The following is a 576,716-nucleotide window of genomic DNA, read 5'->3' on the forward strand; positions in this document are numbered from 1 at the left end:
TTTCTCCCCACTATAAAGTTTTCTTCCTTGGTTCCAACTCCTAAATCCAAAAATGGATACTAAGCAGGAGTTTCCTGGCCTCTGTCAGTCCTAGAGTTTGCCCACAGCCCCACAGTCAGCTAGGCTCCACTGTCTTCCACAGCAGTGCTTCCTGACAGCTTTTGACCAGGGCCCAGGCTGAAGCCTGGGCTCTCATCCACCCCTAGGGTCTGTGCTGCCACAACGGAGCCTCCACTCCTAGCGCACAGCCTCCTCCCTACACAGCTGTGTGTGCAAGAGAGACTGTGGTTTGGTTTCCCCATATCTGTCCCTCTATCACGGGCAGCTCTCATGCCAGGCACAGCCCTGTGCCCATCCCTGCTTACCCCATGAGGTCATGAGCAGATCAACACACATCATAGCGGGTTTAGGCCTAGGATGGTTGGAAGACTAAGTGAGACAATCTCAGTAAAACTCCTATACAAGAAAATGCCAGGGCCGGGCATGGTGGCTCACGCCTGTAATCCCAGCACTTTGGGAGGCTGAGGCAGGCAGATCACTTGAGGTCAGGAGTTCGAGACCAGCCTGGCCAACATGGTGAAACCCCGTGTCTACTAAAAATACAAAAATTAACTGGGCGTGATGGTGTGTGCCTGTAATCCCAGCTACTCTGGAGGCTAAGGCAGGAGAATCACTTGAACCCGGGTGGCAGAGATTGCAGTGAGCTGAGATTGCACCACTGCACTCCAGCCTGGGTGACAGAGCAAGACTCTGTCTCAAAAAACAGAAAAAAGAAAAAAAAATGCCGACCATTTGTACCCATGGTTTCTGGTCTATCACATCTTCACTCTCTTTTACCCTTTTTACCCTGATCACATGAAATAAAAATATATATATATATTAATGGTAAGGAAGCATCTTGAGCTTAGAGGGAGCAAGACATGCTCTGGTGTGTGTCTAGCCAGAATGTCTTAGCCCGTGGGGACAAATGCTCACTGACATTCAACGTACAAAGAGCAATGACTCTGAGCCCCAGCCTGCTTAATCACAGGACATCTTATCTTTTCAAGTCTCCAGATATTCCTAAGGTCCTCAGGAATTACACCCACGTGTCCAGCACTTCCCAGTTCCAGTGGGCACCCCTCGCATGGTGCTCTAGGGGTTGGCATCCCAGAGCAGCAACTCTGCAGCATCTGGGTTATATCAAAGTTCACCATCCAAGGATGGACTGAGAACACCCATCACGGTGCTGAGCTTATAACCCAGGCCAGTGGGCCCAGAATAGCTTCTCTGTCTGAGATTCAGTGCTGATCCATCCTCCATATCCTGGGTGCCCAGATCCAGGGCTTCTCATTTAAAAGGGACAGTGATAACTCTTCCAGTCCTTAGGCCTTTGTGCTAATTTTTCTATAGCAGGGTAGTCTGTGCCTCAGTTTCCACTTCCAGCCCAAAGGGAAGATCAAACCTCATGCTCTTGCGTCCTCTGTTTCTATTTTCCTGAAAGCAGCTCCCAACCTCCCCAAACTCTCACCATCATGACCATGTATACACTGACATCATTGTGTGTATAAGAAAAAGCAAGAATTCAGGCAAAGTAAAATATAATATTTGCCACTCAGCTTGTCCCTCATTCACTGAAGCCCTGCCAAGAACCATGCGCCCCCACAATCACCAGTAGTAAAATGTTCCTAAAAAGAACATTTATCTTTCCAGGCTTTACCTCTGCGTTGAGTCAACACTGCCGCCTCCCACCCCTACCTGGTTCCCCAGCGTGGGTGGAACTGAAGGGGCCATTCAGGGGGTCTTGCAGAACAAAGGATTAATCTTCTCCAAAATAATGTTAAAGTTTTCATCTATAGCTAGGAAACAAATGCAAGCAATTTTCCAATGATAAATTTCCTGGCTTCTACACTCAAATTGTAAAAGTCTTAAAGCCATGGCACCCACTTCCATGTGACACTTGTAAATTTCCAGACCATGATGAGAGTCATGGGTAGAAAGGGCACCACAGAGGAGACTCAAGCTCCAGCCCCAGCCCTTTCTCTAACTGGCTTCGGGTAAGAACACTGTCCAGGTTCCTCATCTGTGAGTCGAGGGGATTCAGCTAGATTTCTAAGGATTGCAGAGCTCCAATATTCTAGCGTTGCGCTATCATTCATGATAAGTAATTATAACTAAGACAGGATTTGGCCTTGACACCAGCATCTGAAGCATACATGAGATATCTCTGTTATTCTTTCCCAAAGCAGAAATGGTGCTCTGTTCTTGCAGAGGATCAGGAAGAGATGGCAGTGAGCCAACAGATGTTCCTGGAGTATCTACTGCATGCCAGACCACGTGCTGGGTGCTGGGGTACACAGTGACCAGAGAAGACATGATCAGCATAGAACTGACAACCAAAGAAGTTATGGCTTTCAGGGATCTTTCAATTGGTAGGAGAAACTTACACTAAATAAATGCATATAGCCATAGGTTACGGAATGCATCGCATCCCCCTCAAATTAATTTGTTGAGGCCCTAAGCCCAATGTGACTGTATTTGGAGATAGGGCCTTTGGGGAGGTAATTAAGGTTAAATGAGGTCATATGACTGGTGTCCTTATAAGAATAGGAAGAAAGACCAGAGCTTGCTATCTCTGCATGTACAAAGAAAAGGGGTTATGAGAGCACACAGAGAAAAGGCAGCCATCTGCAAGCAAGAAAGAGAGCTGTCACCAGAAACCACATATGCTGGCACCTTGATCGTGAACTTATGGTTTCCAAAAGTATGAGAAAAATCAATGTTTTTCAGTTACCCAATCTGCAGTATTTTGTTATGGCAGCCCAAGCTGACCAATACACCATGTTTCATCAAATCCAGGACACTATTGACCTTGTGACACACCATTGTCTTATGTCTACTGAAAAAAAAAAAAGGGGGGGGCCCTGCCAATTAAACACAATTACTTCTTATCACTTAGAACTCTTACACTTATTGAAAAACTCTTTTAGAATCATTTAGTTTTGTGTTGCTCTTATACAGGCAAAAAGGGGAATAAAAGCAAAATAAATTAATTACACTGTCCCTAAAACTTCTTATTCAGTGTCAAAGGCTTCTGAATCACTTTCCAACTCAGACTTGAAAATGGCACCACGGATGGATGATGGATGAGGCTGTATTTTCTAAAAGTTTGCTCCACTATTGCTTCCAAGACTTTCTTCCAAGTTCTTGACATTCATCATACAAACGGATGTTGATGCTTCCATGCTTGCCTGTGATACACAATTCTTGCACACTAATGTAACTGTAACATAGCTTGATCTCCTTGTGGACTCTTTCTTTCTTTGTCCTTATATTAATCTGCTCAGGCTGCCATAACAAAATGCCACAGCCTGGGTGGCTTAAACAACAGAGCTTTATTTTGTCACAATTCTGGGGAATGAAGTTCAAGATCAAGGTACAGGCAGCTTTGGTTTCTCCTGAGGCCTCTCTCCTTGGCTTGCAAATGACCACCTTCCTGCTGCATCCTTACATGGCCTTTCCTCTGTGCTCACACATCCCTTGTGTCTCTTGTTGCAAGGACACCAGTCATGTTGGATGAGGGCTCTATCCATATGACCTTATTTAACCTTAATTACCTCCCTCAAAGGCCCTCTTTTCAAATACAGTCACATTGGGGGTTAGAGCTCCAACATGTGACTTTAAGGGGGACACAATTCAGGCTACAACAGTCTTGTAAAGCATTTTGTTGTCACTTTGCAAGAGAATAGTGATCTTATCTTTCGAATAATAAAAAATTTGCTTTGCTTGCTAGCATCAAATTGATACCCTGCTATTCCGTTTTCTTTCTATATAAACTTTTTGTTTCGGTACCAAATTAGAGTGATATTGTTTTTTAAGAGGTATTCTAAATATAAACTAAACCCCAGATATGCAATGTCAATCATGCACCTAACTCCACTGGAGGGACGACAACATAAGTACCCATGACCAAGTCTGTGCATGCTCAGACAATGATCACAGCAGTCAATGTGGCTGTCCAGCCCACAGCATCATAAGATAGCATTTAAAAGTGAGACACATCCCCCTTTCAGAAATGTTAAATGTGGGGAAATGTGTGTGTGTTTTAGATGAAATATGGTAAAATAAATAAATAAATAAATTAGGATATCCATGTAATTCTTGTGCAGTTTGAGTTTTTAATAAATTTGCTTCTATATAATATATAAGCAAATTGCAAAGTGTGACAGAAAATGAATTTACTGAAGATTTCAATGACATTTTTAATGATTTATTTGTTCTAATTTCTTTCTTTAATTTTCTAGGTAATAAACCCTTCTGTATACAGAATGGTTCTATCCAAATATATCTAAAATGATGCTGGATATGTCGAAAGCCAACATTTCTGTAATTAAATATAGTAAATTATGATTAAATTTCCTCTATTTTCCATCTAGCAGTTTGTATTACAGAAATAAATGTATTAAAATTCCTAACAGCATACAAACCTTAGGGTAACCCTGTATAGTATTAAGTGATTGATTACAAGTCTACAGAATGCTGGGATGAACAGGGTTGCCCTTAAGAAAGAATTTCTCAAGCTGAGACCCAGAAGGTGAGTTAGGAGTCAGCCAGGGAGAAGGGATATTCCAAGGAGAAGGAACAGCATGCACAGGGGCCTGGAGAGAGAAACTAGGGAGGAGGCAGACAGACTTGAAGTTGAGGGCGAGGGAGGGGGGAACGACAGGGCACAGAGCAGAGATACAGGCAGAGGCCTTCCTGGGCCCACCTCACCACTTCTAGGCACATCCCAGAGTGCAAGAAGGTTGCTCACTGCTTCAGTTTTTATAACAGCAAAAGATTACAAACAATCTCAACGTTTCATCCATAAGGGGCTGGTTAAAGAAACTACGGTTCACCCAAACAGAAATTTTTAGAAAGTTCCAAAAAAAACCAACATGGAACTCTTTATTGCTATGCAGTGATCTCCAAGACAAATTAAGTGCTAGATGCAAAAGGTGCTAGATAGAAAGTGCTGGATGCAAAACAGTGAGTATGATACGATATAATTTGTGTTAAAAAATTAATTTACACATGCTTATATGTGCTAGACTATTTCTTGAAGGATACACAAGAAATTAAAAGGGCTGGTTACCTCCAGAGAAGGGTATTAGGTGGCTGGGGATGGGGTGGGAGGGAGAATTTCAATGGTCTGCCATTGAATCTTTTCAGACCTGCAGGAGGAGGAGGGGGAAGAAGAAAGATGTTTTAAGTGGAAGGGCAGCTCATGTAAGACTGTGGCTCTGTTTGTGGGAAGGCTTGCATGTGGACAGGTAATGATGAAGCTCCTCCATGTTCCTTCAGCTTCCTGCAGGATCCTGTCTGTCTGGTATTGTTTTTCTGCTGTTTCACACAGAGATGCTCTTTGAGAAAGATCATAAACTCCTCAAGGGCAGGAATCTTCAAGTGCAAGTTCAGAGCCCCCACAGTGCCTAACACACACGTGAAACACAGCAAAGTTGTCTTAATTCCAGCCGCCAGGTGTGCTGACTCACTTGACCCCCCAGCCCCCACCCCACACGAAGCAGCCTCTAGAGTCTGCCCCAAACCCAAATGCTGCATAATCAAGCTGGAGGAATTCCCTCCTCCTAGAAATTCCAGCCCAGTCTCAGAGGCCGCATTAGAACTGCTCTTTGTGGTTAAAATGACTTTCACAGGCACCAAGGGGAAGGGTTTCCAAACTGAGGGTTCACAATCCACCAGTAAGTTGTGAAATCAATTTGGTGATCCAACAAGCCTTTTTTAAAAAGAATGAGGGCCTGGCGAGGTGGATCACACCTGTAATTCCAGGACTTTGAGAGGCCAAGGTGAAGATTGTTTGAGGACAGGAGTTCAAGACCAGTCTCAGCAACACAGCAAGACCCCATCTCTATAAAAAAATTTTAAAAAATTACCCAGGTGTAATGGCCCATGCTTATAGTTCCTGATACTGGGGAGGCTGAGGCAGAAGGATCGCTTGAGCCCAGGAGTTTGAGGCTGCAGTGATCTAAGATCGCACCACTACACTCCAGCCTGGGTGAAAGGAGACCCTGTCTCTTAAAAAAAAAGAATGGAAATTTTCAAAAGTCAGAATATATCACACACTAGTAAAAATAAGTATTATTTTGTGAAAATGTTTAATTTCAAATATGTGTGTGGATAGTGGGTCATCGGTAAAATATATTTATTACCGTGGGTTGCAGCCAAAAGTGTTTGAAAGGCAGTGGCCTAGAGGAGTGAGTGAGCAAATGGCTCCAGAGTTGAGCAAAGCTTAGTTCAAACCCCACATCTATGATTTTGTCTCCCTGGCAGGTGACTTAACCTCCTCTCATGGTACAATGGAGACAGTAGCAACGCCCACCTCATGGGACGGTTGCAAGGTGCTTAGGCTTAGCTTGAAATCTTGGCTTAACACTTGATAAATGGTTAGCACTCAAGAAACATTCATTATCACTATCACAACCAAGAAATATGCCCTTCGTCTTGCTCAAGAATCTCTGGCACCAAAGCAAACAATAGACTTGGTCGTGGCCTGTGTTCCTGGCTGCCCCATGGCTCTTCTGCCTGGCAGCTTCTGCCCAGTGTCCTCCTTCTCACTCCACAGGGAGCAATTGGCTCCACAGCTTCCTGCCTCTTCACCATCAAAGGGGCTGGGTGACCAGAAAGGCGCATTTCAATTCAGGGGAGAACATTACTTTACTCTAATAGGACATTTGCTATCCCAGCCCCCTTTCAGCATTGGTTCCAGGGAAATAGATGGTCCCAGCCACTGTAATTCCTTCGTGATATATTTAAAGAGGAAGATGATGAAGGAAATAATGGCAGTCGATCTGTGGTTGGAAAGAATATATGATGTGCATGCCCCGTCCAAAATTAATGATGAATCAATATCTGAGAGGCAGAGAAAGTGCTTTATTAGGACCTTTGACAAAAAGGACAATTAGGACCTTGAGACAAAAATCTCAAGGCCCACCTCCCTCTCTCTCTCATACTTCCCAAACCAACTGCCAACCCTGTGTGCCCAGCTCAGGTACAGGTCAAGAGAGATGGGCACAGCTGAAAGCCTGAGGGTATTGGAGAGACCAACAGATGTTTCCCCTCGGGTTAGGACCACACCCAGTGGCTCTGGGTCAGGAAGCACTGGGATGCCTTCTCAGGTGTGTCAGCTTAGTTTGCAGAGCTGAGTGTGGGCCACAGGGGCGAGCCACCTGTTACTAACGATGCCCATTAAGAACCTACAATGTAACCAGATGTCAAGTTTCATGCAGCCGCTTCCTTTGCCCTCATTTCATGGTCCCAGTCTGATATGGTTTGGCTCTGTGTCCCCACCCAAATATCATCTTGAATTGTAATCCTCATAATCCTCACATATCGAGGGAGGAGCCTGGTGGGAGGTGATTGGATCGTGGGAGCAGTTTTCCGCATGCTGTTCTCATGACAGTGAGTTCTTATGAGACTTGATGGTTTTACAAGTGTTTGACAGCTCCTCCTTCACGTGCGCTGTCTCTCCTGCTGCCTTGTGAAGAAGGTGCCAGCTTCCCTTTCTGCCATGATTGTAAGTTTCCTGAGGCCTCCCCAGCCATATGGAACTGTGAGTCAATTAAACCTCTTTTCATTATAAATTACCCAGTCTTGGTTGTTTCTTTATAGCAGTGTGAAAATGGACTAATATACAGTTTCTGTAAGAATACTGGGAGAGGATCTTAGGCAGCTGTGGCTGCTATGGCCCACTGGTAGGGGCTCATCTTATGAGTAAAGAAATTCAGATGTAGAGTTGTTGAATGCATAAAACTAGACTGGAACTAGGACCCAATTCCCAAGCTGCTGCCGGTTCCACAGTCTCACAGACACAAGTTGGGAAGAGCACAAAGTGATGGGCACACGTAAGGTGGCATTACCATCAAGGGAAGCGAAAGCAGTAAGAGCTAGAATGATTGGTCAGAGCAGTGAGGAAGAGAACAGGACTGTAAAGAGAGAGGAGCCAGAGACAGGCTTGATTAGAAACTCAGGACTGAATTTGGTGCTTGAGCCAGTACCTTAAATTCCAAGGTCAGAAGGCTTTGTGTGGATCTGAGGGGTCATGGACATTTGCATTCCTGCTGCTTGCCGCCCCAGCAGCTGGCCTGATTTCCATTTCTAACAGTGGCACTTGCTGTGGAGGTACAGTATATTATGGACTAATTAAGGCTGTTAATGATAGTGGCAATCCATTAAGTGATCTACGGTATTATTCTGATCTTTCTCTGTCACCTCCTTTCATCAGGCCATTAAGGTGACAAGCTTCATAGAACACACTAATCTCCCCTCTGTCAGTCCCTTGGTGTTTTTTTCCCTGGAAGAGCTACGGACTCTCTCGGGATGAGTCATCCGAGGATACAGCTGAAGGGCTGGACTCACCAAGCTCCTCCTCCACCCTCAGTCTCTTCCACTCAGAACACCTGGGCTCATGGGAAGTCTCTTTTGTATTCCCTCCCTGTTATGGACTGAATGTTTCTGGCTCCCTAAATTTCCTATGTTGAATCCCTAATCTCCGATGTGGTGGTATTTGGAGATGGGGCCTTTGGTAGCTGTTTAGGTTTAGATACGGTCATGACAGCAGGGTCCCAGTGATGGAATTAGTGTCCTTATGAGAAGAGGAAGAGAGACCAGAGTGCTCTCTCTGCCCTGTGAGGACACAGTGAGGATGGTGGCCATGTGCAAGCCAGCAAGAGGGCCCTCACCAGGAACCAATCCTACTGATACCTTGCTCTTGGCCTTCCTAGCCCCCAGAACTTTGGGAAATCAATGCCTGTTGTTTAGGCCACTCAGTCTGAGCCCTACTGGTGGGCTCATCTTATGAAAGAGGATATTTGAGATGTAGAGTTGTTGAATGCATGAAACTAGGCTGGAACTAGGACCCAATTCCCAAGCCACTGCCAGTTCCACAGTCTCACAGACACACGGCCACACATACGAACACACACTGTCATACACTCACAAACACATGCTATCATATACACACACATGCATTCACACGTACACCAACATACACACACATGCAGTCACACACATATACAAACACACGCTGTCATACACTCACAAATACCCACATGCTATCATATACACACATACACTCACACATACACCAACATACACACATACACGCAGTCACACACATATACATTCACAAACACATGCTGTCATACATTCACAAACACCCACATGCTATCATATACACGCATATACACTCACACATACACTGACTTACACACATGCAGTCACACATATATATACATTCACAAACCCACAGTCATACATTCACAAACACCCACATGCTATCATATACACACATATACACTCACACATACACTGACATACACACAGACATGCAGTCACACATATATATACATTCACAAACCCACACTGTCATACATTCACAAACACCCACATGCTATCATATACACACATATACACTCACACATACACTGACATACACACACACATGCAGTCATGCACATATACACTCTCAAGCACACACTGTCATACAATCACACTATCATACACATATGCACTCACACACTTACATACACAGTCACACATATACTCACATGTATATTCATGAACACACACTTCCATACACTCAAAAACACATGCTATCATATACACACGTACACTCACATACTCACACATATGCAGTCACACACATGCATATACATTCACAAACACATGCTGTTATCCACTCACAAACACCCACATGCTATCATACACACATACACACTCATACACTCACATACACACAGTCACACATATACTCACATACACACTCACAAACACACACAGTCACAATATACTCACATACATTCACACAAGCAATTACACACATACATATACACTCACAAACACTATCATATACACACATATACACACACAGTCACACACATACACATACACTCAAAATATACACTCATAAACACACACTATCATATACACACATACACTCACACACATCCACATTCTTCCATATATACTCACGAACACACACTGTCATACACTCACACTCATACACTTACATACACATTCACACACAGTCACATATATACTCACATAAACACTCATGAACACACAGTCATATACCCACAAACACACATATACTCACACACACACAGTCATATATATACTCACATATACACTCATGCACACACACAAACTCACAAACTCAGTGTCATATACACATATACACACATATGCACTCACACATACACTCACGTACACACACACTTATGCATACATTCAGTCACACATATACTCATGTACACTGTGTCACACACACATATGCATACACTTACACACTCACACATCGTGTATGTCCTTCTAAGCACAGAAACGCTTTCCATTTCCAACAGTATCAATAATTCCTGATTACTGAGACTAGTGACTTACAGAACCTTCCCTTTTTCCAACTCTTACCAATTTTTCAGTGACATAAAATATAGAATTTGGCCATTTCCCATGGGGCTTCAGCCAAGGGACATCACTAAGAGCTGTATCTCAGCTTTCCTCTGCCTTCACACTCTCAACAGTAATGCTGCTCAGTATCCCCAGTGATCCCTAATGAGGGGGCTCCTCCGCCCAATGCTTTTTACCTTTTCGGGGTAATTAAAGCAGAAGCATTCAAGGTTTCAGTCCCCATGTTCCCTCCTCAATCCAGCTCCAGAGGGGAAATACTGGTCTGATTGGGCTGTGTCCCAAAACGCTGGGCCACGCTACTAGTGGGCAAGATCTCCATGCATTAAGGTCTCCATGTGGTCTGCATCTCATGATTAGACTGGGGTTCTGGAATGCATTGAAACTCATCTCACAATTAGACTGGGGTTCTGGAATGCATAACCCCAGTCTAATCATGAGAATCCACCAGACAGACCCAAATTGAGGGGGATTCTACAAAATACACGACCCGCACTCTTCTAAGGTGTCAAGGTCATGAAAAACAAGACTGGAAAACCAACACAGACTGGAGGAGACTAAGAAGACCTGACAACTAAATGCCATGTGGGACCCTGGAGGGGACCCGGGAACAGTAGTAGAAGAGCTGGTGACATCTGAATGAAGTCTGTAATTTGGGTAACAGTACTGTACCAATGTTAATTTCCCTGCTCTGCCAATGCGATGAGGGGTATGTAAAAGGTTAACATTAGGGGAGGCTGGTGAAGAATACATAGGAACTGTCTACTGTCTTGACAACTTTTCTGTATATCTAAAGTTCCTTCCAACTAAAACATTTAACTACAAAAAAAAAAAAAAAAAAAAAAAAAAAAAAAAAAAGCCAGGCCTAGCCTATATTACAATGTTCACTGAGAACATGCTGCTAGCACAGACCTGGTGGTGAGTTGCTCAGGGAACGTATGCACTGTAGTCATGCACTTGCTGGTACTGTTTATTAGGTGCAGACATCCCAGATAAGAGCTGAGTTACAAGCATCCAAATCAATGACATTTTAATAAATAGTTTACATATATATATATGCACACATGCACACACACAGATGGCAATAAGAGATTTAGTCTAAGATCTGTGCAAAAACGAGTTTGCCTAGCAAAACAAATTAACATGTTGGGTTTTAAACTGTTGATATTTGGCATATAAACCATTGGAGTTTTGTTTTTTCTATTACAACCATAAAAATAGTTTTTGGATAAAATTCGAATCACTTCTGCAGAGAGAAAAGACCTGGGTCCCACAGAACAGTTAGAGAATCACTAATGCAGTCCTTTTATTTTATAGATGGGAGTCCAGACAGGCTTAACCAAGGTCACATAGCAAGTTAGGATGAGAACCTAGGTCTCCTGGTTTCTGGTTCTGAGCTCTCTGAACCTGATGAGTGAAGGACAGCTCCAGCAATGGAGCCTGAATCCCCAGACAGCCTGGTACATCACTGCAAAACAGGCAAGGCCAGGTTGGCTGGGGCAGCCGAGAGCACACGGTCCCATAGCTCATGCAGATAGGGCTGGTCAGGAAGAACACAATGGCAACTCTGAAGAGCGAGTGTCAGGCAGCAGCTCTCTAAGGAGGCCACCACAGTCCGCAGGAGGGATTGGATGGGGGATAGGGTGTGAGGCAGCTGGTGAGTGAAAGACCACCTCCAAGAGCATGGAAGAAAACTCCAGGTCTCTGCAAGAGAAGGGAACAGAAGTGCCAACACCTGGGTCCAGCTGCTCTATTGAGCTGCCTTTGTTGAAGGACTGAGTTGAACAGCAGATCTTGCCGAGGCTGCCGCTTCCTGCCATTCACACTGTCCCAGAGAAACCTTCCCTGAGCATCATGCAGTTTTCCTTTCTAGATAACTGTTATTCATAGGTAAGATTATCTGGCTCATTTGTTTAGCTGTTTAGTGTCTGCTTTCCCCCATTCAAACGTCAGCAACTTGTCTGTTTTGTTCAAGGCTGAATCCCAGCCCATAGAATAGTGCTTGGCACATAGTAGGCACTCAATAAATAGCTATTGTATAGATGAGTAAATGGACTCTTCCCATACCCGATGTGTCTCTGACCTTGTATTTTTCTACATCAGAGCTATTCCTAGATGCATCTCAGAGTCTGTTTGTCAAGAAGCAGAGGCTTTGATGGAAAAGCACTTTGCTGAGAACATCTCAGGCAGCGTTTTTCTTCTGCTTCATTTTCTCTTCCTAATGTGTGACAGGACGGCACCACTGGCTGCAAGCCATCCTGAGACCATGCTGCTTCCCTCCCAGGACTGTCACATCCACCGCATCTGGTTTACAAGCCAAACACTGATATCCTGTCCTTGGGTAAACCCCAACATTCCTGTCAGATGGTTTCACTGTCTTAGGAATTCAGTACTTAGAAGGATATTGAAAGTATAGCCCAAGGCTAAATGAGACTTGGAATTTCCTTAATTGAATTGGGGACTTCAGCACCACAGACAGATGTTTTTGGCATAGTCTACTTGATGCAGCCCTCATAAACAAGCATCACACACAAACTGTCAGAGTTCTAAGTCCCTGCTACTTATGACCTTGGACACGAGTACTGCCATCTTTCCTCCAGATTAAGAATGAAAGAAAGACACTCAAGAATAACGAACTAAGGGACTTGCCTTACCAGATTTCAAGATTTATTAGGTAGACCCATATTCTTGATACAGAAGTGGCTTTTGGGTCACTGGGGATAGGATTAATTTAAATAAATGGTGCCAAGACAATTGTCTATCCACACAAAGATATTCCACTGGATATCCCAATGGGATATCCAGGGAAATGTGTGAATCACTATTCTTATCTCACATAAAAATAAATTCCAGGTGCACTGAAGACTTAAATACAAAAAGCAAAAAACTTTAAAACATTTAGAAGATAAGAAAGGAGAGTATTTTTACAAACTCAAAATCAAAAAGGGACACAAAAAGAAAAGATTGATACATGTCGACTACTCTAAAATCAAGAACTTCCATTCAAAAAGAAAGAAGAATTTTGAGGTATCAAAAGATACCATTAAATAAGTGAATAGCAACTGGAGAAAACATTGAAAGGATATTTAATCACCCAAGGATTATTATCTAGAACACAGAAATAATTCTTAAAAGTCAAAGAAAAGACAAAACCCAAAAGAAAAAGAGCAAAAGGCATGAGAAAGGATGCCACTAAAGAGAGGAAATATGAAAAACAAAATTAAAGAGAGGAAATATGAAGAGAAGTTCAATTTCATTAATAGTCAAGAGAATATAAATTAGAAGCACAATATCATACTCACCATATTGGCAAAAATTAAGAAACTCGAGAATAACAAGTGGTGGTGAGGATGTGGAGACATGGGAATTCTTATGTCAGAAGTATAATTATTTTGTCAGGAGTATATTCAGGCATTTTCGAAAATAATATGGAAACACCTTGAAAGTTAAAATTGCACCTACCGTAGGGTGAGTGATTCCACTCCAGGTACACATCCTACAGAAATTCTTACACATGTGTACCCAGAGACATATGCAAGATATCCACAACCATAATGTTCCCATTAAAAGCCTGAAACAACCTACATGCCCATCAGTGAAAGAGTGCCTACTAAGTCTGGTATCTTCACATAATGGAAAATTAGGTAGCAGTGAAAAGTAAATGTAAATATAGACACAAGGATAATCTTAGAAACATAATGTTGAATAGAAAGCAAGTTTCAAAGGACTACCATCAATATGTCTTTTTTAAACTCAAAATCAAGCAGAATGAAACAACATATTGCTTAATAATTCACACAGATGAGGAGGTGAAACTATACTTTAAAAGTTCAGGGAATGATAAGCATAAAATTCAAAATAGTGGTTATTTTTATGGAAGAGCAGGGCCGTGGAGTCTGTTGGAGGAGGAGAATGCAGAGAGCATCTATCTTATTGGTAAAACTCTGATTTTTAATTTGGGTGGTGGCTTCAGCAGTGTGTGTTTCATTAGTATGCTTTATTTGTTACCTTGTTATATAGACTCTACATATATTTATTAATACACTTATTAAATATATATACTAAAATTTAAAATACTAAGAAAGAATGTGAGGGAAAGCCATCTCTGGTCCCAAATCTTATTATCTTCCCTGAAATACACTTGCCCTTTGGGGGCATGTTGAGATTGATTAAGGCCAGATAAATTCAAATTGTAAAATCATTGTTATTCATTCATTTAACAAAAATTATGGAGCATCTACCATGTGCCTGCCCTGAGGACTGGTCACTGAGCAGGACAAACTTGGCTCTTGCTCTCACTTCGACAGAGCTAAGACTCTAGGAGCTAACCTGAGTCCTGGAGAATGTCTCCTTTCTTCACTTCCTCTTGGGCAAGCAATCTCCATTTCCTTCCCCACAGTGCTGCTGTCTTCTGAAAAGAAGCAGTGGACAAGGGATAAGAACCTGTCTTGGGAGGAGCCAATCTCTTCTGGGGTCTAGAATCTGCCTCTCAAACAAATCTCACTTTGTAATTAGACTTTCTTTGGCCACTAGACTGTCCCCCAATATGGTTTGGCTGTGTCCCAACCCAAATCTCATTCTGAATTGTAGCTCCCACAATTCCCACATGTCATGGGAGGGACCCAGTGGGAGGTAACTCAATCTTGGGGGCGGATCTTTCCCATGATGTTTTTGGGATAGTGAATAAGTTTCACAAGATCTGATGGTTTTATACAGTGGAGTTCCCCTGCACATGCTCTCTCTTGCTTGCCACCATGTAAGATATGACTTTGTTCCTCCTTCATTTTCCACCATGATTGTGAGGCCTCCCCTCACAATGGTGAGGTGGAATGGTGAGTTTATTAAACCTCTTCCCTTTATAAATTACCCATTCTTAGCTATGTCTTTATTAGCAGCATGAGAACAGACTAATACGCCCCCCAAGTAATTAAAGCCTGTAGGCCTTTCTATACACCTGGCTGATGCCATCTGCTTAGACCACAACAGTCTGAATTTGGATCCTCGCACCATGGTTGAAATGTGAATGTAAATGGCTTGGAGCTATGTTTTTCACAAGTGCTGGTGTGTCACTTGTGTCCCGCCCTATGCTTCTCAACATCCTGGTGTGTTTAAGTGACTTGCTCACTCCTGAACACCTGGTCTCCCTCGACGTGCCAGGGCCCTCAGTCCCTGCTTGCTTGCTACGTGCTATCAGAGTCTGATGACACCTGGCCAGTCCTATATAAAGGGGAAGTGGTGACTGATGGCCTTGCTCTGCCCAAGCTGCTGCTGTGAAACCTGCCTGGAAGACACTGACAGCAGCTCTAGCCCTCCCTTGTGCTAAGGAGAAAGGCTCCAGCTCTCTAAGAGCAGTGACTATAGGAACAACAGCTCACCCCTTCTGTCAGCTGAGCTATCCCCAGCCTGGAGAGGTGAGATGCCACCTCTGCTAACTTCCTTTTTTGGCTAGGAATATCCATTTTCTTCCTCATTGAGTCTGAGGAGGTAGCACTAGAAAAGCTTACTTATGCTTTTATCATTCAGATCTCTGGGTAAATTCTTACTCACCCAGAGACAAAAAGAACCTGCTCTAAGCTCCATCTTAGGTGCAAAAATTAGGTACAAGCAGAAAAAGAGAAGTCTGAAACATGGGTCTGCCTGAGAAGATGGTGGAAGGGGATTGCAAGTAGAGACTGACAGCCCCAAAAACTTGGAGAGACCCCCCCAGACAAGTCAATCAGAAGTGCCCAGAGTAACCTTCCCATAGAATTTTCTGCCACAATGGAAATGCTCTGTGACTTTATGTCCAATATGGTAGCCATGAGCCATGTGTGTGTCTCTGGAGCACCTGAAATGTAGTTAGTGTGACCAAGAAACTGAGTTTCTAATTTTGTTTGATTTGAGTTAGTTTGAATCTGAAGAGCCACATATGTATTACTGTATTAGACAGAAAGCTCTAGAAAAACGCTAAACTGAAAAAAAAAATTGAGGGTTGTCAGTGAGGGACAACCACCACTAGAGGCTTTCAGCAGGTTCTGAGCCAAGTTTAGAAATTTGCATGGGCCAAGCTTCAGCAGGCCAGGGGAAGTGGAGTTTCTACCTGAAGCTGAGGGGAAATCCAGCTCCATCTCCACGAAAATAGTATTTTCTAGGTACCGAGAGAAGAGGTTAAAGATAGATGTAAAGAAGCCATCACTGTGTTGTTTATTATAACCCAAACACTGGAAGTAATAGGATCAATACAATAAAAACTGCTGAGCACATATGATGGAACATTACACGAACATTAAAAATCATGTTTTTAAAAATTATTTGGTCACATAAGTGAAAAAATAGAATATGAAAAATATATATACATCATGATCAAAATTTCATGGAGGTAAATACATTATGTATACATGTATAGAAAACAGCTTAGAATGAAATATACTAAATTATCAACAGGAGTCATTTCTAGGTGGTAAAATTTTGAATACTTTTACTTATGTTTTATATTTTTTGCATATTTCCAAATTCTCTGTAATGGTCATTTGTTATTTTATACCAAAAAAAGTCCTATTTAAAGGATGTTCTAAAGAGCTTTTAATAGTGTAGCAAATGCAACTTATTGATAAGCAAACAAAGCAAGATATGATATTGTACATGTAAGTTCTATCATAAGTACATAAACCATATGTGGAGAAAACATTGGAATGTTTGCAATGCTCTCGTGAAATTACATACCTTTCTACTACAGTACTCTTTTCTATAGCCATCTTTTCTGCAATTAGATGTGTATTATTTTCTAACACAGAGGTGGAGAACTCCAACTCATCTGGATGAATCTCCAACCCCAAATATTTAAACAAGCATGTTCAGGCCCTTCCCCCAACCCTGGGTAGACTTGAGCCTTGCTCCTCCCACAGCGTCTTGGGGACACAGTGGCAGTTTCTTGCCCAGCACCCTCGGTGGGCTCCTGACACTCCTAGTGCCGAAATGGATGGCTACTCACCCTTTGGGGCTGACCCTTTCTCCTCCATCCCCTCCCACTCCATTACCACAGCGATTCATTGAAAGAGATCAATAATTATGAAAAACAATTGATTTTCTACTCCCCTCCACCCCCTTCTTTCTCTGAGTAAGTCTGTCTGACATGCATAACGGGAATCAAACCAGAGAGGAAGTGCTGCGGCTTCCCTGGTGGGACATTGTGCTCTCTCTCCCTCTCGGAGGGCCCCTCCCTCTGCACTTTCAGCGATTTCAAGATCCGCACATTACTCTTTATCAACTTGGCAGATGCTATTGCCTCTTCCGGCTCACAAGCTTCCGTGCTGGGCTCCTCTTGTCTGCTTCCTCTCCTGCTAAGATCCCAACACCAGCAACTCACCCAGGGCCGGCCGAGGCTCAGGCTGCAAACTGCACTACCCAGTTCTGAGAGGATAGAAAACTATAGCAGCTGGTTCATCAGGCTTGATGGTGCACCCCAGAACCTTCCCTTAAGGAAGGAGAATTCTCCAATAGATTCCCCTCTCAGTAAAAAACCTCATTCCCTTCATCTCAAAACAGAGGAGCTCGGAGTTGTAAGTGAACCCGAGTTGAGTGGGAACACCACCAAACCACTTCCCTCTGGAGCCCAGCTTTATACAGTAGACAGAATACTGGCATTTACAGGCTTATCATTTGCTATTTTGACCCAGGAGGTCCATTACCCAAAGTAACTTGCAATTTTACTAAGGCATGAATTTAAATTGTTTTTGCTGAATGGTTGATAAGGCAAAAGAAAACTGAAGGCGTGTCAATAACGAAATGGTCATTTGGAAGGGAAACTGAGGCATCAAGAGACGACAAGTATTGGTATAATGGGTCCTTAAAAGCTCTAATTTCAGACCCACAGCAGAGCATTAGCATTCAGAATGGTTGAAACAGAAGTTGATCTGGATTTATTAAAATGTCAGTTTCTTGATATAGTGGTCTCTTCAACAAAGTCTTAATTGCTAGCCTCCCACCAATTTGGAAAACACACATACACATACACACACACACACACACACAGTTTATTCATACCTTTAAACTACTCTGCTTGCCCTTAAAGTTCTCCATTCATTCAACCTCCTAACTGTGAAATTCAAATGACTCCCATCGGGCCCTAATGGCCCTGGTCCCAGATCACCAAAACAGTAAATGTGATGGTTAGTATTCAGTGTCGACTTGATTAGATTGAATAATGCAAAGTATTGTTCCTGGGTGTGTCTGTGAGGGTGTTGCCAAAGGAGATTAACATTTGAGTCAGTGGACTGGAGAGGCACAACCCACCCTCAATCTTGGTGGCCACCGTCTCATCAGCTGCCAGCCTGGCTAGAAGAAAGCAGGCAGAAGAAGGTGGAATTAGCAGACTTGCTAAGTCTGCTGGCCTTCATCTTTCTCCTGTGCTGGATGCTTCCTGCTCTTGAACATCCGACTCCAAGTTCTCCAGCCTTTGGACACTTGGAGTTACGCCAGGGATTTGTCAGGGGCTCTCAGGTTTTTGGCCACAGACTGAAGGCTGCACTGTTGGCTTCCCTACTTTTGAGGTTTGGGAACTCAGATACGCTTCCTGGCTCCTCAGCTTGCAGACGGTTTATTGTGGGGGACTTCACCTTGTGGTCGTGTGAGTCAATTCTCCTCTTCATATATCCATATATCCTATTAGTTATGTCCCTTTACAGAACCCTAATACAGGAACCCTCTAGGAAACACTGCTCCTGGTGGACATCTGTGAGTATGGCATCGAACTACTGTGGCCAAATGGACTCCTCCTCATCCATTAATCTTTCTTCTTATTTTCATCTGCCTCAAACCATCTCCAGATTTCCCTCCTTACCCCTGTTTACCTAAACTTTCTTGGCATGGCATGGGCCAGCCTGTGACACTGGGGAGCACAAATTACATCTCAAGGAGTGGGGACATGCCACCCTGGGCCCAAAGCACAAGCCACATATTCTGCAGGAAGAGCACACACCCCCTTTTGGATGCAGTGCATAATTTCTTCCTGTGTGTGCACTTGGGACTAGAACTCCTTAATGCTTGGCTTACCAGTCAAGTGGTAGGAAACCGAGCAGATGGAAGACGAGTAGGGCCCAGGTGCATGGAGGAGGGCTGAGTCAGGAAGTAGGAAGAGGAAGAGCATTTGGGGAAGAAGCAGGACTTGAGCAGTAAGAGTCATTCAGTGGGATTCATTTCGGGGCACCAAGTGAAACTTTGTCAGTCCCCCAGCTGATGACACAAACTGCGTCATTACAAATTCATTTCTGTAGCTCAAGGTTTAAATCTGCTAAAATGCAAATGTCTTGGTAACACTTTAAAAAGAGGTCAGTGTTTTATTCAGCTGTGAATGTGCCTCCACTTCCTGGAGGCTGGCTTTGATCAAAAACAGGAGAGGAGTAGGCACCTTGAGCGAGGAGGGGGCCAATAACCAGGGGGAGCTGAGAGAGCCTAGCATCTGGGAAGGACAGGGAGCTCACCATGCACCGCACAGCCGCTCCCCAAAAGTCAACCTCAACCTCTTCATCTTTTGCTTTCTTTTGATTCTCTTTCCTCTATTCTGCATCTTTTCCCTTTTTCCACATATGAATCCCCATTCCAGCCAGGATGGCTAGAGGTTTCCTAACTTCTCTGCCTCATAGCTTAACCAGGACATGTGTCCTCAGGACTTCCTGGGGCAATTTTTAAATAAGCTCTCCTTTAACACTCTCCAGTTCAGTAGCTGTATTAGTCTGTTCTCACATTGCTATAAAGAACTACCTGAGACTGGGTAATTTATGAAGAAAGGAGGTTTAATTGGCTCAGGGTTCTGCAGGCTGTCCAGGAAGCAGGGCTGGGGAGCCTTCAGGAAACTTTCAATCATGGCAGAAGGCAAAGGGGAAGCAGGCACGTCTTACATGGCCAGAGAAGGAGGAAGAGAGAGCAGGGAGAGGTGCTACACACTTTTAAACAACCATATCTTGTGAGAACTCACTCAGTATCACGAGAACAGCAAGGGGGAAATCCACCCCCATGATCCAAACACCTCCCACCAGGCTCCTCCTCCAACACTGGGGATCACAATTCAACATGAGATTTGGGCAGGGACACAAATCCAAACCATATCAGTAGCTTTGTCTTTCTTCCCTCCCTATTTCCTACTTTTCTTTCATCCTCCTTTTTAGTTCCTCTCCCTGCCTCTATTCATCTTTCCATCAATATTGATTAGGTGCCTGTTTACATGGTAGGCATGGGAAGTATAAAGATGTGTAATAGACAAACGAAGCCATCATTCTCCTTTCATTCAAAATTCACTTCAGAAGCTAAGCCCAAGCTTAGACAGCAGTAAGCACGTGGGCTTTAATTCTAGTTCTTCCTTTGACCCCTCCACTGCCTCCTCTCAGTGGACCTCAAGCAATTAAATCAGCCTCAATGCCTTGGTTTCTCTATTCATAAACAGGGACAGGAGTAAAATAGAAGATCCTTATTTTTTCCTTCACAACCTTGAAGAGAAGCATATTCATTTGTCTATAGGAGCATACTCATTTGCATCCCTCTAGGAACTCACAGAAAACCAGGTGGCATTATTAAACATACCAGTGAAAGATACTTCAAAATTCAGAGAATGTCTTTCTATTTTGTATATTAATGCTTTGGTAAATCTACCCTAGAGATTGTATAATAATATCTCATTTTAAAGTAAACTGAATGCATTATTCTAGTTTAATGCAATCAAATATTTAGGTATATATGTGACTTGTTTTTCCCATCTCATACTTTGAAAAAGAGCTTTCAATAAAGATTCCAAAACAGGTTGCGTTTTTCCCCCTAGAATTTTCATTGTCTAATAATTATTATATCGCTCAAAGCATGAGTTATATCAAGACTTTATGGATTTTTCTGAGTGGCAGTGTGCTGTGCCAGATAGAGCATTAGACTGAAAATCATGAGACCTGGATTCTAGGTATAATATTGCTATTTACTAATTCTTTATCTTTTTAGTTAAAATTCTCTTGGTAACCAGTAATGGAAACCAGCTCTAAATGATCTTTGTTTTTTATGAAAAATTTATTGGAAGGCCCCTGCTGTATGAAATTGAAGAAAGAGTTGGACAACCAAGACACGTGAAGAGAGAGCATGAGACTGGCTCCAGCACTCAGCATTAGGAGAGCATGGACTTCCTTCCAATTGTGCCACCTTTCACAGACCTACCCTCAAGAAACCTTCAGCCTGAGTCCCTGTGTCAAATGTCAAACTCTTGAGAAAGAGACTGATAAGCTCAGCTCGAGGCCAGGAGAGAGAACCTGCTATCTCTGGGGTCCAGGTCAGGAGGAATGACAGCCCAGATGTGACCCTGAGGCCTCCCCCTATACTGCAGTCATTCTCAGGAATGAGGGACATCACTAGAGCTGGGAAGGCCTGATATGGTTTGGTTGTGTACCCACCCAAATCCCATCTTGAATTGTAGCTCCCACATGTCATGGGAGGGGCCCAGTGAAAGGTAATTGAATCATGGGGGTTAGTCTTTCCTGTGCTGTGCTCATGATAGTGAATAAGTCTCACGAGAGCTGATGGTTTTATAAAGGGGAGTTCCCCTGCACAAGCTCTCTCTTGCCTACCACCATGTAAGGTGTCCCTTGCTCTTCTGCCGTGATTGTGAGGCCTCCCCAGCCATATGAACTGTGAGTCAAATAAATCTCTTTCCTTTATAAATTACCCAGTCTTGGGTATATCTTTACTAGCAGCATGAGAATGAACTAATACAAAGCCACTCCAAGAGGCCTCTGCCAGTATCTTTGGGCCATTATCCAGTCCCTGGGCCTCTGTTCCTTCTGTAAATGCCAGGAGTTTGACTAGATTATTTGAGATCCCTCCTAGCTTCTTCACCCTATGGTTCATGGTGGCAGTCCCTAGCGCTTCTTGAAAGTGATAATGGGACTCTTTGGACATCTTTCAGTATTTCCAAAAATGAAACAGAAATTTTTATGGGAGACAGGTTTGCCCGGGCACACTAAAAAAAAAAAAAAAAAATGATGTTTCAATTTATGGCCTAGAATTAGGTCAACCCAGTAGGATAGCAATGACAGTTTACTGATCAGAAGCTCTGATTGGCAGCTAAATTTTGATTAACATAAGATGGAATAATAATCATTGTTTAATCAATGTATCTTGATTGAAAAAAATGTCTTGTGAGATCACTTAGAAGTTAAAAGCATTGGAATCCTTCACGTATGTTGCAAGAGGAAGCTTAATTTATTTTTGTGAAGTTAGAGTACATTTCCTCACCCATACCCACAGACACCTACAAGAGAACTTGGAAAATAAGGAGCTGGCGTCTGCCTCTACTCAGCCACCTGAATAAAAAGCCCACATGTAACCAGTCATGGTGTCAACACCCGAAGTTGTTGTAAAAGCCCATATGCATTTAGCCATGGTGTTAGCACTCAGAGTAAGAAGGTGAGCTTCAGCAGTAGGCCTTTGTAAGGAGAAGGCTACATTTCATCTCAGAAAAGCTACCACCAATGCGCTTACCCTCTCTAAAGAAACTCAGAAGAACTTGAAGCCTAATAAATATGTGCCACTTTTTCTCACTGTCTGGACATTAACCATCAAAACACCTTTAAAATGACAGGGAGCCGTAATATATTATTTTGTCTTAAAGAAAGAATGAATTTAGGACTAGTCATATTCTTCCTGTAGCTAGTGTTGTGTCCATGGATCCATCACCTCTGCCTCTGAGCTTCAGTTTCCTCCTCTGAAGACTGAGAAGCTGAATATGAGGCTAAGATTCTTTCTAGCTCAAATTTTCTGTGTTCCAAAAACATGATGCATTACTTGAGCTCTTCCTATGTGCCTGGCACTATTCTAGGTGATTATAAATGTACAGTATGTCCTTTAATCTCCAACAACAATGCATCCTTTTCATCCCTGTTTTATGAAAAAGGAAACAGATCCACAAAGAGGCCAAGCTAGGGAGGAACCGAGTCAGATGTCTGTATCCTGAAAGTAACTCTGAGCCTGATCCGCTCAGGCACTGGAAGCTTCCCTACATCCCCTTTCTCCAATTTCTTCAACACAACCTGAGCAGACGCTTGCATGTGCAGTTCTTTTCATCTTTCCCCTGACATCACCCCAATCACCTAAGTTACTTGTCTCTGAATTGCCTTCAATTTGTCTTCATCTTTCTAGAACAGAAGAGATGATGGCAATGCACCTTGCAGGTGCAGTTTCCTTGGGGACCCCTGAACAAGGAGGTAAACTTCATCTGTTGAAGTCTCCTATAGAAGAGTAGAGAGTCTGTCTGGATGGTGCTGCCTAAGAGGCAAGAAACCACAGGACCCAAAAATAGCCATGGAGCACCACTTGGGATAAGTGCCCAATAAATGAAGGGGTAGGGAAATAGAGCCCAGGGAAAAAGGTTAAAGAAATTGGAATTTGCTCACATAAACATAGTAAAACTGATCAATATTGGGAGACACTTCTCCATGGGACTCAGCTTTTTGCATGTCTTGAAAGCAAGGTGTTATTTTATGTTCTAGATTACCTTTTCAAGAGTATTTGTATAGCAAACATCCCTGGAAGATAAGATGGGGTCTCACTCCAGAGTGAAGAACAGGAATGTTTACTGCCCATTAGAAAAGATTTGGATTCTCTAAGCTCGGGGTTTCTCTCTTACAATAAAACTTGCTCTGTGTACAGGTTGTTATCTGGCCATCTTCATTCCCACCTTGTGGGAACTGGGTCCAGGGAACCAACACAAATAAGCTGACAACTTGGCTACTGCTTTTGCTGTGAGTAATAAAGTCTTTTTTTTTTTTGCGGGGGGGCAGGACTTAATAAATTTACTTATTTTTTTTTATTATTATTATACTTTAAGTTTTAGGGTACATGTGCACAATGTGCAGGTTAGTTACATATGTATACATGTGCCATGCTGGTGTGCTGCACCCATTAACTCGTCATTTAGCATTAGGTATATCTCCTCATGCTATCCCTCCCCCCTCCCCCGACCCCACCACAGTCCCCAGAGTGTGATGTTCCCCTTCCTGTGTCCATGTGTTCTCATTGTTCAATTCCCATCTATGAGTGAGAACATGCAGTGTTTGGTTTTTTGTCCTTGCGATAGTTTGCTGAGAATGATGATTTCCAATTTCATCCATGTCCCTACAAAGGACATGAACTCATCATTTTTTATGGCTGCATAGTGTTCCATGGTGTATAGTGCCACATTTTCTTAATCCAGTCTATCATTGTTGGTCATTTGGGTTGGTTCCAAGTCTTTGCTATTGTGAATAGTGCCGCATTAAACATACGTGTGCATGTGTCTTTATAGCAGCATGATTTATAATCCTTTGGGTATATACTCAGTAATGGGATGGCTGGGTCAAATGGTATTTCTAGTACTAGATCCCTGAGGAATCGCCACACTGACTTCCACAATGGTTGAACTAGTTTACAGCCCCACCAACAGTGTAAAAATGTTCCGATTTCTCCACATCCTCTCCAGCACCCGTTGTTTCCTGACGTTTTAATGATTGCCATTCTAACTGGTGTGAGATGGTATCTCATTGTGGTTTTTATTTGCATTTCTCTGATGGCCAGTGATGATGAGCATTTTTTCATGTGTTTTTTGGCTGCATAAATGTCTTCTTTTGAGAAGTGTCTGTTCATATCCTTTGCCCACTTTTTGATGGGGTTGTTTGGTTTTTTCTTGTAAATTTGTTTGAGTTCATTGTAGATTCTGGATATTAGCCCTTTGTCAGATGAGTAGGTGGTGAAAATTTTCTCCCATTCTGTAGGTTGCCTGTTCACTCTGATGGTAGTTTCTTTTGCTGTGCAGAAGCTCTTTAGTTTAATTAGATCCCATTTGTCAATTTTGGCTTTTGTTGCCATTGCTTTTGGTGTTTTAGACATGAAGTTCTTGCCCATGCCTATGTCCTGAATGGTAATGCCTAGGTTTTCTTCTAGGGTTTTTATGGTTTTAGGTCTAACGTTTAAGTCTTTAATCCATCTTGAATTAATTTTTGTATAAGGTGTAAGGAAGGGATCCAGTTTCAGCTTTCTACATATGGCTAGCCAGTTTTCCCAGCACTATTTATTAAATAGGGAATCCTTTCCCCATAGCTTGTTTTTCTCAGGTTTGTCAAAGATCAGATAGTTGTAGATATGCGGCGTTATTTCTGAGGGCTCTGTTCTGTTCCATTGATCTATATCTCTGTTTTGGTACCAGTACCATGCTGTTTTGGTTACTGTAGCCTTGTAGTATAGTTTGAAGTCAGGTAGCGTGATGCCTCCAGCTTTGTTCTTTTGGCTTAGGATTGACTTGGCGATGCGGGCTCTTTTTTGGTTCCATATAAACTTTAAAGTAGATTTTACCAATTCTGTGAAGAAAGTCATTGGTAGCTTGATGGGGATGGCATTGAATCTATAAATTACCTTGGGCAGTATGGCCATTTTCACAATATTGATTCTTCCTACCCATGAGCATGGAATGTTCTTCCATTTCTTTGTATCCTCTTTTATTTCATTGAGCAGTGGTTTGTAGTTCCCCTTGAAGAGGTCCTTCACATCCCTTGTAAGTTGGATTCCTAGGTATTTTATTCTCTTTGAAGCAATTGTGAATGGGAGTTCACTCATGATTTGGCTCTCTGTTTGTCTGTTATTGGTGTATAAGAATGCTTGTGATTTTTGTACATTGATTTTGTATCCTGAGACTTTGCTGAAGTTGCTTATCCACTTAAGGAGATTTTGGGCTGAGACAGTGGGGTTTTCTAGATATACAATCATGTCATCTGCAAACAGGGACAATTTGACTTCCTCTTTTCCTAATTGAATACCCTTTATTTCCTTCTCCTGCCTAATTGCCCTGGCCAGAACTTCCAACACTATGTTGAATAGGAGTGGTGAGAGAGGGCATCCCTGCCAGTTTTCAAAGGGAACGCTTCCCGTTTTTGCCCATTCAGTATGATACTGGCTGTGGGTCTGTCATAGATAGCTCTTATTATTTTGAGATACGTCCCATCAATATCTAATTTATTGAGAGTTTTTAGCATGAAGTGTTGTTGAATTTTGTCAAAAGTCTTTTCTGCATCTATTGAGATAATCATGTGGTTTTTGTCTTTGGTTCTGTTTATATGCTGGATTACATTTATTGATTTGCATATATTGAACCAGACTTGCATCCCAGGGATGAAACCAACGAGAACAAAGACACAACATACCAGAATCTCTGGGACACCTTCAAAGCAGTGTGTAGAGGGAAATTTATAGCACTAAATGCCCACACGAGAAAGCAGGAAAGATCCAAAATTGACACCTTAACATCACAATTAAAAGAACTAGAAAAGCAAGAGCAAACACATTCAAAAGCTAGCAGAAGGCAAGAAATAACTAAAATCAGAGCAGAACTGAAGGAAATAGAGACAAAAAAAAACCCTTCAAAAAATTAATGAATCCAGGAGCTGGTTTTTTGAAAACATCAACAAAATTGATAGACCGCTAGCAAGACTAATAAAGAAAAAAAGAGAGAAGAATCAAATAGACACAACAAAAAATGATAAGGGGGATATCACCACCGATCCCACAGAAATACAAACTACCATCAGAGAATACTACAAACACCTCTATGCAAATAAACTAGAAAATCTAGAAGAAATGGATAAATTCCTCGACACATACACTCTCCCAAGACTAAACCAGGAAGAAGTTGAATCTCTGAATAGACCAATAACAGGACCTGAAATTGTGGCAATAATCAATAGCTTACCAACCAAAAAGAGTCCAGGACCAGATGGATTCACAGCCGAATTCTACCAGAGGTACAAGGAGGAACTGGTACCATTCCTTCTGAAACTATTCCAATCAATAGAAAAAGAGGGAATCCTCCCTAACTCATTTTATGAGGCCAGCATCATCCTGATACCAAAGCCTGGCAGAGACACAACCAAAAAAGAGAATTCTAGACCAATATCCTTGATGAACATTGATGCAAAAATCCTCAATAAAATACTGGCAAACCGAATCCAGCAGCACATCAAAAAGTTTATCCACCATGATCGAGTAATAAAGTCTTTCATCTCTGATCCAGGAATCTCATGTCTTCCACCAACTTGAACAATAACAGGCTAACTATTACATTTTATGTAAAGTAAAATCTCAGACCCTTCACAACTCTTGACATTAATAGACTTGAGAACAAATTTCAATAAAAATAATAGTATATCTTCAAAGAGAGGTCAATAAACTTTTTTTCTTGCTTCCTGGAAACTCAAGAATATCCTCTTCTACAGTCTAAAATGAGATGTGGATCCAGGCCTCTGGATTGCTAAATTTGCTAATACTTATGTAGCTTGCCAAGGGCTATTTTGGAATCTCCTATCCCAGAATATTTTAAAATATAATCTAGATACCTATCCATGTGATATAGATCAGGCCTAGACACACTTGAATGATAAGGCAAAGGCAAGCACTAGCAATGCTATAATGTCTTAAAAAGCAATTCTGTTCATGCACAGGCCCTTAGCTTGGTTCTTTTTTCACATGAAATATCCACAACCCATGAGGCTTTCTCCAATGAATTAGCTCAAAGTTGGTCAACCCTAGTCAAAGTCTTGATGGTTCCCATGACCCAGTTAGTCCCCTTTTTAAGAAGTGAATAAGCCTTTTTAGGAAGTGAATCCTACCTTTAGCTTAAGGCCTGCCTGGAGAAGCTGCTGATGGATTCGGAAGATCACCAGGATAGGGACTAGATGGTGCCAATCTCCAGGACCTAGAAGCTTGGGCTCCTGCCCCCCTCACTTCATGGTCCTTCCCTATTCTCTTCTCTTCTGTCTTCCCCAAAATGTCCTCATAGGCATGGCTTGAGGAATGACAAGTAAGGGATTGGGCAGCCCCAATGATTCATCATTTCTCAGATGGTTAAGTGAATGATGGCATGGAGCTCTGAGCACTATGGTCTGACATGCTCATCTCCTTGCTCAACACAGCACTTCCAATGGCCGCTCCCCTATACACATCCTTTCTGATGATGACGTCAAAGGATTTCACATGAAACTTGCTACACATGTCTATATCATTAGCACTACTTTACCCTTGTACAGATCTTCACCTCTGGCAAAGCACTGTTAACTCATTTGATTCCAAAACCCTATAGTCATGGCAAATATTAAACCCATCTCACAGATAAAGAAATTGAAGCTTATAGAAGTTAAAAGTGTTGCTTGATGTCACAAGCTTGCTGTTATGTGGCATTGTTAAAACGGAAACTGAAACTGAAACCAAGATGCCTCATTCCAGGTCCATGACCCTTTCTGTACAGTGCAGAGGGGGGATGCAGGCAGCAGCCAGGTATGTGATGGCCTCACTTTACAAAAAACAAGAATGATTTGTTCAAGGTCACATATCATGTGAGCTACATTGATCCAGACACCAGGAAATTATAGAAGGATTCATCTGTGCTCAGTCTTTTGCAATTTTAGTAGTTGGCAGAATGTTCTCGGGGAAAAGGAGAGAGAAGGCAAATGATCTGGGGACACTGACAAAGCAGCTTGCCCTAACAGTCCTGAGCCACAATGCCCAGAGCATGGCGCTGAGACCAGGGACCAGAAATGCCACCCTCAGCCCTCTGGCCAGGCCTTGTTCCTGACTGTCCAGCCAAAGCTGGCTCAGCTGCCTGGAAATCTTATGGCTCTGAGAAATGGCCATGAGTCAACCTGGTCTCTCCCCTGCCTTTGCCTCTGGAGCTTGTTTCAGATGGTGGCACTGCCCAGCACTATCTGGCAAGCTGCAGGGCTCCATGCCTGCTCCAGCCTCCATCACTACAAGAAAGCTACATTTTCTCTGTTAGCTGGGGCAATTGGCTGAGCCTGGGGAGAAGGAGACAGGGAAATGAGCCTGCTACAGTGGACACTCCACTTGCCAGGGCCCAAGGCATTAAAACATCCAACCATGTCAAATAATTCAAGGAGAAAATGTTTACAGACACAGAAAAACAGATTTTTTTATCCTTCTTCGAACCACTCCATCTCCTGTATCTAATGCACCATTTCCATAGCATTAACAGAGAAAAGGCAGTGGGAAATATTGGTTATTGGATTCTTTTGTTAGAAAAGGCTCGCTTGAAGCTGGCAGGTTTTATTATCTATCTGTGAGATGATCCTAGCCTTTAGATGGGTTTCTTTGCCTGCCGACTGACCAGATGGAGAGAAACTCTGGAAAACACAGTAGTTCTTGGATGATATGAAAAATCTGAAGCAACCTACTTCAAAGATGAGCTATGGGTACAGGAGAAAGACGGAAGTCAATTTCATGAAGAGCACCATGGATGGGTGCAGCAGCTTCTACAAGAACAAAAAGGAGATTGACACTCCCCAGCACATGTGGGCCTGACCACCCATGCCACACACCTTGCACCAGCCCTCCGAGTCAATACCACCACCCTGTTTCCTGTCCATCACATTCTCTTGCTTATTTCATTGAAGCCTCATTTGGCCCAGGTGTCTTCAGCAGCACTGTCCTGGATCGCCAGTGTCCCTCACCCTCTAGTCATTCCTCTAGAAGGCTCTTCACTCAGAAATGTCAGAACTAGAGAGGACTTTAGAATTCCTTTGCTCCAGTTTCCTCACTTTATAGACAGGGAAGCTGAGAACCAGAGAAGTAAATCAACTTGTTCAAGGTTACCCAGCTAGAGTTGGGAGAATTATACCTAGAATTCATGCATCCTGGACACAAACCAATTATTCTTCCTACCACACCCCACCTCCTCTGGGCAGGCCTCCTTCCTGAAGCTGAAAGATGGGAACCAGATGCTGAAAACCCACAGTCCCACTAAACCTCATCCCCTTTGCCCTGTCCTTAAGGAAAGAGAAAAATGAGTCAGGTTAATGTTTTTCCATTCCAGTACTCCAGAAAAAAAGCTGGGAAGACCAAGAACCCCTCTTTAAAGTTTTCATTTCAGCCCCCAGAACCACATGGGCTGTTAGAAATAGAAGTGGACCACCCACATTTTAAAAAAATCTTGCAGATAAATAGGGCAGTATCTGAAGGAAGTCACTTATGTGTAGAAGGGGTAATAAAGTCAAGTGGGAGAGTTGGTTAACAGGCATCCTTCTGATCCTTAAGTTACATGATGCTGGGACTCTTGGAATTGGGAAGATTTGGCCTGGAGAACATGAGGCTGAGGGAAATGAGACAAGACTTTCATAACTGACTTCCAGTTTCAAAACAGTTATAGGCATAGACACCCCAAGGGAAGACAAACAAAAAAGACATAGGCTTTCGTTATATAAGGAAGATTCAGATCAGACTGCCTGAGAACTTCCAAACTGTAAATGCAGCAGGCAGGAAATCAAGAAAGAACACAAGGCAGGGAAACCAAATGTCTTGACCTCAGAATCCTTCTTTCAGCCCCAGGGTGCTGGGAGGAGGTGGTCCCATGGGGACAGTGTTGATAATAAGAGGGGAAAATCATCAATGTGTGTATCAGGCCATTCTTGCCTTGCTATAAAGAGCTACCTGAGACTGGGTAATTTATAAAGAAAAGAGGTTTAATTGACTCACGGTTCTGCAGGCTGTACAGGGAGCATTACATAGGCATCTGCTTCTGGGGAGGCCTCAGGAAGCTTACAATCATGGCAGAAGGTGAAGGGGGAAGAGGTGTCTCCCATGGAAGGAGCAGGAGCAAGAGAGAGATGGAGGAGGCACTACACACTTTTAAAAATCATATCTTGCAAGATCACTCACTATCCCAAAAACAGTACCAAGAGGATGGCACTAAACAATTCATGAGAAACCACTCCCACGATCCAGTCACCTCCCACCAGCCCCACCTCCAACATTGGAGATTACAGTTGAACATGAGATTTGGTTGGGACACAGATCCAAACTATATCAATGTGTTAAGATCATTGTAAAGCTGATCCTGCATCCCTGCTCAACTGGTCACACTGGGACCCTGTCTCCCCCTGACCAAGCTTCTCCAGCTCCCTGGGAAAGATAAAAGATGGTCAGATAGTGCCATCTTCTCCAGCAAGTACAGCTTTGCCAGAGGGGAAGACAGGTTTAGCTCTCCCTCCTATCATGGACTCATTAAGTTATACATTTAATGGGGGTGAGTCTGTGTCAATAAGATCCGGGTTCTCAGCAGAAGGCTCAGGCACAGGCACGCTGGAGTGGCCTGTTTCCTGCACAGAGGGGCAATGTGAGCCCAGAAGAGCTGAGGGGTAAGGTAGGGGTGGGGAGTAGAGAAAATCCCAGCTGCAGTGTCCTCTCCTTTCCTCTTTTCTCTTGCTCTCTGCCTGCTCAGTGTCCACGCTAATGAAAATAGGCCTGCACAGCTTCTTCTGCAGCCCAAGAATTTGTTCAGAGCAATTTGGAGCCAATTGAATGAACAGGAATAAACAAGCAGATATTGCAGTTTATGGCTGGCTGCTTCAAGGCCCCAGGTAGTGATAAGAGGCCGAGGTCCTTTTTATGCCCACAGCAAGAAGAGGGGTGGAATTTGGTCTTTTTAAGGGCAGTAAATAGGAGGCACAGTCACAAGGAATAGGGGGGGTAATTATGCTCTGTGCTAATACAGGGCTGTGGCCATGCCACCCAGACCTGAGAAATCATTAGGTGATTGAGTAAAAGGTTGAAACAGTGGGAGACAGTGATTGCTTTGTTAGGCCCATGGATAGACAGGGATGAAGTGTCCTCATGGGAGGGAAATCCAATTGCTACTTCTGGTCAACGTTGGCTGTTGCCTCTCTGTCCCAACACTTATTCAGTCTCCCTAGGCAGCAGAGAAAACAAGTATCTCTCTCTCTCTCTCTCTCTCTCTCTCACACACACACACACACACAGAGAGAGACATGTTTCCCTGAAATGGTACTTGCCCTCTGACCCCCGCTTCCTCTACCGCCACTGCTGGGAAGCAAACAGTGATGCTGAAGGTTTCCTTGGAGTTTTTTCTCCTCCCCTGTACAAGGAGGAAGAATGGGTTTGCCTTGGTGTCTGCATGACCTGTCACCAGCTCTTCCTTGTGAGCCAATGACAGTAATTTCCAAGATGACTGCCGAGGATCACAGGAATATCTGTGGCTTTGGAATAGAAGGTTCCTCTAAGCCAAGTAAATAGCTCTTTTTAGGGCTGGAGTCACAGTCTTGGACTCAGAACTAGAGACAGTGTTGAACAGATATTGTTGACCTTGACCAAGCATCTATACCTTAGTGAAGTATCTTAGGTAGAGACGCCCAGAATCAGCACAAAGAAGAAGAAACAACATCTTTACTAGGACATCCTACATCCTTAGGCATTTTCTCCCCCTCCACTACTCTGAGAATAAAATCTAAGATGTTGTTTTCCTTCAAACCCTACCACACACATACTTTGTTCTGCTTTGTAGCTGTAGCACTGAAGCTATAAAAATGAATAAGATTTTGTTCCTGCTCTCAAGAAACAAAAGTCTTACTGTGGAGATAAATAGGTAAACAGATTATTTCTACCTATAACACAGAAGATTCCATGTTGGAAATGGGTACAAGGTATTAGACGAGCCAGAGTGGCTAATCCAGCCACATGGCATCACGTGAGCTGAGTTCTGAAAGATTAGGACCAGGAATTAGCCAAGAATAGGCAAACAGGACTGCACTCATTGTTTGAGGCAGAGAAAACAGCACAAGCCAAAGCGTGAAGGTAGAAAATTGTATGGCTTATTTGGAGAATTACTGTTGGCCCAGTATTAGGAAAACATAAGGTGTGGTGCAGATAGATGGGCCAGATGAGATCAGCCGTTCCCAGACACCATGCTAGAAAATACAGGCTATTCAATAAATCATGAGTGCCAATGAAGGGCTTCAAACTAGTGTGGGAGGGGCGGGGAAGAGGGTGGATGTGGCCAGATTTGCATTTTTGGAGAAGGGGTTTGAGGGAGCCTGGGAACAAGGAGACCACTTAGGAAGTTGTGATTAAAAAAAAAAAAAAGCCCAGTCCAGATGAGATGAGACATAATGAAGGTCTGACCTAGGGCAGTTGACTTTAGAGTGTAGAAAAGCGAAAGGTTTTAGGGAATTCTTAGGAGAATGAGTTGGTGCTTGATTGGATGTGGATTATGACAAAGTCCCAAAAGTGAGGCTGATGGCCAGATTTCAGGCCTAGATGAGCCTGGGTGGGACTGACCAGGAGGATGACAAAGGCTTGGGAGAGGAAGAGATGCTTCCACTTATCAGGTGAAGCCCAAGAACTTGGGGGGGTATCCTGGTGGAGAAATTTCCAGGAAACGTTGAGTCCATGTCACAGCCCCCTGCCACTGTGCAGCTTGGTGGCTTAGAGGAAGGCATTTCGTCTCTCTGGGCTTCAGTGCCTGATCTGTAAACTGCAATACTCACTCTCCCCAACTCACCTTCTGTAAATAGATTGCAAAGACCAAATATGAAAATGTATTTCAAGCACTTCGGAAATAAAGCTGCTGTATAAACACAATGGATTTAAACAGTTTCTGTATTGGGCATTCTCAGGTTTCCTATTGCAATGAAATGATTTAAAAGGATGAACTCACTTTGTGATAGGTCTGCTCTTTTGACTTTTAAGAGGTGTTTGAAAGATATATGAGTCGACAAGTGTGATTTGCTTGACTTTAACTCTTTTCCTCTTCGGTGCGGCGGAGAGGCAGGGATGCATTTCACAGAGCACATGAGCAACTCGGAGGGACCTGGGAAGCCATGTGGCTGATGCCTTGCTTTACAGAAGAGGACACCAGGCCCAGAGAGAGGAAGAGACTCCCTGGGACAGCATGCGCAGCCAGTGGCAAAGCCAGGACCCACATGCCGATCCCCCCTTCCCCGCAGCCCTCCCTGTGTGGCAGGGTTGGTACCGATGCGATACCACAGCCACAGCCCTCCCAACATCAACCCACTGGGCCGCCTGTGGGCCTCTGCTCTTCAAAGGAAGAAAGAGCTATTTGGGATAATGGTCGCAGAGCCCTCTGAAGTTCCAAAGAGTTGGAAAAAATACATCTATAAGACCCATATTAATGAGTCTCTCCCTGTTCATTTCAAGCCCAGAACATTTTTTGGATTTAAATAATGCACGACTGAATATGGATGGGATCAGTGACTCAGAGCAGCGGGGCGGAGATGTGGGATTGTTAATAAATTATAGCCCTTGGGCCAGAGTGGGGTGTAAAAGGAAACAGAAGAAGGACAGAAGACAAGATAAATGAGCCTTCAGATGGGAAGGGATAGGGCTGGGAGCAGGAAGAGGCTGCCCTGGACATGGGCAGAGCCTACAGCTCCTATCCCGGTGTGAGCCGGGACAGGATGACCAGATGGCACCAAGAAGGGTAAGGGGAGGAACTGGGCATGCCCAAGATGTTCAGACCTCCAGGACCTGATCCAATGTGAGGATGTATGGACCCTTCAGTCATCTATAGGGAGCCCACACGCAGGAAGTTCCCTGAGGCTGATCCATGAAGCTCAGCTCCTGGGAGATGGTTTTCCCTAAAGGGACTGTGGGGTGATATGCATGTGCAAAGCAGCACACACCACGTGGGCCTCTTGGCACACTCATATTTAAAGGATCAGAGAATTCCTGCTGTATCAACCTGGCTTGCGCCACTTCCCAAAGCTACCTGACCACAGAACCACTTCCTCACAGACCTGGCCTTGGAAGATACAGCTGGGGACCATACCCTGGCCCTCCTTCCTGTCCTCAGGTGGCAGCTGCTCCTGAAATGACATCATGTTTTCCTCTTCTATGGTAGCTCTAGGTACTGGGGTTCCAGGAGCCTTACTAAGTACTTAAGCAGTTCAACTTGTTTGGTATAAACTTGGGCCACCCCAAGCACCCAAAGTGAAAAGTCTAGATTTCTGGTGAGGATGCAGATGTGAATTCCATTTAACCCAATGCAGCAAGTATGTCCTGAATACTAAGTACTCAGCCCTGTTGTGAATACAAGACAAATACAGTCTCTGCTGCGACCACAATCTAGAAGAAGGGGCAAGACTTCTCCTTTGGGGGATTCAAGAGGCAGGTTCTATAGATGTTTTAAAAAAGGGTGAGAGAAGTCAGGAAGACTTTTTTTTATTGTGCCAAAATAAGCATACCATAAAATGTATGATCTTAACCAATTTTTTTTAATTATTATTATACTTTAAGTTTTAGGGTACATGTGCACAACGTGCAGGTTTGTTACATATGTATACATGTGCCATGTTGGTGTGCTGCACCCATTAACTAGCCATTTAGCATTAGGTATATCTCCTAATGCTACCCCTACCCCCTACCCCCACCCCACAACAGGCCCCAGTGTGTGATGTTCCCCTTCCTGTGTCCATGTGTTCTCATTGTTCAATTCCCACCTATGAGTGAGAACACGTGGTGTTTGGTTTTTTGTCCTTGCGATAGTTTGCTGAGAATGATGGTTTCCAGTTTCATCCATGTCCCTACAAAGGACATGAACTCATCATTTTTTATGGCTGCATAGTATTCCATGGTGTATATGTGCCATATTTTCTTAATCCAGTCTATCACTGTTGGACATTTGGGTTGGTTCCATGTCTTTGCTATTGTGAATAGTGCCGCATTAAACATACGTGTGCATGTGTCTTTATAGCAGCATGATTTATATTCCTTTGGGTATATACCCAGTAATGGGATGGCTGGGTCAAATGGTATTTCTAGTACTAGATCCCTGAGGAATAGCCACACTGACTTCCACAATGGTTGAACTAGTTTACAGTCCCACCAACAGTGTAAAAGTGTTCCTATTTCTCCACATCCTCTCCAGCACCTGTTGTTTCCTGACTTTTTAATGATCACCATTCTAACTGGTGTGAGATGGTATCTCATTGTGGTTTTTATTTGCATTTCTCTGATGGCCAGTGATGATGAGCATTTTTTCATGTGTTTTTTGGCTGCATAAATGTCTTCTTTTGAGAAGTGTCTGTTCATATCCTTTGCCCACTTTTTGATGGGGTTGTTTGGTTTTTTCTTGTAAATTTGTTTGAGTTCATTGTAGATTCTGGATATTAGCCCTTTGTCAGATGAGTAGGTGGTGAAAATTTTCTCCCATTCTGTAGGTTGCCTGTTCACTCTGATGGTAGTTTCTTTTGATGTGCAGAAGCTCTTTAGTTTAATTAGATCCCATTTGTCAATTTTGGCTTTTGTTGCCATTGCTTTTGGTGTTTTAGACATGAAGTTCTTGCCCATGCCTATGTCCTGAATGGTACTGCCTAGGTTTTCTTCTAGGGTTTTTATGGTTTTAGGTCTAACGTTTAAGTCTTTAATCCATCTTGAATTAATTTTTGTATAAGGTGTAAGGAAGGGATCCAGTTTCAGCTTTCTACATATGGCTAGCCAGTTTTCCCAGCACCATTTATTAAATAGGGAATCCTTTCCCCATTGCTTGTTTTTCTCAGGTTTGTCAAAGATCAGATAGTTGTAGATATGCGGCGTTATTTCTGAGGGCTCTGTTCTGTTCCATTGGTCTATATCTCTGTTTTGGTACCAATACCATGCTGTTTTGGTTAGCCTTGTAGTATAGTTTGAAGTCAGGTAGCGTGATGCCTCCAGCTTTGTTCTTTTGGCTTAGGATTGACTTGGCGATGCGGGCTCTTTTTTGGTTCCATATGAACTTTAAAGTAGTTTTTTCCAATTCTGTGAAGAAAGTCATTGGTAGCTTGATGGGGATGGCATTGAATCTATAAATTACCTTGGGCAGTATGGCCATTTTCACGATATTGATTCTTCCTACCCATGAGCATGGAATGTTCTTCCATTTCTTTGTATCCTCTTTTATTTCATTGAGCAGTTGTTTGTACTTCTCCTTGAAGAGGTCCTTCACATCCCTTGTAAGTTGGATTCCTAGGTATTTTATTCTCTTTGAAGCAATTGTGAATGGGAGTTCACTCATGATTTGGCTCTCTGTTTGTCTGTTATTGGTGTATAAGAATGCTTGTGATTTTTGTACATTGATTTTGTATCCTGAGACTTTGCTGAAGTTGCTTATCAGCTTAAGGAGATTTTGGGCTGAGACAGTGGGGTTTTCTAGATATACAATCATGTCATCTGCAAACAGGGATAATCTGACTTCCTCTTTTCCTAATTGAATACCCTTTATTTCCTTCTCCTGCCTGATTGCCCTGGCCAGAACTTCCAACGCTATGTTGAATAGGAGTGGTGAGAGAGGGCATCCCTGTCTTGTGCCAGTTTTCAAAGGGAATGCTTCCAGTTTTTGCCCATTCAGTATGATATTGGCTGTGGGTCTGTCATAGATAGCTCTTATTGTTTTGAGATATGTCCCATCAATACCTAATTTATTGAGAGTTTTTAGCATGAAGGGTTGTTGAATTTTGTCAAAGGCCTTTTCTGCATCTACTGAGATAATCATGTGGTTTTTGTCTTTGGTTCTGTTTACATGCTGGATTACATTTATTGATTTGCATATGTTGAACCAGCCTTGCATCCCAGGGATGAAGCCCACTTGATCGGTGGATAAGCTTTTTGATGTGCTGCTGGATTCAGTTTGCCAGTATTTTATTGAGGATTTTTGCATCAGTGTTCATCAAGGATATTGGTCTAAAATTCTCTTTTTTGGCTGTGTCTCTGCCAGGCTTTTGTATCAGGATGATGCTGGCCTCATAAAATGAGTTAGGGAGGATTCCCTCTTTTTCTATTGATTGGAATAGTTTCAGAAGGAAAGGTACCAGCTCCTCTTTGTATGTCTGGTAGAATTCAGCTGTGAATCTGTCTGGTCCTGGGCTTTTTTTGGTTGGTAAGCTATTGATTATTGCCTCAATTTCAGAGCCTGTTATTGGTCTATTCAGAGATTCAACTTCTTCCTAGTTTAGTCTTGGGAGGATGTATGTGTCAAGGAATTTATCCATTTCTTCTCGATTTTCTAGTTTATTTGCATAGAGGTGTTTATAGTATTCTCTGATGGTAGTTTGTATTTCTGTGGGATCAGTGGTGATATCCCCATTATCATTTTTTATTGCATCTATTTGATTCTTCTCTCTTTTCTTCTTTATTAGTCTTGGTAGCGGTCTATCAATTTTGTTGATGTTTTCAAAAAACCAGCTCCTGGATTCATTGATTTTTTGAAGGGTTTTTTTTGTCTCTATTTCCTTCAGTTCTGCTCTGATTTTAGTTATTTCTTGCCTTCTGCTAGCTTTTGAATGTGTTTGCTCTTGCTTTTCTAGTTCTTTTAATTGTGATGTTAGGGTGTCAATTTTGGATCTTTCCTGCTTTCTCGTGTGGGCATTTAGTGCTATAAATTTCCCTCTACACACTGCTTTGAAGGTGTCCCAGAGATTCTGGTATGTTGTGTCTTTGTTCTCGTTGGTTTTAAAAAACATCTTTATTTCTGCCTTCATTTCATTATGTACCCAGTACTCATTCAGGAGCAGGAACCATTTTTAAGTATACAGTTCAGTGGCATTAAATACATTCATGATGTTAGGCAGCCATTGCCAGAACTCTATTCATCTTCCCAGACTGAAACTCTGTGCCCATTACTCCACTAACTCTCCACTCTCCGCCCCCAGCCCCTGGCAGCCCCCATTCTACTTTCTGTCTCTGTGGATCTGACTACTCAAGGGACCTCATGTGAGTCACATCTTTCAGTATTTGCTTTTTTGAGACTGGCTTATTTTACTTCGCAGAATGTCCCCAAGTTTCATTCATGTTGTAGCATGTATCAAAATTTCCTTCCTTTTTTTTCCTGAGATAGGGTCTCACTCTCCTGCCCAGGCTGGAGTGTGATCATGCAGTGGCACAATCACAAATCACTGCCACCTTGACCTCCTGAGCTCAAGTGATCCTCCCATCTCAGCCTCCCGAGTAGCGGGAACTACAGATGCATGCCATCACACCCAGCTAGGATTTCCTTCCTTTTAGAGGTTGAGTAATATTCCATTGCACAGACAGACCACATGTTATTGATCTGGGTATCTTTCCTGCAGAAGGCAGGAGGCAAGTTTTCCAAGAGGAGGAGAGAGAAGATGATAATTCAGGTGTGGATAATCAAGGGTGGGGACCCAAGCTCGACAGCTTTGTACAGGATCCTCTCAGGCACATGGAAATGAACTGGCTGAGGGGATGCCCATGCATAGCTGTGTGACAGTGTCCACTGAATCCTCGGCCTGCAGGGGACTGAGGAGGTGGCAGAGCCTCCGGCCTGGCGAGGACATGGAGTAATCCCTCTGCATTGCTCAAAAAAAAAAAAAAAAAAAAACTAGTTATAGGTAGATGGACAGCCCTCCCTCCTGCTCCTGGGAGTCTCTGATTCTGAGGTAGGTTCTGGAAGAATTGCTCAATTGAGAGTAATCAGGACACGTTTATACAGAAGATGGAATGACCCCATATTCAGGGTGATTCCCAGCAATCATAATGCCTTCTCAAAATCTGCCCCCTGATGGAAGTCATCCCACTTGTTAACCAAATAACACAGCCATCAGGGCCCAGGCTCTTTCCCTCAGATCATTCTCCCAGTGAGGTCCTGGAAATCTGTGTGTCACAGAGAGGACTAGCTGCTCTTTCCTGAAGGCATTTAAAATGCAACTTTACCACAACCTTCATGACCCTGCTCATGGCCCAGGCCAGGTGACCCAGGGACTTTCTCCATCTTCCCTTTGGGGAGCAGGGCTCTGGCCCCATAGGCCTGTCTCCTGCTTCCCTCTTCACTGAACAATGGCCCTCTCATTAGTGGGCCGCCTTCCCTGTCCATGGGCCTTTATTACAGTAACTATGGAGTCAGCCACTGCACTTCTGACAAGACGGAAAAGAGCAATTAGGGGCTTTAGTCTCTGCCTTGCGGCCTGGCTGACATCATCCTCCCTTCCTCCACCTCCCCACTCATCATTAACCCCCTTCTCTCCCTGCTGCCTCCTGGTCAGGAAGTCAAGCTAGGGATGCACAGAGGAAGGAATAATGAGTAGCAGCCCCCACATTCAAAGAGGCCAGGGCCCTGGGGATACTGGAAGAGGGAGGAAATGCCAGGCAGCCCAGCATCCACAGAGGCCCGGGTAATCGCTGAGGTCACTGGGGCAGCTCACTACCCCTCCTCTGCCAGACCTGGCTCCATAGCCATCACTCACCTGGATTCCAGCACATTAGAAGCCTGCAGGGTTGGGGCCAGTGGCCACTGCTGCTCTCTGACCCATCCCCACCACACATCCCACTGTGACCCATCCAGCCTTGTCCCAGGCATGGCCAAGCACTGAGAAGGCAGGAGGCAAGGTGAAAACCCAATGGATGATGGCCATTCCCAGGGCACCAAAATAATCACCGGATCTTAGAGGATGTCAGGAATTCTTCAAGCCTTTCTTGAGTGCCTACTGTGTGCTAGGAACTGAGGACAGGATAGAATAAAGGCAGACCCTTAGGGAATTTCCCTGTCCTCAGGGAAATTCAGACAGACATTGAGCCAGGCAGCAGGAGGAGCATGCTGCATGCTCCACGGACAGCATAGGCAGTATGCCAGGACAGCCTTTAAGAGGGGCATCTAACCTAGTGTTGAGCATCAGGAAAAGCTTCCTGAAGAAAGTAAAGTTTTGGTTAAAGCCAGAAAGATAAGCAGAAGTTAACTATGGGAAGTGGGTGGTGGGGTTGGTGTGTGAAAAGGCCTTACCACGGGAAAGAAGATGGCCTGTTTGAAGAGATCCCAGGGCCCAGTGTGGCTGGAATGTAGCCAGTGAGGCCAGAGATGAAGGCATAGAGGCTATGCCACCCAAGCCTGACCTCCCCCACCCCATCCATCTCCCAGGCACTGATGGAGAAGCCCCTTGTGGGAAATCCCAGGAGACTGTTATCCAGTCTCTGCCAAAACACTTCTAGTGGAGGAAGCACAAGGTGGTCCATTTATGTTTAGCTGCAGTTGTTAGAAATGTCTTCCTCAAGCTAAGGTGAAATCTGCATCGGGGTGGTGAACGGGAAAGAACCTGGGGCTTTTAATTTAGACAGACAGGATTTGGAGCCTTTCTCAGCCACTTGCCAGCTCTATGAGCATGTCCACATGACATGAGCTTCTCTGAGCCTTTGTTTTCTCATCTGCAAAATAAGGAAGTCATATTTACCTTCTAGAGCTGTTGTGAGGACTCACGGAAAGAGCAAGAATACAGTGCCTAGCCTAAATGTCGGCAGTGCCTAGACCAAAGCTCAGCCCTCTTTTCTCAGCCATCAGTCCTCTCTGTCCCTCTGAAGTATATAGCATTTGTTAGAAGAGATGACCCTTTATATTTCCAAAGCTTCCGTAAATCTCATTATTACTAGTTCCTTGGACCACTCCTCATATCACATGGTTTTCAAGCCCTTTACCATCTAGGTGTAGGTCCCAGGATAATTCTGTCCCTAACTGTCAGCTGCATGAGACATGAGGGCAGTGTTGGTCTGTCTCACTCATTGCTCCATCCCTAGCACTCAGCACAATGCCCAGCACACAGGAAGCAATCAGAATATATTTGTTGAGTGGATGACTATGGTCTGGGCATGATGCTTGTATTAATGCAGCCTATGTGTCCTTCATCTTTAAAGAGTCTGTGTCAGTATCTTGACTCATAACAGGCTAATAGACAATGAAAGCCCTAGGACTTTCATCCATGAGCTGCTATGGCATTAAGCTTCCCTCATCCTGTCCTTATTCATCCTCATTTGGTTAGTTTTTGAACTAAAGGCAAGACTTTGATTTATCCCTCCTACATTTTATCTTGTTAGTTTCAGTCCATTGTTCTGGCCTGCCCAGACCTTTTTTGAATCTTCACTCTGTCATCCAACAAATTAGCTCTCCCATCTGGCTTTGCTTCATCTATCAATTTGTTAAGCATGCCTCTTATGTCTCCACATATCTGAGGATAAAATGTCAAAGAAGACAGACACATTGTATGGTTCTTTGGTGAAATGGACAAACCTCCTGTGACCTGACCCAGCACTAAGGACTTCCTGGTTGACACTGGCTTGTTAACCAACACATCTTGGGGACAGTTGTTCAACTAGTGAAGAAGCCATCATTCAGCCTACTCTACTCCATTTTGTCCACAACAATAGTGCAAGAGGCACCACAAATCCACGCCTCAAATAAAACCCTTGCTGCCTTAATAATTATCATGTACGAGGGGCCTACCAAGTGCCACACCTACCACACACCACCTCATTTAACCCTCCCAACAACACCACAGGCAGCTGCAGTGCAGGGAAGGGAGCAGGTAGGCAAGCCAGGCCGCTTGAGTTTTAGTACTGATGCTACACCTTCCTGCCTGGACAACGGTGGACAATGAATTGCCAGAGTGGGCCATTTGCTACAACAAATGATTTCAAAACCTAAGTGGCCAAATACCATAAAGGCTTACTTCTTGTTCATGTCACAGTCCAATCCCACAGGTGACCTCCTATAGATGGTTTGGGGACTGAGGCTTCTCATCTAGTGGCTCCTTCTCAGAGGCCTCCACTGGGTCTTCTCCATTTAGCCTAAGTGCAAAGAGGTGGGGGAATTCCAAGGCAGGGGCAGTGACTTATGCCACTCTGCCCACATTCCATTGGCCAGGCTAGTCACATGACCCATCTCAGCACATGGGAGGCTGAGAAATGTGGAGAGTGTGGGTTGGGGAACACTCCTCACCTATGTCATTGACATAATAACATTCCTTGCCTCATAATGTCTGTATCAGTTAGGGATTTCCACACAAGCAGAGCCAATAGGTGAGAAAGAGAGAGATTTACTTAAAGAATTGGCTCATATGATTGTGGTGCTGGCACGTCTGAAATTTGCAGGGCAGACTAGCAGGCTGGAAGTTCTGGCAGGAGCTGATGTTGCACATGTGTGTGCGAGGGCAGTCTGGAGGCAGAAAACCTTCCTCTAGAGGGACCTCAGTCTTTTCTCTTACATTAAAGAAGCCCCTAGTGCTGCGTCACAAGAGGCTTGTCCATTTCTCCAAAGAACCATACAATGTGTCTGTCTTCTTTGACATTTTATCCTCAGATACGTGAAGACATAAGAGGCATGCTTAACAAATTGATAGACGAACCAAAGCTAGATGGGAGAGCCAGTATGCTGGAGGACAGAGTGAAGATTCAAAAAAAGGTCTGGGCCAGAACAATGGACTGAAACTAACAAGATAAGATGTTGGAGGGATAAATCAATTGAATGGATGAGGCCCACCCACATTATGGAGGATAATCTGCTTTACTCAAAGTCTTCTGATTTAAAGGTTAATCACATCTTTAAAAAAAATACCTTCACACTAACATCCAGACTGGTGTTTGACAAAATACCTGGGCACCATGGCCTAGCCAAGTTGACATGTAATGTTAATTCTCATAACGTTATTGTGAGAATTAAATGAGCTATGCCTGAAAACTATGTGTAATTCTAATTAGCCCAGTTCCCAATACATAAAACCAAATAAATACCTGCAATTATTATTGCCCCACTTTTACAGATGAAGAAATTAGGGCTTGAACAAGTAAAATAACTTGCCCAAGACCACCGCTGCCAGACTCTGGAGCCAATTTCTCTCAACTCCTCTCCACACTCCTTGGGACCAGTTAGTTAAGAGTAGCTGCAGCCTCTGGGTAGAGGTGAAGATGGGGTACAAGCTAGTTAGTGGGCAGGCTACATGCTGGCAAAGGGTCCAACATGGGACAGTGTGGTTTGTACTCATAAAAGCTTGCCAACCAAAATATAAAAGCATCAGTGAAAAAAATAATGCAGATGTGATACTAGAGATAGAACTGGTTCCTCTCTAGATGAGATATCTAGGACAATGCTTTTACTTCCTGTGATCTCATAGGCCTCTACATTCACCAGCATCAGTCTAGGTCAGTGTGATTGGGCCCAGAAGGTTCTAAGTGGCAAGGCCGAGTCTGCTGACTCATGAAAGTCCATTCTGCCACATGCAACAAGCTCACCTTTGAACACTGGGCAAGAGTCGGCTGACTAGAAGGTGGCAAAGGTGAACCTGAGGCCCCAGATTCTGTTCTCAGGCTGGTCACAACTGATGCTTGCAGAAACTAGGCTAGCGAGTGCCCTGCAAACATATATGGGTGATTGCAGAATGCAGGACCCAGCAAGACTGTGTGACTGGTGGTACACAAACATTCCCTATGAGGGAGCAACTGAAACCCTGTCTTGCAGCAGTAAGCCAGAAGTGCAGAAAGCAGAGAACTACAAGGGAGTCTGAGGTCGATGCTGTTCTCTGCTGTCTGATGTTCCTTGCAGCCCTCAAGCTGATCTGCTGAGCCCTTATCTCAGCCAATCTATTGACACCATCTCTAGATGCTTTTACCTGCTGAACAGAGCCTTGGACTAGAAATTAAAGTCTAGACCCTCATCATAAAGCCATCAATGACACTGGGGGATAGCACTGATCCAGTTTGAGTCCCAGTTTTCCTCTCACATGGATCTACTTTCCTCCAGTCCAACCAGCTACATGCTAACCCGTTTCAACATGGCTTTGAAAACCATAAAGCATTATCCAATGTCCAGCACTATCACTGGCACTACTGTTTTCAGGAAAGAGATTCAAGGCAGCTCCCATCCAGCAAGCTTCTCTCTCCTTCCATCCCAGCTGGTACAGACCTCAGCAGTGACACCCACAGATGCCAGTCCCTCAGCATCGTCTACCCATGGTCAGCATCCCAGGCGGCAAATATTGATCACAACTGGCTCCATCCTGGTCACCAGACATTTCAGCCAAACGAAGGGGCTCTGAGGAACAAGGCTTCAATTTCTGCACACTGTGGTAGGCAATGATGGCCCTCCCGAGAGATGTCCATGTGCTAATCCCCAGAATCTGTGACTATGTCACTTTACATGGCAAAAGGGACTCTGCAGATGTGATTACGGTTAAGGCCATTAAGAAAAGTATCCTCGATTATCCAGGTAGACCCCATCTAATGACCCAAGTCCTTAAAAGTGGAGAACTTTTCCCAGCTGTAGTCAGAGGGAGATGCAGCTATAGAAGAAGGGTCCAAGAGATGCAGCAATGCTGGCTTTGAAGATGAAGGAAGAGAGTCAAGAGTCAAGCAATGAGGGAGGCCTTTGGAATATGGAAGAGGCAAAGAAACCACCTTCCCCTAAAGCCTCCAGGAAGGACCTCAGCCCCGCCACACCCTCATCTTAGCCTGGTGACAGCCAAGTCAGACTTCTGACTTAAAAACCCCAAGAGAATAAATTTGTCATTTTAAGCCTACATGTGTGGGAATTTGTTACAGCAGAAATCAGAAACTAATACACATGCCAGGTGGAGAAAGCACCCTCTTGCAACCTGGAGCACAGGGAAGGAGTCAGCAGAAAAGGAGAGACCCCGGACAAATTCCTGGACTCACTCTTCTGCCTCTCCTCCCTCCATTAAGTAATAACCATCCAGGCTTGAGGAGTTCATGAACTGGGGGGTTGGGGGGTGTTAGTGCAGAGAAAGTGATTTCTGGATGAGAAGTTAGAATCTATATCCACATCTGGGCTGGACCCACCTTCATGACTTCAATGTGTTTCTGGGTTTTGAGTGTGTGTAAGAAAGAATGGAGAACATGACTATCTCTCCTATATCCATCCCCCTTCCAAAAATGGAGAACATCCCTTATCTGACTCCTCCTTCCTCCCCTCTCCAGCCAGCATCCACAAGGGATAGTCCATCACCACAGCCTCTCCCCGGTGCCTCCTTCCCATCCCAGCAAGAGCCAGCAGCCATCCATTCTTAGCTCTTAGTCATCTCTTTATAGCGATGAACGCCATCGTTAGGAGCCTTTCATTATCAGCGACTTGCACGCAGCTGATGTTGATTTGATAGAATCCAATTTAGCATCCCACTCTGGGCTCTGCTCCATAAGCGTTTGGGTTTAGCATGCACAGGCAGTTTGATGCTGTCTTGATGGCCTTTTAAGCGGCTGAGAAAATTGCTGGCATGGCAATTTAGTGGCAGGCGGGCTCCTGGTGGGTGGGGCTGGAGGAATAAGGGAAGGAGCAAGAGACCAAGGGGACATTTCAGCCCATCGCTGTAAAAGGCAGCTAAGCAGTTGGGAATCACACATTGAAAGTGAAGCAGCAACAGACAAAACCTCCAGGGTGTCTGAGGGGGCCTGGCCTGATGAGACCATGGTGGCTTCTTCTGGCAGGCCCAGTTCTGCCTCCAAAATCAAAGTGCCTGTGAAGGGCACTTCACCATCCACACACTGCTTTCTTCCATGATCTTCCATTTCCCTGCAGAATGGATAAAGTTCCTAGAGGGCAGTGCTGTGCTGGTAAACATTTAACCTCTGGATCTCCAAATTTAAAAGTCCTGATTTGTAGCATTTGTCCATTAACCTGGTGCAAATACTCCCACTATGCCAATTTCAAGCTACCAACGAGATGCCACTGAATGCAGACTTGGGAAGAGATGTCCTCGATGAGTTCTGTGGGTTTGAGGGTCATGATGTTATTCTGAATTTGAGCCCATTTTACAACTGAACAAGCTCAGGCCCTGAATGGTTCCGATTTGGTCATGAGCTAATGGATAAAGCCTTTGCCCCAACAAGAGGCCACAGATGCAAGGCTACTCCACCGCTTTGCTATGGACAGATGTGCAGATCTGAAAAAGCGCTGCCTGGGCCAGAACCAGGAACGTGGTAGACAGGCAGCCACACCCTCTTCCCCACTCATCCACCACACACTGTATTTGAGTGTGTGCCTTCTCCTGGGGAAGGGAGAGGTGTGGGATGTTGGGGTGAGGGCAGGGCCACCTCTTCCTGGGAGGCCGAGGACAAGAGAGCTCCTCTTTCCCCTGCAATCTGATTTTAGTTCAAGAGGCTGAATGGCCTGAGAAGTCTCTTTTTCCTTCCCACCTGGCTCCTTGCCTTCTCTTTCTAACCAGAGACCTCAGAAAATCTATGGCTTGAAATCTTCCCTCTCCTGAGAGGTAGAGTGTAGTGTGTGTGTGTGTGTGTGTGTGTGTGTGTGTGTGTGTGTGTGTCCAGCCTCTGGCCTCTGGCTCTCTTCTTCTGTCCTCTAATTGGATGCTAGGCTTTTCACCCCAGAGGCCAGAGGCATCTTTAGGGTGATACAGTAGAAACCCAGTGCCCCGCATCCCTCCTTGGCCCACCTCTGATTTCAGCCACAGCTGCAGTGCAGAGTTCCAGGCTGGCTCAGATTCACCCCTCTGACAGTGTCCTACTTTAGCAACATGCAGCCAGGCTCACCTCCTTCTGACCCCAGGGCTTTCTCTGTCACCATGTGTTAGACCTGCAAGCAGCAGCAGCAGCCTGAAGTACAGGGAGTTTATGCCCCCAGGGCAACACCCAACCAAACAGGACAGGAGCCAGTGGGAAAAAGCCTCAGCCTCTCAGTCTTCAGGCAGGCAATTCAGGGCATCCTTACTAAGTTGCTCAGAAGCCCCGGCAACACCAAGACTCCATGGTCTTGCTTTTCTCTGCTGCCCCCTCCTGCTTCTTGAGTCCCCTCCCAAATAAACTACTGATAGCAGCAGAAGGCAGCCAAATGCGTAGGCAGGTAGGGGCAGGTCCCCAGTGAAACCCCACCACCAAGCTGAAGATAGCTTAAAGCCTGAAAGCCAAGCTACAAGTCAAATCCACAGGTCAGATTGAGAACCTGTCTTCCCATTTGGTGCACTTTCCTCTGATTGATCCCCACTCTTCACCTATTTTATATATACCTACTCTTTCCTAATTGGTTTTCTACACTGTCATGCCCACCTTTGAGTGGTGTCTTCACTTTAACCTTTTTTGCATACTCACAAACCAATGAGCATATACTTCCCATCCTGAGTCCATAAAAAACCCCGGACCCAGCCACACTGAGAGAAAAATCACCCAACTGCGGGGGTGAAGGATCGCCTCTCCCCCAGCTCCGCATCCCCTCTCCACTGAGAGCTGTTCCATAGCTCAATAAAATTATTCTCTGCCCATTGTCACCCTTCAACTGTCAATGTATCCTCATTCTTCTTGGACACAGGACAAGAGCTTGGGAACCACTGAATGTGGATACAAGCTATAATACTGACAGCGGGGTGGAGAGGTGATTGCCGGCTAGAGGTCCCAGCTTACAACATGATCAAGAAAATTCCTGGGTCACTACCTGCACCAACTCCTTGTCTCGGGCTCTGCTTTCAGATATAAATGCAAACCTTCTGAGGTGATACCAATATTCTCCCCATTTTACAGATGAGGAAACCAAGACAATCACAAGGGTGATTGTCTACCCACCCAGTGTGCCCATAGGACAGGGGTTCTTGGAGCTGCAACCACAGCCCACATTCACTGAGATGGCTGGGACAGGGCTGCCCATGCCGGGAGTCACCTTGGCCATAAAGAACACCCCATAATCAGTGAGTGGCTGTCTCTGTTTGTGCTTGAATTGTTCTCTCTGAAAAGAAACCTTCTCAAAGTTTGAACTCATTTTTGTTTTGCTTTTGTTAATATATACATATATGCATATACACAACATACATATATATGTATAAATCTATATGTAAATATATATGTGCATAAATACATATTAACAAATGTGTCTGTGTGTGTGTATGTGTGTGTATAGTTGAAAGATTGGAAAGAAATTTTCCAAAATGACAACAGTAGTTATTCCTGGATGGTAGCAGATGATATTCCTATTTTGTGTGTGTTTTTCTGTCTTTTCTAATTTTTTCCACAATGAGATATTACCCTGGTAAGAGGCCAAAGCATTATTGTTTTTAAAAACATATCAAACCTCTTTGATGGAATTCATCATTAAAGTAAAACACTGACTGCTAGACAGCAGGGGCCCTTAGCAGGTGTGTAAAACTCCATCCCAGCAGCAAGCCCATCATTTCCTAGGAAACCCAAACAGTAGAGAGGACAGAGGGCAGAGAGAAGACAGAAAAGGTGAATGTGGAGGAAGGGAAGATTTAAAAGTCAGATAAAGTCCCCTTCTCCAGACATGCAGGTGCACTGGGGTGGGAAAGGGGGCTGGGAGAAGAAGGATGGGGACCCAGTTACCGTACAGGGCATGGGCAGTGTGCACCAGTTGTGGGACAGTGGTGATGATTTGACAGGAAGGACTCAAGTTTGAATAAGATGCTTTTAGAGAGCTCTAGAAGGAATGGGCAAGATCTTGGCCTTCACAAAGCTACAGTAAATACATTAGGCAACATTTGCCATCCCATTTTTGGAGATTTCCATTCACCTCGGAGTGCTGAGAAAAGGAGTATTTTCCCAGGTCGGCCAATTCCCCTTTGTCCATTCATCCCACAAATTTGGATGGAGCACCCCTGCTCCAGCCACTGCACTGTCAGCTCCAGGAGTTCAGGATCACAATGGCCTTCCTTACTGTGGTTTCCCCAACAGCTGTTGGCACAGTGACTGGTGGACATCTAATAACTGGGACTGAATAACAGAAAATCCAACCAGTACCCCACCTCATGGAAAAGAGGCTGTCAGTCTGGGTGGAAAGAAAAATTAGTCCAAAGACCAGAGTTTTTATCTCTGTCCTTCTAGCAAACCACCTCACAATCTTTGGGAGGTCAGCTATTTCCTTTATGATCCTTCTTGGACACAGGACAAGAGCTCCAATAGGAAGAGCTTACCTTAAAAGAAAATCCAGAGAAGGAATACATACCATCTGTTATATACTTGTTGTTCCTTAGGATCAAGAACTGGCATAAACTGAGGGCATAAATCAGTCCTGTCCTCAAATGCTAGAGCCACAGGAGAGTCTGAAGAAGCACCCCAGGCAGTCCATGGGGCTCGACGAATACTGAGACTAAGGCGGTGGTATTGGGGGCTGGGACAGCGCTGGGGCTGAGTGTGGATCTTTCTGTTTCTCTTCAATGGCCTCTCCCCTGGGATCTCGTGGTCTTAATGGAGGCTGCATTAGCTAATCTAGTGATTCAATTAGTTCTAAATGCTCCTGGCCTGAGAAGGAGGGACAGGCAAGGTGGGGATTTGCTGACTCCTATTTGCCGGAAAGGGTTTCCCAAGACAATGGAGATGCAATTTGAATTCCCAAGCCCCCCACTTCCTTCTCCATTCAGGAGCCCCAGGGTCATCAACCCAAATGAGATCATGCCTGTGAAAGCACTCTGTAAACTCTTTTTATTACTCATTCCCTCCTGGGGGGAGAGCCCCCCACTGCCTTCTGCAGCCACTTGATGGCCCAGAGGGTAAGGGAGGTAAGGGAGGCTCCTCAGGCAGAAGGACCAGCAAGTTTTTGAGCGGAGACCCCAGAACTACCCTAAGAAATACCAGACTACTGATTTTTCTGACTTTGTAGAATGTAAATGATTTGTTGATCTTCTGCAGCAAACATCAACTTTTTCTCTTGTGACAGCTCTGTTCAGTTCTGGGCCCCTCTATTCAGATGGAAAATCCTGCACCGCTCACATGGGGACACAGGCACAAACTGTCTCTACCATTATTTCCTCTGGTAACCTTCTCCCCACAGAGAGACCTAACTTTGAGAGCAAGGAACTCATCTTTTTTTTTTTTTTGAGAAGGAGCACATCTTAGGTGGCAGTTCCTAGAGAGCTCTGCTCGGGACCTGGCAGGAAGAGACAGAAAAAAGAAAATGTAGAAGAAGAGAGGTCAGCAAAAGGAAAAAAAAAAAAGGACAAAATGGCACAGAGGTGAGTCTCTGCCGTCTGGAGGTCCTTGGAGGAAGATCTGCTTATTGTTGCTAGCTCCCTGGGAGCTGCTGGAATTGGGAGGAGTCACTTTACCACTTTGATCTCAATTCCTCCCATGTAAAATGCGAAGATTTGGTTGGAATAGTGATTCCAACTTGGATTGTGCGTTGGAATCACCTGGGAAGAGTTTAAAACCACGCATGCCTTGGCCCTACACACAAAGATTCTAAACTAATTGGCTTGGGTGTGAAGTCTGGACATGAGATGATTTTTCTTTCTCCAGGTAGTGACGTGCTGGTAAACCTAAACACACTCTCAAAATAAAAAGAGATCTGATTTGTAACATTTGACCATTTCCATAGTGTAAATATTCCCACTCTGGCCTATTTCAAGCAGCCAACAAGTGTAACAACTGGCATACCGCTGTCTCTCGGGAATTCTAAAGAGAACTGCTACATCAGCTACTTCAGGAAAACGCATTTACCTGGGACCATGGAGCGTCAAGTCCTCGGAGTAGAGGTGAGAAGAAAGGGTCTGGTCATAACTCCCATGAGAATGCCCCCCAACAACCCCCTTTCCTCTCATCCCATTCTCCCCACCAAAGGCACTCACAGTGGTTTGCGGAGATAAAGGGCAAAGAAGGAATGAAAGTCCCAGTGGCCTCCAAATGCTGTCAAGGCCACTTCCAGGAAACAACCTCTTAGCTGTTCATCTCCCTTTCTTTCCCATCTGGAAAATCTCTTTAACACTGAAAGCAGTTAGCCAGTCATCTGAAAGGTCAATTTTTCACACATTATCCACTTTCATCAGCAGTAAGATCAAGAACTGTTTTCCCAGAAGACATTCAGAACTTCTGTTAGAGCCAGGGTGGGAAGAGAAGGGGCAGAGGGAGGGACCAATGGGAAGAAGGAAGACATCCGCTCCTCCTAAGCAATGGCGAGGTTTCCGACGTTTCACCTGGGGCCAGGTCTCGGCCTCTCTTCGTCCTCTCCTCCGAGGCTGATCCTCTTGTATTCAACTAAATTTAGTAGTATTTGTTAAGTACATTCACAAATTCAGCTCTGTGCTATTTTGAGAATTTGGTTTTTTGTTTTTATTTTTATTTATTTATTTATTTTTGAGACGGAGTCTTACTCTGTTGCCCAGGCTGGAGTGCACTGGCGCGATCTCGGTTCACTGCAACCTCTGCCTCCCAGGTTCAAGCGATTCTCCTGCCTTAGCCCTCTGAGTAGCTGGGACTACAGGTGCTTGCCACCATGCCTGGCTAATTTTTTGTATTTTTAGTAGAGACAGGGTATCACCGTGTTAGCCAGGATGGTCTCGATCTCCCGACCTCGTGATCCGCCCGCCTCATCTGGGATTACAGGCGGTGAGCCACTGCGCCCAGCCTAGAGAATCTGGTTTTTTAATTGGAAACAACTGTCCTTTGGGACATTAACAACTAGTAGGAGAGTCTTTAAGTCAAGACTCAAGGGAGAAACCAACAAGCTGAGGAACTCTAAGTCGTGTGTAAATCAGTATTGGATTGGTGCAAAAGTAATTGCGGTTTTTGCCATGAAGGTAGTGGCAAAAACCTCAACTGCTTTTGCACCAGCCTAATATGACAGTTGGGTACGGGCTGCATATATGAGTGTTGGTGAAATCCAGGATATGTTTATAAATGTATTTTTTTATATCCCACCAATTTCCAAAAAGGAGTGTAAGTGATGAGACCCAGAAAAGGACCAAAGCCAGTACAGATTCACACTGCAAGTCCTCATGGATGGGAGACTTGTCCTGATACATCAGGCCATTGAGTGATCCCCCGGGTAAGGCAAGTCCAGGTCTACTGGGCCTCTAGGAAGTAACTTTCTCAGGCAGATGGCCCTCAGTTTGGGCAGACGGCTCTGGCAGGGCCATAAACTTGTCAAGTTTTTAACAATGGGTGGGTATGCCTCCACTTAGAGGGGACACCTTTGGCTAATGTGCTCAAACACATTCAACTGGCAAGCAAGAGACCCAGAATGAGTCCATCCTGCCAACGTCACAGAGCCAAGCTGGGCCTCCCCAGCATTCATTCAGACCTGAGGCCCAGGTTCTAGTCCCCACTCTGCAATAAACAAGATTTACTGCTAAGATTCATGGATGCCCTAAAGGAGAACGGGAGCATGAACTTGGATAATAAACAAAATAATCAATAAACACTTAGCATTTGGGTCTTTGGCCATTGCTGTCTTGGATTTACGTTAGGTTTGGGCTAATATGTTACCTCTCCCGAGCCCACATTGATCTGGTGGTGGTTGGATGCCTGGGCGAGTCATCATGAAATATAAAATTAGATGCAGAGATTTTTTTGCATAGGTAGAGTGAATATTTGCCATCAACAAAGCACCCTGAACCACAGAATTGACTAATATTGAAGATAAAGGGGGCTTTGAGATGATCAGCTCAGATCATCCAATTTTACAGATGAAAAAAAAAAACACTAAAGAAGTAAAGTGTGTGGGTCAAAGTCACAGAGCTTCTTAGAGGTGGACCTTTGTCTCGGTGTGTCTGAGACAGAAGGCGTGGCTCCAGCACTCACCACCATTCACAAGCCCACACGCTGTGCCTGAAAGGATATGACAGGGGAAGAAAAGGCTGAATTGCAAAAGAAATATAGAAATAGACAGTAATATGGATGCAATTCAGTGGCAGATCAGGGGGCAGAGGAAGGAAAAAATAGATTCTAGAATTAGGCAAGGACCAGATCAGTCAAGGGTGAAAAAGGAGAATTGTGAATGAAAGATGAATGGGGTACAGACCGTGGAGAAAGATGAAATAAGCGAAGTATGAAATCAACCCTCCTTTGGCCGTACCTTCCAGGGCAGCCTTGAAATATGTCACTTACTGCCTGTCACTTGCAGGTATAGAGGAGGTGAAGTTGGTGGTGAGTGAGGTGGCAGTGGGGATGGCTTTCTGTGTGTGGCCAGGTCACAGCAGAGGGTCTTCAGGGGAGACTTTCAGGAAGGAGCAGTACTCCTGGAAACTTAGGGGTTAACTCATCTGGGTAGATAGCGGAATCTCTTCCTCACCAGCCAGGATGGAACAGTGTCTGCCTTTCTTCATTCCCTGCTGAACCTCTTGCAGCTGCACTTGTTTTCTTCTCTGACCTGGTTCTTGTCTCCATGAGTCCTGGGTGGAGTGCCAGATCAAGCCCCTGCTGTAGGCTAGGTGCGGTGGCTCACACCTGTAATTCCAACACTTTGGGAGGCCAAGGCAGGAGGATTTCTTGAGCCCAGGCGTTCAAAACTAGCCTGGTAGGCCAGGTGCGGTGGCTCACACCTATAATTCCAGCACTTTGGGAGACTAAGGCAGGTGGATCACCTGGGGTCAGGAGTTCAAGACCAGCCTGGCCAACATGGCAAAACCCTGTCTCTACTAAAAATAAAAAAATTAGCCAGGCATGGTGGCGGGGGCCTGTAATCCCAGCTACTAGAGAGGCTGAGGTAGGAGAATTGCTTGAACCCAGGAGGCAGCAGCCTCAGTGAGCCGAGATTGTGCCATTGCACCCCAGCCCAGGCGACAGAGTAAGACTCCATCTCAAAAAGAAAAAAAAAACAAACAAAAAAAAACTAGCCTGGGAAACATAGCAAGACTGTGTCTCTACAAAAAAGAAAAAAAAAATTAATTAGTTGGGTGTGGTGGCATGTGCCTGTATTCCCAGCTACTGGGGAGGCCAAGGCAAGAGGATTACTTGAGCCTGGGAGGTCAAAGCTGCAGTGAGCTATGATGGCACCACCGCACTCCAGCCTAGGCGACAGAGCAAGACCCTGTCTAAAAAGAAAAAAAGAACCTGATGCAAACTCTGCCTCTTCCTCGACTATTCTAATCCCACACACAGAGGTGTGCACAATAAGCCCAGGCCTGAGAGTCCAAATTGCTTAGAATGAGGTCCTGGTGATCATTTAGTAACACAAACCTCTGCCCCTCGCCCTCCCCATCCTCCCTGATCCTCTGCCTGCCTGAGTCTGAGAACAAGAGTTTGTACTGAATTCGACTCCAAGCAGGTAGGATACACCAAACTGGAAGTCACAGTGTGCACTTTAGACAGACACTGTTCAGGAAGTGAAAAATGGCACCTACACCTGCATTCTGGGTGGGGGCCCTTCTGACCCGTGAAAGGACCCGTCAAGCCACACAACTACACAAGGCTTCACCTTTAGGAGAAAGATGAATACTTGGTGAAAACTAGTGTTGACAGACCAGGAAGCCCAACACACAAAACCAAGGGGCACTGTGTCCTCCAGCCAAGCATCACTGGACAGATCCAGGCACCTCTCCTGACTGTGAGTGAGGCCCTGAAACACAAAGATTCAAGGGGCTCGGCCATGTCACACAGCAAGCCTGAGACACCGCAGGGCCCAAATCAGTGTTTCCCAAGTCAGCACCCCATCTCCCGGAAACAGGCTGAGCACACTTTTGAAAGGAGAGAGCTAAGGGGCTGGCATGGGTTTGCTTGATCAAGCTAAACACGGGTTTGATTTGTCAAGCTGAAAGTAAATACATGGGGTTAAGGGACTGTTGTCTTCACAAAGGGAGAGCCAAGCCTAGCCAAAAGTTTTCACAGTCTGCTGGCCACCTACAAAAACTAGACAAAGGAACACAAATACCCACTTGCTCCCTTTAACCCTTCTTTCCCAAATCTCAGAGAAGAGAAACTGGGGGATCTGTAAGTGAGTTGAAAGGTGAACTGCAAATGCCTGGACAGGAGAATCATCCTGGGAGCAAATTAAAATGCAGACTCCAGGGCTCCCGACTCCCCCAGGCTCTGGTCTGGAGTAGGGCCTGGCGATCTGTATTTGTCACAGCACCCTCTGTTGTGTCTGATGCGGTTGGTCCCTGGACCACTCTTTGGAAACCCCTGGTGAGATGGTTATTTAAGGAAATATCGGCAGACACACTTGTCAGGAAGGAAGGGGCAGCTGTGAAATAAAATATAATCATTGGTCTTAGCCCTGGCATTATTTCATCATAATAAAATGATGCTTCAGGTTCCAAGTCACTTTCCTACTCATCTGAGTTGATCTTCCAAGCTACCCAAGGACGCAGTCCACGCAAATGTTATTCATGTCAGATTCACAAAGGAAACTGAGGCTCTGAAAGAAGTCAGGGGCTGATCTGGGGGCACACATTTAGCTATGCAGCAGTGGGAATTTAAAACCAGGACTAATCCATCACTCCAACTTCACCTGGAGTCAAGTCAGCACTCAGACACGGATGGAGATGAATTTGTAAAAGGGAGTAACTTGATTGTCCTCAGAGGCCACAGCCAGCATCAATGTGACAACCCACAGGCATCACCCCAGGGTGCTAGTGGGGTGCTGATGCCCCTTCAGGGACCCTAAGTTGCCTCTGCCCTGTAGCTTCCGCTGTGACACCATGCTATCCCCACCCCTCCTCACCCGCTAAGGGCCAAGTCCATGTCAGAGTCACCAAGGAGAGTGGAGGTGAGGGGAACAGTGGCAAAAGAAAACAGCATCTGAGTTTAAATCCTCCCTTCTGCAACTTAATCCCTGTGTGATCTTGAGTAGGGATTTAACCCTTTCCAGCCTCCCTTTCTCCACCCATATGATGAGGATTTTAATACAGATCTCTTAGGTTCATTACAAAAAGTAAATGGAAGAGTGAACGAAAACTCCAGGACACAGCAATTTGTGTTCTGTCCTTTCTCTCCTCCTAACTCTTCCAAAGGGACACCATATGTAGAGGTCTTGGTGTTTCCCTGAAATAGGAGCTGGTACTGCCTGAAAGTAGAGAGCCAGGGGATAGAGAAACTGGACGTGGCTGATTATCAGAGAGCCTCCAGCCTAGGCGAGCTCTCTCCCAATTTTGCCCGTGACTCCTGCCCCCACCAAATAGGATAATTGGGAATCTATGCAGCAAGATGCTGGCTCAGCAGAGACCCCATATATAAAAATTATTCTTGATGGCTTCAATAGATTTTGCACTGTCCAGGCCAAAATGAAATATGAAGATGGGGTAGTGGAGGATGACTTGGATGACACCCGGAAGTGGTGATTGAATACAACCCATGAGTTACATTCAATACTTATTGAAGAATAAAGGTGAGGTTATTTCTCTTTGGATCTTCCTGATATTGTCTCCGGCATCACATTATACGATTCCCTTCTTCTCTGCGCACTCCAAGAATCTCTGTATCGCTCTCGGTCCTGGTCTGGTGGATCCCCCTGAGGGAGGGCATGTTGCAGGGAAGGAAGGGAAGCTAGGAACTCAGGTGGGGAAGCAAGAGACCTGAGTCACCCTGTCTGTCCCCTGCCTGGCTCTGGGACCCCAGACAAGCCACTCACCATGCCTGGGCCTCAGTTTCCTCACTTACAAAATAATACCACTACTTGCTCCATTTCAGTCCCAGAGATGAGCAGGTAAAGGTTCAGCAGATGGAGCAAAATCGTTAAGACACCTGGACAAAACTAATTGCTCCCACAATGGTTAATTTGGTGGCTCCATAAAGAGGCAGCCACACAATCATTAAAAAGTCAGGAAACAACAGGTGCTGGAGAGGATGTGGAGAAATAGGAACACTTTTACACTGTTGGTGGGACTGTAAACTAGTGCAACCATTGTGAAAGACAGTGTGGCGATTCTTCAGGGATCTAGAACTAGAAATACCATTTGACCCAGCCATCCCATTACTGAATATATACCCAAAGGATTATAAATCATGCTGCTATAAAGACACATGCACACGTATGTTTATTGCGGCACTACTCACAACAGCAAAGACTTGGAACCAACCCAAATGTCCAACAATGATAGACTGGATTAAGAAAATGTGGCACATATACACCATGAAATACTATGCAGCCATAAAAAATGATGAGTTCATGTCCTTTGTAGGGACATGGATGAAACTGGAAACCATCATTCTCAGCAAACTATTGCAAGGACAAAAAACCAAACACCGAGTGTTCTCACTCATAGGTGGGAATGGAACAATAAGAACACTTGGACACAGGAAGGGGAACATCACACACAGGGGCCTATTGTGGGGTGTGGGGAGGGAGGAGGGATAGCATTAGGAGATATACCTAATGTAAATGACGAGTTAATGGGTGCAGCACGCCAACATGCCACATGTATACATATGTAACAAACCTGCACGTTGTGCACATGTACCCTAGAACTTAAAGTATAATAATATATATATATTTTTTTTTTAAAAAAGGCAGCCACAGAGGCAGGGACAGGGCCTGGAAAAATTTTCCAAGAGGGAGCCTCTTTTTGACCCAGGGCATTGTAGAAAAGTTAAAGATAAATGGGACTCTTTGCTCTCTCTGCCCAGTGACAAATCACAGGTGAATATCATTAATTTTGGAGGCTTTGTTTGTTCAAAAGTGAGAAGGCTTTTTGCCTAATGAAGAACTTTAATAGGTGTTGTTTTTCCTAAATTATCATATTAACCACAGATAATTAACAAGCGTATCCTTAATGCCGCAGGATACTGACAAACCCACTGAACGCATCTCGTTGCCTATAAATCATCCAGCCATCCTTCAAGGCAGCTGTTTAATTACTCCTGCATTTGGGAGGCGCAATAGTGAGGCTCTCTCTAAATTTGGTTGCCAATGAAAATAAAGTCAGCAACAATTCAGGTCTTCATCATTATTGTTCCATCTTAAGATGTCGCTGCCAGTTCTATTTATAATGGTGAAAACTGGAGACAACCCAAATGTCCAGCAGTAGGGGAATAGCTTGGATAAACAAATTAAAGGGTCTGAATGTAATGGGTTCTCATACAGCTACCTAATGGCAAGACTCAGTCTATGTCAATACGTGGAAAATGCACATTCTAAATCATGTTAAGTGGAAAAGCAACATAAAATACTATGTACATGGTGATTAGAACTACATAAAGAGTACATTTGTCGACAAATAATGGATGAAAATTTAGGTTATTAAGTGTTGTATTGAATGCTTATTTTCTACTCAAAAGTGGATTCAGTTTATTTTTTAAGACAAAAGGAAATACTGCCAGCAGTGGCTGGTTCAGGCTGTTCTTACTCGAGGCAGAGTGCTGAGGTTCCTGTAATCTGGGAAAAAAAAAAAAAGTGGCTCAGTCCTTTCGGCGCCCCCTCTCCCACCTTGGGCCCCCCTCTCGGAAATGTGCTACATGTTTACAGTTACCCAAGATGAGAATGGTGCTCTTAGGATGGAAATCAGCTGAATGTGTTTTTTCATGCCTCATTGTTCATGGAATCATAGAACTCCAAGCTAGGAGGGATCTTATTCTCAGCAGTAGCATCTATTCTGCTCTCTTTTGCCAGAATTCTCTCCCATGAGCTAGCTCAGCTGCAGTTAGAACCGCCCTGCCAGGCTCTCAAGCCCAGCAGAGGACTTAGCCTGAGGTCTGGCTATGGGGCGGGAGGGATAAGTGGGGGAAGGAGTGAGGGGAAAGGAGCGGCATCCCTGTGCTACCCACCCACAAATCCCCAGCAAGGCACGGGCCAGGAGCTCCACCAGGGAGTGGAGGGGCAGGGGGCCTTTTCTGAATCTGGGAGAGCACTTCCTATTCGAAGTTTACAGGAAATGTATTCATCTTAATCTATCCTTTACAGCCATTCCACTGGGACTTTTTTTTTTTTAAGAGAAGCTTTTCTCTTTTTCCCCAGAGGCAGGTAGGAAAGCAGCGGGGTGGAAGAAGGCAGTTAGGGGCATGAGGAACAGCCTGGGATGGCAGGAAGCCACAGCTGGGTGAAAATTCGGGTGCTGGGTGGCAGGCAACAAGCCAGTCAGCTAGCTTAGATGCTCTGCCTGTTCTGTCTCCATGTCTCTGTCCTGTTCCGTCTCTTTGGCTTTCTCAGGCCACCAAAATGTGCAAGGAGAAGGGAAAGGGATGCAGAGGGGCCAGGCGTGGTGGCTCACGCCTGTAATCCCGGCACTTTGGGAGGCCAAGGCGGGTGGATTACCTGAGGTCAGGAGTTTGAGACCAGCCTGACCAACATGGTGAAACCCCGTCTCTACTAAAATATAAAAATTAGCCAGGGGTGGTGGAATGCACCTGTAGTTGCACCTACTTGGGAGGCTGAGACAGGAGAATCACTTGAACCCAGGAGGCGGAGGTTGCATTGAGCCAAAACTGAGCCACTGCACTACAGCCTGGGTGACAAGAGCAAGACTTGAAAGAAGGAAGGAAGGAAGGGAAAAAGAAAAGAGAGAGAGAAAAAGAGATGAGAGAAAGAAAGGGAGAAAGAAAGAAAAAAAGAAAGAAAGAGAAAGAAAGAAAGAAAGAGGAGAGAAAGAGGAAGAAAGATGCAGAGAGACTAGAAAGAAAGAGAAAGAAGAGAAAGAAAGAGAGATGCAGACTCTGTTGAAAGAAAGAATGAAGGAAGGGAGAGAGAGAGAGAAAGAAAGAAAGAGAAAAGAAAACAAAAGAAAAAGAGAGGGAGAAAGAAAGGAGGAAAGAGAGAGAGAGAAAGAGAGGAGGGAAAGGAGAGAAAGAAAGATGCAGAGAGACTCTGTAGAAAGAAAGAGAAAGAGAAAGAAAGAGCTGCAGACTCTGTTGAAAGAAACAAAAGAGGAAGGAAGGAAGGGAGAGAGAGAGAGAAAGAGAGAAAGAAAGAAAGAAAGAAAGAAAAAGTAGGAAGGAAAAAGAAAGAAAGAGAAGGAAAGAAAGAAAAGAAAAGAAAAAGAGAGAGAGAAAGGAGAGAAAGAAAGGGAGAAAGAAAGGAAAGAAAGAGAAAGAAAGAGACAGAGGAGAGAAAGGAAGATGCAGAGAGACTGTAGAAAGAGAAAGAGAAAGCAAAGAAAGAAAGAGATGCAGACTCGAAAGAAAGAAGGAAGGAAGGGAGAGAGAAAGGAAGGAAGAAAGAAAAAGAGAAAGAAAGAAAAAAGAAAGAAAGAAGGAAGGAAAGAAGGAAAGAAAAGAAAGAAGGAAAGAAAGGAAAAAGAAAGGAGAAAGAAAAGAAAGAAAGAAAGAAAGAAAGAAAGAAAGAAAGAAAGAAAGAAAGAAAGAAAGAAAGAAAGAAAGAAAGAAAGAAAGAAAGAAAGAAGAGAAAGAAAGAGAGAAAGATAGATGCAGAGCCGAAGGTCTCGGCCGGTCCAGTGATCCCAGGGCCCAACCTGTGGCTCTCTGGTCTCTTCCCCGCAGCATTTTACTTCCAAAGCAGGAGGATCACTCACTGACCCAGCAGCGCTGGGAGCTCACTTTGCCATCAGCCCGGACTGATGCGTGGCATGCCGCGGGGACACATGCCTCTGTAGAGGCAGACGGAGGACAGCACCTTCTCCCTCCCACCACCCCTGCTGTTTGGGAGAGGTCTCCATCTCCTCTCCCACTCACATCTGCTTGTGGTGCACTACCTCATCGGCTCTCATTCTCGCTCCCTGCTTCCTACTTCTAGTTAAGATTTTATTTCTGGTCCTCATTAACATATTCAAGCAAAGCTGAGGCTGAAGTCCTGAGGTGACCTGAACCAAGACGTTGTATTCGCTTCTGTCCGTCACGGTGTGTGTAGGAAGCATTTAAGCCAAAGCTATTTTTGAGGAGCTCTCTAAGCCAGAAGTACCAATAATAAGCACAGTTAGAAAGAGGAAGGCCGGCCGGGCGCTGTGGCTCACGCCTGTAATCCCAGCACTTTGGGAGGCTGAGGTGGGCGGATCACGAGGTCAGGAGATCTAAACCATCCTGGCCAACATGGTGAAACCCTGTCTCCACTAAAAATACAAAAAATTATCCAGGCGTGGTGGCAGGCGCCTGTAGTCCCAGCTGCTGGGGAGGCTGAGGCAGGAGAATGGCGTGAACCCAGGAGGCGGAGCTTGCAGTGAGCCGAGATCGCGCCACTGTACTCCAGCCTGGGCGACAGAGCGAGACTCCGTCTCAAAAAAAAAAAAGAGGAAGGACAAGCCATCATCATCTGCAAATTGCCCGAGGCTGATGGGAGAGGGTGGTGGGAAACCAGGCAGATGGACATTTCCTTTCAGTATGCACTTAAGTAAGGTCATGGAAATACAGGCATGGCCAAAGCACAGGTGTGATGCGGGCACTGTCAATATCCTCATTTTACATGAGAAGAACTGACGGTCAGAAGAGTCCAATAACTTCTCCACACTCACACAGCAGGTAGGTAATGACACCACGATGGAAAGCCAGGTGGACACCAGACCCCAGCTCCTACAGAGTGTTCTATTCTGCCACATTGATGACCCTTACAGGAAGGAGTAAAGGGTGAACGAAAGACAAATAAGAAAACAACAACAACAACAACAAAAACACCATTAAAAGAAATTCAATGACCAGCCAGAAGGAATATTGAAGTGTCAAAATCGTAACCTCCCATCACAGCACAGAATCTAGGAAATTATTTTCTAATATGTTTTGCTCTGGCTCTGCATCCCTAAAATGAGCTTCTAAGCTACCCCATGGTTTTCTGAAGGGCCTGTTTACTGGGGAGGCTGTGCCTGGACCAAATAACCTGGCAGGTTCTCAGGCCAGGATCATTTATCCACTTCATTTCCTGGTTGGCAATGCAGCCTCCTGGGGCTCTAGGGTGAGTGGAGTGCTGTGGCTCACTTCTGTCCACCTCAGGCAGGCCAGATAACCAGTGGGGCATCTGCCCAACACAGCAGGGGCCAGGGACTGTGCCCAGGTGCAGGAGGGCATCCAGCCAGCCAGCGGATCCCCTAGAGAGCTCTAGACGGTCAGAAGGAGGAGGAAGCTATGCAGCTCTTCCCATGATCACCTACTGGTGCCATTTTCTTACCTGCCCTCTTGTCTCCAACTTAGCCTACATCTTTACTAGAAAATCCATCAGGAACTTTTACTATATCATCCCGTGCTTCAACTCCAGCCAGATGACCCCTTCCTACCATTCCAGTGGTTCCCCCAATTCCCTCCCCAAGGGAGCCATGCAAAGAATGTGGCATGGATCATATAAACAGTGATTCCTAGCTATTGTCACCAATACAAAAAAAATTCTACAAATAAAAAATAGGGTGCAAGAGAGCGAGAGGAGAAAATATAAAGAAAGTGTATTCAGCATGATAGGATTTCATTTGTGTAAAACTTCTAATTACACATGCTTATTTGCCCAGAGGGTGATCTATAGTTGCCTGGGGTATGGGATGGGGGATTTCAGAGTGGTTTTTCTTTCTTTTTTATACTTCTCTGTATTAAACAAAATCCTATACTAAACTTGCATTATCTCTCCAAAGAGAAAATATATTAAAAGCTCTGATTTGTTTTTTTGTTTGTTTTTTAATGGAGAGTATCTCTCTCTCGCACCCAGGCTGGAGTGCAGTGGCACGATCATAGCTCACTGCAGGCTCGAACTCCTGGGCTCAAGCCATCCTCCTGCCTCAACTTCCCGAGTAGCTGGGACTACAGGCATGAGCCACTGCATTTACATGCACCTGCTAAATATATATATATATATTTACATATATATAAATATATATATATGTATTTACATGCAGCATGCCATTTTATGCTCTTTGAAATCTAAGTGGGCTAAGGCCAGCTCAAAGGAGAATCACCTCTCCCTGGACCAAGTGGATGCTCCTTCTCCAAGTGCTGCTGGGGCTGCCTTATTTAGGGCTGCTTAGATCCAATGTGTAGACTTGACTGCTAAGTTACTCTAAGGAGGCACATAACGACTACGTTTTCTAGACATTCGTACATTTTAATTAAGAGAATATATTTTCATTACCTCCCTATCCCTCTAAGGCAGCCTTGGGAATGCTGATAGGCCCTGTTCTTCACTAACAGCTCCCCTGGGGAAAGGCAATAAACCTCTTCTTCACCTGTCCCCGCTGTGCCATGACAATGACATTTCTCTTCGCCAAAGCCGAGCTTGATCAGAACTCTGAGCTCCTATCTCTTATCTCTGTGCCTGTGTCTGTGACTCAGCTTCTCAAAAGGTACATCTTTACATCCCTGTATCTATCAGTCACTTCTGATTCCCTCAAGCAGAAGCCCTCCCTCGTGACCCATGGCTCCTCTGAATCCCACTCAACTTCCAACATGATGTATCCATCAGAAACGTGTTCCATTAGAAAGCCTGACTTAACAATAGCTTAAACAAATTGAGTTTTATTTTTCTAAATAGCAAAAGGTCTGAAAGTAGGTGGCTGATAACATTGACTCAGATTTCAGAGTCAGTGGTCTCCATAATTCTATTGACCGTTGCTTTCATGGGCCCAAAATGGCTGCCCCAGCTCCAAACATCACACCTATAGCCCAGGCAGGAAGAAGAATTGGTGGAGCTCAGCCATGACATGGCTTTTTCATCAAGAAAGCAAAAGCTTTCCCAGAATACTCAGAGCAGACTTCCATGTGTATCTCATTGGCCAGATTGTTATCATATGATTATCCCTGGATGCAAGAGAGACTGAGTGAGCAAATATTTAGCTTTTCCAGGCCTCTAAAGTAGCCTGTTGTGAAAAGCCATAGGATTAGCAAACCTGCAGTCTCTGCCATACGGGTCAAATTCTTTCCTTAAGAAGCCTGACAAACAGAATCACAGAAGCAAACTTTTACCAAGTGCTTGCTCTGCCCCAGGTCTCTGCTTAGTGCTTTCTTTTCATCTGCTGTCTCAGGTAATCCTTCCACCAACCACATGGCAAAAGCATGACTATTCCTCCATTTTATAGATGAGAAACCTGAAACTCACAAAGGTTAGAGAACTGACCCAAAGTCACCCAGCCTGTAAGTGTCAGAGCTTGGATTTAAATCCCTCTTAGCCAGGGATCAACAAACTCTTTTGGGAAGGGCCAGATAGTACATCTTTCAGGTTTTCTGGGTCATATAGGCTCTGTCACCCCAACTCTGCTATTGAAGAGCAAAAGCAGCCACAGCCCATGTAGATAAACGAGCTGTGTGTCAATAAAACTTTATTATGGACACTAAAATTTGAATTTCATATCACTTTCACCTGTGACAAAATATTGTTCTTTTTTTTTTTTTTCCCAACTACTGTATTTAAAAATGTAGAAACCATGCTTCATCAAGGGCGGCACAAATACAGGCCTTCATTCAGATTTGGCTCACAGAGCCAGAGTTTGCCAGCCACTGCTGTTGGCTGGTGCTGTCCACATTTGTGATTCTAAGCTTATGCAGGGTTGTTTTTTTGTTGTTTTTTTTTCTTTCTTTCTTTTGTTTGTTTGTTTGAGACAGCGTCTTGCTCTGTTGCCCAACCTGGAGTATAGTGGTGCAATCATAGCTCACTGCAGCCTTGACCTCCCAGGCCCAAACAATCCTTCCACCTCAGCCTATATATATATTTTTTATTTATTTATTTGTTATTTTTTTATTTTATGTTTTTGAAATGGAGTCTCACTCCGTCACCAGGCTGGAGCGCAGTGGCACGATCTCGGTTCACTGCAAGCCCTGCCTCCTGGGTTCAAGCAATTCTTCTGTCTCAGCTTCCCAAGTAGCTGGGATTACAGGCACCCACCACCACGCTGAGCTAATTTTTGTATTTTTAGTAGAGACATGGTTTCACCATGTTGGCCAGGATGGTCTCGGTCTCTTGACGTCGTGATCCACCCACCTCAGCCTACCAAAGTGCTGGGATTACAGGCGTAAGCCACCATGCCCAGCCCACCTCAGCCCCTTGAGTAGCTGGGACCACAAGAATGTGCCACCTCAGCCAGCCAATTTTTTAAAATTTTTTTGTAGAGATAAGGTCTCCTTATGTTGCCCAGGCTGGTCTCAAACTCCTGGCCTCAAGTGATTCTCCCACCTCAGCTTTCTGATTAGCTAGGGCTATAGGTATGCACCACCATGCCCAGATAATTTTTTAAATTTTATTTTGTACAGAAGGGGTCTCATTATGTTACCCAGGCTGGTCTCAAACTCCTGGGCTCAAGCAATCCTCCTGTCTCAGCTTCCCAAAGTGCTGGGATCCCAGGCATGAGCCATGGCCCCTGGCTTTATGCCGGGTTTAATGTCCACATTCACCCCTGCCCTCTGCTTGCCCAAGCTCCTGCTTTGGCCTGGACCTGTCCATTCTGCTGTCTGTGGCTCCCGCACCCATGCGCCTGGATCCTGAGGACAAGACAGGCCCCCACCCCACCTCATCTCAGGGAGCCTCCGTGAATTCCTTCAGCCATTGCTGGTGCCCCTGCTGGTGATTTTTGTCACAAGAGAGTTGGCACTCCCAAAAAGCCCGGCCTGTCAACATTGGAGCTCACCTGCCAAGGACCAGAGCAGTCACGGGGTGGTAATTTTTGTCATGTTTTAGAGCATGGGGTGACATTTTTCTGCCCTTAACAGCAGGCACTCCACAAGCTGTCGGGAAAGAAGAAAAATAGGAATGGAAGCCTGGGTTGCTTTTCTTTTTCTAAGTAATATTAGATCTCTTTTTTTAGGTGGATGCTTAAGGATGTGTAGAGGGAGTGGGGAGAAGACTTGGGCACTTATTTCTGCTATTTTCTCTTCCTCTCAGGTAGAGATGCCCTCTCTGCACTGCACAGGCCTCCATCACCCTCACAAAAAGCACCCAGGAATTTCCTCCAGGCTCTATAATCACCCCTCTGTAAATGGCACACTTGTTCACAAAAGCCGCTGCTGCCTTGAACTATTTTGCTTGCCTCTTTGCAGCTCCTCTGCCAGGGGCAGAGAAGTGCTCATCGCTGAAGATTTCCAGAAGGTCCCATTGGTCAAGATTATAAATGCCAGGAATGGTGTCCCTGGATTTTAGGCGCTTCCTCCTCTCCTAGTGCTTAATTGTCTCAGAGTAATTCCCAAAATAGTGGCTGCATTTTTTCACTTTGACTCTGACGTTGCATAGTCCATGAATATTTGAAAGCTCCCCTAGGTGACCTTGGTTAGCCTCTCTGGCCACTGTTGACTCCTCTGTAAGAATGATGGCCACTCGATCTACTTGGAAGGCTTATTGTAAGAAACAAATGAGATTATTCTGTGTCACCCTTCCCGCGACCCTAGCACATAGCAGGTGCTCCAACAGTGGTACGTTCTTTCTTGCTTTAAGTTGGATCACTGAAGTTACCCTCCGAGACTCCATGTTTGATAACCCATGAGCACTTTAGATTGGTTCCTGTCCACAACTCCCGGGCCTCCAGCCATAAGGAGGATGGGGTTAAGTGTAGATGAATCAAAGCCACCAGCCTCTTCACAAGATAAATACTCCCTGAGAGTAGACAGCCCATGGACAGCAACGTTGGCTTTGTACAGGAAATATAGCAGCTTTAGCTGATGGCTTTGGGCAGTGTTGGTTGACTGACCCTGAGTTCATGCTTGGCTCCTTCTTGGCTCATACCCTTACTAGAGGGGGCACTTTTCTTCTAAAAGAATGAGAAAATCCTTCCGTTGGCCCTGATTCCCTTTGAAGAAGGTGCTGGTCTCAGGCTCAGAGTCTGCTCTGGTTTATACTTTATTGGTCCAATGTTATGAATGGAGAAGAGTGAGAACAGAAACAAAGACGTTGAAGAAGGCAAACGTGAAATCTATCTTGGCAGGCAGAGTCTTGAGGTTGAGGAAGAGTGCCAACCACAAAGTGCACTTCCTAGATTTCAGCTCTCCATTCTCTCTCACCCACACTCTCAGCTGCAGACAACACCCGTGATCCTTGGAGTAGGACCTGGCCAGGCTCTGTGGCTCTGAAAAGCAGCTCTAGAAGGGAACCCCTGAAAAGGGGCTTATGTCCTCTAGGTGTCAGAAACAAAAGAGAACAGGGGCGGACTTATCTTGAAACCTAGACAGCTTTGACTTCATTGCTCACTCATTCCAGCCAGGGAATGGACAGGGCTGTCAGCACAGCCAAGGTACCCTGGTTCCCATTTCCCTGTGGTCCATGGAGACTTGGCCAGACCTGGGGTGATCACATTCCTTCTCTCCAAGGACACAGCCTTATATGCAGAAGGAAACAGGGCAAAACACTTGTCTCCAGTCTCCCCAAAGGCCTTAGGCTATGAATGCTATCCTTTCAGGACGGTTCCAGCCGACCACATTTAACTCCTCAGCACCCAGGTTTGGGCTCCCACATATTCTCCAGCAGTTTTCACTAGTACCAGTACTGGAGGCCCCCTGAGCCCAAGGCCCTCTGGACACACTGGGCAAGGCTCTTCTTCTGAGGTTAGTTCCCTGGCAGGTCCCAGGTCTCACCCTGGGAGGCACTGGGGGACACACAATTCCCATTTGGAAACGAGAAAACTGACGCTGGAAGAGGAAAATGACCTGCGTGAAATCCCAGGGCCAGGCACAAGCAGATGGATGGTTGTTTGTTTGTTTGTTTGTTTGTTTTTGAGATGGAGTCTCCCTCTGTCACCCAGGCTGGAGTGCAGTGGCACGATCTCAGCTCACTGCAAACTCCACCTCCTGGGTTCAAGCAATTCCCATGCCTCAGCCTCTTGAGTAGCTGGGATTATAGGTGGGCACCACCACACCTGGTTAATTTTTGTATTTTTTTTAGTAGAGATGGGGTTTCACCATGTTGGCCAGGCTGATCTCAAACTCCTGGCCTCAAGTGATCTACCCGCCTCAACCTCCCAAAGTGCTAGGATTACAGGCGTGAGCCACCGCGCCCAGCTGCAGAGGAATCTTAAAAAGGACCTCCGAAGCTTCTTTTTAGAAAACTGTGGTAAAACACACATAATATAAATGTACCACTTCGATCATGTTTCAGTGTGCAGCTCTGCGGCACTCACATTGCTGTGTCACCATTGCCGCCATCCATCTCCAAAGCTCTTTTCATTTTTCAAAACTGAAACTCCATACCCCATTAAAAAACAGGTCCCCATCCCCACTCCCTCTCCCCCCAGCCACCCCTGGTACCTACCACTCTCCTTTCTGTCTCTGTGAATTTGCCTATTCTATGTACTTCATTTAAGTGGAATCACATGATATCTGTCCTTTTGTGACTGGCTTATTTTACCTAGGATAGTGCCCTAAGGTCCATCCATGTTGGATCATGTGTCAGAATTCTCTTCCTTTTGAAAGCTGAAGAATATCCCATTGTAGGTAAATACAGGTTGAGCATCCCTAATCCAAAAACCTCAAATCTGAACTTTTTGAGCATCCACAAAACACCACAAGGTACCTGACACCTTTGCCTTCGGATGGGTCAATGCATACAAACCTTGTTTCATGCACAATTTTTTTTTTCCTTTGAGAGAGGGTCTCACTCTGTCACCCAGGCTGAAGTACAGTGGTACGATCTCAGCTCACTGCAACCTCTACTTTCTGGGTTCAAGCAATTCTCCTGGCTCAGCCTCCCGAGTTAGCTGGGACTACAGGCGCGTACCACCACGCCTGGCTAATTTTTGTATTTTTAGTAAAGACAGGGTTTCATCATGTTGGTCAAGCTGGTCTTGTACTCCTGACCTCAAGGGATCTGCCCACCTCAGCCTCCCAAAGTACTGGGATTACAGGCGTGAGCTACTGTGCCGGGCCTCATGCACAAAATTATTAAATTGTATAAAATTACCTTCAAGCTGTGTGTATAAGGTATATATGAAACATAAATGAATTTTAAGTTTAGACTTGGGTCCCATCTCCAAGATATCCCATTATATATATGCAAATATTCCAAAATCCAAAAAAAATGTTCAAAAACCCCTCAGATCCCATGCATTTCCAACACTCAACCTGCATCACATTTTGTTCATCCATTCATCTGTTGCTGGACACCCAGGTTACCTCCACTTTTTGCCTGTTGTGAATAATACCACTATGATCACGGGTGGACAAGCACCTGTTTGAGACCCTGCTTTCAGTTCTTTTGGGTCTGTACCCAGAAGTGGTATTGCAGCATCACATGGTAATTCTATTTTTAATATTTTTAGGAAGCATCATACTGTTTTCGATAGTGGCTACACAATTTTGCTTTCCCATCAACAGTGCAATTTCTCCACATCTTTGCCAATATTTACTTTCTGTTGTTATTGTTTTTGTTGTTGTTTGATAATAGCCATCCTAATGGGTGTGAGGTGCCAGAGCTTCTTTAAAAGCATCCAGGTGTGTGAGTGTGTATGGTACAGTGAGATGGGTAAAGAATGAGGTAGACTAGGTGTTTATCACTCTTTTGAAGCCTGTAAGTGGCCCCTCACCACTTAGCCGAAGCCTCGAGGAAGTGTATGCAATTGTTACAGGTTGAATAGCGTCCTCTCAAAATTCATATGCTAAAGTCCTCATGCTCGGTACCTCAGAATGCGACCTTATTTGGAAATAGGGTCATTGCAGATGTAATTCATTAAGACAATGTCATACTGGAGTAGGTGGGCTCTTAATCCAACATGACTGGTGTCCTTATGAAAAAGTATGCCAGGTGAGGAGACAGAGACACACACCGAGGGAAGATGGTGTGAAGAGATAGGGAGAAAGCAGCCATCTTCAAGCCAAGGAAGGCCTGAGGCTTCCAGAAACTAGAGGAGAAATCTGGAACAGCTCCTTCCCTGGTGCTGTTAGGGGAGCCTGGTCCTGCCGACACTGATTTTGGACTTCCAGCCTCCAGAACTGTGAAACAACAAATTCCTGTCATCCTACCCAGTTTGTGGCACTTTATGATGGCAGCCGTAAGAAATGAAGACAGAGGCCACCAGATACATGTGACTGGGGACACCACAAAGTGGGAGATGTTCCCCTGGTGAAGAAAGGGCCTGCGATGATGTCTCTCAGCCTCTGGCTCAAGTGTTAAAGTCATTTCCATGATATCAGCCCAGAAGGCCATTGGCATTCAAGGGCTTCGCATTCATGGTTTTAACTATTCATGAATGACCCCATCATTTACTACGGGTGATGTGCAGTCATTTGTCACATTGCCAAGGCATGGTCATATACTCAGAGCCGGGTGTAAGGACAGGGCACTGGGCTGGTGGCTTTGTTCTTCTCCATTTGTCATGGAGCACATGAGAGGTGATAAAGCCTGTGCTTCTTTGTGGGAAACTGGGTGTGAAAAGAAAGACAGCTGCTGGCATGGCAGGGAAGAGAAGAGGTCTAACTAATCACGTGATGGTCTAGGCCAGAAAGCGGCTTTATGAATTACCCAAGTGCTGTATTTATAGAACCATTATGGATTTTAAAGAGGTACTAGGTTTTTCAATTATACTTTATTACCTTGCGGGGTAGAAATTACACGACTTGATGTCATTCTCAAATTTGGTAATTCACTAAGGTCCAAGGCCATAGCCTTTAAGAATGTCAAGGGTCTACTCTGTGACAATAAGATTCCACTGCATTTTCTAAACTTTTTCCTTTAGGTAGTAGGCTTTCCACAGACTATAATTATTGCTATATCCTTAAACCATGGGTATGTCACTTGTGTGGTATAATTTGGAGCAATTCTGAGAAGAACTTTGCACTAAATCACCTATTCTTCAATACATTTTCCCTGCCACAATGTATACCTGAGGCCTGAAAATCTGACATTATAGACTCATGCCTTTGAATGAAGACATGGCCTCAACTTACAAAGCACCCATATTGCAAGGATTTAATTATCGATAATCACTTACTCCTCAGTATGAATGAGTTTGCAGAGTCTAAAACTAGCCTGACCATAGTTGCTAAGAGAGAAAGTGAGGAGTGCACAGATGACCCTGGCATCTGGCAGGAAGAACACAAGAATCTTGTAGACTTCACCAGGATTCGCCCTGACAGGACCATCCTGTGTAAGGATGGGAGGGAGGCTCAGTGCCCACTGGAAGTGTGTGAGCCTCTATCAGTGAAGCTGATGTGGCACAAAGAGATCAGAAGAGGGAATTCCTCCAGTGACATTCAGTTATTGGAGCTATGAGTTGTCGTTGTTTCAAATAAACTCTTATAACCACACAAATTAGCGAAAGTGTAACTAATCATCTGTTGTGGAGAAAGAAAACTCATCCTGGGGTATCTCTTAAGTCTTGACTTCCAAGATAATGTTAATGGATAACAGATTTCTTGAGCTCTTACTCTGCCCTTCAACTCCCTCTTGGTTTTCTTCTTTCAGAGTTCCATCCTTCCCTACCATCTCTAGAATACTTTTAAGGTGATTCTAAAAAACAAAGCAATGTCAGTAAACGCCATGGAACCGCTAGGTTGTCAGATAACCGCATTGTTCTTTTCCAAGATGGCCACAAAGACCATTTTTGAAACTGTCTTGGGTTTGTGAAAATAAGGATTAAGTTCGACAGAAAATAGATAGCCAGGGCGTGAAGTGTTCACACCATTATGGAGCCTGTCAGTTAAGCACAACCGCTGAGGCGGCACACCCTCAACATTCAGGTGCTTTTGCCTGTCTCTATATTCAAAGAGGTTTTTTTTCTCATTTTGCATTTGTGTTCGCAGAGAACCTATACTCCTTCCAGAATCACCACCACCAGGGGGCTCCTCAACCAACTGACATTTATTATTATTATTACTTGTGTGTATTACAGCAGCAGACGTTGATCAAACACTTAAATGCAAGCCAGGTGCTAGCTAGGCTACGGAGGTAGGGACCATTATTATCTCCACTTTACAAAAGAGGAAACTGAGGCTGAAAGAGGATAAGGAACTGGTGGCAAGGGGTGGAGCTGGGGTAGAACGTGATTCTATCTGACTTTGGAGCTGAATTGAACATGAAAACCACTGTGGAGACTGTCCTCAAGGGGATGGAGCTGGAGTTTGAGGAGAGAAAGACAAGCATTATTGTGCAGTTAAGATGTGTTGAGATGGTGTTAACACCATGAAAGCTAAGTGTCTTGTGGACCAAAATAGGATGTTAACATAGATTTTCTGAAACAGAGTAATATGACAATTCCGCTGTTGTTGAAAGATATATTTGGTAGTGGTCTAGAGAAGCTCTCTCCCTACCTTCTAGGACTCTTTTTCTTTTTTTTCAACTGACAATCACATCTAGTTTGGAAAACTGATATTCCCTGGGACAGATCTACCATCCTCACATCTTGTATAGACTCCTTTTATCAGGGCCTGGTGGTCCCAGTTCTTCCTAGAGAAACCCATAGCAACATTCTTGATGGTCAGTGGTCCGTGGACTGGGGGGGTCCCCATGGCCATCTGTCCTTCCTCTTGGCTCCCTTCTGAGGGGCAGGCAGGGTCCTAAAAGGACAGAGCCCTGTGGACCTGGCAGCAGCTTAAGTATTACAAGGTTGAATTCACCTAACCTAGGCTGGGAGACTACAGCACTGCTGGTTTCTTTATCTAAACTTGTATAGGTATAGTTTTTCCCACTAAATTGCATTTCAAAAGTATAAACTTGAATATAAGAATAGTTCATGAGAATTCAGGAGATGAGGAGCCCCAAAGGTCGCTGTGAGGTTTATGTCTCACCAGGCTGCACCCAAACCCACTGAGCCCAAGCTTCTCCAAGAGGACAATGCACTTCTCAGAGCTCCCTCCACTTAGGGAACTCTGGGCACAAGGCATCCAAATTACCCAGGGCCCAAAACACTGAGCCCCCTTATGTGAAATTCCAAATAAAAATAGCACTAAACTATAAGGGTAGGAAAGTCCAGCCTGGTTCCGATTTTTTCCTAGAATGACTACTTCATACTGTCAAGTATCTAAACATCTTGTGAGAGAGAGAGAGAGAGAGAGAGAGAGAGAGAGAGAATGGGAATGCAACTACTTAGTCTGCGTTTTGGGATACCCAACACTGAAAGCTATTCAAGGCTTGGTTGTGTGGTTGTGTTCTATCCCAGAGCTCCTAGGTATGCCAAGGCTTCATGGCAGATTGCGACGATGCTTTGGGAAGCAGTCCATCTCGTCAAGTGGAAAAACTCCCCAGGTGCAGCTGTTCCCTCCGACTCACTGAAGTCAGAGAAATCCTCTATTAATATCTTCAGCTTTCTAAGACGCAGGGAGTAACTGAGGACTCAGACACAGCTACCTGCAGGGGTGAGGTGGTTAGAACTATCCAGCTTTGGGGTCTCACTCACCACTCCACCTTGCTACCACATCTCAGCCCTTTGTCAATATAAAGGGGCATAGTTCCACATACTCGATTTGACTCAAGGTCATTAGCCCATCAATAACTTATCTCCGGAGAAGACAGTCTCCTGTGATCTTTACATGATTGTAGGAGGCTCTCCTCCTAGATTGCTATACAAGATGGTTTGAGGCTTTGGGGGTCTGAGAACCCTGCACTAAACTACTCTATTTCTAGCCCTTCCCCACTGCCATGGCATATACCTAATATCAGATATCTTAAAGTCAACATTATAGATTCTGGCCAGGCATGGCGGTCCTCCCTATAATCCTAGCACTCTGGGAGGCTGAGGTGAGAGGATCACTTGATCCCAGGAGTTCAAAACAGCCTGGGCAACATGGAAAAACCCTGTCTCTAGCTAAAAAAAAATAAAAAAATAAAAAAAAAATTAGCCAGGCATGGTGGCACGTGCCTGTAATCCCAGCTACTTGGGAGGCTGAGGTGGGAGGATCACCTGAGCCTGGGGAGGTTGAGGCTGCAGTGAGCCATGATTGCACCACTATACTTCAGCCTGGGTGACAGAGTGAGACCTTGTCTCAAAAAAATAAAATTGTATATTCTTCCTTGTTCTCCTCCTACTTCAAGGAAGACATATTGAGTCTAACAAGAGCCCTTCAGTCTCACTCCTTAAGCCCTGGGGCCTTGGTCTACTATATCCTTTCCAAGTTGTTCCCTAATAGCATCTTATTTCAATAGTGACCCACTGGGGAAGGTCCCAGGAAAGATGCTTGGTTTTGCATGTGAGTGCTGGAGCTCAGTCAACTAATATTAATGCAACTTCCCATCTTTCTCTATCAGAAATCTTTTTTTTTTTTTTTTTTGAGACACAGTCTCGCTCTGTTGCCCAGGCTGGAGTGCAGTGGCCCGATCTTGGCTCACTGCAAGCTCCGCCTCCCAGGTTCATGCCATTCTCCTGCCTCAGCCTCCCGAGTAGCTGGGACCACAGGTGCCCGCCACCACGCCTGGCTAATTTTTTTGTATTTTTGGTAGAGATGGGGTTTCACCGTGTTAGTCAGGATGGTCTCGATCTCCTGTCTGTCAGAAATCTTTACACAAACATGCACACTCGCACACACCCACATACATCTCTATACCCCATTCCAGAGGGAGCATTCACTTTCCCTGTAATGCTCTCCCACTGTGAGTCGTGATGGCCAGTAGAGATGATGTAATAATAATTTTATTGGATCAATATATCATTTAGAAAATAAAATCTCTCCCCTTCACTGGGTGATGACCATGAGGGGAAATGCCTGTGTCTGGTCAGTAATTTATGTCTGTCAAGCACAATGAATGGGATCTCTAGCTCAATGCACTTGTCTTTGTGTTTTACTGTATACTCTATGTTTCCAGCAGTGTCTGTAAAACATCCCTCTGAAGGGCTCTCCTTTGAGCAGGAGGCAGCTCCGTCCCCCCAAGAGGTTTAGATCCCAGTCAAGCAGGGAGCTGGCCTGGCCATGGCTTTTCATTTCTTTGTGCAGCAGATGACAAGGTCAGTTTCGTTAGGCCAGTGCTTGCGAAGACACTTCTTTGCCTTCCTTAGCAAGCATTAGGAGACCCATTTTACAGATAGGGAAAACAGGGGACTAAAAGGGTAGAGCTTTCCTGCAGCCCATAAGGTTAAAAAAAAAAAAAAAAAAGGTCTTCATTTTCAACAGTAATAAAACACTCTGTCCATGCCTCTCTACAACTTTGTGGCTGGGATCAGAGCAGGAGAAGGTGGGTAGGAAACCATATCACTTTGTCATGACAGCTTCATCCAAGTCCGGAGCACAGAGCAGCTCGGCTCTCTATCTCTTTCCAAGTCCTTTCTAATCCTATCATCACATTCTGACCCATGGCCTCCCCGCCTCCATCCCCTCTTCTCTCCTGAGCTGGCAAATCCTTTGGAGCTGGCACTTCTGTGCCATATTGCTTGGTACTGTGTTCGTGTGCCGCTTTGTTTTGGTTCAAGCCAGCTCCCTGCACAATGAAATTAGAATGCCTGGGTGCTGGAGAGGGGGTTGGGGGAGAAGAGCACAGGATTAATGGCAATATGCAGGGAGACATTTAATCAATCAGGGGCTTTCTGAAAAAAACAAAAAGACAAAAATGAGAAAATGAAGGAAACCATTATTTAGCGTGTGCTGGGCACTACATTCGACTACCAAAATACAGAAACAAAAACCGCAAAGGAAATTAATTTCGTTGAAGTGGTATTGACAATAAAATAGATGCTGTCTTGTTTTGATAAATTTATATATGGTATTGCTATTCCTCTGTCTGCTGACAGTGCTTGAGTCATTTCTCCTATAGTGGAGAGTGGGCTGAGCTAAACTTCTGCACTCTCATGGCAAACTCACTTCTGAACAGGGCATCCATTCATCTACCCATTCACCCACTCAGCTTTTGAGGGGAGGAAAGGGGATGGGCCACATGATTTATGTATTCAGGACCAAATCTTATAACTAAGAGACACATTTACTAGTGAATTATTTATTGACATCTGTGATTTTAGTATTAGGTTGATACAAAAGTAAGATATACTACAGATTACTTTGTATTAAACAATAGTTTGTTTGAGCCATATGTGCCTGGAACTATTCTGAACACAAGTGGTTCGAGGATAAATAAGATAGGAAGTCCTCGTCCTCCAGATATACGACTAACATTCGCAACACAGATCTCAGGGGTTGAGTTGATCACTTTGGCCCTGTTGACCCCGGCTGAGTCAACTACTCTAGAATGAAAATAAATGGTGGGGTTTTTAAAATTTGTTTTATTTTCGTTTTTATAAAGGGCATTCAAGCTTAGAAAAACAGGAAGGCACTCAATTTTTAAAAAGCAGGCCAGGTATGGTGGCTCACACCTGTAACCCCAACACTTCGGAAGCCCAAGGCAAGAGGATTGCTTAAGGTCAGGAATTCAAGATCAGCCTGGACAACTTCGCAAGACCCCACATCTACCAAAAAATTTTTTTCGTAATTAGCTGGTTGTGGTAGATAGGAACTCCTATCTATTCCTACCTTATCTGCATTCCTAGCTACTTGGGAAGCTGAGGCAGGAGGATTGCTTGAGCACAGGAGTTTGAGGCTGCAATGAGCTATGATCGCGCCACTGCACTCCAGCCTGGGCAACAGAGAGAGACCCTGTCTCAAAAAAATAAAAAAGCAAACCTAAATCCTGTTTTTTCCATCAACTTGCCTATCCCTCCTTCAATGTGAAAGCTAAACTCAAGGGCATATCAATCATCAGCTTTACCATCCAGTCATTTTCAGGATATTCTCAAGGCTACGACCCCACCCCCAGCCCTTTCTCCTGCCACGGCATATACCAGATACCTGAAATTTCACGGCTGGTCAAAGATGTACACAAATGGAAAGTTTGGTTATCTCAGAAGCCCCTTGCCCTGGGACCCTTACTAGAGAGCTCCTTCCCCAGGAGGGCAGAGGGTACTGGGTGAGGAGAACAGGCAGATGTTTGAGTTGAACTCACAGACATCCCTCTGTGAGTGTTAGTGAAGCTCTATGAAACACAGCCCTTAGATCTCCTGTCATTCAAGAAGGATTTTTGCTTCTATTATTGTTTACCCTCCAATCACCAGTACCTAGTACTATGCTTGCCACACAGTAGAAATTCAATAAATGGGCTCTTACAGTTTTAATTTTTTCTCAAAAGGATATGCATACAGAAACAAAGCAAATCATACACAAGTGCTGTGTTGTGCAAAGGGAGTGTGGAGGCATAAGCAGCTATTGCCAGGTTGTGTAAATATACAATAGGGGTTACTAATGGAACATTTACAAGCCAGAGAAGCAGCAGAGTGTATCTGCTCCCCTGAGCACTCATCATTCTCAAAGAGGTGGGCTTAGGCTGGGCCTGGCTGGACCAGGTGCTCCAAAGGCAGGAAATGACCCCAGGGCTATCCAGATTAGTCGCTCCTCCAGCTTCCATGCACAGCAGCGGTCTCTGCACTCTTGCCCACTTCACTTCCCACAGACAATTCCTAAATCCAATCCATTTTTAATTCTTTTTGTGATTATTACTTTTTTTTTTTTTTTTTTTTTTTTTTTAAGAAACAGGGTCTCTCACCCAGGCTGGAGTGCAGAGGAGCAATCACAACTCAGTGCAACCTCCACCTCCTTGGCTCAAGGGATCCTCCCGCCTCAACCTCCAAAGTAGCTGGGACTATCAGTGCACGTGACCACGCCTGGCTTCTTCTCTTAATGCTATCAAATTTTAATGAAAGCAACTATGCCATCCATGGAATGGCAAGCATTAAACTATAAGAGAGACATCAAAACTTTTACTGCAAGAACACAGGCAAATGTCTTGCTGTGGTCGGCTTCTGGGAAGGCTGAATCATACTGAGCTGTACCCTAGATCCCTGCACTCTCACAGCTTTATCCTCCTGTTTCCTGGGCGACCTGAAGGCCCTGGTCCTCCCCTGATACTTCCAGGCCTCTGTGGGCTGCGTGTGGAGCAAAAGGGCCACCAGAGAGAGTCTGGGACTCAGACACAGCATTAGCCAATATTTGCTGTTATCATTTTATTTTCTGAGCTTGTTGAGACTTCTTTCTGTTGACAGACCTACCCATCCAACTTTCTGGAGTACTTTTCTCACAGAAGACTTTGAAAGAAAGCTTTGAAAGAAGGAACTGGGCCAGGCACGGTGGCTCACACCTGTAATCCCACTACTTTGGGAGGCCGAAGCAGGTGGATCACAAGGTCCGGAGTTCGAGACCAGCCTGGCCAACATGGTGAAAACCCGTCTCCACTAAAAATACAAAAATTAGCCGGGCATGATGGTGCGCACCTGTAGTCCCAGCTACTCGGGAGGCTGAGGCAGCAGAATCGCTTGAACCTGAAAGGCGGAGCTTGCAGTGAGCCAAGATCGTACCACTGCACTCCAGCCTGGGTGACAGAGCGAGACTGTCTCAAAAAAAAAAAAAAAAAAAAGGTAGGAAAGAAGGAACTGGTTCTGTCTAACCCATTGTCCATATCTTCAGCCATCATCTGTAGAGGTTGTACTTCCAATATGTATGGCTCATGTTTCTGCATACATTGTAGAACGTTTCTTCTGTTTCTAGGTAGTGTATTTCCTCCTCCATTGATTTTCTCTGAAGTTTCATTACATGTTCTTGATGTATTTCAAGTTCCAGAGGAAGCTTCTGAATCTCACTTTGAAGCTGTGAATTTTCAGTCGGCAAAGATGCTTGCTCAGTTTGGAGACTTTGTTTGTCCTGGAAGCTCTTCATTCATTGGATTTTCTTCACATAATTTCTTGGATTTTTTTTTTTTTTTTTTTTTGCTTTTTCCCTTCAAATCTTCTAAAGAAAACATTTAAGTTAACAGCATCCAGGAGTCTCTTCAAATCAACTTGTAACTGATAGACCTGGTGATCTCCAGTTCTTTCTGCTTTCTTCTTTTTCTCTAATTTCAAGCTGCCATCAGCCATGTGGTCTCTAAAGAGACAGATACACCTACGATCTTCAGCAAGGTTTTCATCAGAGATGTTCACTGGCCCACTTTATCACCCATGACTTATTTCATTCCCCCCTTTGCGTTTTCAAGCAGGTTTTCTGTCCCTTCAGTTCCTTCATTCTTTGCTCCCATCTCACGGTTTTTTTGGCAAGCAGTTCTAGTCTTTCCTGAAGATGAGTGTTTTCATTCAAACTGTCCATCATTCTCTTCTGTTCTCCACTGTTCTAAAATGCTTGTAAGATGTTTTATGAATCAGTCACTTAGGATTGGAAGGATTTTGATGCATCTTTGAGTGACAGTGTCTGTCCGTGAAGTGAAAGTTCAGGGAGCTGGCTTTTCTGTCCTTTTCCAGAAAAGTCTACCATGTCCTCAGGTGAAGGCCTATTCTGATATTTACTCAGTGCTGCCAAATACAGAATTTGTAACTGCAAAAGACTGGCCTCCACCACAGGTGGCTTGAGGGCTTCATAGGCTTGTGTCATCAGCACCATCTTCTCACTGACTTTTCCACACACTTTAACCAAGTGGAACACCTCGCTCTTTTTCCCTCCTTAAAGTGTGTAGGCTGTTTACCATAAAAACAACCCTAGCAGCAGCACACACAAGGATCTTCTGGGGAAACCCAAAGAGACTGGGACTTGCTCAGAGGCTCAGACATCACCAGCAGAGGACCACACAGCTGCTCCAGGCCCGGCTGGAGAGACATTTTGGTGGTAGATACTCAGGCCTTCCGTGGGTCCGAAGGGCTCCCCACTTCTATTCAGATTGCTGGTATCCTGTAGGCCACTGTGGACCACACAGAACCCTTGGGGGACACGGGTGTCTGTCTGTAATGCAAACAAGTGCCAGGCAACAAGCACAGACCATACATCAGCTGAGAAAAAGGAGGTGAAGGCCAGTCAGGTTCTATAACATAATGCTCCCTAACCTTGCTCTGCTCAATGCACAAATAGAAAGTGGTACTACTTAGTGCATTTGGGGAAGCAGAAGGTGCTGACTGCAGCCAGAGACCAGGCTGGAGCTCACGCCATTCCTGGCCCCACATGACCCTCCAGCAAACCTAGAGGATCAAGCAGCGCCATGTTGGTGGTGATTACCTTAACCTAAATGATATTTATAACTCTACTTCTTGGTTTTTCAACTTACAATGTCCTCATTTAAAACTTAGCTCAATGTGTGTGGTTTCATATTTTTTATTGATATATTTACTTTTATAACATTAAATCACAGTACCTCCATTTACTGTTCCATCAATTTTAGTCAGTATTTTGATTCTCCTTCAGATAAGATGGGAGTATTTATGCCCCTACCCATCCTTCTCCCTTCTGTCTCCAACCTGCTGTCGAATAAATTTCACATTAAAAAGCTGATATTAAGATTTGCATTCTGTAACTACAATGTTATCCTCTGAGCTTCCATAGATGCACTCTAAATGTTGTTGTTGTTAGCAACAATTATGATCACAATACACAAATTGCTCTGCCTGAACAAGTGGGGCCAGTGTGTCAATTTCCTTTCTACAAATCTGAAATTGCAATCCTTAGGCCACTCAAAGAATAATGGTCATCCCAGCATAAAGCTCAATGAATTCCCTTTCTTATATTCCAGCAATTGCTTAAAGTCATGATACATTTTGCTTATTGGGATACTGACTTTGTGGTACAGCTTCTTGTTTATCTAGGTGCTTCCAAGCACATTTTTTCCTTTGACTAATGGTCATTTTTCATGTTTTAAGATGTTCCATCCTTGAGAGGATATTCCTACCACAGGAGTGCTCTTTCTTCTCATTCCCCCTTGCAGAACTCTTTGCTCTTCTTTTCCAGTCTGGATTGCTCGTCCTCCAGGATCAGCCTGGCTGTTACTCTGGGGTCTCCTTAGCTGTTCTCCTGAATTGGACCTGATCTCCTGTCTCCTGGATCCCATGTCTTTCTCTTCCTCTGTTTACTTCCCCATGCTGCTGGGATATGACCTCAGATGCTGCCTAAGAAAAGGTATAAGGAAATTAAATTGGCCTTATTCTGCCCTAATATTTGATTGACAATTGGGCTGAGTAAATAATTTTTTTTAAGTTAGGTCCTATTCTCTCAGAACTTTGAAGGCATTCTTGTATTGTCTTCTAACACTGAGGGATACAGATGAAAAGTCAATTGCCAGTTTGAGTTTAGTTTCTTTGAGATAACTTGCATTGTCTCTCTGGGAAATTGTAGGATCTACCAGTTGTCTTTGGTGCTCTAGAATTTTGCAGAAAAATGTCTAAGTGTTGGGTCATTTGTTTTGCTTTGCTTTGTTTTGTTTTTCCATTTACTATGCTGGATATTTGGGGCCTTTTAAACTTAAGGTCCTTCTTCAGCCCTGATAAATTTTATTCTACTCTTTCTTTGCTAATTTCCATTTTTTCTATTCTTTCTTTCTGGGATTGATCTTCATTTTATGTTTGACTTCAAGGATGAGCTCTCATGTCTCTTACCTTTTCTCCACTATTATTTTTTCTCTTTATATTTCTTTTCTACATTCTGAGAGATTCCCTTGACTTTACATTCCAAGCTTGTTTTGAACATTTTTAATTTTGATAATCAAGATTTTTTAAATCTGTAAGAACTATCTCTTTTTCTCTTTCTGTCCCTTTTTCATTGCATTTTATGCTTGTTTTATGGATGTAATATATCACTGAATTTGAGTATATGAATTACAAGACTTTTTTGGAGATGGACTTGGTGTCCAGTGGGGTCAGTTTGCCTATCTTGGTCTATCTCTTTCATGCTTCTGGTTCTTCTCTAATTCTTGTGGTTCTTGGTTGTCCTTCCATAGTTAAACTGGACAAGGCAGCCGATGTGGGATTTTTTTTTCTGCATTATGTCGGAACCCAAGAGGTCTCTTTTTTTTTTTCCCAGCAGCTCTCTTCCTTAGAATCCTGATTAGGAGCTCTCCGTGGGGTGTGAATTATTGCCTGGTGGCATGCTGGTGGCTTTGGCTTTAGGACGAATGTATGAGGCTCTCACTTAAAAACCAAGCCAAGAACTCCCCAAATGCCAGAACATGGAGGGCTCTATTCTGGACCACCAAAACCTGCACTAGATGCCTTAGCTTTCCACAGAGGGCTGATTTAAATTTACAGATATACCCTTTACATTTTATCTTGAAGCAGATACCAGATTATCTGTACCAAAGTATGATAGGTGGGCTGTACCAACCATAGCAACTTTTAACCATTCCTCCTCTTGTGAGTCTCATTTCTCACTCCTGTGTTCCACTGTACCTGCCAACTCTGAGCCCAGAATCCTTTTTGCTTTCTAACAAGCATATGGATTCCCACATCCATTGCAGCCCCACTTTTATTCCAGGTTATGCCTTTTCCCGACAGTTGCTTGCATCAAAATCCCATTCATTCCATCTTCCAGAAATGTGTTGGGATTTCTTGCATTCAACAATCTTCCTCCCCAATCTCTTTGCCATGATAGACATCTCAGAAGTGACAAAGGTGAAAGCATGTACTCAGCCCACCATTTTGAACCAGAAGTTCTCATTAAAAGTTTGTTTGAAGTCTACTACAAATTCCAACTAGAAACACCATTCTTCTATATGCCAAGCATTGTATCTGACTTTCATAGGCCGCCAGTACAAAAACTATTAGGCTAAAGATTACATTGGGTCTGTTTTTATTAAAAAGTTACTAAAGAAAATTCAAAGTAGACTTGAGAGAATAGTTTCAAAGAGTTCAAGGGCACAAAGGCCAGGGTTGGCAGCTTCTGGCATTCCCCCTGACTGCAGCTGCTGGAGCACACAAGGTGTGGAGGCCACCTCAGCTCCTGCCGGGAGGAGGCAGTGGCTGTCAGTCAAGAGCAAGAGGCGTGCGCCAGGGCTGTGACCCCCGACTCCTCACCAACAACTTTTTCTCCATGTCAGCTTAGCTGCCAACTTTGCACACACCTGCTTCCTTCTGAATCACCAGCTCAGAAGAAAGGAAGGAGGTAAGGCCAGCCCTGGACTAGGCTTTGATGTGCTGAGCCACCGCTGATCTTTGAGTAACAGATGCACAGAGCTTCTCCAGCGTATTACTGGGGACTCTAATTGCCAAAACAGAAATGAATTTGAGCTAGCTTAAGGAAAAAAAGGTGATTTTATCATAAAGGTCTGGGAGTAACTAATGAAACCCAACAGACTTTAGAAAGGGTGTAGAGGCCAGGCATGGTAATTCATGCCTATAATCCCAACACTTTGGGAGGCTGAGGCAGGGGGATCACTTGAGCCCAGGAGTTAGAGACCAGTCTGGGCAACACGGCAAAGCCCAATCTCTACAAAAATACAAAAAAATTACCTGGGCATAGTGGCATGTGCCTGTGGTACTTGGGAGGCTGAGGTGGGAGGATCACCTGAGCCCAAGGAGGTCAAGGCTGCAGTGAGTTGTGATCGCACCACTGCACTCCAGCCTGGGTGACAGAGTGAGACCTAGTCTCAAAACAAAAAGAAAGGCTATTGGACTGAGGACTTGGGAGCTATTAGGATTTGCCTCCATGTCTCATCTCCCAACTCCAGCCCTCTCTGTGTCCTGTTTCTCTCTTCCTGTAGACTGGCTTTCTCTTCTCTTCTGTCTACGTGGCAGAATGTGGCTACCCCTCTGACTGGGGGTTCACATACACTGGTTTGGCCATGCACAGAGACTGACATTTCCTTAGACCAAGGGCTGGCAAATTTCCATAAAGGCCAGATAGAAAATATTTTCGGCTTTATGGACTTTACAGTCTCTGGTATGACTATTCAACCTGACCATTGTTTCATGAAAACAGCCATGGCCAAGTTGCAAATAAATGGTCATGTGGCTGTGTCCTAACAAAACTTTATTTACAAAAACAAGAAGGCGATGGGCAGAATTTGGCTGGATCACCAACCACTGCCTTAGACACAACCCAGATTTTCAGAAAAATATGAAGTATTCAGTGTGGGTCACTGAATAACTTAGTCAGTCCCTAAGTTGGTAAACAAGAGAGACAGGAAAACACAGCAGACACATGGCCACTGGAGGCCTGGGGTGAGGTGTGCAGTTCCCAAAAAGGAGAGTCTAAGACCACACCTTAATGAGGGGTCACTATATCTACACCTCCTTTAGAGAAGCCATAGCTAAGGATATTAGCTCTTGCATCTTCTGACTTCAGGGTAATCTCACAGAACAGGGTAGCAAAAAGCCGTTATAGCATCTTGACATCCCCAGAAACAAAGTCCTGTTTAGAATGAGACATTTGAAAATTCCTCCCAATAAGAAAAGGAAGTGTGCCGGGAGCAGAGGCTCATGCCTGTAATCCCAGCACTTTGGGAGGCCAAGGCGGGTGGATCACCTGACTGTGATCAGGAGTTCAAGACCAGCCTGGCCAACATGGTGAAACCCTTTCTCTACTAAAAAAAAAAAAAAAAAAAAAAAAAAAAAAATTAGCTAGGCATGGTGACAGACACCTGTAATCCCAGCTAGTCAAGAAGCTGAGGTGGGAGAATCACTTGAACCCAGGAGGTGGAGGTTACAGTGAGCTGAGATCGTGCCACTGCACTCCAGCCTGGGCGACAGAGTGAGACTGTGTCTCAAACAAACAAACAAAACAAATAAAAAAAAAAAAGGAAGTGAAGAAAGACCGTGAAGTGAAGCAATTGGCCCTATAAAGAGTATATAGCCCTGGATCTGAGAAAGCTTATTCAAAACTTTTATTGTTCCTTAAATGGACATTTAGGGGGAGTTTTTACATTTAAACCCAAGGCTCTGAAATTGAACAAAAGCAATTTTGAGCTACAGTTGGCTGGGAGATTCCACGGCTCTCTGCTCCCCTGGGGCTCAGGACTGTACAGTGGTATGGTTGAGGCTTGAATTATGTGCCCAATGTGGCTGTAACTCAGTCTGCATCCTAGCCTCCCATGGTGGCCCTGTAGCCTACAGGCATATCATAAAAACGCTGCAGTGGCTGTTAGTGGGAATGGAAAATGGTGCAGCTACTATGAGGCAGTATGGTGTTCCTCAAAAAATTAAAAATAGAACTACCATATGATCCTGCAATTCTACTTCTGGGTATATAGCCAAAAGAAAAAGAAAGGTCCCGAGGAGATGTTTGCAAATCCATGTTCATAGCAGCATTCGTTATAATAGCCAAAAGGCAGAGGCAGCCCAAATATGCGTTGATGGGTGAATGGATAAACAAAACATGGTCCATACACACAATGGAATATTATTCAGACTTAAAAAGGAAGGAGATTCTGACACAGGCTACCACATGGATAAATCCTGGGGACATTCTGCTAAGTGAAAGGTACCTATTCTAGGTGCCTCATATAAGTGGAATCATACACTTACGTGGGGCACCTAGAATAGGTACATAAAGACAGAAGCTAGAGGGTTGTTGCCAGGGGCTGGGGGGCTAGGAGCTATGGGGGGCTGTTTTTCAATGGAGTAGAGCTTCAGTTTTGCAAGATGAAATGAGTTTCAGAGATGGATGGTGGTGACGGTTGTGCAATAACTTGAATGTACTTAACATTATTGAACTGAACACTAAAAATGGTACATTTAGATGGTACATTTTATGTGATGTATATTTTACTGTAATTTTGTTTAAGTCTGTAGTGGGAAAGGCTTCAACCTCCATGAGCCCTACTCTATTACGGCAGTGCACAGCTGTGGCCTCTGGGGCCAAGTGAAACATGACTCCTCACACCAGAACCACGACCCCCAAAAGCTTTCCTGGAATGACCTTGAGTCTCTGCCTTCTATTTTCCTGCAAAAATAAAAGGTTTTGTTTGTTTGTTTTTCTAGCCACAGAAACAAGGAATAGGTGTTTAGAAACACCCCACTGTCTGCTCCTCTGTGGACCATTCTGGGGTTTTTCCCCTGAAGTGAGCCTAGAATCTTCCACCCTAAGGACCTGGCCTTCCCAGAAGCCCTGAGGCCCAGAAGCTTGAATAAGTCCCCAGACAGCACCACAAGGGGAGACACTCTCACAACAGCAGTCCTACTATTGGCCACACCTCATGTGATCTGCTGCAAGAGCAGCGTGCCCCCTCCCCTGATGGGGGTCAGCTAGCAAAGCCCCCTCCACCACCCACACCATCCCCTCCTCTGAGATCAGAGCCTCCAGGGGAGAGGAGGAGCCCGTGTAATCCCCAGAGCCTCTCTCCAGCAACAGAGAAGAGCCATGAGCTTCTGCTTCAGGTACAGGCAGACCTTGCTCCAGCCTCCTAAGACCCTTTTTGCTTCAGCCTTGTCCCCTCCAGCCCCTTCTCCATGTGGCCACCTGCTGACCTCTGCTCACACATCCAAGTAGGCCACTGCCATGCACCAACCTTCATTGGCTCCCTACTGCCCTCAGGAACAAATGCCCAAGACTGTGTGAGGCCTCCAGCCTCATTCCCAGAAGCTCCCTGTCTTCATGCTCCTAAGCCCCACACATCCCTGCCTTTTCCTAAGTGTATCCCCTTTGAACCCCAGTCAATCAGTCAAGTCCCTTTTCTATAGGATGCACATTGTTGGATTGTTCTCAATGTAGCATGGTGATTGATCCTCTCCATGTCCTGCTCACCCCTCCAGGTGCCTCCAGTTTGCTCATATCCTCAATACAGCAGGACATCCAGGACTGACCACGTATATCAGGGGTGACTCCAACAGCACAGAGAACAGCCAACGGGTTCAGGGAACGGCTTCACAGGTTTGAGACACCATAACTAGGACAAAGACCAACTAAAGACCATGGACCCAAATTGTGGATGGAGGGATTTAAGATGAACTTCCAACCATTTGGATGAGCTCCAGGAGGTCATCTCTATCTCCCTGGAAATGCCCATGGGTAAGTCAGCCACAGACCTGGCTGGGTCACTGTGGATACAGCCTGGAGGGAGATAGGAGGATGGGTAAGGTCTAGGAGTTCTTCTGCCCCTGTGAGTTACAGAATCCCTTTACTGGGATCTCCAGTCATTTCTTTATTCTGATGGCTGCAGATAAGATTATTCTTTCATTTTTTTAGTCACAGAGGGGAAATCCTTAAAAAATAACCGTCTTTTACTCTGGGCAAATTGTCAGCCCACTGAAGAACAGGAGCTGATGCTCATGCCAGCCACCATGTGCCACATGGGTAGTGCCACCAAGAGATCAGAAACTAACAATGGAAGGGAAGGATGGAGTTTCTAACGCTTCTTTGGAGTCCTTGGAAGACTGTGTATTAGGCTGTTCTTGCATTGCTATAAAGAAATACCTGAAACTAGGTAATTTTTTTTTTTTGAGACAGAGTCTTGCTCTGTTGCCCCAGCTGGAGTGCAGTGGCGCGATCTTGGCTCACAGCAACCTCCGCCTCCTGGATTCAAGTGATTCTCCTGCCTCAGCCTCCTGAGTAGCTGGGATTACAGGCGCACACCACCACACCTGGCTAATTTTTGTATTTTTAGTAAAGACGGGGGTTTCACCATGTTGGCCAGGCTGGTCTCGAACTCCTGACCTCAAGTGATCCGTCCTCCTTGGCCTCCCAAAATGCTGGGATTACAAGTGTGAGCCACTGCGCCCAGCCAGAGACTGGGTAATTTATAAGAAAAGAGGTTTAATTGGCTCATGGTTCTGCAGGCTGTACAGGAAGTACAGTGACATCTGCTTCTGAGGAGGCCTCAGGGAGCTTTTATTCACAGCAGAAGGTGAAGCAGGAGCAGGTATTCCACATGGCAAAAGCAGGAGCAAGAGAGAGAGAGAGTGGGATAGGGCAGTGAAGTGCCGCATACTTTTAAATGACCAGATCTCCTGACAACTCACTATCACAAAGACAGTGCCAAGGCATGAGGGATCTCCCCCATGATCCAAACACCTCCCGCCAGACCCCACCCTGGCACTGGGGATTACACTTCAACATGAGATTTGGGCAGGGACACACACATCTGAAATATATCAGATGGGAGGCACGGAGTCCATGCCAGAGGCCAGCTTCTGTGAACAGGGCTTGGAACTGCAACACTTTTCCTAAATTCCTACCAGGTTTTCCCTTCTGGCAGCCTGGTCATGGCATTTAACCTCTCTGAGCCTCAATCTCCACTCCTGTTAAATGGAGATGATGCTACCAACCATGTACATGAAACGATTTTGCAAACTGCAAGGCATGATATACATATAAGTTTTAAGAAGTTTCTAGAGTAAATAAGATTGGTATAAAGCTAACAACTTGATTTCAGTGGAAGAATGCCTAACTCAAGGCAGACAGCGTCATTATTTAGAGAATGAGGCTGGGCACTTTGGGAGGCCAAGGTGGGAGGATCACTTGAGGCCAGGAGGTCAAGAGCAGCCTGGGCAACATAGCGAGATCCTGTCTACAAAAAAAAATTTTAATACAATAAACAAATTAGCTAGGCATGGTGGTGTGCCCCTATAGTCCCACCTACTCGGGAGGCCAAGGCTGGAGGATTGCTTGAGGCCAGGAGTTTGAGACCAGTCTGGGCAACATAGCAAGGCTCCATCTCTATAAAAAATAAAGTTTTTAAAAAATTAGCCAGGCATGGTGACATGTGCCTGTATCCCAGCTACTCAGGAGGCTAAGGTGGGAGGATCACTTGAGGCAAGGAGATCAAGGCTGCAGTGAGCCTGTGATTGTACCACTACACTCCAGCCTGGAGCCTGGGTGACAGAGTGAAACCCTAACTCAAAAAAAAAAAAAAAAGTTGGGGAGAGAATGAAACGTGAAGTTCCCAGATGGGCAGAGAGGCAGGAGGAATAGGCCGGAGGGATGCTGAGGAGTGACCAACTTGCAAACAACTCTGGAGAACCCAAGAATGTTAGCCGATCCCCAGGCTGCCCGGCTCTTAGTCACCTTGAGTTACGACCGGCACTTGTGCATCATCGCTAGTTCAAGGCCTGGAGCTACTACCCCTCTCCCGCAGGACCTGAGCCAATGGCTACGCTCAAAGTTTCAGCCCATCCATGAGTGGCCAATGGTGAGCAGAGAGACAAAGGCACGGCAGCCCCTCTCATCTAGCCCTGCAGCATGGTGAGGCCGGGAATTCCCTCCCACTTCTAATTTCAAGTCACCCTGGGGTCCATGCTCAATAGGGACATGCTCAATCAGGCAGTCAGTTTCTGGTGACCAAGCATCCCTTCCCCTGGGCCTTGGGGACTCAGGCAATGGCCGAGCGCCACAGCCCCCACTTCCCCTTAAGTGTGATAGATGGACTGAGTTTTCCTGGCAGTTGAAACACTTTGCATTGATTTGTGTATTAGTTTGTATATTGTTTTGAGAGACCAATTTCAAGAGAAGCTGGGCCTGTTGTCCATCAAAGCCCCACGGTGCTTTATCTTCATTCTGAGCTGGCTGCTCGTCAGACGCAGGGCAGGCTGCTGCCAAGAGAGCCCGCTGCCGAGGACCTCCGTCTATCACTGCCTGGGGGACACGCTGCCTTGGGATTGTTCAAACTCCAGGGAAAGGACAGTTATCCACACCCACCCACTGTGCTCCTTGGAGAAGATCTGAGCTCTTCTGGTTGGAATTCTTGGGTCTTTGGGATTCTCAACATTTCCAGAGATGAGGAGGCTATAGGAATACTTACAACCATTTTACAGCTTAGGGAAACAGAGTCAAGTGCCGTAAAATGGACACACACAAAACACTCTCGGGAGCTGGGTCCCTAAGTTACACAGAGAACCTGGCTTCCCTGGTCTTAGCAGATCTCACAGCCCCTTCACCCCGGCCTGTGACACACACAGCCCTCCAGACCTTCCTCCACCTGCACCACTAGGTTTATGCTAGAAGGTTCCCAGTGTGCCCACTTCTAAGCAGTCTTTGCTGAGGGGGATGAAGAAAAGGGGACCTGCCAAGAGGCCACTGAGGTGGAGGAGTCCTCGGAGACTAAAGCAGCAGAAGTTTGGAGAACCTCTTCAAAAGAGACAGGAGAAGCAAGGCTGCGTGCGAGTCAGGAAGAACAGGCATGGTTTAAATCTTTTTTCTTGGAGAGTAAACATTGTCACATTTCTGCCTCTGCTGCTTCAGAGGATGCGCCTCTCTGGACAGCCCTTCAGGCATCAGCCTGTTGGCAGCCGCGCGTCCTGGAATACGGGGTCGCTGGACATAAATCCATCTGTACTGGCCGGGGCTGACAGCGACTGTCAGTCCCCAGGACAGGGTCACCACCTTTCTCTCCCTTCTTCTCTCTCCTCTTCCCACTGTTTCAAGGACAGCAGAGTCTTATGGATTTTTCTTCTCCTGTCTTGAATGTGCAAAGGTCCAGGGGACCACAGCAATGCCACCTTCTGGTGTCAAGAGGGAGGTGGAGGCAGGCACTGAATAAGGTCCCAGGCGCTCCTTGCCCTGGAATTTTGATTCTTCAAAGGGCATCAGAATGCGGTGACCAGCAGCACACAGCAACCAGTCTCTCAGCGGGGCTTTAGGCATGGTCACTTGGGCTTGCCCAGGGAACCTCATCCCGGAGGATCTTCCAGGAAGCCTGAGGTCTCCTACTAATGGAACTGTGACTGGCTCACCCAGAGGGGGTCAGGTTGGGACCTTGGAGTGGGCACTAGATGAAGCAAATGGGATTGACTCTAATAAAAACATGGAAGAAAAAAATCAGAGACCTTCAGTTCATATCTGACCCTTGCGTACTCCCATTTGTGGGACCCCACAGCCCTTCCTCTCACCTTCTGTAAGGAGTATAATGTTCTGGATCCTTCCATTCTCCTCCCCTCAACCTACCTGTTCAAAATGTAGACAGCTCACCAATATATGAAAAGATGCTCAACCTCATTCAGAACAAAAGAAATACAAATTAAAACTACTCTGAGATTCTATTATCACTATCAAGTTGGGAAAAGGGCCGGGCACGGTGGCTCACACCTATAATCCCAGCACTTTGGAGGGGCCAAGGCGGGAGGATGGCTTGAGGCCAGGAGTTCGAGACCAGCCTGCACAACATAGTGAGACCTCATTTCTGCAAAAATAAATAAATAAATAAATAAATAAATTATATTTTTTAAGTTGGCAAAAGGCTGCAAGTGTGATAACAAACAGTGCTGACAACACTGTGGGGAAACAGACCCTCAAATTCACTAATGGTAGGCTTGGGAGTGATTATTAGGATGTTTTAACTGCATCTTTCTGTGTTATAATAAAAAGTGCATGGCTGTGCATGGTGGCTCACGCCTGTAATCCCAGCACTTTGGGAGGCCAAGGCAGGCAGATCACCTGAGGTCGGGAGTTTGAGACCAGCCTGACCAACATGGAGAAACCCCATATCTACTAAAAATACAAAATTAGCCAGGCGTGGTGGCGCATGCCTGTAATCTCAGCTACTCAGGAGGCTGAGACAGGAGAATCGCTTGAACCCGGGAGGCAGAGGTTACAGTGAGCCGAGATCGTGCCATTGCACTCCAGCCTGGGCAACAAGAGTGAAACTCTGTCTCAAAAAAAAAAAAAAGAAAGAAAGAAAAGTGCATTTGGTCTTTGTCTCCAGTTCCTGGCACACAGCTTCTAAAACCCTTGGGGTTTTCAGAGTGTTAGGAGTATCTTTCGTTGTTTGTAGGAGTCCCATGTCAACCACATCAGAGTTGATGCAAGGTGGAGCCCCTAGATAGCTTCAGGATGGTTCTGGTCACCAAAAAGAACAAACACGTGATCAGAGGGGGTAACTTTCAGCCCCTGACCTCCAGGATGGGAGGCGGTCTGGAGACTAGGTTCTAAAAACTTTTGAATGCTGAGATCCTGGGAGCTTCCATGTTGGTGAACACGCTGATATGTTGAGGAAATGGCACTTGGAGGACTCAGGGGCTCTGCCCACCACTCCCACCATGGAAATCACTTCCATTTGGTTGTTCCTGACTTCTATCCTTTATAATAAACCAGTAAGTAAAGCACTTTCCCGAGTTCTGTGAGCCATTCAGGGGCAAGGGAAGGGGGTGTTGCAGGAACCCCAGAATTTACAGTTGGCCAGGCAGAAGTGTGGGTAGCCCAGCCATTCCCTTTGTAGGTATCATCTGAAGTGGGGGCATTTTGTGGGACCGAGGCCTTAAACCTGTGGAGTCCAGCGCAATCTTTCAGTAGTTACTGTCAAAATTGAATTGAATGGTTGTACACACAGTTGGTGCCGGAAAATCAGAGACTTGGTATTGGAAACCCCACATACATTTGATGTCAGAGGTGATGTCAGAAAAAAAGATGAAAAAAAAAATCACACTTTCAAAATTACCAGAATGTGTATCTTTGACCTAGAAACTCCGCTTCTAGGAATTATCTTACTGACACACTTAGCAGCAAGCAAAATGATATAAATACAACCTTATACATTTTGGCATTGCTTATAGCAGTAAAAGAATGGAAACAGCCAAATTGTCATCTGTATGGGAACTAGTTAAAGTATTGAACATATGTACAATGGAATTCTATATAGCTATAAAAAAATTGAAGAAGCTCTATATTGACATGGAAAGATTCAAGATACATTGTTAATTGGGGGAGAAAAAGCAAGATGTAGAACACTGTTTATAGTATGCCATATCTTATGTTAGATGAAAGAAGGGGCTGGGCATGGTGGCTTATGCCTGTAATCCCAGCAGTCTGGGAGGCCAGGGCAGGAGGATCACTGGAGCTCAGGAGTTCAAGACCAGCCTGGGCAACATAGGGAGACTCCATCTCTACAAAATAAATAAATAAATTAGGCAAGGATGATGGTGCATGCCTGTTGTCCCAGCTACCTGGGAGGCTAGGGTGGGAGGATCACTTGAGCCCAAGAGGTCAAGGCTGCAGGAAGCCAGGTTTGCACCACTGCACTCCAACCTGGGTGACAGAGTGAGGCCCCATATCAAAATATAAAAAGAAAGAGGGATAAAGAATTTAGACTTGCATTAGCTTTTACTTACATTTCTTAAATCTCTGAAGGTAAGAAACTAACACCAGTGGTGGCTGCTTGAGTAGGGAGAGGAGCAGGTGAGGCACAGGGAGGGAAGGACATTTTGTACTGATGTGTGAACCACACAGATGTTAATACCTATCCAAGAAAAATAAACACCTGTACACTCACAGCAGGCAAACTTAGAAGGGACTTTAGAGATCCTATTCCACCCTCTTCCCACTATAAAGATGTGGAAATGGTGGCCCCAAAGACTCCCTGGCTCAGCCAGCTCTCAGATCTGGTACAGGATTGGCATCAGAATTCAAGGTGCACAGCTCCCAGGTTCAGTGCTCTTTCAAACATACCCCTAGACTATGCCCCTACCTAGGGCAGAGCACAGCAAGATGTGGGCAATATCTTTGGATCACTAGTCCCTGACACAGCACGTGCCCCCTCTTTATGAAAAGTTTTCAGAATGAATAAACATCGTATTGCACTTTCTGTGAGCCTCAAACCTCTGGCTAAGCTAATTAATTAATTAATCAAAGTGACGGCAATTTACATTCCCCAACCATGATCGTCACATTTTCCTGGAAGCCATGAATGGTAGGATCACAGGCCCTTCAGCTAAGGAAACATGTCTAGGGAGGAGCCCTTTACCACCCCTTAAGTGAAATGCCATTGGACAATTTCCTGCATTTCACCTTCTTGCAGAATCAACCTATGTACAGAACAAGAAAGGGAAGAAACTGATTAGGTGGACACAGCCAATGTTTAACATACTTAACACAGCAACTCAGGAGAAGAGAACTTATTTATGTGCACAAACATTGGCCAACAAAACCAGTGCCCATAGGGCATGGCCTTTGAATGGTGTAGGCTGCAGTGGCGATTTGGTGGGTGGCATCTTGCATCATGCCCACCCTTTTCCTTGGTCAAACGTAGCAATTTAACTCCAAACATTCTTGCAAGATGGTTGGCAGATGTGCCTTTCAAAACCTGGGATGTGAAGCAAATGAGCATCATCCTCTAATGGCGGCCTGCTACCCATGCCCAGACAGACACGGCACTCACCCTGGCCAGGGGCAAAACCTCAGAACCCTCCAGAACATAACTGTTCATCATCCATAACGTGTGACAAACCAGGATGCGTCTAAACAGGCCAGGAGAGTTCCAAGGGGCACAAGCTAAGTAAGACAATAAACACGTTGTAAGGCAGATTGAGTGAGGCCATCAATGATGGATGAATGTTTGGTAAATCAAAGAGATCTAAGGCTTACAAGGACAGCCTCATTGGAGAGCTTTTGGTCACAAATTAGAGGCATGCTTGGGTCCTTAGACACGCTGAGTTGACTGCTGCAAAGAGAGCAAGAGCGATCAAAGCAGCCAGAGGGAGAACGGGTAAGTGAGATGAATGGAGATCAAATCCCATTATAACCAATTCTATTACAAAGAAAATTTCACCTTAACAAAAACATATCCAAGCCCCAGGCATTGGCCCATAATAATCATATATTGTTCAAATAACCTGGTGTGAAGCATGCTGTTCTTCAGTTCTTCTATAACAGTCCCTAGCTATCACAACACTCCAGCTCACACATCCCCATTTACCGCGTGATGAATTACTGGCAGCGTGTGACAATACCCGCATTCTTTTCCAACTCCCTTACTGTGGGAGGTGACATTTGAAATGCCCTCTTGGAGGGTGATGTTCTGAAAAACTTTAAGGAATTGGTCTTCACAAGAATCTTTACCTCATCTCATAGTTTCCATCAAATGAGCTGCCTAGCTCCAGGATCATTACGAAGATAATTTAAAATGTTAGATAAACACCTCCATAGACGCAGAAAAACATTGGGGGTCGGGGGGTTATAAAGATATAAACCTTGGTTATTTGCTTACATTTGAACCCAATCTTTTATTTACTTTTAAATTTCTATTAACTTTTTCACATGCAGAATTTTTTATTTTTAGGGGTTTAAATATAAGATTATTTCTTCTTTCTTTTTTCTGTTTTAATTTTATTATACATATTTAAAGTACATAACATGATGTTTTAATATACATATAGAGAATGAAATATTAATAGTTACTATATTGCATTAAAATATCAATTTTCCCACAAATTTGCCCAGTTTTTTTATATATAGTAAGAGCACCTAAAATCTACTCTTCTGGGAAAAATCTTGAATGCATGACAATGTGTATCATAGCTTTGCTTCTAACAGAAAAAGACTTGGAAACAACACACATGTTTATCAACAGAATACATAAATAATGATGTAATGGAAAAGTGCATAGTTGTCAAAATTAAGAAACCTAGGGCTTAACATGTATCAATTTGGATCCATTGTACAAAAAAAATTTTCAGGCAGATATATGCAGTATGATGCCTTTATATAAAGTAAAAAGTACACAAAGCAAGATATTAAGGACATATGTGGCCAGATGCTGTGGCTCCATGGGATTACAGTAGCCTGTAAACCCAGCAGTTTGGGAGGCCAAGGCCAGAGGATTACTTGAGGCCAGGAGTTCAAGAGTAGCCTGGGCAACATAGCAAGACCCTGTCTCTACAAAAAAATTTAAAAATTAGCCAGGTGTGGTGGTGCATGCCTGTAGTCCCAGCTACTCTGGAGACTGAGGATGGAGGATCGGTTGATCCCAGGAGTTTGAGGTTGCAGGGAGCTATGATCCTACCACTGTACTCCTGCCTGGGCAACCAAGCAAGACCCTCCCTGTCTCTTAAAAAAAAAAAAAAAAGTGTAGATATTAAACGTATAAATACGTGATGCATGGAAATGAAAACATCAAAGTTAGAACACTTGTTTCATCTTGGGACAAAATAACTATGGTGGGTTTCAACTATACTTACATATTTTGTTTCTTAAACTGAGAGGAAGATGCATAGTATTCATACAGGAGTGCTGGGAAGGGAAGGGCGTGGTCCCTTTAAGTGAAAGGAAGAAGGGAGGGGAAGGGCTGGGTAGAGGAGGGCGTGGTCCCTGGTTAGGGCTCTACCCTAGGGACCCAGGTGAGGACAGGCACTTCTGACTTCTCCCAAAACATTGCATTTCCCAAGACCACCCTGGCTTGCCACGCCCCCACCTGAGCCTATAAAAACCGGATACCCTAGCAAGGCAGAGACAGAAGCTGTTGGACGGTGAGAGGAACACGTTGGCGGAAGAAGACAAGCAGCTGGATATCGAGGGGACATCGAGGGGAGCATGCTGGCAGAAGAACACACCAACAGAGGGACACCCGCACTCTGGCTGGTCTCACAACCCGCAGGACAAGGCAGAGTTTGGCTGGGGCAATCGGAGGAACTCCAGGGAAAAACCATCTCCCTTCTGGCTCCCCCATCGGCGGAGAGCTACTTCCACTCGATAAAACTTTGCACTCATTCTCCAAGCCCACATGTGATTCGATCCTTCCGGTACACCAAGGTAAGAACCCAGGATACAGAAAGCCCTCTGTCCTTGCAACAGGTAGAGGGTCTAATTGAGCTGGTTAACACAAGCCTCCTATAGACGGCAAACGAAAAGAGCACACAGCAACACACGCCCACTGGGGCTTCAGGAGCTGTAAACATTCACCCGTGGACACTACCGTGGGGTCAGAGACCCAGAGCCTGCTCGTCTGTATGCTCATCTAGAGGTTGGAGCAGCCGGGCACTGAAGAAGCGAGCTACTCCCTCTGTGGCAAACCCTTCGAGGGGGACAAGGGAACCTTTCCCATTTCAGTATTCATTAAATAGTCTCTGGAGTTTTTTAAAATATCTAAAATATTTCCCAATTTAAAACAAAAAGGAGTCACTGACCAAGAAAATTTGGAATACAAAATTTCGCATTTGCATTCCTGGCCCCTCTAAACTAATGTGTCCAGCCCACATTACCCACCTCTGCCCCTCATCTCAGTAGCTGGTCTTATCCTGAGCTATACGTGTCTTGTCTCCCATTAACCAATAATGTAGCTGATAATCCTGTGACTCTGGCCTTGAGAGTAGGCCAGTGCTCTATTGAAAACAAATTCATGGAAGTCCTTTATTTAACTTGCATGAGATTGCTAGTTTATCAGCTAGGTACTAGCAATTTTTTATTATGATTATTATCAACGTATGTTCAGAAAATAAGTTTCTTAAATGTATTTTCATGATGACTAAAGTAATACGTAGTCATTATATAGAATTTGGAAAGTAAGTATCAAGAACAAAATGAAAATCACTTGTATTACCACCATCCAGAGGCACTGTAAACCAATATGTATATTTATAACATCAGAATCCCACTGAAACATAATTATATATCTTTATTGTTTTCACTTGGCATTTCCTTTGAGAACATAATTTTATTAGCAGAATAATATTTCATCTCAGGGATGAATCAGAATTCATCAACCATCTCCACACTGTTAAACATAAAAAGTTTATTTTTTTCCTCTAAAAAAATATATTCAAAGCAGTACTTGTAGTTAAAAAAAAAAAAAAACACTACTTTTCCACTCAGATTTCAAAGATTCACATAATTGTGATAAAATTACAAGATCACCAAGTACAACAGGTTTGGGAATAAACAGAGTAGATTCTTAGAAGGCAAGAAACTCTATGAAGCCTTTAGTGCATTCCTGGCATCTATCAGAGCGTGTTACCGCAGGAACTGGGAGCTGGGTAATTGAAAGTCAGTTAAGAGAGTAGAATCGCTGAATCCAAAAGGTGTGTTATATATGTTTATTTGACAGATATTACCCAATTTCCCTTCAGAAGTTCATAACTTACATATGAAACACCAACCATGAAAAGGATAGTTTCTCTGCATCCTGACCACACAGAACACTGCATTTTTATCAAACTTATAAAAGGTTTGCTAATCTATAAGACCAAAACAATGGTATCTCATTTTTGTTTTGATTTGCATTTAATTATTAGGAAAACTGAGCCTACTTCCATGCTTCTTTGGCCGTTCATGTTTCTTTTTATGTTACTTCCCCATGCATTCATTGACCTAATTATGTTTCAGAAATTCTTCGCTCTTCTGGCCGGGCATGGTGGCTCACACCTGTGATCCCAGCATTTTGGGAGGCCAAGATGGGTGAATCACCTGAGGTCAGGAGTTTGAGACCAGCCTGGCCAACATGAGGAAACCCCATCTCTACTAAAATTACAAAAATTAGCTGAGCATGATGGTGCACACCTGTAATCCCAGCTACCCTGAGGCTAAGGCACGAGAATCACTTGAACCTGGGAGGTGGAGGTTGCAGTGAGTCGAGATCATGCCACTGCACTCCAGCCTGGGTGACAGAGCAAGACTCCGTCTCAAAATATGTATATATATTCTTCACTCTTCTGATCTCTCTCAGTGGTACCCCTCCAAAGTCTTAAACCTTTATGACTTTTTCCTATTTCTTTTGTCATCTTCATGGATATGGGGAAGGAGGAGAGATAACCCTGTGTATCTAGTCTGCCATCAATTTTTCCCAGACTTTTAGAATCCATAGACTTATACAACTTAAAAATGGGAATTGTCAGTTCTTTGGTTTGCTAAGTGAGGACAATTAAGGAGGAAAACGTCCTACCATCCACTTTGACCATTATTTTATTCAAAAAGGAGAGGGGAGGTGCAGACGGGTGAGTGGTGTGAGGGGAGAGGATATTTGAATATATCTACAGGAAAAGCAAGAGCACAATTTCCAAGCTAAGGATGGCCCATCAGAGGGACAGCTGCTAACCTTACACCAGTGTTTTCACTGAGAAGGATGAAAGCTTTGCCACCTGTCTCATGGCATCTCTCTATGGACTGGCATTTGGGAACCTCTGCCCCAGGAACCCACACTGTCCACTTCTCTTCCTGGAATTGCCCCTCCCACCACGACAAGCACCCCCAGCCTTGGCTGCTAGGCATCCTTGAGCACTTTCACTACCAGGGAAAATTTGTGGTTGATACAGAAACCAGGTCAGACAGCGCCGAGGTTTAAAGTAGACCAGAGGAAGGCCAAAAGCCTTGTCCAGTGAGGGGATTCACACGGTACCACGCAGAGAGTTAGAATGAGGCCCCTCCATCTCCACTCCAACCATTCCTGCTGCCATCTGTGATCTTAACCCCGCTCTTAAGTCTAGGACGGCTACAATACTTCTACTGATCCCCACTGTCAGTCCATCCCACACTGCCCCTACAAGAATCTTGCTACCTTGACCCTTTTGCTCCATGCTGAAAGCCTTCACTGCCATCCCCTTTTCCCTCCCCCCACCACACACCCCTTCTTAACCTTGACCCAAACTATTCTTGCAGACTGATCTTCCATAAGATGCTTTCTGGGGGAGTATTGCTTTTACTGCCCAGCATAATTTATATACTTTACATTGTATAATTTAGCAATTCTTAGATGCCTGGCACCATTCCAAGCACTTTTCACATGCTTCATTATTACCTTCCCCTTCTTTTTGCAACAGACCCCAGAGGTGGTGTCATGACCCTCCCTCAGGCATCCGTGCTCTCTCTCCTGGGAACCTGCATGCTCAGAGACATACAGGGATAGAGGGGCCTGGGGCAGGGCCTGGAAGAGGAAGTTCATGAGCAGCTGCTGCTGGGAGTCCCCACAGCTTCCCTGCCCTGGCAGAGACCCCTGTGTTCTTCCAATAAATCCTCCTGGGACTGAAGCCACTGGTGCTATTGCTTATCATCCCCAAATCCCCAACTCACGGGTGTGCACTCCTGAGAACCTGCCCCCAGTCCTGCCTCCCATGGCCACTCCTTCTATCTTTAATGCCCTTACCTGACCACCACCCCCAATCTCATCCCAAGGCATGGTTCAGAGGCTGCCCGCTCTTTAAAGCTTCTCTGGGTACCTTAGCAGAAATTGGTCTCTCCCTTCTCTGATACTCCCAGCACTTTCTCACCTCCAGCCATAAGCACCCTCCTATTTCTTTGTGTACATGTCTTCCTTGCTTCCTGAGGTCAGGATACTGTTCTATACCTTTGATCACTCATTATTTCCTACTCATTGTAAGTGCTCAATAAATATCTGTTAAGAAATGAATGGGAAAAGAGTCTCTCCCAGGGAGCAAAATTCTTTTGAGGAGTTGTCTATGGCAAGACTTTCACTAAACAGAGCCATTCAAAGATGTAATGAATACAGGAAGCCTCCTATCACTGAGGCACTCACAAACAGGCTTGTTGGGAATGCCAGGCGGGTGACTGACATCTCAGATGGGGCCTGGGGAGGGCGAGGCAGGGGTGGTGGTGGGGGCTAGGAGTGGATGAAATCGCTTCTAACTATTTCATCTTGTGGAAAGCATCTGGGGCTTTGAAAGTCATATGGATGCAGGATCCCTAATATAACACTCACTTGACTCACATAGCCTTTGTTTGAACACGTGGTCCAATCTCCTTTCTTGGTTTTCAGGTTTTCATTAAAGAGGAATGGTGCCAGGAATGGCACTGTCAGCCCTGACTCATCCATCCTCCTGGACTTAATCAGGACTGACCTCCCAAAGGGATGAGGTTTAGGGTGGAACATTCTAGACAGTCATCAACTTAGAGCAGTATTTCCCAAAAAGCTGCTTCTCAGAGGTCTATTAGAAGTCTTGTAAGTAAATAAATAGAGGTTGAGTTTGAGTGGAGGGGTCTGCATGATCAAATAAGTTTAAGAAATGTTGCATATTATACTCCCCTCTTAGATGTTAGCAGTATACGCAGTATACATTTAGCAATAAAAGACTCTAAGAAACCTTGCAATGTAGAAATCTGTTTGATTTCATCCAACCCAGCATATTTTCCAGGCTGGTTTTGTCACAAGACACTTCTTTCGGAAGGCAGGTTTAAGAAACAATAACCCTGACAAGTAATAATCAAGAAAGCCACAATTTAGGACTAGGGCTCAACACCTGAGTGTCCCAGGTCAGTGGGTTTAGCCTCTCAGGGCAGACAGAATGCCCATAAACATTTGTCCCTGAAACACAATGATTTGGGGGATCATCCCAGCCCTGAATTGGGGCTGATGCAGGTTCACACCCTGTGCCTTGCATGATATCAGTAACTACCCTGGATAGCTTGGAAGCAGTCAGAAACCTACAATTAACCAGAGGGATGGCAGTGTGGAGGGAAACACAGAACGTCCTCTTTTCTACTTTTCTTTCATCTCTTTCCCCATTTCCACTCTCATTTCTGGTTTCCTTTCACAACCTGTTACATATGTATCTGCTAGACATCCAGAAAGTTACTCCCGAAGAGTCTCCCTCTCCCCACCACCTCTCCAGATCAGCAGAAACATTAGGAGACCAAGAAAACATTACAAAGTCCTTGTTGATTAGGTTCGCATTATCTTATAACTTTCAGTAGAATTTTGGGTCCTTATGGAAACTAACTTTAAGATGATCCAGTTTAACCTGCTTCCTCTCTGAGGTCCAGAGGGGTAACATGGCTTTCCCAAGGTCACACAACTAGTGAGTGCAAGAGCTAGACTCCAACTGAGGTCTCCTGTCTCCAAGAATGGTGTTATTTCTACTGCACTGCAGCAGTCTGTTCATTATGTAAATCCCCAGAGCATCAGCTTGAGTCCCCAAAAAAGATCAAATCATGATTTATGTCACTTCTAAGTTTACAGAGGATTACATTCAGAATTCTCTTCCCTGTGAGGTCAGAGCCATGCTTCCCATCACAGACTGGGATGGTACCCAAGCCAGCACAGTTGTGCATGCAGAATGACAGCCTCCACATTTAGACAATGACTCATCCCTTCGAATATCGCTGGGCTTGGAATGACTTGAAAGAGAAGGAAGGAAGGATAGCGATGTTGAAATCTCAGTGGTGTGCTGATGGAGACACACTCCTGCGAATGAAAACCAAAAATGAATGCTTCTGTTCCCTCCCTCACTGGCTGATACTCAATTAAAACTTTGATACCAATAAAACTTTGAGAGCCAGGCATTGCTTTAATAAGGAAAAGACTGAGTTATACATGCAGGAAAATGTCTACAAACATCCTAAACTTGATTGCTTTTTGGGTAATGCTAATTTGTGAAGATCAGTGAGAAATGCACGTGGGATGTAAAGACAAGTTAGTGGTCCACACTGATGAACAGGACTTTGCTGTTGATGCCTGCTGCAAATGTGGGAAATAATCTCCAGTCACTGCCCTCCAAAAGCTAACAATTTAATGAGAAGCCAGAATGAACACTTGGCAGAAACACACAAGTATATGGTATTTAATTTAAAGAGAACATCATATTCTGGCGTTGGAGAAAAACATCAAGGACGATCCAGGTGAGATGGAGTTAATCAAAGAGGACTTACTGAAGAGGTATGAGCTTTGTGCCACGAGATTTGGAAGGAAGGAAAGACCAGATGGCAAGAAGGCTAGGAAGCAGATGCCCAAAGCAGGTGAATGGCTTGTACATACGCCCAGAAGAGGAGAAATGGTGAATGCAGCAAATCCTCACATCAGGAAGATAAGGCTGTTTATATTTACATATTTCTGTACACTTCTCAAAGCAAGTTACCCCATTCTATGTGGACGATGACTTCAGGAAACAGGTAAGACAGGGATCAAGTTCATTTTACAGAGGAAGAAACAGGTTTAATAAGATAAAGCTTGCCTTAGGGCTTATAGCCAGCAGGTGATAGAGCTAAATCTTGAACCTAGGTCTTTAGACTCCAAATATAGAGCATTTGGGGGTTCCCTTAACAATCCTCTTAATCATAAACAAAAACATAGACAAATTAATATCTTTTAAAATATCCCAATCAGGTGTAGGTATGGGATGAGGGAATATGCTATATACTTTCCAAGTTGTAAATTACCTTGTTATTTATAAATAGTTATAAATTTGACCTGTTCAATTTGTTAGTCAAGAGTCATGGAAAATAAGTTAATGGAGTCAAGATCACAGTTTCAACATCTCAGGAAGAATGGTTGAGAACATAGCTGTAAGCTATTTATCTCTTAGCTCACTAAAGTACACCAATCTGCAAAAGTCTGAGGTAACAGGGTAGAAAATAGAGGCCTTGATATTAGAAAATGAATCTCTCAAATGCACAAACCCCCACAAATGGAAAAATATCTCCAAATATCTACTTAACAATGAAGTGCACAAAATCTTTACACATGTAAAAACTGGGATATTATTGTTAACTTGAAGTTAAACTGGGCTGGATACTTAACTCTTTTCCCTCTTATAGCCTGAATTCAGAAACTTCCAGCTGGAATCCGGCCACGTCTTTGCACAAAATCATCCACTCTTAAAGACTGTCAGATTCAAAATTGCTTAACTTTCATCCCTAATTAAAAAGGCCAGAAGAATGCTTGGTAAATACTTTGGGTCTAATTAAGTCTGATTGCCTTGCAAAATGGAATCAGTGTACTCGGCTTCTTACATTTTGAAATTCCAAGGTTATTTATGCTCTCAATTTGCCACAAATGATAACCTCTGTATGTGGAATTCAGTGGTTCAAGAGCACACGAACCGCAAGATCAACCAAATTCTCAGGTACTGTGAAAGAGGCTGTGCCTTCTGCCATCGCTTTATCTCTCTGCAACACTATGATCCTCTACCCTCACACACACGAAGAGGTCTCGGGATCCCTTCTCTTCTCATTGACATTTTCTCCCTTGTCAATGGTCCTCATACTTAGCTGTACATTAGAATCACTAGGGAGCTTTAAAAATACTCGTGGCTGGGTGCCACCCCCAGAGATATTGATTTCATTGATTTGGAGAATGGCCTGGTGTTGGAATGTTTTAAAGCTTTTAATAGGCAGCTAAGCTTGAGAATGACTGCAATTCAGCGATCTTGTCCAGTGCCTAGGTTTTAAATCCATCCACAGGCTATGATTCCCAAATTTAATCTTCTGTTTGAGCTCTCCCCTGAGTTCCAGAATTATTCATTCAAACTGCTTACTTGGCATGTTCACTGGGTATCTAAAATGCTTCACAAACTTCAGAAGTTGAAAATACAACTCTTGATTTCTCCTGGCTTCCAACATGTTTCTCTTCCAGTGGCTCCCGCGGTAGTAAGTAGCTCAAACCAAAAACCCAGAAGCCATCCTTGACGCTTCCCTTTTCCTCATATTCCACAACAAATTCATGAGTAAAGTCTTGTTTGTTCTACAACTAAAGTAGATTTCATACTCATTATGGTAGGCAGCCCCAAATGGCCCCCAAAGAGCCCCGCTTCCTGATATCCATACCCTGTGTAGTCCCCTCCCACATTGTACAAGGGTTTGAACTGCATGACCAATAACATGTGGCCAAGTTGACGGCATCTCACTTAGAGATTAGATTAAGAAAACATTGCTCACGTGGCAGGGAATGAAAGCCTCTGGCCAACAGCCAGCAAGGAACTGAGCCTTCCAACAATCACACAAGTGAGCTCTGAAGTGAATTCTTCAGTCCACTTTAACCTTGAGATGGCTGCAGCCCCAGACAATGATTCAATTTAACGTCATAAGAGACAGTGATTCAGAAACACCCAGTTAAGTTGCTCCTAGATTTTCAGTCCTCAGAAACTGTGAAATACAAGTGTTTATTGTTTTAAGCTGCTAAATTTGGGGGTAGTTACACAACAACAGATAATGTACCCATCTACATTTTTGCATCTCATGATTACCATGCTACCTCAACCTGCCTCTTTTCTTATCTGCACTCCTGCAGTAGCCTTCTAACCTGTGTCCCTTTCCCATTTCTGCTCTTCAAGAATTTGTCATCCACATTTGTATTTTTTAAATAAAATTAGTTCACATCCCTCTCCTGTTTAATACCCTTCAGTGGCTTCCCAGTTGACTCAAAATAAAAACCAGTGCCCCCCAAATAGTCTTTCACAATCTGATTCCAATCTATATCTCGAACTTATTCTCATTTCTCTTTTCCCATTTCTTACCATGATCCAGCTATATTGGCCCTTCATTTTATACCAAGACTCTTGATTTTCTTTATGGTTAGAGGGCTAGGAGAAAGAGGGAAATTCTAACAACAGGGAACAGGATCCTGGTAACACTGTTCACTACAAAAATGACTTTCAGCCACATCTCTGAATGTTTTCTTTGGGCTTGAAGGCAAAGTAGTGTGGTGTGGAATAAGAATAGGTGCTTTTGCTTCTGGCAAATGTTGAACTAAATGAGAAGAGAGCACCTTCCCAGTATAGAACATCAAAATACTGGCTAAACATAAAACATATTTTTAGATCATGGCTGAGTTAGCAGGAGAATAAGGAAAACAATCAGAGGAAATAAATATTAGGAAATAAAATTCAATGGGGATAAGTAAGCCACAGAAGCATTTTCCTTTAGGAAATCCTTGGATTTCCTAATGGCCTAGAGACATATAAGACACATAAGAGACACACATGAGACTGGAGAAAAATCCTAGGACCCGAGTAGAATGGGACTTTTATTAGCAGGAATGCCCATGAAATGACACCTCAGTGGCACCACAAAAAAGGATTTTTCTGACTCAGCCTTGGCCCTTAGAGTAAGAAGGTGGCAGGGAGAAAAACATCTTACCTAATATTTCCTACCACAGGCTAATATTTATAAGGCTTCAAGGCTGGAATTCATACCACCTGTGGGTCCAGAAGGTAAAAATTTAAAACTCCAAACAGTTTAAAGTGTTTCCAGATGAATAGTGCTCTAAGCATCTGGCAAAAACAACACAAATCCTCTCTGAAGGAATGAATCCTCAACTTAGACCTCTTGTAATTTTTACAAATAAAGAGCAAATCCCTACATGCATGGGAATACAAGCCAACGTGAATAAGAATCAGCAGAAACAATAAATTGCAGAATCAGACCCATAGAGCCTACAGGTATTGAATTGTCACATAAAGAATTTTAAATAAGTTTAATATAAAGAAATAAAAGGGAATTTATAATATTACAAAGGAGCAAGAGACTATCAAAGTCAAACCAAATAGTTTTAAAAACCAAATATAACTTACCTTAAAATGAAATCATAATAAATTAAATTCAAAACTCATTGGATGGGTCAAACAGCACATTAGACACAGCAAAATGTATCTGGCAAACTGTAAGATATAGCTGAAAAATTACCCAGAATGCACCAGGGAGAAAAAGGTGAAAAATATAAATAAGTGGTAAAAAGACAGGAAAGAATGAATGAGAAGATGCAACACAAGTATAATTGGGGTCCCAGAATATGCAAATAGGAAAAGGAAGAAGAAATATTTGAAAAAATAATGGCTTTAAATTTTTCAGAGTTGACATCTGTATTAGACCGTTCTCACGCTGCTAAATAAAAACATATGCAGGACTGAGTAATTTATAAAGAAAAGAGGTTTAATTGACTCACAGTTCTACATGGCTGGGGAGGCCTTACAATCATGGTGGAAAGCAAAGACACATCTTACATGGTAGAAGGCAAGAGTGAGTTTGTGCAGGAAAACTTCCACTTATAAAACCACCAGTTCTTGTGAGACTTATTCACTACCACGAGAACAGTATGGTGGAAACCACCCCCATGATTCAATTATCTCCACCTGGCCCCACCCTTGACATGTGGGGATTATTACAATTCAAGGTGAGATTTGGGTGGGGACACAGCCAAACCATATCAACACTGCTTCTCAGTTTCAGGGAATCCAACCAATTCCAAGCAAGACACATCATAATAAAATTGTAGAAAACCAAAGTCAAAAAGAAGATCTTAGAAACAACCAGGGAGTTTTTTAAAAGAAGAGGGAAAAGCACTACTCAAGGAATGGAGATTACAAAGATTAGATGGACAGCTGACCTCCACAGCAACAATGAAAGCTAAAAAGTAGTAGAATGGTATCTTCAAAATGCTAAGAGAAAATCACTGTTGGCTGGGGGCGGTGGCTCACGCCTGTAATCCCAGCACTTTGGGAGGCTGAGTTGGGCAGCTCATGAGGTCAGGAGATCCAGACCATCCTGGCTAACACAGTGAAATCCCGTCTCTACTAAAAATACAAAAAAAATTAGCCGGGCATGGTGACACGTATCTGTATTCCCAGCTACTGGGGAGGCTAAGGCAGGAGAATTGCTTGAACCCGGAAGGCGGAGATTGCAATAAGCTGAGATCGCGCCACTGCACTCCAGGCTGGGCGACAGAGTGAGAGTCCCTCTCAAAAAGAAAAAAGAAAAAGAAAAAAGAAAATCACTGTCAACTGAGAATTATTTTAAATATATGCATCGAAACTATAGTTCAAGAAAAAAGGAAAAATGCAGCTATTTTCAGACATACAAAAAGCTCATTACAACAGTCCTCCACTAAAGGAATGTCTGAACTAAAATATGTACCTTAGGAAGTGGAAAAATGATACTAGAAAAAGGTGAACTGTAAGAATGACTATTAAGCAATAAAAAATAGTAAATGTGCGAAACTAAAAATAAATATGACTATATAAAGTATAACATACATATCTGATTTGTGGAATTACAATCAAGCTGAGCATTGAAAAACAAAACAAAAATTGAAATCTTTTACTAATGAAGTTTACTTTCTAGCTGGGGAAACTGACAATCATCAATTAAGGAAATTAAAAAAAGAAAAGAAGAAACAGATCATCTAAACAGTAACAAGTGCTACACAAAGAATTTAAATAGGATGATGTGAGAGCCAAAGACTTGGGAGCCACATTGGGCTTGGTGATCAGGGAAGACTTTTCTGAGCAGGTGACATTCAAGCTGAGATCTGAATCACAGGAGGGAGCCAGCCACATAGTTGTGGAAAACAGCATTCCAGGCAGAGAGAAGAGTTATCACAAAAGCCCCCTCTCTGTCAGAATCAACATCTCTGAGTTTCAGTTTCTTCAGCTATGAAATGAGGATAACAGTTTCCTCATACTGTAAAAACCAACTTGGATGAGCTTTTGTATGTGAATTACTTTCAAATTTTTTAATTGTAATGTACATGGTAATGTTATGGAGGCAGCCTTGCTTTCATAGGAATATACTGTGGACCAGCCAGAGCAAGACTTAAGTTCTAGGTTTGACAATTCTTGTGTAAACATACTGAGATCCAGCATCCTCACTTGTTAAATGGGAATGACGCAGTTGTCATAAAGATTAAAGGGTGAACCATTCATACAGAGCCTGGAACTGTGCCTGGCACACAGTAGAGCTCATTAGGAATTAGTTTATTTCCCTTTCCTCTGCTAAAATATTATCTCTTCTGTAAAGATGTTAGCGACCGCCTCTATTTTCCATGCGCCGACTCCATCTAGAAGTTCTCTCTCTTCTCTGCTCTCCTACTGCACTTTACCTATAAGTCCCTCTCAATAATTCCTTCCCCCACCCCCGTTTCTACCAGTGGTCTGTAAAAGTCATAAGTTCACAGACTTTATTCTAGCCATCTTTTATTCTCCATAGTAGGTAACCCAGTGTCTCACACAACATAGGTATTTAATAAAATGTTTAAATGAATGGGAGAATGAACACATGAATTCAAGTTGGGATATCTCTACTACCAGGGAACCAACTATTCCACAAGGCAGCTAACTACATGGCTATAGTTGCTTAAAAGTTCTCTCTCATATTGAGTTGAAATCTGCCAATGGTAGATTTTACACTAATGGTCCCCAATGAATCACATCTGTGGAATCCATACCCTTCTGTTGTCTGCAACCTTGACCCAGGGCTTGCCCATAAAAGTCACTGTAGCTAATGGGACAAACGTAATGCAAGCGGAGGCTTGATAAGTCCTGTTTTGGGGGCTTACACTCTTGGCTCACAGCCATCACCATTCAAGGAAGCCCAAATTTTCCTCCTGGAGGATGAAAGGCCTCATGGTTCAAGGGACTCAGCTGAGCCCAGAGCCTTGCCAATCACAATGGGAATATAGTCATGTCAGCCCAGGAAAAACAAAACCAGCAGAAGAACCACCTAGCCAACCCACGAAATTGTGAGAAATAATAAATTGTTGTTTTAAACCACTCCATTTCCAAGGTGGTTCGTTACCGAGAAATAGATAACTGAAACACTTCTCCCTTATCTTCTATACTTGATTTGTAAAAGCAAGTATGAGCCCTCTTCCATGTGACAAGCTTCAAATGGCTGAAGACAGATCTCTCCCTCCTGGGTCTTCTCCAAGCTGAACACCTTTCATTCTTCAATAGATTTTTACTATTGAAAAATTTCTCCAAAGGTGCTCTGGTTTACCCTTCTCTTTTACAAGCACAGGGCTCAGCATAGTAACATACTCATCATGTTCCAGCACGGTGACCCTTAGGGACACTGTAATTCCACTGCTCCAGATGCTCTGCTTCTTCCAGGAGCCCAAGCCAGGGTCCACGTGGCCTTTCTGACATCCTCATTGTGCAGTGGTTCATATTGCATGAAGGGCCATAAATCCAAGGCCTTTTCTCATGAACTGCGTGAAGTCACATCTTTCAAATCCTGCACATAAAAACTTTACCATTTAAACCTACACGTGCTAAGTGCTAAGTGCGATGGTGCGCCTATAATCCCAACACTTTGGGAGGCCATGGCAGGAGAATTGCTTGAGCCTAGGAGTTCAAGACAAGCCCTGGCAACATAGCAAGACCTCATCTCTACAAAAAATTTAAAAATTAGCCACACATGGTGGCATGTGCCTGTGGTCCCTGCTACTCCGGAAGCTGAGGTGGGAAGATCACTTGAGCCTGGGAGATGCAGGCTGCAGTGAGCCATTGTCACACCACTGCATTCCAGCCTGAGCAATAGAATGAGACCCTGCCTCAAAACAAAAAAACAAGCGAACAAACAAACAAGTGAGTTCCCACTAAATTGATCATAATGGTTAGGAACTTTCTAAGCCAAAATTCTAAATATAGCAATGTTTTCTCCTAACTTTCCTGATCACACTCTTCTAGCAAAATCTGTTCCTTCCAGCTGTTGCCACTTTTCCTCCATTGTCTCCTAGCCCACCATATTAGTCTCCTCAGTCTGCCATAAAAAGTACCACAGACTGGGTGGCTTAAACAGCAAACATTTATTGTCTCACAGTTCTGAAGGCTGCAAGTTCCAGGTCGAGGTGCCAGCACATTCAATTTCTGGTGAGGACTCTCTTCCCGGCTTGCAGACAGCCACCTTCTCTCTGTGTCTTCACATGGCCTTTCCTTCACATGCATAGGTGGCAGTGGGAGCAGCACGCAAAGCCCTCATCTCCAAATATCATCACGTGGAAATCAGGGCTTCAACCCATAAATTCTGGGGGATACAATTTTCAATCCATAATACCTACTATAATCAGCCTTTCAATTGGACCACTCAACTGAAACTGCCATCAATGACCTCCCATGATGACATGAGAGAATGACAGAATGACAGAGTTGGTCATTCCCTCCTCCTGGGTCAAGGTTGCAGACAACAGAAGGGTATGGATTCCACAGATGTGATTCATTGGGGACCATTAGTGTAAAATCTACCATTGAGAGATTTCAACTCAATGTGAGAGAGAACTCTTGCTTTCTTTCATTGTCTTCAGAGGAAGCCCCCTCTCGGTTTCCTCCTGTTCCATTGGCCATTCCTTCCCACTCTTTGCTGGGTCCTTGGACTTCCTCCCTTCTTTACCTACCCCCACTCTCTAAAGTCATCTGAACAGCTTCCAACATGATTTCTCAAGTCCTAACTTCTCCCCAGAATTTCAGACTCATAGATCAAATTGCCTACTAAATATCCTCATAGCACAATGAATGGACTCATTTAAACCTATTTAAATAGAACTCTTGGTTTTCCACCACGCCCCCCCCAGACTACTCCCCATCTCAATAAATAACGGCTCTATTCCCAATGTTCCTGATTGCTTAGTCCAGAATTCTTAGAATCACTGACCCCCCTGTCCATTCCGTATCTGATTCTATAACAGATTCTTGCAACTCTACCTGCAAAGTATCACCAGAATCCTACTATTTTCACTATCTCTATCACTCAGCTAGTCTAAAACACCACAGTCCTAATCTAGATTATTAGAATAACTGCCTAACTGGTCTCTCAGCTTTTGCCCTTGACCCTCACTGTAGCCTCCTCTGCAGGTGGCAGCCAGAGTCATCACATGAGACACAGTCGATCACCCCTCTCAAAACCGGCCAGTGGCATCCTATGTCACTCAGAGTAAAATCCCAAATCATGACCATGGCCAGAACGCTCTGCACGATCTAGCTTTAGCTGCCTCCCTGCCCTCACCTCCCATCATTCTTGCCCTCACTCACTCCACCCCAGCCACACATGGCTTCCTTGCTGCTGCACAAATATTCCCAGCATACTCCTGTCTCAGAGACTTTGCATCTGCTGTTCTCACTGCCCGAAAACACCCATCTCCTGAATCTCAGTAGATGCTCCCCTTCATTTTATATAGGTGTCCTCTCACAGACCACCTTCTTGGAGAGGCCACCTTTCTGCAGTCAGGTTGGCTCTCCATAACACTTACCCCTCCGGACACATGGGTCTGTCTCCCCCACTAGCATACAAGCTTTCTATTTGTTTCCTTCCCTGCTGCATGCCCAGTGCTAGAACCAAGCCCAGCTCAGCCTAGGTGTTCAACATTAGTTGAATAAATAAGTTCATTATCCCTCTTAGCCTTGGCCCATCTGCAAATTGATCATGCATGTCAATGATATGTGTCCAAGAAACTGATGTTTTCATGTGGTCAAAAGATACAATCAAAAATAAACTCTGTGTTAGGAGCAGTGGTGAACACAGCCTTAGAGATAAATAATCCTAGGTGCAGACTGTGGAGCACCCTAAATGACCAGCCAGAATCTGAATTTTCTCCCCACAAAGACAACAGCCATTAAAGCTTTCTGTTTGTAAAATGATAGGAACTGTCTCATAAATAACTTTCATTGGGAACATTTTTAAAAAATATTACTTAGATCAATTTGGAAGCAACTTGACATTTTCTTTTTTCATTAATTGGCTTTGAGAACATGTTGACAAGTATGGTTCATTTTGAATGGTCCCAAGTAATTCTCTGGACCAGGGCCGGGACCACCAGGTCACTTGCAAACAAATGCACGTGGCTGTGAATAAATAGATTTATGCATCTGGGTCTTCTGACCACGTTTTATACCCATAGCACATGAATTTCTTATGTAACACCTGTGCACAACTATATATAGCATACACAGAATCTTGTTTTCATATCTTACGTATAGGCTCTTGCCAGAACTTTCTTCCAAGCAAGGGAGTCTGAGAAAAAAAAGCCGAAGGAACAGAGTAGAAGAGGATGAACCAATCTGGCATCAGCTTGGCCACGCAAACACCAAACTGTGATGAACTCACATGTGTACAAATACCCTGGCCCAACAGCTGCTTGCATTGACAGCTCCGTGGCAGCGGAGTGGCCGAGAGAATAGAAATCTTTTCAGCAGGAACAGGCTTGTGGTTGAAGAGTAAAGGGAGCAGTTGAGGCCATTCCGAGGATTTGTTCATGAATTTCAAGTGGATTACACTCCCCTCCAGCCATTGCAGACAGCAGCAGACAGGGTCTGCAAGGGGCTTCAGAGAAAAATGCAGAGAGCCCGCCCTGCACAGGAGACCTGCAGACCCCAGTGCTCAGGAACTGAAACCAAAATTGTTTCCTTACTGTAGCCAGGAAGTGTTGTTTACATGTAGTTTTTGCCTAATTAAATTGTACCTGTCTTTGCCTCTAATTTTCTTACCTCCTTTCCAAAGCATCAGCTAATCTTTTATCTCATGATTCAATCTCACTCTCCCTCCCTTCTCTCCCTCTCTCCACACACTCTCTTTCTTCCCCCTCTTCCCTTCTCTCCACTCCCTCCCACTTTCCCTCTCTCTTCTTCAGCTCCCTGGTTTCTCTGGGTAAGTCCCACGCTGACCTCCCCTCCCCTCATTTATCCATAGCTTATGCCGGAGCACAGATCTCTCTGCCCACTCCAGCAATTTCTTCCTATGCTACTGATGCATAAACACATGACTTACCACGTAAACAGTTTCTACGGAGGCTAACCACTCTGTTGATGTGCAGGCTGCAACAGCTGAGAAACCTTATGAATACTTACATACAAATAATGCACATCAGTGCTGACAAACACACAGGGGCCCAGAGGAAGGGAGCAGGTGGGCTTTAAGTTGGGCCTTGTAGACAGACTGCGAGGCACAGAGAAGCTGTTTCTTGGCCGCGGCATGCTTGCATGAGCTATATGGGGTCTTGGCGCTGGGTCTCTCCTCTGGAAGCCGTAGTGAGGCTGGAGGCTACGGGAGGATTTCTGGGAATGCGCTCAGATCTCCATGTAACTCCCAATATTTGTTCCTGTTCCCCTCCCATCAGAAAAGACCTCTAGGAGCAGCACGAGGCCAAAGGGGACAGGCAATGGGTCTGGAGCCTGCACATTTCAGGGGTTGCCATAGCAACCCCCTTCCCACACATCCCCCTGCCTCCTCACCAAATGTTTGTCTCAGAGGCACTTCCGAGGGATGGAGGTAAGCCCTCGGACCCTGCCTGGCCCCAGAATCCTGCCTACCATCCCTGCCCACACCAGTCCGGGCACAGCCAGGACCTGCCAAGAGGAAGGAGAGCACAAAGCTTCAGTTCCAGGCAGAGCTCATGAAATCAACTGGGATTTCCCCAGCTTCGCCGGCCTGAGCAATCTAAGCGGCACTGGGGAAAGGTCATGATATGAGGGATCTGTGATTTCGGGAATCTGGAAGGAACAGAAAGAGATAAAACCTACGCATTTTCCAACCTCTGCATTTTAAAGATAAAGAAACTGAGGCCCAGAAAAAAGAAGTAGGGGCAGAACACGAACAAAAACCTTATTTGTCCACAGTCTATTTTGGTTCTTAACTTTAAATAATTTATTTAAAAAGCTCAGTTACAGACTTTTTTTAAACTAAAGGGAATAGACTTAACTAGCTTTTTGGAGAGTACCAGGGGGTATGAACGCTAAATAGTTGCTAAAAAGACATCTGAACAGAGACTGTCCTTGATCTCTTCCTAGGCCAAAATTTAGGCTTCTAGGGGACCATTCGGGATTTTTTTTTTTTTAATTCCAGGTCACTGTTATATTACAGCCTATGTGAACTGGGAAAACTAATTTTCTCACCATCAGTGTATCTTTAAAATCACTGGTCAAGGAATAATAATCCTTTTATATTGGTAAAATTTGTTTTAATTATTCATACATTTCAGGGTGAAAACATTATTCTTCTAATTTCAACCCTTGGGCCCAAATATAGTTCCCCTGAGAATGAGTCATCTATGACATTATAGGTGATGAATGGATAACAGAAATTTGCCCCCTTCCCTCTCCAATCATGGGGCAGCTGAACTACAGAACTTATCTTCCTGGAAGAAGGCATTTTCCCAAGTGGAATACAAGTTATGGGGGAATGAGGGGAGTCTTCAGGTTCATGGATGTAACATTTTCCATGCTGTGTTCTTCCTCACTCGTAAAAGTTTGATTTTTAGCATTTGGCATTAAAAAAATCAATCCTGCCTAATGATACCCCTCATTCCTAATCTTTCTTTCCTTTCTTTGGTGAAAATCTTTGTGGAGTATCAGTTCACATTTTTCATTAGCATTTCTTCTGGGTTTCCTTAGATTTTACAAGTGGTTAAGCAATTAGCATACTTCTTAAACCTTTAAGCAAATAAATGCTTAGAATAACACAATGTGTAGTCACTACCACAGTGACAATGAAGCCAACTATATTATTTTCATCGGCTCATGGGAAGTGTGTACAATCAGTGTCTACAATGAGCATGTGAAAACTTAGAGCTTACATTTTACAATATGAAAAGCACCTTCCAAACATTTGCTCATTGTACCATAATCTTCTCAAGATTGGCTACACCGAGCAACTCAAACAGGTCTGTGTCTCAGTCATATTATGGCCTTAGTCCTTACCAATGCCTGGTACCTCACAAATGTCTTCTCGACTTTGTGAAGGGAATGGTGGCTTTCCGTGAACTATTCAGCAGAGATTCAAACTTAGAGGTTACAAAGTAGCTGGTAAGTGTCAGAGTGAGACACAATGCCAAGGCTGTGGCTACTGGCAGATCATGACCTTGCTTTGAAAAGGGGGTGCTGGAGTGATGAAAAAGTATCTTCAGGTGTGGCTGTGGCCACCTTGGCCACCTGTGTGTCACTTGCCAATGCAAGGACTTGTCATAGTTACACTGACTGTTAAAAAGAAACAAAGGAACAAAAAGGGAGGCGGGGTCAATTCTGGGAGCTCTTTTGGGGTAGGAACAGTAGGAAAAATAGAAAATGTGGTTGCTTTAAAAAAAAAATTCTGTGCCATTGTGGTTTCTCCATGGAGGCTCTTTAATTTGTATGTATTAATTGTGTAATATAATCCTCCTTGTGGAACCCCGTATCTTTTTTTAATTTTTTTGGAGACAGGGTCTTACCTGTCACCCAAGCTGGAATGCAGTGGGGTGATCCCGGCTCGCTGCCACCTTGACTTCCTGGGTTCAAGCTATCCTCCTACCTCAACCCCCCAAGTAGCTGGAACTACAGGCACATGTCACCACCCCTGGCTAATTTTTGTATTTTTTGTCCAGACAGGGTTTTGCCACATTGCCCAGGCTGGTCTCAAACTCCTGAGCCCAAGTAATCTGCCAACCTCAGCCTCCCAAAGAGGGAACCCCATATCTTCTTTTTAGCTATATATTTTATAAATGTCTAGAGTGTACAACTTTCCTGTGTATTTTTAAAGTTTGATGATATGAGGGTCATTACCTATGGTAAATGGCCTATTTTGGTACCTCCTGTGCAGTTTTATAATTCTGCTGATTATGATAGCATCTTATGTTGAGTCAACCACAATAAAGATAGTTGCAGGGGGAAAAAGAGAGTCACAAGGAGTTTAAGTGTTCCAGTTGGGGAATCTTTGGGATCATCTACAAGATAGAGCATAGTACCATGAGAAGATGAAGACAGAGCCACCTCAGAGCCAGCCTCAGCACTGTGGATTCCTAATGCTGCCACCTTTTTGTTGTTGCTGTGGGCATTAAGTAAAAGAGTGTGATGGTGGATTTCATGTGTCAACCTGCCTAGGCTATGGTGCCCAGCCGTTTGGTCAAACACCACTCTGAATGTTGCTGTGAATTTTTATGATTTTTAAATAATTTTCTAGATGTGATTAAATTTAATTCAGTAGACTTTGACCAAAAACAGATTTCCCTCCATTCAACTGATTTGGGGAGCCCCCTCCAATCAGTTGAAGGCCTTAGTAGCAAAGACTGAGGTTTCTTGAAGAAGGAGAAATTTTGCCTCAAGGATGCAACAAAGTTGGGCCAGGCACAGTGGCTCATGACTATAATCCCAGCACTTCAGAGGCGGAGACGGGAAGACTGCTGGAGGCCAGGACATCAGCAGGGGCAACATAGCAAGACCTCATGTCTACAAAAATTTTTTTAAAAAAATTAGTTGTATGTGAGCACCTGTGGTCCCAGCTATTAGAGAGGCTGAGGCAGAAGGATCTCTTGAACCTGGGAGGTCTAGGCTGCAGTGAGCCACAATTGCGCCACTACACTCCAACCTGGGTGACAGAGCAAGACCCTGTCTCAAGGAAAAAAAAAATGCGATAAAATTATGTTTGTTTATCTGGAAAACCCTGATTATTCCATTAAGTCAAGCCCCAGCATGCCTTTGGCAGAGAAGGTACCCAATTGTACATTCTCTTCCATGATCCTCCTTGAATCTATCTCCATAGCCCCATCAACTATATGGGCTCCCACATTCAAGGCACCAAATGAGGAGACCCACAATATCATTAACCTCCCCAAGGTCATGACCAGTTTGCAGCAATACTAGGATCAAAATCCCAGGCTTCTGACTCATCTTCTGTTCCTTCTCTGGCTCCCTGTTACCAACCCATCTTTCCACCCCTATTCCACCCAGATGCTGTGCCCATTTCACCATGGAAATCAGAGTCCTCCCTCAAACAAGAACCTACTACGGTCATCATAACTTGCATATTTCACTTAGGATTTCCCTTCATCCTGGCAGCAGTGAGTGCTTCCGCCAGAGCCCAGCTTTCTCAGGTAGTCACCACACTGGAGGCTCCCAAGGCCCATCACATGGGGAGCTTCTGTGACGCCTGCTGCTAAAAGCCTGTGTTCCAAGAACTGTTTCCTAGATTCTCATGTTCAATCTAGTTTCTCTGTCTATGGTCAGTTAGCTTCGGCACATAAGCCAGCATTTAAAAGGCGTTCAGGTGGTAAATGATTCTACCCACCTGTGTAATTGAAGAAACAGTCATCTCAGTCATCCGCAAGATCACCCTCAATTCTGACGCCAACTGTAAGGTTTGACGGGTTCTCAAGACTACCCATAGGTTTGATAATTTACTAGACAGACTCATGGAACTCACTAAAAGCTGTTATACTCACAATTATGGTTTATTACAGCTACAGGATACAGATTAAAATTAGCCAAGGGAAGATGCACAAGGCATGAGGACTCTTCCAGCCCCAGCTTATCATCTGCCCAGGTCCTCCAGCAAATTCCCTTTCTCCACAAGGAACAGGGCACATGGCCAGGGTCCTTCTCAGCTCTCTTCCCTCCATCTCCCATCTTGCTAAGACAGGACCTGTCCCAAGTCTCGCCCTCCCAGGGTCCTGGTAGGGAAGTAGCAAATTCACTTTGTAGAAGGAACTAAGGCATTACAACTAATAACATTGCCAGATGGCATTTGCCCTTTAACAAGGCTCCGAGACCTGACCTCAAAAGAGACCAGTGGCAGAAGAGATGCTTCTGCTTTCATAGGGAGTTACCTGGTGCCAACCCCACCCACAGAAGCAAAGAGAAGGAACTAAGGCGTTACAACAAATAATGTTGCCAGATGGCATTTGCCCTTTAACAAGGCTCCAAGACCTGACCTCGAAAGAGACCAGTGGCAGAAGAGATGCTTCTGCTTTCACAGGGAGTTACCAGGTGCCAACCCTGCCCACAGAAGAAAAGAGACCCCAAGAAATTGGCCAGCCCAACAGCTTTATGCCATCTGAACCCTGCAAAAGTCACAGAGATGTAAAACAAGCTGAAGAGATTCCATAAGTCACCTGGGGGGGTGCCATGCTCCAGACATTGCAGAGTCTGGTTCTAGAGGCCTGGAGAGGCCCATTGCCTCTGCTTCACCTCTGCCTTACCTTGCCTCAGCCATTTTCCCCAGTAGCAAAAGGGCCCTTCTGCCCTCTGCTCCCAAAGAACCTGCCTGAGCAGGCCCAGACCCTGTGTTCTCCAGCCCAGCATTACCCTGGGAAGTTCGATGGGGGAGGCAGGGACTTCATCTTTTTCATCTCCAAGTGCCACAGTGCCCTGTGGATAACAATGGCATCCACAGTGCTTAGTGGACAAGAATGGCATTGCCAGCTCCCCACAGCTGCACCAGCCCTGGCTCTGATCCCAGGCTGCAAAAAAAAAAAAAAAAAAAAAAAAAAAAAAAGGCAGGCAGGCCACTAGCACTCACTTATTTCCCAAGGATTAGGTCAGCCCCACACACAGTGTCTTCCAGACACTGGGAGAGGCCAGGTGCAGACCGCCAGAGATTCAGTGTAAAGCCTGCCAATCGGCCAATACCAGATGTTCAAGATGAAAATCTCATCTTCCCAAATGCTGAAGGGGTCCAGTGGATCAGGGACACTTGTCCCCAGGGTGTCCTGGCAGCTGAACTCAGCACCTTCTCTCCCACCTGTTAGCCATGAGGGCAGAGACACCTAGTATCCAAGGGCCAGGAGACACAGCACAGGAGTGGAATGCACTCGACACAGACGATTACCTTTCAAACGCTCCTCCTTCAACATCAGAACAAAGACTAGCCCAGTGGCCCAGACTTCCCTTACCACTTCCTTTATTTAGGAGGCCATGAACCCAGTCCTTCTTCTCAGCCCTGCCTCTGGGTTCAGGAACCAAGGCTAGACCTGCTTGTAGCTAATATGTGCCATGTGGCTTTTCATCTCAACTTTGTCACTTATTGTCTGTGACCTTGAGCCTTTTAAACTCTCCTCTGCCGATTACTCCTCTCTGAAATGGGAGTAAACTAACTTCCCAGAGAAGTCCTGTGGAGGAGTGAGGTGACACATGCCAAGAAGAGACAGGAACACCTGGAGATGCAGCAAACACTATTTTTATTTCATACCTGAAAGCAACAGTCTCTCTATGGAGTCGGCTGTGTTGGCTTTTACGCCCATAATGTTTGTGGTCGGATCATGTCTGTATTTAAACTAAACACAGTATTTAAGCCACCAGAAATAAGAAAACAAAGAGGAGAAAATTCCATCACATAGGTTTTTTTTTTTACTTCAGTCTATTCATCCAGATGGTGATAATTAGTGGGCTCGCCTGTCTGCACCTGTCATTGTTTATGTACGCGTTCTACCTATAGGAATGTGCGGGGAACTTTCTAGACGCATGAAGAGTGATGCTGTGGAATCTGATACAGCCTACAGTTCTAGGATTCACCCTTGGTTCTTTTGCAGAGTCAAGAATAGTCTTGGTGCTAGAGGGACCAAGCCAGCAAAGATTTGCACTGCCAGCCAAGGGACTTATTTCCCTGCCTCCAACAGTTTTGCCGTCACTAAAGCTGCTACACATGCTGAGCTTAAATGCCTGCTTATAGCAAAAGCAGCCATGTCAGTCACTTAATGTTTCTTAAGAATCCCTGTCTTTGTCCATTTTGTTTTGCTATTAAAAGAAAAAAAAAAACCTGCCACTGGATAATTTATAAAGAAAAGAGGTTTATTTAGTTCAGGGTTCTGCAGGCTGAGAAGTTCAAGGGCATGGCCCTGGCTTCTGGCGAGGGCTTTCCTGCTGCATTGACACAGGGAGAAAGGTCAAAGGGGAAGTGAATATGTGCGGAGAGGGGGAATCCTGAGGGGTCTCCAGCTATATAACAACCCACTCTCATGGGAACAAATCCACTCCTGTAAGAACAGCTCACTACTGCCTGAACAGCACCACATCATTCATGCGAGATCCCTCCCCATGACCCAAACACCTCCTGCCAGGCCCCACCTCCCAACATCACCACACCGGGGATCAAATTTCAACTTGAGTTTTGGTGGGGACAAACAAACCACATCCAAACCACTGCAAATCCCATACATACCAGGGCTCCACTCCAGACCCACTGAATTGAATCCTTTGGGGATGGTGCCTGAAAAAAATATATTTTAAACACCCAAGGGGTTCTGACACTTGGTTGAGTTTGGGATCTTCTGGACTGGAAGGAACTCTCAGGCTTTGAGTGGAGACCTTGGATCTGTTCCAGGTTTTGCCAATAACTTTCTGTTGTCCCTGCGTGACTTTGGGCACGTCACTTTCCTGTGTACTGTCTCTAAGAATGTTGGATTCTGATAAGTCAATTCCCACTTGTGTCCCTGGAGCCCTAGGGTTTCCTCGGAGGCTCCAGAAGTTTCTAAGGGGTCAGTAGAATGAAGACAGTAGGTTGGGCTCTGGATTCCCTGCCTCGAGAGTTAATCCTAGGAGCTGCTAAAGGTCTATTTACAAAGCTTCACATGAAGCCAGATCAACATCTGGGAACATCTGCCTGGGATGCAGGACATGGGCAGCCCCAGAACTAGTTTCAGGTGGCTTACATGGGCATGGTTATTGCAGAAATCACATTTTAAAAGTGTTAATCTCATCAAGAGACTTGGACTGTGGCATCTTTATTTCTGTGAGTTGTGACTTTCTCGTCCTTGGAAGTAAGGAGTGAACTAGACTCCACAAACGAGTTTAACATTTTGCCCTTCTAATTGTCTACACCAAATCCATGCCTCCCTCCCCTGTGAGCAGACTTTGGTAGAATGTTCCTCATGCCTTCAACCAGGGTGAGCCAGACGAGCCCCGGGGAACACGATGCATGACCTTGGCCTTGTTACCATGTGCAATGTATTGAATTGCAGACCTCCAAAATTTATATATTGAAGCCCTAGTCCCAGTATGACTGTACTTGGAGAGCCTTTATGGAGGTGACTAAGGTTAAGTGAGGTCATAAAGGCGGAGTTCTAATTTAATAGGATTGGCGCCCTTATAAGAAGAGGAAGAGAGAGATCGCTTTCCACTGAAATGTACCGAGGAAAGGCTATGTGAGGACATAGCCCAGAAGAGGCCCTCACCAGAGCCCAGCTATGCTGGCACCCTGACCTCCTGCTCCAGCCTCCAGACTGTGAGGAAATACGTTTCCATGGTTGAAGCCACCCAGTCTATGGTATTTTGTTGTGGCTGCCTGAGCTAAGACACCATCACACAATGACCAGGGAGGCTCTTTGGCCGTGGTCAGCAGAGGCAGCTGTGCCACTGCCTGTGGGTGCCACGCCTGCCTCACAGCAGCAACTTCCTCATAAGAAAGTCTCTGCTGTTATTTAGATGTGTGTCTTGTCTCCCAGACTCAGATACAAGCCCATCAAGGCAGTGAGGTTGACATCTTTTTTTCTGACTTGTCTGCAAACCCGTCATGAGGTGGGCATTTTCAGATACTTTCCTGGATGAAGACTTGGAGACCCCGAAGTTAGCAGTTTGTGTTTGGCCCTAGGGCCTGGAGAGGAGGCCCCTGTGGCAAGCAGTGCCTCCAGTTTCTGGATCTGGGAATTGTGCTGTTTTCCTGGGGGCCTAGGCTCTGGCAACACTCGGCTCTGTTGAGTGGGGAGGGGAGCAAGCGGCCCTGGCTTCCTCTTTACTACTTGGGCCGTGCAGGCAAGCAGCAGCTCTTGTGGCCCGGCAGGGAGTGTCCTGGTGCAGTCCGCCTCCCAGTGCGAATGGGAGTGGGTCCCAGAGAGGGCTGGGGAGGGGCTGGGCACTGCAGAGCTGGCGCTTCTCTGCTCCTCACCAGGAGGTCCTGCGGCCAGGCTGTGATGTACCCAGCTGGAGAGGTGTGGGAATTCTGGGGCACTAAGCATAAGCCAAGTTGATAAAACACAATATTAGCAAGGTTACAATTTTGGGGTCTGTTCCTATACTAATCAACTCCTTTAAATCACTTGTCGAGAGCATTTATATTTAAGCACTTTCATAAGTAATATTTATTCTTCACAACCCTGGGAGGCAGATCTTATCCCTGGTTTATAGGCAGGGAAACGGCCTCAGCTGTGAGTAACCAAACTCACCGAGTTAATGGGGACACCTGCATTCCAGGCCACACCCAGCGTTCTATTTCATCCTAGATCTGCTTCCTAGAGATCAGTAACAGCCACAAGCTGCTCTCCACGCAGCCCCACGCCACACATGGTACCACGCCTCTGCTATTGGCTTTGGGTTGTGAAATGAACCATTTGGTGGCTCAATGTAAAAATGGGTTTCCCAAATGGAATTCCAAGGAACCCTAACTCCTAGAAAGATGCTAAAACATACTTCTTTCTTTTTGTTTTCATATAGGATTGTTGCACAGTCATGTTTGGGTAATGCCACGTACAGTCTTTCCTTCTTAGGCAATTATATTAGCAGTTAAAGGCTCTGAGAAGTTTTGCAATGAAGATGCTGTCATAAGTTTGTCTAATTCAGCATTTGACAACAGAACTGATTTTCCTAGCAACATTTTGGTCCAGAGAGAAGGTGATGCAAGATGCAGAAATGACTGAGAGTATGGTGAGCACTTGTTCACTACGCCAGAAATAAAAGATCATTGAAGTGAGATTGATTAAAACTACAATCAATAAAAGATCATTGAAGTGAAATTGATTAAAACTACAATCATTGTCAAATAACCACATTTAACTCCTCTCTTAAAACTTGTCACTTAAGACACTCTGTTAACTAAATCTCTTTAAAGTATTAAATCATGTCATTGTTCGTATGTAAATGTATTTCCATTTGTAGGATTAGCAGATAAAACACCAATTCTTATTTCTACTTAATCTCATATTCTGTATTCCCCAAATTTACAAAGATATCATTTATAAACTAATACAAAACAAATAATTTAAAATAATCTGCCATCCCACAGTTTAGATTTAATAAAAGAGTAGGCAGAGGAGGATGGAGCGAATGGAGGAGGGAGGCAGACTGTGGGAAAACCTCACTGTGTGGTCTACGGTGTGTAGCTGTAACCTGCAATGCAAGGGTTTTTTTGTTTGTTTGTTTTTGAGACGGAGTCTTGCTCTGTCACCCAGGCTGGAATGCAATGGTGTGATCTCGCCTCACTGTAACCTCCACCTCCCTCGTTCAGGCAATTATCCTGCCTCAGCCTCCTAAGTAGCCGGGATTACAGGCACGTGCCATTATACCTGGGGAATTTTTTTATTTTTAGAAGAGACAGGGTTTCACCATGTTGGTCAGGCTGGTCTTGAGCTCCTGAGCTCAGGCAATCCACTCACCTCTGCCTCCCAAAGTGCTGGGATTACAGGCGTGAGCCAAAGTGCCTGGCCCCAATGCAAGGTTTTTAAAACCGTGGGCTAAAGAGTGGTTGTTTAGGCGTAGAAGTGCTGGTTTTAGATAAGCAGATTTCTGGGTCAGAGACATGCCAAGACTGAGGCCCCAGATCTGACCTCCGTATGTCCCTGTATGGACATACATACTGACCCAGGGAGGACAGACACCAGGGAGATCGGAGAGGAGACATGAGAAAAAGCAGGACCCATCTTTAGAAACTTAGGTCCACAATGGGGATATAGGGAGAAGACTGCAATGTGATTGGACACTCTCTGCCACACCTCCAGAGTACACAGGGATTGGCTGGAAACAGAGAGAACATGGTGGTAGTGGTAATGGGAACGCATGTGTACACCCTTACCATGTGCACCGTTCAATGAGCTTCAAGAGCAACTCATTTAATCCACACAACAACCCTAGGAGGGACCTTCAATCATCCCCATTTTATAGATGGGGAAACTGAGGCAGGGTGGGCTAAGTAGCTTACCCAACTTCACAGAGCTAGTAAGAGGCTGAACTGGATGTGAACCCAGCATCTGGCTCTCCTGACAGATCTAAAGGGCTACAGGGGAGCAGGCCCCAGAGGCCCTGCAAATGGAGGAAGAGAAAGGTGCAGCTGTCAGCACAGGAATAGCAACCGGCTGTGGACACCCAGTGCGGAACCAAGGGCAATCAGCTTTGCCTGGAAAATGATGTCATGGGAATCAGAAGACTTGGGGCTGGGGATGGGGAAGGGTCCAGTTTGAATCTCTCATGTTATCCAGGCAGATGAGGCCTGGTGGTGGCAAGTTAACTCCCAAGGGCACACAGGTGGCTTGTGACTCAGCAGGGCTGAAGCCCTAGTGTTCCGGGTCCTCATCCAACTTTAGGAAGGTTGAGGCAGATTCGTGATGAAGGCAGCAACTGGAGTCTGGGGGGATCACATCAGAAAGACCCACTGCCCGGGGGCTGGCAGCCTGGCTTAGCCGGTCTGGGTTCACAGCAAGGTGCTGGGACTGAAAGGCCTATGTGAGTTGGAGCAACAAGGAGAAAATATTCCTTCTCCCACCTTATGTTGCTCCCTCCCCAACCCAATGAGGCCCTTGCAGACCCTTACATTGGTTCCTTCCAAGTGAAAGCCTTGAAGCCTGATAAACCAAAATGCAAATACATCACTTGGCTTCGATAACCTGCAGCTGATTGAGAGGACTTGCTCAGATAATCAGTGAGGATCGGTGGGCCTCCCTGAAGAACTGGAGCATGGTGGATGCTCACAGCATGAGGGCCACCTGGGCAAGAGGGAGACACAGGGGCGCCAGGAGGAAGCAGGGGCCAGAAAGGAAGACACACACCCAGAGAGCCCCCACTTGCCCCCGACACACACTTGAGCACCCCTTGGGCAGTCCTGGTGGAGAAGAGCATGTCTGCGCACAGGTGCCGTGGTCTGGTCATCTTTCCTGATGCTCAAAGGAGGAAAAGGAGCATTACAGGTCCAGTGTCTGCCTGTACCTGTCTCTTCTACCTTTGCTTTGCTCCTTGAAAATCTTTGTCTACTCCACACTCTCTTCCACACCTGCCATCTTCTTCCTCTACTGGTTTCTCTCCCCTAACACCACTCCCCCACACTCTCCATCCTCTCCTTGCTGCCTCCACCCTCCTCCCTGGAAGCGGGAGGCCAGCAGAGTTGGGGCTGTTGAGAATGTGCAGCCAGGGGACTGTGGAGCAGCGCCAAGAGTAGTACCCTGAATGCTGCGGGCATGCAGGTGAGACGCCCAGAACAGCGCCCGGGACGTAGGCTGTTTTCCAGTCAGTGTTCTGCCAAGGACAAGAACACAGAGGCTCAACTTAACCTTTAATATATTGTTAAAAGGCCAGAGTGCCCCCCAGTGTAATGGTGCCCCCAGTTTACTACCCGGGAGAGGAGTGGGCAGCTGCAAAAGGGATGTTGCCAGTTCAGATCCAAAGCTTGTCCCTCTATGGCTTAGTTCTTAGTTTCACACACATCTCTCGCAAAATGACATCTCAGGTACCACCTCAATTGCCCTCAGGTGCTCTGGGAGGTGTGCATGGGCCAGGGCACGAGATGCAACCTGACAGCCCATTGGATTAATAGAAAGGGGGTCTGAGTTATTTTTGTGATTTCAAGAAGACTACACATGCAAAAGAATAAAGTTAGACTCCTCCCTCCCTTTATATACAAAAATCAACGTAAAATAAATTACAGGCTAAATGTAAAAGCTAAAACTATAAAATTCTTAGAAGAAAGTATAGGCATAAATCTTCATGACCTTGATTTGTTAGATGTGATACCAAAACCAGGAGCAAAACGGAAAGATACATTGGAATTCATAAAACTTAAAACTTTTGTACTGCAAATGATACCATCAAGAAAGCAAAAAGACAATGCACAAAATGGGAGAAAATGTTTGCAAATCATTAGCTCTGATAAGGGATTTGTTTCCAGAATATAGAAAGAATGCTTATGACAACAATAAAAAGATAAACAATCCAATTTTTTTTTTTTTTTTTTTTTCCCTGAGACTGAGTCTCGCTCGGTCGCCCAGGCTGGATTGCAGTGGCACGATCTCAGCTCACTGCAGCATCTGCCTCCCAGGTCCAAGCGATTCTCCTGCCTCAGCCTCCCGAGTAGCTGGGATTACAGGCACATACCACCATGCCTGGCTAATTTTTATATTTTTAGTGGAGATAGAGTTTCACCATGTTGGCCAGGCTGGTCTCAAACTCCTGACCTCAAGTGATCCACCTACCTCAGCCTCCCAAAGTGCTGGGATTACAGGCATGAGCCACCATGCCTGGCTAACAATCCAATTTTTCAAATGGGCAAGGGATCCGAATAGATATTTCTCCCAAGAAGATATACAAATGGCTAGTAAGCATATAAAAAGATGCTCAACAGCATTAGTCATCAAGGAAATGTAAACCAAAATTGCAATGTAATACCACTTCACACCAACTAGGATGGCTAAGTTCAGAAAGAAGGTCAGTAAATACTGAGGAGAATGTGGAGAAATTAGAACCTTCCACACTGCCAGTGGCAATGTGAAATGCTACAGCCGCTTCAAAAAAACAGTTTGGGACTGGGTGCAGTGGTGCACACCTGTAATCCCAACACTTTGGGAGGCCGAGGCAGGAGGATGGCTTGAGCATAGGAGTTCAAGACCAGCCTGGGCAACACAGTGAGACCCTGTCTCTTTTTTAATAAAAATAAATAAGAAAAACAGTTTGGCAGTTTCTCAAATTTTTAAGCACAGGTACCATGTGACCCAGGAATTCTACTCCTAAGTATGTACCCAAGAGAAATGAAAACTAAGGTTCACACAAAAACATGTACACAAATGTTCATAGCAGTATTATTCATAATAGCCAAAAAGTGGAAACTATCTAAATGTCCAACAGCAACATGTGATATCTTCACACAATGCAGTATTATTTGAAATAAAAAGGAATGAAGACTGATACATGCTACAACCTGGATCGACCTTGAAAACATTGTGCTAAGTGAAAGAAGCCAATCACAGAAAAACCACATATCCCATGATTCCATTTCTATGAAATGTCCAGAACAGGCGAATCTCTAGAGACAGAAAGGAGATCCGTGGTTGCCAGCGAATGAGGACTACAGGTGAAATGGAGGTGACTAATGGCCGTAGGGTTTCTTTTGGGATGATGAAAATGTTCTAAAATTAGATTGTGGTGAAGGTTGAACAACCCTGTGAATATCCTACAAGACATTGAAATGCACACTTGAGAGAGCTAGACTGCATGGTATGAGAATTATATTTTAAGAAAGCTGTTTTGTTTTTGAAAAAAAATTCATGAAATTGATATAACCTCATTTTAAAACTGGACAGTCCAACTTAAATGCAAATTGTGCTTTTGTCTGAAACCCCTCAGTTTTGAAATACTGTGGGTCTCATATTGACTGTAAGTTGATTCGTGGAACTATTAGTGGATGCTTTTCACTCAAACACTTGAGGATTTTTTTTTTTACCTTCTGTCAAGCCTTGTGTTAACATCACTGAAATAAAGTCAGAGAGAAATGCATTAAGGGGCCCCTGTGATCCCGCCTGGGTGGGAGAGCAAGACCCTGTCTCAAAAAAAAACGAGAGAGAACTGCATTAAGATACAGGTGGCTGCCGGGCATGGTAGCTCGTGCCTGTCATCCCAGCACTTTGGGAGGCTGAGGCAGGCGGATCACCTGAGGTCAGGAGTTTAAGACCAGCCTGGCAAACATGGTGAAATGCCGTTTCTACTAAAAATACAAAAATTAGCCAGGTGTGGTGGCGTGCGCCCCTGTAGTCCCAGCTATTCGGGAGGCTGAGGCAGTAGAATTGCTTGAACCTGGGAGGCAGAGGCTGCAGTGAGCCGAGAACTCCAGCCCAGGGGGACAGAGCACGACTCCATCTCCAAAACAAAACAAAACCAAAAAAAGAGACATAGTGGCAAGCTATATAATGACAAAAACCTAAGGCCTGATGAAGACATAAAGGGTAGAAAGGTTCTTAGCTGAGTGGGTGCCTCTGGGATGAGCAAGGAGCCGGGACACATGGCCTCTCACCTCCCCGACAGGAGCAGGGGGGTGTGACGGTGCCTCTGATCCCCCAGCTCAGGCCTGGAGAGCTGCTCCTCGCAAGAGGAAGGGCCAGGACACCTGGAGATCCAGGGAGATCCTCTCCTTACCTTCAGCTGATGCTGCGGCTTCCCAACCGGCTTCTAAAGAGCGCTGAGATTCTCTTCTTCTAGAGCAGGTGCCGCCTCCATCTCAGCAGAGGCCTATAGCTCTTGGCACTGGGTGCAGCTCTCTCAGGGCTCACAGCAGCTTGGATCTGTCTCTCTCCTGCCGCAGTGGAGAGCATCTTCCTCTTCCAGCGCTGCTAATGAGCAGGGAGAAGCGGGGTAAACAGGGAGCGATGAAATTCACAGATGATACTAATTTGGGAGGTGCCAGAAACACCAGCTCTAAGAGAGAATGCAAACAATCTGTGGAGGGAGAGGTTAGAAGCCCAGGCAAGAGCCAGCCACACGGGGTGGGTTGGAAATCCATGCATGTGCATGAATGCCACTGGCAGAGGAAAGAGTTGAGGCCAGTTTCTTCAGGCCTAGGAGGCACAAGGGTGGACTTCAGATTGTGGCGATAATTTCCAGCAAATGAGACGGGGCTGTGCCGTGGGAAAGGCCATGCAATTTGGAGCGTTTTGCCAGCCAGGAAAGCCTGGCATGCCTACTGTTCTAGCAAAGATCTTGGTCCTACCATCATGGCAGCAAAAGTCTTCTTTTTCAAAGCTATTTCTACATCTGCTGGCATTTTCCTGGATGGCATTTAAAGAACTGAGAACAAAGATGAATAAGGACTGATGTGAGGCTCTACTTAGAGTGCCTACTCCAGGTTGGTCTAGAACAATCCTGGGTCAGTGAGTAGGGCATGGCACAGATGGCCAGCATCAACAGGTCTCATAATACAGAGAAAGGCTGAACAGGCTGGACACTCTCAGGGGAGCAGGAGGAGTGGGCAGGAGCAGAAAGACTGGTCTTGACAGGTGGGGTGGGGAGGTTGGAAGCAGCACAGATACTGACTGGTGAGCTGCAGCAGGAGGAGGGGTGCCAGGTGCTATGGACGGAGCTGTGTCCCCTCCAAATGCACATGTTGAAGCCCTGACCCCACAATGGGATGGTATTTAGAGATGGGGCCTTTGAGAGGTAATGAGGGTTACATAAGGTCATTGTAGCCTCATGATGGCTTATTGGCATCATAAGAAGAGGAAGAGAAGGAGCTGTTTCTCTGTATGTGAGGACACTGGGGAAAACCAGGCATCTGCAAGCCCAGAAAGGCACCCTCACCAGGAGCCAAATCGGCTGCAGTTCCAGCCTCCAGAACTGTGAGAAATAAATGTCTGTTGTTTCAGCCACTCGGTGCATGGTACTTTGTTACGGCATCCCAAACAGACTAATACACCAGGGGTCCACAGTCAGAGGCATATGGCAGATGGAGTCACTCATACTGCAGAGGACTCGGAACATTCATTTGCAACTGCTGAAAAAACCCTATGCCTCTCATGCACACAACAAACATTTAAGAACCAACTAACCTCCAGACACTGATGACACTGCACAGAGCCCGATGCAGAGCCTTGCTCTCACGGGGCTTATATTCTAAGGACGTCATCATATGACTAGTAGTTCAATAAAGGCATCTGTGTGTGCCCTTGGGCTAACATACTTCAAATTCAATGTTTTCCTAAGACTTAAATTGATATCAGGACAAACTTTAGAATGTTGACTCCTTCATGCCACTCCGATAAAAGCTTACTAGGTGCCAGACGTGGTACAAAGTACTTCAAATTTTTAAGTCTTATTACATCAGCCCCTTGGGGTAACCTTCTTATCCCCATTTACAGATTATGAAACAGACTTGAAGAGGTTTGAGTAACTTTCCACAGTTTACACAGCTTTCAGGTTAACATAGCAAGAATTCAAAATAAGTTTTTTTTTTTTTGAGATGAGTTTTGCTCTTGTTGCCCAGGCTGGAGTGCAATGGCGTGACCTCAGCTCACTGCAACCTCCGCCTCCCGGGTTCAAGCGATCCTCCTGCCTCAGCCTCCCGAGTAGCTTGGATTACAGATGCTCACCACCACGTCCAGGTAATTTTTTTATTTTAGTAGAGATGGAGTTTCACCATGTTGGCCAGGCTATTCTCCAACTCATGACTTCAGGTGACCCTCTCCCCTCGGTCTCCAAAGTGCTGGGATTACAGGTGTGAGCCACCGCGCCCAGCCTCAAAATAAGTCCTGTTCAAACATCACAGGTACCCCATAAATATGTACAATTATGTATCAATTATGTGTACAGTTAGTATGTATCAATAATTATTATGTATAAGTACATAAATAAGTAAGTAAAAGGTCTGACTCTCAGACTCTGCTGTAACCATGGATTCTTGGACCATTGTGTTACAGTTTTAGGTAACACTCAGCATTCTTCCTGCAAATAAATACCTCAACTGGTCGAGAGCCACTATTCTGACGTGAAGAACTTCCCTCTGGTTTCTTTGAACTTGGTGAACTTGAGCCGTTCACTCCCAGGCCTCCCTCCAGGTCAGATCTGTAGGTCTCAGGTGATGCCAGGGAAACTCCCCAGGTGATATGTGAGGTTTTTGTTAAATGCATAGAAGTAACATTTATTATTATCCTATATAGCAATTGTTTTGGCCTATACTGTTAATTTTTAATAAGTTAATAGAGTTCCCAATTCTTGTAAATTCAGAAAACAAAAATGGTTTAATCACATTTCTTTTTAAAAACATCTTTATTGAAATATCATTCACATATCATAAAATTCACCCATTTAAAGTGCAGAAATCCCAACCTGGGCAAGATGGTAAGCCTCCATCTCTACAAAAAAATATTAAAATTAGCTGGGTGTGGTGGCACCCACCTGTAGTCCCAGCTACTCAGGAGGCTGAGGCAGGTGGATAGATTAAGCCCAGCAGGTTGAGGCTGTAGTGAGCCATGATCACGCCACTGTACTCCAGCCTGGGCAACAAAGCAAGACCTGTCTCAATTTTAAAAAAAAATGCACAAATTGATGGTTTTTAGTATGTTCAGAGTTGTGCAATTAATCACCACAATCTAATTTTAGAACATTTTCTTTACACAAAAAAAGAAAACCTTTAGCAGTCACTCCTCATTCCTCTTAACCCCTAGCAACCACTCATTCACTTTCTGTTTCTGTGGATTTGCCTGTTCTGATCATTTCATATAAATGGAACTATGCAATATGTGGTCTTTCTGTGAGTGGCTTCTTTTCACTTAGCGTAATGTTTTTGAGGCTCACCCATGTTGTAGCATGCATCAGACCTCCATTCCTTTTTGTTCAATAATATTTGATTGTATGGATATACCACATTTTATTCATTCATTAGTTGATGGAGATTTGGATGGTTTCCACTTGTCAGCTATCATGAATAATGCTACTGTCAACATTTGTGTACAAGTTTTTGTATAAACCTATGTTTTCATTTCTCCTGGGTATATTCCTAGGTATAGAATTGCTGGGTCATATGGTAACTCCATGTTCAACCTTTTAAGGAACTGCCAGGCTGTGGCATCATTTCACATTCCTACCAGCAATGTATGAGAGTTCTAACTTTCCCGTGTCTTCACCAGCACTTGTTATTGTTCTTTTTTTAAAAATCATAGCCATCTTAGTGGTTGTGAATTGGTGTTTCATTGAAGTTTTAATTCATATTTCCCTAATGATTAGTGATGTTGGGCATCTTTTCATGTCCTTATGGCCATTTGTATATTTTCTTTGGAGAAACGTCTATTCAGATCCTTTCCCATTTCCCATGTGATTCTGATATGCCTGGCTGAGGACTTCTTCATTTAACACTGTTCTATTCCATGACTAGAAATTAGAAGCTTAACCTTGACCAGGCATTTGATGAGACAGGGATTCCGGTAAGAGATTATGAAGACATCACTAAAAAACCATGTCCCTGCTAGCCTGAAGTTGGATCCCTAATGATGGAAAGAGAATAGGAGTGAGAGAGGGAGAGCACCTCTTTGTTGAATGCAGATGTATCAGTTAGGAGGTTTCAGCTAACAATAACAGCAAACCCAATCCAACATAAGAAAAAGAAAAAATGTATTGCCTCTTGTAATAAGAAGTCTAATAGTAGAACAGTTTTAACTGATTAATTCAGCAGCTCAACAATACAAAAAAAAAAAACCCATAGATTCTTCCCATCCCCCATGCCTCAGTTTCTGTACTCAGACCTGTCACTCCATGTTCACAAGGTGGTCACCAAAGCTCCAGGTCTTGTACACTCACACATCAAAGGCCATCAGGGGAAACACAACCTGGCATCACTAGTGCCCCCTTTTAACTTTCCCAGAAGCACTCAGCAGACTTTCTTCACAAGTCATTGGCTAGAATCATGTCACATGCCCACTCCTGAGCCAATCACTGGCAAGGGAAGTTGAATTACTATGATTGGCTTAAGTTAACCAGGATTCATCCCTGGGTCTGGGAAGGGGATCTCCTTTCCCCTGAAACACTTGTCCATCTGCTACTTGGACAAACTCAAGGTCTGTCACTAAGGAAGGCATTAACGCTTGGATAAGCCACAGCGAACATTATTTACTACTGTCTAGGGCAAGAGATTATGGAAAAAGAACTGGAAGAGACTTGACCCTTTTATACCACTCTCTACAGATTTATAGCGATCTTCCTGAAGGATATTACAGACTGCCTATAACCTTCAAAGTGCCTAGTAATCCTCACTTTAAGGACATTACTAATGTGGCTTTAAGATGTCTATAAAACCAAGAATTGACCCAAGTTCTCCTGGCTCTAAAAGGCTGTCTGGGCCAAATTGATGGTATCCAAGGGCTGGTAAGATCAGGTGGATGGGGGGGGGGGAGTCCATGAACCTTAGACTTTAAGCCCAGATGACACAAACATGTGATGAGTGAGTAGGGTGTCATAAAGTCAAGAGGAAGAGGAGTCAGTTGGGGAGAGTTGAGGGATAGGCGGGAGAATTATAAATAAATAGGTGTTTTGGGCAACTTGAAATTATGGTTGAAATTGTCCAGCAAGGGGCCCTGCATGGTGCCTCACACCTGTAATCCCAGTGCTTTGGGAGGCCGAGGCAGGAGAATTGCTTGAGGCCAGGAGTTTGAAGCTGCAGTGAGCTATGATCGCACCACTGCACTCCAGCCTGGGTGACAAAGCAAGACTGTCTCTTAAAAAAATGTTCATAGCTAGGCGTGGTGGCGGGCACTTGTAATCCCAGCTACTCAGGAGGCTGAAACAGGAGAATCGCTTGAATCTGGGAGGTAGAGGTTGCAGTGAGCCAAAATCATGCCACTGAACTCCAGCCTGGGTGAAAGAGCAAGACTGTGTTTCAAAAACACAAAACAAAATTAAAAATGTTCAAGAGAGTACGTGTAGAGTTCTCGAAGTTTGATTTTCTCTTTTCTGCAGTTGTTTATTTTTAATCTACTAGCAACAGGAAGAGGGTGCTCAGCAAAGGCAGGCTCAAAGGCTGAGCTGGTGACTTTGCATGGAGCCCCACCCATCTGCTTTGTATCTGCATTCATGAGCAGCTCCAGCTCCAAAGCCAATGTACCAGTAACAAATCTCCACTGAATGGGGCCTGAAAGTTCCAGACCGACAGTCACTTTCCTTCCAAACTCTTTTTGCCTCAGAAGACCTTGAAAACCCAGCAACCACATGGACTTGGAGTTTTATTTAGAATGGCTGGGCTCTGTGCCCTGCACCCTGGTGGCCCACCTGGGGCCTGCTGAGTGGTTGCACCTGGGACCTTCCGGAGGCAGAAGCAGTGCACGCGCACACAGCCTGGCTGTGTCTCCCCCTCTACCACTTCCTGGGTGGCAGGCCGAGCGGGGGAACACCATGGAGTTAGGCAGATGTCTTGGAGCTCAGGGAAAGCAAAAAAGGAAGTGGGGAATTTGCCTGACAGACCCCAGTGAGCAAAATTAGCATCAGCCACAGGCAGGAGGTTCTCCAGTTATTTTTCCTCTGCTCAAAATCTCAGTAACTTTGCACAGACAAGATATTTTGTGCTACTGCACCCAGTACACGAGAGAAAGCCGACGAAAATGATGGGGCTTTTATTCCTTCATTCAACTCAACATTTATTGAAGGCTTGTCCTGGACAAATGCACTGTACCGGACACCGTGGGGATGGGGGGAACTTGGAGGTTTATAACAAGGGTTGTCCTAAAGATCTAGTGTCAAGGTGGGGCTTGGATAGAGAGGAGCTCATGCAACAGTTAAGAGCCAGACTTCTAGGGAGGGCAGATTGCGTTGTTTACGCACTGTATGACCCTTAGCAGGTTATTTAATCCCTCCAAGCCTCAGTTTTCTTACCTGCAAAATAAGAATAATAAAAATACCTAATTTATAGGATTATTGCACTTTTTTTTTTTTTTTTTTTTTAGATGGAGTCTCACTCTGTCACCCAGGCTGGAGTGCAGTAGCGTAATTTTGGCTCACTGCAACCTCCATTTCCCGGGTTGAAGCAATTCTCCTGCCTCAGTCTCCCAAGTAGCTGGGATTACAGGTGCACACCACCATGCCTGGCTAATGTTTGTATTTTTAGTAGAGACAGGGTTTTGCCATGTTGGCCAGGCTGATCTCGAACTCTTGACCTCAAGTGATCCACCTGCCTCGGCCTCCCAAAGTTCTGGGATTACAGGCGTGAGCCACCATGCCTGGCTAATTTTTGTATTTTTAGTACAGACAGGGTTTTGCCATGTTGGTGAGGCTGATCTCGAACTCTTGACCTCAAGTGATCCACCTGCCTTGGCCTCCCAAAGTGCTGGGATTACAGGCGTGAGCCACCATGCCTGGCTAATTTTTGTATTTTTAGTAGAGACAGGGTTTTGCCATGTTGGTCAGGCTGATCTCGAACTCTTGACCTCAAGTGATCCACCTGCCTCGGCCTCCCAAAGTACTGGGATTACAGGCGTGAGCCACCGTGCCTGGCTAATGTTTGTATTTTTAGTAGAGACAGGGTTTTGCCATGTTGGCCAGGCTGATCTCGAACTCTTGACCTCAAGTGATCCACCTGCCTCGGCCTCCCAAAGTGCTGGGATTACAGGCGTGAGCCACCGTGCCTGGCTAATTTTTGTATTTTTAGTAGAGACAGGGTTTTGCCATGTTGGTCAGGCTGATCTCGAACTCTTGACCTCAAGTGATCCACCTGCCTCGGCCTCCCAAAGTGCTGGGATTACAGGCGTGAGCCACCGTGCCCAGATGGCAACAGGAGATATTGAGATGCTTAACACAGTGGCTGGCACAGAATAGCCCTCACCAAATGTCAGTTTCAGGTAGGTATTATCAAGGGAGTGGAAATGACTTTGTCATAGGAATAACCCTGAACCTGTTTGAATTTATTTTGAATCCTTTTTATTCCGAAGTATAAAATACAGTGAAGTACAGAAAACAAATGTACAGATAATGAATTCTCATAAATGAAATACACCCATTCACCACTCAGGCAAAGAGACAGAATAGTAGCAAGACCCTAGAAATCCCATTAGTGTCCCCTTCCAATCAGGACACCCTCCAACCCCAAGAAAGGTAACTGCCGTCCATATATGGTAACACTTCTTTACTTCTCATAAGTTTTACTGCATAAGCATCCATCTCTAAAAACTATCCTTTTTCTGCCTTAAAAAATTTATATGAATGCAATTACACAATATTCATTCTTTAGTATTTGACTTCTTTGGCTCAACACTGTAAGAATCATCTGTGTTTTTATGTGTAGCCATAAATCAGTCATCCGTATGATTGCATCATATTCCAGATGCCTAAATATATTTAATCAGTTTTACTATGATGCACATTTGGTTGTTTTTACTCTGTAGCTAGTATGAATAATGCTACTGAACACTAAGTATGTACCTAGAAATGGTATTGCTGAGTCATAAGTTATGTATAGATTCGGCTTTCATAGAAAATGTCAAATCATTTTCCAAATTGGCTGTACCAATTTATAATCTTACCAGCAATGTATTAGAAGCTAGTTGCTTCATATCCTTGTCAACGCTATTTTCCATCTTTTACATTTTTGCCACGTCACAGGACAAATGGTAGCATCTCGTTGTGAATTTAATTTGCATTTCCCTAATTAGCAGTTCCATGGAGTACATTTCATAAGCTTATTGGTCATTTACGTTTTTTTGTGTGAAGTGCTTATTTCAGTCTCTTGCCCATTCTTCTATTCAGCTGTCTTTTTCTTACTGGTTTATAGGCCTTTTTTATATATTCTGGATATGACCTTTTGTTGGCTGTTTCACAAATATCTTCGTCTTAAGGCTTGCCTTTTCATTCTCTTCATAATGTCCTGATGAACAAAAATTCTCCATTTTAAAGGAATACAATTTATCAGCATTTTCCCTTATGGGTAGTGTTTTTTCGTATGCTGTTTAAGAAACAGTTCCTTACACTGAGGTTATGGAGCTATTCTTCTATACTATATTCTAGAAGTTTTGGTGTTTACTCATTTAAATGATACTCCAATTGAAATTGACTTTCAAGTATGGAGTAAGAGAGGGTCCAGTTTTCCTCTTTTTCCATGGGGACATCTAACTGAGCTGGCACCATTTTTTTTAAAGACCATTCTCTCCCCTCTGACCTGAAGCACAAACTTCATCATAAATCAACCAACCACATATGCATGGGTCAGTTTCTGAACTCTCTATTCTGTCCCATCCATCAATTCCATATCATTTCACTCTTTTAATTGTGGTAACTTATTATAATGACTCTAGTAGAGCAAGCCTTCGCATCTAGCTCTTTAAGAATGTCATAGCATTCAATTCATTTTTTAAAGTAAACTTCTTTTACCTTTGCTGCTTTTTAAAACATGTAATTCTTTTTTTATCTTGAAATGCTTTTAAACTTACAGAAAAGTTTCAAGAATAGTACAAACTTTTCTTCCTGAACCATTTGACAGTGAATTGCCAAAATGATACCCCATCAGCCCCAAATACCCCAAACAAGAACAATCTCCTCTATAACAACCATACAATCCTCAAAATAAGCAAATAAATAACATTGCTATATTACTATCATCGAGTCTACAGACACTGTTCACGTTCTGGCAATTGTCCCAGTGATGTCTTTGATAGCAAAAAGGATCCAGTCCAGGATCACGTATTGTATTTCATTGTGTCTCTTTAGTTTTCTTCAATTTGGACCAGTTCTTTGAGACTTTTTCCCGTGACTTTCATGATTTTGACACTTCAGAAGTTACAGACCAGCTATTTTGTAGACTGGGCCTCCCTCAGGCATGTCTGATGTTTTCCTCATGATTAGATTCATGCTATCCTTTTGGTGGGACAGTCTCAGAAGCACCGCTGCTGTGTTCTCACTGCATCCTATCACATTTTGATGTGGCCCATTCCTGGTCATGTTAATGTTGATCACTTGATTTAGGTGGTGTCTGTCAGGTTTCTTCTTTGTAAGAATTTACTCTGTTTAGTTTTGTAGTTCATGAGTTGGAAGGGAATTTAACATGTAAACATCCATCCTGTTCCTCAGAAGAGTAGCCCCCTAGTTTTAACATGCAATTGATGTTTCTTGGCTGAATTATTACTATGGTGGTTGTCAAATAATAATTTCATAAATATATCACTCCTTTAACATTTATTAGTTTGCATTCTATACTAAGGGAAAGATTTCTCCTTTCTCCTTTTATTTATTAATTATTTATTATATTAGCATTGACCCATGATATCAGTTTGGACCATTCCTTTGTTACTCAGTGGGTTAAATCTGCCCAAGTTGGGGCCAGTGATAGCCCCTTCAAGATGGCACTGCCCTTTCGGTATGTTCCCATCTTGTATTTTTTCCTGCCTAGGGCTTAGCCATTTCTTCAAGAAGCTATGGTTCCTTTCTAGTGAAAGATGGTGTTTAGATCAAAGATCTGGGCATATGGTGAGCTCTTTGCTATTAGAATGCTGTTGCTCCCAGCTCCTCTCGATGACGGATCTAAGGAATATCTGAATGAATGTACATTCATACATACATATGTGCATAATATATGAGTATGAATAGATACATATAAATGTGCATGCATTTTTATATATATTTATATATCCTTTATATATACTGAAATAAATATATATATATTTGTTTCAGTATCTAGCTATCACCACAATTTCACTTCAATATCTCCAATTCCAAACCAATGCTACAGAGGTCATTTTAATTTCTCCCTTTCCGTATTTGTAACTTCCTTATCTGACAATCAGAAAACTGGCTCTCATTATCCTCAATATGTTTATTATTAGATCAGTGTCCTCTGCATGTCATTACTCTTCCACTTCTAGAGCCACCCTTCTTTCCCCAGCCAACACAACCACCCTCCTCCCATCACTCAGGTTCTCGCACCACGAATGGACACCCTTCTCTTCCTGCTCAGGCTCAGGCATCCCAGTCTTGGCCGCCACCCCCCTCATCCCCTGCGTGGGGGACTACCTTGCTTGGCTCTACCTAAGGGCTTTTGGACTGAGTTATTCAGGAAGGAAGAAAGGCAGTGAGAAAAGGAAGGCACTCAGCTACTTTTAATTATTGCTAGCAAACATTAACTTGGGACATGCCACATGGCTGATCAGAAAATGGAAGCCATCAGAAGAGAATGACCTCATCCTCTCAGGACCATCCACCAGCCTGCCTGCATTTATGCTCATAAACTCAACTTTTCTTCTATTTACAATGGATAAACTCTCCCTGCTCTGTTTAAGCCTAGATCCCAGCCAGTTAGCCTACTCAAGGACTTTCAACTGAACTTATCCTCTTTTTCTGCTTTTTTCCATATAAAATGGACTGTATCTTCAATCTTAAAAAGAAATCTCCTGAGGAGCCCACATTTCTTCTACCTACTTCCCTCTCTACTCGCCCTTTAAGCAAAACTTCTTTAAAATGCTGCACTTTGGGAGGCCGAGGCAGGTGGATCACTTGAGGTCAGGAGTTCAAGACCAGCCTGGTTAACATGGTGAAACCCTGTCTCTACTGAAAAATACAAAAATTAGTTGGGCCTGGTGGCGCATGCCTGTAGTCCCAGCTACTTGGGAGGCTGAGGCACCAGAATCACTGGAACGTAGGAGGCGGAGGTTGCAGTGAGCCAAGATTGTACTACTGCACTCCAGCCTGGGTGCCAGAGCAAGACACCGTCTCAGAAAAAAAAAAAAAAAAGTGTTGCTGCTGCTCACTGTCTTCATTTTCCAAACTCATTCTTTCTTCAACCCCATTCTGACCAGGCTTTCATTCTCCCCAGTCACCACCTGCCCATCAAGTGACTTTCATGTTGCCAAGTTCACTGGCTAATTCTGCGGTCATCTTTCTCAACCCATCAGTAGCACTTAGTACAGCTGGCCATTCCTCCTTTCTTGAAATGCTCCCTTCCCTTGGTCTCCATGTCTGAGTCGGTTGTCTCTCACCTCAGTGGCCATTCTCTCACATTCCTCTTGGCCAGCTCCCTTCCCTCTTCCCCAGCTTCCCAGTGTTAGAGAGCTGTAGCTGTCCCAGCCCTCTCCTCTTTACAAACTCATCCCATAGGCAAGCACATCCAAGGCCAGTGCCAAGGCTCCATGCCATCTTGACAACGAGGACCTGAAATCTTCTCTCTAGCCCCAGACATATATCCAAAGGCCTGCATAGCCATCTCTACTAGGGGTCATAAATTATATATTCAGCTTAACATGATCAAAACGGAACCTCTGCTTCCTGCCCACACCCCTCCCACTATCGCAGATGTTAAGTGTCTCCATCTCAATAAACGGCACCACCATTCAGTAGTTGCTCAGGCAAATCTTCGGGTCCTTACATTTTATTCCTCTCTCCCCCCACATCTAATACAGTAGGCTGTCTTGTTGGGTCTATCTAATGTCTACGGGTCTCCTAAATCTGACTTCTCACTTTTTCCATGCTATCACTCTAGTCTGGGTTGCCACTTCCTGCTTCGATCGTTAATGTAATAGCCTAATATTCGCCTTGCTTCCACTTTGCCCATACTTTGGATAGTTCTTTAGTTCTTTACACGGCAACAAGAGTGTTTTTTTGTTTGTTTGGTTGGATATTTTGAGACTGAGTTTTGCTGTCACCCAGGCTAGAATGCAGTGGTGCCATCATACCTCACTACAGTCTGGACCTTCTGGGCTCAAGCAATCCTCCAGCCTCAGCCTCCCGAGTAGCTGAACTACAGGTGTGTGCCACTACACCTGGTTAATTTTTTTATTTAAAATTTTTTTTTAGAGATTGGGTCTCACTATGTTGGCCAGGCTGGCCTCAAATGATCCTCCCGCCTTGGCCTCCCAAAGCACTACTACAGGCATGAGCCACTGCACCCAGCCTAGAGTGGTCTTTTATAAATGTAAATCAGATTGACGGCCTGGCAGAAAACCCTCCAATAGTTTTTCATTGCACTCATAATAAAACTCAAATCATTATCATGGACAAAAATGTCCTGCCTTGTTCTGGCTCTGGTTTACCTCCGTCAACCCACATCCCAGAGCAATGTGCCTTTTTCACTCTGCTGGGGCCATGAGGACCTCCTTGCTGCTTCCCTAACCCATCAAACTTCAAGCTTCTGCCCCAGGACCTTTGTGCTTACTGCTCTCCAATCTGGAATGCACTTCACTTGGTCCTTTTTTGTCTCCCATTTTAAAGATGGTATCTCCCTATGTTGCCCCATCTGGAGTGCAGTGGTTGTTCACAGGCACGATCGCAGTGCACTGCAGCCTCGAACTCCCCAGCTCAAGCAATCCTCCCATCTCAGCTCCCTGAGTAGCTGGGAGTACAGGCACATGACACCATACCTGGTTTCCAGTTCTCTCACCACATTCAAGAATCTACTCAGATGTGACCACCTTATAGCTGTTTTCACCACCTAATTTAAAATAGCACAGCACCTCCACAAACCTCTATTCCCCCTCCCTGAGCGCTCCATTCCTTTACCCATTCATACCTCACGCATCACTCATCACTACCTGACATCATATGGTTATGGTTTCCTCCCACCAGAATGTAAACCCCACGAGGCCTGGACCTTGTCTGTCCTGTTCACCACAATATCCCTGACACCTGGAACAGTACCTGGTGCACAGAGGCTATGCTGAATTCAGGCAATGATTCAGGCAATGCCAGTGTGACATGGTACTGTGGCTAACAGTACCTTCTCCGGGGAACCAGAGAAGGCAGGAGTGATGAACTAAGTGGTCCATGCTGAGCCACAGGTGATGAACAAGCTTCTCCTTTAATGAGGAAGTTGAAAGTGGTTATAAAAACTCAGGACAATAAACTTCTGATGTTCCTGAAACATCATCACCTTAGTGGTGATTCATAACCCCTCTTCTGCTTCTAAAATATAACATCTTTCTAACTTCACTGATAAACTCATTTCCAATAGAAGAAAAACACCTTCTGCCTTAGTCACTGATACTTCTAAGTTCTGTGTTAAGCACCTGAGGGTGAGGAGTGTGGGCTCTTTTATTTTGGGTTCACATTTAACATGCAGCTGCTGCAAAGGCATTTTAAGAACACGGAGGTGACTGAAAATAAACTCCTGCCAGCAGGTTACCCGACATCCTATTCACCCTCTGCTGAAGTGGAGTTCCCAGCCCCTGCTCTGCAGCCTGCCTTCCAAGCTTGAAATAAAACAACAATGCCACTTCAACTGGAGGTTGAATACTGTTTTCAATGACTTCATGGTCATGCTTCTGAGACCGGGATGCACATTACCTTAGGGAGATGCAAAGCCAAGCTAAAATGTGCAGGCTGGCATGGTGTTGCTGGTTTGATGCTGACTGAGAAACACGGCTTGTGGCTATGAAGTGAAGAAAATGGTTTTACCCTCATCCCTTGGACTGCACAGGCAGCAGATAATAGGCAGTTGGCCCAAGTCATCGGGCCCTCGACTTCGATTTTATATATTTGCAAGGAGGGGCAGAGAGAGAGAATGAACAGAGGCTTTCAATCTGTGCTGTGGGCAGTGAGGAGGGCAGACCTGACAGGGAAGGGGAGTCCGCAGGAGGCTCCCCAAGTATGAGCCACTTGGACTCCAGACCTGGCAGGCTGCTCTGTGCTGGGGCAAGTCTGGGAAGAAAGGCACACAGCTAAGCAGAGTGGTACCCTGCAACTGACCACTGACCTCCGGCTTCCATGTTTGCATTTCAAAGCCATGATATATAAATGTAATTTACTTTGAAGGCAAGCTTATGTTCGAAGCAGACTGGCCTCTCAACAAAGGGACAGTGACCACTGCCTGCCTGATAAGCCTCCTCCCAGGAGAGAGACTATCTGCCAGGGAGTGGGGGGCAGAGAGGTAGGTAAGTAAAGTCTTTCTGCATGGGAAAGCCTTTGAAGAGTATAGAGGCCTCACCTAATCCAAATCACTGCAAGAGTTTTGAAGTACTCTATTAAATTGAAGCAAAGCTGTTTGCCACAGAATTGACTTGGTTTGAGGAGTTGCAGGGAATGAAATGGTTTCAGTTTCCAACTTCCTTAACTGAAAAGCATCAATATGATGACCATATTTTCGGAATCCAAAGTGGATTTAACATAGGCTTGTCCCCTGAAATACAAGGGCATATTATCATGATCTAGAGACCATGAATCTATTTGGAAGGGTAGGAAAAGTGGAAGATACCTTTGATTTGGGTAATTTTTGCTTTCTCCCCATAAACTAAAGCAATTCAACTCTTCTTAGGGGCTCTGCCAGCAATATTGAGGCTGGAGGGACCAGAGGAGAGAGAGCACAACATGAAATATAAAATTCCATCATCTCCATTCAAACATCAGCCTGGAGGTAGGAGAATGAATTAGGCGGTTGGTCGTTTTTCTCCCAAAGCCAGGATCCAATGACTCTGGGCTTTGGAAGGTAATGGAATTGAAAGCTCCGGAAGCTGTCTGGTGCTTTGGCTAAAATTCCTAGCATAAGGAACCTTTTTGGGTGAGGAAGATGACTCTCATTCCGGGTACGGGGGAACAAATCTACTTTGTCTTTTGTTTACCAATCTGATCCTCCATCATGGATAAAGCAGTGCTATCCAGGAGTAGCAGAGCTCGCCCAGGGAGATGGGCAGGACCAGCCTCCCAATACCCAAGGGGGGCCTTGAAGTTTCCCATTACAGAGCTTGAAAAATCACCAACCACTCCAGTCTCCCTGGGTCATGCGCAGGCTAGGGATGATTGTAAAACAGATATAGCTCTGACTCACCTGCAGTGGAATAATTAAAAGTGACTTTTTTTTTTCATATATGGTACAGTCAGAATGAGCACCTACAGACCAGGTGCAGTGGCTCACGCCTGTAATCCCAGCACTTTGGGGGGCCAAGGCAGGCAGATCACTTGAGGTCAGGAGTTCCAGACCAGCCTGTCCAAAATGGTGAAACCCCATCTCTACTAAAAATATAAAAATTAGCCAGGCAGGGTGGCGCGTGTCTGTGGTCTCAGTTACTTGGGAAGCTGAGGCACGAGAATTGCTTGAACGCAGGAGGTGGAGGTTGCAGTGAGCCAAGACCTTGCCATTGTACTCCAGCCTGGGTGGCAGAGCAAGACCCTGTTTCAAAAAAAAAAAAGGAAAAAAAAGGGCCAAAAAAGGGAAAAAAAGCTCCTAGAGAGTGAAAGGAGCTTCTGGGAATCACATCCAGTCCTCTCCAGGCACAGCGTTGATCACCACGAGCCAGCATTCTACTTTATGGACAGTAAACAGGTCTTTATCCCCCTCCTTTATTTCCTTTATGTTGCTTCAGTTATTGTTGGTACCTCAAAATCAAGTGGGTCAAGGGAAGGAGAGTAAAAACTGAAATCTGCTCCATTCTACATGCTCTTAAAGGCTGGGAGGAAGAAGCTAAAACAGATGCCAGGAATAAAGGTTTAAACTAAACCGTGGACTCCTTAGCCAGAACATGTATTCTTCACTGGCCGGTGCAGGCCTCGGAACACCCGCACCACAGTCCCCTATTCTGGGGGTGGTTTGGACCGTGGGTGTCATCAGCACAAATGGCCTACGTGTCCTAAGGTGACTTCCTAGACTAGATGCAGCCTGCCCACGGAGTAAATCCCTCAGGGCACTGATGGAAAACAAAAACCTAATGGAGACCATAAGCTGTAGGAAAAGTACCATCAAGGGCACAGAGAAAGAAATACAAATATAGTTTTCATTTAGAAAATTTACCCAGTTTATAAGAACTGTAAGAATAAGAAATTACTAAATGAGAGGAAGTACTAAATATAGGACTAAAAGATTTAGGAGGCCGGGGAAGAAAAGAAGGGAAGTATCAAAAAACACAAATCATAATGGAAAGGACCCCGAACAGGCCACTGTACAGTGAGAGACCAGAGGGAGGTGACTTGTCCCCACTGACAAATGGAGCAGAGCTGGATCAAGAGCCCAGGACTCTGCACTCAGGAGGATGCACTGTGCACTCCGTTGTCACTGCTTCTCTGGAGGGAGGCTGGAGAGACTGAGAAAAGTGTAAACACACAGAGGAGGTTAGAGGAGGGAATGAAGATGGCAGAGAAGAGAGGAGGAAGCAGAGACTGGGAAAACTTGGGAGAGGAAGACGGGAGGAGAGCAGTGAGATAACAATGAGTATCAACGCATTCATTCACAACATTAGCCTTTCAAGAGGATTAATTCTAAACAGACTATTTTCCTAACTCACTTGGTTTGAATCACAGCAAGTTACTGCTGCCCTTTCAATTGTTCAACTGCTAATTCTTTAAAAAAATTATTTCACGAATACGTTGTAACATTATTAACCAGTCAGCATGTTGTACAACAGATCTCTTGAACTATTCCTCCTAATCTAACTGAGATTTTGTTGCTTTAATTCTTAAATCTCAAAAGGGTCATCTCCTACAGCTCACTGCAATGTGGGTTTCTGGCAAAAGCAATTATACCTGCAGGCTGGAAGACAGCAAGTGAAGAACCACACATTCTCCATTTCTCAGCCCGAGAAGTCGAGGACATGTGACTACCTGGTCAGTTCTAAGCTAAAAACTGTTGTAGGGAGTCTTGTGGGTTGACCAACTGGCCACAGGCATCTGGCTTTTAGCAGTCTACATTTGCTACTAATCATGATTAGTCAATACTTTTCTAAACTAGTGCATGTTGGCAAGTTTACTGTAATGTTATTGACTTCTCAAAGAGGACTTCGTGCTGATTCAACCCAGCTGTGTTCTATAAGTTCCTCAAACATTTGTTTAGTGTGATATCCTCTGATCAGCTTTCAAGACACTTTATTCTTCTTGGCTTCATGAGCTAAGCTACTGTGGCTGAAGGTGCATTCTACTTAAGTGAGAAACTGATTGGAATGTACCACTCCACAGCCTCATATAAATCACAACACTCTTCCCAAGCAGTGGTCTGGAAAGCTACTGTGACCTGGCAGAGCTGTGATGCCATCAGCAGGGAGCTCTCCAAGGACGGAGAGAAAGGCATCATTTCATCCTTTTACTTCCCCAAAGCGCTGGCTTTTGTCTTGCACCTACCATGCTTATCAGAATGATAAATTAATAAGCAATGCTGGGAGGAGCGGCCTGTCGAACCAACCCCCCTTCCCCTGGATTTCGCCCACTTTAGACGCCTGACTCTACAGCGCTGCATTTGCCTGCCAGAGGCAAGACTGGCAGCCTGGGATGTGCCAAGTGCTTGGCTCTCAATTGCAAAACAAAACAGTATAGGAGGGAATTTGTGAGTTAGCTGATTTGCAAACACTAGAGCAAGTCGCCATGTAAACATTTGTTTTTGTGTCTCTCAGGTTTTTCCATTTCTCTCAGGCAGCTACCTGGATGCCACCCTGACAGCATCAAAATGTGCTGCTCCTCAAGTTACCAGTGAATCCTTATTCACACTGAAATAAACTCAGCTTCTTTCAGACCATTAAAAAAGAAACCTGAAAGCCCCCCACAAAACAAAACAAAACAAAAAAACCCAAACAAAAAAAACTTCATGAAGCAGTCATCACAGAGGATATCAGTAATTATGGCAGGAGAGCCTCTAGTGTTGCTCAGAATCAACGTTAGGCCAGCAGGTGTGTCCCCAAGTGTCTATGAACATGTCACTCGGAGGGAGCCATCGCCTGGGGAACCTGAATGAATAAGCAGCTGCAGTTACACTCACATGCGTTGGCTGAGACTGTTCCATCACAAGTACATCCAACTTTAAATAAAAGGTACTTGGGCATGTGAATACGTTCTATGCCCCCAACGCCAAATGCCAGTTTACTGAATCATCACACAAGCCAGCATTTACTGGGTCTGACCAAACGTATGCGGTGAGTCAGCATTTGGACTCTTCACTGTAAGCCTAAAAATTAGTTCTTCCATTTGCCCCCTTTTTGCAGTTGAAGAAGTATTGGTTGACTTGGTTGAATTCCACAGCAGAGCCAGAATTTGTACACAGATTAAGAATACAGAACCTGTATTTTGCTAAATTCACTTGCTTCGTAATAAAATAAAAATCCTACATGACAAAAGACACTTAAAGGATATCACAGAGCACTGGTACTCCTATGTCTGAAAAGAACCTTCTCATTTAGCTTCAGTGTGACTACTTATTTCCAACTCACTCAACTCCAGGGTTGAAGCACCAATCATGGTTAAAAAAAAAAAAAAAAAAAAGGGAGAGTTATAATCAGGAAGTTTTGAAAAATTGGAAAGAGGAAAAAAAAACCTAATGGTTGAATTATTTTCTTTAAACGTTTTTTAGTATTGCAGGGTCAGAAGGTCCTAACCAAGGTTATCTAATCTAGTTCTTGCCCCAGGCAGGATGACTTAAGTCATCCCAAAGAAAGGAAAGTTCACACAATTTGTAAAGATCTTCCCGAATTCTACCTACCTGATAGGCAAGTTATAAGCATCACTTGCCTGTCGGAGGCTCCACGAAATGCTCTGGAGCCTTTGAGAGGAAAGGTACAGCACAAATGCAAATTATTAACAATATAAATCAGCTCAATTCCCGTAAGCATAGACATCTAACCCAGCCAAAGGAATGTGTGAGGAGCTACAATGCCAGTCTTTGTCAGAAAATATATTTATTATTGATAGTGAGTGAAGTAAAGATGTGAGTATTCACTATAGAGGTTTTATCAGCCAAGGTTGCCTTCATATTGATAAAAATACCTTATCTCACTTGTAATCATAAACATTATTCCAGTAGAAGAGGTACATTTTCTCTCCTTTTTGTCTTCTTGCCTGTATAATCACCATAATAAGTTATAATGAAATAGCTCTTACATAATCAAAGGAGAAAAGAAAGACAAAACCAACATGCCACAGCCTAGACAATTCCATCCAGCACTGCTGCCTCCAGATCTGTTTTCTGGCTCTCTCCACCCAGCACTGCTGCCCTCGGATCTATGTTTTCTGGCTCTCTCCTCGCCCCACTCCAATTAATTTAGCCCCCAACCCCATCCTACTTTGTTAGGGTGGAGGTTCACCAAATGATGGGGCTTGTTCAGAAGAGAAACATTTTATGGTCAGTGCAAGTTGAATAGAAAGTACCAAAAGGTGGAGAGGGCTGCCCTTCTCTTTTAATCATCATAAGAGGGTTTACTAATACTCAAGAGTGTCCTTTAATGACTGATCCCTGATCAAGGCTTTGGCCCTTCAAACTGCTGCTGTTCAAAACGTGAAATGATTCTGCTGAATCCATTCTTGATGTCTCTCTTTAGTGGTCTTCTCATTAGTGGTCTTCTCTTCAAATGGGTTGTTTTCTCACTAGGAAAAAAAATGTTCCATCTCTGGAATTAACGTTGATGGTGTTTTGCTCATTCTGAAAGTTTTTATCCTCCCTTCTCAAGCATGCTCTGCAAGAAAAACAGAAAGAGTAAGTTTTACCACCGGGAGAGGACAAAAAATAAATGGCACTAACTATTTAGTATGATTTGTGTTGCTTTTCAAATATCTAATTTTAAAAACACAGAAAACAAGGCATATGCTTCCTGTTCTCAAAATATTGCTCCTTTAATCAACACCATTGCTTTATCAATATGATCTTTAAATGACCCCTCTCACCACCACATGGGTTGAAAACCCCAACAAGGCCGGGCGCAGTAGCTCACGCCTGTAATCCTAGCACTTTGGGAGGCCAAAGTGGGCAGATCACTTGAGCCCAGAAGCTTGAAATCAGCCTGGGCAACACAATGAAACCCAATCTCTACCAAAAACAAAAACATTAGCTGGGCATGGTGGTGTGTGCCTGTAGTCTCAGTTACTCGAGACGCTGAGGTGGGAGGATCCCTTGAGCCTGGGAGGCAGAGGGTGCAGTGAGCCATGATCATGCCACTGTACTCCAGCTTGGGCAACAGTCTTTGCTGTCTCAAATAGAAAGCAAAAGTGCTCCTGGTAGGGGCATTTGGAAATGTTGGGAGCATGGCTGATGGATGCAGTGACCGGGGGAAAGCTATGGCCAAGGCAGTGCAGGGATCAAACCCCAACTCCAAAGGCTCTGAGAGGGAATCTCTTCATTAGAGAAACACAAGATTCCTTCCCAGAGGGGGAGAACGCAGATGTTCATGTGCTCATGAGGCTGGACAGAGCTACACAGATTGGTACCTATTCCCAGATTGCAGAAATGGTCCCTACATTCTATTTAGTTATTTATTTGGGAGATGAGGATGTAGATAGGAAGAATTCTTAACTATCAGATGAGAACTCTATAACCAGCTGAAATGGGGGTATACTGCCTTCATTTTTAGAGGTCTTTAAGAAGAAAAAAGTGATACTTTCCCCTCTAGTTTTGCAACCACTCAGAGAGGCAAGGTGAGGCCGAGGTTGCCTCTAGTTTATCCATTCCCACCTGCCTCCCGCCAACCCGCACCCTTCCAGCCATCTCTTCATTGAGCTCCTACCAGGTACCACTGCACTCAGTTTAGTGCATTGGGGAAACTAATACATACACCTGTGGAAAATTCAGGAATAATAAAAGGTAATAATTTGCTAATTTTTATTTATTTGCTAAATACATGCTAAAATTTATTGTGTAAACAGCATAACATTTAACAGGAACCAAATAGTATCTGGTAGAAAGTAATTTTTTCCTTCCGTTTCCCAGTTTCTGTGTCCCCTTCCAGAGATGGTCACAGTTCACAAGAGGAATGGTTCTGCCTGGTGCAGAGGGCAACCCTGTAGCTGGAGCGAGCAGGGAAGGCTTCTCCAAGGACCTTCCACCATGGAGAGAATCCAGGTGGAGGACTGGGGTGGGACTGGGAGGAGTGAGGGGAGAAAGCGGTGGCCAGGATTCAGCAGGGGAAGAAGCCTAGCACACACAGAATCCTGAGGGGAGAGGCCTAGCTGGAAGAAAGGGTACATGCTCAGGACTGACCAAGAGAAAGGGTGGAAAGAGGGCCCAGGACGGACGCCAGGCTGAGACATGTCCTGCTAGCCACAGAAAACATGGAGGAATGCTTTTACATAGGAGAATGGCATTTAGGAATGTTAACCTGACATCCTCAGCATGATGGATCCAACAGAGGGGAGTCTGCAGGCAGGAAGCCCAAGGAGGAGGCAGATTAGAAACCAGACAAAGGTGGAAACAAGAACTAGAGCTACATGGGAAGAAAAAGGGAGATGGTGACACCCAAGGTATGGGAGGATCCTTGGTGACAAAGACAGTGATGGGGCCACCAAGAGAAACAGGGAAGTCAGTGGGAGCCTGGGAAGGAGGAGGATGACTTAAATTTTGGGTTTGTGAGGCAATTTTGGGTGAGACATCCAAAATGGAAATGTCTAGAAGGACGCTGTAGGCCCTCTGAGGTCAAAGGTCTCTAGACACAACAATTTAGGGTCAAAAATTTAAAAATGATTGAAATTAAGGGGACAGAACAGAAAGAGTAGAAGTCAAACAAGATGGTGTATTGGGTCATAGGAGCAAAGGGTGGATAGATTATCCTAAAGTGTTCATCATTATAGGTTTCTAAGAAGTCTATGTCATAGGGCACAAAAGAACAGATATAAAGGCAGACAAACTTAGACATAACACACACAGTGGTGAGAAAAACAATGATTCTGTCATACAGGAGGTAAATTAGAAAAGCTAGATGCATTTAGGGAAAACAGGAAAAACAAAGTAGGTGCAGTGGAAGATTGCTCAGCAGAGAGTTGTCCTGTAAGAACTCATACTGGAATGTGAGGCACCAGCCCCATGTTCGCTGGGAAAATAACACGCTGAGCACCCACCATGTAAGAGACACCACCTGGCAGTGTCACAGCGTCACAGCATCTCAGCTATGCTCACCTGCTTATGAATTGATCTGTGTGAGCCTCTCCAATCACATAGATGATAAGTTCTATAAATTCCAGATATATAGACAACCTCACTACATCATGCTTTATTAAATACAAAATGGAAGCCAGTATCAAGCAGATCTATACTGAGCCTATCTAAGGGAATGCAGTTACTAGAGAAAGTGATCTCTTTATAAATGATGCCACTTAGCCATTTGCATTTGGGGGGGTTATAGATTCACTGCTTTCTTCAACACACTGATGGGAGCTTTGAGTTGTCATCTGCCTGGTCAAGATTACATAGCTGTACCCCTCTCTACAATTTTGGGCTTAGGGTTACAAGGATAACCACATGACAATGTACCTCCTTTCAAATATTGCAAAATAACCTGCAGCTGCCACAACTTAAGGAAAGCAACAGTTAAAGAGTGTTTTCACGAGTCTAGAGATTGTTTTTACTATTCTCTCTGCAACCTCAACCAAATATAGATGGGTAATTTTTCAGCCAAATCATATCATGCTAAGAATGTTAGGCTCTCTTTCAGAAAGAGACAAGATGGGGCCTGGCTGGTCTGAGGATGAGCAGGCCAGTCTCACATAAAGACACTAAAAGAAGTAACATTTTAATAACCCCTTTAGCCACATTCACAAAATACCGTTACATGTATTAAAATTCTAATCCTCCAAGATAGCACAGTGGTTCAGCTGATTTGTGGTGACTCCTTGAAGACATGTGGGACCACCACAGAAAAGCACCAGGGCTGATCTATAAACATTTTGTCAAACTGCACTCACTTGCTACCAAAGGGTGGCAGGGGTGGTACAAAACCATCTCAATTCTATCAGGGAAATTAACAAACACAATGGCAGGCTGGATTTTTAAAAAAGATGAATTCATCTGTCAAACATTTTGGGTTATTATTATATTCCAGCTATGCGACAAAACCTGCTCCAACTCAGAACTCAGGGCTTTTGGCTGGAGGGATCCGTAGTCTGGTGGGGTCTGTGTTATTCAGCTTTCACCTTATAGGTTCTACTGTCTCTGTATTGGTTCCGTAAGTACTGCTGTTGGGCTGAATTTCAACGCTGCATAAATTTAACACTGCATAAATTAACATAGGAAATTCCCTAAAGAATGAGGGAGAAGCTTTGCAAGTTATAAAAAATTGCTTCCTTCATTTAAGGAACTGCTAACACTTAATCTTAATGTGGAGAAAGAAATTCCTTGCTTTTGCTCATCATTCACGTATCTGGGCCTGCAGAAACTCCTTTTATAAACAGCTGGGTAAATCACCAAAAGAAGAGAGTGGTTCAGGCATGAACACTGCTCTTTTCCCAAGTCTTTTTCTCATTCCAGCCACTGAAGAACAACCGGCAGCTCACAAATAAGAACAGCGCCCCTGGAGACCTGAGATTGCGTGTCATTTCCGCTTATTAAAACCTTACTAACCATCCTAACCGCTTGCCTCAAATATTTCTGTTAAGCAGTAATCTCATCAACTGATTTTTGAATCACAGCTTTCTTGGAGGGGTTGACTATCATAGCAGCATGCCAGCTACTGGTTGTGTTGATAATTTAAGAGAAATGATGGCAACCCTGGGTTGCTAACCAATCATCATGAAGAGAAGAAAAGCGGTTTGTTTTTTAAGATACCACTCAGGGTGCTTGTCTCTGGATGAACTTACCCAGCGCCTCACCAAGACTTCAGGCCTCATAAAGCTGGGTAGAGAAGCAGGAAGGTCTACCTAACCAAGGAAAAATGAAACTGGAGATGTGTCCTGGCACAGACCTGGTCTTAAGACACGAGTTTTACTAAGGAGGGTCAGGAAAAGTGGGGAGTGGGAGACACTGGAGCTTCGATGAGGAAAAAGCCAGAATGAGAAGACTGTGCATAAGACAGGAAGGAAAAGTCATCTATAAATTGAATTTATGGGAAGCACAAAGCGAGTTTTGCCTGTGCACCAAGTACTGTTCTTCACTACCTGGAAATCTGATTAGATCACTTATTTTGTTTTCAATATGTGTCTATTCCCCTGCAGCAAGAGCTGTTTGTTCTTTGTTCCTCCTGCTTTGGAGGAAATAGAAGTTAACTTTTTTCTGCCTGGATCTTGTTTTATATCTTCTATGACAAATGCTCTGTATAATATTCAAATTAAGTTACAAGTAATTAACTGTTTATACAGCTGGCTGCAATAACAGACAAAACACTAACATACTGCAGTTCTAATTGAAGGATGACCATGGGAAAAGAAATACCTATTAAGAAAAATGAAAATCTATTACCATGGTAGTATTTCTTCTATTAAACTCAGATTTAAAAAAAGAGAAAATGTCACGAAGCAACGATTACTCTCAGAAAGTGGTTTAGAAAAGGATTCCTATGATGGAAGAGGTTGGGATAGGAAATTTAAAGTTTGGAATTTTGTTTGCTTTGATCTGACTCTAAATTCAAAGGGCTGCCCTACCAAAAAAATGGGAAATCTATTATGAAATACCCACGTGTCAGTCACCCTGTGACCAGCATCCCAGCTGGGCAATTAATAAATGTCATCAAGCGATAATGATAAAGCAGCTTTCGAACACAATAAAAACATGCTCCTGGGGGGCTTCCCAGAAAGTTAACCTTCTTGATTATCTTCGTGCTCTCTGAAAGTGGCCACCGTGTACATCGGGGGGACCCTGATGTGGGTCGGGGAGAGAAGCAGGGTGACTGGGAGCAGTAGAACCAAGGGAGGGTCTGGTCACAGCTGTGAGCTAGCCAGGGGACTGGGGTCACCTACTGTTTCAATGGGAGCAAGAGAAGAGGGGAAGGGGATCTCTTTTCAAGGCTTCCATCTGATTCCCACATCATCTTCCAATTTGTTCTTAAGGCTAAAGATTCATTCCTAGGGTTGGTCTGATGAGACCTCTGCCAGGTAGCTTTGACCTATAGGGAGTGATAGCTCCCCATCTCCCAAAAGATGGAAAACAAGGACTTGGCAGGACCTCTGAAAGGTCAAAGACCTTTAATGCAATTCAGGCCAATGGGCTCTAAGAGCAATGGTTTTCAAACTTTGGGTACAGAGTCTCCTGGGAAATTTGGTCAAAGTTCAGATGCCCAGGCCTCACCCCAGACCTTCTGAATCAGAATCTCCAGGGATGGGGATTGGGTGGGTACATTTTAAGCAAACCCCTCAGGGGATTCTGATGCTCACCCACATCTGAGATCTGACACGACAGGAAAAATACCCTGGTTTTGAATTTAAGAGTGGGCTGTTTGGTCTGGGTTCTGCCCTTCTACAGATCATTTAAATTCTCTGGAAGCTAATTTTGCACATGAAAAAAATGAGGTTGGGTTATATGATCTCTAGGGTCCTTTTAGCTCCAACAGCCTATAAGTCTATTAAATCATTTGCATCTAATGTAGAGTTCATCTGAAAACAATGATAACATACAGCTTGCTCTGGCAATAGGTTTTTCTTTCAAGAACCTTGATTTTTAAGCAAAAGCTACTACTATGTTTTCAGGACCCCTTCATACTCAAAATATGTCACAGACTTAGGAGCAGAATCCTGGTCTAATATAAATACAGTTCACCGGGGAGATGAAATTGTCCTTCAGAAGGCGGACAGAAATTGTGCCAGGGCAAATTCCTCCATATGCACTGATCTTGAGGCTTTGACTTAGGAAGCCAACCAAATACTGGAGATGTCAATGATATTTTAGAAACGAGACAACGGGGTGCACTAGCCTTAAGTTGGAGAGCTGTCACATTAGGATCTAGCCTCATTTACTGGGTCCTGACCCCAAGTTCCTCACTGTGGCCAGGTTCCTTTCTGATCTCTCCAAAGAGATCAGCAGGAAGCATGTAGGTCTGAGGTGGGGCTGTCTCATTTACAAGACGTCCTTATTGTGAGCTGAACTAACTGTTTGCGTGGCTACTGTCCCACTGCCTGCTTACTGACTGAAACTTCTGCTATGGTTTGGGGGACCCCTGACAGACTCATCATCTAACTGCAGGTCCCACACTGACCTCTGTCCCTTGGGCATCTCCTGGGGTTGGTCCTTGCCTCTGGTCCCAGTTTGCCCTTGGTTGTCAGGCTCCAGGTTCCTGGCTTCCTGCTCTGTTTTCAGAGTCACACTTCCCATGGTACTTCACAGGATGAAAGGCATCACGATCCAGGGGAGGCTTACGGCTGGCTGGAGGGAGCCTGCATTTTCTAATGGCCTTTATTAGCCGGCAGGGTACATTCTGCCAGCCAGTGCAGAGACAGCTGTTTTTCACTTCACTGACTTTGGAGAAACTGTGAAACTGTTTCTATTCCCTCCCAGTTCTTTCTGCCACCTTGGCTTCCCCAGGGCTGTCAGGAGTGTGAACCTCAAAGAAAGGGTACGTAGCAGTGGGAGGCCAGGCAGCAGCAGACCAATCAGAAATGCAAGTGTTCTTCTTGAGTGAACGTTTAAGGTGGACAGCAAAATTTAAGAGGCGAAGGCACAAATACTGGAGGTCTCAAAAGGAGAGGTGCTGCTTGTACCAAATAGGCCATGTCTCTTCATCTGAGTGCGCCTATGAACAGGCATGCTTATGCACACCATCTTTTGCTCTATATACTTCAAAGCAGAATCAGTCCTAGAATAACAGAGCTAGATGGCCCTCATGGATCACCTGGTTCAAACCTTCAGTTTATCAAAGCAACTGAAGCTCAAGTCACTATAATTAGATTAGGATTGCAGCAGCAGTATTTCCTATAAACCCCACCCTCCCAGTGAACACAAAATGTGCCAGAAGGGTCCAGCCAGCTTCTGCATTTTTCTGTCAATAGCAGCAGGGCTGGGAAAAAGCTGAAATGCTTAGACTAGCAACTCCCAATGCAGCCCAATTCTACAAGTAAATAGTAGAGAGGTGGTATGTCCCAGGGAATGGTCCCAGACGTAATGCAGATCTGACAGCAAACCCTTTCGACACCCTTCCCCTTTTTTAAAAAACAGAACTTGGGCACATTTTGGTCTACCCATGAGCAAATACTATTGGCTTCTCATTCCCGCTCCTTTCCATTTCTCCTGTAAGGTAGGTGGTGTGCATAAGCATGCCTGTTCATAGGCACGCTCAGAGGAAGAGACATGACCTATTTGGTACAAGCAGCACCTCTCCTACCTTAGGTAGGTGTAGCAAGATAGAATGGGAACCAGGTATCAAAGGTAAGAAGAGGTAATCCAATCTTGCTGAGCTTGAGAAAGTTATGAGGCTAAGCAGATATGAGAAACAAAAGACACAGGACTATGTATCAATCGATGTGCTCCTTCCTTTGTAAATGCTGTATCTCATACAGCCAGCCAGCTGGTAGCTTTTAAGTCTTAGAAATAATAATTAGAGCTATTTAATATCTCTTTACCCTCATGAAGAGCACATAAGTTAATACACAAGAAATAATAGCCTAAATGTCTCATGTCAACCCATGAGAAATTGTTGAAGAACAGCTGAAGAAACACTGATATGAATAAGTGGATAAATAAGCAGAGAGGAAGAGTAAGGCTAAGGAATATCCGGAAATTTTCCTAACAGTAAAACCTATTAGTCTCTAGAACAATGCCCCAGGGAACCCGTGAAAGGCCAATCTTATGAGTTATTTAAAAGTGGAGTGGACTTAGCCATTGGAATTATTCCATGGGGGAAACCCTTGCACTGTGTCGGATATGGACAACACTGCCTAATGGCTTGTTGTCATGTATAGTATTTTCCATGTTTAGCATGTCCAGCTTGTTCTCTGGATTTAACAGGAAACATAAGAAGAAAATGTAAGAAGTTGGCCCATGAGGAACTGCTAAAATAGGCAGTCGGGACTACGTATCTTGCCGGAGTCTCTTAACAGGGGCACAGCTGGGGTCATGAGGTTAGCCTAAATTCACAAGGAGCAAAAGGACAACCTGGTATTGGAAGGAAAGTAACTGCTCATGAAACACTGATAGAAGCTCCTTCTGGCCACTGTGGCGTGATCTTAAAATGGGCCAGTGCCAAGTTGCCCCTTTCATCACGGGCTTCATCAACCCACTCCCCATGTGTGACCTTCAGACTCTGTCCCCCGCTCATTAGATCTTCCACATTCTGTGTCCTCCCTTTATCGCTTTCGCTCTCACTTTCCCTTACTGCCTTATTTCTGCATTAGTGGATGATGGATGGATGCCCCTTCACAAACTTACCCACTCAAAAACCAAATGCCACTTATGTATTTTGAAATTTTTTGTTTTTATGGCAAGGTACATCTTGGTCTAGCTGTTAAATTCACTATTGTGACTTCCCTGAGTTTCAATGCTCTCAACTGGAAAATGGTGAAAATAAAACCATCTCTATTTACATCTCAGGTTGTCATAAAAAAACAAGTAAAAGAATGGATGTGAAATGACCTTGCAATCCTAACTACTGCCGAAATGTAAGGTGGTGCAGGTTCTTGGTTCTCGTCCATTTCAATGTTGCCCATCTCAGGAAAAAAGGTTTGAGGGCTTCTATCTTTTTATTATTAACTTGTATTATACACCTCCTAATAACTGAATATAAGAGCCACGAAAACAATAGATACTCCAAACATACTAGCTGAACATAAAAGATTGGAGAGTGAGGGGGAAAAAAGAGGGTCTCTTTTGAAATCATTAATAATAATTTGATGCTTTTGGCTGACCTGTTTAGTAAATTTCAGCACAATAATGCAACTGAGGAAAGAAGGGGAAAAATAAGATTTACTGAATACTTTATATAAAGGTAATCCTCACAACATTACCCCAATTTACAGATGAGAAAACTCAAGCCCCAAGGTCACAGAGCTGGTAAAAGGACAGGGTACAAACCCAGGTCTGCCAGATTCAAACTCACTATCGCGCCATGTGGCGTATTTGCTTTTGTCACAAGTTAACTTTGCTTTATCCTATAAATATATACCATTGATGTCACAAGACTATATGTAGATAATTCAACACAACCCAGACAGGCAGGATGGGGTCAGCACTCCCAATGCCCCTGCAGCTGCCACTGTGGTAATGTTACAAATCACATGGTACAAACAGGCACGTATGTTAGAGACCAGCATTGAAACATACACTTTGTCACAACCACTCTTTTCCACTGACCACCAGCTCAATAAGGCACTATTATCAAGTTAGAAAAATCCATGAATCAACCTACGAGTCTCAAGTCCTTCAGTTCATATTCATATTGAAGGCTGGGGTTTATTAACAGCATATCAGAAGCTGTTTTCGACAAATAAAACGTACTAACTTAACATTAGCAACATTACCTGTACCAAAGACCTTTAATGAAAAGGATCCCTGGCATACTACTAAGAGTTATACAAGTGCAGCTACAAGCAAGAAACAGAAAAAAGCTGCCAGCCACTAGGCTTTTGAGGACAACATAGGCTTTTAATAAATCTTGATTATATTCTTTCCACTAATGTTACTTTATTTTCCAGCTATCCAGATAATACTAACCCTCCCGTCGGATATTTGTAGAGTATAAAAATTTTACACCAAGTGATATTATTATAACTACATCAAATTAGACTGCAGAAAGGCATGCTGTGTAACTTAAACACTAGATTTAGTTGGGTTAGAAGGTCAAATCTATGGAGTTTGTCAGCAGAAGGAATCAACGTTTCCAACAATTTCTGCCTCTCAGAACAACCATATCCAACTGTTAAATTGGTTAAATGATAGGCAATTATGTGACCTGCCAGAATTGATAATTTGCTTCAGGGTTTATCATTAGCTTTCTAAAGTACATAAATTAGAGAAAATGCACGTCCTGTGAACATCATATTGTTCTGATATGAAGGGTCAAGAGAAGAATATGGCTATGGTCTATAAAAGCAGTGGAAATTCTTTTTAAAATGCTATCTCTGGTTTCCCTTTCCCTGTCCAACTAAGTGAACTCTATCAACTGGTGGAAGCGTTGGACAGTGACTGAACGGTGGTGTTTTGTTTTTTTTTTAACCTGGCCCTCTGCCTACCTACGGCTTATGGGCCCAAAGGTGCCAGCTCTTAATCTGTATCCTCTTCGCTAGCTCTAAATATTGGCCTAAAAGTATGAGGAATGACCTTGGGAACATTATTATTAGAAGACAAAAGTTCAGGGCAAGTGGAAAAAAGTATAATTGTAGTAGAATCCTTTTTTCTGCAAGTAAATGAGTTGTACATAAGGAAGATATGGGCTCTTTGACAATGATCGGACACAAGTTATGCCCTAATCAACTCATTACAGTAATTCTTGATGATGATGACTAGGGCTTAGAAAGCTTTTTCACACACAGTGGCCCATTTAGTCCTTACCACTGCCCCAGGTCATCCAGTTTTCAATTTGCCCAGTGCCCCCAGTGGCCTGGCTGGCACACCTACCTGTTTGGCATGATTGACACAGTGCATATACTGGGTGGCCAGAGCGGAGCATTTGAGGGTCTGGTGGGTGTTCTCACGGTAACACTGAAGAATTTTGGCCTGCAGATCAGCACAGACTGGATGAGACTCATATCGCCTGAAAACAAACACAGGGACCGCTGAGACCAATGGTCTTCATTCAGAATAAAAATCAAGGTTAAAGAACACATAAAACGCACAGTAAGACACAGATGTTGCAAATGTAGAAAAAGGTTTAAGAGAAAGAATTTTCCTTAAACTTCAAAGATAGCTAAATTTTTCCCATGATAAAAATGACAAAGGGTAAATAAATTCTAAGAAATTAGTTCCACTAATTGACACTACTGTGAGTTAGTCTGGACAATATAACCATCCCTTCCAAACCGAAACCATATCAACATGCCAGAAACTTGGAAGCCCTAAGTTCTCTCTTCCATTCCCATATCCACTTGGTCACAAAGTTGGAGATCCCTACGGCCTGGTCCTCCTGCTCCACACTCACTGTCGTTACATTGCTTCCAAGTGAGCCACATCCTGAATTCAAGAAACAACCTCCCAGCTGGTCTCTCAGCTTTGACACCCTCTACTCCTGCCTGCACACACCTTCCAGAGGGTTCTTTCCCATAGGAAATCGAAGATGGTCTCTTTTCCCAGCACTTTCTACACAAAATACAAGGCCAGCTGGCTGGTCCTTCTTGACCAGGTTCCTGCCTACTCTGTGGCCTTCACCCCCCAACCCTGCACACAGCTGAAGCCTGGACAAACCCAATTCAGGGTTTCGTTCTTACACTTCTCTTCAAGTCTAAGCTCATGCTGCTCTTGCTTCTGGAAATGCTCTACGCCCAAACTCCCACCTATGCCTCTATATCTGGAAAAAACCTACTCATCCTTTGATACTTCACTCAAGTGTCAGCTTTCATTAGCTCTCCACCCCCCAACCCTGGTACAGTCTATCATTCCCTTTATGGTGACCCCATTGGTCCCGTATTCACTTTTCTTGCCATGCATGTGACACTGACTACACCATAGTCTAATACAATTTAGCAACCTACATTTACTAGAATGTAAATTCCAAGGACTGTGACTTATTTTCTTTGTTACCTCAGCTATTAGACATCGGAACCCTACAGAAGTCATGTAATACATTTACTGAATGAATACAAATCGGTGCAAAGAAAACATTTTAAAGTCCCCTGGGTTAAAATTTTGCTACTTATACTTACAAATCTCAGATTTTAGTCAGATTGCTTCTGTGAATATGTGAGACCAAATGTAAATGTTTCCAAAAACCTTATAATATATGCTTGAAAAATGATAATGAACCAAATGAGTTATACGAATGAAGGTAAAATATTCTGATTAATACGGCAGGGAAGTTTGGACTGCAAGGATTAAATACATACAGAGAAAAAAAGCACAATATTACTACTTTTAATCTTGAAATTCGTGTTTTTTCAAATTAGTCTTAATACAAGAAGCTTCCAGTCTTATCACTTCTATTTTTGAAATTTAAATTTGTTATTTCCATAGTAATCTTGAAATCACATTATTTTAAATTTAATGGGTTCAAACAAAACCCCTAGAGAACACAGGGGGAATATTTCTCATCAATAAGGAAACGCCTGGGTGATGATTTGTCTCATTATTTTTATCCAGTACACTAAGCTAATATATATTTTACTAGAATAGAAATGCAAAGCATGTTGGTGGTTCCCTGACTTCCTACTATCCTCTAAAGAACACAGACATACAGAGAAAAAAAAATGTTTCAACAATTTTTCTATAACATCACTTTTACTTTTTCATTCATTACCTTACTGCTTTGTCAAATACCTAAGAACAGAATTAAATAGAATCCCAGGAGTTTCCATGCTTTAAGATTTCAAACTTCAGATGTCTGTGAATTTTTCTGGACACAGATTTCCCTAATCCTTTACCACGAACATCAGGATTTAAAAGGAATCAGCCGTGCTTCAAAGAGTATAGGCACAGATACCACTAAGTGACTAATTATAGCAAGACCTGCATCTAGATAAATATCGAATAAAATATGATTAAGCATCAGATCAGCTGAACCTAGCAAATACATGACTAATGACTAATAGCTCATAGGAAAGCAAGGTTACATTCTATCCTAGTGTTGACAACTGATCGTGTCTCCAATGTGTCTCAGATTTAAAAGCAGGGGGAAGGAGGTGAGGAGGGAAGGCTAGAACAACCCTGACCAGATATGCAGCCCTTCCTCATTAACATACGGGAAAAGACTGTAAAAATGAGCATCCACACACTGCATGTCATAAAGAAGACAGTTTATTTTTTCCTTTAAAAAGTCTACTCACGATGGGATAATTCACCTCATGTTATGGACTCCTTAGAAAGAGGTAGTTTAAGTTGTAGATAAGCATGTATCCTGGGTTGAGCTATTAGTCATGCAAGTTAAAGTCCATGCGTTATTTATGATTTGAAATGTGTCAAAATATACTTTTATCACCACAAATCAATACTACTCACTTCCAGGGCTCTTGATTTCCTGTTTGGTGATCTGTTCTGTGTGTGTGTGTGTGTGTGTGTGTGTGTGTGTGTGTGTGTGTGCAGTCATCCTCTGAAATTCTTTTTGTACACACTTCAATCTGTATTAATGATTTGATGGTAGAAAGAGGGGAAGAGGAATGGAAATCAGCATAATTGTCCTCCAGCTCCAGGAGTAGACTCTGGGACATTTTCTTGGATTAATCTGTAAGGGTAAAGGTTTGCCTCTGTATTGATCTGTAAAGCTTGTTATACTGCCCTAATGCACTGTTTTCACTTTGGGAAAATGCTAAATGAGATTGCTGTCTAACATTAGAAGGCCATAAAACACAAGCCATGGCACCTTCCATTCAGGATAAAGGTTTCAAAACATTTCCAATATGCATTATGGTAAACCCTCCATATATTCATAGAGTCAGCAATTGACTTTTATTGACTGCTTTCATTCCTGCTGATGGAAAAAGCCCCTATTAGGCAAAAATAATGAAAGGCAGACTTTCAAGATACCTAGGAAGGAAAATTAAGTCTTAGCAGCAAAGGACGATTAGACAAGTTAATTTCTTTGTATGTAAGGAAGAGGCAAAGAAATGGTGAATGACAATGGTAAGAGAAGGATGAAATATAGATTTGGAAAACTTAAAACACTAATAAAGAAGTGGGAAGATCTAATAGTTACTCAAAAACATGTTTAGCAAGAAGAAATCGGTGGAATAGAGTCAACCTTTGAAAATATACATGTAACAAAAACAAGAAAAAAAATCCAGTTTTGTGGTCACTTGAAATTACTGGGAACCTTTCATGGATCCTACCATATGTATGCACATCTCTTTTCTTTTCTTTCTTATACTCTTTTACTCTGCTCTTCCCTTTCTCTCCCCTCATCTCCACAAGCACTAGCAGCCCGCCCTCCCTTTGGCCCTCCCTACCCCACACAGTGGCACCAAAGGCCCAAGGGGTTGCTGACAGTACCAAAGGTAGAACTGGAGTCCCAAAGATTTGACCCCAGAACAAAATCAAAAGAAGCACTTCTGGTAGATATTCTGTAGCCTGTCACCAGTAAAACATTCTTTGGCTAATGTTTAATGTTAATATTCACTTAAAAGGCATCTAAAAAAATATATATCCAAGTATTTTTTCTCCTTATACTAACAGGTCTATTGTAGAAACTTTGGAAAAAGAAAAGAATAAAGATACACATTTAGGCTGTTTCTAATTTTTCACTGCTTAAAAAACATGGTGAAGGACATAAATTATTAACTACCATTTCTGATTATTACCTTAGGAGACTTTCCTGTAAGTTAAATTAACTGATCAAAGAGAAACGAAAACAGTTTTAGCAAAAACAAAGCCAAGGGAGTATTCAGAAGTCCCCTCTTAAGACTCTATAACACAGTTACACTCGGTTATCTGTTTTAAAACTATCTGTTGGTTCCACTGCTGCCTCTATTTTCAAGTCTTAGAACCTTCTTTGATGTGGGTCTGAGCTTTACATTTCAAGAAAACTACTTACCCATCTTTTTAGTTCTGCTAATATTAATGGTAAGGATAATAAGGTAACTTCAGAGAAGGAAAAAATGTGGAGATAACACTCCTCACACCACTCTCCACTCAGAAGGCTAAAAAAATCATGTAATGACAATCAGTTAGCAGCCACAACTCCCAAGGCTCTAGAGGACACTGAAGTCACTCATTACGAGTCTAGGCATGCAAAGAAAGGATCCTTTCCCTGTACCTGAACCAGAAGTATGCTGAGAGAGTTCTACAGATACTATGATGAAATACCAGAGAGAGGGAGAAGAGAGGGAACAAGAAGGAAAGAAGGAGGGAGAGAGAAAATGAAGATGAGAATGGCTGGTGTTAAAAGGAGAATTCTATTTTTTTTTTAACAGGTTCTGATAATGCATCCTTCATGGGATCAGGTGGTCTCATAAAACCATATTTTACACTAAAAGCCGACACACAACACAGTCAGGGAATCAAATCTTTAGGTCTAATTCCTATAGCACAATGCAAAAACTTTAATTTTTTCTCTACCAACTTTTCATTAGCTGTTAAACCCAGTGATCAGGATTTCTGCTTTTCTTTTAAAACACAAAACTAAAGCTACTAGGCACATTGCCAATATTTAAAAATATGTAATCATTCACTTTTGTTTTTCTCATCACTTATAATTAATCTATCGTAAAATGCAATATGAAGGAAGAAAATATTTATCTGAAATGTACTATATTAACTTTTTATTTTTAATTTTACCTTAAATCTAAATATCCTAATATTTGTTTTCAGAGTAAAATGTAGTCTCTAATTATGCAAGATCTGAAAAATTCAATTTTAAGCTTTCCTGACATTCTTAATAACTGCTAACCATTTTATTAATGACATTTCCATTTGAGCTGTAATCAAATTTCCACAATTACACTTCAGAAGTCCCTCTCTAAAGTGGTCCAAACAGCTCCAAAAGCTGCCTGCTTTGTTTCCATTTGTTTTCATATACAATTTGAGATGCTATTTCTTTTGATTACTAACATGATGAATGTTAACTAATATGTTTTCTACCATCACAACACAAAATGCCAAGCAGCCTCCACTGTTACCAGAGAAAGGAATGCCAACCTGGACATCACCTAGCTCAGTACTTAGCTCAACGAACCAGTCACACTGAGAGCAGACTATGACCTGTAATGAGGGCCATACTATTTAATCAAATAGCTACAGCTTGGGCTTTAAAAGAAAAGGTTAGCTTTGGCTAGCTAGAAAACAGAGCATATAAAATTCTATCCTATAAACCCAAGGTTTGAAAGAATAGTTTCTATCTGAAAATACTTTAAGACTTAACATTTTAATTTTAATCCACTGTTGACTTTGGAAAAAGATGTCAGGTTCACAATTCCACAGTCAGATCTACGTGGGGAACGTGACCTGGAGGGCAGGAGGGGAAAGCACTGCCAGCCTTCCACTCCAGTGTTAGGACCCTGAGTAAAAGCCCTAAACCCAGGAAAATCCAAAAGAGAGGACCTCTGGCCACCTATCCCTGCTAAAATGAGCAACAGTACTCTATATACACAGATACACAGTTCTTATGCCAATAGGCCTCATACACCCTAAACAGATGGGTACAAACATACCAAAGTGTAAGGTGAGCAAACAACTTTTCAATTTTGCAATATGTTTTTCTTTTTCAATAATATTGGGTCCTTGGAAATGATGGGGGGCAGGGTGGAAAAACCTAGGAGAGCAGGACTCTAATAACATGTGGCCACGTGACAGCTGGTAGGGGTTGGTGTCTTCTCTGTGGTGCTCAGGGGAGAGTAACACACCCTGACACGATGGGACTCCCCTGCTGCCTGGTTTCTTCTCAAGCCACAGCTCTCATTCTACCCTTCACAGAAAACCCTCTTGGGATCTTGCCAACTGCACCAAACCCTGAGCTGGATCCCACTGTATGGGCTCACCCAGCACAACTGAAGAGCTGGAGAGTTCCTATTCCTCATTAGAGGTCTGAACTTAGGAAACTGGGTCTCCAAAGAATGAGGGTCCCCAGTTTTGTTTAGTTGTTTAACAGGTGGAAGGATTTGGGAAGTCAGACATTTGGTATGAGGTGGAAGAAACAAGCCATTGGCTAATTTTTACTTTCCACCATATCTTGGTGTTCTTGACTTATATTTGGGCTACATATCGCTAAAAAGGGAGATAAAATTTTTACTTAATTCTTACTTAAAAGATACCAGGACTAAGAGGCAATAATTGTACAGAGTTTGGTGACTCAACATAACTGATGGCAACATGAACTCAATCTGGAAGGACCCCAAATAAACTTCCAGATCACATATAATTTAGAACAACCATGTACTCATGGGATGCTATTTTCTCAAGCCTACAAAGTCTTCTCAACAGGCAAAATTCTACAGCTAACAAATTGCGCTTTCGTCTGGGTGGGAAGCCTTTATTTAGAGAGCTATAAGCCATCCCTCCCTCCCTTTCTTTCTTAACAATGCTTGAAATATTGTTATTGCTTAACAAATGTCAAATAATAACGCTGTAATAAAAACAAGCACTAGTGGGTTAACAATGCAGTTTTCTAGCAGCAGTTATATAAAGTATTCTGGGTAGAACTACCTCCTAGCATGCACATAGTGGGAACAGAATAAAATCACAGCCCATAGAAGTAGCCCTTGGTTATAATAATTGCAAATTTGAAGATTATTCTCTTTGTCCTTTCAAAAGATCCACAGGTATTGGAATGAAACTGTTAAATCCGAATCTCCAAAGGATATATCAATGTGTGAATGAGACCAAGTAATCTTAACACAGACCAAACTTTTTATTTGAATATCTCAATTAGGTTTCAGGGTCAAGAAAAGCATCGTTATTATTACTATTATTAAATAAAGGCATGGCATTTACTCTCTCCTGACTTCGTAAAACAACTGTTTAATTACATAACAGAAATATGTTCATCATGAGCCATATACAATGCATCAATCATAGATTTTTCCTTAAATAACTATTTTCTTAAATATCTATATAATGTATTCTACTTATGGTGATACCCTCGAGGCTTTGTGAGTTATTTCCAATCCCTCATGATGCTACTTTGGAATGTTCATCAAAATTGGTCTTAGGATTAAAAACATGAGGGTTGGTTGGTTCATTTATTCCTTTATCTACTCAGTCACTCCCAAAACAGAAGGAAGACAGGAGGAACTGGGATAAGTTGAGGAAAGCAGAAAGATATTAGGAAGCAAAATAATCTATTGGAACTAGAGGAGAAAGGGAAGGAATACACTCTTCCCGGTGGTGGGTTGCTGTGCCCAGCCAGTCCCTCTGTTTTTTCTCCACCTGCACGAATCTGGCAGGTGGAGAAAAAACAGAGGGATTGGCTGGGCACAGCAACCCACCCACTGGGAATGACGAGGGAGAGAAATGGGGAGTTCAAGGCTGGGAACTAAAGCAAACTATGACATCTTGTCTTCGAAGGTAACTTTAATTTCAGGTTCTTGAAGGGGTGGTACTGCCTTTATCACCCATTTTTCCTGCAGAAAACCTCATGTTTAGAAGGTAGATAACTGGAAATAGCCAACACGGGAGTCCCCAATGTAGCCAAGGGACAGGGCACCAGGCCTGGCAATCTACAAGGTTTTTCCAACAAAGGATACTAACAATCAACCTAAGACTTAATGAGAAAACTGAAGGGAACATCAAACATACCCTCCCAGAAATAATCCTTCCCTATTTGGAGAAATACATACTTCATGGACCTTCTTATATCACTTTCCTCAATCTATTATAATAGCTTACAATCACAGACTCTTGCTGTTGGGTAGTATGCAAGCTGCGTTCTGTGCAGAAATATAAGTGGGCACACATTCATGCGGAGCTTCTATTTTTAGGTGATTATAATTTTTCACAAAGAATTGCCCTTTGGGATGAATTTTATATGCTCATTCTCAGCTGAGGGGTGACTCGGGTGGTGCGAAGTTTGGTGAAATTTCATTTGAGTAGTCCATGCATAAAAATACATTCCAGTACCCCTACCTCTTCCCTGCCGTGATCAAATTTAAGAGAGTGCTTTTAATACCAAGAGAAGTCAAGAACAGTTTAATTTTAAAAATTTCAAAACTGTCACATATCTCAATGAGGACTGTGACACATTCTAAAAAACTAGGTTAAGACCAAAATTTAAGTTTGTGGTGAGAGAGCGTGTTACATTACTTTACGTGATACACTTTTTTCTACTACATTTTAAAAGCAAGATCCAAATACCAGATACACACTGGAAGGACTGTGTCTGGCTCCCTTAACTGAAAGAATTGCAAATGTATTTATTTTAGGGACAAGTGAAGAAAAAAAATTATCCATATTGATTTGCCCTTTAAGTGTCAGAGTGCTAAAAATGAAGAGTGGCGGGAGCAGCAGTGGGAGGAGGGGTAGAGTCAAGCCTTTTGTCTGTTTTCCATCCCTATCGGTTACTTGAAGAGGAGAATGCTTAGGCACTGCTACTGGAAGAGGGAAATCCCAAAATGGGGCCAATAGGCCATGCTGCCAAACTTCCTTGGATGCAGTGCTGCGAGGCAGAAAGAATGTCATGTGGACATCAGAGCTGTGCCACTGTGTACAGACTAGGAAGGGGGAGTAAAGGATGTGCAGGAACAAAGGGGAGGGGAGAGAATACTAAATACTCCCCCAAGAAACTTATTTACTGGGGGAGAAACATACACACTCATAAAGGTCACAAGTAACACAAGGCAACCGAAGTGTCAAGGAAACAGTACAGGCAGTATACACTACAGCTGTTCTGAGGGCATAACCATTCTATTGTGCGTGGACAGTGTGGGGGAAGGGGTAGTCTGGGGGGGTTCCAAGGAAGAGAGGAGATGGGACTTTAAAAATCCCACAGAGTGAAGGGCAGGACTGTAAGACTCAGAGGGCGTTTGAGAGGATCTAGGTGAGCTGAGGTCCAGGCTCAATCGAGTCTGGCATATTCAAGGGACTCAGGTTGTAGTAGAGGGTTGGAAGGGTTGGGTAGTGCTAAGAAGGGAGGGGCCGGGATATGGACAGTCTGCCAAGAAGAGACAGCACACCTAGAGTCTATCCTGCAGGTGTTGACAAGCCACTGGCCTTTCTAAATGAGAGGGTGAAGTTATAAAGGTACCATCTTGAGAAGGCGGATCCAGTGTAAAAATAAATCAGATGGATAGAAGTGGAACTCCATGGCAGAGAGGTCAGTGGAGCAGCACCCAGCTATAAAGATGAAACAAGCTGATGAAGAGAATGATCCGGCAAGAATGGAGGCATGGAAAGCAAGGATGGAATGATGTGGTAACTGAGAGGACATGGAAGTAAAGAAGAGGAAGGACTGAGAGAATCACAGGATGGCTTAGGCCTTGGGGATTTAAAGAATAAACATGCTCGAGTAATGACAGGAAGCTCAAGTGGAAATGACACCTCCTCACCACGATCTAAAGCGTGGAGTTGGAGCTCAGCATGATGGCAGGGCTACAGCTGCAGTGTCAAAATGCCCTGCAAGATGTGGTGGGGAGCATAGAGGCAAAGGGCAGAAAGGACAGCAGAAGCTTGGGGAACAGTCCATACCTGGGGGTGACAGGGAAGGAAGATGGAGCAGTAGGGGAACTGACCGTGGAGAGAACTGGTGTAACACAGCATCACAAGGCTGGGGAGACCAGAGTTTCACGACAGAGAAGACAGTCAAAAAGAAGGAAGACTGATAAATGGCCAAGGAATGTGCTCCATAGCAAGCTGGAGAAAGAATCTGAGCAGAGAGCGTGAGGCAGAAGCCAGGTAGAAATTGGTAAAGAAGAAAGTGGGCAGTGAAGAAGAAATGGAGGTGGCAGGATGAGGTCAATTCCATATCCTTTAGAGTGCCTGTGAGATACTAGGCACTGTGGGACAAGACCAAGAGACTGAGTCAGGCAGACCTATCTAGCCCATTAAGAACTGCTTTAAAGGGACACATCTGGCAACAGTAAAATACCAAAGGGAAGGATTACATCTGGCTGGAGATGACTAGGAAAAGTTTTAGATGAGATAATGGAATTTCACTAGGGTCTTCAAGAATGGAAAGGGCTTAGGCAGTTAGACATGGGATACAAAGGCATTCTAGACAGACAAGTAAATGAAGGAAAGGCAGCAAAAGAAGAGAGAAGAAAAGGCTAGAGCTGGAGGCAGTGACATCTCTAACAGACTTTTTTTTTTTTTAAGATTCACATGGAAATTTACATACAGATTAAAGAGCCAAAACACTTTCATCAAGGACACATTCTGCAAGCAGACCATGACATTCCCATCAAGTAGAGGAACCAGTAAAAATGTGCTTAAAAGTTAGGATGTCAGGGAAGGTAGTGTGAAAAGAGTGAGTTTTCAATTCTTTGAAAGAAAGACAAAGAAGGGCAGGCAGAAAGGAGGGCATGGTCCTTGCAGACCTGGTGTGGTTAAGGAATAACACTTCGATTTCCTAAGAAGGGTGTCCACAGTGAAGGATATTACAAAATGAGGCTGGTGAGATGGGGAGGAGTGGAAGGAAATGGTTTGCTGGGTGGGAAACCTCACCAGCTGGGTCAGTGCTCTGATAGCAAGAGGGATTCTGGTGAGTAAGCCCACGCATGAGAAAAAAGCAGTACATGAGAAGAAGGTTCTCCTAAAGGAGCTGGACACAGAACAGCAGAGACGGAGTATGAACTTGGGGGAGGCCCCGCTGCCTGGCCCTGCAGTGGTACCTGAGCAGGTGTAGGGGACCCCATGATGGGAGATGCTCAACGCTGGCAAGGGATACTCCAGGTCCTCTCTGCCCCCCAGGCTGTACTTTCCACTACAGCATCTAATTTTACATATAAGGTAAGTATATCTAAGGCAGGAATATATTTACTCATTTACTGATGGGCTTCACCTCACACTTATACTGAGTGTCCAGTACTTCCAGCCCAAGTCCTTTCTTGCTCTCCAAAACAGACGTGCAGTAAAATGAATGGTTAATGAGTAATGGAAAATGGAATAAGAGTTTATGGATGCTAGACAGCAATGATTACTTATTCTGCATGAGCTCATGATTTCACAAGTTTAATTTAAAATCATATACCATGTATATGCTAACATACACATAAATATATATATATATATATATATATATATATATATATATACTTGACATAAATACCTACACTTGATCTTAGCCAAAAGGCTGAGAAATGATTATAAAATATATCTGAAAAAATACACAATTGCAAATAGCAGTTGCTTCCAAGCAGGGGAGTTGGATAGGTGGCCAAAGAGTTATGAAGGAGATTGACTTTTGCATATAATATTTACATTTTCTATCATGTGCATATATTGCTTATCAAGAAATAATGTTCAAAAATATACGGCATTTTATTTATATATATTGTATCCTCCGAGAAATTGCTGTAATGAAGTTTGCTTTTCCCTCTAGATGCCTGGGCACCACAATTCCTAATGGTGATGCCATTTCCACACGTTTTGTGGCACTAAATAGAAAACTGATTGAAAACTTAAAGACGACAGATATGAAATCCCACATGCAAACTCTACACAAAGACCAAAATGTAAGCTGGGAAACAATTCATAATGCTCCCTACATTATCAGCCTTCAGCACAAGTTTGGCACAAACCCTTCTGATTTAGTATCTCAGTAACCTTGTGAGAAAAGACACAGAGAAACCAACACATTATTGAAGTCATGGGGCAAGCCATTGGGTGTGAGGTGTAACACGAGCATTTGGAAAGCCTGGAAGCTTTCTCTATTCATGAAATTGTAAGTTGGCCCCTTCTCTGTCTTTTTAATTGCTCTCTCCCCACCTGCTTTCCACTTTTATTTATAAGTAATTCCCAAAGCTCAGATCTATGTCCCTACTCCTCTTCTACAGTTCCTTGTGAAAGTATTTTCTTTCTTTAGAGGTACTCCTACGACTCTGTTTGTGACTGAAATGGATTTCGAGTCTCTTCACCAGTCAGTAGCTGTGTGATCTTAGGTTTCTTTAGTCTTCAGTTCTTCTATAAAATATACAATCAGTAATCTTAGCCATCTGAAGCCAGGGACTACATCTGACGATCCTTTTAGATTCCTTCTAAGACTCTAAGTATCAACTGGTTATGGTCAATTTATTATTTGTTTTCTTATCCAAACAAGATTTTCCTCCTACTTTTCATCAACAGCAATATTGTTAGCTCATCATCATACATCAATTTTTGGTTCTTTTGTTGTTATTTATTTTCCTTTTTTTTTTTATTATACTTTAAGTTTTAGGGTACATGTGCACATTGTGCAGGTTAGTTACATATGTATACATGTGCCATGCTGGTACGCTGCACCCACTAACTCGTCATCTAGCATTAGGTATATCTCCCAATGCTATCCCTCCCCCCTCCCCCCACGAAACTGGAAATCATCATTCTCAGTAAACTATCGCAAGAACAAAAAACCTTTTTTTAAATTATTATTTTTCTTGAGACAGGATCTCGCTCTATCACCCAGGCTGGAGTGCAGTGCTGTGATCACAGTTCACTGTAGCTTTGACCTCCTGGGCTCAGGTGATCCTCCCACCTCAGCCTCCTGAGTAGCTGGGACTACAGGCGTGTACCACCACACTTGGCTAATTTTTGTGATTTTTTTTTTTTTTTTGCTGAGATGGGGTTTCACCATGTTGCCCAGGCTGGTCTCAAACTTCTGGGCTCAAGTGATCTGCCCTTCTTGGCCTCCCAAAGTACTAGGATATGGCATAAGCCACAGCACCGGCTAATTCTTTATTTTCAAGAAGTCACTGAGATTGTTAGTTCCTGTTTTAAAATACCTTTCACTTTTAACATTCCTCAGTTTCCCATATCCTTACCATAGGCTAAGTTATCACTTCAAGCATACACTACTATTACTTAACTTTCAAATAGTCTATCTGCCTCAGCTGCCTCCTTTTTGTGTTCATCTACACGAATTCTAGTGAATGAATAGCCTGCAAAATGCCAATCTTTCCCAGGAGTCAACAGCATTCTTCCTTCTCCCTCTCCTCCACCTACCAAAGCTAATTTTACTTCCAAAATATTTATCATATCCCCTGCCTCCTCACAAGGTATTACTTGTGATGTTGCAAGAAAGAGTACCCACTGAAATTTCTGTTAAACCACTATTACCTATTCTGGCCTCAAAGTGAAGGACAGATGGTGACATTTGCAAGGTTGTTTTCAAACACAATCTAATATGAACCAGTATAACAGCCGAAGAGCGCAACTGCACATATTCCTAATGTCCATTCCCAAGCTATGTTATACAATTATAAAATCATTCTCTGAATTGATTTTATTTTCTTCTCTTGGATAAGGGCACTATCTACAGCAGCGATAAGTTTCCATAGGAACTAAATTCATTTCAAAAGGTTTGAACATAGAGGCTTTAAAAAAAGTGCTCAAACAACATACGAATTTTGTACATAGTGCCTTGCAGTCTTGAAATCAGAGCATTGTAAATGTTAACCTTTTAATCTCCTGAAAGTCCCTGGAAATGAGAAAATGGTCTCTATTTGGGAAATGGATATGTTTAAGGTAACTGGTAAGGAAAAGAACTTAGAAGGTGAGTTGCTAATTCGTAATATCTCATCTCTAGCATTAAACACAACTAATCACACATGATAACATTATTTACTAATTCTTAGAAAATAAGTGCAGCATGCATCCAAGTAGTTGCTAATATTTTCCTACTTAATATTCCATAAATTAAATATAAAAACTAGAAGAAAATACACCTTCGAAGTATTTTATAGCTAATAAATGTGAGAAGTTCATACGGGTGTATAAGCACACTGAACTGCACGTACCTCTGTGAAGCATCCACACGGTAACTCTGTAATTTGAAAATTCTAACATGTTTCTCTTTTTGTTCTGATTAAATATTCAGTACTGATGCCATAAGAAGGCATTAAATTCCAACATATCCCTTTGTATTATATAAACGGATTTAAGCATTTTACAGAGGACAGGCAAGATTTAGCAAATTGGCTTAACATTCTAGTCTGCTGCTGAGACTAAAATGAACAAGACCAACTACGAAGTATAGAAAACAACAATCTACCACACAGATTCTCCAAATGATTATGATGAGTCTCATACACGAGTATTTCAGAGGTGGAATCTCAATGATTTCTACGTAAAGGGATAATGATATATTACTGTAGGACCAAATAATGCATTTCTCAATTCATGTCTGGATTGGATTCACCATGCTGAGCTCCATTAGTTTTACATCTCCCTAAGGGTTCCAATTCAGCAGTATTAATATATGCCATTACACACAACCCAACCTAAGAATGGCTGCCTTATGACAGCCCCTTAATACTACTCTCCAGTTGAGTATGTCTGGAGAAAAATCACAAAACTAGGGAAACTAGAATCACTATAAATTCACAGGCACTAAATCCTGCCACAATGTTATGGCACTTCTTTGGTAAACTCACTCTCCCCCTATTACTAGGATTATTCATGCCATCTGCAGCCTCCTCAAAAATCTCGCCTGGTTCTTTTCCCTTTCCACCCTTGGCTAATGTGCTGGCCTGTTGTTTCATTGAGAAAAAAAAAATAAACCAAAAGATAACTCCCTCATCTTCCCAACATAAGATCTGGATCTGCACCCATCTTCTTTTCTATTGATACTTTGGAGGAAGAGTGTCTCTCTCATCCAAAGAAAGGCAATCCCTATGCATGGATCCAATTCTTACCTTCCCCCACCCTTGCCTGCTAGTGGGATTTTCTCTCCTGAGATGGTTCTCACCACATTCTGGCATTCTCTAGAACAGTGCTATCCAACAGTGCTTTCTTCAGTGATGGAAATGTACTAAATCTACGCTGTCCCAACATGGTGGTCACACCACCGGTGGCAAGTAAGCACCTGAAATATGACTAGTGCAAACAAAGGAAATGCATGTTAAATTTTACTAAATTTTAATACATTTAAACAGTCATAAGTGGCTAGTGGCTACCATGTTGTTGGAAGCACAGCTCTAGCAAATACCCTTTCAATTTCTGCCTCCACTTCCTTACCTTCCATCCATTCTTTTCTATCCATGCCAAAGTGGCTTTCATTCAACTGTTGGATAGAACTGCTCTTGCTAAAATCAGAGGCCTCTAAGTGGTCAAATCCAATGATTTTTAGTAGACATCTTATAGGACCCGATCAGCACAGACTTGTTCCAGTAAATTGCCCCTTTCTTGAAAAGAGTTTCTTGGCTTCCATAATACTACACTCTCCTGTTTTTCCTCCCGGCTCTCTGGCTCATTGTCTTCTAACTGATCCCTCAATGTTGGAGTTCCTTGGAGTGATGGTCCTGGAGGTCTCTTTGCTCTTCTCTCTCCCCTCTCTCCACAGACACCTCAGCCATTCTCATGGCTTTAAATACCATCTGTGTGTTGGTCGCTATCTAATTTGTATCTCTAGCCCAGCCCTCTTATAGGTGACTGACTATTGCTATTTACGTGGAAGGCATTACAGGTACCACATGTTTAAAACTGAACTAATTCCCTCCTCTACCTCCAATTTATTTTTTTTCTTCCCCATCTCAGTAAATAGACCCTTCAAGATCAGGGAGTTGTCCTTGATACCTCCCCCTTTCCCCCTTTCATTCCCAATATCCATTCTGTCACGTAGTCTAGTCTAAATTCTAATAGATCTAGAATTGACCACTTCCTTTTTTTCTTTTCTTTTTTTTTTTTTTTTTTTTTTTTTTTTGAGATGGAGTCTTGCTGTAGCCCAGGCTGGAATGCAGTGGTGCAATCTCACCTCACTGCAACCTCTGCCTCCTGAGTTCAAGCTGATTCTCCTGCCTCAGCCTCTCCAGTAGCTGGGATTACAGGTGTCCACCACCAAGCCCAGCTATTTTTGTATTTTCAGTAGAGATGGGGTTTCACCATGTTGGCCAGGTTGGTCTCAAACTCTTGACCTCAAGTGATCTACCCATCTCGGCCTCCCAAAATGCTGGAATTACAGGCATGAGCCACCGCGCCTGGCCTGGAATGGACCACTTTGTATTTCCATTGCCATTATCCTAGTCTGAACCACCATAACCACTTGCCTGGACTATTTCAACAGCCTCCCATGTAGTCCCTCTGTTTCCATTTTTGGTCTCTTACCCTCATCTCTACCACAATTCATTATCAAAACAACAACAACCAGAGTGCCCCTTTTAAACCACAAATCTGGTCTCACAACTTCTAGGTTACAACCCTAACTCTTCAAGATTTCCTACCTCTCTTGGGATACATCCAAAATAGTGATTATGACCTACTAGGTCCTACAAGATGTAACCCCTGCCTCCATCTCTCTCTACGACACTTTCTCACAATAGATTTCCCTTCAGAACCCCAAAGGAGCTCAGCTCCTTCCTCAGCGTCTTAACATGCATTGGCCCTGCTGCCCTTCCCCTAATGCCTACTATTTTAGCCTTTATATCAGCTTTAAGAGGTTGTCTCCAATGCCTCACAGTCGATTCCCATGGGACATGCTCTCATAGCATTGACAGCACTTTTCACAATTGCCATTGTCAAGTTATTTGGATGATCAGTTATTTCTCCCATTAGACCAGAAGCTCCAAAAGGGCAGTATTCCCAGTGCTTGTCACATCTGCCAAACACCATCAGCTGCTCAAACCTTTCCCCCTGAGAAGCCACTGGGGTAGCTTCTCCACTTCTCATCAGCACCGTATTAGCCAGTGTATATGTGGGGGAACAAGGCAGACCTGTGAAGAAGAGTGGCCAAACTACACATGTTCTTAACATCCCAACTGGAATCGAGAACCAATTTCCCAATAAATACTTAAGTTCTAGAATACAGTCAATACTTATGTTTTAGCCATTTACTGTGATGGTTAAAAACACAGGATCTAGCATCTAAAATATGCATATCCAAAACGGGGGTCTACTTCTTACTTGCAGTGGAAGCTTGGGCAAGTTTCTTGATCTCTCTAAGATGCAAATTTTTCCTCATTTCCTACTGTTTAACATTGTTGTGAAGATTAGTAAGATAACGTTTAAGCTCTCCACACAGTGTCTGGCACTGAGTAAGCCTGTAATAAATGGTAGCTGTTGTTATTATTAATACACATTTATTGTTAATATATTTCTGCAGGTTATTCTGGGAACCTACCCATTTGTTATCATCTTCTTTCCAAAGAAAAATGAGCTGCTATTTTCAAACAGCCAACTTAAAAACCAAGTTTTAGAATACGATACATCTGAGAGTTGGTAACTGCTCATGAAGCTTGAAGGTACCCACAAAGTGTTCAGGTGGTGGAGAAAGAGGAGGGCTGCTGCATGTGTTTTTGATGAAGGGATTAAAAAGCTGTACTCATGTTAAAAATCACGCCTCCAGCATGGGGTACATAATGAACATAAACCTACATATCTTTTCTTTCCCCAAGTACGTGCTCACGGGGAGCAACAGTCCACCCTATGAATAAATGGAATTGTATTTGAAGTAATTACACTTGGCATAGATTTACCCACTGCTGGTGGCAGGGCTGCTACTTGTGACTAAGCAGTGAGGGGAACTCAACAGAATTGATGGCAAACGGCTTTAATTTGCCTTAATAGTAGCAAAATCTCGCCTAAGACAAGTTGGACGTTTCAAGAATAATAAACCCACACAGTTAAAGTTCTATTACTGTTAAACCAGTATTCAAACAGGCCAGAAACTGGTTTTCAGCCTCTTTTTGTGAGTTTTCTGTATCTTTAAGGTCATACATGTTATTTTGTGAAGCCACGCTAGCAGTCTTCTGGAGGAGGCCTAGACATGCCGGTGTTACTAAAATGTTGGGTAACATTTCAGTTTATTCATGTTGTGAGGTCTGTCCCTTCCCCTACCCCATACTCCCAAAAGCTTTAACCACCAAAGGACATTTAGAAATAATAGGGAGAAATGTGAAAGTGCTAATGATGATTTCATTTTCAAATGGTCTTAAATTGACAGGTAATGACAGCACTGCCTGTAATGGCCTTGTAGCCAACTCATAAGCAGGAATGGGGAAGAAGATGGACTAGGAGGATTCTCCTTTCTATAAATGCACCATGGCTGAATGCAAAGAAAACCCAGATAAAATTAAAGGTCTTCCCTGTGCCTGAGTGACTGGCCTTTGTGAAGGATGAGTGAGAAACTGAAGCCTTACACATCATAAAATCACAGTATGTGTGGATTGATTACCATTCAGAAGTTAATTACACATTACTAAATTATTATGTGAAAAGCCTGTAAAATCTGGAGTTTTGTCAAATCAGATCATATGTCATATCATATATCATATCATGGTACTAGAGGTATGTAATGGCTGTGGCTATACAGCAGACCATGAAACTGAAATTTTAGACTTGTTGGCCTAATTTAATCAATGTCAACTGTCAAATAGGAGGATTATGGCCAGCAACTCCAATATGAGCTAGGACTGAAGACCCTGAAAGAGAAAGACTTAAGTACTGCTCAGGATGATAACTTTCGTTTAAGGTCTGAATAACTGGTTTTGTTATCTAAATTGAATAGCATAATGAGATAATTTTTATCACAACCACATACTGTATAATGAAATAAAGCAATGAGAGCATTTTATCAAGGCATTTCAACGTGATGGCAAATCAATTATAATATTAATTTTTATCAGACACCATCAAATCCAGCCACTTTTAGATCTCCAATATTGGTTATAAGTGCCAACATTTAGACTGAAAGAACTGTTTAACAGATGGAGCATTTCCTTCTTCCAGTATTTAGGAGTGAGGCCATCTGACTGAAGTCTTATTTCCCTGCTTATAAACTAAGGCCTTTGCCCAGGAGACTATTTCAAAAATGTACCAAAGGTTAATATGTTTGCATATATTACAAATGCTAAGCAAAATGGAATGTTAATATATTCTCTTATTAATTACAAAGGAAATGGCAGGAATGACTGCACATAAAGGACATTTTACCAGTTGTTCTTACTCTGATTACCTTTTAGGTCCCTGCAAATGCCAGTCACAGTTTCACTGGTGCTCAGGTTGCCTGAAATGAGGGAGAAGTAACGAGTTCTCCTACTAGGAGCCATACTGGGACAAGAGGTAACAAAATAAAGAGTCCTGTTTTGTGATATTTCATTTCACCAAACCTGCTGGTAGGAAAAAAAGTGAAAAGAGAACAGAGAAAAGATATGAAAATTGCATTATACAGTCCTTTAGGCTTTCGTCCTTCTTTTTTCCTTCTCTCTCTTCCTCCTTTCTCTCCCCTTCCCCAACCAGATCCTTCCTATTTCTGGTTTACGCACCGTCAGTCAAGGGTTGAACAAATTTTTATATATGCTTCTAAAGCAGGAGTAGCAAATACAAAGGAAAAATGCCTACTCATTCAATGCTTAAGCCAGTGACAGACATCACTAATCAATCTTGACATTCTTTCAGGCTGAGTCTGTCATAGCCTCCGAATCCTTTTCAATGAAATACTGCAGGGAGCCACCACGATCAATTGGAGTTGGTGCCTGAAACAAAATTTATTTGCCTTTCCTTGCACTAGACTTTTCCCTAGTGTTCTATCTTTAGCATTGGGTTGGACTTTCTTGGTTCGGCACTTTCTTATGGTCATGTAGTTCAGACTGGGCATTTTGTCAAGTTGAAATTCATGAGAAGCCTGGCTCTCTTCCAATAAGCACCTTGCCATACAAAATCCACAGTTTCTGAAAATAATAGAGATCAGATAATGCCCCTTTCTGGCTCAATCCACATCCTCTAAAAGGGAAGCAAAGCCAGGAAAAAAAATCATCTGGGCTTAGCAGTCTCTTTCTTCACTTTCTGGAGTAAAAGAGTTGGCCTCTATTAATGTTTGAGCCTTGATCTTAGCTATGTCTGTTTTTAAAGCTGATTTGAGGTTCAGATTTAGCATTTACCCTTTCAAAAAGTATCTGTTTAAAAGAAAGTTTTATGACAGTCACTAGATTGCCTTTATGAGCATTTTAGGAGTACCTTCCCCATATATTAACCCACTGGCTCATTTGGCTTCATAGTTAATTGCACGATCTCTCCAGAAAGTCCTTAATGACACCATCTCACATCCAACCTTCATAATTTAGCTCCCCCCAAATCCGAGAGCAGGGCTTCCCAGGCACCATCTTACTGCCATTGTGGGCCAAATGTGATTCTCCCCAGCTGCTGCTGTGCCTCCTCCTTTATGGCAGCGGCTTGCCTGATCACTCCAAGCCATTCCAGGAACCAGAAGACTTCCAGGCAAGAAGAGGCTATTAGATGCAACCTGCTTGGGCCAGGGCCATATTCTGCTACCAGTGATAACTAATGCATGCTTCTGCTGGTATTTTTTCATTCTATTGCTTGAGAGGATTGCCTCCCACATTTGCACAAAGGATTTCCCTAGATAAAGAAGATCCGAGAACGGCCAAATCTTGCCAGAATTCAATAAATGGCATACAAAAGCCTGAAAAAAAACCCTGGAATATCAAAATGGAAGTAGGTTCAACTATGACAAATGTGGCTGCCTGAAAAACAGACAAGAGACACAAAGGGCATCCCTGTCTTCTCTGTCTTTACCTGGGAACTAAAAGAAAGATGGCGATTTCTCTGTACACGTGCTGGTCTGTAACCTCCACAGCTGCCAGCTCTAAAGAAAAGGGCAGCACTCATCTGCTTTATGAAGAGTTGAAAAGATTCATGTAATTTTCCTGGGGTCCCAAGCTTTCTTTCTTTTTTTTTTTTGGGCATTACCCATAATGTATTTGTCCATGGGATAAACTGAGATGCCTTCCCCCAACAATTACATTTGCTTAAAGGAAAACACAGCTGCCTTCCTTGAATATTAAGATGCAACTGGGACTAGTGAGACCAAAGATTTCAAAGGGAAGGAAAGTTTTTATAGCATAAAAGATACTCTATTATATCAAAGTGCATTGAGATTAAAAAAAAAATGAGGCAAAGTGATGACTATTCTCCTTAGGGACAAAAGGTCCAATTGAGAAAGAAGCTCTAGGTGCCACTTTCCAGAAGAGCCACCTGCCACTACTTGGAGCTATTGCAGATATTCAGGAGTCAGAATTTCAGACTCCTGCCACCTCTGGGGTTCATGGGGGAGACTGTGCACACATGTCTCCCCTGAGGCAAAGCCAACAGGTAATTACTCGATCACTGACACCTTGGGATAACTGAACATGAAATCAATTTCTTAATGGTTCTCTCTTAAAGAACCAGCATCACACTGCTAGCTACTGCACCTGTAGTCCCAGCTACTCAGGAGGCTGAGACAGGAGGATCACTTGACCCAGGAGGATCACTTGACCCAGGAGGTCCACTTGACCCAGGAGGTCAAGGCTGCAGTGAGCTATGATCATGCCACTGTATTCCAGCCTGAGTGACAGAGTGAGACCCTGTCTCAAAAAAAAAATAAAAATAAAAATAAAAGAAAGAAAGAAAGAAAAAAGGAAAGCTTTGGAGAAATATGTGCTAACCCAAGCAAAAGCAAGTGAGTCACCCATTCCTTTGGGAGTGTATTATATTGCTATGAGGGCCCACCCCAGCCAAACTATGGAAAGTAGCAAGAGATGATGCTGAACCTAATTACCATTAGTTATTATTTGCTATGGTTACAATTGCACCGAATAACGCTGCTGCCAGCAGTGCTGTTTTATGTGATATCTTCTTCATGTGGCAACCTTTTCATAAATCAAAGCAAAAGCCAATACCAGACAGTTTCTTGTACAGCCTGCCTGACAATAAAAGTTAACACTGAACCTTAGCTGTTATCAATCTTCATAAATGTGTCCACGACGTGGCAAGACTGCTCCACATTACGGTGGGGCTGCCACTAATGCAAGCAAGGTAGTGACCCACTAGGTTAATGGGACTTGACAATCAGTCCAGTTTTAATTGAGCCAGAAAAAGGAATGGTTCTCTTATCCTTAAAGTACACAGGAATTTTCTCCTCTATGTCTTAGTTTCATCAGTGCTTTGCTCAGAAAATGCCTATAATTAATATAGACTGGTATAACAGACAATAGAAACCTCATGGGGGAAAGTGGGTGGGTAGGCTTTTATAAGAAGAAAACTTGTTATGAAGTATTTAATTGGTGTTCTTGATAGACAGTTACCTGACTTGAAGATGCTGTGTTTTCAAGTTGAAATTTCAAACTAGAAAATATATAAATCTGTCTACATGAACAGAAGCAAAAAAAACAGTCCTTAAAAATAGCAAAAGTCAACAAATTTTTAATATCAATAACTTTCCCTTGACAAAAATTCACACTATATAGAAATCTGAACTGAAGGAATTCCCAATTAATGACAAGTCTTAATGTAATAAATACTCCATCATGTTTTGAATTTTGCTATAGTCTTAATTATCCTATTGATACCGTCAAGAGAAAAGCCCAGCTTCTATCTGGCATGTACTAGAGATGAACTCTGGCAATTAGCTAATGTCCAACAAAAATCAGCCCTGTATTAACAGCCTGTAATGAAGACCATTAACAGCCAGATAAATCAAACCATTAGGCCAGACACAGAGATGTCAACATAGCCACAGGCACCTAATTTGCTGAATGCATTTATTTAAATATGTATTATCCAAGCACAGTATATATGCCAGGTGCTTGGGCAGATCGATAAAGAGGATAAAATACAATTCCTGCCCTCAAGAAGGTTTCAGTTCAACTAAGAATGAGATTCACATGCTGTTAACTAGACTATAACCTTGGCAATGGGCCCTTCAAACTCCCAAGTCTATAATTCTTAGTTTTTAGACAACAGTTTCCTCTAGTGTAAATTCAGAGCTATATTAGATCCCTTTCAGAGTAAAAACACTCTTATTTGCACCTGTGAGTGAGTTAGCCCAGGCTTTTAAATCCAGAATGTAGTTTAAATGCACACACACGAGAAAACGCACTTTTTTTTTTCTTTTTGCTTTTTTTGTTGCCCCTAACCTCTAGTCTTCCATTCTGAACTGCAGGAGTCTAAGTTAAGAAGCATGGACATTTTATAAGAGTTCAATTTAGTAGATGGAAATATTGATACTAATTGAGCACCTGTTAGAGAGAGGCATGCTCCCATCAAGCTGGCTCAGATACAGCTTGTACCTTAAACGGTTCACACTTGAGAAGGGAGATGGGGCACAGGCAACACTGATGCCACTTACATTGTCATAAGGGCTGGAGTGACATAAACACACAGGGAACAATTAATTAATTATGGCTTTTTAGTAGGAAGGGAGGTGTCTAGAAAGACTTTACAGAGAAAGCAGAGGAATTAACACATGAGACAGGTCCTAACAAAAGGCTGAGTTTATCGGGAGGAAGGTGGTGAAGGTGAGGTGTGCTGTGGCTGTGCTGCGGGGGCAGCGTGAGCCGGGCCAAAGCGTGAGTGCGGAAGGCCTTCCCTCCCTTTAGTGAATGAACACTGAAGTGCATGAGAAAAGATGGCAAAAGATCAGCCCAGGAGGTATCCAAGGTTATTTTCATAATGTGGTTTAATATTTAAAGTTTTGGCTGTTTGTCCCAACTTCTATATTATGATTTATTAGATAATGTCGATTATTTAACTTTGAAGCAGAAACTTATTTCGCTTTTAATCATTTGGATCAGATTGATGGATGAGCATCTTGTGGTTGCAAGGCAAGCTGTTAAAAAAAAAAGTTATTATTTGCCACTACTTATCACCACAAATCAGGATCATCGTAACACTCAACCAAACACATAACTTTGGCTGTTGGGACTGATATAGGACTGCAGCCATCATCCTTGGCCCCTAATTTTTAAATGTTGTATTCATAAAAATAAGCTTCATTGTTCTCTTCATAATGAGCAAAGGTTGTAAGTAAGCTTATAAACTAGAGTAATAGTATTAAGATAGCATATTATCAGTTGTGGGTATTAGGATTCCGCTAACTGCTAACAAAAAATGTTTGAAAACAACAGGAGGGACTGGAAGGGAGGGAGGCTTCTCTTTGCTATGGCTTCCGCATCCCTTTCTCACTCTCTATAGGAATTTATCTCCTTTCATAGAAACAAGGCTGCACCTGTGATTGAGTTAGCCCAGGCTTTTAAATCCAGAATGTAGTTTAAACACACATGTATGCACAAACATGGGAAAATGTGCTAGTGTTTTTTTTTTTTTTTTTTTTTTTTTATTGCCCCTAACATCTAGTCTTCTTTTCTGAACTGCAGGGGTTAAACGGGCTTTTGGGGACTAATCTAGACACTTAGCCACACTGTCCTTTTTACTTCTGGAAAAAAAAATATATATATGGCCCAAATGCTGAGCAAGTGACTACAGAACACGTTAGGAAGAATCTTGTTTGTTCAGTATACACTACCAACCTATCGTTGTCTAGAATCTCAAGTGAAGAAAAATATTCTAAAACTATGACAAGGTTTTAGGTGAGAACTATATCATGAACTAACAATGGCTGCATTTTGTCTGAGCATACCATTGCGTATGTATGTCTAACCACATTATGTAGTTCTCATGTAGCATATTAAAACAGAATTATTATTTTGAGTAGTGCTGCTAACTGTTGGTTAATAATTTGACAGAAAGCATTTACCTTTAAACACATGCTTTTAAGAGGCCTGGTATACTCAATTGTAATTTTATTGCGTTCAAGAATTATCCTCTAGGGAAATATATATTAGATCATATGATGAGCATCAATTAAAAAAACACAAAATTCACCCAACAGAAAATTCAACTATTGTGACTACAGTAATTATTAATAGCTCACTATTCACTGCTTAGGATATGCTAAAAACATAAATGGACCTCATTTAATTCCAATATAACAGCTCTGTTATTACCATTTCACAGATATAAAATCTAAGACTGTGGGGTTTGGGTGGGGTGGAAAATGAGAAGTAACTTGCTAGAATAGGTCTACTGAATGATGTGAAGAATATCTATAAACATTATATTCAGTAAACATTTTAACATGTGGATACTTATTATTTCATTGTACCTATATTGACATTATGGCGTGGAAAAATGAAGAGAAGTCCTAATAAACTTAAAAAGAAATCAGGAAGACCAGGAACCACAGACGAGAGAAAATAAGCATATTTTCTGGTAGATGCTACAGCAAAACTTGTAGTATATTAAACATTTGCTCTTTCTTACGTCTACTTCCTAGATACTGTAGCATATAAAGGTAGAATTTTATGACATGAAGTACAAATAGATGTATCATTAATAAGAATGGATCAGCCCTTCTGAAGAACGTGGCCAAAAGCTTAGCACTCAAATCTTTTTTTTTTTTTTTTTTTTTTTTTTGAGACGGAGTCTCGCTCTGTCGTCCAGGCCGGACTGCGGACTGCAGTGGCGCAATCTCGGCTCACTGCAAGCTCCGCTTCCCGGGTTCACGCCATTCTCCTGCCTCAGCCTCCCCAGTAGCTGGGACTACAGGCGCCCGCCACCGCGCCCGGCTAATTTTTTGTATTTTTAGTAGAGACGGGGTTTCACCTTGTTAGCCAGGATGGTCTCGATCTCCTGACCTCATGATCCACCCGCCTCGGCCTCTTTTAAAGATCCCAGCCTAATGCACTTTCTGGAGCAACAATCCTATTTTCTTTGCATCATCAAGTTCTGAGGATGTATTTTTCATTTGTCTTGTCGTCTGTTAGAAAAGGTGAAGATGTGTATACATTTTGGTTTTCAATTCTCCTATTATATCAGCTTCTCAGCGCTTCACTTTCCAAATGTTCAAAAGAGGTATGGATTGACATTTCTGCCAAAGGACAATTTTTTGCTCTGTAGTTTTTCTCAGAGTTAATGGAAAAAGTTCTGCCACTAATGTTTTCAATTCACCTCTAGGGAATTACAAACTAGCAGCAAAAGCTGCAAAGGTTGTGCCAAAATGCAGTATTTTTAAATTATACAAGTCAAAAAAGCCTATAATTTTCACAAAACATGATTTCCTTTTTTTTAATTTAAAAAAAAAAGTCTTGGGAGGCCAATTTTTGATTCATATTGTGATACAACTTCTAAGGTTAAATAACCTGGGCCCTGACTCTTAACTACTAGATCCCTAAAAGAAACTGACCTGTATAGAGTTGAGTACCTACTATATGCCCAGAATTTTACCCACATTTCATTAACCCTTATTAACAACCCATGAGGTATTATATGTACATGTCCTATATCAGCAAAAAGAAGATCAAGAGTTAAGTAGCTTAATGCTACACAGTTGGAAGGAACAGTCACAATTCAAACCCCATCCATGTTACGGAAATAAAAGTACCAGTTCCTTAGGGTTTAGGTATGAGTTTGTTTCGCTGCAGCCTTCTTCTGCACTATCCGCCCCCACCGCGCCCCCCACCAAAAACAAAACAAAACAAAACAAAACAAAACAAAAAACCAAAACCAATCACTTGAAAGAAACTTTCAGTAGAGGACTACAGACCAATCCTATGAGGCATGATGCAGCTATTTAGAAGAATGAGTTGGATTTAAAAGAAGGCGTTGAATTTATGTGTTGACCCAGGGGGATGTATCCATAATAAATATAAGTTAAAATACGTATGGTATAGTCTTACACTCTGTGAAAACAAAACAAAATCTATGTTTATTAACATATCTACTCATAGAGATAAATGTGAAAGGCTAAATATCAAACTGCAACTTCACATGCTTTACTTTTAAAAGGTTGATCTGGAAAAGAAAAGAGGAGTAAAATTACATTTCCCTTGTTACAAGAAAAAAAATACTTCCTTGATAAATTAAAAGAGAAAAAAATCTAATACATTAGTTCCCCTTTATCCATGGGGGATACATTCTAAGATATCTAGTGGATGCCTGAAACCATGAATAGTACTTAACTTTAGATAAACTATGTTTTTTCCTACACATACCTCTATGATAAAGTTTAATTTATAACTTAGGCACAGTAACAGACTAACAACAAGAATAATAAAATATAACAATATACTAGAATAAAAGTTATGTGAATGTAGTCTTTCAGTATCTTATTGTACTCTGCAAAAAGCAAAATTGCAGATAAGGGGGGCCACCTGTATTATTTATCAATTTCATATCCTTTTCGCTACAGTAAGTCTCCAGGAAGGATATCAAAAGAGAAAAGTTGTTCATAAAATTCAATGGGAAGGAGAGAGAATACTTTAAAAGGCTCATTTAATAATCAAGTGGACTAGCAATAGAAAATTTGCCTAGTAAGTGAGCTAATTTTATCTATTTTGGGCACATTCAATCAGAATTATAGACATAAATTAAAAATTAGACATCCAGATAAAACACATCTGAATAAACCACATACGTTTGTCTCTCACACATTCATTGCAATGACACAAAGAACCTGGTACCTTGTGAATTCTTAGGACACCATTCAAAGATATCATAGCTAGGAGTAATGAAAACTAATCATATACCATTTCAATTGGTATGAAAAGATGAGGCTCTTTTTCTGCCTAATGCCCTAGGACTTCCCCAGGCAACATCCTATGAACCCAATCTTTCCTCAACTCTCTCCTCCCCACCTTTTTAATCAGAACTAATCTTTACTATGTTCCGTCCTTTCAAGTCCCTGAACTTTGCTCTCAATCAATATGGCAAGCTAATATGTGGTTATTTTTGAGTGGACATTAGTATATTAAGAGTGATAGTCATTAATTTGGTGCAGTAAACTCTAATTATCATATAATAAACGTATACAACATCTATGCACCCAATATTATATTGTATTATTTGATAGAAGACTTCCAGAAACAATGACCAACTCAAAAGGCATAATCCTAGTGGTGACAATTATGGGGACCAGGGATAGGTGAAAGAAAAAAATATTCCCAAGTAGTAGAACTCTTTTTTTTTTTTTTTTTTTTTTGAGACGGAGTCTCGCTCTGTCGCTCAGGCTGGAGTGCAGTGGCATGATCTCGGCTCACTGCAAGCTACGCCTCCTGGGTTCACGCCATTCTCCTGCCTCAGCCTCCCCAGTAGCTGGGACAACAGGTGCCCGCCACCACGCCAGGCTAATTTTCTGTTTAGTAAAGACAGGGTTTCACCATGTTAGCCAGGATGGTCTCGATTTCCTGACCTTGTGATCTGCCTGCCTCGGCCTCCCAAAGTGCTGGGATTACAGGCATGAGCCACCACGCTCGGCCACCAAGTAGGTAGAACACTTGGTTGAATCTTTATGCCCTATTAACTCTGCCTTTTAAAATACGGCATTTCAAGTTCTTCAAGTCTGACTCCAGTCTTGCTTTGTGGTCTCATATTCCACTAGACCTCTCCCACACTGTTTCAGCCATTTTCACTATTCAATGCCCTCTTCATAGCAAGGCCATTCTCCCTCTTCTTACCTTAAGAAAATCTCAAGATGAGAAGATCCAGCTTATGCCAGTCACCTCTTCATGCAATCCAGATTCCCCTGGGATTCCGAACCTCCTAGTCCTACTGCATTTTATGGTTTGTACCTTCATGTTAGCATTTAACATGTTTTGGTCACTTTTTATATTCCCAACTTATAACAACCATATGGAATGTATAAGATACTCAAAATTTTTCACGAACAAATCTTTTAGTAATAATTCCTGCATCAAGTTTTGATGCTTCTGCAGTCGAGCTAATGATCCCAATGAGTATAAGCCCTCTGAGGGCAGGGACTCAAACTGATATGTCTGTATTTTCAGGGCCCATAGAACATGGAACATCAAAGAGACCCTTGATGAATGTATGTGTTAATACTGAGGATGGTAAGTTCTTCAAAGCAAAATTGTTGCATTAATATCTTTAAAAAAATAGATATATGCCATTGAGCTCACTAGGGGAAGAAACCAAACAAATAAGGACAGGGTGTCGGAATTCACTAACAGAAAAGAACTCCCAAGACAGAAAGAGTCAAAATAGGTCTGCTGGCAATATCCAACAACTCAAGTTCAAAGACTTCAAAAACAGCCCCAAACCAACACCCAACTAACCAAACCAAAACCACAAATGACTTAAGTCATGACAAAGCATTTGGTTCCCACTTCTTGTCAATTAACCAGGATGTCTTAAAGATGAATTCTATACCAGCAATGCTAATTTTCTTCATTACACTAGCGTCTTTTGTATTGGAGAAACACTATCAGGAAAAGACAAGAACTGGTTGATTATGAGCAGTATCAAATGAGCTGTAATGGAGGTGTTACGAATGTAAATCAGCGAAGCCTGATGCAGAAAACAGCAGCATCTGGGCATGCAGCTTGCAAAGTAATGAGACTGTGATAATGCACTACCACCCAGCTTTGATCACTTCATCTTGTTCAAGAGCTCTGCTTGGGAAACAAAGGTGTGAGGCATTGACCTCCTGCCCACAGCTTGCACAAGCACAAAACATGGTAACAGATCAAGGATCGATACCCTTCTCTCTTCTCCTCCTTGCCAACACACCCCTTTTTCAGAACTGATGGCTTCATAGTTGGAGGCCCAGCATAAAGCAGGCCAAGCAAGCTTCTACCATATGAAGCGTCTGTCTGAACATGTCTACTATAATTGGCAATTCATTTTTCATCCTGAAAGCAGGAACAGGTGTATGCTACCTTCGACATTCCAATCATAAACCATGCTGAATGCATCTCTCACATAGTCAGCTTTGTTGAGATCTATGCCAGTGGCTAGCCGGTGGACTTCAGAGTCTGCATAGATGGCTCTGCCTCACAAATGAATAGGCACTTGTGTAATCTCAGATGCTCAAGAGAACAAGAGGAGGAGCAAATGGCAGTGCATAAAAAATTAAAAATCTCACCACACAGCAGCAGCCCTTGGTTTTTCTTGTGTAAATAATGTAATTGGCAAATAGCTTACTTCTTTGTAATTGCAATATCCCTACAATGCATGTTTAACATACTAAAAAAGGAGGTTTTAGTCCTTGAAAAGGAGTATAAAGCCAGATGTATCACTGCACAGTGTTTCTTGCCAGCTTCATCCAGAAACACTAGCTGAGGTGACTTGTGAAACAGAGCCAAGAGCAAGAACTCTCCTTAATGAGCACATTTATCAGTTTTCCAGGGACTCGGTTGATTACCAGCATTTAGACATACACACTCACAAAAGGAACACAGCAATTTAACTATTGGCCACTGAATGGGAAAGCACATGAAATAATTTAAGGCAGGCATGTGAGCAAGTTGGGGATGCTTGGCGACACTAACATATGAACATGTGTGCTTTCATTTCAACATGTAAGGAAGGGCCAAGACGCAAGCTTTTACAAGTTTTCAAGCATTCTGCCAGGACTCAATAAATAGTATGAACAAATTACTGCATATGATTATTATATTGAAAAGTACCAGTGCTACTGTACAAATGTTTCATTCACAAATACTGCCTTTGAAATCCCTTTATCAAAAGTAATTTTCAAACCTTATCCAAGCCTACCTACAAGGTCCTAGGTTGAAGAGGAGGAGAGTACAACAGGCAAATGTAACTTAATGGGGGGAAAAAAGACTGATTCTTTAAGAAAATAAATAAATGAAATACAAGCAAGATTTATCCCTCTCTATTTCTACAGTAATAAAATACTCTGAATGAACAGCCCTGACTCTGAGATAAGGGATTCAAATTCTAATGAAAAAAATATGATTATGGATAGGATTAGGAATCCTACATTTAAGACTGTGATTAAATTGAAGAAGCATTTTATCTAGGACAAATTACAGATAGAAACTGGGAATTCCCAATATTTGGGGTATATTTTTTCTTAATTTAGGGTGTTTTAGGTATAATTAACACACAGGTTGAGTATCCTTTATTTGAAATGCTTGGGAATGGAAGTGTTTTTGAATTTGGGTTCTGGAATTTGGAATATTTGCATATGCATAAAGACATATCTTGGGGATGGGACCCCAACCAAAATATGGAATCCATTTATGTTTCATATATACTATACATAGCCTGAAGGTCATTTTCTTCCTGAGGCACAGTCAACAGACTACATGTTGTGGACCTGCCTTTGACTGTGACCTGTCACATGAGGTCAGGTGTGGAATTTTCAACTTGTGGCATCATGTTGGCATGCAAAAAGTTTCCAATCTTGGAGGATTTGGGGTTTTCAGATTAGGGCTGCTCAGCCTGTATATCACAATGCACCAATCTTCAGTGTTCATATTGTATTAGAAGTTACATACCTGTATATACTTGTAAAACTATCACTCAGAATACAACAGAATATTCCCAAAATCTCAGAAATGCTGCTTGGGTCCCTTTCCAATCAAATCTCCTCTATTCCCACCACAGGCAAATGTTGCCTATTTTTGAACATCGTTTAAATGAACCACATAGGAAGTACTGTTTTGCATCTGGCTTCTTTGTGTGTACCATGATGTTTGAGATCCATCCGTGCTGTTACATGTATCGATAGTTTGCTCTTCTCTATTGCTGAATAGTGTTCTACTGTATGAATATAAAGTAGAAAACTGCGCTTTTTATCCCTATATTCCAATCAGCTTTGCCATCTCTCCTGCCCCTTTCTGCAGGATACCACTGAGTTGAGTGGAATACTGTCTGTTTTGTTTCTCCATTCCCTCAATGATGACCATTCGGATTGTTGCTAGTTTTTGATACTATGAATAAACCTGCTATGAACATAGGTGTACAAGTCTTTTTGTAGATGTATATTTTCATTTCTCTTGGGTAAATACCTAGGACTAGACTTGTTGCATCATACAGCAAGTGTATGCTTTACATTTATAAGGAACTGCCAACATTTTTTTTCAAAGGACTTTTGCCATTGTATACCCCCACCAGCAAAGTGAGTTCTGGTTTCTCCACAATCTTTCCAGACAATTAGTATTGTCAGTCTTCTTGATTTTTGCCATTCCTATGTTTTAAATGTACAGTTCCCTGGTATCTAATGATGTAGAAACTCCTTTCATGTGCTATTTGGCCATTCTTACATCTTCCTTTGAAGTGTCCAAGTCTTTTGCCCATGAAAAAAATTTTCCTAATGATGTCTTAAGATGGGCAGAATTTTAAAATTTTATAAGGTCCAATCTAACAATTTTTGTATTTTGTTTGCTTATCTCTTAAGAAAAATCAGAAGAGCCAGAAATAAGAATACTTGACAAGACTGAAACCATGAGGGGTGACTTGGTAATTATACATTCAAATGAGCAACAAGAATACAAGTTTAAATACAATGTATCCTGAAAGTTCTGGTTTCAATTTTAGTATGTGGTTTTACCCCAGGCAGAGTGAATGGGCAGCTAAATACATTCATAAGTTAATTATCTGACTGAAACCAGGGAAGGGCTGATAGCATCTGGGATAGGCTTACCAAACTCTGGAGTGATAAGACATAATTAATTTGATGTTATACTATGGCTGAACCTATATAATGTTCCAGAAACTACCCTGAGCTACCATTTTTATGTGTAGATAACTTCTTTGATAAAATCTTTAACTGTGCTCAAGTCCTAAGATTGTTAACTTTGCATATCTGACATAAGGACAGAATTTAAATTCTACCTTCTAGAAGTCTTTCTGGATATCTTATAACAGGGCAGGTCAGTCAGACAATTAACTCTTAACTTGGCTTCCTACAAGTTTCACTGTAGCTTAGTTGCACTCAAAACGCAAAATATGTTTTCTTATCTTTGAAAGCATGATTTTTAACTGAAGCCCTTAACAAGTAAATGAATTCTAGTTGGAATTGGCAAGAGGACAAACCTAGTAGTCTCAGTTAGAAATGTCTTTTCCAACTGTGAGCTGTGTAGTTAATTACTCAAGTAAGCAAGGATCAATAAACAAATTCCAAAATATCATGTACCCTAGAACTCAGAATGATCTCATTTAAAATATTATGATACAAGGAAGGAAATAAGCTATCATTTTGGCAGAATCTTCATTTATCTAACTAACAGTGTGCAATTAATATTTCATATAACCATGTAGGGTATACTAGATTCTTAATGGATCGTATTGATTAAGAAGAAAGTTCAATACTGATGTTCCTGCTGGGGAAGACAGAATGATTTGTTAGCTCACACAGAACGAATCATGAATCCAGGAGTGTATGGCCACAAACCTAAGAGCTGCCACAAGAATGGTTTGATCATTTACATGTTTACACATAAACCACTTATACGAAAGGAAAGAAGATGCTTGGTGCAACACCAATAAACCCCAACTGCCACAGCAAGAACAGAGAAGAATGCTCCAGGTCATGGACTTACGAAGGACGTGGCCAATCTGGCTGCACCATCAGCAGCTTATTTCACCAGCTGAGATTCCTTTACACCCTATGCTGAAGTGATGGAAAAAAGTTTCCAAAGTGACCCTTTTGGTCTTGTGACCATGTTCATGAGATGGCTGCATTTTGCATTGTCTTTTTAGAGAAATTAACAATACTCTCTTGTCCTTGGTGTACACTCCTGCTCCTGCCCTTTTTATCCCTATATTCCCAATCAGCTTTGCCATCTGCCCTGCCCTTTTCTGCAGGATACCACTGAGTTGAGTGGAATACTGTGGCGACCAGTCATGGAGTAGAGAGATAATGCAGATGGAAATCTCTCTTGTTAATGTTTCTTGACATTTACTTCTATTATCTTAGAAAATAGTATTTAGACCAAGTATAGAGATCTCACCCAAGGAACTAAAAAGAAAGTAAATAACTAACCAGGCAGATCTGATTTGAAGGGCTCCAATTTTAGAAGGGGGGAAAAAGCATTAATACCGAAGCTTTCTTTGTAAATATAACCAATTCTAAATGGGTATCGTAAGAAATACTGTTAAATATTGGCATGCTCCAAAGCCAGTCTCACTTTCCTTGGACTAATTTGTTGCTTGGTGGGAGGTGGACAGACAAACAAACCAGGCAGATTGACAGCTTGGGAGCTGGCACTACCTTACATATCCCCGATGAGATACGGAAGGAGCTGCATCATCTACAACTTTCCTAAAATGGGAGCCACTATCTTGCAGTTGAATAAAACAACTTACGACCATTTTTTAGATAAGGATCAAAGACAACTTTCTCAGTTAACTTTTAAACTTTCTCAGCTTATATGCCCTACAGAAGGTGACAGTTATAATTTACATTTTATAGATGGAAGACACAAGTCAAAGACATAATAAATAACCTGCCTGAGGAATTTTGTGTTCTAAATAACCGAGTCCATGTGACAGCCAAATGTGTATTTGCCATTAGCTTCATATACAAAGTATATTCATAAGTACATTAACATCTTTCTTCAATTTCAGAAATGAAATCCTCCTCCAGCAGCACATTTGCAAATTCCAGAGGGGACATGATATACTATGGAAGTTGACATAGGTGAGCTGATGTTTTAAAAACAAAAACCAACAAATAACTCGAAACTTCTAAAGACGTAATTGTAACCAAGAGGCTTGTGCACAAAGGGTACAGGTATATTTACTTTATCTAGAATTTTGCCTCTTCAATTACTAAGTCTCTTACTGAATAATCAAGATGTTACTTGGCTCCAAGGACCGTGGGGAATAAAATGTCACCACTGCAGCTGCTATATTTCTTGCTCACAGCCCTTCAAATTAAAAAAGGGGGAAAAAAGGCCCAATACAAATGCAGAATTTAATTAGTTAGTAAAAGCCCAAATCCTTGCCTGAAGCCCTGTTCTTCCTGTAATATCGCATTCTTTTCTTCTTGTGTAAACTTTTCATTATGAAGGAGACATCTTTATAATACAATAACTCTAGTTATAATGTAACTGCTGGTAACATAACTCCTGCATTAGAGAAGGCAGCATGTTCAAGTAATGTTGTTTTAATACAATTTGTGTTCAGCAGAAACCAAGTCAACTTGATCATTTAGAATTTGATCAATGTGAATTAGTGTCTTACTGAGATACACCATTTGATCATTTCAAAACTGATCAATGAGAATCAGAGATAAAACATTTATCATGTACATTTGGTATATTAGATCCATTCACACAGCACTAAAGTAGGTTATAAGTAGACATCAATACGTGTTAGAGAAGATGTTCAGGATACCTGTCAGCTGCAGATACAAATACACGTGAAACAGCATATAATTTTAATACTTTTGATAAGGCATGTTACTCAATAAGGGAGCTGGAGTCACTGACAAATTGCAAGAACTCAACTTCAGAGAAACTAGAAAGAGAAGCACAGAACTTAATAGCTCAAACTTTTGAAATAAGTTTTAATTAAAAGTTTAAGAAGAAAGATAAGTAACATAAATTTACCTGATTAAACTTCTAGAAGAATTTTAAGACTATTAATCAGAGTAAACTTTGTACTTTTAGTACAATTAGTTCTATTAATCTAATATTTCCAAAATGAGGTTGCATTGACATTCAGGCTCACTGGCTTATGCATCTAGCAGAATTATAAATTTGCCAGTCAAAACCGTATTTAATTATTTTACAGCCAATTAAGCAGGATCTTTAAACACCATTGCTTAAAACTGTCCATGATACACATGTGTAATTATACAGAACATGAGAAACACCTGCTGATACTATTGGCGTGTCTTCCTCGGCTTCACCAATTCATCCGTAATATAGCTATTAAAATATTACATCCAAAAAAGAAACTAAACAATATTGCCAGTGAAAGTGCAACCCCTAAAAAAGAAAAAAAAATCAAGGACATTTTAAAGTCAAAGGGTTTTACATTGAAGAAAACCTTTAAAGATGGTAATATTTACAAAATCCATTTTATCTGTATGAGTTCTGCATAGTATTCCTCAGATACTCTAAAATCACCTAAACTACTTTTACAGGGTAACTAATCTTTTAATACTTTATAAGGATAACCTAAGCTTCTTCTATGAGCCTAAATTTATAAGTCAGGTTTCAACAACTTCATTCAGGGATAAAAGCGAAAACCCCTCTAAAATCTGGCACACAAAGGAGTATTACTGGTATTCACTTCCAAGTTCATAGACTTGTACTTCTTTAGAAGTGCTTCTTCTTTCACAGAAACTGAAGCCATGTTAAAAAGTTGTACCTCTAATGAAATCATTCCAAAAATATTTTCAATAGATCTATGTCACTTTCCATGCATATTTTTTCTTTCTTTTATGGAAAATAGAAACTCGCCACTTCATTATGTAAAGGACAGAATGAGAATGAAGTATCAATTGTCCTGTAAAATGCTTTTCATTTGTTTACTATCACATTGTCTTTACCATGCCTATATTGCCTTTAAAATATTTAACATGTCTTTGATATTTGCTTTACATTTACTTGATATTTGCTTTTCTATTTTAAAAACAATTCACATGCATAAACACTCTGGTAACATCTTCTTTCTATAGGTGTGGCATATCAGCTCCAATGTAGCCACAGAGATCTGATTCTGACATTGACCAAGAAACAGGAGGCCGGCAGCACTCCAGCTACATTGCTGTGAGGCTTCTCTTACATGCTATTCTATCATGAGTGCTTTATGTGCCGGTCATCCTGGCTAGAGTATGAGCTCCATAAGGGTAAGAACTCCTTCTAATGTGCTAGAGGTTTAGCAGCATCTAGAATTTGTTTAAAAACAAATACAGAGATTTCTCCGATAGCACATAGTTTCATAACTTTTGATAATCAAATGCAGTATTTATTACTTTGTGCTAGGTCTGTGTTAAGAACTACACATGTAACATTATTAAAATAATACTTTGTTTAATTAATTACCTATGAGGTACAGCATAAGGATTAATATAAAATATAATTTGCATTAGGATGAGCTGTAACATTACTAGCGCCATATAATAGAAACTAGCACCCTAAGTTGTTATAAAATGCGACATGAAGTGTTGACAATTACTGTTTTAGTTGGATTGAGAAAAGAAAAGGTATTCCTTTTGAATTAAGGTTACATATAAGAAGAATGCTGGATTTGCTCAGTGATTTAGGTTTTAGAGCTAAAATTTTAAATCTATTGTGGGAAAATAAACAGTCCAAATTATCTTCGAATCCCTTAGTTCCCACTGAAATCATGGTAAGTAATATTTTTAATAACTTGATATGCATTGGAAATGTAATCACCCCAAAAGAGGAGAACTAACTTTGAATTTTTTAAAAAGATCATCATTTAAAAAGTTTGTCTTCCTTTTGTTTTTCTCTGATGAACTCTGAGTTCCACACTAGTAATAAGATCCTGGCCTGTTTTCTTAGTTGTATATTCAGGCTTGGCTTGTCACACAGGGGCTCTATGAATGAATGATGTGTGGATAAAGTAGGAGAAACAATCCATTAATTCTCAAAGTATTTTACTGCCAAAACTATACATTGAGGGGCTGAAGTATGAGTTAATATCTTAAGCATCCCTAAAATAATTCGATTAGCTATCCTGGTAGGTTACATTAATATGCTGGTGTTAGTCATGGGCAGCTTCAAATGCTCTTAGCTTTCTTTCTCTTTACAGTGATTTGTATGACCCCTGATCAGGTATATAATATTGCCCTTGACACTGCACTTTAAAAAGCTTCTATCTCCTGTAACCAAGATGCACATAAATGAATCCTACTTTCATCAGATACAATTAACTAAATTCTCCTCAAAGTCCTTCAGAACTTGTTGCCTAAGAGGAACTGTTGAGTTCCGGTTCAGGTTCAAGATAGAGCTCCTCAAGGTGATGCTTACAGGTGCTAAGCTGGTCATACAGATAGGAGCCAGTGAAAATAATCTGACCAGGCGAAAAACCCCTGTCATGCAATGCAAATATTATATATTGTCTTACAAAAGTCCTGATTATCTGAGATGGCCAAATTTCTAAAAAGAAATAGCAGTCTACTAAGTAATCTCTGTGCCTTCAAAGATGGTAAGCATCTCCTATACCCAATGTACTATCACTTCCTAGGTGTGAAGCTAATGAACTCACTGCAAATCAAAATACAACATTCTAGGAAGCTCAGCCTAGCAGGAAGTAGCTGGGAGAAAAAACGATATAATGAAAGCCACTCCCTAAAAAACTAGCTATTAGAATTTCTTCAAAGTGTGTTAAAACCTAGGTTTTGTGTGCAATGGAGTTAGTCAAAACGCAAAAATCCAAGGGCACAGTCCCCAAGATTGCTCTCACTTCTGACACATCAACAGCAAGTTTGCAGAGCGGGGGAGGGAGGGTCCAAACCAGCCAAAATTCAATGGTTCAATAATTCACTGAAAGAACTCAGAACTCACTGTAAGCTGTTAAACTCAGTTATGGTTTACTATAGGGCAATGATACAGAAAATCAGCCAAAGGAAGAGATGCATAGGACTGAGCCTGGGGGTTTCCAAATGCAAAGCTTCCAATGTCCTTAGGACCTGCTGCCCTCCTGGTATCAATGTGTGACAGTGCCCATGGAGTCCTGTCAACCAGGAAAGCTCACCTGAGCAGCACTGTTCAGAGTTTTATTGGAGCCTCATTAAACTGCTTGACTGATGGTCCACATGATAAACTCACCTCCCCAGAGGCTGAACTGATACCACATGGTCCAAGGGGCCCAGCAAGAATAGCAATTTCTTTTTTTTCCTCTCATTTATTTATTTATTTATTTATTTATTTATTTATTTATTTAGAGACAGGGTCTTGATCTGTTGCCCAGGCTGGAAGGCAGTGGTGCTATCTCAGCTCACTGCAACCTTTGCCTCCTAGGCTCAGGTGATCCTCCCACCTGAGCCTCCCTCCCCAGTGGCTGGGACTATAGGCATGCGCCACCACACCTGGTTAATTTTTGTATTTTTTTTTTTTTGTAAAGACAGGGATTCACCATGTTGGACAGGCTGGTCTCAAAATCCTGGGGTCAAGCAATCCACCCGCCTCGGCCTCCCTAAGTGCTGGGATTACAGGCATGAGCCACCTCGCCTGGCTGAGAATAACAATTTCTATCACTAGGAAATTCGAAGGATTTAGAATTTCTCAGGAGCTTGGTCCAAAATCCAGACCTCTCTTTGGCCAAGGCCAATTTCTTACTACACAGTTTGGCCATATTATTAATTATTCTTGAATAATATTTAATAGGTAAGACAGAATGATGCTGTTGAGGTTCTGTTTAAAACAAAGCCTAACTTACAGGGCCCTGCTGACTTGCAGGAGGTCAGCCATCATGATGTCAACGTTGTGCTTCCCGTGGCCTCTCGCACTCCAAACCTAGTTCAGGCTGAATGACATGGCAGCTGGGCAGAGATTCAGGACAGAGATTTTTGCATCTAAAATCCAGACCTATCTTTCTCTATGAAATCCACTCTCCACTGATTTTCCAATCTGCTAACCTCATAATTCTGGTTCTTTTGCCCCCTTTATCTAAATGTTAGGGGATGAATTGTGTGTCCTGAAAATTCCTAAGCCCACTGCTCAGTACCTCAGAATGTGACTGTATTTGGGGTGAGGGTCTTTGAGGAGATAATTAAATTGTAGTGAGGTCACAAGGGAGGGTTTTAGTCTAATATGACTGGTATTCTTGTAAGAAAAGCAGATTAGCATGTAGACACAAGAGGAAAGACTGTGTCAAGACACAGGGAGCAGATGGCCATCTATAAGCCAAGGAGAGAGGCCTAGAAGCAACCAGCCCTGGCGTCACCTTGACCTTAGACTTCTAGCCTCCAGAACTGTGAGAAAATACCTTTCTGTTATTTAAGCCACCCGGTCTGTGGTACTTTGCAGTACTGGCAAACTAATACACCAACCAATCACAAATTCATGTGTCTGATTTTTTTTTTTTTAGACAGAGTCTTGCTCTGTTGCCCAGGCTAAAGTGCAATGGCATGATCTCAGCTCACTGCAACCTTTGCCTCTCGGATTCAAGCGATTCTCCTGCCTTAGCCTTAGCTACCTCAGTAGCTGGGATTACAGGCATGCACCACCATGCCCAGCTAATTTTTGTATTTTTAGTAGAGATGGAGTTTTGCCACGTTGCCCAGGCTGATCTTGAACTCCTGGCCTCAAGTGATCTGCCTGCCTCAGTCTCCCAAAGTGCTGGGATTACAGGTGTGAGCCATCACGCCTGGCGCCATGTCTAAACTTTCAACAACTTTTTTTTTCTCTTGCACTTGTAGAGACTTCCCATCTGATTGTTTTTTCTTTTTCTTCTTTTAAGACATAATCTCACTCTGTGACTGGAGTGCAATGGCACAATCATAGCTCACTGCAGTCCTGGGTTCAAGCAGTCTGCCACTTCAGCCTCTCCAATAGCTGGGACCACCAGTATATGCCCCTACAACTGGCTAATTTTTAAGTTGTTCTTTTGTAGATACAGGGTCTCACTATGTTGACCAGGCTGGTTTTGAACTTCAGGCCTCAAGCGATCCTCCTGCCTCAGCCTCTCAAAATGCTGGGATTACAGGTGTGAACCACCACAGCTGACCTTATCTCATTCTTCAAGTTCTTATTTTTCATGTCTCCAACTAAACCTCACATCCACTGCCAGGTTACTTTTCCTTCAGGAGCCCAGAAATCAGAGTGCTCATCTGGTCAAACATCTTCCCATGACTCATTGCTCAATGAAGACCAAACTTCACAGCCCAGCAGCTAATGACCCACTGACCTTTCCAGTTTTATCTTGCACCAGTCTTTCTGACTCAAGACACTGCTTTGTCACCCACCAACTACAGAGCACAGTTTTCCTTCTGAATATCTTTCCCGTCCACCTACTCAATACTCTTCTTAAAGGCTCAACTAAAAAGTCATCTTCTTTATGAAAACTTCACAGATCACTCTAGTCAAAATTGATCTCTAATGTATCCGAAATTTAGCTGTTTTTATAGCTATTGTCTTAGAATAAAGAAATATTCGGGGAGCCAACTCGAAGGTTCTCATGGGATAGAGACAAAAAAAGGTTTACCACCTAAAAAAAAGTCATTATATCATTAGGGAGAAAAATAAACACCTAACTTAAAATAATATATGTAGAGTAACTTAAAAAATCTATAACCAGTTCTATTAATATGTCTAAATTCTTAAGATCTCACATTAATCTCTAATAGTGAGACTTGTGGCCCATCCTTGGAAGGTCTCTCTCTGCTGCCTCTAAAGAGATAGTTCACTACAGAAGGCTGAAGGGCTTTGGCTCTTTAAATAAACCTCAAACTACCTTTAATTTTTAAAAAATTTTATTTTAATCCACATTACAATAACACTAATATCCATTAACACACAAATTGTACTGTAGCAGAAAGTAGTAATTCCACCTTAGGGTTTAATCATTTTATCAAATGCTTGTAAACATGTGCAAGGAAGGAGGTCAGAGCCCGATGCAATCTTTCAACTAAAGCTGTCACAACAACTTTTTTTGCTTCACTAATTTGCGCATGTGCTACTAATAGAGGTTACACAATAGGACTATTTATATACTCAGAAAAATTCTGAATGATGTCTTCTAACCTAATGTGAGAACTGGCAGCAAAGGGAAAGTACAAAGCTATGGGACACGGACACTTTGATCCATCAATTACAGAACATTCATTTAAACACTCCAAGGATTAAGAGAGGTAGCAATTTAACATCACCTTCATAATCAAGGGCCAGGTAAAGTCTATGATTTAAAGCCTTTCAAGGTACATGTGAAGAAATGAAAACAGCCTAACCACGAGAAAGGCAGATACCCAAATTTGGACATGCCCATCATTTTATTATACAAAAGTGAATGGTTTCTATGTTTCCCTTAATACAGTAGCAATTTAACATGACCTTCATAATCAAGAGCATTCTATTTTATATATTATTACAAATGATAATACTATTACCATTGCTTTCAATTTCCCCCTAGTTCATAAAATACATGGATTTGTAACAAGCTTTCATCAAATGCCTTTGTCTTGGCATCTGAATTCCAGTATAGCAGATAACATGGCCCCCATCTCAACCACCCCAAAACTCTTCCAAGTATTCTAGAGTGCTATATAACAAACTATGATCTGTGCAAAAAGCACTAAAACTGTGCTTTCATCTTGTTAAGAATAGTAAATAATTATAATACTATTAAAAACTTACTTGAACTTTGCTTCCACCTCTTCAGCAGCTTTCTGATATTGTTCAGTGGTGACTCTGTAGAACTCTGAGCTCTGTGGACAAAGATTGATAGCAAAGGTTTCACTATCCAAGATGACAAAATGTGTGGAAGATTTACAACTTCAAAAAACACATAAAACCTTGTTTCAGCCACTCAAGCAGTAGAAGACTTTCTTGTATAGGTGGCATGGATACTTATAAAACACATGTAAAGCTACTCGTTTAAATAACAGTAGAGTTGTTGGTATGCGGATTATAATTACAGAGTAAACGTTCACAGTTACAATTCCTTATCATTTGATCCTTTGGAGAAAATTCCTAACATTTTGGAAAGATTCTTTAGATTGCCATTATTTGGAATCTACCCTTGTAAGATCAAAGGATGCCTGAGATCAAAAACTGAAATTCACACACATTCGTATTTATATATTATTCCATTGGTGTTCCTACTAGGATATTAAAGATCATTTCTTTCTACACAATATTTTTGTCATCAAGATGGTATGGCTCATGCCTATAATCCCAGCACTTTGGGAGGCCGAGGTGGGCGGATCACCTGAGGTCAGGAGTTCAAGACCAGCCTGACCAATATGGAGAAACCACGTCTCTACTTTAAAAAAAAAAAATTAGCTGGGCATGGTGGCACATGCCTGTAATCCCAGCTAATCAGGAGGCTGAGGCAGGAGAATCGCTTGAACCCGGGAGGTGGAGGTTGCGGTGAGCGGAGATGGAGCCATTGCACTCCAGTCTGGGCAACAAGAGCAAAATTCCATCTCAAAAAAAAAAAAAAGTTTTCTTTATGGAGCTTAAGTTGTTCTATCATTTCCACGTGACCACAAGAACAACAACATTTATAACTAATCAGTAGGAACAAGGGGGCAGATTTAGATAATTTTAATAACAAAAAATGTTTCCACTATGAACAGGAATGGACACATAAACAACATAAACCAAGATGCAGTGGCAAAGTAATGCCTTTCCTGGGGCAGCAAAATTTATCCATACTGACTAGCTACACTGAAACTGGTCTTATTGCAGGAGATGGCCTAAATGACCCCATGAGCCCTAAGACTCAATGAAATATCCTGCAAAATGCACTGCATTAAAAAACAACAACAACAAAACACCACCACAATACGGTAGTCTATTGTGTACCTTTCATTCTCTAATCACTCAGGTTTCAAATGCATGGCTTGCAATCATTTATTTTTTAATAAATCATTGTTGGTTGGTGAAAAAATGAAAGTGAAATCCTCTTCACACCAGTGACCCCTTTGCATTTAACAATCTTGGTTGTCCAATGACAGTCACATCCAGGATTCTTGGATGTAGATAAAATCAATAGGTATGTGATTAGATAGCAGACTCAGGGTGGCTAGAGCCATAGACAGGTCACCATTTGAGATGATGAATGGCTTTCTATCAACCTATAGTCCCCTACGATGCTAACATTTACTATAATCTTATTTGGGCTACGATTTATCTTTCTTGCACCTGATCAATAAAGATGAACAGAACAGTTGTAAGGATCGATTGTAATTTTTTATCATTTTCAAGCACAAAGGTGCATTTCTGACATGAAGACAATATTCTAAGTGTACTGCTGCTGCATTTTATAAAATTGCAATTTGAGTGATCAACTGTAATTGTCTATATGCCGAGAGGTTTTAACTCCTCTGTAGGTCTCAAGCTATCAAAAAACCATTTGTCATCTCAGATACTTAACTTAAGGTTATGTCACACCTTCCTATCTGTTTCACTTATAAGATTTTCTTCCCTTAAAATACACACCAGTCACAACAGGCTCTTTTGCAATGTTTGGTGTAATCCTTCCTTTGAACCCTTCTAACAAAGAATGTAGCAAAAAGGCAGTTACTAATCACTAACAATAGTTACTCTCACTAAAGATGAGAAACTCCCAAATTACTCTAATGAACTGTTGAGTGGGTATTATGTTACTGAACTATCTACTAAAATGCTGGCTAAGCAATAACATCTTAATTAATACTTTTGCTTAGTTTAAGCACTGGAACTGTAATATCTGGAGAGAGACAGGACTAAGCTGACAGATCTGGTTTCTGGTTCTGTTCTGTGACCTTGAGCAGGTCTTTAATCTCCCCCAGCTTCCCTTCCAGTGTTCCTAACCCATCGAGTATGGATGATAATATTAGCCCTGCTTATTTCTGCCAAAGCTGTTGAAGAAATCAAATAAGATAGGCAAGAGAGCTGTGAAATCTGTTAAATGTTTTCACAGAGTACATCAACATCTCAATAAAATAATTTTGGAGGAAAATAATTAGGGTAATTCCATTCTAGGTATAGATTCTAAATGGTAAAAAGTAAGTATTACTTGTTTTATTAACAATGTGCACAAAAGCAACAGTTTGCCATAATACAAATTAGTCAGTTCCTCTCTGCTTTGCCATGCCAAATGCAGTAAAATTATTACTAATTTTGTTAACTTTCCTATAGGATGTTAAAACACACACACACAATCACACACACACACACACGCAATCACACACAAAACCCAGTACCTGTGTTGCTTGAAAACTTAGCACATAGTTCTCAAATTAAAGCTTTAGGCTTTATGTATGCTCCATACTTCCACCTCAGCAACCAGTTTCCCATATTGCATAAATCTTTCCAACAAAGAAAAGTCCCCAGGAGGTAACATCATGTAACAACCAAGGGAATAAACACAAGTATTCTCAAGATCTATGTGTAGACAGTGTTTAATTCATTATTTAAGTATTCACTTATCTGTGAAAGAAAATTAAATTCTTACTGTCCTAATAACATCCATCTTTGGGAATCAGATGCTCAAGAAGCTTTCCATCTGACATGGGAGAAAAGAACAATTATTATCATGGAAAGTCACAAATGCCGAGTTAAAAGTCATAGATAAGTGTTACTGGAGTTCAGAAAGAGTAGAGATCTCCTTTGGCCTCAGAAGACACTTTTACAAATGGACAGAACTCATTCAAAAAAAAAAAAACAAACAACAACAACAAAAAAAAAAAAACAACCAACCCAACAAAAAACACTCATTCTGTTTTCCAATGAGAGAACGGATAACTACTGGGTATTCGTACAGTGAAAATCTACAAAGTAAAGGAATGAATTAGACAAACATGCAGAGCAAAAAAGTGGTAGATCTGATCAGTACGATGTACCTTATGCCAAGATTGGAAAAGTGAAAAGTAATGAACAAGAATAGTAAACACCAAGTTCCACTGATGATCTCCGAGTGGCAGCAGTCATGTGGTGTGGTGGAAGTGCACAAAAGGAGCAGGATGCCACAAAGTATGGGAACACGGGCTTTGCTGGGTTGCTATATTTTTAAAAATGAGGTGTGGGCGTGCAGCTAGTCATTACATTGGCTTAAAATATTTTATAGGCCGGGCACGGTGGCTCATGCCTGTAATCCCAGCACTTTGGGAGGCAGAGGCGGGCATATCACAAGGTCAGGAGTTCGAGACCAGCCTGGCCAACATGGTGAAACCCAGTCTCTACTAAAAATACAAAAAAATTAGCCAGGCGTGGTGGCTCATGCCTGTAATCCCAGCTACTCAGGAGGCTGAGGCAGGAGAATCACTTGAACCCAGGAGGTGGAGGTTGCAGTGAGCCAAGATCGCGCCATTGCATTCCAGCCTGGGCGACAGAGCAAGACTCCATCTCGAGAAAAAAAAAAATTTTTTTTAATATTTTATAATACAGACAAAAATTGTATTACTCCCACCTCCCTCCAAAGGGGTTAACAATACAAGATTTTGTTTGGCTAGAATATAAAAGTGTATTGGGCAGGGCGGGCACATCCTGAAAAGGTTGGCTAAGTGGGGATTTTATATATTCTTGAATACTAAACTGTTGCAGTGTATACACAATACTAAGCAAACATACTCTCTTCATTTTTATTGTGAAAAAATTTTAAAGTTACAGAAAATAGGCAAAAGATTCCCATCTATCCTTCACCTAGGTTCCCCTTATGTCCACATCTTAGATAATTATAATACAATTATCAAAGGTAATGATTTAACAATGTTACAATAGTAGTAACTGAACTACAGACTTAATTCAGCTATTTCCAGTTTTCCCACTAATGTTCGTTTTCTGTTTCAGGACTTAATCTTGGATCCTATGTTGTATTAATTGCCATGGCTCCTTAGTCCCCTCTCATCTGTAACAGTTCCTCAGTCTTCCTTCTCTGTTATGACCTTGACACTTCTGAAGAATACTGGTCAGATATTTTGTAGAGTGACTCGTGATTTGGGCTCACCTGGCGTTTTCTCATGGTTAAGAGTTTATGCACTACTGGGAAGAATTCTACAGAAGCAATATGCCTTTCTCCTGCCTGATTTCAGGGGCTACCTTATGGCAACAGATCTTTTTATTGAGGTTGACCTTGATTACCTGATTAAAGTGGTGTCTGCGGGGATTCTCCACAACAAAGCTACCATTTTTCCTTCCTGTAATTGATATCTTGCAGGAGATACTTTGAGACTATACAAATGGTCTGTTTCTTCTCAAAGTTTTGTCCATCACCTTTTGGTATCCACTGGCGAGTCCTGCCTGCAGCAATGATTACTGTAGTGTTCTGATGGTACATAGATTTCTTTCGTTTTTGTTTATTTGTTTTAAGATGGAATCTCACTCTTTCGCCCAGGCTGGAGTCCAGTGGCACAATCTCGGCTCACTGCAACCTCCGCCTCCCAGGTTCAAGTGATTCTCCTGCCTCAGCCTCCCGAGTAGCTAGGATCACAGGGGCACATCCACCACACCCAGCTAATTTTTGTTGTGAGCGCTTGGTTCAAGGTCTATGGACCACCTGCTTCAGAGTCACTTATGGAGCTTATTAAACAGTAGAGTCTTGGGCCACATCCTGAATCTCTGGGGATGGGGCCAGGAAGCTGCATTATTTACAAGCAGCTTGGGTGATTCTGAATACACACACTAAATTTGTAAACTACAGGGTTTCTAGAACAATGCGAGAATAATATAGTATTTAGCTTGCCATTCAAAGTGAAAAAAAATCAGTGTTTTTGAAGAATGATGGCAAATAACCACTTTTCATAATTAAATATAGCTATAATCTTTACAAAGGTACTCCAAATTAGTGATTCTGCCAATGTTGTTGGCAGATCACTGGTGGACCCCAAACTCCTCCAAGAACTCTGTCTTCACACATTGCCTAGCAACACCACAATGTTCCTACCCTGAATGGGTACTGAGAGGTAGGAGCACAACTATTTTCAGAAAGGTTGCTTTTGTTATCTCTGTTGTCTTGAGATGGTAATAGGTTGCACATGCTGCTATCTTGTTTATTAATTATAGATGACTGTTACTTTAATGTCATCTGTTTTCTTTGGTTAACCCTGCAGTTCGTAGTAGGATATATATCAATTTGTCTGATCATTTACTAATAGCTGAATTGTAAGACTTGTATGATCTGTGCTCAAATAAGGAACAACCACATTCCTATTTCCAAAGAAGATGTGTACATTCCCTCCCAAATTTGTTAAGAGTAATTACTTACAGTATATGGAATGGGGAAGAAATCCATTAAGATGACCTTAAAAAGATAAATAAAGAGAACAAACGGGCCGGGCGAAGTGGCTCACGCCTGTAATCCCAACACCTTGGGAAGCTAAGGCGGGCGGATCACTTGAGGCCAGGAATTCAAGACCAGCCAGGATAACGTGGTGAAACCTCATCTCTACTAAAAATACAAATTAGCCAGCTGTGGTTGCGGGTACCTGTAGTCCCTGCTACTCGGCTGGCTGAGGTATGAGAATTGCTTGAACCCAGGAGTCAGAGGTTGCAGTGAGCCAAGATTGTGCCACTGCACTCCAGCCTTGGCGACAGAGCAAGACCTGTCTCAAAAAAAACAAAAAAATGTGGAGAAAGAAAGATGTCCATGATCTTACAAGGTGGTCTAAGGTGATCTTCTAATGAATAATCATTTTTTTGTGTGTAACAACATATCACTTCTGTGCCTATAAGGTCCTTTACAGTCTAAAATAAAAACTATCTTCATTCATATTCACTCTGCATATTGTCCTGCCCCATAAACAGCAGAAAAAATACTTGACATGATTTGTCCAATGGTACGGTTAATGTAAATTTGTGGCAGGTACATGTGATTTAATTCAAATATCAAAGGTGTGATTTAATAATTTCTTTCTTTAAAACAGAAAGTCTTATTGTTTGATATAAGCATAAAACATGTTTTCCATCAAGACTCTTTGAGAAGGTAGATCTCATAAATTTAAAGTAGAATGACAGTACCTCTTAGATGTGTTAGCACTATCAACCATCTGATAAAGACTTGCACATCCTTGTCAAAGATAAGCCAAGTAAGCTCCTAGGAGGTAAACTATATCTAAAACAACAATATAATTCTCTATATTTGGAAGATATTTCTGTCACCTATTTTAATAGACAAGGCATCATTGGAAACAATAGGTATTTTGATTTTCTGTATTAAAACACATTCCAATCTAAGGCACCATGGATCAATTACTGAAAACATGGGCAACAAACTGTGTGGGGAGACTGAATGCTCCATTGTACATACTTTTTAATACGTTTCCTGTAAAACCTATGCATATGTCGTCCACAGAACTCCGCACTTAGGTGGGCGATTGTTAGCAGTACAGCATGGTGGTTAAGAACATGGACTTTGGAGCCAGATGGCCAAATCATGGCCCTACCCTTGTGAAACTGAGTAAGTTACTTAACCTCAACAGTTACTTTTCCTCTGTAAAACAGGACTAGTGTAACAATGATTACCTAATAGGATTCTCTGGGGATTAAATAAGGTAATATATGTAAAACTCTTTGTAGCACCAGGGACTTAGGAATGTGACCTATTATTAAAAATTATTTGAACAGGGGGAAAAAAACTGTATAGTGTGGGGTGGGGTGGTTTTTTAAAAAAGCCATTTTAATAAAAATTTAAATCTGTAAAACAAAAGCCTATTCTTCCATTAACCAGACATTGGTGAATGTTGCTCACACTGCTTACCTGTTCTGTTTTTCTGTTCCTTAAGACGGATGGGAAATATGAAGACAATAGTGGACCAGTGTCAGGAGCGTTAATAGCTACGGAATTAACTAACCAGCCCATATAAAAAAATCAAACCAATAACATTTGACCTTATCACTAATGAAATCCAATTAACTACATTGAACAGCCAAAGTACTTTAATGCCAAGACTTCCCAAGGCCTTGCTTTTTACTCTATATGTGAATCTCTAAGATGAGAACTACTGTTCATGATTCTCAAACTGATTTGCTCATGGAGCATCTTGAGGGAAGAGAATCTCCTAAAATGGTCCATGAGAAACGCCAGATTAAAGAAAAGTCCAACCACATGTCAATCCTGTACTTTCCGGCATGCAACTTTTCTTTTCTCAAAGCGGCATTTTCTTATGGGTTATTTTTTAAACTGATGTTCAAAAGGTAATTGGCAATATTGAAAAATGATTCCACAACTGATGAAGATTGATGGTATCACCTTTTATTCAGTATTAATAAAGAAGGGCATGCTATTATCTTGAATTTTAAAAATCTGAGATGAAATCCTCTAAGAAAATTATTGCTATACCCTCCCCTGTTCTCTCAGAACCCAGTGGTAGATGGCAAAAATGGCCACCATGCTTTACTCTTTTCTATATCCGTGACCCCAGCAACATGACTTCACAGCTTCTCTCATGATGAGAGTATGGAGTTTACTTCCCCATCCCTTCAGTCTGGGCTGTGTTTGTGTCTTGCTCTGGGCACCAGAATACGACAACAGTGATGGTGTACCAGTTTCAAACCTGGGCCTCTCTCTTGCAACCCTGCACAGGGCCATGTCAATCACCCCAGGCTAGCCTGCAAGCGGGAGAGAGACTACAGGCTATCTATGGTGAGGACAGCCTAGAGCAGCCAAACCTCAGCCAACTCAGCAGGAGTGAGCCCAGCTGATAACAGTCCAAATTGGTAACCTGCAGAATCAGGATGTGAGTAAAATGGTAGCTGTTTTAAGCCACTAAGTTTGTGGTAGTTCATTATATAGTAAAAGCTAACTGATTATGCTCCTTCTCTGTGTTCTTACAAAGAAGAGACTTTTATAACTTACCACACTGTACCAACATGTATTTCTGTGTGGTCCCCACCTAGTCCATAAGCTCCATAAGCATACCTAGGAGTAGGTATCTTGTCCTATTCATCATTATACCTAGAGCACTCAGCAAACTACATGACACACAAACTCACAGAAATAATGTTAGAGTGACACCTGCAATTCTAAACAGCACTTCAACTGTTGCTCATATTTAAAACAGGATGGGATAGAGACAAGTCTAAAGTAAATGAAATAATGTTATAATGAGGATGAAAAGAAATACTACCTTTATTATATCTACTACAAATTGACAAACACTTCAGCCTGCAATGCTACCACAAAAAGGAAATGTATATCACTTAAGATGTGTTCAACTACAATAATAGTACAGTAACAGTTGAAGCTCGAAACAGTAGCTTAAACAAGTAAGGGGTTTATTTTTCTCGTGTAATAAGAAATCTGGATGGGAAACTCAGGGCTGATATAACTATGCAAGTGTATCAACAAATAACTAGGCCCCCTCTTCTGTCTTCCCTTGTAGCCACCCCGAGCAGTTGACTTCTGTCTTCATGGTTCAAGGTAGCTACTGCACCTGCAGTTATTATGCCCATGTCCTCAGGGTGGAGGAAGGGGGAGGTCCAGAGATTCGTACTTCCACCCCTTCGGCTACAATTATATCATGCAAAGGAGGCTGGGAATCCCAGCTGCAAAGGAGGCTAGGAAATTGATTATTTTTGTTTTCTCACTTCTAGGGTAAAGAAGAAGGAAGAAAGAATTTGGAATGGGTGTTTACTGAGCAAATTTATTGTACCTGCCACAGAGAGCTGAGGTGACAGCACAAAATCAAGTACAAAACAAAGTGGTTGATTTTAGATGCAAGTATTCCAATATTTCTTTCCAATCTCTCCTTAAACTAATTTGGGGTATGGGGGGGATTTACCCATCTGGTATCTTCATCCCCAAGAACAAAGTTTCTAGACCGTACGGAAGGAAACGAGAATCAACAAGAGTGGGCATCATTCCCAAGTTTCTCTGGGCTGGCCGTGGCCCAGGATTTTGAATGTGCGATACACTGCCATTTTCCATTTTCAGAAAGTCTCACTTTTAAAAGTGTATATTAAAATGCACATGCACAGATACACATTATTGCTCGATTTGAAAACTATCTGTTTTCAAGTTCTAAATTTGATCAAAAGAAAACATGCACATACACACACAGTATTCGTGCAATATTTTCTCAGATTCTGAATCTTGTTTTATTATAACTAGTATGATCATACCCATCGCATGTACAAAAAGAACAAATCAAAGAGGTCATAAGAAAAATGTAACTGGCTCTTGTCAGTTCTTTTATAGAATGCTTCATATGGAGATTAGGGCATGACTATGTAACACATGAGGGCTGAAGTACAATTTAAATTCTGGTGGCCTGACACTATTTCCCAGAAAAGAACAAGACGATTGCCTGTCCGTTCAAGGATGGTGGCAACTCCACAGATCCTTAGCACCAAGAGAATGGTGGCAGAAACAAGTCTGGTCCTGTACCTTCAAGGTACAATACCACACTGGCTGAAGGTGAGACTGTCCTGTGTCTAAACTGGTCTATAGTTACTGCTAACAACTGCAGGCCTCTTCTTCCTCCTACAACACAAGCAAACACAAGTGTCACTCTAGGTGGCAGCCAATTCCAACAAAGAGGTCCAGGGTGCCACAAACACCAATGTCAAATAACGGCAGTTCCCATTGTTGAGTAGCCAGATTCAAAAGTCTTAATTATAGTTTTTGTTATAATCCTCACCCAGGAACTATGATACATAATCAGCTAGATGTAGGCAAGTATGTTTTCCCAAAGGTGAGAGTTAAGCGCTTGGGGACCCAATTTAATGCTGCATTAATTGCTGCGCAGATACAATTCCAGGCACAGAAGCTCTGAAACAGTTATTTACTCAGTGGCATCAGGTGTTCAGAAGGAGTTCATGACTTGTCAACCATTCTGTCTTTTTACAGAATTACACAGAATCAAGAGATTGACTTTGCAATGAACTACATTTTCTACCAGAACTTTAAAAGCTATGGTTTTTTTTAATCAGTAATAGTCCAAATTTAGTTTATCTAGAAGTTTTAAAATTTCTTCTATCAGAAAACCTAATGACTGGTTTGAATTCTGCCTTTCTTGTGTGTATACTCTGAAGTCTGTTATAGGTGGGCAGAAAAGCAGAAGGAATTTGAAATTCTTGGTAAGAAAAGCAGCCCTCCAATAGAGTAGCTGGCACCTTAAAGAATATTTTATTACTGAAACTTCTTAAACCTATGGCCTTGAGTCCACTTCACTGGACTCTCTCCTTTTATCCCCTACCCTCCGTCTTTACTCAATGCTCCCAGGAGAATGCTGTCCTCAGACAGAAAAATCAAAGCTAATTTAAATAGATTGCAAATTGCCAACATCGGTTCATATTCACAGTATATCAGATCCAGTATTCTGTTTCTGAAAGGTACACTAAGGAATGGTTTGGGTTATTTAAACTGAGTCTCGCTTTTTAACATCTAAAATGAGGACTTTATCTTTCAGGATGACTGTATCAGTGGGACTATGTAAGTTCAGTACTTGGCATAGGGCCTGGTTTCTCCTTGTGGAAGGCAGTGGTTCTCCATCACAATACCATTCTTGCCAGCAACCCTTGGCTCCCTAGGTAATCCAAAGAGCCTGGATTTCCATTCATTTACCTATGCAACTCTGCATGAACCTGAAGAACAATCATCAAGCGGATGGATTCAAACTGCATCTCCATGTATCTAACATTCAGCATTGCTATTTGTTTTATGTAAGCACTGAACTCAAAAACCTAGTTATTTATCCTAAGTATCCCTAAATTTCTGCTAATAATCATTTGTGTATATGGATGAGTGAATCATAATTTGTCTCAGCCCTATTTCTTTTTCAAATCCATATCACCAGTCATCAATAATAAATAACCAAGTTAGCAGTTTCTAATGAATCAAAAATCCTATTACATTCCATAGTTAAGCCAAATTAAGATTCCTTATGGAAACAAGACTCTCACTGGTTTATCTTAAAATCTCTCCTTCCTCCTTAGATAACCCTAGTTTTAAGCTAGATATATGGTAAACAAAACTAGAATTCCAAGCTTGCTGCCAGTGAGGCTGAGCTGTAAGCAGAAGTGTTATATGGAACTTCCCAGTAGGCTGCTTAAAGGGAGTTGATCTAAGCTGACAGGGGATCTCTTCAGCCCTTTATCTCAGCCTGCAATGTTGATGTGATGGCCAGAGCTCCAGCAGCCATCTTGGGACATAAGCTGACCTTAAAGAGCAAAAGCCTGTGTTAGGGTGCTGCAATGGAATAATAGGTGTCTGGGGCTCTGATGACACTGAAGCCACCATGCCAGCCTTTTATTAAACAAGAAAAAAATCTACTTCTTATGTCAGCCATTCTATTTTTATGATAGACAGGGTGAAAGTAATCAGGAATAGACCTCTGTAAGCCCTAAGATGTTTGCTTTTTTGTACACCTCATGAATAACTTCAATAAAGTCAAATGCAATGACACACTGGAAGCAACTTTCTCCTTTGCAGTAATGCTTCACTTCTACTTGTCAGGAATCTCCATTTCCTTCTGCCTCTCTCCTTTTCCAACAAAGAACAGGAAGAATTAAAAAATGTCAAAGCCATGTTGAACTCTAGCATCAAATCTTACCATCTCTGAGAAGTCACATTTCATGAAAACCCCATTATCTCCTGGGTGGCTTGGCAAAATTAATAAACTGCTTTTATAATTACCCTTTCGTTCCATCTTTACTCTTTCTTATATAAAGAAACAGAGCTATTTAGAGCTGCTTCTGGCATTTCTAGTTTTATTCCAGGAGCTTTAGAAACTTCATTAATTAGAGTCTCAGGTTTTTTTTTTTGTTTTTTTTTTTTTTCTTGATTTGGTTTTCTAATTAGAATAGGAATCCTAGATTCATTGACAGCCCTGCCACTACACAAGGAAAACCTTAGTTACATTACCTCATGCCTCAGTTTCTTCATCTGGGGAATTAAAATAAACAACTGCACCAAAAACTCATTTGGCATTCTAAGTTTCCTTTTATTTGTTCACTTTTTTACTTCTATTAATACTAAAGGTCTGTGCCAGACACTGGGCCAAGAACTTGGAATATGATGCTGAGCAAACAGATGAATGGCCCTGCTTTTATGAAACTTAACGTTATCATGAAGGAGACGGACATAAATTTAAAAATCACATAAATACATAGTTAGTAAAGAATTACAGTGCCACTGGATCACTATGTGGAAATTTTTTATTTCTAGGAAGTGGTTTTTGTAATGAGTCTCTAAAGCCCTATATTTCTCTGAAGTATCTACCTTCATATTCAGTTCTTAAGTTAGTTGTGATCTTATTTCCTTTAAATTTCTCTAGCTATTTGTGTCAGACAATTCAAGCTTCATTTCTCTACTTGTAAAAGTTTATTCTGACCCCTTTAGGAATAAGAGGAACCTACCAGTTTTGATATGGAAAGAGGTCTAAGAAGAAAACAGAAAGGTACAAAACACTTTGAATATTTTATAAAATGATAAGCAAAAATACATGCACCCACATACCCAGAAATGTTCTGCAAGGAGCAGTTGTTACAGATGTGAGAAGATACTTTTCTTTCTTTTATAGCCTTCTATAACAATTTAAGGTTTTAGCCTGGGCATGTATAATTTTTATTAGAAAAATATGCCTTCATTTCCAGTAGGTATTAAGTAAATTCTCATCATGCATGAAAGTTATCTAAATATTACTGGGAAAGTGACTCTAATCCTTTCTCTATTTTCCATGCTTAGATTGGGACTTCTCATTTATCGCAAATATAAGGTATTAATTTTTCTATTATTCTTTTTAATAATAATGCCAATAAAAGGTCTCAAATCCTTCTATTATTGTAGCTCTTCTCCCTGTGATAAAGCAGTATCAGTCATCCACACTCACCTTTTGGACTTCTATATTACACACCTGAGACCTTTCTGCTTTTGACATGGTTGTATGTCTCATTGTTTATTCTACAAGGGTGAGACAAAGCAATTTCACAGTTATCAGAAGGGTTATCACAAGAATTTACTGTGATGTCTTGCAAGACCTCTAGAGTAACTGTTAAATTATTTCATGGAACCAGCACAGGAACCTCCCATTCTCTCAAGGGCTGTGTGATGTGACACAGTCACTCTCCAGGTCATAAGTTTTCCTTGGGAAGTGCTCAATGAGGTGATGCCACGTGCACATTTAATAGCACATCCACTGGATGGCTTTATACAGAACGTGTCACATTCGTATTGCCAACACATCTCAGGCTTGCACTCCATTTTACCCCTGGTCTCATATCATCTCCTATGACTAGGAACTCTATAAAACTAACAAACTCTCTTGTGCTTGCTCAGCTACAGGAGGAGCACGTGCACACAGAGTCCTCTTGAAAACTGTGGGCCAAGACGAAAGCCATAAATGATCAGCCTTACCGTAGATGAAGCAGACAAACATTAGCTCCTTTAACAGCAACACTCTTTAGCCCTGCATTCATTCATAATTTTATATTAATAATCTGAAGGATTTATAACAGATGCTGATTTGGATGATATTGGCTTACCATTCCACCTTCTTCTCCAGCCCTCAGAGAAGCCAACCTAAAATTCATTCATTCAAGAAGCACTACTGCTGAAGAGCTAATATGGGCCAGGCCAGGGGTAAGTCCTAGGAATGGAAGGCTGAAGATCCCTTGAAAGGCTATTGGACAGAGAGCTCCAAACAGCTAACCAATTACAGTACACAGAGATAACCAGGTTCAGTTTGGCTGTCTTTCTTGTCTTCAAGAGCTCCATATTACAGTGTCAATGCCATGGGAGGGAGGTATTTTTGTCATCCAACCTAGTGTTTCTCAAATTTGTAAGGTCCATCCTATTGACCGAAAATATGATTATAGTAATCATAGAAATAACCACAGGACAGAGAAAACAAATTTTAAAGATTCTCATAAAGAATCAGAAGACCTTGAATTATTATTTCTTTGGAATCCAGGTTGACAGAAAAACTGAGTGAATCCAGTTATTACCCTTCAGCTAATTATCAATTAACTACAGAGACTCATAACCAACAGGTGGGAACAAGAATGCTTTCCAGAACAAAAGTTAAGTGTACAGACTACAGAAGGAGTCCTGTGAGGAAGGAGAAGTGTTGGTGGAGAAAGGAATCCTGAGGAGAGTAGCTGGAGAGGCCAAGACAAAGTTTGCCTTCCTCCCACTTTTGCCTAGAACCTGACTTTTTAAAATAAGATTGCATCAAATCTCTAGCAAGAAAAGATAGACACATTCTAATAGAGGCCAACATAAATAATTCATTCTGATTCAGAAAATCTACCTAAGAAAAACTTTCCTGAAGATTGAGCAAACCTCTGAACTCTTTCACAGGCATGATACTTGCTGTGCTCCTCAGCACCAGATGAGCTGTAATTCCAGCAGAATCAAATCTATTTGCTCAAAAGTAATACCTTTCCAGCACCACAGAAAATACGCACCTCTCATAAAGGATGAGTGCCACAAACAAGCTCAGTATCCCAGACTGTGCACATCTCTCTAAGTGAATAAGAAGATGAAACAACTCCGACTGACCGCTGCAGAGTGACAAGCAAAAGCCTTAATGAGGAGGTGCTCTGATGGTGTACGCAAGGCAAAGCATCCTTAAGCTCAAAGAATCACTATGCTCAGGAAGTTATCTGTGTCACCTTTTGACATATAAAAGGTGACACAAATGAGTAAGACAGATTTACTCATTAAGAACTACGGTGTAATCCCAGCACTCTGGGAGGGCCAAGGTGGGCAGATCACCTGAGGTCAGGAGTTCGAGACCATCCTGGCCAACATGGTGAAACCCCGTCTCTACTAAAAAATACAAAAATTACCCGGGCATGGTGGCACACACCTGTAATCCCAGCTACTTGGGAGGCTGAGGCTGGAGAATCACTTGGACCTGGGAGGCGGAGGTTGTAGGGAGCTGAGATCGCGCCACTGCACTCCAGCCTGGGCGACAGAGCGATATTCTGTCTCAAAAAAATAAAAATAAAAAGAACTACAATGCTCACTCTTTTAACACACACACTTAATATCTATATTCAATGAAGACAGTCTTGGGATTGGTGCAGGCAAGGGGTATAGAATTACTATCCAAGACAGTGTCTCATTGTAAATCTACTTTTATCACTGGCATCATGCACTCTCAGAAGTCTAGGATGAATTGTATTATATTCTAAGCTGAGATTTCACCTAACAGAAAATACCATTCTTTCAAGTCTCCTGACTGGGGAGTAGGACAGGGAAGGGCTAGACTGCAGGTGTCTAGCACATACATTTCCTTGATAGTAGCATTTGAAAAACTTGAAAGACAAAGATTGGTAAAATCATTTGATTTTACCCTATCAAACTGGCTGTCTTACTTGCTTTCTTTCATTTCACAGATGCATTAAGTGTCAATGAGTAAATGAGGAAATGGGTTCCCTCATCATTTGCTAGTAAGAGTATAAATTGGTACAATTTACGGCAACATGTTTCAAATGCCTTTCGAATGTACTCTGACTCAAAGGCTTCATGTCTGGAAATATGTGAAATAATCATGAATGTATACAAAAATTTAGCTAAAAATTTGTTCATTGTGGAGTTCATCATACTGAAAAATGAAAAACAAGTATTTAGCCACAGAAAATAGCTAAAGTAACTAATAGATTATTCATATAATGGAATGATAGGGCTGCTTAGACTTTGGTTTGTTTTTTCCCCCTTTCCCCAAGAGAAAAAAGGAGAGAAGAAATGTTTAAATTCCTTTAAGTTTTAGCCCTTGGTGAACAGATATAAGAATAAGGACAGTTACGCAACAGTTTCTTATGATTTTCCAAACTGTACCAACTCTCCTCTAGAACAAAAAAGTAAAAACAAAAATCTACCCTTTTGGCACAGTACAAACCTATGCAACCACAAGGTCAATACAGATGAGAGAGTGGGGATTAATTTTCAAAAGGGGGTTGGGGGACAAACCAATTTTAAATTATGAAGGTTAAAGCCCTATTTATTATTGGTATCTCTGAAATTCTTCTGCCATTTGTTAAGTGGGTCAATGTCCATTTTTTATTCACTCAAGTATTTACTGAATGCAACTTCTACAGAGTAAGGTCCTAGGACCTGAATTAGATTTTTTTTTTTAAATTTAGTTATGTGATTCCACTGCTTATGATCTACTGAGATGTACTCTAACATTCATATTCAAAAGTCTCTGGAAAGAAGGGAGGCTCTGGAGATTCTTCCTATACAAGGGAACACAATTCTAACAGGGCAAGAGTTGAAAGCATAGGAGAGCTGGTTGAGTCTTGGACTGTCCAAAAGCAAATATTGTTAGGAATCAAGTATTTCCTATGTTCATATCGTTTGATTTTATGATAAAAACCAGCCAAGAAGGAAGTAAAGTTAGGGGCCACTATCTTTATTTTACCTACCAGGAATGGTGTGTTTAAACAAGGTCACACATTTGCTGGTGTTCCATAAGATATTAAGTGCCAGAAATAAATCAGTCCCTAAGTCCAGAGCTAGAAGGCCTTAGGTCTTGAGGTTTAAAATATTATAGTTCTTTCAGTACAAAGCAGTAGATGGTACCCTACAGAGTACTTCACTAAGTCATGCCTTTTGTTGACCATGGAGGGTTTATATTTATTTCTTAACCAAACCACAATACCCAAGAAAAAGAAGATCCAATGCAGATGATACACATATCTGAAGTTTAATTTCTTTTCATCAATTTTAGCACAAACTGAGATGTTAATGATAACTGTGACATGGTTTTCTCTAGTGCTAGCAACACACGTAAAGTTACACAGGTGAACAGAAAAGTCAGTCTTAAGGGTTAATAATCTCAGATATGAATTGGAGAAAGCTCAAAAGTGGCAAAGGACCATCAATCTATTTCAAAGATGTGTTTATCTTTTTGTATTTCAAAGGAAAGGCCTTTTTGAAAGACTTGGCAGAGAAATATGCATGTGAATAGAGGCACATTGAAAAGTCTTAGCTTGCAGGTATAATGGCTCTCCCTCAGAAGGCAGTGTGCAGGATTCCGGAGTCTCTAAGGTGTATTTTATATGCTACCAAGTACACTAAGAGCCCTGCAGTATTGCCTGTGTCCAGCTTCTATTTGGTGGCTCCTTAGCATTTTCCTGCATTAAACTCTACCTAAAAGTTTTACCCCTCAACTGCAGCAAAGCAGTTCATTCATGTGGTACTGAAATACACCAGAATGTGTCATATTTGTTTAAAAAAAAAAAAGAAAGAAAAAAAAGAAGAGGGTGGGTGGGATGGGGAGAAAAAGATAGCTATAGAGGACCAGTAAACAAGTCTGATAGTCTTCTAGAAATATTCATGAAAATCTGTCCCTGAAAACTGCTGGTATTTAGTAGCCAATCTTTGCCACGTGGCTTTTCTGAGAATTGTTCTTAGAAAGATCCCACCAAGGGGTGATAATAAAATGCATTTCATCAAATGATCTTTCAGTCTGGCATGATGTCACTTTCTCACATCTTCCATGTGGGCTGCAAGTCTCCTTCCAAGGCCCATCTCATTTACTGTGTATTCTGCCTAGTGTAGGTCCAAGTCCTTCCAAACAAGACCTATAAGCAAGAATGCACCCATCCATGAGAGACAAAGCATATGCGTTCTGTTAGTTCCCACAAAGGCAGACACTGGGGATTTAGGGAGCTGAGGTCTACAAAAGTCTTTAAAGAACAGCATATTCACTCTACACAAAAGAGGTTCTTGTGTGACCCTTGTGATCTGAACACATTTCAAGAGAAAGAGACTAGATCTTTACTTTGAAAAAGATTTTTATTATAAAGACAAATGTGAAACATAAATGGAATCGGGGTGAATAATGTGAATTAGGCTCTGAAATGATTCCTTTTCCTAGTACACACTCATAGACATTACAGGGCAAAGAAAAGTCTGCAATAACCACGCTGTGTCTGAACGTCGCCTTATTGCTCAGTGTGACCCAAATGTAACCAGACCAAATCCATCAGCAGCTGAATGTAAATGGCCTTGTGCTAGGCTTAGTTTCAACAGGCATTCTCTTTGCCTGGTGAAGCCCTCTCTCCAACTAGAGGCCAAGTTATTAGGAAATTGTTTGTCATCTTAGACTGAATTGATCATTTGTTTCCCTGAATTCTTTCTCTCATCATTTACTCATTACACGCCTCCTCCTGATAGAAGTAGACATTTATTAGCTTCTGCATTCATTGCATTGGCAAACAGAAACATTCTGCTGCATTTCCTGGGGGTTCACTCATTTATCTATTGGATAAGAGACTGAAGTTTTCTACAGGGCAAAAAAATTAAAATATCAGTCAGGTTGACAGCTGGGAAAATGAGGGTCTCTCTGCGACAAGCTTGCTGCAGTTTTTGGTTTAGTGAGGAGCTGCAATGTTATTTCACCACACCACCACTTCATATGTAACTAGAATTGTGGGCTATCATCTGGTGAACTAATATTCCACAAGAATAATACACATGGTGCACTGTAAAGTACCTGCGATGCAAAGCTAATTGCTATTTTAAATAGAACATAAAACAAAAGGCTTTCAAAGATCCATTTCTAAAAGGAGCTAGGAAGAGAGGCTGTCTTATTAAATCCATGAAACTGGAGCTAGAATCATTGAACTTTAACGTGTAAAGACCTTCCAGGTCATCAAATCCTTTCCCAAGAATCTTCTTTACAGTATCCCCGACAAGTGATTGTTCTCATTGTGCCTGAAACACTACTGGTGACAGGGAGACTGGCAAATCTCAGAAGGCAGCCTATTTTATATATTTATTTTTTTGAGACGGAGTTCTGCTCTTGTTGCCCAGGCTGGAGTCCAATGGTGTGGTCTTGGCTCACTGCAACCTCAGCCTCCCAGGTTCAAGCGATTCTCCTGCCTCAGCCTTCTGAATAGTTGGGATGACAGACACCCGCCACCACCCCCAGCTAATTTTTGTATTTTTAATAGAGATGGGGTTTCACCATGTTGGCCAGGCTGGTCTCAAACTCCTGACCTCAGGTGATCAGCCTGCCTTGGCGTCCCAAAGTGCTGGGATTACAGGCATGAGCCGCTGCGCCTGGCCTAGGCAGCCTATTTTAGAGCTGAACATCTCTGGATGGGAGGGGGCACTTCCTAACAGGGGCCTGACTGCTTGTGACCTTGGGCAAGCCACTCAATCCCACTGGGTCTGGTTTTAGAAATTAGATACCCCTGTGTTGAAAGAATCGGAGCTGAAGGAGAGTAAAGTCATTTAGAGGCTCAACTACTTTAGTCCAGCCAAAAGCCTATTTGGCCTAGCAGGTCACAGGATAACTCCCGTCTTCTGGGACAGTGCTTCTCCACAAGAAGAACTGGCACACTTGTCTGTATTCCTCTATGCTGAGACGCATTTGAGCTCATTCAGAGTAGGGCTTTCTTCGATTCTTTTTCAATTCTTTCTTCACTTTGTTGTTGTTGAGACTGAATCTCACTCTGTTGCCCAGGCTAGAGTGCAGTGGTACGATCTCAGCTCACTGCAACCTCAGCCTCACAGGTTCAAGCAATTCGCCTGCCTCAGCCTCCCGAGTAGCTAGGACTACAGGCACACTCCACCACGCCTGGCTGATTTTTGAATTTTCAGTAGAGATGGGGTTTCACCACATTGACCAGGCTGGTCTTGAACTCCAGACCTCAGGTGATCCACCTGCTTCAGCCTCCCAAAGTGCTGGGATTACAGGCATGAGCACCTGGCATCTTCACTTTTTTCCTCTTTTCTCTTTAGTTTCACTTCTCTTGAGCCAACTTTTATTATATACCTTTCGTTCTTGACAAAAAACAAAAGTAATGATGCAATGGAAAGTTCTGCACAGCCACTAACACAACCCCTCAAGCAGATGGCGTGTGCCAGCCCTTGCCCCAATCATCCTAATTCTCTGATATCAACTTTCTGAGTTTTAGCCCTCAGTTCAACAAAGCATGAATAGCCTAGTATTGTGCCAGGTACTGGTTATACAAAGAAAAATAAATTTTTAGTCTTCAGCTCTCTGAGAGTTTGTATGTTAGAAAACTAAAGCCTTCCTGATTTAATATTGTTTAGAATATTGCCCATATCCCATCAAATCACTCTGAGGACAAGAAAGGTATAAATGCTAATAATAATATCTTTACAAATCAGTGGCGTATTTTAGCTAAGTGTTAATACAGACATTTTTTCTAAATAGTTCTTAAATCTGATCCCAGGACATGCGCTTTACATAGATTGTCTCATGCAAACCTGACAATAACTCCATCAGGTTGGTACAATTATCCCCATTTTCCAGATGAGAAAACTAAGGCCCTCCAAAATGAAATAATTTACCAGGTCATTTGAGCTTGTCTGTGGCACTGCCAGGGTCAAATCCAAGCAGCCGAGCTCCAGAGGTAATATGCTTAACAGCTACAGTACAGTGATTTGCAAATCACTGTATTAACGTACTGATTTCCAGATCACTGTATTGAATGCCTTATGAAAAGAGATCACCATCTATACAAAACAATTAGAAGGCTTTGTGTAGGAGGTGGCATTTAGCCTCTAATTGAATACTATTACCTTCCCTGAACCTACAATGAGATATTTAAAAGTTATTATATATTAAAAATTCTAATTATATATTTTACTTAGTGTAAGGGGGATGAGATTTAAGCCCATTTTAATTACAAACAAAAGCAGATCCACATGTCAGCTGTCTGTGATGCCTTTGTGGATATCCAGACACTTGTTCTTAAATCTGTATATTACAAACTGAAACAACAACAACAAAACCAGAAGAAAAGTAACACAGGAAAAATTGGCTAACAAGTCAATGAACCTGTGACTTTACTGATACAGCAATTATAAAGGTCAAAGCTTATTTTCACCCTATGTAAATTAAATTTAAATGAACTCCTAAACTATATATTACAAGATCCAGAATTAAATTTAGATTAGCCAGAGACTTTGTTTGTAGAAGACGCTCTTAATAATCTTTGGCTTTTGTCCAGCCCAGATTCCCACTTCCTCTAAAGATGATGGAGAACTGCTTCCCTGGATAAATTAGCACAACTCCTGCCTCCTTCCCCTTCAGTCCCTGTGGAGGAATTCCACTGGACTCTTGTCTTCCCTTAAGAAGTAACCCCCAGTTCAGACCTCAGGGCTGTTCAAGGTCCACTTTTCTCCTTGACCTACACTTGGTCTCTTAGCGAAGCTCTTCCAGTCTCATGGCTTTAAACTCCCCTCATGGGCTGACAACTCCCAGATCTATATACCCAGCCCAGACCTTGCCTCTGATTCCATACTCAATGGTCCAAATGTTTTATTGAAATCAATTGTATCAGAAACACCTAAAATTTAAATTGATTAAAACACAGGGCTCGGCTCGGTGGCTTACGCCTGTAATCCCAGCATTTTGGGAAGTCAGTGAGGCAGATTGCTTGGGCCCGGGAGTTCAAGACCAGCCTAGGTAACATGGCAAAACCATGTCTACACAAAAAAATACAAAAAATTAGCCAGGGGTGATGGCGCGCATCTGTAGTCCCAGCTACTCTGGAGGCTGAGGCAAGAAGATCAATTGAGCCCAGGAGGTTGTGGCGAGCCAAAATTGTGCCACTGCACTCCAGTCTGGGTGATGGAGTGAGACTCGATCTCAAAAATAAACAGATTTTTTTTTATAGATAGATAGATAGAGAGAGAGAGAAAGAGAGAGAGAGAGAGAGAACACAATCCCACATTGTTTTTTGTTTGTTTCAATGAACAAACTTATTCCTCTTGGTCTTCCTAGACTCAGTAACTGGTTCTATCTTTCACACATTTGCTGAAGCCAGAGATACAGGAATCATCTTTCTTTCTTACACCATCTTATATCCAGTCCAGCACATCAGACAATCCCCATGTTCAGGCCTTATTGGCTTCCTTTCTTCTTTAACAGGCATGTAATGGGTTTGGATTTTATTCTAACGGCTATGGAAAAGCATGGACGGTTTTCAGCAAAGAAACGATATAATCTGACTCAAGCTTTTTTTTTTTGAGACAGAGTCTCACTCTGTTGCCCAGGCTGGTGGGCAGTGACGCAATCTCAGCTCATTGCAACCTCCACCTCCTGGGTTCAAGAGATTCTCCTGCCTCGGCCTCCCAAATAGATGCGATTACAGGTGCATGCCACACCTGGCTAATTTTTGTATTTTTAGTAGAGACAAGGTTTCACCATGTTGCCTGGGCTGGTCTCAAACTCCTGACCTCAAGTGATCCACCCGCCTCAGCCTCCCAAAGTGCTGGGAATACAGGCGTGAGCCACCACTCCCGGCCCAGACTCAAGTTCTTAAAAAACCATAGCTCTTGGCTGGAAAATAGACAGTGGTGGAGGGAACAGAAGATGGACTAGACAGACAAGGGAGTGATTACAAGAGTTCAGCTAAGAGAGATGGAGGCTTGGTTTATGGTGGTAATAGACTTAAAAAACAGACAAAATTGAACTATGTTTTGGAAGTAGAATCAACAGAACTTCCTGATGAATTGGAGAGGAAGGAGGGAATGTGAGGAAAAGTGAGAACCAAAAATGTGTCGTAGATTGTGAGCTTCAGCCACTGAGTAGGTAATGGTGCCATTTCCCGAGGAAAACTGGAGGAAGACTGGTGGCTGGAGCACTCAGGACCGCTACCTCTGCTATTCTTTGGAGTGTGAGTGTGTGCTTCCTAAGTGTTTCGTCGTTAGATCACCTCATCTGAAAACCCCTCTCCTATTTTCTCTCACTGTATTCATGTTTCTTTCATCACACTTTTCATGATCTATTTTGGCTCATTTTGTTCTCTGTATTGTATTCCACTCGCTAGACTCTGAGCTCTGTGATGGTGGGAAACAGGTTCTCCTTGTTTGTTGCTTTTTCCTGTGTCCCCAGCCCATGTCTTGGAACATAGTTGGATATGTCCACAATCAATTATCCTCAGGAACTTCTAGGGGAAAAAAGATGTCTAAAGCAGGAGGTGACAAACTTTTGCCATAAAAGGCCAGAGAGTAAATATTTGAAGCTTTATGGGTCACATGGTCTCTGTCAAAGCTACTCAACTCTGTTGTAGTACGAAAGTAGCCACGGACAATACACACATAAATGAGCATGGCTGTCTTCCAATAAAACTATTTATGGACACTAAAATTTGAATTTCATAGAATTGTTGTGTCATAAAATTATTCTTTTGAATTTTTTCCCCAACCATTTAAAAATGTATAAATTATTATCAGTTTGCTGATGCCTGGTCTATCCAAATTTTAAGCCTCAGGTGTCAAGGAATAGAAAGGTAAGAAAATGTTAAACTGGATGATTAGTATAAATTGTATTAAAGAACTTATACTACCATAAAATAATCCCTATATTCCTTCCCACTAACCTACTGTACCTTAAGAAAAAGGAATCATGTCTATGAATCTTGAAATCCAGCACTTAATGTTTGCTGATGGATGGATGGATGGATGGATGGATGGATGGATGGATGGATGAAATGAAGGAAGGAAGGAGGGAAGAAAGAAAGGAGGGAAAGAAGAAACGAATGAAATAAGGCAAGGGAGGGGAGGGAAAGAAGGGAGAGGAACAGAGAGAGAGAGATGGAGAAATGAGGGGAGAGAAAGAGGGAGGAAATACTTTTATTTTACAACCACCATATCACTGGAATAGGAAAACTGAATACAGGCATACTTTGGAGATACTGCAGGTTTGGTTTCACACTATCACAATAAAGTGAGTCATGCAAACTTTTTGGTTTCCCAGTGCGTATAAAAGTCATGTTTATAATACACTGTAGTCTGTTAAGCGTGCAATAGCATTATGTCAAAAAAAGTACATAATCTTAATTTAAAAATACTTTATCACTAAAAAATGCTAACAATCATCTGAGCCTTCAGCAAGTCACACTGGTGGAGGGTCTTATCTCGATATTGATGGCTGCGGTGGTGGCCAAATGGCATGGCTATGACAATTTCTTAAATAAGACAACAATGAAGTTTGCCACATCAATTCATTCTCAGGGGAGAGTTTTCAGTAGCATGTGATGCTGTTTAATAGCATTTACATAGAGTAAAACTTCTTTCAAAATTCAAAATTATCTCAAACTCTGCTGCTGCTTTACCAATTAAGTTCATGTATTATAATATTCTTAGTTCTTTCCTGTCATTTCAGCAATATTCACATCATCTTTACCAACAGTAGACTCTATCTCAAGAAACCACTTTCTTTGCTCATCATCTGTTCAAGTTTGCTCCTCAAACATTAAAAGTTTCATCATGAGATTGCTGCAATTCAGTTCCATCTTTGGGCTCCACTTCTAATTCGAGTTCTGTTGCTATTTCCACCACATCTGCAACTCCTTCCTCCACTGAAGTGTTGAACCCTTTCAAGCCATCCATAATTGGAATTAACTTCTTCCAAACTCCTGTTAACTGATATTTTGACCTCTTCCCATGAATCACGAATGTTCTTAATGGCATCTAGAATGGTAACTCTTGCCCGGAAGGTTTTCAATGTACTTTTCCCAGATCATTCAAGAGAAATCACTATCTATGGCAGATATGGCCTTATAATACGTATTTCTTAAATAGTAAGACTTGAGGGTCAAAATTACTCCTTGATCCACAGGCTGTAGAATGGACATTAGCAGGCATGAAATTATTAATCTCCCTGTACATCTCCATCAGAGCTCTTGGGTGACTAGGTGCACTGTCAATGAGCAGTAATACTTTAAATGGAAAATGTTTTTTGTGAGAGGTAGATCTCAACAGTAGGCTTAAAATATTCAGTAAACCAGGCTGTAAACAGACGTGCTACCATCCAGGCTTTGGTGTTCCATTTATAGCACACGGGCAGAGTTGACTTAGCATAATTCTGCAGGACCCTAGGATTTTTGGAATGGTAAGTGGGCACTGGCTTCAACTTCAAGTCATCAGCTGCATTAGCACCTAACAAGAGTCAGCCTGTCCTTTGGGGCTTTGAAGCCAGGCCCTGACTTCTCCTCTCTAGCTAAGAAAAGTTCTAGACAGAATCTTCTTCCGATAGAAGGCTGTTTCACCTTCATTGAAAATCTGTTGTTCAGTGTAGTCACCTTCATCAATGACAGTAGGCAGATTTTCTGGATACCTTGCTCCAGCTTCCACATCAGCACCTAGTGCTTTATCTTGCATTTTTATGTTATGGAGATGGCTGCTTTCCATAAACCTCATGATCAACCTGTGATAGCTTCCAATGCTTCCTCTGAAGCTTCCTTGCCTCTTTCAGCCTTCGTAGAACTTAAGAAAATTAGGGTCTTACTCTAGATTAGGCTGTGGCTTAAGGGAATGTTGTGGCTGGTCTGATATTCCACCAAACCACGAATCTTTCTCCACAGCAGTAATAAAGCTGTTTCACTTTCTTATCATTGATGTGTTCACTGGAGTAGCACTTTTAATTTCCTTCAAGAACACTTCCTTTGCATTCACAACTTGGCCAATTGTTTGGTGCAAACGGCACAGCTTTTAGCTTACCTAGGCTTTGCACATATCCTTCTCATTAAGCTTAATCATTTCTAGCTTTTGATTTAAAGAAAGATGTGTGACTCTTCCTTTCAATTGAACACTCAGAGGTCATTGTAGGGTTATTAATTGGCCTAATTTTAGTATTGTTGCGTCTCAGGGAATAAGGAGGCCTCTCAGGGGAGGGAAAAGAGATGGGGAAATGGCTGATGGGTGGAGGAGTCAGAACACACACGTAACAGTTATCAATTAAGTTCAGCTTTTTATATGGGTGTGGTCTGTGGTGTCCCAAAACAATTACAATAGTAACATCAAAGATCACATCATAGATCACCATAGCATATATAACAACAAAGAAAAAGTTTGAAATATTATGGGAACTACCAAAATGTGGCACAGAGACACTAAGTGAGCACATGCTTTGGGAAAAATGGCACTAATCAACTTCCTTAATGCAGGGTTGCCACAAACTTTAAATTTGTATTTTTTTAAAAAGGCAAATGAAGTATGTCTGTACTGTGATTTGTCCATCTGGCACCTCTTGGACAAATAAGAGAAATGTACCCCAAGTCTAAAACAAAGATAAAAACTTACATTCTCTGGATACTTGTTGAGGAACCAGAATACCATCCTCTTTCCATGCCGAGATATGTACCAATTTTTTAAAAAAATAAATGGCAATATGATGAACCTGGATTTCCAACTAAAACAGTGATTCAACACATTGCAAAGACCCTAAATAAAATATAAAAACTTCTGAAAACTCTTGTATTATCCTGCATAACATCCTTCCCAGAATAAACACTATTTTCAAATACAATGTCAGCACGATCTCTACTCATTGCAAAGATGAGCTCCAACCATAGACCCCATTCATTAAAACTTCATAGGGTAAAAGAAACCATTAAAATGAATTTCAATTTGTCAGATAAGGAGGATTATGGTACAAAGATGCTTTAAATACCTAATAAAATTATGCCAAACATACTGGAAAGCAGTATTGTGTACCTGGGGGTCTAAACCTGAGAAATAATTATATGGCGTGAGAAAAACAAGTGATGACCCATGCTAAGGATGAGGAGTGAACATATGTCCCAAAGCTCCAGAAGAGTTACTTGAACTTTTTTAGCTGTACCTAACTGCTGCCATCTCGGCAGACTGTCCACAGTAGAGAAACCTTCAGATAACAAAGGCTTTTCCTGTTTTAATCATGGGGAAGAGGTTGGAGGACAGCAGGGGGACTGGAAACCTAAAACCAGGAAGGAGAATTCACCCCAAGGTGGTGGTTGGGGGGAACACCACAAAAACTGGGGACTCAGTGCAAAGATGACAGGTGCAAATAACAGCAATCAGGCCTTCTCTGTTTTAATAGGGGAACAGATTAACAAAAGCAGGAAAGGGACCATGGAGGTGGTGAATACAGATCCATCCGTGGCCGACTGCCATGGTTACTATTTTGAGATCGTCATTACAGCAGTTACTATTGTTACTGCTTGAGACCATCATTACAAGACTGAAGGAAGGGAGGAACCTAGAAATGAAAACTTAAGACAAAAGAAACTGTTTTAAAGGAAGGGGAACCAGGGAAGAAGAAGAGAGCTTCCTGCTTCTAACGAGCAAAGGCAGCCCCCGAGCTTCTACCACTGTTCCTATTTATTGGGTAGCAAGAGCAGGGAGGAGGAGGTAACGATTGGTTAGCTGCTTAATTGATCACAGGTTCAGATTATTGCTAACAGACTTCAGATGTGCCTAATCACAAGAAACACTTGTGCCTGGGTCGTGACTGCCCTCAGCATTCCTTCTGGGTAGCGCAGTTTGTCATTTTGCCAACATCCTGCTTTCATGAGAACAGTTTGCTGTTTACTCATATAGCCTCCAGTGGTATAGTGAGTTGATCACGACCCCTCATTCTTTCGGCCTGTAACAACCATCAACTGCACAACCTTGTGGACAGGAACCATTTCCAATCTATGGACAACGTTAAAGGAGGAACTTTCACCCAATTCATATTAAAACATTTATGTGGCCCATGCACATATTATTTAACTTTGGTAGAACACTGAACCAGAGGGCCCACTCAGCCCCTTTCTGGCTAATGCAATCCCATTCCAAGTACAACCTCTCAAAAAGTCTGTGTTGTGTGGCTTAGAGAGTATGTGAGCTTAGACTGCCAGGGTTCACTTCCTGGTTTTGCCACTTACTATTCCCGCGACCTTGGATAAAGTACATACCCTTACTGTGTCTCACTGTACTTGTCTAAAACATGAGGATAACACTCCTAGAAAGCTGGAAAGGTTTAATTAAGTAACTCAGCATTGCAGTGCTAGCAAACACATTGACATACATACAAGAAAACTTGCAATAAATGTTACTCTTCATTTTGAATAGCTTGGTAGGATTGTTAGTGTTGACTTGGGTTTGGGATAGGCTTGAGGAAAGGTGTGTAAAGTCACAGAGAGAATCATGGATGCATTTTCACTGGATAAGGAATTTTTAAAATACTTCAATACTCACTGACCAGATTCATAAGGCTTATTTACTATTCCTCTAGGAGAAAAAGAATTAGAGTCACTCTTGAAACCAGAGTGTCATTTGAACTCAACATAGAACTGATCTGCTAACAAAGTACAGACCAAAATAAGCACTGTCTGCCAGACTTGGCAAGACAGATACTATACTTGAAAAGCAAACCTGGCACTTTCTGAAAAGATAGTGAAGAATACACTAGAGCAATAAATGACATGGAGCCAATGCAAGAGATTTAGGTAACGAGTGTTCAACAGGATCTGCCAGCAGGCTTCTCCCCCAGGTAGATGAAACACATGGCTCTTTTGGGTCCCTGCTCACGTAGCATCTAATCGGAGGCCTCGCTATCCAAAACAGCATCACGCACACCTACCCACCATACACATACCATCATTTTCTCTCCTCTTATTGAGTCATTTTTCTTCATAGAACCCATCACCACTTGACATAAAATATATTTGTTATTGACTACCTCACATTAATGAATTGTCAGCTCTACAGAACCAGAGGAATTTCTGTCTGCTTTGCTCTCTGCTATATCCCCAGAACCTAAAATGGAGCTTGCCACATAGTAGGTTCTAAATAAATATTTATGAAATGAACAACTACTAGTGCAAAAAATAACACTAAAAAATAAAAAGACATTTGGCAAAAGTCTTAAACTGTTAGAAACAAGGGTATTAAATTACATTAAAATGTTGTTAAAGTCATACCTTTTAAAACCTTAAAGCCTTAAAAGGTATTACTTTTTAAAGCTTTATAAAAGTCCAAAAAATTATTTGAAAGTATTCTAAATTACAGATGAGACTAAGAAATTAGAGAATAGTTATTCTTGAATTCAGCAAAACTTACAGAACTTACAGAGGTAGGTTTTTGAGAAAATATGGTTTAGAATTTTTATTTCAGTTGCTGATTGTTGATTGAAATCAGCAAACCCTTCTCTCTCCTTAAAACGTCCACAGATAAAGAAAGTTACTAATACAATAATAGAAATACATTAAAGTCAATATTCCAGGTTACTTAAAATATGTATCATGCACATACAGAATTTTATTGCTTTTACTAATTTTAGAGTAAATGAATGATGAGAAAGTATAAGGCAGAAAGACTTATACCAATACCCTGTTATGCTATGTGGATAAACTTCAAAAGAAAAAATTTTCTCAAAAGAAAAATGATTTTCTCTGGATAATGAGGGGATCCAGAAAGTACATTATATAAAATAGGCTATGGGAAATGTTTTAACTGCAGAGTGGGTGTTCACAGTGGCAAGTTAGCAGGTATTTTTACCATATTTCGTACCACAGAGAAAATGAGAAAGAAAAACAATTTAAAACAGTTGTTATGCCTTTATCTTTACACTGTAGCATACTCCAATAAAAAAGACGTTCACCCACAATTGACAAGCTAGGTTTAATCCTTATAATGCCCATAATTTTATACTGTAACAACTGCATACTTCAGTCATGAACACAATACACTTTGACTTAAGGGATTAAAAATACAAATAAGATCCACAAATATAAAAAATAATTTAAAAGGCCTAACTAACCAATATTCGTTGCTTTTTGCTTTTTAGGTAGAAGCAGCAAAGCTGACGGGAAGTTGTGGGAGGAACATAAAAATAAATTTAAATTACAAGAGAAAAAAATTATTAGATGTTTATACAGATCTTTTTGAAAAGTTATTGCTTGATGACTTAAAGACTGGAGTTTTTTGTCATTTAATTTTAATGAAATTAAAATTTCAACAAGATTAGGCATTCTCTAAACTCAGAATGCCTTTTGAGTAATTTAGTCAAAAAAATTACATTCTTAAAAAAGGTTAACACAGCCGTCTGTGAAGGTTTTCTGAGCTGGCCAACATATGCTGAGACCTTTAGTTTTATAACGAAAAGGGCTTTGGTGATTTTGCTCTTTGGTGAGTCCTTTTAATAGACTCTTGCATAAGTTGCACAAAATGATGAGATGTGCCAGAATTAAGTCTGACCCAGTACATTTTTCTTTAGAAATGAAAATTTCATTTCTAAAGAAAATTGATATAAACATCCCAATGTCATTTTGCCAAAGCCAAGACCCCAGAATTGTTTTGTGCCTCTGGAATAGAATCCAAATGAAAAGCTTGGTTTTCAAGAAAAGACCTTTTAACCAGGACTATTCACAATTGTGAACACTGTCCCACAAAGCTCAGTGGCTGTCGGAGAGTAACTGCTGTGCGACTTTCCCCAGGGCTCCTTGCTCTTGCCCACCACAGCCTGGTGACCCACCCTCACCCAAGCTTTCATGTTTGCTTCCTCTTGTTGTCCATTTCATCTTAATGGAGAAGATGGAAAATATAACTCAGTCTGTACTTACTCGATGTTAACAACAACAAAAAAAAACTGACCCAAAATGCATCACGAAAAAGCAAATCCTTGTTCTGCACTGATATCCTAAGTCAGACACTTCTGATGGAACATTCAAACACAAAACTAAAAATTCCAGAAGACATGCTCACATTACATTATTAGAGGGCACCTGTATAGCATTTCCTCTGATGCTAAGGTCTCCTACAGTCCCACAGTCCCCACACCCTGGCTACTTCCTTAACACTGCCATCCCCAAATGTCACAACCACAACCTCTAGAACCTGGTTTCTTCTCTGTGTACCTACTTCCTTGGTCTGGAAGAGCTAGACTGCAATATTACAATACCATAGAATTTAATAAACATACCAAAGGATTGAATATGCAGAAGTGAAAGCTCAACCAGCTCTGTTCTTTTTTTAAATTTCCCACTCATTAGCTAGGGTGATTCAACAAAACAGATGCAGATTCAAACCAGCCTCTGCTCAAAAGATGACAGAAAGACCTAAGCTTATGTGCACTAAATTATCAGACTTCTAACTTTGATATACACAATTTGCCAAATTCGAAAGCAAATATATATATAAGATAAATCTGCTGCCCCCACCCTCCATGACTTGCTTTAGAGTCAGGATCTCGCTCTGTTGCCCAGGCTGGAGTGCAGCGACATAATGGCTCACTGCAGCCTTGACCTTCTGGGCTCAGCTGATCCTCCTCCTTCAGTTTCCCGAGTAGCTGGGACCACAGGCACACACCACCATGCTTGGCAATTTTTTTTATTTTTTGTAGAGGCAAGGTCTCACTTTGTTGCCCAAGCTTGTCTCAAACTTCTGGGCTCAGCGAGCCTCCTGCCTCAGCCTCCCAAAGTGCTGGGATTATAGGCATGAGCCACCATACCTGGCAGAGAAATCCCATTTCATCAAATAAAATGATATGCATGAAAGAGTTCTGAAAAACCTGAAAGATTATATAAGCTTAATTGTAGGTTTAATTATTGTATCTATATTATAAAAACAGTTTTATGGTTGAGCCAATAATTCCATTCCTTCTGGCAAAATTCAATATAACATTTCAATATAACAAAATAATGGCCGGGCACAGGGACTCATGCCTGTAATCCCAGCACTTTGGGAGGCCAAAGTGGGCAGATTGCTTGAGCTCACAAGTTTGAGACCAGCTTGGGCAACGTGGCAAAACCCCGTCTCTAAAAAAATACAAAAATTAGCCCGGTGTGATGGCACGTGCATGTAGTCTCAGGTATTCAGGAGGCTGAAGTGGGAGGATTGCTTGAGCCTGGGAGGCAGAGGTTGCGGTGAACAGAGATCACGCCACTGTACTCCAGCCTGGGTGACACTGCGAGACCTATCTCACCAAAAAAAAAAAAAAAAAAAGATAAATACTTCAAATAGAATTCAACCTGTGTTTCCAGATTCAATCCCTCTACTCTATTCTAGGGCTTTCTCCCCGCAACAAGCTACCTCAAACAGCTGTATAATTATCAACCTCCTAGAGACTGGTGCTGATAACTGATATTTATCCTAATTTAGTATGTATAAATTAACACATAATATTTTATTTAATCTCCACATCCCCAAGGAAGTACAATATGAAGGCCACTTTACAGATGAGGGATCTGAGGGTCAAACAGGTTACATGATTTATCTAAGAATAAATAGCCAATAACTAGGAGGTCTAATATATGAATCCATATCCACTTGTCTATATTTGGGAGGGCCACCCCAACACAAATCAATTGCAGGAACCTAAACAGACAAACACCCACTCACTTGCCTAGAACTTATCTGATGAGATAATCATAACTAGGTAAATAGTGCCACCATTCCCTTTCCCAACCACGTAAAAACAATTTTCAAGCCTCTAGGTTTCTGTTTCATTGCTTGAAAAAAGTGTAATTTTATACTAGATGAATGCTAACGTTTCAAGGAGCAGTATACTTTTGTGTATCTATAAAATATTCCATTTCACTGACATATTATCCAGGTTGTTGTATCAATATTAGTTTTAATGATATAGGCTTAAAATATCAGCAGTCTTGTTTTATTGTCTGGCAAGACTTGAAGCACAGAATTTCATCATAATTACAGTGTCCATTTGGCTATTTCTAGAGGAATATTCGTTCAAAACTATCTTTTGCATAATTACTCTTAAATAGCTAGAGTCTAACTGATATTTCCATAAATTTAGTTACTTTATATAACTTGAGCCTCTATTTAGACTAAAATATACTTTTGTCTTTCTGGCATTAATCTTTTGGGAAATAAGTTCAGGGTCAAATCCAAATGATACATAATATAATTTTTTAATGTACCCAACAGCAAAATGGCAGTCTCTGTCTTTAATTACATACTATTGAATTTTAACAAATAGTTCTAGGGACGTCTGCCAAATTTCCACAATTTAGAGTAACTACACCATGAGAGAATAGACAGTTCACAATTTATTATGGGTTATTTTTCTTGAGCTACAGAAGTGCTCGTTGTAGTTCTAGTTACATTTTCATTTTAATGATAATGAGGATAAACAGATAAGCAGACAAATCTTCTCAACACGTGGACTGCTTGCCCAAGGAGACAACCCCTCAGTCAGTGCTACTCCGTTCTCACTTCTATTTCCGCTGCCCACGTCACATCACAGATCGTCCATGAAGGCAAGGTGGAAACTACACTATGATTAAGTTCTAGAAATTCTAATATTAGGAAGTAGCAAGCAAGGAGGAGTGATGAGATGTTACAGGTAAACTGTGTCTGCTTCAGTGACTGTGTGTCACAGGTACCTACCATGCATAATATCTGCACACACAGTAGATGCTCAACATCCCCTCATCATCTACAACTCATCACAAGTATTATAAACAAAATGTGACTATAATCAAGAGAGGTATAAAGCATTATGGATGTATTTGTCAATTATACAAAACAAACAAAAATAAAGTTGGGGAAAAAAAAGTAAAAATAAGGGGATGCCCAACACAGGCAGAGCAATCTGCAGAGAGAACGCAAGCATGGAGATCTCCTAGGAAGGAATGCTGTGGCAGGAGATGGACAAGAATCTGCCATCGAGGAAGGTTAAAAGTACGGCTGGCTTGAGGGTAGTTAATTGAGTGGTACATGTACTGAAGGTCATTAATTACTAAAGTTAATTTTGAGGCAGAGCCTGGGGAAGTTGAAGTTCAAATAGTTCTAGGATAGGAGAAACATCTCTGACCTGAAACGAGAGAGTTGAAACAAGTGCACACTCAGTCTTAGAATGGAAAGTGACAGTAAACTTGTGTGACTAAACCTAAATTTGCAGGAAGTTATGCCCCAGGATTCCACAGGTACAATCCGCATAGCAAGCTAAGCGTGCTGGGCTGCTGTGGACACCATGGTTCAAGGCTACTTAAGAGCTACTAGTTGCCATCTCAGAAAGTGTCATCACCTTTACCTGGGCTGATTTGGCTTCGCTTGTGACTTCAATTTCTGGTTATATTTCCCCACAGTACAGGGCCAGCTTCTTTTCTCTGCATCCCCTCAGAGGAATAAGACCCAGTTCACAGATCCTTTACAATTTCCTTACTTTCAGCACCTTTCCTATCAATTTAGCCTATACGCTATAGCCGTACTAATTAACTGTATCTAATCATGCCCTGTAATAAAGCTGGTTCAACTTCTCTTTAAACAAGATTCACTATTAAATAAAACAATGGGCGCTTAGCTTATGGAAGAAAACCAAGTATGAATGTTGCTGAGGGAAACTCAGTTGAGAATCTGTTACTTGACTCTAGTGGTTCTAAACAAAAAATGTCAGGCCCACCTCCACCAAAAATCTTTTTAAAGAGGGGGAGGGCCGGACTCGGTGGCTTATGCCTGTAATCTCAGCACTTAGGGAGGCCGAGGCAGGTAGATCACTTGAGGTCAGCTCGACATCAGCCGGGCAGACATGGTGAAATCCCATCTCTACAAATTAGCCAGTCATGGTGGTGCACGCTTGTAATCCCAGCTACTCGGGAGGCTGAGGCAGCAGAATCCTGAACTGAGGAGATGGAGGTTGCAGTGAGCCGAGATCGCACCACTGCACTCCAGCCTGGGCGACAGAGAGAGATTCTGTCTCAAAAATTAAATAAATAAATAAAAATGAAGAGGGGGAGGATGAAAAGGGGAGTGGAATCATATGAGACTGAAAGTGAAAATTTAATAGTCCACCACTGGTGACACAGAGGGAGAGGCCATTGGTGAGGAGGAAGACAGAGGCCTGGGTGCACCAGCTAAGAATCCCAGGTCAAGTTACTCAATGTCTTTCAGACTCAACAAATCAACTGGTTGCCTGGCAAAGAAATACCTTCCCCTAATGGTTTGTTCTAGGGATAGAATACAGTATTATGTTAACTAATTTCAAGCACTGCCTAGCTTATAATAATCCCTCAATTCATGGTAAATTTTTTTTTTTTTTTTTTGAGACGGGTCTCGCTGTGTCACCCAGGCTGGAGTGCAGTGGCGCAATCTCGGCTCCCTGCAACCTCTGCCTCCCAGGTTCAAGTGATTCTCCTGCCTCAGCCTCTCGAATAGCTGGGACTACAGGCGGGTGCCAATGGTGGATGTTTTAATGATGACGTTGATGGTACTGACACTGATATTACTATTTCTTTCCCAACAATCTTGGAACAAGGATGTACACAATGCATAGTACCCAGGGGCACTCTGTCACTCAAAACCAGGTTTTGGGATAATATATGAAGTTGGGCATTCTATTTAGGTTAAAGATTGTGGATAAAATTGATATCATCATCATCATCATCATTATTCACCTTCTCCCCAGTCATGTAAAAGTAATGGATAAGAACATCACTTAGACAAATAATTTAATTTATTTCAAAAGCTTGCTTGAGGAGTAGTAATTACACTGATGTTTAATTTTACATAAATAAGGTATGTTGTTGCATTAATAGCAGAAGTTAGCATGACTGGAGCAAAAGGACCCTCACCTAAATTTCAGAAAACCTGCAGAATAAGGTCTAACTTGAGACGAGCTGCCCACTAAGCAATTTGGAAGATGCATCTCTAGGCTACGTGGACATTTTTGACCCGCTGAAAATGCCTTCATCATTCATTCGACAAATATTTAACAAGCACCTGCTAAGTGCCAAGTACTGGTCTAGGTAATAGGGATACAGCAGGGAACAGACAAGGTCCCTGCTTTTATAGAGTTTATACAAACACTACAAGTCACAAGGGGACAGTGTGGTGATCATGCCATTCTCTCTGAACTCCAGTTCTAAACGTTTTACGAAGACAAATTAAATTGCAGAGCATGTGATTACTGACCATCATCAAACTTATTCTCCAGATACAAAGGCGCACTTTCTACGCTATGTAAGTAAACCTTACTGCTTCCTCACAAAAGAATAGCAAGTCCTATAGATTCTTTCTAGAGGGTCACAGAAACCTTGAGGCTCTGATGGAACAGAAGATGTTGATATCTCTTTCACTTGCTCCTTCAGCACCATATCTTGGCAACACTTGCGGGAAGATTTGTAGAGATCCACAGGAGTAATTTATCCAATTTAATTACCTTCCTACTTCATTTCATAAAAGGGAAGAATATTCTGGTTCAGACTTTCCATTGGTGGCATGCTACTGAAACCTGCGCCTGGTTCTTCAGGCAAGTATGTACAACTCTTGGGTTAATGGGCATGGTGCTGAATCTTGACATGGGAAGATCAAGGAGAAACCCCACTACCCATTGCTCCCAATTCTGAGGAGGTTGGAATAATGCAAGCTTGAATCAATGGACACCTAAACACAAAAATTAGATACCTTGGGCTACAGTTTTCTCAAAGACTCTTGGAAAGGGTGAGGATTAGGAAGAGAATTCAGAGAGAAAGAAAACCCTATCCCAGAGCACCGCACCTTTAGGACCCTGAGGCAGCCTCTTCTCATTGACCTATGCTTTTGGAACATGGTGCAAAGGGCGGCAATCCCAGGGTGCTTTCAGGTCCTCAGAAGCCCTCAGATTAGGAATTCCAACAGTGAAATTCTACGGCTACTCTACTTTTACATCCTAGGATGCAAGCTAAGAAGGACTAAAAAAAATGTAGGTACTAGCATTATTCAGGGCACAGAAATCTCAGGTGATATACTGGGATAAATTCATCTCAGAACAATTCCATGTTTTGGGTATAATGGTGAAACACATCATGCAGCATCCTCATCCTGGAGGCTCTAAGTGTACGTAACTTCTGAGAAGGCCTGTAGAAAAGAAATCTGTTCAGCTTTGTGAAACCTAACATTCCTCAAAATTATTTGGCCATGGAACCCACCCCATTCCTGGACGAACACATTAATTTTAAAAAAATTTATCCAAGGTTTATTATGTGCCAGGCACTATCACAGTGATTAAAGGGGAATGAGTTCCGGTCCTCAAAGGAACTTACCTATTTAATGTTTATTTTCAGAAAGAACTACTTGAGGCAACCAATGTATTGGGGTCTTCATCTGATAATTTAACCTGATGGATCTCTCTAACCTACTAACTTTCCCCCCAAAATCCCATGATCTTTAGCTCTTGAAGGGACAAAGGTAGTAAAAAGGTAGTGTTCTTCACAAAACACACAGCCTCCATGGGCCCATTGCGCCACTGTGTCAACTGAAAGCTCCGTGCCAGATACCAATGGGCTTTTGTGCCATTTGTATTCATCATTATATCTTTGAATAGAGCCTGGCTCACTGTAGGAGATTAATAAATGTGTTTTTGAATGAGTGGTGAATGCCAAGGACTCCCTCTAGTCCCCAAAATTCTGATAAGAATGACCAAAGTTAAAATCCTATCTTAGTCTACACGGACAAATTGGATTTAGGTTCCCTTCATTAAATGCCAACCTTACTGTGCAAACTTGCTTTATATGCCAAATTCAGATGTGGGCACTTCTATTTGATGATGTTATGAGCTAATATTATTTGCAAATGTTTTAATGACCAAATATATCTTTTTAACTGAAGCTAATGTGTTGAAACGTAATCCTTACAGACGCACAGCTGTCTCATGGTCTGAACATAAAACTGGGATTGAAGAGCACTTTCTAACAGAAGCACTGCAATTTCCTTTAAAAAATTTAATATTCATGTACTTTAATTTTTCAGTCAGTAAAATAGGAAAATACGCATTGGCTGGTCTGCCTAAATGAAGTACATTTGAAATTTATAAATAAGCAAGATGTCAAGAAGCAAAACAATCACTAACTTTGAAATTGGATGTGAAGAAAATTCAAAGGATTTAGCCAATTTCAATCTCATACGCAGGAAACATAATGATTTCCTGGCTGTAATATTCTTATCAATAGCAAGAAAGGAGCTCAAAGAAAGTAAAGTGAGTAAATAATTGTTTTTCAAATAAAACAGCCTGCTGAGCCTTCCTAAAATGTAAAGAATCTTTAAAAGTGGAATTAATTTTCCCTTGATTTCACAATGCTTTATTTCTTACCTTGTCTTTACATATTCAAGTGGCATATCATTTTTTAAAACCATCAGGGTAAACAGAATCTAATTATTTTATTGTGTAGCCTTTCAAAAGGTAAAGGAAATGTGAAGAGTTGAGAAAGTATGCAACCCATATTGTTGGCATCTCAGCACTTATGATCATTACAAGCACTCACAAAAAAGCAATACTGGGCTTTAAAGCTGCACTGTATATTTTCTCTTTCTCAGAGCCCTGGGGCTATCACTGCAAAGCACAGTAGTCCATTCTAAGCTCTGAATAAAGAAAAGGAAGAGATCATTAAATTATAATTTCCATGCACAATTGGTACAAGTATTTCCTACCAACAGGATTAATATGAAAGCAAGATCCCAGAATAAAGCTGCTCAGCAGAGAGGATGGCAGTTTAGTGTCTTGTAAATTTGATTTTACTGAAAGCCCTGACACATCATAATAGTGAAATCCTATTTACTGTAGCAAGCAGGATGGATAATGCTATTTAATACCGCTGTACTGTATGCCATCAACTCACAGCTTTGTACTCCATGTTCTCATCTTACCTTAAGGTTAATACTTCTTGACAGCCTACATGGTAAATAGAGCCCCAAATTAAGTGCTGATCCCATGATTTGCAAATCTTTCCTCTAAAGTTAGACATAGAAAAACTGACTCCAGTTAAAGGGATCATTTTACCTGGATGCACTTTTAACAGCTCACCCTAGAAAAAAAGTAAGTCTCATATCCCTAAAGCCAGATTTGAAAAGCAGCTCAAGGTTACCTAAACCACATTTCCCATTCGAAATTTCAGAGAGGTTAACAGAAAAGCCAACGCATTTTGAGGATTTGTTGAATAATGAATTAAGGATAAGACCCCCATATCCTACTATACTGTATTGATATTTTTCCCCAGAGCACAAACTAGGGAAAAAAAATATCTTGCTTGCTACTTTTGGAATATCTGCAATAATAAACTTCCTTTAGGAAAGCAGGTAGATTGTAAAATGGTTCCATCTTTGCACCTAAGTTATAAATGTGTCAATTATGTTAACAAAAGATATGCTGATACTGGGCCTTATTCATTTTTCTACAGAACAATTAACATCTAAGTGCATTTACTTAAACTATCATTACTTGTTGATGATAAAAAAAATTGAGAGTAACTCAATGTACACAATCCAAGCCACTTTAATAAAACCTCTGTTGCTTGTGACATTACAATTAAAAGTGGTGTAGGCTTCTATTAACTTCAACATCCAAACCTGTGGACTACAGAACCTCATCTCTGTTTGTGTAGCTCTCGGTAACTATAGAAACCACAGGGAATCTGCCCTGATCTCCACATGAATGAAGAAGCCAGTACAAAATTTCCCAGTGTCAAAGGAATAGTCTATCTCTCTAGGTTGACAAGTGCAAACTAGTATAACCCACGTAGGCACATCTACCAGGAAGTTACATTTTTAACTCTCATGTTAAATTTACTCTGTCACATTGCAGGGCCAAAATGAGTTAACCACATCACCTAAAATCATTGGCAACTGTTTAGAAAGCACGTCGCAGGGGGGAATATCAAACGGTTTCTTAATCCCATAAACCAAGTTTAAGTTATCTCCCCATCTCCAAAAAACGACTGTTTATATTTTAGTATCTCAGATGTCAGTAGACTAATTGTGAATCCATCCTGCATTAATCCCTTGAAAAGGTTGATCCAGCTTCACTCACTGAAATATTTTACAATGACAGACTTCACCTGGTAGTAAAAATACATAATTTCTTCCCATAAGAAGCACTCTGGGCTGACAATAACCTGTTCTGTTGTCATTTCTCATTATTATCATTGTTGGCATTATTTTTTCCCCAAGCTTCACACAGAGGAGCACAGAAGCAAAGGTACTAATTGAGAAAGAAGAAGTCACACACAATCAAAAGCCAATTAATCATACAGATGAGCCCAACACTTTATGATGCAATAAAAGACATGTCATCTGCCATAAGTGAGAGACTTTTAAAAATTGCTCATTTGATGTAAGCATGACCTTAGAATTTAATTAGCAACTCTCTCCACAGGTGACAAACTAGTAATATACTTTTCTTCTTAATGGCAATTTATTTTTCACCATTCTCTTTGTATTATTCTCTTTTGCCCAGCTTATCTAATTCTCTCTCCCTTTTAATTCTGTGAGATTTCCTGCAGTCTGTATGCAAATTGCTGCTGAAATCCAGAGGTGTCTGAAAACTGAAAGCAATCCATGCCACACTGGCATTTATGATTCACCAGATAAGGGATTCAGGTGTGTCTAAGACAAAGTTTCTGCCTTCGTGGAACTTCTACTGGATGACTGGGAAGGCAGTCATGAACAAGTTAACAAATAATGAGTAAACTAATTATAGATCTGGAAGAGTGCTTTCAAACAAATAAATAGGTTGATATGACAGTTAGAGACAGGGTTCAGAAGTCTAGTTTCTGATAGTCATTAGGAAAGCCTAAAACTTGTAAGGGAGTCAGAGACAGCTATTCAGAGGTGGGAAACAGCATCCCAGGGAACAACAAAGGCAAAGATCCTGACATGGGAAAGAATTTTGAAGGATGGTATACACTTAGCAGATCTTCAATATAGTAAGCACATGATGAATAATAGGTAATATGTTTATAGACAAGGAGGCATCTATTTGATTATATGCCATGGAAAACTAACCTAATAAAATTAGTCTTCCATTTTTTACATACAGCACATAGAATAATATTTTAAGTGGCCCATCTTACAAACATATCTTCATATTTAAGAATGCAAATAAATTGTAAATGCAGTGGGGGGAGGTGTAGGGAGGAGTTCTCAAAGAACAAATGCATGCCACATCACTGGGTTACTCAACATTGTATTATACCTAACTAAATTTTCTGATTTCCCTCAGCTCCTCAAGCCAAGAGGGCTTCATGCTGAGCCAAAACCCCATCATTCTTAGGAAAGCCAAGAGCAAAGTGGATGCCATAGAGCAAATCAATTCAAATTCATAATGGAGAAGTTATACATGCAAAACACATTATCAAAGAGCTCAAGTCTTCAACATGTCCTGGGGAGACAAGGCCCTTCATCCTGGAAGACCCATGGGAGACTGTGGCTTCTGCCCTCTATGACACGATAACCACGGTCCTACCCCTCGCTTCCCTCCCACAGGACCAACAGACTCCTGAAAAATACACATTTTCCTGAAGAACACACAACGATCCAAACTCTGATGAAATAACTATCAGAACACTTTGTCAAAAGTAAAAAAAAAAAAAAAAAAAAAAAAAAAAAAGGTTTGCTTTCTTTCCAGAAGATGGAAAGAGATGAAAAGATGGAAGGCAGTATTAATCAAAGTATGAGCAAGTGAATGAAGACCTCAAGAAGAAATTTTTAAGCTGCTTTAATGACTATAAATTTCTTATTTCAACGTGAAAGAAGCACAACTCGATATTAAAATAACTCTTAGGGGTATCATGCTGTAATCGCTAGGTAATAAGACCTTACTTATTCTTTTTTGGTCAAATTTTCCCAGGAAATGTCAAATTCTGGGAGAAAATTATGCATTTTTGAATGCTTAACACTTTTAGGTTATGAGGTAGCATTAATCAAATCATAACGTCAGGACCCAAAAAGTTGTATTAGAAGCTGGTAAGAGCTAACTTACCACACAAAGAACTAATGCTACAATCAGCAGGATTTACATACAGAATGAACATCTTCAAGTTGGTACTAGACAGCAGCTAAATGCTTAAGCATGGAACCTGGCTCAAATCCAGATCTATCATATTTTGGCTGTATGTTCTTAGGTGAATTACTTTAAGCCTTCACCTAAACAATAGGGCGCACAGCCACACAGGGTTGTTGGTAAGTATAAAATGAGACAATCCATGCAAAGTGCCAATCACAATGTAAATGCTCAGTAAATGTTATCATCAGCATGTTAATAAGGATGCTATAAACAATAACAAAATATTCAAAGTTAAACTTGACTTTCTCCCAGGATAGAATTAAATTATGAATTTAAATGGCTAGTGAAGAAGATACTAAACATTTGTGTGTATTTTAAAACTATACACTAATTGCATAAACATAACTTCATAGTATAAGCTTAGAAAATCTAGGATTCATTCACTGTGCTATTTGTAGAAAATACAGAAATATGCAAGTTATGGAACCTCAAAAACAAAAGAAAAAAATAGAAAATACAGAAATATGAAAATTAGCTCTGTGTCCTCAGGAGTGTACAAGATAAACACACATAACTAATCACAAGTATTATAAACAAAATGTGGCTATCATAAAGAGGTATAAAGCATTATGGACATATTTGTCAATTATACAACAAACAAAAATAAAGTTGGGAAAACAAAAAAAACAGAATTCCCTGTGAGACTTGGAGACTACTTCGTAGAAACACTTAAGAACCTTCTCTTTGAAAGCTGTTCTCAACTTCCTCTCATGAAATCACCAACCAGGAATTAATACTATCTATGTCTCTTATACCAATAATCAGGAATTAATACTCTCTAAGTATCTTTCAATTAGGCAAGACACCTAAATGTGATATCTCTAATGTTCACAGAGATGCCATTGATAACTTAGCAACATTTGAGTATGAAATAAGGACTTAAAAAATCTTTTCAAATGGCTTTGACCTTCTCTCTCAGTAAAGTGTCGCTGCTTTTGAAAACTCATTCTAAAAAGGGTGAAATCAGTGTCCAGTTAAATTACACTTATTACTCCTAACAAGTTAGTGAAAGAAGAAAATTATATCAGACTCCTGGGTGAAGTGGCCAATATAAATACCTGGGTAGAGGGAGTTCCATTCACACATGGGAATTATCTAATTAACAAGCAGTTTATTGAAATAGATCCAAGAGGCAAATCAAGCTGTATTACAGAACTAAATGTACTTCACATGTTCAGTGCACTTTGATTCATACTCTCAAAAGAAATCTGCATCAAGCCAATATAAATGAATAGTTCAAGTCATCAAAAAGTGATAACGTGTACAATTGCTGTGTTAATCTAGTTGATGCGCAGATGGTAAGGTTATCTCAGGAATCTCCCTCAGAATGATTCTGTAAAAGACTCGTTGATGCAACATCCCTCTCCATTAATGATACACCATCTGGTATCTACTTTATAGTTTCATCACTTCATTTAGTTAAAAGAGGAAAAGATATGTGCTTATGTCCACTTTTAAACCACAGGCAACCTGGATTTCCTAGTAAGTTAGATGATTCTGCAAATTATATTAATATTAGAATCATTTCTTACAATACGAATTAATGGATTCAGCATTTTTACACTGTCTAATACAAAAGTGTGTGCAGAATTCCTAATAGAAATAGTTAGACATTGTAATTCTCACTGCCATCACAATACAGAAGAAAATCTCTTTACAATCTTTTGCATTACGCCTAGAAAATACTTCATCATTAGAGACCTAAATGTCTCTCACATATTCCTGGAAGAAATCCAAAGTGACAAAATTCAACTTGAGTACTTTGAGAATGACAGTAACAAACAAAAACAGGACTGTACAGAAATGTGCAAAAGACACAAGGAAGTTGAATAATATTAATTCTATGATTATCGTTATCTTATACACAATGGAAAGTAAGCAAATATTCTTTCATGGCAACAGCTGATATTTGTTAAGCTCTTTCCAGCTTTCAAGGGGCTTTTACACACTCATCTGATCTACCCCCAATCACCATGAAGATGAGCAAGGAACAGAGTATATCCCCATTTTGCAGATAAAGAACCAGACACCACAAGGGATTAGGTGAATTGCCGAACAGCCACATGACAAAAGCATACCTTCTGACTCCTTGTCTAACATTCTTTCTTTTACTTAATGTGGAGTTATCGAGTATTAAGTAACAGCAGTGTATATATTCCACCTTAGCTTTCTAAGCTCACTGGTGCTTCTCAGATTTCAGTTTCAACTGTAGGATGACCACTTCCCAGGCTGATCTTCAAAAAGGAAAACAATATATTCTATATATATATATATATATATATATATATATATATATATTCACAATAATTTGATCTTATCATATCGTGTCTATCTAATCTTCTACCACTTGTTCTACTTGGTGCCAAAAAGCCTAACAGTTTATTTGTTGAGCAGTTGTTGAGCAGATAAGTTCAATCTGCCAGAAACAAATCTTCTCAGACGTTTGTACCAATCAAATTGGTGAGTCTATGAGAAATGGGAGAATATTTTTCAGTGCCTTTTCTTGAACCTGACAATAATTAAAGGCAAGTTTATAAGGTACCTAACATAGTAAAACCTGATGACAAAGAAAACTGTCATTGGGTGAGGAAAAGCAGGTGCCAAGTATATCACCTCAAAAACTTTCACTTTCACTCATTTAACATTTACTAACTCTGATATGGTTTGGCTCTGTGTCTGCACCCAAATCTCATCTTGAATTGTGATACCCACATGTTGAGGGAGGGACCTGGTGGGAGGTAACTGGATCATGGGTGTGGTTTCCCCAGGCTGTTCTTGTGATAAGTGAGAGAGTTCTCAGATCTGATGGTTTAAAAGTAGTTTCCCCTGCACGCTCTCTCTCTCCTGCCACCATGTGAAAAAGGTGCCTGCTTCCCTTTCACCTTCTGCCGTAATTGTAAGTTTCCTGAGGCCTCCCTAGCCATGGAGAACTGTGGGTCAATTAAACTTCTTCCCTTCATAAATTACCCAGTCTCAAGCAGCTCATTATAGCAGTGAGAAAACAGACTAATACAAACTCTAAGCCATGTACAATGCTCTAGGTATAGAAGTAAAACAATTAGTGGGTGAATGGTTACTCTGTGCTACATACTATTACAGGTGCTTTATGAGTATTAGCTCATTTAACAAGTGAGGTAAGTACTATTAAATCATCACTTAATATATGAAACAACTGAGAGGAAAAATAAGATGCTCCACATTACACAGCAGGGAAATGCCAGGTCAGAAATTTGAATCCAAGGCATCTGACATCAGAGCCTTGTGCTCTAAATCAGAGTTCTGCCCACTACAACGAGGGAGCCAAATCAGGCCCAGTACCTGTTTTTGGTTTTACATTTTTAAGTGGTTGGAAAAAAATTTAAGCAAAATTTTGTGATGTGTGAAAACTATATGAGCTTCATACTTCAGGGTCTTTCAATTAGAACAGAGCCACACTCATTCATTTACAGTTGGCTTTCTCTGATTCCACATTACAAAGGCAGAGGTGGGGAGCTGCACAGAAACCAAATGTGGTGTGCAAAGCCTAAAATATTTACTATCCAGCCCTTTACAGGAAAAATTACTGACATTCTCTAAACCATTTCACTTTATGCCTATTCAACATCTCTACTTCAATGTCTTAAGTGTCCTGAGCTTAACATATCCACAATCAAACTCCTGATTTCCTCCACCACCAACATCCCAATCCATATCTTAAGAATCTTCACCTGTGGAAAAACCTTCTAGTTATAAAAGCCATAAACCTAGAGTTTATTCTTTCTTCACTCATGTTCAAAGCCATCAGCAAATCTGGTCAGCTCTACCTTTAAAATACCGAACCACATTTCATTACTTCCCCTGTCGGCACTCAGACCCACACCAGTCATCCCTTTTCCGAATTACTGCCGTAATTTCTTACTAATTCTCTGTTGCTTCAACTCTTGCCCAACACAGCAGCCAGAGGGTTCATCTGCTCCCAAACCCCCCAGCCTTCCCAAACATGCCAAGTTCACGCCTGCTTCACGGTTTTGGCAATGGCTTGCTTCCCTATTACCATAGGCCTCTTCCCAAATGTCATCTCAACAGAGAGTTCTTCCCTCTGTACCCAACTCCATGCCTAAACCCCAGCCCTGGGACTCTCTTTTCCCATTTTATTCCTCCCGAAATTATCATAACCTGCCATACAATATGTATTCTGGTTTTAATTGAATTTAAGCTCCATGAAGACAGATGTTTACCTCATTTTCTTCACTAGTACATAGCTGCTGGCACAAGACCAGGGTGCTTAAGTAAATATCTGCTACATGAATGAGAAAATGCTCCCTACATTCAAGAGGTACTCAGTTCGGTAACATATGGAGACAGCAAACACATTTAACATATACATAACTGTACTGAGTGAGGGTTAATAGTGTATTTCTTATTTTTTCCTATTTTCTTATCAAATAACATTTTCAACAAATAAAATTTGGAGGGTTTCATTCAAAAGAGAGAGAGCTTACTCTGCAACCTCATGGTCTATGTATGAAATTAATCTAGATAACCAATCTACTTTATTGAAAAGGGCACTGATAAGGTGCTCAAACTCTCATTCTTAAACTCACTGCCTTCTTTTGTCCATCTCTGTCCAATTCTAGACCCATGCTGACTTGACGCCGTATCTCTTTTCCTTCTCCTAACTCATGTTTAACTTCTGCTATTCAGCTCCTATCTACCTCTCCTGAAGGAGACATTCATTTCTAAACTACAAATGCAGTGAAACTGAGTTTTCAGAAAGAAGATATATCCTGCCAGGTGCAGTGGCTCATGCCTGTAATCCTAGCACTTTGGGAGGCTGAGGGAGGCAGATGACTTGAGGCCAGGAGCTCAAGACCAGCATGGCCAACATGGTGAAACCCTGTCTCTAATAAAAATACAAAAATCAGCCAGGCATGGTGGTGCATGCCTGTAATTCCAGCTACTCAGGAGGCTAAGGCATGGGAATCACTTGAACCTGGTAGGTGGAGGTTGCAGTGAACCAAGATCATGCCACTAGACTCCAGTCTGGGCGACAGAGTGAGATTCCATTTCAAAAAGAAAAAAGCAAAAAAAGAAAAGATAAAAGAAGATAAATATATCCTTTAAAACACTACCATTTTTAAGAGTGTACTAAAGTTTAGTCAATGTCTGGGAGAGATAAGAGTAGCAGTGTACTGTCTGACCTGGAGGCTATGTAGATTCTAAACATATAAGAAAAGTATTTGCGGTAGGTCCCAAGTGGTAAAATGCATCAGTGAACAAATAACGCAACCATTCCAAAGTGACCAAAGAAAAAATGACATTGTTACAGAGGACGAACTAACTACCTGCTTTGCTTCTTCACTTCCTGGCCACTTTACAACCAGGAAAAGCAGTTGAAGTTCTAATTTATTAATTTTTAAATAAATATACAAGAAAACAGCAGATGTGGTAATAGAATCAATGATAAAAAATAGTCATACCCTCTCCTCCAGTCTAGCCAGCTGTTCTTTGTAGAATGCATCCTGCTTCTTTAGCACTCGGTCTTTCTCTTCCAGCTGCCTAGCCTAAAAAAAGAAATGAGGAATATACTATATCAAGAAAAAGCAGCAACAGCAAAGCAAAAGTCAAGAATAAATTGCATTAGAAATAAGAATACAAATCTGAAGATTTTTGCAATCTATTAGGTCTCTGCCATAGAAAAACATTAAGATGATGATTGCTGTATTTAAATGTAAAGAAGAAGTCCGCATTGTATTTTTTTTCCCGCTGTAACAGCTGTGTCCTATTTTGTCCAAATATATTAGGAAACGTCAGAATACAGCACATAACAGACTCTTATTTAACTTCCCTATCAAAGAGTAATTTCAAGGATTAATATTTTGTACAATGAAACTTTAATTTTATCCTGGGCATAAGATACATGGCTCTTTTTTGAACAAAAAAGTAATGCCTAAATAACATTTTGTACATAAATCTTGTGTTTAAGAACAGTTAATTACCTGCAAATAAATACATACATTGTTCTATTTCCCTTTATGTAAAGAATTAATTGTTATGGAAGAGTGGAAACAAAAACTACCATAATTGTTTATTTCAATAATTCAAAATAATCATAATAAATAACCATATTTAAAAGTAATTTTAAAAGCTTTAGTTATTGTACTTTCAATTTACAAGATTTTTTAAAACAAAATCAAAACAAGTATAATATTTTTGGTTCTTTAAACAATGATGAAGATGGCTACTTACCGATATTTTTCAAGATTTGTAAAAAAAAATGCATTTCTTAAACTAATGTTGGTATCTTGAATATTATGTTTAATTGGCCTTTATCTCTGAGGGATGAGACTTTCCTATATCACTCTGAGTTAGATTTTGTTTTCAACATATTTTTTGCTCAGTGAATGCTGAATATATGCCTGACTACAACTTATAAGAAAGTGTGTGTGTGTATATATATGTGTATATATGTATATATGTGTGTATATATACATATATATACACACACACTATATATAGATATATATATTTTTGTGTGTATCTTTTAATAAACAAAGTATATATATTACTTTTAATATGTAAAGTGTATACATTTCTTTAATTGTATGCATCCAGCCATCCATTAACAAGTATATATTTAGGCATTCCCATCCTTGTGCTATTTCACCAAAATTCTTTTGCTAAATGATCAAGTATTGTCTGTTTCAGATGTCAAGGTGCCTGTCTACTCAACTATCTGCTTAGTTTAGGTGAACTACTTGCACATTTATAGGTTATTGTTTTGCTACTTACTTTGTCTTCAATATCCTGCAGCATGTTAAAAATAAAATAAACAGTTATTTAACAACATAAGTACTGTTTTTTCCTAATTTCACACACACACAAAATCTGATGGATAATATTTAAAATGCAAGCCAAAGAAGGTAATGGAGAAAAAATAAAAAGGAAATGCTTAACTTGAGACACATTTTAATGTCACTATGCTGTTACAGTTTGAATAGAAGATTTCAATGAAAAGTACATGCTGCTTGGAAGCATATGAATAAATAAAAACAAATACAATGTTAAGATTAGATTAAAGTACATTCATATACAAGTATATAATCTATGGCTCCCTGGTACAACATAGTAAAAATTTTATTAGACTGTTAAGAATATGAAACAAAAAGTAAATGAATTTCAAATCTAATATACATGACTACATAATCTAAAGAGAAAAGACCTCTTTAAATTCAACATAAAAACCCAAAATATAAATAAAGAAAATGAAAAAGAATAGACTCATAAGAAACTGCATAAAACAAAAGCATTATAAAATCCAAAGAAGAAGCAAGTAACAAAAACAGGAAAAGAAATCCCAACATGTAACTGGGAGAGTTAATGTTATTAACATATAGAGCACTGAAAAAAGAAGCCTCATCCCCCACTCCTCTCCCCACCGAAAAACAACAAAAGAAATATACACAAATAAACTAGAAATCAACACACGAAAAATACAAATAATAAACACATGAGAAAAACCCAACCCCACATCAAATCAGATAATACCAATTAAGGTAATATGGTGTCATTATTCATCTACCAATTAACAAAAATGTAAAATAAAAATACTCAATATTGGCAAGGATATAAGAAAATAGGCTCTCCTATACACTGCTGGTCAGAATATAAATTGGTATACCCATTTTATAAATCAACTGGATAAAATTAACAAGTCTTTAAAATATACCTATGTACCAGATCTAAAAACTCTACTTATGGTACTCAAGTACTATATGCAAAGATATTCATTATAGGGTTGTTTAAACTTCATTACAAGGTTGTTTAGAATTGCAGAGAAATAAAAACAAACCAATCCAATGGCTAAATGAAATATGTACTCAAAGTATACCACTTAAAAAAGAAAAAAGAAAAAAAGCTATATAAAGGCAGTATAACCTCTTTTTTTGTAAGGAAGACGAAGAGAAAAAACAAAAATAAAAAAACAAAAACAAACAAAAAAGCAGAAGGATATTTTACAAAATGTCAACAGAGGTTACAGCAGACTGGTAGACTTATGGGCGGTATCTATTTTCTTATTTTTGCTTCTTTATATGTTCAGAATTAAAAAGAAACATACTTTATAGTCAAGGGGCAAAAGGAAGAAATTTTTTAAGGTGAGCAAATGAATATGTTTCTTGATTGTGGTGGCGGTTATATAATTACATGCACTTGTCAAAACTCATAGAACTGTATATCAGAAAGAATGAATTTAACTACATAAATTTTAAAAATGAATATAAATTAAGTATACTAAAATTTATAATAATAACTATAAATGTGTGAATGTGTGTATAAATCATTATTATCATTAATCTTCTTATGTGGCCAATTTCACTTCCAGGCATTCAATCCTAGCAAATATTAAAATATAAGAGTATTTACATCTAAGAAAATGCAACCAGCATTATTTAAAGCAACAACTAAGAGTGAACAATAGATGTTTGGGTAAATAAGATATAATCTGACAATAGGATATTGATTATAAAGATTTTGATCCAGCCATATAATCAAACAGTAAGAGTCCTTGAAAGCTGATATCGTAACAGAAAATTAATTTTTTAAAACTCAAAATATTAAGTGAGAAAAAAAACACGTCATAAAATAGCATGTGCCCTAAGCTCCTAATTTTGCATGAGAAATGGGGGAGGGAGGAGCAGAAGGGAGGGACAGAGAAGGTTGAGTACTTGTTTATATGGACATGGAAAAAAGTGTAAAGTATGGTAAGATGTTATAGTAGTTATGATATATGTAGTGGGATATATTATTTGGACTGTTTCTTATTTCCTATAATGAACAGTTAGTACTTCTGTGATCAGAAAAAATCTTTTAAACATCAATATTCCATATGTTTACACTTGACTATGAGATGGAAATGTAGCACTGAGGGCATCTAAAAGAGTGAACCTATTAAATAATTATATTAACAATTCAAAAAATTTAACAACTTGAACAGTTATAGATAGCATGGAAATTGTATTACCTACTAAATCCTGAATGTATCAGCACCTGGTTTTCTCCCCCATTCAATGTATGGCATTATCTACCCTGGCTATTAAAACACTCATACTAGGTAATGTTCCCTTTGTTCACAAAGTGAGATTTTTTAAAATGCAAAAAAAATCATAATGGATATTCCATTATCATTATTTAGAAAACACTAAGAGAATTCAACACTTGAGCCTGCTGAGGACACCGCATCAATCAACAAATTTAATTTTGAAGAGCTGATTACAACCTAAATAAAGGGTGTACAGCTATATGCTCACTCACTTTTCTAAGATATGATCCTTGAAAAAGTTTAAAATAACATGTCCAAAGCTCAGATGTGTACACTAAAGACCAAAGAGGGCAATATTTCCTAAGACCCAACACCACCAAGTTATAGGCCAGCAGCACACATCTTTCCCTGGATTGCAAACAGAATCAATAGTTTGAGATCCACTGGGAAGAATAACAAAGTAAGAAACATGGCCACAACACTTTAATAGCACATTGCTTTGAAACAGTTAATATGATGCTAGGAGGAAAAGTCACACGATATGAATCCTGAAACTTAAATAAGCCTAGAATACATTGACTAAGCTAATAGCTGCTGAGGATGGAGAGTCACATTCAACTTTAAAAAAGTAGTAAACCTACTGCAAGGAAATGAAACTCCGTAGAGCTCTCTAACAGAGAATCACTGTAAATGAACAAATAAAAACAAAGAGGACTACAACATTATTTATTGATATAGAACCATATCTTGGGAAAAAATAATATAAAACATTTTTCCCCATCTACTATTTGCTATTCCTAGAAGAAATATGTATTGAATAGTTTTCAGATCTTGCCAGATTCGGGATAACGTAACTGGGCTGGAAAATGTGACACAATGTACTTAAGTGGATCATTATGGAAAACTAGAATATCCTATAATTCAAGAGAAACAAAGAAAATATGGAAATCAAGTTTAAGGAACCCAACACGAACATTTTGATGTCTTAACTTGGTGTTGATAGCTAGATTAAAAGTGAAGTACGTATGTTTACTTCCTTAAAGACTTGTCTCTTTTCAGAATAGACTTGAAGGGGCTTTACAACAAAGGCTATAATAAAGTTTATACAAGAGAAAACTGGGATTATGAATATAACATACTGGGCTGATAGAAACTTTACCTTCCCATGAATAGTCCAGGCTAAATCTTCATAGCACACACTTTTCGGCATTACTACGCCCTTTTAGCCCTGGTTGCTCCTGGGGACTCAAGTGTGGCACCAACTGCATGGCATTGGGAACTCGGTGACAACACAACCACTTAGCACAGATAATGTACTGTTACTTTGTATATCAAGCACAAGGCATTTTAAGGCAAGGTTCTGTGCTATGGGCAAAGCTTGTATATTTTAAATGACAAAGTTCCTTGAAATGTCAGTATTCCATTTTTAATAGCTCAGGGTAAAAAACAAAGCAGGTACCTACTCAACTTTCCATGAGATAAGACTATGAAGCCAGAGATTACTAGGATTTAGAAAAGGCAACAACTCTCTTAACAATATAAACAGGACATCCCTGTAACCATATATCCTTTCATTCTAAATCTTTTAACAATCTGAAGCATACATATAAAGAACTGAGAAAGACTAATCTTTCACTATAATATGGATAATCTATGGTAGGCAAAATCTGTTTTACAACTCACATAGGCAGATGAGCAAATAAGAGTAGGAAAAAGAGCTTTATTTCTTGTCAAAACTACATATGAGGTGCAATATATACGAACCTAAGAAAATTATATGCTGACATAAAACAGAAAAAGAACTGAAATATCAAAGGAGGCCGAACCATAAACTTGTAAGGTAATATTGCATTTAGAAGCTGTAAAACATGATCACTGTGAATATCAATTAGCTGTTAACAGAATAATTAAAGTAGCCATGTATTCAATTAATTGAATTCTAGGCTTTTGTTAGGAGAAATTACATAGGGTTCAATGAGTCTTTACCAAGTGGCATTAATACACAAAGTATTATACTTCCAGCACTGTTTTCCAAACCATATCAGAGGGTGACCTTCAGTAGGGTAACTCACCTAGGTGAACTTAAATGATGTCCAACCTATTATCATACTTTTCAATGACTATTTGGAGGCATAAACATCAGCTATAAGCAGATCCCAGCTGGAAATGTTAAACTGCACTGATGTCCACTAACACTATAACACCTAATATAAGGTGAACATAGACCAGAGAGATGAAATACAAAAGCCCATTCTTCCAATAGACTTCCTAATCTGAAGTCTGGAACTCAAACCCAAGCACCCAGGATTAGATCAAGGCAGCTGGTTTTGGTGCTTGTTTTGTCTTCCCCTTCTCAGAGTTTCAAGAGCCCTGATCGACATTTTAAGTTTCTTCATACTAATAACATACAGAAAACAGCCAACTGATCATGTCCTTTGCCACCTTGGGGTATGATATGGTTTGGCTCTGTGTCTGCACCCAAATCTTATCTTGAACTGTAATCCCCATAATCCCCACATGTTGAGGGATGGACCAGATGGGAGGTGAATGGATAATGGGGGAGGTTCCCCCTGCTATTCTTGTGATAGTGAGTGGGTGCTCACAAGATCTGATGGTTTTATAAGCATTTGACGGTTCCTCCTTCACATGCTCTTTCACTCTCTGGCTTGCCGTGTGAAGAAGGTTCCTGCTTTCCCTTTGCCTTCCACCATGATTGTAAGTTTCCTGAGGCCTTCCCAGGAAGCGTAACTGTGAGTTAATTAAATCTCTTTCTTTTATAAATTAACTACTCTTGGGTAGTATCTTTATAGCAGTGTGAAAATGAAATAATACAGTTAACTGGTACCAAGGTAGTGGGGCACTGCTATAAAGATACAGAAAATGTGGAAGCAAGTTTGGAACTGGGTAATGGACAGACGTTGGGACAATTTGGAGATCTCAGAAGATGAAAGGAAGATATGGGAAAGTCTGGAACTTCTGAGAGACTTGTTGAACGGTTTTGACCAAAATGCTGATAGTGATATGGACAATGAAGTCCAGGCTGAGGTGGTCTCAAGATAGATATGAGGAACTTACTGGGAACTGGAGCAAAGGTGACACTTGCTATGCTTTAGCAAAGACACTGGTGGCATTTTGCCCCTACCCTAGAGAACTGTGAAACTTTGAACTTGAGAGAGATGATGTGAAATTGGAACTTATGTTTAAAAGGGAAGCAGGGCATAAAAGTTTGGAAAATTGGCAGCCTGACCATGTGGTAGAAAAGAAAAACCTATTTTTCTGGGGAGAAATTCAAGCCAGCTGCAAAGATTTGTAAGATTAACAAGGAGCTGAATGTTAATCACCAAGACAATGGGGAAAATGTCTCCAGGGCATGTCAGAGGACTTCACAGAAGCCCCTCCCATCGTAGGTCCAGAGGCCTAGGAAGGAAAAACGGTTGCCTGGACCAGACCCAGGGCACTGCTGCTGTGTGCAGCCTCAGGACTTGGTGCCCTGAGTCCCAGCAGCTCCAGCTCTAGCCGTGGCTAAAAGAGGCCAAGGTATAGCTCAGGCCACTGCTTCAGAGGGTGCAAGCCCCAAGCCTTAGCAGCTTTCATGTGATGTTGGGCCTGCAGGCGCACAGAAGTCAAGAATTGAGGTTTGCGAACCTCCACCTAGATTTCAGAGGATGTATGGAAAAGCCTGGATATCCAGGCAGAAGTCTGCTGCAGGGGCAAAGCCCTCATGAAGAACCTCTGCTAGGGCAGTGCAGAAGGGAAATGGGGGGTTGGAGCCCCCACGCAGAGTCCCTACTGGGGCACTGCCTAGTGGACCTGTGAGAAGAGGGCCACTGTCCTCTAGACCCCAGAATGGTAGATCCACTGACAGCTTGCACAGTGCACCTGGAAACGTCACAGGCACTCAATGCCAGCCCATGAGAGCAGCATGGGGGCAGTACCCTGCAAAAACACAGGGGCGAAGCTATCTAAGGCCATGGGAGCCCACCTCTTGCATGAGGGTGAACTAGACATGAGACATGGAGTCAAAGGAGATTATTTTAGAGCTTTAAGACTTCATGACTGCCCTGCTGGATTTCAGACTTGCGTGGGGCCTGTAGCCTCCTTATTTTGGCCAATTTCTCTGATTTGGAATGAGAGCGCTTACCCAATGCCAGTACCCCCACTTTATCTTGGAAGTAACTTACTTACTTTTGATTTTACAGGCTCCTACATAGAAGGGACTTTCCTTGTCTCAAATGAGACTTTGGACTTGGACTTTTGGGTTAATGCTTGAATGAGTTAAGACTCTGGGGGACTGTGAGGAAGGCCTGATTAATTTTGAAATGTAAAAAGAATCTTATATTTGGCAGGGGCCAGGGTGGAATGACATGGTTTGGCTCTGTGTCCCTACCCAAATTTCATCTCAAACTGTAATCTCCATAATCTCCACGTGTCAAGGGACAGACCTGGTGGGAAGTGGTTGGATCATGGGGGCGGTTTCCCACGAGCAGTTCCAGTGATCAAGAGCAAGCTCTCATGAGATCTGATGGTTCTGTAAGTGTCTGAAGGTTTCTCTTTCACAGGCTCTTTCTCCTGCCACCTTGTAAAAAAGGTGCCTGCTTCCCCTTTGCCTTCTGCTATGATTGTAAGGTTCCTGAGGCCTCCTCAGCCATGTGAAATTGTGAGACAATTAAACCTCTTTCCTTTATAAACTACCCAGTCTCGGGTATTTCTTTATAGCAGTGTGAAAATGGACTAATGCAAAAGTATATCTGCTATTCTCTTAAATAAGAATGCAGAGCCAAAAATGAATGATTTTTGAAATTAAAAAGTAAAGCCAACATTGAATAAAGACAGGAGGTTGTTGGAGTACACAAATTTTGAATAGAAAGTGATCTGGTGGTGTTTTGCTTTAAATTATCCCAGAAGTTCTCTCATAACTTTTATGTATATCATAGCGCTTAACAAAAGAAGCAAAATGCAGTGCTGGATGAAATTAGAACCAATTTTATAAACTTTCTTCTATAGCTTGAGAGAGAGGGAACAATTGTAAACTATACATTTACTCCTCCAGTTTTCTAGTTTTATTTCATAATTTGGATGTTATTAGCACTATGACACAGTAAGAAACTCAGTGAGGAGACAGAAGACTTGGGTGCCCATGTTGACTCTTCGGAATCACCACATCACCATGCACTGACCCAGCCCTGCACCCATGTTCCAAACCACTCTTGGATATTACTTCCAGAGTCTTTGCCAAGTCATACCCTAGCTGCTTCTCCTACTTTTGCAGCTAATAAAACCTTTCAATATGTTTCCTATGGCACTTGTTTTTGCTTTTACCTTGTATGATACATGCTTACTTACCCACTACTCCTCTCCTTAACTGTAAACTCTCTGAGACAAGAGAAGGGCTTTCCTCCTCTCTGCCTGTATCTTTGGCTCAAGCTAGATCTGTACTTTCCACAAGGAAACACTCAGTACACAGTAGCTGAATCAAATGAACTGCACTGAGGGCAAGAGTTTGTACAAAGTAAGTAGGTACAGCTTCTGGGAAGGAAATCTGTCCTAATGTCTACGATTTAGTTCAAACTACCACATGATATACAGTGTGATTTTATGTGTACATTATTATGTATGTACATTATTATGTAAGCTCTGAATTAGGTGCTGCCAGCATGTTACTCAGGAATGCACAATCCAGGAGCAATCAGCAAGTATTCTTATTAGAAGCTCAAAAAGTAGGAGGCTACTAGAAGGGCTTCAGTCATCCATGTCTTAATCAACAGTGATGTTTTGCTAATTAGCAAAATGACTGCTGGAAATGGGATTTTATTGGTGAAAATGGTCCATTAACCAGCATGATAAATGTTAGATATGAGTTCTTATCAGTAAAATGAGAGCTCTCACAAAGATATCAGAATTAGCTGCCATATTATAAAGACACTCCTACATATGCTGCATGAACAGGTTAAAGAAATCCAATGAGGCCTCTAGCTTTTACTGTAGGAGTGGTACCTCAGAATTGATCCCTAAAAAGCTCTGTATCCAGCCATGTGTTTAAGACAAAGATTCTCATCCTTGGCACTATCAACAATTTGGACCAGATAATTCTTTGTTATGGAGACAGATCTTACATACTGTAGAATGTTTAGCAGTACTCGTGGCCTCTAATCCGTACAGCCCAGCAGCACTACCCCCTACTCTGAGTTGTGACAAGCAAAATGTCTCCAGACATTGCGAAATGTTGCCTAGGAGGCAAAATCGCCTTCTGTGGAAAACCACAGGTTTAAGAGGTGATATGGTTTGGCTGTGTCCCCACCTAAATCTCATCTTGAATTGTAGCTCCCCTAATTCCCACGTGTCATGCACGGGACCCACTGGGAAGTAACTGAATAATGGGGGAAGGTTTTTCCTGTGCTGTCCTCATGACAGTGAATAAGTCTCATGAGATATGATTGTTTTATAAAGGGGAATTCCTCTGCACAAGCTCTCTTTGCCTGCCACTATGTAAGAAGTGACATTGCTCTTCCTTTGCCTTCCGCCATGATTGTGAGGTCTCCCCAGCTATGTGGAACTGTGAGTCCATTAAACCTCTTTTTCTTCATAAATTACCCAGTCTCAGGTATGTCTTTATTAGCAGTGTAAGAACAGACTACTACAAGAGGATTGTTGGTTGTTTGAGATCAAATACAAAAAGCCTCATCTGTCTCAGGTGAAACTTTCTTGCAAAGAAAATACTTAAAAGAACAGAAAACTGCAACTTCATTGAGTTTTACAAAACGGGTCATATGAATCATTTTGTACTGGATTTCTAATAAAGTTTTGTTCAATAAATGTCTGTACATATTGTAGATTGGGGTTGGGTCTGCTTGTGTTATCTATCATCTGGTGGTTGGGTTGAATTGCAAAGGCGTAAGGTACAAAAGCAATGAGAGTGGCTCAAATCTTTGTAATGTAATGAAATCATTCCCCAGTGAGAAAATATATAAAATATGTACAAAAGCTCGTTCTTTTCTACAACTTCTGGTAAAACTAGAATCAAAGCTTCTATCACATATAAGACTTTGAATCCATTTAACTTATGTTCAGATCAGGCAAGGCTGAGATTCCATTGACACAAACTGGTTCTGGTTGTTTAACATTTGTTCTGCTTGGGCAGTGACTATGCCATACCTGTTGTTAAATATTTTATATATAATTCCTGAGAACAAGGCATATTGTGATTCCATTATAACTTACAAGTTTCATGTTACAAAGTAACATGACATTTCAACATGAAAGGTGCTGAAACATATCACTGCATCAGTTCAGTGGCATATGCTCTGTGCTCTCCGCCCAACATCCATTTAAAACAAGAACACTCGTCACAATCCCCAACCCATAAGAAACATTAAATAAATGCTGAATCAAAACTCAAATGAATGGCTAGGGTTTCAGAATTCTAACACAAGCAGTCTTATCTTCTCTAATGACAATGGCTTCAGCTACTACATGTTTATGAAAGACACAAGTGAATATAAACAGCTAACAAGCCTAAAAGACCATGGTGAATCAAATTCAGCAACTGAATATAAAACACAGCTCCAAAAAGCTACATTCTATAAAACAAATTAAGGACTGTATGTCACAGTATCACTAGCAAACTTAAAAACTTCAAAGCTAAGAATTAGCACTGAAAGAGGAAAAAGTGGTAAAAGAGGCCATATTCTATAAAACTGTGTGATTATATGGACTTAGAGCAGGAAGGGGTTTTTACTATTAAAGGCAGCTGCAGCACAGATTGGCGTTATCAACTACTGAATGCTACCATCACTGGTAAAAGCAGGGTGGTCTCAACTCTAAACCACAGCTGTTGTGAGTACAGAGTGGGAAGAAATACTAAGCATTTTGAGTTACATAACTTAAGGTGCAATTATACTCAAATATCTCTATCTTCTTATTCCATATTGTGGGGAATAAAACTTCCATTTCCAGGCACTTACATATAATCTTGTTTTACCATGGAGATTAAAAATCTCAGAAGCACTCTGACATAGAGACGCCAGTTAAACTGCACTATCTGCACCAAGGTATTTGGTGTCAGTGAACTGACAAGTAAATTGGACAACAACATGGAGACAATTACCGCACAACTTCTGAATTCCTTTTCTTTGTACTAACTTGTATTTGTTCAATTTAAATTTAGACTTAATGTTCACACTATTGGGACCAATTGGCCACTCAACCTCTTTTCTTGCAATCTGTTTCACATTCAGAGCTGAAGAAAACATCCAGAGATCACTCAGTTCATTTTCTAGGAAGTAAGCGAGGCTCCAAGCTCTTTGTCTGCTAAGGGAATTCTTGAAGGTCAGAAAGAGAATTGGTTCTGGGACTCCTGCCTCTTGACAGCAGTGTACTTCCCATTGCTCTGACTTTATTTCTTCTCATGCTGGCTTGAAGTTAAGAGAAGAAAATGTAAAAAATTACTAATCAAACATTTGTAGCAATTTTCAGCCCTATTCAACATAAAGATTTGTTTTTAAAGATTTTCTGCAACCATTATTGCACACTACACTAAAAATAACTTCAAATCCACCTGTATACTATGTCGGTTCAGGTCTTCTGGAATGCAGATGCTAATGTGTCCGGAATTGGTGGGTTCTTGGTCTCACTGACTTCAAGAATGAAGCCGCGGACCCTCGCAGTGAGTGTTACAGTTCTTAAAGGCAGCGTGTCCGGAGTTTGTTCCTTCTGATGTTCAGATGTGTTCGGAGTTTCTTCCTTCTGGCGGGTTCGTGGTCTCGCTGGCTCAGGAGTGAAGCTGCAGACCTTCGCGGTGAGTGTTACAGCTCTTAAGGCGGCGTGTCTGGAGTTGTTTGTTCCTCCCGGTGGGCTCGTGGTCTCCCTGGCTTCAGGAGTGAAGCTGCAGACCTTCGCGGTGAGTGTTACAGCTCATAAAGGCAGTGTGGACCCAAAGAGTGAGCAGTAGCAAGATTTATTGCAGAGAGCCAAAGAACAAAGCTTCCACAGTGTGGAAAGGGACCCGAGCGGGTTGCCACTGCTGGCTGGGGCAGCCTGCTTTTATATTCTCTTTTCTGGCCCCACCCACATCCTGCTGATTGGTAGAGCCGAGTGGTCTGTTTTGACAGGGCGCTGATTGGTGCGTTTACAATCCCTGAGCTAGACACAAAGATTCTCCACGTCCCCATCAGATTAGCTAGATACAGAGTGTGGACACAAAGGTTCTCCAAGGCCCCACCAGAGTAGCTAGATACAGAGTGTCGATTGGTGCATTCACAAACCCTGAGCTAGACACAAAGGTTCTCCACATCCCCACCAGACTCAGGAGCCCAGCTGGCTTCACCCAGTGGATCCCGCACCCAGGCTGCAGGTGGAGTTGCCTGCCAGTCCCGCGCCGTGCGCCCGCACTCCTCAGCCCTTGGGTGGTCGATGGGACTGGGCGCTGTGGAGCAGGGGGTGGCGCTCGTCGAGGAGGCTCGGGCCGCACAGGAGCCCACGGAGCGGGTGGGAGGCTCACGCATGGCGGGCTGCAGGTCCCGAGCCTTGCCCCACGGGAAGGCAGCTAAGGCCCGGCGAGAAATCGAGCGCAGCGCCGGTGGGCTGGCACTGCTGGGGGACCCAGTACACCCTCTGCAGCCACTGGCCCAGGTGCTAAGCCCCTCATTGCCCGGGGCCGGCAGGGCCGGCCGGCTGCTCCGAGTGCAGGGCCCGCCAAGCCCACACCCACCCGGAACTCCAGCTGGCCTGCAAGCGCCGCACACAGCCCCGGTTCCCGCTCGCGCCTCCCCCTCCACACCTCCCTACAAGCTGAGGGAGCGGGCTCTGGCCTTGGCCAGCCCAGAAAGGGGCTCCCACAGTGCAGCGGTGGGCTGAAGGGCTCCTCAAGTGCCACCAAACTGGGAGCCCAGGCAGAGGAGGCGCCGAGAGCGAGCGAGGGCTGTGAGGACTGCCAGCACGCTGTCACCTCTCACTAAGACATAAAGTACAAGAGACTGATTATGGGGGCATGTGTGGGAAGGGTGGAGGAGAGAAGGAGCAGAAGAAAGCAGGAGAGCCTCAGACTGTGCTGCAGGTCTGACACCAGCAACAGGAGGGAAGGAAGGAAGATCATACGCAGCTCTGGGAAAATCTTAGCCAGGCTGATGGGGAGCCCCAGAGCGCATGGTGGATCCCAAAGGTGCAGCAGCTCGATGCTGTCAGCTAACTGCACCACACCCTTTGAGGCAGGTTCTCTTAAACATAGAGCTAAAGGGCACGCTCCTATGGCCGCCACATAATCAGATTTGTTAATTAACACAAAACAAAATGATGACAGCAAACATCAACTTCCACTTCAAACAGAATGTAAACCAGCAGAGAATGAGGTTTACATGTGTTTGTATGTATCAGTTCCCTTTAGAATTGCTTCACTTATGCAGGCCAGGCAGAGTAAATCCGATTGAACTTATGGAATACTATTTGATCCATAAGTTCTATCAAGTAGAAAAAGCAACAAAATAGGCATCAGACAATTAAAGCTTCCATTCCATCTTGGCAGCTAACTCATGGTCTATAGCAGATCACCTCACCTTTCTGGATCTGTCTCTTATCTGTACAATTCAGAGGATAGGCTAAATAATATCTAAGACCCCTCTAACACCCACATTTCATGCGTTACATTTACCACAACATTTCTTCTATTATTCATTTGGAATCTACTAAGCAGCTAGGCCAGAGGAAATTCAATAAATGTGTATGTTCTTCTGCCAAACTGCTAGGATGCTAGGGGCACACATTAAACAACATTTGGAAATAACCGTGTGTATGTGACACCTGGATGCCAGGGGCAGACACTGTGTGGCAGCAGCGTTCCTTCTCTGCCTGACTTGGCACCAGCAGTGGGTTTGCAACTACTAGAACAGAGCCTAAGCCTTAGCAATATTCGCTGGGCTGCCTCCTGAACCTCATACCACCTGGCAAACTCAAATAGGTAAGATTGGGGCTGCAAGGGGCCACTTTTCTAAAATAACCTCAACTCATTGCTGCTAACCAATAATCAGGCATGTTCATCCTGTTTATGTTTCTTTACAGAAGCTGGTACAATTACATCATACGGACATTTAACTTATGCAAACTCAACTGCCCAAGGTGATGGAGGGAGAGAGATAATTTCAGTAGTACCCAGGGCTCCACTTACTCCACAAGAAAGCCTGAGACCGGAGGCATACATCAGCTCTCCTCTTGATCTGTCTCATCTCCCACATACCCTCACAGAGTGAGCATCTTTTCCCAGTGAATGGAACTCTAGTGGTTGAACTTATACAAGATTCATTCACAAACCTTTAAATGAAAGCCAGCACTTTCATCTAGTGCTCAACTAAAGAAAACTACTGACCCAGAATGGAAAAAAAAACTAGCAGTGCTGGACTCAAAAGAATAATTTTGAACAAAAGAAATGTTTACCTTACATGCTGATTTTAAAACTAAATCCTTAAGATGCAACTCTACTATATTCTAAGAAAAATAGAATTTGGAGGCTAGGCATGGTGGCCTGTAAACCCAGCACTTTGGAAGGCCAAGTCGGGTGGATCACCTGAGGTCAGGAGTTCAAGACCGGCCTGACCAATATGGTGAAACCCCGTCTCTACTAAAAAAACAAAAATTAGCTGGGTGTGGTGGTGGGCACCTGTGGTCCCAGCTACTCAGGAGGCTGAGGCAGGAGAATTGCTTGAACCGGGGAGGCGGACGTTGCAGTGAGCCGAGATAGCACCACTGAACTCCAGCCTGGGCGACAGAGCAAGCCTCCCTCTCAAAAAACAAAAAACAGAGAGAGAAAAAAAGAAAAATAGAATTTGGAAAATCACTTAAGGGATAAAAATTACTTTCTAAAGAAATCTTCCACAATGGGTCACTGGTAATGAAAGTACAACAGAACACTCAGCCCTTTACAACATCCCAGTTTTCCCCAAACCCGTAGTGAGGGAATTCTTGAAAACCTTCAGCCTCTGTACAAAGCCTCCGGCTTATCTAATCAAGGAAAATAAGTTAAGAGATAAGATCTTGGGAATAACAAATGATAACCTGAGGCCTAAACATGGTAAAAAGGGAAAGAAGTCTTAGAAGGGAGCAATGGAAAGAAGAGAATGCGCTCAAAGCACGAGTCATCTGAATAGAAAGCAACAGCGCACACAAGATAGGATGGAAATCAGCCACCTCAGTGCCGGGATGGAGGTGACTGAAGAGAGACATGCCATCATCTGCCCATTAAAGAAGCCACCCTGAGGCAAAGGCAAAGGCCACAGGAGGGAGGCAGGGGGTCCTCTTGTCTGACTCAGTCCTCAGGCCTGGCTGGTTTAGACTTAGCTTTGTTCTTCTCTGATGGCCAGTGATGATCAGATCTGTTCATGTGTCTGTTTGGCTACATAAATGTCTTCTTTTGAGAAGTGTCTGTTCATATCCTTCGCCTACTTGTTGATGGGGTTGATTGTTTTTTTCTTGTAAATTTGTTTGAGTTCATTGTAGATTCTGGATATTAGCCCTTTGTCAGATAAGTAGATTGCAAAAATTTTCTCCCATTCTGTAGGTTGCCTGTTCACTCTGATGACAGTTTCTTTTGCTGTGCAGAAGCTCTTTAGTTTAATTAGATCCGATTTGTCAATTTTGGTTTTTGTTGCCATTGCTTTTGGTGTTTTAGTCATGAAGTCCTTGCCCATGCCTATTCCTGAATGGTATTGCCTAGGTTTTCTTCTAGGGTTTTTTCTTCTAGGGTTTTTATGGTTTTAGGTCTAACATTTAAGTCTTTAATCCATCTTGAATTAATTTTTGTATAAGGTGTAAGGAAGGGATCCAGTTTCAGCTTTCTACATATGGCTAGCCAGTTTTCCCAGCACCATTTGTTAAATAGGGAATCCTTTCCCCATTTCTTGTCAAAAACCACAATGAGATACCATCTCATTTAGAATGGCAATCATTAAAAAGTCAGGAAACAACAGGTGCTGGAGAGGATAGGGAGAAATAGGAACACTTTTACACTGTTGGTGGGACTGTAAACTAGTTCAACCACTGTGGAAGACAGTGTGGCGATTCCTCAGGGATCTAGAACTAGAAATACCATTTGACCCAGCCATCCCATTACTGGGTATATACCCAAAGGATTATAAGTCATGCTGCTATAAAGACACACACATACGTATGTTTATTGCAGCACTACTCACAATAGCAAAGACTTGGAACCAACCCAAATGTCCATCAATGATAGACTGGATTAAGAAAATGTGGCATATATACACCATGGAATACTACGCAGCCATAAAAAATGATGAGTTCATGTCCTTTGCTGGGACATGGATGAAGCTGGAAACCATCATTCTCAGCAAACTATCACAAGGACAGAAAACCAAACACCACATGTTCTCACTCATAGGTGGGAACTGAACAATGAGAACACTTGGACACAGGAAGGGGAACATCACACACCCGGGCCTGTTGTGAGGTAGGGGGAGTGGGGAGGGATAGCATTAGGAGAAATACCTAATGTAAATAACCAGTTAATGGGTGCAGCACACCAACATGGCACATGTATACATATGTAACAAACCTACACGTTGTGCACATGTACCCTAGAACTTAAAGTATAATAAATAAAAATAAAAAATAATAAAAAAAGACTTAGCTTGTTCACATCACTATTTGTGAACAATACTCTGGTATGGGAAGACCAAAACGAGGCAGAGAGCTCCACAATCCCAAATTCTAGAAACTCCTGTCATACCAGAGTTTTGCTGTCAAGGTACTCAGGAATAGACATGATCACCATTGTCAACTTACAATTTTTAACATCCTTTGTCACCTTGAAAGACCTGTAACTATATAATCACACTAGAAAGCCTCACTGCACAGCAATGTGAAGCAAGTACAATTGTCTCTCAGTATCTGCAAGGGATTGGTTCCACAACTCCCCAAGACCCAAATCCACAAACGCTCAAGTCCCTGATATAAAATGGCATAGTATTTGCATATAAACTATGTACCTCCTCCCATACATGTTAAAGCATCTCTAGATTACTTATAATGCCTAATACAATGTAAATGCTATGTAAGTAATTATTATCCTGTATTTATTTTTTATTTGTATTCTTTTTAGTTGTTATATTGGGGTTTTTTTCTGAATATTTTCAATCCTTGGTTGGTTGAATCTGCAGATGCAGAAGCCGTGGACACAAAGGGCCAACTGTAGTACAGTTTCTACACAACCTTTTTATTTTTTTATCTTACAGTTAAGGAAACAAGTTGCAGAAAAGTGACCTGCCTGAAATCCACAAGCTGGAAGAGCTGTCTCATGAACACAGAATTTCTGACTCTTCCCAGGAGAGCTCACCAGGCAGATCCATCTCTAGGTTTGAACCCAACAACAACAACAACAACAAAAACAACCTCATAATTCTCGTTTGGTCTTGCCTTCTGGGGAAGTCAGAATATTCTTAACTACCTGGCATGGGTATCCGGCCTGCTTATGGCTATAGTTATTGTTTTAATTACATATTGCCTTTCTGACTTAAAACTCATCTTACTGTGGGTAGGATTTTCATTAAGGCATCATTTGATCAGATGCTAGAAAGCTCTTCGCAAGTATTCGAACTGAGGAACTAACTGATCAGATTCCAGACCAGAGGAAAGAGATTCCCACCCTTAAGCCTTTTAAACTGCATGTGAGTATATTACATGTAAAATCATCTTAATGACAAACATGAGTGACGTCTGATGCCATATTTCTCAGCTATCAAAAATACTTGAACAAAGGACAGGCATGGTGGCTCATGCCTGTAATGCCAGCATTTTGGGAGGCTGAGGTGGGGGGATCATTTGAGGTCAGGAGTTCAAGACCAGCCCGGGCAACATGAGACCTCATCTCTACAAAAGATTTAAAAAAAAATCAGCTGGGCATGGTGGCATGCGCCTGTAGTCCCAGTGACTCAGGAGGCTGAGGCAGGAGGATCATTTGAGCCCAGGAGGTCAAGGCTGCAGTGAGCTATGATCATGCCACTGTACTCCAAGCCTGGATGACACAGCAAGACTTTGTGTCTAGAAAAAAAAAAAACCCACAACTTTTTTTTACATATTTAAGGCAGAGGCAGGAATATACCTTAGAAACCAAGGCCCTTAGAAGTTAAAGACACTTTTAGGATCACAAAGCTAACTAGTCATGAGTTAAGAATAGAATACAGATTATTCTGACTCACATTTTAAAGTTAGCATACTAAGCAATATCTCAATATTCTTAAAAACCTACCTGCAAATGACACATGAAAAAATGCTCATCATCATTAGTCATCAGAGAAATGCAAATCAATGCCACAATGAGATACCATCTCACACCAGTTAGAATGGCAATCATTAAAAAGTCAGGAAACAACAGGTGCTGGAGAGGATGTGGAGAAATAGGAACACTTTTACACTGTTGGTGGGACTGCAAACTAGTTCAACCACTGTGGAAGGCAGTGTGGCGATTCCTCAGGGATCTAGAACTAGAAATACCATTTGACCCATCCATCCCATTCCTGGGTATATACCCAAAGGATTATAAATCATCCTACTATAAAGACACATGCACACGTATGTTTATTGCAGCACTATTCACAATAGCAAAAATTTGGAACCAACCCAAATGTCCATCAATGATAGACTGGATTAAGAAAATGTGGCACATATACACCATGGAATACTATGCAGCCATAAGAAAGGACGAGTTCATGTCCTATGCCAGGACATGGATGAAGCTGGAAACCATCATTCTCAGCAAACTATCTATCACAAGGACAGAAAACCAAACACTGCATGTTCTCATTCATAGGTGGGAATTGAACAATGAGAACACTTTGACGCAAGGCGGGGAACAAAATCACACACGGGGGCCTGTCGTGGGGTGGGGGGCAGGGGGAGGGATAGCATTAGGATAAATACCTAATGTAAACGACGAGTTAATGGGTGCAGCAAACCAACATGGCACATGTATACCTATGTAACAAACCTGCACGTTGTGTACATGTACCCTAGAACTTAAAGTATAATAATACTAATTTAAAAAAGCCATAAAAAGGAATGAGATCATGTCCTTTGCAGGGACATGGATAGAGCCGGATGTCGTTAACCTCAGCAAACTAACACAGAAACAGAAACTGAAATACCCCATGTTCTCACTTATAAGTGGGAGCTGAACAATGAGAACACATGGACACATGGGGGGAAACAACACACACTGGGGCCTGCTGGGGGGCTGTCGGGAGGGAGAGCATCAGGAATACTAGCTAATGGATGCTGGGCTTAACACCTAGGTGATGGGATGACCTGTGCACATGTTTACCTACGTAACAAACCTGCACATCCTGCACATGTACCCTGGAAATTAAAATAAAAGTTGAGGGGAAAAAAATGCCTAATTAAAGAAAAAAAAAACTTACCTGTAAATAAGAATCCAAAAATAGAAATCCTTAATATGTTATTCCAAACATAACATCACCAACCACCCCACTCCTGCCACCACATACACAGAGACGTATTTAAAAGCATGTATTAACCGTCCATTTGGATGGGCTGATCATCTGCAGAGCTTCTAAGATGCAATTCCTCTCCAGAGGCATTTACTAATCGAGATGAGTACTGTACTGCAGAGTGGACAAAAGGATATTGCCAGAAATCAAAATAGCTGCATGAAAATATATTCACGGAAAGTAACAGACAAATATATTAAGCATAAATAACCAAGACACGTAACTCAATTAGTATGGTAAGAGAAATATTTTGCTGAAGTGCTGGCTTGATCCTTTACACATTTACAATACTATGCAAAGAGAGTGGATGTTAACTGCACTGGCCACAAAAATTATAACTATGTGAGATAAAGCATTTGGTAATTAGCTGGATTTAAAAATTCCACAATGTATGATATATACTTCAAAACATCACATTGTACATGATAAATACATACAATGTTATCTATCAATTTAAGAAAATTTTTAATTAAAAAATTTACAATATTAGCCAGCTATCAATTTATTTTAAATGTTAAATGTTTTGTGATCCTTGCCATTTGTCACTTTGCACAAAATATTCTAGGCTACAGTAAACAATTAGTGCTTTTTCTAACCGAACAAAAAAGCCTGTTTGCTTTGAAAACTGCATACCACCTGCTATTAATCTGAAACTGAAAACAAGCAGTGTAATGACAGTTAGCAAGTTAACACCCCCTCCACCTCTTTCCTGAAAGATGAGCATTGAGTACCATTTCATAACCTTTTCAAAATTCTTTTCTAAAAAGTTCTAAGAAACAGATTTATATTTTACTACTAATAATGACATGAGATTATTAAAACCAAACACGGTGCCCCTGCAGTGTGACAAGACTGGTTTTAGCGCTGAAGGAATTCCCTCCCCAACCCCCGCCCCAATCTTTTTCCTTTTTTCTTTTTGTCTGGTGTCAGATGAATACGGCAGTAATGATGACATGATCAAGGAAGAGCTGACAACCAGCTGGAATATTTGTAAAAAAAAGACTGCCTAGCAGGTCTTTGCAGAAAGCTATCTTTTGTCCTCCTGTAGCTTTCTGTCACCTGAGGTAGCCTGCATCCTCCGGAGATGAAACGTAACATAAAACTATTAATTGATCTACTATCCAAATAGCTCCTGTAACACTTTGGAGAACTTTGCAATTTGGTGGGTAGAATGGCCAGGACACCAACTTACTCAGCTCTAAACACAAAGCCTGATCTAAGCAGAATACACAATTCATGATCACCCATAAATGACTCTCAGGCATTCTGAATGTGTCTCTTCCCACCAGAGGAAATAAACCATACCCTATATACATGCTAACATGTTAAGTTAAATGCTAAAATAATTTACACACCTGAAGAACAAAATAAACTTAATATATCTATTCATTTATTGAATAAGCACTCAATGAAAACCTGTGTTGTACAAGACCCTCAGTCACTGAACAAGACAGGACAGACTACAATAAATAACTTGTCTATTGCATCTCATTCAATGATCATAAACCACAATCCTAAAGCTCCCATTTACACACAGAGCTATAAAACTACCAAGAATCCATTCCTGTCTACAGATGCCACGTTTTTCAGGAACTTATAAATTGGGGTAGAGGGCAGTGCACAGCTTGTAAACACAAGCAACCATAATAGAATATAATATACAATAAGGACAGTAAATGCTGCCAGGAAAATAAAGGATTTCATCAACTGGACTAGAACTTGAAAGCCAGATGAGTAGGATTTGGATGGGCAGAGATAGGGTCAAAGGCCATCGCAAGAAAGGGGACAAGAAACAGAGACACAGAGAAGGGAAGAAAGGAGGCCTCAGCAAGCCTATCAGTTGAAGAGGGAATTACAGTAAGAGGGCCAGAAAATAAGTGAGAACTAGTCTGTAGGAAGACTTAACTGGCTAAGAGGTCTGGACTTCATCCTGTAGGCCATGGGGGGGCCGCTAAAGGTTTTTGAGCACAATGGAAACAGTATTTTAGGAAGATTAATCTTGGTATGTAGGATGGATTAGAAAGAGGGGAGAATGCCAGTAGGGAAACCATTAAAGGGCCTGTTGAAAGGATCCAAGTGTGATATAACAGGACCTGCATGTGCTGAATGACAGCTATGTTTCTACCAGCCCTTTCTAAATATCTTCTAAAGGAAAGGTATAAATTCTAGTGAGAGGGCAGTGAACTGCAGAACTGAAAAAAACAAACCACGGTCAAAAACCCAGGGAAATGTACAAGAATTAACACAATACATACCATGACTATGCCACAGAAAAATCTCCAAATAGAATCACCACCGAAACTAGGCAATTTGAAGATAGGCCACGGATATATTTAAGAGATCAGTCACGCTATTCTAACATAAAATTAATTAATTAAGGAAAATATAATTAATGAAAGAGAAGGAAATTTGGGACAAATCATTATGAGGTATTAGGAATTGTTTGCTTTAACCATCAGTCTTGGTCTGCGGTTCAGAATCTGGTGTTTAAGAGAATCATGCTGCCACGGTGCAGGAAAACGTAACTGGGAGTATTCCTGTGTCCAACTTGACAAAAGTACCAATGTCCTTCCATCAAAAATTCAAATTTGCAAATTTTAAGTCCTTTACCCTAAATAAGAGGCTACTATATAAAGTCCCAAACCTTAGAAAAATCATGCTGGCTCTAGATATAAATTTTTAAATGTCTTAATTTTAATATTTGTTCAGATATTTCACTGAGATGTTGTTTAGTATGCCATCTTCAAAATATGAGTCAAAGTAACCTGCACTTTCTTCTTATAAGTATCCTTTCATATCTGAGGCCCTTGGTTTTTAAGGCATGGTCTAAAGGTTAAAACTCTAGACTCTCCTCTGATAAAGACTCCATCCTCTCCAACAAGCTGCTAAGATACCCGAAGAAGAAAGTCACAAGCATAAGCCCTTGTAAGTACTGGGTCCAGGCCAGGCAGGCTCATTTAGGGTCCTGTGGACACTTGAACAAAATGGAAGACAGACACAAAGGAATAGATCCCTGAACTCACGAGTCTGGGGAAAGCTGCTTCTAAATAACAAAGAAGAATAATAACTAATAGTTGTGTAGTACTTTAGAATGTTATAAAGTTATCTCATATTTGTTATATCATTTAATTCTCAAAATAATGCTAGGTCTTAATTAAATTCTCAAAGCTATGTCTAGGGATATGGTTTGGCTGTGTCCCCCTGCAAATCTCATCTTCAATTGTAGTTCCCATAATCTCCACGTGTTGTGAGAGGGACCCGGTAAGAGGTAATTGAATCATGGGGGCAGTTATCCCCATGCTGTTCTCATGAGATCTGATGGTTTTATAAGAGGCTTTTCCCCCGTTTGTTTGGCACTTTTCCTTCCTGCCACACCGTGAAGAAGGACATGTTTGCTTCCCCTTCCACCATGATTTTAAGTTTCCTGAGGCCTCCCAACCCTGCAGAACTGTGAGTCAATTAAACCTCTTTCCTTTATAAATTGCCCAAGACCAGGTGTGGTGGTTCACGCTGTCCCCGCACTTTGGGAGGCTGAAGCAGATGGATCACTTGAGGTCAGGAGCTCGAGACCAGTCTGGCCAACATGGTGAAACCCCGTCTCTAATAAAAACACAAAAATTAGCCAGGTGTGGTGCGCATCTGTCGTCCCAGCTACTTGGGAGGCTGAGGCAGGAGAATCGCTTGAACCCAGGAAGTGGAGGTTGCAGTGGGCCAAGATCGTGCCACTGCACTCCCATCTAGGTGACAGAGCGAGCCTCCATCTCAAAAAACAAACAAAAAACAACAACAACAGAAAAACAAATCTCAAGCAGTTCTTTATAGCAGCATGAGAACAGACTAATACACCTACAATACTATATAGCAGAGGAATGCTAAAATAAACAAATCTTGCCAAAATTATCACTCCCAACTTCACAGTGGAGCACAATGAGGGTCACAGAAGTGAAAGGGATTGGCACAGTTACACAGCCAATAAGTGGTCAAGATGATGTTGTATTTATTTTTTAATCAACTACTCTCTCATTATTAACACAACTACCTTTATCTTCTTCTCTACAAAGCCATACCAGGCTCTATTGACCATTTTCTTTTAGAAACTTCATGGCACTTGCAACCTACAGCACACAATTCATTCAGCAATGGTTACAGAGAAACTCCTATGCATGAGGCAATGTACAAAGTGTTATTGCTTAGAGGCTGGAGTAAGAATGAGAAAATAATCAGGTATGAGCTTTCCCATGAAAAACTGGTACCAAGCATACACACTTGACCCTTGAAACATGGATTTGAACTGAGCAAGTGCACTTATAAGCAGACTTTTTCCAACTCAAAGCAGATCCAAAATACAGTAGTCACAGGATACAAAACCTAAGCATAAACTTTCTATCCACAAGTTCTGCAGGGCCAACTGTGGGACTTAAATATGCACAGATTTGGATATATTAAGGGCGGCCCTGGAACCCATCCACTGTGTATACCTAGGGACAACTGTATTTGTACCGGTAAAACTTGCCAAGGGCAGGGGGTATTTCTTTTTATTACTGTATGATCAGAGTCCAGCATAGTGCCTGCAACTCCATAACAAGTGCCCCCCACATGCTTGATGCATGTCTAGGAGAGCAGAAAGAGTTGCCCTGGCTCCTATACTTGCCTGTATTGTTCAGGCTCCTGACAGACACAAGTAGGTTTAACTAAATGCATACTCTTTATTCCTTAACTTTCTTATACTAATAAACTATTGGGAATTCAAGCAGATTTTTGACAGAGAATGGTGAATAGAACAAAGTATATTTCTGCAGTTTCCCTTTGTATATCTGTCTCTCAGTTTAATATTGAACACTTCTATGTGTCATTTTCTCCATCTCTCTTGTGCCAAGAGATAGCTCTAAGCAGGCAGCTTAACTATTTCCATTTCTCTTCATCCAAGCTGACCCCCTCTAACTTTCTCAAACTGAACACAGCAGCACGTTACAGATCAGAAAAGGGCTAGCAATTATATGCTTCTAAGACATGGAAGACAGAGGCAAGGATGTCACTGCTCCTGACTCCCATGCTCATAGCAGACGTTGCTCAGCCAGCACTGTCTTTCCTGACCCTACCGAGTCTGAGTAAGGCTACACAACCTTTCCCAACACAGCTCACTACGTAAGCATTACCAATCAACGGGAGCTGGCTGACAGTTTGCCACAGTACTATCCTGACTGTCAGATATGCTAAGGGTGAAAGAGTAACACAAGGAGAAGAAAAACTAACAGAAAACCAAGAGGAGTAATTAAGGGCATAAAAGGAGCATAATTAAGAGCAGCAGATGCAATAACAGATTAGGCTCAAAAAGAAGCATGGCCCATTCTCAGTCATGAAGAATAAGGGTTAAAAGGGCAAGAAGAGATGGGAGTTCCACAAACACAGTCCAGTAGACTCACAAGGCATGCCCAGTGTCTAAATGAACACATCAACACTAAAGCAAGGACAGAGAGCAGCCCACCCTCTTGGAATTAAAAACTAATAGGAACAATATGGGAAGGGGTCCCAGTCAAGGAAGTAGCCATGAGATGACTGGCCACCCCCATCTACAAAGAGCTAGAAGCAACCCGAGAACATCATTAACTACCTGTCAATGTTCTCTTCAGGCACAGAGCAGCAAAGACCTTTCAGATCACACTGGAAGGACAAGGACTATTCATAGGTTATCTTACTGTTCCCAGCAACCACCAGAATGCAAATGGGTCAAGGCAGACACAAGACGCTGACAATGGACCTATAAAAAGGCCTAAGGGATTCAAATTACTTTTCTTCCTTCCATAAAAGTCCTGTGAGAAAGCAGAAGTTTGTTGTAGAAGTGCAGAAGTAGTGATTTGGGAAAATACAAGTAGCATGTACCGTTATATTTAAAACTTACCTTGGGTCATCCCAACTTCAGCCTAACTTGTATTTTCCAGACAAACCTTTGCTCTGCTCCCCATCGGTTTAGTGTCTTTTGTGATGGCTTCATAGCAACTGCCTTTTGGCTCTCCATAACCCTTCTTTTATCATCTGTCCCCATGTTTATTGCCCAAAGCAAGTCAAATGTATAAAACTTTGCTATCCAGTAGAACCCCCTTGGTATGAGTGAGATCACTAAATATAAACCAAATCGGAGCTGAATAATTGAATACACATGCAATGTAGGTTAATAATGGAACATTAACATGTCTACCCATGTCCTTTCTATGCCCTCTTATCCCCTCAATTGCTACTAAGTTTTCCATCTTTAGGTTCCCTTACCTTTGCAAACACAACAAACGTGAATTACATCGGCCAAACCAGAAAGCTGCCCTATTCATAATTCTTCACCCTCTGTAAGCAACTACTCACAATATCCTATCCATTAATATGTAATGTATCACCTTCAGGACTTTTGTTATATAGGCCACCATTTAATACCTACTGCTATTCACTTGATATTTTTCTTTAAATTAGCTCTATTTCAAAAGTTGAATAATTATGAGAAGTCTTTATATAACTACCATAATTAGAAAATCAGATTCAACTGTCTAAGTGGAAGATAATAGGGAAAATATAATGGAAACAATTTCTGGTTAGTAACTGTTGCCTGGCCCAAGGTTCTGATCTGAGACATCCTCCCTTCTCTGAAATAAGAAGACAGATAAACTACTAGTGGTTAAAGGTAAAATGATGCTGGCAGTGAAGTATGGGAGTAAATTACATGTTAGCCCATAGCCAGAGCTCCTTCCTGGCTTGAAATGTTGGCTCTCCCACCTACTAGCTATGTGATATTGGGCAAGTTACTTTAACCTCTCTGTGTGTCAGTTTCCTCATCTATAAGACAGGATTTTTTTTTTCTTTGAGACAAAGTCTCACTCTGTTACCCAGGCTGGAGTGCAGTGGCATGATCTCGGCCCACTGCAATGTCTGCCTCCTGGGTTCAAGTGATTCTCCTGCCTCAGCCTCCCAGGTAGCTGGGACTACAGGCGTGCGCCACCACACCCGGCTAATTTTCATATTTTTAGTAGAGACAAGGTTTCACCATGTTAGCCAGGCTGGTCTCAAACTCCCAGCCTCAAGTGATCCACCCTCCTTGGCCTTCCAAAGTGCTGGGATTACAGGCATGAGCCACTGCGCCCGGCCAAAGATGGGACTACTAACAGTACCTCCCACATAAAGATGTTATGAGGTCAAATGGTTTAATATGTAAAGTGCTTAAATTTTCTATATGTTTGTTAAATAAAAACTGTAACTGCCACAATGACAATACTTGGTTCTGCTCAGCAGCCCACATGCACTGTGCCAACTAGAACATCACAACAAATGACACTGTCTACCATGTGATGAAAAACCCAGAACATCAATAAATCAAAACCCCAACTGTGTCAAGGACACATGCTGAAGGAGGCCAGAGAAAAAGAATGTTGAGATTCCAAAGTGAAGGGAATCCACCTTCCATTTCCTCTGCTTCAACGAAGCCAAAAATGTGGCTATCCCCCAAGTCCAACAACCTCTGGAAACTGTGATAGGTACTATCAATGATGAACCAAACCCTGATTCAAGGATCTCAAAGTCAAATGGGGAGACAAATAAATTTTTTAAGTCACAATATAATATGATGATTAAGGGAGGCATGGAACTTTAGAGAAGGGGAAATTATGCCTCTGGAGTCAGAAAAGGCTTCCCTAAGGGAGGTAAATTTAGAGATGAATCCAAGAGTCTGGGTAGGAATTCATCCATCAGGCAAAAAAACAGGTCCCCCAGGCAGAGGGAATAGAATGCACAAAGCCCTAAAGGTGGAAGCATAGGCAGCACTCAGGCTCTGGCCACACACAAGAGTACCTGAACAGTCTTCTTTACATTGGCTATGCCAAGAAAAATCTCACCAAATATCCACATCCTGCAACAGGGAGGTCTACCGATTCTGAAGCCATGATTTCTTACCACATCATGTCCAGGATGAACAAGTGTGGAGAATGAATGATAGCGGAATCTGCACAGAGAGGCACCACAGGGGGCTCAGGCCAGGTTACTAGCAGCAGAGGGAAGGAAAGAAAGGCTTTTAAGATAGACTGAAGAGACTGACAATAACGTGACACCAATGGGACCCACTGGGAAGCAACTACGCTGAGACAGCACACTGTTAGGCAGCAAATCCAGCCAATGGGTGCTTCGGAGCCAGGTATTTCAAGGTGTACTTATCAACAGAAAAAGGCTCTGTAAACGTTTTCTTTTTCTTTTTTTTTTTTTTTTTTTTTGAGATGGAGTCTTGCTCTATTGCCCAGGCTTCCAGGCTGGAGTGCAATGGCATGATCTTGGCTCACTGCAACCTCTGCCTCTTGGGTTGAAGTGACACTCCTGTCTCAGCCTCCCGAGTAGCTGGGATTACAGATGCCCACCACCATGCCTGGCGTGTGTGTGTGTGTGTGTGTGTGTGTGTGTGTGTGTGTGTGTGTTTAGTAGAGATGGGGTTTCACCATGTTGGCCAGGATGATCTTAAACTCCTGACCTCATGATCCGCCCACCTTGGCCTCCCAAAGTGCCGGGATTACAGGCATGAGCCGACACACCCGGCCTAAGGCTCTATAACTTGATTAGTTTAGCAGACAGCATCCATCTTTTCCAAAGAAAAGGAGTTATGTTTGTCAGTTTACTTCATCAGTGATCTCTACTAATGCCTCAAAGATCCAGAAATAACATTACAACCTTAATTATGTAAGCCTAAGCATAAAACTGTGTTCAGCCAAAGTGGCCCATAATTAGTACTATTATGTACATGATTAATAGAAAATATATTTTTTCCACAGAATGAGGATAATAAGTATTGAACTTAAAAAGTGTGATCTAGTTTATTTGTTGTGGTAGACAACTCCTAAAATTCAAAGAAATATAAAAACACTTATCTTTTCCAGACAACAGCCTTCAAATGTTCTCAAGCATTAAACCTGAAAGTTGGAACAAGGGGTGCCGCTCTGGCAGACCCAACGTGCCTTACATGACAGGGGTGCCTGACAGAGATGTGTGTGCGCATGTGGCTCAGTGGGAGGACAGGGACTCTGAAATGACAGATAATCAGATTACCGAAACACAACAACTTGGAAACGATGAGGAAGAAAGCTTCACTGAGAAAGCGAAAATAAAGAAGAATAATATTAAGTTCAACAAAGAGGCTAGGCGTGGTGGCCCATGCCTGTAATCCCAGCACTTCAGGAGGCTGAGGCGGGCAGATTACCTGAGGTCCGGAGTTTGAGACGAGCCTGGCCAGCATGGTGAAACCCTGTCTCTACCAAAAATACAAAAATTAGCCGGGTGTGGTGGCAGGCGCCTGTAGTCCCAGCTATTAGGGAGGCTCAGGCAGGAGAGGTTGCAGTCAGCCAAGATCATGCCACTGCACTCCAGCCTAGGTGACAGAGCAGTACTCCATCTCAAAAAAAAAAAAACCAAATCAACAAAAAAACACTCTGCAATCCTATTTACCTCAACAAGCTCTCAAGGTCATCCACTGGAAGAGAGCGGCAAGGATTTCGAGCTATGGTAAGGAGGAACGGACTTTGGGGAAACATGGGGTCAGGGACAGGACAACTGGGAAACACCTTAAAACAGACTGAGCCCAGTTAGGGGGCAGAAACACAGGCCGGGAACCATAAGAAAGTTCTGGAAGTGGCATGTGGAGGGCAGATGAGGATGATTTTTCTCACTCCTGCACGGTTCCCTCTGGTCTTTCCTTTTGAGCTGTTCCCCATATCCGTCCCCTCCCTTATCTATCCTTCCACTTACCAGAAACTTTTTTCCACTCTCTTGTATCTTTTTTTCTTTGCTCATTTCTTCTTCTACAATTTTATTGCCTCACTCTTTGTTCTTGCACTTAGTGAGCTAAAACATATGTGAATTGTTTTGTTTTGAAGTTCAAAATAGGTCAATTGAGCATTTCAAATTTCTGACTCCAAAAATCCCTAAGCATTAATCCCACCCCAACTATTTTACTTGTGCTCTGATTTCTTTTCTTCTCAAGATAATTCATAGTACTTAAGAGAGAAGATTTCCTATCCCTGACTTAGCAGATACATTCTTCATTCTTTTAATCTTTGCTCCTATTGCTACCTAGCCAATCCTTGAACTTCTTCGTTAATGTTTAACTTTGTGAACTCAGGGAACAATGGGTACTAAGGACATGACATAGTTGGTGTGTGTAATATTGTGCTTTGTGGTGAGTTTGGTTTTTTTTTAATTTTTTAATAAAAAAATTTTTTTTTTTTTTGGTAAAGCAAAATGAGCATTGTTCTGGGATCACACACTGCAGAATCAATACATATGGGTGATGGTTCAGCAAACGACTATGCCTCCCCACTGAAGGTAGATTTCCAAGTTTCTTGTGTCTACTGACTGTCTGTTTTTCTAATTATTTCCCAATGATCTGGTTAAACAACCCTTCTCATCTCTGAATTCCATTTTGATTTTAAAAATCCACACTACTAATTTTAAATCCATTATGTGTAGTTCCACTCTTCATCCTAATTCCTTTACTGTTGTCTGGGTCTACCATGAAAGTGCTCTTTCACAGAATTAGAAATATAACTAAATTGCTCAGTAGGCAATATTACAAACTGATATAAATGAAATCTTATTGAGAAGCCTCTTTTTACCTAAATACTTTGTTTCATATCACCATCCTTTATTTGCTCTAGAATGAAAAGAACATGGTAGAAAATTACAGTAGTTCCCCCTTTATCCAAGGTCAACCATAGTCCGAAAATAAGTGAGTACTGTACAATAAGATATTGAGTGAGAGAGATGATATTCACATAACTTTTATTATAGTATATTGTTATAATTGTTTTAATTTATTATTAGTTATTGCTATTAATCTCTTACTATGCCTTTTTTAAAAAGAAAAGGCCTCACTCTGTCACTCAGGTTGGAATGCAGTGGTGGAATCATGGCTTACTGTGGCCTCAACCTCCGGGGCTTCAAGTGATCCTCCCACCTCAGCCTCCTGAGTAGCTGGGACCACCAGTGTGCACCATCATGCCCAGCTAATTTTATTTTTGGTAGAGATGGGGTCTCTCTATATTTGCCCAGGCTGGTCTCAAATTTCTGGGACTCAAGCAGTCCTCCCACCTCAGCCTCCCAAAGTACTGGGATTATAGGTGTGAACCACCATGCCTGGCTACTATCCCTAATTTATAAATTAAAATTTATCACAGTATGTATGTATGGAGAAAAAAAGTTATACATATAGGGTTTGGTACCATCTGCATTTCAGGCATCCACAGGGGGGTCTTGGAAGGAATCCTCAGTGGGTAAGGGAAGATTACTGCATTTATAATAAAGTCTGAGTGCATGCAAATGTTACAGACTGAATCCAAGTTTATGACTGCATTGTTGTTTTTAAAAATTACAATCATTAGATATAATGGCAGAACTTTGGACCCTGCTGTCTAGTTTATTATTTTGAATCTGGACAGAATCTAAAACTGTTATATACAACCCTATGGAAAAAGATTAAACAACAGACTTTCCATCTAAGGGGGAACTAGTTTCCATCTTTAAACTAAATCCCCCCTGCTGAAATTGAATTCTTACAAAAAAAAAAATTAATCCCATACTCAGACATAACTAGAAAAGAGCCAGTCGTAATCCTCTATATCATACTTCTGCACATAGTAGGAAAAAGTGATCCCCTCAACCCTCTCCTCTTTTAACTAAGTATCTGTATTATACAGCCAAACATTTCTTTATTCAACTTTTCAACTGCAATGTGGATCTTTCCTATATATTTAAACTCTAAACTCTTGTGGTTCATTTTAATTTTTGAACCTTAGTTTCTTCACCTAAAAAAATGGACCTAAAAATACCTGCCCTAGGCTGGGTGCCAGGTGGCTCACGCCTGTAATCTCGGCACTTTGAGAGGCTGAGGCGGGCAGATCACGAGGTCAGGAGATCGAGACCATCCTGGTTAACACGGTGAAACCCCCGTCTCTACTAAAAATACAAAAAATTAGCCGGGTGTGTTGGCGGGCGCCTGTAGTCCCAGTTACTCGGGAGGCTGAGGCAGGAGAATGACGTGAACTCGGGAGGCGGAGCTTGCAGTGAGCAAAGATCGCGCCACTGCCCTCCAGCCTGGGTGACAGAGTGAGACTCCATCTCAAAAAAAAAAAAAAAAAAACCTTTCCTATTACTCATCTTTTGAGCATCAAATTATATACATAAAAGCATGTTTAAGAGGTAAAAACAATATATCCATTCCAAGCAGGTATGTGAGCAAACAAAAGAGAAAAGATCAGAACGCAGCAAAGAAAAGACATAGGGACAACACGGTGAAGATTTAAGTCATTTTGTCTATATTCTCTGCACTAAACTAAAGCTAATTCATTCTGTGACAACCCCCAGGTTTGATTCTAATAAAGACTGGCTTAGTGATTCATAATGAGTTAAGATCTCACCTACCACTGTATTCAAAAAAATCTATAGCATTGAAAAGCCTTGAGTTGGCTGCTGGCAGGGGGATGATATAATTAGGGAGAGAAGGAAACTGAATCTCAGATCTAGCATTTATTTGCTTTAGGACCATGGGAAGACTTCATGGGCTACCCAGGCTTTAGATTCCCCATCAGTAAAATGAAGCTAACCATCGGACCCTCCTCAATGGGCTGCTGGGAGAATTAAATAAGAGAGTTTGGGTAAAGCCCTGGCACAGTGCGTGACACATTTGTGAAACACTCAGATACAATCGAGACCAGTAAGTGAAAAACAATTAAAAAGATATGTATGTACTTCACAATAAAGTTGCAATAACATATCTAAGTAACAAATTATTTCCCAATTGTCTCACATGAGTATCAGCCCTTTTCCTCCAGTATGGTTCTGCTGAGTTCTCTGCAGATTATCTACATTTTCAACTGTTTTCTTTAAAGGTCAGTGAGAACTAAAAGACTTAAAAGACTCAATCTGAGTGCAGAACCCTTCTAGATTTCCCCCTAATCCTCCACAGTCCTCTTGCCTATACCTAATTCAAGAGCAAGTTTTTAAGTAGATCACCTTTACAAGTCTTCCCAAAGCATTCCTCTTATTTTTCATAGAAACAGCTACAGCTGACATGGCACTTAATAAAATTATGTAATAGAAACTACTGGCAAATAGGTGAATAAGCAAGCACAACTGACTTGGTAAGCAGCTGACTTAACAGATAAGAAACGCACAGGAGTGTCAGAAAGTCTACCAGTGATGAGCATCAATGTGCCATGGACACTGCAAAGCAAGTCTTATGAGGGAATGGGAAGCTGTTTTCTCCACGAGGTAGATTCTGTGAAGGTCAGATAAGAGCTTATACTGTATCTGAATCATCATCATCATTAATTTTACTCTAATCCTATATAGTTGGGTTTATTCTTTTTTTTTTTTTTTTTTTTTTTTTTGAGACGGAGTCTTGCTCTGTCGCCCAGGCTGGAGTGCAGTGGCGCGATCTCGGCTCACTGCAAGCTCCGCCTCCCGGGTTCACACCATTCTCCTGCCTCAGCTTCCCAAGTAGCTGGGACTACAGGCGCCCGCCAGCATGCCTGGCTAATTTTTTGTATTTTTGTTAGTAGAGACGGGGTTTCATCGTGTTAACCAGGATGGTCTCAATCTCCTGACCTCGTGATCCGCCCGCCTCGGCCTCCCAAAGTGCTGGGATTACAGGCGTGAGCCACTGTGCCCGGCCATAGTTGGGTTTATTCTTAGAAGACCCCACATAAATTGTCTGCCTTTCCTTGACCAAATAGTAATCTACGACAAGTTGATCTAACTCCCTCACCAAAATATTATAAAATATACTTTCAACTTGGCTAAATCCAGTCAAATGTTTTCAACATCTGTAGTAATTCTAACTTGCAAGAGATAGAGACAGGAAAAGATCTAAGAATATGAAACACAAGGCATACTGCTGTTGGGCTCAGTTTAGTCACACGCCTCTATAAACAACAAATGAGAGTCTTTCGTGCACACTAAGCTTTGAGTGGCCCATGATACACTACTGGATGAGCAAAGATGTCTTGTCTTGCTTCAGCTTTGGCGACTGTGCTCCTTGGGACCCAAACCGTTAACTCCAAATGACTAGCCCTCTAACACCACTTCTAAAAGACCATATAGCTACAAGTTGGTGTATGTTGGACAGCTGTGAGGAGTCTGACAAAAAATCTGATGCTAATAATAAAGTGCTGAAGATTCCCATGGATTTACATGTTACACAATTCAAGGTTTTCCCTGGGGGAAAATGCTCTCACTTCTCGGGTTTCTGGGAAGTTTTCTTAAGTGAGAGAAAAAGGGGTAGAGCCACAGCTAGCACACTGGGAACGCACATCGTCATCATGCCCTTCTCTATCCCTTTATTATAACATGAGTAGTCCATGGAGCAGGGCTGTATAAATGAATACACAAAGAACAAGAATTGTCACTCTAATGCTGGCATCAACAAACTATGGCCCAAATCTTGCCTTTTGGAAATAAAGTTTTATCGGAACAAAACCCATCCATTCATTACTCATTTTCTGTCGCTACTTTCACGCTACAATGACAGAGATAAGAATTGCAAGAGAACCTATGGCAGGCAAAGCCTAAAATATTTACTACCTGGCCCTTTACAGAAAAAGTTTGCTGGCCCCTGCTCTAATAGAGAATATGGTGCTTAAACAAACAAACAAAACTAGAAAACCTGGCCTTCCTAACACTTTGGGGAAGAAAATAAATAGCAATACAAAGGAGATGCTTATCTGACATGCAAGTCCCCCAAAAATCAGAGAAACAGATGATTTAAATACACTATTCATTCGCTGAATGACCGAACACACACAAGACAAATACTGTCTCAACTTGTTTTATTTATTGTTGTTTATTTGTTTACTCTGTCGTCATGAAAAAGCAAAAATGGTCATGAAGGTTCCAGATGCTGACAGAATGCTTTTGTGTGTTTTAGAAGCAAGTAAACAAATGGCCCATCCAATACAAGTTCAGGTGCTTGGTACTTCACTTAGAATCATAGGCTTGCTATGCCTCAAAATAAGCATGTAATCATTGTTCACTTAATTGTTGTATTGTTTATATGCATCTGTATTTTTTAAGTAGTCTCAGATCAAAGAAAAAAACTATCTACAGACTGCCTTAAAAAAAAAAAACCTGGCCTTATAATTTGTAATGAAAACAGCAAACCTTACATGCTGAGACAGCTCGGCTTCTTTGTTGATAATTCTAAACATCACTTATTTTCTGTCCACTTACCTCCAGTACTGGCTGGGGAAGGAGTACAGTAACGGGCATTGCTTTGGATAAAATGGCAATTGATAGAGGTTATTTTCCAGCTATCATGCCCCATTTCCTCAAGATAAATCACCACCAGGAAGAAGCAAAACCCATGGAATATCATTAAGTATAGAACAAGAGAAGGAAAACACTGATATATGTAAACTGAACAATATTTTCGCTCTTTTATTATATTTGAGTAAATTATGGCTCCAATTTAAAAAAGATTTGAGGGTCTATATATACATTAAGCAAAAAGTTAAACTACACTCATAATGATACTATAATTTTATAAATTTCTCTCTACCAAAGAATTCAAACCAATTATATATACTTGAAATATACTTACACCACTACTTTCCTCCAGGCTCTGAAATTTCATTTAGGAAATGTAATAAAAGCAAGAAAATTCCAAGTACTGGGACAAGTTTCAGTATTCACCCCTTGAAACAGTTCTTTTTCAAAGTAATAAGATTAATAATCTGCAAGTCTCTGCATATTAGGCTCATCCTAAAAGTAAACAGTAAATAAACCCAATATTTATTTGAAGGAGGTATCAACAATCCCAATTGATAGGTAAATATACTGAAATAAAGAAGAGCTTGAGACCTTTATTAAATACAAAACAGAAATATATGACACACACAACAACAACAACAACAACAACAACAACAAAACACAAAAAAGGATTAAGTCATTTTCTGAGGATTAAATTCTAAGGCAAGTGTTTGGAATTCTGAATGCATTTTTCCATTAGAAAATGGTCCTAAGGCAGCCTGCAAAGCCTGAAGGGCACTTCTTATCACCACGTCTCAGAGGATGATGACACTGGGTTGGTGAGAAGTCTAATTTCCCTACAGATCTTATGATTTCCACAGACAAAGAATTTATATTTTCAGAGGACTTGAGAAATCCTTCCCTTTACGCCACATCTCTATTCAGAGGAGGAAAGAAAGACTTAACAAGAGCAAATGACTACCCAAGGATTCACGGCTAGAAACAGTCCATAAGAAGTGCAGAGAAGAGCTGCCTCACTTCTACAGCTTTTCCTTGATGTGATGTATAGCTGAGCTAGACTTGACCAGCTTTCTTAAGCTCACAAAGAGAAATGGACAGAGTAAAGGAAAAAAACTGTTCCCAGCTTGGTAGGCAGGAGGTAGGACGTGGAAAAGGAGGCAATGGCTTCAGGTAAGCATGGGTGTGCCTGGGAAGCTGCCTGAGACCTGTGGGTAGACATGAAGACAAAGGGCGGGTACAGCACAAGCACTGGACCCTTAAGAAGGAAGAAGGGGGTTGACCAAACCTCTCCTGCCTCAAAAATCTGTTCATAGGCATTAAATGTGACCTGTGCCAAGCAAAATTACTAATATCACCACTAATCCCTGTGCTCATTAATCATCAGTACTCAGTTCACCATTTCCAAACATCAAATAGAACACCAGAGTTTTAAAAACTGCCAGTATCCCACTGCAATGCAACTCACTCATGTGAGTCCAGGCCAGGTCCATTCCCATATTCTGCCTACTCATTAAAAGAGGCCTCAATATTATATCCCTGCTTCTCTTCCTCTCTATACTTTTTTTTTTTTTAAGCAAACTTACTAGCAGATACTACTGATAAACTTTGATCAAAATGTCCATTGTGGCTTTGAAAGGCGTAAGTCATATTTCCCACTTGGGCAAGAAACTATTCTGATTATTTGACTTCATAATCCAAGTGTGTTAATCAATTTTTATATAGTTTTATTCACTCTCAGGGTTTAGCCACAGTTAAGACTCCCAACCTTGTCTTACGTTTACTTACAAATAGCTACCCTGTATTTCAAGTATGGGGCAACCTACCAGCAAAGCAACTACTTCTTACTTTTCTAAATCACAACCCTTGGCCAATAATGAGGAAACTTCATTCCAAATGATGTTGATTCATCAAACCTATCCATCCATGATTGTGCTGAGCATTAAAACTTACATGTACAATCATCATGTGAAAAACCTACTCATTCCCCAACATGCAGGATCTGAAAACGGCCAAGAAGGAACACCAGAATGAAACAGTCACTTAGAATAGGAATTCAAGACAATCAGAATATTGTCTTGCTCTTATAGGCACAAAGCATACACCTTTCAAATATATGTCACAACAGATATTGTCCCAACAATGTCACAATAAACTTGACTGAAAATTCAAACCAAAATTGATCAAAATTCAAATGCACCAATAGGCCCTTCTAATAATTTTTTAATTTAGATTCAAAAAGGACATGAATAGTCCTTTTCCGAAAGTTGGGTTGATATTTCATTTGGTTTTAAATGTCTATGTGTTTCAGCACAGTTGGATAAAGTATGGCTGTCTATTTATAGACAGACAGATTTGTGTGACTGGACACTTCAAACTCGCCTTTCCATATGGATAAGAGATAAGATTAGACATAGATAAAAGTAAATATGCCAAATATTCAGAGGGAAGAAAATAAAAATAATTCCATTTATACAATGACCAGACTTTTGGGACGTACAACCAGCTGGAATATAGTAGTTACGTTGAATAAGATTTTTTCAAAAAAATTCATAGCAACAGGGGTATCAGTTTATAAACCTGAGAGTTTACATGAGGGTTCTAATGTACGTTCAGATCCTCAGCCATAAAATTACATATAAAATAGTACAACAAATCAGAACCCAAGTTCTTAATCCAAATAAACATATTTTTTCAAATATGCCTTGTCAATGGGAAATAAACTTGAAGATAGACCCCACCACCAATCTGATTTCCCAGCAGCCAGAAATATTTTTGGTCTTTAGTCCCTAAAATCCTTATGTAAACACTTTGCTATCCTAACATTAAAAAGAAACAGATACATGGAAGTTCAACTTGATTTAGAGAAGGAATGAGAAAGATTAAGCACAAAAATTAACACATAGATGAATTGTTTAATTTATTAGCTCTATGCAATAAGTGAATGGAGTCTTAGATTTTTAGAGAATATTACATTCCTTTGTAGACAACAGTAATAAACTATGCAATTCATCAGAACAATAAGAATAACATTTGTCTTATAAATCTTGGAGTAGCCATTCAATTCAACTAGAAGAAAAATGGGACTTTGACCACAGCTGGAGAAATAAGGAATAGGAGGCAAAAGAAATTTTGGCATTTCCATGAGAGTAAGATCAGTCAGAAGGGTAAGATTAGGTGACAATGATGAGACTAGGAATGAGAAAGGACTGCATAGTGAAATATGAAATGCATCTTATGGAAATTTTGAAGACTAATAATAATCAAACAGTAGTGGTACAGTTTTGGCCTAACATCTCACACTAGTCTCACAATAATAGTATGACACACATACATAAATCACAGAATGAAGTACAAAGCAGGGTATTTAAAAAAAGCTCGATTATTTTTAATTTATTAATGTGTCAGTGTCTCACAGTTAAAGTCCAATTCATTATTCTTGGTTTTAAGTATAGGTAAAAATTAATCTCTCCTCATCTTGCCCTACCACGACTTGAAATTGAGACTATAAACCACCTAGAGTTCATTTAAAAGGGTCTCACTGGTTCTGGTCATAGTAAAGAAGTAAAATATTTTTTAAACCTCTTTTTTGTAAAGCCTAGCAACTATAGAATATTCATTCAAAATTTTCATGATGCCAGAGTTCAAACTGTGGAGCAGATATTCTTAGATAGAGATCTTTAAAGGACTCCCCACTTAGCTTAAATAGAAACAAGTAATATTTCAACACAAATATATTCCTTTAAGATGTGTATCTTTGGCACATGCATCAAAATGTATGAAACACCAAATTTCCAGCTCTTTCACCGTCTTAAAACACACGTACACATACAGCACTCGGCATGCAGCAACACCCAGCATCTGAGTGCCACATGCCTGGAGAGAGATCTAAGTCTGCAACAAATTCAACCAGATCCCATTTCTTTAAGGTCCAGAACTGAAAAGAACTGCTGAACACTGGGGGTGAACCTGTATCCCTTTGATCTCCATTGGAACAAAAAAGCAAAATGACATGCTCAAATGAAAAATCATTTATAATGGATGAAAGAAGGGCTATTCTTTCTTTGAATTCTGTCTGTTTGGAGGAAATAGGTGAGGGAGCTTTGAGGAAAAAATAAATTCTCAAAACACAAAACAATCCTTATGAGATAATACCAATAATGGAGTAGGAATGGGAGAAATGGTAGAAGAAAAGGATGCTGTCCCCATTAGAAAAGGGAGAGGCTCTTATTTTAAAAAAAAGAAAAAAAAAGGAGGGAGACAGTTTCTCATTTAAGTAAGACTAATTTTAAAAGAACCTGATTATAGTGCAAAGCTGCAAGTACAAGCCACTGAAACATCATGCATTAACCTGGTACTACTGTGACTCTGGTATTTATTTCAAAATGACAGAAATTTCACTACCACTTTCCAGCAAAGTTTACTACTTTTTAAGATGTAAATGTTGGGAGTAAAAATTTGTCCAGGTGCCAACTTTAAATGTTAAAATTGCACTTAATTAAATGCTTTATTTACACGGGACACGGGTCCCCATCCCCACTTCATCCCCAAGTTACACCTTCAGGACAGTAATGTAAGGTTTTTATTTAGTTTCTGTTACTTACATTTGGTTATTTAATTAATATTTGTGCAGACTCATATCTGTACGATCTTCAGCAAGCACTCACCGCACACGTATATACCCCAGCTATAACACAAGTATATATCCCAGCTAGAAAAAGAGAGGAATACCACATCGTACTTGTCCTCTAAGAGCTTACTGACCACTAGAGAAGTGGAGCACAAACACAGAGCAACAACAAACTTCATAACGAAAACGTTTCCAAAAGATGAGCCTCAAAAACGAGTTGGGGATGGGGGAAAATGCAAATGTATATTCACAAGGAAAGGTATTAAAGCATGGAGGGATGGCAGCCTGAAATACTATAGTAGGTTCAGCACCTACCAATGGTTCAGGGAGGTGAAGTCCAAGCTGCACTTAGAAAAATGGCCAGAGATGAAGTAGCAAAAGCAAGCAAGGCAGACTATGAGGATGAGCCATCTACCATTCTGAAGTGCCAGATTTAGCTGTAGACCATGGCAAGCCACTACGGAGTTTCTTGCATAGGAATCAGATACACCATTCCAGAGGCAATGTGGAACACAGAGGCAAGTAGACTAGTTGGGATATGCTTGAAGCAGTACAGGCCAAATGAAGGCCAGAACAATGTCCAAGACAGCAAGTTTGGAATCCCAACTTATAAGTTACTGGTATCAGTAGAGTTTGGAAAGGGGTAGAGGGGTAGCAAGGAGAATAGCTAGATTTCGGACAGAGATGGCAGTCTCAATCACTGAGAAAGAGAACACCAGTTTCTGAAGAAGCTGACAGTGGGAAGGGAAGACTAGTTCAGAGTTACATGTTGAAAAGTACAGCATTAGAATATAGATCCTGGAGCTGCTGGTTTATATCTGATGGCTGAGATCTGATGGCCTGTTGGGTGTGGACGAGACTGCACATGGAGAGTCTAGAGACTGAAAAGGAAGTATTCTATCCGTAAAAGGAATTTGTGAGGCGCAAATGAGATAATGTACATATTTGCATTCTGTAAGCTGCACTTTTGATATATAGTCATCCCCTGGTATCTGCAGAGGATTGGTTCCAGGACCCCCTTCAGATACCAAAGTCCACAGATGCTCAAGTCCCTCATGTAAAATGGCATCATATTTGTATATAACCTAGGCACATCTTCCCACATACTTTAAATCATTTCTAGATTACTTCTATCTAACACAATGTAAATGCTATGTAAATAACTACTACATTGTATTGTTTTTAATGTGTATTTTTTGTTGTTGTATTGTTGTTTTTTTTTCCAAATATTTTTAATCCATGGATGGGTGAATTTAAAAATGCAAAACCCATGGATACAGAGGGGTAACTGCATAGGTATTTTCGTTTTAACAAAACATCAGAATCCATCCTGTTTACCAAGAATCTCTACTGAGATGTCTTTTTATAAGCAGCTCTCTATTATGGAATACAGCTATGATTAGAATTCAAAGTCTGAGGGAACTTTAGGGAGCACAGGCTATTGCAATGTCTTCATAAAGATTACATATAAACCCATGCCCCCAGATTAGACCCACAAACAGTTAAGAGCCCACTGTAACAAGCCCATACAATACATATTAGCTCATTGCCCAAAATGCAGTATAGAAAGTGGTTTCACTGAAAACCATAAATGTTCTACAAACTACTAATGCTTCTGATTCCTTCCTTAGCTGTGTTTATTAGGCACAAAGAAGCTAAATGAGAAAGTCCCTGTTCTTTGAATATACACACCAAGTCTCGGGAACCTCTGCATGCATTCCTAACTTAACAGCCGTCAACCACATCTGCTCCTCATCCAGAAAAGTAGACATCAAACAATCTAGCATATCTGTAAATGCAGGGACAGCAGGTAACTTGATAAAATATGTAACAAATCTCAGACTCACCAAGTTTTCAACACTGTATCTCGCCCAGGCCTTTTATAATAGTGTGCAACAGCTGCTGTTAAGTTAGATGGAAGCGATTGGTTAAAAACAGCTTGAATTTCTAAAGCATGTGTTATTTTTCAAAAAATGAAAGACGCTGTTAAAATAGCTCCATTCCTTACATATCTATTAAACTGTTTAAAATTGACAATCTTTAATTTAAGCCTATTCTTGGAACTAGATGTCCATTTCCACTGTCAGAAAGTCAGAACAGATTTCATAAGCACTGGAGGAACACAATCTTAGGACTCATAAGTAGGTTTCAGCAAGAAAAAACTAACCTTACAGAAAACAAATCTGTCAGACGTCTTTAAGACTTCCTTTTAATTTTTTAAAAGGGACCATCTTACCTGTGAAGTATCTCAACCTACTCCTAAAGACATCTTTACCCTGAAGGATCTCCTAACATATTCATTTATTCATACAAAAAAAATTGATTTATATAGTTGTGAAATAGGCCCCATAAGGCAACCCAAGCCTCCTTCTCTCATCGAGGCACAGAACCGAGCCAGGTTCCAGAAGAGAGTCCACTAAACCCCAGCTAAAGAGTAGGCTGGGGACTCTAGTTGGAGGCTGGAGTCCAGGCCTGATTCAGAGGGAATCCCATCTTCCTAGTCAGAATGAGGAAGGGGACAGGCCAGCCAAGACTTGTAACATGAAGAGAGTGACATCATGGATAAAGGATAAAAAGTGAAAGAATTCTATGAGGCCTGGGTGAACGCTGAAGTTAGGAAAGATGTGCCAGGAAGGGGCCAATTAACTTAGGGAAGCAATATCAATATCTGATTAGCAATGAAGATGCACTTCTCAGGACACTGGAATAGAATTGCATCACAAGTGTCTTATCTGACTGTGTACCCCTTGGGCTGTCTTAGCCTCCTACTCTAAAGAATAAATGGGGCCAGGTGTGGTGGCTAACGCCTGTAATCCCAGCACTTCGGGAGGCCAAGGTGGGTGGATCACCTGAGGTCAGGAGTTCAAGACCAGCCTGGCCAACATAGTGAAACCCCATCTCTACTAAATATACAAAAATTAGCCAGGCATGGTGGTGCATGCCTGTAATCCCAGCTACTGGAGAGGCTGAAGCAGGAGAATCACTTGAACCTGGGAGGCGGAGGTTGCAGTGAGCCTAGTTCATGCCACTGCACTCCAGCCAGAGCAACAGAGCAAGACTCCATCAAAAAATAAAATAAAATAAAATAAATAGACTCAGCATTAACGTAGAAGGATACAAAATATCAATAAATCCCTTAATTGAGAAAATGGAGGCCATTCAGGAGGAATCCTCCCTCCCTTTTAAATTTGCTCAGGTCATCCTTGCTTTTCTCCGTCTCTTACCCTGAAGCAGGGTTCTCCTTCTCTTTCCAAGGACTATTTCTACCCTCGAACCTACTCCCTCCTCAAATCCTGAGATTTTGCTCCATCAACTTATTATCACCTCTTTCTTACATTTTTTATCCTTCTCTTGCCATTGGCTTCTTTCCCTCGACTCTCAAACATATTAATACCTTTAAGGAAAACCACCCAAAAAAACTACTTCTTCAAGGTACATAATCTTTATCACCTTTCTTTCAAAGCTTAAAATCTTCATAGAATAATAACTATCCTGGCTTTTCCCTTTTCCTCTTTTTTAACCACCTGAAACCTGGGTTCTGATTTCAACACTATTTTTTATTATGTATGTTACAAATGATAGCAACTGATGGTTCAACCAGTTTCTCACTGAGGCTCATTTCACTGGCTGTCTCTGGAAACTTCACCTCTGACGGATCCCTCACTTCTTGACTCTCTCTCTCTCTCTTTTGTTGGCTGCTTGAACACTCATGGTTCATCCTCCATCTGCCTTGCAGATGGCTCCTGCATAGTCTCCCATGCAACTCTTTCTCAGCCTGCTGCTTACAGGTAAGTATTCTCCAAAATTCTGCCCTTGTCTTCTTTCTTCTCTCCACATACTATTTCTTGGCAATCTCACCCATTCCCAGAGCTTCATCTCTTTGAGAAGGATTCCCATAACTCTCTCTATTCCTGGCTGCTCTCCCTAGTTCCAGACATATGTTTCCAACTTATTTAATGAACACAGCTACAAGAATATCCTGAAGGGACCTCAAACACAGCAATATGAAACATAACTTGTCCTTAACCCAATCTAAAGCTGTCAATATCTTGCTAGTCACTGAGCTCCACACTGCAGTCATCTTTTACTTCTTGCCATACTCCATGACCAGGGCTATGGTGGGCCCAGAGAGACAGGAAGAGAATTCATGAGTGGGCACAGGAAGCTTTCCTTTATGGTAAAGGGGTAGATGCTTGAGAGCTGAGAGGCGTCTTTCCTCAGCTTAACATATGAAAGTCACAGAACCTATGGTTCTGATTGCCACGAATATGGCATATTATTTCCTGCATGATGGCTGTAATGACAACAGAATTTTGGATTTACTCTGTGAGAAACTAAGGCAAGAGAAAGCCTTATCCAGTCACTTGGGTCCTTAACTCATTACATACCCTTGGAATTGCTTGTTTGCTGGTTCAAAATAAACCTAAGTGACAGAAATCTTAAACAGAAATGTGATTCTTATCAGTCTTCAAGCCGGAGTAAGCTTTATGGTGTTGCCTAACTCACTTCCTCCTTCTTAACCTCCCACTCCTAATTTTTTTTTTTTTTTTTTTTGAGACAGGAGTCTCGTTCTGTTACCCAGGCTGGAGTGCAGTGGTGCAATCTCCGCTCACTGCAACCTCCACCTCCCTGGTTCAAGCAATTCCCCTGCCTCAGCCTCCCGAGTAGCTGGGATTACAGGGGCATGCCACCATGCCCGGCTAATTTTTTTGTATTTTTGGTAGAGAGTGGGTCTCACCATGTTGGCCAGACTGGTCTCAAACTCCTGACCTCAGGCAATCTGCCCGCCTCAGCCTCCCAAAGTGCTGGGATTACAGGCGTGAGCCACTGCACCTGGCCCCCACTCTTAATTTCATTCCAACCTCAGCAATGTCTCCCACATATAATCTCATCATTTGAATTCCCATGAACAATCCTCGAATGCAGAGTGTTTCCACTTGTTTGGAAGGCTATACCACATTTCTAACATATTTCGCCCTTTCTTCCCCGCTATCCTTTTGCCCAGCAACAATTCCACCAGAGGCAGTTTGGCTGTTCTCTACCCTCCACACCTGTCCTGTTATCAGCCCTCCCTCACCCCAGCACCCTAAGTTCTTGCAACATTAAGTTACTCAACATCCTAAAGTAGAACCCATGTTCTCCCATCGCTATACCTTTTCGATCCAGCTTTTCTCTCAAGATGGATGCCAGACACATTTCAAATCCCTATGCCCCTTGCAGCTCTGACACTTACTCTTCTAAGAAATTGTACCAGGTTTTCTCCTCATTCACCCCTATGGCCCAGTCCCATCTCCAGGGCCTGAATTACTCAGCCCTTTTGCACTTTGTGCTTCTATCTATATGCAGGTATCAGTCTTCTAACTAGAATTTAAGACCCAAGAGAGTTCAAGTTTTGAGGTTGCTTTGTAACCCCGGAAGCACTAATACAGCACTCACCACATAGAGGGCAGCACACTCTTGTGGAAAAACTCCAGAAGTGGAGTAACAAGAGTGACAAGTAGGGATCAAGTCACGATCTACTCACGTATGTTGCAGCAGTGATTTCCATCCAGTTACTGAACTTTTTGATTCGCATTCCCCTCATCAATAAATGTTAAATAATAATTATTAACTTTGGATTTTTCTAAGGACCACATGAGATAACATACATAAAAGTTATTTGGAAAACCAGTACAATGCAAACAAATATAAGACAGTATTGTTATCAAGACATTTTGCACAATGTTTGTTGAAGATTGACCCAAACTTATCTTTCTACAAAAGAAAAATTGCTATAAATGATGAAGTACTTTTCTACAGGAACTAGAAGCAACAAAAACATGAAAGTGGTTTGCTCACTGGTAACAGCTGATCTCGTTAAGGTCACTGTATTGTTTTTCTTATACTAGAACATAAAGCGCTAATCAAAGTATTAAAACTAGATTTTAAAATGCAGTACTTTTTAGCCTTCCGTATAATTTTAGGCATTAATGTGGGTAAACTAATCATTATATTCGATGATGATTACTCAGATGCCTAAATGCTAAGTTACATCTTCAATATCAATGTCAATTAAATGAAATACCTCTTGAAAAAGAATTTATATCATTTTTCTGATTCAACATTAACTATCTACACTCTGACTGACCAGTGTAAATGAGCTTGTAAATTTTAAGTTCTGTAGGAAGAATGGGTTCGATGCTGCCTCCCCTCCCCCTACCCCGACACACACATTTAACACCCTGTCTGCATTACTTCTGAAAAGAAGAAACCCACTGTGCAGCAGGCAGTGGGAAATATAATGCAGCTTTACACTGCATCATGAAAGCAAGAAAACAGCCAGCTGTGAGTCAGAAATAGAACAAAATTTTGAGTTGCAAACCCAAGGGACCTTCAGGTAACATTGGAAGTGCTCCTGAATGATGAATAGTTTATTTTTTTTCAGACCCACTATGGACACTGCAGGATATATTTACCATATTAATTTTTAAGTTTCAAAAGCAATAAACCTGTTGGTCAGATGGAAGCCTGACACTCACAGCAGCTGATCTATCAATCAATCCAACATGGCCGGGCTCTGCCAGCAGCCCCTGACACCAATTAGGAAACTAAAATAGTGAACTGCTGCTACCAGGTTATAGTTTTGCCAATTAGAGCACATCCTGGGTGAGAGAGAGCAATGAACACTAGAACTCAGGGTCAGGAGAGAGAGGTGAAAAGAGCCTCATGTAATGTGACATGAAAAAGAAAGATTGCAGGAGGGACACAGAAAAGAATCAAGACAGTGTGGAATCAAACAGCACATTTTATTGTTCACTTGTCAAACACATGCAGACACTAAGACAAAGCAAAAACAAGGCGCTTCCCTAGGTCTTTACCCTGGAAGGCACTGCTTATTGGCCTACGCAACTTGCCAGCCAATCACTGCCATTCATGCACTCTGAGGCTGCCGTCTCCCACTGTTCCCCTTTAGTGAGGATTCACAAGTTAAGCTGCCGCACACAGGGCCTTCACGTCAAAGGCAGACCACTGATAGACACATATCAAAGTGCTGGAAGGCCAATATTTCAAATCAGGCTCATTATTAGCACATAAACCTTTTTTGCTAAATTTTCTCATTTTTACATCCTACAAAATTGAGGAGACCTCCTTTCAATTTTTCCACCTGAGCTCCTCTTCTAAACCATGACTCAGAGCCCTGACTTATCCAACTTCATAAAATCTAAGGACCTCAAAATCATTCCCCATGAGGCCCTTCATCTAACAACTATTTCCTGCCTCAGAATACCTTCTTTTAATTCCATTTAGAGCTGGCTTTGAAGGGCTCCCAGCTGATCTTGTCTGTTTTGTGTCATCTGAAAAAGAAAATGGCAAAAAGCAAGGCTGACACAAAAAGACCGCCCAGAGTATGAAGTTTTAAACAAGGGTCACCTTCAGATTCAGATGGAAAACCGAGGTCTTGACCAGTTTCATACATTTGTTAAGCAGACTCCGTTCTGAGTTAGATGAAAACAACAGGCAAAAACATCCTGAACGTTAAACAGAACAGTTATTTTGCATCAAGGGCAAAATGCAATTTGCACTTATCAACTGAGTCATATTTGTTGCAACACATTTTCCACAGAATCTAATGGTAATCTCATTATGGTGACTCAAATTTAACTCTGGTTACTCTGCTCTGCTGCTCTCAGTTCTGCCATAGTTTTATAAGAAGGGGCCACGTGATTTCTGATGGTGTGCTCAGCATGCCATACACATCACGAGAAGTATGTATTTCAATGACTATGTGCAAAACATCAGCCAGACTTTATCATAAGGCTCTTCTAAAATGTTCTATGGCCCTAACAACATAAAATAGATTTTCCCTCTAGAATCTCAGCTGCCCTTTGGAATCACTGGAGAGTTTTGAAAAATACTAGGTCCCAATTTGCAGAGATGCTGATTTCACTGGTTGGGAGTGATGTCTGAGAACCAAGATTTCTGTTAAAGATGATCCATAGTCTGACTTAGCCCAAACTTGGGTACCCCCAATCTCATAAATGTACTCGATTAACAAAAAACACCATTAAAAAACTAGATGTCATCTGATCCAATGATAGTACATAACAGAAAACTTTATTACTCACTCAGGCACAGGAAAGGTGAAAAGAATCCCTGGGCAAAGGGGCCCACTGGCAAAAGGGCTCTCATGTCTGAGCAGAAGAAGAGACAATGTGCCAGGTCCTGGGGACACACATACAGGACCAGAGTGTGCCAGTGGGATTTCTTAATAATAATGGGTGAAGGACTTGTTTCAGGTAGCCTATCTGGGTTGTGGGTGGATGTCAAAGGTACAGAAGAAGTTGCCTTGCCTTCAGCCTAAACTTAATGGGTATTGCAGAAGTGAATAAAGCTGGGGCACCTGATGATTTCCACCCTGGCAGATTAAAGGTTTAGCTGAATAGCATTTCACTGGGAGGGACTTACTGGACCTAACTCTCCTTCTCTACAGCAGCCAAGGCTGAGAACCACTACTCAAACTTCTCAAACTTCTGATTTGCCTAAGGATTCACCTGGGGATCTTGTTAAATTGCAGATTCTGCTTCAGTAGGTCCAAGATGGGCTGGAAAGTCCCACTTGTGATAAGTTTCCAGGTGATGCCAATGCTACTGCTCTACACACCGCATTTGGTTCTATTCCTTGAAACATCCTCTCACTGAGTTACAGGCCTTTCACAAATGAAAATCCTATCGTGGTCCTGGGCTCACACATTGAGGATCTCTGGAGGATTTCTATATCCTAGAGAAATTCACAATCCATGGGGTGGGACACAGATAAGCAGGGAAATGCTGCAGTCCACAGTTCTCTATCATCTGACCCCACATCGCTGTTCTTCATATGCTTACCTGATTCTGAAACCAAATATATAGTTATATACCTAGTTGCTTTCGTATTTAATGACCGTCTTTCCCACTAGAATACACACTCCAAGAGAGCAGCGGCCTGTGTATCACATTCCCCATTATAACTCTAGAGCCTGAAACAGGGCCATCATGGAGTAGATACTCAACAAATGTTTGCTTCCTCAAAAAGGACTGAATGAGATGACATGGACACCTTATTTCAAAAGAGCGCTAGGTGATGCCGCTCCTACACTGCTAGTTCATTCTAGGCAAAGACACATGGGGCAATAACCTTAGTCTAGCCTTTTAGCCAGTACTTTGGTAGGTCTGACAAGGGGTACAAGATGATAAAGATGAGACTATTCTGCATCTTCTCAATTTCTATTTATAACACATTTCTTATACTATCTCCCGCACAATATGGAAAAGATACAAGTGGAGAAATAATATTTTTGTACTTCAGTTTCCTTCAGTTGCCATAATGAACATGCCTGGAATAAAAGAGCTTTATAAAAAAAGGGAGGAAGCCTCTGGAAAGACAAGTTCTGAGTATACTCGTGTAATCCAAACTCCACTGGACCCCCAAAGGACCACGATGAAATGGCAAGAGACAGCCTCAGGAAAATTATTAATCCTGCCTCAGAATCCAATCACTCACAAATGCCTACTGGCAAAACTATTCAAGGCCTCACAAAATTAGAAAACTAACAAAATTAGAAGTACAAGTACCTGAGGCAGCACATGAGCAAAAGTAAAACTAGTGGAACACAGATTTCGCTCAGCCACATGAACCCTACAAGGCCAGCACTGACTCTCAGTGATTTTTCAGACTGGAGGTTGCTACCTACTATTGGACTATTATATCATTTTAGCATATCACACTAGCATTTTTAATATGAAAATACAATAAAATAGAAACTTTAAGAAGGCAGAAAACAATAAATCACAAGTAGTAGTACTTCCTATGTATGAATTAAAATCTGTGTGTACTCTGGGTCAGGATGTAAAATATATTCTTGCAGGTTGTAATTTTAAAATTTTTGTAAATATCCATCTATACCAAGAAGGGTCATATTTCATATAGTGCCTATATCTGAACTGGTAATGTTCACAATTATACTAAGAAAACACATTTATACTAAAGAGATGGTTTGGCATAGTAGCCCAGAGCATGAGTCTGGAGCCAAACTGACTGGTGACTCTAGACAAATCACTTCACTTTTCTAAGCTTCCTTTCTATCATAGGGTGTTTAGTCAATTTCTGCTGCTGTAACAGAATACCAAAGACTGGGTAATTTGTAAAGAAAAGAAGTTTGTTTAGCTCATGGTTCTGGAGGTTGCAAAGTCCAAGGGCATGGCGCCAGCATCTGCTTGGCATTTGGTGAGGAGTTTCTTGCTGCATTATCCTTTGGCAGAAGGCAGAAGAGCAAGTGAGCACACAAAACAGAGAGAGGATGGGGGCCAAACTTATCCTTTCATCAGGAGACCATTGCCTGGACAACTGCCTACACCTGAGATAACAGCAGTAATCCATTCACGAGTGCACTGAGAGGCCCACTCTCACAATGGCAATTAAATTTTGATGTGAGTTTTAGAAGGGACATTCTAACCATTGCATAGGCACAAGAATACAACCACCTCATGCTTTAACAATTTAAGAACGTACGTGGAGTTAGTATAGTGCCCGGCATGAGTAAGCACCCGATAAATGACAGGCATTATTGTCCCCTCTTAAATGCAGGTCTAACATGCTTATTTTCCATTATTTCAATGATAAAGTACTAAAGAACAGGGGATAAGATCATTTTCAAGTGAGCAAAAGACTGTAGCTGCTACCAAAGTAAAAACTGAGAAATTCATCTAATTCTGGAAGAGTCCATTTGAAATCAAAAGCTTGCGGTTGCAAAAGGGCAAGAAGGAAGAGCAGTGTACTCATGGAAATGCCACAAAGTTAAGACACAGCAAGGTCAGGGAGCAGAGGTCAATAAAGGCACAAATTAAATTTTCACACCAGCACACCTGAATGTCTTCCTACAACTTGCTCTTCTTTTAAACTGCCTTTTCTATCAGGCCCATAAAAGTATGCAGGACCTTAAGCTTGCCCTATTTCCCAATCTTATTCAAACTGTGAGAAACCACATGCTGTGTTCTTAAGAACCAATTATTAATTAGAAACTCTGGAAAGCTGGACAGCACTCATTATTATTAAACCTAATATCCAAAAAGGATGTGGATAATTACTATATTTGCTTCTCCAACTGGTCTTGATAAAACGTGCTAAAGTTATTCTTGACACAAGTGTCACCAGTGGCAAAGGGCTCAATTTGCTGGCATCTCATCAATAGCATGCTTGAAGCCCCCATTGCTTGCAGTTAAACTAACAGTTTATATTAGGCTAAACACAGTTTGGTAGCCATTGTCAAGAAAATTGGAGTTGCTCAGGCATAGCAGAGTTACTGATGTTATTTGTTTGGAAGCCTTGTGATTTAGTGAATCACTAGCAATTGTTAAGCAAGTAATTAAACTATAAAGCCAAGACCTGTGATTTTCAGTCTTTTCAAAGCAATAATCATCAAAATTCCAAGTACCATTTAACTGATTCCCTTCTTAAACATGCTGGCAACATTTATGTTGCTGTCATTCATTCAGTTGTACAGTTTATAAAAACTAGATTATGGCCTTTATAGAAATTATATACCACTCAACAGCTTTGATAAATATGAGAGGTTTAAAGAAAAAACTCACAAAAAGTAGTGAATGAGAACTGGACATAGAAAGATTTGGATTTGCTCATGTATACAGCTATCTTAGGTTTAATAGCAACTCAAAAAATCCTATTTTTGGGACTGAAATACTAAAATAACTGGACTATTGTTCTTATAACCTTTTCCAAACATAAGAATGCATTATATAAATTTCACAATTCCCCTAAGTGCCTTTAAAATTATAAGCAATTTAGTCTATGATTCATGTACCATACTGACTGCATACAATTTTTTAAACTTCACATCTCAATTATATCTTAATATTATGGGGGCTGGAATGCATTAAATAAATCATATTTCAAAGACTCCTGGTAAAGTAATAATACTTCCATGCATTTTAGAAGAAATTGGCCTGCATTATAATTGTATTCATAATGTCATTACCTGCCTTTCCTCACTGACTGAAATATTAGGCAGCAGTGCCTACTTCAAGCTACTAATGGAAGCTTTCAGAAAATCTTACACTTAGGCTGTGGCTGGCAATTAGCAGTGTTAGTTAATATAATCCAACGTTTACAAACAGCAATTTACCCAATATATAAACCAGCTCTTGTAATTAGTGAAACTTTGTTACTGATTAAGATTTAATATGATGGCTGGTATTTCAGCCTGTGCTACATAAAGAGACTGAACTGATCTTTCATTTGTTAAAAGACATTTCCTTTTCAAAGTACCTTATTACTGTAAGGTGTTTTACTTACAAACATACAGCCATTAAGAAAATTAATTCATTAAAAACCTGTATTACTTAAAAATAATACATGAAGTGTTTCTATAAAATGGCAGGAATTTTAAAACCCCAGCAAATGCCTTCAACAACTTATGAAAATTTATGATATTTTAGAGACCTGCCAAACACAGCTATTGTTCTAATTATTAAATATTACATAGTTGTATCTTTCATTTACATCCCTTCCTAACAACTTACAAGGCACTTTCATCTACATTATACCATATAATGCTCAAAATCATGTTGTGTGGTACATATTGTAGCTATGAATCATACCCTATTTAACAGATGGAAATACTAAGGCTCATTGAGGTTAAATGACTTGCTCAAAGTAAGGCAAATGAGAATAAGGATTCGTAGTCTAGTTTCTTGATTCCAAAGTCAATATTCTTTCCTCTGCACCCAAATGAACACGTAATACATCTATTCCCAAAAGCTGGGGTAAAAACCTTAAGTAACTCACCAAGAAAAGACTGAAACAGTACACAACTTGGAAATGGGTGGTTCCAGAGTCACTTGAAATTTAATTTTGGAAATCAACACAGGCAGCCTAGGCAAGTTCTTATTTAATTCAATACACAGCTAAAGTACATCACCCAGGTAAACTAACTACTCCTTATAATATTGTCTAAGGAAAAGTGCCTATCGAATGGAAATTGGAATGCAAGAAAGCTATCCCCATAAGCCACAGTCCAAACTGACAGCTCTCCTCCACTGGGCTCACACTTTAAACCTGCAGTGTGTCCCCGACACCGGCAACAAGCAAACAGGAAAGGAGAAGGTTCCCAGGACGTTTAGATCTCTGAGCCCTGGGGAGATGAGGAGAAGAGTGCTCCAAGAGGAGATGCGGCTGCGAGGTCTACACAACCCACTGACCCCACTGGGTGTGAAGTTGAGTGCATGTTTGGGAGCAGGGGACACTTGGTAGCAGCAGGTAGTCTATCCCTGGTGAGTGTCATTCTTGATCTCTTACAAGGAAACAGTACCTGCTAAGAAGGTGGAGGGAAAACAATAACCGAATGTACTGGCCCTTAATGAAATCAGTATTCTTTAAAAGAAGAAGATGGCTTTACACTTTTAAATATAGTTACTCCATATAAAACTGGTCTCGGTCAACGATGGAGCACATGTGTGACAGTGGTCCCAGATTACAATGGAGTTGAACATTTCCTATCACACAGTAACTCATAGCTGTTGCAGCACTGTAGCATAATATTTAAAATAAGCTTAATTTAGCATAACTTAAGTATACAATGTTTACAAATTCTATAGTAATAGTATACAACAATGTCCTAGGCCTTCATGTTTACTCATCACTCACTGACTTGCCCAGAGCAACCTCCAGTCCTGCAAGCTCCATTCATGGTAAGAGCCCTATACAAGTATACCATTTTTATCTTTTATGCTATATTTTTACTGTACCTTTATAAATATGTTTAGATACACAAAGAGTTACCATTGTGTTATAATTGTATTAAGTACAGGAATCTGCTACACAGGTTTGTAGCCTAGGAGCAACAGGCTATACTATTTAGCCTAGGTGTGTAGTAGCCGATGCCACCTAGGGTTGTGTAAGTACACTCTCTAGTATTCACACAATGATGCATTTTTCAGAATGTATCTTCTTTGTTATTTATGACTGTACCAAACACTGTTCAGTGACTCTCTAAACATTAAGGAGTCCTTTGAACAAACGAAAATTTGGAAAGGAAGAATGAAGAGGGTGTGTTCAAGTGTCAAAGTAAACAGCCTAGGAAAGAACCTTCCAAGTTCAAATAAACTAGGCGGAAAATGCTGGAAAGACATTTAGGAACAAATGAGTATGTGCTATTCCCATTTACACTAACTGCCATCACAATTTCTTCTGTGATTCAAACTGATTAATCCAAACTTGTTTTCCCCGGAGCCTATCAACTAATAAACAGTCCCTACGGACATATTCTTTTGAGTAAATCTGTTAAACACAGAGCTCCATAAATGTATCACAAGGAAAATTACCTCCTCTAAAAAGCTAGTTATCTAAAAGGCGTGAGTGATCGAAGGAAAAAACATAATACATTTGTCACTCCCATTAGCAATATTAGTGCTAATGAGAAAGTACATGGACAAGAACATACACCTCCTAATTTGAATGTGTTACAAATAAAGACTAGATTAGTCACAGCTACTCAGATGAAATTTTAGCACTTAAGGTTGAAATACTACATGAGGCAATGCTTATAGTGGTTCTGCAGCACAATTTCAGCTACTTAATTACAGTTTCCAAACCATTTAACACCTCTCAGCACACAGAAGCTAGATGTGTATGCATGTGTGCTAGTCAGACAGTTCAAGATTTTAGGTATAACTCAATTATCTGGCATCCCTGGGAAATAAGGTGTTCCATTTAAGTGCATTTTCTATATAACCAAGGCCTATCCCTTGATACACTGTGAATCCCTGATTAAATTTTGTGGCCATCTGTAAGGGAAATCTTTCCTCAGAGTATTTCATTCCCTGCATCCTTACAGGCAATTGGATTGAAAGTGGTGGAGCGGTTCAGGGGTTTGGTTTTGTTGTAGGAATAAACCATGGCCGTCCTTAGGAATATTCACCACTGAAGCACTTTAATATAGTTTCTACTTTTTATATTTTCTCTCTTCCTTCAACGTCTGGCTTTCAGCAGTCATTTTTTCCACTACTGCTGTGATGGCTTCTAACAATCACAAGCCTCCATTATTCACTTCAGTCTAAGAGTTTATTCCATTGACTTGGGTGGAAATAAGTGAGCTTGTTAAGAAAGACATCCTTGACAGGTGTCAATAAAGCTAGGCATGGGGCATCAGGTGGAAAGTACATGGCTTTACTGAACAAGTTTTATTACCATGCAGGAGTGGATGAGTTAAGGTATTGTTCCACCCGCCCTGTCAGTTTTCATTTTTAGTAGAAGAGTCCAGGGGAAATCTTAGATCTTGGACTCTGCATCCAAGATCCAAATTCCAATATAACCCAAGAAGCCACTTTCTCAGTGGCCAGTTTCCTCTCAAAATACTGTAAAACTGATGCTTTCCGATCTTATATGTGCCTGATTTTATTCATTCTTACACAATTCTACCCACTAAAGCATTATGATCTATGTGTTCAATTGTAACAAAAAGGTTATGGTGAGGCAACAGTTCTTTGCATTTCTCTCCTCAAATTTGAGACTATATCCAATGTTAAGAAATAGCTAAATATTGATGATAACAGTTCTTGGATTCATAGTTATCCTTGAAGATAATACTTAAAACAAGGCACTTGATATCTTACAGCTTCATGACAGGGTAGTTCCCTGCAAGGGTGCAGTTACTGCCTAGGCCCCACATGGATGCTATAATCCTCAGGCCATCCTCAGCTACATGACACTGAGGTGCTCCCTACTTCTCAACGGACCCACACTTCAGCTCACAACAATGGCTTTCCTTGTCCTCTTCAAAATACCCCCACTAAGACCATCAGCCACCCACCATAACAGCCATGCCATTCTGACACTTCAAACACCACCACCTTATTTCTGATATTTTTATCCTCCTTTGCAGTCAATGTTTAATTCTCAAACCCTCCACGTTTACCACTTCCTGGTTATACTGGGTTCCTTATATTACTGGCAACACCAAAAATGAGGAACACAATACCGTTGGGTTTTAATACCATCATCTCCCCTGCTTCTCCAACTGCTCCTCTGCTAAGAGCCTGGGATGGCTGAGTGATCTGATGGGGCAGGAGTGCAGTCAGGGAGGCACGGAGCCATTTCTGAAAAGCACAGGACGGGATGGGAGATCAACAACAACAGCTCTTGGGTTCCCAAGTCCACCTGTGGAATCTGTCTGTGGGTCTGCCAGTCCTGATTAACATTGTCAAAAATAACCATAGCAATAGGAATTTAACATAATCATCACAGTTTCAAAGCACTTTCACATATCTCTTCAAACTCTCAAAACAGTTCTCTGAAGTAAGTACCTATGCTCATTTGAAAGATGAGAAAACTGAGATACAAAGACTGGACTGTGCCCAAAGGAATATATTCAGAAAGCAGTAGAGCTAGAAAGCAAATCACTCTAAGTCACGTGACTTCCTGAACTATCCCTGCTGGGTCCCTATACAATTCTAGGCCTATATTCATTGGCTGGAAACATTCAGGAGACAACACACTTCTAATAAGAAAGAGCGGTGGAGAGAGGGAAGGGGCAGAAAGTCACACGGGCAGGAGGAAAGGGGAATACTGTTACAGTCACTAGAAAAACTCTCTACAGTGACTAGTTTATCACCCTTGATACAGACAAGAACACGGGTTGATGTAATTATTGATGATGTGTAACAGTTTAATGGAGTATAAAATATATTCTTTTTTTCATAGTTAGTAAAAGTTGTGGAGTTCTTAATGTTGTCATATCCACACTGAGCATGTATCCTACCCATCCAGACTTTTGACAGAAGCATCAATTTTCTAAATTGTTCTCTAACAACTACAAGTTAAGAAAGAAGAAAATTACTCAGTGTTAATAATTGCAATTCTCTGAAGATTCTAACAGAACCCACTGTAATTTTACATTATTGAATCCTGCGGCTTTATACATTGGAAGAATTTTCTGTTTCTCCTGTGTTTTTATATTAAAAGAAGATATCCATAAGAAATACATTGAAGAGCTAAAAATAATATGATGGGATCTAGACTGGTATTACAGACATGAAGATGCTCTGTGACAACATCTATAAAACATGAATGGAGAAAAACATATAACACAAATGTCCTCTGAAAAAGCACACAAGTAATTCTCTTTGTTCATAATGAAATGAAGAAGAGTTGGCTACAATAAGTTCAAAGGTGAATAAACTAACGTGGTTTGTTAATAAGAAAAGCTACATCCCATGTGCAGCCTACCACTAGGTATCTGGTTTGCTGCAGGAGGTCTCTATTGCTTACAGCATGTCCAACCATGCACAAGTAATAAAGGGTCTGGTTGCAAACAGAGAGAAAGGAACCCAAGCCAACAATGAGAAGAAAAAATAAAGGATAAAAAATAAGCATGAAAAGATCCTATTTTTTGTCTTAACTTAAGCATACTCTAAGAAATAGACCTTTTCATGAATAAACTACCTACTATATCTAAATATTAGAAGCACAAAAATTTCAATTTATACATACATTCCAGATACTGCATAAAGGTATCTAAATGCACAAAGAACAACAAAGAGACTTGAGTATTTAAAATGCTTAATGAAAAGAGACTAATGTTCGTTTTCAAGAACAGATAAATCATACTAGCAAAGAAATGTTGAAAATTAATAGTCATGACTGGGGAATTGCCTTGACAAATATTTTTTGAGTGTAAATATACAATAAATAATAATGTTGTGCTGGTTCAAGAATTGGTAAATATACCAATTGGACAGAATTCAAAGACCAGAAACAGCCTTAATTCTACATGAGAACTTAATATAAAATAGCCAAGACAACTCTAAAGAGAATAGATAAATTACTTATTCAAAAAGCTACTACTGGCAAAACTGTTTAGAAAAAGCTGGTGAGATACCACATGCCAAAATAAACACAAGACTGAATTAAAATTTCATTAGTAAAAAAATTGAAAACAAAAGTACAAATAAAGCAGTGATGACTTAAATAAATTTTAAAGGGAGACAAACCACTCTAAGCATATAGTTACTATAAAAGGAAAAGACTGACAGATTTGACTATCTAAAAGTAAAACTTATATATGCAAACAATGAGGGGGTCTTATAAAAAATATGTTAAGACATTACTGAAAAGGAAAGTTATGAATGAGCAATTCAGGTTAGCCACATATGTCTGGCGATGTCTCTCTATTTCACTATCTGTCTCTTCATCTAAGAACCACAGATAAAAGTGAAATCTTCCTCACTTTCAAACTGATAAATAACAACAGAACTTGTAACACCCAATGCTAATAAGTAGGCAAGTAATTCCCACCACATATTGCTGGTAGGAATATAAACTGATAGAAACTTTCAAGAGAGAAAGTTTTCTCTGTGTGGGCATGAGCTCCTACTAGCATGCATGTACAGAAAGAAAACATTAAAATATACTCTTTAAACAGCAAATTTGCTTTTAGAAATTTATCAAAAACAGAAAATAAGTCATCAATATCAAGTCATTAATTGCTCCTTAGCAATCAATGTACAATTCTCAAATCCTCCCCTTTAACCAATCAATTGCTGACTTCTTGGTGACACAGGGTGCCTTACAACTGCTGGCAACCCAAAAATTAGGAACACAGTACTGTTGGTTTTAATATCATCATCTCCCTTGATTCTCCAACTGCTCCTCTATCAAGACTCTAGCAGGGCTGAGTGATCTGAGAGAGCAGGAGTGCAGATTGGCTAAGATTTAGCCAAGAAGACATTCTTCTTAGCATTGTCGGGAATAGTAAAAAAGGATAAAGAAAAAAAAAAAAGAAAACACCACAAATATCCAAAAATGGAAAAATGGTCAAATATCCAAAATATACATTAAAAGAATAGCTGGAATATTAGTAATATGAAAAAAATAGTCACAATACATTGCTATAATAGAAATATTACATTTTTATTGCTGTAAAAAATATTGTTGTAATAAAATAATTACATTGTTGTAAAAAAAAATGTATAAATAGTAGTAAAATATGAGCCGAAATTTGTACCTCCTCCATCCTATCCATACACTCCCCAGAAGTATATATGCATGGTAAAAACAGGAATCAAACAGCAAGTATTAACACTAGTCATCAGGAGTGGTAGGATTATGGATGTTTTACGTTTTCAAATCTACTGGTGCAAATTTTTGTATAATAAACATTTTGTATAATAAACATTTGCATTTGTTTTAATATAACTGTCAATATGTTACAAAATTATTATTCCAAAATGAAAGCCTACTCTAAACTTTCTTTGTTCTCGTTACTTATGAGTACATAAAGAACTTCTTTATTGACTTTATAGGCAGTTACCTAACTGAATTCTCTCAGCTTATAAAAGTTTGTCAGCTGGCTTTCTTCATTTTGCAGGTATACAATCTAAAAATAATGGAAATTTTACTTCCTCCTTTCCATGTTTTCCCTTCTACTTTTTTCTCTTGTCTAACGGCATTGGTTAGTACTTCCTGAAAAATATAAAGAATGCATATTTTAATCTGTTCCTGACATTAATGAGAGTGCTTTTTTAAAATTGCCATTAAAAATCATGAAGACTTCTTGGGTTTTCATTGTTTTAAAAATTCAGCTTTCAAAAAGGTTCCCCTTAAGCCAGCACTACCTAACATTAAAACAATTAATTAAATAAATGTGAAAATACTCAGAAATAATGCTTTTCAAGTAAGGCATGGTATTCCAGAACTTTATTTTTGTGGTAAATAAATATAAAAGAATGGATGAGATTTCTTTAATATTGTACATATATGTATAAACATATTCACACAAGTACATATCAATGGGGTTGCCAAGCACCAAAATGAATTCCTATTGTCTATTAAAAGTTAAAATGGTTTAGATGTGATTAAATGACCTCAAACTTCTTTACAAGTGATAGGTAGGAAGCATGAGAATGGAAAAGACCAAAAGAGGGGTCTGAAGAAAACACATATGAGAGTAAGCTGATAAGGTAACATTACTACGAGTTAGTGGTCATTTGTGCAACCCATTTAATAACACTCATCTTGCTTTAATAAAAGTTTTAAAAGAACTTATAAAAAGAAAAACTAAGATACTTAGATAAATCTTGAAGCTCAACTAAAATGTAGGCATTGACACTAGGCACACAGGAGGTGCTCACAAGATTTTCTCAATTAAATTTGAAAAGAAAATGGTATAATGTGCTTTTTTCTTCCTAAAGATTGTTCAATGCAATCTACATAAACACCAGTTAGCAATTATGCTCATGAACATGAGAAATTCTATGAAGCATAATCTTCAGAGGGCAGAGTTACAAAAGTTCAGATAAACATTTTTATTGAAAATGATAACCAGAACTATCTGTATGCACACTGTCCAAAGATACATTCAATAATTATAAAATGCATAAAATTAGACACATTCTTATTACATCAAACATAAAAAATCATACTGATGATTACTATATTTAGACTTGATAAGATATTCTCACGTAACCATTAAGGAATAATTCAATTTAACTAAAAATTTACTTGGCCTTTATATATGTGTGTGTGTGTGTGTGTATACACACACATATACATATAATGTACACACATTTCTCACTGTTATATACAGACAGAGAGAAAGAGAAAGAGAACAGTGAAAAATTCAAAATTATTTTAATACCTTTGAAATGTACCTGATATATAAAAATAAGCACCAAGCAGTGCCTGGTCCATAGTAGGTACTCTATAAATACTATAGAATAAAAATCAGCCAGTTTTAAACTACTAGGGCAGGAACATAACTGAGAAGAGCTCCTCTATGGTGTTGCTCAGTTTGCTCAAGATCTGAGTTAAAACTGGAATTTCATGTCATTTGGAGCTCCACTCAGTAGGGAATGGCAAACATTAAACTTTTATTGTTACAGGTCATTAAGAATTAACTCCAAAAATTTATATCCAAAAATGATGAGTCTCCTAGTCTAATTTTATAAAAATATATTCCATTTTTAATTAGAGTATAAATATATTGGTTTATAATTTTATAAATATGGAGTAAAACCTGGTATATATCAGACTGAGCTCCACAGTGATGGATTCTATTTTTATGCAAACTTGCATCTTTATTACTGAGATTATACCCTGAAATATGTGATAGTTTACCAAATGAATGGATGAATAAATGAGCGAATTATATTACAATGTATTTAGATAATGTTTTTAATCAGAAGAAATATCTAAATTTTATATTTATTCTTATTGTTTCTTAATGTTCAAATCCACAGTAACTTTTATACCACCCTAAAACATTTGCCAAGCTGCTGAGCTTCGACAGTTGTCTCTTCTACCAGAAAATGTACACAAACCACCATACTTTTCTGCTAAACAGTTATAAACCTTTCCTCTTTCTCAAAAAGTGGACCAATGAGTACTTATTTACAAGACAGATACTAGAAAATCTAATGAAGATTACTGCTTTTTACGGAAAATAAATGGTTATTTTTAAAGCAAGTAGACAATTAGATATCTTAATAAAATAACTTTCTTATAATTAGCTAATCACTACTGTTAATGCTTTAAATTTATTATTATCATAGTTGAAGGCATAATTTTATTAAACAAAAATTGAATGAAATAAGCCATGTAGTAGAAATAACCAGAAACAGGAGGCACTTTATCTCAATATCTAAGCATACCTATTTAGCTTTTGTACTAATTTCTTTTCCTTCCTTCCTTTCAAAACAAATTCACTAACATCTTCACTTTATTTTAAAACTTTACACATGAAGTTGGAGTAAAGAAAAAAAACTCTTCTGATGGCCAGTAAGCATGTAAAATAAAAAGTTTCTAAATTATAGCCTGAAAAAATGAGATACCAAACAAATTCAAAGGAAATACAGAAATGAAAACCACTGTTTTTCTAAGTTTAAAATTCTCTTTTAATAAATATCAAGTTTTACATTTAACAGACATTGAAAGACTCAAATGTTTAGTATAACTGCTGAATATCTCTATTTTTAAAAGTTACACTTTGAAAACAATATAAATTGATGGCACTACATATAACATTTGATAATGTTATAATAAGTAATATCATTGCATTTGATAGTACAGATCTAGATGATGACTATGTTTAAAACAAGCATTAAAACCTTCCTGCCAATTTTCAAATGTTAAACTCCAAATTTAAAAAAAAATCTATCAGGTAGTCAATTTATGTAATTAAACATTAAATGAAATTTGATTTCCTCCTATGTTGTGCCACTTTAATTACTGTATTTCAATATGACATACAGATATCATTTAAAATGCCAAAAGGATTATCAACATAAAATAAAAGTGTGACAAGGATCCCACAGTCAGTTGAAAGACACAACCATTGGGGGGAAAAAGTCACAAATACAAAAATAAATAAATAATATACAAAACTTGCAATGTCATTATCAAACAAGACTAGTTTTTTGTTTTGTTTTCTTTTGTTTTTAACAAATATACACAATAAACTGAGATTTCCTGTTTTGGGATTTCCTTCTTTGCCTTCCAAAAACTCAAGAAAAATGGGCTCACTACTTTACAGTCACTCCCCATCTCTAACTCAAAATGTTACTATAGTTTTATTACCCACTGACCTTGACTCTGACTGCTGGCTGTTTCCAAAAATCAAATTTATTCTCAGCTGATGAAGATTTATCACCTTGGAGGCTGGTCAAAGAGATGTGCTTTTTCATGCAACTCTTGATAGACAGAAAGAAAAGAAAGAGGGGAAGAAAATGGTGGAAGAGTGAGGGACGGAGAAGGAGAAGGGAGGGTAGGATCGAAACTTCGATAAGGGCAGCTATAGTAGAAAACGTAACAGCTTCCCAAGGAGATTCCTTTGGGAGAGGGAATATATAATGTGTAATTTTGGTTTATTTTTAAACAATTCATGTGAAATCGCAGTCAGTTCTGCAGGGATGTTTATTACCAACAACGATACCCAAACTCAAGAGGAAAAAGTTTCTATGGAAAATCAACTACTAGTGTTCAAGTAACACATGTCTACTGAACATACTATATCAATGGCTTTTTAAGATATTTTTTCCACCATTACACACTGACAATTGACTTTTTCACAGCCAAAACTTTAAAATGGCAAAACAGATTTTGAAGACATTTTCTGTAATTAAAACGGCTGCTTAGATGCTGAGAGAGAAATTCTCAAGGATAATGTTGCTTTTCACTTTTCTCTTAAAAGATTCAAATGAAAGAGAAATGTGTTGAAATCAAGTAATTAGAATTCCATTTGGTCCGTCATCCCTTTTCAAAATTTATTTAAAGATTCTAGATTTTACTGACAACTCTTTAGCACCACAATAACTAGGAAAATAATAGTATTTAGTGCTTTCAAATGAATACATATAATCAAAACGTCAATGTGATTTACAATCGCAAAGGAGTTGTCAAGAAATGTTAAATATCTAAATAGTTTTGAAAATTGGCTTTGCATCAGAAAGCTCAAATATCATTTTTGAAGACCATATAACTGTGGCAGATACTAACTCTTCATATATCTATCTATAACAGGGCCTCTGAATTTTTGCATGGCTCATATCATCCTAGGGAAAAACAAGATATTTCCTAGCTTCCCTTGATGCTGGATATGTATGGGCAACTGAGTACTGACCAACAGAATGTGAAGGAAAGTGACAAGCACGCCTCCCAGGACTCATCTTAAAAGAGAGAGGACAAACGCCTATTTCCTGCTCCCCTACTCAATCCCACTGCCCGGAACAAGAAGATACTGAGCTTTCTTGGACCCTGTGGATGAGAAATGAACAAAAATACATACTAATGAAGTTTAAAATCACAAGTTCCATCTTCTAATGAGCCTATGTTTATTTGCCTAAGTAGCATAACAGTAATTGTTCCAGAATGCAAAAATGTACGAGATGTACTCTGGAAATGGAAAAATACTTTTCTTCAATTCAATGAACAGATTCTGAATTTTAAACAACCCAATAATTTTTAAAAGTAACACACCTAGCAAAGAATAAATGCCCTCATATAGTGTCAGTATTTCAAACAAATAAGAGAAACCAATATTCAGACCCTAAAGTTAATAAAATATGTCTTAAGACTTGTGAAAATCAAATTATTTGCTTCCTAATCACCAAGAAAAAAATATAGAAAAAAATACCACCTCTTCACAAAGGAGTTAGGAGTGCAGTATGAAAATTATAATATTGGTAAGGCTACAAAGATCATTGTAGAGTAGCACAGAATGGCTAGTCTAGACACAAAAAGTAGACACAAGTTAGAAGCTCTGGCCCTTCCAATGGTCAGCTGTATAAACCTGACCACATCAGCTTTCCTCCAGGAGGTTCTCAGTTGTGTTTAGGAATATGGGATACTTTGTGTTCTGCCCTCTTCATAATTCTGTTGTAAAACATTAAATATGAAAAAATATATCAGTAGATATTAAAAAAGAGCATCCTTAGTAAATATAACTATTATTCAAATAACTGTGAGAAAAGTATACATTGATTTGCATGTTTCAAAAGTAAAGAGGTCATTTGGCTTTTTTAAAGAAATAAGTCATAGTGAAAAACTAACTATTGGGTACTACATTCACTACCTGGGTGACGGGATCGACTACATGCTAAACCTCAGCATCATGCAATATACCCACATAACAAACATGTACAGTGTACCCCCCAGTCCAAAATAGAGTAAATGCATTATAAAAAATCTAATAGAGACCTTATCTCACTCAACTTTGACATTTTAGGAAAAAGATGTGGCTTAATTTGCTTCTCTGAAGATCTCCCCCTCACAACTAAATAAATAACGAGCCTAATATTTACCAGTACTAGTAAAAATGGCATATACCTTACAAAACATTTGTCATCTTATAAGATGCAAATCACATTGATTCCCTGATTGATCATAAGACAGAGTATGTAAGACAGCCAACGGGCCATCCACACACACCAGGAGGAAGACTGTTGTGGAGTTAAGGGTGCTGGCAAACAGCAACTTTAAACATTTTTTTACATTAAATTTGTTATTTTTTAAAGAAGGTTTTTTTTCATTAACTATTTTAGAAAGCCTGAAAAAGTAATTCCCAGATAGCACATTAAATGCTGTGAATTATGTTATACTCCATAGTAGGTTGCTATGTGGTTTCTTGATTTTATCAAAATTACATCCAAGGGAATGAAAACCATTTGTCTACATTTAAAATTCCTCATCTCTACAACTCAATATTTTTCCTTGATGCATTCTAAATGCCCTAGTAGAAATTATTTTGAAAAGAAACCATTAAAGGTATGCTAATGACTCTGAATTGTGACAGATGCTAGGGAAACAGGCCTGTTGGCTGAGGCACAGCACCCTTAACCATCTATCATAAAGTACTCCGGACCTGCTCATTCATTACTGCTGTGTTGCTCAAGGGGAGAGAAAAACAGCAAGAGTTTCTCTTTCTGAGGCAAAAATCATAAGCCACTCACTAATTCTAATGTCATGATCCCCCACTGTTTGTCTGCATGATAATTAGGAAAATCAGAAGTAGTGAAATATTGTTTTAAGAACGTGATCAGAATTAAACTGTTGAAAAGGCCAAGGAGGAAACTCCACACATCAACTAGTGGGTCTCCAAAACTAGATACTAACTGTAGGCAAAAGAAATCCTATTTCCTAGGAATGAATCAAGAAATAGAGTCCCTGGCTTTACAGGGAGGGGTGCAAGGAGAAGGGAAGTATTTAGAAAGAAGCAATAGAAACACATCATTACTCTGAGAATCTTCTTTCTATAACCTGTTGGGAATATTTGTTGATCAACCATTTGGATGAGGTGCACTGATCCAGCCACTGTGGGAAACACATATACGAAGCCATATAACTACACTTTGGTCAGTGACAGACTGCATACTGAACGGTGACTGTGCATGGTTATACCATATAGCCTAGGTATGTAGGGTATGTAGTAGGATATACCATCTAGGTTTGTGTAAGTACATTATATGATGTTGACACAACAACAAAATTGCCTAATGATGCATTTCCCAGAACATATCCCTGTCGCTAAGCTATAGGACTGGATATCAAAAATATATTTATTAAGAAATATAGAATTTGCAGTTTTACAAAGTGCTTGCTTATATTAATACATTGCCTCATTTGATCCTACCAAGAAAGCTATGATGAAAATGCCATCTTGATTTCAGAGGAGAGGAAACTGAAGCTCAGGTAAGTGAGGTGACTAGCTAAACATCACAAGCTCATTAGTTGAAGAGCCCATAAATCATGTCTTTTGTCTCTAAAGCCAGTGCTCTCTTCTCTAAGACCTAATAGGAAGGAGGTGGCATCAAGGGAGAGGCCCAAGAGGAAAGATGAGTAGAAATATTTTCCTTAAAAACATGAAGAGCATGACTGCTACATACATGCTTAATACAGATTTCACTGTCATACAATGTGGAGGAAGCTTGAAAGTGCATATGGGCACAGAGGCCTTGGCACTGACCAGCAGGTTTGCTAGGCAAGACCAAAGCCAACCCAACTACTGGGCTGCCAACCAGCAGCAAGAGGAGAATGACATCTTGCCTCTTTCATGTCCTTAATCCATTTTTCACATCGAGGGTTAAGCATTAGAATGGTGTATTTTAAAAATACACATGCCTAGGTCCCACCCTGTAAGTCTGAATCCACTGGGGCATTTATACTCTCTAATTGTTTGGCAGAGGGACTTTAATGACCGGCCAGACTTGAGCCTCTCGATGCTAGAACTGCACAGCTCTTTCTTTTCCACCTGCATCCACAATTGATGGAGAAAATGAGGTTGGCACAAAATTCGCAACTTTAAAAGTTGGCTACAGATTTCATAAGAGCCAGTGAAGGACAAGAAGTGTATGAAAGAATCAAATAGTAAACAATCTTGTCTAAGGAACTAATATCAAGCCTGAGTTATTTTAACTAAAGAAAGGAAAGTACTCAAGCCAGTCTTGAATAGAGAGATGAGCAGTTCACTTTCATACCAAATACTATAAACATAGGCCATATAGAGTTAGCTGATCATACGTGTCTGATAAAAAGTGTTATAGTATTGTAGGCTCAAAAGTTTGTACTAACAGCTTTCCACTGGAGTCCAAATTATTGGCTGCAGTAAAACCAAATGCTCATTACCTACAAAAGGATTTTAAGTGTCCACCTTTCCAATGGGAGTTGGCCTCAAGGCACTAAAGAATTATGACAACAGGGAAGGTGGCAGTAAAATACTGCACTTTTCAAAAGACCTTTGAAGTGTTCTAAAGAGGTCTCTCACAGCCATCTATAAAGTAGAAATAAATGTATCCATTATTTACTTATTTCAGAACCATGTGGTAATAAACTCAATATTATATTCAATACCTCACTTCATTATGCCAATAGCTGCCTACTCTGGCCAGTGAAAGGACTGTTTAAACGGCAAGTCCTTCATTTATATGTAAAAGTCCATGAACTAATGTCATCCATCAAGGAAAATTCCTCAGTGATAGCTAGTCTATAAAATGAGCCTTATAGAGTCCTTCACTCCACGTAACTTTCCGCGGCCTTACTAAGTGATTATAACCTTCTCCAATGCTGTGAATTTAATATATTGGCAGGAGGTATTGAGATGTAATGAAGACTCTGAAGGTGCCAGCCACAGCATGGAGAAACAGAGCCTGTCACCTGTCTACCTTCGGGGAGGCTCTATTTCTCCCCACAACGAGGCTCCTATGTCTACTCAGGAACCACAGCTCCACCACCTTCCAGACTGCCCTGAGGGACATCCTGACTTCATGCTCACATAACAGAACAGATCTGACCTTAGGTTGACCAAATGCAGCCCAGCATGGGACCAAATTGCCATTATACCAAGACTGGACTACTGGACAACTCAAAGGAGCCAGTCCACAGCTGAGCCTCCCTGACCCCAGCTCTGCCTATTCAGACTGATTCTCTTCTCCCTGCCAGCTATCCTGGAGGTCCCAGCAGGTCTGCTCAACTTAGGACATGTATGGTGAACTGCATAAATTCCATTCAGGAAGTGTTAGTGAGCTCCTGTTGCATGTAAATCCCAGTATGGAAATGCAAGTATAAATAACTTCTGCCTCTCCCACCCCAAGGACGGACTTCACATTTGAACATGGCCATACTTGAACAGACTGTATTTTACTCAAACAGGAGTAAAGGTCATAAGTAGGGTGACCATACGTCTTGGTTTGCCTGGAGCATCCCAGTTTATGTGTGTTGTCTCCGTATAATTAACAGTGCCTCCTTTCACTTTCCCAGTTTGGATGATAAATTATCGGGTTGCCCTAGCCATAAAAGAGTCATAAAAGAGTTTGGAAATATGGAGAAGATTGTGATCATTTCTGTGTTAGGAAATCAGGAAGGCTTCTTGAAGAATGAGATATTTATGCTATGGGATGAAATGAAAGGCAAAGTTTAAAAGAGGGCTGAGAGGTGTGGTAGAAAGCAGGGGAGGATGTCCCAGGCAGAGGGACAGGCAGGAGGGTTAGGGCAGCAGCAGGCCTGCCATGTGCTTCCAAGGCACATGGGGGTCCGCCTTGCTCTGGTGTATATGGCAGCCACTCTAAGCTTCTTGAGAGCAAGGATTCTGCTCCATCTTGTGTCCCTATCTCCTGACACAGCACCTGGTGCAGAGGAGCACAAAACCCATGGGCTGCTATTCTACTGAATGAATCGAGGCATGGCAACATTTTGTCACCTATGTCTGATTACATGGCTCTGTTACAAGAGGAAGCTCATGGCCACGACACTAGACATTTTGCTGGCCTGACAGTTTAGGAGAATGTGGAAGAAGCTGTCAGGGCTGGCAGAACCCACGTCCTTTGTGGACACAGGGTCAGGGATTATCCTCAGGCAACCATCCAGAGACAAATTTTGGAGCAGTGGTTGAGAGGTGAAGGCATGTGACAATGCCAACATGGGGCCACCACAGCCCTCAACCTGGGCTGTCTTCAGCATCTCAACAAAAGACGGACTCTACAATGTTCAGAGACAAGGGGAGCCCACAGCAGCAGGCCCAATTCCTCAGATGGTACAATTCCCAACATTCCACAAAATCCTGCCCAGAAAAGCCACCAGGACAGCAGCAGTCCCACTGAGGGGCCAAGTAGAGCAGATATCTCCATTCTGTATGCACTCGACGTCCCTCGCCATCTGCCTGTACCTCTAGACGTCCATACAGCTTGCCCTGACGGAGGCTCATTGTGGTCCTACTCAGATAAAGCATAAGCCTGATCACAGACTGCATGTGTCTCAAGCTCCATGACCTTGTCCTCCACAAAATTCCTCAAAAATGGAGGCCATACCATGTACCGCAGAGATGGGTTTCCTCTCTGAGCAAAAACATCAAGGAATTGCAAAGTGGGAAGCCATCAAAAACGGTAACTGCAACTGGGGAAGAGTCAGCGTAGGCCCTTCTCTAAATGGGCCTTAGCCCAGGGAAGTCATAGGGTCCCAAACTATCACACTGTGTGGCAGGGCACATCACCAACAACGTCAAGGTAGAAAGGAGGCTTTTTCCCTCAGAGGGTGTGTGTGTGTGTGTGTGTGTGTGTGTGTGTGTGTGTGTGTTGCGGGGTGGGCTGGAAGACATTCCTCAATCAACTATTGTTCTTCCCTACCTATGCAGAAAAGACCCACAACCATGGTCGTGAACAAAGCAAACACCTCTACACTCTACAGCCATTGGTGTGCATATTACGAACATGATTGCCTAGCTTTCTACATCATTTGCAATGCAGGGCAAAAAGTACTTGTTAGTTTTTTTCATCTAGAAAGTGGAGGCAATTGCTTTCACAGTTAATTTAATGTCCATCAACTAGACTACGATATCCAGATGTTTGGTCAAACACCAGTCTAGCTGGGGTTTTTTGTTTGTTTGTTTTTTGGGGTTTTTTGTTTTTTTTTTTTAATGTGATTAACATTTAAATCTTCAGACTTTGAATAAAACATTACCTTTTATAATGTGGATGGGCCTGTTAAAGAAAAAGTTGTTCATCATACTTGTTAAGACGGCAGAGCAGACTTTATTCAAGAGGGCCCATGGCAATAGGTGGAGGAACTAATGCAATGAGGTCTTGGAGTGAGGGGAAGAGATTGGCTCAATTCTGATTCTAACAAGGAAGAGCAGAGATTTATAACCAAGGAGCAAGGTGGGGGATCAGCGAATAGAAAAGTATCAAGAGGAAACATCAAGGATAAGGAGCTGACTGAATAGGATCATTGCTGAAGCCAATGCCAGGGTGATAATATCCAGGGTGGTCAGATAACAAGGGTGGGGGATTTTCCGAAAACTGACTTAGCGGGATTCTTGCTCAAAGTGGATTCTACAAGAGGGAAACCTAAGATCAGTCTATTCAGAAAGGATTTAACAGAGCCTGACTAAAGTTTTGCTCAAAAAAGAGAATCTTTGTCAGGCTTCATCCAGTCAGTTGAATCCATAAGAGAGAAAGGCTGAGGTTCTCTAAGGAAGAGGGAATTCTACCTCCAGATTGCATTCAGACACAAGACTGCAACATTAAGGCTTCCCTGAATCTGAAGCCTGTTGGCCTGCCCTGAAGATTACAGACTTGACAGTCCCAACAATCACATAAGCCAATTTCTTAAAATCTATCAAGCATGGTGTACACCAATTCCTCTTACTGAAACGTAAGCTCTATTAAGGCAAAGATTTTTTATACATATATTTTGATGTATACCCAGCATATAGACCACAATGCCTAGCATATAGTAGGCCCTATACAAATAATTCTTCAATCAATGGAAATGTAAGTCAAATACATACACAAACACACATCAGTACAGACATAAAGAAGAGCGAGAAGAAAAAGTCCACTCTTGCTAAAACAATGGGCATTGGTTATGACAGGCAAGTCAAGTTATAAATTGTAAAAGCTTTATTATAATTCCACATAAGTACAATATAATGTCATTATAATCACAGAATGAGGTCTATCAATGATCATCATTCTCTGTATTCAGTGACCATATTTCTGCCTCTTTGTTTCAAGTAAGAACACACAGAGGCTACAGATATTTACTCACTATCTCACTCATTGTAACAGTCGTCTTGAAGATAACTGATAGTCTAGGCCTTTTCCTCATCATTCAAGAGAGATTACAGCATAAGACACCAGTTTCACTATCTAGGAAGTTATGACATTAATCTTTGCCCAGCCACTTAGGCTGAGGAGTTAGGTAAATGGTGGGAAGGGCTGCTAAGAAAACTGCAACATATTAGGCAGAAAACAGGAGAGAATACAAAAACAAATATACATCTCCATGCCTCTTCTGAAGAGCGATCTACCCCAAATGCCCTCTGTGTGTCTGGCTTACCCAGCAGAGGGAGAGAGCTTCCCCACCCTCAGTGTAACTGCTAATCCCAAGCCAGCCCAAATGTGCAGAAAGATCCCTGCCTTCTTGTTCTCTGTTCAGCAATCCTGAGAGCCTCTCTGAAAACCACCACAAAGACTGAAATATACCCTAGACAGGGAACCTGGAGACCTGGAGGCTGGTTCTGACTCTTTCGGTTTATTCCCAAAACCCCTGGGCCTCTTTCTTCATGAAGAAAAGGTAGAGATTAGATAGGGTGATTACTAAGATTTCTTCAAGGTCTAAAAAGAAGTACAGTGATTGTGCAAGGTAAGTTGACCCCATCTACTCGAAAGGTGCCCAGAAAAGGGTCCAATAAAAGGGAAAGTAGGAGCTAGGGCCCTAAAATAGCAATACAATGGTGGGGCCAAACTGGGAAATGGCTGCGCCACTCCAATCTGATGAGGGTCTCACCTCACTGGGCATCCCGGGGCACACACCCTCTGGGGCACACCCTTCTTAAGTTTCTTTTTTTCTTTTTTTTTGAGACAGAGTCTCACTCTGTCACCCAGGCTGCAGTGCAGTGCCACGATCTCAGCTCACTGCAACCTCTGCTTCCTGAGTTCAAGCGATTCTCCTGCCTCAGCCTCCGAGTAGCTGGGATTACAGGCTGCGCCACCGCACCTGGCTAATTTTTGTATTTTTAGTAGAGATGGGGTTTCGCCATGTTGGTCAGGCTGTCTCAAGCTTCTGACCTCAGGTGATCCACCCACCTCAGCCTCCCAAAGTGCTGGGATTACAGACGTGAGCCACTGTGCCCAGCCCTCAATTTTCTTTCTTCAATAAACTTTTGAAAATGAAAAGCCCAGTTGGCACGTGGTACAGGAGCTATTACTAGAAACAACTTCAGGCCACCTATCAAAAGGTAAAGAATTACTCTGGATGAACTTAGTATTGCACATTTGGAAGACTAGTTTGTCAACAGGCTGAGAAATTTACACAGACTTACGAATCAACCAATGGGCCAAATTATTGCTTTAAAATAAAATAAAATCTGGCCAAAAGAACACATATGTGGGACCTCCTGCTAAGATATACTCTTTCTGCAGACCAAGTACCTGGAAAGCTAAATCATAACAGGATGGCTATTTGATAAGCTTTACGGCCTGAATGTATGACGGGCATGAGGCTAAGAGGGCTTATTATAAACATCTCCACAAAAGGCAGAGACCTACAAGGGCCAGAGTTGTTACACCAGGGCAGAGGAGAAGAACACAACCATTGCTGGTCTTTTACAATCTCTTCTTTCTTTCTATACATGTATTCTTTTCTAAATAATAATTAATGGCTGAAATGTATTTTGTAAATTAATACTTACTCATTTCAGAGACTTTAGCAATCACAGAAAAGCATTTTTCAAGTATAAGAAAAAAATTCTCACACCTTGCTGTGATAATAAAAAAAATAGAAGTATGAGAAAAAAAAGGAAAAGAAAAAACAATCTTACTATGAAGGTTTCCATCCATGGAGATGTACAGGTATTAAAGAGTATCATGATTTTTATTCTATTAAACAGCACACTGTAAACATGTCTCATGATATTAAATACTCTGGAGATACATTTGTTACTTGGTTTTTATTTAAAACCATGTTTTAAAGACTGAAAAATAAAGATTGGCACATCTTTTCCTTAGATGTATTAATATAGTCCATCGGCAACAGGCCATTCTTGTTCTGAAGCCACTCAGTACATTTCAAGCTTTATCCCAAGACCACTATTTCTCTCTTACTTCTAAGTTATTTAAGAATAAGTGTCTTACTATAATCTGTGAGCACAGGTAAGTCCTCCCAAAATAACAGTGCCCTGGCCAGTTGGAAGCTTAGGTCTTATGAAATTTCCACAGTGACAAGGTAGCAAAATAGTATCTGACAAACTGACAGGTATCACCACAACTGGGAGAGGAAGAAAACATGTACCCTTCTCATCCAAATATTAACCAGCATCTTTTTTGCCCGGGCAACATATGTGTCTATCAATGGTGGTCTTGCCAAATTAAACACTTCCAGCACACTTGCCCTTAATTCTATCTTGAGAGAGAGGGAAATTAAGAATTTCAGGCCAAATAGAGAAGAAAGGGGAGGCCATGCCAAATGAGTGAAAAGTCTATTTTTGAAAAGGCATAACCTGGCAGTAGCCTCAAATCACAATGTTATTCTACCTACACCTAACTCCCAAATGAGCTCTAACTCCCAAATGAGGCTATACTCACATTCCAGAAACTTTCACCTGCAAAGTATGTATTACAAATCTAGAGAAACAGCCCCACAGCCATATATCAAACTGTGAGCACTGTAAGAGCATACCCTTAATACACAGTTGTCTGACTGTCACTTGCTTCTGTCCTATCTTCAGTGATGTGGGGACAAAAATGTTTTATGTACAGTTTCTCAAGGATAGCAGACATTAATAGAAATGCATGGATGGGGCTGGGCATGGTGGCTCACGCCTATAATCCCAACACTTTGGGAGGCTGAGGTGGGTACATCATTTGAGGTCAGGAGTTCAAGACCAGCCCGGCCAACATGGTGAAACTCTGTCTCCGATGAAAATACAAAAATTAGCAAGGCATGGTGGCAGGCACCTGTAATCCCAGCTACTCAGGAGGTTGAGGTGGGAGAATCACTTGAACCCTGGAGACAGAGGTTGCAGTGAGCCGAGATCGTGCCACTGTACTCCAGCCTGGGCGACAGAGCAAAACTCCGTCTCAAAAAAAAAAAAAAAAAAGAAAAAGAAAAAGAAAAAATAAATGCATGCATGGGTTTACAGCTGGCATAGATCAATTTCTAGTTATTTTACAATTATTGATTAGGGAACTCAAACAGCCTTTGCTATTTGCCAGACAAAAAGCTAAATACCCCCTTTCATAAATCTTGAGAAAAGGCCAAAGAAAAATGAAAACTAGTGTATTCTGGAAAGAGAACAAGCCAAGACAAGATTATAACCAAGTCAAAGCTGAGAACCAAGTAACAAACGTATCTCCAGAATAGAGCTTGAAAAACTTGCAGTCTTGGCAAGTCCCTCTCACTCGCAGCAGCAACCTTTGTTGCAATCAGAATTGACGGAGGCTTTTTCACTTCAACTAAAAGATTTCTGTCAGGGTGAACATATTTTAATCCACCGCATGCACTTGTACCATGTCATTTACAAGGACAAAACCTGACTACACCAAGAGCCTGCTTTTGTTGTGTCACTCTACGGGACCAGTGTACATGTTCCTAAGGCTCACAAAAAAAAAAATATTCAAAGAGAGGAGAGAGGAGAAGAGAGGACGGGGAAAGCAGTATTATCATACACACAGAGAGCATATGTACAGTTAGAGATGGAGCTTGGAAGTGGTGATGTGCAAGATGGAGAGACACAGTTAAAATATGCTGCATTCTAAAGGAGGATGTTATTTAGAACTTGTTCTTTTTGATGCCTCCAGGGTTGAAACTGAGCCACTCTCTTAATAATATATTGAGTTCATCAAGGAGGTAAAAAGTAATAATCAGTTTGAAGCACCAATACATTCTTCTATCACCTGTGCATGACAGGGAATGATGGGAAACTTTCTAATGATGCCACTGTCCATATGCTTAAAATTCAACATGGAGCAAGGAGGTGTTTAGAAAGGAGAAAAACAACGTCAGAAATTAGCAAAACAGAAGATCTAATGGTCACATTAAAAATTAACAAATGGGGCCAGGCATGGTGGCTCATGCCTGTAATCCTAGCACTTTGGGAAGCCAAGGCATGCAGAACACTGAGGTCAGGAGTTCAAGACCAGCCTGGCCAACATGGTGAAACCCCATCTCTACTAAAAATACAAAAAATTCACCAGGTATGGTGGCATGCATCCATAGTCCCAGCTACTCAGGAGGCAGCACAAGAATTGCTTGAACACCAGAAGCGGAGGTAGCAGTGAGCAAATATGGTGCCACTGCACTCCAGCCTGTGTGACAGACTCTATCGCCAAAACAAAAAACAAACAAAAAAAGGGGCTCAGGATGCAGCATCTCACACCTGTCATCCCAGCACTTTGGGAGGCCTAGAAAGGAGGCTCGATTGAGCCCACGAGTTCAAAATCAGCCTAGACATCATAGTGAGACCTCATCTCTACAAAAGATAAAAAATAAATTAGCCAGGTGTGGTAGTACACACCTGTAATCCCAGCTGTTTGGGAGGCTGAAGCAGGAGGATCACTTGAGCCCAGGAGGTCGAGGCTACAGTGAGCTATGATTGCACCACTGTACTCCAGCCTGGGTAACAGAGAAAGACCCTGTCCCACAAATATATTAAGTTTTAATGAGTTGAAGAAAGAAATGGAAAATAAGCAACCATTCGAAAAGATGAATCTTTGTTTAAGCTTAGAGACAGCAAAGGGGTTTCATCCACTATGATACAAAAATTTGGGTCACTTAATTATTTTTTCCCACCGGTTCTTTATTTTTCCCCAGTTTTACTGGGGTGTAACTGACAAGTAAAAATTACATATGTTTTAGGTATGCAGCATGATGACTTTATATATACATATACAATATAAAATGACTACCACAATCAAGTTAATTAACACATCTATCATCTCACACCTGTGCGTGTGCTCGCACACAATGCATGCGTGCGGTTAAGAACATTTAAGATCCATTCCCTTGGCAAATTTCAAGTATACAATAGAGTATTATTAAAAATACTGTAGAACTATAGTTACAATGCTGTACCTTCGATCCACAGAACTTATTCATCTATCTTATAACTGAAACTTTGTACCCTTTAACCAAATCTCCCCACTTCTCCCAGTCCCCTGCCTCTGGCAACCACCTTTCTATTCTTTGCTTCTGTGAGTTCAACTTTTCTAGATTCCACATATAAGTGAGAACATACAGTGTTTGTTTTTCTGTATCTCATTTATTTCACTTAGCATAATGCCCTCCAGGTTCACACTCACCATGTTGCCAATTTAAGTTTATTTTCCTAACAAAGCTCTGAGTCTTCATTCTAAGCCAACAAACACGTATTAGCAGAAAGATCCCATGCTCCCATTTCCAAGAAAAGGATCCCTCTCTCATGTTGACACTTTCAATTCAGTGACTGTCTAAAAGCATTTATGCCCGGCCTGTGACTAAACCACTTTTACTAATCAGAATAAGTAATCAATAACAAAATTCCAATTTAGCCAAGAAAATAGAGGCTTTCAACTTTAACAGTTTTTCTTTTTCTAAAATGGACTTTTTTAATAACCAAAGAAAATTAAAATAAATGTGACTCTTGGAATTGGTAACCTATTCATAAAACAAAATTACTTTATAAAAACTCAATTTATACGTATATAGAACTTCGAATTCTGTAAGAACTCCTATATTTAGATATTTATTCATCAAGGTAAGAGACTTGAAAGAGAACTACATTAACGACCTTGTCCTCATTTTAAAAAGACGGAAACAAAGGGCATAAAGAAAAGGAAGCAATTTGCCTAAAATTACATGGAGTTGTACCTGGACGGGAAGGGCAGAGGGACAGAGAGAAGGCTATTTCAGATGAAATTATTGTTCAAAAATTGTCAAAAAATAGGAAGAGTTTATTCTCTAACAGTTTTTAATGATGCAAGTTGGATGCCTGCTGCATTTTGAAGATACGGGATCTATACAGATGCTGAAAGCATTTTTAGTTCATGAAAAGAAAATTTCCAAAACAATGGTTTTTCCTCAATTCACCCACAATATAGAATATTAATCTATAGGTCTGAATGAAATTCTTCACCTCTTTTTTGCCCATTCCACTTTCTTCTTACTAAAACTCTAGCAATGACAGCAGTAACTCATAAATTGAAGTTAAAAGTATTCATCTTAATACTACTGTTTGCAAATTATGTTTAATATGGAATTTTAAGACACATCAACTATAATAGTTGCCAATATATGATCCTAGAATACATCCTGTATCCAGAGGAACAGTTGCTATAAAGAATATTATTGAGAAAATTGACAAAATTGAAACCTGGGCTAAATATTACAATAGTCATCAATGTTAAATTTATTGATTTTGACAACTATACTTGATTATGTAAGAAACACTGATTTCTAAGAGGCAGAAGTATTAAGAGGTAAATGAGCATGTCTTCTACCCATGCTCAATTGATCCCCTCCCCCAAATAAAAAAAAAAATATATATATATATAATATATGTAGGCAGAAATAGAATGATAAAGTGTGGTAAATGCCTAAAAACAGATGAATCAGAGTCAAGCTCTTTGTACTATTCTTACAACTTTACCGTAAGCTAAAAATATTTCAAAGTAAAAAGTTTAAGAAAGGAATTTTAAAATTGTAATTTTTTTTTTTTTTTTTTTTTTTTTTTTGCCAGGCACTGTGGCTCACGCCTATAATCCCAGCACTTTGGGAGGCCAAGGCGGGCGGATCACGAGGTCGGGAGATCGAGACCATCCTGGCTAACACGGTGAAACTCCGTCTCTACTAAAAATACAAAAAAATTAGCCAGGCATGGTAATGGGCGCCTGTAGTCCCAGCTACTCGCGAGGCTGAGGCAGAATGGAGTGAACCCAGGAGGTGGAGCTTGCAGTGAGCGGAGACTGCACCACTGCATTCCAGCCTGGGCGATACAGTGAGACTCCATCTCAAAAAAAAAAAAAAATTGTAATTTCCTAGTGTCTCTACCTTTACCCTATGCAACACAAACGATTATACACACACACACACACACATAATCTAGCAATGTTAATACTCAGTTGTTAGTTTTTGCAATAGTAGACATACAGTAAAATCAGTTACCAGCTCTTTCCTATCATTCTATCAGAGCTATGAGAAAAGAGCTTATTTTTTGGAAATAAACTAATTTTTAATACATTAGTTAACCTGCTGTTGAGATAATTATTCTTGGAAGTGGAAAGTATAATTGAAAAATACATTAACAATTATACAACTACATCCCCAATTTTTTGTTTCCTTTTTTGTTTGTTTAAACTTAACAAATCTCCAAAATGGTCAATGGCATAGTTTTTCAAACTCTATTCAGAGCTTGGCTTTACAAACAAACTGTAGAATATCTTCCTTTAAATTTCTCATAAAATTCAATGAAAATACAAAAGTGACTGAATTCACTACGAGTAGACACTGCTAATGTATATCACGGTTATTCCTAAAAATACTCTATTGCAGCAAGCCCACCTCTACTCTCAACAAGCATTCTCCCAGATTAATGCTTCTTTATTATTCAAAGTGACAAAAATAATTGAATCATCTCTTACCTCCCGCACAAATGAAGACTTTATGTTAGACATAAAAAAGAGTAGGCCGGGCACAGTGGCTCATGCCTGTAATCCCAGCACTTTGGGAGGCCGAGGCGGGCAGATCACAAGGTCAGGAGTTCAAGACTAGCCTGACCAACATGGTGAAACCCCGTCTCTACTAAAAATACAAAAATTAGCCGGGCATGGAGGCGTGCACCTGTAATCCCAGTTAATCAGGAGGCTGAGGCAGGAGAATCACTTGAACCCGGGAGGCGGAAGGTTGCAGTGAGCCAAGATCACGCCACTGCACTCCAGCCTAGACAACAGGGTGAGACTCAGTCTCAAAAGAAAAAGAGAAAGTTTCTGCCTTTATATACTAGTATTCCTTTGAGGCCAAGGGAATGGATAATTGCTACAAACCAGGTCCTTTTGTGTCTATATCAACCACTTCTCCCAAAGTATGACAGGCCATGGCAAACTTTCTTTAAATAAGAAAATTCAAAAATGACTTGACGAAAGTGTACAAATAGCACTTCCTTTGACCAGTATCTTTTGCAATACAGGGATTCACATAAGAGAATGTTTTTAAATACTGAAATTTACAGTTTGACATGCCAGAACTTTTTAAATGCAAAATGGTTTCTATGGAAATGGTAGTGCTAATATTTCTCACCCACGCTGGTAAACAAATTATTCTCAATCCCTGATAGCATTATGATTGTGCATACATTATTTCACTAAGCAAGAACACACAAGGCCTATTCGAGTAGTTACGGCTGCCTGCCTCTATGCTAAGTAGGCTCATAATGCTATGGGTTTTATGTGTGTGTGTGTGTGTGTGTGTGTGTTTTACTTCCTGTGAGTGTGCATCACATGCATGGCGATTAGTTGCCCTTTCTACTCTTAGCTGCAGTAATTTCTGCTTTGACCACGTGCCTAAAAGTCCATTTCCCTTTCTAATGTAATAAATCAAATCCATTACACGTTAAAAACAAAGAACAACAACAAAACTAAATTTGCTAAATTGTGCCCAAAATAAGATCACCTCGGCACAGAAGATCAGAGTTGTAACCCTGGCTCTATCTCTGTGCAACATTTAGTTTCACAGTCTCTTTGAATGTTTGCTTTATCATCTCTAATAGGAATCAATGATAGATGTCCTGCCCATATCAAACACCCAAGAAGATAGTACAGTTGAAGGCTCTTAGTTAAATGAAAAAAAAAAAAAACTAAATCTAAAAACAAATATTGCTTTTACTGTGATGCTGCTTATCAGCAAAGCTCATAAGCTTCAAGACACTAACTAGAATCACTTTGTGATGCCTTTGGGGCTCAGAGCTATGGTTCCAGGCAATGAGTTACCTGTGTTCCTGAGAGTCAAATATGTAACCTATGGATAGGTAAGATAGGATTTAAAATATGTGCATACACTGGGCTAAAGAAACTGTAAATGGATGAAGTTTAATTTCTAAGCAGAAAATGTATATGAGTAGGTTTTATCATCTCCAATAAAATTGGCCCATGACAGTGACTAGTGTTATTTCTTATCAAGAAAATATTAAAAACAAATCTGGAATTAAATTTACAGTCAGTGTTTGAAACAGGCAGAGGGTAAGTATGGAACTTTGTAATCATTTGTCATAAAAGATGGAAGAAGGGGGAAAAGCTAGCTAGAAAACTCTAAATGCTTTATCTAATCAACAAATTTCTATGACAATGAAGACATTTGATAAGTTTACCACAAGTAATCATAAATTATTGGTGCTGATCATTCCACTGTATTTTTTTCAAAATAGCATGGTGCTATCTGTGTAAATCATATTCTGCCTGCAGCAATGTAGCTTACCTCGAATTATTTCAGAATCATCTAAAATGACTCATTTTTCTATTAAAATGATGAATGGGCTAAATGAGGTATGTAATAAATACTGCAGGTTTGTAAACAGATTCCTGCTCTTGAGAGAACGGAAGCCTTACTTCATTTGGTAATTCTGCCGTTTGGTATTTTCAAGAGAAGTCATCCTTAAACTACAGTTAGTAAAGAAAAGAGTGAGCAAGAAAATGTCCAATGTCTTTATGGGTAAGGGAATAGTTACAAGATACATGAAGATAGCTGCCACCTGCCCCCATCGCCAAATCAGGACACAGGTCAGAACATCAAGAAACACAGAAAAAGCATAACTCAGTGCCATTTAGGAATCATATCAAAGCAATAAAAGCACGGATACAGAAAAGGAATACAGAGCTGTGATATTCAACACTGTGAAAAATTTAACATCCAATACACGAAAATGAAGCAGGCGTCATTGCACATGGTATATCACATAGTTTATCACATGGTAAATAATATTGCTGTTCAATGTAATACTGAATTCACTAAACCTGAGGTCCATGCACAATAGGTTGAAAACAAGTCACAAGAACTGTATCAGAACTGACAGTTGTGTGACTTGCCATGAAGACAATCTGGAAAGATTGCTGTAAGAATATAAGGAGCTCATCTGCCTTACATTCTCATTCAAAACATAATGTGCAAAACATGTACTTGGGATTGTTAAGGACTGACAGACTTGATTATGCTTAACTTTTAATTTGTTGCAGGTTAAAGCAAATACCAAGGGCTGTATTTCTTAGCCTCTTTAGTAGGAAATGAGATTATGATGTCAGTTCGATAAAATTCCAACAGACCAGGCAATGAAGTAAATATGTTCACAATGAATGCCACGTCATCATAAAGTGATGGAATTATAACCAGCCCTTTGCACCTTAATTGCCTATGGACTTTTACGCAGTGCTCTCCATATCTCACCTGGACACCCATAATGACCCAAGTGATAGGATGTCAATAAGTTATTACGGCTAACACACAGGACACCACTCAACAAGAACTGCCCTGAACCAACTGGTTTGCAAGTAACTTGATGAATTTTCAAAATCACACTTAGAAAATATGAGAACACATTCTAAGCAGAGTTATTCCCCCTAGCTGTCCTTAAATATGACTAATTGTTGCCAAGAACATCAATAGCATTCTACTCAACTGTGCTGTCTTCTTTTCTAATCACTGTCCAAAAGGCCACACAGTCTGACACAGTTCCTTGGAGAATGGCAACACCGTGTTGACTGGATAGGCCCCCAGAGTCTTGGCAGTGAGTTCTCCAGGACCAGAACACTCCACTGCTCTCCACCTCCAGGTCCCTCAATATCTAGTCAGCATAATATTGAGCTTCTCAGAGGCTATTTGGTGATGTTAAGATCCTAGGTATTTCTGGCCGGGTGCTGTGGCTGACGCCTGTAATCCCAGCACTTTGGGAGGCAAAGGAGGGAGGATCTCCTGAGCACAGGAGTTTGAGACCAGCCTGGGCAACGTGGCAAAATGCTGTTTCTTAAATAAATAAATAAATAAATAAATAAATAAATAAATAAATAAAATAAAACAAAATTAGCCAGACATGGTGGAATGTGCCTCCAGTCCCAGCTACTCAGGAGGTTGAGGTGGGAGGATCACTTGAGCCTGGGAGGTCAAGGCTGCAATGAGCCGTGATCATGCACTGCACTCCAGCCTGGGCAACAAGTAAGACCCTGTCTCAAAAAAAAAAAAAAAAGAACCTAGGCATTTCTGCCGACCTAGATGAGGAAAGCGGGTCTGACAATGTACATTTCAGAAATATATTAATCTGGGCAAGTTTTCAGGATACAAGCAAACTTTAAATCTGTAATCGCAGTCCTATTCATTCTTTGGGATCTTAACATGCAGCCTAGGCAGGCAAACTGAAACAAAACACGTTTCTCCTTTTTCACTGCAGTAGCAAACATACCTAAAGCTGCCCTGCTACTCCACAGAAAACTTGGTTCACAGTCTCTTCATAAGGTTGTATATGCATTCCAGCTGATAATAATAATGCTGCCATAACACACAGGAGGTAGAGGCCACACGTGATAACAAAGAACACAAAGGAGAAAACAGAATCTGGATACTTTGTCCCAGAAGCCCTAATACCCTGCTAAATCCAAATGCACAGGGGGCTCCCACCTGTCGTGAGGGATGCTTCCCTTTGAATTTCCTGGTAAGCTATTAAGAGAGAAGAGTCAGAAAGAATGGGACTTGCAGATGGATTCCAGAGCCCATTCTCACCAATAACACTGAGAAAAATGTCTAACACCTAAATGGCCCAAATCCTTCCAATTCAACGTGGAAATACCATATTTCAATAGTTGTCAAAAGCAAAAGCTCGAATTCATTAACTTCATTTTTGGAATTCAAAGCAAACTAATACTCTACACATATCCAAATAATTGGAGGTTAGTGTCTAGGGCAAGAAAACCAGTACACAACATACATAACCAGAGAGAGTTTTAACAGAGGTTATAATCCAAGTCTAAATTGCACCCAAAAACAACAGATTTCTAAAATTATCTTTAAATGCCCAATAAAAGAACCCGGGAAACCACTGCTTACACTGCAATTTCGTTCACCTGGCTAATTTCAGTGATACTAAAAACCCCAAGTGATCACTCTTACTCTTCTCTTACACAGAACTTTTGAGTATAAACCATGTCGATCATTTCAAAATTACAACCCCAGTTGTTTCCCTTCCTCGTTGGATAGAACCTCACTTGGACAGCAGTAGTGTTCTTATCTGCTTCCTTTAATTTAGTCATTTTTCTCTATATCCCAAATTCAAAACCGTTTTCTTTTTTACCATGAAATTTCAACTGTCACAGTTTGAAGCACAAACAAAATACAGAACTGAAAGGCATACAGCACAAAATTAATCAATTCTTCTTCTTGATTGCTTCACTGGTGCATTTCAGACAAAAGGCAAACTGGGGATGAAAAGTGACATTTTGGAGAAACAGTCGCTTAAATTTTCAAAAACTAAATTTATGCATTCACCCATCCTTTTTTTTTTTACTGTGTTTTTTTTTTTTCTAAACAGTATAAGGTTTTACAAATTCAAAAATTATAGCTTAAGTTGGGACAAAATACACAAGGCAAGAATAACCTTCCCCACAAACCTGACACTTAACTTCAGACTCTGAAGAAAAGCAACCAGATCTAATTCATCTTTGCATCCCTGGGAAATACTGCCTAGGATACAGTAGGTGTTTAATAAATATATGACGAAGGACAATGCAGAAAGGGACAAAAATACCTAATGATCTGACTAATGTTCTTGCCCAGAGCTGAACAAACAACTGGTGCAGTATCTGAGGCCAGGACCCTCCTCAATGCTACACTGAAGTCAGACTTCACGCTATGCTTAGCCCAGGACGTTTTTTACATTGATTGCTAATTTTTGTATTTCAAATGATATGAAGTTACTGATACTAGAAACCTTGCTTGTAGTTAGGCTTGACATTTCTCTCAACCCTTCAAAGCTAAAATCCTAGTAATACTACCTCCCAAATAGTTCCTACTCCTCTTCTTTCCTCTGCATCCCTGCTACCATGCCCTAATTTGGGTACTACCTGTTCTCACCTGGATTAACACAGGGCTTTCTAACTGGTCTCTGGGCTTCCAGCCATTTCCTCCTCTGCTCTTCCCTTCATACTTCATTAGAGTGTAAGCTAAAAATCAAACCCTAAACCCCATGACTGACTAAATGGACCCCCTCTTGGCCAAGGGGACCTCAGAGAAACTTAAAAACTGAGGTCTCGACCATAAAGGGATAGGAGGTTGGACATGTCTCTTTATACACCCTCTCTTTTACAGTTTAGATACAACCATTGACCAGCATTAACGTTAAAACAGAGACCACAAGACTGACAAAGCAGGCTTTTTGTGGCAATCAGGTACCAATTATAAACAGGACCTAGGGCCAGGCCAGGCAAGGGTTAAGTCGTGAATCCCCTGCACACACACACCCACTTAAAGAACAGACTATGTTCTAACTGCCACAATGATTCCCACTCAGCAACTTCTAGTAGTGTCCCCCTATCCCCACGTTTCCAAGCTTTTGCCTGCAATACCTAAGGCTGTTTCATCCCACTCCTCAACCTTGGGAGCAAATCCTACTCATACTTCAAGAGTCAGCTCAGGGGTCCTTTCCCCAGAAAATCTTTTCTATTCTTCCCCATTTCCTCTCCTCCTATTTCCAGGGCTTCAGTAGATGCAATCAGTCATTTATTCAATCAACAAATATGTATTGACTGCTTACTGTTTGCTCAGCACTGGCATATATTAGGCACTCAATTACGTGTTGAATAAATAAATGCAAACATAGCAATTAGTTAAAAGAAAGACAAAGTCCTGGCTTTCCCAAAAGTGGGAATCCTCACAAGACTATAAGTAGCATGGCTCTATAACAGACTTAGCATTTTTAAACATTATTTTTAGTGTATCTTTTACCTTTTATTCCTCAAGGACAAGATTTTGTCTTTTATTCATAGATCATTAGTACCTAACATAGTAAATTTCATACAGTAAGCACTCAATAAAACATCTGTCCAAAGAGTAATGGAAGAATTTTGAAGTAAATATTGCCTTAAGTAAGTAAATTGAGACTTCTTTTTAACATTTAGATTTAAAAAAAAAAGAAAAGAAGAGAAAATACTACATAGTTCTGTGATGATAACAAGAAATATGTGGCTGGGCATGGTGGCTCACATCTATAATCCCAACACCCTGGGAGACCAAGGCAGAAGGATCACTTGAGCCAGGAGTTCAAGATCCATAGCAAGACTCTGTCTCTACTTAAATTTTTAAAAATAATTAAAATTTAAAAAATCTAACATTAAACCAGCATAATGTAGTAAGACATAAAAAAGAGTGAGTCAAAATTTTAACTGGAATTTTAAAAAGAAAATATAACTGCAAAGTCAAAAAAACTAACTCACTACTCTTCAATTTCAAAAAAGAATCTAATGACAGCAAATATTAGATCACGTATATAAGATCTTTACAATACACATATCAAGTTGCATTAACTTTACAAATTCCCTGGTCCTGTCCTTCTAGTCAGTCTTCATCTTCTACAGAGGTGCTTTCCTGATCCTAAGAAGCATATTTTGAACGTGAGTTGCTTTTAACATTTTCATGCAGGTAAAATCATTATCAGTAGACTGCCTCTTCCAAAGCCTCTGGATAAAGTCAACTGATTAAAATGCTGGCATCACTCAGTGCTGAGTAGAGGAAGGGGCTGGTATACTCTTCCAGAATCTAGAGTGGGATTAACAGCTTCCCCAGCTAAAGCAATTCTTCCAAAGGGGAAAGTTTTGATCTGATCCTATTTTAAAACTTCAACAACAGGGCCATCATGACTTTGCCCTTCAAAGAGCTTCAATAAAGCTAGCTGCTAAAACAACTGTGGGAAGAAAAAGCCTGGACTCACATCTAAGGAGACAGAAACCTAAATGTCAGCTGTTAGTGAGCCAGAAAGATGTGGGGGGTGTGGGGTAAGGGGTGGGAATCGTTTTATTTCACAGTCCCAACATCACATCAGCTCCCGTGCTTTCACCCTCGCTCTCCTGAAAGACAACTTTTTAATTACTTCACATGTGTGAAACACAATCTTTACTTTCCTGCAGACTGCAACATTTGAGTTCTAAATAAAGAGGAACGAAGCAATGCTTGGCCATTACTCAAAGAGTCCCACATATTAGAATTAAGAATGGCAGCAATAGGGGCCCTCCAAAATAGCAGGAGCAATGCTAACCTTTCTGGGGTGACTCCCACATCAATTATGGGTTCTGAAGATGCCCACCTCTCCAGCTGGGGATCAAGGAACTAACAAACAACAGCAGGCTTGCGATCACTGTCCACACCGCACAGTACTGGTTTGGAGGGTGGTGGGATACATAATCTGAGACCCTAAAGCATGTATAAAATATATACATATGGGGAAGGGAGAAAGAACTTTATACCTCTAAACATTAATGATAGATGACAGAATTATAACAATACTGATTTTCTTTGTAATTTTTTGTTTTCCAAGTGTTCTATAATATTCTTGTATTAATTTAGTAATTAGTGGAAAACTCAGTGAAACACAACCATTAAAATGTGACCACACAAAAACGTATTTATCAGTATAAAAACTTTTACCACATGGCCTAAATGTTTTAATGTGAAGGTTATTGTAACAGTTATACAAAAGAGTGTATACTATTATCTATGTTTGGAGAAATACCGTTATACACATAAAATCAAATGTTTTATACCAACTCAGTGGGAAGTAAAAAGGAATATAAACACAACAAACCAAAATGTTAACAGTAACTATCTCTGAATTGTAGTACATTGAGTGATTTTAGTATCCCTTTGTATTTATTTTCTAATCTTGATCCAATGAATATGTATGTCTTCCATAATAATAAATAACAACAATAAAGGGAGAAATCTGGTAAATAAATTGGGAACTGCCCAATAACTAAATGTCACTGGCAGCCATGTTGCTGTGGCCATGGCAGACCATGCAAATGTCTGACAACACTCTGGGAAGGAAGGGACTCTCTCAATCAGCTGTCATCCTATGGCATAAATTCCACTTTTATTCCCTAAGTGCTTTGAGGGCTCTATTTGGCAAATATTACAACAGATGCTGAAATACAGGAGTTGTGAGTACTACAATTTGTCATCTATACCACACAACCAGAATCTGTAAATAAGAGATCTACAAATCAGAATGTACGAGGCCAGTTTCTCATGCTTCACCAGCTACACAAAGCAGTAAAGACAGACAATAGACAAGATTTATTAGGTAAAACAGAACAGACTGCAGATATGCTATTCCAATCAAAACATGTTGCTTAATATTTTAGTTATGTTGAGTAACAAATCTTTTGATACTTTCACATTTTTTTGTGAAATCTCTTTTTATGTCTTGCTGAGTGTGTGTATATATTTAATGAGTTTTTTGAGTTTTTGAATCTTGCTGGTCTCCATAAACTAAGAGAGTAAGACAGTATGTCCAAATTCAGGCAAAAAGAGGTGGAGAAAGAGTGCTTCAAAGATAAGATTCAAAAGAGTAAAAGCTGGGAGGCAAAGAGAAATGCCAACCAAGGTATTCTTCTGCCCGCTGGAAACTAAGAGTTTTGCTCTCGTACCTTCCTCAAACATGAGCACTATTAACCTCCTCCACTACATCCTTAGCTTCCAAATTTGGAGACTTTAATATACATAGAAATGACTTTTCAACCCACTGACCTGATATTTTTTCAGCTTCCTCAAAAAATCCTTCAGCTTAGACGTACAACAAATTTAATTTTCAGTTGAGTTACTCAAAACTTACTGTCTTTAATTCTGAAATTATTCCCCTTTCACAATGACTGACTTTGCTTCCACCTCTCTTATTCCCTTTGTTCCACTCAACACATGTACTGTTCTTAGGGCAGCTGCCAGTCAGTCCACTGACATTTCTTTCTTGGTCTACCACCTCTATTCTGGCTTCACTATTTGCCCATGCAACCGGGACCCCAGATTTGTCACTGAAGAAACTGATTCATTACGCATGGACTTCCTTTCATGTTCTCTGTTTGCAGCTGGTCATGGGTTGGTCTTTCAGAGAAGTGACTAAGGTAAAGAATGGGAGAGACTAGAAATGAGCCTTCTTCTTAGAAAGTTTTAGTGTTTCCCAATTGCCTAGTGAACTAGGAAAATCCCCCTCACTCTTCAGTTCAAAGTTCTCCATTCCATGGTCCCATTTTCCCTGTCCAGTGAGTTCCCAACTGTGCTCCAATGAGGACTAAAGGTTCCGAGGAGTAACATCTGGGTTTCTAGGAAGGCCGAAGTGGAGGCTAAGCAGTCAACACTCCAGGTTTCACCCAGAGCAGCTCCACTTTTATCTATCAAATAACAATAAGAAATTGCTTAATAAATTATGTTGAATACAAAAGGCAGAACATTATTCAGCCATTAAAAACTACATTTCAGAAAAATGTTCAGTGACATAGGAAAATGTTCATGAGGCTTAACACCATCTATAGCATTATCTAAATGTTTCAATATGTTAAAAAGCCTAGAAAAAAATAATCTCGAGGAAAACACACACTGGTGTAAACCATGGTTATATCAGAAAGACAGATTGATGGGTGTCTTTTAAACCTTCTTCTGTCTGTTAGTAATACTTTTAAAGACAACAACAAAAACATGTCTATGTAATCTTTTAAAAGATTAAAAAATATTTTCTTTTTAAAAAAATTATCTTAGAAAAGACTGTTCCCCAAGGCCCTGGCTCTACATTTTCTCTTCCCTAAACCCCAGGCAGTGATTGATCAAACCTTACTCACCTTTGCCAGAGTCTTCCAGACTAACATCTGGTAGTTGCCAGCCACGAGAGAAAGAAGCCTACATTGCTGACCCCTGAGGTTTCAAAGACAATAAAACCAAAGGCAAAGGACAAAAAAAGAAGACAGGCCGGGCTCGGTGGCTCACACCTGTAATCCCAGCAGTTTGGGAAGCCGAGGCGGGTGGATCACATGGTCAGGAGTTCAAGACCAGCCTGGCCAAGATAGTGAAACCCCGTCTCTACTATAAATACAAAAATTAGCTGGGCACGATGGCAGGTGCCTATAATCTCAGCTACTCGGGAGGCTGAGGCTGGAGAATCACTTGAACCCCGGAGGCGGAGGTTGCAGTGAGCTGAGATCGCACCACTGCACTCTAGCCTAGGCGACAGAGCAAGACTCCGTCTCAAAAAAAAAAAGGAAAGAAAAAGAAAAAAAAGCAGACAACAATCCTTCAGGTGTGAAACATGTACACATGTCTGCATGTTGGTCTTCAATACTTCCAGAGTTACCTGCCTTTAAAGTCCTTGATGGTTAAACCTAAACTGTAAGCTACTTATAAAAGGCAAAAATCAAAATCTGAGCAAAGAGAACATGAATAATATTATCAACACTAAAAGCTGGCACAGAGTACTTAGCTCTTCCCAAACATCAGAGATTTCCTTGTAGGCAAGAAAATTTCTCCTACATTTTTAATACTCACCAGGTGCTTTGCCTTAGCGCGTTCCTCCTCGCTACATATCCTCTCCCGAAGGATGGCTCTGGTTAACTGCTCATTGGCAGCAGCCCTCTCTCGGTCCAGCTCTTTGGCTTGCTTTAGTCTAAAATGACAAGAATTGTCTAAGTTAGAAAAAATATTTTATTAGTTGACATTATTTTCTATCAAATGAAATAATTTAAAAATAGAAACACATAGCCAAAAAGGTCAACAGCTGAAATCATCTTGGCCCATAATCTATCAAAAAAGCAGGTATAGAGGTAAATCCCCATGCAGCCTCCACTCAAGCATTTCAAATAACCAAATTCAAATACATGAAGAAGCTTATTAATTTGGCTGCCAAATATAACTAAGTTTTACAAAGTTCTTCTTATGTAAAATTAAAATCTGCCCACCAAAAAAATTCCATCCCTGGTGCTTCCATTTGGCCTCTGAAAATTTAAGTAATTAACAAACCATCTAGGCCAGGCGTGGTGGCAGCTCACACCTGTAATCCCAGCACTTTGGGAGACCAAGGCAAGTGGACCACTTGAGGTCAGGAGTTCAAGACCAGCCTGGCCAACATGGTGAAACCCCGTCTCTACTAAAAATACAAAACTTCGCTGGGCGTGGTGATACATTCCTGTAATCCCAGCTACCTGGGAGGCTGAGGCAGGAGAACTGCTTGAGCCTGGGAGGTAGAGGACGCAGTGAGCTGAGATCATGCCACTGCATTCTAGCCTGGGCGAATGAGACTCCGTTTAAAAAAAAAAAAAAAAGCCATCTACATGACAAATATTTGAAGGTAACCATCGTCTCTTTCTCCAAACTTACTCAACTCGTCCATTTACTGAATGCACACCAGGCACTGTGCTAGGCATTGAGGACACAGCGATAAACAAGATGGACAGGTCACTGTCATTGTGGATGTTACAGCACAGCAGAGAAGCCAGACATTATGGAACTAATAAGGACATCTTTCCTCCCAGTATATTACCCCTATTTTCCAACAATCCTCATATGCAAATATGACCACGCCTTTCAACTGCAGGGCTCCTCACTTCTGGAATGACTCCAATCGATCTGTTAGCTCCAAACTAAACCTAACCCTCCAGACATGCTCTAGCAAACTAAGACAGGAGAATCTTACTTCCCTAGATCTGTACACAATACTAATTCTATTAATGAAGCATAAGATTGCATTAGATTTCTCAGTAGCCTCATCACACAATTAGATCATATTAAGTTACAACCCACTAAAACCCCTCATTGTACATGATAAAGATAAATTACTTTGGCACTGATTTTTGCCATAGTGCCTGGCACATAGAGGCATTCAGTAATCACTGAATCACTGAAGATTTCAGTCTAATCTCATGAACAAAGATTTTCTGACTGCCTTTTCTTCTTTGAGAGAATAACCCTACTATACCATCATATCCCTGAAGGTATAGCTATGCTTTAAAAAGGAAAAGTAAAATTGTTATGTTGGTGTAAGTGAAATTCTGAGTGAAATCTACTTTATACGTGTGAATGATGAGCACCAAATTCTACTCAGTACTAGCTTATCAAATTTTAGTTTTAAAAAGATTTTTGAAAAAAACTAGAGATAAAATTTTGTGTTACTATTTTTAAATTGCTACATCATCCTGATACTCTGGAATTCTCAGAAATCAACTACAACAGAAAAAAAAAAGTCACCTTGTGAGATATATTCCAAAGTTATCATCCTTTTCCCCTAAAAATCAAAGCTGTGTAGTTTTGTGTCTTAAATAAAAAAAAAGAGGACTAGAAACAAGTTAAAATCTGTATTTCGAAATTCTCTAATGCAAAAGTAACCTTTGGGAAACTTCCTAAGCAATAAGCACAATGACACTCATACAAACCAAATTTCTCTAAATTATTTCACAAGGACCATACAATAAATTCAGCAACATCAATGATATCAACACATTAACACCACTGGATATGTGTAATTGTAAGAGAACAGCAATAATTAGAAGTCACACCACTTCCTAGAACAGCAGTTCTAAAACTACAGTCCACAAACCAGCTGCAGTAGCATCAGCTGGGAGTCTGTTAGAAATGCAGCTTCTCTGATTCCATCCCACACTTGCTGAATCAGAAACTCTAGGGATAGTGCCTAGCAAACTGTCTTTTCATAAGCCCTCTAGAATTCTGATGCATGCTAAAGTTTAAGACTACAGCCCTTAATTACCAAAATACACTTGTACTCAAATAAATCCTGGAGGTAAATGAAAGTAACATCAAAAATGAAGTGCTCCCCATGAGAATATTGTGCAAATAACTGCTGAGGTTATCATATCAGATTACAATACTGTATTTAACGCATTTGTATGGACATCTTACCCCTAAGTAAAAAAGCATTACCTATTTTTACCAGTGAGGTGGAAACTAAAATAAAATAATAAAATTACTATCATTTATGGATCAACTACTAAGCACTGTGCTAGGCACTTTACAAACATATATAAAATGTTTATTCAAATTCTATTATTAGTTCATGAACATAAAATGAATTCTGTTCAACTGAATTATCACATCTACCACATTTGGTGTATCTAATTTTAAAGTACTGTTTAAAAATTACTACTTTTTTTTTCCATTTTAGTTTACTTATGTATGGCTTAGATTTTAATTACATATGGAGTTCTACATGGTTCAACTTTAAGAAATACAGGATCATAAGGATTTTGGCAAGTTAATGAAAAAGAAGCAAAACATGAGCACAAAAGCCTTCAATGTGATAATAAAAATAAACATATTTAGCTTGCCATGACTGGTACAGATATGCAAACTCTGGGTCCAAATCAAGGCTCTAAACTTCCTATCTGAATAAGTACTTTATTTAATCTCCGGTGAGTCCTGTTATTCTCATGGGTAAAATGAAATAGTGTAATACCTACCTTACAGCGTTCTATATAAACAAGGCACTCAGCACAATGCCCATAACATAATATACACTCAATAAATGTTAGGTAAGTAGCAGTAATAATAATAGTACCCACTATGCGGGTAGGAATACAGAGAAAGCAGTGATTTTACGAAATGAAGAAGACAATCTCCAAATTCACTAACTACAATGCCATCTCCATCATCTTTTCCAATTTTTCACCAATAAATTCTGCTTTATTTTTATGATCTCTAAGGACTTCTAAAATCACAAATTGACTCTACTAACTCCAGCAGCTAGACCCTTTCACAAGCTGCTTCCTTTCCCTCTTGTCCATAGCTCCATAAGGACAACGATTTGCCCTATTTTTGTTCACTGCTATATCCCCCATACTTATAAAAGTGCCTGCCACATATCAAACACGCAAGAAAAAGTTGTTGATGTATGCATGTGTGAATGAATGAATGAATAAATAAATAAATGGCATATTTCTAACCACAAACAAAACAAGGAAAACAAACTGCAAAAGAACACAAGGCGATGGTATATAAGAAACAACTAACGAGACAAACTGTATCCTCCAAGGGCTTAGCCACCATGTTAGATGTGGCACATCTGTGATATAATCCCAGGCTACATTAAATAGCCTACAACAGGAGGTGCCACAACAGTCCAGAGCCCCTCCAACATCAACACCTAACTATATTTGACACCTGGATTGAAAGAGGATTGGCAGTGGTGCAAACTGACTAAAAAGAATATTATTTTCCTTTCTTAATAAATTCTTATACTTTCATTCATCCTTACAAATAGAACTGCACAAATTCTCAAATGTTTTTAAAGGAATGTTTATAAATTTTAAAAAAACTTTTTTTAAGGTCTGTATGGTGACTGTTTAAGAAACCAAATTTTTTGTCATCAGGGAGTTTGGCAGTAGGACTCTGAACAAATTCTCATTTCCTATCAACAACTTAGCTGTACAATCTAATAAGCCTCAGTTTCCTCAGTTTTAAAATTTGAAGGTTGAACTACTATATAATCTTATGGTCCTTTGCATATAAACATTCTAAAAAGTCTATACCTTAAACATATTATTCCTCATTCCATAAAAAATCTTGAAAAAGGTGGTGGCAGGGGATAAATAAAACAGAGGGGCATTATATTATCTCCCAGCTTGATACTGTTATAATTTCTACTCGATGGGCACATATACTTCTACTGTAATCCTGAGATTTCTCACTACAGTACTCAACAAAAACTACACACTGGAATTCATAAATTTATTCAGTATATAATTACTAGGTGAAAGGGACTACTCTGGTTACTGAGAATGAAGTAGTGAGCAAGAGACACAGTCCCTACTTTCATGAGCCATGATTACAAATAACAGATGCATTATTTTTAAAAAGTTAGGTAGGTATCTATGACACTGCATGGGTGGGACTGATATTTAACTTGAGCTCTACAGGACATTAACTGAGCAACATGGGGAAGGAGAAAGTGTCTTAGGCAGAGGAAACATCAGTTGGGTCCAGAAGCACCAAGAAAGGATTTCCTTCAGTTAGATTCCTGTGACACTTAGAAGGGTCTCTGAGGCATGAAATCACCTCTGCAAAGAATTTTACTTGCTTTCAGATTCTCTTGGAGGACAGAGTTTCAATGGTATACTGACTGAGGTTCAGTTTTGACCAGTGCCCAAAGATGAGAAGCTTCTAAGTTGTACCATTTCCCATTTAAAAGCAATAGATTTGAAACTTCAAAATTGTACCATTCTCCATTTCCCCAACCCTCCCCTCCAAAATATTGCATGGCAATTATTTTCTTCTAAGTTTCCTCTTTCAATGGTTCCTGTAAATTCTTTACTGAGCCAAAACCACTTTGCAAAGAAAAACTGCTTATGTTTTCAGAAACCCCCAATTACTTTCAAAGCTTCCTCTCTGGCCCCTTGGTTTTATACCGCATGGAGCTATACTATTCAACAGCCATCTGCAAAAGGTAGATGAGCTGTCAACCAATTTTTCTCTTTTTGAACCAAATAAGACAGCCCTGCCATCTGGGCCTCTCTGAAAACTACTGCCCAGATAGTGGAGCTATAAAATCAGAAGCCATGTTGTTTTGGGAACACTTCACTAAGGAGAGAAGACCCAGGCTCTCACTGACCAAGGGAAGGCAGGACTTTATATGTAAAGGCAGGAGATAAAATAAGTCTCTCATTATTAACTTGGGTTTCCAAAGATTTAAGAATTATCTCAAAACAAAACTAAACATGCCAAGTATCTTAGAGAATACATTCCTTTTTTATTTATTGGCATTTCCCACTTAATATTTTAGATCTCCTGCTCTAATATATTCTACATTAAGTCCCTGATTTAAGTTTCATTTAAATTTCTTTCTTTTAAATACATATCTCTCCTCATTTAAATTCTCTAGAGTTTCAAGCAAAGAAGTAGGAGTTTAGTGTAAACTTTTCTTGTTTGCATTAAGTAATTGGATAGCTTGCCTAAGCTTAATGAAACAAATACCAGTCAGTGCTGCCCTTAGACCTCAAGCCCTAGCAACTTAGCTCTTTCCTCAGTATATTGTCAATCAGGCGAGGGACTTAAGGTACACCAGCAAAATGAATTCCTAAAAGCCAGCCAAATCTCCTATAATAAATATTATTACATGTCCTTTTAAATGGGAAAACAAATTAACTACTTATAAAACATTCAACTTTCATGGACAGCAGGTATAAAATCTAGTTCTCTATATTTTAGTCCCAGGGTAAAAACTAGCCAGTTTGACTTTACTCTAAAGAACCTCAAGTTTTTAAGAAAGTAGAAAGAGAATTTTAAAGATAACTTTAGCAAGGCATTAACATATTGAACTTCATTCACCTCCATAAGGGAGGCATTACTAGCTCTAGTTTTTTTGTTTTTTGTTTTTTTGAAACATGGTCTTGCTCTCTTGCCCAGGCTGGAGTGCAGTGGCATGATCTCGGCTCACTGCAACCTCTGCCTCCCAGGCTCAAGCAATCCTCTTGCCTTAGCCTCCCAAGCAGTTGGGACCACAGTTGCATGCCACCAAGCCTGGCTGATTTTTGGGTTGTTTTTTTTTTTGTGGAGACGAGGTTTCAGCATGTTGTCCACATGGTCTTGAACTGGGCTCAAGTGGTCTTGAACTGGGCTCAAGTGATCTGTCCACCTCAGCCTCCCAAAGTGCTGAGATTACAAGCACAAGTCACCACACCAGCTACTATCTCCATTTTTAACATGAGAAAAACTGAGAAGTACAACAGAGGTGTGAAAGATGGTGATCTGACTTCCAAAGTCATACTTCTTAAACATCTTAAAGAGTAAACTTTCCTATAGGAATTAGTTTCCATTATACTACTCACCTTTGTGGTCATGTAAGGACAGTTTTTAAATCTTACATTATTCACGGTTATTTTAAAATAGGCTCTTTTAAAATTTGTGTATACTACACTAAGTCAGAGTTTGCCAGAGTCTAAATTATTACCACCCCTTTCCCAAAGTGGTTTGGCTTTTAATGGCCCTAAATGTTTTTCTGAATTTGGATACTGCTCATTTGGCCATTCACAAATACTCAGATTTATCTTCATGTAGGTTGACACATAAGTAATTCTATACAATTCTAGCTTAGAAAATTACTTTATAAATGTAATACATAAGGCCATTACACTATGGAGAGAAAGTTGATAAGAACTTCAGATAATGGGTAAGAATAAATGGGAAACGGAGATTGCTAGAGATAAAGTGATTTGACTAAATGACTTATCTAAAGTTGAACCGTGACCGTTATACATAGGCAATATATACAAGATACTGCAATGCACTTGATGCAGAAAGGCTATTTCAAACACTGAAAGAGAAAAATGAGTGACGACAACCTCAAAGGTCATTTTAATGCTAACAATGAATTTTATTTTAACGCATCATATTTTGTCAGAACCTGCCGAACCAGCATTCAAGATACTGTTTACCATCCATTTTTAAACAGAAGAGCTAAGCTGGGTAATTCAATGAAGTAATTATTAGACTATTAAAAATAAGGACAAAACACGTATACAGTTTTTGATTAATAAGACTTGACAAAAATAAGGGAACAGAGAAGCTTAACACTTCTCAGCTCAAATCGTTTCAAATCCTGGAAGAAAATATATGTGGATTGAGATTCCAAAATAAATACATAAACATGAATATGGCATCTTAATTTTTCTTTTTTTTGAGACGGAGTCTCACTCTGTCTCCCAGGCTAGAGTGCAGTGGTGTGATCTTGGCTCACTGGAACCTCCACCTCCGGGATTCAAGCGATTCTCCTGCCTCAGTCTCCCAAGTAGCTGGGATTACAGGCATGTGCCACCATGCCTGGCTAATTTTTGTATTTTTAGTAAAGACAAGGTTTCACCATGTTGGCCAGGCTGGTCTTGAACTCCTGACCTCAGGTGATCCACCCACCTCAGCCTCCCAGAGTGCTAGGATTACAGGCGAAAGCCACCACACCCAGCCTAAATTCATATATAATATCTGCATGTGTGACAGAAAAAGAGTTAGCATTTATTATGCTTACTCGTACCAGGTACAACTGTAAGCATTTGATGGGTGTAACTCATTTAATCCTCACAACAACCCTATTAAATCAATTATATTTCGGATGAAAAGCTGAGGCACAGAGAAATTATGTAAAATTGAGGCCTACAGAACTTTTAAGTACAGCTGAACCTTCAATAACACACGTTTGGACTGTGTAGAACCACATATGTGCATTTTTTTTTCAATAAATATATTGAACATTTTTTTGAAGACTTGTAGCAATTTGATAAAACTCACAGATGAATCACATATCTATAAATATAAATAAATTTTTAAAGTATGTCATGAATGCATAAAATATGTTGATTCTGGTCAGTTTTATCATTCACTATCATAAAATATATACGAATCTATTATTAAAAAGTTAAAATTGGCCAGGCGCGGCAGCTCATGCCTGTAATCCCAGCACTTTGGGAGGCAAGACGGGTGGATTACCTGAGGTCAGGAGTTCGAGACCAGCCTAGCCAACATGGCGAAACCCCATCTCCATTAAAAATACAAAAAATTAGCCAGGCATGGTGGTAGCACCTGTAATCCCAGCTACTCGGGAGGCTGAGGCAAGGAGAATTGCTTAAACCCGGGAGGCAGAGGTTGCAGTGAGCTGAGATCACGCCATTGCACTCCAGCCTGGGTGACAGACCGAGACTCTATCTCAAACAAAAAGTTAAAATGTATCAAAATGTATGCACACAAACAGACTGTACATGGCACCATCTGCAGTGGACGGAAACGTAAACAGAGGTAAAGATGCAGTATTAAGTCATAACTGCATAAAATTAACTATAGTACATACTGTATTGCTATAATTCAGTAGGCACCTCCTGTTGCTATTGTAGCGAGCTCAGGAGTTACGAGTATCTGCTTAACACACTGTGATGCTAATCATCGAGTGAGCAGTTAGTCTCTCCAGTAAATTGCATACTGCAGTAAAAAGTGATCTTTTGAGGTTCTCGTGTATTTTTCATTGTTTATTACAATACCATAACTTTGCATCACATCATGGGACCCATACAAAGTGTCACTAGTGATGCTAGAAGTGCTCCCGAGAAGCAGAGAAAAGTCATGACATTAGAGGAAAAAAAAGTTGAATTGCTTGGTAAGTACCATAGATTGAGGTCTGCAGCTGCAGTTTCCTGCCACTTTGAGATAAGTGAATCCAGCATAAGGACTGTTGTAGAAAAAGAAAAGAAAATTCACGAAGCCTTCAATGCAGCTATGCCAGCAGGTCCAAAACCCCTGCATGTTTTGAGAAATACCTTTTAATCTTGTATTGAAAATACAACTTCTCGGAAAGGCTCCTCCTCTCCCTCTCCCTCCTCTCCCTCTCCCCACGGTCTCCCTCTCCCCACGGTCTCCCTCTCCCCACGGTCTCCCTCTCCCCATGGTCTCCCTCTCCCCACGGTCTCCCTCTCCCTCTCTTTCCACGGTCTCCCCCTGATGCCGAGCCAAAGCTGGACTGTACTGCTGCCATCTCGGCTCACTGCAACCTCCCTGCCTGATTCTCCTGCCTCAGCCTGCCGAGTGCCTGCGATTGCAGGCGCACGGCGCCACGCCTGACTGGTTTTCGTATTTTTTTGGTGGAGACGGGGTTTCGCTGTGTTGGCCGGGCTGGTCTCCAGCTCCTAACCGCGAGTGATCCGCCAGCCTCGGCCTCCCGAGGTGCCGGGATGGCAGACGGAGTCGCGTTCACTCAGTGCTCAATGGTGCCCAGGCTGGAGTGCAGTGGCGTGATCTCGGCTCGCTACAACCTCCACCTCCCAGCTGCCTGCCTTGGCCCCGCAAAGTGCCGAGATTGCAGCCTCTGCCCGGCCGCCACCCCATCTGGGAAGTGAGGAGCGTCTCTGCCTGGCCGCCCATCGTCTGGGATGTGAGGAGCCCCTCTGCCTGGCTGCCCAGTCTGGAAAGTGAGGAGCGTCTCTGCCCGGCCGCCATCCCATCTAGGAAGTGAGGAGCGTCTCTGCCAGGCCGCCCATCGTCTGAGATGTGGGGAGTGCCTCTGCCCTGCCGCCCCGTCTGGGATGTGAGGAGCGTCTCTGCCCGGCCGCTCCGTCTGAGAAGTGAGGAGACCCTCTGCCTGGCAACCGGCCCGTCTGAGAAGTGAGGAGCCCCTCCGCCCGGCAGCCACTCCGTCTGGGAAGTGAGGAGCGTCTCCGCCCGGCAGCCACCCGGTCTGGGAGGGAGGTGGGGGTCAGCCCCCCACCCGGCCAGCCGCCCCATCCGGGAGGGAGGTGGGGGGGTCAGCCCCCCGCCCGGCCAGCCGCCCCGTCCGGGAGGTGAGGGGCGCCTCTGCCCGGCCGCCCCTACTGGGAAGTGAGGAGTCCCTCTGCCCGGCCAGCCGCCCCGTCTGGGAGGGAGGTGGGGGTCAGCCCCCCGCCCGGCCAGCCGCCCCGTCCGGAAGGGAGGTGGGGGGGTTAGCCCCCCGTCCGGCCAGCCGCCCCATCCGGGAGGTGAGGGGCGCCTCTGCCCGGCCGCCCCTACTGGGAAGTGAGGAGTCCCTCTGCCCGGCCAGCCGCCCCGTCCGGAAGGGAGGTGGGGGGGTTAGCCCCCCGCCCGGCCAGCCGCCCCATCCGGGAGGGAGGTGGGGGGGTCAGCCCCCCGCCCGGCCAGCCGCCCCGTCCGGGAGGTGAGGGGCGCCTCTGCCCGGCCGCCCCTACTGGGAAGTGAGGAGTCCCTCTGCCCGGCCAGCCGCCCCGTCCGGGAAGGAGGTGGGGGGGTCAGCCCCCCGCCCGGCCAGCCGCCCTATCCGGGAGGTGAGGGGCGCCTCTGCCCGGCCGCCCCTACTGGGAAGAGAGGAGCCCCTCTGCCCGGCCAGCCGCCCCGTCCAGGAGGGAGGTGGGGGGGTCAGCCCCCGGCCCGGCCAGCCGCCCCGTCCAGGAGGGAGGTGGGGGGGTCAGCCCCCCTCCCGGCCAGCCGCCCCATCCGGGAGGTGAGGGGCGCCTCTGCCCGGCCGCCCCTACTGGGAAGAGAGGAGCCCCTCTGCCCGGCCAGCCGCCCCATCCGGGAGGGAGGTGGGGGGGGGGTCAGCCCCCCGCCCGGCCAGCCGCCCCATCCGGGAGGGAGGAGGGGAGGTCAGCCCCCCACCCGGCCAGCCACCCCGTCCGGGAGGGAGGCGGGGGGGTCAGCCCCCCGCCCGGCCAGCCGCCCCGTCCGGGAGGTGAGGGGCGCCTCTGCCCGGCCGCCCCTACTGGGAAGTGAGGAGCCCCTCTGCCCGGCCACCACCCCGTCTGGGAGGTGTACTCAACAGCTCATTGAGAACGGGCCATGATGACCATGGCGGTTTTGTGGAATAGAAAGGGGGAGAAGGTGGGGAAAAGATTGAGAAATCGGATGGTTGCCATGTCTGTGTAGAAAGAGGTAGACATGGGAGACTTTTCATTTTGTTCTGTACTAAGAAAAATTCTTCTGCCTTGGGATCCTGTTGATCTGTGACCTTACCCCCAACCCTGTGCTCTCTGAAACAGGTGCTGTGTCCACTCAGGGTTGAATGGATTAAGGGTGGTGCAAGATGTGCTTTGTTAAACAGATGCTTGAAGGCAGCATGCTCGTTAAGAGTCATCACCACTCCCTAATCTCAAGTACCCAGGGACATAAACACTGCGGAAGGCCGCAGGGTCCTCTGCCTAGGAAAACCAGAGACCTTTGTTCACTTATCTGCTGACCTTCCCTCCACTATTGTCCTGTGACCCTGCCAAATCCCCCTCTGCGAGAAACACCCAAGAATGATCAATAAAAAAAAGAAAAAGAAAAAGAAAAAAGAAAAAAAAAAAAAAAGAAAATACAACTTCTATATGAGTGCTGGATTGCTAAGAAAGGAAAGGCTTACCTATAGACTCTAATGCGATTTGAGGAAAAGTCAAGTCTCCATTATGTGATAGATTAAAGGCGAATTTAATACCAGCAAAGGATGGTTTGATAATTTGAGAAAGAGGTTTTACTTAAAAATGTCAAGATAATAGGAGAAGCAGCTTCTGCTGACCAAGAAACAGCAAACCAGTTCCCAGATGCCATTAAGAAAATCATTGAGAAGAAAGGATAACTGCCTGAACAGATTTTTAATGCAGACAAAAGTGCCCTACTCTAGAAAATAAATGGCATGAAAGACATACATTAGTAAAGAAGAGAAGCAAGTACAAAGATTTAAGATAGGAAGGGATAGGCTATCTCTACTAGTTTTGTGCAAATGCAGTTGAGTTTATGGCACAATTGTCCTTATCTATAGAGCTGCTAACCCCTGAGCCTCATAGGGAAAAGATAAACACGAGCTGCCAGTCTTTTGGTTGTACAAGAAGGTCTACACAATAAGAACCTATTTTCTAGATAGGTTCCATCAATGATTTGTCCCTGAAATCAGAAAATACCTTGCCAGTAAAGGACTACCCTTTAAAGTTCTTCTGATATTGGACAATGCCTCTAGCCACCCAGAACCCCATGACTTCAATATTGAACACATCAAAGTGGTGACTTACCCCCAAACAGAATGTTTTTATTTCAGCCTATAGATTAGGGGATCATAAGGACCTTTCTTCATCAGACATGATAATCTATGAAAAGGACTGTCAACACTATGGAAGAGAACCCGGACAGAGAGAACATCATGAAGTCTGAAAGGATTACCTCATGAAGATGCCACTGTTGTTAAAGAAAAAGCCATGAAAGTCATCAAGCCCAAAACAACAAACTCCTCCTGGAGGAAACTGTGTCCAGATATTGCACATGATTTACAACAGAGTCAACCAGGGAAATCATGAAAGAGATTGTGAATATAACCAAAAAAGGTGGGAGATGAAGGGCTTCAAGATGGACCTTGGAGAAATTCCAGAACTAACAGACACCACACCAGACGAATTAACAGAAGATGGACGACATTATGGTGATGAGTGCCTTCGAAACAGCGCCAGACGATGAGAAGATGTAGAAGAAGCAGTGCCAGAACACAACTGACATTAGACAATCTGGCACAAGGGTTCAGATTATCCAAGACTACAAATGACTTATTTTATGACAGGGACCCATCTAAGATATAGTCACTGAAACTAAAGCAAACAGTGGGAGGAGAACTGGTACCATGTAGAAACATTTTTAGAGAAACTAAAAAAAGCAAAAAAAGTCAGACAGAAATTATAAGGCATTTCCATAATATGTCTGCCTGTCCTTTCATCTTTTCTGCCTCTACCACCAGAGACAGCAAGACTAACCAACCCTCCAGCCTGAAGACAAGGAGGATGAAGACCTTTATGATTATCTACTTACACTTAATAAATAATAAATATATTTTTTCTTGCTTATGATTTTCTTACTAACATTTTCTATACTCTAGCTTACTTTATTGTAAGAATACAGTATGTAATACATATAACATACAAAATATGTGTTAATCTACTCTGCTATTGGTAAGGCTTCCGGTCAATAGATGACTATTACTAGTTCAGTTTTTAGGGAGCCAAAAGTTATATACAGATTTTCAACTGCACAAGGGATCAGTGTTCCTAACGCTCAGGTCATTCAAGGGTCATAAGAAACTTACCCATAGTCAAATTTACCCAAAATAAAACCAGTGAGAGGTATAGCCAGAATTAAACTCAGCCCAACTTCAGAGCCTGCATTCTTACAGAAAATACACACACACACACACCCACACACACACACACCCACACAAATATACAGATACCATTAAAATAAGTGGCATGGGGGTAGAACTTTGTCTTATATACCATTGTAATCCCCACATTAAATAATACCTGGCACTTGGTAAGCATTCAAAATATATTTTGAAAGAATGAATACAGAGTGTGAGCATATTTTTATAAATATTATGGAACATAGGTACTCTTTATATAATGATTATTTAGCAATATATATTTTACATAATGGTAATTTAGCAATAAATTAAATAAAATGGGTTCCTCATCCACAGGTTTAACCAAATGGGAATCAAAAATTTTTAGGGAAAAATAAATAATAAAAGCCAGGCTCAGTGGCTCATGCCTGCAATCCCAGCTGCTCAGGAGGATGAGGTGGGAGGATCACTTGAAGCCAGGAGTTCAGAACCAGCCTGGGCAACATAGTGAGCCCCCATCTCTAACAAAAAAAAATTTTTTTATCAGTCAGGTGTGGTGGCACCTGCTTGTAAGTCCAAGCTACTAGGGAGGCTACAGCAGGAGAATCACTTGACTGCAGGATTTGGAGGCTGCACTGAGCTATGATCACAGCACTGTACTCCAGCCTGGGCAACAGAATGAAACCCTGTCTCTTAAAAAAATAAAGAAAATAAAAAAATAGTAACACAATTTTTAAAAATACAAATTTTTAATATACAGTATAACAACTATTTACATAGTGCTTACATTGTATTGTAAGTACATCTAGAGATGATGTAAAGTATACGGGAGGAAGTACACCAGTTATATGCAAGTACTATACTATTTTATATAAGGAACTTGAGCATCTGAGGGTTTTGGAATCCTTAGGGATCCTGGAACCAATCCTCCATGCATATCAAGTGAGGACTGTATTTAACCAGCATTAAGTCCTGGTTCTGAATAAAACCAAGAGGACATTTATTTTGGTCATCTACATTTCTGTGTAAATAGCATTGAAAATGGCACTCAGAATTTAAGTCAAGGTTTCCTTCCTTTCCAAAGGAACATAGAAAAGGTGATTTTATTTTAATTCACAATAAAATTTTGTTGCAATCTGGAAATATGCCTGCATAGCTTCAAAATGATGCAAGAGAAAAAAAAAAAACTCAGCCCATAACTGAAAGCCTAGGACTATAATTATGGATTACCTACAGCCATAATCCTAACTAGCTTTCATCTCCCCCTTCCAGATGATTGCCTCCCATTTACACATTGTATATTACTTTATACCTAAAGTCCCTATTTCAGTTCTCATTTGGGAACAAGTACCACCTGTCCTGGATGCTCTTGGACCTTCTTCTTAAATATTTTCTCCTACTGCACTGAAAAATACATTTATATTTGAAAAGTATTCTGATTTTAGTTCATAAGTTAATGTTCCTATATCCATGGCTCCTGCACCCACTCTCTCTCAGAAATTCACAACCAAAACTACCTAGGAGGAAATTACACAACACCACAAAGTATCCTTGTCTTCCTCTACTGAAATGACCTATGGCCACTTCTTTGTCTAACTTGAACTGAATATTTAGAGGCATCTTAAACCGAGATCATCAGCTTTTTATCTTAAAGTACACATCAAATGTCATAATATTCAATATACGGGTGAATAATGGTGGGAATGGGGAGGTAAAGACACCACCATTAAACTGTGTCTTATCAGCAGGGCTTAATGGCCAATGTGGTGAAACCCCAACTCTACTAAAAATACAAAAATTAGCCGGGCGTGGTGGTGGGTGCCTGTAATCCCAGCTACTGGAGAGGCTGAGGCAGAAGAATCTCTTGAACCCAGGAGGCAGAGGTTGCAGTGAGCCGAGATCACGCCATTGCACTCCAACCTGGGAGACAAGAGCGAAACTCCATCTCAAAAAATAAATAAATAAATAACCTGTTTTACAGAAGTTATGGGAGGAAATGCTCATGCTTGACCTATTACTATTGTTTAGAAAATATCTATACTCCTCCCCATGCATCCTCCCCTGTAGCATCCTTCACTGGAATGGGCACTGCTGCTATGTATTTACTAAGATGCTGGAGCTAGACAATCATGAAGTCAGCTGGAAGAAAAAGGAACCTAAGGTCAAATGCAGACATCTCTGGGCAAATCCCTTTCATAAGCCAACTATCAACTCCTCCCGCAAACAGCGGCCCCATCCAAGATGGGCAGCTTGAGCCCTGGACAGATGACAATGTGAAATGGCTTCCTCCTGAAGACAGAAACTAGGGCAATAATCCTGGTTCCGTGACCTGAGAGACATGGGTGGGGTCTCATAAAGAGGACCGTAAGCTATGAAATAACATGAGAATCTCAGTACACTTCTGTAGACAAAACATACATCATTTACATTGTTTTGCACTTACGTTTCTTTTTCACAAGGGACACGTTTTTGCCAGGACTCGAATTTTGAAATTATGTTCATTGATAAGGCTAGGGAAACCTTAGGCCAGACAAAGAGATGACATTACCATTGTAAGCCCTATGGAGGAAAACAATCAATAATTCTCCTCTTCTTTTTGATTTCAAAAGACCTTCCAACTTGAACCAAAATGCAACCTCTCACCCTATACCTGCATTTAGCTTCTCAGATGTGGAGCTGAGAGGTGGATGTGAGTGGCCTTTCTGCTCCCCTACACAGACACACATACACACACACACACACACACACACACACACAACCTAACTCATTCTGTCTCTTTTTATACTAGATGTGCTAAATGTTAAAGCTTAGCATGCTCCTCCATGAAGCCAGAGTAAACATTTTTAAGGAAAAAATAATTATACAAAGTCCCTTATTATTTTTGTAAATCAACTAGACTTTGAATTTCTAATCATTTTTGATTCTTACATTGAGCTGCTAATTTGATTGATGCATAAAGGTTAATGGCTGCTGTCTTTATAAACTGTGCTTGTTATCATTACATAATTTGCTTCTTTATTCTGTTTAGTGTTTATAAGCTTTGATTGTACATTTTTTCATATTTCTTTCTGTTTGGCACAACTTTGCCAATCCATTAATTTTTAACCTTTATTAAGGTTAAAACAAATTACTTTGTTTTAACTGCATTTCATATAAATACATAGCTCTTATTGTGCATGTGGCAGCCTTGATCTTTAAATGGGTAATTGTGCCCAGTCACAATTATTAACAGTACAACTGATATACTTATTTCTTCCATTTTATATCATGTTTAATATTAATTTTACTTTTTCCCTTTTCCTCATTTTCCTGGTTGTATCAAGTTACCATACCCTCCCCCAACTCCCACCAAAAAATCTCATACTCTTTTCTCTACTGTTGTTTAAAAACACAGTTCCAACTATTTCCTCAAACACTACTCCAGCAAACCCAGTAAGATGAAATCGTTTGAATGCTTTGACTTTCCCCCAACCCAATTCTGAGCTAAGAGTTCAGTACTTTGAAACTCATAAAACTCTTAGTTTTTTTTTTCCTCAAGGATTTTTCTTCAATTTCGAGAATCTTTATTAGCACTTTATGAGACAATCCTGGTCTATCATTTATGTACACAAGGCAAAGACTGATCCTCAGGGGTGCTTCCCCTCCTCTCCATCTTCCCCTACATGGAAGTCTCTGTTGTAATTAATTTGGTTAGAATTATTTTTTAAGTATTATCCTAAGATGGACTACTGTGTTCAACATTTGGCTACGACTCTCAGCTTCTCACCCCTCTTCTGCTCTCTGCTTCATGATGTGGAGCTGGCGGGGAAGGCAAGGTCTCTAAACACATTTCTGCTTCATAGCTGGGTCCCTACTAGGACCCATCAAGGGAAGCCAGAGGGAAACTGCAAGGCTGGTGGAAGAACAAGGAGCTGTTTCCCATTTGCTTCCTATCGCGTCACTCGGGCCTCACTGCTTCCCAGCAGCAGCAGCACTTGCTCCTGCAGCAGCAGCAGTTGAGTCTGCACTTTGTTCAAGCTAAGTCTGCTTGCAAAATCAGCCTCAGTGCACCCCATTCTGGAGACACTGACCCTACCTACTGGCACACTCTTGAAAATCTCAGTCCCAGACCCACAGGTCTCTCCTCAGAGCTCCATGACAGCAGTCTACCAGCTAGGAAATGCCCCTTCCTCAGACGTCTGAGCTACATCCCACAGAGCCTCTCCTCCAAGCTTTAATGTTTTAACAACTACCTCTTCCCATTGCTCCCCCAGTGCTACATCTGAGATACTGTGGAGCTGCAATGTCCAATACAGTCCCCATTAGCCACATGCGGCTACTGAGCCCAGAAATGTGGCTAGTCCAATCCAAGACTTGCTTAATCATAAAATATACACTGGATTTTGAACACTTGGTATGAAAATAAATTTTATACTCCTTATGTTATTATTTTAGATATACTGAGAAAAAACCAGAATTATTTCTACCTTTTTTACTTGTGACAGAACTAGTAGAAAATTAACTACAATGATTGCTCACATAATATTTCTGTTAAACAGTACTGCTTTAGAGTTACTTTTTTTTGTTTGTTTTTGCCTTTTCAGCTCTTAAGTGCCTCATTAACAATTCTTACATTAAATTCTCTCTATAAAAATAACTGGTGTGTTTGATCTCCTTAATGGACTCTGCCTGCTAGAATTAAAATTAATAAATTTTCTAAATCCTTGCATATCAATGGTCCTCTTTTTCACCGTAACAGCTGAGTAAGAGCTCAACAGAGAATTGTGGGCTTGCAGTCCTTTTAGGTGTCATTCCATCTTCTAGCTTCCAGTCTGGCAGAAGAAAAGCCTAAACCCAGGCTGATCCCATTTCCTTTATAAATTAGTGTTCTTTCTATCTGGAAGTTCATAAGGCTTTCTCTTTATCCTTAGAGTTCTGAAATTTTAGCTGTCTATGACTAGGTGTGCATGTTTTCTCATCAGTGCCTCCTAGAATAAAGAGTCCTTTCAATTTGCAGACTCCAGTTTTCTTCAGCTCAGTGAAATGTTTTATATCACATAATTATCACCTCCTCTCAAACTCTTCCCTTTATCTCCTTCTGGAATTTAGTCTAATTCATCAAATATAACATGCATGAAGTTACTTTCTTCTACTCTTCACTATCTATGAAATCAAAATGCAACTTAAAATTGAGGGTGTATTAAAATCAAGTAGTAATCGTTGTCAATGCTACAAACATCAAAGCACCACTGAACTATTCCAAGAGTTCTTCCAAGACACACCTCTTCTAAGTTCTCATTTGTCTCTTTCTCTCCGCCTACTGTGCCCCATAGATGACCCCTTCTTTTTCATCTGCCTACGCACCAGAGCTCAGGTCCCACTGTTGGGCTGCCTTAAGTGGAAGGATCCACTAAGTGGTGGGAGATGAGGCAGCCTCTGCTGCTGAGGCCCAGTGGTATGCCAGCAGCTGATGAGTTTGCAGCCCCCTCTTAAGAAAACCTGGAGAAAGTCTCTCCCCATCCCTCACCCACCCAAACCAGTTGACAGGGACATGAAAACCAAAAGGTTATCTCAGGAACAGTCACAGAGACTGGGGCCAACACTGTTGATCCCTGCACTTTGCCAGAACTAGCCCAATGGCTCACATCTGTCGTCAGATGTGCTTCTGAGAAACAGCAACTAGTGGCGAGACTGAAATTGATAGCAGAAGGTGCAGAGATGCTTCAAGTCTCCAACTCCCAGAATCCTCTCCATTTTTAAAATGTCTATTTCATCTTAATGTTTTAACATTAAAGGGTTACTTAAAGAATTTTAGGGCAGAGTTAATAAGTAAAAAGTGCAAGATAGGGCAATCTGGGGCACTGTACATTAGTTCCTATGGAAATAATTTCCTTGTACCATCTTTTCACTATAGGCTACATTTTTCTAAAAAGACACCTTGAGGTTTAACATAGCCCCCTCCCCCACTCACTGTAAGTACTATATGAAGTCTTTCTATATATGTAGGATGAAAACTGTGAACACCAAAACAATCAAATAAGAGAAATTTGATATAGAGAGACAGAACAACATGGTCCAGTTTTGTAGCTCACTAATAATAATCAAACATAATGAAAAGACAGGTCTTAGACAATCAAGAAATAAATGGATTGCCTATATTTCAGAGCATGGCTTTGAGTAAACATTACACAGAAGTAAGTTCAAGATTAAACTTCATGGCCAGCACCTATTCTATGATGTTAGAGAAAGACACCGCCAATTGCTGTAAAGGTCAGCCAATCTGAGGGAAGAGTGATATCCGTTTTTGAAAGCTAGGAGTCTAATGAAGTTATATGAGAAAACAGAACAACCCCTCTCCAAAGGAATATATGCTGCAAAACTAATTTTATTCTGAAAAACTACTTGAAACCCACTCCAGCAAAAGGATAAATCGCCTCTTAAGAATCAAATTTTATATCATTGAACACAATCACAACAATTGTTATTATTAGCTAGTTAAACATAGGCCTTAGAAAACAATTTCCAACAGTCTTACTTCTGAATAAAGATGGCCCTATATTTTTTACCTCAACTCCTTACAACCTCAAAAGAAATACCAAGAGTTGAAGGGGCCTTATCCCCTAGACCAAGCTCATCTTTCTGTTGAAAGTCACCTTGGCATACACAGAGAGACCAACAGACAACATCAGCACCCACCATGCCTGCTCCACAGCGCATTCTCCTTAGATCACAGCAATCAATTTCATGCCTCTCTGACACTACTCATCTGCAAAAAATTCATTCCTTGACAGATGTTTTATTTCTAGTATTCCCTATGAAATCACACTAAAAAAGTTCAAAAACAAATACATTGATTTTAAAGCCACACTAAGCAGTATACTAGATTTTTTAATTTTCACCTCAAAATGGTAGAAACATGTATAGAAAGAGAAAAAATGTGAAATTCAGTAGGATTTTCTTTACTGTCATTTTAGGATAACTCCTGTTCATTCCCTTACTTGGTATTTTCTTTTTTTAAAACCATTTTATTGAGGTATGATTGACATACAGAAAGCTGCACATACTTAATGTACACATCTTGATGAGTCTAGGAATAAGTAAACACCCATGAAGCCATCACTACTATCAAGGCCATTAACAAGTCCATCACCTCCCAGAGTTTCCTTCCGCTCCCTTAAGACCACTTAATATATAGTCCACCCTTCTAAAATTTAAGCCTATAATACAATATTGTTAGCTGTAGGCACTATGCTGTATCCTCACTTGATATTTTCCATCTTTGACTCAAAAGTGAAATCATAGACATACTTCAAGAAGAATTACCATTCAGAATTCACATCCAAGACAAAAACAATAAACAAATGAAGTAACCTGAAATTGAAGTGCATTTAAAAGCACTTTTTGTGAATCTAATGTGCAGGCCATAGTGTGAAGCTGCGGAATTGGCCGGCAGGAGACAGAGCGTAAAACCTAGGACTTGCTCTTAAGGTGTCTACAATAACATACAATTCCAACTCATCCTAACAAAAGGCATCAGGCCTATGTGCTCCTTCATTTTCTCACTCCATTCATTTTTTTATTTTTAGTATTAACAATTTTAACATACAAATTATACCATTTAAACTAAAAACTATGCATAATATTCCACTACCAATAATATTATAATAGCTACCATTTGTGAAGTACCTCCTTGTGCCAGGCATTTTAACAGGTGTTTTATGTATGTTATTTCATTTACTCCACACAAAAATCCCACATAGTAGTTGTTAGTCCCCATTCAGAGCTAAAGAAACCACAGCTTAGAGAAGTTCAATAGATTACTCAAAATCACATAGGAAAACATGTGCTGGAATGTGTATTCTAGATTTATGGTAAAAAAACCAAATAGCTAGTCACTATGCTATATCTTGATTATGTGAACCGAAACGCTTAGCTCAAGACCCTCAAAGTAAAATGCTCCATGTTCTGATTCAAACATTGATGTACATGTCTCATCTTTCTTCTTTCCCCTAATGAAGCCCACCCTTCTGTGGACCTTTATGCAGGGCACTGTTACGTGCTCTGCAATCCAACTGGCCCTAAAGCAACTGCAAAAGCACACGCAGTTATTGACATCACAAGGCAACAACTGGCTACCAGGTGACCCAGAACGTGTTTCCACTCTTTGTTTTTCCCCATTCACAGAGTCCTGAGCTTCAAAAATAGTGCTAAAAAGTTATCCCAAAGTTACAAATATGCATGTAAAATTACATTCCGTGAAGAAGCATAAAACAAAATAGTCCAATTGACTGACTATGAAATACTGTGTGTAAGATTATATCATACAAAAATGAAAAGAGGTTTATGTTAGGTCTCTTTCCCTTCAGAGTTGCTAAAATTGAGAAGGTAATAAACTAATGTCGGCGTTGCTTTGTAAAGGTATCAGTGCCTATGCAGTCCCCCAAATTGAATCGTTACAGAATTGGCAATCCTTCCAAGCCCTGTCGCTAATCAGCAACCTAATGTGGAAGAGATAAGCAAAGGGAAGAGGCAGCGGTGCGATGCTGAGGGAGTGTGCTCACCAGGCTTTCGAAACGGACCATTTACTACAGAGCAGCCTTTCAAGAAGAAAAACACCGTGGGGTGGGACGCAAAGCAAGGGGAAGGGACTGCAAGATTAACTATCGTTAAAAACATCTTCGGCATACTGCCTACATGCTACACAAATGTTTCATAAAGTCAAAACTTCAAAACGGCTAGGTAAACAGCATCTACTTATACAAATAAAACTATATTTCCACGATGTTAACAACCATTTCTAAATTCCAGCTACATTCTAAGCCCGAGGAACTGAGGCTTTTTAATTATGCAATATTAGTCATTGACATAGTGCTCAAATCCCACGCAGCATGAACCATGTTAGCTAAACTAACAAAATGAATAATTTAACTCTCTGCCAGCAGGAATTCACTATGCCACCTTCATTATTTACTTCACAATATCCATTTCTATCATTTTTGAAAGAACGGCTGTAGGTGTTCAAGATGAGCCCACTGGCTGCCTATATAGTTTTTGATCCACATATCACAGGAAGATTAATCTGTCCTCCATTCCAAAAAAATCTATGTAATCAAGGATGTTTTAAAATCAAACTACCTCCCCCTCATTAAGTTCTAATCCATTGTGTCAATGATAGCTCAAGTAAAATATAATCAGTATTTCACCTACTTCAGATAAAGCTCATAAGCTATATTACTGTCACTGTACCAAAAAAAAGTATGCTATCACCTCATCAGTTGTGAATTTTTACACTTTCTACTATTTGAATTTGCTATTTCAATTTTTTGTTACCACACCAGAAAAAGATTCTTTTCTTTTCTTTTTAAGAAAGAACAATTTTAGACACAAAAAATGCTTCTACCATTTTCCTGCATAGGAAGAATTTTATGGCTTCTCACTGTAACTAACAGGGTTGTAAAAAAAAAAAAAAAAAAAAAAAAAAAAACAGCAAGAGACCAAATGTGTTCACAGCAATCCAGAACAAATTTTGTCAGAGACCAATGCTTGAACTCATCACTCTCTTACACTCTGCGAATATCAAAAGTTTCCCAGTTACTCTATGGTTCACAGGAGGTCTAAGTTCAATTCTGTGGAGATGATGGCTATCATGGAGATCTGAAAAATGGTCCCTGCATCCAATACTGTCATTTTATATGCAGCTAGAATGGTATCAACTCATATTCAACTCCCGGTTAAAATAATTTTAAAAATAAATAAATACTGTCAAGGAAGAAAAATTTCAGGGATAACTATAAATTTCATTAAGATGTATAGCAGATGTTACACAGAAGATGAATATTCATTATATCTGGCTTCCTCTGCAATCCATTTTATCTTTACGGTAATTTCCAAATATCCCAACACAAAATGCTTCCTATACAAAAATTCAACTATAACACGTATGTGATGCAGTCTGTCATTTTTTGCTTAGTTCAACATGACTTAAGTTTGTTAATGTACTTTGACAGAGTTGCATAACATCCTAAAATGTTTTGAACAATGCAGTTTAGGCTGCAATGAAATATTTATGAATGAATAATGTTCCTGAATATAAGTTTTAATATTTAATGATTCCGAGTGCTGCCTGGATTTGATGCAGAAGAAAAATGTGGTTTGGAATGACTGCACTTATCAAGGGACCTGAGAAAAAGACTGCGGACGCCAGGCAAACCTTTAACCTAAACTTGGAACTGGGGTCTCAGGTGTGAAATTGATGCTTCACCAACTGAATTTCGAGTGCTTATCAGTATTCACAGGATCACACCACTTATCAAATGTCATTCATCAGAAATTTTAGAATTACTAGAAGCTCACATGTTTTGCCAAAGGTGGAAAAAATAATAATAAGGTTAGTGCAAAAAATAACAATGGGTAGTCTAGCTTCAAGTGCATTTAGGAATCAACTCTGCCAGTTACATCAACATGTCATTTTGATTACTCCTGTTTTTAAAAATGCATGAAACTGTAATAAAGTAGCAAGTTCAGATCAAATAATGACTTGTCTCCACATCTTCTACTAAGGGAAGTACCTAATCTAAAATATCACACAGCAAAGTTGGTCAATGAGTCAATTTAATCAAATCAATGGGTAATCTGCACAGATTATTGGATTTGTCTCATTTGCAAACAATCCTGTCTTAAAAATTAGCATTAAAACAGCAAGGAGAAGAGGATTTACTGACAAATCAGTTAACTAATACCCAAAATCACAGTGCTCTGAAGAAAGGACTTTAAAGTGTTCCTAACTGGAATGTTAGGAATGTTAGCATTTTAAAAATAAAACACTATTCATGCTTGAGCCCAGGAGGTTGAGGCCGCAGTGCACCATGATCACCACTGCACTCCAGCCTGGGATACAGAGAGAGACCCTGTCTCAAAACAAACAACACTATTCAAAGAATAAGGCCCAATTTCCAATATTTATCTGCATTTCCAGTTCGCAATGGCCATTTCAACAATCACTAAAATATAATCTAGAGTTAGAATATCTGGGTTTTAGACTCTATTTTGCCACATACTGAATTTAGCATTGTAACATCTCCAAACCATTGGTTTTCTCACATGAAGATGGTTAATAGTACACTCTATGTCAAATGATTATTGTGGAATCCAATTAACGATACTGTTAAGCATTTTGGTTAAGCATTAACCAATAGGAACAAAGAAAAGTCTGTTTATTGAGCACCTACAATGTTTCAGGAAGGTACTGCTTTAGTTATACTTTCTTTACTGAAATTTCCATTATGGTTATTATAATAAAAGGAAATGGCACTTTGTATATTGCCTTATTCTGTTTCTATAAAGGAGGAAAATAAGCACAAATATGTGGGTTAAACATTTTCTAATGTCTAAACTTTCATTAATGTCATATTTTGATAGTTCATAAAGTATCTTAATTTAGAAAAGGAAATTGTCAGTGACAATGATCTATTATTCAATTTGATATTACATGTTTTAAGCATTGATTAAAGTATTTAAAAATAAGCACAAATACATGGGTTAAACATTTTCTAATGTCTAAACTTTCATTAATGTCATATTTTGATAGTTCACAAAGTATCTTAATTTAGAAAAGGAAATTGTCAGTGACACTCAATGATCTATTATTCAATTTGATATCACATATTTTAAGCATTGATTAAAGTATTTATTGAGCATTTATTATGTGCTTACAACATTATACAAAGCATTATGTTTAAAAAATCAGATGGATTTTACCATCAAATATAGTATCATTCCTTTTTTATATCATGACATTATATAATGCTACTAAATTCACCTATCTCACTTTTATCAGATCAGCAATTTTATCAACAATTATTTCAAAAAGTGACAAAGAGAAACAAAACTGCTTAAAAATTTACACTGCAGAAAACTTGATACATTTGCCAATGACAGGTAATACTCTTCGTTCAATATGAGACCTTAATTGCCACCAGAGTCATTGAGAGTCAATTTCTTCTGTTAAACCATTTAAAAGAATTGATGCTACAATTTCAATGAAAAATCATTCGTGCTGAGCACCAGTCCTAATCCTATCAGGTAACAGTGGTATCTCTGCAAAGGTACACAGATTCAGTAATTAGACTTTTCTCAAGTATGAGTAACTGAGACAAAAAGGCATATAGATGTTCATTTAGAACATTTTTACCGAGCACAATCCAGAAATCTCTATTAAATTAAGGTGACTTTTATGATTATTCTATAATCTACAACGTACTTAAGGGAAGAAGAGAATACCAGAAAAATGTCTACAAGGACACAAAAAAAAAATTAATGATGGTTACCATTGGGGAGTGAGATAGGGTACTGGGATTTAGCTTTTTTCACTTATGTGATGTTGTCACTTTCATGCAATTGTCTTATGTTTAAATATATTAGAGCAACACTGACTAATGCAAATATAATGCAGACTACATCTAGAAGCCACATTAGAAAACTAAAAAGAATCAGGCCGAATTAATTTTAACCATGTATTTTATTTAGCCCAATACATCCAAAATATTATCAACATGTAATCAATACAATAAACTAGTAAAGAGATGTTATATTTGTCACACTGAGTCTCTGGAATTTGGTATACACTTTAGAGCATATTTCTGTTTGGACCAACCACACTTCAAGTGTTTAATAGTCACCTGTGACCATAGGACAGCACAGAGCTACAGTAAGTCTCAAAATCATAGCTAGGCACAAGTTAGGTATTTCTATTCCAAAACTTCAAAGCAATACAGAGGTACATGTTACAACTTCTCATCAGTTCTCGCCTCATAACATACAGCTGTGTGACTGTTAATTTCTAAGATCTTTATTAAGGCATAGCTTTAGATGGCATCTCCCTCACCAAAAATGATTTAATTTCTCTCTGCAAGGCCTGTGTTTAACCTACTATTCAATGCCCTCAATCCTTGCATGTTACCTTCTGGCATATAAATGAGAATTCTTAAAATTACATATTTGTGTGCAAAGCCACTGACTACCTTCATTTCAGGGCATTAACTACATTAGCAGAGTCAGGTACTGCTAACCCTCCGGATCTCCTTTCAGAATGTCTTTTTTAAAAGCCAAACACAATGTTATCCCTTTCTCTCACATCTAACACTGCAACATTCCAGCTGCAGAGATCCTTGGATTTTTACAGAGGGCCTCCAAGCCCTTGAAAATGATTATCTGAACAAGCAAAAAAGCAATATACAACAATCAACCATTTAGCACCAATAGCAAAGTGAAAACTTATGTCAACTAAAAGGAATATTTTTCAAACTAAAAACTAAGTTGTTTTTTTTAATTACTTGTTAATCTGATAAGAAAAAAAGTCTTCTTATTTCTCTCACTTAGCACTTTTGGAATTACACATGGCATAGCTTTCCAGAAAGGAGCAATGGCTCCTACAAAAGAGAAAAAGCTCATCTAGCTTCACTTAGCTAGTTTTTCTTCCATTTTCATCAACAAAGAGATCTTTTACAATCTTCAGAAACTATAAAGCCAAGAAAAAATGAAAAAGGGCAAATGTAGAAGAGAGCAGACAGATTTTTAACACTATACAACTAGGAAACGATTCTCTGAAATGAATGAATACACAGATGGATGCGATAGATAATCATTTTTACAGAGCGTTTACTTTGATTCTGTGTGAGTCGCTGTGCTGTACTAAGAACTGTACCTGGAATGAACCATCTGATCCTCAAAACAACGCTGAAGGTAACCCTGAGGTAAGAGTTATTATTGTCCTCCATCTTACAGATGAGGCATCTAGAGTTATCATTGTCCTCCACCTGACAGAGGAGGTATCTGAGCCCTCAAGAAGTTATGTAATTTACTAAGTGGTCTCAGAACTAGTAACCCATGAAGCTGGAATTCAAACCCAAGTGGTCTGACTCCTAGGACCACACTCTTAACCATCACACTCTAGTGATCTTCACTTCAAAGAGAGAAAAGAGTTATCTGTAAGAATAAGCATTTTGTATCAAAAGTTTAATATGTGCCAGGTGCTTTATATATGTTATCTTATTTAATCTTCATTTGAAAAACATGCTTATCTGGTAGATATTCTTATTAACTTGGCTTCCTAACTGAAGAAAGTGAAGCCTGGAAGGGTAAATCACTGACTTGAGATCACAGATTACTAAGAGACAAAGCTGGCATTCAAATCAGATCTCTCCAACTCCAAAAGACATTAACTTTTGGCCCCTGGGTTTTTTCCTGAGATTTAGGTGGGTTTGATATTTGCTAATGGTAGAAATCCATGATAATTAGGCTTTCATAGTACAAAAATAATTTTATTTGTAGTTCGTAACAGTTTACAAACAGCATTCCTTATAGAGATAACTTAGGTGAAGGTAAGCACTGTTAAAAAAAAAAACACTCATATAAAAAGACAATTTGAGGCTACAACATAGCTTCAATTTGTAATTCATTTTTAGCTTCCCTTAATAGAATTAACTCAGAGTGGGAGTATATTTAAATAGTAACACATTTACAAATTCTTTTTCTTATCAAATATCTATAGAACCCTTACTAAAATTGCTCTTCCATTTAATGTCACACAATAATGACCACCTCCTGAAACCTTCATATACAATACACTCATATTACAGTAAATGTTGCAATGATACTAACTTTCCATTGGTTTAAATAGCAATTGAGCAAAAATAAAAATGAAAATGAATGACACTGTTATGTAGTTTGATTACATTTTCCAGGGTGAAATGAAATGCCCAAGTTATTGAAAAATAAAACATGTATTTGAATGTCTAGGAGTTGCAGTATGTATACATGCCTATGAGGAAGGAAATGGGGTGGAAAACAATGTAAGCAGCCAAGGAGGTCAATTCGGATAGTTTATGAAAAATAAATCCTGAAAGCATTAAGGATCTATATACATATATATAATTAATCAAGATGAACCTCAGAAGGCAGTGTCTCAGATAAATGTTTCAGAGACAATGTGAAACACGACTTGCAGAAGACTGCTAGCAGAATGTGAAACTCCCACTATTGCCAATTCTTAAAAATTCCCTTAAGACTCATGTTTACAGGGCTAAAGCAGCACAGAGTTGGCAAACATGCTCTTAAAATAAATTGAGGCCTGTGTGCTGTAAAAATGGGCTTCCAATAGTAAATTAACCTTTCTGGGTTTGGGGTCAATCCCAGGAGAAGACAAGAAGATAGACAACTAGTTTTAAAAGCAAACAAGAATAACAAATGCCACAATCAAGCCTTTATTTTTATCTGTATGAGACACAGAAAACTTAAAGATCTGGCATGACTCAAAAGTGTGATAGCTGAGATGATAATTTTGTCACTGTCCATCATATGTGACAGTGGAAAAGCACCATTTGGCTGTAAATACCAATTTTACTTCTTTTTTCTTACTATGACAATGCATTGCAATTTACAGTTGCCATGTTCAAATTTACACAGTCTTCTGTTTTACACTTGCCGAGGCCCAATGCTGACTCAAGCTCTTGCCCAAAGTGATCTGCCACCTTTCACTGGCTACTTCCTAACCCACCTGTTCTATTACTACAAACATAGCTGCTGAGATAAAAATACACGGAGGATAAAAATACCTTGAAAAGAAACATATGACATCATCTTTATAAATCAATTTAACCCTAACATTAACCCTTTTTAAAACTTCAAAGGGTCCTGATGAAAATAATTTCCATTAGAAAGTCAACACTTAGAATTTTGAACCTGAAAGATATCTTAAAGATTTTTTTTTTTTTGAGACGGAGTTTTGCTCTTGTCACCCAGGCTGCAGTACAATGGCGCAATCTCGGTTCACTGCAACCTCCGCCGTGGAGCGATTCTCCTGCCTCAGCCTCCCAAGTAGCTGGGATTACTGGTGCCCGCCACCATACCCAGCTAATTTTTGTTTTTGTTTTTGTTTTTCAGTAGAGACGGGGTTTCACCATATTGGCCAGGTTGGTCTTTAACTCCTGACCTCAGGTGATCTGCCTGCCTCAGCCTCCCAAAGTGCTGGGATTACAGGCATGAGCCACTACACCCAGCAGGCCTTAAAGATTTAATATGAGAATTAATGTGTACCTGGGTAAGAATTACCAAAACAAAACCAGATCCATCAGTTTTTCCATATATCTTATCAGTCATCTATCTAAGGAGGAGCATACCAGAGTGGCTTCAGAGTTCACAAAAGATAGGACTGACTGCAAAGGTGAGCTGTAAAAGCAAAAGGTAAGTGACAGCACAGCTAGCTTGTAAGTAAAGGTAAAATTCAAATACAAGAGGGATTTAAAACCATCTAGCCTAGAGGTCAGGTTAACTAATGCCATGGTAGAAACTCAGCTTTCTGAGAGGCCAGAGCAGGAGGACCACTTAAGCCCAGAAGTTGTATATCCAAAGAGAATGAGAACAGGACACTAACTAAAGACACTGAAACAATTAAGTAGCAGATGAAAGATAAGAGAGGAGAAAGGCAATGTGAAGGGGAAACTGCAGTAGGCAAGGAGAGTGGGCAAACTTTTTTAAATAACATAACACTTTGCAATGAAGACAATTTTCAAATGTTGGTACATTTTATTTGAGTTCAGTGACCTGATTACCATGGCACGGCAAACTGAAAAAAATGTGTGTTTGGGATGCTGCTGATTTAACATTTGTATCAAACCACTGCTGTCATATTTGTAATAATGAGGGAGTTTATTCCAAAGATTATAGTAGAAGTATTTATGGTAATAATAATCATTCTTATTTTTGTTATTAAAAATACATTATAAAAGTACATGGGTTCAATGCAATTTCAATATATTATTTCAATATATTGATCTTTACAAAAAAGTAGAATAGAAGCAGTATTTAGTGCTTTTAAAATTGTTTCCATTTTTAAATATGAAAAAACTGAGCTTAAAGAAACTGTGATTAATCTCTGCTCAGTTAATAAGCAGAGAGGCAGGACCAGACTCTGGTCTTCTGATTCCCAATTCTGGGTTATTTTTGTTATCAAACAAACAAAAAACAAACCTAAAATCTCTTCCATCTCTAAACCACTTAGGTGTATTCATTATATTAAGTCAGCATATGTGGTTTAAGGGTGAAGCGCATGTGTCTCTCTAGGCTCATCCTCACTCGAGGGTGAACCTGAACAAGGAACTAGACCTATGCATCTCTTATTAGTGTGGGATCAAGAAAAGATCCAACAACCATATTTACTTATTTTCTCAGAATTAAGATCAACATTCATTTTGTTTAATGTGCTCATTTTTAAAAAGGAATTTGAAAATCAGGTCAGCATACAGAATCAAGAAACAAAAATCACAAAAGTATACGCTATATAATTTTTTAAGCCCAAAGCTCAGTCACTGATTTTCGCTTCTCATGGAGTTTTCATTTCAATCTACAAATTTATTTGATTTTCCTTTTTTTGTATGTAACAAGCAAAAGGCAAACATCAAGTTATCCTTCAAAAAAATGAAGGAATGGTCAAATTCAATAATCAACAAGTATTTATTTAGTATCTACTATATAGAGGGTATTGTTTTACTTATAAAGCTAGAAATGTCACAAAGCTGTTTTATTTCTTCTGTGACATTTGATCTTATGGCACAATTATACATTTATAGATAAGGTGTAATACTCACCAGTTAACTAAATCACATTTACGCCAGATCTGCTGTGGCAATTTTAGAAATACTGAGTCCACTCCAGGGCAATTAGAGTATTCCCAGCTATATCATATCTCACCTATTGCATATCTGTTGTATCTCGCCAGCTACATATAGGTCTCAGTGACAGGATTTTGTATGTACAGACAACTAACAAAGAACATTATTAAGTTACAGATTTCTTAAACTATATTAACTTAACATTAACCTAAAATGATCTGGCAAGAATTAAAGTATCTAAACTCCCATAGTACTAACACAAAAAGACTATTCCATCCCACTAGTAACCACCCATCTAAAATAAATGAAAATAGGCCGGGCGCAGTGGCTCACGCCTGTAATCCCAGCAGTTTGCAAGGCCAAGGCAGGCAGATCACCTGAGGTCCAGAGTTAGAGACCAGCCTGACCAACATGATGAAACCCTGTCTCTACTAAAAATACAAAAATTAGCCAGGCATGGTGGCACACACCTGTAATCCCAGCTACTTGGGAGCCTGAGGCACAAGAATCCCTTGAACCTGGGAAGGTAGAGGTTGCAGTGAGCTGAGATCGCGCCGCTGCACTCCAGCCTGGGCAACAGAGCAAGACTCCGTCTCATAAATAAATAAATAAATAAATAAATAAAAAAATAAATAAAATTAATGAAAATACTAGCCAAATAAACAGATACGAGCAACCATGGTCATATGGGCATAACACAACACTGGTTTAACTACTATGTTCCCAAAGTTTGCAACAGTGAGAAAAAAACAAGGATTCATACTGGTGGTGAATTAAGTAACACAATTTCTTGAGGGCAATTTGACAATAATAATATTTAGTATAACCTTTGACCTAGTAATTCCATTTCTAGGGATTTACCCTAAGGAAATAACACTGGATATGTGTAAATTTAATAATAAGGATATCCAATGCAGAGTGTTCATAAAAGTGAAACATTCTGAACCATTTATTTGGAACCGTAAATGTCTAATAGTGAACTACAATTAAGTTATTTATATATGTACTGACAACATATTTTTATGATATATTATGAGCAAAAATAAAGCAGCTCATAAAAATAGTAAGGACACTATAATACCACTTGTTATTTTTTTTCTCCTGTGTGTATAAGCCTGTGTACCAAAATATTTACCGTGGTTTTGTGTGAATAGTGAGATTATAGATGATTTTCATTTTCTTAACTTTGTTTGGCTGCATTTCTCTAATTTTCTAAACAGTGTGAGTTATTTTTGTAACTAGAAAAAAATACTTATTACTATCATGTGCCTTGTGATTTTCACTTTGATCTATATTGATAGGTACTAGGAAGCTGTTACAGGTGGGGTAATGATAAAACACAGAAGAGCAGACCAGGCTAATAAAGAATTGACAATGGCACAAGGTAAGAGAGAGAAGCAAGCAGGGGCAGACCTAGGAGAGACCCACTTGATTGTGCCCATGTCTTTAGTTATTGTCTCGTTCTCAGTCTCTTTTTGGACATATACCATAACTCAATTCTACCATGGGATTAGTTAAACTGACTTCTAAGTTGGACAGTTTTAAATCTTAGTTTTATTTGAATTTTACCTTTACTTATAAGCTAGCTTTTCTGACACTCACCTTTTGAGACCCTAGCAAGCAGGTCAGTGTCCAGAAACCAATCCTAACGGAATGGCTGGCCCCGCACCAGCAGTGTGCAGAATGGCAGCAGTATCATCACTACGGCTGCTCACTCCAGGTCCCTCCAACATTTAAAGACACAAGGGTAGAGAGAAACTAGCCACTCTCTGGACCTCCTTAGGGATGCCCTGCTACATCTCTGCTGAGCCTCCCTGTCTCCTCCCATGCTACAATATACGTGTCCCAACTTTCTGATTTTTAGCTTCCTGATTAATTTACTTGCCCTTTGAAAATGTCCTCTAATTCATTACAGCCTTCCTGGAATTACTCTCTGGCTTCTCAACATCTGATATTATATGTCCCATAAACAACAGGACTATTATATTAAAACCATGAATTAGATCCGAGCATCCTATTTCTCCCCAAGCCTATTAACAAGATGTTCTACAGGTTGAATCTCATTTAATTTGCCATTTACAGGATAACCTTTCCAGGTATGTCTCTCAAGTCCTTCCTGTTATTCTGGATACCTCTTAATATCTGTTATGTTGGGGGAAATCATCTGAATGAAGTAAGAAAATTGATTCTGTTTCTTTCCTAATGGAAAAAAACCTGAGGAGATAAGAATAGTGCAACCAATTCATGACTGGACAACACCCTTAAGATGACTATCTTCCTAAGTGAAATGTGCATGGCCCCACACTGTGAAAAGCAATAAATATTTCTGTCTTTGAAATTACAAGATTGAGTGATCAAAGGGATCAAGTAAGAAGATTTCCTATTCTTCGACATTTTGCCATTAGTTATACAGTAAAAGACAGCTGTCTTTATGCATAGAACTGTCACCAAATGTTCCCAGACTCGGCAGATTAAGCTATCGATGGTTTTTAAGAGAAGAAAAAAAAAAACAATCAAAATGAGACTTTTCTGTATTCTACACACATGCAGAAAAGAAAAAAAAAAAAGAAAAAAAAAGCAATTTCATGGTGAAGGAAGGAGATATATTTATATGTCACAGCAAGGCCAAGAGTATTTCCAACAAAAATAAAAATCCCCTTTGCCACCTTCATAACATCTCAAAGTCTTACAATGCATAAGAATATGTTACATACATACATATATAACATTAGCCATATGAAATGTCTGAGACAAATTTAAATGACCACCGTAATAAAGAATTTGATCTTTTCTTTTTGTATTCTCTGTAGGCTTATGTCAGTAAACTAGAATAAACATGTTATTAAAAGAGAATCAATAGGAGGCTTTAAAATATACACTACCACAAAAGGTCAAGCCCTGGTATCGATTTTAATATAACATTTTTTGTGCAGCTTCCCAAAGGATTCTTTTCTAATATTGTTCTTCATTTTTCTCTCACTTTGTTCCCTGACTGGTGAATTTGTTGTTCTTGTCTGCAAAAAGCTGTCTAAAGCTGACTCTGCTGAGTATGTGTCATTCCTATGACAAGCTGCTGGCAAATGAAAAAACAAAAAAGACCAAAAAAAAAAAAAACAACAACAACAAAAACCAGAACACAAAGGTAGTCAGTGGGAGGACAGATACAAGAGGCCAAGAAGCAAGAGATAATCTTCAACTCAAAACGCACAAGGGCTGGCCACGGTGGCTCACACCTGTAATCCCAGCACTTTGGGAGGCCAAGGCAGGTGGATCACCTGAGGCCAGGAGCTTGAGACCAGCCTGGCCAACATGTGACACCCCATCTCTATTAAAAAACACAGAAATTGGCCAGGCACGGTGGTGTGCACCTGTAAGCCCAGCTAATCGGGAGGCTGAGGCAGGAGAATCGCTTGAACCCAGGAGGCAGAGGTTGCAGTGAGCCAAGATCGCGCCACTGCACTCCAGCCTGGGTGACAGTGCGAGACTCTGTCTCAAAAAAAAAAAAAAAAAAAAAGTACAGGAACACACTGAAACTCAGAACAATTTGCCATCCCAGGAAGCTCTGGGCTTTTGCCTTCTCTGGTGCCTGGAGAGAGCCCTGATTCCCAGAAGCCAGGGAGGCTGAGGGGGGCACGAGGAGAGAAGAGATGATCTCTCAGGTTACGACAAAAAAAAAAAAACTCTGTCACGAAACCAGGGAAAGAATGCAATGTTTCAAGATACAAATCCATGTTACGCCATGCACCTCTTGAATCTAAGGCACCAAATGTTCAAAGGACATCTGGAATCCCTTTGACAGGGTTCATGAGGGCAAAAGTATATGCTCAGAGACACAAGAGACTTCTTGACTTCTGTCCCAACAGACAAGGCTTAAAGACTTACACAACATACGCTCTGGTTCAGTCTCATGTAAAATGTAAGTGCAAACTATAGTACATGTTGTTCATGTCGTTTCAAATTTTGATTATGTTGTTAGCCAACAATAAAAATACTCTGAAAGCTTAGATGATATTCATATACTGTCAAGTTTCCACTTTTAGACAATGCTCATTAAAAATGAAGGAAACTGAGCAACTGTCTCAGGACAGGACCTGAAACCAAAAAAACACTGCTCCTGGAGTTATAATGCAGTCCTCATATCAGAAAATGAAAGCCAATTAAGCCTACTCAACAGGAAGACATGAATCACAGTCACTTCCTAAACACTATGAAAATCTGAAATGTTGGGAACGGGCTTGGAGTAAAAGAGAACTGGATTTGAACCTGATGCTGCCTGTTGTCAGGTCAAGGTACTTGCCCACTCCAAGCTACTTTTGTAAAATAAACCTGTAGAAAGCAGAGCTACCACATCCAATTGCTCCTCAGTTTGATGGCAGAGTGGGGGTCACCTAGCCTTGGATCCTGGAGGGGAATATGAGGAGCATCATCTTATAGGCCACAATACAGGCCAAAGCAGGCTTCATCAGAGGGCTCTCGGGGAGTTCAGAGCTAATATATACAAATATATGCACAGCGCACAGTACACAGTGGACAATCATTAAATGGCAGTTGCTATTGTCATATGATGATTCTCCTGTCTCTTTTGACTTTTGGACAAATTCTATCCCATTTTAATGTATTTAGCCACAACAGTAAAATATTATCGTAATTTAATATAAAATCCCTTTTTGGTACCTACTATATGACAGACAATGAATTTTGCCCTCATAGACTTTCTTTTATTTTGAGACAGGGTCTCACTCTTGTCACCCAGGCTAAAGTGCAGTGGCGTGATCTCGGCTTACTACAACCTCTGGCTCCCAGGTTCAAGCGATTCTCGTGCCTCAGCCTCCTGAGTAGCTGGGACTACGGATGCCTGCCACCATACCTGGCTAATTTTTGTATTTTTAGTAGACATAGGGTTTCGTCATGTTGGCCAGGCTGGTCTTGAACTCCTGACCTCAGGTGATCCGCCCGCCTCGGCCTCCCAAAGTGCTGGGATTACAGGCATGCCCAGCCCTCATAAACTTTTATATTCCAGTGCAGGAGACAGACAAGAAACAGAAAAAGAATACTATAAAGAAACATAAAGCAGGAAAAGGACAGCTAGGATGAGAGAACAGGAAAGAAAGAAGAGTTATTTTAGACAAAATGACCAGGGAAATCCTCTCTGTAGGGTTATTTGGGAAAAACTGTGATAGTAAGAGGGAGTCAGCCATGCAAAATATGAAGTGCAAATATTCTGGACAAGGAGCTATAGGCACAAACAGGTTTGGCAGCCGATGTGGCCGAAGTGTTCAATGAGAGGGTGGTAACATAGGAGATCCAAGTATCAGAGGGTGTAAATGTGTAACAATAGGTAGAGGACTTGAAGGTCAGAGAAAAGGACTTGGACTTTATGCTAAACCTAATGAAGCCATTAGAGGGTTTTAAGCAAAGAAAGTGACATGATTCAAAATGCATTTTTTTAAAGCCAACTAATGCTGCTTTGTGAAAAATAGAATGTGGCGGACAAGAATAGCCCAATGGAGGTGACTTTGTAATACTACAAATGAGAAATGGTAATGGCTTACACCAGGGTTTCTCGGCCTCGGAGCTATATCAACATTTTGAACTGAACAATTCTTTGTTGTAGAGGGGCTGTCCAGTGCACTGTAGGATGTTTAACAGCATTGCTGGCCTCTACCTATCAGATGCCAGTGGTACCCCCAATGTTAGGACAACCTAAAAGGTCTCCAGGTATGGCCAGAAGTCCCATGGGGAAGGGAGCAAAATCTCCAGCAGCTGAGAACCACTGGCTTAGCCTAAGGCAGGGGTGGCAAAGGTGAGAGGTAATTCATTTCTAATATATTTTAAAAGCAGAGACATTAGGGCCAATTCACTGGAAATGGGAAAACAGGGACATAAAGGCAGGAAGAATGAATTTGGAATCGTCAATAATAAAAAATCTTTAAAAAATTATTTTATCTTAGGACCAAGCTCTCTTGAGAATCTGTCTTTACAGTTAATATTCTTTCTGTTACGAAGAAACACTGACATTTACTTATTTATTTATTTATGCCTGACATTTATTGAATGGTTGATTGATTAATTGAGACAGAGTATTGCTCTGCCACCCAGGCTGGAGTGCAATGGCGCAATCTCGGCTCACTGCAACCTCAGAAAGTTGATAAGGGTTACAGAAAGTTGATGTTACCCTCAACTTTCTGTTACCCGCAATTTTCTGTTAGACTAGCATTATCCACATTTTCAGTAGTTTGAGGAGAGAGCTTTTCTAAGGCAAACTATGTAAGGCAAACCTATGTAGGGCTAAATAACATAAATTATAGAAACCCACTTGGGCTCCTTTTCTTTAATTCTATAAAAACTGAATTGTACAGCTGACAGATATATTCATAATGAAATGCACAATTTCCAACCTATTACAGCTAAATCTACAGTAATATTAATTTTTACCCACCATTTGACAGTATTTTGACAGTTTTATTTCAAAACATAGTCATGTGAGTTAAAAAACAAAACACAAAAAGTCCTTTCATTTGTGAAATTCTTTTCAATCTAAATTTCTTATTTATTGAGCTCCATAATTAAGGCATAGTTTACTGGTAAAACCTATAAAACATAAATCTTCAGGCCAGGCACAGTGGCTCACGCCTGTAATCCTAACACTTTGGGAAGCCAAGGCAGGCAGATGGCTTGAGCCTAAGAGTTCGAGACCAGCCTGGGCAACAAGGTGAATCCCTGCCTCTAACAAAAATACAAAAATTAGGCAGACATGGTGGCATGCACCTGTAGTCCCAGCTACTCGGGAGGTTAAGGTGAGAGGATGGCTTGAGTCTGGGAGACAGAGGGTGCAATGGGCTGAGATTGCACCACTGCACTCCACCATGGGCGACAGAGCCAAATCCTGTCTCAAAACTAAGAAAGAAAAGGAGGAGAGGGGAGGGGAGGGGAGGGGAAGAGAGGGGAGGGGAAGGGAGGGGAGGAGAAGAGAGGGGAGGGGAAGGGAGGGGAGGGGAGGCCAAACCTTCAATAACCGACATCAAAAGGTCAGGGCTGGGAGTGGTGTCTAACGCTTGTAATCCCACCACTTTGGGAGGTCAAGGTGGGTGGATCACCTGGGGTCAGGAGTTTGAGACCAGCCTGGCCAACATGATGAAACCCCGTCTCTACTAAAAATACAAAAATCATCTGGATGTGGTGTCGGGTGCCTGTAATCTCAGCTACTTGGGAGGCTGAGGCAGGAGAATCGCTTGAACCCAGGAAGCAGAGGTTGCAGTAAGCTGAGATCACACCCCTGCACTCCAGCCTGGGCAACAGAGCAAGACTCCGCCTCAAAAAAAAAAAAAAAAAAAAACATTCAGACAGACATATAATAGGTAACATTACTGCTGGATCAGAAAATAATTTAGCCTCTGAAACACAGTCTGATCGAGTGATGGTAAGTATGGGTGACTCCAGATGCCGACTGCCTGCGTTCAAATTCCAGCTCCTCTGCTTTCTGGCTATGTGGCTATAAGCAAGTGACCTCTGTGTTTCGGCTACTTCATCTACAAAGTGAGGAGACTAGCAGGTCAGAACCTGCCCCATAGGGCTGCTATGAAGGTTAAATAATCACATGTGCAAAGGGCTTGGACCAGTGCTTAGGACAAAAGAAGTATTCAAAACTGTTAGCTATTACTATTACAAATGATTACTTACTATTACATATTATTAGTAGTAGTAATATTACTTTTCTTAGGCAAAGTCTTCTTAAATGGCATTTATTATCAGATAGACGGTCTACTTGAATCTATATATGCTGACATGGGAAGAGAGATCACAATATATGACTGAGTAGAAAAAAGCACGTTATATAACATGCTCATTTTGTTTTAAAAAAACAAAATGATAAATAATCTAGGGTAAGAATGTATAAATGATTTTGTAGGGAGTAAGAATAAGGGAAAGGAGGGAGACAGAAAACTATTCATCTGTATTTACTGAATTCCTTTTATAGGTATGTATTTCCCTGGTAATTTTCTTTTTTTTTGTTAAAGAAACAAACACAATATCCATGTTTTCAGTTGTTTAAGGAATGAATTTCCTATGTCAAACCTACCTGGTTCGGTAGAAATAATGGAAGAATTGCAGAAACTCTGTTGCATAAGTGTTTCTTAACTAGTAGACACTTGTCACATTAGTGGTTTCAGTTGACTTTGTGGGGTACTTTTTTTGGTATCATTTGGTTTTAATCCAACAACCCCATCAGGAAGTCAAAATGCCCTGTAATTTACGGATTTTTATGAGATTTTTGTTTTAATCTAAATCAACCTTGACAAAATGGCACCAAGAAACAAGGAATTTAAAAGATCCATTCTGAGAAGTTGTGAAGAAACTTGAATTTAAATCAAGAATTGAAACATTTACATGGTTAATCTGTGTTTTAATGCTTTATACCTGACACCTAAATCACACTAAAATTGTTTGGGGGATAACTCAAAAAAAAAAAAAAAACCTTTCAAATGAAATGGTTGCAGCCTCAAGGATTCAGATTGTTTATATGTAAGGAAGCAATTGTAAATAGCATATAACTAACAATTGCTCCCATCGTGGCTGAATATTTTGACAGATAAATTCAATATTCTAGTTCCAACGGCAAATTGTCCCAGCAGCTAAGTTTTTAATTGATTTCAAAACATCTAAATTTGTAGACTAAATGTGATGACTGACTATCATACAAAAGGCAAATAAATACTAACAACAGACACTACAAGCCAAAAACCCAGCATATCAAGCAACACAAATATATAAAATAACAGAATAAGCCAGTCTTCCATTTTAAAAAAAAAAAAGTCTAAGAATGAATATAGAGAGAAACGTAAATATTTTTCCCCTCTGCAATCATTAATTAAAGTAATTCCTGCACTTCTTTATTGCTTCCTAACTCCAAGAAAGAAGTTAACAAATTCCCCCACCGTGAAAGGTGCCCAATTTGCTCTACTGAACTCAGGAAATCGCTAGTGAGCACACACGTGCCTCACTGACCAGCAGCAGATCCTCATCTCTAAAGTTCATGAGGCAGGGCACCAGCTGCTTCCACATACTCCCCGCTGTACTATTAAGAAAAATGTCCCAATCTTAAGCTAACGAGAACTGAACTCATGAGAAATTTAAACTGCCATTGTCACTGAAAATGTGCACAAACAAGCATTTAAAAGTCAGGTATAGAGCCAGGCACAGTGGCTCACGCCTGTAATCCCAACACTTTTGGAGGCTGAGGCAGGTGGATCACTCGAGGTCAGGAGTTTGAGACCAGCCTGTCCAACATGGCGAAACCCTGTCTCTATTAAAAATACAAAAAACTAGCTGGGTGTGGTGGCGCACACCTGTAATCCCAGCTACTTGGGAGGCTGAGGTAGGAAAATCACTTGAACCCAGGAGGCGGAGGTTGCAGTGAGCCTAGATTGTGCCACTGCACTCCAACCTGGGCGACAGAGCCAGACAACGTCTCAAAAATTAAATAAATAAATAAATAAATAAATAAATAAATAAATGTCAGGTATAGCCTACACAACAAAAAGAATATTAACTGTAAAGACAGGTTCTCAAGACAGCTTGGGCCTAAGATAAAAGAATTTTTTTAAATACTGTACAGAGTAGCTATCTAGATCTAATAACCAGTAGCACAAAACAGAGGTCATTTTTAAGAGACCTAAGAGACCTGTTATTTACTAAAGGTTTATAAGAGAAAATCCAAGTAACTGTTTGATACTTCTTCCCACAATTGTAAATGAAAGACTTTAAAGAAGGTATTCCCTGTCCACACAGAAAGTAATACTGTAGGGTGTTTAAATGCAGACTTGGATTCAAATCCGAGCCCCACCACTTACTTGATAGATATGACCTTGGTGTATTAGTCTGTTCTTGCATCACTATAAAGAAATATCTGAGACTGTGTAATTTATAAAGAAAAGGCGTTTAATTAGCTCACGGTTCTACAGGCTGTACAGGAAGCATGGCAGCATTTTGGGAGGCCTCAGGAAACTTTCAATTATGGCAGAAGGGCAAGATGAAGTAGGCACATCTTTTATGGCCAGAGAAGGAGGAAAAGAGAAAGAGGGAGAGGGACTGTCACACACTTTTAAACAACCAGATCTCATGAGAAATCTATCACAAGAACAGCCTTAGGAGGATGGTGCTAAACCATTAGAAACCACACCCATGATCCAATCACCTCCTACAGGCCCCACTTCCAGCACTGGGGATTATATTTCAACATGAGATGTGGGTGGGGACATAGAACCAAACCATATAACTTGGTAAGTTTCTTACCCTCTCTGTTTCCTCATTTATAAAATGAGGATAACAGTAATGCCTACCCAGTAGGGGTGTTATATAGTTGAAATGAATGAAAATACATAAAATGCTTAGAACAGTGCTTAGCACACAGTAAGTAAGAGATGACCCCTGTGTTTGTTAATGTGGGTACATTGTAGTTGGGCATATGGATCCTATGCTCTGAAATCGTTTTCACAGATTATATGTGACTCCAGTGTGCATGTTCTATGTATGTGTCTGTATAAAACTGTGAGGAAAGTTTTCAAAGACAAATGACAACTGCTTCTGAATAAGAATGGGATACAAAAGAATGTGGTTCTCTCACTAAAGTATCAAACAGAAATTTAAGATGGGCTACTCCTGTTTAACAGTTTGCTCCAACCAAGAAAAGAAGGGGGTAAGGTTATTATTTGAACAGGAAACGGTGCCAATGTTTGGAAGTATTATAATCTGGAGAGAAAATTTACATTTGATTTACAACTGTGTTGCCCACATTCCTTTTTAGCTCGAGGCTATATTGGCAAAGCTATGGAGGTCAGGAGGGGAAACAGGGACTCTCTCTGAATATTCTCCAGTATTTCCAGATCCTGCACAGAAGGACCTCACACTCTTCTCCAGTGTTCCTAACACAGCATTACCAACAGGATCAACAGATGGCTTCCAGAAGGCCCAGGACTAAGAAACAGCCAGGGCTAGGTCCAGCCTATGTGGACCACTGCCCATAAACACGGACTTCCGGATTAAGGAAATGGACAACAGGCCACTGTCCACCCACCTTTTAAAACAGAAACAGAATCGAGTCTATCCAACAAATGCTATTTGGGTAAGGAAAGTACACTCCTCAAACACAAAGTGTCCAAATTTGCGAGAAAATGACCTTGACCAAAGTTTTCTTGAAGAAAGCCCCAGTTAGCACAAGGGCCTGGGTCTTTAGGAAGGAAAAAGAAGAAAATAGGCTGACACAGCTCTAAGTCCCTAGTCCTAGCTTTAACCAGACAGCACTTAAATCAGCTTTACTTTGGGTTCCATGTTGCACTCCCTTTGAAAAATGTTTATGTAATGATGACAGCCTATATGATTCTATCACTTCAGCAACAGACTAGGTAGAGCAATGCGGCAGGCCAATTCTAATCTAGTTCTGCTAACTGAAAAACATTACCTGTGTCTAACTCAGTCATCTGTTTTTATAAATCAGTGATAATACTGACAATAAACATTAATCTTTTATGCAAGGAATAATAAATGACTGAGTACATTAAAACTCCACATCCCCAGACCAAAAAGTAATGGAGACACTTCGACAAGACTATTACAGCTATATAACACTGAGAAACCAATTCCTAGAAACTTCCAAATGCAGAAATTGACTTTGGCACAAATGACTTCAAACACTGCACTTCACGAGAGAAAACACTGTAATTACTGTCAAAAGAAACATGTGAACAAGAAGTGGTCAAACATCACTGCTGCTATTATAACCAGTAAAAAAGTTAGATGTCTATGGCACGCTTGATTGACTCTGGTTTTCCAGGTTTGATATTAACATGTAAAAATATCTTCTCAAACAGGATTTACAACAGTGTAGCATCAGTAGGAAAGAAAATTGGATTTGAAAAAAGAAATAAAACAATAAGAATAAAACAGAGCTAGAAAATCCAAACTTCTATCACTGTTGGTTATAAAAAAGCAGTTGGCTATTAAAAATAGAAAACTGCCACCTGAAGAAAAACAATGAAAGTAGCAGATGGCACAAGATTCCAATACCTAGTACAGACACAGCACTTCCAATCACCTTCCAGTGAAAAATACTGGGTGGCTAGGACGTGTTCCTACTACATTCAGAACTGGTTAGGTCTTTTTATCAATTGTTAAGCAGAATCAAATGGAAAAGTATGAGTATAAAACAACAGCAATGCAATAAAGCATTTAAAAAAACAGCAAAAATATGATTAATAAAAAAATAATCTAAAATAGTGGGACTTTTATACTACAGAAGGATCTCTTAAATGTTGGAGTATATAAAGGAATATTTTGGAAATAATGCCAACAAACCATCTACTACCTCCAGTGAAGCCTAATGAGCCTGGGAAATATGCTCACATCACAGCAGGATGGTATAGGTTACACCTGGACATCAGCTGTGTGTCGCTGAAGAGCTACAACTCAAATTTCTGCAATAACCTTCTTTGCAACTATTTATAAATTACAAGTGAAATTCATTTGCCTGTGTCAGTTGTGACTGCATTGAGAATATACTGACTGCTAACTGATCTCATAAGATCATTTCAAAACTATGCCTTTATAAGCCTTGATCAATATTAGTTATCAATAGTACTGATTCCCTGAAAAGTTTTTTTAATTACTTACACCTAGAAATTACATGCAGGTTGAAGGTATGTAATTTTCATAACTGTGTAATTTGTGTCTATGACAGGAAAACAAGTGTTCAACACTATACTAAATTAAAAGAAAGATTTTTAAGACAAGTATCTATAGTCTCTGGTCAGTAGCCAATTTCAAAGAGATAATTTAAGTTTTTATTTTAATATAATGTAGAATAGATATATGCCCACATACATAATATAGAACTGCACCTTCTAGAAAAAAGGTTATCATGATTTTCCAGACCCAGTGATTCATTCAACTGAACAAATACTTGTGAGACTTTACTATGTGAAAAGCACCATGCTAGTTGCATGATTTCTCTTTTTTTTTTTTTTTTTTTTTTTTTGAGACGGAGTTTCGCTCTTATTGCCCAGGCTGGAGTGCAGTGGCGCGATCTTGGCTCACCACAACCTCCACCTCCCGGGTTCAAGCGATTCTCGTGCCTCAGCCTCCCGAGTAGCTGGGATTACAGGCTTGTGCCACCACACCCAGCTAATTTTGTATTTTTAGTAGAGATGGGGTTTCACCATGTTGGTCAGGCTGGTCTCAAACTCCTGACCTCAGGTGATCTGCCCACCTCAGCCTCCCAAAGTGCTGGGATTGCAGGCATGAGCCACCAGGCCCAGCCACATGATTTCTTGTATCATGTATTTTAAACATGATGCTACCCACAAACTCCTGTTTGTTTCAGAACTCTTCCCTCCTCCTTTTTTCTGCTTTTTCTTTTGCCTTTTTCTTGCTGCCTTTTTCAAAGGCAGAACATATGTAATAATAAAAATCAAGATAAATTATCATATATAATGAACTTAAACAGATGGTACCATCCCTGTAAATTTCACCATTAGTATGAGAAACTAAAAGGTACAAATAAGTTTTAAGCCCTTATTTGATGATATCAACAATGCTATCAATGGAAAAATAAAAGGACTACACTATACTCTAACACAGATGGCTGATAAAATTTATGACTAATTTATTAAACCACTCATTATACCAGATAGATTATTTGAAGTCTTACAAATCTAATGTAACTTTCCAAATAACTAAAAGTGCGGGAAAAATCTCAACTAATGTCCATTGAAAAATAGCGAGCAAGTAATCTTGGTTGATGTACAGTTAGTTCCAACATCAAGCAGCCATTCCCTTTCTTCTTGGTTTCTTGAAAAAAAAATGTTATTATAAGTGAAACACTTTCACTTGCCTTTATAGGTAAAGAGGTGAAATTCAAATGCCAAAGGTCAGAGGTCAGAAGTAGTCACATTTTTCTAGCTGTCAAAGACTGACTTTTGGAGGTAGGGCACAGAGGAGAAGTAAATCATATTTTTAAAGTCTATACTCAAACTGTAGCATATTATGTCCTTGCTATATTGGCCTACACAGTTACAACACAATATGGTCAGCTATAATCCAAACACACCATTGAGTATCACAGCAAAAACAGACTGCCGACAGAGGCATTTACTCTGGATTCTCGGTACGCTGAGCAACTATTCTGTCTACTAGATGTTTTGATAAGCAAAACCATGATTTCAAATTAGACCCAAAAATTTTCGTGTGTGCACTAATCTATCAGCGATTTGTGCGGGACATGATTGTGGAAGCAAATCACTTAAGATCCCCATAAAACAGGATAAATCTAAGACAAAATGAATTGGGAGTCCATATGTAAATGTTTTGTAAAAATGAAAATATATATAGTCATCATGCTAATAATTAGCAACTGTATTGTCACTGTGGCCTTAGTAAGAAACCTCCTCTAAGGCAACTTTTAAGTATGGCAGGTCTGCATTAGATTTAGGAGTGGAGATTTAATGGGGTTGGGGTAAATTTTAGATGACCTAATGAAATATCATCAGTTTCGATGATTTTGAATGGAATCTAAAAGCATGTGGCCCTACCAGTCACAGATGCCTAAAAAGGGCTTCTGCATTAAGTAGAAGGTAAAGTAAGACATTCAAGAAGTCATTCCGAGCTGACAAATTTTATGGTCTGAAGTGTACATGGACTGCATTTTATCAATTCTAGGATGCATATTTTTCCACGTTTTCACAAACCTAAAAGCATCTGAAAATTGCTATCTGCCAGGCGGCAGTCCTGCTGCTGTTGTCATTGCTTGCACAGAAGCATCAAAATTTGCAGAACTGCTGTCAGCAGCTCGGAAAAATTCCAGGAATAAGAGTGGAGCAATCTTTTAAGGAATGTTGTGTCACCGAGGTTTTGACGGCATAGAATATGATATTGTGTGGAAAAACAAAGACATCAAACCCTGAGTCCAAAAGTGATCCAGAACAATTAAATCCAATGTGGGCTGGTTTGAAGAATACCTTAGCCCTGGGTTTCTCACTATTGGTACAACTGACATTTTGAGCCAAATAATTCTTTTTTGGTGGGGGGAGAACGGATAAGAGGGGGGCCGGCGGGCAGCAGGAGGTGAGGACTGTCACGTGCATTACAGAATGTTAAACAGCATCCCTGGCCTCCATCCACTAGATGCCAATAACATTTGACAAATTTTAACAACCAAAAATATCTCCAAACATTGTCAAATGCCCCCTGGGGATCAAATGCTCTCCCAGCTGAGAACCACTGCCTTAATCAATTTATTTTGCCTACTTTTTCCTTCTTATGAATATACATATGTTTTCAAAAATTCAAAATTAGTGTTAATGAATTGTTTCAATAAGAAAATTCTAAGAGATAAAGTATTGTGTTAAAACTTGCAGCAATATATTTCATAGGGTACACCAAATACACTAAAATCTTAAAATCAGGGGCATGCAAAGAAATTCAGCCACCCGGCATCCGTTCCCCCTCCTTATGGAATGCTCATCATGATTTCCTGCTGGGGAACTATTTCCTCACCACACACAGTTTTAGAAACATCCAGTTCTCCCCTTGCTAATGGTTTTCTAAGTCTTCCATTTGTTTCTTTTGAGCTATATATCCTTTATGCTCCTAAAAATTTCCTTGCTTTCTAAGCTAATCGGAGTTAAATTTCAGTCTTCCAACTAAATAAATCTAACTGAAACAAAGTACTTATTTCAACTATGCTGATAGAAGACATTTTGGAATATTTCCCTGCCATAAAATTCACCAACCTGTTTAAAATTGTACTACTTTTCCTCACCACTCACCACATATGTAGAGTGACTAGATATGTGGATGAAACAAGAATTGTTACAACTGTGTCATGGGATATGGGGATTCACTATACTATATTTTTCATGGAGCTTTAAAATTTCCATTTAAATGCCAGGCACGGTGGCTCATGCCTGTAATCCCAGCACTTTGGGAGGCTAAGGCAGGTGGATCACAAGGTCAGAAGTTCAAGACCAGCCTGGCCAATATGGTGAAACCCCGTCTCTACTAAAAATACAAAAAAATCAGCCGGGTGTGGTGGCGGGCGCCTGTAATCCCAGCTACTCGGGAGGCTGAGGCAGGAGAATTGCTTGAACCCCAGAGGTGGAGGTTGCAGTGAGCTGAGATCACACCACTGTACTCCAGCCTGGGTGACAGAGCGAGACTCCATCTCAAAAAAAAACAAAAAACAAACAAAAAATTTCCATTTAAAAAGGGTTACAATGATAATAGATATTCTATAAAGAAAAATATCACAATCGAAATTAATTACAAAGTCCTTCTCGAACAAGTTTCTTCAAAATGTACGTACGTAGATGCGTATGTCCAGCTATGAAGTGCTTGAGAACTGGTCAACAGGTTTGTGTGCATTTGGAGGGAAAAGAGAAAACTTGGCACGCAGGGTATATACCATATGAGTAACAGTACAAAGGCAAGAGGAGCTATTTTCTAAAACTGCCTATAAATCTCGATTCAATTCAGGCAATACATACAATAACGTATACATGTTCTGTGACTCCAAAAAGTTGCTGCTAAAAGACTGCACACAAAACTTTCTTAATGCTGTTTCTGAAGTTTCTTCTCTGGTAGAAAAAAAGAAAGAAAAATATAGCTATTGATTCTCCTAAGAACTATCATATAGATGAACACACATTTTTTGCCAAGATTTGACAGCTGAAGTTTTCATGAAGGAGGCTTCAAACAAAACTTTTTTTAAAAAAGAAAAAATAATACAAAGGCTGTACCACCCTCTGCTCTCCTTAAAGGTGACAGAAAATAAATTCTTTATCAATAGTCATTTGTCCAGGTTACAGCTAGGCTGCCCACCCCATTCCACCTGAGATATGAAATTGGCTTTCACTGGCACCTTTTATTCATCTCATCTGCCCTTTCCCTTTCATGAGCCAAGGCAGAGCAAATGGAAGCTGAATAATGAAGAAGAAGAAAAAAAAAAAACCCACAGTGAGTTATTTTAACAAAAAGCCTGCACCATATGGAGAGAAGGGAAGACCAAAAAAAAAAAAAAAAATCCTATGTGAAATATAATAAGCAAACTAAATATGAGAATCTAACCAAAAAACCCCTATTAAAATAAAACTCAATTAAAAATAACAAAATTTCAAAGACAAGAAATTCTACCATAACATATTGATTCTCTTTTTTTAAAAATTGATTCTGAATTTTTTTGGAATATTTAAACTTCACTATCTAATTATATAGTCTATCAACCTAACCCAATTAAATAATTATAAAGCACTGCATGGGAAACTGTGGAAATATACAGAGACCTTTCTGGCAGTACTAATTAAATCTTGATTTTTTAAATTGTAAGTCATAAGCCTTCTCTATTTCCTAAGAAAATAGCAGTCTTAATCTAAAATTCATATTCTGTTCTGTATATTTTGTGTAAATTGGGAGTTAGTTTGTCAAAAGAAATATTAAATAATAATTTTTCACAACCCTCATTTTAAAGATGAAATACTTAAGGCTCAAAGAGGTTAAATTATATGGTGAAGGTCCTATGGCCAGTGAGGACTACAATCCAATTCAAAGATTCCTTACCTCTAGATCTCTCAAGCAAAATAGTTGGGCAGTTCAAAACAAAACAAATACAAACTAAGCACCTGCTCAGTGGCAAGCATGTGTTTGGTGCTCACAGTAAAAAGACATTCACATGATCATGTAATCATAATTCTCTAAGCTATGTGCAAACTCCAGAAATAGTACAGATGGGAAGCACTTTATCTTAGATTAAAATGTTTTCCCATCTTTTTATGAATAAGTACCTACTCTAAAACTTCAAAAAGTAGTATTTAAAAAAAATGCTTTTTTAAAATCCTTTCATGGTGTTTTTTTCAGTGGATAGCTCGTCAACATCTTTTTGAATCAGCACACAGGGCTATAACTGATGGTCTAGTGTTCCATTGCAGGCATGTACCATAATTAATTCAGCCAGTCCTCGAGGATGGTCGGTTTGGATTGCTTCCAATTTTCTACTGTTACAAAAACACTTCAATGAACATTCTTTTAGCTGTTGTTAGTAGTATTAATAATGGCAACAATCAGATGGAAGTGTGTGCAGAGGAAAAAATCTCGAGCAATAAAATGTTAAAAAGTGGTTAACTTCAGAGGATGGAAACAGGATTTTTATTTCCAACCTTACTTATGTCTGTAACATCCTAATTTTTTTACGTGAACAGAATAATAATTAGTGCTATTTGTTAATCCGGGCACTATGTATCACACACGATATTCATCATGAGCCAAAATATTTACTTTAGTGCCTGTGGCAGGCAATATAATTTTCAATGATGCATACATTTGCTGATCGACTGGGAAATTCCTGGAGAATACTCAAAAACTCCTTCTCACATATTGAGAAAACACGGCTCAATATTCAAGCAACCAATACAAGAGATATAATGGTAATTCACAGTCAGCTTTGGGAAGCAGGTAACCCAAGGCTCTAAGAGGCACAATCTAAAACCGAAAATGGCCAAGTTCATGTGTTCAGCACATTCTGAAGTTCAGTCATACACAAATAATGAGACTTATCACAATCATTCTTCTCTAAAAATACTGGTAAATATGACAAAACCCACCAAAACCTCTCTCTGATACCACAAAACTCACCGTTTCTGATCTTCGGATTCTTTCTTGGCTTGCTCCAATGCCAGCTCCTCAGCTACTCTTCTTTTCAATTCTTCATCAGAAACTAGAATCGATAAAGAGCAGAAGGAGATAAAATAGGTGACTTCTTAAAAATAAAAGCAAGAAAATACTCAGGAAAGCCCGGCTGAGACTAGATTTGAACAGGCAAAGTTCTGCCAAGTGGCCAGCGTCTCCTTGGAACTTCTCAAGCACTGTGGAAAAGGCCAATTAGTGCACTTCAGGAGTAATTTAATCAAGAGTTCCCTAGTGACCTAGATTTCCACTCCTGCCAAAATTTATAACAAACTCAAGGAACTGCTTACTGTACAGTGGGGACTGAGTCAGTAAGGACCAATTCTTTAAGATGATGTCCTAACATTAAAGTCTGACAACGGTGTGTAAGGAGAGGAGACGCTGTAAGAAAGGGACTTTGGAGAAGAAAATGACAAAAAAAAATCTTCTCATTTCAATAATTAAACAACTAACAAAATCATGTACTACAAAGAGCAAATCATTTATAGTTACATTCATTTTTCCATTATTTATGAAAAAAGCCATTTGTCATTTATGAAAATTTTGAAACCCTATTTTTTGGAATACATGTCATTCAAATTCAAGTGCCAGCAACTGGAGAGAGACAGAGAAGAGTGCTGATAACACAGCTGGAGCTTTCTAAATACCTGGTGACTGGATTTGAAACATCTGGTCTTTCCAATTAGAAGACTGTGTGTGGTATGTTTTGTAAAGTTTCTTACAGCTATGATGGTAAATAAAATGGACAAATTTCACACACGTCTTTAAGAGGCTTCCACAAGAAATAAACAAAGACTAACTCCTCTTCACTACAGACCTACTACCCAAAATTACGAACAAGAAAGCACCAGAAGCACTTAGGAGGATCTAGGAATATCCACAGAACCTAAGGTCTTTTTTGGTTTTTTTCTCTTTGTTTGTTTGTTGAGACAGAGTCTCGCTCTGTTGCCCAGGCTGCAGTGCAGTGGCACGATCTTAGCTCACTGTGACCTCCGCCTCCTGGGTTCAAGCAATTCTCCTGCCTCAGCCTCTCGAGTAGCTGGGATTACAGACATGTGCCACCACACCTAGCTAATTTTTTGTATTTTTAGTAGAGATGGCGTTTCATCATGTTAGCCAGGATGGTCTCAATCTCCTGACCTCATGATCCGCCCACCTTGGCCTCCCAAAGTGCTGGGATTACAGGCGTAAGCCACCACGCCTGGCCAGGACCTAAGTTTTATTTCAAATAGTTGAGCCTATCAGATGGAAAACTAGACAGCAGTGTCTCTTTCGATAACCTCGACATTATAAATGCTTAGTCCCACAGCATATGCAAAAATATTATTTACAATAGGATATGCAAAAGCCCTTTCAAATATTTCATTGGCATGAGGCAATCACAAAGAAGATACATGAAAGATCAGAAGGATGACTTCCCTTAGTTGAGGACTATCAGACTGCAACAGCAGCATCCAGTGATACCATCAAAAAGCTAAAAAGCCCTCAGAATGGGAGAAAATATCTGCAAGTCATTAGCTGACAAGGGACTCGTATCCAGAGTATGCACGTATATAGGATATACAATATATAAAGAACTCTTACAGACAAATAATAAAAAGACAACTCAATTAAAATGGGCAAAGGCTATAAATAGGTATTTCTCCAAAGAAGATATACAAATAGCCAATAAGTACATAAAAAGTTGTTCAACAGCATTAGTCATTAGGAAAATGCAAATCAAAATCATAATGATATGCCATTTCAAACCCACCATAATAAAAAAGACAAACAATAACAAGTGTTGGTGAAGATGTAAAGAAATTGGAACCCTCACACATTGCTTGTGGGAATGCAAAATGGCTCAGCCACTGTGGAAAACAGTTTGGCAATTTCTCAAAATGCTAAAGAGTTACCATATAACCCAGCAATTCTAATTTTAGGTACTATATATACTCAAGAAAATTTGAAAACATGTCTATACAAAAACTCATACATGAGTATTTACAGTGACATTATTCACAACATCCCAAAGCTAAACACAACCTAAGTGCCTAGCAACTGATGAATGGACAAACAAAATGTGGTATATCCATTCGATATAATATTATTCAGCCATAAAAATTAATGAACTACTGATACATGCTACAACATGATGAATCTTGAAAACACTACGCTAAGGGAAAGAAGTCAGACATGAAAGGTCACCTGCTACATCCATTCATGTGAAATGTCCAGAATAGAAAAGTCCATAGACACAGAAAGTAGATTAGTAGTTCCCTGCAGTAGGAGAAAGCAGAAAATAGAGAATGACAGCTAATGGGTATGGAATTATGGAATTTCTTTTTAAGATATTGAAAATATTCTTTTTTTTTTTTTTGAGACTGAGTCTTGCTCTGTTGCCCAGGTTGGAGTGCAGTGCCGTGATCTTGGCTCACTGCAACCTCCGCCTCCTGGGTTCAAGTGATTCTCCTGCCTCAGCCTCCCGAGTAGCTGGGATTACAGGCATGCGCCACCATGCCCAGCTAATTTGTGTTATTTTTGGTAGAGACGGGATTTCACCATGTTGGCCAGGCTGGTCTCGAACTCCTGACCTCAGGTGATCTGTCCACCTCGACCACCCAAAGTGCTGGGATTACAGGCATGAGCCACCATGCCCAGACGAAAATATTCTAAAACTAGATTGTGTGATGGTTGCACAACTCTATAAATATACTATAAACCACTGAACTGCACACTCTGAATGGATGAATATTATGATATGCTAAATGTACCTTAATAAGTTGTAAGAGAGAGAGAGAGAGAGAGAGAAAGAGAGAGAGAGGGAGAAAGAAAGAAATGAAGAGAAGGAAGGAAGGGAGGGAGGGAGGGAGGGGGGGAGAGGAAGAGGAAAGAAAAGAATAAAAAGAACACTATACAGGGAATCAGGGAATAGAGGAAAAACTATTTAATGTCTAATCCCACCATGGCCATCAACAATCTAGGGGAACTTTGGGAAAGGTATTAACCTCTCTGGGCAGCAAGAGAACAACCTTTTCTCAAATGGGTGTTTAGGGACCCTTCCAACTGTATACTATGCTTCTGTTTTGCCTCTCTCCTACTTCATAGTCTATATAGCATGAGAAAAATATAAGCCTCTACTTTGAAGGGGTCAAACAAAACTTAGGAAACCCCTAGAACAGAATTCTGTTTGCATTCAGGCAAGTATTAGAGCTCTTTATGAAAGTATGAAAGATTTTTAAACGATCCAAATAAAAGCAGAGAAATTTCAGGCAGTAAGAGCTCCACAAAAAGTCCAAATAGTCTGCTTTTCAACTAGCCAAATTTTGGATAAATCAGTTAATCTAACTGAATTTTAGTTTCCCCACCTAAAAATATGACATATGGGTACACCTGTTAGCTATGAAATTCTAGACTATAGACTTCACAAGGTAATGATTTTCATACTTTCATCTACTTCTCATAAAAAAGTAAAACAACCTGACACTAAAATTTTTCAAGTTGCATACAACCAGTAGCTCCATTTGTAGCAAAAACTGAAACAAATATTTAACATAATTAGTATGATTGATCATACCAGTTAGTATCAACTCACAGTCAAATGGTATATGTAAAATCATGCTGCCTCTCCTAGATTACTTCAAGTTACAACAGCAAGATACTTCTCAGGCAAAATTCAACAGGATTCTCAATCAAAATTCAATTTAATTTAATTCAATTAAAACTAGGCTTCTGTAAAACCTCAGAGAGTAACTATGATGCACTGGGATCAGTGTTCTAAGTAAACTAATAAAATTGTATCACATCTTTCTTATTGTTGTCTTGGGTTTTTTGTCTGTTTGTGCTTATGGCTTGAATGTTTCTCCCCTTCAAAACTCACATTGAAACTTAATTCCCACTGTGGCAGTATTGAGAGGTGGGGCCCTTAAGAGGTGAGACTGGGACATGAGGGTTCATGAATGGGTTAATCCATGCATGGATTAATGGTTTATCATGATAGTGGGACTGGTACCTTAAAAAGAAAAAGAAGGCCAGGTGCGGTGGCTCACGCCTATAATCCCAACACTCTGAGAGGCTGAGGTGGGCAGATCACGAGGTCAGGAGTTTGAGACCAGCCTGACCAACATGGTGAAACCCTGTCTCTACTACAAATACAAAAATTAGCCAGACATGGTGGTGCACACCTGCAATCCCAGCTACTCAGGAGGCTGAGGCAGGAGAATCGCTTGAACTCGGGAGGCGGAGGTTGCAGTGAGCCAAGATCACATCACTGCACTCCGGCCTGGGCGACAGAGTAAGACTCCATCTCACAAAAAAAAAAAAAAAGAAAAGAAAAGAAAAAGAAGAGAGAGCTGGACTAGCATACTGAGCCCCTCACCACGTGATGCCCCGCATGACCTAGGGATTCTACAGGAGTCCCCACCAGTAAGAAGACCCACACCATATGCAGCCCTTCAACCTTGGACTTCAAAGCCTCCATAACATTAAGTAACAAATTTCTTTTCCTTATAAATTACCCAGTTTTACGTATTCTGTTATAAGCAACAGAAAAGAGATTAAGCAGTTTGGTTTTTCCAGCTTTATTAAGGTATAATTGACAAATAGAATCATATATATTCAAGGTGAACTATGTGATGATTTGATATGAATCATGTAATGATTACCACAAATATATCGAGCACCACACAGTTACCATTGGGGTGGGGAACATTGGGGACACTTAAAATTTGTTCTCTTATGAAATTTCAAGTAAAAAATATTATTAACTAAAGTCACCATCTTATAACTGAAAGCTTGTACTCTTTGATCAACATCTCCCTATTTCCCCATCCCACATCCCCTGGTAATCACTCTTTTACTCTGCTTCCTAGAGCTCAACTTTTTTAGATTCCACATATAGGTAAGAACATACAGTATTTGTCTTTCTGTGTCTGGCTTATTTCACTTGGCACAATGTCATATCTTCATAGTGCACTTTATGCCTATAACATAGGGATGTCTTCCTACCAGAGGAAAAGCTCAAATCAGCAGCGAGCTGTTTATTCCAGTGTGATCAAACGGTGACCAGCTGGGTGGATAGGCACGAAGCCATCCAGGTGAGAATGTGGAGAGGAAGTGGTTTGGGGTGAAGAAAATGCAGACTGGAGGCTTGCTGTTTCCTTCTCTATCCCCTTCTCCCTACTATCATCAGCCCTGCCACTTGCTGTGGGGTGAGGTGAGAAAGAGATACAGATTACAGGTGGCATCGTCCAGGTAGGCCATGAGAGGAGAGAAAAACGTGGGAAGAGGACAACAACAGCAATGAAAGGGACAGGAACACTCCCATGGCCACTGAAAAAGACATGTCCAAGTGACCAGCTGGTTGACATCACTTTTGGTCCATAAAGGAGCCAAAGCACAGCTATCTTTCTAATGCCCTACCTATTTCCAGAAAAGGAAAAAAAAAAAAAATCACAACTTTTGGGTCAAGTCCAAGGTCACAACTGAAAAAGTAATTACCTTAGCTACAAATGAGAAGTTAAAATAACAGAAAATAAAAACATGACCTAGCATAAAGAGTTTGAAATCTAAAATAGCAAATCAAAGCACAGCCAGGAAAATAAACCAGTGAGGTAATGGGTTCTGAGCACATCTAAGCTTCATGGTATTTGTTTTTAAATCAATAGAATACATAAAGCAATACTGTATTTCTTCTGATAGGTCTGACCCAAAGTGCATGAGGGAAAAAGATACAGCATTTGGAGACCACTATTTAAAATGGCCTTTCTGAAAACACTCTTTTCAGCTCCCAGGATCTGAACATTTTCTCAAATAAAACTGTTATTAAACTAAAAGGTCAGTGTTTCAGGAAGGGCTAGTTTAAGAGAAGCACAAGAAAGGCCAACTTTGCCTATTAGCACAGTGAGTTTCCAAGCAAATCTTTGGGAACTGGCAAAGTTTGTGAAATGAGAAAAGGAGTAAAAACAAAAAAATGTTCAAGCAATATAAATCCCATTTGCCATGGAAATTTGCAAAACTATTTCAAGTTCAGTAAGTATGGTTCCATGGCTTTTATATACACACATACTCTCCTTTTAGAAATGTGTTAAGACAAAAGAATGTTTTCTTTCCATACTTGTATAGTCTGTACTTTTTAAAATTCTTCTCAGAAACCATTTTAATTTCTTTCTCAATGGTGAATGTATCTTAAAGAACACAAACACTGGCATTTTGTCAATTAGTTATAGATATAAACACTGATCATAAAACATGTCAGAAAAAGCCAAGCATTGCAATTGCTTAGTTCTAGCAAGTGTGGCTCTAAACCATTTACTTGAAACCATTACTGAAAATAATAAATACTTGGATGATTGAAAGCAGCTCTGGATTCCTAACAAATTTTTGTTTGTCTTTACTAAACAATATTCTAAACAAATGCTTTGGCTAGTCCAAGGGTCTTCTTTAAGGTTTGCCTAGGAATCTTTTGACCCACTTAGCCACCAAAATTTCTGGGCTATAAATTTGAGTTCAGGATCAAATAAGAAAGTCCAAGATTCCTAAACTTATACTTGATCCTGAGTATTCTTAGGAAATGTGAGGAAATTCTTATTCCTCAAAGAAAGTGTAACATAAGTTCAATACACATCACCTGTCTTCTATGTGACAGGTGATGCTCAAATTCCTGTGTTTACCGAAACTGGTTAAACTAAAGATATGAAGGGAGGGAATGGTACGGGGAGACATAATTATACATTTTAGATAGATCCTTGAATGGTGAATAGAAATGACTCCAAAAGATGGAAGGACTTGATGAACTCATCAACCATGAAAAACAGAAGACTGAAAATGCAACCATGATCTGAAATATACATAGATTCCCTGAACCTCAAGGAACATACTAATTTCCTTTGTAACTTTTCCCACTTGTAATTCCCTTTTACTTCATTTTTTTTTTGCATAATCCTTACACTATAATTCCCTCCCCAATTACAGTATTTCTTAAACAATCTCTTTAAGTTGCTTAATAAAAGTTATACCTTGCTTCTTAGAGAAATATCAGTTCCTTTGGGATTTTTCCTTTAATGTATTTTTCTTTCTGGTTTCACCATTTGCTGATATAGGTCATGGCCAATTTTGTAAAGTCTATTATTTTCATGTGCTAGTTTAAACACACTAAAGAGAAACCATGAAGATCTTCCAAGAGAACAAAATAAATATATGTACCTGCATAATATAAGCAGCAGATTTCAGATAAAGACTCTGATTCTCCCAGGATTGAGATAGTTGAGCAAAAAGTTATACCATAAGATATAGCCAAATTAAATTTTCAGCTCAATAGAAATACTCATTAATCTTATAATTTCAATAAATTCATTAAAATGAAGAGCAATTATTGTTTAAGAAAATAATAATCAAAGCATCCATGCAATCAATGAAATACAACACCAAGTATATTAGAGCTAAATGACTAACAGCATAGGTTACAGGATAAATCTTGTCCTGCTCCTTATCTTCTAAAAGCTACAGGGTTTGATTGGAAGAAGAGCCAAAAGATGACTAGGATAAATCTCAAGAGTTAGAAATAAACATGTTTATTATCCATTTGTGGCACCATTTAGTTGGCAGACAAATAAACCTGATTTAAACCAGGCACACAGAGAATATAGGTATATTCAGCTGACAGTTACCTTCACCATCCTATAAGGAGAATGTATCTTAAGAGTGCCTTCAAAACAAATGGCATCTGTCTACTACCTGGCAGGGGTAACTGTGGCTACTTACGCATTAAAGTTAATGAAGATGGTAGAATGAAAGTTCTGCACTGCACATTCATAATCATAAATACTGTACCAGAAGGCAGTGTTAGGAAGAGTTTGGCAACCTGAACATCAACAGCATCAAGTTAATGGCTTATTTTGTAGCATTATCACTCCATCAGGATGTATATACCTTTGTAAATTTCTCATCTGAATGGCATATTACGCAAATAATGTTCATTTTATTGTTTGCTTCACAATAAGCACCCATAGAAACTAGCTCCATGTTCCATTCCATGTAGGAAAGAAAACATCAATACTGGGCTATAGCCGTATAGCAAGAGATAAGCTCGTAATTCATATTCTACAGTTTAGACATCTTAAGTAGACAATTCCTAAAACCCGTATTGAGAATCAGATATATCTAGTATTTCATGTCTTAATATTCTGAATAATAGTTGCAAGATCTCACACAGCCTCCAGGAAAATAAGATCTATAATTTAAATTAAAAAATAATAATTACCTTTGGATATTGCTTTCTGATACATAGCTTAATTTTTTTGTTTCAAAAATGATTATATTTTGTTCACTGGAGATAAAACTATAATACAGTGTTAACTCTCCAAACTAAATGAAGTACAGAAACCACCCAAGCTCTTTTCCATTTCACGCAAATGGTCCTGTGTGACCAAGAAAAGTAATCAATATAATGCCCTAAGTGTAATATTTAAATAAAACAAGCTAATTTATAATAAAATAATGGCATCTCATTATGTAAACGTTCAAACATAACTACCCTAGCAGACATAATAAAACAGTCTGAATCTTGAGTTTGTGTGCTAAATCATCACAAATGCAAAAGCTATTGTTACACAGTAGTTTCACTCTTGGAAAATTCAGTATACTTTAAAACCATGCAAAACATACTTTCTGTTTATATATAAAACAACTAAGTTCTCAGCCAGGTAAATAGGTTTTCAGCTCCATGAATCTCTGATGGGACATTCAGAAGTTAGAGGGCACAGGACAATTCTTGGAGATGGGAAACTACCCCCAGGCACTGCTAGCCATGAAGATCCCTCCCCGTGCCACTAAACACCACAGCTTCCCTCAAATTCCTAAAGTGCCTGAAGTGGTGCCGTACTCCTCAAGTGGGGTACTACTCAAACACTTTCTAAAGTGGTACAGTATTGCCCCACCACTGCGCACCATTGTTTTAGACAGGGCTAAAATATTCACCCTGATAAATGAAAAAAAGTGGGAAATCTAGCTATTTTATGGTTTGTATGACCACAGATAGATAGTCACAAATAATCTACTAATATTTATATGGATTTTTCAAACAGATAAACATTTGGATGACACCAAAATATCTTTCCCCAACATGATCTCTGCCTTAAGGTGCCCAAACATGACTAGCTTTCTCTAGCTCCATACTCACCAAAACCACATTTTGCCCGGTCCACTTATAAAGATCATCTTAATTTTCCTTAGGGTAATCAAAATTACTCTCTGCTAATCATCACATTGTCTATTTTTTTTTCTCTCCTGATGTCCTAGAGGGATGAGGGCTCCATTATTAATTCAATAGAAATGGAAAAGGTGGGTACAAATTGCAACCTAAACACTCCAGGTCTCTGTGAGATATCACAAGAATGTACAGATGCCAGAAACAGATTAAAACTCATCTACCCCCAAACTGTACAAATGTTTTCATTATTTAGCATTCACATTTTCAGATTACCGTCTTTAAGAGAACAATTTCCCAAACATCGATTTATTTCAAGCTGACACATTTCCCATCAAAATTATCTACACAGGATAGCGCTTGACCATTTAAAACTATGTTTTATATATGACAATATCAGAATGAATACTGAACAAACAGTTCAATAAGGCCATATCATGTTTATAATGAAGGAAAAAGAAAAAGGATTTAAAGCTACTCATCCTGAATTAACTTATAATAATTCACAGAGATTCCTTTTTGAAATTAAGGAAGTGAGGGTATAATAAGAAATAATTTCTCTATAAACAGCAAAAATAAGTTAGCTTTCACTAAAGCATATAATATTAAACTATCTAGAATAAATGGTAAGAAAGCAACAAGGATGAGTAAAATCTAAACATATATGATACTTTTAAAAAAATGCATCTATAATTCTTTTCAAGTCCTTTCAGCAATTGGATCCAGTCTTTTTTTTTTTTTTTTTTTTTTCAATGTTCAGTTTCCTTTAATGACCCCCATCTCCCTGAAGGGCAGGTGCAGGCAGCTAGGTGATGGCAAGAGATGTTCACTTGAAGATCTTGCCGTGATTGAAGGCTTTGCCCACATGCTGGAAGGCCCCCTCCCAGGAAAAGTACTCTCGAACCAGCGTCTGGGTCTCCTCTCTGCCAGGATCCAGTTTCCGCCATGTGTATGACTCGTAGTCCACCTGCCAATCTGGACTCAGCGGAAAGGCAAGCTCCTGGCCTCGGAAGACCCAGACTCCAGAAATGGAGCTGCTATTGTTGGTTCCAAAAAGGATGACACTGGCGAAGGCATTCTTCCTCAGCTTGTCCAGTCGCTGGAACATTCCAGTGATGAGATTGCAGCTCATGAAGGTCTGAGTGAGTTCTTCAGGGAAGCGATACTCTGAGTACCACAGGGACCAGCCGTCCTTATCAAAGTGCTCCCAGAAATATGGCAGTGCCACAGAGAGTGTGTCCTCATTGGAGTACTTGCGCTTAAATTCATCCAACACAAAGGTACTCTTGGGCAGGTGAGCGAAGGGGTCCTTGGCCTTGGGCTCAGCAGCCAGCGCCTGCTCACATTCATCCATCTCCTCCTCAGGAGCAGGGGCAGCCGCCTTTTTCTCCTCCTTCCGCTCAGCCTGGGGCTTCTGCTTCTCTTCCCGTGAACCCTTCTCTTTCCGTGGTGTGTCCTTTTTAGGCTGGGTCTCTGCAAACTTTTTAGCATCAAACTGGGCCATCTTCTCACACAGTTTCAGTTCCCCCAAGACAGCCCGGAACTGGGGCTGGTTAATGCAGGTGAGGAACCAGCGGTTGGTATTGCGAAAGGCCCGGCGGAAAGAAGGCTCTAGAACCTGCTTATAGAGCCACAACAGGGTGCAGACAACTGTGATGTCAGCCAATGTCACTCGTTCGCCCACCAGAAAAGTCCTCGTCTTCAAGTAAGCATCCAGCAGCCCCAGAATTCGCCTCACTTCCTCCTTTGCATTCTCAGTGGCCTGTTTGTTGTGGTGCATGATGCCCAAGGTGGGGAACACCCAGGTACTGGCTGGGGGCACTATATCGGAATCAGCAAAGCTCACCCACTGCACCACCTGGGCTGCTGCCTCTGGAGTACTTCCCCGCAGCTCCTCATTGCTCACATAGTAGGCAATGGCGTTGCTCTCAAACACACAGAATCCATCATCACCCTCAAATGCTGGGACCTTGCCGGCAGGAAATTTGCGAAGAAATTCAGAGGTGCGGTTGGTTTGGCCAAAATGGAAGTGGGGTGGTGCGGAGAGCACGCGGATCTGAGCCCCGCTGTACTGAGCAGCGATGAGAGCCTTGAAGGCCCTCCAGTTTTCAGGATACGTGTACAGGGTCCCAGCCGCCATGGTGATTCCGCAAAGAAAGGCTGGATCCAGTCTTAAAAGTGTTATCAGGTAGGGGTCCTTAGGGGAACTGTTTTAATGAAACTAGTAATTAGAATACCAACTTATTCTCCATAAATAGTAACATCCAACACACATGATGATTTCATAAAATAATTCGCTAGGCAATTGAGATTTCCTTTAGGGGAATTTTCTTACCAAACCCTCCCCAACTCTCACCCCATGACCCCTTTCCCATCCTGTTAGTGTAAGTAAACATAATTCTTCTCTAATTTTCTGACAAATTGTAAATTAAATGAATCCAAATGAGTAAGATTTTACTGCATGTTTTAACACTTTTAAATGATTGTAACATTTTTATCTCAAGTTACACAGTTCATAGGGAATTTAACAGGAAGAAATTAATCTAATAAAGCATTATACATATATAATATTTAAAATCTTTAAAAGAATAGTATAAAATGTTCACATTTAAATTTATATGCATTTCAAACAAGGCAGTGAAATAAGAATGTTACGACATGTTACACATGCAAAACTTTCATTTTACAGTTATAACCACTGTGTGGGTGTTGGGGGTATATACCATAGGATTGTGAAATAAAATACAGAAATATGTCATATCTGGTTCATCTTAAATAGGTAGAAAAACAGCTCAATGAAAAGTATTCATGGCAAAGTATGTTTAATAAAAGAGTCAGGTTTACAGAGACCTGTGTTCTCCTGACTACCCTCTGTGACTTTATTTCTAATCTACAAATTACTAATAAGGTTTCTCTTGAAGATGAAATGCCGTAGAATGAGGAGGTATTTTCAGGTCAAACATGAACATCATTACATAAACAGAATGAAACTCTTCAATTGGAGAACCAACAGCATTTTATTAAAAATCCTGACTGATGCTGTATAACATTTCATTGAGCCAGTACTATAGTTTGCAAGAGACTGTTTAAAGCCATATATTCTTCAGAATGTCAACATGCTAGGATTTGTTGGTTTTTTTAACCTACAGAAAAGATTATGTAACAAGAAGAATTTGTGGTGCATTTTCATAAAGATTTAGGATCTGGCTTGATGTCCAGGTTCAATAAGTATTTTAGCTTCTGATCATCAAGATTCACATATTTATTGTAAATGAATTTGATCTGAGAGTAACAAGAATTTATCTGAATCTCTTTCATTATCTTTGAATGCTGCTAAAGTAATAGAATATGATGAATGATGACGAGACCAAAGGTTAAAGTAAAATTGATGTTGATCAAGCATTTTCTAAAAATTCATCTTCATGACAAGCTTAAAAGACTATTAAATCTTCCTCCTAAGAAACATGAAGTGTAGTGTGGCAAAGAGAAAGATTTAGACAATGAGGGAGAACAATATACATTTTATATATAAAACAATGAAAAACTAGAAGCAAATTAAATGTCCAAAAACAGTGAAATGGTCAAATAATACAATGCTAACATTAAAAAACATGCTTTAAACCCCACGAAAAATTTCTCACAAGTGAAAAGATACCAGGCTGAACACACTATTTGGTCTTCATTTTGTTTTCTATATGTACAGTACTGAAAAAAGCCTAAGGACACCATCACAAAGAAATACATACATATAGCCCAGCACAGTGGCTCACACCTGTAATCCCAGCACTTTCGGAGGCTGAGGCAGGCGGATCACCTGAGGTCAGGAGTTCGAGACCGGCCTGGCCAACATGGTGAAACCACACCTCTACTAAAAGTACAAAAATTAGCCAGGCGTGGTGGTGCACACCTGTAGTCTCAGCTACTAGGGAGGCTGAGGCAGGAGAATTGCTCAAACCCGGGAAGCAGAGGTCGCAGTGAGCCGAGAACACGCCACTGCACTCCAGCCTGGCGACAGAGCGAGAGACTGTCTCAGAAAAAATAAATACATACATACATAAATACATATGCCAAAATGATACTAATGATTACCTTTATATTTGGGAGAAATGGATCATTTTCCTTTCTCTCTTTATACTTCGTTGCAGTGTTTACCAAGAACACATTTTTACTTTCATAATCATTTAAAAGTTATTTTTAAACAATGCATAATGAGGCATAATTTCAGTTTTTAAAAAACACCTTTATCAATTCAATCATGAACATTACATAGTATATCAGTTTAGCTAACAGAAGTTCAAACCATTCTTATACCAAAGAGAGTTGGCTGGGATTAAAGTATCTAAAAGTAGGTAGCACAGGCTCTAAGAAAACAAAATTGGTTCATGTTCTTTTCCTTTGACCCCACAGGTATCCTGCCCATATACCATTATAAGACTATGTGTTCTTAAAAGGTAAATTACAATCAAACATCTGTATTATATTATATGATATATTATATTATAGAAAAATGCAATCATATACCTTTATAACATTTGGGAAAGCAGAATTTACAGCACACAGTTTCTTATGTACACTATCTAGAAGCACACCATACAAGGGTTATTTGCTGAAGAGTTCCTCTGTAATTGAACACAATGAGATTCAAAGTGTCTCCAAAAGGATATTCATGGCCATATTGAATACAGGTAGAAAAGAGAGGAAATGTTAGAGAGCCAAGACATTCTCTTTTCACTCTAGCTTCTCAAGTAGCATTTAATTTTGTCTTCCATTTAGATTTTTCAATTGATAACACCAATCATCCTAGTATGATGAATGATATATGTTACCAAGGACAGCTGATGAAAAATTCTTGGCCACTGACTTAAGCCATCAGCTGAGGTTAAGCTAAGTCAGATATAAGGAATGAAAGGTAACCCGGATAGCATTTTCTACATCATGCAACAAATACCCCGCAACATTAATAGCAAAGTTCTATAGAGATCCACTTCCTACATGTGGCATCACTGCCACAAAATGTCACTACATATTGGGGTGTTCTAGAAAATCACTCTATAAATTGTCCACTTTGGCTATGAAATAGAGACCTATTCATTTTATTCCATACAATTGAAAATATAACTTCAACTGTAAATGTAAACTATATTATATCCAACATTACATTCTTTGCTGCCACTAGCAAAATAAAACATTTAATAGTCCTTGCTTGCTGTTTGGATTTACACATGGTGGGAAACGCATATAAAGTTTAGCTTTGCCTCCTTAAAATGGAATCTGACAACTGCTCACTGAGGTTTTGTGGACTTTAGTGTCTCTAGTGAAAGCTGTTATTCAACAAACCAATTTCTTTTTTTTTAAGTTGCTTAGTCCATGCACACGCCACAATCAACTGGCTAAGACAAAAATATTTTAAATACCTATTTGTGGGTATTCTATCTCAATAACAAATATCAAAACCATTATTTTTCCACAAAGCTTTCAAGACATGGTAGCAATGACAAATGACAGGACACGATAAGAGATATTACAGCTTTATCTTGAGTTTAATCATCTTATTTATTTGGATTTAAAGAAAAATCAAACTAAATTACTCATTCCTTATAGTAGCAAGAGGAATCCTCAGATGCTGTCTCTGCCATTTCAGATATAATTTTAAAATACCAAGTCTTTTCAATTTTTAATCCATGCTGATAAATCAAGAGTAACTAAAATCCAAACAGGAATTCAGACAGGTGAGAAAATGAAGTCTTTGTAACCAAAATACTCCAGCATAACTCAGCTCTATATGGAAAAGAACTTGCATGTCAGAGTTGCCAACATTTTCCGCACTTGAAGTCTTGACTATGCCTTTTTCCACTGTCATCTGGGAAGCCAAGGAAAATTATAAATCTCAAATAACACAGCAGAGGCTGCCCCGAGCAGCAGCCTACAAAGCAGCCCCATATCTATTCTTTCTGCCCTCCAATAACTGAAACTCAATTTGTGGTTGAGCACATGGCTGGTCAGAAGGAAGACTACATCTTCCAGCTTCTCTTGCAGTTAGGAATAGCCTAGTGACTAAGTTCAGGCCAAGAAAATGTGAATGAACAGGGTGCACGCAGCTTCAGAGTCATCCCCCATGACACAGGCTCAAGGATAGTTGTGAGCCTAAGACAGAAAAGACTGGGTCCCAACATTAGGGAATCATCAAATTATCCAAAATGTTACATGAGAGAAAAATAAAATTTTAACTTTTTGAGCCATGTAACTTAGGGTCTCCATTAGAACAGTGGAACCTATATTCGACCCCACATATCTTACTAAAACGTATGTCCAACTCTACCCTTTGTCAGACCTAGAAGAATCAAAGGATAGCCTCAAAAACATGCAGACTTAGAAAGAAAAGCTAAAAATCAGCTATGTTGGGTATACTTGCAAGAGCTGGAAGAGACCTCAGAGCAGAAGCCTATAGCTGCCCCAGGAAAGTCTCTTTTTTCATTATCCCTACTGAAGGAGTGAAGGACATGCCATCCCAAAATATGCTGGAATGGCCTATTGACTATTTCAAGTTGAAAACACTGGAGGAATTGTAGTTTCAGAAGGGGCTAGCTGACCTTTCTCTTCCCGCATGCAGTAAGCCATCAAGATTCCTCTGGGAGGGGTACCCTTCCAGTACTGGGGTGAGAAAACAGCCCTTACCACCAGACATTGAGAACTGGGGCTGCAACAGACCTGAATAAATATACTTAATGAAGTAACCCTTATCTTCCACTAGTTTTATACACCCCTCTATATATCTCAGTAACTCCCCTAGAAAATTTATTGCCCCTCACCAAAGTTTACTTGTCCTGTCATTTCTTCTCAAATTCATTGTTCTTTGTCAAAAAAGTATACAAGCATCTTGCTGTGGTTACTTCCTCGGATTCACTCTCTTATGAAGATCCCCATGAACACGTCGATGATGTATATGCTTTTCACTTGTTAATATGCCTGGTGTCAATTTAGTTTGCAGATCCAGCCAAAGAGCCCATTTACACAAGAGCAAAAAGGGGAGTCAGAGATGATCTCTCACTCCCCTATACTACCCAGCTATCCATAATAAGAGGAAATTAAAGAGTCATTAAAATGCTTTTTCCATCCCAGGGTAAGTAAGCCATAAAACAAGCCATTCAGTCGCAGTCGAAGAGCCCTTTTATTATTTCTAAAATGAGGGCCATGAATTAGATCACCTCGAGTGTCCCTGCTGGTAAATGTATTTCTGAAACTGTGGTTCTCTGCCCATGGCATCACAGCAGAGCAGCTAAGAAGGTCGCCTGTAGAATCAGAATGCCTCGATCTAAAACCCTGCCATGCCATGTGTTTATGTATATTGTTGGCCAAGTTTATTAGCTTCCCCGTAACTCAGTTTCCTTGCTTGTATAGTGGGAATTATACAAGTATCCAGGTAATAAGATTGTTGTGAGAATTATATCACCTTCTGATAAATACCATTACCTCATTAGATTACATTTTAGTTCCCATAAACCTACTTTACCCAAATCCCTATATAAATAACACTCAAATTTCAAATAACAAGGAATTTATAGATTGCACATCAATGACTAAATTACCTTTCCTACTCTAGTAATTCTTCAAGGCTCCATCCAGTCATCTACTTCCTGTTTAATGATAATCTAACAATCATAGTACCTACATACTAATAATTCACTCACTCTCAACCACCTTTCTGGCAAGCTAACCTTTAATGAAAAAATGTCTCAGCTATCCCAATGTTTGCTGAAAACCTAAGTGAAGCGATGCTCTTGATTTATTTTTCCATCCTTTCTTCCCATGTACCATTCTGCATAATAGCAGCAAGGGTCCAGTACAAATCTTCCTAAATCTTCCTTTTTCACAGGTTTTCTTTTATTCAAAATTCACTAAGCAGAATGAAATGAAAGGACTGATTGAGTCATAACTTCATTATTCCCCCATCTCCATCTACTCCAGTCATATACGCAAAACTTGAATGTGATTTAGAACACCCTGTCCTGGCTGTCCCCATCTAAGAACCCACTTTCACTATTCTATGTTCTGCTGCTAAACTCTGGGAATTTCTAAGACCCAAAGCAAACAACTGCTCTAATTCAATACTGCCTTTGATACGCTAATAGTCCTATGAGGACTTCGACTATCAGCTAAAAAATAAACATAGTTCAGGTCTAAAGCAGTCTGCCTGGGCATAAGTTAGGTAAAATACGAATACATAAGAGGTGCTGGCAATGTTTTTGGCATTAGTGTAAAGTTCTGTAAGAAAATAATTATTTTTAAGCATGCAATGACAGAACTGCCACATTCCTAGGAAATGTAAATTATATCCAAGGGCCCTTTTTTTCCAGCATAGCATGTCCAATTTTATAAAAGATGTAAATGGAGAACTATAATCCACTTATACATATTCACTTAAAAGCAAGCTTGGTTGAAACACATCTATTTTTTTATGAGCAATATTTATACTTTTACAATCTTAAAAAGGCTTCTCTTCATCACACTGCGGTAGTATTTCTGCATGTCCCTAAGATTCTCTCCAACTATCTTACGTTTCCCTTTGAATACTCACAAAGACACACCTCCAAGGCTTAACACCAAGAGAACACATTCTGAGACAGTCTTTTATTGCTTGCTGCCTCCAGACAACCATGGCAACCTTTTACTCAAACCATCCTTATCCCAGAAAGATGTAGGGAGCTTGGCATCCCTGCTAGGTTACACTCATCATTATAATCAACTCTGCGATGACACAGGGGACCAGGCAAGGCCAATATACTGCAGAAATCATTCAAAACTGGCTCTAGTCTGTGCCAATGTGTACACATTTTCATACAATCACTCTCTGATGCAGAAACCGGGAAGATGTTCCATGTCCCTACCCCAAGGCTCTTCTCTCTGCTACACATTCCAACAGACAACTGCATTTCTCATAATAACACAATCTTAAGAAACCTTTGGTAATATTTTTAAACATCTGTAACTTGTATGTTACATAAGTGATTTTACTTAAAACATTTTATTTTAAATAATGAATATTATTAATAAAGATCATGACAAAGTTTTTTTTTGTTTGTTTGCTTCGGGTATTCAATTTTTTTGATGCAGGGTCTCACTTTGCCACCCAGGCTGGAGCCTAGCAGCACAAACACGGCACACTGTAGCATCAATGGCCAGGGCTCCAGTGATTCTCCCACCTCAGCCCCACCGAGCAGCTGGACCACAGGTGTGCACCACCACACCCAGCTAATTTTTGTATTTTTTGTAGAGACAGAGGTTTCATTATGTTGTCCAGGCTGGTCTCAAACTTCTGAGCTCAAGCAACCCGCCTGCCTCAGCTTCCCAAAGTGCTGGGATTACAGCCGTGAACCATCACACCCAACCCTTAATAACAAAGTTTATTGTAATAATCTTTTTATACCATTTATATCAAGATAAAATTTAACTTGTTGCAGCCTTTAATTATGAAAAAAATTTAAATATGACACTATATTGTATTTCATTTGTGGACCAACCATATTTTTTAATGTGGACAAAACTGACTTAACTGTTACAGTTTCAAAAATAGACAAAATCGACTGGACACGGTGGCTCACACCTGTAATCCCAGCACTTTGGGAGGCCAAGGCGGGCAGATTACCTGACGTCAGGAGTCTGAGACCAGCCTGGCCATCATGGCGAAACTCCGTGTCTACTAAAAATATAAAAATTAGCTGGGCGTGGTGGTGCATGCCTGTAGTCCCACCCAGCTACTCGGGAGGCTGAGGCAGGAGAATTGCTTGAACCCGGGAGGCGGAGGTAGCAGTGAGCCGAGATAGCGCCACTGCACTCCAGCCTGGGTGACCGGTTGAGACTCCATCTCAAAAAAAAAAAAAAAATAGACAAAATTCCCTTTCATGCTCTACTGTTCAGAATTCTCACATTTTGCACTTAGGGAAGTTAACTTATTTGATTTTAGAACTTTTGTGTTTTATTTATGACAGGATAAAAGATTTCAGGGTACTATTTGCAAATGCAAATAAAATTGGGGGAGGATAGTTTTTATTCCTAATAAATGAAGAGCAACCTTTCTAAGATTAAGTAGCAAAATATGAGACACACCCCAATGTGCTATATGAGCATTTTAGCAAATGAATACATTTTAGTAGTCTAGTGAAAAGCATCCTGACGCTAATTTTCAGAGGCATCATCACATTTATGATGCTCATTAACCTGCTTTTCAGCATCAGTGTCCCGTATGTTTCCAGATTTCTACCAATAATCTATTATGGGCATAAATTAAACACTGCATGACTATGAATAAAAAGTTTAAACTATGTAAATGTCTAATCACCATGGCAGGTAGCAGCATGTGTGATAAACCAACTGTGGATAAAGCAACTGAAGGGCTGAAACCCCTTTGCCTGATCTCTACTAACAATCACAAAACTCACTAGACATTTAAAGAAAATACTTAAATAATTGTTTTATTGGTTGATTTGTTAATAGAAATTAAAATGTTCTCCATTAGCGCTTTTAACAGCATGCGCTCTCCAAAACATTGTCATTTAAGTTCCCAGTTGGGAATGGTACAAAATACAAACCTAGGCAGACCTGTATTCTTTCAAACATTACCTATAATTGAATAAATGCTTACATTTTTAGGTTTTGTAAGTTTCCTGATAGGATGCAGCAAAATAAAAGTTAATGGGTGGGGAGAATAATTACCCCAAAATAATAACAATAATAATACAAGAAGTACTAAAGGAAAATAAAATACCATTCAATTTATAAGCCAAATTTAAAATAATCTGTCCTCAGATAATCAGAAGTTAATAGTATTCTCCAGCCCTATTGTAATCAAAAGACTGTTACAAAAATTCAGGCCAAAAGCTTTTGCAAGCTATTTTTGTGAAATACAAAAAGACTGTAAAGTGTTGGTAATGATTAGAAAGCCCAAGGCTGGAAAGAGTCAAGGGAGAGAATGTATATGGCAGAAGAGCAGTCCACTGGATGGGTCTGCAGGGCAGACTTGGGAGAGGGAATCCAGGAAGCTGCATGGAAGCTCACACAAATCTGCAGCTCTCCTCCCCAGGCGGGAGATGAGGCTGACAGCAGGGCTGAGGCACTGCCTCCCAAGTCCTGCAGCTCTGATCCAGGATGCTGGCCTGGGGAAAGCAACGCACATACTCACTGCATGATGCGGGGTTAGGGGAGCATGGCAACCCTGCTGAGCGGTAAATGTGCTCAGTCGTTTTTTTCCCCTCTACCTAAAGCTTTTCCTGTCAACAGCATCCGAGTTACTTAGTATCTCTGGAGCAACTCAGACAGAGGGGCTTAACAGTTTAGAAGAAACAGCTTATGATTCCCCACCTAAGAGAGGAAATAAAATGCATTTAAGTGAATGCCTCCCATTTAATTAACAAAAGAAAGAGTAGAACTAGATTTTAGGTAAGGATGGAAGCAACTACAATACACTTAAGCTGTCAGGCCTGACAACTGACGAAGAGGTTCAGACTCACCCAGTGAAAAGCAATAAAACAAACCTTTTCAGGCTTACACGACGCACAGGAGAGACATGCCATTTCAGTGCACTCTAACATTCTATTTCAGGTCCTGTCTCTGCTCTACCTACCAGTCATCACTAATGGAGAACTGAACTGAAACTCTCTATGACAGTCACCCTCATTAAAACAAATTGCCCAGAAGAAGCTGAAATATAGAAGGCAAAGGCTTTTTAATGAAGAAAATAACAAACTTCAATATGATCATTTTATCTTTAGGGGAGAGGTAGGCAGAGAACTGACTAGAACATTAAGAAACACAAATAATTTAAACTTATAGGTTCTAACCATTTTAAATTAAGTAAATTTTAATTTTTACCCTCCAGGATCTCGCAACATATGTATATGCTGATATAGTTTGGATCTGTGTCCCCGCCCAAATCTCATGTCAAATTGTAATCGCCAGTGTTGGAGGTGAGGCCTGATGGGAGGTGACTGGATCATGGGAGCTGATTTCCCTCTTGGTGCAATTCTTATAGTGAGTTCTCATGAGATCTAGTCGTTTAAAAGTGTGTGGCACCTCTCGCTGCCCCTCCTCCTCCTCCAGCCATGTGATGTACCCCCTTCCCTTTCATCTCCTGCCATGATTGTAAGTTTCCCAAAGCCTCCCCAGAAGCCAGCAGATACTGCCATGCAGAGTCATGAGCCTACAGACTGCAGACTCATGAGCCAATTAAACCTCTTTATCAGTCTCAGGTATTTCTTTATAGCAGTGCAAGAACTAATACTTAAGCCTGAATCTTACTTTTTTTAGTGAGGTCTTACATTGTTTGCATATATTTTTGCTTTTGTAATTGTTTATTCTGTTTTTTAAGAGCAGATCCAGCAGGTGGCATAAATGTTTATAAACATGAGAGACCGGTATAATCTGATGAAGTAGTTCTTAACCTGGGAATTCAAGAGATCTGTAAACTTGGATAGGAAAAAAAATGCATCTTTATTCTCACTAACTTCTAAATAAAGTATGCATTTCCTTCAAATATGAATGATACCCTAAAACCTAGTAGTATTAGCCACAGTACCTGTGATTTGTCACCAATAGAAATCACACATTTTCATAACACATTACAATAGTTTCAGACATTCCAAATATTCATGCTCATCACTACTTTGAAATAATAGTAGTTAATACACCCAACACCAGGTCATTTTATTTAATGTGCTAGTAAGTCAGTGTATATTACAAACTTGGGTTTTTTTAATTATATATAATTGGTTTCTTTTGTAATGCTATGTATTTTTTTGGGGGGGGGAGACGGAGTCTCCCTTCTGTCGCCCAGGCTGGAGTGCAGTGGCGCGATCTCGGCTCACTGCAAGCTCCAGCCTCCCAGGTTCATGCCATTCTCCCGCCTCAGCCTCCCGAGTAGCTGGGACTACAGGCGCCCGCCACCACACCCGGCTAATTTTTTGTGTTTTTTAGTAGAGACAGGGTTTCACCGTGTTAGCCAGGATGGTCTCAATCTCCTGACCTCGTGATCTGCCCGTCTCGGCCTCCCAAAGTTCTGGGATTACAGGCGTGAGCCACCGCACCCGGCCATATTTTTTGTATTTAAAAGTAAAATGGATCCACAGGCTTCACCAGAATGCCAAAGTGCAACTTGGCACAAAGCAGGTTAAGAACCTTTAATCCAGTAGAATGTACAGGTTTGGAGTGAAGACCCAAACTTACATCAGACATTGTTACCTGTGGTCTAGAGTAAATCACTTAATCTCTCATAGCCTCGGTTTCTTCGTTCACAAATGCTTCCACGAGCTGCTGGGATATGCTAATGTACAAAAGGGGACGAATCAAATGTTAGACAACACCAGATCATGGAAGCGATGCTAGAGTTAATAGCACATACACAGTCAATGGGACTTCTTTTTTTTTAAAGAATTTAACCCAAAAAATGTTTCAGAGGCAAGACAAAGGTAAAAGAGAACATTTCACAGTTTTATAATCCCAACTCTACAAAAAAGAGTACTGCCCTCAGAAAATTTTCATAAGACAATCCAAAAAGCCAAAATGACAACCCAGATATGAACCAATCAACTCATTATTTCACATAATCATCTACATTTCTGTCACTCAGGAAAAGCTACCCTGCCTGAATTAACAAGAAGAGAATATTAACAGTTGTATTTAAGATGCAAATGTGGTATATCCTTGAGCAAAAACGAGTCTCATGACTTTGTCCTTACCACAGAGGATAACACATTTATAAACTGTGTTGGAATGTTTTTGTTCAAATATGTTTTACGTGTTTCAACAATCACAGATCAAATTACAGGTGAAAAAAATCCAGTTTATTTGTCATTCTGAATTAAAAATAGTAAATGAATTGGCTACATTATGAAACTAATATCTCAGCTAATGCAGACAAAAAAAATCTTTAATCCTCAGAGATTGGAGGTAAAAAGGAAGAAAGGAGAGATACAGATAATCCCAAAAGTCAGACAGTGGCTTCAGTTTTGGACCCAGTAAAAAATACCTACTCAGGGCCAGGCGCGGTGGCTCATGCCTGTAATCCCAGCACTTTGGGAGGCGGAGGTGGGCAGATCACCAGAGGTCGGGAGTTCGAGACCAGCCTGACCAACATGGAGAAACTTCCGTCTCTACTAAAAATACAAAATTAGCCAAGTGTGGTGGCACATGCCTGTAATCCCAAGCTACTCGGGAGGCTGAGGCAGGAGAATCGCTTGAATGCGGGAGGTGGAGGGTGCGTGAGCTGAGATCACGCCATTGCACTCCAGGCTGGGCAACAAGAGCGAAACTCTGTCTCAAAAACAACAACGACAACAACAAAACTCCCTTAGGTCTGATCCTAGGTTAAATAAAAAAAAAAAAAATACCTACTCAGACAGAATCACTTACTTCGTGGAGACAGCCATGAGCTGTGGGGATAAAGTCAGCGGGGGAGGGAAAGCGTAGTTTATATCTGCTTATATCTGCTAGTACTCTGACACTGGGCTGGGAAAATAATATGCACATATAACTTGAAGTGACTACAAAACAACAATAATTTTAATCCATCATTGAGAACAATATAAAACAATAAAATATAACTATACAAAACTGAGTGCAGTAAGTGGCAAATTAAGAAGTAATCAGAGTTCCATAGGGATAGTCAGGATAGGCTTCCTGGAAGAGGCAGGATTTTTACTAATTCCAAAGATGAATCCGGCCTAATAGAGAAGTGAGGAGAAGGGTGACAAATAAGGGAGGGGTAAAGAGGCAGAAGGGAAGCAGGGATCATAGCAGCTAGTTTAGAAATAAACAAAAGGGACCACCATTCTAAATTAAGTCATCAAAATAGCTAGTCATAGACAATTGGAAAATCACTACCAAAGGGTAAGTGTAGGAAACTCCCCCCTAAAACAATTGAAAACCTCTCAGATACAATAATAATAGAGTGTTTGGAGAACAGCAGTAACATAGAAATGTATGTGCAAATACTCCCCCCAAGCGGGCCGCAAAAGATATATAAATCCACAAAGTGAGAGAGCAAGCACTTCGGGGTGTGTGAAAGCAAGAGGAAGCAGAGTTGAAGACATTCTGCAAGTTTCCGCCAAGAGAATGGAATTTTTCTTAAAATATGCACACATCTGCCCTAAAGTCACATAAAATAAATGTGTTGATTTAAAAGTACCAGGCATCTGATATCTTAGCAATAGCTTTTCAATTCCATAACCTCTTATTTTAAAATCATTTCAAACCACAGAAAAGTTGTAAGAATGCCATAAAAAATCCGCGTATACCCTTCACCCAAACTTCCCAATTAACATTTCACCAGATATATTTGATCATTCTCTCTATACAAACATAACACGCACATACACACACAAATATTTTCTTCTGAAACACATGACGATAAATTGCAGACATGATGCCTTTACCCCTAAATATTCCAACGTAATTTCCAAAACACAAGGACAATCTGTTATATAACTACAGCACCATGATCAAATTAGGACATTAACAGCCATAAATACTATAATGTACAGATCATATTCTTTTGAATCAATTATCCACAATAGAGCTTCTAAAGGGAAAGAAATCTGATTCAGATTCAAGATGATGCACATATTTTTAGACATGTGATTTTTTAATTTATTGTAGGCAGACTTAATTAAACTTAATAAATCCAAGGTAAACAGTACCCAACAATTTTATCCTACTTTGAAGACTATAATGTGCTTGTTAGTGATGTTTATTACCACTTCTCATTTAACCGCCAATACTTAACCAATAATGCTTGAGGGCAACAAGCCTTACTCATCTTTGTATTCCTCATAATTTATACACACTATGAATGTTTGAGAAGCAAAGTATGTTTGAAGTTTGAAAGATGTTTCAAAAAAATAGAAACAGCAGGGCTATTCTTTTCAGGTTAAACTCTCCATTAAGATTCTCCATGAAAGAAAAAAGGTAACTGTACATTAATACAATTAGAGAATAATAGTGTCTGAACATGAAACAATTTCTTTACTTGTGGTGTTTAACCATTTAGAATAAAGAAAATACTCCATAATCCACACTTCCACTGTGAACCTCTGAACAATGACTCCTTGGTCAAAGTCCTTTTTACAGCTAGTGCACTGCTGCTACATGCCATTGCTTCTAAGGTACACATTTATTCGTCTCTGATACCGACGGTATCTTCCTGTCACTGTGGGCCAGGTGGTAGTCATAACATAGTTCATGACATTATCTATGTGAGATCAAGAAGGCAGTAGCATCAAAACATGCAGAATGAAGGGCCAGGCGTGGTGGCTCATGCCTGTAATCCCAGCACTTTGGGAGGCTGAGGCGGGAGGATCACTTAAGGCCAGGAGTTCGAGATCAGCCTGGCCAACATGGTGAAACCCTGTCTCTACTAAAAATACAAAAAATTAGTGTGGTGCTGCATGTCTGTAATCCCAGCTACTCAGGAGACTGAGGCACAAGAATTGCTTGAACCCGAAAGGTGGAGGTTGCAGTGAGCCAAGATCTTGCCACTGTACCTAAGCTGAGTAACAGAGGAGGCTGTGTCTTAAAAAAAAAAAAAAAAAAAAAAAAAAAAAAAAAAATGCAGAATGAGAGTCAGCAGCTTGGAAGAAAATTCCAGGATAGACAGTAGAGCACACTTTTTAACAACTGCTACATTACTACCACTCTTAATGGCACACAGGGTGACAGTATAGGAAAAAACACTCACATGGACAACATGGAGGCAGAAAATGATTCAGAAGACTTGGGCTCTGAATGTAAGCTTCAAGAATATTGCTACCAATTCATTTCACTTAAATTTTCCTTTTTATTTATGAACATAGATAGAACAACTCCAATAAACATAAAATGAATATTCTAATGGATAGGAAAGCACTTTATCACAGCTTAACTGTCAAGGTTATTTCTTAGTGGAACATAAAATCTTAAAAATATGCCAGGCGCAGTGGCTCATGACTTTAGTAATCCCAGTACTTTGGGAGGATGAGGGAGATAGACCACTTGAGGTCAGGAGTTTGACACCAGCCTGACCGACATGGCAAAGCCCTGTCTCTGCTAAAAATACAAAAAATTAGCCAGGCGTGGTGGAACGTGCCTGTAATCCCAGCTACTCAGGAGGCTGAGGCACCAGAATCACTTGAACCCAGGAGGCAGAGACTGCAGTGAGCTGAGATTGAACCACTGCTCTCCAGGCTGGGTGACAGAGCAAGACTCCATCTCAAAAAATAAAATAAAATCTTATAATTACTGGCATCTTAAATGCAATAAAACACAATATTTCAAGCACAGAGAATACTGCTCAATGTTCTTGAAGAGTTCCTTCAGAAAAAGACCACAGCCAAGCCAGAAAGCATAACAACAATTACACCTGCTAGCTTTAAACTTCTCCAAACACTGACAAGGTTCTTGTAAGCCAGTGGGGGCACTGCAACATTCAAGCAGCCACTTCTTGAGGCTGCATTTCAAAAGGCAGGATCTCTATCTCCATTATAACATGTTTCTGCCTCATAACAGGGCAAGCAAACAGCGCGGGGAGATAGCATGACACACACACCCTTCCAAACCAAAACACAGCTGCTCTGTTAAATTTAGACCTACCAACCTTGACAGTACCCTTTTAACTACTATTTTTTCCCTAATTCTCTGGGGTGCTTTTTTTAAACCTAGAAGCTGCCAACAGCATTTTTCTACTAGCCAAGTTATTCTAAGCATCATATCCAAATAATGCAACATAAATAAATTCTTCTAAAGCAATAGATTTGTTTAAACGTATACTCTTGCACCTTGATCATTTTTATTTTTTTCTAATTTTTAAATTTTATATATTAGTTCTAGGCATACACACATATGTATATGTATGAATGAACATTTAGAGATAAAATTGCATTTCAGGCTGCTTGAGGATAACCTCAAAAAAAGACAATTCTCATTTATAAATGTTCACAGACATATACAAATAAGCTCATAATTATAACTATATGTAGCTATATAACTATAGCTGCAAATCTAATCATTCGTTCAAAAAAATGTTTTGTCCAAGTATAATCGCAGTGTTAGGAAACAAAGACGAATGAAAATGGTTCTTATCTAAAAAGCTCAGAATCTATCAAGGGAATCTTAGAGATAACAGTCCATTCCACCATCTGACAGATAAGAACACTAAGGCCCAGAGAAATAAAGAAACATACCCAAGGTAAAACAGCCAGTTGGTTATAAGGTTGAGATAGAAGTATTTCTAGTCAGCAATCCAATACCATGCCAATTTAGTCTCTACTGATTCTACAATGTTCTAGGCATTAGGTTAGCCCTGAGTTAAGTATTATTCCAATGTTATAAAGAGCCCCATGGTGACTCAGGGCTGGCTGGTCCCAAAACCTGAGCCCCCTCATTGTATCAATTGCCTCTGTGCTAACCATTCTGCAGCTACAGACCTTCACAGACTCTGGCCTCTGTCTCCCTGAAAAATGACCCGACACAGCATCAAAGTATTTCCATGTGCAGGTACTAAATCCTCCCTCCCTCCTACATAAAGTTTAGTGGAGGAGAGGAATGCAATCGTTGATAGCTTTGAAGCAGAGAAAAGCAAAAACAAAAAACCACCACCATCATACTTGAAATAGTGAATAAACAAAAGCCAACCAAAATTATATCAACTATTATAAAAGTGAATTGTTACAATCCCTTGATGTCACTGACCAGCCATGCCAGCCCTGGGCAAAACAGCAAGCAGGAGAAAGCTTGCCTTTGGCATTAGCCTGTACTGCAAAAAAACTTCAGTGACTAACGAACTGTTAAAATGCTCATACTAACATATCTGTGGTTGACACATTATTTTCTTAAGTGACAAACACACATACACAGACACACATTTGTATGTATACAAATGTTTGCTTGTAATCAAAACTGCATAGAGACAATAACTGAACTCAGATGTTGGAATCCAAAGTTGATATTTCAAACCCTCTCACAAGACATATGGAAAACCTGTACAGAAAGGAGCCAACCTTGACCGCAGCTATGGAAAACCATGCCAACTCTTCAGGGGTGCCATAGCTCATTTGTATATTCGTCATTAAAAAGTAAAATGCTATTTGGGTTTCCAAGTTAACCCAAAAACCCATGATAAGCCTGAAGAATTATTCTAACAACAATATTTCATCTGTACTCATTCTTTCTTTGGGAAAATGCATTCTGGATCCCTTTGTTCCATAATGGGAATTGCCCAAGAAAGACTAGTGGCTTTGGCACACAGCTCCTATCACTCTAAACTTCCTCCAAATTCACACGGCATTTTCTCTATATTTTTCTCTTGGCAGTCACTGCTTTTTACAATTTCTTAATAGTTGCTTATTTATAGCTATGTTAGCCCCTGTCACTCTTGGACATCACAAATATAGTAAGAGGCAAAGCTGAAGGCCAGGCTCAGTCACGTCAGGGCTTAAATATCTATCAATATTCGTGCTCCTTTCACCTAACCACAGTGCTGGCTGGCCATTTATTCAATAGGTGTCTCAGAGCAAACTCTTGGGTCATGCACAGGAGGGATGGGGACTATTTGCAACACTCAGAGAATCTCCCACCAAATCCTGACGCCTCTGCCTCTCTCTGGTCTAGTGAGCACTCAAATTTATACTTGGAAAGACCTACTGATTCAGCCCAAGCCATTCCACTGAGCAACACTCTGCTAGTCACGGGACACGTCATGAGAAGCCAAATATAATACTTTTGCTATGACAGAGTCTATGAAGAATCCCTAGTAACAATCACATGTGTGGTGAAGAACCACCCACTTCCACTATTCCTTTAAATCAGGGTCAAGTAGATTGTGTCTCCCTCCCAAGACGTTAATCTGAAGCATCCCATTCTTCAAAATAGTTGGCAATTATATGAAAAAGAAAAATGCATACATAATAATGCTAAGTGTCCTAAAGAATGACTCTGGTGATAAAGTGTCAGAAAATAACTGTTTTATTTAAGTTACTTGATGATGATCTCATTCAAGATTTCTTGTGGTTAACTGCATGATAAATACCTTCTGGCTATGATCTTTGTTCATTTTTCAAGAGGGCAAAATTTTGCATGAATGAACACACAAGAAAAGATGCTCCCTGCTCTTTCATCAACACAGAAACCACTAGTCCCCACAATGTGGAAGAAAAAAGAAAACTGCATTAAACAATTTATCTAAGGGCATGTTTTATTAATAAGTATTGCTTCATTAGTGCACAAATGCTATTTTAATGTAAAACATACTTTTAAAAATAAAGTACCTGTTAATGAGAAGTACAAGATCAACAGGCTAAAAAACAAACTATACCTACCTCTTCATTCTGAAGGTGACAGAAAAATAGCACCATTCCTTGTACTTCTGCCAATGCTATGCCTATTTATTAAGATAAAGCAATATATTACTCCATGAAGACAAACTTCTTCAATGACTTGAAACAAAAATATACTGTCCAAATATATCCAACAACGACATTCTGCTAATACTAAAATAACTTAGTGCAGTATTTCTCTGACAGAGAGAATGAGGTCATTCTGCATAGGCTCACAAGAATTCCCTCTCACACTGCCTTGCATCTCTGAAATGGTTAATGAAGTCCCAAAGCACATGCTATGAGCTCCCAGTCCAAACTTCAAAAAATAACAATAAATATTATATAATGCAAGTCCCTATGTATATACGGTAAACATAAAAACAGGAAAAAAATGCATTTAAAGATACTTTTGTTAAAATTTGACAAAATTTCAAAAGTATTTCAAAAGCTTTATTGACACAAAATGTGTATAACATAAAATTTACCCATTTAAAGTACCATGCAATGGTGTTTAGTATATCCTCAGAGTTGTGCAACAATCAGCAGTGACTCCCTATCCTTGTTACCACCACCACCACCCCAGCCCTAGGCAACCACCACTTCTGCTCTTTATACATTTGCCTATACTGGACATTTCCTATAAATGGGATCATTTAGTATGTGGTCTTTTGTGACTGACTGCTTTCATCAAACATGTTTTTGAAGTGGAAAGTATTCTGAAGAAGCTGGGGATGATCACAGGCCCATCCATTCATTCATTCCATTGTCAAGTGTTTCTTGAGCACCTTCTACAGGTCAGACAGATGCCATATGGGTCACAAAGGAACCAGGGGCTCTCAGGTATGCCTTCTGCCCACAAGGAGCTTAATGTATAGTAAAGGTGCTAACAGAGTTATAAATAAGTAACCGTTTTTAAAATGTAGAGGGGCCTGGCATGGTGGCACTCACCTTTAATCCCAGCTACTTGGAAGGCTGAGGTGGGAGTATCACTTGAACCCAAGAGTTTGAGTTCAGCCTGGGAAAAACAGTGAGACCTCATCTCTTTAAAAAAACAAAAATTATGTATTCTTAATATATAATGATATGTATATAAAATATACACATATAATTTTGCATATACTTATATGTTTATAATATACTTATATATTATAATTAATTATAATTATATTATCTATTTAATTAGAATAATTAGTTGAATATATTATATATAATTGTTATATATTTATAATTAGTTGTATTATATATTTGATTATAATTAATTATAATTATGTTATATAATTATAATAGTTATGTTATATAGTAATCATAATTATATTTGTTATGTATTTATTATAATTAATTATAATTATGTTATGTAATTAATTATAATTGTTATATATTTATTATAATTAATTATAATATAATTGTTACATATTTAATTATAATTGTTTATAATTATTATGTATTTATTATAATTAATTCTAATATAATTGTGTTATATATCAAATTATAATTAATTATAACATGTGTTATACATTTAATTATATTATAGTTAATTATATATAATTATATGTGTGTGTATACATAAAATACTGACTGCCAAGAGAAAAATATAGATAAAATGTCATGTGAGTTTAGAGGAAGGCAAATAGGATCAAGAAAAGTTCTGTTGAGGTGACTTTGGAGGTGATATCTCTCCCTCACTCCTCCCCCACCATACTCACACATATATATTAATTAAAAATAGTATAAAGATGTAAGGATAGAGCCAGGGCAGTGGCTCACACCTGTAATCACGCCTGTGCTTTGGGAGGCTGAGCAGAAGAATCACTTCAGCCCAAGAGTTAGAGACCAGCCTGAGCAACAGAGTGAGACCCCGTCTCTACAAAAAAGAAAAAAGTCTGCCAAATGTGGTGGTGGCACACACTTGTAACCCAAACTACTCAGGAAACTGAGGAGGGAGGATTGTTTGCACCCAGAAGGTCAAGGCTGCAGTGATCTATGATCACACCACTGCATTCGGCCTAGGTAACAGAGCAAGACTATGCCTCAAAAAAAAAAAAATGTAGGGTTAGAGCCATTTACTATAGAAGCAAATCCCCACTCCTTAGCTTTGTCAGTCTATTCGTATTTACTCCTTGTAACCTCATCTCCCACCAAGTACGTGCATTTCAAATAAATATAACTAGTTATAATTCACAGAAATCACCAAGCCCTTTATGACTGTAACCAATGCACCCATCATCGCACATCATCCTTCTCCCAAGAAATGCCCTTTCTCCTCCTCGCCCCCACCACCAATTCCATCATGTCTGATTGGTAAACTCCTATTATTCCTCCTTCAATATTCAGCTCAAACATCATCACCACCCCTTTCCTGAAGTCTGCCCTGACCGCCCTATGCAGAGTTAGTCGGCAGTCACATCTCTGACCTATTCATCTTTGAAACTCTGGCACTTAGTACAGTGTCTGGCACATAGCCAGTAATAAATAAATAAATGTTTGTTGGAACAAGGGCACAGAAAACCAAATGAAAGCCAAAGAGGGTAGACAGAAAGTAGTTCACTTGGCAAGAGTCAATGTGGAACAGGTAAAAGGTGGCAGTGAAGTTATGGCCCTGGATGCTTCTGTGTTAAAGAAGAAAAAAAGAAAAGGATACTTAGTGATCACCTGCTATATTTCACTCAGCACCTGTATATTTTCTCATTTAGTCTCCATGGCAACCATGAGAAATTGGCATTAGTCTCCCCATTTTATTCTGAAGAAAAATGAGACAACTTGTCCATGATCACACAACTATTAAATGGCAAAAGCCCTTTGAACACTAAATATACACCACATGAGCTCACTCTCTCTCTCTCTCCTCTATTCAGTGGTGATTTAACTACCACCTTTCCATTTCCCATGTGAAGAACTGGGGTTCATTTCCTCTGTAGCCCTATTTCTGAAAGCATGCAATCACATTACATCACTGCCAGTAAAGCACAGATGGTGATTTCAGTTGGCCTTTGCAATTGGGTCTGGTTCGGCTGGTTCAAGTTACACCTATTGAGGCACATCACAGATGATGCTGCAGGGCTGGGAATAGGGAGGTGTTTGTTCAACTAAAAGAATTTTACTTGGATGGAGAGAAAAAGGTAGTTCTCAATCAAAATATAACATAGCCTTAAAAAGTTTCAGTTCAGGCCAGGCTCAATGGCTCATGCCTATAATCCCAGCACTTTGTGAAGCTGAGACAGAAGGATGGAATGAAGCCAGGAGTTTGAGACCAGCCTGAGCAACATAGCAAGATCCTGTCTCTACAAAAAAAATTAAAAATTGGCAGTGTGGGGGCACCTGCCTGTAGTCCCAGCTACTCAGGAGGCTGAGATAGGAGAATCTCCTTGAGCCCAGCAGTTCAAGGCTGCAGTGAGCCATTACCATACCATAGCACTCCAGCTAGGGTGATACAGTAAGACCTCGTCTCAAAAAAAGAAAAAAAAAGAAAAAAGGTTTCAGCTCAAAGTCCTATAATCAATCATGAACAATTTTTAAAATCACCATTTTTAACAAGTTTTATGTCATCACTTTTGTAAATGTCATTTTTGCAAAAAAGATGAACACGGGTTATGAAATAGTGCCTATGTCAGTAGAGGTATGTTTAATAGGACAGGAAAAAATAATTAGAGGAAAAATTTATTATTTGTATGTTTATCAAGCTTGAGCAAAAATACTTTTTCATTATACACATACATATATTTAATTTTCTTTAAAGATTTATTAAAAAAATAAAATATGTCAAAGGTCAAAGAATCATGAAAACAGGATTATAACTTCCCATAATCTTATAATGCCCACTCTCAAAAGTTTCTGAGATGGAATATTAAAGCAACATTTTTAGAAAAGTTTTAAAAAATTTCACAAAAGCAGTGTATGGGCTCAATCCCATCAGATTCCCAGAGAAGACAACATGTTATTAAGAAAAATTAAAGAAACATATTGTGCTCAATGAGTATCTTTGCTGTCCCACAAAATTAAACAAAAGCTGCTTAGCTGGCCTCATTTTTCCTACCAAGGAAAAAGAAACAGGTGATTGGCCTTATTTTTTACTGTAAGTATGCATGCACAGTTAAAGCCATCTCTTCTTGCTAAAAGCACAAGTTTCTTTTTTTTTTTTTTCTTTGAGATGGGGTGTCACTCTGTCACCCAGGCTGGAGTGCAGGGATGCAAACATAGTACACTTCCAAGCTCGATCTCCTGGGCTCAAGGGATCCTCCTGCCTTGGTCTCCCAAAGTGCTGGGATTACAGGCCTGAGCCATCACACCAAAAAGTACAAGTTTCAAGAAGGGAAATGAATTGAGGGCTGCCAGAGGTATTTTGTTAAAATAATTTGTTTAAATGATTATAAGGATGATATTCAGAATCCGTAACCTAGCTGGTTGCATAACAAAACAATGTTTTTGGGGGAGCTGTTGACCTTAAATGCTGCTTTAATATTTTTGATTTAAATCAAATTTATCCTGATTTTAATAACTGATTTTCATTTCATTCCTCAGATCCATTCTCAAAACTGACACACAGCAATCAATATTTTATCTTATTGTTTAAAGTCATGAGATGACCACTATGTCAACAAAAAAACAAATTGCATCTGAAGAATTTAGCGTAACTACCAAATGAAGCCAATCCGACATCATTATACGCATTCCCTGTGACTGTAGCACACGGTGATGAGGTGAAAAGGAAGCACTGGGTAAAAGCCCATATGAGCTAAAGCAAATTCTAGAGGTTTTCTTAGCTCTTTATTAGTTAGGGCTCCTCAGATGCTTCTGTGTGTTTGAGCACACGGGGAGCTCCCTGAGCTAGCTCCCTGATCTCCCAGTCGTCCCCACACTGGGAGGACTGGCCCAAGCATTGGACCTTCCTTCCAACCCCTACCCAGAAGCCAAACCAAACCGCAACCTTCCTGGGCTTCCAGACACCAAAGTCCCTAGACTTCAAAGAGCAGGCCTCAGAGGCTTGAGGAAATGAATGATGGCAGAAAGACCACTCTTTCAAGAAGAAAATAAGTCATGATCCTCAAGTGAGAAGCTGAGATCAGACACGAGAAAAGCCACACAGGAGAAGATAGAGTGAAGAAAAGCTCCACTCTCAAGTGTCCCAGAGTTTTGACAACAGGAAGAGAGCAGCGGGTTCTACTAGAAAAGGAAGCCAGGGGTAACTTGGTTTCCAAGTTAGGGACCTACCTCTAGACACCCTAACCAAACCTCACCTAAAACTCCTAGCCTAAAATTCCAGGGGACAAAGGTACTAATGTCAGATTAACTTCGACCCAATGGAGGAGGAAAGTGAGGAGGGTAGCAGGAACTGAGAGCGGGAGGGTCCGAGAAGGGAAAATCCCAACTCACTACAGCACTCACCAAAACTTGTCAAGTCTACACAGATGATTTCCTTTCTAAACTAAATTAGTAACTAGGAGGAGGACATGAACCTCCACATCAATGTTTCCAAATCCAGAGCCCCGCTCCCTAGCCACTCCTCCACAGACTCGTACTTTTCCCCAGATGGTACTCAAGAAAGTGCCTCTTCCAAAAGGGCTTCCTTGGGTCTGCTACGATTGAGACCTGAAACTGGCATTGTATAAGCACCATCAGGAGCCTGGTGAAGACACTCACACCCATGCCCAGTGGAACCAACCTAAGAGAAAGACCCCTTTTCCTGCTTGCCTCTTAGTGGACACAGGCACTTGTACATATCAGGCTTCATTATCTGATTTGCTTTAGCTCACGCATTCCACAAACATTTATGAGGCACCTAACTTTATAATACGGTCACTGTGGCTGAGCGTACAGAACATGGGAAGCGAACATACACTTCTTTCAAAGGCTCATAATCAAATGGGAAAAACAGACAAGTAAACATGTAATTGTAACACAATGAAGTACATACTATTACAAGGATCAGTACTAAAGAGAATTAGTAACACAAGAAAAGGAAACTCTTCAAAATGGTATCAACTTGGAAAGTCCACACTGAGAAAATGAGGAAATGGCTCTTGAAGGAAATCTCCTCGACCCTCTGAGACTTCTTCTTTTCCTGCTTTGCCTAATTATCTGGTCTCAACAGGTCAATGTTTACCTGCAGCAAACACACACAGTTCTATAACGGCCTTGGCAAAGAGAGCTCAGCACCAAAGCAAGGGGGAGTGCTGAAGGAAGTGCCAGAAGAGGAGGTCCTGGGAGGACCAATGAGAAAATAGAAGCTATGGGATCTGGAGGAGAGGGGTGTGTAACGGGCAATGGCAGAACCACGTGACGTGTGCTACGAGAGACGTGCACAGGTACCACAGGCCCACACAGGTGGGGCATCTCACCAGGACTGGGTGTCATTAAAAGTTTCCTGGGGTAAGTGGTTTCTAGGCAGGGATCTGAACAATGAGCAGGAGTTTGCTAGACAAAAGGCAGGTAAGAGGTGAGATAGCAGTGGGGCAGGGCTAGAAGGTGGAACAGTATTCAGACAGAAGGAACAACACGGTCAAAAACCCAAAAGGAGGCCGGGTGCGGTGGCTCAGGCCTGTAATCCCAGCACTTTGGGAGGCCAAGATGGGTGGATCACCTGACGTCAGCAGTTCGAGACCAGCCTGGCCAACATGGTGAAACCCCATGTCTACTAAAAATACAAAAAATTAGCCAGGCGTGGTGGCGGGAGCCTGTAATCCCAGTTACTCGGGAGGCTGAGGCAGGAGAATCACTTGAACCTGGGAGGTGGAGGTTGCAGTGAGCCAAGATTGAGGCATTGCACTCCAGCCTGGGCAACAACAGCAAAACTCCAACTCAAAAATAAAAAAACTCAAAAGGATAAGTCTGAGGATATACAAGAACTACAATATGACTAGACAAAGAAGTTCAACACAACAGACAAAGGTCTGTCTGCCAGCAAGGTCTTGTACAAAAGCAGTATTTGGGCTCAATCCCATGAGATTCCCAGAGAAGACTCGAGCAGGAGATGGATTGTACAGGACCTTGCTGGCTATGTAAGAGATTTGGGCTGCATCCTAAGAGGAAGGCCGGGGTGGGGTGGAGGGCTCAAGTTTCTAACAGAGGAATGGCATGATTAGTTTCATGCTTTGGAAAGAAACTAGGGCTGCAGTGAGAATAGACCGGGGAATGCAAGACTAAAGGCAGGGACCCCAAGCAAGAGACTGTCAGGGTAATGCAGGAAAAAGATAATGGTGGCCAGACTAGGGCAATGACACCAGGGATGGGAGAAACTGCAAAGCGTAACATAATAAATTGGGAAATGCAGAGCAAGGCTCTACTGCTACTCATCAAATACAGACAAGGTCTGCGAGTGACCCTTGCAGGACTATAGCAATGATGGGTGTGGACAAGCAAAAAAAAAAAAAAACCCTATGAGAAAAGAGCAAGGTGCATGTGCATGAAGTGAGGAGGAAAGCAGCTGCACTCACTCAGCTGACAAAGGAAAGAAGTCCTGCCAACACAGTGAGTACACAGGGGTTGGTTGCTGGCAGCCGTGTACTTGCCCACCCTGCAATCTGTCAGATGTTTCAAACACCTTGTATCTTTATAGTAATGTGAGTTATCATGACTACCCTGTAACTGAAAGTAATTTCAAGCTCCAATCATTTGATGCTGGCTAATTAAAACCCATATTTCAATCAACCACTCATTCAGGGGAAGCAGGGCATATAGAACCAGAATATTGTCATAAGCATGCCATAGCAATTCGGTGATAAAGTTTGGAGATCCTTCTATAATGATCCACATGGGTTCCCGAGGCTTTTCAAGGAATACTCAAGTACAGTGACAGCTGTCAACAAAGTGTCAAGTAGCCCTGGGGGCAGAGAAGGTTTAAAAGGGGGACTTAAAAGCACTTACTGTTCCCTGGTAGCACTGATTTGGCCTAATACAGAACACTATAGGAGTGACTCTGAATAAACCAGGGAGGCAGGAGAGGGTAAAGGAAAGAAATGAAATGCTGGGTCAGACCTTACTTTTAAATTTTTTTTTTTTTTAACAAGGAAAAACAAGATCATCAACAACAATAACCTACTATTTGGCTGACAGCTGGAAAGTCAATGGATTGATTTTGAACCTCTCTGCTTGCAATAGGAAAATGTACATTTGAAACTCCCTTGGGCAACTTATTATAAGAGATTTGGGCCATCCAGATGATGCTCTCAAATCTGTCAAATTCCAAGAAAGGCAAAAATATTGTTAATATTGTTTACAACAAATGTATGAAATTTAAATCAAAAATAGTATTGCTAAGTATATGTCCTATGCTTTATATTCTATTAGTTTTGCTTGACTAACCAATGCCGTATTTTATTTCACAAATCTTGAAGCATGATTACAAAATTTATATCACTGTTTTATCTAGTTTTCTTAATATAGTTTTGGTGACACCCATGATTTGCTTGGTTATGACAAATAACAACACTTGTTCTGTGAGAAAATACAATCCACTATCCCATAATTCCATTTAAAGTTAGTGTCCAGAATCTACAGCAGCAAAAATGGGGAGCTTCTTTAAAACAGCGTCTTTTTTCTCTGCTGTCATTGAAATTACTAGGTCATAACTCCCGAGTTAACTTCCAGCTCCTGAGTACTGTGACTCCACGACATTACTATATTTCTAATCTACATTATACAACCTACCTAAGAAAACAGTTGCTTCTTTCTAGTAACTTAGGGGCAAGTAGGGAGTGTCCGGCCCACTTGATTTCATACCACCTAGAAGCACCAATGCAAAGTCCCTGCAGTAACAAGGGCAGGGACCTCTGAAGACATAATATAAAGCAGCTGAAGCCAGTGGTTAATCCGTTAACTAGGAAATCAATGGGTGGAAGTTCCTAGTCACAGAAAACGATCGGAAGATGTAACTCACTGATGTTTCAGAACCTACCAAGCTTTATCTCTAGTTCATTCTCTCTCCCACTGCAGCACTTTCTTTGTGTGACTCCCTTTTGACCATTCTAAAATACCACGGAATACAAAACACATTGCTAATGACAAGAAAGGAAGTTTTCTATGCCCTCCTCTCAATTTTAAAATAAAGTCAGCCTAAAGGTTTTCTGGATTCTCAAAAATAAATCCAACATAGAGATGAATCAAGTAGCACAGAGAAAAGGTGTCCTAGGCCTGGGGAGAAAAGGACTGAAGCGTGAGTCAAGGACTGTCACTACCCATCCATGGAGCAGTAGTTACCATATCCAGCCAAGCCCTCCTCTGCCCTGCCACTCTACCTAGACCAGGCAGCAGCTGACCTTCCTGATTGCTAGTTTCCAACTAACATCCTTTCTTTACCTTATCTTTCCAAGGATCCACTTGCTTCATTCACCTTCCCTGCTCAGAACTCATCTGTTACACCCTAGCCTGCCATGCTGTCTCACGCATTTGAGGGCAACTTTCTTTCTTTCTTTCTGCAATAGGGCCAATTACGGACAAACAAAAATGCTTATGGGGCTGCTTCTTTACTTAACTGAAGATGAAAATGGTTTTATTTAGTACTATGGTGGAAAATACATATTCTTACCACTCGGATTTGTTTATTGGATATAAAAATATCAATAAGAAAACCAGCACTATATCTTTACGAATAAAAATGTTACTAATATCTGGGTATATCTGAAGGCACAACTAATGTAACTTTCCAGACTTGCATCCTAAAATGAGATAGAACAGCTCTGAAGCTGCCCAGGCCCTATAGGATAGAATTAAACTCATTGACTTCAACCTACCCACCCATGAGACCCTACAAGAAACCTTTATCTGAATTAATCTGGTCTGTGTGCTAACTCTACCAGGATTACCTTCTACTCTAACCCCCCTCCCATCCCTCTTAGCCTCAAGTTTGGCTCAAGTTCACTTCCCCTGATGCCAGGCCTGCCTGCCAAAGCTCCTGACACTCTTTCTCTAAATTCCTAAAGCACTTTCCATACCTCTTATACATTCTATCTCACTCACATGTTGATTCACCTTCTCAAAAATATTAACAGAGGAGGCGACTAAACTAGTACTCATTCACTACACTGTAACATTAAATATGCTTTGACCAAACTAGTAATTCCTTGAAGGTCAAAGATGGCGGCCATGCTAACACTTGTTGACTGATGGAACCAACCATGAGTTCTTCAACCCTAGACTGTTGGCAGATTTCTTTTTCAGAGCAGAATATGCTGACTTAGAGAATTAGATTTAATGCCTTTAATTCAATAGCAATTAGGTTTCTTACTATTAGGAACAGTCAGGCAAATCAACCATTACAGCCCACAAAAAAAGTACACAGTTGAGACACTGGCATCCACAAAGTTTCACATATTAAAAGTTGGAAACCTAGATGTTCAGTTCTTGTAACTCGAGTCAAAGGAATAAGCTTATTTTCTCTGAACTCTCCCTACAGTGTTATGTCTAAATGAGCCTTAAAGAGCTGTTTAAAAATAACTAGGAGGGCCAGATTCTGGGAGAAAAATACACAGAACTTATACATGAATCTGTTTCCCAAAATTGGCTGTTTAGTTTAGGCTGTGTTATTTCCTGCTCAAATTGGTTTCCTGCAATTTGTTAAGGCTGCCAAATACTTAGTGATCTCAGTGATATACTTAACACAAACTGGCAAATCTTTCTTATTTTTCACAATGACGAGAAATTTACAGAGAAACTTCTACAGTGAGGATGATAATAAAAGTTAGGTCATTTGTCTTGTTTTTTTCCAGATTCATCATTTTTATCTGGTTGCCAGTAGCTTACGAAAACAACAAAACATCTCCTAATATCATTTCCTGTCTGTTTCTTCATATTGATTTGGGGACAGATTCTTCAGCGGTAGGTAGGGTCAACCATGAGAGGTCTGACCTCATTATAAGCCAGAAAAACTAAAAGATCAGGTTGAAAGGAAACAATCAGCACCCAAAATTGATTTTTTAAAATCAAAAGATGCAAGATGTTAATGAAAAGGTAAGTTTATAACTATATGCAATGACATCTCCTTATGTCAGCCTAAGAAAAAAATTATCTGGTATAAAAGCAAACCAATATAGTTGAGATAACGCAGCAAAAAAATTGAGGCAGCAAGGACACAGTTAAGTTATTGAGAGCACATTCATTTATTAAAGTGGCATTACAATCTGCTGTGTGTCACACAGTATATTATTTTGCCCAAACAGCTTTACATGCGAATACTTACTGCAACGAGCCACTGATCTGGTTCAAGGTTTAGCAAAAAAATTATATTTTTTATGAAAAAAAAGTTTCAGTAAAGTCTTCAGAGGAACCCACTTTCTTATAGTATAAAATGTATTCTCAAAACTATTTTTATGACAAAATTGAGTTCCTATATACAGAAATCCTAGGGCTCTCAGTTCATCAAATACACTGCCCTATATTCACACATATGAATAGCCTAGGGCTGGTATGACTAAGAGTCCTGTGAGAAAGAAGGCTTTTTAATAAATACTTAAAATTTAACTCACATTTAATATATAATTTACTTCACACTGAAAAATGTAAAAAAGGCGAGTGACATTTTTATCAATACATTTTTGTAGGCTTGAAAAATTATTTCATAACACATCTAAATTTTAAATCCTAAGAAATCTATTATTGAGTACTAACTAAAACTCCTAAATGAGACAAACTCAGAACAAAACATAAATGTTCAAGCTTCATGCTTTTATAAGCCTATTTTTTTAATTCTAAGAAGAATAAATCTTTGTTAATTTACACATAGTTGAATTGCATTCTTAACCTAAAGCAAGATCATTTCAAAATAGCATGCCAAATTTTAGTTCTTTTCTTGGGTTAGGTTGGAAAGGGTGAGAGAAATCATGTACTCAAAGAACCTGTCCTATGAGCCTTGTTGAGTCTTTTTCACATCATGGTGCAGATAGAAAATAAAAAGCACTGGTGTGTTCCAGATCAGAGCTATGCAACAGAACTGTCTGCAATAATAGAAATGCCCTATATCTACACTTTCCAATATGGTAGTCAAAAGCCACATGCGGTTACTGAGCATAAAATGTGAAGAGTGCAACTTCAGAGCTAAAGTTTTCATTTGATCGACTTAATTTTCACTTAACTTTTAAGAGCCACATGTGACTAGTGGCTACCATTTGGAAAGTGTAGTTCTAGCCTGACCACTAAAACACAAGATGGCATACTTTTTTTTTTTTTTTTGAGATGGAGTCTCACTCTGTTGCCCAGGCTGAAGTGCAGTGGCACAATCTCGGCTTACTGCAACTTCCGCCTCCCAGGTTCAATCGATTCTCATGCCTCAGTATCCTGAGTAGCTGGGATTACAGGCATGTGCCACCACGCCCAGCTATTTTTTGTATTTTTAGTAGAGATAGGGATTCACCATGTTAGGCAGGCTGGTCTCAAACTCCTGACCTCAGGTGATCCTCCCACCTCAGCCTCTCAAAGTGATGGGATTACAGGCATGAGCCACCAAGCCTGGCCCACAAGATGGCATTCTAAGAGCTTTCAGTGCCCAGGCTGGTCACAGCTGGTCATGGACCAAAGAGTTCATCAGTCATTTCAAATGGGGAGTGAGAAGGGATGGGTCCCTCAGCAAAGCCAGAACTCTTCACATCAGTGGCATGCTCTTCGGGCCAGACACACCACAGGCACTCATAGAAAACCTCCCGACCCATCCCCACTCTCTCGAAATATCAAAACAACCCAAGAGAGAAAACATTTTCTCTCCTTCCACTCAGGCCAATATGGGAAAAAGCTAGAACAACCAACAATTACTTATAGACAACGGGTTCTTTCCTTAGTTCAAGCAGAACATCACTAAAAAGCAGCTCCTTCATTCCAACTAGTTTCTATCACGTCCTTTCTAAAGCAAGATGTCATTCAAATTAAAATAAGACAAAGTGGTTAACAGCATTTGCTCTGGAGTCAGACAAACTTGAATGTAACTCTCATCTCCATTGCTCACCAGCTGTGTGACTTTGGGCAAAATAATTAATCACTTCAAGTCTCAGTTTCTTTCTACATAAAATGGGTTATCACAGGTCCTTCTTCATAGGGTTATAAGGATGAAATGAGATAAGACGTACACAGGATTTAGCAGAGTACCTACAATGTAATAAATTTTAAGTGTCATCTATCATTACTTCAGTATATTGAATCATCATGATCATCACGCTAACTCCGTAACACAGGAGGTAGGAAAAAAAATCTACCTACAACAAATCATACTTTAGAACAAATTCCAATTTTAAATGTATCCATATATCATCATTCTTTTTTTAACACCAAGAAAATGTTTTAATTAAACTACAGAAACAATGGTTATAGCACAGAATATTCATAAGCAAAAAGATACACGTCATAAGTACTTACAAAGTTACAAACCATTTGCTCCCTTAACATTTTCCGTATTTTAAGTTCATACATGTAGATAAGAACAGATTCACCATTTTGAGGAAGAGGAGGAAGCAAAGGTATATTTATCATCAGCTAGATGTGCTCACTGTATGCAGTGGTATTTATATGCAAGACCCGAGTGACTGGAAGTGCAGTTGTTGGGCATTTTAATAAACTGGACAGCCATTTGTTTCTGCACGACAAGGCATCTTCTTAAGCCAAAATATTTGATAAACTTATTTTCAGTATCTCCTAGGTTTCTTTTATACTATGTTTCTACCTCCCTTACAGTCTTGTTATATATGTAGTTTATCTGTCAAAAAAAACTTTTTCCTATTTTTGCATCTTTTCAAAATACCTGGCTTGGCCGGGCACGGTGGCTCACGCCTGTAATCCCAGCACTTTGGGAGGTCGAGGCGGGCGGATCACGAGGTCAGGAGATTTAGACCATCCTGGCTAACACGGTGAAACCCCGTCTCTACTAAAAATATAAAAAATTAGCCGGGCGTGGTGGTGGGAGCCTGTAGTCCCAGCTACTCAGGAGACTGAGGCAGGAGAATGGCATGAACCCAGGAGGCGGAGCTTGCAGTGAGCCAAGATCACGCCACTGCACTCCAGCCTGGGAGACAGCGAGACTCCATCTCAAAAGAAAAAAAAAAATAAAAACGTGGCTTATTTATTTACATAATAGAAACATTCAATATATGTCACCTGAATTAAATGTATAGAACTCTCCAGAATGAACAAAAGTAGCTACTTTTAAAATGGATAATGCCCTTAAATTAATTCAACAAACGATAATAAGCACTTACTAAGAAGCAGGTTACACTATCCTAGGAGCTAAGAATTCAGCTGTGAACAAACAAATGAGGAATAAGGTCCCTGGAGCTTCTCTTCTAGTGAAGATAGCAGTCACAGTGAATAAGTAGAGGAAAGGTGATAGGAGATGATGAATAATGTGATGATGTTGGAAGGCAGAGAGGGACCAGTCATGATATATGATGGAAGCCCAGGGAAGCAGCTCAGACTATATTCTGTGTACCATGGAGAGCCACCACTGGGACATGACTTGACCTGATTTGCTTTTCTTCAAAAGATTGTGAGGACTTCTGTGTGCACAGCACAGGGGGAAAGAGTGAAGCAGGGAGCCAGTTAAGAGACTTCCACAGAAGACGACAGTTATCTATCTGGATTGGAGATATAGCAGAGGAGACAGATGCAAAAGGAACATATTTAGACATGTTTTAGAGATGGAGTTGACAAGACTAGCTAACAGTCTGATGTAAGGTGTAAGGAAAAAAGAAAACAAGGATGAATCCCCAATTGGGGACCTGACTACCTGTGCCATTTAGTGGGAAAGACAGAGAAGAAAAGCAAGTCTGGGGGTGAAAATAAAGGTTGATTTGGGATATGTCAAGTTGAGGAATCTGTAAGGGGAGATTTTAAGTAGGCAGTTGTCTATTATAATGTCTGGAATTTCAGGGAAAGGTCAGGGCTAGAGATATAATTTTGGGAGTCACAGGCATCTAGATAACGATTTCAAAACCGTATATTGGGACAAGATTACTTAGTAGAAATCAACAAAGAACCCTGGACTGAGGGTTGCAAGTAGGGTGAAAGGAAAACCAAGAGTGTGGTCCAGAAGCCAAAACAAGGGTTTCTAACAAGGAAGGCATGCTCACTTTCTATCTAGCGTTAATTAACTGTGAATCCTCAACTCTCCTACTAAACAAGAAGCTTCAAAGGGGCAAGAAGTCATTCTTATTCATCTTGGTACCCTTTCCTCTAAACGTATCAGAAGCTCAATTCATGTTTACTGACTTAATGATTAGTAAGGGGCGGGGCGGGGGGGGTCACAATTGGCCCAAGTGAATGGCATTTGGGCAGGATCTCGTCTTTCTCAATTTCACAGTCTATAGCCAGATTTCCCCCTTTCTAATAAGTACAGGAAAATCTCACTTAGTCCAAAATTAATCATCCCAATTATTTTCTTGTTGCCATTTCACAATAAATAGCGTATCTATCCATCAACTGGGCAGTATCAAGAACAGTGCTGGACACATAGCTGGTGCTTAGTAAAATACTGGATAAACAGATGAGTGTGGCAGGAGAGAGAAAAGGGAGAAGAAACAGCATTAAGTCTCTTATCCAGCAGGACCTACAGATAAAATTAGGCTTAATAATTCTTTATGGATTTTATTTACCACCACATTTCCATCAATAACTAAGACTGACTGTGACAAACTAAACCTTTTATAAACTTAGAAGAAATTTATTAGAAAATAAAATCATTTGGAATACTTCACAATTTGAAAATAGCAAATCAATATTTTCTAAGTTCGATTTTTTAAATAAATATTTATTCCTAAATCTCTAATATCCCTATAAGCAATCCATTTTACACAAAAAGATATGAAGTAACTTTCCAAAGCCTAGTAGAGGATTCAAGAGTGGGAAGAGAAAACAAAATTTTCAAAGACTGTTTGAAAATAGTTTCATTCTTAGTACAAAACATTTTAAAAGAAACCCCAATACTGATTTCTAATATTCCTTATTAAAAGCTAAACATCTAAATAACGAAAGACAGAATGCTAGAGAACTTGACTATTGAGTCAACTTTTTCCACTTATAATTTATCTCCTAAAAACCCTAAAATTAAAATTCAGCAATACCTGAGGCACCATAAGCACCAGAATACCGCTGAGACTTCGAACCAGATGGAGAGGATTCCTTCATTCGATCAATCACATTTTCCGAAAGCTGGAAAAGCAACATCAAAATAAAATCAATTATAAAACAGCAAGATCAAAAACCAGTGCAATAACATCCAAGTAATTTAGTCATCCATATCCATACATATGACGAATGCCCTAAAGAAATTAGGTTAAATCTAACAGCCATAAAACCAGAAGGAAGAATAATTTTAAGATTTCGAGATGCACCCCACAGCACTACTCCTTTATTTTTTCTAATGCACTGCTAATTGTTCATTATAAATAACTACACTCTTCATTTTATACTATGCACAAAATTGTAATCTCTGGGGAAATGTATGCTATATAAACTTCAACTTTCCTCCCCTAATCCTACACACTTATTCATGCATTAATGGGCCTTAGCTCCTTCCCTCCCTCTAGTCCCGAAGGAAAGTGTTCCTTCCCTCTCCCCTCCCTCCCTCCCTCCTGTTCAAAGCTAACCACATACAATCGCTCTTTCAACAGATTTCATGATGGATCAACTATGTGCCAGAAACTAGGCTAGACTCTGAGTATTCAAAATTATCAAGTGCTTAAAGCATAACAGAATAAACAACCATCAGGCATTTAAATACAACATGAAGAGTGCTACCTGAGTGAGTCAGCATGTAATGCAAGTATACAGAAAACACAATGGGCAGCACATGTAGCCAGGCTTTGAAGGCAGGGCTGGAACAGAGGATTAGGGAAGATTTACAAGGTAAGGAGGAGTAAAAGATAGGAAGAGATGCAGTAGGATGAAAGTGCTCCTGGGTGAGAAAAATCACATTAAAGTACAGATGAAAACCAGAATTTGCCACCGTTAGACATCCAAGTGGAGATATCAAGTAGGCAGCTGGCAATAGAGCAGAGGCTCTGAGGAACACACAGCCTTGCGGATTTGAGAGTCATCATTCCCACAGTTACTATCGCGTCATCCTTTTTTATTTTCTTTACAGCACTTAACCACTACCTGAGACTTGCTTGTTTACCATCTGCCTTTCACTAGAAAGAAAGCTCCCTGAAAGCAAGGATTTGGCTGTCCTATCGCTATACTCCCAGAGCCTCACTAAGCCTAGTTAATTCAATGAATGAATGTTAAATGAATGAATGAAACAACATGAATAAATGGCTGAAGCAAGAAAATAGAGAGAGGGCATAGTGAAAGAGAAGGTGGGGAGGGAAGGTAGAGATTCCAAATTTTGAAGATTCTTAGTGAACTCTTCAATTGAAACAGTTTGAACTTGACCCTGAGGGTACCTGAGCACTACTGAAGGATTTTAAGCAGGGGAATGGCACGATCAGATTTACACTTTAGGAAAATCACTCTGGCTACAATGTAGAGAACAGATTGGAGGGGGACAAGAACAGAAGCAGGATCCCTGAAGGAGGCTAAAGGACCAATTAAGAAGCTATTAAGCATATGTCCACACAAAGACTTGCACAGGAATGTTCATAGCAGCATTATTCATAAGAGCAAGGGTGGAAACAAACACATGTCTATCTACGGTGAATGGATAAACAAAATCTTACATATCCATACAACACTATACAACTCAGCAATAAAGAGCAGTGAAGTTATGACATGTGCTACCGTACAGATAGACCTAAAAATCATTAAGCTAAGTGAAAGAAGCAAACACAAGGGCCACATATTGAATGATTCTATTTATATGAAACACCCAGAAAAAGCATCCCTATAGAGTAGATTAAGTAGTTGCCTAGAGCTGGGGTGGGAATAGGGATTAACTGTAAACAGGCACAAGAGATCTTATTGGGGTGATAAAAATATTCTAAAATTGCATTGTAGTGATGTTTGCACAACTCAGTAAATTCATCAAGTGTTGAATTGCTACTCGGGAGGCTGAGGAGGGAGGATCACTTGAGCCCAGGAGGTCAAGGCTGCAATGAGCCATGATCATGCCACTGTGCTCCAGCTTGGGCAACAGAGCAAGACCCTATCTAGAAAAAAAAAAAAAAAGTGTTGGAATGTAAACTTAAAATGGATGAATTTCATGGCATGTAAATTACTCTACAACAATTTACTTTAATAAACTTTAAAAAAAAAAAGCTATTATGGTAATCCAGGGGAGAACACACTTAAAAGGTATTTAGGATTTAAAATACTAACATTCACTGAGTGCTTATTATGTGCCAGGCGCTACACTAAGCTAGGCACTTCACTTATTTACTCCTTCACAGGCCTATGAGATAGATACTTTTGTATCTCTATTTTATAGGTGAAAAAACTGAAGCATAGCCGGATTAAATAACTGGCCCTGGATCAGATACTTTATCAGTAGCAGAGGAAGGATTCAAACCCAAAAAGTCTGAGTCTCAAGATCCCACTCAAGGCCAGGCATGGTGGCTCGCATCTGTAATCCCTGCACTTTAGGAGGCCGAGGTGGGCGGATCACGAGGTCAGGAGATCGAGACCATCCTGGCTAACATGGTGAAACCCCATCTCTACTAAAAATACAAAAAATTAGCTGGGCGTGGTGGCGGGCGCCTGTAGTCCCAGCTACTCAGGAGGCTGAGGCAGGAGAATGGCGTGAACCCGGGAGGCAGAGCTTGCAGTGAGATCGCGCCACAGCCTGGGCAACAGAGTGAGACTCCGTCTCAAAAAAAAAAAAAAAAGATCCCACTCAAACATCCCTCAGCATCACTACCCAGTATCTGAGTAGATGTGGGAGTAAAGCAGAAGTCATCAAGGAAGACCCCAGGATTTCCATTTCAAGTAACTGAGTGATCCTCCTCCTGTATCAAGGGTCTCCTTCCCATTTCCACTTCCTGAACTCACCACTCTCTGGCTTTTACCCTCAGTGCAACAGTGAACATTCTCTGGTAGAAGTCACCAATGACCAAATAAATAACTTTTGATATTTATGTAAATAAATATTTTATATTTATAAAATGCCTTATTTATATGGCTTCCCTTTAGCATCTAACACCTCTGGCCACTCCCGTCTTCTGGAAAGCCCTCCCTTGGCTTTTCTGACATCCTGCTGTCCTGGTTCTCCTAGGACTCTGGCCACATTTTATCTCTTTTGCAGCTTCCCCTCTCCTGCCTGCACTTCAATGCTGAAGGGCCCTTCTCATTCTATGTGCCCTTGTACTGGCACTCTCATCCAATCTCTTGATTTCTAACTGTTGTTGATAAACTAATAAATTCCATTAATAAATGCATTCACTCGAGCTTAAGACCTATCTCTCAGAAGCCCGGTCTCCACACTGAAGTGCCTAATGAACACCTTCCTTCTGGCAAACCAGAAGCACCTCACACCCAAAGTGTCCAAAATTGATCTCACGTTTGCCGCATATCTCCTCTTTCTCCTGCCTTCCTTACCTCATTAATGACACCACCAACACCCAGCTTCCTAAATTCAAACATAGGGCTTGTTCTTAACTCTTCTTTCTCTCTCATTCTTAGCTCTGACTTCATCAATCCCTAAATATTTAATGAATTCCTCTCTTCTCTCATCCCATTTCTCCTGCCCTAATTCCTGTACCATCCGCTTAAAATGCAAATGTGATAATGGTAACTCCCTACTTCAAATTCTTCAATAGCTACTGTCTGTTTACAGAAAAATTCAAATTCTTTGTACAGCATTCAAGACTTCATCATTTGGTGATGGCCTAACTCTCCAACCTCAAATTCTACAGTTTTTTTCCTTAATATTACATATCCTGTTCTACGTCCATCTCCTTGCCTTTACACACGCCTACATTGCCCTCTCTCCTGTACCATTGGGAGGGAGTCACCTTTCAAGACGCAGTCTAAACATCCAAGCCTTCACTGACCAAAACAGTTGTCCACTCCATTCCAACCCTGCCTACCTAAAGCTACCATTCCTTGTGCCTGCTGTTCCTTTCTCAAACTTCCAATACAGTCTCAATGAAAGAACAGGAATTAGCCTTTCCACATTCACCTTTCTGCCTTTCCACTAGATTGCAAGCTCCTATATATTAAGTCATTCATTCAACAAATGTCTCCCAGGCCAGGCACTAATCAAGGCCCTGTGATACATCAGTGAACTAAATAGTCTATACCTCAACTGTTACTTGTATCTCAGGGCCCAAACCAGAATGGAAATAAGATGGAAAAGGGAAAGGCTACAGATCAAATGCTGTGTGTGCTCTTTGAAGGAAAAAACTACGACTCCCTTCTTGGAAGACAAGAAGACTTTCTATTTGAAAATGCCAGAGCCAGCTGCATCCTTCTAACAACTGACAGCCACTGGGAATGTTGCTGAAACCCATCTGAGAAACTGAGAAACTGAGACACATCCTAGAAAAATCCCCGTAAGACTGACTCAATTTATACTTGAGAAAAAAAAGAGACCCTGAGTAATATTCAGTTACTGGCAGCATCAAGACCAGAAGCAGTAATTCCCCAATCTCTAGTCCAATGCTCTACTTTTAATAACACACCCCTTCAATCCCATGCATGTAATAAAAATATCACTTCCTCTTAAAGAGGAAAAAATAAGCTTACATTTTTAGAATCTTAAAGCTATTTTAACTGATATATAATATATATAAATCTCAAAAATCAAGTGTTAGCTATAAGCTTTCATCTGAAAAGTTACTATTTTCATCTGAAAAAAATGAAAATAATGTTTACCCCAGAGATTCTGTGGAGGGATTTTAGTGTTTTGCACCATAAACTACAATTGGCTACACAAATATTTGGTAAAGCTATTACCCATATAGCTCCAACCACAGGGACTTTTTAATTCATTTTGGTTCATTTTTATCAACTGGGTCTGAGCTTGTACTGACTCGTTCTCTGTAAGGTGCATGAGGACCAGGCCTGCAGCTATTGCAAGCAGCAGCTGCCTAAGTCCTGGTATGGGTATAGAAGGTGCTTATTTTTCTCTATCTATGCTCTCTAGGTAGTAGGAGTAGAATGTCTCTTTCAACCTAATCACTAATTTCTTGTTAACTTTTTTTTCTTTTTGAGGCCTCTCTGATGTCCCAAGTTGCTACTTAATGTCAAATTCTCACATCAATTCAAAACATTTCCCAGTGGGATGTTTGGTTATAGTTCAGTAAACTTGTAAGCATGCACCAAAGGAGTATATACTAAACCTATTGAAGGCTTGATAAACATATTGTACGGCTGCCTTATTGAGACTCCACCTTTCTCTTGTTCTTACAATCATTCAACAACTGTATCCTTAGGCCCTTCCAAAGCAGCACCCATGGCCATCTACTGTTGCACCTCTGCCAACTCCAAGCACTATTACCCTATTCCCAGTCTGCTCATAGCGACGTAGATATGAGGTAATAGTTTTGTTGTGTTATCATCTGTATCCAAAGTTAATGCTCTCTGAGCTGACCTTCCCATTGCAGTAGTAAGTTCAGACCTGCACACTCACCTGATCTCCTCTGTGAACAGGGGTACTCACTCGTGAAGCAGCTGACAAGCTTTAGAGATGCTGGCCAGGATTATACACGCAATCTGTAGCTGCAGAACAACTCATCTTTCTGATAAAAAATGACCCAAAATGGGGGTCGATAGTACAACACAAGCTTCTGCGATGGCAGCCTCTGTGTAAGAAGTATCTTGCGGTCAGGTGTGGTGGCTCACGCCTATAATCCCAGCACTTTGGGAGGCCAAGGCAGGCAGATCATGAGGTCAGAAGATCAAGGCCATCCTGGCTAACACGGTGAAACCCCATCTCTACTAAAAATATAAAAAATTAGCCAGGTATGGTGGTGGGTGCCTGTAGTCCCAGCTACTTGGGAAGCTGAAGTAGGAAAATCGCTTGAACCCAGAAGGTGGAGGTTGCAATGAGCCGAGATCGCACCACTGCACTCCAGCATGGGCAAGAGAATGAGATTCTATCTCAAAAAAAAAAAAAAAAAAAAAAAAAGTATCTTCTTCAGGAAACATATCTTTTCCTGAACCGGGCACTTGTTTAAGCAAAGCCTTTTCCTGTACAATGACCTATACCTATTATACTTGCTTTCCAGACATCTCTGGAATCTGCATCAAGGCAAATACCAAGGGCAATTTACAGAAATTATTTGTAGCAAAGAATAGTGAAATAATCCCCACACACATTGATACTGGGAATTACACCCTGAGGTCCACAGACTGAGTAGTCCGTGGGTCAATTACTCAACTGTATGCAAAACTGTCTGCTTATTGCATGGTTCTGGCCAGAATCCACAGCTTACAGATCCACAGTGCTCTATGAACTAAAAGAGCCACCATTCTAATATAAGGGGCAATCAAAAGAAGCAGGTCTGCCGATATTCAGCCCACTGAACTTGACTGTCCACCCTATTCTCTATTGCTCCTAAAGACAAATTTAAGCAAACAGAGCTTGCCAAGTTTAAATTTGTGGTACTCACCACACCAATGTGCTCCACAGAGGGGGAAAGGCCATGTGTCATCTCCTACAGTCTTCCCACTCATCTCTTCCTACCCACCTTGTTTGGTCTTATCCAAAATCCGTGCCAGAAACACTACCCACCAATCCAAAAGAAAGAATTTTCTCAGAAACAGGAGACTGGGTGAGTTGGACAAAGAGAAAGTATTTCTACTCCCAGGTAACAGAGTAAAAAAAGAGGAATTCTTCAGTGGCCCTTCTAAGAGGTAAAGTTATGAGCCACATGAGACAAATAAATCAGCCTCCTGCCTCCATTAGTTTATCTTATCTTCTTCCAGATGTGTCCTAGCAAATTGATTCAAGAACTCAGACCCATTTTTTCTCTCTTGATCCTCCTTCCACTTAGCATAGGTCATTTTCTGTGTGAGTATTAGTTTGCTTCACAATTACCTTTTTAAGACATAGGCTCCAAAAACTGCCATTATTATTTGGGAGAAATTACTCCCAAATAGTTAGTTAAGAGAAAGGGGGAGAGGGAACCCATATATATGTTGATAGATATATATGAAATATGTAATGCTTAGCTTATGTCTGTGTTTCTTTACATTTGTCATTAGTAGAAACCATTATCCCTACCTTTATAAAATCCTAGATAACTTAAGATGGTAGCCAAAAACTTCATAGAATCTAAAGCTGAAAGAAACTAATCATCCACTACTTAACTAAATTTGCACAACATTCCTCAACACTCCCAAGGGCTGACCGAATTTGTAGTCTCTGATAACATACTCTCTTCAGAATCCTCAGTAATACCGCATATTAAGTAATCTCTTCATTTACGGTCTCTCAACTGCCAACACTTCCCAAAGCATGAGTTACGTTCCATATTAAGTATCCATACTGCCATAACTGGCTCCTGTGAATTTCAGCTTGCAACTTTAAAGCCCAGCTGCGGACATTCGTTTATGTCTGGAAAGCATGATAAATATATCTTTGAAAATGATACTCATTGAAGTTGACATTTGCTCCAGAAGAGTTCACTCACAGCTTTGATGTTTCAGATAAACTTGCGAAAGATAGAGTTGTAAGCACACTTTCCAAGCAGGCACAGCAGGTGCTCACAAAAATCCTATCAACCACATGTAATATGAGTAATGAAAATGCTTGGTCTTTCCTCTCTAGGAATTTATTTTAGCCTTGAGAAGAGGGCAAGGCAAAAGAGTGACCTCTCATCCAATCCATAAGAGTAGTTTCAGATTCAAAGTTGGAATCAGGTGTAAAAATATAGGTTACTTTTACAGAAGAGGGAAGAAAAGCTATCAGTTGCTAAGGATAAAGGGAAAAAACAAGACCCTACAATACCATGAAAAATAACACCTGGTAGGTGAGAAGAAATTTTAAACTTAAAATTTGAAGTAGGTCCTTTCATTGCTATTAAGGACCTCAACAATATAGAGAAACACAATCTATTAATAAATTCAGCCAGGTGTGGAGGCTCACACCTGTAATCCCAGCACTTTGGGAGGCTGAGGTGGGTAGATCACTTGAGGTCAGGAGTTTGAGACCAGCCTGGCCAACATGGTGAAACCCCCCTCTACTAAACATACAAAAAAGTTAGCAGGGCATGGTGGCACAGGCCTATAATCCTGGCTACTCAGGAGGCTGAAGCAGGAGAATCACTTGAACCTGGGAGGCAGAGGTTGCAGCAAGCTGAGATCATGCCACTGCCCTCCAGCCTGGGTGACAGAGCAAGACTCGTCTCAAATAAATAAATAAATATTCAGCATAGTTACCAAAAGCCTTATGTTGTTCACTAAATGTTATTCTTTATACATTAAGATAAATGATGACTGAGCCTGGTGGAGCGGCACATGCCCGTAGTCCCAGAGGCTGGGGCAGGAGGATAGCTTGAGCCCAGGAGTTGAGACCAGCTTGGGCAACACAGGGAGACTCCAACTCAAAAAAACCTCATAATTGCCAACATATTTATATTAAGGGAATGAACCCAAGTCATTATATGAAAAAAATAAAGGAAGATGAAATTATAGATGCTCCTTGGTTTACAACGGATTTTGCTGAAGGTAATGCCAGAAGCTGAGTTTACTGAACGCTTGTCACTTCCACACCACTGTCAAAAAATCCTAAGTCGAACCATCCTAACAGGAGACCGTCTGTACTATCTTTAACAGTGTAACAGAACACAGAATTAGCTTTCCAGCAGTGACTGCCTCTGTTGAATTAGTAAGCTTGGTAAACTTTCATTTCTTACAACCAATGACATAAATGCTAGACAACTGGTCAAAGTTGGAACGTTTTCTTCAGCCAAGCTGAACTAACCTAACTGCAGTTCAAAACTGAAGTTTGGTGCCTCATCGGCACCATGTTCTAACAAACTAAGCTAAAAACAATGGCTTATGGACATACTGAGAATGCGGTTTCTTATCCTTCCCCATGTCTCAGAAGGGAACAAAGTGACTATTTAAAGCCAAGAAAAATATAAAGAAATAAAAACCATCTACAACAGACCTAGACAAAAAAACACCCTCAATTAGGGCAGAATGTAAGACTCCCATTTCCCAGTCCATACCCTTTTAGGTACACCTGTTGGGGCACAACATGCTCTTATTTTTATTAAAATTTGAAGTTCACTTAAGTTCACATATCCATTCTTTTGAACAGCTCTAATAACAGCTATTATTCACAAGTGCAAACACTGTCAAAGTACAAGACACTGTGCTAGATATACATTATGTCAAATTCTCAAAGTAGGCTTTGTCCAGAAATACTAAATACGGAAACACAATGAAAAGTGACTTGTCCAGAGCGACACCGCTAGTGAGAGGCAGAGATAGAATCCAACCCAGGTCTGCTTGGTTCCAAGGCACATGCTCTTTCCACTACACAGCACAGCACTTTCAAAGAATCTTAAAACTTTGCATGTGAAAGGAACCCTATCATAATAATGGCTGCCTTTTTAATGAAAATCTACAATGTGCCAGGTGCTTTACATACCTTACCTCATCTTCTTACAATAACCAATCAAGGGAAGTGATGGTATTACCGTTTATGGATAAGGAAATAAAAGAAGTCAATTGTCAAAGGCCACAGGCTAATAAATAACTAACCTGCGATTTAAACTGATGTCTGCTTAATTCAAGCCAAGAAAAATACTAAGATCAACTGAAAAACATCTACAAAAGACCCAGACAAAAATCACACAGGCAATCAGGTTAAGTAATAAATATCTAACCTGAGATTTAAACTGAGGTCTGTTTAATTTCAAGTTGATACTCTTTTGATCATGAGCTCAAAGAAATCAGAATGACCTCTGTGTACTCAATACTTCAATGGATGTCACTTCTAGAGGAAACTGCAATGGGCTAAGTATGGCTACAAGAAACTTACAGTGCCACCAGACTCACAGGATTTCAGGACTGGAAAATATTAGAGATCTGAGGGATGTACTCAGTTGCATTATTTTGCAGATGGGAAAACTGAAGCTCAGAGAGATTGCAAAACATTCATGTAAAAGGAGGATTTGAAGCAATGGAGACCAGCGCAAGGGCATTCCAGGTGAAGGGTATATTCTGAAGAAAAGCATAGAGGTAAAAATGATCATGCTTGAACTGTTAGCAATACAGGTAAAATGTACTATATAAGAAAGGAAAAAAATGAGGAATGCTGTCAAGTTATATGACCAAAGGACATTTCTTTTTAAAAAACAAAAATCTTAAAAAGGTTTTTTAGACAATTTTTCCATTTTAATAGAATACCTATCCCTGCTGTCACAGTTATTCCATCCAACCTTATCTAATACTTGATATGAATCTCTGTGCTGTGGCCACATTCTCTTTCGATTTTGTTTGCTGTTAGCACTGTGTCTGTACTAAAGCACGAGAATATGGATTTATACATTTTTTTCTAACCAATGTCTTCTCACTCAAAACTTATTTTGCTTTGTCTTTTAATTATTTTTCACTCTGAGTTGCGTACTGAAAGCCTAATGGCAAGAGTCTTAAAATCTCTGCATAAAACTTAAAGTTTACAGTAATTTTTTACTCCAAAGAGTACTAACTGAAACACAATAACTCAAAGAATACAGCCTCAGATATTTTATTACAAAATGTAGTACTACCATTAATTAGCATGATATAAAGAAATACTGGTCACAGACCAAAAACTGAGTTCGACAGTCTGAGTTTCTATGAAGAAAAGTTTAATAAATTATTCTCAAGGTAACAGTTTCAGAAGAAAAAGTTTTTAAACATTTTAAATATTTAAGAAGTTTTATTTCCTGGTAACAACTGTTAAAAATAATTTACAAATGTAATTTATTTACGCTGGTTGATAACAGAAAAAAATATATAAATTATTATAAAACTTTCTGAAGTCAAAATTGCTTTATTTACTAGGTTCAGGCATCATACGTCCAAAAATGTGAGGCTCCAAATTCAGGCGCAGCGGAGAGTGTGTTAATGAAGTTAGTGCTGGTATACTGACACCCTAGAGAAAAACCAGGTTTTCAGTTTATGTATCAGGTGCATGCAAAGGGCATTAAAAAAAAAGTGCTCTACAACGTTGGTCAGAAATGACTACATTACTTCTACTGGTATGAAAAACTGCAAACCCATCTCAGCCCCTATCAGACTGGCAGACACTAGTCCTGAAGCAACTGGGCCTAATCCAAAACTTCGGCGCAGCAGGTCACAGAGGAGGCGCCTGGGAAAGAGGAGATATCAAGTGAAAGTGAAGCAGGGAGAAGCCAGAAGCCGCCCCAGGCAGGTCAGAAAAGACTGTGGGGCTGGGAGGGAGGATGACAGGGTGTGGGGAGTGGGTGGGAGGAGGGGGTGTTATCAGAGGGAGAGCACTAAATGACACAAAGCAAAGGCAATCCTTAAAATGCCAATTCACCCTGGGAGACAGGGTGTGCACAGTGGAAAAGCAGGGTTTGGGTCCTGAACCCAGGAAAACCATTTCACAGACAAGTACACCGAGGTATGGGTTTCAAATACGGTCCTGCAACAAGGGAGCAGTACAGTTACGAGTAGACTGTGAGCCCTTGCAGGGTATAATTCAACCTGGCATTCCCCGCCCGCCCCAGCAGTGCCTAGCACTTGGCACAACCAGGAACTATCTCTGAATGAATGTCCCACGTCTTGAAACTCTAGGCTTCTTCCCAGACACCTGGGCTTCTGGCCTTAATACGCTAGGGTCCAGGACGGGAGAAACCCAGGCTGAGCGGGTCCGGAGAAGATGGGGCCTTGGGGTCCGAGTCCAACCACTGGCCCTCCGCCCGTCCACGGGCACTCACCCGGATGCCCTTCACCACGGTGATGTTCTCATTCTCGTCCGCCTCGAAGGTGACCCGGCGGGTGCTGGTGGTCCCACCCATGATTCCGGTTCCTGCCCCAGCGGAGACCTAGCGGGGAACCACGAGCACTTCGGGGCCCCCGCACCCACACGCGCGTGGAAGGGCCTGGATTCTTTTCCCGCACAGCGGGAGCAAGGCCACGACCCCCAGAAGCAAGGAGAAGGCGCCGGTCCTGAGCTCCCGCCTCCTCCGGTCACGCGCCACAACAAAAACGCCTCAGGTTGGTCGGCGATGCGAACTGCCCGCCTCTGTTCGGCGAGGGCGCCCGGATTGGTTCACCCGACCCGGATGCTATGGCAACAGGTGGTGTTTGATAGCTTTCCGCGGAGTCCCTGGGTGTAGTGGGAACTGTGGTCTCGATCTGGCGCGGTGGGTGATGGGACATTCTCTCCCCGCGCCTGAGCGCGCTAAGGGAGCACGGCATTCTGGGAGTTGTGGTTTTGACTCCCCAGAGACGCCTAACTGGGCAACTTTTTGAAGACATAATTCTAGAAATTTAGGCCACTAAGTTCAGAGACACAATCTTTCTCTCAAAGGGACTCACAGTTTAATGAAAAAGATGCATGATACTAATGAAGCCATTCCTAGTGTTCTATACACAAATTCCTGGCTCAAAACTTAGCGTTTCATTACAGTCGTAGGGTAGCTTAATGAAGACTACTTCTGAGAAATGCCTCGTTAGGTGACCCTGTGATATCTGTGGTTGTGCAAACATCATAGAGTGTACTTACACAAACCCAGATGGTGTAGCCTACTACACACCTGGGCTACTTGGTGTAACCTATTGCTCCCAGGCTGCAAAGATGTACAGCATGTCACTGTACTAAATACTGTAGGCAATTGTAACACAGTGGTATTTGTGTGTACAAATATATGTAAACATAGAAAAGCTACAGCAAAAACAGTGTAAAAGTGATTGCTTTGGCAACACATCTAGGACAATTTGAACAATACAGAGATTAGCACAGCCCCTGAGCAAGGTTGACACATGAATTTCTGAAGCATTCCATTAAAAAAAAAATCAAAGATAAAAAATGGTATGCTTCTATAGGGCACTTACCATGAATGGAGCTTACAGGACTGGAAGTTGCCCTGAGTGAGTCAGTGAGTGAGTGGGGAGTTGAATGTGAAGGCCTGGGACGCAACTATGCAGTACTGTACCTTTTATCAACACTGTGCACTTAGGCAACACTAAATTTATTTTCATATATTTTCATTCTTCAAGAATAAATTGACCTTAGCTTACTGTAACTTTTTAAACTTATAAACTTCTTTTTTTGTGACTTTTTGACTCTTTAATAACACTTAGCTTAAAACACAAACACACTATATAGCTGTACAAAAATATTTCTTTCTTTATATACTTAGTCTATAAGCTTTTTCTATTTTTGAAATTATTTACTTTTTACTTTTTAAACATTTTTGTTAAAAATTAAGACAAACACACACACATTAGCCTAGACCTACACGGGGTCAGGATCATCAATATCACTGTCTTCCACCTTCACATCTTGTCCCACTGAAAGGTCTTCAGAGGCAATAACACGTATGGAGCTATCTCCTATGATAACAGCACCTTCTGTAACACCTCCTGAAGGACCTGCCTGAGGCTGTTTTACAGTTAACTTTTTTATATAGGTAGAAAGAATGCACTTTAACCTAAAGATAAAAAGCATAGTATAGTAAATACTAGGAGACAGGAATTTTCCAGCTCCATTATAATCTTATGATTCCACTGCCAGAAATGAGGTTCTTCTTTGACTGAAACACTGTTATGCAGTACATGAATGGTGGCATTTTAGTAGTAGCCATAAAATAAAAAAATAAAAAACGTAAACGTGTGTTTGGTCCATGTCTCTTGTCTCATGAACTAGTATCTGTATTTTTTTCTTTTTGTAAAGTAAAATTTTAAGTACTATGGTTTTCAAACCTGTCTATGAGAAAATACATTTCTTCATAGAATAAATTATTTGCACCAAGTATGTAGAGAATTTACTTTCCACTTTTGTGTCTCCTTCTACTACTAGTTCAGTTACATAAGTTAGGCCATAATAGGGTTAGGCAGAGAAAAGTTAAGTGATTGCCAAAGATGGCATAAATTAGTGGAGGAATTAAAACTACATCAGAAAAGTTGAGATGATCTATTGTGGAAAGTTCCTATTAATAGTTCAACATTTCACCTCTACGAGACCAGTACATAGTTATTAGGTTATTCATCTACATATTTCTTTTTTGCTAAACACACTGTTACACATAAGTTTAGCCATATGACCTTAGTTTTACAGAGGCAGATGATTCTCAATAGAAATTAGGTTAATGATGGTACTATTCTTCAATTAATCCCTCTCAACATTAAAAGCAGCAGGCCACAACACACCATGGCATTCTCTTATGCCAAAGGCATCTACAATGCAGTCGCATTTTTGAGCTTCAATTATGTGCTGATCTATTACTGTATGAATCCAATTATGTGCTGATCTATTACTGTATGTATCTTTTATTTTTCTGAGACAGAGTCTCGCTCTGTCGCCAGGCTGGAGTTCAGTGGCGCAATCTTGGCTCACTGCAACCTCCGCCTCCCAGGTTCAAGCAATTCTCCTGCCTCAGCCTCCGGAGTAGCTGGGACTACAGGTGCGTGTCACCACACCCAGCTAATTTTTTTGTATTTTTAGTAGAGATGGGGTTTCACCATGTTGGCCAGGATGGTCTCCATCTCCTGACCTCATGATCCTCCCACCTCAGCCTCCCAAAGTGCTGGGATTATAGGCGTGAGCCACCGCTCCCAACCTTACTGTATGAATCTTTAGAGCAGAAACTATGTCTTTTTAATCTCTATATCCCTGGTCAGTAGCAGAGTGTTGATTACATCTCATCATTATATTCTTTTAAAATTGTACTATGTTACTTTGCAGTTATGAGACTACGTGCTACTTTGTACTTGTTCTCAAGTTTCCTTCTTTTTTCTTTTTTTTTTTTTGAGAGAGAGAGGGTCTTGCTTTGTTGCCTAGGCTAGAATGCAGTGGCCCAATCACGACTCACTGCAGCCCCAACCTCCCAGGTTCAAGCAATCCCTCCCAGTTCAGCCTCCCCAGTAGCTGTGACTACAGGTGTGTGCCACCACACCTAGCTGTGGTCTCACTATGCTGCCCAGGCTGGTCTCAAACTCCTGAGCTCAAGCAACCTTTCTGCCTTAGCCTCCCAAAGTGCTGGGATTACAGGCATGAGCCACCATGCCCAGCCTAACTCTTTCTTCTACTGGGAACTAAAGCTCCAAGGAATTATGACTTTCATTTTTTGGGGACCCTCCCCTCCACAAACACACTCTCACTTATTACCCCAATATATAGGGCATATCGGAGGTTCTATATAACACACATGCTCAACAAGCACTTACGAAAATAACCAAGTACAAAGAAAGCGTTCCTTGGAGAGAATAGAGAGATGAAGAAACCACTAGTTGTCTTAAATATATATATATATATCTCCAGTTAGAATATTAAGTAGAGTTCTTTCAACCAAATATATTAAAGATGATGAATGCCAAGCATGAGAAGGTAGTGGAGTGCCTTCATGTTTTATGATTCAAACACATATAAGTGGTCTAATCAAACAGACAATCCAAAAATGTTTTAGACATCCTAATGCATTTTAACCAACATTACAAAGATGCCTTCTGAGTTTAAAAAAAATTCAATGTATTCTTTAAAACAAAATGCCTTCTCTAACAATACTGTTCTATCCATGTCAATTTCTAGGCCAGTCATGCCTATACAATCCCTTCTTGAGCTACCCAGAACTTGTGGCCTCCCTTTCTTTCTGGCTACAGCTTATTAATAGTCATCTAATCCAAAGGCAGCATTTACTAGCCAGACACCTATGAGCTAGAATGCAAAGCTTTGCCCTAAGAAAAATAATAGCTAATACTTCAGCTACTCAGATTCTCCATGTTTTTCTCCGTTTTCTGTATCTCTGTATTCACTTTCTCAAATTTAAACTTGAAAATTCAGAGCATACAAAAAGATAGCAAGAAGAGAAGTTATAACACTGAGTCTGTACCATGAAGAATCATGGCAAACTAAAGATAGGTGGAATAAGAAACTGCAAGAAAAATAAAAGGCATCCAGACTGGAAAGGAAGAAGTAAAACTACCTCTATTCGAAGATAACATGATCTTACAAATAGAAAAATCTTACAGAATCCACTGCAAAACTAATTAGAACTAATAAAAAAACTCAGCAAGTTTGCAGGATACAAGATCAACATATAAAAATCAATTGTAGCCGGGCGCTGTGGCTCACACCTGTAATCTCAGCACTTTGGGAGGCCAAGTCGGGCAGATCACCTGAGGTCAGGAGTTTGAGACCAGCCTGGCCAACATAGTGAAACCCCGCCTCTACTAAAAATACAAGAATTAGCCAGGCGTGGTGGTGGGCACCTGTAATCCCAGCTACTCAGAAGGCTGAGGCAGGAAAATCGCTTGAACATGGCGGGCGGAGGTTGCAGTGAGCGGAGATCGCGTCACTGCACTCCAGCCCCGGAGGGAGAGTGAGACTCCATCACACACACACACACAAAAACTGTATTTCTATACACTGGCAATTAACAAGCCAAAAATGAAATGAGGAGAGCAATTCCACTTATAATAGTATGAAAAACAATTCAAATGTTCATTAATTGATGAATGGAAAAACAAAATGTAATATATCCAGAAAATGGAATATTAATGGGGAATAAAAAGGAAGAAAGTACTGATATATACTACAATATGGATGAACCTCAAAGACATTATGCCAAGTGAAAGAAGCCAGACACAAAAGGCGGTTGAAATGTTCAGAATAGGCAAGTCCATGGAAAACAAAAGAAGATTAGGCTTGGAGAGGGTAGGAGGAGGTGAGATGTAGAGTAACTTCTAATTGTTACATAGTTTCTTAACTTCTAATTGGTACATAGTTTCTTTTGGAGGAGTGATAAAAATGCCTAAAATTAGATTGTGATGGTTGCACAATGCTATAAGTATGCTGAAATTTATTGAAATGTACACTTCAAATGGATGAACTTTATGACATGTAAATTACATATTAATAACACCGTTAAAAGTATTAGCTAGGCATAGTGGTATGCACATATAGTCCTATTTATTCTGGAAGCTGACGTGGGAAGATCACTTGAACCCAGGACTTGGAGGCCACCGTGAGCTATAAATGCGCCCCTGCTCTCCAGCCTGGGCAACAGAGCAAGACCCTGTCTCTAAATAAATAAGTAAAGCTGTTAAAGAATGTATAGTTATTAAGATAGCTTGAGAAAGACTTTTTAAAAAAGAATGTATAGTTAGTTAAACATGATAGAAATTATCATTTTTTAAAGTCCAAATATTTTTTTTGGAAAAAAAAGGAAAAAGAAAAAAAGAAGAAAAAAAAACTGTGAGCAGCTTTGTAATAGTGAAATACAAGCCAGTTAAAAGGGAGACTAGCATAAAGCAAGCCCTTAAAAATTAGTTTAGTCTTGGCCAGGCACGGTGGCTCACACGTGTAATCCCAGCACTTTGGGAGGCTGAGGTGGACAGATAACCTGAGATCAGGAGTTCAAGACCAGCCTGGCAAACATGGTAAAACGCTGTCTCTACTAAAAATACAAAAATTAGCCAGGTCTGGTGGCAGGCACCTGTAATCACAGCTACTCGGGAGGCTGAGGCATGAGAATCGCTTGAACCTGGGAGGCAGAGATTGCAGTGAGCTGAAATTGCACCACTGCACTCCAGCCTGGGCAACAGAGTTAGACTCTGTCTCAAAAAAAAAAAAAAAATAGTTTAGTCTCACAAATACAGAGCACTGATGTGAAGACCCAGGACTCCAGAAGCTTCTAGGGATGCCTAGGATTCAGAAAGGCCTTCCAACTGAAGTCTTTATAATGGCCGGCTCTGCCCAGGCTGCTGGGCTTCTGGAGGCCCAGTCGTGCAATGCTTCCTAGGTTCTGGGGCACATACAGCGTTACCAGAGGATCTTCCTCATTATATGAGACTTCCCAAATATCAATAACAATAATGCAACATATTTCTTCAGTCTCCACCCAGGAAACAAGCACTCTAGGTATTGAATGTCAGCAGTTTACTTTGATACAGAGCTGAGAACTGAGCAGTAATTTGGTTTTTCACAAATCTTAGCTTGACCACTAAGCAATATTACCTTCCAACTCCTTTGTTCTTTTTCCCTTTTCCACCACGTCAAATCTTTGCAATGAATGCTGGAAAAAAGAGAAAGAAGGAAAAGAGGGAGAGAGGGAGAAAGTAAAAATTCAGTCATCCCTAATGATCTCCTTCCCCTAAAAAGAAAAATATATATATACCTAAACTTCCAAATCAGCCAGGTGCAGCTGCTCACACCTGTAATCCCAACACTTTGGGAGGCTGAAATGGGAGGATCACTTGAGCCCAGGAGTTCACGACCAGCCTGGGCAACTTCCAGACCAGCCTGGGCAAACTGGCAAGACCCCATCTCTACAAAAAATACAAAATTTACTCAGTGGTGATGTGCACCTGTCATCTCACCTACTGAGCAAGCTGAAGTCCAAGGATCACTTGAGCCCAGGAGGTCTAGGCTGCAGTGAGCCATGATCGTCCCACTGCACTCCAGCCTGGGTGACAGAGTGAGACCCTGTCTCAGAATAAATAAATGAATAAAAATAAACTTTCAAATGACTCAAACAGACAAAATTACAGAAGGTTTGCTCTATGTACGCCAATTTTTCAATCGCACCTTTAAACAAAAAGTAGGAAAAGGCCTAATCCTGGCGACCTCACTTCTGCTACTCCTTCACACACCACTTGACTGTCCCTGCTCTACTTGGTGGGAATGTAGAAAGATATGGATGAGAAGCAAAGGTAAAAATAGAAAGAACGTGACATGGGATAATGAGGGAGAGGGAGGAGAGAGACCCACTCTTGGTCCCCAGCTAGAAAAGCTAATCATTGTGCTGTTCATCACAGCCCCCTCCCTCCCCAGCAATTCTGAGTAGCATGCTAGCTGCACAGTAGAGCACTTGGATTCTATGACCTGTGCTGAAATAGAATATAGATCTAATGATGGTGTTTTCTGAGCTAAAAATTGAAGCAATTGCTCTATTATTTGTGAACTTAAAGAGACAATGAAATCAGTCCTTGAAATCAGGATTATCCTGCAAAATCTAGGACATATAGTTGCCATAGTTATAGCAAACCAATTAAAATCACCAAAAAGTGCCTCATGTGTAGTGCAATCAATACAGAGACAATCTGAAAATATGGACTAAGACATATTTGACAAGCCATAATAGCGCATCAGCTTTAAAACTTTTTCCACCAATTATTGTTTGTAGAATCATATAAAAAAATGAAGTCCTAAAACAGTATTGTGTGTGTGTGTGTGTGTGTGTGAGAGAGAGCATGCATGCGGATGCATGCACATGTGCTTATGTGACATATCTTGAAACAAGAATTTTGAGCAGCACGCTTGAAAAGATTAAAAACTCAAAATGGCATAAAACAAGTCATCAATAATTAGAAGGCATTTACAAGTACAGTATAACTATGCGACTTTGAAAATACCCACAGCTATGGCATTAATCACATAGTCTCCCTTTAGTAGCCATAATGATCAAGTGATTTAGTGCATTGATCAGGTAGAACTGATTCACTGTACTGCCCGTGTGTCTAGTGAAATCATAAGGCAGAGATCCCCCCATGTTTCAGAAACCACTCCATCTATCTTTGGCTTTCAACTAATAGTACCTTTGTGATAAGGTTTGGCTGTGTCCCCATCCAAATCTCATCTTGAATTGTAATAATCCCCACGTGTCAAGGGTGGGACCAGGTGGAGATAATTGAATCATGGGGTCAGTTTCCCCCATACTATTCTCATGATAGTGAGTGAGTTCTCAGGAGGTCTGATGGTCTTATAAGGTGCTTTTTCCCCTTTAGCTCGGCAATTCTTCTTGCTGCTGCCATCCAAGAAGGATGTGTTTACTTCCCCTTCCACCATGATTGTAAGTTTCCTGAGGCCTCCCCAGCCATGCTGAACTGTGAGTCAATTAAACCTCTTTCCTTTATAAATTACCCACTCTTCGGTATGTCTTTATTAACAGTGTAAGAAAGGATGAATACACTTTGCTACTAAGTCCTTGTTCATGGTAAATTGTATATGCTATGCCATGCCGTGTCTTAGGATGGGCTCTGGTGACCGTTCAGTTTAACAGACATCACTTAATGCTCGATAGCTAAAGTAAATCTTACACACAGGTCATAACTTGGCAGTTCCCCAGGAAGATTTTTTTTGTTACCTCTGGCATAAAGTTTATTCTAGAGTAAAGCCTCACCAAATTAACAGCAGGTTTCTAAAAGTCCACTCTCTGTCCTTTCCTGGACATTCTTCTGCTTTGCTTTTCTCATTTTTACTTTTTTTTCTCTCTGACACCTTATTTCTTTTCTCCTCATCTTACATTCATCAACATACAGTGGCTGAAATACTGAGTCTAAGGGCATAGAAGGAGGGGTGGCAGTGAGTGGGGACAAGTGTGCACGGAGTAAGAAGAAAACTCAGCCCAGCTCCTGCATCTTCGAAACTCAAGCCCTGCCAGAGTTCCAAGGTCTTTTGATTTCCTTTGTGTTGGATTTAGAGTGATCATCTCTGAAAAACAGAGACCGAGTCAGAAGAGACTCATTTCTCATCTCCATGCCTTAAACAAGCACAAACATTCCATCTGTCATCTCTCCTGATGGCTCCTCTGTCCTTGATGAATTTTCAAGCCATTTTTATTTGAGAGCACAGGGACATTCTCCTAACCTTTTAACAATGTCTACCTGTCATGGAGCTTGAGAGATTTCTGAAATGCAGGCTGTTAGCCTCTTTACTTCCAAATAACAAATGCTTGAAATGCATCAAGGTTATATGGGCATTTCTGCTGTGATGTTGGACAGGCAGAGAAATGCCTGTTTATTGATGGTAATAGTGTAGAAATGTCCCTAAGTACACATTCTACACAGCTGGTCCTCACCCGAGTGTGCTGCCTTGTTTGGTTCCACTTTTGCAGCAGCTCAGGGAGGCACCCAAGATGGGCACACCCTGAGCCTCTCAACTCCAGTGAAACTCTGGTTTACTCACATGTTCCAAAGCATAGTGGATTCCAACTTTCGGCCTGGAACAAGAGTTGGTACAATGCAATTCTTTTATTAGAACTCAAGGAGCTGGGCCTGGGCTCGGTGGCTCACACCTGTAATCCCAGCACTTTGGGAGGCCAAAGCAGGCAGATCAATTGAGGTCGGGAGTTTGAGACAGCCTGGCCAACATGGTGAAACTCCGCCTCTATTGAAAATACAAAAATTAGCCAGGCGTGAGCTGGGCACGGTGGCTCTTGCCTGTAATCCCAGCACTTTGGGAGGCCAAGATGGGTGGATCACGAGGTCAGGAGATCGAGACCATCCTGGCTAACATGGTGAAAACCCATCTCTACTAAAAATACAAAAAAATTAGCTGGGTGTGTTGGCAGATGCCTGTAGTCTCAGCTACTTGGGAGGCCGAGGCAGGAGAATGGCATGAACCGGGGAGGCAGAGCTTGCACTGAGCTTGCACTGAGATTGCACCACTGCACTCCAGCCTGGGCGACAGAGTAAGACTCCACCTCAAAAAAAAAAAAAAAGAAATAGCCAGGTGTGGTGGCACGCACCTGTAATCCCAGCTACTCAGGAGGCTGAGGCAGGAGAATTGCTTGAATCTGGGAGGTGGAGGCGGTAGTGAGCCAAGATTGTGCCACTGCACTCCAGCCTGGGCAACAGCCAGACTCTGTCATCTCAGGAAAAAAAAAAAAAAACTAATGGAGCTGGGCACAGTGGCTCATGCCTGTAATTCCAGCACTTTGAAAGGCTGAAGCAGGAGGACTGCTGGAGCCCAGGAGTTTGAGACCAGCCTGAGTAACAAAACGAGCCCCCCTTCTACAAAAAAAAAATTGGGAGGGGCGTGGTGGTGCAGCCTTGGGAGGTTGAGGCAGGATACTCGCTTAAGCCTGGGAGGTCGAGGCTGCAGTGAGCACCACTGCACTCCAGCCTGGGCAACATGGTGAGATCCTGTCTCAAAAACAAAAACTCACAGGACTTTCAAGTGGAAGCAACCTTAACAACCATCTAACCTTCCTCTTTATGTCACACATGAAAGAACCAAGACTCAGAGAGGCTGAGTGAGTTGCCCAAGGCCACACAGCCTGGTGACATCAGGGCCTGGCAAGAGTCCGTATCTCCAGGCATTCTGTCTAGTACTCTGCCGCCAGCTATGTTCTCTCTCATGGGAAACTGCCCTCATGAGCCCTATGTGCAGGACTTTGGTGGTGGATAAAGGATACTGCAGCAGCTACTGGAGCTGTGGCAAACATGATTGCTAAGTGGAGGGATGGTGCACAATTGTGAGGTGGCAATGCAGGCCTCTGGTACAGGGGTGACTTGGGCCTGGCATAAATCAATACACATTCCCTGTGGGAATACTGGGGAAGGAGTACTGGCTTCATTCAATTCATTAGCTAATGACCCAGCAATTCTACTCCTGGGTACACATAATAGAAACGAATGTTTATTTCTACCAACAGACACATGCAGGAATATTTATTACAGCTTTATTCACAAGAGCCCCAAGCAGAAAATAGCCCAAATGTCATCAGCTTTAGAATAGATAAATAAATCGTATATTCACAGAATGGAATGCTATACTACAACAACAACAACAAAAAACAATAAACTATCGCTATACTCAACAACATAGGTGAATATCATAGGCATAATGTTGAACAAAAGAAGTCCAACATAGAAGAATACAGGCTGCATAAGGCCATTTACATAGTGTTTAAGAACAGGCAAAATTATTATTATTACTATACTCACCACTACACTAAAGAGGAAGGAACAGGCAAAATTAATCTTTGGTGATAAATATCAGAGAAGTGGTTGCCTTTGTGCATTGTTTTCTGCATGTTGCCACATAAAGCATACTTACTGATAAACTGTGTACACCTCACCTGTGTACCAAAGTCACCCACATTTTCCCAGTCTTTAGGGTAGCATAGGGTGGTCATTGCACAAGGCCGGGAATACTTAGTCCCTTTGGATTCTGGGGTAGGAGGTAGAGACTGGCTCAGGGGTTACAGGGGTCTCTTAGGGCACTGACCAGGGACAAAAACTATAGAGAATAGGTTGGAGCCTGAGGAATTATTTGAATGTATTGTTTCTTGATGGCTGGTGAATGACAGAAGGAAAGTCATTTACTCCCAAGACTTGGCTGTTTGGCTGGGTGTGGTGGCTCATGCCTATAATCCCAGCACTTTGGGAGGCTGAAGCGGGTGGATCACCTGAGGTCAGGAGTTCAAGACCAGCCTAGCCAACATGGTGAAACGCCATCTCTACTAAAAATACAAAAATTAGCTGGGCGTGGTGGCACACGTCTATAATCCCAGCAACTTGGGAGGCTGAGGTGGGAGGATCACTTGAGCCTGGGAGTTCAAGGCCGCAGTGAGCCATGATCACACCACTGTACTTCAGCCTGGGTGATAAAGACCCTGTCTCAAAAAATAAAAACAAAAGTCACCTGTAAATAACTACCCATAAAAAACTACTCCTAATATATTAATAATATGCACACATAACCTTTTATTTCTCCAAGAAAAATGGGACCATATTGTATATACTGTTCTTAACCTGCTGGGTTTTTTGCTTAATGCATTGTGATTCTGTTTTCCATGTTATGAAATGTTCTTTTACAATAGTATTTTTAATTATTGTGTAGTGTTTCTTTGTGTAAAAAATCTTATTTATCAAATTTCCTACTATTGGGCATTTAGGAATTTTTTCTCTAAGTTTTAAAACATTAACTTTTTTTTTTTTTTTGAGACAGAGTCTTGCTCTGTCACCCAGGCTACAGTGCAGTGGCGCAATCTCGGCTCACTGCAACCTCTGCCTCCCAGGTTCAAGCGATTCTTCTGCCTCAGCCTCCCTAGTAGCTGGGACAACAGGCGACTGCCACCACGCCTGGTTAATTTTTGTATTTCTAGTAGAGACGGGGTTTCACCATACTGGCCAGGCTGGTCTCAAACTCCTGACCTGGTGATCCTCCCGCCTCAGCCTCCCAAAGTGCTGGGATTACAGGCGTGAGCCACCACACCCAACCCTTTTTTTTTTTCTTTCTTGAGACAGGGTCTTGCTCTGTCACCCAGGCTGGAGTGCAGTGGCGCGATCTCAGCTCACTGCAAGCTCCATCTCCTGGGATCAAGTGATTCTCCCACCTCAGCCTCCTGAGTAGCTGGGACTACAGGCTTGTGCCACCATGCCCGGCTAATTTTTTGTATTTTTAGTAGAGATGGGGATTTGCCATGTTGGCCAGGCTGGTCTTGAACTCGTCTCCTCAAGTGTTCGGCCCACCTCAGCCTCCCAAAGTGTTAGGATTGGAGGCATGAGCCACCGCGCCTGGCCTAAAACATCAACATTATTAACAATTATGCTGATGAAGATTCTTGCAGGCAACTCACTGTGCATATTTATGATTATCCCCTAGGATAAGTTTCTAGCAATGAAATTACGGGGGACAAGAGTATGTACAGTGTCAGCTCTCTCATGTGTCTTACGTCTGCATGCTGAAACAATTTATGGTTTAGGGACATGCAATAGTTGTTTCCTGTATCCCTAATGACGCTGAATACATCGCTTTTCAAACCATTACCAATTTGGTAAGCAGAGCTCAATAGCTCAAAGTTTTAATATGCATTTATTTTATTATTAGCAAGGTTGAACTTTTTTACATACATGTTTTTATTTGTATTTCTGCATATGTCAATTCATGTTCTTTGTCCATTTCTCTATTGGTGTACTCATCTTTTCTAAAATATTATTTTAATTAATTATGGTTTTTAACTTAATACTATTTATCTTTACTTTTTAATTATTCATCTTTAAAATGTATAATTAATTATTTTAATTTATAACATTACTTACAATTTTTTATACTACTAATTACGACTTTATACTTTAAGCCATTTTATATCTATTTTTGTTAATCTTTCAAATTTGTTCTCATTTTTTATAATTGCTGTTATCTAATTTGAGCCTTTTGAAATACTTTTTTCAATCATTTTATTGCCTTATATCATTCTTTTTATCCCCTTCTTATTTCTCTTGAAAATCATCTCCTCTGTTTTTAATTATCTCTTTCAATGACTTTTAAACTAATAGGAGAAAAAGTGGGAAGAGAAATAGTAAGTGTGGGGAGAGTCCATGATGTTCTAGAGAGTTTAGGAGCCTTCTTTCCCCGGCTGCCCCGAGGCTATTCTTCCACTGGACCTCCTTTCCTTCCAAGGCTGGTTTCCCTGCCCTCAGGGACCCACAGAGCAATCCTCCTGACCACAGCCTGTGTGTGTGTATGTAGGAATGCCATTGTCTCTGGACCTCTGCCTCCACACCTTTCACAGAGAGCTATGAGATGATCAGCGGGGTCCCTGACACACACAGCCACTAGATTTGGGGCAAGCTGTGCCAACGATATCCCAGGAGAAAGGAGGGGAAGGTGGGCAGAAGAAGACATCTAGGGAAGGGCACTCTGCAAATTGCCTTTCTCCTAACTGTGGAGAGAAACCAAGGGGTGTCGCATCTCTAGAACAGCTCCCACTCTCCTTCCTTGTACTGTGAGCTCCTTGAACGCAGGGACTCTGTCTTCTTCAACTTTATATTCAGTCCATACTGGATCCCTAGTCTTCCGACGCATGTTTGTTAAATGAATTAATTAACGTGAACCAAGTATGTTCTCTTTTCTAAAGGGCCAGCATCGTGTGGTGGGGTCAGAAATCTTAGGTTGTAACTCCAGCTTTATAATTAGTAAAGTAAGACCTATAGCGAGATCATGGATATAATGTTTAATTTCTCTAATTGTTGGCTTTCTCGTTTCTAAAAAAAGGATAATACCTAACCAATTTACTTTATAAGGGTAAAATAAGGAAAACCCTATAGGTTGTTATGGAGATTTCAGAAGAAGTTTTTAAGTCATTTAAATGTAAAAGTTGTTTGGGAAAATTTAATTAGAATACAAAATAACTAAGATATGAGTGCCCTTTTCCCTCACTCTTGCCCAATACTCAGGTGTGGCTGGTCCACTCAGCAGGTCCTGTTGTAAGTTCTTGTCACACGACCAGGAAAGATTAGGCACGCAGACACTTTGAAGGGTGAGGGGTTACAGAATTTATTGAGGGAAAAGGAAAAAGACTCTCGGCAAAGCAAGAGGGGCTCCTGTTAACAGGCCCCCATCTTACAGATTGAATTTCAGGTCACCACCCAGGAACAGGAGAAGCCAGGCTCCTCCCCACTGCAAATGGCACAAACTTCCTGAGGCCTCACCCCATCCTCCCAGTGTGCAGGCCAGTTGGAAATTTTCCAGGGAGCCCTTTTTACTTGGCTGTCTCAGTCCCACTGTCCTTTTTCTCCATCCCACACCTGATGGAGCTACTCAGTGGAGGCAGAGGCACCAGGCTGGGTGAATCTCTGTAGGAAAGGCCTGGGTTGACTCCAAGAGAGACCAGCAGAGGGGAGGAGGGAAGAGGATAAGAGAGGCCTCAGGGGCAGGGAAGATGTGATGGAGGAAGGCTGCAGAGAAGGTCCCAGGGGTCAGGGGTTGGAAAATGGAGTGACAAGAGAGATAGGGAAATTCAGTCAACCTTTCTGTGGACTATGAACTGGCTCCACTTTATTCTTTTTCAGTAGATGCCAGTTGTACCTGTCAGGGTTCTCCACAGAAATTGAACCTGTAGGAGATGTAGATGATAGAGATAGAGGTAGAGAGGTAAATGTGTGCCGGGCATGGTGGTTCACGCCTGTTCACTCCCAGTACTTTGGGAGGCCGAGGTGGGAGGATCCCTTGAGTCCAGGAATTCAAGACCAGCCTGGGCAACATAGGGAGACCCCCACCTTTACAAAAAAAATAATTTAAAAATTACCCTGGAGTTGTGGCATGTGCCTGTGGTTCCAGCTACTCAAGAGGCTGAGGTGAGAGGATCGCCTGAGCCCAGGAGGTCAGCGCTGCAGTGAGCCGTGATCGCACCATTGCAGACCAGCCTGGGCAACAGAGACTCTGTCTCCAAGAAAAAGAGAGAGAGAGAGAGAGAGAGAGAGAGAGAGAAAGTAGATGTGGATATAGATCTATCATGTATATATGTGTGAGGTATATGTATATTCCAAGGAATTGGCTTACACAGTTTTGGGGGCTGACAAATCTGAAATCTGCTGGACAAGCTAGCAGGCTGGCAGTCTGGAACCTCTGGGTCAGGAGCTGATGTGGCAGTCTTGAAGCAGAATTCCTTCCTCCTCAGGAAAACCTAGTTTTACTCTTAAAGCCTTCTAACTGACTAATAAGGCCCACCCACATTATTGAGGATAATTTCCTTGACTTAAAGCCACATCTCCAACATACCACCACAGCAACACCTAGATTTGTGCTTGAGTAACTGTGTACTGCAGCCTAGCCAAGTTGCACAGAAAACTGACCATCACGCCAGTATAGATTGGATCTGCTTTACATTTTTGCTGCTAGGCTGTTTCTTTGAGTGAGACCCTGATCTGAGATTGAACTACACAGTGCAATGGGATTTATTTCTGATAATGAGTGTAAAGCCCCATGCATACAAATACAAGGACTGGCTGGGCGTGGTGGCTCACACCTGTAATCCCAGCACTTTGGGAGTCCAAGGTGGGCGAATCACCTGAGGTCAGGAGTTCGGGACCCGCCTGGCCAACATGGTGAAACTCCATCTCTACTAAAAACTGCAAAAATTAGCTGGGCGTGGTGGTGTGTGCCTGTAGTCCCAGCCACTCAGGAGGTTGAGGCATGAGAATTACTTGAACCTGAGGGGTGGAGGTTGCAGTGAGCCAAGATCGCGCCACTGCACTCCAGCCTCGGCAACAGAGTGAGACTCTGCCTCAAAAAACAAATAAACAAAAGTAAATAAAATAAAAACAAATACAAGGACCAGCATCACTCCATGGATTAAGGAGGTGCTGTGCAAGTATTAGGTTGGTGCAAAAGTAATTGCTGCTTTTGCCATTATTTTCAACCCCAATTACTCTTCTTCAATATTTTTGCTGATTAAAATTATAGAGTGAAAAGGGGAAGAGAAAGTAATTGGGCAGCTGGGCATTCTGGCTGTGTCCTTAGGGGATTCTGGGGAGAGAGCCTTCTCTCTGAGGGTGGGCAATCTAAAAGTGTACATCCCGGCCTGCAAAGCTGACCCAAAGGGAGCACTGGTGTCTTCATAGGGCACTTTGGTGCTTGACATGTGTGTAGTAACTTAGTCCAAGCATCTGCAAAGTCCAAGTGATCTATTCATTTGTAAACGAAAATACCTCCCAAGAGGAAAGAGAAGGCCAGGAGGGACACAGAGAAGCAAGCTGATTCCAGCAATGGAAGAAAGAAAATGCTCCAAAGGCTCCTTGGGTAGCCCGTAGCCCAGTCCTCTGAGGAAGAGCTCTCCTTCCTGAGCACTGGCTTCTTTAGGGTCCTGAATGCAGGCTGCTCAAAGCCCTGTGTCTCAGGGCCCCTTCTCTTTTCTTTTTCTTTCTTTTTTTTTTTTTTTTTTTTTGAGACAGAGTGTCACACTGTCACCCAGGCTGGAGTGCAGTGGCGCGATCTCTGCTCACTGCAACCTCCACCTCCAGGGTTCAAGCGATTCTCCTGCCTCAGCCTCCCGAGTAGCTGGGATTACAGGTGCCCACCACCATGCCTGGCTAATTTTTTGTATTTTTAGTAGAGGTGGGGTTTCACTATGTTGGCCAGGCTGGTCTTGAACTCCTGACTTCGTGATCTGCCTGCCTCGGCCTCCTAAAGTGCTGGGATTACAGGTGTGAGCCACCACACCTGGCCCCAGGGCCTCTTCTATAGAGAGGGCAGCCTGACAGGAGGCAAGAGAGACAGCCACTTCCTGGGCCCCCATCTACCCTCACCCCATCCCCATGGAACCACTTCCTCCCACTCAAGCATCACGGATCACCCATGGACTGTTGAAGCCTTCTTGGCCTTCCTGGAGTAGATTTCCTGGATGGGGATGCCGTCCTCCAGACACCCCTTCCCAAGCTGCATGCTATAAACTGAATCCTTAGCATGGAAAACAAAAGCCTTGCCAGCCCACGAATCACTTTTAATGATCCCTGAAAGAAACCATCAGTAAACCTCAGGCAGAGATCTGGAAGTCTGGAGGTATGGCTACAAAAACACAAGGTGAGGAAGGTGACATATCAAGGCTCATTTCACTTGGGCAGCATCTCTGTTTCTTTCTTTCATGGATCATTGTGTTTGCCTCTTTGTCTGCCGGGAGGTAGAGATGCATCTTACCTGAACACATTAGGAATTTATAGTTAATCTTGAGCTGTGATGAGCCTTATCCATCTCGATATTAGTACCATACTCGGGACTGTGCTGCCTGTGTGTTGAGACAGAGGGATTCAATTATAAACAAAATGCCTGCAACAAATGCCAGCCTTCTCCTATTAGAATGTTAAATGGTCAATGTAGCTGTGAGCGCAGGAGGAAAAGCTATTGTCGGCTCCCTCCACCCCTCACCCTACTTCATTTCTTCTGCCCTGCCTTCCCCAGCCTCTTAGGGATCTGGTATGGTGATGAAACTCAGTCCTCACCCTTTTAGCCTGGTCACAGTCCCCTCCCAGGTTTAAGTAGACTCCAGAGTGCTAGAGCCCATTTGACAGAGAGGAAGTACATCACTATTATAGCCCTGATTTAATATCACGAATATGGTAAATCATATTTTCAAAAAATGGCCAGAGCCATATTTCCAATATTCCTGGTCCCATGTTCTTTTCCTGAACTTTTCACTCCCTATTAACGGGTGGAGTCTGCTTTCCCTTCCTCTGAACCTGGTTGGGCTTTCTGACAGATTCAGTGAATAGAGTGCAGCAGATGAGATCCTGTATGGCTTCTGCAAGTCTGGGTTATAAAAAGCAATATTGCTTCTGCCTGGTTCCCTCTTTCTCAAGATGCCAAGCTTTGGAGCCCAGTCACCATGCTGTGGAGAACCCCAGGCCACATAGAGAGGCCATGTATGGTTGTTCCAGCTGACAGTCCCTGCTAAGGTCACAGCTTCCAGCTGGCAGCACCCACCAGACCTGGGAGGGAGTGAGACTTCAGATGATTCCAGCCTGGGCACACCCCAGCGTATGTGGGTGGAGCACAGATGAGTTCTCCCTGCTGAGCTCTGCTCAAATTGCAATTTGTGAGCAAAATTAATGCCCTATTGTTTCAAGCCATAAAGTTATAGGGTAATTTTGTTGGAATAGGCATAGCAACTGGAATAATGACTCTTCTAGATCTGGAATCTAGAAGCCTGAAAAGACTACTGCACTCTTCACTCACTGAGTCAGGTCAGTCTCAAGCCAGGCCCAGAAAGACAAACACTGCATGATCTCCTTACAAGTGGAATCTAAAAAAGTTGAACTCGCAGAAGCAGAGAGTTGAACGGAAGTTGCCAGGGGTTGGGGAGTGGGGAAAATGGGAGATGTTCGTCAAAGGGTACAAATTTTCAGTTATAAAATGAACAAGTTCTGGGATCTAATGAATAGCATGGGTGGTGATGGATGTGTTAATTAATTTGACTGCAGTAGCCATTACACAATGTATATATATGTCAAATCATCACATTATACACCTTGAATATGGTCTATCTTTATTTGACAATTCAATATTTTTTTGGGAGGCCGAGGCGGGTGGATCACTTGAGGTCAGGAGTTCAAGACCAGTCTGGCCAACATGGCAAAACCCCATCTTTACTAAAAATATAAAAATTAGCTGGGCATGGTGGCATGCACCTGTAGTCACAGTTACTCAGGAGGCTGAGGCACAATAATCGCTTGAACCCGGGAGGCAAAGGTTGCCGTGAGCCAAGATCACGCCACTACACTCCAGCTTGGGCGATAGAGTGAAACTGTGTCTCAAAAAAGATATATATTTTTAAAAACTTAAAGAAAAAGAAAATACCAGTGTTTTGCTGAAGTCAACAAGCTTTATACAAAAGCACTGGTACAAGCCAGGTGCAGTGGTGCCAGCTGTAGTCCTACATCGGAGGCTTGAGGCAGGAGGAATAGCTTGAGCCCAGGCATTCGAGACCAGCCTGGGCAACATAGTGAGACCCTGTCTCAAAAATAAAACAAAATCATTTTTTCAAAAGCACTAGTACAAATAAAAGCCTTGACAGTTTTACTGTAAAGAAAAAGGTCTAGAACAACAAACATTAAATTGGTCATTTTTGAGGAGGAGAATGGAATGTGAGGTGATAAACTGCGGACTTTAGTTTTTTGCTGTATATACCTCCGTATTATTTGAAAAGAATACAAACAAGTATTATAATTTCTAAAATTCTAAAACCAACCAACTAACCAATTAATAAGTAAATGTCTTGCTTATTGATTGACTTAGAACTGAAAAAGAGAGAACGGACATGTCTTGCCATCCCCGGGCTCTTTCTGGAGCACTTGGTTCCTTTCTGGATGTTGGCAAAAGAGACAGTGATGGGGAATCTCCCCTTAGACTTCTTCCCCTTTCCCATGCAGGGCAGGTCTGGTCAAGTACAGGACACCTGTGGCCTATAAGGTCCTGGGATGATTAGCGAATATCAAATCTAGGCAGCACCAAGCAGTCTCCCTCCCGGGATTTCTAAGAAAGTGTGATACCCAGATGCTGTTTCTTTCATTTGAATGTGACGATGAAGCTGTTTCTTTACTTTTCTGTTTTAGAACAAAGCTTTTAAAGCCATACCATCAGTTGTTAAAGCACCTTGAGTTGTTTGTCTAAAAATGGGGATGATTTCTCAAAGAACTACTGACGAACACTTGCCAGGTTTCTCTGACAGCCACTGGCTCAATTTTGGGAGATGTTGGTTATGAGTAGCTGGTGACATTGGGAGAGATGGAGACTGAACTCATGGTTCAGATCCAGTAACAACAGAAGTCGATCATTTTGAAGTGGATACAGCTAATCTTGTGAATGGACATAGCACCAGAATACAATGCATTCTTATACTTTATTTACTAAGCAAACAGAGGCAAATGGCTTGATTTCTCTTTCATTCATCCTCTTAACACTCAACTGAGCTCCCACTTGTACCAGAATGTTCCATCCTTAGTAAAATGAACTGCGGACAGCATATGAGTGGCTTGTAAATATGAAAGTGTTGCCTTTTACCTTGGATGTGCCTTGGCCAGGCCATATGTAACTTAAGCCATGGCTACCGAGAATGACATTGTATCAAGTTCCCCAGGGAACAGCAGTGGCAGAATCAGAAATAAAAAAGCTGACCAAAAGCTCTCTTTTCATGCTAGCTGGAATTTACCGAAAGTGAATCCAAACTGCAAAAGGGTACTAAGGCTGGGTTAGAAATTATAAACCTTCATGAGACACAAATAAAACACACTTCCCTATAGATCAGCCAGCAGTACAGGAGACGACTGCCTCCTGTCTGGGAGCTTACCTCTGCAAGGATTCAGTGGAGTGGCACTGGGGAGCAGGTAGCATTTTGATTGTGAATGTTTCTTTGATTTGGCACTGCTCTGAGACGGATCTGTTCCATAATAGATTTAGGGTGGTTATATACACAATCTCGTGATGCTGGCTAGCAGAAAGTTTGAATACTCAAGTGATACTTTAAATATACTTTTCAAAGGAACGCATTTTTAAGTACCCCTCAATTCTTTCATTTCTTTTATCGTTTGAAACCCAAGGTAAGTGTTTCCTCATCAAATAGTACATTCTCTTTAAATATACTAAATCACATGCTAAGCATTCCTTTCCCTCTTTTTACAAAATGATCAGATTAGGAAGAATGACATTGCAACTGTATTGCTAATTTCTTTATCTGTCCTTACAAAGGTTTAGCTTTCCAAAGCAGCTTTAAAATTTAAGTGCCTATGAGATGCCATGTGCAGTCAGGTACCAAAGATACAGCTCTACCTGCAATGGCTTTCTGTTTGAGGTGGCAGTTCTAAGCATTAATGTATTAATGTGCACCAGAACCACCTGAGATACATTTTTTTCTTTTTTGAGGCAGGGTCTCACTCTGTTGCTCAGGTTGGAGTACAGTGGTATGATCTTAGCTCACTGTAGTCTTGACTTCCCCAGGCTCAGGCGATCCTCCCACCTTAGCCTCCAGAGTACCTACTACTACAGGTAGGCACCACCATGCTTAGCTAATTTTTTTTCTTTTTTTTTGGTGGGGGGAGACAGGGTTTTGCCATGTTGCCCAGGCTGCTCTCCAATTCCTGGGGTCAAGTGATCTACCCACCTTGGCCTCCCAAAGTGCTGAGATTATAGGCATGAGCCACCACACCTGGCCTAGGATACTTTTTATTTATTTGTTTATTTATTTATTTATTTATTTTTGAAACAGATTCTGGCTCTGTCACCCAAGCTGGAGTGCCGTGGCCTGATCTTGGCTTACTGCAACCTCTGCCTCCTGGGTTCAAGCGATTCTCCTGCCTCAGCCTACCAAGTAGCTGGGATTACAGGTGCCTGCCACCATGCCCAGCTAATTTTTGTATTTTCAGTAGAGACAGGGATCTCACCACATTGGCCAGGCTGGTCTCGAGCTCCTGACCTCAAATGATCCACCTGCCTCAGCCTCCCAAAGTGCTAGGATTACAGGCACAAGCCACCGTGCCCAGCCTGGGATACTTTTTAAACATGTAAATACCTGGCTCCATCCCCAGAGGTTGTGTTTCATTAGGTCTGGGGTGTGTCCTCTGGCATCTGCCTTTTAACAAGCATCCCAGATGATTCCATTGAGAATAGTCTGCAGCCTACGCCACCCCTCCAGAGGTGAAAATCTCCTTCGTGGCCTTCCTGTCCGCCTACACTAGAAAGTGCCATTGTGCAGCATTTGACACTTATCTGTCATTTTACTTTTCGGAATTGACTTTTTATATAGTGCCTTTATTAAAACTCAATTTTTACTTTTTCCTATTTGTCCTGCAAGGTCCAGACTTGAGATAGAAATAGGTTTGAGGCTGGGTGCCGTGGCTGACGCCTGTAATCCCAACACTTTGGGAGGCTGAGGCAGGCAGATCATGGGGTCAGGTGTTTGAGAACAGCCTGGCCAACATGGTGAAACCTCATCTCTACTAAAGATACAAAAAAATTAGCTGGGAGTGGTGGCCCACACCTGTAATCCCCGCTACTTGGGAAGTTGAGGCAGGAGAATCACTCAAACCCAGGAGGCAGAGATTGAGGGAGCTGAGATCGCAACCCTGCACTCCAGCCTGGGCCACAGAGTGAGACTCTGTCTCAAAATAATAACAATAAACAAGTTCGGAGGAGCAAGATTACAGGGAAGTGGATGTTTAAAGTCTAAATCAGAATCTAATTTTGATGCAAGGTATAATATTCACTTACTAAACGCAGCTTAGGGATTCTGAGCTAAGAAATATTCATGTGGATAAGAAAAAAATCTACTGTAGAAGTGAATTACATGTTCTTTTCAGAAATGTCATCCTCTATTTCATTAAAACAGTTTTAGTGCTAAAGAAAAAAAGGCATGAGTCCTGTTTAGCTAAACTGTAATTGCTGAAAGTATGATGGGACATTTCATTCTCCCAGCCCCCAGGCTTCCCTCAATTCGTGTTAATAGCCAGGTTGGCAGGACACACAACTTGAACACTGAAAAGGCCATCACATCCTGATTCAAGACCTCATAGCTAAAGAATTTATCGTCTTATCATTGGGTCAAAAAAATTGTTGCTTCTGTTTTGACCTTCCATAAACCCTCTTCTCTCCCTAGGGCTCCTCGGCATAAAACAGAATTGAAACCAACTAAGCAGGGTCACAAATATTACTTCCCATCAGTTCCCTGGGCTTCTTAAAGATGGTAGCCAAGGTTAGGAGAGTGGATATTACTCCTGAGCTGCACGGATAGAGTGAATAAAGTTGTGAAATCTCCACTCCTCTGATAATTAAGGTTCTGACCACAGGAGAATAAGAAGAATTAGAAAAATGAGTGGTACTGGATGATTATTGTTTTGTTTGTATGTTTGTTTGTTTTGTCCATTTAACATCTCTTTCTTCTTCGGTAATTGAATCCCTCTTTTCTATGGGAAACTCTTTATGTGTGGTTTGGATAGAGTTGCCCCTGCCCATTACCACAATCAGAGTACTCGGGTTCCTTTTCTTAACCCCTCCACACTGCCCCCTCCACCCACCCCCGCCCCAGCCTGATCCCCAGCCCTGGAGTAGTTGGCTACTAGATAGGCATATAGGCACATGCCTTAAAGGGGCCAGTCGATAATGTCCCTGGTACTTTTCTGCCAGAGGTACGAGAAACCTTCTCTTTCCCCTGGGATTGCTAAACCAACAGGAGGGGAATCTTGGGCTGTGGGGTGTCATCATTATCATCACGATGAAAGAACCTACCTGAGCTAGGAAAAGATAGATGGACCTCGGGTGACAATATTTGAGCCCTGAATGCAGCCAAGTCTGATTTTTAATTACATGAGTCCATAAAAACTGTCCCATCACTTGAGGCCAGGAGTTTGAGATCAGCCTGGGCAATATAGTAGATCCTTCCCTCTTCAATTCAAAATTTAAAACGAGCTGGGCATGGTGGCATGCACCTGTGGTTCCAGTTACTTGGGAGGCTGAGGTGGGAGGATTGCCTGAGCCCTGGAGGAGGAGGCTGCAGTGAGCCATGATTGCGCCACTGCACTCCAGCCTGGGTGACAGAGTGAGATCCTGTCTCAAATAAAATAAAACCCCTCCATAGACTGTTTGCCCCTAGGTTAGTTGAGGGTGGCTTTCTGTCACTTGCAACCAAAAGAACTCTGAGCAATACAGATTATACATTTGTCCTTGAGATTTATGGCATGGTGGAGTGGATGCTACTGATGCAGCCAGTGGCCTCATCTCCCAGCTGCTGTGAGTGGTGTCTAATGACTTATACCTGTGACTGTCCTGGAGGATTGCCCTTGAATGACAAAGTACCCTCACCCTGAAATGCGTGGGAATTTACATCCCACTCAGGAGTCAGGCATGCACTAACTGATACACTTCTGCTGCAAGGTGGGACAGCTCTGCAGAGCAATTTCTGAGCCCAGGCTCCCCAGAGATCTGCCAAGGCTGGAGTTTACCTGAGGCCACACAGTGCTCAGCTCCTCCCCTTCCGCATCTGCTTTTCTTGCCCTGTTACAATTTTCCTGAAGAGCCTTCCCTCAGTATACTCCCGTTTTTTTGTTTGTTTGTTTGTTTTTTTGATGGACTCTCTCTCTGTCACCCAGGCTGGAGTGCAATGGCATAATCTCGGCTCACTGCAACCTCCACCTTCCGGATTCAAGTGATTCTCCTGCCTCAGCCTCCCGAGTAGCTGGGATTACATACATGTGCATGCCACCATGCCAGGCTAATTTTTGTATTTTTAGTAGAGACAGGGTTTCACCATGTTGGCCAGGCTGGTCTCAAACTCCTGACCTCAAGTGATCCACCTGCCTCAGCCTCCCAAAGTGCTGGGATTACAGGCATGAGCCACTGCGCCTGGCACCCTCGGTACATTTCCTGCACCTGAATTCCTGCCTTGGCCTCTGCTTTTAGGGAATACAATCTAAGACATATAGTCTTTTTTAAATTAGTTCTCATTTTAATCAAATAAATATATTACATGGTTAAAAAGCAAAAAGGTATGAAGAGGTTTTTGCTGGTAAACAGCAGTCTCCTGCTCAACCCTTCTCCACCCCCAGTCAGGGAGGCAATTAATCTCGACTCTTCTAATTCCCTATTACCTATGTCAACGATTTCAATGGCAAGCATACATTATTTCCATTTTAAGCATTATCTGCTGACGTCCCCCAAGGGCAGAGGAGAACTTTGCTCATTTATACTGCCTTTGCTCTCATTCTTCCCATCCCCCACCAGCATCACGTATCAGAACTTCTGGTTCAATCAATAGTTGTTTGTTCGTTTGAGACAGGGTCTTGCTCTGTTGCCCAGGCTGGAGTGTAGTGGCCTGATTTCGGCTCACTGCAGTCTCAACCCCCGAGTCTGAAGACATCTTCCCATCTCAGCCTCCTGAGTAGCTGGCACTACAGGCATACACCACCACACCTGGCTAATTTTTGTATTTTTTTGTAGAGATGGGGTTTCACCATGTTGCCCAGGCTGATCTTGAACTCCTGAGCAGAAATGATTCACCCACCTTGGCATCTCAAAGTGCTGGGAGGCATGAGCCACTGTGCCCAGCCAATAGTTATTTTTTATATTATTGTGACTATTATAACCTATAACCATATCTCATCAAATGTGAGATTGTCATCAATTGTAAGATATATTATTTTGTGTTAATTTTTTTATTTTTAATTTTTGTGGGTACATAATAGGTGTTTACATTTATGGGGTACGTGAGATGTTTTGATTCAGGCATGCAATGTGAAGTAAGCACATCATGGAAAATGGGGTATCCATCCCCCCTCAAGCATTTATTCTTTGTATTACAAACAATCTAATTATGCTCTTTTAGTTTTTTGTTGTTGTCGTATTTTTTTTTTTTTTTTTTTTGGTGAGACGGAGTTTCACTCTTTGTTGCCCAGGCTAGAGCACAATGGTGTGATCTTGGCTCACAGCAACCTCCACCTCCCAGGTTTAAGCAATTCTCCTGCCTCAGCCTCCCGAGTAGCTGGGATTACAGGCATGTGCCACCACGCCTGGCTAATTTTGTATTTTTAGTGGAAATGGGGTTTCTACATGTTGGTCAGGCTGCTCTCAAACTCCCGACCTCAGGTGATCCGCCAGCCTCGGCCTCCCAAAGTGCTGGGATTACAGACATGAGCCACTGTGCCCAGCCATTCTTTTAGTTATTTTTAAGTGTACAATCAAACTATTATTGACTATAATGACCCTCTTGTGCTATCAAACACTAGATCTTATTCATTCTTTCTATTGTTTTTGGTACCCATTAACAAACCTCCCCTTCCACCCGCCACCACCCCCTGCCCGCCAACTACCTCTCCTAGCCTGTGGTAACCTGTACTATTATTGTATATACTACTGAGAAGACAAAATGTTGCCAATTAAGCATGACATACCATCAATTATATGTTTCATCCCAGTTTCAGAAATAGCAACATGTAAAACAAAAACGTTTTGTCAGTCCCCCTTCCCTACACATTAGAATATCAGATCCATAAAAGCAAGCACTTTGTTTGTTTTCTTCACTGCTGCAGGCTTGGTAAAGCACACAAAACTCAATGAAGAACTGTTGAATGAATATGCAAATTCTGATTCCTTTTGAGCTGCACAGTTTGCTATGATGCAGTTTGATTCTTATGTAACCCATTTGCTTAGTTTTCTAGGAACCTCCCATTAGTAATTCCCAAGTGTCCCAGCATTACTGTCACATATGCTTTCATCCCATTCTCATGTGCTCAAACATGTCAGTCCCATCTTCTCTCCTATTTAGGAGACTCTGGATTGACCTCCTGAAGCCCTCTGTCCTTCTATTCCCATCTCTACCTCCCTCACCTCATTTGGGAATTCCCTTTACTGCTGTCTTGTGTTCTTTTTTTCTTGATCCCATGTTTCCCCTTTTTTGGATTACCACCTTGTTCTTATGGAGCATATCCTTGATGATCTTCCCGGGAAAGGTCTTTTTTTGGGGAGTGGTTGTGTGTCTAAAAAGATCTTTATTATACCACCCCATTATTGATTGATAATTTGGGGTAGGTAGAGAATTCTAGAATGAGTATTGTTTTTCACTCAGAGCTTTGAAGGCTCCATGGAATGAATCAGCCCTCCTACTCCCACAGGCACTGTGGTGTGGCCTTCTTTGCTAATCAGCTGCTACTCTTCCATCTTCCTGCCATTTCCCAAAAATAACCTGAAATCTGTTTATTCTTGCTTCATCTCCAATTTTTTTGGTCTTTGTGAGTTTATCCCTTTTTAAAAAATTTATTTACTCTTTATTATTTAGTAGAGTTTTAAGAAACAGAGGAAAGACATTACTTCTGGTTACTGTTTTTCCATTGGGGATTTGTTTTTAAATAACATTTCCTTATTTCAAAGTTAATGTATGTTTATTGAATAAAACACAAGTAAGCAAAAGAAGGAAAATTAATATCACCTGTGATCCCACTGCCTAGAGAAAGTAATTGTGACTATGGATTTTTCCAGCACTTTTTACTGTATGTCACATAAAAAAAGTTGTCATTACTATTGTTACCCACTGCTACCCCTATTAAGGGGTGGGAGAAAGGATGCTGGTAACAGGAGATCCCTTTTGTGAAACACTATAATGGGAGGGGTAATGCAAATTTGGAGCTAGAAGCTGAAACAGAGGATTATTCTACATAATTAAAGGTGGTACCAATGCATTTGGGGCTAGAGGGAAAGCCAGGAGAAAGTGTACAGAGGCCAGGGATGTTGAGTATTGTATTAAAGATGGATGGCAAAAAAACTCCTATTGGCATCAAGGTAGAAAAAAAAAGGATTTTCAAAACTAGACCTGACTGATGGATCAGTGCTTGCTTAAGGATGTGAAGTGTAAACCCACTTTATTGTATTGTTCAATGTTACCTAAATTAGTAAGCTCTTTCTCAGAAAATTCAAGAGCTACTTGGTCATCTATACAATTCAGTATGAGAACAAGCATTACATGTGGAAAAATGTGATATTTAGTTTACATAAACATATATGTATATTTTAGGAAAAATGGGACCATTTTTATACTGGGCTCTTATGCATCATGTTTTTTTCCACTAAGTAACTGTGAATGACTTTCACATTATTAAAAATTCCACTACTGAGACAACTGAATAGATACCTACCTGCAAAAGAAAGTAAAAAGACAGCATATAAAAACGGGAGAAAATATTTGCAAATCATATATCTAGTATCCAGAATATGTAAAGAAATCCTACAACTCAACAACAAAAGGTAAAACAATCAAACTAAAAAAATGGAGACAGGACAGATTCACAAGAAGATATACAAATGGCCAAGAAGCACATAAAAATATGCTCAATAGCATTAGTCATTAGGGAAATGCAAATCAAAACCACAAGATGATACCACTTCACACCTACTAGAATGGCTATAATAAATCTTTTTTTTAAAAGACAGAAAATAGCCTGGACATGATGACTCATGCCTGTAATCTCAACATTTTGGGAAGCCAAGGTGGGAGGATCACTTGAGGCTGGAAGTTTAAGACCAGCCTGAGCAATATAACAAGACCCTGTCTCTACAAAAAATTTGAAAAATTAGCCAGGCATGGTGGTGCACATCTGTAGTCCCTGCTACTTGGGAGGCTGAGGCTGGAGGATTGCTTGAGCTCAGGAGTTTGAGTTTGCAATGAACTATGATTACACCACTGCAGTCTAGCCTGGGTGACAGAGCAAGACCCTATCTCGAAAATAAAATAAAATTAAACACAGAAAATAGTGTTGGCAAGGATGTGGAGAGATTGGAGCCCTCATACATTGGTGTTGGGAATGTAAAATGGTTCAGCTGCTACAAAAAAACAGTTTCTTTTTGGTTCCTCAAAAAGTTAATGTATGACCTAGCAATTCCGCTCCTACGTATACACTCACATGAATTAGAAACAGATACTCAAATACACGTACATCCATGTTTGCAGCACTATTCACAATAGCCAAAAGGTGGAAACAACCCACATGTTCATCAATGGATGAATGGATAAACAAATTGTGGTATATACATACAATGGAATATTATTTAGCTGTAATAAGAAATGATAAACTAATACAGCTCTACAACATGAATAAACCTATAAAACACTCTGAAGCGAGGCACAAAAGCTCAAATATCATATGGTTCCATTGATTTGACATATCCAGAATAAGCGAATCTGTAGAGACAGAAATCAAGATAAGGATTTCTGTGGGGTCAGGTGCTGGAGGGATGGAGAAATGAGAAGTAATGGCTTAATGTTTGTGGGTTTCCTTTTAGGATGATAAAAACATTTTGAAACTAGATTAAGGTATTACTTGTGCAAAGTATAAATGTGCTAACTGCCACTAGGTTGTTCACTTTAAAATTTTTTTTTTTTTTTTTTTTTTTTTTGAGACGGAGTCTCGCTCTGTCGCCCAGGCTGGAGTGCAGTGGTGTGATCTCAGCTCACTGCAAGCTCCGCCTCCCAGGTTCACGCCATTCTCCTGCCTCAGACTCCCGAGTAGCTGGGACTACAGGTGCCCGCCACCACACGCAGTTAATTTTTTTGTATTTTTAGTAGAGACAGAGTTTCATCATGTTAGCCAGGATGGTCTCAATCTCCTGACTTTGTGATCTGCCCACCTTGGCCTCCCAAAGTGCCCGGGAGCCACTGCACCTGGCCTAAAATGGTTATTTTTATGGCATGTGAACTTCACCTCAAATTTTTAAAATCCCCTAAACACTGTTTTTAATGACCACAGTGTTATATTTGGCAGATACACTATTAAAAAAATCCTTCATTTTTTTGACATAGAGATTGCTTCTAGTTTTTCCTTGGTATAAACGAAACTGTACAAACACCCTAGCAGCTAAATATTTGCAGCCATCTCCTTTTAGGAAAAAACAATCCCAAAAGGTAGGCTTGCTTGGCCAATGAAGATATATAGTTAAAAGTGTTTAGATAATTTTTCCAGATTGTCCACAAGAAACACTGAAAAAGATTAAGATTCATCTACTCTACTCCAGGGAAATTATTTGTATCAATATGTTTTAACCATTGCTCAGAATGGAGCCCTAATGACATCACACAGATTTTCCAACCTCGCCACCCTTCTTGCAGTCCCATGGCAATCATCTCTCATCTGTATCTTCAAATATCACCCATATGTGTATAATTCCCAAAGCTCTATCTCCAGCCCAACTTTCCCTCTTGAACTCCAGCCTTGCATACTAAAAAATTAACCAGTTTATACTGTGTAACAAGCCCCAAAATTCAGTGCTTTGACCCATTTTTCACTAATCAAAGTTTTTCCCCCCACAAGGTGCAATATGGGCCAGCAGTGGGAGGTGGAGGGAGGGGTGTTCCTTTACCCTGTTACTCAGGGACTGTATTAGTCAATAAGGGCTGCCATAATAGAATTCCACAGATTGGGTGGCTTACACAACAGAAATTAACTTTCTTACACCTCTGCAGACTGGAAATCTGAGCTCAATATATGGGCAGGGGTTGGTGTCTTCTGAGGCCTCTCTCCTTGGCCTGTAGATGTCTGTCTTCTCCCTCTGTTTTCATATGGCCTTCCCTCTGCATGTCTGTGTCCTAACCTCCCCTTCTTAGGAGCACACCAGTCATATTCGATTAGGGTCCACCATCTGAACTCGTTTTACCTTAATCACTTCTTTAAAGACCCTGTCTCCAAATACAGCCACATGCTGAGGTCACTTCAACACAGGAATCTGGAAGGCCACAGTTCAGCCCATAACAGGCGCCTGTGTTGACAGAGGTTCCAGTATGGTAAGGCACTCTCTGCAACATGGAACCTTTCTTAGTGGGCATGGGCCAGGGAAGACAGAACTGCAGGGTCTGCCCAAAGATTCAGTGCTTCAGCCCAGACATGGCACATGTCATTGTCATGTACAGCCCATTGGTCAGAACAAATCACATGGCCCTGCTCGTCTGCAAGGAGGCTGTGAAGTGTAGTCTTTCATGAACCTGGAAGGAGAGGAAAAGCAGGTATTGACAAGCACCAGCAATGCCTGTCAACAGCTAGCGACCAAACATCTCTGACACAATGGTCCACAGGCACCTCACATTCAACAAGTCTCAGACTGAAAAAGTCATCTTCCCCACTCCATGCCACCCCACCCTACCCCAAGGTAGGGTGTGCTGTGCTTGTTTGGAGATTGACACCATCCATCCAGTTGCCCAAGACCAAAGCTGGTGGCCACCTTCTCCCTTTATCTCTAAATAAAATTGGTCATAAAGTCTTTTTAATCCTGTTATCCTAACAGGTTTTGGTTTAGCCTTCCCGCTCCATCTCTAATATGGTCTTAGTTTCAGCCCACATTGCTTCTCTCCTGCAGTATTAGAAGAGGCTCTCTTTATCCTTCCAGCCTTCTGGCTCCCATTCACTATCTACTCTGCTGGCAGAAGTAACCCCCTAAAATTCATATTGCACTCATGTCTCTCCAGTGCCTAAAATACTCCACCGCTTTCAGTCCACAGTCAGAGCTCCTTAGGGGTGTGGGGTCAGGTGATGCTGCTATATGCTCCATAAGTCAGAATGTGTCCTCCTCTGCTCTGAACCTTCCCACGGCTCCTCATTTCACACAGAGTTAAAAGCCAGTATTTTTCCAGCATCTCACAGGATCCAACTCAATCTGCAACCTCCTATTACTTCTCTACCTTCACTTACTCCTCTGCTCCTTGTTCATCTTGCTCCAACCACACTGTTGGCATCCTTCAAATACTGCAGTCCCCACCATCACAGGGACTTGTATTGGCTGAATCCTTTACTTGGAATCTTCCTTCTCCAGCTCTTTGCAGGATTGACTGTTGTTTTCTTCAAGCCTTTGCTCAAAGGTCCCCTTTTTAGCTTTCCTCGCTGTATTAGTCTGTTCTCATGCTACTAATAAAGACGTACCTAAGACTGGGTAATTTATAAAGGAAAGAAGTTTAATGGACCCACAGTTCCACATGACTGAGGAGGCCTCACAATTATGGCGGAAGGCAAGTAGGGGTAAAGCCACATCTTACATGGATGGCGACAGGGAAGAAGGCATGTGCAGGGGAACTTCCCTTTATAAAACCATCAGATCTCATAAGACTAATTCACTATCACAAGAACAGCACAGCAAAGACCCGTCCCCATGACTCAGTTACCTTCCACTGGTCCCTCCCACAACATGTGGGAATAATGGGAGCTTCAATTCAAGATGAGATTTGGGTGGGGACACAGCCAAACCGTATCACTCACCCCGCCTGATCCTCACATTTACCAATCTACATTGCTTTTAGCTTGTTTTCCTCAAACTTATCACTTTCTAACATGTTATACAATTTGTCTATTTATTTTTATTTATTATTTACTTTCTGTCTCCTTCCTACCGGAATATAAGATCTGTGAAGGTAGGGAACTTTTGTCCATTTTGTTCACTGATGCATCCCTAAAGCACACCCTGGGTGCATAGCACACAGGAGTGCTTAGTGAATGCATGAAAGATTGAATGAATTAATCTCTGTTTTATTACCTTGCACAGAGTAGTCAATTATCTACTGACTTTTCTGTTGCTCACGCTACAATGTGGATTATTTTATCTCTATAACTGCCGTCTGATGCCTGACACATACATGCTCAACCAATATTTGTGGAATAAATAAAATAGGATAAGTCTATTACTCTACCAATAAGAACACAGAGGCCACAGATCTTTCTCCATACCACACAGTGAGAAAATGGTGAGGTCAAAGCTAGAAGCCAGATCTTCTGTGTCCCTGGGCTGATATCTCTCCACTATCCCATCCAGCTCTACTTAAAATAGTTTAAAGTCTGTCTTGGCTTCCAATTATCTTGCAAATCTCTTGAGATGGGGTCAAAACACCAAGCTGCTTTAAAAGCTCCCGTAGTGCCTGATACAGTGCTAGGTAGGCATAATACTTATTCAATAAGTATTCATGGTTTGAGTGCTCAATAAAAATATTATTGTTAGCATTGTTTCCACTTTTAATGACAGAAATGATAATAGCCTCCCAGCAGTCTGCTTTAAATAGGTTCAAGACACCGAAATACAATTTGAACAGTGTCTTCCATCAGCTTGCTCCCTGGAGAGATGAAATGAGTTCATAATGAGATTCCTGCAATGAGTCAAAAAGCAGAGGGAAGGAGTGCAGGGTTTTGCTGCAGTGGGCACAGATGCTTCATTGGCATTTGGGAGCCCAATTTTTCTCTGGGACTCAGAGCTAGCACCAGCCCATGGGGGAGGGGCTGCAGCATGCAGTCCCCCTGGCCCCACAGTACTGAGCACACATTCTCTTTTCTGGGCACTGTCCCTTCAGATCTACTTTAGCTGTGGCAGAGGGTTGATGGAGAACTGATTGTCTATTCAGAATAAATGTAGTATGCTACCAGCCTATGGAAACCATGAAAGCCCCTGCATCCTGCACAAAATAACACATTGATTAATTGCCAGCAGCTACAACAGGTTATTTTCGCAGTCAGAGATTGGCGCGAAGACTCTTACTTCAAGTTTCTGTTGCTAATAGGTTTGATTTGCTTGATTTGGAAGTACAGGTTAATGCTAGCTGGAGTTTTTAAGCCTTGGTGATGAAAGTGTTAGTTCACTAGAATCCGGGGCCAGAAGTGTCCAAATCATTGCATGGGTAGGGGTAGGGTTTATCATTTCACTTTACGCAACTGGCATTTCATTAGGAAAAGGAATAGAGAAAGGAGGAAAAATTAGCCACAAGGTCATCTAGCTCCTCACACGGGGACACTTACCAGGCTGCTCCGGATTGAAAGGGGTCTTGAAACACTGCCCTGTTCTTCTGTCTGAGGTCAATCAAGGTCGACTCACCAATGACAACCTTTCAAAATGCCGCTGTATTTCTTCCAGCTCCTGAGATACAGTATCCAAGGGCCTTTTGCACCTGAAATGGCTCTTCCCGGTAGTTCAGCATCACTCCCTCTCTAGCTCCCTTTTTTGTCTGTGAAGCCGTTTAGAGCTTCTCTCAGCATCTTCAATTTGCTTCCTCACAAAAAGCTGCTTCCTCCATCATCCTTAGAGGAGAGAGGGTTTGGAAATGACAAATATTTTTTCCTTTGTCACATTAAGTGATGGGGGTTAAGTGGGTGTGAAGTGCTGAGATAAGGGGTACTTGGGCATTGAATGGCACGTGGCTCAGCTCTGGTTAGGGCAGTGTTCCAGTGAGGGCTCTGGGCTGGCCACAGGCACTGGCTGGGAGTTGAGATGTTCAGCAGCAGTTGCTTGATATGGTTTGGAATTGTGTCCCTGCTCAAATCTCATGTCAAATTGTGATCCCCAATGTTGGAGGAGGGGCGGGGTGGGAGGTGATTGGATCATGGGGTCAGATATGCCCCTTGCTATTCTCGTGATACTGAGTGAGTTCTCAAGAGATCTGATTGTTTAAAAGCGTTTATCACCTCCCTTTGTTCTCTCCTCCTCCTGCTCCTGCCACATAAGAGGAGCCTGCTTCCTCTTTGCTTTCTGCCACGATTGTACCTTTCCGGAGGCCTCCCCAGCCATGCTTCCTATACAGCCCAAGGAAATGTGAGCCAATTAAACCTCTTCTCTTTACAAATTACCCAATCTCAGGTAGTTCTTTATAGCAATGCAAGAACAGACTAATACAGTGCTTCACCCCTTTGTTTCCTCATAAAGTGGGATTAATAATACCTTCCCTACTTCCTCTGCAAGGTGGGATTCTAGATGAGAAAGCACTGGATAGAATAATTAACAGATTCTGTGAAATTGCTTTGCCCTGGCCAGAGATTCTGTGATTACCTTCCCAGGCTTACAACTTCTAGTGGTTTCTATCTGTAATCATTCTTTCTGTCTCCGTTCTCCACAGGGGCTAAAGAAGGCCAAATAAAACCTCTAGAGCCTCCCGAACTGTGAGCACATCACATCTGTCTAGTGCAACGCTTGCCTTACTAGCTTTTTTCCCCACACCCTTCTTGTCTCTAAGAAAAACATTGCATTGAAACTAAAAATTATCCCTTTTCTATTCCTGATATGCATTTTCTTCGCTGAGCGTTTATTTCCCAAGGTTTCTAGGAAAAGTGCACGGGATGATAGCCACAATAGTAAATCGAATTACATTGTAGTGGGATGCAGTGCACTCTTAGGTTAAAAAAAGAAGTAATGATGTATGAAATATCTTTTATTATTTTTAGCAAAAGTATTTCTTAAAGGAGATTTCACCCAAGGATTTTTCTATTAATTTGACACCCAATTTAGTTTCCCCCGCCCCCCCTCCCCACACACACACAGAAGGCAAAACAGAGGAGAAATTTAAAATCAAATTAGATCGAGAAGATATTTTTTCCCCTCTCTTTCCCTCTCAGTTTTGCCATAATTCCCTGTACTGATGGCAAGAAGGAGATGATCTTCTGTCTGGGCATTTGTTGCCGTTAAGAGGAAGAAAACACCAATGGTGGGTGGAATTTTTCTTTGATGCCAAATTCTATTGCACAGCCTTTCAGAAAAACATTGGTATACTTCATTTCATTTTCAAAAAACTCATCTCAAAAAACTTGGGGCCGGGTGCGATGGCTCCTGCCTGTAATCCCAGCACTTCAGGAGGCCAAGGTAGGTGGATCACCTGAGGTCAGGAGTGCAAGACCAGCCTGGCCAATGTGGTGAAACCCCGTCTCTATTAAAAATGCAAAACTTAGCCAGGTGTGGTGGTGTGTGCGTGTAATCCCAGCTACTCAGGAGGCTGTGGCAGGAGAATTGCTTGAACCCGGGAGGCAGAGGCTGCAGGAGCAGAGATCACGCCGTCACACTCCAGCCTGTGTGACAGAGCAAGACTCCATCTCAAAAAAAAAAACCAAAACCGAAACAAACAAAAAACTTGGAAGCTCTCAGCACTACCTCAACAATACCGCTAAATGTCCTAGGATTCGGTATTAGTTCTGAAATCCCTTCCCAGCTTATCACTTTCATACTTAATGGACCTGTTGATTCCACAACATGCCAGCACACGAATCCATCTGTCACAATGGCAAGGTGCCCTTTCTGTAGGATGACATGCCAATAGCCACCAGCCCCAGTGCCAGCCAATGTGGCATTAGCAACAATGCCCTGCATGACACAATAAACTGTGTACCGATTCAGCAAGAAGGTCTTCCCAGGGAAGCCATGAGCTGCCAAGTGAGAGGCATGCTGCTCATTATGACAAGTCATGCATGGCCCATTCCTGTACAGACCCTGTCCCATGGGTCACATTAGCCCTGCCTATGTGGAGCTACGATGAAAGAGAACAATTCTTTCTTCAGCAGCCACTCTGTGGTACTGACAGAACACACTCTGGAGAGGAGAACTATCCATTGTTAGAACACCCCCTAGGGTGACCAACCATCTTGGAGTTTTCTGGGACATAGGACTTTCAGTGCTAAAAACAAGAAAGTCAAAGAACTAGAATGAGTTGACCACCCTACCTGTATCCCCATGCCAGTCCCCACTGGTACATTCCTCCTTGTCCTGTGTCTTCATCCAACCTTGTTTCACTTCCACTTTTATGGTAAGGATCCGAAATGGCCTCAGGGATTCACACTTCTTGGCATTCACACCCTTGCCTAATCCCTTCCACTAGAGAGTGGGCTGGACTTATTCACTTACTTCTAAGAAGCGCAGAAGTGAAGGGATGTCACTTCTGAGATTATCTTAGAAAAAAAGACTATGGTGTCCATCTTGGGCACTCAATTTTTTCTTCTCTTCACCAACACTCAAGCCCCTACCATTCTTTCCTTCTCCCTCTGAGGGTAACCAACTACCGTGTTGCAAACAGCCGCATGGAGAAGCCCATGTGGGAAGGAACTGATGTCTCCAGCCAACAGCTGGAGACCTGCCAATAGCCCTCTGATTGAGCTTGGATGCAGAAACAACCCGAGGCCTGCCAGTAGCCCCCAGAGTGAGCTTAGATGCAGCTCCTCCCTGTCTCCAGCCTCAAGATGACTGCAGCCCCTTCTGACACCTTGTTTGCAACCTTGTGAAAGGCCCCGAGTCAGGGCACCCAACTAGTCGTGCCTGGATTCCTGACACACAGAAGCTGTAAGATGATCAATGTATGTTGTTTTAAACTACATGGAAGTAAATAACCAAAACAATTTTAAACTGTGAAGAAGCAAGACTCAGTTCTGAAACAGACTAGACTGAGAATAGCACTTTACAGTTAACAGGAACCCAAGAGATCAACTGTTCCCCTCCATTCATTTGACAGGTGAGGAGCCTGAGCCCAGGGGAGGCCAAGCACCTTGTTCTGTAGCTCGTTAGCCACTGCTAGACTGTGCCCTGGGTCTGCTGACTCCTGCTTCGGTGCTGGTTCTCTTCAGTGCTGCTGCCCAGATTGGTAACACCAGCGCCCAGATTTTCAGGCTGTACCTGGTTGTCAGAATCCTGCTACCTCTAGTTTGGTTCACGAAAGAAGATTGCCTTGAACAGACCAGCTCTTCTTAATCATTTCTTCCCTGCTGGAAGCCTTTCTAACTCCTATTAGCTCACTGGATGCTGCTTTCAAAGGCTTTCTAGATGGGGTGGAATGGAAGTCCCATCCCCCTGTTTGCTTTTTTTTTTTTTATTGTATTGTTTCTCTGAGATCTTGCAGGGAGAGAATTTATCTCCAGCTTTGTCACAGGGTTGATAAACTTAATAAAATCTTTTCTACATGATAATCTAGAAACACTGCAGATTTATTTCTGGCTCTGAAAATCAGGAAGCCTCATATCCTCTTTAAATCAGATTTCTGCAGTGTAAATAAACCATCATTTCAATTTAATTCAACAAATATTCCTAAAGCACCTATACCATTATTTGTTCTAGAAGGGTTAGAATGGAAGAAGGCAGGAATGGAAAAAAAGTATGACATGATTATTATTCTCAAGGAACATTTCTGGATGGAAATAATAATCATTATCATAATAACATTTAGCAAAAGGGACTTATCTATGTTTATCTATAATATTTTATTTATTTAAAAAGATCTAAAAAAGAATGAAATGTTAGCAGTTGTTGATTCTGAATGGTGACCTCATGGTTGTCATATTATTTTCTTTTTAAAAATATACACTATATTTTAATAATATATACTTTATAATTATATTAAAACATACATTATATTTTTAGAGTATATATTATAATGTACATTAAAAATGCATTATATTTTCCTTTTTTTTTGGAAACAGAGTCTTACTCTGTCACCCAGGCTGGAGTGCAATGGTGCGATCTTGGCTTACTGCAACCTCCACCTCCTGGTTTCAAGCAATTCCTGTGCCTCAGCCTCCCGAGTAGCTGGGACTACAGGCATGCACTGCCATGCCTGGCTAATTTTTGAATTTTTTTTGGTAGAGACGGGGTTTCACCATGGTGGCCAGGCTGATGTTGAACTCCTGACCTCAAGTGATCCGCCTGCCTCAGCCTTCCAAAGTGCTGGGATTACAGGCATGAGCCACTGTGCCCAGCCATAAAAATGCATTATATTTTCTAAAGGTAATTTTTTTCACATTAAAAGAATATAACATAATGAATCTGTCTAAGGCACTCTAATGAGCACTTTGCATGAATATCTCATTAAATCTTCCCACCAGTCCTCTGAGGGAAGTACTTTGTTTTCCTTGTTCCTCTGCAGCTCAGAAAGGTTGGGTAACTTATTCAAAGTCACCCAGCTAATAAATGAAATTAAAATCTAGTTCTGTCTTATTCCAAAACCAGTGATCTCCATTGCCAACCTTTAATTCCTGCCGACAAAAAGTATATCTAGGTGGGAAAATGACAAATACATGTATGAAATAAGTTCAGACAAATAATTTCAGCAAGCTTCTACATGAGATATATATGTAAGTGTTAGATAAGACAGGGCACTGTTGCAGTGGAACTCACATTCTAGTGGGCAGGGATTGACAATCAAAAAGTACATGAGGTTGGGCATGGTGGCTCACACCTGTAATCCCAGCACTTTGGGAGGCCAAGGCAGGCAGATCACCTGGGGCCAGGAGTTCGAGACCAGTTTGGCCAACAAGGCGAAACCCCGTCTCTACTAAAAATTCAAAAAATAGCTGGGCGTGGTGGCAGGGGCCTGTAATCCCAGCTACTCAAGAGGCTGAGGCATGAGAATCACTTGAATCCGGGAGGCAGAGGTTGCAGTGAGCTGAGATCGTGCCTTTGCATTCCAGCCTAGGCGATAGAGTGAAGACCCTGTCTCAAAAAAAAAAAAAAGTACATACATAAGACAATTTCAAATTATAAATACTAGGAAGAAATTAAAACAGAATGAAAGAGTAGTGGAAGGGAGGGCTTTTAGGTTGATTGGTTTAGAAGACTCCACTGATCAAAGTTTGAAATCAGTTTCCCTCCTCCCTCATTCTATGGAGGTCAAGGTCTCATGACTGGTGCACCCCAAATTTTAATCAGTGAAGTTTATGGGGATGGGACCAGTATGTGAGAATTGACTATGTCAGGCAGAGGACCTCATTCTTCCATGCATATAATCTCATTTAGTAATATTTGGATATGTTAGGAGTGGGTGGTAAATAGACATTTGCCCATCATGTTCTATTTGACAGCAAGAAAAAACATTATGCATTTGGACAACAGTGAAAAAGCAAATCAGATTAAGGGAGGGTGCAGGCTACATGGTGGGAATCAAGCACAGAGGACTGCAGACAGATAAGGAAGGGCCAGACTTTTGAAAGCCAGTATGGAGCCTTGGATAAAAAATTAGAGCCTGATTAGATACTGAGCAAGAGAATGAAATGATGAATGTGACAGTCTAAATGGCCTACTCTGCAAACACAGTATATAGCGGTGGAGATATCCGGGGGGAAGGAAGTCTTTCAGAAGACTATAGTTTACATTGGCCATATGGAATCCTTATCTAAGAAGGCAGGAATTGAGAATGGAGGGATGTATCTGAGAGACATTGCAGAGAAAGAATCAACTGCTCAACCCCAAGGGGTAGTACTTTTGGATGGAAATTGTGCGAACTCTCAGTGGGAGGTGGCAGCATTGTTTTTGCCCAACATTTCTGGGGATTAAGTTGCTCTGGTCTGTTGATGCTTGAACAGATTGTGAAAATGATCTCTCCAACTTTTTGGTTTTGGACTCAAGATGGAAAGTTGATCTGAACTATTTACTTGGGTACGTGGGAGGATCATGCGTAGGACTTGAGCTTCCGGGGGCAGAGAGCTGTTGCACAGATGGCTACGTTACAGAGTACAGATCACAATCAACTCCAGCATTTAGAAGATTTCCTTTCTTACTAAAATTTATTCTACCCTTTGAGAAATAACAAAAGAACTCGTGCCATATGCCTCAAGTATCACTAATGCTCCAGTACTTTCCAAAGGTATTTAAACTACTATCCCTTCTCACTCCTGTAATTGACACCCTATTTGTCAACATATATGTATTTTAATTAGAATCTGAGTTTCAAAGAAGAGATTCGCCCAAGTTAACTTAAAATTCCATCTCAGAGTATGTTCCTGGAGAACGCAACTTGTAATGCTATTGCTAATGCTATTGCTATATGACTTCAGTACTCTTGAAAGGTGTGATTTCTTTTTTGGTCCTATCATGTGGTCAGTTTTTGTAAATTTTCCATGAGTACTTGAAAAGCGTCATCATGCTAAAGATGCTGGTGCTGTGCTATTGGCCATTAGGCCAAGTTGGTTAATTAAATTGTTGCTGGTTCTAGTCATCTATATTCTTACTGATTCTTGTCTGCCTTTTCTATGAATTTCTGAGAAAAGTGGTTAAAATTTCTTGCTAGCCAGATGCAGTGGCTCATGCCTGTAAACCCAACACTTTGGGAGGCCAAGGCAAGAGGATCACATGAGTTCAGGAGTTCGAGACCAGCCTGGGAACATAGTGAGACCTTGTCTCCACTAAAATTTTTTGTTTAATTAGCTAGGTTGTGGTAGTGCCTGCCTATAGTCCCAGCTACTCAGGAGGCTGAGGCAGGAGGATCTCTTCAGCCTAGAAGGTGGAGCATGTGGTGAGCCGTGATGATACCACTTTACTCCAGCCTGGGCAACAGAGCCAGATCTCATCTCAAGAAAAATAAATAAATAAATAAATAAAACCTCATGCTGAGATTGTGAATTGATTTATTTTTCTTTTTAGTTATGTCCATTTTTGCTTTCTATACTTTGAGATGATGTTATTAGATATATATTAATTTAAATTTACTTTTTTTTGGCGATTGCAATTTTATCATTAAGAAGTGATCATCTTTACCACTAGTAGTTTTTTGTTGTTGTTGTCGTTTTTTGAGTTGGTGTCTCCCTCTGTCGCCCAGGTTAGAGTACAGTGACGTGATCTCCACTCACTGCAACCTCCACTTCCCATGCTCAAGCGATCCTCTCACCTCAGCCTCCAGAGTAGCTGGGATCACAGGAGCCCACCACCATGCCAGGCTAATTTTTTTTCTTTTGTATTTTTGGTAGAGACAGAGTTTCACCATGTTGCCCAAGCTGGGTCTCGAACTCCTGAGCTCAGGCTATCCAGCCACCTCGGCCTCCCAAGTGTGGGATTACAGGTGTTGAGCCACCACACCCGGCCTACCACTAGTAATTTTTTAAACTAAAAGTCTATTTTGCCAGATATCAGTATAATTAAATTGGCTTGCTTTTCACTAGTATTTGTCCAGTATAACTTTGTACATATTTTTACTTTTTTAAAAAACCAGCTTTACTGAAATATAACTAACATATAATAAAAGATACAGAATTAAAATGTACAGATGAATAAGTATTAACATAACACACACAAGATTATCAGCACAATCAAAACAATGGACATGTTCATCATCCCTGAAAGTCTCCTTGCCCCCTTTTCTTTCCCCTACTCTCCCTGCATCCTCCCCCACCACTTCCCAGGCAAACACTGAGCTTTTCTTCTATCACTATAGGTTAGTTAGCTTTGTCTAGAACTCATATAATTGGAGCCATCATGATGTACTTAAAAAAAAAAATCCAGCTCTGTCATTCAGTATAATTGTTTTAAACTGTATCCTTGTTATATGTATCAATAGATCATTCCTTTTTATTTATTTTCTTTTCTTTTCTTTTCTTTTTTTTTTTTTTTTTCTGAGACAGAGTCTCACTCTGTTGCCCAGGCTGGAGTGCAGTGGAGAGATCTGGGCTCACTGCAACCTTTGCCTCTTGAGTTCAAGTGATTCCCCTGCCTCAGCCTCCCAAGTAGCTGGGATTACAAGTGCGTACCACCACGCCCGGCTAATTTTTGTATTTTTAGTAGAGATAGGGTTTCACCATGTTGCCCAGGCTGGTCTCAAACTCCTGACCTCAAGTGATCCACCCGCCTTGGCCTCCCAAAGTGCTGGGATTACAGATGTGAGCCATCGTGCCTGGCTGCGTCCTTTTACTTTTAATCTTTCTATTGACTCAGGTTTTATATGTGGTTTTCGTAAATAATGTGTATTTGGACCTTTTAAATCTAGTCTCAAAGTCTTTGTGTTTTAAATGAAGCATTAGTCCACTTTTTTTTTTTTTTTTTTTTCAGAGTCTCACTCTGTCGCCCAGGCTAAAGTGCGGTGATGCGATCTTGGCTCACTGCAACCTCCACCTCCCAGGTTCAAGCAATTATCTGCCTCAGCCTCCCGAGTAGCTGGGATAACAGGCACCCACCACTACGCCTGGCTAATTTTTGTATTTTTAGTAGAGACAGGATTTCACCATCTTGGCCAGGCTGGTCTTGAACTCTTGACCTCACGATCCACCCGCCTCAGCCTCCCAAAGTGCTGGGATTATAGGCGTGAGCCACCATGTCTGGCTGCATCCTTTTACTTTTAATCTTTCTATTGACTCAGGTTTTATGTGTGGTTTTTGTAAATAATGTATATTTGGACCTTTTAAATCTAATTGCAAAGTCTTTGTGTTTTAACTGAAGCAATTAGTCCACTTTTATTAAGCAATTGCTGATACGTTTAGGTTTACATCTACTACTTCATCTTTATATTATTTCTCTCTGCTGTATGTTTCTAAATTTTTTCTAGGCTGAGTGCAGTGGTGAGTTCCTCTAATTCCAGTGCTTTGGGAGGCTGAGGTGGGAAGATTACTTGAGGCCAGGAGCTTGAGACCAGCCTGGGCAACATGGCGAGACCCCATCTCTACAAAACTAAAATAAAATATTAGCCAAATCCAATGGCACGTGCCTGTAGTCTTAGCTACTCAGGAGGCTGAGGTCGGAGGATCACTTGAGCACAGGGAAACTGAGGCTGCAGGGAGCTATAATCATGCCCCTGTACTCTAGCCTGGGCCACAGAGACCCTGTCTCTAAAACATACACATAACTTTTAAAAATGTTTACTTCTTATTTCCCTTTTGGCTTTCTTTTAAATTGATTACTATTTGTTTTTTCATATGTTCCATCTGAACTACTTTGGAAGTTACTAGTCTATTATACTTTAAAGAAGCAAGTTTTGTAAACCTGATAATATAGTCAACAAGATTCAGAATCAGGAATAGACCAGAATCCAGGTGCTATAATGAAATCACAACAGGACTCTGAAAAGAGAATTTAAGGAATGTGAAGTATCCAGCATGGCTACTGAGTAGAAAATTAATTAATAATGGAACGGAAGATAGCTGAAAGAGAATAACTTGTTATTATCAGCACAGATTCTGGTGGCAGAGGTAAAATGGCAATTGCTGCAGTACTTTTAATCATACTTACATGCCTTATGGGGCCAAAAGAGCAAATGAATTCCTGAAGATTTCAAAGATGGTGGGAGGTGGGTGGTATAATCTAAGCTTTCTGGCTGGGCATGGTGGCTCATGCCTGTATTCCCAGCACTTTGGGAGGCCAAAGAGGGCAGATCACTTGAGGTCAGGAGTTCAAGACCAGCCTGGTCAACATAACGAAACCCCCCTCTATTAAAAATACAAAAATTAGCCAGGCATGCTGGCGGGCGCCTGTAATCCCAGCTACTCGGGAGGCTGAGGCAGGAGAATCGCTTGAACCTGGGAGGCGGAGGCTGCAGTGAGCCGAAATCAAACCACTGCACTCCAGCCTGGGTGACAGAGCGAGACTTGGTCTCAGAAAAAAGCTTTCTGCACCTTGCTCTTTCTCTAAATAAAAACTCTTACCTTAGGGAAATAATAATAATAATAACAACGACAGTAATGACAGAGTAGCTTACAGTTTTTGAGTACTTAATTATGTAATGTGCAATGCAGTTTTTTATGGTTTTCTCATTTAATCTCATTTAATCTTCCCAGCAATTCTTTGATAAAGATACTATGTAGGACACCATCTGTACACCACTTCAAATCCCCTCGGCATTGTCTATCTGCTAATTTAACCACTGCTGCAGTGACCTGTCCTATGCAGATGCAAACTGGTGACACTTGTTCCCAATACTGTGCCACACACCTCTTACTTCCTGCCCCGAAGCTTCTTTATTAATGCCGCGACTTGGAATCCTAGGAAAAAATCCCAGAGTATGTCATTGGTATAGATGTACTTGGAAACTGGAAGAATCTTCACATTATTTCTCTGACCTGTAGAGAGCTTTCTACTCCACCTTACTGGAGATAATAAAGCAATCATGCATCCCAGAAGGAATTATAGAGATTAATTCTACCGTTAAAGGTTTAAAAGACATAAGAGTAGAAGTCCCCACAATTATTCCATTCAATGCACCTGCCTGCATGCAGCAAACAGCAATAACAACAATATAGCTCATGGTAGATGACAATCATAAATTTAATTAGATGGTAACCCCAATAGCAACTACCATGTCAGCTGTTGTATCTTTACTAAGGCAGATCAGCAGTCTCTAGCTCTTGGTATGTGGCTATTGATCTGGCAAATGCCTTCTTCCCCATCCAGATCAGTACAGGGAGAATCAGAATCCATTTGATTTAACATGAGAGGGATAGAAGTGCATTATTTACTGTCTTGCTCCAGGGCTATGTTAACGTTCCTGTTTCCTGCCCCAGTAGAATCTGCAGGGACTTGATTGCCTTAATGTTCTACCAGAACTTAATGACGTCATACTAATGGGCTCTGGTGAGAATGGATGGCAGGTATGTTGGATGCCTTGTAAGTGAGCCTGTTTGTGAAGATAAATCCTATGAAGACTCAAGTGGCAAGCACTCCTAATGTACTTATTTACTAAAAATTTAAAGTTATTTGAATTAAAACATTTAAAAAGGTTTCTTATAGAAAATATCAGACATATAAAAAATTAGAGAAAATAACAAAACAAATAATATATTTGTTATAAGTAATATATAACCAGCTTCAGTAATTACCAATTTATAGCCAGTTTCATTTCATCCATAACTTCATTCCTTTCCTCCTCCGATGTTATCTTGAAACAAATCCCACATCTATTCATTCGTAAATATTCCATATGGATCTCTAAAAGATAAAACTTCTTTTATAACGTAACTGTCATATCATTATCACATCTAGGATAAGATACTTTATTTTTTTTGAGACAGGGTCTCTCTCTGTCACCCAGGCTAGAGTGCAGTGGTGCCATCACAGCTCACTACAGGCTCAACTTTCTGGGGTCAGGTGATCCTCCCACCTCAGCCTCCCAAGTAGTTGGGACCATAGGCACAAACCACCATGCTCGGCAGTTTTTTGTTTTTTTTTTTTTTCCAGAGACAGGGTCTCGCTATGTTGTTCAGGCTGGTCTCAAACTCCTGGGCTCAAGTGATCCTCCCACCTCGGCCTCCCAAAGTGCCACTTTTTTTTTTTTTTTTTTTTTTTGTAGAGACAGGGTCTTGCTATGTTGCTCAGGCTGGTCTCAAACTCCTGGGCTCAAGTGATCCTCCCACCTCGGCCTCCTAAAGTGCTGAGATTATAGGGGTGAGCCACTGCACCCGGCCCAAAAAATAAAACTTCTTTTATAACATAACTATCATATCATTATCACATCTAAGATACTTAATAATTCTTTAATACCATCAAATATTCAGTCATTGAAATTTCCAATTGTTTCCTAAATGTCATAATTTTTAAAAGTTTGTTGTTTGAAAAAAGATACGAATAAAACCTCGACATTGCAACTGGTTGATATGCTTTAATAGTCTCCTCTAGTTTATTAGTTCTCCTTCCATCTCTTTGGTTTTATTCTTTGCAGTTTATTTGTTAAAGAAACTGGGTCATTTTTCCTGCAGGGTGGATTTTGCTAATTGCATCCCTATGTTGTCTTTTGACATATTCCTCTATGTTTTTTGTAAATACGTAGTTGCTGATGCCATTTTTAGTGGCCCCTGGAGTCTAGGATGTCCCGGGATATATACCTTTAAGGTAGAGAACAAGTTTTTGTACCTTGCATCTTGTATGATTAAGAAGGAGGCACATGTTTGATTAATCTTCTTGGATTTTGGAAGCAGTGTACACTGTACTTGAACCAGTTTATCAGGTGACCAGAAAGGCTTCCATTTTCAAGTGGGATTCAGAACACAAAAAAAATTCAGCAACAGATCCAAGTTGTGTTGCAAACTGCCCTGCCACTTAGGCCTCATGACCCAGCAGATCCAATAGTACTAGGGAGATCCCTGGTGGATAAGAATGCTGTGTGAGGCCGGATGCGGTGGCTCACACCTGTAATCCTGGCACCTTGGGAGGCCAAGGTGGGTGGATCACCTGAGGTTAGGAGTTTGAGACCAGCCTGGCCAACATAGTGAAACCTGCCTCTACAAAAATACAAAAATTAGCCAGGCATGGTGGCAGGCACCTGTAATCCCAGCTACTCAGGAGGCTGAGGCGGGAGAATCGCTTGAACCTGGGAGGCGAAGGTTGCAGTGAGCCAAGATCGCACCACTGCACTCCAGCCTGGGTGACAGGGCGAGGCTCCGTCTCGGAAAAAAAAAAAAAGAAGAATGCTGTGTGAAGTTTCTGGCAAGCCCCAACATAAGGATTATGGCAGGTTTCTAGAGCAGGATCATATCCTCCAAGCAGATAATTACTCTCCTTTTGAGAAGTAGTTCCCCATGTGCTCCTTGGCCCTAGTAGATATCTAACACCTGGGACACAAAGTGATGGTGAGACCCAAACTGACTATCCTAAGCTCACAGTTACCAGAACCACCAAGTCATAAAGTCAGGTGGGCCCAGCAGTGTTCCACTACGCATTCCAAACAATAAGAGTATCATGGCAAAGCAGGTCTAGAATTCACAGGCCCATTCTATGATCAGTTGGCCCTGCCCCCAACTCAGTACCCTTGTTGCAACAGTATGTCTCTCTCAACTCACATCACTGGCTTTATTGGTGGGGGAGAGGGGTCCTAGTCCCTTTCATCCTATATCCAATAAAGGGAGAGAAAATTTTCTCATAGATGAGTTGGCATTAATTATTGGTTTTGGCCAAACATTTATTTTATAAAGTACAGTGGTTAAAGGAACATTTTCCTGGTAGGTAAAGCAGAGAACAGTAGTAAATTTAATTGTTTCATTTTTTATGGGAGGAAAACTAGCCTAAGGTGTGGATTAACAAGAATTCTGGGGGCGGCAATGAATGCTTTGGCTGGTTGGCCAGGAACTTGAAAGGAGTAAGACTGGAAGATATGGGACAAGGATGTCTGGGGAAAGGGCATGTGGATGGACTTCTGGGAATAAGTAAAAAGCATCTAGATCTTTGGATCTCACATTGATGCCCAACAGGGAGCATCCCTTGCAGAGAAGGCTCTCAACAGCCAGGTGGATGGACAGGATGACTTATCCTATGGATGTCAGCCAGCCTGTCTCCTAAGCCACTCCAGTGGTGGCATAATGAATGCACAAACAGAGTGCCTGTGGTGGCAGGGATGGAAGCTATGTATGGGTCCAACAACATGGGTTCCCTCTCACCCAGGTTAACCCACAGCAAGAACTGACCTTGAAACGTTGATATCACAAAGTTCGTCAAGGACATTTGTGGCAGGTTGATTATCTCAGACTCTTTTATGCCAGAGGAAGTAGAAATTGTCCCTTAACAAAATTGATACTTACTCCAGTTATATTTTCTTTTCCAGCCCACCATGCCTCCATAAGAGCTACCATTATTGGTCTACAAGATGCTTGGCCTCTTAGCATGGTACACAGCACAACACTGTCTCAGAAGAAAGGGCCCATTTTTATGACAAAGGGGTGCAACAGGCTGGGTATTGTGGTTCATGCCTATAATCCCAGCACTTTGGGAGTCCAAGATGGGCAGATCACTTGAGGCCAGGAGTTTGAGACCAGCCTGGCCAACATGGTAAAACCCCATCTCTACTAAAAATACAAAAATTAGCCAGGTGTGGTGGTGCGCACATGTAATCCCAGCTACTTGGGAGGGTGATGCACAAGAATCACTTGAACCTGGGAGGTGGAGGTTGCAGTGAGCCAAGATTGTGCCACTGCACTCCAGCCTGGGCAACAGAGTGAAGCTCTTTCTCAAAAATAAATAAATAAATAAAATAAAATAAAATAAAATAAAGGGCAGGGAGAGTGCAACAATGGACACATAACCCAGAATCCTCTGGTCTGACAATGTACCCCATTATTCAGAAGCAACCACCTTAATAGAACACCTTATTAAGGAGTGTCTGATATGATTTGGCTCTGTGTCCCCACCCAAATCTCATCTTGAATTGTAATACCCATATTGCAGGGAGGGAGCTGGTGGGAGGTGACTGAATCATGGGGGCGGTTTCCGCCATGCTGTTCTCATGATAGTGAGGGAGTTCTCATGAGATCTGATGGTTTTAAAGTTTCAGTTTCCCCTGTGCGCTCTCTCTCTCTCTGTCTCGGTGCCATGTAAGACGTGCCTTGCTTCCCCTTCACCTTCCGCCATGATTGTAAGTTTCCTGAGGCTTCCCCAACCACGCAGAACTGTAAGTCAATTAAACCTCTTTTGTTTCTAAATTATCCAGTCTCAAGTATTCTTTATGGCAGTGTGAAAACGGACCAATACAGTGTCATCCCCAGTAAGGCTCCATTTCAGAGATAACACTCTGCTGGATTTGCGCTATGATATAGAAATGCATTGAGCCAAAACAAGGCATGTGGTGCTATTTCCCCACAGCTAGTATCCGTGGTGGAGTGCGGAGTGGATGAATGAATGCCATGGGACTTACTCGTTGAACTTGAAGTGGCCACTACCACCTGATCACTCTGGGATCCTCATACTGAAGGACGAGGTAACTAAGAAAGGAATTACTACACTAGCAAGGGTAAAGGACCCTGATTGCCACAAGGAGCTACTGCTACACGATTAAAGTAGGGAGGAGAGGCTGGGTGCGGTGGCTCACACCTGTAATCAAAGCAGTTTGGGAGGCCGAGGCGGGTGGATCACCTGAGGTCGGGAGTTCAAGACCAGCCTGACCAACATGGAGAAACCCATCTCTACTAAAAATACAAAATTAGCTGGGTGTGATGGCACATGCCTGTAAACCCAGCTACTCAGGAGGCTGAGGCAGGAGAATCGCTTGAACCTGGGAGGTGGAGGTTGTGGTGAGCTGAGATCACACCATTGCACTCCAGCCTGGGCAACAAGAGCAAAACTTCGTCTCAAAATAAATAAATAAATAAAGTAGGGAGGAGTGTGTCTGGAACGCAGGGGATTCAATGGGGGCGTCTCTTCAGGCAACCTCTCTGAGCCTTAGTTTTCTCATCTGTGAAATAAGGGTTGTGAGGATTAAATGAGGCCATATAGATTCTGGCATAAGTTAGCTCCACAAAAATGTTATTTCTCTTTTTCTCATTCTGGCCTTTAATTTTTCTGCCTTAGTTCTCCTTAAACATTTATAAGAACTTTGCACGAAATAGCCAACTTTCTGGCAGGAGAAGCCTACTCTAGGAGGCCCTTGGCTGTGACAGGTTAGCTACAAGATAACATTTAGGAATAGTTTACAAAGGAAGATACAGTTATAGTCCTGCAATCACATAGCTTTTTCCAAAGAAAGAGAAAAAGAAAAAGTTACAGACCCATAATTACATAGTCTTGTCACATTCACCATGGAAACAGGTTTGGGTTACTAACCAGAGGCGTGTAAACACAACGTAATAAAAAATAGATGATACTAGAGCTATGCTCCTTTTATTACTTTAGGAAATTTTAAACTTTGTTTTATATGCATGGCAGTATTAACAAATGCTTTTTGAACTCCCACTATGTGTTCCTCACTGCACTAGCCCCTGGGGATGGAAAGATCAAAGCAAGCTGGCCTCTGTCCACCAGACTGAGGTGGTGGAGTGTGATATATACTAGATTTCACAGGTAACATATGCGGTGTCTCATACTATTAGTACAGCTGCTTTGTCCTGGGCTGTCTATGGTCCTAGAGGGTGGGCCAGGAGCAGTGATGGGGGTGGGGTGTTGTACCAACCAGGCTGAGTGGGTAATCAAGTGAGCAGGTCATAGCTACAGGGGGATTCTGGCTCGGGCCTGAGTGGTATTAATGGGAAGGTTGCAGTCTCTTGTTCGAAGCAAGATGAAATTTAGTCGCAGCTCAACTAAGTCCAGTTCCTGATGGCTCCTAAGGAAGGATGTCTGAAGCCTGAACAAATGCACATGGCTGGCTCTGGCCCCAGCTCCTAAGTAGGGAATTCTGGTATCCTGAGAGTTTCAAGCTAAACTGTCAGCTGATCTCCCTTCATATGCAAGAGGAGGTTGCATTTGAACACCTCTGTGGCAATGGCTGGGTCCTCCCTGGCCCACCTCGATGTGGTTTTTCTTTTCTTGTTTTTTTTTTTTTGAGACAGAGTCTCACTCTTTCGCCCAGGCTGGAGTGCAGTGGTGCAATCTCAGCTCACTACACCCTCTGCCTCCCAGGTTGAAGTGATTCTCCTGCCTCAGCCTCCCAAGTAGCTGGGACTACAGATACACGCCACCACGGCAGGCCAATTTTTGTATTTTTAGTAGAGACAGGGTTTCACCATGTTGGCCAGGCTGGGCTCGAACTCCTGACCTCAAGTGATCCACCCACCTCAGCCTCCCAAAATGCTGGGATTACAGTCTTGAGTCACCACAACTGGCCTCGATGTGGTTTTTCTATGGGTAGTTCAACATCACTGAGGGGACTGGGTTTTACTTGAGGAGTTAAAGCCCCCTTCTTGGTTCACCCTTGGCAGCTCATCTAGGGTCTTCAGATTTCACCAGTGAGAATTCTTCTGGAGGGCGTGGTCCTTTCTGGAGACTGGGGTCAGAGGCGCGTCTGGTAGCATCTTTGAGTGTCCACTGAAGGGAGAGTCCCGTGGACTGTGAGAGGATCAGAAAAGACCTCCCAGAGGAAGCATGTGAGGGATTAGATAGCCGATCACATTGTGGTCTGTGTAAATACAGCCCTGGAGCTGTGCAGTGCACAAACTGTTTAACTGTATACGGCATCCCTGTAAATAAGCAAAGAAGAAGGGGATTAAGTAGTCCAGGAAGTGAAGACAACATGAGCAAAGGCCCAAAAGCTCTCATTTTATCCACATTCATTTATTACCACTGTAATCCAAGGAACATTCTATAACTCACAGGCATTTTCACCTCATTATTACTTCATTAACTCCCTCTATATCTCGAGAATTGCTTTGTGAAAAGCAGTATTACCCTCACAGCATCCCGAGTAGAATGCATTAAAAGTAGCCACTCGGATTCTGAGAGTGAATTATTGGCTAGAGTTGGGGAGTGAGAATTTCCCACCCCTGGGCTCTAGCTCCTCTCTGGTCCTGCTCAAATTCTGTCACTTACATGTTTAAAAATCAACCTAACTTTTTTGAGGATGATGGGGAAAAAAGCAAGCTGGCCATGAGTATACTCCACTAAACAAGGGCCAAAGCTGGAAGAAAAAAAATTAAAAAGTCACTTATCCTTGCACAGTGACAAACTGAAGTTGCTATAAATGCCAAGAGAAAACAACAGAGAGAAAATGAATGGGGTTACTGAACATGTTCATAAATTTATGCAGTAAATGCACTGTGCATTCTCCAATTGGCAAATGCCTGATATAAGACAATATTAAGATACTGCAAAATCTAAGTTAGTATAACATTTCCCCACGATCCTACTGAGATTTATTGCCTGCATTTTTATGGGTTTTAAACAGCTTTTTCTTGACATTAAATATTTAGCAGTTAACAGTTAATTTGTCATTTTAATCTCAAACTATTTCATACTGCATAATATGACAGGACTTGGGGGGAAAGAAAGAAGTGCGATATGGTTATGCCTTATCACATTTGGATTTGTGGGCAATCTTGGAGATGGGAATGCCAGATTGGAAAATTTCAATGTTTTGATTAATCTCTTGGACTGAAAATGATGAAATGGTGTGTTTTGAGGCTCTCACAGAAGGTATTTTGGGGCTAAAGAGCAAGGTCTTCACTAGCATCACCATCCACTGTTAGCAAGAATAGATGTTGGTGATTAATTTCTACATGTGGGAGAAATTAGGCACCAACAGCAAGTTTCACGTGGTTAGCAAAATATTGATAACTGTTGGATATGTGTAATGGGTACATAGGAGGTTGATTAGAGCATCCCCTCCGTGTTTTCTTTTTTCTTTCTTTCTTTCTTTTTATTTTTTGTGCGTTTGAAAGTATCCATAGCAAAAAGGAGAAAGAGAGAGAGAGAGACTCTAGAAAGGAATACTTAAAAGGAAAAGCATATTTTACCCCGTGACAAGATATGACTGAGCCCGGGTGGCTGTCCCATTTCATCTGCACGGTTTCCCTTGCAGGAGTTCCTCCAGGCCTAAGTCATGGCTTAGAACCATAACTGCAAATATAGCATTGGGTCCCTTTTAAGATTTCAGCTGGGGCCAGGCACAGTGGCTCACAACTGTCATCCCAGCACGTTGGGAGTCAGAGCAGGGAGGACTGCTTGAGCCCAGGGGTTCAAGACCAGCCTGGGCAAAATGGCAAAACCCCGTCTCTTAAAAAAAAAAAAAAAATTATCTGGGTGTGGTGGCCCGTACTTGTAGTCCCAGCTACTCAGGAGGCTGAGATGGGAAAATTGCTTGAGCCTGGGAGGCAGAGGTTGCAGTGAACTCTGATCCAGCTTGGGCAACAGAGGGAGATCCTGTCTCAAAAAAACAAAACAAAAAAAAAAGGTATTTCAGTTGGAAGAAGCCATACAAATAATAAAAACATCACAGTTAAAAATAAGCCAGGCACAGCAGGTCACGCCTGTAATCCTAGCACTTTGGGAGGCCAAGGCAGGTGGATTGCTTGGATCCCCCACTGTGTGGGGCCAGCAGGAGGATTTCACAAGTGCCAAATAGGATGAGACCCCAGTCAAAAAGTCTGAGGTTCAGGGCAAGCCTCTTGGCCCAGCAGAAACTCTGGGAGTTCATATCAAGTAGTCAAGGTCATTTGGGCTTGAGACTGGTCCCTGATTATCCTTTTTACTCTAACCTAATCTTGCCCCACCCCACACTGTGGTTGACATAATGATTCCAGGAAATACCACTGTAAAGCTCACTGTGATTTCCTCAAGGGAAAGAGCCATACATTAACCTTCCATAGGCTGCACTTCCTAATGCAATGCCTAGTTCCAAGGAGGTCCACAAAAATGTCTGTTGACTGTTGAAAAAATGAATGGGAAGACTCTATACAGAGATATGATATAGAAACTTACCTTCTAAAATCAAGATGATCCAAATAGATAAGGCCTGCCATTTGGCTCATAACTCCCTGGTTTTTCATGACTCAAAAGGTCATCCCGGAAAATAGCAGGTCAGTCCTCCACACCTGACTTCATTTGGACCTTCTTCAACCATGATCATCTCACTTGGAGCTCCCTGAGACCAGAGCTTCATTCCAGGCCCCAGGTCTCCTTATGCAGGCCAAGCTTAAAATGCTGGAGTGAAGAGCTGGAAAAGGATAGCCAAACCTAGGAATGATCAGACTTTCTCTCTGTGGATCTGTTTCTCATTCTAGGGTTAGTCCCATTTCATGAGCATCTATTGCCTTGTTGATACTGGAATTCAGGCTCCAGTTGCTGCAAGTAGAAGGCTTTCAGAGAAGCTAACTCAAGAATCTGAGTCATCCTTATTTTGATAAGAGTCACTGAGAGAGCAATGCCCAGCATGGCTCAGCCCTTATAACATGACTGAAATCTTGGTGAACTTGCCTTTGCTGCTTACCACATTCCAAGGTAGTTGAGTTAAACCAATCTGAGCTTTGAAAGCACAGGTTCCTTAGAGACAATGAAGACAACAGCTTACTCTGAATCACGTCCTTCCTTTGTAGAATCAATTTTTGGAGCTGTTTCTGGCTTCCCTGTTGCTAGTGGACATTGCCTTTGTATCAGAGTCGGGCCATGCAGCCACCAGCAAAAAGAAGATTTAAGCTTACCTCTCAGCTTTTGTCTTGCATCTTCCAGAGCCTGATGGATTTGTATAGCAAGCTTCCTGCCAATGGACCATCTGGAAGGGCTGGAGGCACTAGGGAATCTGGGTCTGCTGGGCTCCCCTTTCTCATCTGATTTCTACTCTTTTGCTGGAATTATCAGTGTCTGTCTTAGTGTCCTTGCGACGGATGCTGTGATGTATCACTTAGATCCTCCTTTAAGAAAGGAGGAATTGTTGCCCCAGCTGCTAAGAGCTGTAGGCAGCTGTCAGCCCCTTTTATAAATTGCTGGAGAGCCACCTTGCTCAGTGTCATGCTTCCTTCCCACAGCAATCAGCATCCAGTGATTGATCCACAGGGAGCTTAAAAGCCAAGTTCTCTTGCACCAACAGGGGAAGTTCTGAAGCTCCCCATAGTGTTAGCCAAAACCATTGTTGAGCCTGCCTCACAGCTCTACTTCTCCTTTGGCCCAATCTTGCTACTGGAAGTCTCTTCTCTTTCATTTGTATCAATCCCCAGAGCCCTCCCAGTAAATCCCCTAATTCCTGGAGTGCCCATCCTGTGACAACTCTCACATTCCAGGTGTTGAACTTGCAGGTGTGGGATTGGAGGGTAGAAAAGTTAAGGCTTACCTACATGGACCAGTTGCAAATGAGTCACTGTCAGGGTGTGCTCCAAAGAGTCAAGGAGTGGTAGAAGAGATCGCCAGACATACTTAGGACCTCGGGACCTTCTCACTTCAATTGTTTATTCTCTGCTTTCCTTGGATTGGCTAAATTGGTCTGTACCTTAATTTCAGAGTCATCCAAGAGTCCTCTTGAAGAGGCCTTAAAATCTGAGCAGGGAAAAGTTGAGGCAATGCTTTTCCCTGCCAAGTATGTTTCAGTGGGGTTCGATGTTCCCTTTTTGTTTTCTTTGTCTTTTATATTGCTTGCACTTAATATGGGTTTTTAACTGACATTTGAAAATTAAGTTCTATTTTCTTCTGTTTTGTTTCTCAGTAAAGTCAATTTGGCAATTAGCACTCCACACTCAGATTGTAGCCCGTGTAGCAAAGATCATAGCCTCAAGGAAAGAAGAAAGGCAGAGGATGACTTCATGTATATTTACAACCTTGTTAAGGCTCTCGTATCTTTTACTTTCCTGGTATGTTTGAAATTTCTCAACCAGGATGGGGCTGAGCTATACTCTGCATTCATTGCCTCTGAAAAAAAAAGTAGTGCAAGTTAGAGAGAGGAAAGGCAAGGGTACCTCTGAAAGGTGGGATTGAGGGTATTTAAAATATATATATTTTTAAGTCATGTATACCCGGGACTAGACTATGTATGTTAGTAGGCCTAAATAGAAGAGGGAACTCCAAAGTTATGTCTCCAAATACTCCTATAATGACTTTGATAAAAGAATAAGAAAAGTCATTTGCCCTTTCTCTGTTTTAGGGCCTTTATTAAGGAGAAATAAGGATATTAAACTGACTTCTGTGATTGGGCAGAAACATATCTGTTAGATGGTCAAATTCTCATGAATACAGAGCATGAAAGAAATATGAAGCAATTGACATAAGACGTGTTGCTTACTGCAAATTCCAAATACAGCAATGGTGGGAAAAATCTTTCAAACAGCAGATCTGCAACTGTGGGTTTAACCATTGCCTTTGATCTGTGCTTTTCTTTAAGAACAGTGAATATCCCTGCCCATCAGTGTTTAAAACAAGAGGGAAACTTAGAGGATTAACTCCAGAATGTGAGGGCCTCACTTTTTTTATAAAAGTTCTTTTTCTAAATGGCAAAACCTGAGCACTACTGCTCATAATTTCCTTGAGGAAGAAAATGCTGTTGAAGTGGAGGGATGAACTGGCAAAGGAGGGGCAGAAAGGGACTTCAGGAAACCAAACTGTTTCAAGGCAAAGTTGGCTCAGAGAGCGGACATCCCTGAATTCTCACTCCAGCACCACTATCATAGGACACTAGGTACTCACTTCCCTTATCTCTAAAATGGAATTGGTTACACATAGTGCCTCTCGGCTGTTGTAAAAGTAGATTTAAGCAAAATAGATCTTTCCACAACATTTTCACCTAGACTGAACCAAGAAGTGATGAGCGTTGAATTCCAGATGTTGACGATCCTCTATTGCTATCATTTCTCTCTGCTCCTGCCTCTTTTTTGACAGCCCAGGGTATGGATGATATCCTGAGATGGCTCACTGCTCTCTCTGTCTGTTTCTCCTCCCTTCCTCTCTCTCCCTTCCTTCCCTTCCCTTCCCCCTCTCCCTGTTTATTTCTCCCTTTGATGAACACTGCCATCTATCAGAGTAAAAAACTTTGCATATATTTAAAGGAAAAAATATTCTTTTCTCCCCAGATATTGCACAAGTAGCAAACACAATCAAAAATCAACTGCTTGGAAATATGAAAAGTGTCTTTTCAATGGTCCCAGGGAAGTGAGATACCTGTAACGTGAAGAGGTTTACCATCTGCCACCCAAACATACTCTTTTTTTCAGAAAACAATGAGGTGCTGGGCTCAGGGAGGTCCCATTCCTTCCTCATTTTTTTTTTAAATTTTAAGGAAAAATCCTGGCTAATGGTTTAACTGCTTTTCTTGAAGACAGCAACCTTCCTACAGTTTTTCATGATGCTTGCAGTTCCTTGATGCCTGGAAGCTGAACTGATTGACAAAGAGGTGGGGAAATGCTGATGTATCCAGTGGGTCATCAGACACATCCAGGAGCCAAGCAAACTCATCTAATCCACAGAAGCAAACTTCAACTACTGAGAAGCACTAAATGCACACAGATCGGGGCTCTAGACAAGTTGCTGATGGGTGATTAAGACTCTCTGAAAAGTCTTCTGCATTACAGAGAAGAAATGTGAGGGGGCATCTGATAGAAATAAAAAAATATTAATAGACTAGGCACGGTGGCTCATGCCTGTAATCTCAAAACTTTGGGAAGCCAAGGCAGGTGGATCACCTGAGGCCAGTATTTTGAGACCAGTCTGGACAACATGGTGAAACCCCGTCTCTACTAAAAACACAAAAAATTAGCTGGGTGTGGCGGTGCGCACCTGTAATCCCAGCAACTTGGAAGGCTGAGTCAGGAGAATCACTTGAACCCGGGAGATGGAGGTTGTAGTGAGCTGAGATTGCACCACTGCACTCCAGCCTGGGGAACAGAGTAATAATAATAACAACAACAACAACAATAATAATGTATTTATATGGTACTCTGTTCTTTTATAAAGCTTGAAACATGTTTAGTCCTCATCACAAATGTATGAGTTAAGAAGGACAGTTCTTTTCTAGTTGGCAAAGATAAATGGCTTACCAATATTAGTCAGGGACCAAGACACAGTTAGCCCAGATGAAATGATGGCCTCTGACTCCAGAACTGTGTTCTTTCCAGGACATGAGGCATGTGTTCCCCCAGGAGCTGCAAGTCCAGCCAGGGGATCTGAGTAGCAGCAGCAGAAGGGATCAGTCCAACAGCATGCATCACAGCCTGAGGCCAAAGTTCAATCCTACTCCTACTCAGCTGCGTGGACATCTCTGCAGCAGATGGTCATGATGCAACGTGCCACATCTCCTTGATCCACTTGATTTCAGCACAGTGGTGGTGGACAGTTCCATGCATTTTGCAGCATTCCATCTCCAACATAAGGTCTCTGCCTTGCTCACACAAGCCTTCCTCTGAAGTTCAAAAGGCACTCAGCAGCCACCTGTAGGTGCAACCTGGAAGTGCAGAAAAGGTAATGAGGGCTTAACCAATGGTAAAAGATCCGTGGGCAAACACTCCAGCTCCCCTATCCTAGTTCTGCGCTGTTCCTCTGAGGGTTCCCAGGACTGAGCCCCAGTTGCCCAAAGCAGTAACCAATCATTAACAGACCCTTTATTAGCTTTTCTCCCTTCCTGTTTTACTCTTTCCACTTCCTCACTCCTGGCTCCTGAGCTTACTTCCCAAATAACCTTCCTATACTCAAGCTCTTATCTCAGGCTTTGACTTCAAAGAAACCCAAACCAAGGTCAGTCTCCTCCTTAATCCACTTCCCCTGCAGCTCTCACTGTTTTGATGTCTTCTTGCGCATTGTACATTAATCATGACCAGCCAGCCCCACCTTCTCTTTCTTTGAAACACCCTCCCCTCCCACTTCATTGCTCAGTCAGTCTTCTTTGTAACAGCATTAGCAGTTGCTAATGGCCGGTTCACCATCTTTGCTGTCCTGGAGTCTTGAGGGCAGGAAGTAGCTGGCAGTATTAACCACTCTCTTGGCATGCATCATGTTATGAGGTAGCTTCCTCTTACACGTGCGTCCCCCAAGACCATGGCTGGCAAAATTTTTCTTTAAGGGGCCAGATAGAAAATATTTTAGGTTTTCCTGGTCATTAAGTCTCTGTTGCAACTACTCAACTCTGCTATTACTGTGAGAAAGCAATCATAGACAATATATAAACACATAAGCAGGGCTGCATAGAACTTTACTTACAGACACTGATCTGTGTTTCATATAATTTTCAGATTATGAAACATTCTTCTATTTTTTCAGCCATTAAAAAAATGCAATGACCTTTCTTAGTTCTTGGGCTGTACAGAAACACGCCATGGCAGGACTGGCCATCTCTGCCTGCCCTTGCCCTTGGTCTTGAGCTGCTTGAGAGAGGAAATGACTTGTTCAGGCAGCCTCTCCTCTGTTTAGCACAGAGCGTGGGACCCAGAATGTGCTCAACACTCACTGGATGGCTAAATTAACGTGGCAAATGCCAGCGCCTAGACTGCTTCCTAAACAACATTCACCTGCTCAACCTCATATTCCATCTGCTCAGGAAGTCTCTCAAAAGGCAGCTGCTTCCCCAACTTGATGTTCCTCAGTCAGCTGGGATGTTTTCCTCAGCATCAATGGCTCTCTGAAAAGCACTTACATTATATGAATTTGTGTTCATTGCCAGCAGCATAAAACCTCTTTCCGAGTCTTGTTTCCAAAAATTTCCAGGAAACAGTTTAACACCCAAATCATCTGAATTTGGGTGTTGAAAACAGGAACATAGGTAACAGGTGTTTCTGCTGCTCTGGCCAGGAAAAGAGGAAAATTTCAACCATGTTGAAACCTTTGTTATTGAAATGACACACACACCACGAGAAAATAATGATTACAATCTGACCATGCAATATTACCAGACTGGTATTATATAAGCCCCGAGTACATTCCCTTAGATGACATCCCCATTGATTTCATCCGCACCGTTAGGATAACCATCTGCAGACTCAGCCTCAAGGATTTATCGCCTCCTGGTTCTGCTGCTAGAACAAGTGCCCACTGTTGATAAGATCAGGAGGCTGATTTAACAAATTGAACTTTAATATGATTTTCCTAAGAAAATTTATCATCCCCAATTCCCCTCTGGCTTGTTGAAACAGTCCCCACAGGAGATGAAGAGATAAGGAAGTTCTGAAACAGCATGGCCTTTAGGCTCAGCCCTACCCTGATTCTTGGATCAAGCTTTGTGGCTGTATGGGCACAGCCCACATCCAAGAGCTCCCAAAGAAACATAAGTGAGGTTGGGAAAAGACTGACTCAGAGACATCAAAGCTCCTGCGGTGTGGCGCAGGGACCCTGAGCTGACCCCAGGCAAAGGTAGGATGGGCACATCCATCCAGGCTGCTGACAGCCTCATCTGAGTCCCCCTGGAACTGATGTGCTCCAAACACCCCGATTCCCTGAAGCCAGACCTTGTGTCTTTGCTGCCCTCTCCTCTATCAAAACTTGTTTTCAGACAGAATATCTGATGAACTTATTCAAACTGAAATGCTGACTTCCCTAGAATAATTATAACGAATTGTTCATTGCCTAGCTCCTTCCATTGGAATATAAGCTCCAGAAGGCTAGTGCTGCTTATGCCTTTACTTAACAGATTATCAATACATCTTTTTTGTTTTATTTTTATTTTTATATATTTATTTTGAGATGGAGTCTCCCTCTGTCCTCCAGGCTAGAGTGCAGTGGCATGATCTTGGCTCACTGCAACCTCCGCCTTCTGGGTTCCAGTGATTCTCCCAACTCGGTCTCCTGAGTAGCTGGGACTACAGGTGCATGCCACCACACCTGGCTAACTTTTGTATTTTTAGTAGAGATAGGGTTGGCCAGGCTGGTCTCGAACTCCTGACCTCAAGTGATCCACCCGCCACGGCCTCCCAAAGTTCTGTGATTACAGGTGTGAGCCACTGCACCAGGCTCCAGTATGTCTGTTTTGAAAGAATTAATGAATAAAGGGCATATGCTTGGGCATGCAAATGCTGTCTCACTGACCCCCAGAAAAGAAGAGGGGTAGGAAAGAGAGAAGAAAATATCTGCCTATTGCTTTAAAAAAAAAAAAAAGAAAAGAAAAAAGGCCGGGGACTCCTAGGCCTAAATATACCCAAACGATTATACTTGTAAATTTGTATGGTTCAAAGAAATTTAATATTTGTAAAGTGCTTAGAACAGTGCCCAGCTCATAGAAAACAATATATGAGTTTCTTAAGCAAGCAAGCAAACATACCTAAATAAAATAAATAAAAACGTGGTCAACCTTCTATTGCTGAGAGAAATTTTAAAGGACAGCCCCGCCCAGGCATAGTGGCTCATGCTTGTAATCCCAGCACCTTGGGAGGACAAGGCAGACAGATCACCTGAGGTCAGGAGTTCGAGACTAGCCTGACCAACATGGTGAAACCTCGTCTCTACTAAAAATAAAAAATAAAATAAAATAAAAATTAGCCAGGCATGGTGGCACACGCCTGTAATCCCAGCTACTCGAAAGGCTGAGGCAGGAGAATCGCTTGAACCCAGGAGGCGGAGGTTGAAGTGAGCCAAGATCGCATGACTGCACTCCAGCCTGGGTGATAGAGTGAGACTCTGTCTCAAAAAATAAAAGAAATAAAAATAAAAAGGCAGCACCTTCTAACACCCCTCCTCTATCATCTCTTCGTCTCACATTCTAACTCCATTTCTCTCCTCCTTCCCTCTTAATCCAACCAAATTGCACTTTGTGTTTTTCCAATTTAAGGCTATTGCTGCTGTTTATTCTTACCTGCTTGTGTTTGGTCTGGGAATGTTAGAGGTTGGGAAGGGCCCCCTGCCCCTATACCCTGAGGGAGCAGTCCTTCTAAAAGCCCAGCAACGAATAAGCTCCTGTGATACCCCAGCTGCATTTTAATAGTCTGGAACTCAAGAAATACCTCTGTGAAGGTGTAACTTTGGGGATACTGAAAGGGTCCAACTTGGCCCCTTAGGTCTCACTGAATATGTAACTAGCCCATTTGTAAGATCAGACCTGGTGGGTCAGTTCAGCATTGCTTTCCTTCTTTGAGGTCATGATTGTTTTTGATAATGAAGATACGAAGATGATGATGATGAAGATGAAGACAATGGCTTCAATTCAGTGTGTTTGACACATTCTAATTCACTGTACTAAGAAGCTCTTTTTTTGGCCAGGTGCAGTGGCTCATGCCTGTAATCCCAAAACTTTGGGAGGCCAAGCCGGGCAGATCACTTGAGGTCAGGAGTTTGAGACCAACCTGGCCAACATGATGAAACCCATCTCTACTAAAAATACAAAAATTAGCTGGGCATGGTGGTGGGCACCTGTAATCCCAGTTACTCAGGAGGCTGAGACAGGAGAATTGCTTGAACCCGGGAGTTGGAGGTTGCAGTGAGCCGAGCTCATGCCACTACACTCCAGCCTGGGCGACAAAATGAGATTCATTCTCAAAAAAACAAGTAAATCAATAATAAATAAATAAAAGCTCTTTTTAAAAATTAATTACCCTATATAATCCTAGAAATAGCTATCATTTTTATCTCCCTGTTTTACAGACTTACAAAGGTTATCTAACTTTCCCAGGGTCCAAATAGCTTATAACTAGCAAGGCAGAGATTCAAACTCAGGTCTGTCGTTATTCATATGTACTGTGCTAAAGGCCATGCTTATATTATCTCTAATTCTTGCCACAATACTGCAAGGGAGGTATTAGTGGCCCTTTTTTATAGCTGTGACAGATGAAGTTCAGAGGAGCTAGTGACTTGTTCAAGGTTACAGCTGAAAAGTGACGGAGCTGGTATCTGAACTGAGAATTTTTAAGTGTTTTAACATGCAGTTTTGTTGTTCTAGAATTGTGAGTCGTTATTATTGTCTCCTTTAAATTAAAAAAATTCAGATTTTCAATAATAAGCATATATAATTTTTATTTGCATTTTTATAGTCTTTTTATTATGAAAGTAATATATGAATGCATGCTTATTGTAAAAAAAACTTACCACTTTAGAAGTTATATTACTTTTATACTGAGGAGAAAAGATTATAAAACTATTATTGCATGTTTCTGTAGGTTTACTGATGACTTCATTCTTGTTATCACTAGCAATTTTTAAAGAGAGAAATGGGGCAATACCCCCATTTTTCAAATAAAGGCCCTGGTAAGTAGTGAGAGTGCTTTTTTTTTTGCAATGGAGTGCAGTGGCACAATCTCGGCTCACTGCAACCTCTGCCTCCTGGATTCAACTGATTCTCCTGCCTCAGCCTCCCAAGTAGAGTGCTCTTCACCATTGGTTTATGTTGAGAGATTCAGCACATCTCTCATCCTCCTGCTTCTACTTGGTCTCCCAATACTAGGGCAGTCAGGGTAGGCTTCCGTGGTGCCAAAGGGAGACAAGCTTCTCTTGTGTCTCCTGGAGAGGCAGTGTGGGTTACAGTCTGGTGGGGTGCAGGGTGCTGGGGATAGATCAAGCACATAAGGAAGTATTGGTGGTGATGAAGATCTTGAAACCCTGAGGATCACTAGGATCAGAGCAGGACAAAGCTGGTCCAGTAAAGTGGAGAAATTGGCACTTGTTTAATGAAAGAGCTACTTACAAGGGTGTGGGCAAGGCTAAAAGAAACCAATAAGTGGGCCGGGCTTGGTGGCTCATGCCTGTAATCTCAGCACTTTGGGAGGCCGAGGTGGGTGGGTCACCTGAGGTCAGGAGTTTGAGACCAGCCTGGTCAACATGGTGAAACTCCATCTCTACTAAAAAAATACAGAAAATAGCCAGGTATGGTGATGTGCATCTGTAATCCCAGCTACTTGGGAGGCTGAGGCAGGAGAATCGCTCCAGGATGGGAGGCAGAGGTTGCGGTGAGCTGAGATCGTGTCATTGCACTCCAGCCTGGGCAACAAGAACGAAACTCTGTCTCAAAAAAAAAAAAGAAAAGAAAATAAACCAATAAGTGATGATAAAATATCCAGAGGAGCAATGGCAACAGTTACCAGCCTAGGTCTGAAGGAGCAAGAGGAATGGGGAGTTAGGGAAACCTTGAGGGACAGCTCCAGAGAAGGACCCCCAGCCAGAGCTCTGGCCTTAGATAATACAACATAATCATTGCAAGTCCACAGCTCAGCAGCAGGGCTGTTAGAGGAATAGCTAGCCCAACCTTTCTTCCACTTTCATCTACTGCCAGTACCTACCATTTGTAGAACCCAACCAGAAGTCAGGGAAGGGAGATAAGGGAGACCAGTTGGTACAATTCATAGTGGTCAGCTTCTACAGGCACAGAGAAGGGTGATGCAAGTATAGCCAGTATCGCCCTGCAGTCCTAGCCAAAGGGAAAAGAGGGCAAAAAGAAGAGCTGTCAGCCTCCCAGGAAGTGGGGCATGAGAGAAAGGGACCAGGATGGTAGCTCTAATGACCCCCGAGCCTGTCCCCTCTTTTTATTTTATTTTATTTATTTTATTTTATTTTATTTTATTTTGACAGAGTTTCACTCTGTCGCCCAGGCTGGAATGCAGTGGTGCAATCTCAGCTCACTGCAACCTCCACCTCCCGAGTTCAAGCAATTCCCCTGCCTCAGCCTGCTGAGTAGCTGGGATTAAGACATGCACCATCATGCCTGGCTAATTTTTGTATTTTTTGTAAAGACAAGGTTTCACCATGTTGGCTAGGCTGGTCTCAAACTCCTGACCTCAAGTGATCCTACTGCCTCAGCCTCTCAAAGTGATGGGATTATAGGCATGAGCCACCATGCCTGCCCCACTTTTTTTAAATAGACCATTTTTTAGAACAGTATTAGAGTTATAGAAAATGTTTAAAGGCAGTGCAGAAACTTCTCATATACCCTTCACCAAGTTTCCCCTATTATTAACATCTTACATCAGTATTGAACATTTGCTACAATCAATGAGCCAAGATTGACATATGACTATTAATTAGAGTCCATTGTTTTTTCAGATGTCCTTACTTTTTCTGCAACACTCTTTTTTTATTCCAGAATACCACATAACATTCCACTGTCGTGTCTCCTTAGCCTCATTTTAACTGGGCTGGTTTCTTAGACTTTCCTTGTTTTTGAGGTCTTTGACAGTTTTGATCAGTACTAGTCAGGTATTTTATAGGATGCCCCCTCTATTGGAATTTGTCTGATGTTCTTCTCATGACAATACTGGGGTGTTGGGTTATTGGGAGGAAAGCCACAGAGGTAAAGTGCCATTACATCACTTCATATCAAGGGTACACACTATCAGCTTGATTTGTGACTGTTGATGTTGATCTTGATCACCTGGCTGGGGCAATGTTCGTCAGGTTTCTGTATGTAAAGTTACTCTTTTTCCCTCTTCTCAGTATTGTACTTTTTGGAAGGAAATCACTATGCATGGTCCATTCCTAGAGACTAAGGAATTATGTCCCCCTCCTGGAGGGTGGAATATCTACATACATTATTTGGGATTCTTCTGCACAGGAGATTTCTCTCCTGTTTCCTATTTATTGATTTATTCAATACTTTATTTATATCAGTGTGGACTCATAAATATTTTATACTTTGGGTTATAATCCAATACTACTTTATCGTGTTGCTCAAATTGTTCCAGATTGACCACTGGGAGCTTCTTCGGTTGCCTCCTGTGTTCCCTTGACACACCTCTATCAATGCATTTCCGTGTGTGTGTGTGTGTGTGTGTGCATGCACGCACACACGCGCAGTTTCTCATCTTCTGGCACTACAAGATGCTCCAAGCTTATCTTGTATATTTCTTGCCCTAGTCCTAGAATCTGTCATTTCTCCAAGGATCCCTGGTTCCTGTTATCGGAAAATGATATTTGAAAGGAAGATCTGGATGTTAGGTATCCTTGTTGCCATCAAGGTATTGTTTTTTGTCAGCCCTCTGAGCTGACAGCAAAAAAATATTTGCTTATGTATGCTAACTGATATCTATATCTATACACACTTCTATTTTTTTTTTTTTTTGAGATGGAGTCTCACTTGTCACCCAGGCTGGAGTGCAATGGTGCGATCTCGGCTCACTGCAACCTCTGCCTCTCAGGTTTAAGTGATTCTCCTGCCTCAGCCTCCCGAGTAGCTGGGACTACAGGTGCCCGCCATGATGCCCAGCTAATTTTTGTATTTTTAGTAGAGATGGGGTTTCACCATATTGGCCAGGCTGGTCTCGACCTCTTGACCTCAGGTGATCCTCCCGCCTCAGCCTCCCAAAGTGCTGGGATTACAGGCATAAGCCATTGCACCCAGCCGTCAATACACACTTCTATATGTTACCATGCATAGCTATATTAAGCTAAACATGAGTTCATAAGATGTGTCCAACTGTAATCTTTTACTACATGAATCCACCTAGGTCCCGATCCTTGCTGATCTGTAAATTTCTGCTCCGATAGTGATAAACCCGGCTCCCACATCTGCTATTCATTCACTTAATTGTTCACTTCCAATATACATGTATAGCAGTATCAGAACTGTTGACCCATACCCCTGTGGTTCACAACCTATCAACTTGTATAAACTCAGTGCTTTATCAACTAGAGCACAGTGCTTAGGTGCTGTTTCTTTTCTTTTGTCTTCAGTCTTAGAGATTTCATTAATTACCAGTTACTTGGGTCAGCATCATTCCTCTTGTCCCCGTCAGTGAGGTTGTTTCATATATTTGTAACAGAGTTAGATTCTCTTGTCATAGTCTGCACTCCTTCCTGGGACTCGTCAACTTCCTCAATGATTTTTTAAAATGTACATACATTAAGCTTCACTCTTTGTGCCACAAAAATTCTATGGGTTTTGACAAATAGATAATAATATATATGCATAATGTCATGCACCAATACAGTATAATACAGAATAATTTTACTGCTTAAACACCTCTGTACTTCACATATTCATTCCTCCCCTCATCCCTTTGGATACCTGGAAACCACTGATCATTTTATTGGCTGTATAGATTTTCCTTTTCCAGAATGTCATGTCACTGGAATCATACAATATATAACTTTTTAAGACTTTCTTAGAAACTTTATTTCCATCACATATTTTTGTGGCTTGATAGAGAGCTCATTTCTTTTTATCACTGAATAATATTCCAGAGTATGAGTTAGCATAGTTTGTTGATCCATTTACCTCTTGAAGGACATCTTGGCTGCTTCCAGTTTTTGACAATTATGAATAAAGTTCTAAATACATGGATGTGCAGGTTTCTGTGTGAACAAAAGTTTTTATATCCACTGGGTAAGTACCCAAGAGTGTGATTCTGAGATCATGTTAAAAGTCTATGTTTAGCTTTGCAAGAAACTGCCAAACTGTCTTCCAAAGTGACTGTACCATTTTGCATTCCCATCAGCAATGAATGAGGGCTCCTGTTGCTCTCAGCCTTCCCTTTTAATTCAAATCACAAACTCACTACATGAAGAAAAGCTCCTAGCCAATCTCCTTGCCACAGAAGGCAGAGTTTCCATAAGAAAAGATTATGCCTGGGGCACAAGTCCTCAGTATCCACCATGTCCATAACTCGAGGAGCCATGAGTTCATGGCAAATACCTGGGACTCCCATATTTTTGCAGTATGAGGGGAAGTGATGATTCTCTGAATGAAATAAGAGAATAAGATGTAGAGGATACCCAAGATAGCTGAACTTCTCATTACACAGTCAGACAGTAGTTTTGTGATATCAAAAAGGAACTTCATTAATCAACACTCAAGATGAACATATGTAACCTAGGTCCCAAATTTCCCCACATACATGATAGTCAGGACAAATTAACCAGTGGGAGCCTTTAAAGTTTGAAAATGTGACATAGCAGAGCAACTAAGAACGTGCTAGCTTTTTCATTCATCAATGCTCAACCTCAAAGATCCACTGAGCCTGTGCTATGTGCCAGTCACGTGCAAGATGCTAGCATCCCGGAACTCAAAGTACAACGGAGGAGCCCAGCATGTCCCCAGATCATCACTATCCGATGTGGTACATGTAATATCAAAGAAACACACATTGACTTTGGAGCTGATGATACAAATCTGGTTAGGAAAAGAGAACAAGTTCAGTGGCCATTTCAAGAACAGCCTTTGCATCCAAGGAACCTGGCCAATCAACCTGAGGGGCCATAATTACTTTTTCAGGCTTATGCTAAATTACTGCAATAAGATTTGTGTAGATGGATTTGAAGGAGGGGATGAATTCCCTCGTGTTTTTGAGGCTATTATGGAGGAAAGGGTGGCAGGGGGCAGAGGAAGAAATCCAGTGGTGGAGCAGCCCTGGGCAGAGAGAAGCAGAGACGTTTATTATGGGAGCAGCTGTACCCCACACTCACCAGTTTCCGAAGCTTCCCTCTCATTTGGAGAGAAGACAGCACACATTTTAAGGACACAGTAGATTGCAAGCAATTGATGGGTCAACACGGCTGGCTGGGCTGGTGATTTTGTAATTACGAAGCAGATTTTTTAGACAGAATGGTTACCCCAACTGTGTAATTAAGAGGATCGTTAAGGAATGTTGCTGGGCTGTGCATCACCCTGGGGCTAGAGCTACCACATGGTTACAACAGAAAAAAGCAGTCAGGCTTCATCACAGGGCCATTGCTAATTAATTGAAACAAATATTTGCAATAACAATTCCTATAGATGATATATTTGCAACAGTTGAATGCTGAGAGAATCTTGACAGAGAGGTCTGATCGGGGTGAAAACAATAGAAAAACAGGTGGTAGTCCCCAGGTTAGAGAAAACAAATGGGCTGGTTGAAATTGGATGGCCTTGGTGCAGTTTTAGTTGAATCCAACTCTGTAGCACTGGTTTGGACCTTACTTTGTCTAGCATATTTACTGTAGAATGGGCCTGGCTAAACTGGAGAAATTCCAGAAACTAACAAGAGTGATTTGAGTTGGAAAACAGCACCTAGGAGGAAGGTGAGGAAAAAGAGACAATTTAGTCTGGACTATGTCTGCATAACATGTTAATAAAGACTTTCAAAATTATGAGAAGTTTTCCTCTCCAAGAATAGAAATTAGCCATGTCCATCTCCTCTTAGCACAAAGAAGGCATAAACATCAACTGCAGAATGAGGAATTTGAACTAAGCAAAAATTTTGATGTTTTAGATTCTAAAATAAGAGACTACACAGATATTTGATCTAATTCCCGTGAACACTTTTTAGAACTGCAGAGAGGCTATAAATCCCAACACAGGTCCCTCCGTGTTCTGCACAAACTTTCATTTTGCTTCGTGTTATTCTAGACATCTTCTTGGTTGGAAATCATTAAACTGCCTTTGTTAGATGAAAGTAGTACTTTGGTAAAAAATATAGGCCAAATCATTAACAAAGGACCCGATCTCATGCATCAGAAGTGGGGTCAGTTTGTAGCTTATAACTGAATCCACTTAAGGCTTAGCCATGGGTTATATATTCTTCAGAGGTGGCTTCCAACCTTAGGATTCTAGAAATGACCACTTTCTTTCTATCTCCAGTGACTGCTACTGTGCTCAACCCGTAGTAGGTGCTCAGTGAACATTGCTACTAGAGATCATGCGTAATATAAATCCTCAGTGTTCTTGTTCAAAATGCAGATGAAATCAGAATCTCAGGAAATTTACATTTTAAATAACGTCTCCCAGTGATTTTGAAAACTCCTGGCTTAGGGCAACCAAACTTCAGCACTGGGCTTGAAGTAATCTTCCTGGGAACAGCATCCTGGGAGAAAACGCTAGGATTTCAGTGATCAGAGGGAGAAGCTCTTATCTGGTTAACAAATTCAAGCTGTAGCTACTCAGCCAGCCAGGTTGTCATGCATAGATAAAAAACAGAAAGACCTGCTGAAATGACCCTAGATGTGTCCTGTGCTGCACAATGCCTCACTGGGCGTGCAGAGGTTCTGTGAGAAGTTGACAAATGCATTGCTCTCAGGGCCTAATTATGAATCAGTTTGTTCCAGCAGCCCCCTTCACTTCTGCAGGGGTTTGGCCAGGCAAGTAGGCACATCACTGGTAACAGACAGAGGTGCACAAGACCCTCAGTGCTCCAAAAGCCATGTTCCTTCAGCCATGATGTGAGAAACCACAGGAGACATCTAGCACCTTCCTAGTTTGTCAATTTTATTCAGTGTTCAGTAACTAAAAAAAATTTTTTTTTTACATTAAAACCAAGGTGGTGGGCCAGGCTCGGTGGCTCACACCTATAATCCCAGCACTTTGGGAGGCCAAAGCAGGTGGATCACCTGAGGTCAGAAGTTAGAGACCAGCCTGGCCAACATGGTGAAACGCCGTCTCTACTAAAAATACAAAAATTAGCCCCGGTGTGGTGGCGCATGCTCATAATCCCAGCCACTCAGGAGGCTGAGGCAGGAGAATCACTTGAACCCAGGAGGTGGAGGTTGTAGTGAGCTGAGATGATCACACCACTGCACTCCAGCCTGGGTGACAGAGTGAGTGAGACCCTGTCTCAAAAATAAAAAATAAAAAAACCCCAAGGCATACATATTATCTTATAGAATGAAAAATTCACATCTTTTTTTCTTTTTTTTTGGCCAGGCACGGTGGCTCAAGCCTGTAATCCCAGCACTTTGGGAGGCCGAGGAGGGCAGATCACAAGGTCAGGAGATCGAGACCATCCTGGCTAACACAGTGAAACCCCGTCTCTACTAAAAATACAAAAAAATTAGCCGGGCGTGGTGGCGGGCACCTGTAGTCCCAGCTACTCGGGAGGCTGAGGCAGGAGAATGGCGTGAACCCAGGAAGCAGAGCTTGCAGTGAGCCGAGATCGCGCCACTGCACTCCAGCTTGGGCCACAGAGCGAGACTCTGTCTCAAAAAAAAAAAAAAAAGAAAAAAGAAAAATCACATCTTTAAACAAAAAGAGAGAGATACTTCAAAGAAATTTCTCCCCTAATAACGTTCTGTTAGAGGCTCCAGAACCCCAGGGCTATGCACTTACTCTCCTCTAAGGATTGTTCAGAGCAGCGCTGTTCCTAGAACTTTCTTCGACCAAAGAAATGTTCTGTATAGACACATATGCTATTGAGCCCTTGAAATGTGGCTGGTGAGACTGAGGAACTGAATTTTTAACTGCATTCCATTTTATTTAATTTGAATTTGAATAGCCACATGCAGCTATCAGCTACTGCATGGGGCAAGTTTAAAGGAAAAGTTTACATTTTAGTCCCAACGTCTCCTGAGAAGTCTTTGGGATTTAAGGAAGAATTTAGGAAATGGAGCCAAGCAAGAGGCATCGGCAGCATTTTCCCTCTGTCTGTCATCCTTCACTTCTGTTCCCAACCGTTTCCTCACCCGAGAGCCCCTTTTCCAGTCTGCAGAAAGAAAGAGCATGTAGTAGAAAGGAAGACCTGCTTCTCTGGAAAGCCAAGAATGAGGAAGAGGGAGCGCGAGAAAGAACCCATCCTTGGCCAGGGGCGGTGGCTCACGCCTGTAATCCCAACACTTTGGGAAGCCAAGGCAGGTGGATTGCTTGAGGTCAGGAGTTCGAGACCAGCCTGGCCAACATGGCGAAACCCCATCTCTACTAAAAGTACAAACATTAGCCGGGCGTGGTGGTGCACACCTGTAATCCCAGCCACTTGGGAGGCTGAGGCATGAGACTTGCTTGAACCCAGGCGGTGGAGACTGCAGTGAGCTGAGATTGTACCATTGCACTCCAGCCTGGGTGACAGAGACTCTGTCTAAAAAAAAAAAAAAAAAAAAAAAAAACACCATCCTGGATGTCTTCTATCCCCTCAACAAGATCTTAGGAATCCTGGAGGCAGTCATCTTCAAGTTCATCTTATAGGAGTGGAAACTGAGGCTTGGGGGTGGAAATATGTATTGTCCCAGTGACTTGGTGAATGAAATGGTGCTAGCACTCTCAGCCTCCAGCCACCGTGAGCTCCTTCCTGTACTGCACCTGTGTCCTTCTCAGGGAAAGATGATGGATTGTTTTTCTCTGGCCTGTGAGGTTGCAAAATTTCAAAACAAGACAATGTCCTTGTAATTTGACCATATGTACCACATGATTTACAAATGCCCCTCTGACCTAGTGATTCTTGTACTAGTAATTTATCCAAAGTAAATCATGGGGAAATGTGAACAATGTTGGAAATTAAGTAGAAAAAAAATAAGAAAATTGTGCGTGCGTGTGTGTGTGTGTGTGTGTGTGTGTGTGTATTTTTTTTCTTTTTTTTTTTTTTTTTTGAGATAGGGCCTCACTTTGTCAACCAGGTTGGAGTGCAGTGGCACCATGATGGCTCACTGCAGCCTCAACATCCCAGGCTCAGGTGATCTTCCCACCTCAGCCTCCCGAGTAGCTGGGACAATAGACATACGCCACTACACCTGGCTAGTTTTTATATTTTTAGTAAAGACGGGGTTTCACCATGTTACCCAGTCTGGTCTCAAACTGGACTCAAGTGACCCGCCTGCCCAGCCTCCCAAAGTGTTGGGATTAGAGGCGTGAGCCACCACGCCTGACCACATATTTAAACACATATATATAATCTCAATAATTTTGTGGGTTTTTTTAGATGTTTGTTTGTTTGTTTGTCTGAGACAGTTTTGCCCTGTCGCCCAGACTGGAGTGCAGTGGCATGATCTTGGCTCACTGCAACCTCTACCTTCCAGGTTCAAGCGATTCTCCTGCCTCAGACTCCTGAGTAGCTGGGATTACAGGCACACGCCACCATGCCCAGCTAATTTTTTGTATTTTTAGTAGAGACAGGGTTTCACCATGTTGGCCAGGCTGGTCTCAAACACATGACTTCAAGTGATCCACCCACGTTGGCCTCCCAAAGTCCTGGGATGACAGGCATGAGTCACCATGCCTGGCCTATTCTTAAGAGTTTTTTAATGCATATGTATATTTATTGCAAAAATTAGAAAATATATAGTGATTATCTCTAAGTAGTAAGGTTATAGGTGATTTTAGTTTTCTGCTTTGTGCTTTCTGTACTATAATTGGAAAGGCCAATTATTTATTTATTTATTTATTTATTTATTTATTTATTTATTTATTTATTTTTGAGACGGAGTCTTACTCTGTTGCCCAGGCTGGAACGCAGTGGCGCGATCTCAGCTCACTGCAAGCTCTGCCTCCCAGGTTCACGCCATTCTCCTGCCTCAGCCTCCCGAGCTAGGGCTACAGGCACCCACCACCACGCCCAGCTAATTTTTTGTATTTTTAGTAGAGATGGGGTTTCTCCATGTTAGCCAGGATGGTCTCGATCTCCTGACCTCATGATCTGCCCGCCTCGGCCTCCCAAAGTGCTGGGATTACAGGCGTGAGCCACCGCGCCCGGCCTGGAAAGGCCAATTATTGATAAACACTGGCACTTCATTTATTAATAGTGTTTCAGTATGTCATATTCAGTGAAAGTCTGTAACATCATCTTCACTGTTGCGGACACACATAGTGTGCTTTGGTCCTGCCTCCAGGGAGTGGATGTTCTAGGTCAGTATGGAATTTTCCAGATCCCCTTCACTTCCCATGTAAGTTTTCTCTGCAGAGGGCCCTGTGTGAAGGAGGCATGTTCAGGAGGGGCAGTGCCCATGGGCAAGAAACAGGTAGCCTATGGTCAAAATGTGCAGCCTCATAGGCACCTGGTAGGAAAAGCAGTGCCTTAATTTACAAAAAGTCAACTTCTAGGCTAACAGTAGCCCTGTGTGGGCATGCTCTTTAGTATCAGCAACTTGATCATATTCACAGTGAAATGCAAACCTGGCAAAAACATGCAGGGGCTACATGGGAAGTCGCCCTCACGAGAGCCTTCAAAACTCGAGCAAATGCCAATATTTCAAGCATACCTAATTTCTAACCACACACATGCAATTCCAGGCTCATCTCTTCCCTGAGGTGGTGATAGGTTGAAACTGAGGGGCTTCACTTTTGAAAGCATTTGCTGATAGAATGTGGGGTTTTTGAAAGCAATTGCTGACAGAACACAGCTAAGAACTAAGCAGTGGTCTCTAAGGTGTTGAGAGAGCTCATTGCAGAAGCGAGCCAGTTCCTCCCAGACCACTGACAGATGCAGGATCAGTTGAGAGCTGGGCTTTCCATTGTGATGTGCTGCTCCTACTGAGAACATGCTGCTGTGTAGGCAGGACACGTAACGTTGCATTATACATCTCCCAGCTTGCCACGTCTCCCAGCTTGCCACATCTCCCAGCTTGCCACATCCTGTTATGTTGCATCCCATCAGCCTAAGTCATGATGGAGGCAAACACAACCTGGGGTGACATGTAGCACTTTGTAATGCATCGTAGCATTTAAGTCTACATTGGCCAAGTTGCACACATCAGCTTGGACACAAGATGCTCATTATTCAGAGAGTGTGATCTAATGTGCAGGGACTGCTGGCTGAGGGTATAAACTGCACCAAGGGAGAGCATGTATGTCACACTCCGTCTGAGAGCCAAAGTTCATCCACTACATTGAATTCCCATTTCTCCACTGGAAAACTCCACAACCACCAAGTCCTTGTGAGAGGGGATCTGATAAACAAAACATTCCAAATGCCTCCAGTGCGCTGTGGGAAGAATCATGCCCTGTGCAGAGACTTTCAAGTATTGATGCTGATGAGTAGTAAGATGGTTTCTGAAGCATGTGACTGGATGACAGCTGGCACCTCCACTCAGATTAATACTAACTGACTTACTTGGAGTTTAAACTTAGAATCTTTGGAATACTATGCAGCCATCAAAAAGAATGAGATCATGTCCTTTGCAGCAAAATAGATGTAGCTAGAGGCCATTATTCTAAGAGAATTAATGCAGGAACCAAAAACCATATACCACATGTTCTCACTCACAAGTGGGAGCTAAACACTGGGAACACATGGACACAAAGAGGGGAATAATAGACACTGGGACCTACTTGAAGGTGGAGGGTGGGAGGAGGGTAAGGGTCAAAAAACTACCTATCAAGTACTATACTCACTACCTGGGTGATGAAATCATTTGTACACCAAACCCCAGCAACACTCAATTTACCCATGTAACAAATTGGCACACATACCCACTGAACCTAAAATAAAAGCTGGAAAAAAATACTTATGATCTTTTGATTATCCTTCTTCTAACCAGGAGATTTATATACATGGGACTTTTCAAGAGAGCTGTGATGATGAGTGATGAATGAATGAATGTCTTAAGGCTTGAAAGCCAACCCTTCACTACAAATAAAGGTTTGACACCAGAATTCTACAATCTTCTTCTCCAGTCACTCCTTGAAGGCCCGGGCTCTGATACTCAAGGGAAGGCTTATGCTCTCCAAACCCAACTCAAGGAGCAATAATGGGGCAGCCAGCCCTGAAAGACTAAGAAGCATTGGCATATGGCTCAAGCCGTTAGTTTCTCAACTGGCTGGGAATCCTCACAGTTTCCTTGTATGAAAGAGGGATTTGCTGCAATTTCAGGAGGGCTTCAAGAGCTCATCAGCTCCCTTTGGATTAATAGGAGCTTTCTATTGTATCCTTTTTGAAAATTTCATGTTCTGAGATACTCTTGGCCCAGTCAGAGGGCAAGGAAAGCATCAGGAAGGACAGTCAGGCTCCATTTCTCAGGAGAGTGTTTTTATAAAGTAGAATTGGAATCTTCCAATGGACAAGAGGCCTGCCCAGTGACTGGGGGTAAGTAGAAGGCCCAGCGCCATGGTGATGTCAGGTAACCTCTTAGCCCACAAACCCCCACCAGCCTCTCCTGATGTGACTAAATTCTTACCTTTACCCTTAGTTGAGACTATTTGATTGGCAGTAACAGAAATCCACTTAACGTAACTCAATCGAAAAAGTGCAGCTAGGCCAGGCACAGTGGCCTACGACTGTAATCCCAGCACTTTGGGAGGCCGAGGCAGGAGGATTACTGGAGGCCAGGAGTTGGAGACCAGTGTGGGCAATAGAGCAAGACCCCTGTCTCTACCAAAAAAAAAAAAAATTACTTGGGGTTGGTCCCAGCTACTTGAGAGACTGAGGCAGGAAGATTGCTTGAGCCCAGGAGTTGGAAGCTGCCGTGAGCTAGGATCATGACACTGCACTCCATCCTGGGTAACAGAGTGAGACCTGGTCTCTTAAAAAAAATAAATAAATAAATAAATAAATAAATAAATAAAGTGCAGCTAGACCTCACCAGACCTGGCAAGCCATTTAGTCAAAGCAGCTTCTCTTCCACTGCACCTGGTCTCTTTCTCTCTCTGCAGCCACATGTCCTCTCACCTTCACTTTCCCTGTGATATCTTTCTCCCTCTGTCCCTCTCTCTTCACCTCTGTCTTTTTCAGTCTGTCCATCTCTCTTAACCAGCTCTCTCTGCCTCTCCTTGTGCACATAAATAAATGTGGTTAGTCCATTTTAATTCTCTCAGTTCAGGTGACTGGCTGAAAAAAGTACTCATATTCTATAGTTCCAATACACAGTCCCAGAAGCTTTGGTTCACGTTGGGTCTACCCCCGTGCAATCAGTATTGTCCTCTGATCGTCCACCGAAGTCACCCAGTCTGGCCTGGATGGCACGGTCATGCAGTGTACACACAGCTGTCCTCATCCACTCCTGTCCCTGTGGAAAGTTCTCTGGAAATGGGACTGTGGGCTGGACATGCACCTCCAAGGCATCCTTGTCATGTCTATTTTCTCTCCAGTCTGATCACATCCGACATCCTCTCTTCCAACCTAGATGTCACACAAAGCAGGGGATAGTGGAAGAGAATAGGCTTGGGAGACAGACTTGGTTTCTAATACTGGCTTTGTAAATAGTAGGTTTATGGCCTTGATAAAGGAGCGTAAACCTCAATTTCTCCATAAGAATAGGGGAAATAGCATCTATCTCGAAAGCTTATTTTGAGGATAATGACCCATTTTGGAAAAAATCATCTAAATACAGAATTTCTATTTCTTCACTTTTCATTTATTCTATACTCACTTATTTGTGGCTTCTGCTTCTACCAGTCCCTTGAAATTGTTTTCATTAAGGTCAGCTATGACTTTTTCTGTTGCTATCATCTGTCCTAATCATATTCATTCTCTTTTTAGAATCGTCACTGTTGACCATTCTCTCCTTCTTGAAAATGCTCTTTCTATGGCTTCTATAACAATATATGTCGTGGTTTTTCAAATCGATGTTGGTTTCTTTAAGATTATTTTAATATATAAATGAGTGCTGGGTGCAGTGGCACACACCTGTAGTTCCAGCTACACAGGAGGCTGAGGCAGGAGGATTGCTTGAGGCCAAGAATTTGAGGCTACAGAGTACCATGATCAGGCCTGTGAAGAACCACTGCACTCCAGCCTGGGCAACGTAGTGAGACCTCATTTGTAAATTTTTAAAAATTATTTTAATATATAAATAAGCAAAAAGAAATCAGCAATTATTTGTATCATTGCCAAAAATTAACTAGCGCTAACATGTTTGATTCTCTTTTTTATTCTTTTCTTTTTAAAAATTCAATTAATATGGAAAGGTTAGAAAATGTTTTAAATTTTAAAGTAGCCCAAATCCCTCTATCCTGGAATTCTATTCTTTATTAAGGATAGCACAGTAAAAACTCTTTGTTATCCAAGGCATCTTTTTAAAATGCAAGTATGGAACTAAAGAAATAGAAACGTATTTTTAAAAAATGAGTTCAGGCTGGGCACGGTGGCTTCAACCTGTAATCCTAGCACTTTGGGATGCTGAGGTGGGCAGATCACTTGAGTTCAGGAGTGTGAAACCAGCCTGGCCAACATGGTGAAACCCTGTCTCTACTAAAAATACAAAAAAAATTAGCTGGGCATGGTGGCAGGCACCTGTAATCCCAGCTACTTGGGAGGCTGAGGCAGAAGAATTGCTTGAACCTGGGAGACAGAAGTTGCAGTAAGCCGAGATCGCACCACTGCACTCCAGCCTGGGCGACAGAGTGAGTGTCAAAAAAAAAAAAAAAAAAAAATCCTAAAAGCGTGTGAGGGTAGGTGGGGGAGATGAAGAGAGGTTGATGAGTGAGTACAAACCTACAGTTAGATAAGAAACAGAAGAAATAAGTTCTAATGCTAGATAGCAGGCAGGGTAGGGGAACTATAGTTAGCATCAATATATTGTATATTTCCAAGTAGCTAGAAGAGAGGACTTGAAGTGGAACCAACACATAGAAATGATCAATATTCATGGTGATAGCCACCCTTAATGCCCTGAATTGCTCATTACACGTTCTATGCATGTAAAAAATACTCATAGGTACCCCCATAAATATGGAAAATACTATACATCAATAACCTATATATCAATAACAGAAAAAAAAGAAACTAAAAAAAATAGGAGGGTACAGTTACTATGTTTCTATTTAAGACACTGGTACTCCTACAATTTCTACAATCTTCCCTCCCCCACTTCTTGATTTGTGTTGCATTATTGGTATTTTCTTTGTTTGTTGTTTGCTTGTTTGTTTGTTTTGAGATGGAGTCTCACTCTGTCATCTAGGCTGGAGTGCATTGGCACCATCTCGGCTCACTGCAACCCCTGCCTGCCAGGTTCAAGTGATTCTCCCGTCTCAGCCTCCCGAGTAGCTGAAATTACAGGTGCCTATCACCATGCCAGGCTAATTTTTGTATATTTAGTAGATGCGGGGTTTCACCATGTTGGCCAAACTGGTCTCGAACTCCTGGCCTCAAGTGATCCACCCACCTCAGCCTCCCAAGGTGCTGGGATTACTGGTGTGAGCCATCACACCCAGCCTGTTTTTATATGTTTAACATTGCAGTTTAATTTCTGTTAACATAGTTCCCATGGTTGCCTGGAATCTGGTTTTGGCTCTATATTCAAGTGTATTTTATGCTTATATGAGGTGTTTCCTTGGTCATGGAATATCCATTCCAGAGTTCTTTGTTTTGATTTATCTCCATGAGGAATTTTGTTATCAGTAGTTTTTTCAGAAGTGCTTATGTGTCTGTATTCTTTGATTTATTTCATGTGTTTGAGTTATTTTCATGTCTGTAGCTTTTTGCTTGAAGGCATCTTAGAGAATGTCATGCTCACGGTCACACCTACTTTCCCTTAGAACTTTGATGATGTTCCGCCTTTGCCTTTTTCTGGCATTGAATGATCTTGTGGAAAAGTCTGGGGCAGCCTTATTTACTGCTATTGACTATATGCTGGGGGAAAAAAATCTCTCTTTATCTATGTTCATATAAGTGGATTAGCTTAGCTAGACTGGATCTTGATGTTCAGTGATCTGGGCGATTGAGATTATGTATATAAAAAATTGATGTTCATAAAATGCTCAGCACAGAACCCAGTATGGGGTCAACAAATTATGGCCTACAGGCCAAATCCAGCTCACAAACTACAAATAAAGTTTTACTAGCACACAAACATATTAGTTTATGTATTATCTGTGGCTGCTTTCCTGCCTCAATGGCAGGGCTGAATAGCTGTGACAGAGACCATATGGTCTGCAAGTCCTAAAATATTTACTATCTGTCCTTTTACAGAAAATGTTTATCAGCCCTATTCCCCAACACACATGCTCACTCTGTCCTAGAGAATCAGGAAAAACTGGCTATTGAAAGTGACTTTACATCTCACTTTCTAGTCTAACGTGTTATTTTCTGCAAAAGCAGTTTCCATAAAATCTAGATATGGGCTCCACCAACCTTAACCACTTCCAAAGAGAAGTTCACCTGCATTATGTAATGTCCATATGATATGGTATTATCTTTTGAAGACAAGCTCACATCTATGTCCAGAGACCCATCCACAATTGAGGCATAATGATGTTTCAATTTAAAGCCATATTCAGAAACTTTCGCTATTACCGCCACATGGTCAGATGGCCCATGCCCAGTTGCAAATAACCAATCAATATCAACAACATGGTTGTGGCACTTCAAAAGTGGGAGAAGAGAAGGAAAAAAACAAGTGTTTTTTTTTTTTTTTTTTTTTTAGTAAAACCCAAGAAAATGCAATGATAAGTCTATAAAAGGTGATTTTGAAATGGTCCGTATTTTAAGAGTTTTGCTGCTGCTGCAATGACTTTAAAATGCCCTTGAACTGGACTCATCGGGTCCTTCCTTTTGGGGAATGGGCAGCTTTCTGCATAAGGAATACCTGTAGAGATTATTTCTGGCTCTGTGAATTGCCATTCTGTATTCACTATCTCTCATGTACCAATTTGGGAAGAGTGATGAGGGTGTTGAGATAGGAGAAAGGATCAATAGTGTGCTTTCTAGTCACTGGGAATGTTGAGAATAGATATTTAGCAGACAGTGAGATAAGGAATCTCCACACTTTATGTGTGTGTACATGGAAGATATTATCAATATATCAGCCTTTCAGATAGCCATTTGCCTTAGGTCAGTAAAAATTAGAGGCCGACATTTTATTTAACTCTGCGTTATCTCCTCTTTGCAACTTGAAGTAGACATAGGCTAGTTAACACAAAATATTATCTTGGGGTGGGTACATACTTGTAATTTATATAAAAGGCTGAAATGTACCTCATTCTCTTTCCTTGCCCAAAGATGGAGTAAGCATTTATAAACTTCCCGCGAAATATTACCGCCTTAGAGTCAGCAGACCTAGAATATGTGAACTTGGCCAAGTTTCTTAACCTGCTCAACCTGCTCTGTCTAGTTTTCTGATCTTTAACAAGAGCTAACCTTTGTCAAGCACTGACTGTGTGCCAGGAATGGCTGTAAGTGTTTTCTGTGCATTTTCTCATTCAATTCCCCCAACTGCTTACGGTCCATATTTCATATATATATATATATATATATATATATTTTTTTTTTTTTTTTTTTTTTTTTTTTTTTTTTGAGACAGAGTCTTGCTTTGTCACCCAGGCTGGAGTGCAGTGGTGCAATCTCGGCTCACTGCAACCTCCTTCTCCCAGGTTCAATCCATTCTTCTGCCTCAGCCTCCCAAGTAGCTGGGATTACAGGCAACCACCATCACACCCAGCTAATTTTTGTATTTTTAGTAGAGATGGGGTTTCACCATGTTGGCCAGGATGGTCTTGAACTCCTGACCTCAAGTGATCTGCCCACCTCAGCCTCCCAAAGTGCTGGGATTACAGGCATGAGCCACTGCGCCTGGCCAGGTCCATACTATATTATGATGCCCCCTTGCATGAGAAAACTGAGGGATAAAGTGGTTCAAGCCATTTTAAGAGGTAAAGCTAGATTTGAACTTGGCAGTCTGGCTCCAAAGTTTGTTCTGCCTCTTACCAGTAATAAGATTGTAAAAAATATAAAAAGAAAAATTGAAGAATATATTTTTTATTATGTTTTTTATATGTAGTAAGCGTGCAATGAATGGTAATAATCTATGTGATAGTGATGATGACTGTGATGAAAAGAATAAAAAAAAACAGGGTGACTATGCTAGGTGCAGTGCCTCACACCTGTAACCCCAGCACTTTGGGAGCCGGAGGTGGTGGGTCACTTGAAGACAGGAGTTCGAGAACAGCCTGGCCAACGTGGCAAAACCCTGTCTCTACTAAAAATACAAAAACTAGCAGGGCATGATGGCATGCACCTGTAGTCCCAGCTACTCGGGAGGCTGAGGCACAAGAATCATTTGAACCCAGGAGGCAGAGGTTGCATTGAGCCGAGATCACGCCACTGCACTCCAGCCTGAGTGACAAAGCAAGACTCCGTCTCAAATATATATATATATATAAAATTAAAAATTTAAAAAAGGGCGATTTAGAAAATACATTATTATAATCCTTGAAAGGGCTTCTGGCCCCAAGCAAACCACTCTCCTACTAGATAGAGGGATTTCTTAATTTGTGCATAGATCTGACTTGGGACAAAGACTATGTGCTCATACCACAGTGTTGATGAAGTTCAAAGTAGCTGAGGCTACTATCACATCATAGTTCTGGTTTTTGTTCTTTGACTACTGGGCTTGTGTTCAGCCTTTGTCTTTTGCCAATCGCAAAATCAGGGATGCTTCTCATGTATTCAGGTGGACTTCTGTCTTGGCCCTAGTAGGCAAATGGTGAAAAAGAGCCCTGGGAGAGAAGCCAGAATCTGTGAGTTGAAGAGGGGGAGGCAGAGAGAGCCAGTAAAGAGAAGAGGTGAGATCCAGGCAGTGACAAAGAAAGGCTTTGGCAGGAACTGTGAGTCAGAGGAGATGAAAGTTGGGATAGGGTCACATAGCAAAGGAGATCGCCATCCTTCTGAAGAGCAGGAAAAGACCAGAAGAATCAAAAACCAGGACTTGAACAGATATTTATACACTCATGTTCACAGCAGGATTACTCACAAAAGCCAAGAGGTGAACACAACCCAAATGCCCATTCACAAAAGATTGAGGTCAATGCTTTTCTCACTCCCAGAGACACTGGACTCCAGGAAAGGTGTTGATTGATGTGGCTGCAGTATTGCCACATCAGCAGATGAATGGATCAGCCGATGAGTGGATCAACAAGATGTCGTAGATACATAATGGAATATTATCCAGCCTTAAAAAGGAGGAAATTCTGACACATGCTACAAAATGAATGAGTCTTGAGGACATTATGCTAAGTGAAACCAGCCAGACACAAAAGGGCAAATACTATGATTCCACTCATATGAGATATCCGGAGTAGTCAAAATCACAGAGACAGAAAGCAGGATGGTGGTTGCCGGGGGCTGGGGGAAGGGGATATGGGGAGTTATTGTTTAATGTCATGATCCCCAACCTTCCTGGCACTGGGGATTGGTTTCATAGAAGATGGCAGGGGTGAGGGGATTGGGGGAGTGGCTTTGGGATGAAACTCTTCCACCTCAGATCATCAGGCATTAGTTAGAGTCTCATAAGGAGCTCACAACATAGATTCCTCACATGCGCAGTTCACAATAGGGTTCACGCTCCTATGAGAATCCGATGCTGCCACTGATCTGATGGGAGGCAGAGCTCAGGTGGTCACGCTCACTGGCCCAGTTCCTAACAGGCCATGGACGAGTCTGTGGCCCGGGGTTTGGGGACCCCTGTTTAATGGGTTACAGAGTTTCAGTTTGTGAAGATGAAAAACTACTGGACACGGATGGTGGAGGTGATGGTTGCCCAATAATGTGAATGTACTTAATGTCACTAAACTATATATTTTAAAAAATGGTTAAAATGATAAATTTTATACTATGTATATTTTAAGACATTAAAAATAATAAAGAAAATCTCACAATAAAAAGAGAGGGTGAATATGAATGACATGACTTAACTATAGCAGTCACCAATGAATGCACATCTCCTACATAGATTTATGTTTATATATTCAGTTGTGGTGGCTGGGGTGAAGAGGAAACTGGCTAAATGTATAGAATTTCCATTTTTGCCAACTGAACCGACCCATTGGTCAGAAATGGGGCCTATCATTTATTCCAGGGAACTACCACAAAATAACTCCGGCCGGAGTTATTTTAATTGACTGTTGAGTAATGGTGCTCATAAAACTCAATTGGTGGGCAGCCCTGCCTTCCCACCAGTCACACTCCAGAAGGGATCATGGTGGCCAGGGGACACCTGCTGGAGGGTCATCACCAGGATTCTTGATGACTGGAGCTGGTGCGATTAGATCAGCAGGGAAGTAGGTCAGTGGAGAAGCCACTTACTGGCTTGCAGAGACTTCGGCTGGGGTGCAGAAGAGCAGGTGGTGCTGCCGGCCGTGTATCAGGACACAAGTGCCTTCTTATGCACCAGTAAAAGTTGTGAGTATCACAAAAGTTGCCTAGAAACCAAATCACAAGACTTCCAGTGACTCTGGCAGGCTCCCTAGTGTTGACAAATCAGGGCATCACAGGACTCTAGTTTCCCTACAATTAAGCAGATAATTAAGAAATAAGAACACATTTTTCTGATATAAATTGATAGGTTCTAGTTGGTTATGTTAGCATCAGAAATAAATTGAGCAGTAATCTGCAAAGGATGTTATTGCATTATAAAAATAAAGATCTGTCTCCACAACCAATCAATTCAGCAGATATATACCAACAATCAAATTGTTAAAAATGACTTCTATAAATTACCCAGGGTTCTGTCTAATGGTGCCAGAAGCAGCTGTGATACAATTTAGGGCTGATATAACCATATATCGAGAGTGCTTTTTCATTCTGATACTTTCCGTTCCCTTCAAAGCAGTTGTAGTAGAGCCCACAGCTTTGTTTAGTGCACTCATGTGAAAACAAAGTGTATTTCACTCCATGGGTTAGCAAAGTCATTTTGGCAGGAATATATGCATTTAATATGGGAAGAATAATTCAATTTTCTTTCTATTATTTCAGCTACAAGGTTGCAATGTACTTAATTCTTCATTAAGCCCTCTGGCTTGCAAGGAAGTTGCTGTTCTTTATGAGCTGCTGTACTTCTTTCAAATGAAGGTGGAAAAGACCCACCAAGGGAGAGTTATAATCATGTATTTTTCAGTCTTGTCTAACAGCCATTTCAATGAAATCAGAACAATTTAGTACCTTTTCTTAATACCTTCAGCATTTGAAAATTCAGTCTGTCCAAACTTGATTGTCTGTTAATGCCTAATCACCAAGCTGCACCAGGATCTGTCGGTGGCCTTTTTTTTCCTTTGCATATTCATGTCGGCTGAAAAAGCAGTTAAATGCTGGCTGAACTGAAAGCAATTTTCCCACTTGGGAGCCCTGACACAACAGGAATCCATCTTTCATATAACAGTTCCAAACGTAGTTCTTCCACAGAGGTTTTGTCTAGTAAGCTTAGATGGTGCCCTAGCTGAGACATGGTTTACTCACCAGACGCAATTAACAATGACAGCAAAAACATATGCAGTAGCCACTGGACTCTCACTGGGTATTAAGTTCTTTCCTCGGAATATGAGACACCAGGATACACATCAAGACAAATAAACATGGTCCCTGCCCTCAAATAACTTACAATATAGTAAGTTATTGGCTAAAAATTTGAATGGTTTGAGAATAACTAAGTGGATACAAATTAGAGTCAGTCTCGGGAATGGATCTGTTTTTGGAGAAAAGGTTCCTATTTCTCTGCTAGATAGAGGTGGACAGGCTTGGCACAGGACATTGTGGAAGGTACAGAAGGATCTAACAACCTGGTTGAAGAAAAAATTTCAAATAATGGCTGATAGCATAAGGTGAGAGAAAGAAAGAAACTTAGGGGCAGGGGAAGGAGAGCATAGTTTGAGGGGTGCTGGAGTCAGGGACAGGTTTAGAGAGGCATGAGTGGGACATACTAAATTTAACATAGAAATGGTGCTCAACAGTCAATTAAAATCTGAGTCTGGAACTCAGGAGAAAAGTCAAGAATAAAGGTAAAGATGTAGGCCAGGCATGGTGGCTCACGCCTGTAATCCCAGCACTTTGGGAGGTTGAGGTGGGTGGATCACCTGAGTTCAGGGGTTTGAGACCAGCCTGGCCAGTATGGTGAAACCCAGTCTCTACTGAAAATACAAAAAATTAGCCGGGCAAGATGGTGGGCGCCTGTAATCCCAGCTACTCAGGAGGCTGAGGCAGGAGAATCGCTTGAACCCAGGAGGCGGAGGTTGCAGTGAGACGAGATTGCTCCACTGCACTCCAGCCTGAGTGACAGAGCGAGACTCCATCTCAAAAAAAAAAAAAAAAAAAAAAGATAGAGATGTAGAGGTTTTGCTTTTTTTGGAGGACTGGTCAGATATGTTGTAGAATGTCCTGCTTTTTAATACCTGTTTTAATACCTGGAGCACTTGAAAATTCAGTCTGTCCAAACTGTGATTGTCCATTAATGCCTATTCACCAAGCCACGCTAGGATCTGTCAGTGGCCTTTTTTTTCCTTTGCATATTCATGTCAGCTGAAAAGGCAGTTAAATGCTGGCTGAACTGGAAGCAATTTTCCCACTTGGGAGCCCTGGCACAACAGGAATCCATCTTCAATATAACATTTCCAAACTTAGTTCCTCTACAACAGATCTGTTGTAGAAGAATCCTGTTTTTTTTTTTTAATTGATGTTTAATAGTTGTACATATTTATGGGGTACATGTGTTTTTTTGGTACATGTATACAATGTATACATTACAACAGGATAATTGGGATATCTATCACTAGAAGTCCTATTTTTGACTCTCAAAAATAGTTAATTTCTTTCCTGATGATACTCATTCTGAAATTCTCAATGGACACTCCCCATCCTTCAGTCTAATGTTTCGATAGAAACATTTTGATAACTCCTAATTGGTCCTTGTACTAGAGATTTTCTGGTTGCACCTCCAGATCCTCTCTCCATTCTTCTCCTTCCTGTTTTTGCCCTGGGAGGCTGAGCTCTGTGAATGGCATCACCTTGCCCACTGGCTGCTAAATCGTTTGGCCAACGGAAGACACAAATGAGAGATAACAGCCCGGAGGGGAGTGAGGTCAAGGTGCACATTTATCGTGAATCCCTCTTCGCCTGGTCATGATGAATTGGCTGCTTCTCTGTACAGCCACTTGCTTTAGGTTGCAGTCAACACTCTCCCTACTTTCCAGTCTGGCCTAGAGGTAGTGACAGCTCCTGCTGTTGTTAGCCTGTGGGAACTGACAGTATCCCTTGTGAGTTTCCCTAAAGGCTGCCTATTCTTTTTAAACAGTGCTTTTGGTAAGCTTCATTAGCTTAACTTAACGAAACTCTTCTCAATTACCTAGTTTGAATCCAGTATGTCTTTTCTGACATGACTCTGAAAGAGTCTTCTGCAAATACTGATTGATTGATTGATTGACGATATTATCTGATCTTTGTTCTAATATATCTTCCTTTAAAAAGTTCTACAACATAGTAATCACACTTGGGCTGATCTGTTTTCATGAAAGAAAGTACTTAAGATAGTTTTCTCTAATTTAAATATTAATAGGAAAATGATTAAATAAATTATGATCCATCTCTCTATATGATACTGAAATTTTTTTTTTGAAAATTTGTCATTTTCTTTATCATTGGAGGGGAGGGAAAGAAAGCAAGCAGAGGTGGGGATATGGTTACACTATTTAAGAGCTGAATACAAAGACAATGAGTCTTTCATAGTCTCAACAACTCCACAATGAATAACTGTGGATTATCTCATTTATAATTCACATCGGATAAAAAAAATTGGTTCCCTTCTGTGTATATCAATTTAATTCAAACCTTATCTTCAGAATACAAAGATGAATACTACAAGATAAACTAACTGCAATAGGTATTTTCTAAGTAGAAGAGCAAACACCAAAGGGAATCCCTCTTTCCAATGTCTTCTGATATGGCAAGATTTTGCCAGAATGGAAGTCTAACACTTAAATAAGCATTCTCTTGGCCAAGTAAGAAACTACAGTTGTTGTGGGTATTACCCTACAATTACCATATGTATTACATATTAAATTAAACTCAGCATTAAATATGCTTGTATAATTATGTTGTTAATGATGATAGCAGTGATGATGCTGGTGGAAAAAGCCTGTCTTTCACCCGTGAAAAGTAAGGGAGAAAAATGTAACAAGCAGAAAGCAAACACAGAGTTGGGCAATTTTTGACTAGGAAAGAGAATTTTAAGCATAGAAATATAAAAAGAAAAGTACTCCCTTATTTCCCTTACGTGGAAATAATATGAAACACTTATTAGATATACTGGACAACAAGAGAACTAAGTACTCCAACTCTACTGCAGCATTACAAAAAACATCATCCCTTCACCACAGTGTAAGATTTAAGGGCAACCTGCCCAAGGATGCATGTTATATCAAACACAGCAAGATTGCTGCTGCCCTGCCAAGTACTTCCAATCCCTACCCAGGTCCTACTGAAATATGGGTGGTCCCAGTTAGTTTTATTGAAATAAATCTTTAAAGAAAAAGATAAAGCATTTAAAAAGACAAGTCAAAATGCATCAGAAACTACATATCCAACACAAACTTTATCCTCAAATGAGTTATGTTTACCTCGCACTAATAACTTTTATTTCACTCAAATTAGAGCAGTAATCTTCCATACCTAAGTACATTCCCTGCCCAATAATTCAAAGAAAAAAAATCCAAAATGATTAGTAAGGAAAAATATAAGAATTAACAGACCCTTTAAATTTGTTTTAAATATTTTGAAGATTTAAAAAGTGTTTAAAGTTTGTAATTCCTAGTAGGAAAACATTATCTGAATGAATACCGTAATGGCAAACCACTATAAAATGCTTCAGCTGCATTTGGGTTAGAGGGGTAGGGATTATCTTCAAAGCACCCCAGCTCTCTTGATGAGAAGGTCGGAGGTACACTGGTTTGTATTATTGCGACATCCATAAGGTGATCTAGGTTGCTTTTCCTTCAGCAAGGGCTTTATTTATCAGAAGGGCATTACGTTGACCTCCAAATTTGGCTGACAATTTACTGATGAGATTCATAACCTTTGGGTTGCTCTAGTATTTTGACATATTTGCTGGGTTCGAGCCACATCCTGGAAGGCCACCATAACTTCTGGATCCTGCATGGCTGCAAGAACCTCTGGATCACTAAGAATTTCATTGAGTCCAGGCATTCCGGCCATTCCAGTCATGCCCCCTCCCATTCCAGGCATTCCTCTGGGAAAATTACCAGGCACTCCCCCAGGAAAGCCACCTGGAAAAGAGCCATACTGAGCTCCTGACTGTCGTCTGGCTTCTTCCTCCCTCTGGGCTCTCTCATGCTCTTCTCGAGCCTTCTTAACTCGTTCTATTCTTTCTTTGATCTCTCACTCTTCACATTTTCGCTCATACTTTCTCCGATGTTCTGCAATTTTCTGTGCCCTATGTTGAACTTCTTTCAGCATTGCACTAGCATCTTCATCATAATCCAATTTACAGGCAAGGGCAAGATCATGGGCTGCTTCTTCCCAGTGGCCTAGAAGTCTGTATGCTTTCCCCTGCCACTTGTGAGGCTGAGCTGAATCAGGATTTATTTCAATGGCTCTGTCACAGTCTCGGATGGCAGCATTTGGCTTCTGTAATTTGACGAAGACACTGGCCCTCTTGGCATACAAAATGGCCAAGCGAGGATTCAGCTTGATGGCATCTGTGAATAAGTCAACGGCTTTCTGGAGTTCACCATCATTTGGGTCTCCAATAGCAGCCACTTTTTATCATTTGCCTGATCCATCATCTCCTCCGTTATCTCCGCATTTTCATCTCCCGTTTCTTGAGGAGCATCAGTGTCTGGTTCAATCACACCTTCTTTATCAATTTCTAGATCACTTTCCTCACTTGATGTTTCATATGCCTTTAAGTCTTCCTCCACCTTCTTACTATCAGGTTTTTCTTCTTTGGTATTTTCTTCTGATTTAGCTTTCTGAGTAGCAGGTGGTACTTTACCTCCCATGCTCTCCACCCACTCCCTCAGAAGCGCATTTCCTCGGTGTGCAGAACGCTCGGATCCTGCTTACACATCTTCACAAAGGCCTGAAGCTCGTTCACTTTGCGGGGGTCCATGGTAGGGAGGTGGTGGGCGAAGCTGGGGGGCTGCAGCCCGGTTCCAGGCCCAGGCGCTGGCTCGGCGTGACTGCGCAGAAGGGGCTGAAATTTTTTTTTAAATGAGACAATTGGCCAGGCACGGTGGCTCATGCCTATAATCCCAGCACTTTGGGAGGCCGAGGTGGGTGGATCACCTGAGGTCAGGAGTTCGAGACCAGCCTGGCCAACATGGTGAAACCCCATCTCTACTAAAAATACAAAAAAGTAGCCGGATGTGGTGGCAGGTCCCTGTAATCTCAGCTACTCAGAAGGCTGAGGCAGGAGAATCTCTTGAACCCGGGAGGTGGAGGTTGCAGTGAGCTGAGATCACGCCACTGCACTCCAGCCTGGGCGACAAGAGCTAAACTCTCTCTCCAAAAAAAAAAAAAAAGAGAGACAATCTTACAGGTATGGACATAGAAATATCTTTAAGACATATTAAGTGAAAAAAAAAGTGACAGAAGAATAGGCTCAGTATAACCCCATTTATGAAAACAACATTAAACAAAATAAAACTATACATTTTATATAAACTCTTATGAACACATGGGCCTTCAGACTCTAGTCCTACACTTTTCCCTTGCCTTACCCCCTCCAATATTCCCACCTCGACGTTGCACTTCAGGTCAGCAACTACATTATGCACTTGCTGAATTAGAGTAGGCGCTCAATGCTTGTGGGATAAATGAATGAATTACAATTTTCAAACATGTCCTTTACTTTCAAGACTCCCTCTTAGTGTTTGTCCCTACTGTTCCATCAGCTTAAAATGCTGTTAACCCTTCCCTCAGCAATTGTGATTTAGTTAGTAGTCCTCTAGCATCCACTAAATTCTACTTTATTTGGAAAGCCTTCCCAAACCCCTTAAACTAGAATTTTCTGGCCCTCCTCTGCTTTTCTAGAGCAATTTATAACTTCACCTGAGCACTCAGAACACCTTGCTTTGCAATCAAATCCAGTTTCCCCTATAAGATTCTAAGATCCTGGGGGAGCTTTGGCAATTTTGTATTCCCAATACTCACCATAATATCTCACACATAGTAGTCACTCGGTGTGTTACCTTTAATTAAATCTAACTGACTGTTAGGGTCCCAGGGGCCAGGTACACCAGACCAGGTAGAGTAGAATAGGTACAATGCCTATTGTAGGTTATTAATTGAATGTCTCCAAACAAAATAAATTGATTAATTTAATCATGAAATTGAGTGCCATCCTACTTTAAATAATTTACTCTAAAACTTCAGGCAATTTAAGTCTAAGACGGAAAGCAGGTGGAGAGTGTAAGAGCCTATATAAGACAAATTTTTCTTTGTTGAATATCAAAGGGCCTCAAGGAATGATCTGGCCTGCCAATGCAGGAATGGGCAACAGAGAAGTACATAGTTGAACAACCTTCTCTCTCTTCTCTCCCGAGGGACAAGCATATTTTCCCGTCAACTTTAGTAGCAGTTGCCCCCTGTGGATTTCCCAATGAATCAGAAGCTGCCTCTGCATAGACTCCTAATCCACAACTTGTATTTCTCAAATCTAATTTATTAAAAACTCATTTATTTTCAACAACACCAGATTTCTGATTAACTCCCAGCACCATGGGTTGTTTAATGCAGTGGGTTTCATTGTCATTTCTGATTTCCCTAAGTGCTTGATTGATAGAAACTATCATGGGCTTAGTCTGTCAGTGTATTGTTCCTTTGTCAAGTGACAACAAAAAACTTTATTAATGAAATTGCTGGTGTCTCCTAAATAAGCTAGAAACCCAGTATGGCATTGGAGACCCACAGGTGTTAGCTTTCACTAGGGCAACTAAAAATAATGCCTGGAAGCTTCACTGAGATACAAGGCAGATATCCCTACCTATGCTCCACCTGGAAAAGTCTGGCAGAGTCCACAGTTGTGTTTTCTCATTTGGTGTCAAGGAAGAAAGAGGTGTATTTTCATTTTGCCTTTTGATAAGGGTGATGAAATGCACTGAAGTAGGTTCAGAATGATAAATCAACTTTAAATGCGAACAGCCTTATCTTTTGTTTGTTTTTATAATTTTTCAGACCCATTTAAATCTTTGAGGAGAGTAACCCTTAGAATACAAGATAGAGTTGTTAAGCCTGTAAAATAAAATATGATGGGGAGCGGTGGCTCATGCCTGCAATCCCAGCACTTTGGGAGGCTGAGATGGGAGGATCTCTTGAGCCCAAGAGTTCGGGACCAACCTGGGCAATATAATGAGACTTCATCTCTAAAACAATAATAATAAAATAAAATAAAATAAAACAAAAGCAAGAGCTGTTGCCATGCTGTTTGTGTAGCTAATCCCTTAACCTGTCTTCTGGACTGAGATTCCTTCCTCAACCCAACCATAGCCTTGAGCTACCCACAGATGTGAATTAGGTGGAAAAGCTGCCGCAAAAATGTCAGTAAAAGGGAAAGAAGCAGGAGCAGGTCTCCCATATATTAGCAAAATGTCTTCACAATTTAGTGTTCTCAGTTTGCTGAAATATAGCAGATTTCCCTTATAAACCTTCCACTGGTGTCTTTGGTGCTTTATCTTCCTAGCTAGACAAGGACCCTGGATGGAGGAGAATTGGTCATTCAGTGGAAAGTCCAATCGCCTCTCATTTCTCAAACATGAGAACAGATAACTTCCTAATCAGTTCTTCCCTTCTGAATATCTCCTTCCACAACCCTCTGTGACTGTCGCCCAGAGATTTGGATTAATTTTTCCCTTTAGCGTTGCGTCTGACAGCTGAGATGTTGTGATGTTTATGAACTGTTAAGTCAAAGAGATTATATAGCACCTTGAACAGCTTAGAGGACACATACTGTGTAAATCTAAGCACTAAGAAGTCAGGAACCTGAGAAGAAAGCATAATTCAGGATAAGTCTCCCAATACCTTCCCATCACCTCTACTTGTCTCCCTGGGTGAAAACTCTAAGAGGGCAAACTAGAGAATAAGGCACAGAATCCAGAGTTCTTGAGATTTCACTTCCCTGGGCCCTTTCGTTGAATATGAACAAGCCCACTCATGGGCAATCTCTTACATATAAATACTACTATTCTGACACTGTAAGAAAGGTGAGCCCTTTGAGATATTTCCCAAGAGGTATCTATAGTAATTTATCTACTAACATTTGTATGCAAAGATGTGTATCTACTGAACGACTACATTTAGGATTAATGGGATCTTACCACCGTTTACAAAAGCTGTACTTAAAATTATGCTACCCCCATTTTTCCCTAAGATTGATGAAATTTAAAAGCTAATAATTAAGATGGTTAAGACATGGGGAGTGCATGCTTTTTTACATTGTTATACATAAGTTGGTGCAAACTCTATGGAGGGCAGTATGAGAACATTTGTCAAAATTAAGATGTGCAAGCTGGGCACAGTGGCTCACGCCTGTAATCCTAGCACTTTGGGAAGCCAAGCTGGGGGGATTACCTGAGGTCAGGAATTCAAGACCAGCCTGGCTAACATAGTGAAATCCTGTCTCTACTAAAAATATAAAAATCAGCCAGGTTTTGTGGTGGGTGCCTGTAATCCTTGCTGCTTAGAAGGCTGAGGTAGGATAATCACTTGAATCTGGGAGGCAGAGGCTGCAGTAAGCAAAGATCGTGCTGCTGCACTCCAGCCTGGGTGACAGAGTGAGACTCCATCTCTAAAATAAAATAAAATAAAATAAAATAAAATAAAATAATAAAATAAAATAAAATAAAATATAAAATAAAATATAAAATAAAATGTGCAATCAGAGATTTTTCCATTTTAAGATGGTAGTGAAAAGATTTTTTTCTGCCCCTGCTCCTTTTAGGAAATTACCCCAAACCAACAAGGATGATGAGAGAAAACCTGCAAATTTCATAATCCATGAAATTAGGAAATATTTATATGAAAATAAATAAAAGAGTTTAAAAAATGATGTAGCAGAGTGGAGGTAGCCTGTATTGTTAATTAGTGACAGAATTTTTCTTTTTCTTTTTTTTTGAGACAGAGTCTCATTCTGTCACCCAGGCTGGATTGCAGTGGCACAATCACAGCTCACTGCAGCCTTGACCTCCCAGGCTCAGGTGATCCTCCCACTTCTGTCTCCCAGGAGGCTGGGACTACAGGCACATGCCACCATGCCTGGCTAATTTTTGTATTTTTTTGTAGAGACAGGGTTACACCGAGTTGCCCAGGCTGGGCTTAAGATTCCTGGGCTCAAGTGATCCACCTGCATCAGCCTCCCAAAGTACTGGAATTATAAGCATGAGCTACTGCATCCAACCAATGACAGGATTTGGGGTTTTTTTTTTTGAGACGGAATCTTGCTCTTTTCCCCAGGCTGGAGTGCAGTAGCACAATTTCGGCTCACTGCCACCTCTACCTCCCAGATTCAAGCAATTCTTCTACCTCAGCCTCCCAAGTAGCTGGGATTACAGGTGCACGCCACCATGCCCGGCTGATTTTTGTATTTTTAGAAGAGACAGGGTTTTACCATGTTGCCCAGGCTAGTCTCGAACTCCTGAACTCAGGTGATCCGCCTGGCTCAGCCTCCCAAAGTGCTGGGATTACAGGCATAAGCCACTGTGCCCGGCCAATGACAGGATTTTTAAGACACTAAATGCCACAGGAAGTGAGGGTTAAGAAAAGGGCTAAAAGTTGAGAGATTTATTAGAAGTCTATATGAGGAGCAGAGAATACCCCACCCTCTCCTGAGCGGCCAGGTGACTACCCCTCACATAATCTATACCAAGAAGAATTAAACCAGTGGAGCTCCAGACTCGGGAACCCCAGCCCAGTGAAAGGCAGGTAATAGGCACAAGGCTAAAAAAGATCAAGTGTAAAGTGAATAGTGAGACCCTCCCTGCATGCTCAGCTTCCAGAACACAGGGAACCAGCCTTATCGCCATGGCCGCCTCCTTTTCCCACCACCCTCTACCCAAAGAGAGCAAATTGTAGAATTCTTCTCCAGAATAACTGAATATCCAAGAGAAATACCTAGAGATACAGATAGTTGTGAACTCTACCAATAAAAATCAAGCAGCCTGCTACTCCACTCATCTACAATGAAACCAACAAGCTCAACCGTACAAATGGAATTTTCAATCAGCTCTTTGATGGCTCCTTTTTAAATATGAACTGACAACCAGGGATCACTTGACATTTAAGAAAAAATTTTCCAATATAAAAGACTCTAAAACACACACAAATGTGTGCATATGTATGCACACACAGAAAAAAAGGAACTACGAAGAAACAAAGACAAGGTAGGTAGCAAAAAAATATTTTCAAAAATTAAATCTAATTGATATTCTTAGAAATAATGAAAATATTAGCTCAATAGGAAAAGATCGGGAACTATATAAAGAATAATAAGAGAAATGGAGCTCTTAAAAATTACAGATGTGGGTGCGGTGGCTCACAACTGTAATCCCAACACTTTGGGAGGTTGAGGCAGGAGGATTGCTGGAGCCCAGGAGTTCAAGACCAGCCTGGGCAACATAGGGAGACCTTATCTCTACAAAAATTTTTTAAAAGTTAGCTGGGTATGGTGGTGCATGTCTCTGGGTCCAGGTTCTTGGGAGGCTGAGGCAGGAGGATTGCTTGAGCCCAGGAGGTCAAGACTGCAGTGATCTGTGATTGTACCACTGCACTCCAGCCTGGGCAGCAGAACGAGACCCTGTCTCAAAAAAATTTTTTAAATATTAAAACAAAAACTTTTAAATGTTTTTTCAATGAAGGGGTAGAAGAAAGAGTTTAAGAAATCTCCCACACTGGCTGGGTCCAAGATCCTGTAATACATGGCTCATGCCTATAATCCCAGCTCTTTAGGAGGCCAAGACAGGGGGATCCCTAGAGCTCAGGAGTTCAAGACTAGCCTGGGCAACAGGGTGAGACCCCATCTCTACTTAAAAAAAAAAAAAAGCCTGGCATGGTGGTGTGCACCTGTGGTCCCAGCTACTCTGGAGACTGAGGTGGGAGTATCACTTGATCCCAGGAAGCAGAGGTTGCAGTGAGATGAGATCACGCCACTGCACTCCAGCCTAGGTGACTGACAGAGCAAGACCCTGTCTCCAAAAAAAAAAAAAAAAAAAAGAAAGAAAGAAAAGAAAAGAAATCTCCCACAGAGTATAACAAAGAAACAAGGAGATAAACCTTAGGAGAAACTTAGAGGTTCAAACCAAGAGATTCAACATCTGATTAATGAATATTCCAGAGAGAACAAGGAAAGTAAGTCATGGAGGGGAAATTATCAAAGAAATAATTCAAGAAAAGTATAGAACATGAGTCTCCAGATTAAAAGAGCCCTAAAATGTTGGTACAAAGAATAAAAAGCACCCCCACCAACGGACATCATTGTAACATTTCAATACATCAGAAAGAAAGACCTTGTGCAGCTCTCCCTCTCCCTCTCCCTCTCCCCCTCCCCCTCCCCCTTCCCACGTTCTCCCTCTCCCTCTCTTTCCACGGTCTCCCTCTCCCTCTCTTTTCACGGTCTCCCTCTGATGCCGAGCCAAAGCTGGACTGTGGTGCTGCCATCTTTGCTCACTGCAACCTCCCTGCCTGATTCTCCTGCCTCAGCCTGCCGAGTGCCTGCAATTGCAGGCGCGCGCCGCCACACCTGACTGGTTTTCGTATTTTTTTGGTGGAGACGGGGTTTCGCTGTGTTGGCCGGGCTGGTCTCCAGCTCCTAACCGCGAGTGATCCGCCAGCCTCGGCCTCCCGAGGTGCCGGGATGGCAGACGGAGTCTCGTTCACTCAGTGCTCAATGGTGCCCAGGCTGGAGTGCAGTGGCGTGATCTCGGCTCACTACAACCTCCACCTCCCAGCCGCCTGCCTTGGCCCCCCAAAGTGCCGAGATTGCAGCCTCTGCCCAGCCGCCACTCCATCTGGGAAGTGAGGAGCGTCTCTGCCTGGCCGCCCATCGTCTGGGATGTGAGGAGCCCCTCTGCCTGGCTGCCCAGTCTGGAAAGTGAGGAGCGTCTCTGCCCGGCCGCCATCCCATCTAGGAAGTGAGGAGCGTCTCTGCCCGGCAGCCCATCATCTGAGATGTGGGGAGCGCCTCTGCCCCGCCGCCCCGTCTGAGAAGTGAGGAGCCCCTCCGCCCAGCAGCCGCCCCGTCCGAGAAGTGAGGAGCCCCTCCGCCCGGCAGCCACCCCATCTGGGAAGTGAGGAGCATCTCCGCCCGGCAGCCGCCCCGTCCTGGAGGGAGGTGGGGGGGTCAGCCCCCCACCCGGCCAGCCGCCCCATCCGGGAGGTGAGGGGCACCTCTGCCCGGCCACCACCCCGTCTGGGAGGTGTACCCAATAGCTCATTGAGAATGGGCCATGATGACAATGGCAGTTTTGTGGGATAGAAAAGGGGGAAAGGTGGGGAAAAGATTGAGAAATCAGATGGTTGCTGTGTCTGTGTAGAAAGAAGTAGACATGGGAGACCTTTCATTTTGTTCTGTACTAAGAAAAATTCTTCTGCCTTGGGATCCTGTTGATCTATGACCTTACCCCCAACCCTGTGCTCTCTGAAACATGTGCTGTGTCCACTCAGGGTTAAATGGATTAAGGGCGGTGCAAGATGTGCTTTGTTAAACAGATGCTTGAAGGCAGCATGCTCGTTAAGAGTCATCACCACTCCCTAATCTCAAGTACCCAGGGACACAAACACTGCGGAAGGCCGCAGGGTCCTCTGCCTAGGAAAACCAGAGACCTTTGTTCACTTGTTTATCTGCTGACCTTCCCTCCACTATTGTCCTATGACCCTGCCAAATCCCCCTCTGCGAGAAACACCCAAGAATGATCAATTAAAAAAATAAAATAAAATAAAAAATAAAAAATAAAAAATAAATAAATAATAAAAAGAAAGACCTTGTGCAGATCAGAATGGCATCAGTGGTCAGAATGGAACTGGACTTCTTAAAAGCATTATTGGAAATTAAAAGATAGGTGGGAAAATGTCTTTACAATTCTAAGGAAAACCATAATCTACCTATATCGAGCCAAACTACCAACGATGAGAGTAAAATAAAGACATTTGCCTGTAGAAAAGAACCTACACATATTACTCCTCATTACCATTTTCAGGAAGCTACTATAAAATGTACTCCACAGAAAGGATTAAAACAAGAACAAAAAAAAGATAGGGAGCAGGAAATTGGGGGTCAAACAGGGGAGAGAGAGAGATAAAGAGAATTATTAGAATGATGGCAAAGGCCAGGTAGCCCAGAGAGCAGCAAGTCCAGAGAGCAACTGTCAAGTTGGAGCAAGAGAATGGGAGGTTCAAGGGGAAAGAATAAACTGATTGATTATCTGATGAGTGTTATGGCATGAAAAACAGCATAGAAAACTGGATTGAAAGGTTGTTGGAAGAAAAATTAGATATTTAGCACCCCCCCACCAAAAAAAATAAAAACAGAAAATGAAAAATATAAGGCAATCATTAACACCAGGGGAATAAAATGTCCAAGAAAGGAAACAACCATAGTATACTACTTGGCAGATGAATGAACAAACTTTGCACAGTCATAATAATGTAATGTAAATACGAATGTACATTCAACCTTAAACTGTGGTTCAACCATACTGGGAGTCTGGAGGGAGGGGGAAGGGGTATGTAAGAAACCTAGATATTTTCACATAATATGAAATCAATAGAAAATATCAGAATGGATAAACTGAACATTAACGGTAGGAGCACATGATGTAGAAATGTGGAAACCAGAAGAAAGAAATAAAAGGGTTGAAAGTGAAGGAGCTGGCATGTGGGAAATCAAGAAATAGTGGGACAGGGGACTGTGTTTTTTAGTTATAAGGTTTATAGCCCTGTTTGATTTTTAAAAATTGTCTACCTGTGATAATTTGATGAAAGCACTCATTTAAAAATAATAACGGGATTATATGATATGATCTTTAAATGTTTTTCTTAGCTATAAAAGACACTATTGGCTGGGTGCAGTGTCTCACACCTACAATCCTAGCACTTTGGGAGGCTGAGGCAAGAGGATGACTTGAGTTCAGGAGCTTGAGAACAACCTGGGCAACATGGCAAGACCCCATTTCTACTAAAAATACGAAGAAAAATTAGCTGAACATGGTGGTGCACACCTGTGGTCCCAGCTACTCAGGAGGCTGAAGTGGGAGGATTGCTTGAGCCCAGGAGGTGGAGGTTGCAGTGAGCCAAGATTATACTACTGCACTGCAGCCTGAGTGACACAGCAAGACCCTGTCTCCTATAAAAAATAAAAACTTTGTTCTAAAAAAAAAGGGCACTATTGAAAATTTCAAAGGAAAGAAACCTCTTGAAATAGGGAAGTATGAAAAGTAACTAACAGGTTAAAGAAATAAATGCTTTTTTCTGCATATGCTTCTTTTTTTTCTGCTCTTATGCTAATTCCATAAACTTTGGACTAGAGAAGGAAATGTGTGTACAGTAGCTGTAGACTGGAAAAGAAAATGTTTGTGTGATTAGAACCTACATCTGAACTTGGCCTAGGTTAACTTCCTGAAGAGTAATTTGAAAGAACACAAACAGAAGAACTACTCAGCAATAAAAGGGAACACATTTCTGATACCTGCCACAACATGGATGAATCTTCAATGAATTAGGCTAAGGGAAAGAAGCCAGCTCCATAAGCCTGTATAATGCGTGATTCTATTTATATGACATTCTAGAAAAGGCAGAACTATAGGGATAGGAAACAGATCAGTGGTTGCCAGGGACTGGAGGTAGGGTATGGGGTTGACTCTGAAGGGGCTCTGGAAAAAGTTTTTGAGGTGATGGAATAAGTCTATTTCTCAGTTGTGCTGGGGGTGGAACAACTGTACTTTTGTCAACCTATGGAACTGTATGCTAAAAGGGATGAATTTTATTTTACGTACATTATCTCTCAGAGAGAGAGAGAGAAAGGAAGGATATGGTTTCCAAAGTAGTTTTAGCTTTACAGATTGTCAAATGAAACTAAAAAATATCCCACATCCTTGGGCCTCTTCTCACTGTACTGGGTGTATCATGAAGACCCATAAGACCTTCTTTCCCAGATGTACCAGTAGGGATAGGAAGCCCCAAAGTGCTGTGCACTAGTCTATATTAGCTTCATGATCAACACAGTTTTTCTCAGAATTTTCTAAAAGCCAAATGTTAAACAATAAAAAATCTCTATGGTAGATTTTGAAAACAGCTGTAATTATTCCTCTCCTTGAACCCACATTACTTTGCAGTATGCTTTTGCAACTCCTTCCCTCAAGAGGAAGAGTCTAGCTCTCCACCCTTTGACTTCGGACTGACTTTGTGAATTGTATCACCAGCCAAATACGGTGGAGGTAACTTTGTGCCAGTTCTGAGCATAGGCCTCGAGAGACCTTGTGGGCTTTCATGAGTTCACTTAGAGCCCAGACTAGCTACCATGTGAAAGATCCCAAGCTGGTCTCTATGAGAGAAGTCTGGCCCAGTCACCCTTGTCACCACAGCTAATAGCTTGCCAACTTCCAGACATGTGAGTGAGGCCATCCTACACCAGGAACCTCCAGCAAATCCACTGGCTGACCCCAGACACATTAGCACCCAGTCAAGTTCAGCCAAGCTCGAGCCAGATGAGCTGAGTTATCCAGCCGATCCATAGAAACAGAAACAATAATAAATGGTTGTTGTTTTAAGTCACTAAGCTTTGAAGTACTTTGTCATGCAGCAGAACCTAAGTGATACAACATAAAAAAGAACACACTTTTGTAAAAACGTAAAAGGGGGGGCAGGAAACAGCTCACCTAGGTGTCTTTCTACTACTAGATATTTTTGACCAGGGATAAGTCATAAAATAATGACTTCTTAAAGTTGCATAAAATAGCATATTGCATTGTGAAAAAATATCAATTTTGCTTGCAGGAATTTACTCTGTAGGTATACTCACATCGGTGTGCGTATTATTAACTAAGTGAGTCCTGATCAGCCTAAATAAAGTTTTATTGGAACACAGCCTCAGCTATTCATCTACATATTCTCTACAACTGCTTTCACACTACCATGGTAGACTTTAATAATCTTGACAGAGTGTGTGTGGTGCGCAACGTCTAAAAGAGTTACTATCTGGTCCTTTACAGAAAAAGTTTGCTGAGCCCCTGGTCTAAGCCAGTGGATCTGGAACTTTAGCGTGCATCAGAACTACTTGAAGGACCTGTTAAGACACAGATTGCTGCCATCTACCTTCAGCGTTTCTGATTCAGTCAGTCTGGCTAGGGCTGAAAATTTTGCTTTTCTACTTCGGTCTCATGACCCTCAAATTGCCCTGTGGAGGCAACTGCCTGTTCTATGACCTCTGTAAGCTAGTTACACAGGCTCCTCAATCCACACCTAGGTGCAATTTAGAGAAGAGTTCAAAACAGCATTGCTGTGCCTTCCATGCCCTGAGCATTCTGCTGAGCTGTAGGGTTGAGCTCACAGCTCCCACTTTGTCTTTTAAGTGAGACATTTCATCTTTCCTCCCAGGCATTTGGAGGGAGAGCCACAGAACCTGGAAAAGAATGTTAAGAACTGGATTCAAGTTTCTACTGCACTGTGTGCTTGTGTAAGTCAGTTTACCCCTGATACTATGGAGATAATAAAATACCCTTCCAGGCCAGGCACGGTGGCTCACGCCTGTAATCCCAGCACTTTGGGAGGCCCGAGCCGGGCGGATCACCTGAAGTCGGGCATTCGAGACCAGCCTGACCAACATGGTGAAACCTCGTCTCTACTAAAAATACAAAATTAGCCGGGCGTGGTGGCACATGCCTGTAATCCCAGCTACTCAGGAGGCTGAGGCAGGAGAATCACTTGAACAGGGGAGGCAGAGGTTGTGGTGAGCTGAGATCGCGCCACTGCACTCCAGCCTGGGCAACAAGAACGAAACTCTGTTTCAAAAAAAAAAAAAAAAAAAAAACAAAAAAACCTCTTCCCTACTTTACATGACTATTGTGAGAATTAAATAGGAAATTTTATGCAAACTACTTCATCAGTGTTAACATTTCATAAAGTTAAATTATGTATTATCATTAGTAGTCTATTGTATTGTTGTAACATTGTTATTATCGGTAACCCCAGTAGTTCCAAGTGGAAGTTGCTATCAGCAGAGAAAAAGGCTTTGCCCAGAAAGAATAAACATTAATGAAATCCATCCCTGATTAAAAGGAAGGCCTTTCACGCATTATGTAGCTTCAGACATTATTCTGCATTCAAAGGTAAATATTTATCTTCATCCTTGGCAGAAGAGAAGAGCGTTCAGGACATGTGAGTGGTGTTGATGGATCCGAGTTGTCCGTCCTGGGAGCTCAAAGCAAACCCTTCCTGTATCCCCGTCCAGAGCATCTCCTCAATCTTTGGGTTCCATTTTCAGCCTCCAAGGCCATGCCAGCCTCTGAGCACCTCCAGGTGCTCCAGTGATGTCTGCTGAATTGCCCCAAGAGGACTCAAGGCACCAACACCTGCCCACACAGTAATGCTCAGGAAATGCCTGCCAGCCAGCTCCAGGCTACAAAAAGTCATTAGCTGCTCGTGACCCCTGGCATGGCTGCCACAGGCTGGATTGAAAGTTGATGCAGATTGTAGCAACCCGGCATTACGGTCCCCACTAGCCGCCCAGCTCCCCAGACATGCCTGAGCTGACGTTTGCTGGCTGGCTGATCTCCTGAATGTCTTTGCTGCAACCTCAGCTCCGTGCTTCTCGGGGAGGTTAGCCAGAGGTGGAGGCCTGCCTATTTGCTTCATGTTTGCTCTTTAGCTGTTATTTCAAGGTCATCTTAACTCACTGGCAGCCAGGTCCCAGATTACCCATCAGCCTGGCGTATGCGTCTGGTGTCCTGATTTGAAGCATGGTGCCTATAACTGCTTTCCCTTGCCACACTCCCCGATTTACTAATTCCAGTGTTTGTGGCCTCCCAGCAATTCCTTATGCCCAGCTCACTCAGAACTCAGGTGAACCTCCATGAGAGCTCTGGGCTGGTGCCAAGAAATTCAAATCCCAACAACACATGGCAAGAAGGCTCAGAGCCCGCCAGCTCTGTTAGGTAGCCTTAGGGGAAGAGCTGTTGTCTAGTCCACAGGGAGGTGGAGTCTCCTGATCCAGCCTTCTTAGGAAGTTCTGTGCCTCCAGAAGTTAGACTGCATATGGCTTCACCCTGAGAGGCACTAACAAGTTTGTACTGATGATGCCAGAGCACTCAGTCAGCTTCTGATTGATAGTGTGTGATCTTCCCTTGGAATGAGGGAGTCAGAGGGCTGGATCTGGTCTTTCTTCTGCCACCAGTTTACTCTGGGGTCTCCCATAAGTCACATCACCTCTCTAGATCTTGGTTGCTTTCTCTAAAAAAAAAAATGAAGGAGGAATTTGCATTAAGATTTCTAAGACTTCTTTGAGTACCAAGGTTTTATGATTCCTTTGAACTCTAGGGATGCCATTTCTACCCCCTCCCCCAAATATATACACACTCATAAAGAATGCAAACAATTTTTAATATGAATACAAGCAAAATGTAATAAAGAAGGCAAATTTGCTGCCCCAAATTTGCATAATGTATTCTCAAGCCAAGCAGAAATGGCATTTGAGTTGTGTGCTGTTTTGAATTATCTGCACCACTGCACCCCTGCATTTGTGCAGATAATTGGAAGGTGGCTATATATGGGGCAGATATACAGTTGTCCCATATGGGTCACACCACAATAGCATTTCTCAGAGTTGGGGTTAATGTGATTAACTCAGTTGGTGGAGTCCAAGGAAGACCATGAGTCAGATCTCTGCGGTTTGATATACAGAAAATTCTCTTTTCAGATGTCCATAAATATACCCCTGATTATAAAAGGAATAAAGAGGGTAAGAAAACGCATGTGTTAACTAAATTCTGAATCAGTAGACTCTTGCATCCGTAAATTTTGGTTTGTGATCAAAGTGACTACAAAGGCAGGTAACATAATTTGTCACTTTATTGAGGCATGAGCTTGAATCACCTGTGGTAGGTGACAGGTGACAAGAAAAAGAGTTACAGAGGGTGATGACACCAACCCAGTTTCAAGATAGTCATGCAGCAACTCAGCCTTGTCCTCATAGACAGCAACACATGCAAACACTGTAAAGAAGTGTTGCACTTGGACACTTTAATAAAGCTTAAAAGGCTATAAGCTTGTCTATGAAGATATGCAAAGGAAATACGTGATTTGGAATGCAACTCTGAAGAAAGCTTGGACTCTGTCCAAATGCTCCCATCCACTTGAATTCAGAAATGTGAACAGGTTCTCGTGGTGAAGGTCTCAGGGACTACAGAGGTAGACACAAGAAGCTGTCTTAGGAGCTTGAAAGGGGTGGTTTTAGGACAAATACAACAAATTACTACTCGACAAAGCAGGTAGTAAAGAAATGAAACATGTTGCCCCTGCAGGCAATACAGGCTGAAAATAGAAATAGGTTCAAAAATTGCTTTGGATAAATTCAAGACCTATAAATCTACAACAGAGGTTTCCTTTGTAATAGGAAAGCTAGGTCTACTTGACACTTGACAGAATAGCTGTGCTTGATACAAATCGTCGTTTTTGCCACTCTCAGAACCATGGCTGCTACTACTGCCCTTTGCTTTTTGAGTGCAAGGGACTTCCTAAGAACTGTACGTGCATTCTCTTGTTTAATCCTCACAGGTACACTGTATCAGGTATGATGGTTCCCATTTCAGAAAAGAAGAAATTGAGTATTGCACAAAGCTCCTGGGTTGACTGCTCAGCTCTCACAGTCTCTCCCCCATGCGACCACATCTGGATCTTGTGATCCTGCTCTCCTCCCCCCATTGCCAACTGATACATGGACAAACCCCTGACCCAACCCAAGGTGAGTCAGTCACATTCTGTCTCCAAGAAATGTGAAGTGAGAGTGCACAGATGTGGGGCTGTGCCCACTGATGGCAGAAATCCAGATGAAGAACATGTCCCTGGAGAAACTGTAACCCTCGTACCTTGATGGTGGGAATGGGAAATGGTGCAGCCACTGTGGCAAACAATTTGCTGGTTCTTGAAAAAGCTAAACACAGAACTACCACATGACCCAGCCATTCCACTACTATGTATGCACCCAAAATAATGGAAAAGAAGGACTTAGATACTTACACACTAACGTTCATGACAGCATTATTTACAATAGCCCAAAGCTGGAAACAAGCCAAGTATCCACCAACAGAAGAATACATGAATAAATGTGGCCTATCTAGACAATGGAATATTATTTGGCTATGAAAAGGAATGAAATTCTGACACATGCTACAACATGGATGAACCTTTGAAACATTATACTAAGTGAAATCAGCTAGACACAAAAAGATAGGTAATGTATGATTCCATTTATGTGAAATATCTAGAATAGGCAAATTCATAGAGACAGAAAGTAGGTTAGAAATTACCAGGGAGTGGGAGAAAAGAAGGAATATGGGAAATTATTGCTTAATGGTGACAGAGTTTCTGTTTAGGATGATTTTTAAAGTTTTAGGGAAAGATGGTGGTGATGGTTATACAACATTGTAAATGTAATTCATGCCACTGAATTGTACACTTACAAGTGGTTACACTGGCAACATTTTATATTATGTTTACCCCATTAAAAAAGTAAACAAAGACCAAGTGTTCTACTGCTAGCTCCCCAGTGCAGCCCTGCCTGCCTAGGCTCTTCACTTGGCTGTTTAATTGAAATGACTCAGTATTATGAGAATAAGTTTCCTTCTGTTATTTAACTAGCCAGACTCAGTGATGTTACTGGTGACCACTAAACTGAAATCATATATGAAGGTTTCAGGTTTCAGAAGGAACTTGCCTAAAGTCTCACAGCTTCAGAGTATCAGAACTGGGATATAAGCCCACAAGCCCGTAAATGTCTGGCCTCAGACAGATCTCAGAGCCATGACTTTAACCACAGTGTCACTGCACAGTGTCAGAAAACTGATGTTGGACTGTGTAGGGTCTGCAAGCATTCACTCATGCCATCTTCATCTTCCAGAATGCAAATATCCCAAGAGCATGAAAAATGAATTCATTCATTCATCCATCAAGCCAGTTTCCCAGACAACCAGTCAATGGCTAAGTATTTGTTGGGTATATAACAGTGCACAGAATATTCAAAGAGAGAGAGAGAAGGAGGAGGAGGAGAGGAAGAGTGAGAAGAAGGAGGAGGAGGAAAAAGGAAGGAAGGAAAAGAAAGGGAACCCCACACTCTATAACCTTGTGATCCATTTGGGGGCCAAGTGCCATATGGGTTAAATACCTAAACAATTAGGCCGTGTGATCAAGCCTTGCACTTCAAAGCCTCTGAGGGGAAGGAGATTGAATAAAAAGAAAAGAAAAATCTGTATGTTGTGAATTGGCTTCAGCAATAAAAGAAGTTCTTCCTGGTGGACAGTCTGGGCCTGGCGGAGATAATGATTTCCAATTGGTTTAGCAGCTCAACAACCTTAATTACAGTCCCCAAATCCACTACCAAGATTTAACCCCTAGGCTGGGCACAGTGACTCACGACTATAATCCCAGCACTTTGGGAGGACGAGGTGGGCGGATCACTTAAGGCCAGGAGTTTGAGATCAGCCTGGCCAATGTGGCAAAACCCAATCTCTACTTTAAAAATACAAAAATTAGCCAGGCATGGTGGTGCACCTCTGTAGTCCCAGCTACTCAGGAGGCTGAGACACAAGAATCTCTTGAACCCAGGAGGCGGAGGTTGCGGTGAGCTGGGATCACGCCATTGCACTCCAGCCTGGGCAACAGAGCAGACTCTGTCTCAAATAAAAAAGATATCACCATTTAACCCTTTATGTTATTCCTCAAAAGCCACCAGACACCCCTCTGTTTCATCGTTTTTGATGTTACTCCTCATGTCACTGGTTCACTAGATTTTATTGTGAAATGTTTGCCCAGTTAGGATTTGGGGGAGGGGTGTTCAGTGTTCAAATCAAGAATAGGCCTGCCTTTACTTAGGCACAAACTTCTTTTATAGTCAGAAATCTGACTAGTCACAGATGGTTTTAAGAAGAGTAGTCCTGCATTTCATTGTTTATTTAATCAAAGGAAAATCTCACAAAATTCCTATCACTGTGAACCACCTTCAAACCCAGTCTCCTCTCTGACTTAACACTTTGGCTGAGCCTGATTTATCAGGTCAGGCAGTGTAGCAATTAGCCATGTTAATCACAAAAGCGTGTCTTAAATTTAATCTGATATGTTCTACCCATGAATACACACAAGGAAACACCCTTGTATATGGATCTAGGAAGAAGTAACAACCATTACACCTGACTTGCTAATGTATCTCCTTTGGCCTGTGTGGCAGACACTATTGATAGATTATGCAGACACCTTTCTCAGACATCTCTTCCTTGACCCCTCCCACTATACAGGGCCCTCTTGCAACTAAGAGGGGCCTCATGATCCAGTTTGGGTCTTTGAGATGTAAATGAAAGACTGTTGGGTTAGGGTGAGGGGAAATTCTAAAAAAGAGCTTGCTTTCCTGATAAAAAGGGACACGGCCCCTTCCTCATGCCATGAAGGTGAACATGACTGGGAGTATGGTCATAGCCACATGCAGTGAAAGGCTTAAGGATGAAAGCCAATAACCGAAGGTTGTAGAACGCAGATATTTAAAGAACTGGGACCTGAGTCAATACCAGATCCATTGCTTTTGGACTTCTTCCTCTTCCTTTTAAATATTTTTACTGAACTATAATATGCATGCAGAAAAGACGCCTACCATAAATGCACAGCTCAGTGAAATCTCACAAACTGCACACACCAAGGTAAGCAGAACTCAGATCAAGAAAGAGAATACGGCCAACACCCCAGTGTCCCCCTAATGTGGTCTCTTGCAGTCTTTACTTCCACAAGGACAGCCCCTTCCTGCTTCTAAAATCATTGATGAGTTTGGCCTGATTTTTGTCCTTTATATAAGTGGAAGTGTAGGGTGTGTATTTTTGTGTGTCTGGCTTTATTTGCTCAATACAATGCTAGTGAGATTCTTCCATACTGGTGTGGATAGTTGTGGTTTATTCATTGTCTTTACTTTATCCCATATGTAACCCATGTGTGTATATATCACAATTTGCTTATCCATTCTACCTGTGATGAGCATTTGTGTGTTATCCAGTTTTTGGTTATCAATAGACATTCTTTTTTTTTTTTTTTTTTTTTGAGATGGAGTCTTGCTCTGTCACCCAGGCTGGAGTGCAGTGGCGTGATCTCTGCTCACTGCAAGCTCCGCCTCCCAGGTTTATGCCATTCTCCTGCCTCACCCTCCCGAGTAGCTGAGACTACAGGCGCCCGCCACCATGCCCAGCTTTTTTTTGTATTTTCAGTAGAGACAGTGTTTCACCATGTTAGCCAGGATGGTCTTGATCTCCTGACCTCGTGATCTGCCCACCTCGGCCTCCCAAAGTGCTGGTATTACAAGCATGAGCCACTGTGCCCGGCCCAATAGACATTCTTAAACAGTCTGATGATAAACACATGTGCACTTTTCTGTTGGGTATATACCTAGGAGTGGGATTACTGGGTCATAGGATATGCACTGCCAAGCAGTTTTCCAAAGTGGTTATGTCAGAAATCTCTTTATGCAAAAAATATAAATATATATATATATATATATTTGTTTAAGCCACTGTAAGGTAGGTTTTCAATAACTTGAAGCTGAATGCATTCCTAACCAATATACCCTTCTTGGTGATTTAATTTTTTTTTTCAATTAGCTCAAACACATACAATCAGGACACTTAACATGAAAAAGTGCATTTCTAGCTTATCCTGAAATATTAGAAGAGCTTACAAGATAGCACACATTCCTGGATGAAAACAATTGTCTGAATTTAGAAATAATAATTGCCAGCATTTATACCATTCCTACCATGTGCCAGAAACCATTCTGGATGCTTTATATATATTGACCCATTTAGTACTCACAATAACCTTAGAAGGCAGGTGCTAGTGATGAGCCCATTTTACAGATGGGAGACTGAGGTGCAGAGAGATCACATATTTAGACCATGATCACACAGTGAGAAATAGCAGAAGCAGGATTTGAACTCAGTCTGTCTGGTTCCAGGATCTGTGCTGTTAGCCACTGCACACCACCAGTAGCAGGGCCATGCATGCTCCAGTTCACCACAGTCTCCATCAATCTCCATCGTCTGCCACCTGGTGCTGTCCTCATTTATGTCAACCCGCTAGGTTTCTGTAGTCATCCAAATTTGCAACCTCAGCATTACATATTTAATGAGGAAAAGAAAGCCCAGCATATAAATTTAGGATTTTTGCCATAATCTCCCAGGATACTTTTCATGCCACCAAATTGCTGACCCCTGGAACTCAAAGCAAATTCCATACATTTATCCACGTGCAAGAATTTTGTAATTCTTACTATCACCCATCACAGTAAATTTCCCACCTCCCAACTTCCTGTGGATTTTAAAAAAAAAACTGTGTATTTGACGGCAGTAGTTTCACAAGTAATTTGTGTTTTCATATGTTGAAGTCAGCAATGTTTTGCAGGTTAGAGGCCCTGTAGGCCTGTTAGCTCAAAGATGCTTGTAGAATAGTGCAAAGGGAAGCATTAAGAGACATGGGAGGCCAGGTGGGGTTGCTCACACCTGTAATCCCAGCACTTTGGGAGGCCAAGGTGGAAGGATCACTTGAGCCCAGGAGTCCAAGATTAGCCTGGGCAATATAGTGAGACCCTGTCTCTACATAATAATAAATTTAAAAATTATCTGGGTGTGGTTATGTACACCTGAGGTCCTAGCTACTTGAAGGAATACTGAGGTGCGAGGATTCTTCAGCCCTGGAGGTCCAAGGCTACAGTGAGCCATGTTCATGCCGCTGTACTTCAGCCTGGGCAACAGTGCAAGATCCTATCTCAAAAGAAGAGAGAGAGATACAGGAATGGGCAGCAGAATGGTGCAGAATGCTGTGATGTAAGTGAAGGAAAGTAGAAGTAACCAGAATCTGAGAAAATGGACTGAGCAGACCCCAGAAGCATCTTGAAAGCAGGAAACCAATGTTGAAGGGAATATTTTCACTTAGGTCAAAAGCTCTGAGCAGAGAAAGGAGGGCAGGGAATGAGGAGCACACCATTTAGATTGACAAGCAACTGAGAAACTCATTTTCCAATGGAAACTGTAGGTAAGAGAAGTTGTTCCTGAAAAGCAGAGACAAGGGCCTTAAGTTTCTAGGGATGCAGAGAAAGGAAAAAAAAAAAAAGAGGAGAAAGGCTATGTGGTGGACATTGATTGCTTTTGCTTACCCAGGACTTATTTCCCCTTCTTGGTTATAACACTACACCCAGTCAGTGTCATTCTGAGAGAACTGACCCCACCCATGGCTCCAGAAATTGGTATGTGGCCCAAGCATGGCCAGTCAGAAGATTCCATTCTGCTGGCTACACTGATTGGTTGGGAGTGCGATCTAAGCCAGGTGATATAATTCAGTCCTGTGATTTGCACTGGAATTACTAGGACAGGTAAACTCTTGCAGATATTTCTAGCTATTAATAAAAGAATGGTAGATGCTTGAAGCTGCTGGGAGCTCCTATAAGGAGAACAACTTGAAAATGATGCTAATACAGATGAGAGAGAAGAAAATGGAATTCTATTGATTTGACATGGTTCAAGCCTCTGGACCCAGCCATACCCAAAACTCTGGACTTTTCCGTCGTGAGAACCAATGGGTTTCTTTTTGTGCTAAACTCAGTTTGAGTTAGAGTTCTGTTGCTTGCAACAACAAAAAATATCTTTATTTGTTCATTTATACTTAGATTGTAATCTAAAACTGTAAGGCTAAGCCATGATAAAATATAAGCTCTTAAAAATTAAGAGACAAAGAAAAAGAGAGACATAGCTAGTACAGAAAAAAAGGAGAGAGGGCGTGTCTAAGTATGTGTACCCCAGAACTGTCCAGAGAAAAGTGGAATTGGGAAAGAAAACTAGAAGAGCTGCTGGTACCTTGTTGGTATGTGAAAGCAGGTTGGGCTAGATGAGCCATGGTGTTTGCACCCTGCTCATGTCCCCACACACTGGAGGGCCGAGTCTGTGTGATTTGGAAAATGTGTCTGAGAAAGAGCACCAGGGAGAGTGAATGCAAATGGCTCTGGACGTAAGATCTCATGCTTTAGACACAAGAGCTTTGCGACTCTGGAAGATAGTGAACACATTTCTGTTGGTTTCAGGCCAGCAATCTTCTGGGTTTGGGGAGGGTGGCGGATGGGGGTTGGGCCTTCCGTGGCTGCCAGAAGTCACAGGTGGACTCCAAGTTGAGCTGATTTACCAGTTGCTGCTAGTAGAAGTCCAGTCAGTGGGAGAATGCTGGGGCTGGGGCTCAGTTATGCAGTCAATTAGCTGGCGTAACAGAAACTTTATTCCCATTGAACAACTCCCCATTTCCACGTTCTCCCAGCCCCTGGCAATCATAATTCTACTCTCCGTTTCCATGTGTTTGATTATTTTAGATATGTTATGTAAGTGGAATCACATGGTAAATGCCCTTCTGTGACTGGCTTATTTCACTTAGTATAACATCCTCCAGATGTATCCATGTTGTCACATATGGCAGGATTTCCTTCTTTTTTATGCTCGGGCCCATTTAGCCAATGACTTTTCTTCAGATTTCTTTTACTTTTCTATCATTTTTCTCTTCTCACCTTCTCCTTCCTTTGAGCTGAATTTCTTCCTACTCCGTTTTTCTTTTTACATTTTTTCAATCTTCTCTTCCTTGAGAGTTCAAAATAACTTCAGATTGTCATTAATCATTTGTTATTTAATTGGGTTTTCACTAATATCTGTGGATTAAGCCCACATCCTTCTCTTGGAATTTCTGGTAGAGTAGTGAAGGTGTATGTAATTCTACTGTTTCCATGTGTTTGATTATTTTAGACATGTTGTCATAGGATCCTTGGGGAATCACTTGGCCAGCTGGAAACCTCTGTTGCTGGTGGCACCTTTGCCCAAGTTTTGCTTGGGCAATTCTAACCTGAGCCCCAAACTAAAATTCTGTGGACTAGGACAGATTACCTGTCAACATTTTGTTAATGTCCAGCTCCTAAATCAAGATAAGTTTCTCAAGTGTTACAGATAGTGTTAATTTCATCACCAGGGCTATCCTTAAGTGGGCACTGATTTCCACGACTGAATCATTTTTTTTTAATTGTGATAAAAACACTAAACATGAGATTTACTATCTTAAATTTTTAAGACAGTATAGCACCGGTTTTAAACTATAGGCAAAATGTTATACAGCAGATCTCTTAGAACTTAATCAGTTTGCATAACTGAAACTTTATTCCCATTGAACGACTCCCCATCTTCCCATCGCCCCAGCGTCTGGCAACCACAATTCTACTGTTTCCATGTGTTTGATTATTTTAGACATGTTGTCACAGGATCCTTGGGGAATCACTTGGCCAGCTGGAAACCTCTGTGGCTGGTCGCCCCTTTGCCCAAGTTTTGCTTGGGCCCACTGGGCTTGTTCTGCCCAGTAGGCCTAGCAGGCAGCTCTCAGCTTGCACTACCAGCCTGGATCTCATACCTGCCAAGAGTGAGCCAGGGGCAGAGTGGCGAGGAGTGTGTGAGCAAGCAAGCACAGGGTCCAGACACTGTGCACAGCCAGGCACACCTGCTGCCACTGGGTGGACAGCTCCAGGTGCCAGCATGGGTGATGGCTCCCTGCGAGGCTGCTGCTGGACCAGGTATACTGCAAGCAGCTTCCACTGTGGGCATTCCAGAAGCTTGGAGATGCCAGGAACTACAGAGCCCCAAAGAGGGTGTCACAGCTCTGGCTCATGGAGCTCCTACATCTGGACTCCCTGAAGAGCCACAGCTCTTCTTGCTTTCTGTCTTCTCTCTTCTCTCTTTCTCATCACTCACAACATGGTGAGTCAGGGGGCATGTTTCAGTCATGTTTATGTTACAGCCCTTTCAGTCCTGCCATTTGGTAGTTCTCAAGTTCTTGTCCTGTGTCCAGGAAGAATGAAGTAAGAATGGGTCTTCCTGGACAACTGGAGGGAGAGCAAGCTGAAGAGGTGCTTTACTGAGAGACAGTACAGCTCTCAGGAGACCCGAAGTGCATAGCTCCTTTCCACAGGCAGGTTGTCCCAGTGAGTGCAGCTCTCAGGGGAGAGAAGACCAGGAATTGGTAACTTCTATCCACAGGCAGGTCATCCTGTCATCTGAACCCTCAGAAGAGAGGTGACCCAGAGTGGGTAGCTCTTATCTGCAGGCAAGTTGTCCCATTGTCTGCCCAAGTCTGGCTGAGTCTGGGGGTTTTATGGGTTTCGGAGTGGAGGAAGTGCCTGCTGACTGTTCTGTGGGCAGCCAAGGGCGGGCCAAGAAAAAGCACTATAAGTTCTCACTGCAGTCTGTGGAACTAGCAGCCCAGCCCCCATGCTTCAGTCCATCCTGGCTTGAAGATGGAGCTTCACCAGGGACTGCCCCTTTCCACCCAGGAGCCTGTCTGCCTCCTGCCACCAACAACCTGCCATCCATGGTGCCCACAGTGCCCAGGCTGTTTGTGCCAAGGGATGCCTGCAGGCTTGTGCCAACCTGCCCTCAGCACCCCCTCGGGGTCCCTCCCATGCTTGTCAGCACCCAAACTCCAGAGGGGGCCAAGGTGGCAGGGAGCTGGCATGTTAGCACCGCCCTGAGTGGGTGCATAGCCGGCCGTGTTGCAGCAGCATCCAGGCTCTGCCACAAATTTGCTCCAAAGTTGGGGTGGGTGCTGGAAGTGGGGAGAGGCCAGGCAGTAGGAGCAGCCACTTCTGAGCCTGTTGGGGGAGAGAAAGTTCCCAGGTTCCCAAAAACCCAGGAATGCCTGGGCCACAGCCACAGCTGAGTGGCTACAGCTGCGCCTGGGAGGGTGGGGCAGGAGCCCTGCCAACTCAAAAGAGGGAAGGGCTCCCACCTGTTCCTGGCTCCTGCAGGCTCTATGGAGCCACAGCCCTGGCTGGGCCTCCCCCGCTGCAGCCAGTATTTTCACAGTGGCTGCTCCAGATGGGTCACTGCTGCCATCAATGTCATGTAAGTGGAATCACATGGTCATTACCTTTCTGTGACCAGCTTATTTCACTCAGCATAACGTCCTCAGGTTTATCCATGTTGTTGCATATGGCAGGATTTTCTTCTTTTTTTATGGCTGAATAATATTCCATTGTGTGTATGTGATGGTTAATATTAAGTGTTAACTTGACTGGATTGAGGGATGCCTAGGTGGCTGGTAAAGTATTGTTTCTGGGCATGAGGGTATTGCCAGAGGAGATTGAGATTTGAATCAGTGAACTGGAAGAGGAAGACCCATCCTCAATGTGTGTGCACCATCCAATTGGCTGCCAGTGCAGCTGAAACGAAGCCAGTAATGGAAAGGGGACTAGGCTTGCTCACTGAGTCTTCTAGCTCTCTCTTTTTTCCCATGCCAGATGCTTGCTTCTTCTCCTCCTGCCCTTAGACACCAGACTCCAGGTATTTTGGCCTTTGAACTCTGGGACTTAAACCAGCAGCTTCTCAAGGGCTCTTAGGCCTTCAGCAGCAGACTGACAGCTGCATTGTAGCTTTCATCTGCTGCATCGTAGCTTCCCTGGTTTAAGTTTTGGAACTTGGACTACTGGCTTCTCTCTCTCTCCAGCTTGCAGATGGCCTATCTGTGCGAGCCAATTCTCCGTAATAAACTCTCTTTCATATATACATATATGCTACTGGTTCTGTCCCTCTGGAGAACCCTGACTAATACATATAATGTATACCACATTTTCTTTATCGGTTCATCTGTCAATGGACATTTAGGTTGTTTCCACATCTAGCTGTTGTGACTAGTGCTGCAATGGACATGGAGGTGCAAATATCCTTTGAGATCCTTTGAGATATGTGTGTATATATGTGTGTGTGTGTGTGTGTGTGTGTATATATATATATATATATACACATATACACATACATATAAAAAGAGGTTGAGAATATGGGGTGCCATTTTTTTCTCATTTTAATCCAAAAGTTTCAGGAGAACACTTTTCCTTGTATGCTTTTTCTTTATCTGACTCAGGTAAACCTTATTAATTCCATTTTCGATTGGTGCTCATTATCACAACTGAAGGCGATATTAGGAGACTCCTTCTACTCTAGTAAAATATTTAAGGATCCTCTTGATAGTTATATGTCAGTGTAAGTATTGACACACCAAAAGTGTTTGGAAGCAATTAAAAGATCTTTCCAACATATACACATTAAGTTATCTATTCTCCATTTTCACTGGCTTCCTCAAAAATCATAGCTAAATTTGAGTCAGCTATTTCTTTTGCGGTCTCTTTTCCTCCTCCCTCCCTCCCTCATTCTCTTAGCCTCTCTCTTTCTTTTTCTTTCAACATTTATTGAAGGTGCATTGTGTGTCAGTATTGTCGATTCTGAAATGACACTAAAATGTCCCTTACAGTTAAGTTACAGCCACTCTTGTTCCCTTTTAATCTAATACACTGAGAGAATAGTTTTTAATTTCATTGCTGGAAATTTCCTTAGCTTCTGATTTCCCCAGGGGATTGGTGTTAAGCAAGAAAAAAAAATTACTCCTTTTTTCCTTCATCTTAGTGAGTTTGAGGGCTGATATACCTCATTGAAGTTTGCTATTAACATTAAGTTAGTTAATTATGGCAAGCACATACTCGACACGCTGTGATGATGGAAGAGAAACAGAATAGTCCATCAGTCAGAGGAGCCTCTAAACGATTTTGCCATAATCTAGGGATATTGAAATTGATAGGTCTCAGCCCATCAACCAACCAAATATAGAACCCAGCTCTTATTGAGGGACAGGATCTGGAGTTTTAGGCATGTTAAAATCCACAGGCTCCATCAACCAACAAAACGTAGAACACAGCTCTTACTGAGGGACAGGATCTGGAGTTTTAGGCATGTTAAAATCCACAGGCTCTATCAACCAACGAAATATAGAACCCAGCTCTTACCGAGGGACAGGGTCTGGAGTTTTAGGCATGTTAAAATCCACAGGCTCTGGGGTTGGTTGCCACATGTCACACTTGAACACAGAATTATTTCCGTATCCCTCTCTTGTACCTCCCATGCATGTCATGGAACAAACTTCCCCATATTCACTATCCCCAACCTTTTTGGCACCAGGGACCAGTTTCCTGGACGATAACTTTTCCACAGACTTGGGAAGGATGGTTTCGGGATGATTCAAGCACATTACATTTATTGCGCACTTTATTTCTATTATTATTATATTGTCATATATAATGAAATAATTATACAACTCACCATAATGTAGAATCAGTGGGAACCCTGAGCTTGTTTTCCTGCAACTAGACAGCCCCTTCTGGGGTAATGGGAAACAGTGACAGGTCATCAAGCGTCATCAAGTGACAGGTCATTCTCATAAGAAGCGTGCAACCTAGATCCTCGCATACGCAGTTCACAATAGGGTTCACACTCCTATGAGAATCTAATGCCACTGCTGATCTGACAGGGGGCAGAGCTCAGGCCGTAATGAGCCTTGGGGAGCGGCTGTAAAAACACCGCCTGCTGTGCAGCCTCGTTTCTTATAGAGCACGAACAGGTTGGGGACCCCTGCACTACGTGGCCTATTCTTGTGTCTTCTGTCTTTTCTGACTATTCCCTTGTTAAGAGACACCTCTGGCTTTGTCCCTGAAACTTGCGACTTTGCTACCTGAGTTATGAGTGGTCCTGATTGGGTATGTGCCAGTGTTCCAGTCTTTGGCTCCACCCACAAGCCACAAGATGAACCCACCCATTATAAATCTTGAGACAACAGAAAATGTAAGAGTAGGGACTCCTGCTGTCCCTGCTGCGAGCCACATCACTCTCCTATGGGTAGAACACACCCACTTTGCCTGGTAACTGGGAACCGGGGCAGAACTTGACAATTGAGATCCGGAGCTGCTTTGAATTGTTAATCATGGCTATCAGCAAACAGTTGGAAGACATTTTAGAAGCTGATGAAAAACCCACTCCTATAGGCCTTCTAAATCACCAGTTCCCTTCTTCTCCCCTCTTTCTCCTGTTACTTCTTTCTCCTTGATTCATGCAAATGAGTATGTATGGAACTTCCTTAATTGCACGGGGAGTCCTGGACTAAACTCAATGCTGCTGGGAAGAGAGATTTATAACCCCATCATGTCTGCAGGTCAGCACGATGGAAGCCTCATAATGGTCATTTTCCAATCAGAAAAGGTTTTTAGAGTCTCTATACCAACCTTCTCTAAGCATTCCCCTCTATCTCAAAGCACGTCTCTGTCTTCATCTGCATACACTTTTTCTCCTTAATAAGAACTTCAGCAGCCTTGAGCAGTTCATTTTTCCAGCCTGACCTCTTCCAGCAATAGCTGTCTCTTAAAATTACTATGTATCATTTTCTCTGATGAAGCTGAATATTAAAGAAGAACACAGAGAGAGGCTTTAGACCACACAGGATGACAGTATTTCATCCTCAGAGACAGAGGGTGTTAAAATGTTCTACAGTTGTGCACTGAGGAAATCTCTTTACCCTCACACCTCCGTGAAGCCCAGAGCTGTGTCTAACAGACTTTCAGGGCCACGTTTAGCACATATTTAAATTCTCACAGCTCCTAGAAGGGCATCTAATCTCGTTTCTAAGCAAAGTCAGCTGGATTGGACCACCTTATCAGTCTGAACCTATTAAATCTTATTTATTTCCCAGCTGCTAGAGATTCAGGTAATGGTTATTTATGTAGGAATTTGGCAAATGTCAGACAAACCCAGTGATGCTTGTCTAGAGTCCTGTTTGCAAAGGATGGCAGCCAATGGGTTATGTGAGTATTTCATAACCTTTTCTCCTAAGACTACTCCCCATTTGAGGTTTTAGACAACAAGGCCATTCAAAGTCTAATCAGGAATGAGATGGTGAGAGTGACTGTCTTATTGAATGCTGAATGCTTCCAGCAGTAGAACATGATTTATATCAATAGTATAAACTGTTTATTCCACAAACTCATGGTGCAAATATGTTCACCGTTCTTTTGCTTCTCTCATTATTGTTTGCCCTACAGCAAAACTTTCCCAAGCACCTATTGGCAGAAAGCCCAGGATTTCTCTGCTGAGGTCCCCCCCAATACCTTGAATTGTTACTAGATGCTAAAGGCTTAATTTCTAGGAAGGGTGTATTGGGGATGGTGGTGATGGTTCTTCCAGAGAGCCAGTTTACCAGCCCACCATTACCCAGGAGTGAGGTCTGATGGTGTTTCCAGTCTTTCATTGTGTTAGAGACAGTCCTTCTTCCACAATCCTTTCGTTCCTCCTCTACCCTTCCCTAGGTGTTTCCCTTTTAGGGCAGTCTTGTGTCTCTGTCAGTTGGTCCGCCCTTTCCTCAGAGACCAGCATTTATTTATTTATTTGTTTATTTATGAGACAGAGTCTCACTCTGTCACCCAGGCTGGAGTGCAGTGGTGCGATCTCAGCTCACTGCAACCCCCACCTCCCAGGTTCAAGTGATTCTCCTGCCTCAGCTTTCTGAGTAGCTGGAATTACAGGCGTGCACCACTATGGCCAACTAATTTTTGTGTTTTTAGTAGAGACAGGGTTTTGCCATGTTGGCCAGGCTGGTCTCGAACTCCTGACCTCAGGTGATCCACCTGCTTGGGCCTCCCAATGTGCTGGGATTACAGGTGTGAGCCACTGCACTCAGCTGAGACCAGCATTTATACTAAAATGTACCGACAGTGAGTGGCCTTGCCACACTGCCTCACAGCTACAGGTGGCCCCTCTCTTACATTTGCAGGTGGTCAGCTCAAGTGACTCTTCCTTGATAAGACAAGGATAGTCTCCCAGGGAAAGGTGTCATTTGAAACACCACTGTCAATGGACACTGTCTAATCTCTATCTTGCTAGGCACACTGTTCCCAGAACATCCCTTACACGTGGCCATCTTTGTTTTGTTTTTTAATATTTTCAAGACAGGGCCTTGCTCTGTCACCCAGGCTAGAGTGCAGTGGCACCGTTATGGCTCACTGAAGCCTCAGCCTCCTGGGCTCAAGTGATCTTCCTGCTTTGGCCTCCTGGGTAGCTGGGGCTACAGGTGCACACCACCATGCCCTGCTAATTTGTGTGTGTGTGGAGATGGGGTCTCGCTGTATTTCCCAGATTGGTCTCAAACTCCTGGCCTCAAGAGATTCTTCTGCCTCGGCCTCTTAAAGCGCTGGGATTATATGTATGAGCCAACTCGCCTCGCCACGTGGTCATTTCTTTGTTCTTGAAGCAAATGGAGGACTGAAAAGCTCCCTAAAGTAATCTAGATATCCATAGCCTGCAAGCTTATGGCAAAAACCAAGGCGCTCACATTACCCCAGATTACCATCCCCTTGACCCCCACTCACCAGACCTCCTCAAGTTCTCCCTGGTTCCTCCTGGGAGTCCCCTTCACTGCTTGCCAGTTGCCCACAGCAGGAGAGAGACAACTCATATGTCCTTGAGGCCAGCCAGCCACCCTGCAGCAATGAGATCTGCTGGGCCTCCTGCTGGCCTGGAGTCCCCACCCCAAGCCTCTGCCATCAGTCCAAATGGAGTGTCAGGCAGTGGAAGCCAGCCACACAACTGCCTGGTCTCAGAGGGGTACAGCTCTTTGAGTTGACAGCCATTTTTACCATGGAGGTCTCACAGCGCTGGCAAGGCTGAGTGAGAAGTTTTAATCCATGGGCTGTGTCCCAAACCAGCAGTTGTTTTCTGACAGCCAAGCTGCTCAGGCTAAGTCCAGGCCACCAGCCCAGATTTTGTCCTCTTTTGTGGTGGTCTCTTCTCCGGGACCTGTATGTTCTGTTCTGCAATCTGGCCTTAGGCTGGAGTGCTGGTCTATCATAATACTTGTATGTCTTTCATACTCAGAGGAAAAGGGATAGGGTCTAATATATGTTCCCTAGGTGGCCCTTCTGCCTCTTATTTCCGAGTGCAAATTGATGAAGACTGAAGTGGGAAATTACCTTTCTACCTGGAAATAGCCAAGACCCACACCTACTCCTCCCACCCCCACAACAGCTCAGCCTTAATTCTTGCCAAGCCAAGCCTAAAATGGTCTTTTTTATTTTTGTTTTTATTTTTTTGAGACAGAGTTTCGCTCTTGTCACCCAGGCTAGAGCGCAATGGCACGATCTCAGCTCACTGCAACCTCCGCCTCCCGGGTTCAAGCAATTATCCTGCCTCAGCCTCCCGAGTAGCTGGGATATCAGGCATGTGCCACCACACCCAGCTAATTTTTTGTATCTTCAGTAGAGACCAGGTTTCACCATGTTGGCCAGGCTGGTCTCAAACTCCTGACCTCAGGTGATCCATCCACCTCGGCCTCCCCAAGGGCCAAGATTACATGTGTGAGCCACTGCTCCCAGCCCTAAAATGGTCTTTTATAGCCACATATGATGATAGTGATAGATCTCATTTACATGGCCCTTTGTATTAGTTTCACATTGCTGTTGTAATAAATTACCACCACCAAGAACTTAGAACTTAGAACAAGAACTTAGGATTTATTATCTTATAGTTCTGTAGGTCAGAAGTCCAAAGTCTCACTGGGCTAAAGCCAACGTGTCTACAGAGCTGGTTGCTTCTGGAGACTGTGAGGGGTGAAGTTTCCTTATCTTTTTCAGCTTCTAGAGGCTTCCTGTACCCTTTGTCTCATGATGTCCTCTTCACATCACTCTAACCTCTTGTCCCCATCACCACATCTCCAACTAATCACTGCAATCTCATGCCTCCAGAGCTCTTAAAAAGACATTTGTAGCGAGGCATGGTGGCTCATGCCTGTAATCCCAGCACTTTGGGAGGCCGAGGCAGGCGCATCATGAGGTCAGGAGTTCGAGACCAGTCTGGCCAACATAGTGAAACCCGGTCTCTACTAAAAATACAAAAATTAGCCAGGCATGATGGTGTGCACCTGTAATCCCAGCTACTCAGGAGGCTGAGGCAGAAGAATTGTGTGAACCTGGGAGGCAGGGGTTGCAGTGAGCAGAGATCGTGCCATTGCACTCCAGCCCAGGTGACTGTGCAAAACTCCATCTCACAAAAAAAAAAAAAAAAAAAAAAGACACTTGTGATTACATCAGGCCCACTCAGATAATCCAAAATAATCTCCCTATCTCAAGATCCTGAGCTTCATCACATCTTCAAAGGCCCCTTTACCATTTAAGGTAACATATTTGCAGGTTGCAGGAATTTGGATGCAGACATCTGAGTGGTGAGAGTCATCTATTGTTCAGCCTACCTCACCCATTATGCTTTTCAACAATGTTTTTAGATAAAGTATCCCATGTAATATTTCAGACAACCTTGGGAGGCAGGTTATGGCAATTTCTATTTTACTGCATAGGAAATTACATAGGCTAAAGCTATGCCGTCCAATATAGTAGCCACTAGCCACACATGGCTTTTAGCACTTGAAGTGTGGCTAGTTCAGGTTGAATTATGCAGTAAGTTTAAAATTCACAATGGATTTTAATGATTTCTTACAAAAGGAATGTAAAATATCTCATTAATAATTTTTAAAATATAGATTACATGTTGAGACAATATTTTGCATATATCAGAGTAAATAATTTTAACTGTTTCTCTAAAAATGTGACTACTAGAAAATTTTAAATTACACATGCAGCCCACATTCTATTTTTATTGTGCAATGCTGAGCTAAGATCGTACATTTAGTAATGGCCAGCCTGTCTTCTAACCCCGCTGTTAGTGTCCTGTGTCCTACAGCCCACAGAATAGTAGGAAAATGATGGGCTTTGGATTCTAAGAGACCTGGATTCGAATTCTGACCCTCTCACTTATGATAAATGTTTATTAGTATTTCTGAGCTTCAATTTTAGAACCTGAAAAAGAGGCTAATAAGACCCACATTATAGGATTGTTTTAAATATTCAGTGGATGACCTACATAGAAGATCTAGCATAGAAACTGGAATTGGTGAGAAATTATAGTTACTCTCCCCATCCTGTCTCTTCTCTATAAAACAGCCACCATATGCAAACAGACAGATAATAATTTTAAAGGTCATCAATTACAGGAAAATATCACAAGTATAAAAAACTTTTTCTCATCTACATTAAACCAGAGAAATCTAGTTTTTATAACAAATTTTTTATAATTTTAACTCTGGGTACCTATTGTATGGTAGCTGTCTACAATGCCCGCATCTCCACCAGCAGAGTAGTTTCTTCCATAGATGCAGAAGGAACAGGGCCTGTAGACATCAAGAAAGAAGCCAGACCCTTCTGGGACCAATTGTACCAATAAGAAAACAAAATTAACTGGTGTGCACTTATCTTAATTCATCAGAAGTTTGCCTTGAGTGAAGTATGGCAAACTCATGAAGATAAAGTCCTTTGCCCATGGATTCTCCATTCGTAACATAAGCATAAAGCTGTTACGTAGTACTCTGCATAGAAACATGGCCAGCATTTCATTTACTGCTCTGTTTACCAAAGTGAGTTTAGTAGGAAATTAATAAATGTCACATGAAAAGAATACCCTGGTGAAACAAGTTCAGAAAACTAGGTTGAACAAAATATGCTGTTCTGCCTATGCTAATGTACATCGTGACTCACCAGGAATCAGGAGGCAGTATGTAGATTCCCAAACTTATTTGACTAAGGAAACCCCTTTTTCTTTTTGCTAAATATGGAACTGCTAGGGAACTAGTATGGAGTTCATATTCTGGGGAAATAATTCAGGGAATGTTGATCTATTTAAATGGAATTTTTGTTTTCTCTGTCTGTCTCTCTCTCTCTCTCTCTCTCTGTGTATGTGTTTGTGTGTGTGTGTGTGTATGTGTCTCAAAATCAGTTCTCAAGTTATGACCTAGACATGTTGTTGTTGCTGTTGTTTATTTGAACCTCAGGTCCAAGTAATTTTATTATCATACTTCTCTGTTCATGGCACACTGTCAACATCAGTTAGATTTGTTTTCCAAATCTTAAAACTCAAGACTGGGTGCAGTGGCTCAGGCCTGTAATCCTAGCACTTCGGGAGGCCAAGAGTTTGAGACCAGCCTGTGAAATATAGTGAGATCTCACCTCTACAAAAAGAAATTTTTTTTTTAATTAGCTGGGGAAGGTAGCTCTAGTCTTAGCTACTTGAGAGGCTGAGGTGGGAGGATCATTTGAGCCCAGGAGTTGGAGGCTTCAGTGAGCTATGATTGCACCACTGCACTACAGCCTGGCCAACACAGCAAGACTCTTTCTCTATAACGAAAAAGAAAAAAACCTCAAAAAAGTGCTTTCATTACTTTATTCTTCTTAGGACATCCTTTTATTTATCGATTTACAAGACAGTCAAATTACCAGAGGAGAAATAACTCCCAAAGGAGTTCTTTTAAAGACTAACTCTTTAAGGATAAGGTACTTGAGTGGACTTTGAATGTAAAGGAAATCATTTTACTTTAATAATATGGAAAACTGTAATGCAAATTTCCTCTTGCTTTAACAACTATGCTGACATTATCAATCTTTTGCTTCTCGTAGCTTGTACCATGTCCCCTTTTGTCCTCACTGAAATGAATAATGTGAATCTGATCCTACTCTAACTTCATCAGCCCACTTAAATGAAAGTACTGAGGAGCAGAAATCAGAGATCCTGTGTGCTCTTTGTAGCAACTTTGTAACTTCCTCACCATTGCCTGGAACTCATACCAAATATATTGGTAAAACTTTTAGATAAGCTGGATGCATTCTGTCTTTCCAGGACAAACAAATAGATAAGCATTCTTTTCTTTAATGATGGCATAGTCTTACCTTTTTTTTTTTTTTTTTTTTTTTTGAGACAGTCTCTCTCCATTGCCCAGGCTGGAGTGCAGCAGCCCACGATCTTGGCTCACTGCAAACTCCGCCTCCTGGGTTCAAACGATTCTCCTGCCTCAGCCTCCCGAGTAGCTGGGATTACAGTTGCGTGCCACCATGCCCAGCTAATTTTTGTATTTTTAGTAGAGATGGGGTTTTACCATGTTGGCCAGGCTGGTCTTGAATTCCTGACCTCAAGTGATCCACCTGCCTCGGCCTCCCAAAGTGCTAGGACTACAGGCAGGGGCCACTGCACCTGACCATAGTCTGACTTTCATTAGCAATCATTCTAAAAAGCAAATAATCTCATTGACAAACTCCCACCAAAAAGGAAAGCCTGGCTGGGCGTGGTCACTCATGCCTATAATCTCAGCATTTTGGGAGGCCAAGGCGCCTCCCAAACCTCCAGGGCTCAAGAGATCCTCCCACCTCAGCCTCCTGAGTAGCTGGGACTACAGGCCTGTGCCACCACACCCAGCTAACTTTTGTATTTTTTGTAGAGATGGGGTTTCACCATGTTGCCCAGGCTGGTATGAAACTTCTGGGCTCAAGCCATCCGCCCCTCTTGGCTTCCCAAAGTGCTGGGATTACAGGTGTGAGCGACGGCGCCTGGCTAGCACATGAATTTCCTATCAACAATGTGGAAGATCTATGTAGGTCTCAAATTACCTGCTATTTATTTTCTGTTAATTACTCACCTGAGACCACTGATTGAGAAGAATTTTTTAAAAAGCATGGCCAAAATTCTCCTCTAGCCAAAGTTCTATCCTCATGCCAAGTCATAAAAACTAGCAAATAACACACCTGTGATAGACTTCTTCAAGCTACCTATGAGAAAACCTCAACAAATCATGGCTTAACCATCTTCCTTTGGCACTTTTCAAGGCTATATTTGAGAAATTTTCATATAAAAGTGTTCCAATATCTCGAAATTAAATATAATAAATCTACTATATTAGTTGAATATCTATGATGGATAAATTCAGTTTAGAATTTAATAATAGGAAAGGCATTTTTAAAGTTGGTATATTTAATTTCACAGATAATAAAGCCTAGCTCAGTTATTATATTTTCTCTTTTTTATCCTGGCTTCCAGGGTACTCAGGACTATGTTTTGGGATCAATTGCAGTAGTTTTGCTAAACCTAAGTTTTATGACACAGCTATAATCCACCTATTGGTTGGCTCATATTCTTTTGCTATCTTTTAGTGGTTATCCAGCATTTTAGTCTTTATTGTAAGTCATTTCAAATCCCCTTAAGCTGTAGATAAAATCAAAATAAGGCTGGGCACGGTGGCTCATGCCTGTAATCCCAGCACTTTGGGAGGCCAAGGTGGGTGGATCACCTGAGGTCAGGAATTCGAGACCAGCCTGGCCAACATGGTGAAACCCCGTCTCTACTAAAATTACAAAAATTAGCTGGGTGTGGTGGCAGGTGGCTACAATCCCAGCTACTTGGGAGGCTGAGACAGGAAAATCACCTGAACCTGGGAGGTAGAGGTTGCAGTGAGCTGAGATTGTGCCACTGCACCCCAGCCTGGGTGACAGTGTGAAACTCTCTCTCAAAAAAAAAAAAAAAGGAAATAAATCACATGTACTTTTTATACCATTATTCTAGGAATTTGGTAGAGTATAGTTAGTGGTGGTGAGAAAATGAACTGCCACAGAAAAGGGGAAAGCACAGATAGAGAGTAAAGGAAACTTCTGTTTTAGAGGAAAAGTGGGAAGAAATAATCTGACTTATGCAGCCCACTTATTTCCTGAAATGGATTCGGGTTTGTACCCTCTCTGGATACTGAGCAGATCTACTGCCCCTTTGGACAAACTGTTAGTAACCTTTCAACAGAAAGAGAGGGAGATAAGATGTGATTCATTTTAATTTAAGAAGAATAAAAAATTAAGGCTACCTCTGTACATGAAACTTTTTTTTTTTTTTTTTTTTGAGACAGGGTTTTATTCTGTCACCCAAGCTGGAATGCAGTGGCATGATCATGGCTCACTGCAGCCTCAACCTCCCTGGGCTCAGGTGATCCTCCCGCCTCAGCCTCCCAAGTAGCTGGGACTGCAGGCACGCACCACCATGCCCGGCTAATTTTTGTAGACATGGGCCTTTGCCAGTTGCCCAGGCTGGTCTCAAATTCCTGGGCTCAAGTGATTCACATCCCCCGGCCTCCCAAAGTGCTGGGATTACAGGCATGAGCCACCATGCCTGGCCTGTACACGAAATTTTAATGGTGTATGTTTGTTGCTTGCCTGCTTCTTTGGGGGAAATGTTTTTCTTTTCTCTTTCCTCCTTTCATTCCATGGTTTGTTCCTAGGCTTGTCATTTCCAAGTACTGTAGAGATCACGAGCTCAGATGTGTTCAGCAGAGACCCCCCTCATCAACCCATCAGTCCCCTGCACTGCCTTCTGTGCTAAAACTCCTCTCTCTGTCTTATGATTCCCAGGTCAGAGTGAATTGGCTGGGTGGCAAGTGTCTCTGATGTCCCTTCAACAACTTCAGCTGCGGGGCTGGGCTCTTGCCAGTCAACAAACAGGGTGTCAGGGTCAGCTGTTTAAGCTGCAGAGATTGATCCTGTTTAAATAAAATCTGATGGGGTGACTACCACAAGACTTTCAGGTGCTCTGACAGGGAAGGGTCACACCAGGAGAGAAAAATCAGATCACAGTCTGAAGCGAAAGTTATATGCTGGCAGCTTTAGACCTCACTGACTACAGAAAGGGATCTCAAACACAAGTTTAGGGGCCGGGCACGGTGGCTCACACCTATAATCCCAGCACTTTGGGAGGCCGAGGTGGGCAGATCACCTGAGGTCAGGAGTTTGAGATCAGCCTGGCCGATATGGTGAAACCCCATCTCTACTAAAAGTACAAAAAATTAACCGAGCATGGTTGCGCATGCCTGTAGTTCCAGCTACTCCAGAGGCTGAGGCATGAGAATTGGTTGAACCTAGGAGATAGAGGTTGCAGTGAGCCAAGATCGTGCCGTTGCACTCCAGCCTCAGCGACAGAGCAAGAATGTATCTCAAAAACAAAACAAAAACAAAAAAAAACACACACATAGAAGTTTAAGGGAAATATTACAACAAAATTTTTAAAATTTTGGCTAACAAACCAACTTTGTAGTATGATCATAATATCATATAAACGTAAAGATACCCACAGTAATCAAATTCAGGTTATATTAAGTGACAGTTAATGAAACTTTTAAAAACTGAATGCAACATTGCATGGGTATGTGCAAATGTTCATCCTCCTGGAAAATGGAGTTATATTTTCATCATCACATTTTCAGAGGTCAACAATCGAAAAATGGTCCAGAACCTCTCACTGATTTGATCCAATGCCCTAATTTCCTAGAGACCATCCAATCAAAACTAACTCAAGCAGAGCTGCCAGGTGAGGGATTAGGAAAGATCAATTGCAGGAAAGAAACTTTTCTAATGAGGTTTTTTTTTTTTGTTTGTTTTTTGTTTTAAGTTCTATAGCTTGCAAGGCTAAAAGCATTGTATAAGGACAGAGAAGGCCTCAAGTCTCCACTCTTCAACCTCACCACTGCCCCCTACATTTCAACAGATGACATTATCTCTTACTCTAAAAGAAAATAAAGGTCATCAGACTGAACATTTAGCAACTTCCTGCATCTGCACTGAGTTTTCCTCCTTCCATTCTCGTTCAGTTGGTTGAAAGCAAAGCTTGGAGTCACAAAGAAAACGAGCACTCAAACAAAAGATTTCTTAGCAAGGCAAATTTACTTCTGTGGAAGGGTGCTTCTCGCAGGACTGGTTCCCAAGAAAGCACGCCAAACAAAAGAGGGAAAGGGTTTTTTTTTATTCCTAATGCATCTTGTCCCTACGACTGTGTCCTGTCTCTGTTGGCTGTAGTTGGACTGCATAATCTAAACTGAACCCGACTGGCTAACTTGAAAGACAGCTTTGGCAGGAAGAGCTGTCACAGTGGGAGGGGTAAATTACAGAGTGAGTAGCAGATGTGGGCTCTATAGAAAAGGACCAGTGGGAGAGTTGTTTACTGGAACTAGGAGCAGGGAGGCACAAAGGATAAGGAAGTTGGACCTTGAAAGTAGAGAGCAAAGAAACTTAACAAACTAAACCTTTGAAGAGGAACTTCTCTTGGATCTGACAAGTTGAAAAGAGGCTTCTCCTTTGTGCGAGGCTACTTTCTCCTTCTTTCTTCTGGGTCTCATTCCCTCCAGCATCCTCGGGGAACCTCACTCCAATTACTATTCTTTCTCTTCCAGCAGCGTCAATCTCTCCTGCTCTACTTACTCCTTAACACAATTCTCTAATCTTTAAGAAAATTCTCTACTTCAGACTTGGCAGTAATCATCTTAACCAAGTGGTCAAGCTTGGCATCCCCCAAAGTGGGATGGCCTGATATGATGTGCCTCCTAAGGTAATATAATTGGAGAAACATAGGCTCACTTTTGTGGAGTTCTTACAAGACATATGTGACCCAAAATTTATGGCAAGGAAACAGATAAACACAGATTGTGGGATATTCCATTGAACAACTAGCCTAGACTCTTCAAAGGATTCAATGAGATGAAAAATAGAGGGGAGCATTGGTGGAAACTAAAGAGGCATAACTGCCAAATGCAAGGTGTGAATCTTGATTGGATTCTGGATAAAAAATAAATACTAGGCCAGGTGCATGTCTCAATAGTTAACTCCTTTATGTTGCTGAGTAGTGTGCCATTGTATAGATACACTACAATGTGTCTAATTACTCATCTGTTGATGAACATTTGGGTTGTTTCCAGCTTGAGACTGTGACAAATAAGTCTGCTATCTACATGTATCTACAAATATTTGGATCGACATACATTTCCATTTTTTAAAAATAAATAATTAGCAACCAGTGGCTGGGTCACATGATAGATGAATTTAACTTTTGTAAAAACTGCCAAACTGTCTTCCAAGGGAGTTGTACCATTTTACATTCCCACCAGTAGTGTATGTAATATATGAAAGTGCCAGTTACTTCACATGCTCTCCAACATGTGGGATGATTAGTCTCTTAATTTTAGCCATTATAATGGGAGTGCAGTGGCATCTCACCGTTGTTTTAACTTGCATTTCCCTAATGACTGATATTAAGCATTTTTATGTAATTATTTGCCTTGTAAATATTTTCTTTGGTGAAGAGACTTCTCAAATCTCTTTTTCCTGTTTTTAAATACAATTGTTAATTTTCTTATTGACTTTTGAGAATTCTTTATATATTGTATATTTAAATTCTTTACCAGATAAGTGATTTTAAAATATTTTTTCCCAGTCTGTGGTTTGTCTTTTAAGTTTCTTAACAACGTCTAAGTTCTTAATTTTGATGAAATCCAATGTATTCATTTTATCTAGTTATGCTTTGTGTTTTGGGTATTTTTCATAGGAAATCTTTATGTAAAGTCACAGATGTTTTCTTCTATGCTTACTTCCAGAAGTTTTACAGTTAGGTCTAAAATCCATTTTGAGTTAGTTTTTCATATGGTATAAGATATGGATCAAAGTTTATTTTTTGCATATTGTCCAATTGTTTCAATACTTTGTTGAAAAGACTATCTCTATTCCATTGAATTGCTTTTTACCTTGGTGGAAAATCAATTGGCCACATATGTGTGCATATATTTCTGGACTCTCTAATCTGTTTCATTGATCTATTTTTCTATTTTTATTGCCAATATCACACTGTCTTGATTACTGTATCTTTATAGTAAGTCTTGAAATTAGGTGTGGTATAAGTTCAAAAGTGAACATATTATCTTTTTAGTCTTATTCCTGTCTTTATCTCAATGAATGGTGGTGCCATTCGTTCATGCCAGAAACCCAGCATCATCTTGGACTTCTTCACCTCCTACATTTCATCAATAACCAGTACTTACTTTTCTCCATCCTTATTGTAACTACTCTGAGCTACTTTTTTATTACACATTCAATCTCTCTCTCTTTCTCTTTCTCTCTCTCTCCCTCACCAAGCTTTCATGGGGCTCAATAAATGTTGGTTGAGTGAACTACTTAATTAGTTAACTTATCACCTGGATTTCTGCCACATATACAAATAAATCTTTTAACTGGTTTTCTCCAGTCTTGGATCATCCAATACATTCTCCACGATACAGCTGGAATAATTTTTCTAAGCAAATCTGACCAAATGCATTTCCTTTTAAAACCTCTTCAATGGGGTTGCAATTCTGGTCTCTGATAAAACAGACTTTAAACCAACAAAGAGACAAAGAAGGCCATTACATATTGGTAAAGGGATCAATTCAACAAGAAGAGCTAACTATCCTAAACATATATGCACCCAATACAGGAGCACCCAGATTCATAAAGCGAGTTCTTAGAGATCTACAAAGAGACTTAGACTCCCACACAATAACAATGGGAGACTTTAACACCCCACTGTCAATATTAGACAGATCAACGAGACAGAAAATTAACAAGGATATCCAGGACTTGAACTCCGCTCTGAACCAAGCAGACCTAATAGATATCCACAGAACTCTCCACCACAAATCAGCAGAATATACATTCTTCTTAGCACCACATCGCACTTACTCTGAAATCGACCAACGTAATTGGAAGTAAAACACTCCTCAGCAAATGTAAAAGAACAGAAATCACAGCAAACTGTCTCTCGGACAACAGTGCAATCGAATTAGAACTCAGAATTAAGAATCTCACTCAAAACTGCCCAACTACATGGAAACTGAACAAACGGCTCCTGAATGACAACTGCGTAAATGACGAAATGAAGGCAGAAATAAAGATGTTCTTTGAAACCAATGAGAACAAAGATACGACGTACCAGAATCTCTGGGACACATTTAAAGCAGTGTGTAGAGGGAAATTTATAGCACTAAATGCCAAAAGAGAAAGCAGGAAAGATCTAAAATTGACACCCTAACATCACAATTAAAAGAACTAGAGAAGCAAGAGCAAACACATTCAAAAGCTAGCAGAAGGCAAGAAATAACTAAGATCAGAGCAGAACTGAAGGAGATAGAGACACAAAAAATCCTTCAAAAAATCAGTGAATCCAGGAGCTTGTTTTTGGGAAAGATCAACAGAATAGATAGACCACTAGCCATACTAATAAAAAAGAAAAGGAGAAGAATCAAATAGACACAATAAAAAATGATAAAGGGGATATCACCACCGATCCCACAGAAATACAAACTACCATCAGAGAATACTATAAACACCTCTATGCAAATAAACTAGAAAATCTAGAAGAAATGGATAAATTCCTGGACAAATACACCCTCCCAAGACTAAACCAGGAAGAAGCTGAATCTCTGAATAGACCTATAAAATGTTCTAAAATTAAGGCAATAAATAATAGCCTACCAACCAAAAAAAGTCCAGGACCAGACGGATTCACAGCCAAATTCTACCAGAGGTACAAAGAGGAGCTGGTACCATTCCTTCTGAAACTATTCCAATCAATAGAAAAAGAGGGAATCCTCCCTAACTCATTTTATGAGGCCAGCAACATCCTGATGCCAAAGCCTGGCAGAGACACAACACAAAAAAGAGAATTTTAGGCCAATATCCCTGATGAACATCGATGCGAAAATCCTCAATAAAATACTGGCAAACCAAATCCAGCAGCACATCAAAAAGCTTATCCACCACCATCAAGTCAGTTTCATCCCTGGGATGCAAGGCTTGTTCAACATACGCAAATCAATAAATGTAATCCATCACACAAACAGAACCAAGGACAAAAACCACATGATTATCTCAATAGATGCAGAAAAGGCCATAAACAAAATTCAACAACATTTCATGCTAAAAACTCTCAATAAACTAGGTATCAGTGGAATGTATCTCTACATAATAAGAGCTATTTATGACAAATCCACAGCCAATATCATACTGAATGGGCAAAAACTGGAAGCATTCCCTTTGAAAACCAGCACAAGAAAACGATGCCCTCTCTCACCACTCCTATTCAACATACTATTGGAAGTTCTGGCCAGGGCACTTAGGCAAGATAAAGCAATAAAGGGTATTCAAATAGGAAGAGAGGAAGTCAAATTGTCTCTGTTTGCAGATGACATGAATGTATATTTAGAAAACCCCATCGTCTCAGCCCCAAATCACCCTTAAGCTGATAAGCAACTTCAGCAAAGTCTCAGGATACAAAATCAATGTGCAAAAATCACAGGCATTCCTATACACCAATAACAGACAGAGAGCCAAATCATGAGTGAACTCCCATTCACAATTGCTACAAAGAGAATAAAATACTTAGGAATACAACTTACAAAGGATGTGAAGGACCTCTTCAAGGAGAACTACTAACCACTCCTCAAGGAAAGAAGAGAGGACACAAACAAACAGAAAAACATTCCATGCTCATGGATAGGAAGAATCAATATTGTGAAAATGGCCATACTGCCCAAAGTAATTTACAGATTCAATGCTATCCTCATCAAGCTACCATTGACTTTCTTCACAGAATTGGAAAAAAACTACTTTAAATTTCATATGGAACCAAAAAAGAGCCTGCATAGCCAAGACAATCATAAGCAAAAAGAACAAAGCTGGAGGCATCACACTACCTGACTTCAAACTATACTGCAAGGCTACAGTAAACAAAACAACATGGTACTGGTAACAAAACAGATATACAGAAGAATGGAACAGAACAGAAGCCTCAAATATCACACCACACATCTACAACCATCTGATCTTTCAGAAATCTGACAAAAACAAGAAATGGGGAAAGGATTCCTTATTTAATAAATGGTGTTGGGAATACTGGCTAGCCATATGCAGAAAACTGAAACTGGACCCCTTCCTTACACCTTATACAAAAATCAACTCAAGATGGATCAAAGACTTAAATGTAAGACCTAGGACCATAAAAATCCTAAAAGAAAACCTGGGCAATACCATTCAGGACATAGGTATGGGCAAAGACTTCATGACTAAAACACCAAAAGCAATGGCAACAAAAGCCAAAATTGACAAATGGGATCTAATGAAACTAAAGAGCTTCTGCACAGCAAAATAAACTAGCAGCAGAGTGAACAGGCAGCCTACAGAATGGGAGAAAATTTTTACAATCTATCCATCTGACAAAGGGCTAATATCCAAAATCTACAAATAACTTATACAAATTTACAAGAAAAAAGCAAACAACCCCATCAAAAAATGAGGTAAGGACATGAGCAGATACTTCTCAAAAGAAGACATTTATGCAGCCAACAGACAAATGAAAAAATGCTCATCATCACTGGTCATTAGAGAAATGCAAATCAAAACCACAATGAGATACCATCTCATGCCAGTTAGAATGGCAATCATTAAAAAGTCATGCAAAAAAGGATGCTGGAGAGGTTGTGGAAAAATAGGAACACTTTTACATTGTTGGTAGGAATGTAAATTTGTTCAACCATTGTGGAATACAGTGTGGTGATTCCTCAAGGATCTAGCACTAGAAATACCATTTGACCCAGCAATCCCATTAATGGGCATATACCCAAAGGATTAGAAATCATTCTATGATAAAGACACATGCACACGTATGTTTATTGTGGCACTATTCACAATAGCAAAGACTTGGAACCAACCCAAATGTCCATCAATGATAGACTGGATTAAGAAAATGTGGCATATATACACCATGGAATACTATGCAGCCATAAAAAAGGATGAGTTCATGTCCTTTGCAGGGACATGGATGAAGCTGGAAATCATCATTCTCAGCAAACTATCACAAGATCAGAAAACCAAACACCGCATGTTCTCACTCATAAGTGGGAGTTGAACAATGAGAACACATGGACACATGGAGGGGATCATCACACACCGGGGCCTGTGGGGGGTCGGGGGCTAGGGGAGGGATAACATTAGGAGAAGTAGGCCAGGTACGGTGGCTCACACCTGTAATCCTAGCACTTTGGGAGGCCAAGGCGGGCAGATCACGAGGTCAGGAGATCGAGACCATCCTGGCTAACATGGTGAAACCCTGTCTCTACTAAACATACAAAAAATTAGCCGGGCATGGTAGCAGGCACCTGTAGTCCCAGCCACTCGGGAGGCTGAGGCAGGAGAATGGCATGAACCTGGGAGGTGGAGCTTGCAGTGAGCCGAGATTGCACCACTGCACTCCAGCCTGGGCGACAGAGCGAGACTCCGTCTCAAAAAAAAAAAACATTAGGAGAAATACGTAATGTAGGTGATGGGTTGATGGGTGCAGCAAACCACCATGGCACGTGTATACCTATGTAACAAACCTGCACGTTCTGCACATGTAA

At 41.3% G+C, this 576,716-nt stretch overlaps 2 protein-coding genes, 3 long non-coding RNA genes, 2 other non-coding genes and 3 pseudogenes across 11 annotated transcripts in view, besides 17 other annotated features; 4 read left to right on the forward strand and 6 right to left on the reverse strand.

The window, feature by feature from the left end:
• Positions 1-10,794, reverse strand: part of PLXNA4 (plexin A4) — a 525,349-nt gene extending 514,555 nt beyond the window's left edge. Inside the window, exons 1-2 of the mRNA NM_181775.4 lie at positions 10,620-10,794; positions 8,034-8,149 (exon numbers count right to left, since the gene is read on the reverse strand). The gene's annotated coding sequence lies outside the window, so the exon portion shown is untranslated. The remainder of the gene's footprint in view (positions 1-8,033; positions 8,150-10,619) is intronic.
• A 105-nt stretch (positions 10,795-10,899) lies between these two features.
• FLJ40288 (Putative uncharacterized protein) lies at positions 10,900-90,875 on the forward strand. Its single transcript, NR_046323.1, has 5 exons — positions 10,900-11,149; positions 23,587-23,651; positions 24,097-24,188; positions 86,883-87,138; positions 89,541-90,875. It is a non-coding gene; the product is annotated as a Putative uncharacterized protein FLJ40288 (long non-coding RNA).
• Positions 102,536-103,735: an enhancer, noted in NCBI's record as "CDK7 strongly-dependent group 2 enhancer chr7:132425189-132426388 (GRCh37/hg19 assembly coordinates)". NCBI's record gives its function as "activates an origin of replication core promoter dependent on BRD2, BRD4, P300/CBP, MED14 and CDK7 cofactors, with strong dependence on CDK7, by STARR-seq in HCT116 cells {active_cell/tissue: HCT116}" and the evidence as "EXISTENCE:reporter gene assay evidence [ECO:0000049][PMID:35650434]".
• Positions 112,806-113,436: an enhancer, noted in NCBI's record as "H3K27ac-H3K4me1 hESC enhancer chr7:132435460-132436090 (GRCh37/hg19 assembly coordinates)". NCBI's record gives its function as "activates a minimal SCP1, AML or CMV promoter by ChIP-STARR-seq in naive H9 embryonic stem cells {active_cell/tissue: H9 hESC(naive)}" and the evidence as "EXISTENCE:reporter gene assay evidence [ECO:0000049][PMID:30033119]".
• Positions 115,129-115,232, forward strand: LOC124900236 (small nucleolar RNA SNORD46). Its single transcript, XR_007060651.1, has one exon. It is a non-coding gene; the product is annotated as a small nucleolar RNA SNORD46 (small nucleolar RNA).
• On the forward strand, positions 121,076-122,738 carry LOC100506937 (uncharacterized). Its single transcript, NR_134332.1, has 2 exons — positions 121,076-121,511; positions 122,424-122,738. It is a non-coding gene; the product is annotated as an uncharacterized LOC100506937 (long non-coding RNA).
• Positions 121,125-121,678: an enhancer, noted in NCBI's record as "H3K4me1 hESC enhancer chr7:132443779-132444332 (GRCh37/hg19 assembly coordinates)". NCBI's record gives its function as "activates a minimal SCP1, AML or CMV promoter by ChIP-STARR-seq in primed H9 embryonic stem cells {active_cell/tissue: H9 hESC(primed)}" and the evidence as "EXISTENCE:reporter gene assay evidence [ECO:0000049][PMID:30033119]".
• Positions 133,211-133,712: an enhancer, noted in NCBI's record as "H3K4me1 hESC enhancer chr7:132455865-132456366 (GRCh37/hg19 assembly coordinates)". NCBI's record gives its function as "activates a minimal SCP1, AML or CMV promoter by ChIP-STARR-seq in primed H9 embryonic stem cells {active_cell/tissue: H9 hESC(primed)}" and the evidence as "EXISTENCE:reporter gene assay evidence [ECO:0000049][PMID:30033119]".
• Positions 133,713-134,212: an enhancer, noted in NCBI's record as "H3K4me1 hESC enhancer chr7:132456367-132456866 (GRCh37/hg19 assembly coordinates)". NCBI's record gives its function as "activates a minimal SCP1, AML or CMV promoter by ChIP-STARR-seq in primed H9 embryonic stem cells {active_cell/tissue: H9 hESC(primed)}" and the evidence as "EXISTENCE:reporter gene assay evidence [ECO:0000049][PMID:30033119]".
• Positions 146,976-444,196, reverse strand: CHCHD3 (coiled-coil-helix-coiled-coil-helix domain containing 3). Of its 5 annotated transcripts, NR_133671.2 has the most exons (11): positions 443,963-444,196; positions 432,248-432,335; positions 386,652-386,733; positions 384,512-384,601; positions 337,275-337,392; positions 247,768-247,851; positions 200,505-200,575; positions 177,581-177,734; positions 175,531-175,667; positions 158,548-158,683; positions 146,976-147,766 (listed from the first exon to the last, which is right to left on the reverse strand). NR_133671.2 is itself a non-coding variant. In NM_001317177.2 (9 exons), the coding sequence occupies exons 1-9, from the start codon at positions 444,041-444,043 to the stop codon at positions 147,743-147,745; spliced, it is 699 nt and encodes a 232-aa protein (NP_001304106.1). In that variant the 5' UTR covers positions 444,044-444,196; the 3' UTR covers positions 146,976-147,742. The 5 variants fall into 5 exon arrangements, 4 of the variants coding, with proteins under 4 accessions (NP_001304106.1, NP_060282.1, XP_047276505.1 ...); NM_001317177.2 differs by lacking the exons at positions 175,531-175,667; positions 177,581-177,734; positions 384,512-384,601 and adding an exon at positions 249,080-249,094; NM_017812.4 differs by lacking the exons at positions 175,531-175,667; positions 177,581-177,734; positions 384,512-384,601.
• Positions 235,432-235,693: a silencer, noted in NCBI's record as "fragment chr7:132558086-132558347 (GRCh37/hg19 assembly coordinates)". NCBI's record gives its function as "represses an EF-1alpha promoter that drives an FKBP-Casp9 reporter gene in an ReSE screen in K562 erythroleukemia cells {active_cell/tissue: K562}" and the evidence as "EXISTENCE:reporter gene assay evidence [ECO:0000049][PMID:32094911]".
• Positions 293,015-293,309: an enhancer, noted in NCBI's record as "tiled region #15449; HepG2 Activating non-DNase unmatched - State 13:Ctcf". NCBI's record gives its function as "activates a minimal TATA promoter and a strong SV40 promoter by Sharpr-MPRA in HepG2 cells {active_cell/tissue: HepG2}" and the evidence as "EXISTENCE:reporter gene assay evidence [ECO:0000049][PMID:27701403]".
• Positions 327,575-327,869: a silencer, noted in NCBI's record as "tiled region #5703; K562 Repressive DNase matched - State 14:Gen5'". NCBI's record gives its function as "represses a minimal TATA promoter and a strong SV40 promoter by Sharpr-MPRA in K562 cells {active_cell/tissue: K562}" and the evidence as "EXISTENCE:reporter gene assay evidence [ECO:0000049][PMID:27701403]".
• Positions 341,658-341,707: an enhancer, noted in NCBI's record as "active region_26679". NCBI's record gives its function as "activates an Ori minimal core promoter by ATAC-STARR-seq in GM12878 lymphoblastoid cells {active_cell/tissue: GM12878}" and the evidence as "EXISTENCE:reporter gene assay evidence [ECO:0000049][PMID:35858748]".
• Positions 341,758-341,837: an enhancer, noted in NCBI's record as "active region_26680". NCBI's record gives its function as "activates an Ori minimal core promoter by ATAC-STARR-seq in GM12878 lymphoblastoid cells {active_cell/tissue: GM12878}" and the evidence as "EXISTENCE:reporter gene assay evidence [ECO:0000049][PMID:35858748]".
• On the reverse strand, positions 396,635-398,046 carry LOC729998 (eukaryotic translation elongation factor 1 gamma pseudogene; annotated as a pseudogene).
• MIR3654 (microRNA 3654) lies at positions 396,966-397,021 on the reverse strand. Its single transcript, NR_037427.1, has one exon. It is a non-coding gene; the product is annotated as a microRNA 3654 (primary transcript).
• Positions 397,257-397,306: an enhancer, noted in NCBI's record as "active region_26681". NCBI's record gives its function as "activates an Ori minimal core promoter by ATAC-STARR-seq in GM12878 lymphoblastoid cells {active_cell/tissue: GM12878}" and the evidence as "EXISTENCE:reporter gene assay evidence [ECO:0000049][PMID:35858748]".
• Positions 405,619-405,781: a silencer, noted in NCBI's record as "fragment chr7:132728273-132728435 (GRCh37/hg19 assembly coordinates)". NCBI's record gives its function as "represses an EF-1alpha promoter that drives an FKBP-Casp9 reporter gene in an ReSE screen in K562 erythroleukemia cells {active_cell/tissue: K562}" and the evidence as "EXISTENCE:reporter gene assay evidence [ECO:0000049][PMID:32094911]".
• Positions 443,929-444,563: an enhancer, noted in NCBI's record as "H3K27ac hESC enhancer chr7:132766583-132767217 (GRCh37/hg19 assembly coordinates)". NCBI's record gives its function as "activates a minimal SCP1, AML or CMV promoter by ChIP-STARR-seq in naive H9 embryonic stem cells {active_cell/tissue: H9 hESC(naive)}" and the evidence as "EXISTENCE:reporter gene assay evidence [ECO:0000049][PMID:30033119]".
• Positions 443,979-444,158: an enhancer, noted in NCBI's record as "active region_26682". NCBI's record gives its function as "activates an Ori minimal core promoter by ATAC-STARR-seq in GM12878 lymphoblastoid cells {active_cell/tissue: GM12878}" and the evidence as "EXISTENCE:reporter gene assay evidence [ECO:0000049][PMID:35858748]".
• Positions 444,369-444,478: an enhancer, noted in NCBI's record as "active region_26683". NCBI's record gives its function as "activates an Ori minimal core promoter by ATAC-STARR-seq in GM12878 lymphoblastoid cells {active_cell/tissue: GM12878}" and the evidence as "EXISTENCE:reporter gene assay evidence [ECO:0000049][PMID:35858748]".
• RNU6-92P (RNA, U6 small nuclear 92, pseudogene) lies at positions 444,935-445,038 on the forward strand (annotated as a pseudogene).
• LOC105375512 (uncharacterized) lies at positions 461,177-470,617 on the reverse strand. The gene is made up of 3 exons (NR_133931.1): positions 470,560-470,617; positions 464,537-464,626; positions 461,177-461,479 (listed from the first exon to the last, which is right to left on the reverse strand). It is a non-coding gene; the product is annotated as an uncharacterized LOC105375512 (long non-coding RNA).
• Positions 527,244-527,293: a silencer, noted in NCBI's record as "silent region_18669". NCBI's record gives its function as "represses an Ori minimal core promoter by ATAC-STARR-seq in GM12878 lymphoblastoid cells {active_cell/tissue: GM12878}" and the evidence as "EXISTENCE:reporter gene assay evidence [ECO:0000049][PMID:35858748]".
• On the reverse strand, positions 530,108-532,704 carry ST13P7 (ST13, Hsp70 interacting protein pseudogene 7; annotated as a pseudogene).
• Positions 544,707-545,666: an enhancer, noted in NCBI's record as "H3K4me1 hESC enhancer chr7:132867359-132868318 (GRCh37/hg19 assembly coordinates)". NCBI's record gives its function as "activates a minimal SCP1, AML or CMV promoter by ChIP-STARR-seq in primed H9 embryonic stem cells {active_cell/tissue: H9 hESC(primed)}" and the evidence as "EXISTENCE:reporter gene assay evidence [ECO:0000049][PMID:30033119]".

This window comes from Homo sapiens, chromosome 7, assembly GCF_000001405.40.
Source record: "Homo sapiens chromosome 7, GRCh38.p14 Primary Assembly".
Taxonomy (NCBI): Eukaryota; Metazoa; Chordata; class Mammalia; order Primates; family Hominidae; genus Homo; species Homo sapiens.

Excerpts from the sequence above, each read along its gene's own strand:
- CHCHD3 (NM_001317177.2), bottom strand. The coding sequence starts at position 444,043 with ATGGGTGGGACCACCAGCACCCGCCGGGTCACCTTCGAGGCGGACGAG. Across the intron at positions 200,576-247,767 it reads TGGCTAGACTGGAGGAGAGG|AGCTCAGAGTTCTACAGAGT; the intron begins GTATGACTATTT and ends CTTTGTCCACAG. Across the intron at positions 147,767-158,547 it reads GTGTCAATCATGCCAAACAG|AGCATGCTTGAGAAGGGAGG; the intron begins GTAGGTGTGCCA and ends TTTTTCTTGCAG.